The sequence below is a fragment of the Aquila chrysaetos genome, chromosome 13, assembly GCF_900496995.4.
Source record: "Aquila chrysaetos chrysaetos chromosome 13, bAquChr1.4, whole genome shotgun sequence".
Classification (NCBI taxonomy): domain Eukaryota; kingdom Metazoa; phylum Chordata; class Aves; order Accipitriformes; family Accipitridae; genus Aquila; species Aquila chrysaetos.
The window spans coordinates 39692473-40143887 of NC_044016.1; the positions used below are offsets into that span (position 1 = coordinate 39692473).

The 451415-nt window shown below is 39.7% G+C and overlaps 1 protein-coding gene across 4 annotated transcripts; it reads left to right on the top strand.

Moving 5' to 3' along the window:
- Nucleotides 1-31837: 31837 nt before the first annotated feature.
- Nucleotides 31838-373934, top strand: LRRTM4 (leucine rich repeat transmembrane neuronal 4). Of its 4 annotated transcripts, none has more exons than XR_003926398.2 (8): nucleotides 31838-31957; nucleotides 34048-34147; nucleotides 42629-42700; nucleotides 138774-138917; nucleotides 146797-147015; nucleotides 149107-150653; nucleotides 372288-372886; nucleotides 373912-373934. XR_003926398.2 is itself a non-coding variant. In XM_030035903.2 (8 exons), exons 6-8 carry the CDS (start codon nucleotides 147012-147014, stop codon nucleotides 372507-372509), a joined length of 1773 nt encoding a protein of 590 aa, XP_029891763.1. In that variant the 5' UTR covers nucleotides 31838-31957; nucleotides 34048-34147; nucleotides 42629-42700; nucleotides 45351-45518; nucleotides 138774-138917; nucleotides 146797-147011; the 3' UTR covers nucleotides 372510-373618. The 4 variants fall into 4 exon arrangements, 2 of the variants coding, with proteins under 2 accessions (XP_029891763.1, XP_029891764.1); XM_030035903.2 differs by lacking the exon at nucleotides 373912-373934 and adding an exon at nucleotides 45351-45518 and having other exon boundaries at nucleotides 372288-373618; XM_030035904.1 differs by lacking the exon at nucleotides 373912-373934 and adding an exon at nucleotides 45351-45518 and having other exon boundaries at nucleotides 149107-150702; nucleotides 372288-372468.
- Nucleotides 373935-451415: the final 77481 nt, after the last annotated feature.

Genomic DNA, 451415 nt, shown 5'->3' on the forward strand with positions numbered 1-451415 from the left:
AGGGCTGTAGTAACACTTGTACCTTTTAATAAACAAACATTCATAGGAGTGCTCAGGAAGACTTCAAGTTAGATTCCCGTGATAAACAATATGAAGAAGCCCTTAATAACACTTGACTTGCAGCAGAATTCATTGCAAAGCCACATAATTTTCTTTGCCTGGGGTGGAACACTGAGAGAAAATTATGAGAACAAGGACACGAATTTTTATGGTTTCCAATGTGCTTTTTTCTGTGAAATGCTTTTTAGGTCGGTGGTAAGAATTAAACTGAAGATGACACTAGCCTGCGAGCCCAGATTTGCTGAACAAACACAAAGTTTGAAGTATGTGCACATGCTTGGAGCCAGAATTCAGACCTAAATGTGTGAGCATCCAGCGGGTGGAGTGCTGAGCTGGGGAACGGGACATACGAGTCCTAGTCATACCTCTGGTATTGATCTGGTGTGTTATTTGTTCAAAGACAGTTTTCTCCCAGTATCCTTCCTCCCCTTCTTTTACCCCCTTTTGTTTGTCTGCAGGGGTAGAAATTCTTTCATTGACCAAGTGTCTATCCATATCCTGTCTATGATCTGTAAGCAATATGGCAATGGAAAAAACAGACATTAGTTCAAGTCCTACTTTCATTTCTGATGGAAACTTAAATCTGTTTAGTTTTTTTGCTTGTAGGAGGAGGCTGAGTAGATGACAATACTTGCCTTTTAGCGATCGCTGTCACTTTCTGCTATTTTCACAACATGGCATTGACTTCATTTCTCGTTTTGGTCTGCTGCCAACCCAGGGTCAGCTCGTGATGTCCTGTCTCACTGCTACACCCGTATCTTTCCCGGCATAGAGCAGTTCCCCTTCTTGTGCAAGGGAGGAAAGTTGATGGTCAGCCAGTGTTACTGCTTCTGTTTTCCCTGACCTCTTTTCCCTGCTGCACAAATGAAATAGAGAACATCCTTTACATTACACAATCTCAATTCATACTCAGCAGTGCAGGGGCCAGATAATGGAATCAGAGTTTCTACCTGTGGGTCACGAGATCAGGTTGGACTCACAGTGGTAATGATCAAAACGTGCTGCAATTGAATGGCTCTTTCAGTCTCCTGCGAGAAAAGAGTCTAGTGGTTCAGCCAGCTCCAAGCCTTGTTCTCTTTTAGGAAGTATACAGCATTTCAGTCTCAGGTGTCTCTTCTGCTTCAGTTAACTAAACTGGAGCTGAATTAGCTTTAAGGTTCATCGGTTTTGTACCTTCCATGGGAATTGAACTTGCTAATGAAAGAAATGAAAATACAGTCTAAATTCAGAATTCGTATACTTGATTCTTGAAAATCAAGCGCAGTATTATAATGCACATTAGGGTCATAATTTTGTAGAAGTGGTAATTTCTATACATACTCTTGAGTTTATCATGGGATTTCTTTTAAATGGATGTACATTTATGCCTGCTTTAAATCCATTTTGCATTGCTAGAGTGGTATAAAGGAGCATTGGCACAAATGATAATATTGCCCATTTTTCTTTTTTAAAATTTTCACCTTTTGCAAATTTGCCCATATATGTTAAGTAATTATGGATCAGAAGGTGTCTATTATAGATGACTCACTTTGGTTAATAAATGTCTTGGTCTGTTTTAGTCCTTAATTACTTGAGTTGACCTACTCCAGTCAAATCATCTTTGCATATCAGGAAATAGGTTAAGAAAGTCTGACCCTCCGAATTGCTGCAGATTTGTATTGCTGCATGGATAATTTTAAAAAGCCATTGCACCTGTGACTACCTTACCCGGCACAGTTTAAAAAATAGTGAGAAGAACGAGACTATTTGTGGCCATCTGATTAGATTTTAGATTAAAAATAGAACAGTTTCAAAATTAAAAGTATTGTGAAGTTTAGGATTCATTGGAGTGCAAACAGATCACTCTAAAGCCTTTTACAATGAGTAAGAAGGCATCAACAAATACAAGTAGTTCAAACAATGTGAAATCAGATGCTTCTCAGAAGGGTGGCTCACGTTGCTGTTCATGTCTTCTGGCACTGTCACAGCAATGTAAAAGGGTACTATGTAGCTTGAAATTGTGTCCAGGATATTAGGAATTTTGGGCATACCAAAGTGACTCCTGTAGGAGTAAGTTTGCATTTGGGTCAAGAAAAAACACTCCATTTATAAGGTTGTCAAGATGTTTTGGGGCACTGACTTCTGTGTTTTGTTTCCAAGAGTAGCGTTAACTAATTTTTAAATGAAAACCAGTAGTATCGTGTCATGGAAAGTGGAATTATTGATGGCATTTTGTTGATGACTATGAGTACTCAGTTTTCCCTTGAAAGCCAGTTTTGTCTGTAAACATTTGCCAGCACAAATCCAAGTTCAGGTTCCTATATGGCTCTTATAAGACTGACTTAGAGGACCCAATATATCAATGTTAAGCTAAGATTTTTGAATACAGTATGTAATCCCTTACTCTTACATTTATCTTACTGTTTACAGTGGAAGGCCCATCTATTTTTCCATCCAGTTGCTCATGAATAAATAATATGACATGCTGTCTCCTCAACAGCTGCTTTTCTTTCCTTCGTTCTGCCAGTGATGCAGAAAGTCACCACATATTTGCATATGAAATACCAACTCCAAACCACATTTTGTGTATCCTGGACCAATGCACAGGAGAATAATGAACCACCAAGCAGTGCTCTTAGATCTTTGTGGGCCAGGTAACTTATTTGAATGTGGCTCAGGTGGTGGCCTATGGGAATTGTTGTTCTCTTATTGAGACTTAGTGTAAATTTAAGCATCCAGCACACACCTGCCCTTTGGAACTATCCATCAGCAGCGTTTTATAGCTTGCCTGTCATAACGGAAACAGTTGGGGTCTAAACTGCTGGAAGATCATCGCACTTAAAACTGAGCACGTCTTGTGAATTGGAGGCATTGTACAGAATAAAGAGGGCTGAGCGATAAATTTGTATATCATAATTGTCTGTCTGTGTTATAGAAAGAATGCCTTTCAAATGTGTCTTTTCCAAATTCCTCTTATTGTTGTTTCTTCAGGGCATAAAGATCTTTGATGAAAGAAAGAGGAAAAAAAATAACAGCAGCAAAACTATCTCTTTGTAATGGTAGAAAATAGTTACATAAAATATGGGAGTCTGAGAAATGTAAAAAAAAAAAAAACCAAAAAACAAACCCCCCCCCCCCCCAAAACTCAATAGAAACCCTAGAATAAGGGGGGGGGGGGGGGGGGAACAACCAAAACCTTCAGCCTACCAGGATATATGCACGTGCTTATCCTTCTGAACTCTGAATACTTGTGTGTCCAGGGCTTTAAATATCAGAGATGTACATAATATATAACAATCCATTAGAATAATATAGGAAGCACTGGGGTGAATTTAAGAAACATAAGCAAAAAAGTAGTCTTGTTGGGCAACTGTGGTATAAACAAGGTAGAACTATAGTTAGGTGGCAAGAGCTTGCAAGAGAGGAGGTTCTAGCAACCAAATGGTGTGTATATGTAAGTGTTTATACTCCAATATGTGTATTTTTACACGGGAACAGAATTAAGATTGTTGGTACAGTATAGAGGTTCTAGGTATCCAGGAGAAGTAAGTTTGTAAGAACTATAGGTGGACATAAATGAGGAAGGTTAAACCCAGAGCAATGGACTTGAAGAGTAGACGAAAACTGTATCTATTTGCTTACAGCATGTTGGTACATGCACTTGTGAAATCTGGGTCTGTGCCCAGTTCTGAAATTCAAGATGGTAGAGTCATAGTTAAGGCATTCCACACTTAATGTGCTGTAGAAACCCTTAATTTTGCCATTTTAATTTACAGTTTATTTTGGATGTGAAATTTAGAGTGATTTAGTGTCGTCATTCTTCTGACTGGATGTGATCCAGTGCCCAAAGTCTTCCGAGTAGGGCAGGGTGTTAAATGGCTTGATAGAATCAATGCATTCTTTTGATTGCTGTAATTTGTAAATCAATTAACTAAATCAAAAGATTAAAAAGCTGAATTGGCAACAAGGGCAAGCTGGAGTTTTTGTTGGTGGGTTTTTTTTTTTCCCTTCTTCTAGATAGAGACATACACTTGCTAATACGTAGGAACCAGTGGCAAATCCTGAAACATCAGCTTTGTCCATGGAAAGCACAACTAATTGTGGACAAGACAGCAATAACTGGAAAATCAGCTTGCATTAAATAGTGTGGTTTGGGGGATTCCTAAGCAAATGAGATAGCTTGTTTGAGAAATACAAATAAATTGGGTATCCACAAGCAAAAGAAGGCATCTCTTTTATGGAAGAACACATTAAAATTTTCTGAACAAGGTCTGAAACTAAGACTCAAAGGCAGGAAATTAGAGCTATGATTCTTACTCTCTGAGGGAACTTTTGTACAATTCTACCTTGAAATAAATATCAGCATTTTCCAAAGTGCTGGTTTCTTTGGCTGTCTTTCGAGTGCTGTCATCTTTAAAATCCTGGCCATGTGTCCCAATAGCAGCTGCTAAGTGCGAACCATTTAGGAACGTCCAGCCCCCACCAACTGGAAAAAATATGACCATAAAACTAACGTGTATAGAACAGGGCAAAAAATATTTACAAGAAATAAAGAAGTAGGCATTCTAATGCTGGAGTATTATTGAAGTGACAATATGTGGATAGGTTTTCATGATAATGAGGAATTTTCTTGACAGTAATCCATTAACTTCCTGCAGACTGTTGAAAGTTTCCATGTTGCATGTGGTCACTTGTGATGTAGTAGGTGATGTAGTTTGGGGAGAAGATTTCTTCCCAGTAATAAGTTTCTGAATCAGAAAAGTGAAGTCTGAGCCTCCATTTAATTTTTTTTTTTTTTTTTTCTCTTAGGAGCCCTGAAAAAGATGAAGTCTTCTGCTTTAATAATCTCTTATGTTTAAAATGCTGCTTCTGTGTTTGCTTCTATTTTGCTTCCTTTCTGCCTCTCTTTTTTTGCTTCATCTTTCCCTGTAGAGTTCCTTATGCTTTGCTTATGTGGAAGTCAGGTTCAGTGAGACCCCAGTGCTTTCTGGAACTAATTTGGGCAACTTTATAAGCAAATTCATGTTGACTGAAGCATTTTACAAGATCAGTTTAAATCCAGACAATAGCAGGCTAAAAAGTGCATATTTTCTTTCAGTCGCTAATTCATATGTTGCTAATTAAAGGGAGGACCAGATCAAATATTTGTTTTGCTTTCAAACCATGATTTACACCTGTTGGTAAGAGCAATTAAACTTTTAATTCAATAAAATATACTCCATTTTATTTATGCAGAGATTAGATGCTTATATATTAGTGTAAGTCCATCCAGATGAACAAAGCCCAAATGGTAAGGGGGTATCCAATTACTTCTGTCTCAGCCAACAAACATGCTGCTTTAATTAAAAGTCTGCATGGAATATTTATAACTGAGAAGAAGAAGAAAAACTCCCAACAGTAAGTCTGCCAAAACCAATGAGGGCAGAGTGGAAATCCTCCAAGTAAGGGAATCGTAAACTTTTCTGTAATGTTTGTCTTTGTTTTCCCAGCTCTGAGGGCCTGAATGACAGTTTGGATAAAATATACGTAGTGTTATGAAAAAATAAATTGTTGAGTTCACTACAGAAGTTACTAGATTAAATTGTCACTTGTGTTATGTGGAAGGTCAGAAGATGGTTATAATGTTACTTACTGGTCTTAAAAAGTGCACGAATGCCTCACAGAGATCGGTGTGCAAACCTAGTGGTGCTGAGGGCTGACTACAAATGAGCAGCTGATCCCAGACCTAGAATAAAGTTTCCTTTTCCTCAGTAATCTCAAAATACCTCTTAAGAGTACTTTTCATCAGTGGATTTTGAAGGACTTGGCATCATTGCTCCCATGCTACAGATTTGTGGGGACATGGAGAAATGAACTGCCTTACATAAGGGTCACCTACAGCAAGTGCCAGAGCCAGAAAGAAACACGAGTCTCTGGATCACTGCTCTCTTCTCTTCCCTGCCTTACGGTTCCTGTATTTAGGTTGTTTCTGAGGTTTTATGCACCCTGCTGGCATTCACAAATATCCTACATAATGGCCCTTTTTTGTGAGGTTACAGTTTAGCATGCTAAGCAGCACTGAAGTGAGCAGTTACTCAGCCCTGTGCTGCACACAGCAGCATATGGATTAATAATACTCCTCAGAGCGGTATCTGTAAAAGCTGTGGGTGATGAGCGGCTTTTAAGAAGAGTCCCTGTTGTCTCTCTATATGGGAAAATGAAGCACTGTCTGGTTCCAAGAAATGGAAAATTTTATACACGATGACATATATTTTAATAATTTTTTTTCCACCAGTGATGTTCCTAATTATGTATTATATAAATCTAATTCTTGCAGTGATTGTATTATTTTCTTCTTCCCTACCATTTTCCTGGAGTACTGACCATAACACTGTACATCCTCTTATGGGGAGAAAAAAAAAGCCCAGTTGGGTGGTGTGTGCCCTACAAGTCATCTTTCTGTTGAATGGAAAAGAGATGGGAGCAGACAGGAATATTATGCTTCATTTGTATCATCTTTATCTCAATAAAGTTCATCTCATAATTCCTTTGAGTTCTCTTCACTTTGCCTTTCTGTAATTTCATTGCTTGAAACTGGCTCTGAAAACTCTTATTTATAGCACAGCGCAGGTTGGAGGAGAGAAGAAGAGAAGGGGTCTTGCCCTCTCTTGCACTCTTTGAGCATATTGCTTGAGTAGGTGGGTTGGGTGCACACTAACAGCTGTTGAAGTGAAGTGTTTGCATTTTCCAGCCAACGATAGCCTTCTGCAGACCTCCTCTCCTGTAATCCAAAAGAGAACAACAGTGGGAACACAGGTGCTTACGTGCCATTGGGGCTTTCTTATAAATCCCTGCTATGGAAATGTCTAATCTATCTATAAAAGTCTTAGACTCTATGTTATCTATGTAATGCTATTGGAAAGGCTTTTATTTTACTAATCCATGTGTAGCTATTTAAAAACTCATTTGGATAGAATGAATTTTATACAGAACCTTGTTGATTTTTATCTTTGCAAAATGTTCCTGTCAGTCCGATAGAGCTTTTATTTCTATTTTTGGGTTTTTTTGGTAGTCTTTTGGTTTAGAGAGGCGTGTTAATTGTTGGAGGCAAATTCAAATCTCCCAACCTCCGAGAAATTTGTTTATCATTAAATACATGTGTACATGATATGTGATATATTTAAATATGTGTACTTAAGCCAGGGTTTATAGCAGCATCTGCTACAATAGCCTGCATTGCACAGTTCTCCTGCAGTAAGTATATCCTTCTGATATTTTTAGCACCTCAGCTAGCTAATACATCCACTCTGCTGACCACCAGTACAATTATAGCAATCATCATCTTGTTTTTAAAAAAAAAAAAAAAAAAAAAAAGAAATAACCAAACTTTCCTTACTTGCAGGGGCTTTTGAACTGCTTCTGTGTGCTCAAGGGCTGCATTTAATCTTACTTTGAGTAGGAGGGAGGGGAGCATCCTGTGGCAAATGGTCCAGCGCTGATGGAGCAAGTTAGAACTCTTGCAGAGTCAAGCTCTTGTACAGGAACTCTCCTTTAAAGATTCTGAATTGTTTACAACAGGCTTGCTACTCCACCTGATATGGTGGAAGGCAAGTTTGTAGGCTTAATTCCTCAAAGGTTGGAAGAATAACAATATTAGTACGAATATAGGTGTTTTTTTTTCTGTTGCTTCAGATTCCCAGAATTTTCTTTTGACCTTGCATGTGTTTTTTAGTATGTTGCTCTGGGGAAAAAAAAACAAACCCACCACCCTAGAATTGAATATTACGTGAATTATCTGACCATCTTTTTCCTTAATTATTCCTAACAGTTGGCTTGGGTTTTTTTTAAATTATTATTGGGGACTTATGATGTCCTATGATTTTTCAATGTGGATATGCCTGTGGTATGTTTTTCATAGTAACACTGATGTTGCTGTCAATGCTCCATTTCCTGATTTTTTGAGCATCCCTCTTTGAGGTTTCTTTCTCTCCTGTCGGAGACCTATTGCAACAAAACACAAAGCAGAAATGCTTTTCCTTTTAATATAGACTTTAAAAAAACCTAAAACCTGAGAAGAACATGAGGGAAATAGTCTTGTTCTTCAGTGTAAAAATTATGGTTTTATTACTGAGGGAGGATAGCTTGGCAGAAGCAGAAGAAATTTCACTTTGGAAAAAACTAAAGGAAACGCTTTAAAATAATTTTTCATAGTAATTCTAAGGAGCTAAGTTTTCTGAACTGGATACAAGAAGTCATTAAGCTGAAATTTGGATTTGCATCATGAAATGCACATAATAGAATCTGTGCGTGTGACAGAACTTTCTCCATCGCTAATGAAAGTTCATTATGGATCTTTGCATATTCTCCTCAACAAGGCCAACTCATTCTGCCCCAGTAGATCAATTAACTTTTCTTCGCCATCTGTTCGGCCAGCCATTAGTTCTGTCAACATTGCATCTTCTGGTGGCTTTCAACAACGTAAGGGCTTTAGGAAGCTGGAGAGGAGGCAGGCGTCAGTGGTGCGCTGGAGTGTGCTTGCTGTACACTGTGTTACCAGACTGAAAGACCTTGAAAAGAGGACTCGCCGATGGTGGGCGGTGATTCTATCTGTAGCTTATTCTCCATTCAGTTAAAGAAATGTTGGGTTTGGCGCTCATCGTGGTTTCCAGAATCATGGAAGCAAATCCGTCACTTCAGCTGTAGCCCTAGCAGAAGCCTGAATCTAGGTTTGTAAAAGAAATGATGTAATCTCTCCCTGACCTTCACTGAGAGTCAGATCAGCCCATAGGAGACCAAGGAGTATGGGCCTACTGAATTATAGAAAGACTTTGAACAGTGTACTGTGCTTAGAAGCTCCCACTCAAAATGTCACGTCTTTGTTAGGAAGTCACAAAAAGTTGAAGACTGTTGAGAACAAGAACACCTGATAGCTACTGAGTCTTTTTGAAAGTTTGTCTGCTGAGAGCTCTGCCCCAAGATACACCATGTACTTACGTAGCTATGACGGTATTTCTCACCTCCTGATGCTCCTGTAGAATGGAACATAGAAATATAGCTACAAAGGGTATACTATAGGTTATACGTGCCAGCATTAAAAGGTGCTTGCAAATCCTTGGGTAGAAAAAGGGAGTTTCAACAAATGGGCTTTTTTTGGGGGGTACAGTGCCTCTGTGGAACATCACCTCTTTGGGGCTGTGCAAGGCTCAACATTTCTTTTTTTTTTCTAAGAGTACCAGTGTTGCTTTTTGCTTCTGACATATGTTCTTAGTGGCTATGCTGCGTTCAGAAATAGCATTGTTCAGTGCTCAGAACTCCCAGTCATCCATGCAGGGAGAAAGTGGTATGAGCACAAAGAAGAGAATACAAAGAAACTTTAGGTAAGAAATCTATTTACTGTTTGAGAGCATTTTGCCATAAAGAAAAGCAAAAAAGAGAGTTTTATTTTTAAGTAATGAAAAAACTATCAGGCGTCTCTGAAAACATGGAATCATACTTGCTACATTATCTGCCATGCCAGGTAATTGAGCTTCAACTTCAAGCACCCTGCAGATATTTCACCTTCTGTCATTATATATGAAATACAAATACCAAAGCTATGGTCTGTAGGGTTTCTCCCTTATTTGTTGTGTAAGTTAGAAGGCAGGTACAGTGGGTGAAGCAGGGGATTGTGCGCAGGGAAAGTACTACCTTCCGATTAACGTGTCCGAATGCCACCCTGGAAGAGGAGATGGTGTCCCTGGCACTGACGTAGGGTTCCCACTTGATGGTACTTCAGTTAGGTAAACTGAAAGTGCCACGGATAACCTCTGAAACTAAAGATAATGCTGGCATAGCTGTTCATATAAGAGTGAGGCAATTTATGGAACTGGTCCAACTGAAAGATAGTTTCTTTATTAACTTTCTTGAGGTGCTTTTAAACTGGATTTGTCACCCAAACTCATTCACCATGCAGACAATCAAACACTTATGCTGTCACATAGGAAAGGATGTTGTGAGATTATGAGTGAGTGGTCAGGACAGGATTGGAGATATTTTTGAAAATGGTCTTGTCTAATCAGATTGTAATGATATGTAGTGACCTTCTTCTTGCCACACAATCCATGAATTCATGTAAGATTTCTTTAATGAGCAAAGTCTGTGTACATAACATTGGGGGGGGGGGGGAGAAAAAGATTGTTTCCTATTTTATTCCTCTGTGATGAGAATGACAGCAACCCATATTAGGAACTAAATGGTCTGGAAAATTATAATTAAGAGAAAACAAACATTTTGTTGTGAAAACATGAAACTGAAAAGCAGCTTTTAAGAAAGGAGGCAAAGTATTCATGCCTACCAGTGAAACATCAGAAATAGTTTCCTTCAGAAGTATTTGGTTTTTTAGGACAACTCAGAATTCCAGGAAAAAATGTAATGTAATTCACTCTGCAACTCTTTTATTGTTGTGTTCTTTTCTTTTGAAAAATGTTGTTTTAATCTGAGTCTTTTAGATGTAAGCAAGCATCCAAGCGACTCTGGTAATGACTGGCTGTTGTAGCGTCTCTTTCTGGATTTTGAGCATTTGAGTCTTTTTTAAAAACTCAAAAGGGGTTTCATGCAGTGCAAAATGAAATTGCTTTAGATAACTGATGGAAATTTTGTTTATATATTTAGAGTTTCTTTTGTTATTTTGGTTTAAGATTCCTTATTCTGTGTATGGAAATTCTCGAGCTGGACGTAAAGTCATTTACAGAATCGGGTGCTCTGTACAGGTCTGACAGCATGGTGAGATACCAAGACAAAACCATTCTATATATTCCAAAATATTCCATATTTTCTTAAGTGAATATATGGTACGTGTCCCTGGCTTTTGACAGATTTGAAGCTAGAAATTCTCTGTCTCATAGGAATGCTTATAGGTATAGTACTACTCCCACTCTTCAGTTGTTTTCAGTCCTAAAAGCCACATGCAATATGGATGGTTCTGACACGGGCTCCGCACAGTGAACATGCCAAAAAGTCCCATTGATTTTCTAGTGTCAGGAGTGATTTTGTAGGGGGGACAGCCAGAAATAGGCTAGATCCTGTGTTACCTCTAGATGTTATGCATTTTGAAAAACCTGGAGATTTGTGGAGTATTTAATGCACCATAAATAACATTCACAGCTTTATGCTTTTCAGTTTCTACTATGTTGAATAGTCATAGGAGAAAAATATTACTAGCATGCTTTTAAGTTACGCAGTGTCTTACCTAAAACCCTTTTAAATCTGTACCCTACAGAGTCCAGATCTTGTCCAGCTCTAATTAGTCTGTGTAAGGATTAATGCCCACTTATGCCTGGCCGTAGGTCACAGCTCAGAACTGTAGATCTCTTGGTATGTTTGTACGGGCCGAGAGAAAAGTGTTTGTCTGCTGAAAGAGCCGGGTGCTGAGTTTACTATTACCCAAGGCCTCCCTATGCTTCTATCATCATGCCATTAATAAGGAATTAATAATAACAGTAAATCAAAAGAGCCTAGAGCAAATATCTTCCTTGAAGAGCAACCTGAACAAATACAACAGCAAAATTACATCTTTTTTTGTGTATGTTAATGTTACCTAACTTGTTATTGCTCAGTGGTATTGCAGTATTAGAGACCTCTGGCTTTCAGAGTTTTTCTTTGATCTGTGCAGAAATGAATCAGTATTAACAACATTATGGTGTAAAATAGTAATAATCTTCACTGAGTTCCTGTTTGCTTTGAGGTAGATTACTTTTCTACACAAATGGTTACTCTGGGCCCTTTCTCACTTGCCATTTCACTCTCTGCACCTGGGTACTTCAGTAAATCCTTCATTGTATCAGATTTTACCTTATTTGTCAATATTGTAGCCAGCTGTTTGTGTTAATGTCTTGTTGATGCTTTCCTCAGAATTTCCCACTTTCTAAGACTTAGAAATTAGCTTGGAAAAAACCCCAAACAAAACAGAAACCTCCAGCTGAAAATTCAGGCCTGTCAGAAATGGAAGTGCTTTAAAGATCTGTTAAGCTGTGTAATAGACTCTCAAGGGAAGAGACAGGAGCGCTTGTTGAAATCTTTAAATGTAGCTCAGAACAAGTGCTGTGTTACGTACTGCACGGAACAATCTGCCATTGGCAGAGGGATTGCTTTGGATTTTATTTATATAGTAACAGGAGTAGGCAGCGAGAAAACAAGAAATGCCACCAAATAACGAGTTAACAAGCATTTGTTCTGAGTGGAAATCAAACATTTGCTATGTAGAGGGGATGCTGAATTACTAATAAAAATAGAATCGGGTGACCTAGTTAAAGCTTTTCACCTCTGTCTTCCAGGATGCAACACCTGAAGATAGCCACATAACTTAAAAGACTAGAATATAATATAATGTGTTTGAGGACAAGGAGATAAGATATATCTGTAGCTTGGGATTCTCTGTCAGGAAAATTTTACAGAAGCTACTTGTGCGTAAATACTGTGCTATTTTTAACTCCTGAAGCAGTTGATTCTTCTTTCAGAAATAGTTTTTGCGTTTGCTGCTTTCTATCTGAAAGGTGAGTGCGTCCTTTAACCTGAAGTGCAAGATCCTAAATTATAGAAATGGTTGGAAACTAATTAAGGATCCGAGGTGCCACAGCGTTGGGAGCTTTGCAATTGCACAGTGCTTCCCTTTCAAACACTGGCAGTTGGCAGGTACAGCACAGAGCTTTGCATTCATTGCAGAGGAGTTTTGACTAAGCTTTTATAAAAGGGGCTGGAGGAAGGAGTCGTGGGAGCACTCAGATTTCAGAACAACTGTGCAAACACCATCTCCTTGTCCTTCTGGCTGAGAACGGTGGCTGCTGCTGTAGCTTGCTGGTAGGGTAAAGGATTTACATTTAAATAATTTCTACATTCGCCTGCTCTCTGCTTTTCTCCAAATTTTTGTGTTAAATCTGAAACTTTGTGTATTTTTCTGTGAGAAAACATGCCTGGCCTTTCAAAAGTGCAATGCAAGCAAAATCTGTTGGGGAAACAAAAGGCATGTGCTGCTGCTTGAAAAGAAATCAATGTTAAGATTAGGGGAAAGGACATTATTTTGGTTAATACAAAATAAGGAGTTCAGCTTTCAATGTCTTAAACATCTGACTCTAAATTTGTGGAAGTGGATAATGCCACTGGAGCCCTCGAGGACACTGTACCCCAGTAGATAAATAGCTGGAGCGGGCTGTGAGAGGGTGGCCTCTACTCCCGATTCTCTCTCACACGTTTCTGGTGTGATAGTAAGCAAGTCACTTCTGCCGTGTGCTCCCAGACCTCTCCCTTGGCATCATGTCACAAGGGGAATGATGTGTAGACCTCTTTTACAAAATAATTTGAGGTGTGTGGATGAAAAGAGTTATACACAGGCTTTTGGTGTTATCATAAATGTTTAATAGTTGGGTAAATACCAATCTGATAAGGTGGTTAGTGAATTTAAATTCTGTTGTTGACATTAATCCTTGAAGGAGGATTAAACTGCAGTGAATAGAAGATACTTCGTTTCTGAATGACAATGCTCACATTTCTTTTATGTTCATTAACTTGACCATTTTAATTAATGCATGCTACTTTTCCTGAATGTCCATCTATAGATGAGTGCAAGATCTCTGTGGAAGGGTGTCTGGGTACTTCTTCAAATTGGGCCTTTGTTTTCCAGAGCTTTCTTAAATGAATGCAAAGACAATGCACAACAGAAAAACAGGCCCTTGTAAAACCAAAATTAACATTAAAAAGATATTTCTGATTCTAGTTCCCTCAGTTTGATCAGGGGAATGAATAGATTATTAAGACTCAATATCCTTATATCATCTCCTGCCATCATTACAGAGAGGAAATAAGTATCCAAATCACTAAATTGCTTCAAAGCTGCTTGGCAACTGCAAATTACAAAATTGATCATCCAACTCGTTTATTATTTCTTTCAAAGAAGAGAAGAAGGAAGAAAACCAGTTCAGGATTACCACAAGGAATAAATCCTGTTGCAGGCTGTGCTATAATAGCATCAGGGCTTTGACAGAAAAATGGCAAAATGCAAAACATGCAATAGTTATATTAAAAATAATAAAAACCACCTGTACTTCCCTTTGCCTTTGTCCTTTTCACTCCCTTTCATTCCCAAAGCAAACTTAAATATGAATATAACTTAATCTTGGTTGTTTTTATCCATGAGTACTTCTATATGCAAACAGATTATATTGACTGTACTTTTTTTGTCTATTTCCTTCTTTCTTCTAACTGGTTTGTGTAACCTGGAACTGTAATAGAGGAAAACAAGTCGCCTGTAGGAAGAGTTTGTGGGCCATGCATATAAAACACTCTTTCTAAAGGCTTGGAGGGAGAGAACCTTCTGTGGATAATGAAAAGTAGCTAAAAAAAAAAAAAATTCTCTTCGCTCCATATCCATCATTTCCATTACCATATCTTAGACTGGGCAGAGATAATCTGCTAAATTTTAACAATTTATTTTTCTACCTGAATATTCAGTGACTTATAGTAGATTAACAAGAGTGAAGTGAGGTTACGATTTTTTCAAGCAGCAGTCACAATAGGCTTTTCTACGTCTGTGTGCTATGGAATAATATATACTCAAAATTTTCTGTGGACTGTATACCTCCTCTACATACCGATAACCAGTACTGCTGTTGTATAAATCTGGGAACCTGCGCATGCAGTTATGTGTTGTGGGTTTAAGTGTTGGAGGCCTGAGGCTGCTGTTGTGCAGCTTTGTTTCGTCTGCACGTGTTGCCTGCACGCCCATGAAGGCTGGGAGGCACCGTGTGCTGCTCCAAGTATGAATTCTCCAATTTGAACTAGCAGACATGCATCTCTCCATCTCTTTTCCTGCAATTTTTCCTCTGTCATTTTTCCCTTTACTATTTTCCTCTGGTTATAGTGTTTGCTGTTTATTATCCGACATTAGTGGTCGTCTCCACGCTTTTGTTTTGTGACTTGTGTGTACTTGGTGCTAGATTAAGTTCTTCCAGCAAGGACTGAATTTGGCAACTGCAGCACTTAAAACAGTATGTCTTTAATCTGTATTTCAGGAAGTGGATTAAAAAGAGGTGCACAATGAAATCCCTTTTCTTTCACGATCACTTGTTTTTGTAGAAATGAGGCAGCTTTCTGGAAATGCTATTACATTCTCTAACGTCTTGAGGAAGGATCCCAAGAAATTTTTGTCCTGATTCAGTATATAACAAATCTTAACAAAAGCAGGGTTGGGGGGAAGGCAGTTTTGAGTCAGCTCATGCTAGTCTCTGTAGTTTCATAGGACTCTCTTAGGCTACATTTTTATTTGGCTAAAGAAGTTGGGTGTCATGGCTTGTCTTGAGTAGTAGTACTGGTAAAAAAATTTGTTTGGAATGGCTTTCTATTGATAAATGAAGTCTTGGCACAATCTCAGTATCTTTCTTTGCCACGTTTTATGTTATTTTTGCAAAAATGTGTTTTCTTTTCAAGTGAAGATTTTTTCTCCCCCCTTATGCTGGAAGAGAAAGAAAAGGGAATTTGTAACAAACTTTTCTAAACCTGGAGTGTTTCTGTTTGGAGACTCTGGCAGACTGCTAATGCAGGTTTCACTTGTGTCCCCAGGGTCGGTAAGGCTCCCTGGCTGCAGTGCCTCTGATGGTGCAGCCTTCTTCCCCACTATGGAGAAGATGAGACTGAATGCCTGGTGGGTTTATAGCTCAGCCTGGGACTATGGACTGTACAGAAGACAGTAAGAACAGAAATCCCTTGACTAGAGCTGCCAGCAGGCTTCATGTCAGGAGTTCCAAAGAGAGTAATATATTTGCCTTCCCCTTGAAAAGCAAAACAGTTTTCTATTGTCTGACCAACTTCTATCATCGCCTATGTTATTTCTGAGTGTATTTGGTTTCCTGATCCATTTGGTTTTTATGGGTGCCACAGCTGTCTCTGTTCAGCTACTTACCCATCTTGATACCTGTGTCTTTTGGATTTGAAAATGATTTTCATTAAGCATTCTTTTCATATTAGTATTAGCTCTAATTTAACTTCTTTTTCATTGTAGTTTGTATGTGTCTTCTGCCTTGACTATTAAAATCAAGGTGATGGTCTGTTGTTAAACTCCTATGGGTGCTCCAGTGAAGAGACAGGATGAAGGTCTGCACAGTTGTATGGATGACCCAGCCTATGTAGAGGCAATTAGATTTTTAATTAATCTAATTGTCCTATAATTAATCTAATTGTCCCATAAAAGTCCCATAAGAATAGGCTTGTGGCTCCCAGAAAAGTTGTGTGTTTTTTCTTTCTAAAGTTAGTCCTCTGTGTTTATAAGGGGAACAAGAGACTTTTGACTTAAACGCAGACAACTCAAAAGTGTGTTTGAAAGGGTAATAGCAGAGATAGCTTTTTAAAAGTTATTATCTTGCAGTGTATTGACAAATTCTGATTAATGATTACACTGCCTAAACTGCCAATAAAACACAGTGCTACAGATAATATTTCTCAAGTCATTTATTGTCTTTGCAGTTGCTGTTAGCAACAGCAACTTTTTCTGTACATGTTTTATTACTTGTAAGAGTATGGTAAGACTGCATTGTTCTAAAAGGCTGTTATTGTTGTGGATGTTAGAATGCTAAATTCCCTCAGGGTGTTCTAAGATCATCAAATAGTAATTAGCTCCACATAGACCACTTTACTTAAGATTTTGCTTAAATTTCTTCATTTAGATATGTGAAGTTTCTTCTTGGTACTCCAAAGTGTTATGGAAGAACTTTGTACGTGGTTCAGAGGGGAAGCTGCTCTTGCCAGTAAGGGACTAGGCTGAGATTTAGGAGTGCTGCATATGTGTCCTCTCTCTGCCACAGACTTTGAGGGTCCTTAGGTGCATCATTTATCCTCAGATTATTCCCCTTCTTCAAATTCTACTTGAAAGGATGGAAAAAGGGAGGAAAATCTCAAAATGGCACTCTTTGTTTTCTACAGGTAGCAAAGTGGGACATGGAGAGACCAACTTTTTCCAGACAGCAAAAAATGGGAGATGAACTTTTGCTTCTTTTGTCTCTCTTCTATAACCAGAGGATCAGCTGTCCTTTCTGAAATGTGCCAAATGTTTTGTTCATTATGCAGGTGTCTCAAACCTTAGTGTGGTGCTAGCTTTCTGGTTTTAAGAGCTCTTGAAATCACTTGTTAGAGGTATGAAATTATGCAGGGTATCTTGTCCTTTCTGTATTAAATGCTGCCACGCAAAGGAGGAGCGCTGCATCCCAGCTCAGTCTGACATCTCATCATCTGCCTTCCTGCTGCTTGTCCCAAACAACTGTTTCTCTGGTGAAGTCAAATTTAAATGTTCTGTGTTTATAGAAACATCTTTTGGTGCAGCAGGTAGGCACCATCTACAGGCTATTAATGGTTTTTCAAAATAAACTATTTGTCCACACAGTCAGTTCTTAGGGCTTGTTTGTTTCAGGTTGGTTTCCCCCCCCCCTGTTTTTTTTTCCCCTGCTTTCTTCTTCTTTATTGAGAAACTTTTTGCTTCTTAGTCATGAACAAGGGATAATGGAACAACCAGTATTTTCTGCAATCAGTAAATAATGTAGAGCTCGAAGGGAGGAAATAGGAAAGCTATTGAGAGAAGTAAATGAAAATGGAATTACATTGCTTTACAAGATGCAGATATACCGAAAGCAGTTTCAGACATAAGAGGCAATACTTTCTGTCATTTGTGTTTAGGTCTTAGGATGAGTTGATACTTTTTGCTTTGTTTCAGTATTAACTCTTTATTAAGATCTCTGTCTGTCATGGATTTCATTGTTTTATATGTTTGCTAAACATATCTGTAAAATGTAAAGAGCTTTTTATTAGAGTTTTTAAAATGAGCTGTCCTTTCACAGTGATGAGAAGAGGCAGAATACGAAATGGATGAGAAACACAATTAAAATGCATAGATTGTGCATCCTTGAAACTACGTTAAGCTGACATATCCTGCCTGTGCCTAAAGGCACAGGAGAAGAATGTAAAGATTTGTCACAGTTCTTTTTAGGTGCTTATCTAGACTCCTTCACTGGTAGTGAATGATGCCTCCTTATGGGCTTTGGTCATCGACAAACCACTTAGGGAAAACTGTATCATCTCCCATTTTGCAGAGATGTAAAAATGAAGCACAAAGCAATGATGTGGCTTGCCTGGAAATGCACTGGAAATGAACAGCAGACGTAGTATCCCGAGTTGCCAAGTAAAGATGTCTGTGCAACGTGCAGGTTAAATGATTGCTTGACATGTAGCATAGAAGTGTGAAACAGCCACCTAAAAGACTTGTTCCTTTACGTCAAAACCTGCATGTTCTTGCTGAAAACCCAAAGTTCACCTTGTGTCTTGGGAGAAGAGATTTAGCCTTCGGAGAAGTGTCAGCAAAGGAAAGCTATAACCTTGGCTGTACTTACCCCTCTACTGTTGCTTCCAAGAAGAACACAACAAAGAGCCAGAATTTGCCACTTATTGAGAGGGGTTTAAATAGTCAACTCCTGTTTACGTTTTCTCAGAAATAGCTCTGAACAGAAACACTACCAGGGAAATGGAATTTGCTCTGGGCTTATCTTTTTATTGTGACTTACAGGGATTCTGCCAGGTAAATGTTTGTAGACTCACATAGGTCTGAAGATTGCTGCTATCATCTTGATGACAAAAATATGGGACTTTTATTCCTGCCTTCTGGGAGCCACAAGGTTAAGAAAATGACTTAAATTTTTTCTTCATTTCCTGGAGTGTCTTTTGAAGTGAGAAATATAAACATCAGTCCTAGAAACGCTGATCAGAGCCCTGCCCTATCTCACCCCTCCAAACATAACGACTGGAAAATTGGCAGCCAAGCTAAAAGGGGAGGGAAGAAAACCTAGTGGGGTGAGTGAACAACACTTTTAGCTCCTCAAAATTCTACCTATGATACAGGAACGGTTAGGGACTCAGTTAACCTGTATTTTATACCCAGTTCTGTTCCTTGTCTGCCAGATCACCACGTGTTCCTAAACCTCTTGGTGTTTTTGACCATCACTTCCATTATTCTAGGTTTTGAAGTATGTAGAGATTGAGGACCCATCCATTTGTAGCAGTCCAGCTCTGGGTTAGTTATAAGGAGTCAGATTTCTTTCTGGTGGATTAATAATTCAGGACTACTGAAGATGATTCCTTTTGGTCCCCATCTGGGAAAACATGGGCCATGTAGGAGAGCATCAGTCCTGGCAAATTATAGAACAGTCATGGCAAAAGTCACCATCTCTGTTTGTAAAAGTGTAATAGGGATCCCGCGTTCTAAATATCTGCTAAATTTTGTATTTTTTTCTTGTATGTGAATCTTAGATTGATTTGGGGGATTTTAAAGGTCGTGTAATAACATTAAAGCATCTATAGAACAGTTGCAACCTAGCTAGATTTTGTAACATCTTTTATTTCTGTTTGCGGGCCTTTTCATTTTTTAATCTTCCTCAAGAATAACTGACAAAATCACTCAGAATAATTCTCCATGTACTATTAATACTTGTCACTAGTTGGCAGTGACAATTCACTTTGAGCTCCCAGTGAATGGGAGAAAGGACACTGTTCTGACACATAACAAATAATCATTTGGGGGGGGGTGGGGGGTGGCAAGCCTGCCTTTCTTTTGCCTCTATGTTTAAAGCTAAATGAACTACCAAGAACATTAGCAGACTTACAGGTCCAGAAAGAAGTAATGCAATACATTGGCAGTGGCGGGATAAGACATGCATCTGACTTCGCTCTTTAGCAGGTGTATGCTGAAGATATGCTTTTTCTCAGCATGCAGTCAGGAAAAAGGTGACCTACCCCGCATGGATCATAGCATAGGTCATGCATAGTCAGAAAGCTTTTTTCCCTTTTGGAGCCTCTTACTGTACACAGTTCTTCAACATAAAAGAACAGCTTAATTTACTTAGTTTTTCCATATCGCAAAAGTAACAAACAGCAACATGCAATTCTAGGCCCAGAGCTGAGAATGCACCCAGTGGTCCACGAGCCCATAGAGGAGGAATTCTAATGAGATCTGCAGATGTTTCTTGCGTAGCAGTTGACAGAATTGACGAAGTGTTTTGCTAAGTGAGAAGGAATCATCAGTTTGTGTTCTACACATGTCTGTAGCTAATGACTGGGTGGGTCTAGGTTTCTTAACTGATGCTAGTTAGCAATATGAACATGGGGACGTTTAGTCTTTTTAGAGGACTTTTTAAAAAATGCATTTTATGTACTTTATGAAGACTACACTGTTCTGTAAATTGCTCTTGCAGAGTCTGGTCGTTGGGAAATTTTTTTAACTTTTTAATTGATACAGCATTGAAAAAATCTTAGAACAATGGAAGTACACATTGGCTATTGCCTGTCAAATTGTTTAGTATTTTGGATGCAAAAAAAGACCAAAAAGCCGTCACTTTAATGAAAAGAAAGTGTTTGGGGGTTTTTTGGTCTTCATTATGTTAAAATTTATCTTGGAGCTGGAGGCAGAGGAGTTGTGCAGTGAAAAAATAAAAAAACTCTTGGGAGGAGGGTAATTACAGTTATTAGGCAGTTGGCTAGTCTCTGCGCTTCTACTGTGAAGCTTTTGTCTTTGCAGTGTCTACCTGTCTCACTGGTAATTAGTTGTTTAAGGTCTGAACCCAGGTCTCCCATTTGAAATCAGTGGAAATACTCTCCTTGAATCTTGCCATAAATGTTTGATCCTGTAAGAGCCTTTGATTTATGGGGCTGCTGCTTGTTTCAGTGAGTGTTCTGTGACCATAGAGCTTCCAAGACAAGTATCAAACTGTGGCGGATAGTGTGCATGTTAATTCAGTAGTGTGTTTTGGTTTGGATTTGTTTTTTTTTTTTTTTTTTTTTTTTTTTTTTAAGCGAATGGCTGGAGTGTTACTGTGCTTGTATTAAAGATAAGTACTGGAGTTCAAAAACATAAACCAAGTCACTATCTCAAGAGAGATTAACCACTCCTGCATGACCAATTTTGCAATATATTTAAAGAAACATGATTTTCAAAAGAACAATACATTGCAACAATACATTTGCAACAATATGAGAAGTGTTAGATTCCCATCTTGGGTGCTTACGGAACACTTTTAACCCAGGTTCGTGAACTGGGTAGTCTGGTTTACTCATCTCTGTAAGAATGATAACTAGGGTTGTATTCTTCATATGAATATTATGAGAAATTTTCCTTCTTAAACATTAGGAAAAATGTTTTGCAAGCTTGCAAAGTTCTTCAAGAGTCCTTAATACTATAGCGGCAAATGCCCAGCCCTTAGACTGTTCAGAAAATAATCCTATGAATATAAAAATTACAAGGGGTCAGAAACAGGATTCCCAAATAGGTTAAATAGGAATTTCACTGAAGGCAGTGAAGCTTTATTTTCCAAGGCAGGTTCCTGTTGAATCATTGAAAAATAGTTTCATCTAGGGTTTTTATTTTTTCAGCTAATGTCGGTTTCAGAAATCTATAGTTCACTGCTGCAACTTTCCCAGATTTGTCTCTTAATTAACTGGCCCACATGATCTCTCACATTCTAGACATCAGAGATTTTTCCTGGAATAAGGAAATATTAAAAAGTTATTTGCAGTCATTCAGTATTTCCTCCCCTAATGGATTCTGTGGCACTTAGCATGCACTTACCTTAGTTTTTATCTCACTGCCCATCGCCCTAGTATCTGAGTTCTTCCCATCAAAAGTAAAATCTCTTTCCCTGAAATGCTGATGATGAGAATGGACAGGTTGTTTGCTTTAGAAAAGCAATAAAAAGAAATCCAAAAAAGCAAAGCTTAATGAAGAGAAGCAGTTGCATTTAGGAGAATTAGTGCTCACAAACCAAGTCGAAAAGATGGGTTTTGTATTTTAGATCTGAAAGAGATAAGGACTTTTTCATTCACTCATTTTCTAGTATCATAGATTTTAAAAGGGGAGAGTCTGTTTTTCCTTTTGGTGATGTAACATAGCTGGTAGGATTTCTTCCAGGCAATTTGGTTATGGTGATCTCTTTGAAAATTGCCGTTGGAGCAGTGCAGGTCCCACAGAAGTTCCCCTCTCTCATGCTAAGACAATTTTCTTTTAATTTACTTTTCTGTAAGAAGCCAGGCTCCTGGAAGGGGCTCCAACTGCAGCAGAAAATGGCCATTCTCTAGGTTACTGGAAGCGATAGTCACACTTGCAGTATCTATGTGAAGACTTTGAGGTTTTAAAGACCTCTGTTTTCATTGCCTTTGGATCATGTTGTCTTATACCTGAGGAACTATAGACTCCTATGGAATTTATGGAGCACGTCAAGCCCACGGTTTAAAAGAGAAGTGCCAGATACTGCTTTGAAGACACCTATCAATCTTTTTGCTTGTGAGCCCAATGTTTCCAGTATCTGTGTATTTCTTCTGAGAATTTGTGAGCCTGTCCTTTCAGCAGGTCCTGTAAGCTAAACCTGTCCTATAATCCATCCTTTTCAGCTGGAAGACTGAGGCACAGAGATACTGAGTTGCTTCTCTGAGAAGAGCATCTGCGATAAAAATGGCACTTGAACTCATGTCTCCTGTTCCTTAGTCCTTTGAATTTAACCAAAGCTGCTGCTTTAAACCAAGCCCTTTCTGACCTTTTCAAGAGATCTCAAAAGTTTACTTACCCCTAGGGGTGTTGTGAAGCTTAATTAATGTTTGTAAAGTGCCTTGAGTTCTTTGGATGAAAGTGCTTTGGATTATTAATATTAATAATAACAGATGAGCCCCTGAAACATTCTAGTACAGTAGAATGAATTAACATGAAACAAGCAATCAACAACAACAAATCAAACCAGTAATGCCGTCATAGCCTTGGGCAATGCATACAGCTGGTGGTCTGATAGATGTGACAGATGAATCCGCTGATGTTCTCTTCAGTCATTTCCATTGTAAATTAAACTGTCTCCCACGTCCTCATAAAAGCAGCATTTTAGCCAAAAGTCACCTGCACCATTAACTTGCTTTTTTCCAGTTGAGGCTTTTTTTTTTTTTTTTTAAATCATCTTCTACAGGTCATGTTCAGACATGACATAAGCTGATACATAACTTTTTGGGGTATTTTTCGGGGACTTACATAAGCTGTGGCAAATTGTGCACCATTCCCGTAGTCACATTGGCCCATGTACCCAAGGAGAGACTTATTCCTTCTGCAGTGCTTTCACTGCATTTACCTGGTGCATATACTCTTGAGGGAGGGTTGCTCCTTCTACAGAAGTGTCAACAAGCAAAATGGACAAGAAAAATAACAAGAGAAAGGAAGGCACAGAGACTGGATAACTCTGCCAATGCCTTTCAGTATATCAGAGGAAAGGTAGGATATAGGGTCCCTGGTCTGTGTCAAGTATTGCAGGTACTAAGTATGGTATTTCAGCTGTTGTGACCTCCTTTCCTTGCAGAGGAGTGTAAAAGAGCCCAAACATAACTGAGAGTGAAATCCACAGTGCCCTTCTCATATAAGCAGATACCACACTAGTAGAAAACAGTTGCTTCATACTTGCACAATCTTATTTTTCTTTCAGTCCCCTCTTCCTGCTATCATCAAGATGCAATGAGACAATATAAATTTTTGTATATAAATTACAAGCTCAAAAGCTGCCATAACCTAGGTAGATCATAATAAAAATCTGTTATGTAGAAAAATAAATGAGGAAGCCTTAGGGCAATTTCCCTCAGAAAAAGTATGGTAAGGAATATATATTTTCTTGGACTATTGAACAAAGAGTTGGACTGTTAAGAAAAGTGTATTAATGATTTATGCAAGGTTTTTGGAAGAGGGTCTGCTTCTAAGATGCATGTTTTGCATAGTTCTTGTATCAAAGAGCAATTGGTACTACTATAATTGCTATTGGTCATAATGGAGAGATTCATTCCATGGAAAATGCTGAAGTTTCAGGAGAAACTTCGTTTGGTTTTGGAACAAGTTTGAAATTTAACTGAATATGAACACCAAAATGTTTCTACATTGGATTTGTATGGGTGTGTGAAAGAAAAAGAGAACAGGGAAGGAGGGAATGTATATATTCAGTTTTTCCAAGTTAATACCAGTATTCTCCCTGAATTTCTGTGAGACCTGTTCACTGAATTTATATGTACAGCTGGGAATCTGGCAGCCTCATTTGAGAAATATTTTATTTTTTCATTCTGGTAACTTTTGCTTCACTATGTGCAAATATTTTTTGGTTTAGCATGCTTGGCGTTATGCGGGAGCTGACCCTGAATTGTACTGTTTAATTAAGATAACGTATATAGAGTGAAGATCTAACAATGGATGAACAATTATTTTTAACCTTCATGCCTCTTCCTAACAGTTTCTATATCAGCCCTGAATATATAGTTATGAACAACCCTTATTTTCTTTTTGAGGGCTGATTGCTTATCCCATTGGCCAATTTTTCATGTGTTTTTCCAATGTGATCATGCAAAATCAAACATTCACCTGTCCATATGTCATTAAGCTCCATCTGTGTGTGTGTGTCCTGGCCTTGATTCTGTGCCAAATAAGCTCAGTGAGCTTATTGTAATGTGATAGAGCAACACCAAGAAACATGTCTTGATTGGTAATATTTGGGAGAGGCCAAAGCGAGGGACACTTTGTTCTTTGGTTCAATTATCATGAATTGTAGTGAATGAGAGATAAATGCTGCAATGTGGTATAAACAACTGAAAAAGCACTGCTTTTGTATATGTGGGAAGAAATTATTTATTTTTAAGTGTACATGTTTATATCTCTGCTATTCTTATTGCCCAAGGATTGCTCTTGCTCATAGTTACTGCAGGCAGCACCTCATTTTGAAGTGTGCAGAATGCAGTCCCCCTCTCCTTTCGTCACCATCACTCAAGTTGTCACGTACTCTGGAAGTTGAGGTAAAGTGTCCTACAACTGAACAGCCATTCCTGTGCTTTGAAAATGCCTTGTTTCAGCTCTTCTGCACAGCTCTGAAGAGCAGGACTTCACACCACAAAGCGTAAATCCTTCATTACAGTGTTTTCCATTGTGAAATTATTTGCTTGTTGACATATTAGGTCATTTATTTAATGAGACAGGGCAAGCCCTCTGCTGATGCATTTCACCACAAACTGATTGGAAATAAAGTCACTAAAGTGCTGTGGCAAGATATTAAACCTATAATTATGGTAGTGGCCAGCTTTTCATACAAGGCACTGCTGGCAAGCTTGTGGCTTTCTTCACTCAATATTACTTCCAATTTTTTTCTGAAGTCCAGCTTTGCTATAATGCACTATTGTGGGTTATCTATTTCCACAGCCTGATTTAATCTCATTTACATATGCAGCAATATGTATGGTATTTGTTTTCAATTTATTTATTCTTTTTTTGCTATATTAAGGTTTGGCAGCATGTAGTCTAGTTACTTGGTTAGGTTCTTGTTTTTATTGGTTCTAATTCCCACTAATAACCATCCCTATTTTTCCTGCCTTTTAATACTTAAAAATAATAAACTTAATAAGGAAATTCAAAATCAATGCTGATTAGGTCTGTTAATTTTAACTCATATTCCAGATTCCTTTGCTATTTAGTTGACTTTGGCATGTGTGTCTTTGAATTTTAATTTAGTCAAACATATGCCTGTTGATTAAATTGCAAATATGGCATCTCTTATTTGAAGATAGAAATATCAATTTTTGCTTATTTTTGCAATACCCTTTTATGTCTGTTTTGATTAAAATGTAAAGAGTGCAACATGGAGAGACTAAGTGGACTGCCCAAAGTCAAATATCGTGTCTAGAGGGGAAAAGATGGACAAAGGGAAGGACTCAAGAGAATCATGGTCGTCTTGTAGGCACAAACGCTTCATCTGTATTTGATCCATTAGAGAAACGTCTCCTATCCCACTCCTCCTTCTCTGACTTATCCCGATTGTCTTCTGAACAGCTTTATGCTCTTCCCATTACCTCAACGGTCTCTGTACAACCATTTCCATATGCCCACAGTTACCCTTCCATAGATGCAGTCAAAAGACTCCTCAGTTTGCTACTGATTTGCGTCATCTTTTTTCCAAATACATTAGCTAACATATCAGCTAGTAGTTTTTTCTTTTTATTTATCAAGTGATTCAAGGAACTTTTTTCCAAATGTATCTTAGTTAATGTGTATCAATGGTTAGTGCTTTTTCTTTTCTTCTACTGCTGTATGAGTTGCCATGTTAGAGTGACTAAGATTCCCGATAGTTTGATTTTATTCTGTCACAGTATGCAAATCGATTTTTTTCCTCTGAGGTCATGCCAACCTGTCCTTTCTGGCCTTTTTTTTTTTTTTTTTTTTTTTTTTTTTTAATATAAAGCAATAAATAAGTTGAACATGTGCTAGAACAAATGTTGGAAGTCACTTCAGTTACTAGCCAGAATACACACAGACTATGGCAACTGATGTATCCAAAGATGCTTAAGATACAGGTTTATCTTCTACTGATTTGTAAGAAGTTATTTCATATGTATTCATTGAGTTTCCAGTTGGGGAGTTTAATAAAAAGCTGGTCCTTCAGTTCAGCATTTTCTGAAGATCAAGTCCAGCTGGTTTTGGTATTTGAAACAGTTCTGAAGTCACACACACCCACACCACCACCCCCTGTAAACCCAAACCTCAAGTTCCTTTTCAGTCACCTTCTGACAGCAGTCCTAACTTCAGGCACTCAAATGTTTACTAGTTTAAAAAAAAAATAATTGTGGTTTGGGAAGACATTACTGTTGTTTTAAACGATTCTGGCCAACACAGATTAGCTTTTAGCAACATCATATTCAGGATCATCAGGATGATTACATGAATATCCAGTGTTTTCTATTTGAATACTAAATAGCCTCAAATTCAGCAAAGGATCTTCCATTGCATTATTGGTAAACTGTTTTTTTTCTTCATTTCTTACTATTTGAATTGCAGGAGAAAAAATAAAGTGGGCTAGGAAGTGTCTGAAGTCAGAAACTTATCCCTGTCCTTCAATTTTGTGGCAAATAATTGGGCCCTGAAGGAATTGGCTGTTCAGTTGTTCTCTCGGCTGTAGTATGTGTATGTTGGCTCTGTTTCTTATAGCTGCCTCACAGCAATACATTTTGGCAGGAGCCCTAAGGACTGACACCTCAGAGGAGGTGGGTGCAAGAATGCTTTAAGTTGAGGGATCAAGTTAATGTGATCCTGAGCCCCATTCAATGGGGATACCCACAAGGGAAAAAACTCCAAACATTGTAGTAAATTCCATTTTACTCTTAGGAAGGTAAATCCACTGACAGGTTTTTATCGTTCACCCTATCCAGCGTTGGCTACATGTCACTCTTACTAGCCTTTAAACCTTTGAGACAAGCTATTTCGCTCTACTAGTGTGTGTATAATAACGTGTCCATATAAGCAGTATGCATTTGGTTTGTTGGGGTTTTGGGGGTTTACTAAGGTGTTGCTGATTAAAATTTAGCTGGAATACAGGGAATTCTTTCACAACAATACTAATTTAGGAGTATAGGTCTCATTTATGAATGTGACTTTGATGCTCGGGAGACCAGAGGGGTTGGCTAGTTCATATGGAGGTCAAGGTAGTAGGGAACAACCGAAGAGATATCTCACTGCTTTCAGGGGCAGTTTACAATACCTGACTACTCCGGCCTAAATGATTTAGGTATGGTAATATTTGCATTCTGTTTCTTGTATGTAAACTCTGCTAACTCTGGGGCTCAGTTTCCTTGATTTGTAAAATGATAGTAATCATTCTACTGCTGATAGATTACAGTAATCGTGTCCCTCCCCTGCACAGTGGGTGTTGATCCTGGTGGAGGGGCGTGCAGGTACTTGATACCAATGGATTACACTTTCCTGGAACCTCGGGAGAATTTAGTTTTCTTACTGCTCAAGTTGTGTTTGAAAATTAAAATGTGACTCTAGACAAACATCTGTATGTAGTCGAAAGCAGAAAATCCTTGATCCTGTATAGTCATCCATTTTCTTCAGTGAGTCGTAGCCCAGCATGACGATCCACTAGCTAGATTCAAAATGTAGGCCTGTTTTAATGCCGAGTATTATAATAAATGGTGAATGTTATTATACATTCAGGTACTTTTACAAACCTCTTTTCATGCAGTTCTTCCATATTTTCAAATAACAACACCCAATTAAGCACTTGAATCAGTGCTGCCCTCAGCAGAGATGTAATTAAGCAGGTGTTTAAATCCCTTGTTAAATTAGTCTCTTATATTTTTTTTTCCTAATCTGCCATTACTATTCCTGTCCAGAAAAATAATGGGAAAACAAATGAATCCCGAAACCCTAGCTTCGGGCTTGTAAGGGTCAAACTATATCAGCCATGCAAAGTAGATCTATGGAATCTAATCAAATTTAAGTGAAACAAAGCAGATTTAAATAGAAACTGTTGGATAACAGCAGTGAATGGCAAAACATAACTTCTCCAGGAAAGAAAAAAGTTAAATGGAATAAAAATCTACTTCCAGAAGGGCATTATGTGGCACTTTTCCCAACTAATGGCTTGACTGCTGTAATTCAGAATGCTCACAAAATGCATACATGGCCTGGCCATAAAGAGAATAGGGAAACAAAGAGGTTGCTAATTCAATTACAAATGTTATAGATCAAGCTCTTTACTATTCATCCAAATGGAAATTTACACTAAATAACATTATCATGAATTGGCTCAGCAACTTAATGGACTAAAACTCTCACATCTAACAGATTGCCTGGTCTCTACTAGGTCTTGAAAATTGTCTCTCTTGTGGATACCTTTAACCAAGCCTCAATATACTCTTGTTATGGAATAAATGAAATAAAGTCACATCATCATTTTCATTACGTTCACTTAGCTAATAGATGCATTAAATAGTTCCTGTGTAAAGTTTGGTCCTGTCATGTTTATGGCCAGGGCAGGAGATACAGGGTCTTTCAGAGGTCCGTACTTTTGGACTTTTCAGAGATGTTTGGTAAGCCAAACATGCAGATTGGAGCCCAATATTTATTTTATTTTATTTATATTTATATATATGTATGTATTTTTTTTTTTTTAGGATACAAAGCATCTCATCTGGGACCCTTGAAAAATTTTCTGGACCATTCCGGTCTTACAAGTTGGTTCTTTTAGATTTCAGTACTATGTAGGTTAATTGAAGTAGTTTGGTTTTCATGTTACTTGGTCTCAAGGCTGCCATGTGTTTCAGACTATTGCATTAATATTCCTTAACGGGGGGGTGTGTGTGTTATGTATCCTGCTATCTAGTTACCAGAACTTGCTGATACTGTTTCCACCAGAACGGTAATGAACACACAGCAAGATTGGCCTTAAGACTATTCGGGACTTAGTAAGGAGGAGCTTATAGCCTTAAGAACATCATATATTGTGAAGGCTTATTTAAAGTAAAAACAGATGGGAGGAAAGGAGTGTGTTTGTATGCAGATGTTAATGTAGATGGGCCCTACTGGTACTGGCTGATGCTGTAGCAGCTCTGCTGGTGCTGTGAAGAAGTAACCTAAAGCTGAGCAAACAAACCATTTACACATGTTTTAAATAAGTTTCTTCTATGCTGGTTAACCATATTAGTTCAGATTGATTTGGTGGAGCAAATGAATGGTTTGGTAGGAAAGGGTCTCAGATTTCAAGCTAGTATGAAAATTATATCCTGCATGATGTTGGTTCACCCAAAAAATGAGGCTTGTCCATCGTTAGTGCACCTACACTGAACTTCACCATATTTCTAGCATACTTTGGATGGAATCAACTTCTCAGTGGGTTTCTCTGTTCCCACAATGTACGATGCCCATGGCCAGCTAAACTTCTTTCAAAAATTTGGTTTGGGATTTTGGTGTCTTCTGCTTTGGGAAGTGAGTAGGACTAGCTCTCTGAAGGCAGCTGGGATTCCTTAGCCTTGAGAAGAGAAAGCTTAGGGGGCTCTTATCAGCATGTTATCTGATGGGAGGGAGTAAAAATGATGGAGACAGACTCTTCTGAGTGGTATCCAGTCACAAGACAAGAGGTACTGTGTAAAACTTGAAATACAGGAAATTCCATTTAAACATAAGAAAAACCTCTTTATTGTGAGAGTGGCTAAACACTGCAACATATTTCCCGGAGAGGCTGTGGAGTCTCCAACCTTGGAGATATTCAAAACCTCACTGGACATGGTCATGGGCAGCCTGCTCTAGCTCATCCTGCTTCGAGCAGGGGTTTGGACTGGACAATTTCCAGAGGTCACTTCCAAACCACAACTATTCTGTGGCTCCGAGACTTAAGAACCTAATCCATATTGAAAGGCAATGAAGATAAGTGTCCTCGACTGTTAAATGGCTTTTGAAAATGAGTGTCAAGCTCCTCAATCAGTTACAATGCTGAGCGGAGGAGTAATGTAATAGCCTGAAAAAAATTGTGTTCAAGTTCTGCCCACCCTTCAAAAAGCTTACACGTAAATGTATGGTTCCGGTGCTTGATACAAAACACCTCAAAACTTTTTTAGTATGTTTTTAAATCCCTGAAATGCTTCCATTTGTACATCTATTACTTAACTCTTAAAATAGCCTTAATTCTTTTTTGTTGAATTTTGAATCCTAGATGAAGTAGCAAAATAAGACATTTCTGCTTAGTTCCATGATTATTAAATATAGACTGTGAAATACTATTGATGAAGAGTTCATTGCTTAAAAGGTTACTTTCCTAAAAATAAGAAGGAACCAAGCAATGTTTGCTCTGCCAAGGCTCATTTCTTCTGCCTACAAGGGACAATAAGCATGCGATTTGAAAGGTCATTGGTTCTTTTGTATGCTAATAAACAATTAGTATGGCTGGGGGGAAGATGTGGCATCAACTTCTTTAGAATGTATTTCTGAGCAAATTAGCCATTCATGACAAGTTAAGAATACTGCGGCTAACATCTCCTGGATGATTTCTCAGCCATCATTTCAGTCTCTGTGAAAATATTGCTGTTTAATCAGCTCTGGCTAACAATTATTTTTCTCCTTGACAAGCACCTTCTGGGACTTCAGTTCACCCCTGAGATTATTATTTTTTTTTTATTGTAACATTTTATAGCCGATAAGGAAAAAGGATTTAGAAAAAGAAAATAACTGACTTTTCCTTCCAGGCAGTTATGATGTTGTATGCATATGAAATATATGTGCATAGAATCTAAATTTGATGTTACTCCAGTCATTTTATTGCAGTGGTAGCGGTGGAGTTTCACACATTCTCGTAATTGCAATCCTCCCCCCTTACCCTCCCGCCCCCTCAGACACACACACACTGCTGCCACACAAAAACTGACCATCTGGTCAACATTTAGAAAGCAAAATAACTGTGATTGTGGATGGAGGCACCTAACTTGCTCAATGCCAGATACTGCAGTTTAAATAGTACCCACAAAAGACTTGATCTTCCTATTTCTGAATTGCTCCGGAACATCTGCAGGCTAGCAATCAATTTTATTTTTTTTCCTAATCATTGGAAAACACATTTTAGACTTCCTGGAATGACTTTCACCTGTCCTATTTCTTTACTTGGCTTTCATATTAGTTCTGCCTGCCATTTTTTGGATGCCAGGGAGGGGATATTCTCTTACTAAGTTTCCAGAATACAGGAACATTGAGTCAGGATTCTTTTTTTTTCCAAATGGCAGAAAAGCTGCTGCTGCACGAATAAGTGCAACTAAGTTGGGTGGCTGGGAAAGCACAGTGTGGTAAGCAGGTAGGCTCCAAGCATGCTTTCTGCCTGTAGTCGGGTTTCTTGTTAGAGTTACTTTGGGGAAGGGGGGGGGCTTGGAAACCCATATAAATCTGCAACTCCTCTTGCTCCCAAGAGCCTCTAGCTGACATTGTCCTTCTTGCTCTGTCCCCAAGCTTTCTGCAGCATGCTGCAGGGTCCAAACTTTTCAGCTCAGAAGTCCCAGGAGGATTACCCAGCACAACGTTTATCCCGGGCTTAGGAAGTACGCGTCTCTGAACATGGCAGAAAATGGGGTATGTATGCAGTGCATTTTTTTCCTAGATGTGAGGTGAGCTTTGTATATTCTAATCCCAAGTGGAAGAACGAGCTGTGCATGCACTAGAGCTGGACAGAGTGGAATGACTTCTACTGTGCCTGAGAAATCTTAGACAAATGCTGAAAAGTTAGCAAACCTGCCTGGTGAAATGATAGGGCAGAAAACTTGCACATATTCAGGTGAATGTGCACACAGGTGTTTTCCAGTTACATCGTGGTAGAAATAGAAAGTCCTCAGTTAGCAATATCTTTGTTGAAAGTACACAACAGTTGGCTGGAGTCAAGGAGACGACTACTGCCAGTCTAGCACTTTATCTTCTGCAATTAGTACAACTACAAATACTGCTCAAGACAAACACTAGAAATAATGGTCATTACCTTTTGAATAGTTTCATATCTCCTTCTTTATGCAGCTCCTTTAGTCAACAAAAATATTTAGGTACTTAAGTACACTGCACCTCTTGTTTGTGGGACATGCTTGTATAGCATCAACATAGGATCAAAAATAGTTTTAGCTGCTTCTGTTACACTGAAGCTTACAGTTTACAATTGTATGTTGATGGTATGGGGGTCTAACTTCTCTTGCTTGTCTATGTTTATTTTTAATTAACTTTTTTATTGTTTTCAGCATACAAAGCAATCAAGTTATAGCAGTTAGAGAACATTAGTGAACAGAGATACAATCCTCCATAACAGTAAACAAGGGAACATTTCTTAGCAAGGTTGGCACAACTAGCTACCATATGTGAAAGCATTACATTGCACATAGGGCATGATTGATGGCATATAAGCCACCAAAAGAAATAAATGACTGGGGGAAGAGTCCCTCATTAAACAGCATTTCGTAAATGAATTAACTTGCTAAACGTGATATGCAAGAGGTACAAAGAAATTGTTCTAAATGCCAAAAGAACTTTCCCAAATCCTCATAATAAAATCTGAATTTAGATTTCATTTATAAATAGGTTTTAAAGGATTAATACAACAGTGAACAGGCTATTGATTTTCCATCTTAGGAATGATTTTGAGATTGCTAAAAGTTTGCATGTGAAGAAGATTTTCAAACTTCTTGTAAAACTGGAGGGTGTGGGAGGGCAGAGGCAAACACACAGAGGCTTGACCAACATTCATCCCCTAAACAGCATGTTGATCCCAGCACTTCTGTGGCAGTGGAAGACTGAACTTCAAGTCCTTGTGCAATTTGATTCAGACTGCTTGGCTTCTATGCTCAATCTAGCTGATACATACTTATTAGCTACCTTAATAAATTTTTATTTATAGGTTTGAAGACTAGAAGAGACCATTCAATCATTTTGTCTGACCTCTTTTACAAAGTAGGTCACAGAATTGTCATATTAATGTCAATTGATTGCTGTAATTAAGGGATTGAATCAGTGAAGACATTGCTTAGAACCATGGATTGTACTCACATCTAATAACTTTCCTAGATGGACTACTACTGATGCTGCGACTATGCTAATAAAATCTGTTTATCATTGATAAACTAGTCCTAGAATCTCTTTTTCATGAATAATAGCTCTAAAAGTGAATTTAGAGATGGTCAAAGGCTGCCTTTAATTTTGAATACTGTGTGTCCAGCTTAAAGTAGTCTAGGCCTTATTTCAAACGTATTACTCCCAAATCTAACTCAAGTCAGTAAGTGCTCATTATCTGCACAGGCTCCAAAGACTAGGCACAAGGTACTTTGTGCTGTACAGTCACTGAAGAGTGAACTGAAAATCTAGAAATGGAGCTGGAAAATAGAAGGAATTTTCATCCTGAGATTTTGAAATTTTATTTCTCCCCAAAACAAAATGGCCAAGGAGGTTACTTTAGAATTTTCTACGTCACAAAACTGTTTGCAGTATGTTGATTTGTCCTTTCCTGTGTCTTAGAATATAATCTTGAAACATAATGGTTAGGATGAAAGTTCTGAATTAGCCAGAAACAACTTGATTCTTGGATGGTTCTTCCTAATGAAAAGCCAGGTTAAAAACTTTTCCTTCTGCTTTGGGTAGAGGCAGCCTGTGAAAATTAATTTACACTGTTCTCTTATATGTTCCTTCAGCATTTATGATACTGGCAAGGGTCAAATGTGCATGTGAATGTGGTGCTAGACAACGTGTCTCGACCTTGGACATCTGAGGGAGCAGTTTTGGTGTTGAGAGGTCAGTTACGGCTCAGTGCTTGCTTTAATTCTGGGTGCCTTTGCTGAGAATGACAAGAGTTGCCTAAATTGGCGAGATGTTCTGGTGCTTTTTTTTATATATCAGTATGTCAACTGGGAAATCACCCGAAACTAACGTATCTGATACAGGACATCTCAGAGCTCTCTTCTTCTTAACTTTCTGCCTGACCCAGATCTGAACTGATGAGCTAGTATTTAAACACTTGGTAATAATCACCAACCTCCACATTATCCAGGAATTATAATTGAAAGACAACTACTCTGGGTGCTTACTCACAAGCCTTTTTTAATGGGGTTTTGTCTCCTGATCATGTGTCTGTAGAATTTAGTTGAAAACTAAATGCTGTGGAATATTTACATTACACCCCCGAGTTTCATTGAGCGGAGAGCACTTTTCAATTCAAGAGTGAGCTGCAAAGCTTAAACCAGGCAAAGAATTCATTATTTTAATGATAATCATTTACACTTGCATGGGAGCTTTCATCCAAGAAAATATCATGTTAGAATTTTCCATTCATAGTCTCTCCAAGATGGGGTAATTTCACCTTGATAAGTACATGTATTATATTTGCCTTTGCTGTTTGGGAAGGAAAAACCGAAGATTATTATAGTTTGTACAGTTGAGTGTTTATTATAGAAATATTTTGCATTTCTATTGTAGTTATCTTAAAATCTAAATGTGGTTTTGAAATACTAGTTTAAACCTATCAATACCCCTAATATGTAAAATTAGTCCACTGCTGTATATTTGGGGAAATTGAGGTAATAACCTCCTGGGTCTATTCTGTTTCTTAGTGTTTTTTTTTTTTTTTCTATTCAAAGTAAATTGAAGCAGTAAGTAATTAAGCATCTCTGGAAATCAGGTCCCATTACTGAGATCAAATCTAGTGGTCCAACGCAACTGTGTCCTCAAATATAAAATCTTTTCTCTTAAAAGGGACTTCTCATCTGCTTAAAATGACTCATTTGCTTAAGTGATTTGTTGAATGCAGAGGGTATGCCTAACGTTTTGTTGAACTGGAGGGCACGTCTGTGGCAAAACTAGGGATGGATGGAACTGTGCAGCTCTTATTCTTAGGGCCTGATCCGACACGCCTCATAGACAGTGGAGATTTCTTCCATAATTTCAGTCAAGCTCTTAATATCTTCTTCTATATGCAATGCAGAATATCTTTCTTTTCTTCCCATACGTGGTAAATGGAGCCAATTTTGCCTCTTGATGTGTAATAAATTCCCCATACAGAAGCTCTGTTTTCTTTCAGCTATTGTCTTTTTGGAGGCTCTGCATAAATACAAAAAAGCTTATTTCTAATTTTATCTTTTTTTCTTAACACAATTCTCTGTGCACTATTTACTTGTTTAAAAAATGAAATTGTTTTTTTTTTCCTTTCCCAAAAAGCTGTGGGGAACCTTTCATTTAAACATGTGTAAGCAGCATAAGGCAGACCAATAACACAAAGTCAAAGCCATTTCATAGAAAGTGTTTCAGAAATGCTGATTGATCTAAATGAGCTTAGAAAGCATTTTACAGAGAAAATATCCAAAATACAGGATGGATTGCAAGATACATTCACTTAGTAATATGTTAATACAGGGTTTCATTGCTGGATTTATGTATCAGTTTTAACTACTAGTCTTGATTATGTCATAAAGATTTTGTGGAGTATTGTTGTTTTTTTTTTTTTTTCTTTGACAGTAATCTACTTAATTAACTGGTGGTTGGTGGTTGGGAGTGACAAATCTTGATCAAACTTAAAACTTTTAATGTATTCCAATTAGTGGATGGATATGACATTATTACGTCTATGTTTGTCATTATCACAAGTGTTCCACTGCTTTAAAAAAACCCAACACTTTGGTCCTACAAACCTTAGAAAACACTCTAATGTCACCACTAAAGACGAAACGGTCAAAGCAATTAATCATTTTATTCTACTTGGCAAAGAAAGAAATAATATGTTTTCGTTATTTGTTTTCACACGCACATCGAGTAAATATATTAAAAAAACCTCCAAAAGATAATGTTGGACTACCTACAGGAATTCATTCAGCACAGTAATATTTAATGCCTTGGGTTAAGGGATTTGTTATTGCTACATCTGGAAAAACATGGAGTAGTTATTTTTCATATTTTCATGAGGGTAACTGAGGTACTGTAGTGATTAAAGGTAGTGTTTATTTATTAAAGAAGGTGGTTACCACTCAGCAGTGTGTAGCCACTGGTCCAGGGAATCAGCTCTCCAGTAGACATCTTTGGATTGTCTAATGCAGTGGGATTCTGTTCCTTGACCAGAAATACAAATACTCCACAGATTGTCCAAAGGTATTCCAACACGCATTTCACCCAGGAAATCCCGGTTTTGCATGTTCAGACAGATTTTTCAGAATAGTGTTCAGCCCTCTTTGGAAGAACCATCTTTACATCTGAATATTTAAGCCACTGTTGCAGGAAGGTGGCTGTCACCTCAGAATTTTTCTGCCAACTAACTTGGGAGGAGAGCCTTAACAGTTCAAGGATTATGTTGTATATCTTTGTCAGCAAGCAGCATCTGTCAGAGAAGCCAGTCTGTTGAATTCCAGCAAATATGCCTAGTAATGTCAATCCAGAGACCAAGGTTCAAGAGGGACTTAAAACAAATATGTGGACATAACATTAACTAAAGCTCTTCATTACTTGCAAGATAAGTTTATTTCTCCCTATCCCCACTTCTTTCCTTGCTTTCTTTCCACCAGTGCCCTTATTAATGAACTGTGAAAGCTGACATTTCCAATAAGGAACAATTAAATCTGAAACTAAATTAAATGAAGTAATTCATTTACAAAATAATAGCTAACTAGCGTGAGGGTGGTGAAAAATGATTGCAAGTCCTGGGGAAAAAAAAAAAAGTAAATTAAGTCTGACTACATTAATGTTCTTTAAATACTTCTGCTGCTCAGAAAATTAAATGAGAAACATCTTATTAGCTATCTTACATATAAGGTAGTACTGTGTATATTCAGCATGACAAGTATTACAGGACAGAAATCCTTCATAGATGTCAGTGTAAATAAGGTACTTAAATTCTTAACTTTCAGCACCCTTTTCTTGCCATGCTACAGCACCCTCTCTGTATAGAGGTACTATACAGCAGGTCTGGAGCAAGGAATGTAACGTAATAAGTGAATTTAACCTTATAATGCTAGTGAAAGGCAGTAATGATGGCCCTTCCAGCCTTCAAAATGTTTCAATAAGGCTCTAAGGCTTTTTAATCCAGGTAACAGGGTAATAGGCATTGTCTTTGGATGTTTGAGTTGAAGGTAGTTAACCACATCGCAGTATTTTCTCAGCACTGATGGAAGGGATTTGCTGGGTCCTTCCCTGTTTCAATAGTGTGGAAAGTGCTCGCAGAATAAGGACAGAAGCAAGAACTCATCCTAGGGGAGTTGATTCAGCAAATACTGTGGACAGTCCTCCAGACAATTGACTTTTTCAGCCTGTTATACTTTATAAGAATACAATTCACTTGAAACATCAGTTGCTCAAGCCTTAAGTATGTCTGCCTCATTTACGGTGTTCTGATGGCTTTACGTGGATGTGGGATTTTTTTCCTGTATGAGAAACTTCAGCCAAGGAGCTACATTTTTGGGAGCTAGTAATCCACAACTGATACTAGGTTATTTCACATAAAATCCAGCCACTCACACTTGTTGCCTTTGCAGTTGGATTTTTCAGGCTGTCCTTCCAACATACACCCAACATGTTGATCCCTTTAAAACCAAACCCAAACAAGATATGCAAACACTGTAGGAGCATAATGGAAAAGAACACACATTACTTGATTTTAAGGGAAGGCTGATTTCCTGTGACCAATGCCAGCTTAAGGTTTGCCATGCTACTTAATGCGTTTTTATTTAAAAATGCTTTTTAAGTTTATCTGTGAATCTCTGAAGGCTCAAGTTAATTCTGCAAGCAATTATTCTTATGGGGATTTGTAGTAGAATTCACAGCTCTTCCGTAAGAATTTGAGTTTTAGTTGAATTAATCTAAAAAACTCTAACCTTCTTGCATACATTCTCCAAAACTCTGTGTGCTCCGCCACTCCCCCCCCCCAGGCTGAGGAATATTTAAAAAGGAGAATTGGAAGGAGATTTGGACCCAGGTTGAAAAAAGCATTGATTTCCTCAGTTATACTTAAGGCCCTTTACTTTTGTAAAACAAATAACCTGAATAAACATGTCAGAGAAGATTAAAACCTCATTAAAAAGTGTAAACAGAGTGCAAAGAGGGAGAGGAGAAAAAAAAAAGCTTAGCTGAATTGAATAATGGTAATAATAAAATCACTAAACAATATTGCTAGTTAAAAGTCCTGTTAAAGTGAATGTACCGTTGAGATGGGAAGCAGAGCTGCTGTTATCTAACACTCAGGACGGAGATTTCTTTTCAATAATTTGATAACATTTTAATGAATAAATTAATAACATTATCCAGGAAATGGAGTTCATAGATAAAGTCAATTCCTCGCCAGTTCCCAAATCTAATCAGAGAAGTTCTGTTCGGGGATGGTCAGCAATGATGCATGTGTTCAGCAATATTTTTCCCTGCCCACCTAGAAAGAGACACAACTGCTGAGGCTACCATTATGGCACTGCATGCATAAGAGTTTTACTTCACAATATTAATGCAAATTATGGCTTTAAGGCTGGCAATTATGCATTTTTATTTTACTGAGGTGAGCAGGATTGTTGCATATATGCTTTAAAAATGCTAAAGAAAACAACTCTATCTTCTTTTTAAGTGACGTACTTTTAAAGACAAATTTGCAGAAAAAGAGAAATATTACTTGTTATAGAGGAAGCACTTTAGCAGATTTTGAGAACGGGATGAAGTTGTGTTAATGTATTGCCAGTGCGTAAGATCTATTCTCAAGATTTTTAATTTAAATGGGTAAGGGAGGGGGAAAGGAGTGGAGGGGAGAAGTTAATGAAGGGCAGGGCAAAATGAGTGCAGAGGAGTAACGTTTCCATAGCAAATGACAGGATCAGGAGAAGGAATTATATTTTTGAATTTAAGGTAAAATTTAATGCAAGAGGAGTACTGGAATCTGACTTAGCACAAGTACCTTGTGATTATCACCTTTGTTTCACTTTGACAGAAGACTGCAACTGTAAATACTGTAATTGTCTGCCTGGCCTTTCAGTCAAGATCAAGCACTGGAATTTTAATAATAAGACCTTTATTCAAGGCTCCAGAGATACCTGGGATAGTGATGAATGAGCGTGTATGCCTTCACAGCAGAGTTCTGTGTATGCGAGGGTGCTAGCTTGAGTGCCAGAAAGAGGATAGCTGTTAATAGTTCACTTGAGCTAATTAGCCCTGGTTCTTTCTTTTAGCTTATGAAGGCATTGTGTGATGTAGACAATCTCGTGATGCCACAACATCATTTATAACACAGTGCCCCGACAGCACTCATCATTTCAACAGCCCACCTGACATCTGGAGAAAACTCCTCTGTATCCTTTCGTAATAACAGGATGTAATCCTCATCCTCTCCAAAATATTTGTCAGATAGCTGCTCTTTGTCTAATATGATCCATGTGCTGTCAGACTGCTTCCTATTTTTTCCCTTCACCGGGTCTCCCTAATAAGGCTTTACAAACCAGACCCAGGCAGTGCATCCAACGGTGTTAGTGAAACAGCAGTACGGAGAAGACTAGCCTTGACACGGGACAACTGCAGCAAGGAAGCTGCTCCGGTGCAGGAACAAACTGGTGCTGTCGATGCAGTCTAAGTGACTGCAGCTCTTACACTGACAGGTCTTACGTGGTTTGCTCTTCGTGAGTGCTTTTCTTCATGCAGTTCTCTCTCTCACGTACTCTATACACATCGTGATTCTCAAGCTGTAATGCTAAATACAGAACATTACTTCAGCCAATGTTGAAATTTATTTAGTATTTCTGCCCTGATTGAGGAAGGTGTTTTTCCACTTACTTTCACTGCTTGAGAAAGCTACCTGGAGCCTGTCTGCTTAAAACACCTCACAAAGGTGGGTAGCTGCATTTCATACAAAACCCAGGGAGGTTTCCTGCAGAACTCGCCCAGGATTACAAAGATAACATGCTTGAAGAGAAATCAAACCTGTGTTTAGGCATTCCTCTTCCAGAGCTTCACCTACTCAATCATAGTTCCCAAACCTTTTAGATATGATTCCCACAATCCTCCTGATGAAGCAGTCCACTTCAAAATGCAATCGTCTTATATAACAGGACGTATTACTCCTCACTAGGAATATCGTATTCCAGAACTTACAGATTGCTTTTTGCTCCTTCAGACATGTTTGGTGTGAAAGGACGTTGGAAGTCTCTCTTTCCAAGCCAGGAGAACTGTACTTGCCTCATATTGTGAAGTATAGCAAGTTCCCTGCCCCGGGATGAGGGTTCTGTTTATATATAAGAGATTTATTTTCCAGCCCCAGTTAAGTATATTAACGTAAATGCTGTTGTTACACTTGTGCCCTGTAGACATGACTAGTTCTCTAGGGAGAGCGAGAAGAGACAAAGGCGCGTATAATAATTTGTTTTTCACTAATGACAGCAATAGATTTGCCTTGATCTGCTTAACGGTATTCATTTCCTGCTAATAAGTCACTGTATTTAAGTTTATTCCAGGAGTTTATATAGATCGCAAGCTGCTCAGACTTGATTAGCAAGATGTCTCAAATATGATGCTGCAAATGGATCAGTCTGTATTTGGGTGATTTTCAGGCTCCGCTAGGTTAAATTTTATTAAAATGAAAACTCCGTGGTAAGTGCATTTAAGCAAAAGGTCAAAGTCTTGCCTGCATTTGAGAAGGTATTGCGAAACAGAAAGCTAGTTCGCGTTTTTCTTTCTGGGGCCGAGTGGGTAACTGTAAATTTTTAGAGCAGCACAGCCTGCTCTGATTTACTTCACCTGCCAGAGGCTGCAAGGGGATTTTATAATTGCCGGGGACTGCCAGGACAGGGGCTCGTGTGAGCGCCCAGGAGTCCTCTTCCCTCCACCGCCTTCAGCCCGCACGTTCGGGCTGAAGAACATACTTTATTCCACCTCTTGGCATCTGCAGGTTGAGCCCGCAGGAGGAAAATAAAGCCGGGCCGGTACCAGAGCAGCGCAGCTGCGGCGGGCGAAGGCGGTTCGAATTCAAACCCTGATGGGTGAGCGTGGTTCCCCACGGCTCCAACGGCCTGTCCGCGGGGCCTGCCCCGCCGGCGGAGGGGAGAGGGCTGGTGGCGGTGCGGGGGTGTTTCTGGAAGGGGAGCGCGCTGCCCGGCGAGCGGTGAACCAGCGGGCAGCCTCCGTCCCGAGGAGGCGGCGACGGGCGGGAGCGTGCCTGCGCGCAGGGAGCGCGCGCCTACGCGTGTCGTCTTCCAACGTGGTCGTCCGTGAGAGAAAGGAAAACTTCCCTGTGTTCCTGAAAGCGGTGCCGCAAAGAGGGAGGAGAACCCTCTTTGAGTGTGGAGATGTGGGTTGGGAAAGGTGTTGAGTGGAAACTTTCTCCAGACAGGAGAGGAAATTTGTGTTTTGGAAGTGCTGGACAAAATGGCTGCTTGGAGGAAAGGCTGAAGGCCTTGCTGCCTTGATTTTATCCTTCCCTTTGGAGTTTGTTAGCCTCGCTGCCTGATTTTATCCTTCCCCTTGGAGTTAGTTAGCCTTATACCGACCAAGAGCTCAGCCAGAGCTCAGTTTGAGCAAAGCATGATGAGTATTGCATTGTCGTTTAATGAGAAGCGGGGTCAGCCTGGTTCATCGTGGGCTTGTCTGAAAACAGTAAATATCAGCACTGTGAAAAGTAATGAAAGTGGCTTTTTTTCACAGAGGCCCTCTGCAGCAAAACAATAGTAGCTCTTCTCTGTCCTGCTGCTATTTATTGCCTACCTTCGACTTCTCTTGTCCTTCTGTTAAATGTTTCTGTTTGTATAACTGTGAAAATCCTGGTCAGCGTTACTAGTTTCTTATGATTCTTGCCATAAAGTTACGTGCTTTTTATGTTAAAGACTTTATAGCTGTGTGATTGTGGGGAAGTTTATTTTCATTTTAAAATATGTCCTGAGTCCTGGTGGCTGCCAGGGATGGCTCAAATACTTAGTAGAAGTTGTTTTCTGGAACAGAAGGCAAAGCAATACCTAACACTACATGTTAGTAATAGAGTAAAAACTAGCATGAAAGCCATGGGAAACTTCAGGATATAGTACTGAGGTAAAATACTTAGAAGAGGAACAAAAACCCTGTTCTGATCTTTCATAAGGAGATACCAGGGCTAATTAGGAAAGAAAGGGAATGGACAAATTAAAGATGGTTGCACAGACTGAGTAATTCATGTAACTTAAGTTATGGTAACGTTCCAGTTTATACTGGGGATATGTGATGATAATAGTAAAAACCTTACCAAAAAAAACCAAAATTGCCAATTTTTTTTTCCTTTCTTTTTTTTTTTTTTTCCCCCAGCTCATCTTTGCAATGCGGAGAGGAAAGATGGTTTTGAGCCAGAGAGGATGTAGGATGATGCTACTTGATAAGGTAAGACTCTCTTCATACAGGAGAAAACAAATGAGTTTATGCCTTCCAGAGTCTAGAAATTAGATGGCACTTCATATTGCTTTTTTAAAACAGATGTGGTCTGCAATACCCAAGGAGAAATACTTTATTTGGCTTCAATTAAGAGAGCTTATTCTATTTTATGAAGGAACGAGATATCAGATTTTGTAGTTACGAGGTTTATTTATGCACACTTAAAGTAATTTTTGCACGTTAATGCTATTTTGAGATTTTTGTGAACATGTCCTCAGCCACAGAAATGCTACGTGATGTTGGAAGAATGGATCTCCTGTTAATTATAGTGAAGGGTATCTGAAGTAGTTCAAACTTGAAAATGGTGTACTAGAAAGGGTCTGCGTTTTTGTGGGTGTTGGCAAGATTTAGCTTTCAGGCTTTGGGTTGATAAGAACAGCAAGTCTTCGGTGCTAACTTTTACTTATCTTCTTGCTTCAACTTAACAGAGATGTATTTTATCATTGCAAGGCTGGAAATTGTGGCTAAAATTGAGACGGTACTGAATGGACCATGTAATGACTGCAACTGCTTCTGCTTGTCTTTTCCTTAGAATTAGAAGGAATACAAAGTACAAACCAATACATTTACTAATTTTACCCAATTGTGTGCTATACAAGAAAACAAAAAAAAGAGTTAAATCTTCCCAAAAGATCATCTTTGTTCTTTTTAATATTGGAAATTGGCTTACTTTTCAGTTGCTCCTTTTTTTATCAAATATTGTAGAGTTCTGCTAGAAGGAGCAGAACTGCAATAATCTGTGTGAGTCTTGAAAGAACAGCCTTAGCTAACGTTGAAGCTGCGTTCTGTGTAGTAGTCTGTGGTGGGGAGTCCTTTGGGCTGAAAATTGAAACTGCAGGTGTGTTGAAAATTGGTTTTGGGAGTTTGCATCTTGTAGCCTGGCTTGGATGAGTCAGTTGTGGACATTGGAAGCCTAATTACTGGCCTAGAAAACAGGTTGATAATGATGCAAAAATGGTAGTGATGCAGCATCCAAATGAAAATAATTAGCATATTTGCCTTGCTACTTAAGTCATTTATTCCCTAATCAGCTGTCCCGGAAGCTCCTTTTCCCATAGATGTATAAATTTACCCAAGGATTTTGGGTATTAGTATTAGCAACATTAATATTGTTGTTGATTAAGCTTGGACAGGACTTACGAATAGAGACTGGAAGTATGGCACAGAAAGTTGGAAAAATACTGAAAAAATGCAATAGAAGGGAATGTTGCTGGCTATTTGGATCCAGTTGTAAACTTATGTGCGTGTCAGCTTTTTGTTTGCTTTGTATTCTCTTAGGAAAAAAATGCAGTGCTGCAATAATTATTTAAAAGCCTGGTTATTTTTATAAGTGCCTACTAACCTAAGTTCAATTAAAAACACAGAACCGGAAGCCTGGGGTTAATCTTTGCCTCTCTTTCTGGCCTTTAGGAGTCAAGTAAATTGTGGTCAGGACTAGATGCGAAATGCCAGTGAATCCACATTTGGAAACAGATTTTAATGAGCAGCTAGTACTCAGTGTTGTTGGGACAGCTATGGGTAAACGTGCTGACATGAAAGTCTAGTTACATGGGTCTTAGTTTTGGTCCTGTTAGTGTTAATTTTGAAACATCGGTAGAGGAGGACAAACCTTTTACTTCGCTACCTCTATGGGAGTTTGAAAGCTTAGGTTTGATGTTTGTATTAATTTTAAGGCTCTGTTGCAAGCACAAATATTTCTTGCATAAAATATTCAGCATTGTCTATTAAATATTTTAGAACAACCATAAACTTTTATCAGTCACTTTAATTGACAGGTTCATTTAGTTCTTTTTTTTGTTCTGAATAATTAAATCTTTCTACCTTCATAAAAAAACAAACAACCACCAAACCTCTCAAAACCTGTAAATGTTCTTACTATGTTCCGTCCCTCGGCAGTTGCCTGTCCTCAGAGTTTCTCTTTGCCTTATGGCCTCAAGAAAAAATTTCACTGACTGCTTTCCTGAAGTTTTTAGGTCTTGCAAGAACTCTCATCCCCCAGTGGTCCTTCTCCTGTCGGTATTTCACACTTCAAACCAGTGAGACAGGAGTGCCCTTACTTTAGTGTTAGGCTTTAGTCTTTGCATAGTACCTACTGTTCTGTGAGAAGAATAATTAGCAGTAACGTTTGAATTCACATGGATCCTGCATTCTCTGCAGGGGGTTAGCAAAGAATCAAACCCGTCTGCTTGGTGTAATGATTTGGGTTTTAGAAAATCTAAATAAAACTCTGGTCTTGCAAGCAGGTCTGTGAGCATTGTGCCTTGTGCCTCTGGAGGATTCCTATTGATTTCACTTGAGGATCCCAGGTCTACTCAAAGAACGAATGCCTTGATGTGCAGCTTACTGGTTGAGAGGCAAACAAGTGACATTTTGGTCCAGTCTTGCAGTTACCTTATACATTGTATCAGATATATTGTCTCTTGGTTTTGTCCTATGTTTTCTGGTACAGCTGTTGAATAATGTAGTTGTGTTTCTGGTCCTTTCAAAAATTCTATGCTTAAGAGATAATAAATAACTAACCATATATTAAATTCCTAAGATACTTTGACATGTTGCCCAACATAGTAAGCTCAGTTTGGTATCTTCCTTCTACTTCCAGGTGCTTAAGAGGAAATGATATATTGCTTACTACTTGTTGAAGGCTTTGCTCCTTGTCAGGGTACTTGGTCTTGGTCAAGTTGTGAGACTTGGTTGAAGCAAACAACCTGCAATGCTTTCTTGCTATGATTCTCGAAGAGGAATTTTTAAATGGAGGTCCTGCTTTGAGGTAGGAAGTAATCCTTGATTATCCTATCAGAAGTACAGCTCTGTAAATAATTACTAGATATAGAATAGTACAAAACAATGCTTATTTCACTAAGTACCATGAAATTTAAAGAATGTGTAATGGGAATGTGGGCTGTAATGAGTAAAAATGCAGCAGCAATGGAAGCCATGGTGACAATGATGAGAGGAATCTCGGAGAAGAAATCTATGATTTTGGCAGTGGCAGCAATAGTTCTGGAGAAAGACTGCAGCCTCTTGCACACTGGCACCCCAGATTGAGCGTAGGAGAGGAGCATCCTATTCTGGACCTGTTGTTAATGTGGAAGTAATGCTGAATGCCTAATGCAGAATTCAGGTTTGCTATGGCTTTGGCTGCTGTTTGAGACACACTGGCATACAGTTAGCACCAGTTACATCACTCTGGCTTATCTAAACGTAAATTTGTTTTCCTTCATCTGCTTAATAACCTCTCATGCTTTCTCAGAGAAATGGTCTTTAAAAAAAAAAAAAAAAAGGCTACTTGTGGACACTTTAATAAAATGTAAGAATTAATAGTATTTGCAGTAACTTACCTCATTTGGGTCTACCTGAAACTGAAGCATGGTAAGCCTTGGGCTGGCCAAGAGGTATGATTTTGTATGGTTGATATTGTGGATGACAAAGGGCCTTTTTTTTTTTTTTTTTTTCTGGACTGTTTTTTTTTCACCCCCAATTCCAAACACATCTGAAGAAAGCCCAGGGTTCCTGAATTAGATTTTAGTGCTTATTCTGCAGTCCACGCTTGCTTTGTATAATACAGGTGAAAAAAGCTTCTGTTGCTATAATATAAAAAGTAATCTTGGTTTTGGTGTAAATAGATAATAGCAGCATAGTATTTAGTTCGGTGACTCAGTTCCTTAGCAAATAAACCTCTAGTCTCAATTCTGTGCCTGGTAGCACTGAGAGATTGCGGCTGCAAAAAAAATCCACTTGTACCTTACTCTTAACAGGTCATGACACTAAATCAGCCTTTCAAAAGTAATTAGGAATCTTCTCAATTTTATATGCGTGTGGTGACTTGGAACTGTTTGACTCCATTTGTCCCTGTCTGTTTATACCACAGTGGGCTGCTAAACATTTTGTTGTGTATTTTGTAAACACAGGTAATCTGTGTCTGTAGTATTTAGCATTCTCTGTATGAAATTACATCAAATGTTCAAGTGTGGGGAATTTCCTTGTTTCTTTGTTGTTGTTTTTGGGGAAAGAGAAATTCTTCAGGGTGTTTTCTGTATGTAGTGAGATCCTGCTCTTTCTGCCTGCAGCTGTTTTTCCGGACTTAAAACAAACAAACAAAATGGCAAAAAGAAAACCTTATTTATTGTCTGTAATTAGGATCCCGGAAAATAATGGGGAATGAAGGAAAGCTATTAAAATAACTCACAAATGCAAATATAATTCAATGCATGTCAACTATGTAGCAAATACTGTGTTATTGAGTCTTAGTTCAGATGCCATCCAAGGTCAGAAATACCCAAAGAGGTGGATAGACACTGCATAATGACATACTTCTGAGACAACCGTAATTAAACAACTTCAGTTATTCTTGTTTTATTATGCAAACAGTATTATCCAGCTTATTTTTTCAGATGTATTGGGTAACTCGGGCCCTCTCGATGTAGAGTTGTTTCCTGTAGGTTCAGGAAAGAGTTTCACTTAAGCAGTGTTTCTTTAAGACTTGGATTCCCTTCTTCCCTTTCCTGCTCTAGTTCTTGTATTGTCTTTATTCTTGTGGAGTCTAAGTGAGTGCAAGCTTGAAGTAAAATCTTGACCCTGTTCAAGTTGATGAGAGTTTTGTCATTGGCTGAAAAAAAGATAGGATTTAACGTTTAATGATTATTAGAGCATCAGACTCGATTCCTGTTGAGAAAAACGTTTCTTATCCCTGCTGGTTCCAATGTCAGTGACCTTCCTTCCTGTCCTCAAAATCCCATCATCCACAAAAATAAGTACATAAATACATTAGTTGAGGGAAGTTGGGAAATAAATGCATCCTCTAGTGGATCTCGAAGTGTTTGTCTTTCCTTATCAGCCCCATAATGATAGTGCAGCGATGGCAGCTTAATGATAGCAGCCCCAATGACGCCATTCAGTGCCAAAGAGGTGAAGATTGCACATTTTATTTTGGAAAATAATTATGCAGCTAATTACAGCACTTGACTTTCGTCCTTCCCTTCCCTGTGTTCTTGGGGAGGCTGGTTTGCTCAGCTTGCAAAAGACTGCGTCAGTTATTCTAAAGGTCAAAAGGCTCTCGTATTATGATTTGTAATTGCTAGTAATAGTGAATAAAATAAACACAGCATCATTTTGGATCATTTAACTCATTGCTTAACTTCTGTGTTACTAACGCTATTCTATTGTGTGACTATTAGTACATACTTATCCAAGTGGTTGAAAGAGGAGAAGTAAACCAGAAGTTGAGATCTGAACTCTTCTGTAATTCTTCTGAGAAATTTTGAATCTGAATTCAAAATGTAGTGATCAGACCTAATGATGCAGAGCATGTCTTAGACGTCTTAGGACCATTTTTTAAAAAGTATGCAACTGTCTACTAATGGCACAATTGAATTTCAGAGCAAAGCAACTGCAATAGTATTTCAAAAGTACCATAGCTGAGGAATCTTAGTAGATTTTGACTCTGTATGGCTTTGAGATCTCAACTGGCTTGCTAAGAATTAAGAGTATGATTGTATTTAAGTAAGCAAGCCGTAATACATGTTTTGTACAGTTTTCTTCTTCTTTTTTCTGCCCCTCCTCCCAAAACCCTGCATGACAGCTATGGAGATGGGTGCCCCCCTCCCCTTTACTTACACCGTCGTTCTTGGAGAACTCGAGGCCAAATACAATTTCCATCCTTTATCCTCTGGTCAACTATTCAATCCCAGGTTGTATAATTACTCTGGCTTCAGAATGCAGCATGTTCCCTCACACTTCAGGTCAGCTGTAAGTCTTGATTCAGTCTGATTCATTTCAATTTGCATAATCTCCTCAGCCCTCTATATTTCATTTAGACACCAAAGATTTAGTTTAGTTACAGTCCTGTGTCATTTATCATTTACTTGTCTTCTTTCAGAGTTTGATTTAATCCCTTTGGTTTACTTTAAAAGACTGATTTCTTATCCGCACAGTGCTTTATTCCATTGTGATTTTCAAGCCTTTGTATTTTCTATCTGGATCTTCCTTATTGTGATATTTATTTTATACCTAGAGATAAACCTGCCTTCATCTATGATCTTAAAGAAAGTCATAAATTTAACAAGCAGTGTCTAGGCCAGAAACCTGTAGAGGGACATTTCTGTACTGATGATGTTTTTGCTGGTGCTTTTTCTGACAATTGCCATGCTAATGTTTCATTGTAGGTAGTCACTATGAACTTGTTTGGAATCCAGGATTTATGTCTGATCCTGTCACTGAGTAACTACATGACCAGAGGCATGCAGTTCACTTTTGTCTCTTATGCTTTGTCTAATTTTTTTTGAAGATACTTGCTTTTTGAGCGTAGCACACTGCAGTTGTACATTTAGTTTACAGCATACAGCAAAGTTATACCCAACTATCTGATAATGCCAAAACGCTTGAACAAATGGTGGCTTATAGCATTTGCACAAGATACTTTTCTCTGGGTAAATTTTCTGGATCTGGTTTTCTTTATTATTGCCTGGCAAATATAACAAACTATCTTACTAAGAATTTTCTTTTTAATGGGAAAATGTATGTACGTTACTGATTTGTAGAAGTTTTTTCCTAATAATATGAACCTTCCACTTAAGCACTTTACCGTAGCCAAGCAAGGTTTTCTTTGTACTTTTTTGTCTTTAAAAAAAATATTCCAGGCTAAGAAGAGCAATATTAGAGAAACAATGGTCCCAATTCATTCCTCCTTAATTAATGGATTTTTCTGTGCAATTTCTGATCTAAAATAAAAATCTAACTACTGTACTGTACCTTGCATCTACCAATTTAAGAACATGATGGATCAGATGAGATCATTAATAAAGGTCTACCTTTGTCAGCAGTCCCACTTCTGACAGCGTCTAATACTTGATGGTAAGGAAAAATAATATGAGACTAGGACAAATACAGAATAGTGAGTGATCCTTTTCCTGAAACTTCTCCCCAGCTTCTGTGAAATAGCGGTTCAGAAACTTCAGGAGGTGAAGGTGGCATCTAGACAATTGTGTTTTTATTACCTCGCAGTTGATGCTGTGAGTGAATCTGTCCTTTAGGAATTTGCCCAATCTCTTTTTAAATCCCATACTGTCTTCTATTTATTTTTAAATTGCTGTTTGGTAATTTCTCTGCATGGCTCAAATATTTGCAAGGCTACATTAAAAATCATGGAAATTATCTGCTTTATGGTCTTCGGAGGTTTGTGATTCAAATCCTTTTTTTGCAGTTATGGGGACTGAAAGCATCCTTTTTTCCACCTCCTATTCAAAGAACTCTGCAGCTTGGGCTTTAATAATATATTAAGTCACATGGCAATGGAATCACAAGAGATTCAGTAACACTAAAGAAGAAGAAGAAAAAAGGAAAAAAGAGTACCTTTATAGCACTCCTATATAAGTCTATTGTAAATCACAGCGCCAAAAATGCCTACCATGTTCTTGAAACAACTAGTAGACTGCCTCTCCTTGTGACAGCTCAATCTCATGCTATCTCTTATGTATCCATGGTAAATATTTGTATTGTAAAACAGTATTTTATTGGAGGAAAAGAAGCCTGGCTGGTTTGGCATGGGGAATTGAGGGTAGCTTATTTAAGTCTTCAAAAATGTAAAAGGCTTCTGCAGTAAGGGAGGGAAGAGTCCATTTTCCATGCTTATAAGCAATCAGACCAGAAGTATTGGGTCTGAACTACCTCAAGGGAGGCTCGATGCAGAGGTCAGAAGCAGCTCTGTATCTGTAAGACTAGCTAAATACCAGACTGGCTGGAGCGTACTGTAATTATACACACATGATGCACATACACATTTTTCATATGGTTTTAAGTGGAAAACAGTCGACTGGAGGAGGGGAAGGTGTTGTCTCTTTAAGATAGTCAAGCAGGCAAGTTTATAACATTTTGTTGCTAATAATTCAGTGTTTCCTGGTGTACATGACGTCTGATGCTTTCCATTTTGAACTGACAAAGCAACTTGTTTTTGCAGACTGTCTTAGGCTGGTGAGCATTTATAGGTGTGAACGTTTCAAAAGCAGACTTCTGCTTTGTCTTTGTTGCCGTACACAAGTGCCCTGTAAGAAGCTGACAGTGTAGTTACAATTTCTTTAGGATAATTGGTATAGCATGCTTAGACTGTCAGATACTAGCCTGCTTTATCTTTGACAGTGTTTTTCAGTTTCTGCTGTCAACATATCAGTTGTGTTCCTTGGTATGGATGGATTGAGCAATTTTGTAGGCACAGAATGCTGTTTTCTCTAGTGCCTTTTGATACCATGTTTTTTCAGGCTACCTCATCTTATTGGGTTGGGATACAGGTGGAAAGCTGTTGGTAACAGTTCATCCATTTCATAGCATTAATACGTATCTAGATAATCGCACTGCTGTGGGCATCACCAAATGTAACTAGCTGGGGGAAAGTGTTCTTGTTCAGTCACTGAGGCGGTGGTATTGTATTCTTGACTTCTCTATGCGAGTTTTCATGTATTAGAATTACTACATTGACAAGGTACTATGCGTAGGAACGAAGCTGGTGATGCATAGTACACCCACAGGCAAGACTCCTATACAAAGAAGTGGGATGGTGTTAGTGTTGCTGTGTTTACTCTGGGGGCCTCTCTTATCGCAAGTGATGACAGCTCTTCATAATCCTGACCAGAGTAGCTAAATCCTCATGAAAATGAGATGAAACTGAGATCCTTCCCTTTGTGGAGGAAGAGTACAAAGCCTGTTTGCTTCCAAATACTATTTGTTTTATAAAAATCTAGTGCCTTTATTACCAGAGTAGTGTGTAGCTGTTTTGCTGGTCCTTTGCTGAGGATGAATTTCGGAATGACTAACTGCAAAACAAATGTGTGTGTCGGAACACTCTCTAATTCAAACCTGTTTCATGATTATTTTGGACAGCCACGTTGGGAATTTTTCTGAAGTCTGTTCTTTAGTTTATCTAATTCCCATAGGAGGAAGATGAATATTGGGTAGTGTTGAAAAGATCAGTTCATTCTTCCAAGTGAACTTATGTTAAAGCATCTTGCTTAAGAGAATAAATGAGGTGTCATAACCTGAACCCATACAGAATGTGGCCAGAATGTTAATGATCTAGCATTGTTTTTCACTTGTGTCGTATGAACTCAAAGTACGTATTAGCTTTCAGCTTCCGCTGGCTCTACCATAAAAATGAAATCTAACACTCTTAAGTCTAACTTTCCAAGTGCTAACCTTCTTAACTGGCCTACTGCTTTACCTACTGCTGAGTCATAGATGCGGATAAAGGAGATAAACTCATCCCTTTCATGTTTGTCACTGAGAGGCATCTAAGCTCACCACTGCCTGGGAAAAAGGGTGTGCTTCTCTGTGCCTGTAGAATGCAGCCTTGGAAATAATTTGTAACACACGACTGCCTTTTGTCAGTTGGTCTGACAAAAGGCAAAACTGTTCTGTGTGCTTCTGCACATTGTTTAGAAACATTTCCTTGTTACAATTTAAGAAATTAAAGAGTTTAAATGGCAGAAGTTGTAGGTCGTTCCTGAAACTCCTGCAAGTAGAGTTTTGAGTATTGCTCAAATGCGCCATTTTTAATGGGTTAAAACTGCTATTAACAGCTTCATCCAAGTTCTTTCGCATGGCAAATTTTGTCCGGCTCAGACTTTATTTTTTTATTTAATTTACAATCATCTGGTGAAAGTCTGCACTAGCATTCTATCTAGACTCTATTTAATATGCACCAGAATTATTGTATTTGATATATATCAATTTTAAATCTGTTTCAACACAACCTTGAATGCCTTTCTGGCAGTATATCACTTCATCAGTCTAGCTTAACTAGAGCTGCTTTTTCATTTTTTATTGCCCCCATAAAATCTAGGAATGGAACACTTCGATTTTTCTAGCAGTAATTTTTATTACTTTTAGCCTTTTTTTTTAAGTACTTGTCAGTGAGATACAGTACTTTGTACAGAGTATATTTTTCAGCTATGCATTATATTTTTATTTCAATTTATTTTAGACAGAATGTATAGCATACATCTAAATAATACCTACGGTAGTTCAAATGAGTGTATTATGAATGTAATTAGAATGAATATAAACTCGGTTCATCCACCAGGATTGGTGTATTTCAGTTGCCTGCCTCTAGTCATAGTCACTTTCAAGTAAGGCTTGAAAGGATAACTCATGTTGTAGTTTTAATGCTGCACATAAAATCATATTGCAACACAGGAGGGGGAAATGAATTTATTGCAATTTTTATGTTTTTATTTTAATTTTTAGGTTTTTCTAGATTTTTCCCTGGAGTGTGTTATTGCACTGCTTCTTATTTTTTCCCCTAAGAACATAGAAATTGCCATATTAGATCAGACTAGTGATCTGTCTAGCCAGAGTCTGTCTTAACAGGAATGTGCGCCGAGCGCATTAAAGAGGATTGTAAAGGCCTACAATAGGCCTCTGCAGAAACAGTTGTTGAAAAAAAAAGTCCCTGATGGAAAAGTCTGTTCTGCTCACCATTAATTCAACATTACTCTGAGCTCCAAAGTATTTGCGTTCCTGTCCTTTTGTCTAAAAAAATATAGTTTTGTTTGCTGCTCCCTTCTGCACTGTGTCTGATCACAGTAGCTGCAAGGAATAGGACATGTAGCATAGTCTGTCTTTTGTTCTGTCACTGTTCTAGATGTCTTGTGGGCACATTATTTCATCCTTCTGAGCCTTGGTTGTTTCTTTTATAAAATCGGGTAAATGATACAGATTATCTTTCTGTGAAAAGGTTTTGAGACCTATACGTGAAAAATGCTGCAGAAGTTCTAGTAGTGCTGTTACGCTTAAGATACAGTTACATTTTTAGCACAATTCAGATACTATATGTGTTTGTGTGTTTCTGTGAAGTTCTTTGTCTTAGTCTGATGATGTCATGATACGTTCTACAGCCAACTGGTGTACACTCTGAGGAAAATTTTTTCATTAGTGGAAGTTCTCATTTCCTGAAAGTTTAGGAGGGGGGAGTACAAAGGAAAGAAGAAAAAGATTTTGCTCTTCAGTCAGTTGAAATTATATACGTAGCAGTTAGTGTTCATTTTAGAACATGCTTTTGTGCTGTTTACATTCATAATGCTAAGCAAGAACCTATGTAACCTAAGTTTAAAGTTTCCATAAGAAAAGAAAACTGTGACCATGTATGTCTAAACAGCGTTCCTCAACTGTATAGTAAGTGTCCCCTCGTTATTCTCATTCTGTTTAACGAATATGAATAATACATTTTAAATATTACCTATAATAATTGAACGTGAGGGAAGAACAGGAACACTTTTCTAATTAGGGCTTTTGAATGACATTGGAAAAGGGTTCTGGGTTAAATCATCTTTCCTTGCTCTGGGTTGAATTAGCATAGATTTAATGCCAGTGATAATTTTATGCAATTGTGAGATCAGTAGTTTAATGCATCTGGCAGTGAGACAGGGATTTTCTTTCTCTGACAGCACTGAATAAACCCCTGTAATCCTTTTCTTTTAGCTCTTACACCCATCCAGACTTCAGCTTAATGAAAGGCCAAAGAAATCAGGAGTCTGCTGAGCATCTATGCCTCAAGCACAGGCAGAATGAGATGCTATCTTAGCATTTTTTGTGGTTCAGAATCATTAAAAAGACTAATGGCTGGATTGGAGGGCTAAGTTTACATTTCCACCTCCTGTGTATTGCAGAAGGCTCCCATCATTGTAAAGTGTATATATTGACTTAGTACTCTAACAGCCTGCTACAGCAAAATTGAAAACAAAACAAGATAATCTGGACCAGTTGTGATTTTGTCATTTTACTTCAAAATATATTCACATCACTACATTATAGCTGGACCGCAAACTAATGAACTCCAACACAGGTGCCATTTAATTTTAAGGAGAATGGGATAGGATGTGTTAAAACAGCCTTTGAAGGGAAGTCATTTACAATGTAAGTCCACAGGTTTTAGTGATTGTACAAAACCTAAGAACCGTGCAGTATAATTTTTGAGTACAGTTTTACTGGCATGATATTTGTTAGCTCTTTATATGCCTATAAAGCTAGGTGTATCTCTGTTGAGTGTCATAGAATCTGTATGTATCACGATGTCTATATCAGTCAGTTTGTATGAAAGTCCAGATAAGGTATTACTGTTGGTTTGGGTCATGATCCAATTTAATAACAGTAGAGAAGAACCCACTATCTGGGTTTGGTGAAGTCTAAATTTGGCTTGGAACCTTATGAGTGTTGGACTAGATTCTAAATAAAGGGATGACACAAAAGGACTTGCAATCTTGTGGAGTTCAGAACTCTGCATGTGTGCCACAGACTTTGTTTTAAACCAGTGTGTGCTCAGTTCTGCCATAGTTCCCAGCCCAAATGAATTCAGCGTTGTCTTCACTTTGCAAAGGTGAGCATGGACATATGGTGACCTTTCCACTTAGTTTCTCCTGAAATTATGAGAAATCGGGTAGGTAGGACAAGATTTGTGCTTGTGTTTAGAAAGGTGTCTGTTCCTTCAGGAGCTTAGTGTTTTGACTATTGTAAAAAGACAACTCTGTGTTCTCATAAGGACAAAGCCAAGTAGTAATGTATACTTGACTTTGATTTTAGACCCCTTTGAGGAACATTTGCTCTGAAGGTCCAGTCTCAACTGAGTTATTAATCTAATGAAAAGTTGCCCATAAGTGCCGTTTTTACATGATTGTCCAATATTTTCCCCGAGTTATTGTCATTGCTAATTGTATCAGTTCCTTTTCTGACCTTAAATTCTTGTCCTCGGAAGAGTCTCATGACAGCATGTTTCACAGCTCGCTTCTGTTTTATGAAAATGTATTACTTCTTATCTGGAAAGTTGAATAGAGATGTAATCTCATCCATGTCTTCTTGAGAGCCTAAACAGCTATCTTTTTCCTCCAAATTTAGCACTTGAATAACACCAAAACACTGCATGTGTTACAAGCATTAGGGCAGCCTTATACCTGAAGAGTAGTATGTTGGCTTTTTTAGTCTCAGTAACAACTGTGCTTACGTTTCTACAGAAACTGTTAGACCTTTAACATCTGTGATTTTATGTTGGGACTTTCGATATTGTACTTATCTTGACCATATAGACAAGTTTAGTGCTATTGTCTTGATCTCTTAACAGTCAACTAATGTGATTTCACTGTAATCCTCGTAAGTTATAACCTAATGATAACACTGACCAAAACCAGAAAAAGGTATATCAGAAATGAATCAGGTTTATTGAAGTTAATTCTAGAACTGTTTTTGTTAATAAATGGTGAATTTGAATCAGAGTGATTGGGGGGGGCAGTTTTGGGTAGGGATAGCTGTGAAGGTTTGTATGCAAATGGGGCTGAACACTTTATTTTCTGTTTGTTCTATAGAAAATGTGCTATGGTCCATGTCAAGAATAAACAGCTGCTGCTGAAAGTTCACATAACCAAAATACAATGTGCAGTGGGCGTTAGGATTTGTAAAGCATAGTAAATGCATAACTAAGTCCATGAGATCAGAGCACCAAAATCCCAATCTTTACACAGTGAAGGCTCAGCTTGTTGGTGATATACTGTGAAGTAATAGTTAAACCTCAGTAGATTGATTCTAGTTCTTTTAATCTGAGTAAAAAGCAGGTAGAGTAATGGGAGCTTTCCAAAACTCAGAGGAAAGTTGTGAATGTATTCCTTTGTGAAGAGGGGTAGATAGAGACTTCAGATATGCACAATAAAGCTTGATCCCCCCAAGTTTAAATAAAATACTGTATTTTAATAAAGCATTGAAGAATAAAGGCCGTTTGGGAGCTGCATTGAAGCTGTTGTTAGCTGCCAGCTCAGAAGAAGCACAGAAGACTTGCTTTGATTAATACATCAGACTTCAGACGTTTCTCATTGCTTGTTTAGCCTTATTCTTAAGTATCAAAAGAGCCTGTTCACACAAGGGTTTGTTTATTTACAAGGATTATACTTGTTAACTGACAGTTTAAAAGGAATTAAATAGGCCTCCAACATTGATAGGCTAACATTAAAGAGAGTATTAAATGCTGACCTTGGATTCAGTTAAAGGCCTTCTTTTCCCTTCCCTGCTATCCACTAGTCTGGAGAAGGGATGGAAGTTTAAATATGCCAGAGTTGATAATCGTTACACAATTGTACACGATTGAAATAAAATTTCCACTGAAAATGAGTATAGATGTTTTAAGGGATGATTGTAGACCACTGCGATCCCAGGGAGATTTGCCACTGATGCTCATAGCATAGCAGCAGGATGAAAGCTCTTTTTACGCAAGGTGTTTACATGAATCTCTTCTGGACTTTATATTCAGCACCCAAAAACATTGTCAGAAGCTCTTCCATTCACCTAAAAGAAGTGGAATGAGGGAAGACTTTAACAGGAAGGGTCTTTAAAATAGTCCTGGTAGAAAAACTTCCATGTGACAAGAAGAAAAAAAGTCTTATAAGAGATGTGACTGAGGTCACAGTGTAACATAAAATACAACACTGAGCAGGGCAAACCTGTGGAAGAACATTGTACCCAGGGGTTGCTAAGGGGAATAAAGACAGCTACTGTTAGCTGAGCATCTGTGAGAATTTGGCCTTGACAAGAGCAGCACAGGTCATAGAAAAGCAGCTAAAATGGAAACTGGGCTTTTTTAATGTAAGAAAACAGTTAAAAACGTGCTGGCTACTCTTTTTCTGGTCAGTATTTTGGGTTTCTTTTTTGGTGGAACAGTTTTACAGGGCAAAAAGTTTTGATACTGATGCACCTCAGAATATGTTAGTGTTACTTTTTCAGTGCAAAAGTTATGGAAATTCAAAACCTTCTGTTTCAAATGTGATATACTGTACCATACTTTAGTATAATAGGATTTATCATTATAAAGAAACTGGTATGTTTCCACAGGATTTTTTGATGCAAGTGGAAATACTTCTCTATTTTGTCCAGCATTTTTTCAAGTTTCAACATTTTGTCCTGATTAGGATGAAAATACATTTTGACATGACCGTAAATGAAAATCATATTTGACCATTACTTCCAACTATCTTCGTGTAGTACCTTCTTACTGCAATACAGCTGTGTGAAAAGGTCACATTGGAAACGTCTTCTATGATGAAACAATATGTGAAGGAGAACTCCTCAGGGGAGCAGGTGACATTAATGGGAAATGTAAAATGCTACATTAATATGCAGGAGTTTGGTGTGTGTGTGTGTTTCTTGTTGTGGTTTTTTTTTTAGGTATGAAGGACTGCAAAGTACCCCTTAAAGCAAGTTCTTGAATAAGTATGTTTTTAGCCTACAAAAGGAAGGGGGAGAGGAGGGGAAATGTTAGCTGAAGATTAATAGGAAATTTTCATTACTTTAATTAAAAACAAGTAAGACACATTTGCAAATCAGTGAGTACATTTGGAAATCTCAACTTTTGGTCTGTGTTCCTCTTGGCTACAAAGTAGCATCACAGTTCCACTACATTTTCTGTTCAGACAGGCCCTGCTTGCACATGTTGCATATTTGAGGAATAGCTTTATTATATTCCATGGTGTATTTTCAGATCTTAGTTTTATTTCCATGTAGTGAAAGGCTTCTCCCCCTGCCACCCAGTCTAAAACCTGTATTTTTCAAGACAAATCATTTACCATAGCAACAGACTTTTTTTTTTTTTTTTAATAAAAAAGTAATGGGGTTCCGATAGTAGAAGGTAATACAAAGAAGTCTAGGAGAATTTGTATAAGGAGCATTGTGGTGCGTTATTATTGTCATCATCTCCTACTTACATGACTGCTTTTTCGTACTGCTTTAGATGCCTTGAAGTTCCAGTCAGGAAAGAAAATTCTGTTGTGCTTGGCACTGTACCTATGTGGAGTATAATCTAAGGACAGTCTCACTTGGAAATGATGTCTGTGTTTTTCATATGCAAACAGCAAAATGGTCAGACGCTAAGTGGGAGGCCTCGAGATGGTCCAAATCTGGTAGTGACTGGTTCTCCACTTGCCTGTTCTGGGTTTTACAGGGATGTAAGTCTGTTGATACAGACGAATTTATTTCCAAAAATATGATGACAGAATTGGATCGGCTCTCTTCCCTGCTTGTTCTTGTTCACTCATTACTTTGTCCTTAACCAATCAAATTCTCATCATATTTTTTTTTTGCATTAGCAAGATAAACTCAGTAAAGGCTGAGTGTCAGTCCTGGACTTTAACACACACATGTAGTGTTCTCATCCCTGTGCTGCGTTATATGGGAAGACATGGGCATTGTTTGAAAATTTAGATGCATAACTATTCAGTATTCTAGAAGTTAAACCCAGTGGTATTTGCTAACTGCAATATTTTCATCGTACCTTCCACATGAAAAGATTATTCATTTATTTCCCCCAATTTGCAGCTCCAGGTGTTGTCTGACCTTGGCAAGTCTTTTATTGTTTCTCCATGTTTTCAGCTTTTCTGAATAGAGAAGAAAACACTGTATCCTGCAACAACCTAAAAATACAGAAACATTCTGAAAGCCTTTTAAAAGTAATAATTTCTCTTTTTTCCTAAGTATGATGGTATAGTTTAGTATTTTTATGTGGGCTTGACTATAATATTTGGATGCACAGTGCTGACTGTTCTGTACTTAAATATTCAAATGGTATTAATATCTATATGACTAGGACTTGGGACACCTCATTTCTATTCCTGGTTCAACTGTTGTCCTGCTGTGTGACAGCACACAAAACAACAGTCCTGTAGATAAAATGATGATAATGTTCACTTTCTTCATACTACGATCTGTAGATGAAAAGCTCAATGCTCAGTCATGTTACAATAATTGTGACACTGAGCAAGAGTAAATGGAAATGTACTTGTGGGAGGTGGGTAGGATCTGTTTAGAACCTGGTGCAAATGCATAAACACAAAGTTGTCTTGTGTGCTGGATCATGGGGAGCCTTCATAGAGATGAGAAATTGTGCCAGATGTGAACCAAATAACAAGTTTGTTATGAAGACTTTTTTTTCATTTTAAATTGCTTCACTGGTTTCCACTGTAGCATTGCAACTGCCAACTGGGATTAGTGAGCTTTGGAGTAGTTCTAAGGTGGGCTATGATACTGAATCCTGCATTTTAAGAGCAATTAAGATGTTAAAAAAATGATAACGGACTCTCTTCCCACTGGTATATCTTGAACTTTGTCTCCCATCTGTCAGTCTTGGGCGTATTGTCTATAATGTAAGGCATTATTAGACAGCCAAGGCCATTTTATCTGGGAAGGATTTTTCCTGGCATATACAGAAAGAAAAGCCTGTAATGTTCTTAATCCTTCAAAAATGACGCATTCCTGAAGAAAGGGAGAAAAAAACCCTACCTGCCTCTGTGTGTGTATGTACGTACATGCTTTTCTAGAGAGCTTTAAGTGGAAGGATTCTATGAAATAACATGCAATTCATATAGTAAAACACTATCTAAATATTTATAAGTTGACAAGACTGACCTTTCTCACGTTAAAAATGTCACCTTCTCAAGACCTAAAACAAGCCACTAACGAAAACTGCACTCTAACTGATTCTTGAGCAGAAAAATCCATCCTTTTAATCCTTCCATTGTATTTCCTTGCACAGTCAGGGAAAATTACCACTATTTCAGGGGACTGTAATTTGTATAGTTATCATGCAAGTATAAAACTGTTACATTCCTTTCTTTCCCTGCTCCAGTATAATACTTCAGGATCATTTTATTTGTTTTCCTCGCCCAGACTAGAAAGCAGTCCTGCACAGAGGGAGACGTGCAAGTCTGACAGAAGAAATGTATTCCAATTGTCAGGATGTCAGCACAAGGCTGGGGAACCAGGGCGTAATTTTTAGCACTGTCACATAATTCCAGGATGATCCTGGGCAAGCCTTTCTCTACAGATTTGTTGATTGATAATATTGCAGTATACTACAATTCAATATATGGGAATTCATATACAAGATACAAAATGTCTAATGTTCTCTGGCTGAGCAAAGCAGAACAGAACAAATAATGGCTAAATATTTCTTTGCTAGGTAAAGAAAAGTTTTGGATTTCTTAGAGGACAGAAGAAAGGGAATGCTAGCTGAAAAACGTAGCAGTTTGATTTATGCTGTCAAACCGCATTTAAACCCATCTGGGTTTTTTCTATTTTTAAAGTGTTTTTTTAATCATTGTATTTAAATTTTCCCCGGAACAGATGCTTCCAAATAAAAAGGTTTTGGTTTTTTTTTTTTTTTTTTGGGGGGGGGGGGGGGGGGTGGTTTGGGTTTTGGTTTTGGGTTTTTTTTTTCATTTTGAAATTTGTAAATGAAACATTTTAGCAATTTTACACACTTATTTTTATTTTTTTGGCTGACAAGACTTGCCCAAATTTCTCATTTGACAAGTATGAGAGACTTCAATCTTCACAAAACAGAGGTTTTGGCTTTTTTTTTTTTAAAAAAGTGCCTCTAATTGATAATTCTCAAATGTATTAACAGAGCTAATGGTGTTTCATGAATTAAAAGCTAGTGCATTCTTCTGTCAAAAACTTGAATCCTGAAAGGTCATGAGCAGTAATAAGCCCCAAAAAATGCTTCTTTTGTCCTTTACCCAGATATATGCATGCTACATTGCTCAAAGGACCATCCACATAACTTTTCACTGGAGGAAATTCTGATACAGTATGACCTGGCTGGCAAGAAAGATTAAACTGATATGACTCAAGTTCCACATGAGTTTGAAAAGACACTGTTAAACTACTACATTGAGCATTTTGGAATTGCTTAAAACTGGTTGACGTTCAGCATTCACTGACTGATAAAGAATGTAGTTCAAGTGACCAAACAGTGAGGTTGTCACCCAAATGATGGGGTTTTGGTTTCATTAAGTAGATGAAAAATATGTTTTCAGTAGTTTGTGATGAAAACAAAGATAAGTCTGGAGGAAGAAAAATTAAACACGTGGGAACAGCTAATACAGGATGAACCGAAATGCCTTTACTGCTCTTTTTAATCTCCCTTAGAAACTGTTAGACCACACAGTATTTCTGTTAGCAAAAAACCCTGAACATTTGAAAGGCTTTTTCCCTATTTTTACTGTTCTTTTTCTTTTTCTTTTCCTGATCTATTTCATCTTGTTTCTCATTTTTTTTTCCATATTCTGCTATATTCTTACTCAATCTATCAACATGAGTTTTTACTCCAGTTTTTTCCATGAACCTGTTTTAGCTTTGTATTGTGGAAGAATCTGGGTTTTGGGGGGATGTTTCTACCTTTCGGAGCAAGAGAGAGAACCTGGGAAATTGCAATAGTCCTGTAAAACTCAAGAGGGTGATGGAATCCAAATTATATTTTCTTCATTGTTAAGCAGTGATTTCTAAGTAATTACATGACACCTTAGTGCTGGTTCATGAGTACTGAACTTCTGAAAATGTGGTTCAAAATTTTTATTTTTCTCCTGAATTTTCCCTGCTGAGGCCTTCTGCAGGGTGTTACTTGAAATCGTTATATTCTTATCTAAATTTCAGAGCAAAATCTTACGTTAACCCCAAAATATTAGCTGAGGTGGTTCATCTGGCTTCATAAACAATAGCAGTTTCCAAACCAAACCCCTGACTTCCAAGTTTTCTGGTCACTGCTGGAAATCACAATGCCAGAATATAGCAAAGGCAGCTGCTCTTAAGGGATCATAACAGGATGACGAGTATTCAACATTTTGAGAAAGCTAATTCTGACTAGTTTGTTAATGCACATGAAGGATGTGAATCTGCTTTGGTTCCTGGGTTTTATATTTAGAACCTCAGGTCAAGTTGCAGATGTGTGTAATTTAGCCTAGAGAGAAATCTTAAATTGAGTCCCTTCTTTTAACCAAAAAGGCATGTCTTGTACAAGCCTAGAGCATTTGATTCTGATTTCTCAGAATGTTAATCCACTGGTGGTAGGGAAAGGGGAGGAGGCTAGTACATATGTTTTAAATTCTCCTCTTGTTTTATCATATACTAAAATATTTGTTTTCTATACTATGTGTGAAGAATACATACTAGCATAAGCGATCACTGCATTTTCACTAATTCTAATGGTAGTAGACTCCCCAAATATACATATTAATGAGATTTTAAATGTGCCTAGATGAATGGTCTAGATGGTTTTTGAATGAAGAAAACACCCCCCTTCCAGGAAGGAAAAAAAAAAAAAAAAAGCTCCTTGGCCTGGCACTGCACTGTTGCTTGCTGAGAAGTTCTTTGTCGATTAGTCATCTTTAATCTGTGTTTTGAAAGTAGTAAGTTGCTCTGTTGACTACATAATGTTAATGCTGAAACTCTTATAAATAAATTTCAACAAAAATTCTTCTTTTGCTCCTGCATAAGCTGAAGTGTTAATTTCAGTAAATCCTAGTCTTAGATGGTAAAAGCTTTCTTGGAGAGCTCTGTATGAATGCAGATGTTTTTCTGTCTCTCTAAATTATTATGCTAGCATCATATCACTTAACTTGAATTATCACTTCTGTTTTCCTAATGTATTATTGCCAAAATGATGTCAACATGTGTTCATGAACTGCTTTGCTGTTTGTTTTCACACGGGGAAGTTTTTATTGCAGAGGGACATGCTTTACTACTTTGGGGTTATTGCTAGTTTAATAACAGTTTTTAAAAGCTAATTTTTATAGATAAGTTTCTTCAAGTCATTCCATTCTGAGTGTAATTGGTAGTGATGTCCCTATTCGGAGCTTTTAAAATACTCAAATAGCGGTCTTAAGCTATCGGGAGTATCGAGGGATATTTCACTGCAGTTAGAATTCCCACTTATTTAAATTGGGACTATTGAACTGCTCTAGCACAAGGATTCTTGGCTTTAGTGGTGAAAGAAAAATGCAAACACATAAAATGGGCTGAAGAGAGAAAGTTAATGGAAATACCAAACCACTTTTAGGATTAAAACCAGAGATGTTTCTTTTATGCTGAGTCTTGTAGATTTGGACATGCAGCTTCTGCCACACGGCTTGACTTCTGTCTGATACCATAATGTGGAACATATATACAAATAACCCTTTTATCTGGCAACTAGAAACTCTGACCTTTACATAACGAATTAGGAGATGTGAAGACATTTGAAATCGGTGAAGCTAGTCTCTCAACTGAGAAGCAGAACTGTATACAGGAACTGATGTGAAGCCCATTAGAACAGCTAGAGTTTTCCTGTTGACTTCAGCAGTCTTTCGGTTAGGCCCATGGTTAATTAATTAAGCTGGCTTTCAAACAGCTAGACATCTCCAGGCACCTTACAAGTTATTTTAAACTGTGAGTTGTCAGCACAGAGATGGATGGGATAGTTTGAATAACGTAAGTCTGTTGGCTCTGTAACAATACAGTTGCAAGAAGTTGTCTGGCTAGCGTACCTGCTCGGGCAAGGACAGTTGTCATGAGTGTGATGTTTATATAGAATACTTTTGGGAAAATGGTGAGAAGCAAGATCTTTTTTTTTTTTAAATTTTAAATTTTTTTCCCCTTCTTCCTCATTAGGAACTCCTAGAGCATTTGTATTTCGTTAACTGCATTTAAAAATCCATATTTCATATTGTGCACATGACAGTCTCCCTCTCTAATGGTTGTTCTTTCTGGAGCTTTCAGATTTCAGTTCTGTTTAAGATTGTTCATTGTATATGATGAACAATTTAGGCTTTTGGCTATTCTTGAGGGAGATAACTTCATCCAACAATAGTAGTAACTCTCCTATCTCTGCAGGCAAGAGCTGTAGCTCAACATCTTTCATTTACAGAACAAATTTTAATCTGTGAAAATACCAGTCATGGGAATAAACCAAGAGAAATCTTTGGCATTGTGTAGTACCAAAACTAGCTATTTTCATTTCTAGTCTAAACTGTCAAGGACTTTAACGTCTCTGTTGAAGAGGGGTGAAGCACCTTTATTGTTAGGATGGTCTCTGAGAAATGTGCAAATTTTTGTAGGACTGAATTCCAACTCCAGAAGCTACCGTCCATGACAGTAAAGAAAGGGAAAGAAAATGTCATCTCCCAAGTATCATAAGTTCCTTTTTTTGACATCAGGTAGCACTGTGTAATACTCCCTGGCACGGATAAAACATTTTAATCTCATTGAATTTCAAATAATAAATTACTTGCATTTACTGTAAAAGATAAACGAGTTGCATCAGTAGATTGCAGGATTTGTAGTAAGCCGTTGTCTTTTCTCACTTTCACCTTAAGTCTCCCACCCTCATTTGCCTTTTTTTGTCAATTTGTTGCAACTCTTCTGGTGCCTGGACAGCCAGGCTCTTTTGTATGGGAAACTGAATTTTGTGTGTGTGTCTTAATAGTTTCATAAGCAAACAAAACTGATCCTTGCTTGTATGTTTTTTAGGTGGCCGTGGTGATACAGATAATTATAGAATGTTTATTATTTTAGACATATGATGCACTGTCCCCTAAGTTTGTATGTTAGACTGTTCTGGAAATTGTTGTGCCTGTAATGAAAAATACGTTAAACTTGATCTTAATTAGAATTATTTTTCTAAAGCAGCATGGAACCATTCGTGATGAGCCGTACTAGCTCTGGCTCTAAATGTTCAGAATGAACTTCTCTGAGACTTTGTCATTCTTGCCGTGTATTTGAACTAAACAGAGATCTTATTTTCTAGTCTTGGTATGATATAAAGAGTTTATCATTTCTATGGTGCTGCTTCTGTATGAAAATCTCATTATGCATTTCAAAAAGAATGCAAGCAGTATGATTTTCAGGAAGTGTAATTACATTTGGAGCTGAAAGGTAGCTGTCTTGCAACATTTGACCTTCCTAATAGGCTGGGCAGAACATGTAATGGATACTTATGCTTTAATGGTCTTGGAGGACTGAGTAAAGGTGATCTTTAAATAGGGATCCTATTTAGTGATTGTACCAAGGATGTATTTAGCATAGGCAAATTTATAATGGGGAACGAGTGCCTCTCCCCCTGTATAAAGATTTCTAATAAAAAAGGAGTACTGAAATATATAGTGTGACAGATGCTGGGTTTTGCCAGAGTGGCTATATAGGGCAATCCAGGCCCATGAGAATGAGCACCTGAGGTCTGAACCAAAAACCCCGATGAAATCAAAGGGCATCTGAATACCAAAAATAAAGATGGGGTGGGAGGTGGGGATCAGGCCTCAGCATATCAAATCTTTGTCACTTCATCCTTGCCTGTAGAAGCTTATAGTGTGAACAGAGCCACGCTTAATGTTTATTTGTGTCCATTATTTCAATAATATTTTCAGAGCTGATATCTGTATTTAAGTTGTCAGCGTTAAAGCACATAGTTAGGATTATCTGTTCATTGCAAGAGAAATACATCACAAGTTATAATGCATATTAGAAGAAAAAAAAAAAAAAACAAACCAAACTAATATTTTTGGTTCCTTTATATCTAGAACTCTAGATTCACAGTTTTATTCAGTCTAGTGAGGTTTTCTTTTCGGAATTTTTACTGTGTTAGGCATTTTGTTCTTTAGAGAACATATGTATGTACTTGTGTGCAAATACTGATATTGCAATTATCAAAGCTTAAATAGATTCATTAGGTGAATGAATTCACCCTTGATTACTGGACTCAGCAACTAAATAGCTCAGGTGAGGGACTTCTCAGCTATCTTTAAAGGTAGGAATTTGACTGTGGCAAGAGGGTGGTGCAGGGATGTGATGGCAATACCCTAGTCCTCTCTGATATATAACAGTCCTTTCTGTCATAACTCATGTGATTTCCAGCAAGTTGCTTAATGTGTGTAAGTGATATTTTTAATGGCTGATATTTGTCACTGTGAGACTAATCTTCCTAGGCTCCTTTAATAGGCAGTGGGGAATGCTGTTGACTGCATTGAGCACTTAGATTGTAAAGGGAAACTAAAGAGATGATCTTAACAGGGCTAATGTAGCCTTTGTGAAATCCACTTGTATTTGTGTGCAGAAAGGTGGTTATAGGACTATTCTGCTTCATATGGATCTAGTGAGAGTTGTCGCATCTTTGTAGTATGATGAAACGGAAGGCCAGGGGTGTCACAAATGTTATATGTAAAAGCTCTACGCTAAGTAGTCCTCTGTACGCTCCGACCATATAAATAACTGTAAGCTAAATGAGTTGGTGTTCATTTTTGTTACCTTTACTACTGAAGCATTGAACGTTGTCCAGTATTATTTAAAACCTTTCTGGAATGTTAACAGCCAGCAACAATCAGAGGCTGGAGCTTTACTAATATCAGCAAACCTTCCGTATGTGGGAAGTACAAGTACTTGGAGATGTATTGTATGCCATATGACAGAGAGACTACTTGACATGTTTTTTATTTTTAAAATGTCACTAGCTGAAAATTAATCAGACCTGTAATGCATGTTTCAATTCATTTATATTGCTGTTGGAAGCAATACCTCAAGAGCCTTAGACAGATGTGTGAATGCTGTAAGCAGGCAGTGTTCTCAATGGTTTAGAAAATGCTTCAGAACACCACCCCCACCTCTCCCAATTCCTCTTTGCCTTTGCCTGCCTGACCTTTTGGTACAAACTGAAGGTTTTAACATGAGGAAAGAAAAAAACCCCACCGTACCTGAACTCATGCATTCTGCTGCACTCTGGACCTCCACTAGCTTAGCAACATTTGGAGTTTTTACTGTGAACACTGCTAGTGACCTGTACCTATTTGTGTAGCCTGTGTGACCTCTTGTGCAGCTCTACCTTAAGTAGAATTGGAGTGTAATTGAGTTTTCTGCCTAGTGAAATCCTGAGATGGTCCCATCTGTTAATAGTGCATAATACTAGGAATTGCCATTTGCTGAAGCCCTAGAGTTCATACTTGTCAGAACTCTAAGCGTAGCGGCTGAATTGGGCAAGATCATACACAGTGCAAGATTGCAGCAAATCGCTTATTTGGACCCTTTCCAGCGCTGCGGGGTCAGTCTGCACATGATTTCCCTGTGCTTCTCAAAGGTGAGGGTGGAGGAATAGCTCCCCTCCTGGAGATTGTGGTTTTTAAATCATCAAGAAGTCATATGTGCGTGCTTTAATTTGTAGCCTTGCTTGAATTATCTGGAGTCCTTCAAAAGGGAAAAAAAAATCAATTTGACTTTGGCAGCTGTCTCTACAATGCCTGCCAATCACCATAGTATCTTGGCTATTTTTAAGTCTCCTGAAATCAGTCTGCATTAAGGCAATAGCTGTGCTTGGATTTAAGCCCAGGACTCTATCAATATAAAATGATTTGTTGCAAGTTTAAAGATGCTTCATCCCTATTCTCTCTCTTTTCATTTACATTTTAAGCTTTCATCAAAATGTGGATCAACAGTACTAATAGAGCCTTTTTCTCTATCCTGCTTCATGTTTCCACAAAGAATACCTGAGACTGTATGTTCTTAACCTGTGTCTGACGTGAGGGTCTTTTCCCTTCTGTTCAAATAAGAAGGAACAGTTTGTTCACTGAAGGAACCTGCTGTGATTCTTGCCAGCCTTGTACCATTTGAATGTTTCCCAGTAAAGTTCTGAGGGACATGAAATGTGTGTCTAAGAGTGTGATTGGGAGCAAAAAGGAGATGATCCTTCATGCAATAGTTAATGGAAATAACCATGAAATAAGAGGGTTTGTTTTCCCAGATTTAAGACCCAAGTTTTCAAAGTGCTAAGAGTGTTAGACTGACCCTTCTTGGTCCTATTGACAGACCAGCTATAGTTGTCTTTAGGACACTGGCCTGTTACCTGTAGTTGGGATGATGTTTGTGTTTCAGGATTCTCCATAATCTGGTAGGAGTCATGCTTACAAGGAGAATAGTTGGTTTTTCCCCAATAATCAAGTTTCTCATCACTAATCTTGCCATTCACTTCTGTCGTTTCAAACTTGCATGCAATCATTGTGTCCATCTACACAGGCTTTGTTGTTCCATGAGATTTCGCCCAGGGGAAACCTGTACCCGTATTACAGTCTGTGCTGTGGAGAACTGTGGACAATTACGTACTCTATATCACTTTGTTGTGATTGAGTAGAATAGTGTTGTTAGATTCAAGCTTGTTTAAATAATAATTAAAAAATCAAGATAATGTTCATTGCTGCAGCTTCTCTTTAATAGAAGCATAATTTCCTTGTATGTTTTTTCCCAGATTTCAAGGGATTTCTGCAGCAGCTACCATCATACAGAAGAAAGAAGGCGTTTGTATTCTGTGACATAAAGCCAATGATTCTGTCAATCTCTGTGGTGTAATCTTTATATGCTATTAGAAAGTATTAGCTCTCTTTTCTCACAGCTCTCAAAGCAATGTTGTTGTGAGAACTGTTAACAGAAAAGGGTATTCAATTAAATACGGACCATCCCTTTAACAATCTAAAAGTATTTTCATATTTTCATGACTAAAATTTTGGTTTATTTGTAAATAGTGGCAATGTCCCACATGAATGTGGGTGATTCAAAAGAAACCTTTCTCCTTAATACCCCTCCTCCCCCAGATTTCTTGCCTGTCCTGTCTCAATATATGCACTAGATATTATGTAAGTAAAAATTCTTGTTTGTTGTTCAGCTCTTTTTTGCCTTCAAGGCATGTTGCAGTAGCAGTAATGCCTCTGGAATAAAAAGTTAATTCTTATTCATTATTTAATTCTTTAAAGTTTCATAATTTCACAAGAAGCCTAATTTGTGTAATTTCTGTACTTTTTGCATGAAAACCTCTTCAGGCTGTATCACTATTTTCACTTGTGACTTAGCATTTTGAGGTCTTCAGTTTATCAGCAGTATAAGGAAAATCTTCCTGGAGACTTTCCATCAAACCCATTTGTTGATGAAGGAGGGAACATCTTTTCTAATGCTTTAAAATGGGAGCCATAAATTTTGAAGTGAACTTCCAGTGCCCCTATTAATAGATAAGTAATTTTTTTAGCATCACCCTGACCTGAGTAGGTAAAAGGGGACATATTGGGAAGGTGAATGCTGTGAATGGGGAGATTGACATGATTTAAAGAAAGTGTTTTTGCTTTGCTCCTTGATACTTTGTGTGTGGGAGTGAGAAAAAGAGAGACATTAAATCTCTGTGGTTTGGGTACAACTGAGTAGCTGGGTACACCGGCTAGCTAGAAAATGAGGTTACTAGTTCCTTGTCTGTCTGGAACTTGAGTTGCAGTAGTTCTGGATTGCCTTTCTGTGGTAAGCTTTGTGAAGCTGAAGCTGGCACAACTGGTGCTTGAGTGCAGCATGAATCTGCTACTTAATAGTGTCATTTGGTGCAGCAGATGATGTGTGTGGTGCCTCTGCTATCCTGTGAACTCTTTCTTTGGTGCCACAGAACCATGGTGTTTCTCTAAGCCTAAAATACCGATCTTCCAAAAGCCTAAGGCTTGCTCCAAAGCCAAGACATTTCTTTGGAATTCAGTACGTTGTATGTAGAAGAATGTAATACGTTCTTTCGAGAGAGGAGCTCGAGGAGCTGCAAGGGAGATTGCCTGGTATATTTTACACTGGCTGATAGCTAGTAACTTCATACAGGGCCGTAATGCCTGCTGCTGTCATTCTGTGTAGCTGCGTGAAGCTAGTTTAGAAATGTTGACTTCTACCAGCAGAGGTACTGTTTCACAGGATGGTTAACACTGAAATAACTACTGTAAAATGTTTTGTAGGCAGAAAAAAGAGTGCATTTTTCAAAGCTCCCTGAGGGTGTCCGCTTTGAAAACAGCACTCTTCTGTTCCATTCTTACTTGACTTTTAAAAAAATAGCCTTGAATTAATAAGATGTAAATAGAATGGGGAGGAAAAACAGGTACCCACCAATCGTTGTCATAAAAATAACCAAAAGAATCAGTGGGACCATAAAAGTCTCCAATTATGATGTGCTGCAGAACTAATAAAAAAGATATAAACAGAATATAACCTTGAAATGACATAAATACATTCAAATGTCAGGCCTTAGAGGAAGAAGAAATAGTCACTTGGCCTTTGTTCCAGACAATTAAATGTTGGGTTCTAATTGCTAGGAGTATATGTAAGAGCCACATCTCCAAATGCAGCTGTTCCTCTAACCCCATGATGTTCCCGCTGACAACCAGCGGGTGTCTTTTCATTTATCATGAAGTTACTTACTAACAATATAGATTCTTATACGCATGGCCTATCCTTTATATCGGAGAAACTCAGTTGCGATACCGAAGACTGTTTGGGTTCAAGGACTTTTTCCTTTGTTTTGCTTGCATGTCTTCTTAATACTCAGTATTAGGAGGTAGCTGTTGCTAAAATTGGTACTCGGTGCTGTGAACTCTTGCATGCTACTAGAACAGCCCCCGCTTGTCGCAGCGTGCCGTTAGCTGCAAGACTGTTTGAGTCTGCAAAAGTGTAAGGTTGCCAGTCTCCAGAGAAAGAAGTGCTGCTGGTTGTTTGCCACCCAAAATCTAGTTTTAACACTTGCCAGATACTGAAGTAAATGTTTTTATAAAGAAACCTTTTTTGTCAATGTGAAGCTTAATAAAGCATTTACTATATAAATACCTGAAAACTCTGGTTTTGATACTTAAGGCTGTTCAGGGTTTTTTCTAAGATTGATTGCACTTCAGTGAGCAGTCAAGTCAAACAGTCTTAAGAGACTTCACCCACTCCTTAACTGAGATGTTATTCCTTTCATAAGCACTATTAGATTCAGCTTTTCCTTTACTAAATATGGGTACTGAGGGCAAGTTTATCCATTTTATCTGTAAGAATAAAGTTTAGATTGACATTCTCTCTAGGACTTAATAATTAATAATTCTAAAGTTTTATCTGTAATCAAACATTTAGTTTGAAACACTTCTTACAGGAGATTAGTGGTTTCTTAGAGATGCTTTAGGTATCTCTATCTGGTTATGGTAAGCACATAGTTTATGTTAAAGTCTCAATGCCATCATGTCACCTGGTTAGAAAATAAACTATTTACTAAAAGTGAATGCAACTTTTAATGATCATCTCAATACTTATAGTTTTGCTATAAAAATGAAATCTACCTGTGCAGGCTGGCAGTGCAGAGCTCTTCCAGCATACAAATTGGAAACAATGTCTTACAAAACCAGCAGTGAATGCAGACAGCTGTAGGTCTCGTTTTGGGAAGATAGGGTATAGGATAGGTGATTCCCAAACATGACATGCTGAGAAATGGCATATCAGGACAATATATTAATTTCTTGATTCTGAACATTTGATCTGTCAGTGAAATGTGTTTGTTTCTAATGTAGAATTTGGCAGATGCTTCCCAGATTGTGCCATAAGTTGTTAGTGAATTAGCTAAAGCAAGACTCGATTGTTTGCTATAGAAAGCATCGTGAAATCTTTTAACATAACATTGTTACTTTGGTTGGGGAGAAATCTTGATTCTTTTTGTTTTACTTGAAAAATTTCCCAAATTAAAGGACAGCTGCACAAACTCCACTCAGTGTCTATTTGGTAAAAAACTTTGGTTCCACACTTTTTTCAGTACAGTCAGAGAGCTCTGACTCTGCCTTTTCCGCTGACTTACCAGGTCATTGCTTACTATCAACAAAGCTTCAGGCTGAGTCTAACACACAAGTTGTATGTTGCTGGGCCTTATTTATAAGAATTACAGTGTAGCTGAAATCTCATATGTACATCTGATTGTATGAAGACAACAAATCTCATTAGCACACCTTGCTGTCATACACTGTAATCAGTATAATTCTAGTGAATTTGAAGTATATTAATAAAGCTTGAAATAGAAACTTTTGCCCCCCCCCCCCCCCGCCATGTTCAGAGTTGGTTTTTCCAAACGTAGGAAATAAACACAAAGGGAAGAATGAGGATTAAAGCAGACAGTGACTGACTTTTATTTTCAAGTAGTGTTGGAGCATAAATGCATTTAGGTGGGCTTCTGGACTGCAGGCTGTTATTTTTTATTATTCAACTGAATCCAAGATAGGGAAACGAAGGTAAGTTATCTGGGAAAGACAAGTTAAGAGAAGTTGGATTGGGACAGTGTGGATGAGAATTGATGGAGAGCAGTAGAGAACTAGCTGTATTGATTTTAGGATGATTTGAATTTCATATGCATAATGAGATAGGAGATGTGAATGGGAAGAACAGAAAAAAAGGATCTAAAAGATGAGAATATTTAAATGCAGAGCAGTAACTTCTTAAGGAGCAATTGAATCTTAACGTCTAGCATTGCTTTTTGTTTGAAAGCTGAAGTCTGTGCCTAACCTAAGAGCAAATCTCACTGAAACTACAATCCCTGTAACCCATTTCTACTCCTTTTAAGCTTTAGCAGCGCTGAGGAGGAAGATTATGAATTCCTTGGGACAGTGAGGAACCGAGATTAAATAAAATGCACAAGGAAGAAGATTAAATAAAATAAGTTTGCAGATTTATAAGGCAGTGATCATTCTATTCGGGCCTTGGAGATTAATTACCCAAGTCATCATGACTACCGGGCACATACAAAACCTTTGAACTAACTCTTTTGTGAATGCAGTAATGCGAATTTTAGTAGTTGTGTCCATACGTATTTTGCTGACTATTCTGCTTAATTTTATTTTCTTGATGCTTTCACACTTCATTGTTGAAGCTGTGTATTTTTCAGATAAGATTATACCTTTTACTTGTAACAATTGGTTACTTTACTAACAGTCAGTAACAGTATATGTTTAAACGTGTATGTTTTACTCAGAGTTATTGCATATCCCAATCGACATATGTTATATTCCATCAACCCTGTATTTTCATAGTCTAAAAGGTTATTACGGTGGAAATGAAGGTTTGATGTATTGCCAGTTAAGCTGAAAAATCATCCGTCGGGTTGTGTATTTTTCACTTGCAACTGTACAACTGAAAAGATGAAAAGTTACATGCAGCTCTGCTCAAGGTGCACCTGGGGTTAGGCAGAGACCTCTGGATGTACAGGTCTGGAATCTTTCTGTAGCTTTGCCATAATTAGTTTTGGGTCAGACATATTTTGCTTATTATACCAGCACTTTTTGTCTTACTGTATTACAACATTATCATTACTTCTTCAATTAAAGGCTATAGTGTGCAAGAGCCATGTTTTTATGTGAATTCACAGTGCTTTCTATGACAGAGCTTTGCTTTTGATTTAAACCTTGGGCTCTACTGTAATATAAATATTTAATAGCAGTGTTAAAAGGACAGTGCAAAGGTGAGCAAAAGGGTAGATGCTTTGGAAAATTGAAGTAGAAGGTCAGGGAGAAGATGAAAGGAATGGAGCTCTTACTTTAAAATATTTTTTTTTAATTTTAAATATCTAATGTAGTCATCATTGCCTGCTATGTTCACAGCAGCCCAACTGCTATGTTTTTTCTAATTAAACTGCATGCTGCATATGGTAGCTCAGGTTCTGATGAACTTCAAACTCTGATATCTTTTTTCTTAGCGTTGTATATAAAATAAACCTAGTGTGTATTGATATAGTTGTGTCTCTTTTTATGTTTACAGTGGCAATAGAAGACTTTTTTCTCTTTGAAGTTAGCAACAGCTTGTAGATCCTGTACTTCTTGTTTACCAGATCAAATGATTATCAGTTGTGATAAGTGCCAGTCATCTGGTACCTGTGGTGTGCTGGTCACTGGGACTGAGGCTTTTCAGAAAAGCAAAGCAATGTCTGTATTGCATAAATTTCTGTCACTGCTGTAAGAATGGCTGGAATTTGGACAGCTAAAGTTTTTTAAGCCTTTAAAAATTTTGGTCTATAAAATGTCTGTACTTTCATTGTCTTTTAAGGCTTTATTTTTTGTTCAGCTGTAGTAGGCGTTAATTTTTCTGTTAAATTATTCCCTAAGATACAGTTTTAGAAGAATGAAAATGTTCATCAACTTCAGGTATGCTCACTAAAGAGCTTCAAACAAAAATGAGTGAAAGTCTACTGGCTTTTGATAGTTGGAATATGCAAGCATCACTTTTTAAAACAGAAGGGGAGTAAAATGAAGAGGGACTGTTCTAGAAGTCTAAATAGAAATAATGAAAAAGTAGGAAAAATAGCATTGCTTTCCCCTCACATTTCCCATTCTGAATTTTTATCGCAAACAAGAGATTTTTGTTTGCAAAGAAGAATTTGTAGAATATTCTTTTTTTGAAATTCCTTATTTTTCAAAGTTTTTTTTTTTTTAATTAATATTTCTGCACCCTTCATTGTATGTATTTCTTATGTCAGCTGACACTGTAAGTGCTTTAAGGTATGGTCTGTTTTTCTGTTGCATACAGTGCCTAGTGTAGTTTGGTTTCCAGTTCCTAGTCAGACCCTTTAGACTTTCTCAAAATACAAGCAGTATTTAAAAGAAATCTATTCAAATAGCAAGTCCAAGATTATCAAAAAACAATTATACAGTCAGTAAAGACCTGGGGAATTTTCTGTGTTGGTATGACAGATAGTCTTAAAAATGTCCACAGCTTTTAGTTGGTAGAATTCGTCCCCTCACTGTTGGTGAATATCAGATCTTATCTGTGAAAAAGAAAACAAGGTTCAATTAGCTGTTGATAGTGCTTAATAATAGGGTAAATTTATAGTATGAATCTGTACAGTAGTGTAGCAGTCAGGTTTCTTGTTTTGTGTAGGACTCTTGGAAATCAGAATTGTTTTCAGGGTGTCCCTGTGGTAAAAGGTAGCATCATTACTAGTGTTCTGCTTATTCCTTTTGCCAGCCTGATACCAAGGAGGTGTGGGTGGCTTTCTGTGGTGGTCCAGGCTTTATGATTTTACACACCCAAGTCTACAAAAAGAACAAAAAGCAAGCGTCAGACTCACTACTGAACTTGCAATTTCCTGCTGAAGTCTTGAGTCTACTATGAAGCTAAATGTGATCTCTTCAATTTGATATAAGACTGTAATATTCTCTGTTCTTTCCGATAGTCAAGTGTTAGGAGGAGACATGATAATAGATCCTCCAGCCAGTTGTTGCATATTCACAGTACTTCCCATTAGCATTGGAGGGGTGATAGATAGTCTGAGAATTCACTGAAGCAAGGAAATGAGAGAGTGAAACCAGTTAAAAATTACAGTTCTTGATTTTAGCTGCCCAAAAGATATAATATAGTTCACATCCAATTACATGCAATTTCCCGAGCATAGTTCTGTATTTGTGCCAGAAACAAGCAGAAAGTATGTGTATGTGGAATTGTGATTTTAGTCCATTTCTGAGGGATATTGATAGTTAAACAGTAGTAAAGATCCTCTTTAGTAGCTAATTACAGTCCACTTAAAGGGCTCACAATACAGCAAGGCCACTGGTATTTTCTGTACTCCTGTTCTCATTCTGCCACTCTGTAACTGTCAGCCTCATTAGTATTTAAATCAGTCATAAGTATTTTGGCTTAAATAAGCTTTATTTCCGATCAATGTAATGCCATGATTTTATGTCTTTTTTAGAGACTTTAGCTTAAAGTAGACGAGCTTATCAGATGTGTTAGAAGTTGATTAAATTAGTAGTAGAAATGGACAGTAGGCAAACAGGAGGAAAAATGCCCAGATGAGCAAATTCTGGATTTTTCAGCTCTGTTCTCAATCTTTGTTAATGGATTCACTCTGCTGTCAAAAAAAATAGAAATATTAAAAGGCTTTTTTTAAACTGAGGATTAACAGGGAAAAGAAAAAGGTTTTTTTTCCCTACTGTAAGAAGCGAGTGCTCTGTGAGCAATTTCCCATGTCTTCTAATATAATATATTTTTGATGTTAATTAGAAAAAAAGGTGTAGGAGAAAAATTAAATGCAAAATTCCTCCCCATATCCCCCCAAAGAATAAAAAATAAAATAAAAAAAAACCCAAACCCAAAAGCCTTTAAGACTCTTTCTTAATAAGATTACTTAAAAATGCATGTGGCTTATTTTAGCAATGGGTGAGATGAAATTATGATTTAGAAATACATAAATTGCTTTCCTTTAAATACTTAAACTTTGCTGAAAATGGCTTTTTGAAGTTCAAAATAAATTTGGTTGCCCATCTGCTATCAAATCCCCATGTTTCTTGAGAGTACTGAGAACAGAAAATACAAATACCTGTTTATAGCCAACCTCCTCTCAAAAATTAGAAGTTTTTTTGCAAAATGTCTGATCTGTGGCCACATTTCTATCATCCTGTACAGGAATGGAAGATGACCTTGATGGAGGTCAACAGAGCAGAACTATATACCCTAAGAATTAATCTGAACTTAGAAGCTCCACTAGCAAGAATGTGTCACCTAGAGGAATAGGAAATTATTATGGAAACAGATTTACAATAAGCAAGTGCCCAGCAATTAAATATTATGATTGTGCATTATTCCACTATACTGGCTTTAAATAACAAAGTGAGGATTTTGGAAAAGAGGACAGATGTTGTATCATCATCTCAATTGTTTGTATCTGAGATACTTTGGGACAAATTCTGTTCTATTAATATAAATCTAGAAAACCTCTCTAAATATAGCAGAGTCAATCAATCTGTTCCCTTCTGATGGGACAGCAGAATTTGAACCACTTTTGTCCTTGTTCTGTCTGTGTTGTAAATGTTTTACCTGAAAAGGCTTTTTCCTTGTAGAAAATTGTTCTGTCTTTCAATTATTCCTACGGTGATGTAGGCTCCATAAGCAAGGCCATGTGCACACATGCTCATTACCCTAAAATACTTGGCTTTTTAGTGTCAGCTTCTCACCCACCGTATTTTTCAAAAGAGAGACAGGCTGTAGTAACTGACATGAACTGAAATAACTCAGTCAATCCTGTATGTGAGCCTTTATTCAGCAGCAACTGATGATCACAAAAATGGTGGGGTCGATTCTCTGTGGTGGACGAATATTGACATGAATCTAAACTTTACAGAGACCACTGGAGTCACTTAGTTTGGAACTTAAGCGAGTCTTAAATGTAATTTCAATTGAATTAGTCATATTTATAATACATAAGGATCTGTTCCTGTCCTGATTTACAGAAGCTCTGGAAATAGACCAGTTGAAGATTCTTCAGCGTTGAGAAGAGAACATTTTGAGGGGGCACCTGTTAGATGTATATGAAATCATAGTAGGGAATGACTCTTCACAGTCGCTCGTGACCTACAGATTGTCAAAGGAAACTGCTAAGTGGGCGGTTCAAAACAAACAATGTTGCCATGAGACAGTAAGGATGCCAAGATAAAGGAAAAGGAAGAGTTTTTTGGAAGAAAAATCCATTAGATGCTCTTCAACCCAAAGATAATACCTGTTCAGAAAGTCCCTGAAATGCAAATCACTCCAGAATATATGAGTACACATATAGTACTCTGTTATATAAATACAGAAATCTAAAGTATATATATAATACATTTCTAAATATATTTTACTCTTCTGTAGGTGATTGTTAGTGAGAACTAAGTGGAGCTATTGTAGCAAACTAGTTGTATATTTGTTTTATCCAGTACAGCCACTTTTATTTAGGATCTGAGCCGATTAATACCCGTGCGAAGCTCTGTTCCTCCCTTCCTGTTTTTGCAGGAGCATACCCCAAACTCTTTGGATTAGATGTGCTACAGTGACATTCCGTGGCTATAGCTCCCAAGGACTTAGAGTTTTTGTCTTTCAGAAAACTAAGAATCTCTTGAGAATTTTGACAGACATTCCATGTCTGTATGAAGATGAATATGAATTATTAGCATGTGTATATATAATATGTATAAATACATACCTTATATGCACATGTAGTATACAGGAAATATTGTACATGTAATATACAAAATATACTACTTATATTCAGTGGGTTTTGCAGGCTTGATAAAAATTAATCTGTGCTGGAAAAGGCTTCTTCCGTGTAATTCTCAATATTTCCCTTCCCTAGTCCATGCTAAATGTATGAGCAAGTATCTTCTTTGGTGTTCGGTGAGCAGTTCAAGTATCTAAATTGGGTGAGAAGTCTAAAATGCTAGAGAAACACCTACATGCACATGTAAATAGGTTATGAAACTGTCAAAGGTAAAATATAACCAGTTTCAAGGTAGCTTCATAAATAAATTTAATGGGCTGGATGAGGTAGTTGCTTAGAGCCTCCTAAGAGACCTGTCCCCTCAAATACAACATGCAAAAAAAAAAAAAAAAAAGTAAAATAAAATAAAAAAAGAGGAAAAGAGGAAGAGGAGGGAAAAAAAAAGAGGGGGAAGAGAAACCCTTTCACATTGTGAAGCATCCCACTCACCACAGTGGGAGGAGTTACAGAGTTAGATATTTATTTGAAAGAATAAAGATGTCAGAATCTGTTCTGAAATTATTTACATATATCTTCCTTTAATGAAAATGAATTATTTGTGTTTTGTGTAGATGTGCATAAAGCACTTCATATATCAAACTCCACACTGAACAGTCTTGTAAAGTAAGAAAACATATAAGTTATTACCCAAAGAATAGGTTATATATTACTGACTCTGTAACAGTAATAGAAGCCCATCAATCATTGGACAGGCTCTAAGACTTTTTTTGATGTATGCTAAGTGAAGCAGACCCAGGAAAGCAGCTCTAAGTCAAGTAGTTGCTTAGCTAAATCTTTACCTTTGTCAGCAGGAGCAGGTCGTAAATGGATTTATTCCAGTGTGATTCTACTTATCAATATTTTACTGATTCAACTATACCAAAGGTTCATACATGTAATCTGGTTCTTTCTCCAGTCAGGTTGTTACTCAAGAGTGCATGCTGTTGTTAACAGTGAAACTCTGTAATAGACAGCCCTTGACTGGATTGTTACAACCCAGTTTGATTTTTAGAAGATTTTTATAGTGGAAAAATCTTTTCAACTGTTGAGATTCAAGAGAAATGGCAAGTACAGCCTATATTTATAACCGGGTTTCTTGCACTCATGTATGTGTACATACATGTATTCATATTTACAAGAGTTGTATGCAGGAAAAGAAACTTTGATCAAATCGCAAGAAGTCTAAAGACATAGCCAATGTTGTACATCCTAAGTGTCATAGGCAAACCTGAAAACACACTTGAGTTTGGAGACAAGTTCTGAGATAGTGCCTGTATTTGGTGGCTGAGCCAGACAGAAGCGGTCATCTTGGTCACCTGACGGAAAATACCATGGAAGCGTGCTAAAGGTAAGTGGTTTGCTCCTTTCTAGGGCCCTTGCAAGTAGAGGACCTTGTGCTGTCTGTGGTTGAGTAGTGAGCCAGTTTGGGTTTGCTTTCTCGCACATCTCTTTGTCTTTTGGATCCAGGAATTTCAGAGAAATATCTACCCAGCAGCTCCTGGGTTAGGCTGAAATAACATGGAAGGACAAGATACTATATCATTGCGCTTGCAATTAATCAATACTAATGATGTGCCTGGAGGCATTGAATAAAATGAAATATTGGAACCAATTCCAAATGTCCTCACCTGACTGCAGCCAGTGGGAATCCCAGAGTAAGGCTGCAGTTCTCTCAGCAGATTGGATTATTTAGTGGAGTGAGTGCTGTCAGTGCAGCTTTAGGAAGAAGATGAGCTCGTTTTAAATGGGGGAGTTTCAGAAGTCTCTTGAATGTATGGGAACATATACCAATAACATTCAAGAGCTAAATTCTCTAGGGGAGGCATTTTTTCCCATTTGCAAACTGATTGTAAACAATCAAAGTTTGTAACAGGGAATCATAAAAGGCTGTTCTTTGATAGTCTGTTATGGTGGAAAAACAACTGAAAGTTGTAGTAGTTTGAGATGTTTGCTTATCAGTTAATGTGGTTTAAAACCTTTGCTTCAATGCCTGTTTATAAAAAAATTGCAGTAGGAGAAATAGGTTCTTAAATGTAGGTTGCTATGGAATTTTTATAAGAAACAAGCAGATTGAAGTGACTAAGAGTGCAGAAAATACATGCTAGACGTAGGACCAAACATGCAACAAACTGAATCTAGTGTATTCCTGCATTGGAAAAAAATGCAGATGGGAATAAAAATAGCTTTAGCTGCTCTGTGTACAAAACTTGCCACCAATCTAGCAGAATATTACAATTCGATAAGGGCGAAATATGGCAATTCTTGCTGTCTTGAGCAACTTAGTTTTAGTTGACTTAGAAGCAGTAGAAAAACTGGAATCGCATACAGGAATCGCATATGGAAGCGCGATGGAAGCATACAGGATGTATGGAAGCATACAGGAATGGGGGGGGAAACAAATAAGAATATATCAATGATTCTGAGCTTTCTTCTTTCAAAAATCAAGTAATTTAATAGTTTGGGGAGATGTTTGCACAAGGTGTTTACACATGGGTTGATTTACGTTAGAAAGAAAATAATTTTGGCCTGGTTCTGCAAACATTCCTATTGAATAAGGTGGGGTTTTTTTAATCCACTGGAGTAACTCAGCTGGTTGAGATGAGACTCTTCAGACATAAGCAGTGCTTATGAGATTGTTATACTTAATTAGTTTATAAATCTGTCTCCAATAGCTGCATATGAAAATTTAATATGCCAACCTCAGAACGACATGGTGCTTTTTTACTTTGCTATGAGACAATATACTAGAATAAACCAAAGATGGAAGCAATAAAGATTAAAAACCTTTAAAAATAGTACAGATGTTCCAGAGTTACTTTCACAGCCATAACAAGAAAGTGGTGATACTAACAATGACAAGAAGGTTCTGAATACCTACCTCGATGAACTTTTCAGTAAGCTGTATTGACAATTATTCCTGCCCCTCCCAACCCTATCCCCTAATACTACCTATTGGATAAAAATTGCAATTTAATTACATGTGCTGTTGGTTTTGCCCCCACCCCCCCCCAGCTGCAAAATTCTTCATCTTTGATGTTTCCAATAGTAAAGACTTTTTGGGTGAAGACTTTTTTTTTTGTGGTTTGTATTTTTGAGCTGTGTTTGCAAACTTATGTTTGCTTTATATTCCAGTGCTGATGAATACTGTATACACCTCAGTTTGATGGAGGCAGCTGTATATATATTTTTTGTGTGTTTTGGAATGGAATTCTTTTCACAAGATGTGCTTCAGTTGTAAGGACTACCTATGGACAGGCTTACTCCTCAGTAATGGGTTTTTTTTTTCCTTGTTTATTAAACTGAATGTGTAAATACAATAATTGTTGCTACTCCTCAGAAGGGAAGCTCACCCAATGTCTGGGAGGCCATCATAAGAATATAAATAGAATAATATCCTGTTCATGCAGCTCTGAGTAATACATGCTCCACATCTCACAGGTGATAACAGCTTAAACATTAATTCATCTGAGAGCACTATGTGATAGAAAAGGTACACAGAGTTAATTAAGCCTTGGAGGCATGCAGGATTGATCCTTAGTTGCTATAAATTGGCTTAGCTTCATTGACTTTAAAGGAATCATCCTTATTTACACCATGGGAGGATTAAGCCTCTCTATTTTAAGATGGTTTAGATTTGAATAGCTTAAATTAACATGTACAAATTCTTTATTAAATGAATGATATTAATCATTCAGTGTATAATAGGGTGTGTTTCAAAGAGTAGATATAAAATAGTTTTATAAAGTGATAGATAGAACAGTAACCCATTTATGAATCACAAAGGTTTGTAATGGTTTAAATTTTTTTTTGTAACTGCATCTTGGACTGCACCCATTCCCCATACAAACCAGGTGAATACATAGCATGGTCCATGTTGGAATAAAGTTGACGCCTCTGATTACTGTTGAGAAACAGTTGCTGGCTTACTTCAGTAAAATGTTTCTTCCCCATGCTGAATCAAAATAAAATTAATTTTCTCAAAATTCTGCAGAAAAAGAAGAGAAACATCTATTTCAGGAAAGCTGAGACCCTCACCAGTCAGTCAGCTCAGTGCTTTGCCTAGCAGGTTCCGAGAATATCTAACCCTTTCTATGGATCAGGCCAAGCTGGAACTTGAAGCCTAAAGCTAGGCAAATAATATCAAAAATAGGACATGGTGAACACAGTCTTGAGCCTGTTTGCTTTATACAGCAAGTGGTCTGAAAAGTAGGTTATTGTTGTTACAAACACTCTCTCTCACATTTTGACCAGAAAATGTCACGTGTGAATAAACTTTCATGATGACTCTTTCTTGAAATGGATGCATTCCTGTGAAAAGTTGCAGCTTCAACAAATCAATACTTTTTGACAAAGAAAACTGCACTGGAAAATTTGCAGTTAGCTCTGCTTCTGGGTCTTAGTTGCTAACTAAGGTATTCCGTGTCTGCCTAGCACAATGCAGCAAAATGAATAGGGAGTTTCTAAATGTTATGGATATTTTTTTGAGGTATTCAGATTCAAAAAAGTTTTTGGTTTGCCTGATGCCTCAAGCTTACTGTATCCTATCTGCCCTGTTTTAACGCTTTCAAATTTCTTGGAGTCGTGACCCAGACTAGTGTTTGACTCCAGGCTGGTGAATTTGGTTCTGTTGTGTGTTCTAAATGTGTATGCATGCATATGTGTGTATATACAAACATACATATAGATGTATATACCTATATCTAAATATGTGTATAAGAGTATGTTTTACATTTGTTTCTTAAACCTTCCTAGGATTTTTTTTTTTTTTTTTTTTTTTTGCAAAGGTACTTTGTGTGAAACTAGTTTCTCATGTCCAAATAATTCCTTTTAGTTTAAAGAAAATGTTTTTTTTATGAGCAGGATATACTAAGGGATTCAGACTATTGATTCCTTTCAAATAGCCTGAGACGCTAGCAGCTTTATCCTTTTTGTTCATTTTTTATGGGTAATGAAAAACAGTTTAATATCATTATGCTCATCAGATAAAGCTTAAAAACTCACTAAGGTTCAAAAGAAAGTCCTAAATAGATTGTGAGGCTTAGCTCTATGGATGACTCTGTCTCAGGAGAGCCGTATATTTTCCAGACTTCTAAATCCTGACATATATGCCCCTCCCCCCAGTGTTTATTTAATACTGTCAGGGAATACTTCTGGGCCATGTTTTACTATGTCAAGGGAGAATGTGGTTGGAGGAAGAACATTACAGTGTTAGTTATTCTATGCTATTTTCTAGTCCCATAGATATTGGCCATGCCACCTACTAAATAATGTAGCAATAATTTAGTTCCTCTTATTTGTCTTCTCTGCTTCCCGGGTGTTTGTTTTACTGTCTGGTAAGCAGACATAGCTTTTTAAGTGTAACTGTAGCTAGCTGCCTCCTACAAGGTGGTGGAGAATTCATTGTTTGAAGCAGGGATCTGACCCTAGCCTAGGGAAGGACCAATACGGGGGGGGGGGGGCAGAACCACGTTCTCCATGCACATCTTTGTTATTTCTCTGTATATGTATAAAATATTGCATTTTTTTAGCATATGACTCATTCAGCTACTGTTACGAATCTTAGTCATTGCTGATGTTCAATCTGCCTGGTCATGGTGAAGAGTTGAATCAATAAAAATTTTCTTCTCCCGACTCTGCCTTGGAAACTCTTGCTCAAAGGAAGCAGCAGGTAGTCTCACATATAAGCACCACGCCCCCATTGCATAACCTCAGAAAGTTTATTGCATATTTTTGTGCATTCTGGTGTCACATTTATCTAATACGTTCTGTGCAGATACGTTCTTTTGTAATAGAGAGTTTACAGTTTACAACCATGTGAACATATTGCCATATTAATTATCTATTTTGGGGGAATATCTTAACTTGAGGTTTTGGCAATGTTTGTTAGTAATGTGTGTCGTGTTACCAGCGTTTTGTAAACTGAAAGGAAGGGAAGTTCCTTGCAGTTAAATAAAAGACAGCATTGAAATGAAATATTGTCCATGGTGCCCAGATAGCTGGAATAAATTCTTAAGTATCTGTACGTTTTATTGTCTAAGATTACAATGCATTGATACTATGTGCAGGTCTTCAGCACTTTCCAAAGCAGTGGGAGTTGCCTGTGTTATAGCCAGTGCAAATGTCAGTACTTTAACAAGCCATTATGGCACAACATTTAGGAAGTGGAAAAGAGTGTCACAAAGGCATCTCAAACTTTTTTCTGTAGTCATTTGATGGTCATTTTTTAAATGTCACATGCATCGCTGTATAGTAGCATCATTACATCGTCAATGGTGTATATACTATGACGAGGGAAAATTCAGGGTTGGCTTTCATAGTTCAGATTATTAATGGAGCTTAAGAAAGGGTGCCAAGTTCTTCTCTCAACAAAATCCTCACTTGAGCTGTGGAATAGATAATGCTGGTGCAACTTTCCCTGCTTGTCTTGGACATATGCCTCAATCGCTTTAAAGAAAAGATAATAGGTTATTTACCATCTCCATTCACAGTATAGACTAACCATTGGTATTCATCTTGAGGGAAATTACACAGATTGCATGACTGTAAAATCATGGAAAATAGAACTGGTGGGATGTGAGAAATCATACAACCTACCTCCTTGCCCTGAGTGATATGCATGTGCTATTCCTACCAGTTCTTTTGTGTGTGTGTTCCTGAAAACCTCCGATGGTGGGAACTCGTCGTCTTCCTAAAATTTAATTCAGGTGCTATTTCAGTGCCAGTGTCACAGCAATTAAAAGTTTTTCCCTATGCCTAAGTTACATCTCCCTTCAGTATAAGCCCATTACTACTAATGCTATTCCACCATGGACATAGGGAATATATTCTCTTTCTCCTTGCAGAAATCTTTTTTGTATTTAAAGGTGATTATTATGTTTCACTGCAGTCATATTCTCCCTAAATTGATCACTACCAATAATTTCAATATTTCCTTGTTGTCAGGGTTCCAAACACATTCGTGGTTCTCCTCTGCATTCCTTTCTGTTATTGCATCTTTTTACTGAAATGTGGTGCTGAAAATTGAATACTGTATTTCATGTTGTTTAATGAGATGGTCTTTTAGAGCTCTGATCTGGGCAGATGCAAATTGGTGGTGATTTTCTGGGACACACAAGGCTAAGTACAGAAATAAGGATACAAAGCTGCGGATTTTTTTTTGTAAGAAAACATCTTAAGTGGCTGATGCCACTGGGGTGCCTCTCTGGAGAAGGGAAAGAGAATTTCACTGTAGATTTACTCAATGATATTTCAGGTATGTGCAAAGCTAAAAAGTTCCAGCTCTGCCTTGTTTTGATAAGGGATTTCAATCTGGATTTTTTTTTAAGGCTGCCCTTGACCCCACTCTGTTGAGTTGGAGCTGCCCTGTCTTTGATTCTGAATAAGGAATTTTACCCTGAAGTTGCGTGAATTTCAGCAATACGTTTTCATTGCAACAAATTGTCGTTTCTTCCCCGTGAAAGAGTGCATCCTCTTTGAAAGTTGCTGGTCAATTGTATTGTGAGGTGGCTGTACACAGGAGAGAACTGCATGGTGAATACAGAAAGGGTAGTTGGCTCCTGCTCTTTCCCTGCCAGGGAAAAAGGTTGGCTGGTAGCTAGGGTACTATGCTGTAAAAATGGACGAGTCGGGAGAGGCACCAGGAGCATTTGTATCTCTGGGGAGAAACGTGTTTTGGAATGCAGCTGTGCAGTGTGAATAGCAAGTGAAGTGTGTATGGTGCTAGCATCAGATGGACTAGCAGTGAAAGTCAGAAAAAAGACCTTGTGAACAGAATAGTATCTGTAAATTTACTATCACAGTCATAAAGAAGCAATGTATCCTTGTCCCTGTCAACGTTTCATATGGTATTCACTGTGTGTATTTTCAGTCCACAACTAATAAGTCAAGTTTGCTCTGCCCTTCCTTCTATACAAATTTGCATGAGTTTCAGAAAATGAGAGATTACATATGGAAGAGTCATTAGAGAAGAAAAGACTTCCTTAGGTTTGTTAGTCGGAAAGGCAGGCTGGCAATTGCATGTTTAACTACTACTGCTTTTTCTTCCACTTTAACTACTAGTGGTCATCTGTTGGTAATAATTAACCTTTTCACCCGTACTCCAAATGGAAAGATTACTGGCAGTAATTAGATGAAAAGTGTTCTAAATCCATGGGCTGATCTCTCAGGCTGACTTTTGGATGCCTTACAGCAATTTGCACATTAGTAGAATGAATGACACAAACCCCCTGTACATGGACAAGCCCTTCAGAAAATACGAGCTAAATCTCTTTGAAAATGTTTGATATGGAGTTATTGTCAAGGAGTCAAGTATTGATTTCAAACTTGAGCTTCAGGTAAGAGGAGACTGGTTCTCATTCCTGCTAGCGGTGTTTGTGTGTGTCCCTCAGCCACGGAATGAGATATACTAGGACCACATGCGTCTTCTGCCTGGAAAAGCTTATAAGCACACAAGGTAAATTCAGGTAGAGTGAGGATCATCCAGTTTATTCCAAAGTCTGGCAGATTGAGGAGCTGAACTGAGGACTCTTGACCCCTAAGACTGAAGCACAAAATAGCACTTGTGCCACAGAATAATATTTGTGACTCTTGACCCATGAGCCTGTCCTGTGCATGTAATTTAATTTTAAGCATATCTTTGGTAACTGTTGTTCTCTCTTCATAGATTACAACATCAGGAGGGATCGTTTTGATCCGCTGGTTTACAATTCTGAAGTAATTCAGCTATGGGATTCTCTGAATGAAACACATGCAAAAAATCTTTTCGGGCAGGGGTTTGAGAGGCGTGCAAGCTGAGCCTCAGATTAATAGTCTCATGATGAATGGTCAACTTGACTTAATCACTAGTGGCAAGCAGTCTTTAAGCGAAGTGAATTTTCTTTGGAGGTTAATGCTTTCGATTGATATAGGTCTTTAAAAGCAATGCACAGCTGACACAAATTATCTGAAGAACTATTAAACAGAAAAAGAAATCCAGAACAGCTATTATTGTCATGAAATTTCATGAATCATCCAGGAGTACTAATTAAAACAAAGAGAGTTTTAATACCACAGATAAATCTGAGAAACAAGCAGCTCTTTAATGATAAAGTGAGAAGTAGTATTTCTCTTTTTTGACAGTGCTGTACAGTTTAAGATAGATCAAATTCTGTATAGTACTATGGAAGGAATCAAGATAGGAAATATTGGGGGAGGGGGGGAGGAAATCACAAAACCCAAAGGTGAGCCATGTGTTATGTTTATAGTATTAAAATGGATGGATCTTGCTTTGTGTGGTAGTAAAGAATATGTGGCATTAAAACCAAAGTGATTTTGTATGCTAGTGGCAAACATAATGGACTATAATGTAAAGATTATAGTCAAAGTAGTTGGGATTAAGATCATCTGAAGAACCCTGGAGTTTGCAGTGTTTTTCATTTGTCTGGCTCTTAAATGCCTAAAAACTTGAGGCTGTCCAGGTTCGGTGTTCAGTGTGAGTTGCTTCAGCAGCATCAGGCAGTTCAAGTCAGACCTAAAAGTGCAGATACTCTTACTGGTTATTTAATGCAATGGTCTAGTGGCCACCTGTGGCTCAGGAGGTCCCTAAGACAGGAATTAGTTCATATCAGTAGACTGTAGCAGAAAAAGTACATTTTCTGTGTGCCCTGTTCTCGTATTCTCCTAATTGCTTGGTTTTTTGCTTGCTGTTAGAGACAGGATGGGGGAAATTGTTGGAGACAATGAGATAGAATGAGCTCTTCTCTTACCAGGTTTAATAATTCTCATTTTCAGTAGTTGTCAGAAAGTTATTTCAGAGTTAGCTGGGAAAAAAAGTACTGAGAAAAAAAGTCCTCTAGAATTGTTATTTTTAAAAAAATACATCTTTATAGCTTGGTAAAGAATGCATATAACCTTTGTGAATTATTACCTTTCTGTACATGTACCTTCAGTATTTTATTCAGAATAACTGAATAAAATTGTTTCAGATTGCTGAGTCAGATATTGCTTTCCATGTTTATTATAATGTTTCCATAATAAGTCCAGCAATAAAGCAGCATTTGTAGCTTTCTTGGGGGAAAAAAAAAAAAAGCTTGTGAGAAGCACTGTAACCTCAGGCAAATCAGTTTGTGCCTTGCTTCCTTCCCCAAACAGACTTTTTGGTTTAGATTTTTGTGTTCAGGTTTCATAACTTGGAGCCAGAGCTCCTTTTGATCTGTAGACACGTACCCACAGTACCTAATGCAGGCACTCTGATCTCAGTTACAGATAATTGTTCCGGACCTGCCATAACAAAATGAGTACTTGCAGGGTAGCGTAGGTCTGCAGCTTTTTGCGGTGTTAAGTGCTGGTCCTCCATCAGAATCAGAATTTTTGATGCATTTGACATTTTATCATCCTTTTCTTGGAAAAGGAGGGCTAAAGCTATGATGAAGTAATGTGATAAAAGGTATATGTCATGCCTGTTGCCGCTGAAGAACATTGAACAATCTTTTCTGAGCTCTTCGGGAGGGTGGGGGAAGTACTGCAAAAATCTCTGCAGTAGTTAAGAATGAGCTCAAGCTCAGAAGGGGTTAAAGACGCTCGGTTACTTTTGCCTTTTGTTTCACTGTTGGTTAAGGAATATGGAAGTTCACATTTTGACTGTTGTTGGAAGGACGTGTGGGCAGAAGCAGGAGAGCTTTCACCAAAGACACGGTCTGGGGACAAATCTCGAAGTGGAAGGTTGGGTTTGCAGATTAGGTCTAGAAAATGATAAACGCAGGTAGTAAATTTTTTTTTTTCTGGCTTATTTGCATGTATTGAATGTTAACATTAATTTGTACTTTTCTTAAAGAGTGGAACGTAGTGTCTGAATTCTTACTTCCAGAACATATTTAAGACATCTTGCTAGCTCTTTTTCTCTGTGTGTAACACTCAGAGAGGCAGAATTTCTGCTTCTGTATTATCCTTTTTGGCAATCAGTGTTGCCCTCAGGAGGAGCATTTGTGTGTGCGTATGCATCTGTGTGTATTCGATGGTCCTTTTGAATCTTCATCCAGTCCTAATATGAAAATCAATGGGTCCCAAGGCATGTTTGTCTTTAGCAATAGATCTGTTCCATCTATAACCTCAGCACAAAATATCTCGACATGTGAGCTATCTTGTGGCATACGGAACAGCATTTACTTGTTATACGGCATCTGTAGCAGCAGTATTGTTTTCTTCATTCTGGTTCTTTTAACCTTACATTTTCAGTCAATTTTATACTGTTTTCTTTTTTAAATTGAAATTCTCAGTAGTAACCTTAAAGCAAAATATTAACAAAGGGACCTTTCAAAAAACCTTTCCTGTAGGCTCATTGTTACTGAATAGAGACACATTCTCCTGGCTTATCAATGTGTTCTCCAGACAGCGAGAGAAGAGCGAATGATCCCAGCTCTTCTAATATCATGAGTAGAAGGCTGAAGAATGTATACTTCCTAGGATTCTTAGGAGAAAACAACTCCTGGATAATTTTGGGTGTCATGGTTTAACCCTGACAGGCAGTAGAAAGTTAACTCTATCCCAGCTAAAACTAGTACATTGGGGACTTCTTGGTAGATTTTAATTGACCACAACTCTCCCGTGTAGTTTGACAAGCCACTTCTAAAATATGAAGAAGAAACACTATGTAAGACACTTTATTCTGTATTCGGGTTTTCTGCTGTACTGTAACTTACCCTGGATCTTGTTTATGCTAGTATTTTCAAGCGTTCAATGGGATCTTAGATAACTAAGTTAAACTGAAACTTAATGGAAGCTGAGTGCCTAAGTCCCCTGGGCACCATTAAAACTGGCAGTTTGAATTTCTAATGATTTGTAATGACTCAACCCCATGGACTTTGAGAACGAATGTGCTCAAGGACTCCACTGAGCTTTGGAAAAGGCCATGAATTGGCAGTATCTTAAATTTTTATAGCAATATGTATGCCCTTGTTTTAACTGGGACCAGAATTTGATCATATTGAATACACATAGGGCAATCTGGAAGCCATTACAGCATACTAATGCTAAATATAGTTTAGCAGAGTCTGTAACACAGAAGTGTGTTACACTTGCACTTCATGCAAATAAATTTTATTTCCCTTTATGTGTGGGATTAACTGTTGCTGTAAAATTATTTCACTGCAGAGTAGCCACAGCTGTATGGCTTTGACCATTATGACTTTGTTTTGTTGGCAAATCTTAAGACTTAAACACACTATTGAAAATGGCACTGTTGTTCTTTATCGTTAGTGTTTAATACTACTTGGTTTTACAAGTGAATTCTTCAGTGCAATGAATTCTATGCATAGATTTTTTTCCCATTCATCTTTATTTTCTTACTAGACAGACAAGCAACTTCCCTAATTCTTAAGCTTTGTAGTGAGACAGGGAGTGTGGCCAAAGATGGGCTACCTTTAGCCATCAGTACTCCCTGAAACCAGGTCCCACTGCAATACTTGTTCCTTTGCTTCCATGTAATGACATCATAAAATAGGAGACACATAGGAATGTGAGATGCGGTAATCCTGCATCATGCTGCTGGAACCTAGGGCTCTCTTCATCTGAAGTGTTACTGGGGGAATACCTGTTGAGGGATGGATATTCCGAATGGGTCGCAGAGGTAGATGCGGAACGTGCAGGCCTCCTCGCCTTGGAAGGGGAGCTGTGGTGTCCTGCTGCTGAGGACACGGCTAAACCGAGTGAGATGTCTGTATGAGCAGTTCCCTACACAGCGTTGTGAGGGGCAAGGCTTTGGTATTCCTCAGAGGTAGAAGTTAACTATGGGGTTTGGGATTTCTTTGTGTTTTTTTTTTTTCCTTTGCTTTTTTATATATATATTTTTGATTAGTTAAGTTGGTCTCATGAGCAACTATGTGTGAGAGCTGAGATAGAGTATTTTCTATTTCAGTGATGCTGTGATAAATCTTAGGAGCCATCTGGGATTTTTTTTTGATTAAACAGTACTTAAGCAGAAAAGGTTGATTGATGAAAATCAAGAAGGGTGTGAATCAAAAACCATCCTCCCTTTTTTTTACGTGAAGATTGAAATTCATTTTGTATAGTTCAATGGAGATTAATATGCAAGTTAAATAGGCAAAAAAAATTAGCTTTTCCAGAAATGAGCACACATTAGCAGAGAGAAATGAAAAGAGTTGCCTAAAGCTCAACAGACAGATCCAGATCTTTGCTATGCTTTGCCATTCAATACCACAGGAATGTGACTAGGAGAGTTTGCTAGAAATGGAAAAAATAATGTTGATGCTTAATCTTTCTGTCTGCAACTGTTGGACAATAGTCTCTTATAGTGACATTTGGCATAATACTAGCATAAAATTTCAAGGGTTCCTGCTTCCAGGCAGCTGAGTCAGATTAATCTGAAAGCTGAATGCTGAATCATGTATTGAAGATGGTGAATTTCAGATAGATGGAGTCAGAAGGCAATTTTTTTTTCCTCTGCCAGACACTAAATTATACTTGTTTCCCTTATTTGAAAGAGATTGGCCTCTATTAGTCATCACTATTTCTTAATCTCCAATAAGAAATATTGTGTATCAAAGTGGCACGACTCAGTTATACCAAATCCTTGTTTTGTTTCCCTTTTTTATTATCCAAGAGACTAATAGTACTTTTTAAAATATTCGAACTCAAGAAAGCAAACAGTGAAAAACCTTGAGAACATATTGTAGTGACCATAAGAGAAATTACATGTGGAATGGGGAGTAGGTGCTTTTGGTTTGCTTTAGCTGTTTCAGATTCTTCAGATTTGTTTCCATTATGAAATTGATATTTGCTCTCTTTAGAAGTATGGATCTTTTCTTCTCTGTAATCAGCATTTATTGTGATCCTTCACCCTCTAATGCCTGCAAATCCTGACATGATCTGAAAGTGTCCAAAAATTAATCAGACTGGAAAGATGGAAAAGGTCACATGCAATATGAGTTTGAATAGCGTGAGCCAATTTTACCTGAGGTATAGTTGTGTGGCTAATGCCTGTCTTAACAGTTTCAACACAGAAGGGGCTTCATTTAATAAAATGACATTGAGGTGATCTTTGAAAAGTAAAAATTATGACAAAAGTAGAAAAATAGATACATGCATCGAATATGATATTAAATAGCTCATGTTTATTACAAGATTTTGTTTGAGACATCCTCAAGACAGCCCGAAAAACTGAACAATTTTTAATTCTTTATCACAAGAGCACTTTCATTATGTAACTGGGTCTTGGTTATTTGAACAAAAGTTTAAGAAGGGTTTTGCTAAAACTTGTCAAATCCAATTTATCATGTTCGTACACATGGACATGCAATGTCTTCCCTTTATTTCTGTCAAGTGCATTTTTACACTCTGGCTGAAACACGTGCTTAATGTGTTTGCTGGATATCCAGTAGAGCATGTAGCATATGGATGTGTCAAAGTGTGACTTTCAGTGTATTAATAACGTAATACTAAATTCCGATTCCTCTCTTTAGTTGAGAAAATAGAAAGTTTTCTGCAGCTTGACAATTGAATGTTTTCCTATAAAGATTACAGTTTTCTGAGTTTTGATTTTGGAAATGAATTTTAAATTAATGTATTTTCTTACTGTGATGTTTATATGCTAAAACCCCAATCTGAAAACTATATAATTTAATTAAGTGTATGGAAATGATAATGAAAGGATTTTAGTTTTATTAACAGGAAATAGTGTTGCTGTTAAGTTTTACCTTCATTGCCCAGAACAATATGCAGAAAATATCCAAACAGGGTGAATTGAGTAAGATGTTTACTGAAAGGGGTAGCTATATGAGCTGCTCTAGGAAAGATGAGATACCTGCAGATGTCTCGGTAAAAGGTTGTTGTGCTACTTTCAGCAACTGAAGCAGTTTGGGTGTGTCTGTGTCTACTTTCCACTTCATCACTGTCTGTGAAGGAGTGAAATCGAGAGTCAGTCTGTTCCATGCTCATATCCCACTCAACTGTTCCAATATGTTTAGATGGTGGAATTGCACGTTATGTGTTTACTTCTACTTGTGTGCTTGTAGCTTGGTTGGGTACCTGCGACTGCATTCAAAGTGCACTCCTGTTATTTCTGATTCTCAGTTAATGCAAAAGTCATCTTTCTACCTCTGTTGAAGAGTAACGGGACTAGCAAGTCAGTGTTAAGTCTTTTATGAACATTTAATAATTTTATGTACTCTCATTATACCAGGCTGTTATAAAAGAGCCTCAAGCTCCATAATGATAAATGCAATTTGATTTCATCATTGCCCATCTGATCTTTCCTGGACTTTCTTCATTTAGAGACATCCCCCACAAACACAGACTTTCCCAAGATGACTATTAGGCTATCTTGCATAACCTTCCTACTGTTGCAGTGCCTGCAGATCAAACAAAACCAAGGCTTTGACTTGGGTGATATATAATGCAAATGATTATGGGCTCTTACGTCTTTTGTGACATATACAGGCTCTTTAAGATTTATTCCGCATCAGTTCTTTGCTTCTGACTTGAGAAATGGTTTTGCAATAGAATGAACTCTCTAATCCAATAAGATCATAATTTTACAATTAAGAAATTGACTAAATAACCAGATTTTTCTTTGTCGAAAAGAAAATAAATAACTGTTCAAACTCCACCACGTATAAATTTGCTTAAAAATAGAGAACAGATAGATGAGTTAGGGACCCAGGGGAGAAATGATTAAATTCTGTGGTGATACAGCTTTTTCAGTCATATGCTTTTCAAGGGTTGGTGGCACAATGAATCTCAGCAAGCTTATTTTATAATCCTTTTCATGGTGGACAATGACGACTGCCACCTTCTTTTTGTCTCTGTGTGAGCTAAAAGATCACTGTCTTAGCTGACGTGCCAGTGCTAAGCAAAGCATGTTAGTACTAACTTGTCGTTACAGTTTTTCTTTTCCTGTGTAAAACTTGTTAACAAGATCTTTTTCTGTATTACATGACAGAATTTTATTGAAATGGGATTTCTCATATCTACTAACTTGATTATAAACAGAGGTTGCTGTCCATACTGCTCAAAACTCCCTGAAAGAATACTTTGAAATACATTCTTCTTGCTAATTGTACCTTAAGTAGAACCAATGCTTGAACAGTTTCGCCTTCACTTATAAAACACAATTTAGGGTACTGACTTTCATCCTGAGTCACGTCCTTTAAAGATGATCTAAATCAGGCAAATCTCTTGGTTTTGAAACTGCAGTTTTGTTGGTGATGCTTACTTCTATCAAAATTATAAAATACTATGAGAAGGGTCTGACAGGTAGGTATCTTATTGCTGCTCACCGAAACCACGTGGAATTAGGTCTTGGTAAGTAAAGCAAGTACAACAGTTCTTTCCTCTGGTCTGTGCTAGGGATGTTTACAGAGTCAGTGCAGAAACAGAAAACATCCCAGTTAAAGATGGGTGCTGCTATGGAAGAATATACGGTATGTTATGGACCTGACTTGGGAGAGTTTCAGTTAAGAACAGCATTTACTGAAATAAGGTAGTTAACTCATTGTCTTCTCCGTTGGTGGATACCACCTTATGATCTGTATCCAGTAAAATGCTGGACTGCCATGCAGGGAATCTGGTGACCTCTTAGTTAGGACACCAAGTTTTGGCACTTATATTCGAAGAGCATTAGAATGAATCCAAGTCTTAATATCTGTGTCTCTCAGTTCCCCTTCTGCAAAGTGATAAAATTTTCCCACCACTCAAAAGAATCTTGTAATGATAAATATTATTTACATGGCGATATACTCTTATAATTTTATTGCAAATCTACTTTTCTGAAAGTGCTAGTGTCTGGAGCCAGGCAGTTATGAGGGGTTTATCTTACTCTTTCCTCTGAAGGACCTTTCTCTGAAGTACAGTTCTACGCTTTACTTTTATGGACCAGTCCTGCTTGCTTCAAAAGCTCGAAGAATTGCAGTGTTCATACTCCCTTAGTTTGCTAGATTATTCCCTTGAATGAACTTTCTGTTGCTGTAAAATTTAATTAATTTCCAGGCATCATGATTTATGAGGTTAATAATGAAGATTAGAAGTCCTCAAAAACTGCTTTCTTTTCCATCCCAAAGTATACTTCTTTCCAGAGTGGCTCCTTTATTTAGAAGCAAGACTCCAAAACCATAGATGATTTGTCTTCACTTTGTCAGCAGCCTACAATAAAAACTGCTTGTAAGATCCTTACCAAGCTGGCTGCAGATTTTTAATGTGCATTTTGCATCAGGCTTCTAAAAAACAAACTTGAAATAAGAACCGACTTCTTAGGACTGTGATGGAGGAAAGTCAACCATAGCCTGTTACTTGCTATTCATAACACACACAAACTTAGTCCTTGTCTCATGCAATATGTTACACAAATAAATGATCTGTGGGATTTGAGAGCTTGGCAGGGCCTGATGGAGAGCTTTGGGACTGTGACAGTTTTTGAAACTGGCGAATCCTTTGATGCATTTGGCAAGTTGAATTTGGCTGTTTTCTGAGCTGACTTGTTTCCATCAGCCAGTCCCTCTCCCCAGCCACCTCTCTGTTCAGTATACAGAGTGCTTCCAGTTTTAATGCAGTAGATGACATGCATATGAGTAATTGGCAGAAGTTGCAAGTTACCTACAGTGCTGGGGGCCTGTCTTGTGACATGTTCAAATGCACAGTCCTTGCATGCAATTCAGGGAACTCCTAGTCTGTTTCTGGTCCAAAGTTTTAGATCTTTGGATCTAAAACCTCTGTAGGAATGACTTAAGGTTTGTTTGGTTATGAGGGTAATAAGCCTTTGATACCAAAGGAGAGTCTGGAATATAATAGCCTGAAAAAATTAGCTCAGTGATTGGAAATCAAGTACCTAATGTCTAGCCCTTGCGGTCATTGGTGCTAGAGTGCTTTACTGTTGTAATGCTGATTTGGTCACATAGCATAGTGGTTTTCAGAATGGGATCTTAAGACTGTGTTGGAGAGCCCTGTGAAAGGTAACTAAGAAAAACAAACTTCTTAGTAGCAAGCATAATTTTGTAGCCAGCAGTCCACACTGTCTGTTTGAAAATCAGTGATGGAAAATCACACATACACAGTGCAGTCAGCGGCTATGAATCTGAAGTGATTCCTTGACTATCCTCCTGCGGGGCTTTCCACTTACATTAGCCAGCTTGGTAGGGGAGGATACTGTATAAAACCAGAAAATTTAAAATACTCGTGTATGGCTGAGGGGAAGGAGTGTGTCTACTCCTTTGAAGATAGGTTGGTATGGTAGTACAGCAATTGATCTTCAAATCTTTATTCCTTGAGAAGTGACTTTTACATTGTTCCTGAAATTAATAACTTCAGTAGTAGTAGATCAAGGTACATGCCCTTCATTGTCTGGTGCTCCAGGTATAACAACTGCTTCCTGTCATTGCAGGGGCCACTGAATTGTGGACGTGGACAAATAAAGAGGTCCTTGAATGAGAAGGATAGCTCAGAATTCTCTCTCCTATACGCTAACAGGTCGGATAGCCTTTGCTTGCTGAGGTCAATGTCAGTGTACACCCTAATATCCATTACTGTCTCCATTTCCTCTCTTGATCAGTCTTCTGTGATGAAGGATAATTAACACTCTGGACTGGGATTGATGAGCTCTGGGTCAGCTGCTTATTCTGTTCAGGTGCGGATTTACAGGGGGCTTCGGTTTTTCACTCATCTTAACTCCAGTACCGTGCAGTGTGCTCTCTTGTATCACAGCAGAGGTGAAGGGCTGCTTTGTCCTTTCACACCCTAGTTAGATCCAGTCTGTTTCCTTCCTTGCTCTGCCACAGGCTACTAATGTGATCTTGAGCTTTAACTCTTAATATCTCTGTCCTTGAAAGAGAAGAAAGAAATGAACATACTAATCATCCAGCAGTATATTAAAAATGTTGACTTAATAGAGCTGTGATACTGTGAGGATGTAAAGACACGGACGGCATCATCTGTAAAGCAAACCCATCTGAATTCTTTCATTTCTAGGTTGCTATTCTAGTTAGCTGTCATGATCCCTCTCCTAATAGTCTGCTGTACTAGAAAGTAGCTAGAAACCAATGAGGAATTTCAACACTGTAGCAGATTGGTTGTTAGAAAGATAATTTCCTTAAACATACCACTGTATCAGAAAGCTGTTTCCAGTTTTGACTGGATATTCCTAGACAGATTTAGATCAAAACCACATACAATTCCATGATAGGGAAACTTTCATCTTCGTGTTTTAAAATAGCTGTTCTCTGTCTCTGAGACAAGGGGAAATGACTTGTTTGCAATAGAGGGCTTATGAGACACAGTTAAGAAATTACCATCTTAAGGTTCAGGCACGACAGCCAATTGATTTCAATATGGTTAGGATGAATGGCATCTTCTTCATTCTTCTTTCTTGTGGCAGAAGAAAAAGCCTTATTTTTAGCTTTACTATTTCTGGCTTTACATTTTTGAGATAGTATAAATGTACCTCTATCACTTGAATAGAACGTGGTTTATAGGAGCTTTAGCAGACCAACACTGTTAAAGGCTAAGGCAATTTCATGTATACTGTTTGAGTCTTAACATTTGTAAGGCAGCATATGAAGAATTCTGTTGAATACAAATTGGTTTAAATTTCCCAGAAGAAAAAAAAAAAGCCTAGGACTAGCCACGTCTGAAATAGGAGGATTGTAAAAATCAAATTGAGAATCTTTTCATACCTGTCTCCTCCCTATCAATTTCATTCATCTCTTCAGCAAGGATTGTCAGTAACCTTGGCAACTCCGTATTTGTTTTCTCTTTTCTCCTCTACTCCTGTGACAACTGAAAATGCCCTTCTTTTCTTCTTGGAGTTTTTTGGGGGTGGGGTTTTGGGTTTTTTTGGTGGAGATGTAAAACTATAGTCCATACCACATCATGTTAAAGGAGGAAGAGGGAGGACTGAGAGGAAAAGGCTTAGAATGCTTTTCTAATGCAGATTTTATATACCTATAAAGGAAAGCTTAGGAGTAGCTGAGACAGCTTAGATGTGATTGTAATATTTTAAACAGGGTTATTTTGTCAATATATATTGCTGTGTGGGAATTTTTTTATTCCATCTAAAGTGCTATTGAAATAAATTCTTGTGCTAAAAAGCCTGATCAGCTAGGACACTGATCTTGGCTATCAGAGTGTTCCTTCCATCAAAAGCAATCTGGAGGGAGAAATGACCAATGAATCAGGTGAAGCTGAGGACTTTAATGTGGTGGTTCTTCAGCAAAAGCCAGTTCTCTCGTAACTGGGCTACAAAGTCTTCCCAACTCATCCCTTAAGCAAGAAGTTCAGATGTCAGTTCTGTTCTTCAAAAAACATGAAAGGCTTGAAATCTCAAAAGTTGCCTCAGAAATGAAGTTGTCTTCTGGACAGTTTCTATGTCAGATAAAGTACTTTCGCTAGCATTTCCATATATATCCTAAGGACTTTCAGTAGCACTGCTATGCTGAGTGCAGATCACAGCCCTTACTGATTATGCTAATCTAAGGGGAGAGGAATGTGTTGTAAACCTGGCCATAATACTGTGTTCTAGCCAAATGCCAGCTCAAGTATCTATACTAAGTGCTTGTACCAAGTACTTCCATTAAGGTCATGCTTTTGACCTTGTTTTTAGACACCTGATTTGCTTATGGAAAATGATACAGTTGATAAATCTTTTTGCCTCTTTGCAAGTTGCAGTGTAGGGCCAGATTCTGAGGGGAAATAACGTCTGTGACTTTTTAACTTAACTTGCATGACTTGCAAAAACAGGGTTTTTTTGAGCATTCTTCTGGACATACCATGAGTTTTACAGAGCTCACGCAATGCATGTCTTGTAGAAAGACTAAATGAACATGAGGAATTGATTATGTGCACATTCATTTTCCAGGATTTAGGTGTTACATAGGATGGCCAGGTGTGCCACATTCAGTTTTTTATCCAGTTAGTCCAGATGCATTGTAAGCACCTAATATTTGCTTTTTAAACTAGGATGCTATACTATTGAAATTGAAAATCCTCTGCTAGGTTGTTCTACAGTTATGATATATTACTTAACTTTAAAAGTTGCACGCTGTTGAAGGACTCTGATAGAAGGTCAAGTTTGTTGATTACAAAAAAGTAATTGAAATTTGTTTTATTGGGGCAGGAGAAGGAAGGAAAAATGATTTCTATGTATCTGATAATAGAAAACATTATGGTCATTTATTTTAGTTTCTGTAATTGAATTTCAAAGCCTTCAAGTTTAGGTGTGTGCACTGTGGATGCATCCAATTCAGAAACTTTCTGTAATTCCCTTGTCCACTCTTGATCAATTTTAGTGATTGTATAGATTTGTCTTTCCAAAAGTTGATTCCCAGACTGTAGTTAAAAGAGCAATCTCTAAACTAGTTACCGTATTGACAAAAAGCTAACATAGGTCATGCTTCTAATTGATGCTGACAGTGCCTGCAGAACAGAACTGCTTTGGAACGCAAATAGAACATCGTTTCCTCCTTCTTGCAGAGGCTGGGTAAGGTAACAAGCATGTACTTGAATTTGTAATTCATCGTTTTCTTTTTAACCTCTTCCTAATCTGGGTGTATTTACTGAAACTCAGGAAACTTAAAACCAATCAACAGGACTAAATTTGAAACATGAAAGGTTTGTCGATTTGAGATTTATAATTCAGTGCAATCTACAGTGCTTCATTTTGTATTCATCTTCAGCCTTCAGATGTAATGTACAGCTGGCTTATCAGGTAAAGCAACGTAGCACCATTGCAGTGATGTAATAAGGAAGGAAAAGCACACTTGGGTCCTGATTTTGCAAAGACTTACCTGTGTTTGTTTTATAACTTTGTCGACGTCCCAGACAGAAGAAAGATAGGGTCATGATGGCAGGAGCTGTGTTGATGAAAGCATCTGCTGAGGTAATTGCATGCGTTTCTGAGGGCCTGAATAGTCCCATAGTTGACAGATAGTGGTTGCTGCAGAGTGCATCTGCTTGCATGTAAATTCAGGGGACCTATTAGAAATGTTGTCCTTCAGTTTGACAGAACTGCTTTTGCACTGATAATCTGTAAGTAGTTAGAAATGTTGAAACTGGCAATGTCTGACTGGTATTCTCTCTCTTAAAACAAACCAATTATCCATCCATGACAAGAATAGAAACAGAAGGTGGTAATTTCTTGCACTCTTTAATTGCCTCCCAAAGAGGATAAAACAGTTACTTAAAAAGACTGTGTCTTCATCTGCAGTGTTGAAATAAAGTCGTTTGAGGATAACTTAAAAGGACAGATGAAGAGTCTTGGTTTGTTAAGGAAAGCCAGATCTAAATTAGCTACTGGCTTCAACAAAACTTGCCTATCATTAGGTATTCTCTCTGTCATATGAAATAGTGCAAATAGCATGGGAATTAACGCATGGGTTCCAAAAAAGAAAAACAAAATTTAAGTAGCTGATATTTCAGAAGCTATTAGAAGTTTTTGCAATAGAGAAGAATGGTTCAATAGTTAGGGAGCAGGCCTGGGATGTGGATTACTCTATAGGTACCCTACAATCTTCCTGTGTGATCTCAGGTCAAGAATTTTGGATGCCCAGGAATTCAGTCTTCAGCTGTCTCCTTGTGAAAGTGTGCCATTATCGGGGACTTATACTGGAGACTGATTTCTTTACGTTATCTCTGTAGGCAAGAATATCTCCATGCATCTTTCCAGCAAGCAGTACGTGACAGAGCTATAACTTAACTAATACCGAATAGCGCTTTGGGTAAGTTCCTCCTACCCCACTGACATTAGAGGGGTCAAGGGCAGATGTTCCCATTTAGGGTTGTTCAGACTGAGTGTTACCTCACTGATCTTCCCTGTGGGAAGCAAACAAGTAGCTGGGGTCAAAACATGTTTCACGTACGCTTACAGTATTGCTTTCCACATGAAAAATCGTACAGATACAACTGTACACAGAGATAAGAAAGTGATACTACAGATAATGTAGCATCCAGTAGTCTTGTAATCAGAGCACAGACACAAGTTGCAGACCGTTGCATTATTCAGCTTATAAGGAACTCGGATCTGAGTTTCGCACCTGTCCACCCAGCCATAGGTTAGCCTAAATACTCTCCAGCTCCTGGTATCTCTCCCCACAAGAGTTCAGTGTCTGAAGATGCGATAGAAGTGCGCTGTGATTGTTATCTCCAAGAGCTGCCAGCAGCTGTGATGGTGTTATGGAAATATCTACAGTTAATAAAGTTTCTACAAGCATCCTATACTTAGAAACTTCCGTTGTGCAGGTGGTATGTCTTAAAAACATATAGCAGAAAAAATGCTTTTTGTTGTACTGGCTCTAAACAATCACTTGCATTAATTTCCCACCTGTGGTCCTGTTTTCTTCTGGCTGAAGGGATGAAGATCCAATTTTTCTGTGAATACATCTGAGCGTCTGGGGACAGGCCTTTCACTTGATTAGATCTTGGTTAATCCTGGTTCCGGCTTGTGTAGTTTCTCCTTTCTTTGTCATATCTACCTTATCTCCTGTGGCCACTATGTGGGTTGTCTTTCTCTTTGTGTAGGAGCACGCCTTGAAAAATTTAATGCTCTGAATGTTTTCAAAAACCTATTTGATATATTGCAGAGGTGTTCTTAAACTTAAAAATTATTTTCAATCAAAATGAAAACAAAAGTTTAAGCCAGTGCTAATGAGAACCCGCAAAGAATAGTCTCTAGGGGCTGTTTCCTAGTGTATGTTTAGTAATGCCTCCTTTTTAATAGTGTGTAACATATGCTAGAAAAAAAATACTGTGTTGGAAACCCTTCTACTGCAGACAGAATGCACACTAGCAAGGGAGTTCAGGGAAGTAGCATAAAATAGACCAGTGAAAACGTGTTTTGCTGGTATAATTGCATTTCTGCAAGGAATTTTTCCAGCATAGAAATGCCTAAAAAAAGAATTACCCCATCTAGCCAACATTGTTAAGGCAACCTCCTGCAGCTGCCAGTCATACTGATTGGATTTCTCAAATGAATAGGATGTGCACTTACTTAAGAACTGCGTAGACCCCACAACCTCACTCATATAAGTCATTCAGTGTAGGTAATTTGTGTTCCTCGTTAAGAAAAATCCCGTGCTATTTCTTTACTATTAGATTTATCATATTTTATCACCTGCTATGGTAGGATTTATTAAATTTTCCATCTTTTTCTGCGCAAGTTGCATGCACTTTATTTAAGAAAAAGGCTAGCAGAGACCATACAACCAGGAACTGCTGACTGGCAAAGTGGGCTGTTGGGTGAATTTCTTGCAGGTTATAATTTCTTGCTTCTAGGGAGCATTCAGTAGAACCTTTGTGCTTTCGTCTTTTATTTCCTGGTGCACCTGATTGACATATGAACTGTGAGGCAGCCAAATTTGGAGAATCATACTGAAATGCAAAACTGTAATGAACGTTTTCTAGCTTCAGCCTTTGCGTAGAAATATTTTGGTGTAATTACCATGTCAAATTGTACTGATAAGTAGTGTTTAATCAGCGTACGAAACAGAACGAGCAGATGCCTTTTTGTGAATATTTGGGTTTTCTCTTTTCTTGATTCTATGGTTTTTGGTGAACCTATATGTTATATAAAATACTACTGAATGTTTTGAAGCATGGCAAGCTTTGCTCAACACTTGTCAAAACAAAGCAATTTCCATTTTCTTTTTCTTTCTGGAAACAACTAGCAGAAGGTATGTTTTGGGAATGAAATAATTTAGAAAAGCTAGTTATTTATGACTTGTCAGGCATGTCATTGAAGGATCTACCCTTCCATTGCTGGATGCCCAGCTAGGGGCACCTGGTGGGGCTGAGCTTTGAGAAGGTCTGCGCACCTGCATAGAAATCACAGTCCTTTTAAAATATTTCTGATTGGACTCTGAGAATTACTTTGCCCTGTTCCCTCGTATATGGATTCTTTATATTTGACCTCATCACTGTTTTCTCCCTGCAGAAGCTGCTATCTGGTTGAATTCTGGTAGTGGTGAGGTTGGATTTTTTTCCCCAAAAAAGCTTTCAGGAAAGATGTGCTTGTTATAGATTGCTGGTATGAGTACACATCTTGCAGTTAGTGTGTGAGGTGGAGTCCACTGCAATTGTTCTCAACCCTATGGAAATTATTTCATTTACTGAGATCAGGTGCTGTGAAAAAAGGTCTCCTGTCTTTCAATATTGTGAGCCTATTGTGCTGCTTTGAAGATAACGAATCAGGCTCTTAAACTGGACTGAGAGCAAACCCGCCATTTCAAATCAGTGTGACCAAACTCAACGTGGCCTAGGAGTGATTATTGTTAACTCGACAACTTCATACCAGGAGAATGGGAAACACTGGTCTGTACTGGGGGGCAGCCTGTGTGAAATGTCAAACTACCCCGAGCTGGGATATTATTTGGTACATCTGGTTCTCTATACACAGGGATCCCTAGTAAGCGTTGATGCCAGGTGCTAAGAACCGCTTACAAGGAAAATCCAAAAAGCTTACGTGTATGAATTTTCTTTGCATTAACCTTGAAATTCAACTCAAATTTGATCATCATGCATAGTCTGTACTTGCATTACTACTGATAAAAGAGACTGTGTAAATGTCAGCTTTCGGATGTCTTAATTTACGGAGCTACAATTGTTTGATCCTTGGAAAGGCTAACATGACATCTCATTTTTACTTCAAATATGCCTGATTTTGGGAGGGGCTACTGCAGATTAAATCTCCAGTTCATCAAATTATGTAAGGATTGTACATTACTTTGAAAGCAGTTTTCGCATGCCAGGCTGCTCAGTTTTCTGCAGCAACAAACTCAAGGGAAGTATGGGAATTGAAGGACCCTGTTAGTTTGGGGTTTTTTATTTCATACAGCAGGCACGGTCCTGCATAGCTTTCACAAAAGTCAATACAAGACGGACGCAGGTTTAGAGATTGCAGAGCTGACTGCTGTGAGGTTTGTGTTTCGGATCTTTTTTACTCTGGACAACTGGAAGGACAAGTCAGCTGAAAGTGGGGGACGAAGGGAAACCTTTCTTAACCTGAAGGATGAAAACAGAGAAAAAGTTACTGTTAAAGAAGAAAGGAACCACCACTATCTAGGGCCTGGAAGAGTTTCTGAGATATTCTGCAACTGAGAGAAGTCTTTTAGGGATCTAAGCTGTGGCAGTAAATACTTGCATTGGAATATGGGTAAGATACATATCCCTAAGCTTTTTTTCTTTCTTCTTTTGTGGATTTACATCCTTAATTTATCTCTGTCTCCCCTCTAAATTGAGCATGAAGCTCAGGATATCTGTTCCATTGGAAACTAGTCTTTTGAAATAGTTCTTGCCCCAAATGATAGTGAATAATCAGAATTTTCTGTAAAGTAGCATGGAGGGGAAAAAAAGGAAAAATTAAATGATTCCACTAAAACAATTTCAGTAGCACTAAAAAACTTGCACAGCCATTCATTGAACTGATGGAAAAGTTGATCCATTGGAGTGAAGTTTTAATTTTGTTCTTGTTTTAGCATTGTATGGCAGATTCCAGTGCAACTGAAATTTTTTTGTCAATGGAAATACTGCAAAAAATTATTAAGCAGTGGTTCAGTACATGCCCTGAGATCATGAGCTCTTTGTTTCTCAGGCTTGTATTTGAACAGGTAATTGTAAGCAATAGGAAGGTGCAGCCGACTGCCAGCATTGATAATGTGTCTGTGTAGAGTGTCTTCTATTAAAAAAAAAAAAAAAAAAAAAGAAAGAAAGAAAAGCAAAGAAAAAAACCTCAAAAAGTATTGTGATTGTACCCGTCTGGAGATGTACAACCAGTTCTTAGTACCTGGGGAAACTATGACCTCTGCTAAATGGACAGTGCTAGCCAAGACCAGTTTGCATCGCATGTGAGCTCCCCAGTTGCTTGCAGCAATTTGGAACTAGCAGTTAAAGCAAAACAGAAGGGGGAGCTCTCAGTGCAGCATTAGAGGAGGGGAGCTGGGGGCTCTGCAATATAGCCAGTTGAAGCAGAACTCCACTTTGCTTTTAGATTAGGAGGGAAAATCTGTTTCCAGTCTGTCCCTGTTATTGCTTAAAGCTGCTAATGACCTGGATTTGAACTGGTCTCCTAAAGGGTAAAAGGCTCTATCTCTCATTGCCAGTCCCCAGAAGCATGCAGTTGCTCCCAACACAGATTTGAAACAAATCCTCACTTGAAGTCATCAGTCTTAGGTTTCGGTTACTCTGATGATAGATGGCAATTTAAAGATTTTGCTTTCCTCCCCACTCTTCCTGTACCCATTGCACCCTATTCTTCCTTCAGCCATATAAATCCAACTAAATCTTCTGAAAGGAGATTATGAACTGGTAGATTTTAAACAGTGCAGAGCCATGAGAGAAGAAAACAAGGTAGATGTTCACATTCCAAGTTCCACTCCCCGCCCCCCCCCCCCCCCTCCCCATTGCACGATAGACAGAAACGTCCTGAGCTTAATCTGCCTCTTCAAAGGAAGACTCAAAATGCAGTCTCTCTTGAGCAGGATATTTTCTTCTTCTTCATACTAACACTGGCTAACAGCTATAGCTGCTGTTGTATTGGCTGCTTACTGCCGTATTCTTCCTGGCATTTACTGCTATATTATACCTTCAGTTTTGTTACAAAATCCTTATTGACTTCAGTGGGCTTTTTATCAGAGAAGACATCAATTGCTGTTTTCTACCCTTTGGCCTGAATTCTGTTGCACTTAAATTCACACCTACTCTCTGTTCCTAGAGTAACAAAGCTGTAGGATAGCTGAGCAACAGGCCCTGATCTCTCCGTGGCATTCCTGCTGAAGTTTTTGGATTTTGTAGCAAGCATTTGTTGTTTGTTCAGTGTTCTCATGGACTTCAGTAGGAGTTGTGCATGAATAACAAGCACAGAATATGGCTGTGGTGCCTAGTGAGGTCTACCATCTGGTTCTGGTTAGCTGGCAATTTCTGATGACTATTTAAAAACAACAACAACAACAAAGGCAAACACCAACAAACCACTGACTATTAATTAATGCAAATGCATGTACCTCTGCTATCAGTTTGTATTCCAAGACCCCTCTGGGTTGTTATATAACTCTCCTTTTGCATGTTCTCTAAATGCTACTTTATGACCTCCTAAGAGCAAGTATTCTTTAAAACAATACTTAAACCAGTATAATCCCTTTGTCTTTTATTTTCCTAAATGTTATTGTAAAAAAAAAAAAAAAAAGATAGCAACAGCTACAGTTATATTAGGAAACTCCCAGAGATTTCTTTTGTACTGTTCAGATAGAGTGGATATCATAATGTGTGCAAAGACTCTCTGTCATTGTCCTATTGATTTTATATTCTTTGCAATACTTAGTGAAGCTGAGGTGTGGTGGATGAGGCTTTCAGAAGCGGCTGCTGATCTAAGGTCTTTATTTTGGGCAACCCAGTCTGGAATAATTTACAAGAGACTGATTTTTAAACGTTGAGCTGTCCTCACTTTCTATATATGGCATTTACTTGTGGGTGTCTGAAACCAGGTAAGTCAACTCTCGATCCCCCCTAAAAGATCACTCTAGTTAACTTAGTCAATATTCTAGCGATGTGCTGTCTCCTTTCCTTCACATCCTTTGCTGACTTGGGGCCAGCATGAGGAAGCAGCCAAGTGCTAGTAAGAATGTCTTCAGCAGCCTCAGATTCACAGACTGATGACTTCTGCCAGGCTGATTTATCCTTTACCTTATCTGCCCCATCCGTCTGCTGAAAATTCAATATGGGGAACATTCTTGGAGGCAACAGAAACTTTCTCTAGTTTAAAAAAAAAAAGGAAAAATCCTTTCTTGAGACTAATAAGGTTCCCTCCTACATTGCTTGTGAGCTTTTTCTATTTTTACTTCAAAGACTTGTTTTTGCAGGGGTGGGGAATGTCTTCTCTTATTCTCACCTGTTTCAAATCAATATAATGACCTTCACTGAAGCTATAATTACATTGGTCAGGGATGCATCAAACCTCAGAATATTTGATTTGTCCTCAACCTGAGGTGAGGACTGTGAATGTATTTTTTTCTTCCCAACCCTTTGCATCTGTAATTCAGTTTAAATCTGCAGGGATCACTTTAAGATTACACTAATAAGGGAGGTAGGTTAATATCCCTTCTGTCCTTGGCTTTACTGCAGACAGTAGCAACAAGGGGCCTAATTAGTGTTTGGGTTTGTTGGTTATGGAGGTTGCTCCAAGAGAAACTGGACTGACACCATGAAACTCATTAGACCTAGGTCTTCCAACACTGTGTTTTTATATTAAAGAGAAAAGAAATCTAGCAAGAGGGAAGTCGAGGGAGTGCAAAGTAGAATCCTCATTAGAGTAATTAGCATAAGTCATTATTTTCTAGAAGCCTCAAATGGCCACATTTATTCTAAAGAGATGCCAAGGGTATGGCTGAATGTAGCTACAACATCTGCCTTTGGGAGGGGAGGAAGGGAGAGTGTTGTTTGCTGCCCATGTTTGCTTACGTTTTCTGGCTTAGGTGATATGTGATCCTATTAAGCTTGGTATAGCTAATCCTCTTTCGTGGTACTAATTTCTTGCCATTATCTTTATTTGGCTGCTAATTTCCCTTATGGTATTCTTCTACGATCCCAATGTTTAGTGAGGAGCTTGAAATATTTCTTGAGTATCCTGTAGGAAGAATCCTGCCTGGTCTGCGTCAGTGTCCCTGGAAGGAAAAGGAATCTCTGGTAGGGCTGAGAAAAAGAGTGTCTCCTAATAAAACCGTTTGCTGTTAATGGCATCTCTTATGAGTATCTACTGTGTTTCCATTTCTGCAATCCATCTTGTACTTTCATGCTAAAGCTGAGTTATGGTGCCTCAGTGAATATTAACAAGCAGCTTTGCCAGCAAACTTCTTGCACCTTGAATGACTAAAGGAGAAAAGGAGATCATGGAATAGAGAAGTAAGGTGATCTGCCACTGTCCTGGAATGCATTCCTGGTCTTTCAATTGCAGTTCAAGTGTTGTGTGTATGCTAGGTCACCCTTTGCATCACTTCTGCTCTTTAAAATGGTGAACACACCCTTCAGGCTACTGCATAACCTCTTGCTCTTGTCTCAGGCCAAAGTTCCTTGTGGATAGACCTTTGATGTGTCCAGGATATTGTTAGGAACAAGTTGGGGTTTTGGTGTTTTGCGGGGGGGTGGGGTAGGGGTGATATTCGGTTTGGTGTTTTGCTTTATAATAAAGGATCTGTGTTGTACTTGCGTTGGTGATGGAGCAGCCCTTACCTAATGCCTTTTCAGCCACTATATACCATTCTGACCAACATTCTCTGTCAATCTAAAGGTGATGTATAATTGGAGAACGTGGCCAGGCACAACTGCTAGACAGTTGCTCTCGCCTACAACACAGGTTTATAGGTTGCATTTCTTTCTACCTGTCTTTTAAGCATCCTTTAGGAAGGATATGAGCTAGATTAAATTCTGTGGTATGAATCCAGGAGATACTTTATAACACTAAGTTTTTACGTGAAGCTTTTTATTAAATTATCTGGCCTCACCACTATTTATTATGTTCTTGTATTTAGTAGGCCTGTATCTAAGAGAGAGCCTGGCTGAGCCCAGTATGCTACAGTTGTCTACTCAGGTTATCAAAGCTGTGAATTAAAAAATGTTCAATTAAGTGAACGGATTCTGTACTTTTCTCATTTAAAAGTGGAGAAAAACCATGCGGCAGCTTTGAAATCAGGCAGGGAGTCTGCAACTGAACGTAGGCATTCTGCATCTCATCTTGGATTTAGCCTTCAGGTTGTACCCGTGGAAACTCCGGCCAACACACAGTCGTGGCTGAAACTGCTTTCACGTTCACTAGTCTGGTTCTTTTATCTTTATTTGTTGATTTGCAAACAAAGTGAGCAAAAGTCTCCGGAACTCTCTCTTTCTTGAACACTCTCTCCTTGTGAATGATATACCTTTCCCAATGGGTGAGGCATTAAATGGATCCCATCGGTCGAAAGGATTTAGGCAAGTTCCAGGGCTAAGTGCTCCTGGAAATAAAACAGAATGCTCTAAAGGATTACTAAACTATGAGGGTGCTGGGAAATTTTTTATTGTATTGTTATGAACAATACCTTTTATTCTTCATAGCAAAAAAAAAAAGGTATTCCTTATATGTATAGCTCTTAAAACCGAATCTTTTGTTCTTAAAATAAAGACATGCTTAAATATTTTAGCTGAAATATTTAGAACTTCGCTTCTACATCTGTCTAGAAGGAGCTGTTATTTGAAAGATTTAAAAAATACATAAAATATTTGTCCCTTCCTTTGGCTGCTTATTACAGATTGGCTGCTTGTATTCCTTTTTCTTGTAAGAGTTACTGTTTTCTAGCCAGAAACTTTTGGCTAGACAAAATCAGGAATATCACAGCAAGGAGAGAGGCAAACGTTGTCTTTAAGTGGATAGTTTTTTCAGGATAAAAAGACTATTTGAAATTTAACTTTCTTTCTAAATTTCAGATAGTGATGATAGGGTAGCAGAAATTTTTTTCTTTGGGATAAGCATCTTTTTATTTTTCTTGCTGCCAGCAAGGAAAAGAGAGGAATCAGTTGTTAACTTTACCATAGACACAGTGTGAGAGATTGATTTTCCCCATCTTCTGGATTTCAGATAGAGTGAGGGCCCTTACTCTTTCCTTATGGTGGAAAGGTATCATCATCAAGGCACATCACATCCTAGTCTGTGCCTACAGCTCCTCAGTGCACACAATACAAAAGAGAGCTGCAAAACTTTTCATAGAAAATACTGTAGTCTCTCATTAAAGCCAAACATTCTGGGTTTTCTGCCTCAATTCTTTTAAAGTGGTTTGTTCTTCTTCAGTGTTCTTTGATAATTTATTTCATCTTTTTTCAATCATTCTATACTGTCCTTCTTAATAAAATAAAGAGGGTAATAGTTTCATTGTGGAAAGATTGGGGGGAGGGGAGCTTGTTGTTGGGTTTGGGGTTTTGCTTGCTGTGAAACTGCACAGTACCCAGTGAAGTGGTTGCAATGTGCATTGCAAGTAAGTGATGACAAAGTAATATCAGCGGAGGGAGAAACAAACAACGTAAGCAATGCTAGGGATGATGACTGTATTTAAACCTAATTTGTCAGACAGTATTTTCCCCTGTGTTACCCTCTTAAAAATCTTTCTTTGTTATGGGGAGAACAGATACTGTAAATGCAATATGATTGCATTTGGAAAAGATTGAAGTGCTGCGTTTTGACCTGGAGATAAAATGTGTCAAATTAGACCTTTCAGCATCGAGATGCTATGTGTTTTTAATGAAATCTGTCAGATACATAGGAATAGTTAACCTACATTTCATTTTCACAGCTTATTAAAATCACTAAAATACAGCAATAATTATGATACTTTCTGACTGGTGTATTTATATCAACTCCAGGGATCTCAGTATACCTAAAGAAGGATTATGCTATCATGTGAACTATTGCAGAAGGTTAGCGGTGCTTCTTCCTAATATCAGAATGTGAATCTAGAGTTTTGCCATCTTCACTGTACCTCTGTTGTTTTTTTAAGTGTAGGATCTGACCTATAGAACCCAAAAAGGTGAGATTCTTGTTAAACATTTTTCATTTTTCAATTAGAAATTGAAAATTAAGTCAGCTTATATTCAAAGCTGCACAGCTTCTCATGAGAACTGATCCTCTGTCACTTGAGACAAGCTGACGAGCATGTTTGTCCCTCTGGATCGTCACAGGTTTAAAATGAAGATGATGGGCTACAATATTACCTATAGGAATACCAAATCTTTTAAATCAATGCTCATGTGTCCCTGCGATGACATTATGTTATTTATTCTCTTATTATTTGGCCCGTAGATACCTCCATGGGTGTTTTCTCCACAGTTTTTTAACAAGTGAGATTCCTGATAAGCAGGAACGGAGCTCTGACTTTTGATTCAGGTTTATATGTATTCATACAGTTTTTTTCAAAAGTCTTGGTATCAGAGCTTTGGTTGTGGTTGTGCATTTTGTGGGGTTTGCTCCTTGTAATTGGTAGAGTTGTTTACTAACTGTGCTACATTTTGGGGATCTATTTCAAAGGCCTGAAGTTTCAGAAAGGTCTTTTGTTAGTACTAACCGAAACAGATCTATGATGAAGGACATTTCCACAGTGGCAAAATGATTTCTCAGGCTTACTTCTCAGGACGTTTTTATACCCAACTTGTGTAGAGCATAGAAATGAGCATAATGGAGCTAATTTCTGATAGCTGAAAATATACAGATTTTCGTGGAAATCAGTAGAAAGATTCCTGTTTGCTTTATATCAAGCCCTAAAAGAACGCTTTTGTTCCAGAGTTGCTATTTGACCTTGTCTTTGACAGCCAGGGAGTCTGGTGTCAAAGAATTTAACTATCAGATCTGTGTGTCTTAAAGGCTTTGGAGGGGAGGGAGGGGAGTCTCTTCACATGAAGAGCCTTGTCCGGCTCTGTGTTGGGATTTTCGAGCATTGGCAAAGTAATCAGTATAATTCTTCTTCAGCACAGATCATGCTGTAAAAGAAAAAAAACTAGCATCATTGATTTGGTTTTCTAATAAGATGACAAGTTTGTAATGATCACAGTTTCTGGAGATTAAAGAAATGTACTTTTCACTTTTCTGACACTATGCCAATATCTTTCTCCAATGGTTTTGAACACCCTGATAGTTTATCTTAAAATCTGTTTTTGAGAACGATAAGTAAGGGAAAAACTAGACCTGCCATTGAAGCAGTGTCACTTCTATCTCTGTTCTAAATTGCTTTGTGTTTGATAAAACAGCAGTATAAAATAGTCTTATAAAATCCAAGTGGGTCAGGGAAGGACCTTGTCGTCCACTTCAGATAGCTCGTGTGATTCTTCATTGTTTGTGTGCTTGATTTTCAGTGGTCAGGCAGTATGCAATGTCAGTTACATTTTAGGTTGTTAGGTGGATTATTCCAGTACCGTTGCCTTGCCAGAATTTTTGCGATGTTCTTGAAATGTAAGTAAAAATGACATTTTTGCAATGAGGACTGAGGCATGGCGAGGCTGATGTGACTTGGTCACAGCCAAATCCATACCATGTAAGTCAACTACAAACAGTCTGAGGAAAGGCAGCGGGGTCATGAAAGACATGGCATGGTTTCTATTCAGGTAGTGCTAAACAGACAAGGACTCTTCATCCAAGAAAGAGATGACTTGCAGGGTATGACAAAGATCTGTGAAATCATGAATAACATGGAGAAACTGAATAGAGAACAAAAGTTCAGTCTGTCTTACAATATAGGAAATAAGGGTCCTCAAATAAGAGTAGCATGGGGGAAAGTTCGAATAATTCAAAGGGTATATTTTTCTCCTTCAGTAGCTTAACACTGGATTTCTCTGCCACGGGATGTTGTGAATACCAAACTTCTACATAAGTTGAAAAAGCAATTAATCACTGGGGGGGGGAAGAGGAAAAAATCTGTCAGAGGTTGTTAAAGCTGAAACCTATTACTGAGATTAGTGCTGAACACTGAGCCCTGCAAGCTGTAAGTGTGTAACACAGAAGTGTTGTTAAATGCTTGCCTTACCACTTTTCTTAAGCCAGTGCCAGAGGTGGACTTTCTTCTAGTTCAGTAAAGCCATTTTTAATTTTTTATGCTTAATATAACAGAAGAATTGAAACCTTGAATGGGGGGGAAGTGTATGCAGGGGCTGCAACTTCCTGTAACAGCAGTATCCTCTACCCAAGTCTGTTTCCAAACATGATCAGTCCTTCCCAGTGTAATCCTTCAATCTACTATGTCAAAGCTGTAGAGAAAGCTTAAAGATGGAGCAACTGGAATCTCTGTGAACTGCTAGACTCATCCTCCCAGAAGCACAGCTTTTCACCATTCATTTTTGAACTAGCAGTATTTAGAAAATTATTCTGAAGGGATACATACCTTTAATTGGCTCAGCATGAATCTCGAAGCTGGTGTGACACTGAAATATCAAAGCTTCACAGTTCCTGGCTATGGGTTCCAGCAAAGCTGCTGAAACATAACGTTGTGCACAAGATTAACGTGACACCGTAGGCTTACTCTGAATGTGCGTGCAGTCAAGCCAGTGTTATCTACAGGCCCTTGAAACTAGGCCACTCCAACTTCAGGAAGATATCTTTTCTGCTCTTTTTTTTTACTTTTTATTTTTAATGAATGAAGGAGAGAGACTGGAGATGGTCTCTCTTGCCATGCTTGCTTTGTTTGAATGTGTCAGGGCAGCTTCTATGAGGCTGTAGCAACTCATCAGTTCCTGGTCAAAGGTGAGAAAGCTGAAGGAGACGAATACTGGGGAAGCCAGAATTACAACTTTTATGATTTTTTAGGCAGCTGATCCATACGGTTTGAAATTGGGGTTCAAGTCATGCAAATGGAAAAGGGTCTTAATGGTCTGCATATTCAGAATAAACCTTATCAGCATCTAATGTTTTATTGCTGTTCTACCTATAAAATTTAAATTATTTAGGAGTGGTCTTGAACTTGCAGTAAAAGCTAATCCCTGACACAGTACTTTTATCATGATTCTTTCTTTGTAATGAAATGAAACAGAATATTGTCATTGGCTTCAGCAGAATGAAGTTAATATATAGCGGTCAGTTTTGAACAACCTCTTAGCCATACCTTGGATAGCCTAATGAAGTCTATGTGTGGGTTCCTAAACTGCTGTCTGGAGGCATCATGTTATCATATGAGATTTAGCCTTTTAAAAATAGGTTTCTTATTCTTGAGGAATGCAATCCCTTAAAATTCACTAAGGAAGGCAAACAGAAAGAAGTCAACATTTATTATCTTCTAGGATATTTTGATGTTTTAGGTCATCATATGCTTTCTTTTGGTGGTAGGAAAAACACAGGATTCAGTTTTGCATGCTGGGAAACAGCCATACTGAAAATGGTTTCCAGCAAGTACAGAGGATGATAAGAATAGGAGAGACTTACTGAGAACCTTGCATAAAGGAATCGAACACAATGCCCTGCTGAAGCCAGTATGGAAACTTCTTTCATTAACAGTGCATGCACTAAAATGGTTTTATGTCTTTTGAAGAAATGCAACAGCAAGAAAGGTGAAGCTGTCGAAGAATATTTTATTTTTAACTGAATGGAAGCAGGTCCCACCAGGTATTTGTTTTCCCCTCAGGCTTGAGGGACAGGAGTGTGGAAAAGTAGCTGTTTAAAAATAACTACTTGCACACATTAAGAACAGCACAAAGATGAAGCAATGTTTTGTACATCAGCTGTTCTATGGGATTTTGTTTGCTTTAGGGGTACTGACATGAAAACAGTTAGGGACGGATGCAAGAAAACCCCTAAAAGGAGAATAACCTCCTTATCTTTGAGGTATTCAAACTGTTAAGAAATTTGTAGCAGTGTGATATAATGCTTAAAGTAGGAAACTACTGTGTCATTCCTGACGCTGAATCACTAGGTGACCTTCAGTGCATGCCTTACCTTCTTTTTCAGTTTCTTCTGCAAAGGGAGATCATTCTTGAGCCTTGCTTCCATTAGGAGAGTAGCAGGTGCTGCCTAACCCTGGTTAATAGCTGATTAGAACATACCATGGACAAGAACAGCCATGATTGAAATTGTAAGCTGCTCAGAAATAACTCTGCCCTTTTTAGTTGGCATACAAAATAAGAAATATCAGCAAGCATGTTTACTAGTTGAGATGGATCTTGTTGTGGTTGTTGGATACGATAACAAGCGCAATTCTGATAGCTTTTCTCTGATGCAATGATACCTAATGCTGCCAGGACACTGCAGAGAATTCATCTTCTGCTGAAGTTAAGCGACCTTCAGCTTCATCATACTTTACTGAGGAAATGATCTATTGAAGTGTCTCAATTAAGGCAGCTTCCCAAACTCGGGTCATCTGGCTCTGAAAATCCCAAGCTCCTCAGACTTCCTTTTCATGTTCAGTTCTGGTAGCGGCTCTGTCTAAATCAAAGCTTCCTTTCCTTGATAAAAGAGCAGATAGGGGATATGTTACTACATCCAAACTTGAAAATGAAGTTTTTCTTCAATTGTTGCAAAACATTGTGAAACATCACTTTGATGCACTCAGTTTTGTTTTCCAAACTGTTCACAGCCTGAAACGCTTCGATAGCGTAAATTACTTATAAAATTTTTAGTAATGATAATTGTCTGTAAGTGGTGTTTTACACCATAGCGTGTGCCAAAGGGTTCTGTAGTAAGCTGGTTGGAATTTTCAAATGTATTAGTCATGTAAATGCTAGTAACGCTTCCCGAATTGGATAATCTTTAGACCTTTTTTAGGGCGTAAAATAATGGTTTGCATTATTTGTTCCTGTTTTTCAGTGTATGTGCTGTTCACTAATGCAGACTTGCCTGTTTGTTTCTTTGCGTCTGCTTCTGGTTTGACACTCATAATTGCCCTGTCAATAGATTTACTCTGGATACACGTTTATGGAAGTGAACTCTGGACTGGATTCACTACAAAAATTGCTGCTAAAAATACTGGAGCTGATCTGTTAGTTTCTTTTATTCTATCTGCAGAAGACACAAACCCTTCTTGTCCTTCACTTTCACTCTTTCTATATTCTGCCATAAAGTTCTGTGAATTTAGGGAATTTAGCTGAAATTCAGGCATTTGTTTTGTGTTCATGTCACACGTTGTTTCTGCCACAGTTGCTCTCCTTCCCCCCTCAGTGAGTAGCAAACTAAATAAAAGGAGCTTGTGTGAGATTTGGCTCAGCAGGCTGTGCTCTGTCTCTGTGCCAAATATCTTAAAGCTGCAGTTACCCACTGGTGAGCCGTGAGCTGCAACTGCTCTGGCTTCAGTGAGCTCTCAACTTCACCATTTCTTTTTTCCTCCCTTAGCACTTTTAACTCTGAAATGAAGAGGGTCTAGTCAGAGTCACTCTTTGTACACCTAGTAATGGATTAGTCAATATTGCACTGGTTGGACTGGGATATTACAATGAGGCAGGTAAGATGGTGGTAGAAAAGCAGCTGTTAATTGGGCTACTTGACCCTACGTGGGGGTATTTTTTCTGTATCTCTGTCCCTGTGGATCTTTTTCATATACACTGAAAACATCTCTGACAGGAAGGTTTTGCGTTGTGTGGTGTTAGAACGTGATAATAATGGTCATTTGTTCAAAAATTATCTATGCTGGAGCTTAGTGCCTAAGTTTAACTTCAACTCACTCTAAAATCTCCTGAGAGGCCAGCTTTAAAGTCAATCAGGTTATTTAAAAGATTTCACATAGTACCACTGCTCCCTTTCCGTTGCCTCACGGCTGTCAGCTGGAAGCTTCAGCCAGCACACGGAGCACAGGCTTAGGTCATGCCAGGTGGATGCTGTTCCTGCTGGTGCCACTGATTGCCCAGCACTTCAGCAAACTACTCAACCATTCCATGTCTGATCTTTTGCAGTGCACCCTTACTCACCAGACATGAAGGAGTGCCTACATCAATGTTAACATCTCTTGCTTCTGAAAGGAATTACCCTTTGCTGTTCAAAAATGTAAATAGAAGTAGGCTCATGCTAAAATTTTTCAAGATGCCAAAAATGAACTGTTGTCTCCTTATGGGAAACCAACCCGATTGCCAGCATCCGTGAAAAGATCTTTCTACGTAACGACATTGTAATCCATCTTGCAATTCTCCTTAAAGGAAAGGCTCCTCTCTTTCCTTTTAATAACTGAATTTGGCTTTGCAAGGAGAGGGCCTTGTGGCAATGGAAAAAGATACAGGAGGGCTGGCAGCAATTTCTGGCTTTCCTACAGAATTTGTATCCTTGGGCAAGTCAATTGGTGCTTGTGCTTTTTTTTAATATATGTATAGCAAACACAAACAGCCTTCAGAATGCCTGTTACTGGCTCTGGATTTCCATAACTGCTTGGCAAGCAGCAGGCCAGGCACAGATTTTCATGATGCCTCCCGGACCCCTCCTCACCCAGCAAATGAAGTAGAACTCCACCAAAAGGGAAAGGAAAAAACTTCTGCACTCTCTGTGTTGGAACATGAACCTGTGATATTTAGAGCACTTTGCCTTGTCTTAAGCTTCGTGTAAGTAATGACTGTGATGTTATCATATGGGGTTGGAGATTAAATATTTTCATTACGTCTGGATTCTTTTCCACTCCTAAGAGCATTTCTGTATTACTGTTGACTAAGCACAATCACTTGGCTGTTGATGTTTATAAAAAAAAATATGAAGTTCTTCCTTTTCTAATGTTGTTAACTGGCATTACCATTTCCTCTGCAATGACAATGGGGAGAATTGCATTTAATTAAAATAATGCAAAGCAGCGAAAATTTTTGTGGTTTTGCTCAGTAAAGAAAAAAATTCAGAAGAGAGTAGATGGTTGGGGAGCAGGAGAATAAGTAGGGGAAGAAAAAGCCGGATCTTTTTGCATATACTTTTATATGCTATAATGAAATATTTGGTAATAGGCATGTTGACAGCAGTCTTACTGTTTGGTAAGGCTTTAAAGGGAACGACACTTCAAATTGATCCTTCTTGGATACTAGCTGCATTAGTATTCTATACCCACATCAGCCCGGTCATTGTCAGCGTGGCATGCTAATTAGTACTGTCCCTTTTTTTCCTCTTCCCTCCCCCACCCATCTCTTCCCTTCCCCTTTGCTTTCCGATTCGGCCATCCACTTCTATCAGTGATATATGGTTTATATCTTCCTAGCCATTATGCTGATGACCCAGGGCAGTGCCTGCCACTTTTGATAAACTGTCAGATTATTTTTGGAACGTCCACATATGCTTTTCTGGAGGTACAATTTAGCGCTATGATAATCTACTAAATTGCTTTCTGTGCTATGCCAACTCTCACTTCTGCTGCTCTTTTTAAGGTTTATGTTGCCAGAGAAAAAGTGTGCCTAGCAAATTTTAGGTGATGCTGCACCCCGAAAATGAGACCAGTGTATTCTCCACTAACCTGTTAATGAAATACAGGATTAAATAATGTTTCTGTTTTCTTTTTTTTTTTTTTTCGTGATGTATATGCAGAATATAAAATTACTGGAAAAATGCATGCCCATTTTTTGCCTTAAAAAGTCTCTAACATTGAGCTCCCTTTAATTAATTTTACAACATAATAAATTGACAGCATTATAACATCAGAAAGACTACCTAGCAAAACTTTTATGTGAATAATTAGTAAATCTGCTGCTCATAAAATATTAAAGAAAAACTGCAGTTAAAAGTTGAGTTAACTGCATATTGACAAGGACTGTGTTTAAAATTGGAAAACACATACTCATAAAAGATGTCTGCTATACTCTATTTTTTCAGGACTCTCCACTATAGGATGCAAAAAGAAAAAGTTGAATGGGTGCTCTGGGTGGACAGTACAGAAGTGAAGTAGAAAGATGTTGGTGGATTTATAAAGCTTCATCTTCCAAGGGCTTTGTTATGCAACGTTCCGGTTCGTAGATCCCACAAGCTATTTGGTTGCCAAAATAATACTGGTTTTATTGGGACTTAGTTCCTGCACAGACATTAGGTTCCCAGCACCATTGGCGATCTGGGTCTGAGTAATAGCAAGGGCCAGATCGCTCAGCCTCACGTGTTTGAGACGGTTGGAACTAAGGGCAAAACTGAGTCCCTGCATTTGCGGATAAACCACTTGTAAAGAACTGACTTTCCTGGATTTAGTGTGAAGTCAGGACAGCTCTGTGAGCAACACTGTATTAGAAAACAAAAACTCACTTGAAACCTCTCACACTTTTGGATGATATTGATACTATTAGATGGAATTGGAGTTGTGATACCTGCTGAGGCAGGGAGGCAAAGGATTCACTGTTCTGTGTAATTCTTCTAGTGACTTTTCAGGGAGAGGATCCACAATGCATGATGAGTAGGGGTGTGAAGGGGAACTCAGACAAGGTTTATCAAATAGTATTTGCTTCTCAATAAGACGGCAAGTATAGGCCGACGCTCGATTATATTAATAGATCAGATTCAAGATAAAATCTGTGACCCTCTGTCTGTTTTGTTTTTGTGTTATGCCTTATTGGGATGGTTCTTATTGCAACAAACTTTGTAATACATTTTTTTTCCTACTCATTTTTTTCTTAGGGAGCATGCAAATGTCTTGAAAGACTTTTTTTTTTAATTATTATTTTTAAATAGCACTGTGCATAAACTTTCATTTGGTTCATTTTGGGAGAAATACGGCTGACCTAAATAGAAAAGCTATCTTTGATCTTGCAGAGATTGAACTGTTAGCAGAAATTAATAACTGAAAAATGAACACGTGTGGCATCCCTCCAGAGAATAAAATATATCTTTGAATCAAAGAATCTTAATGCATAAGAAGCCAATGTCCCACAAAGCTTGTGCTTCTAAACAAAATGATTAAAATTTTTAAAAGGAATATATAGGAGGTGAATGACCGGGCTTTGCCAATATTTTTATATATGAAAACTCTCTGTTGTGTATTGTGCTGTTCCTCATTTTGTGTGGTAAGTAAATTTCAAGTGGGTCATCCCTTACTCGCAGATGCTACCTGTGAATAGTGTCATGCTATTGGAAGGCCTGAAACTAAGAGGCATTAATCTTTGAAGGCAGTCTATAATGACAGGTGATGTTGAGAAGTCATTATCTGTCACTCAGAAAACTTTCTGATAGGCAGACTGCCTTGCTTCTGATGTGGCTCTTGGATGAAGAAGATGGAAAAATAGAAGCTTACACAGGAAGCCTGAAATAACATGGCCTAATTTTTCAGAATTGGCAAGTGCTTAGCGTTTATTAAATTTGGTGTTTGCTTAGCGCTTTTGAAAATCTACATTAGTTATTACAATCCTAAATGCTAAGTTAGAAATTCCAATTTATACTCATTGTATTAAAATGTTATCTTTTTTCTTCAGAATCTTGCTCTCCATCTCCACATATCGGTTCTCCAACTGTAAATAAGAGCAATGTATTATTTTTTTCTCCTGTCTCTCTCTATCATTTATGTTTAAATTTCAGGTTCTTCAGAGGTCTGTCATTTATTACCATATGTACAGTCCTTAGCACCATAGACCTGGATTTCAAATAGGTCCTCTATGAGGTTCTTTAATGTAATTAGCAATGGTCAATCTGATTTAAGTCATAAAATATGTGTAATGCTCTGCCCATGGAAGGCTTAATTAATTAAAATTCATTTAATGTATCACAGAGCTTGTTCAGTGAGGAGCATGCTGGAAATACCAAGTATTATTTATTACTTCTTTAGTGAAAACGCGGATAATAACTTGAGATTGTGGTTCAAATTTACAGGATTTGTATATGAACTCAAAATCCCTAAGAGATAACTTGACCTCAATTTCCATTTATTGACAGTGTGTCTGGCTGGCTCACCCTCCTAAGGCATTGTGGTGTGAAATGGGAGATTAAATTAAAGAAAGAATCAAAAGTATTGCTTCTTTCTGTACCCTGCACCTGGTTTATAACAAAACTGAAAGGATATTTTGTATTAGAATGTGGATTATCCAAAAGAAAGACCTCTTCCAGCTCCATGCTCCTTCCTTTTATTGTTTTTGTTAGTACACATGGCACATTAAGATCAACTTTTATTTCTCTTTAAATTTATAATTGTAGTTTTTCATCTAGTACTCCAGAATCTAAACCAGACAGGATGCATTAGGACCTGATGCAGCAAACATAAGCCTGGCGTTGCTGGGCTTTACTTCCTTATTTACTATACGTAAAGGTAATTATAGCATCACTTCTACACTTAAGAATATATTTGAGAGGTAGATTTTCTTTACTAGTGGAAATCTATAAATCTGGTTTACTAAATGAAGTCATTCCAAACTCATTGAATAAGGAATTGGGTCCATGGATTCTTGTTATGATGTAGAAGACGAGAAACGGAGCCTAACCTTTCTGGTAAAACACCCCTACAGCTTTGTGTTGCTGTATATCTGGGCTCAAGAACATCTTGCTATTGCTGCTGTTGGCTGCGTACTGTGAAAGTAGCGTCAAGATTGCTGGGTACCTATCAGCTATAAAGCTAAGGAAAAGCTCTCTGTGCCTTTGCGATCAGTCTGAAATCAGTTCATGCTTTGGTCCTAACATATTTCATAATTAAAACCTTGTGTCAATTTTCTGCAGCCAAACAGCACAGTTCGTGTTTACCATGTGAAAATAATTGAATGACAACTAAATTAACAGCATGCTCACATAAGAAATTCAGGTTTTGTAAGGTGAAATCTGAGCAGTTCTGTGTGACTGTACAGTAGATAAAAACTGAAATCTCTGAAAATTGTGATTTCTGTCCTTTGTGGTTGTAGTTTCTTGGAAATACATTAGTGAACTCTCCTAGTCAACAATTTCTCATAGAACAGGACAGGAGAATTTTAGAGAGCAGACTGCAACCAAGAGTGATGTAGGTATTACATATATTTTAATGGAAATGTCATTTCAAGACGTGGTGTTTTTTAAGCAGCCTGAAGATAGTCACTAGCAAAGGTATTATCTCCAGCATGACAGTCCAAAAATACCTTAACAAAGTACTTTTTTTTAAAAAAAAAAAATAAGCATTTCTTATGGAACACTTTAGTCTTCTGCTTCTACCATTGTAGTGTGACAATGACTGCCTCTACTTTGTCCCCATACTAGCATTCTGTCTCCTGCAAACGTACTAAGAGTGGAGTGCACGCTGGAAGGTTGCATGTTTTCATTGTGCTTGAGATAACTACAGGCATTCATTTACCTTTTCTGCTACTGTTAGAATAACCGTTCTGCATAGTTTTGTATCTGGAAGAAACGCACCATGAATTACTCTGCATCTGTTCTTGATGCTAATCCTATTACCAGCAACAGGATTAGTTCCTAAACAAAAGAGCTGTACTAGTCTGTTCTATATGCCCTACTATGAAAATTGAACAGGGCTTACATGCAGCACACCACTTTTCTACTCTTACACTTAGCACCACATCCAAAGCTTGCAACTGCTGAAATTCACTGTACTGATATGTAAAATTGTATGATTTCTGGAAAAAAACATATAAAAATGTAGGAATCATCATACCTTGTTAGGTTTTGAGGGCTATACATTTTTAAATGTAGTGCCAGAATTTATTTCAAAATACAAGTTGTTGTTTGTGACTAATTTAATCACATAATTAAAATCAGGCCATGTTACCTTAATCTGAAATTATCCTCTCATATGTAACCTAGGTTTTTTAGAACCCTCTGTGCAAACAACCAACTTCCACAGTCAGTTTTGCTGAAGCACAGCACAGCTGGCTGATTCAAACAAACAATGCAGAACTCACGCACTTCCCTGGGGATTCTTTGCTATGACAATGAGAGTTGAACACTGTGAGGAGGTGCTGTACAGCAGGGACTTTGTTCTTACTGCCTTCGTGGGATGCCACAGCGTCCCTCCAATGTGGGTGCTACTGGCCTGGTTTGAAGGAGGCAGGTATAGTGGATGCTGGATTGCAGAAGTTTTGCTAATGGCTTGAAGGGAGCAGACTTTTTAATCAAGAGAGTAAGTCCCACCTTGCTAGCTGATGCAGGAGCATTTCACAACTGCCATTGCTCTCTTCTAGTCTCTGTCTTGAATCTATTTAAATAGACTTGGGGGGGAAGCGAGCAGTAACAGGGAATGATATCAATTATGCATTGGCTGGCATTCTGAAATGAGGGTACTGTTCTTCTGTATGCCACTGCCTCACTTTGTGGACAAGTGAGTTGGAAAGGAACCTGATTTCCTTGTGCTTCAAGTTACTCACTCGTCTGTAAATGGCTATAATGATGCTGAATTATTGCTGGAGATTGGGAGGTGCTTGAGATTATTTTATTGCTATGTAATTCCTGGGCATTGTTGCTAAATCTAATTTGCAGCCAGTAATCAGATGAGAACGCTAAACTTCCTTTAATTTGTCATAGTTCTCTTTCCGTGTTCCAAGATTGTGTTTGGAGGTAATAGAGAAAGGAGTAGGGATAATATATGGGAGCTCTCAGATTCAGGAGCTGAAGGGTAGCAAAGACACATCTTTGCTTTTATAATTATTTCTGCAAAACTATGTTGGCAGATTCTCCCTGTAGAACTACAGCATATGCCAACAAAACTTTTTCTGTTGGCATTGCTACACGAGTTCCTCAGATGATGTGAACTAAGTTGACAAAAGCAGTATTTTGTCAGTGATGCTACATCTCTCGGATTCAATATTTCAGGACCAGACAGCGCGTATATATATATATATATACACTTTTTTTTTTTCCTCCCTCACCTCCTTCCTTGCTGCTCTTCCTCTCTTTACCTGATATCTTTCCCCATTATTTTCTCCACTCAAGAGAAGAAACAACAGACAAACCAAATCTTTCCCAGTGCAACAATGCTGGCAGTATGATCCAACTCACTACAGATACTTAATTTCAGCTGTGTATAAAGGGCACAGAAATATTTTATCATTTTATGCAGCTTGTCTGAGCCGTGCTGCTTCCACATGTGATCCAGATTTTTTAAAACTGGTGATCTTTGCTTTCCAAAAGAGAGAAATACCTTACCAAAAGAGAGCAAATGCTGTCGCTTAACCTTTTCAGCCTTTGGATTCTCAGTGCATCTGACTTGGCCAGACAGGTCTGGGGAAGAAAGAAATTAACAGCAGATGGATTTATGAAAAGAGCTCGGTGGCAGATGGTGCCTACAGACATTTACTGACATGTCCTCGGTCTTAATGGGTGTGGTTTTCCCATTTTAGCAGCACTGATAGTACGCTAATATTTGTGTGTGTGCATTATAAAGATACACTGACAGATAAGGGACCACATTATTTTCATCAGCAGAAGAAATTCGAGGACCTCTAATATTTAGTTTGAGTACTTAAGAGTTCATCTTTGCTCATGGTTTAATCCAATGGCAAGCAACATCATTAGGAATCTTTTCAGTCTCCTTCACGCGCTGTGATCAAATCTGTAAATTCTTGAATCACCATTTTTCTGAAATCAGTTCATCTTTAATGTATGGGATTTATTTCTTCTGATAATCAGTCGCTTATGCATTCAAAATAAACGCAGAGCCTTCTGGCCATACCTGTGTAATTGGAAACAGTATTATAATTTTTAATGTTCATTAGTTGCATCATTTTTTGAAAAGATGGTTGGGATGGACTTAATCAAAACCCAAAGCATTCTTAGCATTAAGCATATGGGTAGGCTTAGAGAATCCAGCTTTCTTGCAGCTAAGCAGTGTACTAAGTGTGCTGTTAGATCTGCTGACCACTAACAGAAACTCAACATAGAGACACAGGCTTTGCTGTGGAAAAATGTCTATGTTACAAACTGCTATGGAAGCTGCGTTCTGGCACAGAAATGCTGTCCTAAATCCATTTGGATTTCCTTGACGTGATCTCTTCCCTGTCCTTTGAAATCTTTCCCTAGATACGTAATTTAGGATTCATTTACAAGGAACTGGTACTTCATAGAAACCGGGTCTTCAATCTAATTAACCCTATTAGGAATCCGTCTTCACTCTGACACAGAGTTGAGTACCTGGTGCGCTTCTTTGCTAGAGGCCTCAGAGAGAACGTCCACAAAAGAGGTGATAGCAGCATTGAAAGAGAGGTGATCAGGTTGATTTGTTGTCTTTCAGTGCATCCATCTCAGCAGTTCTTATCAGCAAGGTTTCCCCTACAAGTGGAACTTAAGCTGCCCTAACCTTCTCCCACAAGCTGAAAATCTGCTATCTGAAATCTTGTATTTAGGGTGATTTATAATTCCCTGGCTTAGCAGAAGTAGACCTACCCAGTGACATACTCAATCCTGGACTAAATCCTGGTTTTGCCTAATCATTCTTTACTGGGTTGCTTTCAAACTCTCCTTTCTACATCTCGTGAATTTTTCATTGGCTGTAGAGAAGGATTGTCTTCTGGAGTCAAAGTAGAAAGTTGAATTAAAAATGAGGAGCAAGCGTAGTAAGGTTATAATAGGCCAAGTTACCGCTTTGGATTTTTTATTTGTATAGAAATGTGGATGGCTATGAAATACAACAAAGAATATTTGACTGGAGGCAGACTGCAGAGGACCCCCCTGATTCTAAAGATCTCCAAACCCTAGCGTTGCACAGAGATGATACGATCTCTGCCTATATGAAATGTCTGAGGTAAAATGTTGTTTTAACTGAAGTCAAGAGCGAATCAGGGCAGAATGTTGCTCAGGGTAAAATTGTTGTTCCCAGACTAAAAGGAAGGTTAGATGTTTATATTTTGCCTTTTGGTGCCTTTCAGTTACTTTCAGTACATTGCACTACTGACTGTACATTTAAACGCTGTGACACAGTGATACTCCTCCTATTGCAAGTTTTTGGTTTGGTTTGGTTTTTTCTCCTAGTGATAGAACAGTCTTAGAAATTCTGAGTTTCATTGGGAGGGGTGTGTCATTCTAAATCTCATGAAATTTAGTGTCTTGAGAACTGCATTGCTTCATTGGAAGCAATTTTCTCACTGAGAAATCCAAGTAGATGAAGGGATTGGAAGATACGTATGAGTAGTCAAACTTTTGGAGAAAGTGGAGTGAGAACGTAGTGGAAAAGATGTGTGCTTTTTATTCTTTAAAAGCACATTAGAGAGGGAACAAACAGTTAACTTAAAGGAAAAAAGTAGTAAGTGATGCAGTTCCAATGTTACTGAAATCTGAATGGTATTACATTCAAACACACTTTGATCTAACACACCAGTGGAATTTGGAATTGAGGCAACTGAAGTTGCATAAAAAATCAGTATCTGGCAAACAGGCCATTCAGCTCTGTGGAGGGAGTGAGGTCTGTGACTCAACAGACCTGAATTTTGCTGGTTCTACCAGTATCCTGCTAGATGATTTGAGAAAGCAATTTGGGGGGGAGCACTTGCATCACTTAATTTCAGGCACCCTCAACTGGAGATAGGAAGCTTTCTCTGTAATTCACAGAGAAAGGAGTGAATTTTGAATTGCTTCTGGAGTAGCCCATCATTCCTTTCACCGACTATGCTATGTTAGACTTGCTTCCTAATTTAGGCAACTTAATGTCTCTAAAGTTAGGGCTTGTGACTACCCTTCCACTAACGCTTCAGTTTTTGTACTTGGATAATGGAGATAATGACGCTGGACTTGTTTATGAAAAGAGCTGAGATTCGCAATTTAGAATGTTTCTATATATGAACTAGATATAATTAATTTCTTTCTGTCATTACATGCAAAATTCTGTAACAGATGGACTAGTATCATTTGGCAAATAATTCATCTGACATTTCTCTCATCAATCATTAAACAATTGGTACATTTCTTCATTGTGCACTCAGCTTTAAATCCTATTTTGTTAGATGTTTCACAGCATACTGATGGGATTGGTCTAGATCCATTGAAATCAATTAAAGAGACTGACTGACTTGACTAGGCTGTGAATCAGGCCTTGTATCTTTATGCTGGATGATCTCAAAAGGTAGCGTCATAATTAGTGAATGGGAAAAGTCTAGATTCATTATAACTTAGCAGTGTCTTGTTGCGAGGTGTTTTTCTCGAGGTGTCCCTCTGCATAAAGCATGGACACCAATGAACAGAAGTATTATTTTACCTCTGATTGTAGGAGCCTGTATCTGAGGGTATGTTCCTGCATACAATAGATGATATGTGAAGGAGTACAGCATCATGGTCTGACTACTGAAGTCTACTTAAACCTCCCATTCCCTTCCCTCTCCTTTGGTAGTTGAGTGCTGACAATTTCTGATGTTGTGGAGAAGTTCCATGATACTCAGTAGTTTTCTTAATGTCCAAACTACTTGATGCATATTAACACCCCCCCTGCCCCAAGACAGTGATTTTTTTCTGTGTAATTGTAGGACAAAAGTTTGAAAAAGCTGACCTAAATGAATCCTACTGGCTCATTAAACAGCAGCAACCGATAAATCTTTTTTTAATAGTCTCTTGAATTTTTAAATCTTGGAGTTGGTAATGCCCATGCTGTGGATGTATGGAAATGGATAGTTCAAAACTGGGCCCTAACTTTAAGAAGGATGATTTGGATAAATGATTTCACTTTTCTTCCACCTTTTAATTAAAACTACTGTGCCATAGACTGCGTACTTCAACAGATTTCTTTTAATAAATTGCATTAGGTGCTATTAGCTTTCAGGGTATTACTCCAGATTAACTCTCTCCTTTCTAGGATTTCCTCAACTCTTTGCCGTATCATTCGTAATGGAAATAGCCAGCTCTCTTTTCCTTCTTCCCCTCTCTTTATTGCATCAGTATGCATTGCAAAACCAGTGGCTTGTACATCCTAAGCTAAGATAATGAGACCAATATTAATTCCACTACAGCTGCTACAGGCATGTAAATGAACCTTTCATCTGTCCAGCAAAGCAGCTCTGAGACTTGCAAAGAACACTTGGGCTAAGCAGCACGAACAGTCAGGGAGATGGCAGAGGTGAGGGTGACAGAAGAGGGTATGCTAAAAATGGCTGAAATTTGAATGTCCTGAATTAGTATTTCCTACTTGAATCAATGCTGTTGTTATCCACTGCATTAATTATTGTAAGGACATTTTTTCCTGTTTGTCCCTACTGATTGGGATGTAGCAATCATTGTCCTGTCAGCACTAAAAAGGACACTACGTGAACCTCCTCATACAATTTTCTTAACGTGTTAGCTTCGATCTCTGCTGAGGGCCACGTCTTCTAGGTTGTGTCCACACTCTGTGAAGGGGGTTAGAGCAGGCTGATTTGTCTAAAAGCAGTACAGTGGTAGTAGGGCAGTGCATGGTCTAATTAGCTCTGCCTCTCAGCAAAGCTAATTAATCTAGACACAGTGTTGTGCTGACATGACTCTGTTGCTTTGAGTTCTGGCAGGTATTAGTTTGTGGCTCAAATGTCGCTGCTCTGGTTTTTTTGCACATGGGTCAACCATGCCCTAAGAAAACTTAGGCACTAGCAGTTGCATAGGATGGGAGGAAAATGTTGACCCTCGGCCGTTATTGTCTCTTGTAATGTATTTGTATTTTACCAATGAACAGAGGCTTCCCAGAGCTCTAGAAAGTACATAATTTTTTTAAAAATCAGATTTCCTTATGTAATAGTGCCATAAGGAATTGTCTGTGGTTGTAGTAACAGGAGACTGAATAACTCTGCGTTGTTGTAGAAAGCTAGACCCATTCAATACGTACCTAGTTGTTCTACTTTTCAGACATGCTTACTTCCAGCCCTCTTCAGTACAGCACTTAAGCATGTATGAATGGCTTCAGTGGGGTTTAACCATATGTTAAAGGTAAGCATATTTGAAATGCTTTGCTGAATTGAGGCCTAAATGAAAGCAATCTGCAGAACCTTTTGACAAACATCTGATTTCTCTGATCTCAAGTGATCCATTATTACAGGTCTGAAATCTACAGGGAGGCAGGTGATGTGTGTAGAGTAAATTACAGCATGATCTGATTATCGTAACGTATTCGCTTCACTGTGAGATGCCTCAGAGGTGCCTATGCAGGATGTCACTTTCGACTAAGTTTTGTGCTAGTGGCGGCAACAAGGATGTGACCTTAGGTATGTTTTTATCAGTATCTTTTCAAATAAAAGGTGTATTTTGAATGCATATATCCCTGTTTAATATAGTTAAGCCAGAAATAAGCAAGGACTCAATTTGGCAAGTACTCTAATCTTTGATGAAGTTGGAATCCAGATGCCCATTTTCTTCAGATCCCTCTCTTGTAGCTATTAGGATGATATAGCTGTTCAATGAGCTCTACTTGTTATTAATCTTTTAGGAAACAGTGCATTTTAATGGAATAGTTATGCGAAGGGATGCAAGGCATAGCCTTGGAGTTTTGGGGGATTGATTTGAGACTGAATTTGAAAGTTCAAAAGAGATTCTTCATCATTACTGTTAGAAGCTAAAAGAGCTGAAGCAAATTTTGCCAAAAGAGTTGTACAATTTGGAGATGATATGGAGCACGTCACGGAGGATGTTCCAGTTCTCCAAAGCTCCAAACCGTGGGGATTTGCTGTCTCATCCAACCGAGTATTCCTCAGCTGAACTTTCCCTTTTTCCTGAATCCTCAGTAATCCAAGATGTACGCTGTCATTTTACGTGTCCAGTGGGATGCTTGGAGCCAGGAAACCATGGAAATGACTGGTGCTTTGAAGCCCAACTTTATCATCACATTTGCCTTGGGAAAGCCAGGTGGAGGAGACCCAGCCACTGGCGTTCTATGTTTGGGATCAGTTTTTTTAACTGAGAGGGAAAGCTTTGCTGTTTCTTGGTCTTTTTCTTTTTTCTTTCTCCTTTTAAAATTTCGCTTTCTGTTTTAGTCTTTTTCAAGACAACTGGTTTATTTTAGTTACTGTGTTTTGGCCTGCTGTGTAAGCTGTGCAGTGCTCACCTCCCCCACCCCTCAAGGGGACAAAAAAGTGAGTCCTGGGAACAATTTCTACTGAATGTATAGCACTATGTATAGGACAGGCCACAGCAGCTCCTGAAGAGCTATTTAAGCATGTTGCCTAGATGATGAGTATAAAGGCAAGGTTCTATATTTGATTTTATTAAAAACCTGTAAAACCCAACACAGTTGTGAGGGGCACTTCCAACCTCTCAGGTAAATAAATGCATTAACAGGACATATTTCCTTATGCACTGCAGGTTTGGGGGCATCTGTAAATCTACTGTTTAAATAATAGACTAAAGCAGCCTTTTCAGAAGTATTTCACTCTTATAAATAGAAATTTTTATAAATGTGAGAAAACATTATTTACTTACTAGATTTTGTTCACTGTGGAAGAGCTTTCCTAGATTCTTGTGTGATTCTGTATTTAGCTCCCTGATGAACATAGACTTACTGAGCAAGCACTGTTGAGAAGAGTGATGTTAAACATTTCTCAGCATAATACTGTCTTTGCTTTGCTTAAATTCAAGAATTTTATTGATAAGCCAGAATTATCAGAGGCCAGCCAAGATCATGGGTGTCTTGTGCCGCTTTCTTTTGTGTAGGGAACATCCTTGAGGTTCTCTGTACATAACCCGCAGTTTACACTCTTAGATGCCAGCGCAGCATTAATCATACCTAACTAGTTGAAAGAGAAAAACCTTGTCCTAGTAGGAGGAAAGGTGAGAACAGACAGGGGAGGTAACTTGTCAAAATGTAGCCAGAAATAGAAACCAAATTTCTGGGTTCATCCCACGCTGTCTGATGAATGATGGTTTTTGCTGTGTGTTTTCCCGTAGTTTATTTCCTGGATTTTTTTTTTTCCACATTAGTGTAGGTCAGCATTTTTAGGGCATTCATAATCACAATTGAATGTTGATTCACATGGTTATGGGTCACATAATATCCTACAGTGGATTCTTGCTTTTTTCTCCTCAAGGCAGTTGTTGCTGAGCATAATCTTGAATCACTGTCGTGCTATGTGAGAATTTAACCCCAGATGATGGCCTTCTAGAGCTTGACAAACAGTTGCAAGGATGGGAACTAGCATTAAAAGCGATGAGTGAGATTTTCAGAGGTGTCTGTGGTAGCTGAAGATGCAAGCATACCAGCTAAATAAAAGCACCTCCTTGGACAGAGATGGGAAGAAGCCAGCTACAAAGATATCCCCCCTGCCCCCTTAGCTATGTTCTTTCAGTATCTATCAGAAGGAGTTTTGCCAGCTGCCAGACCGTGCAGCTAGCCCCCCCTTCACTGAATGGTTTTCTTGGCATGATCTTGAGCATTGTTGCTTCGTGCATCAGGTCTTTGCCCTGCCTGATGAAGATCACCAAGAAATTCAGCACTGCAGGGAACGGGTGAGACAGCCCTGCAGCGTCACGTTCAAAGGATGAAAGAACTCATCGCTGTTGAATGTGAAACCTGCCAAGTGTGGTTTGCTTGTGGGACTGAAAATCAAAGATGCAAAATGGGATGATCAGATGCTGAAAGTAATCTCTGAAAATAATTCATAGAGTGTCCCTCTTTGTCAGCCCTCTGATGAATATGCCCAGTGCTTAAATAATGTGGCACCCTAGGGAGACATGTCTGCTATTCAGAGGGTGTAGCCAAGAATATAATTTCCTCTGCTGATGTGAGAGGTAGGGGCAGCAGTTGCGTTAGCTGCAAATTGTTGTTGGAGAAATTTTCAGTTGAAAAATACAGTCGTCTTTTCAGGAAAAAAAAATAGACTGTTTTTGTTCATTTCAGGAGATGATTTTGGAATCCTCTACTCCACTTTCTCCTTTCAGGTTCAAGTACAAGCCCACATTGTATTATTTAGATAAGTATTTAATTCCTATGATATTTACCTAGGTATGTAATATAGTTTAGTGTTTCTGTACGGAAATAATGCAGAGTTTGATCTGTATGACACTTTGACTTTTCTTAATTTGAGGTTTGGGTTGGTTTTTTTTCTTTTTCCCCTGAAGATTGTAATTTCCAGGAAACTGATGTTCTGTAATCTAGCTGTCCTTAAAGACCAAGTAATTCGATGTTATGGAGGAGTTCTGAAAATAAATAAGAAAGGACATTAATTTATTAAGTTAGAATAAGAATCAGCGCCTTAAAAATGGGTGCTTCCTGACAATGCACATATTTTACAACAGTCTGAAAAATTTTTTACATGTTAAAATACTCTCAGGCATTTTGTGTAGACTATGTAAAGGACCTCAGTAAAGATAACGCCTCACCACTTGCCCTAGTCTTATAAAGCAGAAACTAGGATAAAAAAAATGAATAAAGAATGAATAATTGGCCTCATGAGTATAATGATACTGTCTGTTTCTAAAGGACATTTGCTTGTGTTAAAATCAACCTTTTTCCTCAGCGAAAAATAGACATTTCTGTGGCACTAAAGACGAAGTAATTGCCAAAGTTATTTGTGTCACAATAACTTATTAATCTGGAAGGACGAAGACACTACCCAGAGGTCATATATGACCCGGTAATGAGACCATCAAGCATCACCATAAATAATTAAACCGAGACACATTACTTGAGAACTTTTTTCTTTTCCCGTTCCTCAGGCACCTTGAAGTTCCTTCATTACCTATATAATGTGTGATATGGGTGGATTACCAACATACAGAGCTGCAGTTTTAATCCTTCTCAGAGAACCACGGTACAGTTGTGACTGGAAGGAGTCTCTAGAGATCCACCAGTCCAAGTCCCCTGCTCAAAGGAGGATCAGCTATAGAGCATTTTGCCCAGGACTGTGTCCTCCCGAGTTGTGAGTACTTTCCAAAATGGAGTCTCCACAACCTCTTTGGGCAACCTCTTCCAAAGTAAAAACCCTTCACAGTAAAAAGCTTTTTCTTACGTTCAAATGCAATTTGCCATGTTTCAGTCAGTGCCGATTGCCTCCTATCCTGTCTCTGGGCAGCACAAGGGGTCTGGCTCTGTCATCTTGACTCCTTCCCGTCAGGTACTTAGGCACGTTCTCCTGAACCTGCTCTTCCTGAGGCTAAATAGTCCCGGCTCTCTGCCTGTCCTTGGCTGACGTGCTTCTGATTTGATCTAGTTTTCTTTTCACATTTCTAGTTTCAAGCAGAGGCCAAAAATTAAAATTGACATGGAATGTAACTAAAACTTGGACAACAATGTACTTGATTTAACAACCCCCCCCCAAGAATGAGCAGCTCTTAGGAAAAAACAAGTGAAATCTACAGGACAGAACAGGAATTGTGAACTGGGTGTATCCAGTCAGTGGAAGACATTTGGTATATATGGAAAGGGGAATGATTTGGGCTTTTTAGATTGCTAACAAGGTCTTGTTGTCAGGGTGGGAAGCAGTTGATTCGATACCTCATGATTCAGTGCCTCATGTTAGCCAAGATGACAGTCGTCATGTTTACCTGAAAGGCATAATTAATCTGAAGTTAATTGAGTAATTCTGTATTTAATCTGTTATAACAAAGAATTCAATTGACTTCCTGAACCAATCAATTTTTCTCTCTCTCTCATATTGTTTTTCAGGAGGGATTGGGTCTTTGTTGTTGGTTTTTAAGTATTGTCCAAATCCGCTTTTGTTTCACCTGCAGCAGGCACAGACAACTTCCTCCATTACCGCTGTGGATAGGATAGTGTGTACATTTCTAAAACAGTTCCTAAGGGTGTTTGTCAGTCTATCCCTTATCATTGTTGGGATTAAAAAGAGCCATGTTGTAAAAGTCCAGCAACTATCTTTTCGCCACCATTTAATGTGCTCGGTTCCTAAACAATTGCAATTGATTTTGTTTGTTCTTGCAAACACGAATTATCCCGTAATCATCTTAGCCTTCCAGCCATGCTTACATTGACTTGTTTGTTTTTTAAAGTGAGAAAATGCAGACATTGTCATGAACATAAGAAAGGTTAGAGGCAAATAAAAGGTGGGGTTTTTCCCTGGTTGGAAGGATGTGCATCCAGTTCAATTAATTGTCACCCTTATAGCTTATTTAGTACACTGCAAGGAGTGAGGTAAATTTCAAAATTAAATAAATGACCTTTATTTTTGCTTTTGCTTGTGGTTTCTGCTAAGTGGCTATTTCAGGGTTCATCAGTGACAGTCTCTTAGACTGTGTGATTACTTGCTTTTACTCAAAATGAGTATACGCAGCAGAATAGCAAAGGATACAGTATTTTTCAACTGCAATACATTTCTTTACAAGCAAGGCTTTGTGGCTTAGTGCAGTCTAAGTCCTGGAGGATGAAATTGTACAGACAATTACCCACCATTTTTGAATAACAAAGCATTTCCTCTGACAAACATGTAGATAACAGGGGTGACCATTGCTGGTACTTTCACTCCCTTTTCTGGCTAATATGTTTTATTTTTTAAATGGCTTTATCCCCATTTTTCTGTACTTTTTAGATTGTTGTATGGTTTGGATTTCTACTATTTAGTGATTAAATGGTTACTTCTGATAATTTACACTACTTTACTCTTCTGTCATATAATCATAGAATGGTTTGGGTTGGGAGGGACCTTAAAGACCATCTAGTTCCAGCCCCCTGCCATGGGCAGGGACACCTTCCACCAGCCCAGGTTGCTCAAAGCCCCGTCCAACCTGGCTTTGGACACTGCCAGGGATGGGGCAGCCACAACCTCCCCGGGCAACCTGTTCTGGGGCCTCACCACCCTCACCGGGAAGAACTTCTTCCTTACATCTAACCTAAATCTCCCCTCTTTCAGTTTAAAGCCATTACCCCTTGTCCTACCACTACACGCCCTTGTAAAAAGTCCCCCTCCGGCTTCCTTGTAGGCCTCCTTTAGGTACTAGAAGGCTGACTCAGGTCTCTCCGGAGCCTTCTCTTCTCCAGGCTGAACAACCCCAACTCCCTCAGCCCATCTTCATAGAAGAGGTGCTCCAGCCCTCTGATCATCATGGTGTGCCTCCTCTGGACTCGCTCCAACAGGTCCATGTCCTTCTTGTGTTGGGAGCCCCAGAGCTGGACGCAGGACTGCGGGGGGGTCTCACGAGAGCGGAGTAGAGGGGCAGAATCCCCTCCCTCGACCTGCTGGCCATGCTGCTTTTGATGCAGCCCAGGATACGGTCGGTAAGTGAACAGGAGAGGGACGCAGGGTGTGCTCTCCAGGCAGAGTGCTTCAGCGTTCTGTCCCAGAGGATTTTGATGAAGATTTTCTTGCGCATGGGCCTTCTAAAGGAATAGCATATGTAGTAAAAACCTAACACCTAGTGAAAGGCTGCCAGCAGCTGTTGATGTTTTAAGTGGCTCCTGTGTCCAGGCAGCTGTCCCAACCCAAACTTGCCTAATACAGGAAAAATTGGTAGGGTCAAATCAATAGGCAGTCTTGCTGCGAGTTCTAGATAAATGCTTGCAACACATAGCCTATGATTTGTTTTGTACAGTTACAGATCTCTAAGAAGGCTTTACCAGAAAGCACCTGCAAGTGGGGGCAATGGTTCTGATGCCCCTGCTGCCATGGGGGCAATAGTTATGATGGCACACCCACAGAATTGTGACTCCAGGTCGGGAATAAGCAGCAGGAGTAGATGAGCTTCTTCATGCCAATGCCCTTAGCAATGAGAGTGAGAAACACTAGAAAGCCTGTGCTGAAACAGGTGGAGTTATTTCTAAACAGAGTGCGTGTTTCCACTGCTTTTTTTAAGCCATGGGGAGGGCAGGATTTGCACATGAGCTGCTTTGGATTTACTCCTAGATAACTCAAGTCAGAATTTGGCCCAAGTTGCGTTCAAGTGCATTTCCTATATGATGGCAGCATTCAGAAATGAAGATTAGTGGTTCTGTAAATCAGCTGTAGGTTTTATTTTCATTTTTGTTCTGAAAACATTCAGGGGGCTTGCAGTAAGTGCCCATGTATTAATGTAGCATTGTAAATTATCTTCAAGTTGGAAAAAAAGCTACATTAAGTATCTCTCCTATACAATGTGTTCAGTTGTTTATTCCAAGTGTAATCTGTGCTTGTACAAGAGGCTTCTTTGGTAACTACTCTGAGGAAGTAAGGCTTGATTTTGTGAGGTGCTGAGTGCCCTTGATGTCAATTGGTTTTAAGGATGCTCAGCCTCTGGAAAGGGTGCTCTGGACAAGGCTTTAACCTCGCTGATAATAGCTGTAGTAATGAGAAGTGGCAAGGCAAAATTTTCCTGTTGGTGCACTTGGTATTTCTTTCACATTTCATGCCTCCTGTGGGAGCTTTCTCAGCCTTTTTTCATGTCCCTGTTCGTAATGACTCAAGCGCTCAAAATAAGTTTTTCATAAGGAAATTGGAGAGAAGCTTCGTCTTTTAGGACTTGCTTGTCATATAAGGTCCTTAGGTTAAACTTGTTTATATTTAACTAGCTTAGGGTAGGGCAGTCTTATTGGAGGAATATTGAAGCTAGAAATTACAGCCTTTGTTAACATAATGCTCCAGAAGGGTTCCAAATAGTATTTTCCCAATGACTAATACAAATGGTCCAATTGTTCTGGATCCTCTTTTTCAGCAGCTGGTAATAGTAACTCCTTTGGGAAACGATGTAACAGATAAAGGATAATTCTCTCCACTAGGAAATATTCCTTCTAGCACCCATTAATAAGAGGTTGATGTACATAAGATGATTTAGCCCCCTTTCAAAACACTTGGATATTGTTTTGCTCCTTATTAATTTGAAGGCGTTGATAATCACTATAAAGTTCCATACCTTTTAAAAAAAAAAACAAACAAACAAACCCTCCATGTGCAGGTTCATGAGAGCCTATGGCAATAAATTTCACTAGTTAGTAGTTTTAAATAAGAAAGAACATCAAATCATAGAATTGTTTCGGTTTGAACAGACCTTTACTGTCATCGAGTCCAACCGTTAACCTAGCACTGCCAAGTCCACCACTAAACCATGTCCCTAAGCGCCACACCTACACATCTTTTGAATACCTCCAGGGATGGTGACTCCACCACTTCCCTGGGCAGCCTGTTCCAATGTCTGACAACCCTTTCGGTAAAGAAATTTTTCCTAATATCCAATCTAAACCTCCCCTGGCGCAACTTGAGGCCATTTCCTCTTGTCCTATCTCCAGCCACCTGACAGAAGGGACCAGCACCCACCTCGCTACAACCTCCTTTCAGGTAGTTGTAGAGATCGATAAGGTCTCCCCTCAGCCTCCTTTTCTCCAGACTAAACAACCCCAGTCCCCTCAGCCGCTCCTCATAAGACTTGTGCTCCAGGCCCCTCACCAGCTTGGTTGCCCTTCTCTGGACACGCTCCAGCACCTCAGTGTCTTTCCTGTAGCGAGGGGCCCAAAACTGAACACGGTACTCGAGGTGCGGCCTCACTGGTACAGGGGAACAATCACCTCCCTGCTCCTGCTGGCCACACTATGAAAGATACATTTCCAAAACCTGCTGAATGATACTTTCCCAGGTGAATCCCTGAGTTGAGACAGGATTTTGTGGGTTATTTGTTGTAAGAATGATTGGGTTTTTTTCCTCTGAAACTCTTTTGTTTCCTTTTTTCCTTGTTGAAAATGTATAAATAGTTAAATATTTTAACTCTACGTGATGCTACTGTGTATTGCACTGATCAGTTCTGTTTCCTATTTTTCTGTGGTAGGAACAAGTTTGTTTATGTCCACCTCTTGCTTTTTTTTCTTATTAGCTCCTCAAACAATGCTATCTTGTAATCTGTCTGCACAGTAGCTGGTACCCTTTTCCATGATGGTGACTTCTAAATGCCATTGCAATATAAACAATAAATAATATTATATTTAAATAACAATCATATAGATAGCAATGTACAGAAAAAGTACTCTGCAGCCTGGTGTGCTTTCATACCCTCAGTGAGGTTTTGCTTTGGGTTGAAGCCTCTAGGCTGCACTGCAGTCTATGGAAAAAATGAATAGCACCATTCTTCCGTAGTGAGAAAAATTTCTAGTAGGACACTTACAAGTGCTGTGAATGCATGAAAATTAGTGATGATAAGGCCTCATCTTTGTTAGCTTTGATCAGCAGGTATACCTGCCATGATGACATCAATGGGTACAGAGAAAGCAGGATCAGAAAGTTTTCATACCACAAAACCTTCAGCTGTCATTCCACTCCGCTGTACAAGAAGGGAGGAGAAGTTAATGATGCAGGAAAAATGACCAGCAGCAGCAGCTGGATCCCAGTGGCTTCTGCTAGTGTTTTTCAGAAGGGGAACAGCTACAGGCTGCCATTCTCAGTCTTTTCCTGTGGAAATCAAGGAATGAAAAAGGAAATTACCTTTGCACAGATTCTGAATGCATAAAAGAAACAGATTTCATACTATGGCTGGTGCTTGGAAGTGCATTTGTGGGATAATACTAATAGAAGCCTTCACTGGCTTACAGTTGGACTCGATGATCTTAAAAGGTTTTTCCAACCTAAATGATTCTATGACTGGGGTCCCTGCACCCGCACTAGGACTTAAGCAGGGGCAAGCTTGTAGAAATACGTCTTTTTTGGGCAAATCATGCTTAGTAGCCTGCCTTTCTGTCTTGCCTTTTAAGCACAGTTCCACAAACTGCCCGCAGTGTGAATGTACTATACTGACGCTTACATACAATTTCAATATATAGTTAGATAGAGGCCAGTATTTTCCCACTCTTATTCATCTTGGTGAGAAAACAACTTGGTGGTAATGTCTGTGGAGTTTATAGTCAATGCAAGTACTTACAGTAGGTGTCTACCCTCTTGATCACCTGGGTCATGAATCTGCTTAAGTAGATTGGAAACTTCCTATGAACAGGGTTTGAGGAGCATAAGAAGTAGGGTGACAAGGGAAAAAATTTAAGAAAGCCTTACTGAATTCCTGAACAAATGAAAACCATAGTGAGGATTAATGCTTATGGTATTCCAGGTTGTATATATCAGATGGAATAAACACTGATTTTAAAAAATCCTATTTTGGGGCTACTTCCTGTTTTGAATATACTTGCGTAGAGATCCAATTAAATATCAAATTAAAATCAGTTGGAATCTTTCACTTAAATGAGAATTAACCGTTGACAGTAACTGAAGCATTCATTTGTTGTTTATTTACCCATCGGGTCATTCAGAGTTCTGGAAGAATGAAACTTACTGAGTGCTGAGCGTTTTCTTTTTCCATTTCAGGTTCCAGTTGTGGGTACTTCACATTTGAAAGCCTACCCTTTCATGTGAGAGCATCATATGAGGAACTTCAGTCCTGATTTACAGAGTTGTTTACTTGCTGAACATGCTGACTGATGCCTGATAGTATTATACAAAAGCACTAAGGTATGTATCTAACTCACCCTAAAAGTTTGGGGTGCTTAGTTTCTTTTTATAGAGTAATTGATGCTGGAAGGGACTTCTGGACATCTGTAGTCCAGCCCCTCCTGTTCAAAGCAGTTCAACTAGACCAGGTTACTTCAGCCCATGTCCAGTCTGGTTTTGAATATTTCCAAGGGTAGAGATCCCACAGCCTCTGTGAGCAACTTATTCTAGTATGTGACCACCCCATGATGAAAACATCCTTCCTTCCATCTAGTTGCTATTTCCTGTCCTGTGACTTGTATTCATTACCTCTTGTTCTATTGCTGTTCACCTCCTTTTTCTGTGGCTCATGGGCGGTATGGCTTTTAACCTACAGTATTTAATGTAGTCCAGGATTAGGGAACTTGACTGTATCCTGCAGGGATTTTTTTTTGTTTGGTCGCAACTTGAGAGCTTGGTTGAACTACAAGAAGGATAGTTGTGGATAAGCCAGGGATGGAATCTGACAAGGTGCCAGTTCAGTTCAAAGTCTGGTACAGGTATTTTGTGAGACTTTGGGCATGTTAATCCTTTGAAGTTTCAGTTCTTCATCTGTCAGATGGGGAGACAGTCGTGTTCCCTCTGCGTCTCTGTTTAGCTGCCAAGTTCTCTGTTAACTGTATGCATGACACCATGCATACAGGTGGGGGAACAATGATGCTGATTGTATATGCTGCATTAAAATCGACAATACTTCAATATTGGAGAAACACATTCAGGAATCCAGAAAAGGTTTTATTGTGTGCTGGTTTTAATATACCAGCCAAATGGCAGTGGTCATGAATTTGTTGACAATTAAACACTTAGCATATGAAGAGTTGAAGGTAAGAACTTGGATGTATACACTTCCATCAATAATTCACAGGACATTACAGCCTCAGTGTCAGAAATTGTACCTCTGCACAGGATGACAGTATATTAATAAAGTTGCTCCAGCCATTACACTCCAATTGGTAATTTATTCATAGTTTACTAGCAGTGGGGAGAGAGGGGGAAAGGAAAAGCCAAGGTCTGAGTTCAGTAGCACTTGAAACAAAGAAGCACGCTAGCTTTATTTGCAGCATTTGCTTTCTAAGTTGTGTATCTGTTTCAGCCTTGGTGAATGAGACCAGATTAAAAGGAAGCAAGTGAATACAGCCCAGATAAATTGACTCGAAGTAGGCCTTATCACCAAATCATTCCACTGGAGCTGAATGTTAACAAAAGTAAGGCAATCATGTGTTCAAGATGATACAGTGAAACATGTTCTCATTTCCCTAAAAACCCACCCTAAGTTCGTAGCGTTTAATCCTGTGATTTGAATTGTTATTGTTGGCTGGTTCACATATCTGTACTGAAAGGTGTCATCCCTACAGAAATGCTCACCGTGAGTTAAAATGTATTAATGAGATAAAGATATGCCAAAATACTGACCCGTTATGCTAGCTGCTGTATAAGCAGAGAAGCAAGATGTGGTGATTTCTTGTGTGCCTTTATTAACCAGTGTATTCTTGAAAAGTTTTACTAGTTAGGAAACATGGGCGAAGGACATGATTTTTTAAATCCGTTTAGCTGTGCTAGTACGCCTCCTGGAGAGGATGGCTCTGTCATCAAAGAGGCAGGGTGTCATCTTTACAGGATTGTGACAACCCTTCATAGCAGAAAAACCCAGAAGGTTTAGGAGTCTTTGTGGGTCAGAAACTGCAGAAGCAGATATTGGATGGATTTGGCTCTTGCTGTCACTCAAGTATAAAAGAGTTGATTACTTTGGAGAACTGAAATGTGTGCATGAACACACCCTCTCTGTCTGTCCCTGTCCTCCTGCACCTGCTTCTGGGCTCACCCCCAACGCTCAGTTTTCCAGGGAACCCTCCTAAAACTATTTAGGTAGGCAGTGTCCGGTTTCCCTTTTGTCCTTAACTGGCACTCATTTGCAGATATGTTGCAAAACTCAATATAGACACCTTAGAAATCAGAAAGTTGTGCCCCCCTAATTATTGTTTTGCCTGTAAAATTGCATTGAAGGAAGTTGTCTTTTGAAAGGCTTGCCCATTAACTTTATACAGATGTCTGCAGTCCTCCTCATTTCAGCAGCATTGTGCAAAGTACATGTTAAGCAAAATTTGATGTGCAAGTTACTTCATGAAATACATACGCCCATTTACATACGTAAAGACTCCTGTTTATCTGTGTATGTACATTACTCGTACACACCAAATGTGGACACATCTGTTTCATTCAAAATGTGCCGGATTAGCTTGGAGAATTTATACACATTTTTAGCCTATAGAATTGTCAAGTTCATTTTGAATGCAGTGACTTGACGATCTTTACTTGAAAGCTAAACAGGCTAATTGGAGCTGTCAATAACTTCCATTGGCGATAATGCTAAGTAGCTGGAAAGAGTGACTGATGGGAGAGTGCTGTAGCTGAGGCCAAAGAGGGCAAAACATGTGGCATTATAGGAGAACAAGATCCCACATGTCTGTGCAAGATCTTATATGAGTGGGCTGTGTGTAGTGGTGTCCCTGCTGAGGGCATGAACAAAGTCTTCCCTCTATCCTCAGTGCTGGGAAACATAAACATTTTAGTGTGTGAAGTACTTTGCACTTTTGGAAGCAATGATGCATCCATGATAAGATCTTCTATTCAGCAGTCTCCTTGGACTCACAGCGTAGAGTGAGATTCCCTTTAATGAGTGGGCAATTGCGACAGCCCCTGCCTGATAATGGGCAACTCCTCACCCTGAATCCCAGAGCTGGGAAGAAATTTGCTTAAAGATGCAGTTCCCGATAACATGGACATGACTTGTACCTCTAACAGTCTCTTAATGAAGTGTGTAGTCAGTCCCGTGTTGAGTAATTGTCCAGCTGGAATGGTCTCTTACTTCTTGTTATCTTTAATTAAATATCTCTCTGCCTCAGTAGCACTTGGGGATTACAGGTAGGCTTCTACCTTCTCCAGAAAAACAGTGCCAGCATTTTGTTTTCCACTTTGTCCAGTGGACCACGCACCCAGCTAACATGGAGGGTAGTTGAACTGTTGTGGTTGCAACCATCTTTTCAGTTCAGTCTCCCAAATGTTGACGAGCAGTAAACATCTTAATCATCTTTTGGCTATATCATGCTGCCAGTGAATTCTGATATATGATCATGCAAACTATGTGTTAGAGGCATAAACTAAGGAACTGGCATTTGGATAGAAAAACAGGGCTTGCATCTGAGGAGGAGTTATGCTCTAGTTAATCTTAGGATATGCAGTATTTGTATTGTTGGGCTGCCTGTTTATTTTTAGATTGGGTTTGCTAAGGCTGTTAGATGCTTTAAAAGCAATTAGAGCTGAGATTAGACATTTGTCACAAACCAGATAATTTTATAAATAAAAATAGTTACTAAAGTCTGAGAAAAATTTAAATAAAACCTTAATTAAATGAATAGGAAATGCATCGTGGTGAAGATGATATGCCTGTGAGAATAATGGTTGAAAAAAGCTCAAGACATCTAAAACCAGTATTTGGGCTAGTGTGGAGTCCAGCTTGTCCTGGAGTGTTATCTGCCATCTTGGATGAGATGCAAAGGCTGAAGCTGGGATCACCGCAGCTGAGACAGTCTGATTCTATGCTTTGAGTCATATCAGCCTTCCTAGTTATACTAAAAAGCAAAAATATTTTAGTTAGAGGCTGTATCGGAGTTGTGTCTTTGGTTGCACATTGGGGGAGCTGTCGTACGCATCGGCAGGTAACATTAGCACCTGATAAAAAAGGAGATGTTGGGAGTAAAGGCTTATGTGTGGCTGTTGTGGCTGATGTAAGGTTGAAGTTGGTCAGGGGAAGACACTGATGCAGGGCTCAAGCTGAATACAGACTCTTCTGAAGAGCTCTGACTCTTAGAACTCTTTAGCAGTGCGGATTGTTATACACAACGGCAACTTGCACAGGAATTGGGTGGCTCTGCTAGCCTTTGTGGATTTCAAATAAAGGCCACTCGTCTTTATGAAATGGAGGTCATCGCAGAAATTATGGGTCTGTTGTGGAAATATTTCGGGGAGGATTCTTGTTTTATATTCTGTCTGGATGACTGTAACTGTTCTTTTTGTGCCTGAAACCTCTAAATCTATCCAAGAAGTCTAAATGATTTTGTAAAGCCTTGAAAATGCAACTCAAATACAACCTAATGGCTGAGTAGATCAAGGGGAAACATAAAGTGCTATTTGCTGTCTGAGTCGTGAGCGTTGTAAACGTGGATCTGGCAATACCTTGGACAGGCCCAAGCACCTCTTAAGTTTGCTTATTTTTTCTCATGTCTTTATCACTAAGGAGTATTTTGAATAGACTGTGCAGGAGCAGTGCAAACCTTAGAGATCTCCGTAGGCAGAAAATAAGAAATTGGCCAAAGAGCATTAGCTCATTTCCTTTCCAGCAGTAGTTCTACCACCAATGCTACTAGGAGAAGTTATTCAAGGCTGTAAATCTCCAGTAGCTGAACAGCTGGTACTACAGGAAATTACAGGTATGTTCTTCTCTTCCTGATAGGCAGGTTGAGAGGGTTGTTGGTGTTGATACATTTTGCAAAGTGGACATGCCATGTAAATACTAGTTATTGTTGTTAATTTTTAAGTATTTGTGCATGGAAACAAACTGGTAGGCTGAAAGGCTCAAGACTAAAATTTCAAGCATAATTGACTGTATGTGTGTGTGTGTATATATGTACACACTTGACATATATGATCACAACTGTTGATACTGATCAAAAACTTAATTAGACATGTACAGATCCATTGTCCTGGAAGAGAAACTATAGATCCCATGACACACAAACTTATTAGTATGGATAATTTATCTAGGTAACTCTTGGTCAGGTGGCAGGAAACTTTGCCAGTTGGATGAAGATCAACATAGCACTTAGAACATTTCAGGTTTCTCTGAGCTGCGTGCAGAGACCTCGTACCTCTCGCCACTCTAAAGAAATGGATCAAAACCACAAACAGGCGTTTTCATCCTCCTTTCTTCTATGAGGTTTTATTTAGACTGATTAAAACTTTCCCATTTCTTTTTCTTTGGTAAATGTTCAAGTGGTTTTGTTTTCTGTTTTATCAGAAAATGTGAAAAAAAAAAGGGGGGGGGGCACATTTATGCTGTAGAGTGAAAGCTCACTTGGTTTTAGCTCAGGTACTAGAGTTTTCTGGTTTGGAATTTGTGAAATTTTCCATTACAGTATCACAGGATTTTGATGAAAACAAAATTATTTAAAACTTTTTTGTAGGAACGTGGGGCTTTTGAGTCTCAGTAAGTATATGGCAGTAGGACAGCTTATGACAATGCTGCTTCAGCTCTCGTAGGATCAAAGGATCCAGGAAAAGACATCCCCTGAAAATGGGTACAGTTTCTTTAGACATCTCTCTCCTGAGTTCACTCTCAGATCTGGCAAAGTTTCAAATGGACTCTTCCTGGAGAATTATCAATACAAGGTGTAATAACTGCACACTTTAGCTTTTACCTTTATTAGGAAATTATATCATGAATAAATATGAATGCTAGCTGAAGTGATACTGACTGTAATGCAGATGTAGTTAATAGAGATATGGAAAAAAGTACTTTCAACATCATTTATGATAATTAAGTTCTGAATCTTGTTTGAGGGATGTGTGTGTATTGCTAGCCAATTCAGAACAAAAATAGTGATTAATTATAATATTTTTCTTACGGAAATCGATCTCTGATCTATAGATAGCGATGAATTCTCATAACAGGACAAACAAAACCAGATTTTTTTTATTCAGAAGCTTTGGGATGTTGCAGTCTGGATGCAGATATAGGGGACAAAAAGTTGGCTTCTATGGATTGCTTTGTGGGTTTTGGGGTTTTTTTTGAATAGGGTTGAACTACTTTGCCCATTCTGTGTCCCAACCTTTTTGCTCTGATGGAGATCATGCAGGGGACCAGGTACTGGGGCTGGGCAGGGGTGACTTCATTTGGAATGGATTGCAGGGGAAAACAATGGTGTTTTTATCTGAGCCAGGAATAAGGAACTAAAATAAAAGGCTCAGAATCTGACCTTGAGTTTCGTGCAATTTTCATTTTTGTTATAGAGTAGAATTATGAGTAGTAGTACACAGAAACCTCAAGGGATGTGGGCTGTAAAATGCTGAGCAGGGTACTCTAGTCATAATGAGAAATATTTAAAAAATATTTTAAAAAATAAATAACTCATAATGGTTAGCTCCTGACAGACTTGATAAAAAGTACTTCCACCATTTTGGCATCTAAACTGAAGATTTGGGTGGGGAATTGTTTTCAAAATACCTGATGTCTATGTAGCACAGGGAGAGGAGGGAGCAGCTGGCCAGACAGCACAACTACATAAGCTTTAGGAACCCAGGTTAAAAATGTTAGGGATCAGCACAGTGCTGCCCTCTGAGAAGCCTGAGTTTGCTTTGAAACCACAAATGGTACATTTGGGGGTGGGGGGAACTCCCCTGAGGCTTGTATTCTCTGCTGCTTCTGGTTAATGGGGCTAACCAGCGCTAAGTTGAAGGAGCGCTGTGTGGTATTGCACTTGCTCCGCATCCCTTTGACATCTTTCTGTTGAACGGGGTGAGAATTAATTCAAGCCCTTAGTAAGCTAGCCAGACAAATAGCAGGAGGTGAAACGCTGTAGAAACGTCGTACCCTAGATCCCACCGCAAGGTCTGTGGCTGAAGTCTGCTGAAATCTAGACCGGCACTCTTGGCTGTCAGAAGTCACCGCTTCTGACTGGGGGAGAGCTGGGGGAGGAGAGGAGTTGAGAAGAAAAAAAGGTGTCACTAATTCTGCAGCTGCAGTTCTGCATTGCTTATCAAACTCAGTATTTTTCTGACTAAAAGGCACTTAGATTAAAAAAGAACCACCAACCTGTTTTCAGTATGTTTACCTTTGGATTTAATGCATGCAATTAAATGCCTTTTGCGTGGATGATCACTTTGTACGTCTCCTGCCCCCCCCCCCCCCCCCCCCCCCACTTTCACTTTTAATCTGCAAACATTCCTTTTCCTGTTCTCACCCTGTGAATACAGGAAAAGAAAAACAGTTTAGAATTTGCCCAAGAAAAATATGCAGGTCAGGTGGATTAGAAAAAGATCAGGTTGCCAGATACCCAGGGAACAGGTGTTTTGTTTAGTGTTTTACACCGTCTGCCAGAAAATCCACAATATAAACATTTAATAATCTAGGGAAGGCAAAGGTGTCCGGGAAGGGATGACGGTGGGCAAGGCAATACTGTGTCTTTAATTTTCTTCTCTGAAGGAAGAAAGTCTGCATAGCAATGACAGGATCACTTGTTCATGCCTTTAATGTGTGATCTGTTTTCTCCAGTGGAGGGCACTCAGTGTATCACAAACTAGAACATTAGCACCAACAAGCTCCAAAGCATCATCACTCTCTGGAAAGCCTTCTGAATTAGACAAGAGCTGCCTCTCAGCACAGCTACAAAACACTTTAAACCTGACCAGCTAAATGGATAAACCTATCCCGCATAGCTTTTAAACTGGGGTCTTGCACAGCACAGGAGGCCTGCCTGCTTCAGGAACTGGGAAGCTGGAGGATGGATTGCTGTGTCTGGGAATGGCAAAAGGCAGCAGCATGAGAAAGGCTAGGTACCGGGAAAGATTTTTTTATTTCTCTCAGAGAAGTTGGTTTACCTTCATCGTCTGCTATAGCTTTTACTTGCAGATTGCCACTTAACGCTGATGGTTCTCTGATGACTTACACAATGGCTCTCAGAGCTTAGAGTCCCTCCCTACCCCCCCACACGCTCCCCCCCCATCCTTCGTCCTGTCTTCCCCACCCCCAACCCCTTCCCTATCCTTTCCCTTCCTCATCCCCAAAATTCTTGCTTGTCCTCTCTAGGGAACTTTGTGTGGGTTACTGGCATGCACGCTGGATGGCGGTGATGTGAGTGGCAACCGTGCTGTGACATGAAGATTCTGATGGTTTAAGAAAAGAGACCAGTTTTAAAAAGAGAGAGAGAGAGAGAGAGAGGCAAAGGGAAAGCAAAAAAAGGAAAGAGAGAGAAGAAAACAGCTGGAGAAAGGAAAAGGAGGACGTTTGTTGGTGACAAAAGGATGGGTAAGTGAACTTTTCTTGTTTGTTTGTTAGCACAGCTGCAGCTGTATAGTATATTTTTCAGTTGGATTATTAGCTGTTCGAGAGGGGGAAACAGTCTAAACAGCAGCAGCGCATTCCTTTGCCAGGTGACTCACTGTACTTGCTATTGTATTTTTAGATCATGTATTCCCACACACACACGCACATACACACCTTTCCTCCTGCAGTGGTTTTATATGTAATTAATCTGTAAATGCGTGCACCAAGTTAAGGACTGTAGAGAGTACGTTCGCTGTCTGTGCAACCCACCCACACACCTGCACACGTATAGATAAGTACATGTATGCATGAGGCACGCTGACACAAAATTTCTTCTGGGTTTATATTCATATTCGATGAGCCTGTAGTGGTATTATTCAGGCTGTCAGAGAGGACTGTTAACACTTTGCAGTATGTGGGAAGCAAAGGGGAGGGGGTGATTTTCTTGTATAGGTGGTTTTGAAAAGGCTTGTTTGGTCTTTGAAAAGATACCCCTAATATTGCTGCTAGATTTCCAGCAGTCATTTGCCAGTCTTATTTTTTCAAGTGTGACAGGTTTATTTCCCTCCTTCCTTCCCCCCCCAACCCCCAAGTCTGTAACAGCCAGAACATATTTCTAGCTGGCTGCTGCTGGCACATAGGCAGTAGGAAAAGATGAGGATTTAAATTAAAAATCTAACAATTAAAGTGAAAGGCAGAGACACATAGTCAGGGGCATTTTAGATTAGGAATTATTTTGCAGATTGCCCCTTGGTTTAAAATTGGATTAAATAACTGCAGCACAGGGTTGGTTTTGTGTGTGTGACAAATAATAAAGTAATTATTTATAGAGGAGATACCGGCCCTTAAAATATTTCCTGTTGGAAGAATGCATTTTAATTCTTAGCAAGATTGCAACTCTGGACAGAGGCACCAGTCCTAAAATTATTACAGGCTAAGGAAAGCATGCGTATGTATGTTGGGTTTTCTGACAACCCCTCCACCCCCTTTCATAATTATTCAAAGAATGTGGAAAATGTGCCTGTCCTCACATAACAGCACTGCTACTATATGATAAATTTGACATCTCAAATGCAGAATCTTAAAATCAGTAGAGCTGTAGAAGAGAGAGGGGATTTGAAATAGAAATATATCCCTTTAAACTTTCTGTGTTTTGCTGCTCCTAAGGCAGTGTTTATACGTAAGTATTTGTGTGTATTATTTTTACAGAGTATATAATGTACGTACAAAATAATAAATGCTTAGGTATTCACAGCTGCATGTAGATAACTTTAAATGAATATGTGTTAAGACTATGATTCATTTGAAAGAAATATGTCTCTACTGTTATCGTGGTTTTGGGGTCCCATACTAGTGTCATACGGTATACTTCTCTATAGGGTTGAACTTTGTTTCCGTGCATCTATTTATGTATTTTAGGGACATAAAGATAATGAGTAAACCTACTTAAACCTACTCTTAAAAACAAATCACTCGGTGCAAAAAGTAAAGCCTTTACTTAGTGTCTAATTTTACAATAAACACGTTTTAAAGATGGATCAAACTTAATGACAGGTAGATTTCTCACTTTTTGCAGTAATTTTTGGAGGAATTGGACTTGCAATTGCTTCTATTAAGGAACACGTTTAGCAGCACGTAAATACCAGAAGCTTTGGCTCATTTCCTTTCCAGCACTATGGAGCATTCAGCACAGTGACTTGACAAATATGTTTATTGTTAAAACCTCAGCATCTAGCGATAAGGATATACCAGCTACACTGAGAGATGATGTACAGGAGAAAAGCAAATAGAGAACAGGCTCTTGGTCCTTCTAAGGGATCATAAATCACACAAAAGTAATTGAATAACAAGAGTAGTACTGGTGATGGTGCGGGGTAGGAGAGATGGCAAGCCAGAAACTCAAAGGACAAGAATTTGCACAACAAAAAGTGCAAGACAGGAGGCAAACAGGTTGTCTTCAAAATCCGCTGCTTCACTAATGCTTTATTAGAAACCCCATTGACGTTAGTAATCTGTTGGCGATTTATCTTAATAGCTTTACAATGCACATTTGTTTTCTCTTTAATATTGTAGGTTTCCATTTAATTAAGCAGCTGAGAGGCATGAGTGTGTTGTTAGTGCTACTTCCTATGGTGCTGTTTGTTATGCTTGCGGGGGCTCAGCGAGCTTGCCCCAAGAACTGCAGATGCGATGGCAAGATTGTGTACTGCGAATCTCATGCATTCAGAGACATCCCTCAGAATATTTCTGGAGGGTCTCAAGGCTTATCGTTACGCTACAACAGCATTCAGAAGCTTAAATCAAATCAGTTTGCGGGCCTGAATCAGCTCATATGGCTTTATCTTGACCATAATTACATCAGCTCCGTGGATGAGGATGCATTTCAGGGGATCCGCAGGCTGAAGGAATTAATTCTAAGCTCCAACAAAATTACCCATCTGCACAACAAAACATTTCACCCAGTCCCCAACCTCCGCAATCTGGACCTCTCTTACAACAAGTTGCAGGTGTTGCAGTCTGAGCAGTTCAAGGGCCTTCGTAAACTCTTGATCTTGCATTTGCGGTCTAACTCGCTGAAAACGGTGCCGATCCGAGTTTTCCAAGACTGCCGAAACCTCGACTTTCTGGATTTGGGCTACAACCGCCTGCGGAGCTTATCCCGTAATGCTTTCGCTGGCCTTTTGAAGTTGACAGAGCTCCACTTGGAGCACAACCAGTTTTCTAAGATCAATTTTGCCCACTTTCCACGCCTCTTCAACCTTCGCTCGATTTATTTGCAGTGGAATAGGATCCGGTCTATTAGCCAAGGGTTAACGTGGACTTGGAGTTCCTTGCACAACTTGGATTTATCAGGAAATGACATTACAGGGATAGAGCCTGGGACCTTCCAGTGCCTCCCCAACCTGCAAAAGCTGAACCTGGATTCCAACAAACTCACCAACATCTCTCAGGAGACCATCAATACGTGGATCTCGCTCATCTCCATCACTCTGTCCGGAAATATGTGGGAATGTACTCGAAGCATTTGCCCTCTGTTTACTTGGCTTAAGAATTTCAAGGGAAATAAAGAGAGCACTATGATATGTGCAGGCCCTAAACACATCCAGGGTGAAAAAGTGAGCGATGCTGTGGAAACATATAATATCTGTGCTGAAATCCAGGTGGTGGTTACTGAGAGATCGTACCAGCCACCCAAAACCCCCCCGAGACCTGTCTTCATTCCTAAACCTACCATTTCCAAACTTGAAAGCAATCAGCCGACGTCTGTTATGCCAAGCCCTTCTGCAGACCTCCCAACACCTGGAGTGGAACCAGAGTATGAGCACGTTTCCTTTCACAAAATAATCGCTGGGAGCGTGGCCCTCTTTCTTTCCGTGGCCATGATTTTGTTGGTTATCTACGTGTCGTGGAAGCGCTATCCAGCCAGCATGAAACAGCTCCAGCAGCACTCTCTCATGAAGAGGCGCAGGAAAAAGGCCCGAGAGTCTGAAAGGCAAATGAACTCCCCTTTACAGGAGTATTACGTGGACTACAAGCCAACAAACTCTGAGACCATGGATGTATCGGTTAATGGATCTGGGCCCTGCACGTATACCATCTCTGGCTCCAGGGAATGTGAGGTATGAACCATGATCCTCCTAAAACCATTTCAGCTGCTGGGAAGGCGAGGTAAATGTTTGAAGCTCTTGAGGTGTCTCTAAACGCTAGAAAGATTAATGAGATTCTTTTGCTTTTGGGTTTGCTCAGTATGAAAGCTTATCTCATTAAATAACAACACTCAGGGAAGTGATGGTGATTATTTTGAATAATTCAGACTTATAAAAAAAATAGATGAAGTCGAAGTAAACAACTATGATAAAGGCATGTGGAGTGTTGTTCTCCTGTTTGCACCCATTTTATTAGCAGTGGCTACAAGAGAGTCTCTTTTTTAATGTAATGGTAGAAACAAAGGAGTTTAAGAACCTTTTCTGTTTTAAAAATAAATACAGAAACCCCTTTACTCCAGACCCCATGCCAATTCTTGAGGGGTTTATGGCCTATTTAAAGATAATGCCAAAGATTTTCTGCGTTATCTGTCTGGTTCACAAGTAAGCCAGGGGACAACAGGACTGCAGCATCACCTTGGAGTTAGGCACTTAGGTGTTTTCCTGGAGAAGCAGGAACACACAAGCTGCCTTACTAGCTCTTCTGAACTTGAGCCTTGTAAAGGCCCCAAGTCAAACAGGACATTTGCAAATATCTGGATTGGCAGAGGGGGATTCTTGAGGGTTTTTTATTCATTTTAGTGATCGGTGAAGGCTTAGCTTGAGAGACGACTCTACTGGAGTCAAGAGCTTCACGTGCTTAAGGCCGTGTTATGATTTTGACTCAGCAACATGGGAAATAAAAATAGGAAAAGCTCTCAGTGCTTCTTTTGTCTGTTGTTCAGCTTTGGCAAGAAAATACTGTGGTTTTTTCATTGCCGTATTGTCAATGACTCTATTAATGCGTATGTAAGAAATGTTTTTACTTGTGACTGCCATTGCTTATTTATATCTGGTAAGGAGGATTTGCACAATTACATTTCAGTACTTGTTACTTAATCCTGCACGTGATGTGGTATTAGGGGACTACGGTTGATTTCGCTTCCTTGGTTGTGGACATCCTACCTGGGAGTGCTTAATGTGCCTGTTGAAATTTGTTCATCTCCATTTATGCAAATTGGATTTGACTATGGTAGATTTTGACCAATGTCTTTGACAGCCAGGTAGCATGAAAGGTGTGTTAAAAGTTCAGCAGTGTTGAGCAGGCTGCAGTTCTAGGATCCTGATTTTTTTAATAAGTGGATGTTTTCACTTTCTGACAATAGGGCATCTTTAAGATATTTCATATTTTGCACCTGAATTCCCTACCTGATTTTGGACCATGGAGCTAAGGGGAAGGAAGAAAAAAAAGGGTATGTTTTGGGGTTGCTTTCTCTGGAGCAGTGTTGTCTTCAAAAAAGAAAACCACCTGTCATACCCTTGTCATTTCTACCAGTACCATGTGAATGAAGGTGTGGGTTGGGTTTTTTTCCTGCTAGTATACAAAGAAAGTAAGTGATGCTAACAAAGTTATTTTGATTTTCACTGGCTGTCACAAGGAGCATTAATTTGACCTGAAAGGCTGTCTCCTCTTCATGCCCAAGTTTAACACCACTGAAGTTTCATTAGCTTGAATAAAATGTTGTTTAATTTACACCAAGATGATATGGAAGACAGCTGAATCTGCACGCCATAACTGAAAGTGCATGTAATGAAACCATAATCTGTAACAGAATTTGGATCACGATCGTAGTGCACAGAAGACAGGGAATATGTGATGTTGTTTGGGAGAAATTTGGATAATTTGGTTTATTGCAGATAAATAAAAAGTTGAAGAGTTCTCCCAGGTCTGTAACAGAAGGTCAATGTAGCATAATTTCTTCCTGTTGATGTCAATTGTTACACACAGCCTTAAACACAAGGGGACCCCAGTTCATCTGGTTTCCAGGTGCTATCGCACTACCAGAACAGTTTTATTCCGCTACTCTGTTCAGGTTAAGCTGCTGCGCAACTTTGCAGAACTCAAACTGTTTATCGTGTTGTCTGTGGGATTCTTGGTTACGGTGTAAATCAGAAAGACTGTACTGAACATGATAGTGCTGTCCCAGGCTGTGACTGGTAGAAAGTACACTCTGTATTTGCGCGGTGATTTAGTATGCCTTGGCTATTAGTACAGAAGACTTCAGGAGACAGAAAGCAGCAGATCATTGAAGGCACATGTAGCAACCATAAGCACCCACTGAAATACTATCTTCAGCTTGGATTTAACATTCTTCGTCTCCATAGCTACAAGGTTCCACTTGCAAAAGGATAGATATGCACTGTACAGTACTTAAAAATGGTAAGAAAAAAAATCCTTATAGTGTCTTCAGCAGTGGAAAGGTTTTATGTTTGGGGAGGAAAAAAAGAAAATGGAACATCTTGTTATTTACTAATTTACCCAGATATACATACTTATGGGAAAACTATTATTTTGTACAAGTGAGACATAGCTCGGGCCCGTCTTCCTGTTGGTCTGACTTGCTCATTCACTGTGCTCAGACTGAGGTTTCTCCCAAAAAGGACCACTTAGAGTGGAGAAGAGTGTTTGGTTATCAAAATGAAGGCAGGCAACCTTTCAGAATTCATTGCTTATGAGTTTACTGATTGTACTTTTTTCAGTAATATTTTTCAAATGATTGTCTGCTTTCAAACGTCTACTCCCACACATGCTTGTAAGGAGCTACAGTGTCCAAAAATTGTGTGCCTTTCAGGAAAGACATAATGGCTTAGTTCCATTTCAACCTGGGGAAGATGCCTGAGCATACTCTGTTGCTGGTACTTGGGTCGTAATGAAAGGTTTCTGAGCGTGGCCTAAGGTTGTGTAAGCGTGCCTATTAAGTTGACAGTGATGATTTTGGTTTTAGAAGTATCCAGCTCATCTCATCCATGAACCACTTGTTTTCCATGGCAGAACTGGCCTTGAAATAACAGGCTTAGATATTTATGTAGGTTCTTTTTTTCCCAGCAGCTACGCATGTGAGCAGGGATGGCGTTTGTTGTTAAGTTCAGTGAGGTTTCTAGCATATAACAAAGCAACACAGGCGTACGAGAGCTGCCCTGCATTGGGTCCTTATACTGCAAGTAGGGGAGTTGCAGATATGGTTTGTATCGCTGCTTTTTCGAGTCCATGCTTTATGAATTATTTCTTGTACTACAGAGAGAGAGCCAAAGTCAGGCTTGCTGTAAATGGGAGCAACTCTCTTGGCATCAGTGGGATTATAATCACTGACACCTGGCCTATGGTATTCTATTTAGTCTATTGGCAAGGGTTTCTAAAATAACTGGATGCTTATGATTTTGGCTCTCACCATCCAGTTAGCAGACTGCTGCTATCTCATTTTGGTATTTGCTTTGCTTTGTGCATGTGCATCTTATTCCCTCTCTCGTTCATATTTATTTGTACATTTGCTGAGGATCTGGGAGCCATAAAAAGCAATTTCATAAACCAAGCTATAATATTATGTATTTCATATGTATCGCATACAAAATATCTGTATATAGCACACTACGAAGGTATATGGGGAGAAGGAACATTGCTACAAAAATGTTTCCTTCTTTCTACTGGAAGGTTATTCATCTCCTGTTTCTCAGGCTGGCAGTTACAAAACAAACAACAACCAACCAACCAAGTGAACATCTTTTCTGTGTTAACTGAGCACAGTTGATGTGAAGCCCTTTGAGAGACGATTGACACGGACCCTGCGAGGTTACTTCTTACACTTTTGCTTCTCAATGTCTAACCATACCCCAGCGCTTGACAAACAAGCCCACCTGTTCACATACAAGTACATCTCTGCTGTTACGATGCATTGGAGTGAAAACCAGGGCGGTTGTCACTTGTATTCATACATGCTAAATCAGTCACACAAAATTATGTTCACTTTGAATTTTGCTTCCCTCCCCTCTTGCCAGTGGGAAGAAATAGATTGATAAAGGAATGCAGCATATGCAGACTTGGTGGGCTGCTGTTGACCTCCTCCTTTTGAGCCTAATTTAAAAGGAAATGTTGACATGCCACTGGTGTTTATTATTTATTTATTAAACACCATTACTGTGTTGTTTTGAACAAGATGCAAAAAGGAAGAAGAAAATAATCTCCATGCCCCAGATACTGTTCAGTCTAAGGTTCCAGTTCAGCGAGGGCATTCGTGGTTTTATAACTCAACGCTGGAAGGGCTGCCCAGGGGCTAAGCATGAGCTTGTGGGGTATTATGATCTCATGAGAGAAATAATTCAGATTGGCAGAATTTTTCTTTTTTAAGAGCAGTGATCATATTTGCTTTGATCATCAGCCTTATGTTTTCATAAGGAATACTCAGCAAGGATTTCATGGCAGAGGTGTAAGTTTGTCATAGCTTGGGGGAATGCAAAAGGAAGGTGATTCTGCAGGTAGTGCTTTACAAAGAGAAGACTATGGGAGGTGATGAGTGAGGAGTATGAGAAGCAGTAGTTGTTAAGTGGATAGCCTGCTGTCATCATTTTAGGGACAAAGTGGTGTGGTTGTTCTCCCAGTGACTCTGTTTTGGAATACGGTAGGATGGGCATTGTTAATTTAGCTTTCTTATATCCTTCTGTGCTATGGCTCCTTCTCTGCCTCTCTTTCTTCACCTCTTTGTGATTATAGATGGACCTTAAATTCTTGCTTGAGTTGTAAACTGAAGGGTGAATCAATCTAATGAAACGCTGTCATAAGCGCTATATTTGTATTGGGAGAGTAAGCAAAGGCTAAGCTGATAGCTCTTTTCCTCGGTGCAGTATATCTGTAAGAAATATGTCAGAAGTGGCTCAGAGGTGAAGTCTTTTAGGCACAGGGCCAGTGAGAGGTTTGAGGAAAAAGTAAATTTTAGAAATGTCTTCAGGATTAGGACCAAATGTAGAAATTTGCGTTTGTTACCATTCAGAAGCTTCGTTAGCCTTGCATACTTGTTACTGCAAGTATAATGTCACTATACAGAAAGTTGTGCTCTAGCAGTACTAGTGATGTAGCAATAAATGCACAGGGGCAAATTTTCCTCGGCTCAGCACTTGCAAAGCGTGAGATTTCCCAAAATGACTGCCTGTATTTCCGGAAGAAGTCAGCCAGCTGTGCATCAGCAGCAATTGAGACACTGGTTGTAAATTTGAAAAGGGAGCTGCAGAAGGATGCTGAACACTTCTGAAAGTCTTACTCAGTCCTTATTCAGGTGCCTGGGTGAGAGATTAGCTTGTCTGAAATTTGGTCTTGCGGTACAGGTGCTGCTGAGACCTTGAAAGTGATTTGCTCTGAGATAATGCAGAACATCAGTGGCAAAGGAAGAAGCTGAACCTGCATCTCCCAGATTTTCAGTTAAGCCTGGGAACTTTCCTAACCACATTTTAGGCATTACGTTTGTTCCACTAGGTCTCATCCAGAGGCTGACAGTTAATTGACAGAACTCTGAAATTGCACTGAGGATTCATAGTCTTAAACACAATGTCCAGCCGGGAGGGTAACTGATTGACTAGCAGTCCTTCTCATCACCTCTTTTTCTAATCCCCTAATTTTGCCACTTTCTAGAAACTTCGTGGTTTGAGTTACGCACAGCAAGGACTGTTCAAATGGAGAGGATGCTGCATTGTGAAAGCTTTGTACAAGAGAAGAAAATAGGAGTATTCCTATTATAATCGTTGCTCAGGCCCTATGAAGGATTCCTGTGTTGCTGGAGTTGTGACAGATGCAGTTTGCCCTCTCCATCTCTCTTTTCCTTTCTGTCACCCCTTCTTCTGCTTTTGCTCAGACTCTGTGATGTGCTGCCAGTATTTTAAGAAGGAGAAGAAAAATCGATTTTAGTCCATTATGTAGCTCATGCCAGGAGGGAGAATGCTAACAGAAAGAGCGAAGAAATCTGTTGAACCTATTCATTTGTTGTTTTTTCCTTTTAAACACACACACCAAAAAAATTTTTTAAAAAAGCCCCACGCTCTAAAAGGGGCAAACAATCTTATTAGTAAGTATCCCGCTGCCAGAAATGTTCCTTAAACTCTCCTCCAGAATAATAGAGTTGACCTGATTCTTGATGTTAAGACTGTTGCCTAAACTACACAGGCTGTTAGAGCACAGAGCTATCTGAGCTGGTCGGGGTGCTGGAAATAACCAGAGCTGCGTACGTGCTGGTTTACTCTGCTTCTTGACAGTGATGCTTCTAGGCCCGTACTCCTTTTGGCAGCCAATCTGCCCCTGGTGGAAGAGACCTATACATTTCAAAGCCTTTGGGACTACACTTAAGGTCTCGGCTGTGCAGGTGTGTTACTTCCATTGAGCTGGTCTACCTGATACGTTCAGGAGATTGCATGCTTTTCTAGCAGGAGCTGCTTGGCTCACAGGAGCGTGCAGCCCTCTATCACGCTATCCATGTTGTAAACATTTTGACACAAAAAATTCCTGTGTGATTTGTGTTTATAGCACTACTAACATCCTGGTATTTGGTCATTTCAAGCCAGGTATTTTAGGACTGAACACAGATGGGCTGCAGCAGTAAACATTTTTGACACTAATCAGCTTTTATCACATCTGCCTGTTGTGCAGCCAAATAAGCTTAGATTGCTTGTAGATCTCTCCATCTACACAAAGAGATGACTGGATCAATTCCGAGGGATTTCCTGGGAAAATCTGTTGTCTCTGTTCCTAGCTGCAAAATTCCAACTTTGCTAGAAGCCAGAGTATGCGGCGAAGGGATGGCATGAGAGGGTGTTACTTTATGGGAATATTGGCTTCTTGGGCTAATGAATTTGTTTTGTCTTTGCCTTTTTAAGTCACAAGGAAATAGAAAGCTCTTCCTGGTAGGTACATCAGTCATACTGTTGTCATGGGTGCTTGAATAGGAATTGTTCCACCTGCAAGGATGGGGAAGGCAAGAAAGGCCAGAAAATGTCGATCATCTATAATCTGTCACCATCTGGGGTATATTCTAGCTGCAGCAAAATCTCCACCATTGTTTCTTAGTTCAAGTATAGATTGATACACGCAAACCATTTTTTAAATTATTTTTGTGGTTCTTTAGATACATTTAAATGTAATTGGCTAGAGTATGAGAAGTCCATGGATGCTAGCAAGCCAGAGTCTTTCCCAAAAGCTTTGTGGTCCAAGGCTGTCTCTCTGTCAGCGGGCAACTTCCTACAGAAAATGACAGGACTTTGCAAGGATGCTAGAACTTCTCTTCTTTATTTTCTATCCTTTGTGTGGCAAAAAAGCATGGACTTTTTTGCATAGTACTTTTTATCTGAATTTCTCAGAACTCATCAGATAAGTAACATTATCCTAATTTTTACTTCCTCTGTCATGTGGATCACAATCTTAAGCAACAGCTCTTTGCTATGAAGGTTCCTGTCTTTTTTTTTTTCCTGTTCTTTCACCATCACCATTCAGTTTCCTCTGAAATATGCAACAATAAAAAGAAGAATATTTCTGGTTTTAGCCTGTGGGGAAAACTGGCATGATCAGTTTGTTTGTGATCAAAGGTGGACCGTTGATATTGTGTGCTTGTATGTGGGGTATGTGTTTTCTTTATGTGAAGACCTAAATGGAAAAGACTGACCTTAATCTTGACTTGATACAGAATTTTTAAAGTTCTTTTGTCATATATAAGTACATTGTCTTTTCTGTCTGAACGTTTCAACTGCATTGCAAAAGTGTTACATCAGGAGAAAAATTAGATGGTTGTTAAGTCACTGTGTATTAAATGTATTGTGGGAATGTGGCATGTTCTTCATTGCAACAGGCAGAGCTTAGTAATTATGTAGTGTACAAAGATCTTTTGATACATTCAGCATTGGGTGTGTGCACAATGCTTCCAACTGCATACTGATATAAATATACGTTGTAGAAAAAGCAATCTCGAGCCCCAGTTTTTGACAGACAATGGAAGAACCAGTTTTAAAGCAGGAGGTTCATTATTTTTTTCTGTGCAAACTGTGGTCAAGATTTTTTTTCTTGTATGGAAGAAGTAGGCTTTTCCTGTATGTTACTAGTGTTTTAATCCAAGTAAGAAGCAGACAATAGAAAGTGAAAGAAGGTAAGCTCAGTGTAACGGTAGTATTATTACTATGACTATTTGTGTTTGGGTAGAAGCTGACAAACCCCAAGTTTAATCACCGTATGAAAATATTGAAAGAATCATTTTGTGCCTGGGAAAATAGGACACAGCAGGTAATCTAAACAAGTGGGGCATAGAAAGAGGAAATGGAGACCTGAAGAGCGATTTACTTGCAGGAGATGAGTTGACTAGTGAGTACTGCAATCCAGGTTTTAAGAAACCTTTAGCAATATTCTGTTTATTGGATGACTCCAACTCTCAGTCTTGTGCAGTGAAAAGGCCACCCCATGTTCTGTGATTGCACTGTGCACAGGTTAAAACTCACTCCTGGGCATCAGGTCAAGGAAAGACCTATTTGGCACTGAGTACAAGCGTCAAGTTCTCCATGGGAAGGTCAGTCTCACCCTTGGTGTCTTGCACTCTCATACACCCTAACTCAATTTTTTCCAGACTTTTCCAATGTGTAGAGTAGCTTTGATGAATAGACTCGAGTTGTGTGTTTTTGCTCATTTTCAAACTCAGTTCTCATTAAAAATCAGCTTCTCCTTCTGTGTGATGGCCTCTGAAACCCCAGATGATTCTTCACTGCTCTCATCTTTCACTAACACATCCATTTGGATTATCTTTGTGCCGTGATGGATGCTCTAAAAGGAACCAACAAGGCCATCAAATTCTTGCCCTGGTTCAACTAGCATTTGTTAATGTTCTAAATCATCTTGGGCCTGAAATGTGCTACTTCTTAAATTTAGAACGATGTGATTGCCTGAAGCCTCTCCATGTGTTAATTAAATCATCATAATTGTGGTTTCTTGAGACTGACAGGTTATAAATAGTTCTTCTTTCCCCCCTCCTGCAGTAATTTGGTATGAATGACAGGCAAAACAGCTATTGTTTAAACTGTACATCTGACACCGTTCCTGTTCAGACTCCCATTTCTCTGCTATTATTTGATTGTCCTGAAATAATTGACAGTGTCATTCTTAAAGGCTAGTTAATTACTATGTAGTTCTCACATTATGTGAAGATGAGAGAAGTGATTTTTCTGGGTCATCATTATCCATTTAATTTAACAGGATGTGTATTAAAGAGTACTGAAGGTCAGGGCAGATGTTCAGTGTCTGTGTGTATACACATACACACACACACACAAAACATATGTCAGAACACACAAAACAAGTCCTAAGACTAATCCATTTTAGCAATAATTTTGCTTCCACCTATGATGTCACGTCTCATCCAAGATTTTGTGGAAATAGAAGCCTTTGTTGTTCTTAACGTCGTTTTCCTCTTGCTCCCATGTGGTAGGCGGTCACCTGGGAAGGTGTGTAATTGCTGTGCTGTAGCTGGCAAAGGGCAGAACACCTAAATAAGGTTACACATTGTTTGAAAACAAACTCTGATTACAGTTCTTTTCATTCTTAGTACCGAGAAGGAAAAAATGCTACAAATACTGAAGTTGACCAAGAGTTTGTCCGAAACTCTCTACTCGACTCTTGATCTTCCTGAGCTTCAGAGCAGCTCTGTCCCATGTGTGTGAGAATGAGGTAGAAGTGATGTTAGTGGCAAGACCCTCAGACGTGCTTTATGCATAATCCCATTAGGCAAGTATGCATTGCTCCCCTTTAATGTAGGTCTGCATGCTGTTTACAGCTCTAATTTGTGGAAGAACCTAAGGCTAGATCTTTGTCTGCTCCTCTGGATCCTCCTTGCTCTTCCAATTAGACAAAGAAACTGTACCACTTGAACTCTTGAGTATAGAGATGTGTTGTGCTGACTGGCATAATTCAGGGTTAAATAAGATTCAAGAATATATAGGAGAAAGCTTCTATGCAGGAAGCTCAACCTTTCCTTCAAAGACTGGAGGATGTCCTTCCTCCTTGTGAATTTGGAAAGCAAGGTGATCCACCAGTCAGCTCTGGCTGGGGGCCACAAGATTTAGGAACCGTTCTAAACTCTGCTGTTAATTTATTGTCTGAGCTGGGAGAGATCATTTCATTGCAAACTGTCAGACTGTCAAAAGAGAAAAGGAAAGCAAGGTCACGTTGACTTTCATTAGAATTTGAGCATTGAAACCAATCCTCAAATCTTTGAAAATTTCTCCCGTCTCGTAGTCTTTGCCCTCCCATCTACTTACACTGAAGGTCAGCTGGGGAGGATTGCCTTTCACTCTCTTCCTGCATGGTGGCTAACAGAATACGGTTGGGGCTTTAGCTACTACTTTAGCATGAAAGCAAAAAGTATTGTCTGGAGCCTTAAGGGACTCCTACTGAGTCTGTTTTGTTCCTAACATAAAAGCCAGTCTGAAGTGGTCTGCTTTGTCTTGGTGTGGTATTAGCACATGCCTATTTAGTTCTTTTAAAATGTCTATATTATATTCAGATGCAAGAGAGACTTACTTACAGCTACTCAGGTGCTTCCTTGTCCCAGTAGTTTTCTGCAGCGCAGTGAAATTGCATGATTTTAATGTAGATTTCTGATCCGTTTTTTCCCCAGCATTCTCATTTTCTTTCCCAGAGCCTCTAAATCATATGTTAGGCTTCTGGCTTAAAAAGCCCCATCAATGTCATATGCAAAGTGAAGTGGGGAAATGAAGGCAGTGTGTGTGTTTTTGCAGTTGGAGCACAAATTGTACAAATCAAAAAAGGAAGCAACCCACTGGCGATTTTGAATTATTAGAAATTTTTATTTGAAAACAAAATCTATGAGTATTTTCTTTGCTGCCTTTTCTTAGTTGAATACATTAAGAGTCCCAGTGTGCATGAAGCTTCGGCAAGCTGAGGAACTGATTAACCTTTTTCTATTTATGATTAGCTCCCAAACATTTATTATATTAGCTTTTGAGAACAGGGTCTAGACTTCTTTGTTTTTCTGTAATAGACAAGGGACTAGAATTAACGTTGCTTCAGTGTGTTTTCCACATAGGTGATAAGTCAAAGGTAGGCATAACATTTCGTATTTCACTACCTCTTCTGTCTAATGAAGATTGGAGGGGGATATTTTACCCTGATACGCATAAAAAAAAAATGAAGTGGAGAAGAGGCAGTTAGCATCTGCTTTGCCTTCTTGTATATCAAGGGCCACAAAACTTCACAAAGTTACACTTTTTATAAAACCAATAGTTTATTTTGACTAAAAAGTGCCTCTTCCAGAGAGTCGCTTGAGGACTCAGAGAGAAAACTCCACTTCTCGGGTAATTTATTCCAAAGGTTAATAACCTTCACAGTGAAAAATAACTTGTCCGGCTGTTAAAATCATTCCTTTCTCCACAATGACATGAAGTTAATCCGCGAGGATGACATATCTGAGCTGTAATGTGTGGCTGAGGATATCTGTGTCTGTGATCCAGCTCAATGAAGAGCGGTTACAAACAAAACCACAGAAGATCACGTGGAGGCTCGCACACTGAAATAGGCCCGCTCCTAGCTTTCAAGAAAATTACATTTTAATTGAATCATTACAGGAAAACATATATTAATCTAAACTGCTGAAGTAAGCAATTTTCAGCACATCTCTCCTGCTGCTGTTCCTTTCGCCCTGTTTTTGACCAGGTCCCCAGGTGCTGATCTCTAACTCGTGGTCCTGCCTTGCTCTGTGCTGGAGTCCTCCGCTGGTCTGTCGTGCAGGGACTCACTGTTCCTACATGCCGAGACCTAGAGGAGAAAAACAGAGATCTCTTATGAGATAGAATGAAGTCTGTGACAAGCTCCACATTTATTGCAATGGAACAGTGGTAACGATCTCAAGGTAATGGCATTAAAAATGCTAGTGGTTTATCATACTACGAAATACCATTTAAGGCACATGGCTAGAGCAGTGTAACAAAAGTTCGCGTTAACTCAAAAGTCACCAAAAGACTTGTGTATGCAAAAGTCACTGTTTGTAAACAAAGCTCAGTATTCTGTTACTATGTAAGATTGGTGTGAATTCTGAAAGCTGCGTTTCCTTTATTATTCAGTGTAATTTAACAAGTTGTTATATATCTGCCATCCAGCTCTAAAGGGCCTGTTTAGCTTGCTTGCTTTCAAACAGCCTGAAGAAAAGGCTCTTTCGCCCCCCTACCCCCCAAACGTGGTGGGTTTTGGCCTCAACTACATGGAATTTTATTGGTTTGTTTTTAATGAACCGCTACGGTGGGGATATGGTTGCTAATGATTTGTTCAGTTAGCTATGTACCCAGAAAAGAACAGGCTCTTGAAGGGTAGGTGTTATTCCAGAATAAGTATATTCAAGAGCTTCTGTAAATAGAGGACTTTGGTAATTGGGCTGAGGAAAAAGTGAAGGCATTTGTCAAAGATTCCAAGTCTGTCTTGTTCTGCAGAATTAACAAATGTTCCGGTTATAGGTAATAAATTAAAAATCATTGTTGAGTTCAGGAATTGTACCAGTTTTATTTCTCCCATTAATTTGGCATGATAAACTGCTGAAGATGGATTCAAAGTTGATGTCAGAAGAGTGGGGTAATTTACAAAACACTTACTGGAGCTAGCACAGCTCTCAGTTGTTTCAGCAGTCAAGAATAACTGAAATGCCATGCAGGATCAAGCTCCATTTAAAACCATCTTGTAGTACTTCTTCTGAGCTGCTTCTGTGCCCAGATCTTTCTCCCTGTCTCAATTCATCACACTGTTCTCTCCTTGAAGCACGCATCTTTCCACCTTCTACCTAGCTCTCAGCATTGCCTAAATTATACCTCAGGCATTGTGTGATACTTTGCAGTGGTATATTTCTGTCTTGATTTGGAAAGTCAGACTTAGCACCCAGCTTACTTGGGTGTCTTTTAACCTATTTTACCGTTTACAGTTGCTATAACCTTCACTGTTACTTTTTCATTAACCGTTCCTCTACTTTTGAAGAGCTACAGGTAAAGAATTTACGTGATGTATCGGATAGTTTACATATATATCCTTTGGATTGTATGCATCTGAGTGGATATATTATACTTAGTGGCTTAATTTTTAGGTACTTATTTTTTTTTCCTTGTGTGCAACTCCCACAGTGTTTCTGACATAATGGATCGTAATGTCTTATCGTTTAAAAAAGCGGCAGTTTGAGGGGAAAGTGGCAGTTGCCATCTTCTGGAAGCAGATGCCATTGATACAGTTCATGACCTTCCTTCATCAGCCGCCATAGAGCCGGTAGGCGTATTGTAGCAGCACTGCGCTAAGTATCGCTCCTATACATCACCCGCTCATTTAGGTCAGTTGTGCGGAGCGTGCGCAATTTTGGAGCACCGGCCTGTTTGCTGGGAAGCCTACAATTAAAATGGATCCCCATAGTGCAAGTCTACTGACCGTGTAAATCATAATCAAGTAATTGGGTCCTGTGACAGCAGAACGCAGCCGAGTGGCTGAAGCGAGAAGGGGAAGGGGGAGCGAGCGGGGTGGCAGGGGCCGTGGAAGGCTGCAGCCTTCGCTCCGCGCTGCGGAGGGTCGAGGGGTAGGGATGGAGCAGAGGTCAGCGGTTAAATACCGAGCGTGATTTCCTATGCTCTCCTTCACTACCAAAGCGTTGCAAGGGAAGAGGATGTTAGTCTTCTTTATACAGCAGGTAAGAGCCTGAATTTGCACGTACTGGGTTTTGTTCAGCCTTTGCAACTGGACTGCCGATTAATTTTGGGCATGCAAATTCAGGTCCCTTGTGCTTCTCTTTTGCCATCTCTAAAACGAGATGAATAAGGCTTATGTTCTCTTCCTAGGTGCTTGCAGGTCTGTATAAATGTTGAGAATTGCATTTCAAGTTTTATTTTCTTAAATTTTTATCAAGAGTTTAATTGCAGGTCATACCCTGGATAGTAGAAGTAGGGAGAAAATCATTACAGGACAACAAAAAGACAGTTTTTGTGAACATTTTCTTTTCCAGAAACATCTTGGGGGTTTTTATAACCTCATTAAAACTTGACCCTGCAAAATTGAAGGTGTTTGTTTTCAGGAAAAAAAACACCCAGCCAGCCATATCCCTAACCCAAGAATTTTTTCTTTTCTTTCTTTTTTTTTTGTTTTTTTTTTTTTTTTTTTTAAGTACTTACCTGTAAAGTTTTATCATGAATGGATGTTTCCTATGGACGCTTTCTGAATAGAAAATGCTTTTTTCACTTAAAATCAGTGACAATTTTAGTCAGGGCTGCTAAAGGTGGGAGTTAAATATGCTGACTTCTTTCTACCTCTTTTCATTACAGCAGTAGTTAGAATTCCTGTTCATGGTCAAGGTCCTACTTTGTGAGGTATCTTACAGACACAGAATGTTACTATAAAATAAATCCTTACCTGAAAGGGCTTACAATCTGTCTTTTAGTTTTAGATGTAACAACGTGTTAAATCACCACTAAGCAGAAATACCGGGGCCTGAAAGGAGAAAATATTATTCCCTTTGAAAATGTGTGAGGTGAAAAAATGGAAAAGATTTCTCTTCATTCCTAGCAAGGGTTAACTCCCTCCCTTCAGCAGGGGGATTTGTAGAGCAGTTTTAATCTTGCCTGCTATTTCAAAAAAAAAAAAAAAAAAACCTTTGAATGATTTAACTATTTAATGTTCACTGTCTCAAGTAATGATGAAATATTAATCAAAACTACCAGCATACAACTTAATTCAGCTCAAAGGAAATAAAGAGGCTTTTCTCTCTTTCCATTCCCATATATATATATATATGTAGGTATAAAATAGTAATAGCTTCATTTATAATCCGGAGTTGTCCTATTTCCTATTCATTTACTGGCATTGCTTTTAGCGTTAGGAGCAAGGTGGTTATTTGAGGTAAGTTCTGTTCCCTCTGCCGCGGCGTGCCCTCTGCAGTCCCTGCACAGACCCCTGCTGCGACAGCGGCAGTGCCTCCGCGGCAGCTCGGACGGCAGGCCAGCAGTTAGAAGGGAAAGGGAAGGGAAAAAAGATGGATGGTAAAAGCAGGCTCGGTCAAATAGTGCTTTTTGCTATGTTGAAGCACCTTTCTCAAGCAGGCAGAGCTCTTCTGGTGTCTTGATTAGTAAAGGCACAGACCCAAGGTTTGAAAGCATCGCTGATAAATCTTGCCACTGTGGTTAAAGCAGGGTGTTAACAGCCGGAGATATTTTACGTTATATATACTGGGGGGGGTGGGGGGGTGTATGTACGTGCATGTCTTAACAAAAAGCAGCAGAAGAGAAAGCTGATGTGTGCCTTAAATATATGGCTATTCTGAATGTCTAATTCACGATCAGGAATGTAATAAAAGCAATTCTTTAAGGCAAACAGTTTGTCAAGGTGACAAATCTGGCATTGAGGTTTATTATTTTGCACATAAAGTATCTTCTTAAGAATGAAGGTGTCCTAGCGACTTCACAAGTATTGCTCTGGTCTTCAAATATTGATCCAGCAATCAAATATTCAGGTGATGGGCACAGTAGAACTTCCTTCAGAGACGGATGAAGAAGAGGAAAAAAACAAAGTGATGTTCACTGAAATTTCTGCAAGTCCATAGGAAGCAGTAAGAAGAGTGCCAGAGGCTTACAGACACAGCTATATTACCTTGTAATTCAAGAAATAATATTGTCCAGGGACTCTGGCAGCGTTGGGATACAGCACAAATGATAACTTGTGAGAAAGCATAAGCAAAGGAAGTAAGGAGGTAAAATCTGTACTTGGAGAAGGTGACCGTACTGACCACGGGCTCACGCTGGCCACAGGGTCTGCGTGTCAGAGTATTAAAAATAAGAACAGCCATACAAAAATGAGCTGAAAACATAGGGCAGATTGGAAGCAGGCAGTAAGTGGAGGGGACTGGAGAGACTTCCAGCAACATTCGGAGATTTGGGGAGTGTTGTGGGCCAGTTAGTAAATATATAGTACAATTAGACTCTTGTCTCTGTTCAAGTAGAGATTCTTTCATTTGTTTGCTTAGTTCTGCCTACAAAATTGTTAGTAGCAAGATTCTGTAGAAGCTTCTTAATGGTTCTACCTCCCTATGGTATTAAAAGAATAGACATTTCTTAAACTATTTCACATACATTTCTTAATACCTTGTGATAGTAATTCATGGCTTAAGTGCAAGGTTTTGTCACCTGTGAAAGAGACTAATGCGTAATGGCCTGTTTGTATAAGTTTGGGGTTTGTCCTTTGAACTTCTAGGCAAACATTTTACAAACCTGGCTGTTTTGTAGGAAGGTCATGCGTGTTACCCTGTAGATGGGCAAAGCTTGCTGGTTTGCATACAGGTTTTTATGGGAGTGTAAATGCAGATGCAGCAAATATCTGGGCCAGCTTTATATTTTCAGAACATAGAACATGGCTTTTCAAAATTATTTTCATCCTGTTACTAGCTTTTATTTCCAAACCCGATGCTCTTGTGGAATGTTGTGATAGGAAATAATTTTGGTGACATTTTCAAAAAGCTTCTAATGTGATGTGCCCAAATGGTTTATCCCTGTCGCGGAGAGCTGAGGAACAGAGGGAATAAGTGACCTGAAGACCAGTTTTAAAGTGTGTTCCATTTAAGAACTGCAATCAGTGGGTTTCCTGCCTGGTTCTCCAGCCTCTAAACCATGTTTCTTAATAGCATAATAGCAGTAATGTTTAAGTTTTGTGTGCTTATTATCAAGGACGTGAGGTTAAATTAGCACATTCATATGTTCTTTCACCGACATACTTGAAATTATGCTGCTAAATTCCTGTTCGGTTACACCAAGGCCTCTTCGCTAACAAAGGCTCTAAAAAAAAAAAAAAAAAGGAAAAAAGTAATAAACCCAAAGGAAAATATGTTTCAGCTGGGAAGAAAAAACCCTAACCTTTTCCCTTTAGTTTTTCCCTTTAGTGTTTTTTTGTTTGTTTGTTTGTTTGTTTGTTTGTTTTTTACAGTTCACCTCTGTTGGTTGTTAATTTGAATCTCCACCGGGTGGGCAAGTAAGACAGGGTATGTGTTAGCCATATTTCAAGCTTAATATAGCAATTAATTAGTTGCTATGTGTACATTTGGTAAGAGGTTTAAAAAGTACTAGTTAATCATTGATGAATTTTAAAACAGGATAAGCACATAAATAAGAGGGCACATGTGATTTCTGATAATTTCTTACAGTGTGTATTAATTATTTATTAATTCTTCATAAGCTATTTACAAATGCATACCAGATCTGAAACATACTCAGATGAGCTGTAGTCATAAAGCAAATAAAAACTTCAGAAAACTAATGTCTATTCACAGGAACAGCAGTTCACTGATTCAGGGAAATTAGGTTGAAACATTCAGTGAACAAAACTTAGTTTATAATTGTTCATATTTGCTGCTGAGATTAAAAGTAGAGACTCTGGGACCTGTCAGTTAGCCAGTTCCCGATCTGGAAGATGGCATTTTAAAAAGTCAGCGCTGTTTTAGATGTCTCATTTTGGATGTTCTACACAATTCAGGACTTTTTAAACACAGGAGTTGTGTGGTTTGAACGACCTTGTAGTCAAAAGGCTCTCTACCTCACCGCTTAGCATGGAAACAGATGTGCCTTACTACAGGTTATTAAGTTACTCTGCTTTGGGGCACCTTCACACCAAAGAGACTTTAGTTAGAGCGAAGGTTCCAAGTCATCCAGGGGCGGACAGATGGGAGCGAGAACTCCGGCTGGCCAAAGGCTCACGCTAACGCAGAACATACCAAAGGACATGGAAGACCTAAGTGACTTGTGAGAACGTTTGCCTGCATGTTTCATATTATGCTTTGCATACAACCACGGTGGAGGTCCAGTTTACTGCCTAAATCAGAACAGAACGGATTTGTGCGGAAAATGCAAGTCTTTCAATGAGGCTTGATTTCCCTACAATTAGGAAAGCTCTGGAAGCATTAGAACTTGAAACCACAAAACTAGTGCACCTGCAAGACCATCATTCCTCTCCAAAATAGAAGAAACACTATGTGGTGTTTTCTTCAGTGACAGAAACGATTCAAATGAAGTAGTTACTGCCAAAAATGCCCCGCTTGTGAGTAGCTGTGTTTATAGAAGAGCAAAGTGCGTGGTGGTGTATGTGTCAGTTATGTATGGATATGGTACTTACAGAGAACATGCACAATTTGCTCTTTGAATTCCAGAGTCTTTACAGACCTTTCAAAAACAGGAAAAGAAAAAAAATCAGCTTTTCTCTCTGCTTATGTTTACTGAATCAATATTTATATATTGTGATCTCATTAAAAGTCGGTGTTTATGGCTAGTTTTCCCTGTGCATCAGGCTGTGGCTTTGTTTCAGAGCACTGCAATATTCTTTTTTCTTTCAGGTAGGCACTTTAATATTTTTCCTCTCTCCTTGTGTTGATTGCTAATTATGTGGATGCAAAGTCTGCTTTGTTTCCTTTTAAAAGCATTTGTTTGGGACTATTTCATCATCATCTTTGAATCAGACAACAGCATGAATATCAAACAGAGTGCTGTTAGGAGCTTTGCTTGCCACCTGTCTCCTGCCCAATGAGTCAGTTCTGGGTTTTGGGTTTTTTTTATTTCAACTTCTTCATCCATTTGATGTTTTATATGTTTTATCATCTGAAGCATTTCTTTCTTCCCTTCCCCCCCCTTTTTTATTTGGCATGCCTTTTTACTTACCTCTGATTTCTTCAAGGAAGGTCCTTGAACTTGCCACATTTCTTTACAGTAAGGATTCTTAGAAAAGACTGCTGCAGCTCTATTGCTGTCCATTTTTATCTTTTTTTAAAGGCAGTTTGAAGTGATATTTCCCTCCTCGTGTTTTACAAGGCTATCTTAAATTTCCTAGCAAAAAATCACTTTATCCATGAAAAGTTTGATCATGATTTTCCTCCCATTTTTGCTTTTCATAGCAATAGTTTATATTTATTGTAGTGTAGCATCATAGAGGCTCTGCTGAGTTTGACCCCCCTATTCCAGAGGCTGTATACGCTTCCAGACTGTCTCTGCTACAGTGAACTGGCTGTCTAAACAGTCTGTAAAAATACTTACAAATTGTCCCTCAATTTTATTAAGTGTGGGTCTGCACAGGCAAGTGGAGACAAAGCTGAGCTCACTCCATGTGCTCCAAGCTAGCGTGACATGGGGCAGTTCTAGACCAATTAAAAATATTGCTATGTTAGCGTGACCTTGTATCTGAGCTCAGGAACAGTGTGCTCTGGGCTCAAATGCCTTCTTGCATCACCAGGATACAAGGAAAAGGACTGTTCATTCTCATTGCTATTTTCTCCCTCCTTCCTTCCACCGTTCAAGTTCCTGCTCAGCTTATACACCACATACAAAGCATTGTTTTGGCAATAGGTAGGTTTATCCCTCTGTTCCCACCTAGAGACCCACCATGCAATGAGATGTGAGATTTGTCTCATAGCCAGACAGGTCCCCTGTCTGCCGAGTATCTCGCTCCTTTTGTTCCTTAGTCTAGTGACTAGGCTATAAGGTTTCTCTGTCTTTCTGCAGCTTTTTCTTCTTGTGCTATTAGCCAGACCCTTGGCCTATAAATTTGATTTTCATAATCTCCTTTCTCATGTACAGAATCCTATTGGAGCCAAAATACTGGGTAAAGGCTTTAACCATGTAGATAGACAACAGGATCAGGACTTACCAGGTTTAAACTAAGTTTTCTCTTTAAGCCATCCAGACGCCCAGCATCTCTAGTGTGATTCCCATTTTAGAGCTCATGTTGTACAAAATTTACCAGAAAATAACTTTGTTCTCTAGAATATAATCTCTTCCAGGGCATTTACAGAGCCACACTGAGAAGTGTTGCTGTCTTCCTTCAGAAGCATTTGAGAAATTCGGATTTACTGCAGCTCAGTTTAACACACCATTCGTATTCATTATCCTAACAGTACGGTTTCTGCCTTTGTCATGAGGGATCCATTTAGCAGACAGTTGAGATAATGTCTGGGAGTGTTTGGAGCATACAGTCCAGTCGGCATCTGGGGTAGGTGTGAAACGCCATCGCGTCTGGCCGGTCTTCTTCGGACATTCCCTTAACCACGGGGATGACTGAAGGGTTCACACCACCCCTGACTCCCTTTAATTAACACACGCAAGCCTGCCTAGGGCTTCACTGACCGTTGCCTTTGGTGCAAAGCCAGGTCTCTCCTGCCCAGCCATTCCTTCGGGTACCCGTGCAGCAGGGTGTGCAGGAGAATCCTCTGAATGAGTACACCATGGTGGGAAGTGAAACATGCCAATTAGGAGATTATCTGCATGCTCCCAAGGTCTGAGGAATGAGCTATTCTGGAGAGACATGCTCTTCCCCTTCATTTGAACTGCTTTAGAACAGGCTTATCACAAAATTGTAGTTTTGCGTATATGTGCGATAGCAGAAATGGGACACAAGAAGTATTTATGGAAAGGAAACCTAGAAATGAAAATTGGGGTGTGCCATTCCTCCATTCCAAAGTTACAGAAAGACCTTGAAAACCTCATTATAATGCTGGTAGGGAGTACTAGTGTGCGCTGACCCATTTTGGCCACACTGTTTGTGTGGTGCCGAGCATTGTACGATCAACTCGTGAAATAGTCATCGCAGCACAGAAGAATAGTTTAACAGGAACAAAGTATCAGGCAGAGAAGAACGGTATCAGTTTTAATTGTCGATGACCTCCTGCAGTCTGTTGAGTCATCACTGCTTTCTAGTAAAAACTGTAGGATTTGCGAGAACGCGGAGCCTGGTGGAAAACACTCAGCCTCTTTTCCTAAGTGTGTGTCAGGGTAATCCGCTCCCCACCCAAGATGGGCTTGCAGGCACAACTGCGTGTGTGACGCGCAGGATATGGCGTGGGTTGATAAAACAGTTTCTCAGCAGGACTCTTTAGCCCAGCTGGAGCATCTCTGCCACAGCGGCACCCTGGCTACTTTAAGTGACATGGCAGGGCAGTACTCTGGACTAGGTAAATGTGGAGGGAAGGATAGGTGCTGAGTACATCTCTGAGCATGGAATCTGAAAGACAGGAGACTCTGCCACTAGGCAGTCTGTATCAGATCTTACCTCCAATTTGTCAGTTTAAATCCAGGTACATTAACTACAGATGAAACGAGGCAATGCTCTGTAGTGTTCTGGCCTACGTGGAAAGCACTTACTAATTCTCAGGTAGTTTCTTAAAGGATGAATGGAAACATTTTTCTGCGTTTGTTTTGCACCCAGAACGCTGGGTTCCTGATCCATGGGATCACAACAACAAAAAGAAGTCATACTTGCAGAAATAATCCAGTGCAGAAGCAGCACTTTAGCAGCTTTGACAGACACACCAGGAATTAGAGACACAATTATTCCTTCCACCTGAGGTTTGAAACGCTCTGTGGAGGGGATGGCACAGCTGTTGTACCTGTCTGGTGGCTACAGAGAGGACTCCTGTCTCTAGAGCTGACAATCTGGAACACTAAATTCCCCCACACAAAGAATCCATCTGCTTCAGTAATGCACGTCCCAACCGTGTACGCGGTTTATTTCAATCTCTACTAAATTACATGCAAATGAATAAACAAAATAATGCAGCCTGTCCCAAGCTGTTGATATTTATTTTAAAGTATACAAACAGATGATAGCTGTTTTCTCTTAAACACCCCTAATGTCATCTAGAAAGTTGAGAGAAAATCATGTTCCAAAGTCTGTCTGAACTCCCCTCACCGAGGTCTCACCTCTTCTTTCAAACCTAAAAGAAAATATGAGCTTTCTGGATTATCTCCAACAGCAGGAGTTGTCAGTTTTTTCCATTTGTACTTGAGAGGAAAAACATAAAGTTGGGAAGCAGCGTAGTTCCTTTGGGGAGCACTGCCTTGGGAGCCACGGGGTCTGGGTCCAATTCTCACATCCCTGTTCATGTCTAAACGAATTGCTTCCTTGTAGTTCAGTCTTCCCTTTCGCCTTTTGTCAGTTTGGACAATAAACTTCTTTGGGACGGGGCTGCGCATAACTTTCCTAGGTTCCTAGGTCTGTGAGCCTGGGTCTTCACTGGGGCCTCTGAAGGCTACCGCAATAAAAATAATAATAATAAATGTGCCCTTTTCACATTAGTCTTTAGCTTTTGCTGCTATTTAGAAAAGCAGGCAGTACATAACCATATGAAAATGTCATTTGCAAACATATACCTCTCCAGTGCTCACTGTGGTTTCATGGGATGCTTTCTAGAATCATATAGCTAAGAAATAGGAATCGTTTAGTGCTCTCGTGTGCTGGGACTGCCTGAACAGCATTAGAAAAAGGCACAAGGGAAACCAAACTAACAAGCTCTTGAACAAGGGGGCCATCAAAGTTGTTTAAAGGAGAATTAAGGAGAAAAGAAGAGACACTTTAAAAGACTTCCTTATCAATATTCCCCTCTTTTTTCTGTCCTCCCATGACTTTTATGGGCCTGAGCTGGTTTTTTCTTTTTTTTTTTTTTTTTTTTTTTTTTTTTAATTGCGTGATGGGCTTTGGCCTTTCTTCTCCTAAGTAATGGCCAATATATTTTAATTGAACAAATCTCATTTTCCTTAATGCTTAATAAAAACATTTAAAGACAATCTAAAAATAAAACTGGTGTTTATGTGGATTTTAAATAATTAACATGAATGTTCCCTTGAGTGTTTCAGGAGTTACAATGCATACCTAGCAGGAAGCTGAATCTGGTTTTCAGAATGCTTTGAGACTTGCTTGAAACATCGGAGCTTCCAGGGCTCAGGCCCTAGGTTTGTGTAATAAGTTGTTCCTGGTCCAAGAACGTGCTATGTGAGCAAGAGAGAGCAAAAACTTGGTCTACCAGTCTGCCGGTTGTTTTCTGAGTTCCATGTGGGTTTTGTTTGACTTTGTACATGGACTGAATAAATATATTTCTTCCTATTACATACTGAGTCAGCTGCAGTTGGCAGAGGGTTCAACTGAAGCGAGCTGCCTTTTCTGCAAGGGAGACATAAGGATGGACATTTGTGATTTCAGCTGTGTGCAGCCTTGCATTAGCCTTTGCAGGAATTCTATCCTTTGAGAATATTAAGAATTAGACCTTCTAGTCGCACTGCGGTTAAGACAGCCAGTGTGCCCCCACAGCCCCCGCTGGCCAGTCCCGAGGCCCCAGTCTCTACCCACCAGAATGCTTTGTGGAGAAGGTTTGGCTTTTACGGCCGGTGCTGCGTGTCTGTTGGTCTCGTGCCGTTCCGCGTTTGCAGCGTGTAGTGCAGTGATGATGCCTGCGAAGTCTCTAATTCTCCACTACCTTGTTATGCTGGTGTTACTGTTGGTTCTATCATTGCTGCGGTAGGTAGCACAAGAGGAATTAAGCAAAGGGTATTTTTTTCATCTCTCTATAAAATTCTTTCTGTTTATTCTTATTATTATTATTTTTGTAAAATACTAAACTCAATTGCAGATAGAATAAGCCATCTGGTTCCTGTCACAGCTACTGTATATTACATACATATGGGGAAATTGCTTATTGATTTAGCCAAGTGTGAACAAGTGCTACTAGGAAACCACAAAAGTATTCGTAATACTAATAGGTACTATCAGAAGTGACATGCTGCACTTGATTCTTGGCTAGAGGGCATCAACTTTTAACCAAGGATTTAAAAAAAAAAAAAAAAAATCAGTTATTTCTATATGGATGACTGCGCTATTAAAGCTTTAATGAAAAATTTCTTGGAGAAAGAAAGGCAATACACTTAAAGACAATCATGTGTGTATGTTTTATTGACCTTCCTATACTTTATATGCTAGAATTAGGCCCGGCTCCTGCAAAGTCTTTCAAGTTATTTACGTCAGCTGAATCATCAAGAGAGTATCAGTGCTGACTGCACACTGTTGTTACAGCATCTGCATACATATATTTAACCAATTGTTTGCATGACCTGGACATTATTTTTTAACTAATTTGACAGATGAAACCACTGGAAGAAAGTGGTACAGGGCAACCTCAAAATTGGTGTATTCCTGCAGTGATTAAAGCCTCTCAGGCTTCAAACAAACTGCTCTTGTAGGACTGAAAGTCAAAGAATTACAATACTTTGGGGGAGGAAAATTGGAATAGAGACTAAATTTGAGGAGACTGATTTGTTGTGAGACCGTTTCAATCGGAGAATGAAAAATGAATGAAGGTACAGAGTCTGTAAAAATGGCCAGATAACAGAAACCCTCTGGTTTTGCTGTGTGGAATTCCGTAGGAATTCACAGCTGTGACTATGACTTCCTGAAGGAGTCTTTTCTTTGGAGTTCTATAGTTGGAACTTGTTTCTGCATTTATGCTATGACTATGCTCATCTCACAGATGTTGATGTGCACTGTATTCTCCCAGCGTTTGTATTTTAGAAACTGTCACCTCATCTTGAAGTGATGAACCTGTCTTTTTGTTGCCGGTGTAACTGAGAGGGAAGTCGTACTCACTTATAAACAATAAAGGCGTTTTGTCATGGTTTCCAAATGGTATATGTTTAGACTTCCTTGCCTATGAATCATTATTAGTAGAATTGCTTATATATAACTATGTTTTTCTACATTTTAACAAAGTTTGCAAATAAAAATGCCAAATAAAGATCCAGAAACATTGTTTGATTGGTTGCCATGAGGTACAGCCTTTCACTGCAGCAAGGAGGAATTGCTTAGCACAGTGCTAACAGTGTTATCATGCACCCTTCGTCACCATTTTTGGAAGAGCAGAGATTCTACCAGCTGTGCTCTTTTTTCTTGCTCACCATCTTGTTTTGCATTGTCTGCTTTTTACTTTAGAATTACTTTCAATCTTGTCATTGTTAACGTCGGGGGGACATGTTCTTGATTGTATTTGAGGATGGGTGCTTCTGACTTAAGTGTCCAGAGATACTTTCAGAAGGCTGTTGTGAGAAACCTACTTACAGATGCTCTGGATATTTCATACTTAATTTAGGAAGCAGGGGACTGTAGTATCATCTGATCTGACTCCTTGCAGAATGAAATCTGTATGGTTGTGTAGGATTCTATAGTGACTTTGCTCCTAAAATTGTAAGTAATTAAACAGCTAATTAATTTTGTGTTACAATCTCTGATAGAGATTACTAATCTTAGCTTTGCTATATGCATGTAGAGAAGAAGGAGGACCAAGTTTTCAGCGAAATAGTTTAGGGCTTTTGGGGTCTGCCTAGTTCAGGTCTCTGCTCTCCCACACAGTTTCTATGTGATCTCTAGACACTCACCGTATCTATTCCCCGGTTGGGGTGGTAGCACTGGCTTTCTTCAAAAGGCAGGGCTTTTCTTGAGGGATAGTGGGGAATGCAAGGTTGTGTGCTACCCAATTAAATGATGCAACTTGATGAAAGAGATTGCAATAGATTGTAATGCCAATATGGCCAAGAATGTATGAATTTATATACGAATTTGTATACAGGTACTGTGCTAGGCTGTGCTGTCTGTCTTCCTGATTTTTATGAAGTGAAGTCTGCCCACAAGTGGACCCCAGTAACGTAAAGGAATTGTTCAAGGTAAAGGAGTGATTTTGACTCCAAAGTTAATACCGGTGGCCTATGACCTAATATCTAAAATGAACAGCAGTATTTGAGCACAGAGCTATTGATCCAGGCTCTTGGCATACACGGGTATCTGCACAGATCCTATGCTTGACTCAGATTTTCCGTACCTTCTTTGCAGCATAGCGGCTAACCATTTTTGGGAAAGCTTTGATCCTGGAGCGCAGTGCGGCAGTCTGAAAGTGGTCGTTGCAGCGGCTGTTTGTTTTGTGGCTTCTACCCCTGGCTCAGAACATACTCTGGTCTGAGGTTAGTATTTCCAGCACAGCTCTCCCAAGGACACCTGTGGGTCCTACTGCTTTGCAGTTTCCCCAGCTAGCACCGAGTGAGCTACCTTTGGAACGGAAAGCAGCGTACCGATGGTCTTGTGGCTCTCAAACTGGATCAGCTGGTGTTGCTGAGAAACAGGGATAGTTAGCCTGGCAACAATGCCATGTTAACATGGTTATATTCCTTTCTGGAACCGATGTAGGATTTGTGCTGGTTGGTTGAGCTTGTTTAGGGGTCTTGAATAAGTTGCTACGCTGCCCGGTGTCCTTAATTGTCCAAACGGCAAACTTGCAATAACAGAATGTGCACAGAGAACGTTAGTGTACCAGGTAACCTAATGAAAGTAAAGGTGACCAAGGGGCACCCAACCTGCAGTACAAGAGAGTAATCAAGAATAACCCTAGGAAAAAAACTTGTTTCTATGTCCCAACGTCTGGTTGTCTGACTGAGGGGCTGGGGGTGGGGAAGAAGCAAAGTTAGATACGGAAGAGCCTGTTGAGTTGAAGATACAAGAGTTTGCTGATAATTATATCCTGGTGAGAATGTGATGCAGCTTGAATCGTTAAAATGATGTTTTATGCTCACCAATAAATTTTAGCTCAGCTAAGGTGCTACACCACTGAATTAAGCATATAGTGGCTGTGATGCTGTTGAATTAATAGAAGCTGCGTCAATGGCTATAACATATTGATGAAAAATCTAGGGGAAAAATGAATGCATTTGCTGCAAACATACGCAAGCGCAATTTTCTAAATTTTTAATTTGGCCTTGAAAATGTGCCAACTCATCTCTCTTCAAGCAAGAGCTTCTTAGCCATTGCTCGTTGTTTGCAGAGTTTAAACTGAACAGCTCCACGCTAAGAGTGCTAATGCATCCATTAGCTGTCGGTTGGACCGAACTGGCATGTGTTTGCATGTTGGTATCTAAACTTGGTCTCTCAAAGGGAGATATGAAATAGCACAATCCGCCACTCAGTTATGTTGGTTTCACATACAATTAAAAAAAAATACACCAGGATGAGGCTGTGGAGTTAGACTCCCAGAAGAACCCAGATACAGGAGATTAATAGCAATGACTCATCTAAATGTAAAATATTTGATTTTCATTTTCACACCGCACTTGATTTAGGAAACATTCATTTCAGCATCTGTCAAGAGTAATGTAGGTACACAAATAGACTGTCAGGAACTGAATGCGATTGCAAGTTGTGTAATGAATCTCCTCTCTGACTTCATAAATGGAGGCCAAAACCCTTTATGAAACCATGCTAGATAGTTTTAACAAACAAGCTAAGTGTAACAACTGTCTTTATTAAACATTTCCTTGAGCCATGAATAGTTACTCACATGTGGCAAAGGCACCTGTGAGGTGCTGACTCCTCAGTCCCGGAGATTTTGGGTGTGGGATGCTCCTGGAGAAGTTCCGGAGGCAAAAGCCGAAGTGCTTGGCCTTTGCAGATGAAAACTGACAGGCATTTTCTGTGGATCTTGCATAAAACGGATGTACACTTTATCCTCTTTCATGGATCATTTACCTAGGGCCCCGAACTATTAAAAAATGCAAATGTTGAAAGTTTTGAAAGCAAGCTAGATGATTTTTGATGAAACTCTTCGTGAAAAATAATCCTCTTTTCTTTTAGCATAAAAATGCAGGCGTGTATGCTTGCATTAGTGTCCTTTGGACTGAGTTTGACAGCTATAAATACCAATATACTGTCTTCCAAATGATAGTGGGCTACTCTGACACTGAAGATTTCCACTAGCTTTACTTCTTGTCTCTGTAACTGGGGGAAAAATAAAAGCAATGCGCTATCTGGCATGGTTGTTCGGAGCGTATTAACCTATGATGTTTATGGATAAGTTACATTTGTCTTGTGTGTAGTGGAGAGTTTATTAAATTAAAAGCCCTTCTTAATGGTAATGCTGCACTTCCTCAGAGTTCTTTCTTTCTGAGTCCCAGAAGCAGATATTAAAGCTTTTAATATCAAATTGGTTTGGGTTTTTTTTTTTTTCTTCTTTCTGCAGTAATTGAGCAGTAAGTTGATCAGGCTTGGGCAAGTACAGATATATCTAGTGGCTTTTGACTTTTCTAATCTAAGTAATATCAATATAAAGCATCCGAATGGCTTCATTACTTCAGTAGCCTGGTTATCAGACGTACTGAGCATCTACTGCAATGCTCTGAAGCCTGCGGAAGCTTCTGGTATTCTGTCAAATCAAGAAAGAGTCCATCTGATCTTACCTGATAAGCTTTAGCTGGTGCGATCTCGTGTGTGTCAGATAGTCACGCCTCTCTTTCAAAGAAGGATCCTTTAAAATGGCAATAAATCATCTCACTTTTAATCTGCTCAGCAACAAGGAGCTGTTAATACTTCCTCCTAGTACCTAATTTGTGCTGTGAGTTTTACTTCATGACAAAGGATCAGCAGATACCATGTTCAACTGATCACAGCTCTTTGAAAGAGTGTAGGTGATATTGCTCTGAGTTATGGTAAAAATAATTTAAAACTGAATGCTCCACTTAGTTAATAATAATGCTTAAGCACATTACATCTTTAACAAGCTGTACAAACATTAACTAATCAGTACCCCCAACTAATACATAATACTCCATCATGGTATGTAATTATGTATTACTATTAGAGCTGGAGGAATTATTCGTTGTGAATAAATTATCCAGCAAATTTTGCTTTTTCCCTTACTGTTGTGAATTTGCTTCCAAAATATTCCCAGGTGTTGTGGTTGTAGTTGATCTCACCTTTGCCATAATGACAGTAAAAGGTATCCTTTATGTTCTATGTAATCAATTCCTTTAGTCGTTTGATGCTGTTTTGTGACTATTATTTATTTTGTAACAGCACCTCCAGGCCCAGTTGAATGTAAGACCTCATTGTGCAAGGTGCTGTACATTTATACTCACTGACCTGAACGTGAATTGCTATGAAGAGAAGAAACAAAATGGTGAGAAGGGAAATGGATATAGAGGGAAGGAATAAATGATTGGCCCATGATCATGGAGCGTGTCGAGTAAATCCATTCTGCATGATTGTATTGGAATTAAACGCAGGTTTCTTGAAATCCATTCCCTTAGACAATGCCTTTTCTCTTAATTAGGTCATAACAATTTATCGCAATGTCACAGTAGCTGCTTAAGTCCCCAAAATCTCAGTTTTCTTATCTCTAAAATAGGTCAGTGTTTACTGTCTTGACATGGGGGTGTTATGAGGCGTGAAGATGGCGGCATTCACACTGAAGGCACATTGCTTTTGGAACAGAGGGAACTATTCAGATAGGGCCCCTGCATTTTCCAGGCCCTGAGTTGCTATTATGTGTTGAGATGGCTTGCCTCTGGTTTTACAAGCTGTTTGCAAATAGCCGATGTGGCAACGTGCCTGGACGTCCCAAAGCAGTTCTGCTTACCAATTTTTGAAGTGCTTCCTCGAGAAGCCTTACCATTTAGCAGTATGCAGTGATCACACACACGTATACATATACCAAGAGTGAAGTATAATCTGTCAGTACTTCTTTTGCAAATGGCTCTGTATTCATATTTGCTACTTAATTGTTGTTGCTTTCCCAGCATTTTTCGGAGCATGAGTGAGATTGGAAGTGTTTAATCTTAGAAAAGAGATGACTAAGATGAAGCGTGATTAAAGTGTTCTCAATAATGACTGATTTGGAGAATAGTTATTTGGAGCTTCTCTCTCACTACTCAAAAATTAGAAGATAGTGAAACTGAAAGATAGGAAACTAAAAAATATATCTATTTAAAAAAAACCCACACTTTTTTTCACTGAAAGAAAGAAATCTGTGGAAGTCATTGGCACGAGACGTCCGTAGGTTAAGGTTTCCTTGCTTTAAAGAGGACTGAACAAGAATAACTAAAAATCTTACAGGTAATGTTTTAAAAATATGCACAGATATAAAGTTTCATTCTTCACATTTAAGCCAGTCTCAGATCTGGAGGAAAAAGGTGACTTTCTTGTTTGGTAAATTATTTCTCATCTTTTTGCTGTAGAGTTTCTTGTGGCCTCAGCTGAGCTATCTACATTTGTATGATGGAGCTGGAAGGTTCTGGCTCTTAAATACTATGGTCATTCTTTTGTGTCCAGCAGGGTTGTGTCCCTTTATGAAAAATGCCAGTGTATATGTATTTCTTATGGGACCTCCTCTCCTGTCTGCCATATTCACACTTTTTGTTAACAGTTGCTCTGATTTTGGTTTGCTGTTCAAAGCTGTACACTAAAAATTACCACTTTAATTTTCTGGGTTGAATGCAGATGGAACAGAAGGCTAAGGGTGATAGATCTGCAAGGAAGTCTCTCATTTCTTCCTCGTCATGTTTTCTACTCTATTTTAAAGAGGAGGAGGTGAAAATACAAATATGGTCCAAATGCAGAATGTTAGTCTGTGAACGCTCCGGGGATTATTATGGTAGGCATAGCGTCGTTAGGGTAACCGCAGCAACTAGGTGGTTTTTTGCCTTCTTTGCGGTGGGTATCAAAAAATGCCACTTTCTTGTCAAACGCAGTGAATTTATAAATATCTGCCTGGAACGTACTTTCCAGAATTGTTCCTCATAGTTTGACACTGACTGATTTTAATGGTGTTCCATTAAAAAAAAGTATAAAAAGGTTTTATTGAGAAAATAAAAGGAAGGGCATACATGCTTCAGAAATAAACGTGTCTGATCTGATTGCAGAATTCATGTTCGCTCCATACAGGTGTAGTTAGCTGTCTGATCTTCAAAGAATTTCAAAGAAAAAGGCATTAATTAATCCTCAAAGTAGCTCTCATGCATGAATCTTGCCAAGAAGTAAACTACTCTGTTAAGTGACGATGGGTCAGAAGTCTCTGTGCCTAGGTAGTTTCCTTTCCTGAGTTAAAGCAATAACATCTGGAATCACATAATTAGAAGCCAGGGCATCTTTTGGCCGTCACCAATTTCTCTGAGGGTTGTGGGTGGACAAACGTGCTGTTTGGTGGCCAAAGAGCAGGACTGGACTGCAGTGAATGACTGCTCAGGTAGAGGCGTCGACTCGTGTGTCTTTAGGGAGCAAGAGTTGATGTACTAGAAGCCCCGGCTGAAAATAGTGAATCTCACTGTGAGGGGAGTGGGCTCTCCAGAGGGAGATTCCCTGAAAACCCCGCGTGGTACCTGGGAAGGTGCTGCCCTGGGTAGGAATGAAAGTCGTCGGGTCGCTGCTCTGCCCCGAAGTGTAAGCGAGGCAGGCGAAGCAAAGGTCTGGCTGGCTGCTCTCCTGCCTTTCAGTTACAGTTGTTTTGGCATGGTGTGTCTGAAAAAGATGTTCATAAATGCCTGTTTCCTTGACAACCAAAGACTAACGGATGATTGGTCAACTGATAAATATTTTTAGGATTAAGCACAATTTATAGCCTGTTGCCAAATTTCCCAGGGAATAAGATATTCGAGAAGAACTGAGACCCATTCCTAGCTTTTGCATAGACTATCTAGACTTGTCTAAATCTGAATTTGCTTCATCTTAGCTTTGTACTCCTTACCGGTTCTTGTCACTATCATATCCAGGTGCCTTCTAATTAGTAACTAGAAAAAACCTCCACCTATTCTTACGTACACAAGTATGCATAGGCATGCTTTGTTTCTTCCACTTGCAGAAGTAGTCCCAAAATGACCATGGGAATATTACAAAGGGTTTATTCTGACAAAGCTGAATTAAAGAAATGGATGCTTTTTAATTTCCCTGGCTACGAGATGAGAGTAATCATGCTTATTTCTTTTTGTATATAGGGAAGTTCACTATTATATGCATCTGGCACGGATACTAATGAGGGATACTTGAAAACTTGTGCTTTGGACGAAACTTTGTGGTAACACTGAATTTCATGGAAAAAGGGGGAAAAGGTATCATATTTGTGCATTTTTCTTCTACCCTGTCCTACTCAAATATTTGAGTTAATATCTCTAAAATAGATTAAAATTTGGGATGCCTGTAATTCCTGGATTTAGGGAGTCCTTTGAGTCTAGTTCTCTTCTAATTATTTAACTCGTATTAAAAAAAATAAAGCTAGAAGTAACAAAATCCAGACTCATTTCTCTCTCCCTGTTTGCTTTCCTTGCCTTGTTTTGATTATTTAGCTTGTAAGGTACTTGGAAACAGAAAAGTTCTTACTGTGTCAGTGGCACAAAGGGGAGTCCTAATCTTTTTCGGTGACTTACATCTGCCTTAGTTAAAGTGGTGTTTGAGTAATCTTTGCCCATTGTGCTTTTTTCTTCTTTTTTTCTTTCCTTTTTTTTTTTTTTTTTTTTAAATATTTGTTGGTTGGTTTGCGTGGCGCTGATCAACTGAAGTTCAGGAAAAATAAGGGATGAATCTGGAGCGGTGTCTTGATATCTAAGTTCTGATTGGTTTCAGTGGGATGATGAGAGCCAAATAAATGAGGATTATTTGCCCAAATTTGCAGCAGTTTTTGAAGTCAGGGCTTGTTTGGGAACAAGTGGGCCATCCTTCTTTTCAAGGGACCCATGCAATAAGGAATTTTAAAAAACTTAATACAGTAGATGGTGAAAGGATAGGCAGCTGAAAGGAAGAAGATCTGTAATTTTATGTTCCTTTTAACAGGTACATGGTTTTTTTACAGAATGCTTTGGCACAAGGAAAGATTGCATTCTTTTTCCTAAGAGCGCAGTGCTATTGATGTTATTGTTGCATTTCATATATTGGGTCAAGCTGCTTTTACAGCTGACTCAAAATTCAGCATAGTTGAGAGAATTTTCTTGCATGAGTCAACAAATAGATTTTATTAAGTAGACTGAAGAAATGTATGAGAAATTCCTACTGCATAAGGCGAAGGAAGACACAGCTAAATGATCTGTGCTTTGAAGGGCATATTTAATCAAGTCCCTCTTCTTCTGGCGTTTAAACTTTCATTTGATGTGTTTTGGTTTCTTTAACTATCTGAAAGACCTTAGTTCATCAAAAGTTCATAAGAGTAGTCTGTGTTGGCCAAGTGGAAATGTAGCTGAACAGCAGCACTGAAAGGTCATATTAATTAAGGGATGGAACTCAGCAGAGATATCTTCAATCGTTTCAAGCTTAGAGTCATTGTCATAACAAATTAAGGCATAGCTCTGTTTTTTGGTACCAAGCTATCATTTGTGGAAAGTTCAGTGTTAACAGGGAGTTGTGAAAATAAGATTCCTTTATTTGCTTTGTTATCTCATTGCAGATTATGATTGGGGGATTTCTTAAGGACAAGTTTACAAATTTTGTGTTGAGCACTTGCAGAAAAAGAAAACTGTGTTCTATATGCTAGGTGGAAGCACTTGGAATTCAAGCTTCAAGACTCCAGATTTAATTGACTTTCATAACCTAATTTTGTAATAGTTTAAAATCATTAAGTCACTGTTTTAATTTAATATTTTATTTTTACATTGCAAAATAAGTCTAGCTAGGGAGAAATCTATACTGGGTCTTGTCTCGCTTCTTCCAATTAGTCTATAACTTGCTGCTCCTAAATAGTCTTGTGGGTTTTTTTTCTTCCCTCTGGCTCTTTTATGCCATGGAATTGATGCAAGAGTTGGAGAGAGGGATACTTCAGTTCCCTAGAATCAGCTTGTATAGCAGCTTTTATCACCCGATCGCTAAGAGTGGATGTTAGAGGTCGGGAGCTGACTACAGAGGACCAAAGGTGGCCAAGATAGCCGTGGCCTGCCTGGCCTTTTTTCTGTGATGGTCAGGTGTAGCAAAACTCACCAGCTTGTGTACTCAGAGAAAGTTTATTCATTTCAACAACAAAAAAGCAAACACAAGCATCAGAGTTGTGTCTCTTCATTTTTCTTATTAGGCTCGTAAATATGTAAATTAGATGACACCTTTGGGCTTAAGGAGTATTTATAAGCAAGTCTTAATTGGAGGAGTATGCACATTTTCAGGGTACTACGACAAGATCTTCAGAAGAGTTTATGTGACTTCGGAGTACAAGTCCTTTTATTATAATGATCAAGAATTTTTAGCACTTTTTAATTTTGTTTATCTGCAGTTTATTGGCAGATAAGGCAGTCAAGAGTTAATAATTAAGCAAGACTCCCATGTACCTATTAACTGTAACATGTAGTAGCCTTGCTGCCCTGTGTTCGAGTGGATGGCTGAATCAAGATCTGAGTTCCAGATGAAAGGTCAGTTCCTGCAGATTCTCCTTTCATCCCAAAACCAGCATTTTTAAAGCTGGTTTGTTCCCTTCTGCTCTTGAAGAGGCCTGGGCAATGAAATGCGAGTGCATAAAAACACAGAGTGACAAGTAGGAAAGAAAAAGCAACTCCAAGAAGATGGTGTGAGAAGAATCTGCCTTGGCAGAGCACCACGCACTGCAGCCCAGTATGGGAGCCCTAATCCACCCTGCCACAGAGAAATGAGAAATTTTGAGGGTTATTAAGCGCTGAAGCCTCACAGTGCATGAGTACAAAGTTATTTAGCCCAGGTCTTTGTGTAATTGGGATGCATCTAGAATAAGCACAATGTTCAATGGCCCTCACGCTTCTGCCAGTAGCTGTGCTGTGGTCTCATCCTAACACCGTTGGCTAGCAATGTAAAACATAATACAGGGGAATACAGAGTAGCTAAAGGCAGAAAGAAAAGGTATGCGTATTTGTTATTAATGACCCACTTGAATATTATAGAAAAGAGGATTCATTTTAGAAAGCATAAGAACAAGGATTAGTGGAAAAAATTCAGATGAAATGCATCTTGTCAAAAAATATTTTTTTTTCCTCTGAGGGAAATAGAAGTTTGGGGGTTCTGAAAAACGAGCCACAAAGTTCTCGAGCCCTGCTGCCTGGCAAGTGTGTAATTTGTCTGGGTCTAGTGGGACTTTGGGGAGTTGGTGGGGTGACCATAGTCATGGTTGGGATAAAGTCCAGCTGCAGAACGGGACCGTCAGAAAAAGTGGAGGTGCAGGGTTTCCTGAACTACAGACTCTATGAGGGACTGACTTGAACTGAAAGACTTCTGGCATTTTTCAATAGATTTTTGCTGAACTTTTCCTTCTATCGAATGTTTTCTTTCTTTGGTTCGGATCAATAACAAATGCAAAAAAAATTTGAATTTTCTACACAGCAAAAATTCTAGTTTTCAGTTAGCCATAATTACAATAGATTTTAATTTTAGCTGGTGCTTCAGGGGATTGAGTTTGAAGTTTTACTAAGTTGAATGCTGTGATGGGGAGACACAGGAAGCAAAGCAGGAGTTTCATTCTGTTTAAGACTCTGGAGGATTAACTCTGTAACGTCTGGTGAGATTGATTCCTCGTGAATTTCAGAACCTGAAAACTGTGTTTTAAATTAAGTCTTTGCTTTCTGTAAATATTGTTAAAGGACACTGAGATGTGTACAAAATAAGTACTCCTTTACGTTACTAAAACCCAACAGTAATTTGCATAGATAGGCTAGTTTCCTATAGCTGGATTTACCTTAATAGACCCATGGCTATTCCCACTGGGAACTTGACCTGGAAGGTTTATGAGGCTCAGGCCGGCGCTGTGCTCATTCTTGTGTTAGCTCTGTACTTCTCTATTGGCTCTTTTCACTATGTTTCACCTAGCGAAGACAGCGTCTAGTCCTGCCTATTACCTGGCATATCATGATGGTGTCATACAGCATTGATATTCCGAGATCAGAAATGATTGCCTTATTTCCAGTTAAATGTAAGCTGTTGATTTTGACGTCTAAAGTCTTGAATGGCTTGAAATTTGCCTGAGAGATCACCTTTCTCCCACAGTTGCAATCAATAGAGGAACTCAAGCTTGAACCCGTCTGATGTAAATAGGAGGGAGCTGCTGGCAAGAGCACATTTTCTCAGAGACAATTATTGTTAGAATCCATTCTGTTTTCATCCAAGGCAGGCAGAGTTTATTAAGAATTGGAATACACTGCAAGATCTATTTATTTTGCTTCTGGAGAAAGAGGGGCAGGAGCGAGGCTAAATGCTTGTGTTGCTCAAATTGGTTTTGATGGTCTTAATTCTGGATAATTATTTCCTGGATGTAACGGAACAGATATTTTCCTTGTAGCTACTCTGGGTGACCCTGCTTGAGCAGGAGGGTTGGTCTAGGTGATATCAAGATGACCCTTCCAACCCAAACAATTTTGTGACTCTCTGATGTCATCTCTGTTCTAGACGGTAAGTTATTTTGGGAGTCTATTGAAATAAATGTTGCTCATTCTTGTTACCTTGGCACCTCTGGATATGTGTGTGCACACGTGCGTTTGTGTTTGGCTACCGATTCATTCGTATATTTTTACCTTTATGTTTGCTGACATAAGGCAACTGATTTCACTAGATTGATGATTGCAATAATCCTAGCCTTGTTAGAGAAGAGTTAGACCCTTGTACAGGTTAAGCTGACAACGAGGTTGTGCTAACGAGTACCTAGGTACTTTGCCTCCCCTGCTGTCTCTCATTATGCTGTAGCTGAGATTTTGCTTTTTGGTGCACCTATTGCTTATTGGTGATCGTTGTTTACCTCCCTCATCATACTTTCTGCCTACTTTTGTGTCAGGGCACTGAAGAGGAGCTGCTTCTCCTTTGAAAGCACTACCTAGGTGTGTTTCCTAGGTGTGTAGAAGCCAAAGACGAAATGAAATCACGTGCCCAAGAAGTTTTGTTGTCGGTTTTAACGGAACCAATATTCCAGTTGAAGTGAGTAGAGGAACAATAATAGTCCAGTAGGGAATTCCATGAAAGGAATTTATGTGGAAGGGAATCGATTACCTGCCTGTCCTTGCTTCAGAGAAAGCGCTTGTTTGTTTTGAAGCTGGAGCCAATACCTGTTGGATGGTTTTAGCTATATTTGCCCCCTTTGATGAAGGGATGCAAAACTTGATTTCCCTAGTAGCTGCCCTTAAACTGGCACTTTAGTGTTACAGCAACTCATCTTTGCTGAATATAAATCATCATTTCCATGTAGTGTCTCAGGTGTATGAATGAGAAAACTTACACTGTTAAAATGATAAGTTACATTTCAGAAGCTAGAGAAGCAAGTTAACAGATTTACCGACTAAAATGCGTTGTGGGTATAATTCTTCATTGCTGACTGTAGGTATTGGTCAGACCATCATTTTTGCACCTACCTGTATCTTGTATAGCTCATATTCGATTAACTTCATTGCATATTCTTTTTTGTTCTGTCGTTCCGTTATCAGGAAAATATCGCTAAAAGGATGAACATTTACAAAATCAGAGTACAAAACAACACAAAAGCATCTATCTTAAGTAGAAGGTAGTACAATAGTATGTATGAAAACAAAAAAAAAAAAAAAGAGAGATTTATCTTACTGAAACCTGGGCGGGGTATAATTTATTGGTGGGGTGTGTGTGAAATTATTGCTGGTATTATATTAGCATTTCAGGGTTCTACCTCAGATTGAATCACAGAACATAAAAATAACCCTGAAGTTGCTTACCAACAGCAAAAATGAGGGGACTTGAGCATACAGAGAGCGCCCAGGCAAGATTTTTAAAGTTATTTGAGCAGGAATTGGGGGAGCTGGTAATTGGGCCTTAAGAGAACGCGATGCTCTGCTGCTGAGCAGCAGGTGTAGCCAGGCAGTCAGTGAGATAGGAGTGTTCCTCCTTCACTGTAGATTCATTATTTATGTATGTGCCAGTTAGCTTTTAATTAGAATTAAGACTAGCTCTTGACTCAGGTCTCTCTTTAATCTGCATTGAAAACCGAACACAGTTCAGAACTTGGTCTGAAGTGATTTATTTAGATTTAACAAGAATGCGGGGCTACACAACAAAAAAATTTTGCAGCAAGGGCCTAGTTCCTGCTTTTTCCCTTCTGTCTTTTGTTTCTGCTCATTGGCCAGAAGTTGTCATCCCTCTCACAGCTCTCTGTGGTGCAGGAATTGACTCCAGGGGCTGTCATTGCTCTGTCCATAAAGGACACCTTTTAGTCAAAGCCACTTAAACTCAACTAGTAGAGGGGACACTTTTTTTTCCCTCGCTTGATGTGAAGTCCTTTATACAGGACAAAAAAAAGTGTGACATTTGTGTTCTGTCAGAAAGATAATGATTAACACCCTGTTTTCACAGCTATAAAACACAGCTCAAAGTCTAAGGGCAATGAATAACATGAATAAAATAAATAAATAAGATATTATCTCAGCTGCTGTTGTTCTATGGCAGAAGTGACTGCAGCCAATACATTATCTTACAGTGAAGTGCAGAGGCCAAAATCCTCGAGTATTTGGTGAGAGAGACTGTAGGAATTAGGTCTCAGATATTTTAATTCCTTTAGTTGCTAATTAAAAAATAAGTCTTCGGCATGTGTTTGGTGGATATATGCAGCTGTGAATGATTAGGATTCCTTTGTGTCCTTTGTGGTTGCATTTCTTTTCCATCTTGGGGTTCTGTGTGTGCAGTTTTGGTAACTAGCTTAGTGTTACAGGTAGTTTGGTTCTAAGCTAGACTTGCATTATAGCAGCCCCCTTTAAAAAAACAAACAAACAAAGCAAAAAAACCCCCCACCAACAAAAAAAACCCCAACAAACCCCAAAGCAACCATATCATTCATAGGTAAGCCAGAGAAAGAAACAGACCGAGTCAGCTGTGGTCAACTTTCATTCAAATCTCTGAATCCTGTATGCCTCTGAGAACCTTGCGCAGATGCCTGTGCCTCAGTGCTCGATGTTTAAAATAGAAGGATCAACACATAATGGTCCAAAACCGGGTGCTATTAGTATTGTAAGACTCTTAGTTGATGGAGACCATGAAAGTACAGTGTCTTTACAAACAGGCAAGTAGAATGGAATTAAATGAAGGAAAAGGCAAAAGGTGTTTGAAAGCCTGCATGTGCAAATTCAGAGTCTTTTTGAATTTAGTTGCTTTTCCGAGGCTGTTGGAGGATGGCTGTTAAAAGAATATGAATTGTAAATTCCTTTAAAGAACACTTAGTATTCTTTTTCTCTTTAAGAAATAGGAACAGAAAGGGACCCTCTATAAATCTGATATAATGGGCAAGATGCACACTAGAAAATGCAGAGGTACTTTTTCATGCCTCAGGATGGCATTGGAAACACTGTAATCATTACCAGTGGTTTAGGTTTTTTTCTACTTACTGTTCTGTTCTAGTAGTGATAGGAAAAAAGACAACCCTCAGCCAGGTTTTTGAAAAAAATTTCTTAAGTACCATCCTCCAGTTACATGGGTTGGGTTTTCCAGATGTTCTGACTCAGGCAGGCTTTGGAAATGGGAAGAGACTGTTAGAGGGGATTTATCACAGTTAATTAGGAATATCAAACATTATTGCAAACCCCTGGAAATTTTGGGTATTGCTCCCGAATCTTCTTTAGGTTCAATATAACTTGGGGTTTTTTTGCAATAGACTGCCTTTTTGTGTCACTGGGTGTTCAGAAGGAGGCATTGCTGTTATAGAAGTGATTTATATAATGATATTTAACATTGCTACGATTACAAAGCAACTATTTTTTCCATGGGGTCTTTAAGTACTTTTGAAACATCAAGTGTATTAAATGAGCTTTCAGAAATACCTTTTCCTCTTCACCCCCAGAGAAATTAATCTGAATAGCAGAAAAGCAGGTTTCTATTCCAACATATAGCTGACTGCTGTCTCATAGGAAGAAAAAGATCTGATATTCAGACGTGTTCCCTAGAAAGCTCTGCAAAACCGGTATCCCGTGGTGCTGATGTACTGGAGGATCAAAGAAATTACCAACATGTGTATCAAAGTAGAAGGAAGTCTTGGCCATATAGTATAGATTCAGATTTCAAGCCATCTTTAATTAATGATGGAGGTAAAACATGGGATGGGAGATCCAGTTAAGCAAGAGGAAGTAATTAAGCTAAAGCCACAGACAAAAAGGTGTTGCCACAGCTTGAGTTCTGGTTTACAGAGGATCATTCTCTTTCTAGAGCAGTTGAAAAACAAGTTAGTAAAGAAAATGTGGAATTTCAATGAACATTCAAAATGAAATGTGGTGATTCAGAGAATGCCTTCCAGCTCTGCAACAGCGCTCAGGGACATCTCGTGTGTCAGCAATGAAGTACAAGTAAACTTAATAACAGAAGCTGGGGGGTCCTAAGGGGGGGGCTGTACGTGTATTGGGACTACTAATGCTGTTATGTGTATGTGACCTCATGTTCTTCCTGTTACAGTAGCATGTGGAGGCTGGCTTCAAAAGTCCTAAAAAAGTTTAAGTCGGTTGAAAGTTTTGCTGAGCTCATTGTGCTGTCAGCTTACCCTGCTGATGTACTCTTTATGGTGTCGGGACTGAGCTGTCGGGTGTTCTGAATGTGAGGGACTTCTCCCATCCCCACCCCAGCAAGTCAGAAGTTCACATTTTCAAGACTGAGTAGAGGAATTAGGCAGGTGACAAAAGAATGGCTGAAGTGTCACTGTCGGCCATAAGAAAACCTCGCATACAGAGAATTTGAGGGTTACGAGTTGGAAGAGTGAAGAACTTTCTGGTCTCTGAAGCAGTAGGTGATACTGTTAGACATCAGTCCTTTTCTGATCAATGCCATGGTTTAGTTTTGTTTCTAATCCTGGAAAGGAACTGGGTAATGGAGTATATACAGACTCCTGATACTCAGTCCTCAGGAAACAAAGTAACCTAGATTTTTCCAGATACTAATTCTTATCCCTGACCACATCTGCTCTTGTCTTACGAGCTCCTGTCATTCTGTGTTGTCTTCTTTGAGCTGTTAAGAATCTCTTTAGCAGAAATCCTGAGATCACAATGTATGTTTTTTGCAAGTAGTTGGGCTGTTGCAGTAGAAGCACGAAAATAGATCTGCTGAACAATGAATTCACACACCATTCATAAAAGAAAGCATGTTCCACTCATCCATCTTTTCTTGTCACTACTTTTTAATACTAAGGCTTGTTTTATTTCTGTAAAAGGTGCTGTATTTATGATTTTTATGCATGCATTAAACAGTACAGCCTTTTAAAAGTAAGGTGATAAATTTGTTAGCTTCAGAATTACTGGAGTACTGGGCATCCAGCTTGACAGACTTACCAGGCAGTGACCACAAAATGCAGCTGTTAATAAAGGCCTAATATGGAATGACATCAGACTTGCTAATTTGGAAGTCTCTCATGGAGGTGAATATTTACTTAGGTGCTGGCTGTTTATCATTAATTTTGCAGTCATGGCTTGAAAGCCTGTAACAGTTAGAGGACAGTATGAGAAAAACCCTCTTGACAAATAAATGAGAATGTGAAGAATGTTTTGGTTTCACTGCGCGAAGAATAGGGACTGATGTTATAGGGAATGGAGAAATCCCTTTTCTGAGGAGGATGTTGCTCTGTGCTGAGCATAAAAATTGCAGGCATTAAATAAGGAGGATGCGATCTGTTGATCAGTACCACATTTACCTAGCTGAGAAGCTCCCAAAGGAGTTAAGTATTCCCCACAGAGACAAGGGCAAACACCTCTCCTATAAATGTTTTGTACAGCTGCCTTGGTGTTTGTGGGAGGACTATGTCAGTGTTATAGCCGTTAACGGAACAGGGACCTTTGAGGGGAATGCACTCAGCTAAGAGAAGACTATGAGTGGCTCTTGCGAAGCGACTTAGGGAGGACCTTTGTTCCTCCCTCATCTCCAGCGCCAGTCTTGTCTTGGCACTTCTGAACCTGATTTTAGCGTTTGCTTTTTCCCTTCTGTTTGGGCTAGAAGTCAGGATGGCTGTAGGAGGTCTCTGAGGAGTGAAGTTGTAGAACAGACTGGAGAAGGACAGTTGAACAACTGGATCCTGAGGGCTTTTTTAAGATTTACAATTTTATAAAAGATTTTTTTCCAGAACAGGAGATATTCCTGGAGGGGAATAATTAAGCTTCTGCTATAAGCCCTTAGATACCTAATGCATTGGTATTACAAGATACTTTGTCAGGGAACTAAGTTTCTGTCTCTTTGCACCATGTTTGCATTGTAGTAATCCCATCCCTTGGGGTTTTTGTTAGTTGCCTGCAGAGACTAGGAAGAAAATACCTTCCCCCCCCTCCTTGATGTGTGACAGCTTCTGCAGGGAGCTTGATTTTCTTCCTCTGAAGTACTTAGGATCAGCAGAGGCCACAAATTGAATTTGGGATGAAATTTCTCAGGTGCCTGTTTGGTACACTTTGTACCTAGGCCGAGGATTCAGCCAGCTGTCGTATTTAGAGTCGAGGAGGAATACTTCCTTGAGGGGCAGGTACCAGCGATATTCTGCCCTCCTTTGTAGTGTGGGGCAAGGCTGGAGCATTTCAATCCTCATCAGCAAATCTCCTGCTCTCACAAGGATCCTTGATATCTTTTGCCCCTTCTGCAATCTTTCCTCTTACTACAAAACTTAGGTTTTGTTCCAGGTGTAGCGTGTTGTCTGTGGCATTTGTACGAGTGGAATGGTCGTGAGGTTTTGTCCGATACAGATTTCTGTGGGGTGATTGGCCTCGGCGTATAAGGGACAAGACTTCGTCACCGCCAGTCTCGTATTGCTAGTATGAGCATCCCTACCGTTAGAGAGCTTTGCGATTCAGGCCTTTATCGAAGTGGGGCTTATCAATACTATAATGAGTCAAATACAAACCATGAACGAACCTATGCATATATACTGATGGGCTTCCAGAACTGGAAACCTTTCAGTTACTTGTGTGCACACACATGACTTCTGTGTTTTTAGAATGAGAGCCCCTAACTCAAGTTATGGTCAGACACACTTTTCTGGAGTTGGGTCAGCAATGCCAGGTCTCGGCCTGCCCGCCCTAGGCTTTTGGACGGTTTGAAAATCTGGCCCCTTAACACGGCAGTCACAGTATTCCTTTGCCTTTAGTAGTTGAAAAATAAAAACAGTGCATAAGGTAAAGCTGCCATTTTTTGTAGCTGTTACTGCAACATATGCAACGTCTTGTGAAAGAGAAGTGATCCCAACTGTTCTGTTTAATTTGTTCTGTTTCATAACTGCATGTTCCCCATTTCAATAAAAACCATTTGCTAGCAGCACAGAAAAGTGAGGGGAGGAGGGAAGAGAAGAGAGAGAGAGAAAGCAAAGTGGCTCCATAGAGTTAGAATTAGCATAATCAGGCAAAGCATAATAAAATGCTTTGCAGTGACAGCTCTTTTGCATAATGCCATCTCATTGAGGTGTTACTGAGGATATATTGTGGGGGAAGGGAAGGAGAGGGCCCGCTAAAATGGGGGAGTTTGCCATTGGAACTAAGTCTGTTGGCATTCTGTTCTCAACCCTGTTTTCAGGAGTGTAACGTGGCAGGAAACATTAGCAATGAGATGAGACTTGATGTGAAGTAGCTTGATATTGGAAGAAAGGGTGGTTTTGTTTTTAAGAGGTTGCATGTATATGTGAGAAGGAAGGAAAAAGCTGTCTTGAAGGATAGTAGCCTTCACAATAATTAAAGTGATTAGGACTTTTGCATCACTTATTAATGGGAAGCCGTATCACTAATCAGCAATATGGGCAAGGCTTTTTGTCGATGTTGTTAGAGAGGCACTTTTTCAACTTTATTGATCTGGTTAATGACTTGCCCATAAGCAGTGCTGGCACAATAGAGTCTTGGCTCATGGCAGGTACCATGGCTGGAGGTGAGCGTGGCACAGATACTTGAAGGCATGGCTGCTACTGCATGCTTTGTATCGGTGAGCTGCAGCCTCGTAGACCAAACTGGATACAGAACCATGTAATCTCACGGTCTGAAAAGTTCAGGACTTTTAGGTGAAAGAGAAATTGAATAGATAACACAGTTTGTTGGTGCAACTCTGTAATACTGTTTTTTAGAAAGCAGGCAAACGAGAGACAGTTTTGATGCTCGCCACTTCCAAGGCTGCATTTTCAGCAAGTCTTGCTCATCCAGAAATGTTGTCTTTGCTTCCCTCCTGCACGCATTCATGCACTTTACCCCAGCAGGCCTAATACTTATTTAGCTTCTTGGAGTCCATACCTCATGTTTGCTATTAGTCCCTAAGGAAATCCCATTCACGTAGCCTAGCTTCTGATTAGCCTTTGCCATCTTGACAGTGCTTTGGGTACTGGCTTCCAGTATTTTAGCTTTCACATGACCAAAGAGTATTTAATCAATCCATGATTTAATCAGCAGCTTCATTTACCAATATACTTTGACCAGATTGGTGATTAATGGCAGCCATTAACCCTCTTGCAAAACCGTAGGCCTAATATAGTGGGTGTGTGGATGTCTGAATAAGCTGATTCAAATTGAACACCTTTTCTCATAGAAACCTTAGTGTCACCCACCATTTACCTCGTGCATCCCTCACAACTTTCCGGCTCACGAGCACAGTTACTAAAAAGCGTGTCTTTCATCTCCTGGGCATCTATTTCTGCCTGATCCTGTGTAAGAGCTCAAAACAACTAGATGGTGTTTCTGTGCCTAATTTCTGGGAACATCCCTCAGATTTGAAAATTTTAGTGAAACTGAAAAAGAGGGTTGAAAAAACCTAAAAAAGCAATTTGTGTTTTGTCAGGAAAAAAATTTTGTCATAAGCAAAGCTTTCTGTTACAACATACTGTATTTAACTTATACACCACTAACCAGGCAATCAAAACAAAGAAACAAAAATCCCATTTTTAATTTGCATTTAATAATAAAATATTTTTCCACTTGAAAGGATGTTTATTATTTTACATGAATGTTTTGATTAAAAAAAAAAAATAGCTCCGCATTTACAGCCTAAAGATTTTTTTACTTCATGAAATTTTGCAGTTGCTATTCCAATAATGGAACAAAGAATAATTATGAAAATCAAATCCCATAGAGAAAAAAATAATTGCCCGGAGAATTCTACTTAGAATCAAGAAATTTAGGCTCAATTTTATATCTTGACCTGTTTTTTCTAGTATCCACATGTTCATCGCGATATCTACTGCTTTGTGGGATGAGGGGGTTAGATTTCTTTCCTAGTTAATAGTGTTTGGGACTATTAAAGGCAGTATTTAAAACTCAGGCTGTTATCTTAGTACCTTCTTCTAATGACTGTTTCTAAAGATGTTAAGGGGAAAAACATCCCAATTGATCTAAACATCCCTTGGGGAATAACGCCATCAATTAGCATAGAATTCACAGGTAAATTTTGCACTTACCAAACTTGTGAGGGGGACAGGTGTCAAACAAATTCAGCACTTTTTTTTTTTTTTTTTTCTTCTCTGGTACTGCACCCCATGGGGCAGTGTTGCATTCTGATCACCCTTATGTGAACAAAAAAACTTTTAAGCAAACTCTATTTGAATGCTTATAAGTAATCGAAGGTGGGGTCGAATGTTTCGATTAAAGATCCGTAAGTGAGTGGTGATGTGTGGTTAGAGCACAGATATTTCATTACTACCAGGTGGCCCATAGCCAGAACATGTTCATCTGTTTATTCACACTACTGTACATGATTAACATTGCCATGGTTTGTGACACTTGAATCAAATCTGTTCCACGCACATTACCATAATTAGGTCAGATACAATGCACCGGCAGAACACAGCTGTTTTACAAATTAATCATGGCTGAAAAGAGTCTTTCTTGTGAAAAACGTTGTGTACCGCACTTTTTTAATAGCGGAGATTTTAATATCTATAACCTTGGGTTCTCAAATGCTCTTTTCAGGGCAGTGTCCCCCGGTACGATTCGGAAGCAGTGCAGTCAGTCACCTCTGAGAGGGACGAGGCTGCTCTTCCCATCCCGCTCGGCCCCTGGTTGGTTCTAGCTCTATCCCCACAAATCCAGCTTTAGGAAAGGAGGACTCGGATGCAGTGTGGGGACACGTCATGCATTTACAGAGTTTTTCAGCTGATAATGACTTAGACCTATGTGAGCCACATCTGAGTATCACGGATAGAACGTGTTCTGAGTAGAGCGTCACTGAAACTAATGGCACTGGGCTCAGCTAACACAAGTTTAGATTGTGTGGCCAGGAAATAATTTCAGTGGTAATGGGTTACTCTTAAAAAAGCCCAGTTGTTTTCAGGGTTGAAGCGCCACTAAATATCAATAGAAGTTAGGCTCCTAACCCATGTAAATACTTCAGGGTGTTTTTACCCAAAGTAATTTGTCTGTCATGTTCCTTTTTCAAAGTTTGTTTATTCACTGTGCAAATCTGGTATAATTAATTATGTTTTTACCAGTAACAATGACCCTTGGATCTTACGAGAGCGCCATGTTCTAGGGAACTTCATTGTACATTGTCAACAAGTGTGTTTAAGTCAGCACATTCATTCCAGATTAGAGATGTTGCTTAATAAAAGCACGGTACTTAACTGTTACATAAGTTATCCATTAATTTACTATAGGGAGTATTTTGACTTGCATCTTTTACAAACACTGATGTAATCTCTAAAGAACATCGTGTTTGAGATGAATGTTTTAAGTTACAATGAATACAGCACTGTTAAGTGAAATGAATGGGAAATGCCGCAGCAGAGCTGAAACTGTCTCTAATCTGGAGACTTTGAATGTGGAATGGAAGTATTACAGCCAGTCCGAACTGTAGGTATGAGCATAGTATGTATAGTCCACGTCGCTCATGGAAAAGACCGAAGCATGATTAATTCCAAAATTCAGAGTTCATGTGTTTAAATGTATTCCCTAAAATCCCAAAGATGGTTTAAATCGACAGAACTCAGAAGCATGCAGTCCTGAAACTGAAGTTGCCACCATTTGTTTTCATGTTTTGAGCATTTGGAGGACTCTGCGTTCATATTCTCAGAATTTTCTCCATATCTGTAAAAGTTAGACCCCAAGTAGAGTATGTTATGAGATGGAATAAGAGTTTGTTTGTGTTTGGTTTTTTTGAAGCAGCATTAGCCTTTTGTATAGGCCTCACTCGTAAAAAGTATATGAAATGTGGGCACAGATTCATTACAATTGCATTGCATGTTTTGAACATGCAGATTCCAGGGTGAACAAAAAAAAATGGGTACAGTTTTCTTTGAAAGTGATATTGCCACCATGACTTTTGAATTAAATTGGTTACGCAGAAATGAGATGAGTTTCAGTACATAGCAGGTGTAAACTTGATTTGTATTAGTCTCATAATGAATTTAAAAGCTCTGTTATAAACATTCTGGTTCCACAGATGTTAGAGTTGAAAGCTTAGATTTATCAGCCTGAAACTAATTAAAACCAAATTAATACGATTTACTTTTTATATGGAAAAAGAAAAGAGAATTGAAATAAAAGATAGGGTTGATGTCAGTTGAACAGGACAGCTTAAATAGTATCAGGCCATTTCCAGAAGTGAAATGGATCCCAAGCTGGTCTATGCTAGCAAATCATACATTGGCATTGCATTGAGGTCTCATCTGTTGACTTCAGTAGTCAAACAGATCATTTTTATTAGCGTCTCTTCATTGCCTTCACTAGCGAATTGGATGAGATTAATACATTCCAAGACAGAGCCATAAGCTGTCTATACTGCCAGTATGGCAGCAGGGTGAACACTGGCATTGCACTGGTCAGTACTCTAGGAAAAAAGCGTGAAACACCAAAAAGTATAGTTACGGCAAAACTGTGCAGATTTAACTGGAATTATGTCAAGTTCTGGACTCAACTGCAGAGAAGAAAAAAAAAAAGAAAAATCTCTTTTCTTCCTTCCTATTTGAAATATAATGTAATGCATGTATGAAACTACAATTTATAGAGACATAAATTTTAAAATGCTTTGAGGTAAATGTTGTCTAATTTGGATTTATGGAACTGCAACAAGACATTCTTGTCCAAACTGGAATATTGCTGGTTGGTCCTTACTTGAATCTGGTATAATCTAAGTATTGTTGTATAAAATGATACAGTGAAAAAGATTGTTTCACAGGCTATGTTTGGGTTAGTATTTTTCAATGTCAGCTATTACATTTTTTTAAGGGCAAATAAGTTGCTTTTATTTGAAAGGAAAAAACTTTTTTAGAAATAATGTTTTGTCCATTCTCAGATGTTCCTGATGAGCCCATGATTTCACATTTGATCACAATGGTACTTATTTCTGAAAAATAAGTAGAAAATTGTTGAGTTGGACCAGTTCCCTGATCCAGTTCACCATGCAGCTGCACAATCATCTGTGCCAGCACAACGAGAGGGGCAAGACGGAGGTGGGACAAGTGTCCAGAAAGTCAGGGAGGAGGAGCAGCTTACGCCAGCACTGCTGTGGTGTCAGCCTCGCGTGGGAAGTCCAGGCTTTCTATCCGCTCTGCTCTGTTACCTGGTCTTTTAAAAAATTACCGGTACAGTACTGCATCATCCCTGGCTTTGTTTGCCTTAGTTTTCCTTTTCAAGTACTGTATATTCTTGAGGTGTGACTGGCTATAAAATACCAGGCTCCAGATGCAGGATTGCATGTCCGACTCCAGAGATGGCTTATGGTAGTCTTGTTGCATCAAGTTCATGCTAGGTGTTGAGAGTTGAAACTCAGAAGTTTGGAATTTAGTAGCTGTTCAAGTCAACTGCACCAGGCTGAAAAAACTCAGAGTAAGTTTTCTTGTAGGATTCTTGCTCTCACTTGCTTTTGACCCCAAAGAGAAATACTTTCAGTGCCCTTCATTTGACATTTTCATGTTTTTATCTTCAAATTCCAGCCGGAGTGATGCACCCTTTGGCAAAACAACAATTTTTAAAGAAACCCCATATAAGCATTTCAGGGTTTGAAAGGTGGGGGAGGGAACCAAAACCAATTTCATTTTAAGTTTTTCTCTTAAAGCGAAAGGAGACTGAGGGTATTTCTTGTGAAAGGAACTTTGTTATAGAGTTCACTAACAGTGGTATCCAGAGGTCTTTCTCAGGCAAAACACCCAGTGAGGTTAATGGGAATGGTTGCCTTCATAGGACAGAATGCACTAGACCTATTATTTGCATTTAGCTGTTATATGCAAAATTACAGTAACGGTATTGTTATGTGAGCTGGCTTTTTAAAGTGCACATGTATATAGGTTATGCATACACCACCACTTTCTGTTGGAGAAATGGAAGTTGTTAGACTGTGTATGCAGGGACTTGCACTTACAACAGATTTCCTTGCGTTCGACAGGTGGCTAAGTGAGCTGTGTACAGCAAGAACTTGAAATCTGAAGGGTCTTTCTACTGCTTTTGGTGTGGCACAGTGAAAGTCTGAGCTAGCAAGGAATTGCTTGCAATAGTGCTGGTTTTTCAGAGGCAGCTAAAGAAGTGGAGGATGTAATTCCCTGTGAATGATCATATTCACGATCATTACGCACGGAGTGCATAAATCTTTTTGACTTCTTAAAAATCCTTCATCAAAGAGATTTTTTTTTTCTCCATTAAATTCTTTAAGTAAACTATTTGTATCTTTGCTCAGTTCACTTCTTGGATGCATTGTGACCAAAGTTTAGTCTGGTTTAAAAGAGAGGTAGACTCTCCATTACGCCTGGAGTCAAATAATCTGATTATAGAACTCCATTCTTTCTACTCCATTGATCCAGTTTATTTTCAGTTCTATCTGTGCTGAATGGGTTGAATCCATTAGTCACTTCAGGGAAGGCTGTAAATGATCTGTTATCATCTGCGTGGAACTGCCGGGTTGGATATTGTACACAAAAATCAGAGGGGGAGGAATAGAAAATGTCTGTAGGTAAAGATCAGACATTGCTTCTGCAAAAAAATGGAGGCTATTCTATGTGACTTGAGTTCAGAGGTGTGTTTGAAATTACCTAATTTGGTCGTTTACAGTTCAGTACACAAATTCATTCCTATTGAACAATAAATAAAGTATGAGGTTTTGCTGTACCTTCATCTGTCACTTAGGTTTACTGCACATGAAAAGATCCTGCTTTTGGCCTGTGTAATATTTAACAAATACCATATGTTAATTATGATAAATCATTTATAAAGTAACATAGAAAGGGTATAAGATCCAGATAGGCTATATAAAGGGTTTGCTTTAAAAATTATAACGTGCTGGATCTTACATCAAAATGTACATCAGCTCTTGATCTGACATGTAATCTGTGATGCTCTGAATTAAGGGCAAGTCTCTGCTCATCAAGGAGGGCAGTTAAAGCATTGTGTAGTACTTGAATTTCACTTAAAAGCCCAAAGAATAATGGAACCTTTTGAGAAGCTGACAAGAAGCATTTAAAACAAAAGCTTTTCAGTGCATTTTTTTCATGTTATGTAACATAAAGTCATTCTTTGGAACAAATGATTGTGAGATGGCTTTGAAATCAAGAGAGCAACAAGGAGTAAAAATAATATATTTTCAAAAGACACGTATGTGATTAATGAGGATATTCAGGATTAAAATCATTATTCAAAGAAGTCATGATTTTTGGTAGGGATGCCAAGTCTAATGTTCAAGGACATAAACTAGATAACAAGGTCTGAAGTCTGGAAGGTCCTGATGTATGATAAAAGAATAACAGCCAGTAAGTTTTAACCCAGACCAGTTTCCAACCTACTTCACAATAGGCCACGCGTGTTTTGTGCTAGATCCACTTTGTCAGCTGCGGTTTGGAGAAGCACAACCTTGGCCTAAGCTTCAGTTCCATTTTCCACCTGATCTCTCTCTGTCTCCATTCTCTTCACTCTTTTTACCTTTCCTGCTGTTGTGGTTTGAGACTGAATTGACAATGTGGAGATTAAATGGGCTGATACCAAAGCATTTTTGATCGCAGGTGTATTTAATGTTGACAAGGGACACAACGCCTTTGTTCGGTGGAAGAGATGGTGCAATGCTGGAGCGAAGCTGGGCAGGCCAGCGCAGTGGTTCTGAGCGTGACCCCCGTTCTCGCTGGGGAGGCATCGGGCTCCAGCAGAAAGGCTGGTGGGTGATGGTGGCCGTTCCAGCTGTGCGGCGCGCAGTCCGGGTGCGGGGCCCTGGGGTGGCAGCTCTTCGCTCTCGTGCACTCCCACTACCTCTCATGGAGTCTTTGTCAGGTCTCGACCGCAGACCCCATGGCTTATGGGACTGGATAGACAATATACAATTCTGATTTGTTCAAATTCCCATGGTGTCTTTACCGATGCTCACGCTCTGCCCATCTGGAAGGTTCTCCTCCTGTTGGCAATGATACAACGTTTAACAGCTTAGTTATAAGGAAGTAATTGGAGGGTTAACAAAAGTTTAACCAGTTCCAGTGCCAAACTACTACACCCGTTCAGACGGCAAACTCATCTGACCTGTATGGCACAGCAAGGACCTACTAAAAGAACAACAGTAATGATCATTTCCATCACCTGCCTCTTGTGAGATATTTTAACATCACCCCGGCTTTACACCTTTCATCCAAGGATTTGAAAATAATACTAGTAGTAATAATAATTTTAAAAAATATTATAAAAAATTAAGTACTTTAAGTGACCTAGGGCAGACTGTCCAAAGGGGAGCTCTCAGAAGCATTGTGTCCCACAACACAGCTTTTCCTCCTCTCATTTTTTTCAGTAGTAGTTGTGATTCTGAGCTTGTCTCGGCCCTCCTTTCAGAGTGAGGCAGAAGATCTGCCTATATTCTCCTTGCAAGGGTTGCGGTTCTTCCTGACCTTGTGTCAGCCTCCCAGAGCAGTTTCCCTGAGTATGTTTGGAGCAAGTAGAAATTGCTTTGCTTGATTAACTCTTAAGCTCCCTGCTCCTCTGTGAGCTGGGTAAGTAGGTTTTTTCATGGTATAAGCAGAAGTAAACACTGAGGTGCAATGACTGTAAATTTAATTCTAAACTGCTCCCAGATGAAGACAAAAAGTAAGTGTAAAAGAACGCTCATGCAAATGCATGAGCTCCAGAAAGCAAGATCACCAGAATGAGCCATTCAAGTAATCGTCTTAACCATGACATAGGCTTTGCTTAGTTCTCATCCTCCCCATAAACACTTGTGGCTGCTTTCTCATGATCTGGTAATTGCGAGCCAAACTGAACCAATCTTCTATCACGCTTTGCACAATGCTAACTTTGCTCCTGAAAGAGAAAAGCCTGAAATACTTACCATCCCCTTTGGAGCCACAGTAGCATTAAACTTTCTAGAACAAATTGTGCCAAAGGGTAGGTGGGCAAGCCAGATACTTAAAAAAAAAAAAAAAAAAAAAAAAAAAAAAAAAAAAAAAAGGCAAGCATTTGGCTGGGGCTGAGCACAATTTTCTTCTTCTCTGCCAGTAAATCAAAGAGCTTTTGACAATAATTGTGCAGTATTGTGTGTGGAATAAAATAAGTACATTTTTGCAGTTTTAATTGTTTATGACAATGCTGTTGTAAAGAAAAGGCTTAATTTGGATACCACAGTAGATAAAAAATGCTAGAGGTGAACATGTTGTCTTCACTTTGGGTTGCAGAACAAGGCTGAGTAGTAACGTGACTTTACTTGTATTAGAATAGTACCCAATGGAGAACATGTGAATAGGATTCAGGGAGTAGAAGACAGATCCTCTTCCACAGAACTTAAAACCAACTGGGGCAAGACAGAAAAGTCCATTATTATGCCCATTTTATAGGTTAAGAAGTGAGGAACATGAATTAAGAGAGTCATACTGATTGATCTGTGACAGGCCTGCTGCATTTCATCAAGCCCCAAACCACCCTTATCCTTTTCCTCCTACGCTCAAGCACAGAGTCTCCTATGGAACAAAGTACAAAACCTGCTTGCAGGCATGCTGTCACCATCAGTCCCCAAAAGACCCCCTTGCTAGAAATTCTAGTTTCCACCACAGCACAACAAATAATTCAGCTGACTAAACTGGTCCACATATTATGGCGACTGAAATAATTTGCTTTCCCCAGAAATTCTGACTTCTAATCAGTCACTTTAATGTTAGATTAGTCCATCTTGAAACCCGAAATAGCCCAAGAATCCTGTCTTCCAGGGTTGTGTTCTGAGCACTGAGTGGTGCTTCATTCAGCCAAGAAGTTTGGCCTGAGAACTAGTGAGTGTTGTCTCCCTTGTCCCAGTGATGAATCCACTAAGCTCCAGCCTTGCCCATGGTCATTTACTTTTCTTAGGTGAGTCCACAAAATCTTTTTTTTCTAGGGCCAGAGGGGACTGGGAGGGAAGATGTTGTGACCCCTGTTCTTTTCTGTGCCATTAAATCATACGCAATTTCCAAGCATTGTTAAGAGAACCCAGGAGTCCTGGTTTTGTAGTCACATGGACTCTACTACATACTTGCTGTGATTTGGAAATATGTACAATTCTAGTTTGCTAGATTTTTAAGAATCTTTTTAAGAATTTTAACCTCTAATTCTTACTTTCTAGGCTTGATTTGTAATCGAGTCCCTTGCAAACTAATGTTGTCTGTGTAATGCTTCTCCATATAAAAGCCTTGCCTTAAAATAATGAGGTAGTTTAAAATAAGAGTAAAACCATCTCTGCCCTTCAAGGTACTAGCACTCTTTAATAGGTGTTTCATGGTTGCTGGCAGACAGATAACGTGTCAAACATTTCAGGTAGCTGTGCTGCTGTGATCTGTTCTCTGCCTACTGGTATCCTGTACACTGTTAAACCAGGCAAAAAGCCTCAGACTGAAGCTGATGAATGGTGGAAATAATGAGGAGCTAGTTTTTCTGTTCTTCACTGAAAATGTCTGTGCTTCCTCCACCAAAGCATCCAGTGCTGGATGCAGCCAGAAAGCAGGTACTGCAGAAAGCCAGGATAGGCTTACAGATCCTGGTATTCCTGTTATCCTATTTATTGCTATTTTTCAAATGTAACATGAGGTTCTCAGTAAAATTTTAATCAAACCTGTATCTCAGAGAAAATCACAGGATTGGATTTTGGTCACTATTCAAGACAGACCAAGCCATTTTGAACAGAGGCCAATATTTAAACTGTTTTTTGGCATTTGTCTTTTATTTAATGTGAGTGGACAGGACAATTAGAGTGACAGAAAATTTACAGCCAAGATAAATGCCTAAGCACTGGCTTATTTTGTGGTGTTTGAATGTTTCAGGTATGATACTGTTTGTATGCTTTTAGTTCTTGGCCAGGAGGCTTGACTGACGGTCCCGGGAAGAGTAGCCAGTCCTGCCCTTCAGACCAAGTATCTTTCAGCCTTGAGAGCAGAGCTTTTATCTGCTGTCAGCCTCATTGTTGAGAGTGCCAGTTAGTACTAATCCCCAGGTGGCTACTTAGTTAGTAAGAATGGGCAAAATAGCCCTTCTCCCATTTCCTTCCCAAGCTGACTTCAAATCAAATGCTTGGAAGGCAACAGTTCTTTATTCTGTCCGATCTCTTTCCAGTTCACAAGCGGTGGCCTACACAGGAATGACTCTCTTAATTCCCAGAGCCAGCACTTTCCCATTGTGTTGTTCCTTCCACTGTGTTTTTGCTTCTCCTGCAACACAGTCCTACAACACACCAGCGACTACCTTGGCTTCCCTCTGTTCTTTATTTCACTTTGCTCGCTTCTGCAAAAATAGACGAAGTCTGATTTGGATTGCTATATGTAGCATGCTACTGTTCAGTAAGACCGGTGTCAGTTGGATCTATTATTTAATTTCTGCAGGGTAAGTGGTGCGTGCCAACCTTGCAGCAGATTTTTTTTTTTTTTTTTTAAGTTCTGCTGTGAACCAGTGAAAATACCGGCATTACAATTCCACTGAATCCTAAGGGCTGCCAAAACTGTGTCACACAATGCCTTGCTCCGTACTCTATATTCATATTAATTTGCACTGAGACTAATTGGCTATGAAGACTTGATCGTTGCAAAGCACTGAGGACTCTTCTCTCTATTTTAAAAATGTTTCTGTGTAAAGTTCATCAGTACTAAGGGAAACGTGTTCTGAGGGCCAGTTCCACCATGTTGTACCTTAATTTCTCTGGGGAAATGAGTCACTGTCACAAATCTGGCCATTTTGCTGTCAAGATGGCAGAGACCGTTCTTTGATTTTTTTTTTTTTTTTTTTTCCTCTCCTTCTTTTATGCAATGTAGTAGGTGTTTTACACATACGGAAGAACTGCCTCACAGAATTTACTTTCAAAATACATTACCAAGGCAATAGATAGATTCTAATAAGAATGTAAGTCAGAGCATTTATGTTATTGGTATTAGAGGGAGACAGAGCTACCCATCTTGGCTACTATTAAAATAGTTTAATATCTGCTGGAAGAAGTTCAGATATTGCTATGATGAGAAATATAAGAACCTGTATAAATGATAAGTACTTAAGCATGTGAGTATTCCCACCGATGCTATGCCCAATTTGAGAAGGTTTACCCTAGAAAATACAATAATAGTGAGCACATCACTTTGAAACAGACCATAAAAAGAAAAGCAACTTTTCTTTTTTTCTAATAAACTGTGAATCTGAAGCCAATTACTGCAAAATATAAAGTTTTCCTTTAAATACTTGAATGTAAGAACAGCCTGGATTTCACTTTGACAATAATGAGAATGTGTTGTCAGGGAGTGTGTCCTGTACAGAAGGAAACAGATGCCTGACCTCATCTGAGAAGTCATGAAGGTGACTGGAAGAGAAATGAATTTAAAAAGCTCAATATAACTAGTTTGCATATTCATCATTAGTTTTATGTGTGGCAAAACAGGATGCTTCCAGAATAATTAAGCACCTTAACACATACCATACAATAAAATGAAAATGGTGTTTTCCATCACCATGCTATATGCCATGTCTTCTTGGGGAGGGCTTGAATTGAGTGTGAGGTGGAAGGGGCTTCCTAGGTCTATGTAAAAACAAAAACATCCTTCCTTATGTTACGAAAACAAATGGTGCTGCTTGCAACTGGTTTATCTGCAGATTTCGAAGCACTTGATTGGAATAATTATTTGTGATGGTTAATCTCAGAGCACTTTGTAGAAAATTAGGTATTTTTCTTGTTTTATGAGGAAGAGTCCAAGACACAGAAAGGTTATGGCCAAAATTTGATTGCTACCCTCTTACAACTAGAAACACAACCAGAATATTTAAAAAGTTGGCTTCTGCTTATTGCACTTAAGGAAATGACTGGATATATTAAAAAAAAAAAGTGGGGTGGAGTAGGGTGTTACTTTTTGGAGCTCTTTTCAAAATCTAACCATTTTATGCAGGTATTTAAATAGGGACCAATGGCCACTTTTGCATATTGAATATATGAAACTACAGTTCTTCAGGTCGCCAAGAAGCTGTCCCAGATAATTTCAAAGCTGACAAAACCAGAACTTCGGAAAACTAGATTATCACTGTTCAATGTTGGACCAAACAGATCTGGTACAAACAGTGATGTTACTAGTTTGCTGAATAGCCAGTTAATTATCCAGTAAAGTGCTTAGTTTTATACATGGGGGGGTTGATTGTTAAGACCAGTTCTACCCTTGGGATAAGTGTGTGAAGGTAAAGGATGAATACAACAGAAATAAACCCTTTGGGTTTTCTGTGTTTATACCATGGTTAAGTTTGTCTCTTCACATCTTCTTACATCTATGGCATGACAATGTCTTCAACTGCATCGGTAGCAGTGTGGCTGGTCTGCAAGAAGGGCGATTGCTAACTTAATTCCAAAGGCTACTGGAAAATGACTGTACTTTGAAACCTTAATGGAAATTTTGTTGTGCACTTGGAAAGTCGGTGAGGAGACGTAAGTGAACAGATCTACTGACTGGAAATCGTAGATAGTGCTCTTGCTAACTCCCTTATTAATAATACCTATCTTTTGTGATTTATACATGTACTGCTTCTGTGTTCCTCTGTTCTTATATCATTTGTTGTACTCAGTGCTCACTTTTATGGATCTGATCCAAGACCCTGAAGTCATGGTCCAAGAGCTTGAAGTCAGTCCTCTCTTGGATTTGTTTGGGCAGGAATTCACTCCAAGTAATGCTAGGCACTTAAGTGAGGCATCTTAATATCACTTCTGTAAATATGCTCTATCGTCAGAAGTGATATCCACGCATCTAGTGGGAATACAGATTTTTAGCAATTGCTGAACTGTTCTCTGGAGATAAATAGCCTTGAGTACCACACTCCTGATGCATGTGCCTTGAGTTCTTCAAACTCGCTCAGCATGGAACTGGAGTCGTATCCAGACTCAAGTACTGTTGATCATATTCATTAGTTTGCAGGGGCTCTGGGTCAAGACTGTTTGACGTATATGTGGTAATACAATGATAATTTGTACTCACAGTAGTTCTGGTAATACAAATATAGTAATTAAAATACCTAAACCAAAACAAAGGTCTTGAGACACAAATGAATAGTCAGCATTGGCTTATCAACTGCAATGCTGGTTGCATAAAATCTGCTAACAAAAATAAGAGCCAAATGTACGATGAAGCTAAGCAGTAAGCTGCTCACTTATTATAGAACCATTAGTCATTTCATCACACCTCCAACCTTTCTTTTTTGTTCTTTTAATTTCTTCTGCATAGACTTATTTTTAGAGGAACTTGCTGCACTTGGATTCATGCACAGCAACACAGCCTAAAATATCATCCTTTGAATTAATTCTATTTTTTTCCTTCTACATCAAAACAACTAAAATTATACTGCATGGCATATCCCAAGCATTACTTCTACCCACCCTCTTCTTTTTATGTATGAAAAATAGATGCAGTCAATGTGCAGTGGCTTGACTGGGCTAATTCTAGTTAATGGTGTTGAAAAATACTTTGTAGCTCCCATACTGCGCTTTCAAGTTTTAGAATAATTCCTCTGGATGAACTGCTGAAGACGTGAGGAGGATCTGAAGTGGCTTAGTTCTCTGAAAAGAACCTTAAGTCTAAGACTGACAGGGATCTCTTCTGGTGACTCCAACAGTCAGGCAGGTGAACTCTGCAGGGAACTCTGGGCAGATCTTTGCATACCAGTGTCTGCCGTGTTTTGGAGACTTATGAGTATTCTTTGCTTATGCAGTTCTTTGGAAACTGTCTTGGAGTTCTTTAAAGTTGAAATATGTTATTAGATGTGATGCTAAATCAGTTTAGTCACACAAATTACGCTTAAATTCTAACCTGTGAAACTTAAAGAACACGAGCAGTAGGACAAGATTAGCAGCATATGGTTTTCAGCATGTGAAATATTAATTGATATAGCTCTTAATATTAATTTAGATTACAGTAGTGTCGAGTTTCCAACTGATATGACTTCAGTCTTTTGAGCACTGTGCAAATATGAAGGGACAGTCTTATTTTTTCTGAAGTAATTTGTATGCTGAAAACACTTTATGCTCCCAACCTGGTAACAGCAAAACAAAGTACTTAACCTCGAACATTTCTGAAAGAATATCTTTAGAAGAGATGCTATTTTCCTGGCAGCATTTTTCTTAGATATATCATCTCCCTTTTGCACTTACATATAAAACTATAACAAATCTTTTGTCCAATGTTTTTCTAGCTGTGGCTGCAACACAAACCTTATACTTTGAGGCAGTCAAGTGCACCGTATAGCAACAGCAGGATTCTTGGATGTTGAAAAGCATCCGGATAGTCACCAAATGGGGATTATTGGTTATCCATCACCTTTGACATCACTTAAGTTCCTGCAGTCAGTAGTATGTCTGTTTGTATGTAATAATAGGCTAAGACTAGTTTCCTGCTTAGATCACAGGCTCACTTTTAGAAGTTGTCCAAGTAAACTTACAGCCTGATATGAGGAAATTCTCTTTATTACCTCCTCACATGCACCTTCCTCTGCCCAGTTCTATGCAGGATTATTTATTCTTTATCGTATTCTGTCATGCCATTTTAGACTTTTTCCCCTATCACTGGTTTTGCAGGTTCAGTAACACCCCACTATCCATCATTTCTTTGTCTCAGAGTTTAATCATTGATCATTTAATACCTTGCTTGGCTAACTGTCATTATCCTGTTTTTTCCATCCTTCACCCTTGATTGATTTGATTGACCTTGATAAGCAGCATGCATTTGAGGTAGATGATGACAACAAGGCAAGTGGCAGCATGAACATTTGCACTGAAAGATTTGTTGGGCGCTCAGGTCTGTCTGAGAATAGTTGGGCAAGACTACTAGAGCATTCCAAGATTTGATCTTATGAAGAGATCTGCTGATCAAAATCTCAGGTCAGTAAGCAGTCATCTCTTGATTCTCATTTTAAGAAGTAACCAGCATCCCCAGCTGCCCACAAGCCAACTTTGAAAAGCCAGCATCTCCTCCACCTCTCCTGTTTTTCTTGGATGTTCAGCTGGCAGTTGACAGTTCTGATGAACTTGCTCCTGCCATTCCCTCCTCCATGTCGTATGTACCATCCCCATGTATTTAAATTGAGTATTTATGTCCCTGTGTGCATCCACTCTCAAGTAATTAATTCCTGCAGAAAAACTTACTTAGGTATCCATATAACTGCTAATTGTTGCAGTTTTCAAGAGCACATCCTTGGCAGTGTGCAGTGTACGCCTGTACCAGTTTCTACCTATAGATTATTCCACATGGCTGTTCACTAAGGGTTTTGCAAATAGTGACAGCACTGGGCACGCTGAGGTGATGAGGATGCGTCTTCCAATAGTGAATGTCTTTCCCTTGGCAGCACGGTTTACTGCTTAGACCAATGATCTGAGGCAGGATTCATGTCCTCCACTTCCTTCCACCCTTAGTTTTTCCCCTTACGGTGCTTGGAGTGGATCCTACGTGTGTCTATATATTAGGATGTCTGTGGTGGTTTTCTTACAGAGTTGCTCTGGTATTATGCAGTGTCTGTCACTGTATGTGTTTACTCAAGAGAAGTCGATTTATATCCTTTGTTTATCTATTTATCTTCCTTTTTCAGCTACATAATAATTTAAACAGGTACTGTAAGGTGTAATCAATTAACACCTGTGAAAACAGGAGATACCCAAATGGGGAGCTACTCTGGAGTGGCTGGTAGTGGTTGCTTTGATTTCCTACTTAGGTGTCTCAATGCTGTCAGATTCTGTACGAACATGGAATGCTGTGCAAGACTTTGCTCCCAGTTTGTAATATTAAAAGTAGGTCACTCTCATAGAAGCCAAAGACTAATTTGAAAAGTTTTTGGGTGTTGAAAGAAGCAAACAGGCTCACGACAATATTTACAAAAGGGGTAAAGTACGGTATTTGCCTAACTGCCCCTGTGATCTCCCTGCGCTGCTGCAGGCACTGGCTTAGGGCTCTGTGAGTTATATCTGAAGCAAAACATGGCCAAGTGATAAAAACCTGAGACTTCAAGTAAAAAGCCAGTTTGCTTATGTTCAGTATCAAAATAAGTCAGGCCTGATATGCTGCAGCTGGTAGCTGAATCTCACATACAGAACTTACTTAGTGAATTACATGACTGCTAGTTAGTGGAGCACGACCATACTTTTCACACTGATCAGTTCTCCAACGACGAGTCCTGCTACCTGCTATCAGAAATGGCTAGGAAAGACCCATTAATCACAAAGTGTTCTAACAGCCTGTTTATGCCCACTGCTAAATAGAGGCAGGAGCCCTCTGTTCCACTACATGCTTTACTTGTCAACAGAAAATGCATGCCGCAAATCAGGACTCTGTCTTCTGGTCTGTGGGGAGAGGCAGTCTTGCTAAACCTCGTTAACAGTTTCTCAGACTGTTTTCTCTGGAGTTCATTCATGGATGGACTTTTCTCCCATGTCCTGAATGTTTCCTGTGTGCTCATTATTCCAGTAGGGAATTAAGTCTGAATCAGTCTTAAATGCAGCACAGTTCTGCAGAATCTTTACAAAGGCAGTGGGTTTTTTTCCTTATAAATCTGTGGGCTAAAAAGTAGAACTGCACCCAACATAGAGTGCTTCCTATGGCTTGCAGCTAAATAACTTGAGGGAGAACTCACCCCAGGATGTAAGCCCGTTTAACCCTATGTATAGAAAAAGGGCACCTGTGAATACCTGTTCTCTGTGCTAATGAATAATGTGAAGAAGTAGGCAGAGCCATCTATCTGTGCTCTTTCTCTGGCACAACTGAGGCATGAACTAGACAGTTCCTGGGCTCCATTTCCATTCCTGTTTGCCAGGATTAGACTGGAGAGCAATTTACTTCTGGTATAAGCTAACAAAGAAGAATTACACCAAGTTGTCAGTGCGAGAAAGTGCTTCTGAATTTCTCTGTTGTTTCTGACATAATACATCTTGCACATACTACCTTTTTTTCTTTTTCTCCGCTTTAAGTCCTAGAGGCAAAGCCTGGTTCTCCAAGAAAGTAGGGTATCGTTTTATTGACAGTTATGACAGATGCAGGGTTTCCTGAAATCAATGGTAAATGCAATCAGTAGTGACTTGAGGATGTGTGCTGTGTATCGTCTTTTTTGGTGTTGCATCGTCAGGAAGTCCTGATGAATGTATGACCAGAATTCAAGAATCCTAGGTTTTATGTCTGTCTCTGCCACTGACCTTGAGCGAGTAATTATATTTCTTCAGATATCCATTCCCCCACCTGTAAAGTGGGGATAATAATAATTATTTTCACTATGAAGTGCTTGAGACCTGCTAATGCAGACTCTGTCTGACAGTGATGCGTTGTCCTTATGACTTGGAGCCTGAAAAAAATTCCCACCCATCTCATCAAGGGCAGTGTGTGGGTTACATTGCAGCAGGCAGAGCGCAAGCATAGCAGCAGCTGAACTTTAAGAAGAGAGACATTTCATCGCCCCACATATCAGATGATGGCAGATGCAGGTGGTCAATTAGCTAGATGTGCCAGGGATCGGGAAATCAGACAGATCTGAGGACATGATAAGATATAATTGTGGTGCAGAGGAAAAAGAGCACACAATTAGAAGTGGATTCTCAAATTAAAGCACAGCATGTGATGTGAAATCCTGTTCATACTCTAAAAGAATATCATATGCCAGTGGGCTATAGCATGTGTTCCTTTTTTTTTTTTTTTTTTTTTTTTTTTTCCCTTCTTTTTTTTTTCCCCTCTTTCCTAAACCCTGCTGCTTGGTAACGGCAGTATTTTTGGGACTGATTCTTTTGCTAATTGCTAACCAGAAATAGCACCTAAGTTTGGCAGAGCTTTCAGGAGAAGAAGAATGAAGGCTTTTGGGGGGAGAAAATTCAGATATGCATAAAACTTGCATAAAAACCTGTTTTATTCGTCTCTCCGAGAATTCATCGCTCAGGCATATGCAGAATGGATATGATTATGACAAGTGGGAGAAGGTCCAAAAAAGCTGGACTGCTTTAAAGAGGTTAAAGTTCCAGCCGCTCTCTTTTTAGCCCTAAAACCAAAGCGTACCTGGTGCCAGAGCCTCTGCATGAGCTTATGGCCGTACTATGGCTGATGTGTCTCATACCTATGTTGCTTGCAAGCTCACAAGGCTAGTTTGCTCTCCTGCTGGGGAACATGATGCTGTTGAGTGATAAAGGATGAAATGAGGGAGCAAAAGAGGATGGAAGTCTTGGAATCTCTCCTCTTCTTAAAAAGTGCTATGCAGTGGGACTTGTGATAAATTAGACTGAAGACTGCTTGGCCCGTACAAGCCTGCTCATTTTATCCGGCAGCTAGAACGGGTGACTCAGAAAAAGGAAATCTGCGGTTTGTGTAGTTTCTGCATCTGCCAGGGTGCTGCAGGTCCATCAGCTTTTACTGGAATTTGGGATGCTCCTAGCCTCTAAGTCTTGGCTTACAGCATGTCATGTTTTGTGTTGAAATAATGAAAGCTGGAGAGCGGAGGCCCCTTTATAAATTGTTGGCCTGCATCTGTTTCTTTCTGTTTGTGTGTGAAAAACAAAAGCAATAACTATTTAGGGACCAAATTATAGATGTTTTACTGGTACTGGTGAGCATTTACTCATGTGAGTAGCCTCATTGACTTCAGTAGTTAAATGAGCTGCATCGTTAAGCTTTTAATGCTTATATCCCTCTCTGATGGTACAAATCAGCAGTCTCCTTCCAGGCCATGAGACGGCATGGCAGTGTGGGTGCAGAGTTACTTGGAGTGTTGAAGTTGGACACAGCGGCACCTGTTGTTCGAAAGCTAATAGAAATGTATGTGATTAAATATACAGGCTGTGAGGCTTTTATCTGAGCCCATCACTCAGTAGGGAATGCTATAATTATTTTGTACTGTAGGGTGATATAATATATATCCATTTTTATTTTTTCTGAGTCACATATTTTTTATGGCAACTGCAGAAAAAGAAACCAGATAATGTACATAAAGGGGAAGCTGGAAATGAACCAGCTTTGAGCTGTAGCATCTGACGATGTAAGTTTAAAGTAAAAGAAAAAGTAGGGAAGAAAAAGAATAAATGGAGGGGGTTTTGTATAACATTATGTCTCAGAACAAATCGAAAGACCACAGAACTTTCTTGTCCAAGGGTCTCCTAATTAACGTCAGACCAGGTGGCACAATTGATTTCTGCAACCTTTTCTCATGTTAAATTTTTTTTTTCTTAAAGTCTTTTTTTCATTTCTGCATGGATTATTGCAAGGAAACTGGGATTATACTGAGCATGTCTCTTAGCTTTACTTACCTACTAGCAGCTGTTATAATGGTGCTAATCCACTTCAACAGATGCTGTGTTATTTCAGGCTGCTTTGAGTGTTAAATTTTCTCATTCATCTATTGTTGTTGTTTTTATTAGTTGGACAATTTAAGTCTCCAACCAGAGAATGAGAACTCCTGGAAGTATATCCTGTACACAAATGAAGAGAGTCCCTGTTTGTGTGGATTTGGAATTGCAGCCAGTCAGGAAATGCTCTTTTTTTTTTTTTTTTTTTCTTTCTCCAAGAAAAACTATGAGAAAAGCAGGGGGGATTTTTCTGATGTCTATCCTTTTTTTATCCTTTTTTTTTCCCACCCTGCATTTACATTCCTAATCCTCAAAAAACCAACCAAACAAAAAAACCCAACCCAAACCAACCAAATCCTGATATATTTTTTCTGGTGCAAAGCAAAGGTAATTGCTTTTTATTTTTTAGTGAACTCCTTTCACTACCACCAAATTTTGTGAGATTGTGATGAAAATTCTGGTGGATTTTTGTGTGTGGTTTGTTGTTCTGGGTTTTTGGGGGGTTTGTAGGGGTTTTTTTAGGCTAAAGCTGTTTGGAGAGAGCAAAAGCACGAGTTTAAGTAGTGATGTGAGATGGTAATTTTACCTATGGTTAGGCACAAGCTTGTAAGTCAACATTACTGGTATTGTATGCTTGAAGTTAAGCACATGTGTATCAGTAGTTTCAGGCCCTGATGAGGCCACAGGGGAGTTAAAGGGTTAAACATTTTTTGGAAGGAGAATTCTGTATTTAAGATCCTTGAAAACAGAGGCCCTTAAGTGCCTTATGGTGGTGACCTGTGCAAACGGGAACATCATAACTCTGCTGTTTGCTACCACTGCTTAGTGTTTTCATGAGTTGCTGGGAAGATGCTGAGTCTCGGGATCGTGGACACCAAGACTGTGACCTACTGTTGTGAGGGCTTCAGGGGCAAGTGAGAAGCTCTCCTTGTGCTTGGGCGCTTAATGTAATAGCGCTGGATACAATCTGCCCTTACGTGCCAACTGAAAAATGAAGCTGGAGAGGGAGAACTACGAAGAGAAAGCAAGGATAAAAAGGATAATAGGCAAATGTTTTGCTCAGACCAACCAGAGAGAACCTATCTGTCAGAAGCCTAAAAGGACATAGCTATTAGCATAACTCTCTCCAAATGCTTGGCTTAGAAGACGACAAGTAGAGATCTGGCCAGAAGCAGTGTCACTTTTGCAAAGGAGGTGCCACTGCTTGCTCTGTCAAAGCAATAAAGGGATGCTTAGTAGAACCAATTAAAAGATTTGAATGTGATTTGCATCTTCTCTGTCTTCCAGGTCAATAGAAGTGTAAGAAGAAAAACCTGTATTGAGAGAGGGAGACGTATATACAGGCAGCTAGAGTGAAATGGTTGGGTGATTTAGGATTTTTAATTAAAAGCTTCTAAGATTTATATTAATTGACTTTTTTGATATCTGAGAAGGTAAATAAAGCAAACAAACAAACAAAATAATGAGGGGGATGGCTCCTGAACTTGCATCAGTTATTTGGGAGAGAATATGCAACATTAACTTTGAGGTGTGTGTGCACTTTTCCACATATTCCTATATCCTAACTCTCTGCCCATAGGCATGTATGTAAAAGGATGCATATGTGTGTATGTGTGCATAATTAGCAGCACCTTTCATCACAAGTGTCCCAAGGGTGTTAGGACTTTGTCAGTATGTGAGTGGTTTTTAAATGTGTGTGCTTTTTAGTAAGAGAAATGTATTTCTCAGTTCCAACTTCATGGTGCCTGTTTCCCCAAAGCCAGTCTGTACCACAGTGACAGTTCCAAAGCTCACAGGGAGCAGAGATGGCCCACGCAGTACAACGCCATGCAAGGGCGCGTTCACCCCGCTGTGCGAGAACTGATGCCAGGACTCCCCGTCGGCCCTATCACTAGAAGGTCTGATGGGGATGCAATGGTGAGATGCATTTGAAGCACATGGTCTGTGTAGAGATGAAATACCTGGGAGTGTTTCTTGCTTTATGGCCATGTCCCCAGCTGCACCATATCCCGTGGTGATCGTAAGAGGAAACCTAACTGCATGACCAAATGAAAGCCACTGTGTGCCCCCAAAAGGTTCTCTGCATGGAGTCTTAGGAGATAAAATGAACAAAATGTTTGTGATACTGTTAGAGCTTGTGGAAATAGAGCATAACCAAGTGTCACTAAGATTACGGCCAAAAAAAAAAATCCAGAAATCTTCAGGAGATGGTGTCTACAGAGCTGATTTTTGAAAGACAAGAGCCTGGAGATGGGAGAGGGGGACATCATCAGGTCCTCTCTCCAGAGGGCCCAACAGCTGGATTCTTAACCACACAAACAAACGCTGCATGTTAATTCTACAATTGATAATTATAAGATTGTCTTCTATACATATTCTCTTTGCAGTGCTGACTGCTACTAGTTTGATTTAAAACATTATGCTGTAGATTAGCCTTTGAAACTTCCGGGGCTTTTCAGCAGATCAAAGTTCCCTCCAATCATCTGGTTTGTAATGTTCTCATTATATGCTCATTGTCCAGCAAATGAGTTATTTGCAAATATGTGTATAACTGGGATGAAAAAACTTTGAACCCAATTCTTGCTTATAGAAAAGGCCCTTTGTATTACCATGGTTTGTAAAACGGCCGTCATGTGGATAGAGCATTAATTTAAGAGAGTCTCAATTTAAGGGGGTGTTGGAACTAGGTTATGTACTTGTCCGTCTTTTAATAATTTGTATAAGCTTGACTCTTGAGTCTAATTTTTCTTAAAAGATTGAATATAATTGAAAGCCTTGTTACATTCATATACAATAAATCAATTTCTCCCAAAGGGCAACTGCCTCTCAAAGTAGTGTTAGTATTCTGATAATCTTGATTCAGCATAGTTCCATTGACTTGCATGACAGACTCCTTTTGTAGGGCATGCTATGAGTTCATACAGAAGAGAAAAGGACTTTTTGTTGGGTCAATGCAGGGACTCAATGCAGGGTTGAGGCACTCGTTGCAGGGGATGTCAGCGCCTAAGACTTACCTTAAAAACGTATTTGGAAGCCTGATTGCTCAATGGTATTGAACGTGCTAAAATATTCAGTTGACTTGCCTGATGGAGTTTCTAAAAGTACCTGAGTATCCCGACTGTATAATGCAGAGGGATTCATATGTCAGAATAGATGTATGGGGTGATACGCTACATATACCAAATGAAGGATAAACAGAGCCCGTTGTATTTGGATCTCCTTCCCTGAAGCTTTGGCTGTACTGGGCAGAGTGCTGTCCACATAGTATGTTTAGTTAAAATTCCAGAGCATTCAGTGTTACTGTCTACTGGATAGTAGGGGGTAAATGTTGTATGTTATGCTCAGCTGCTGTTGAGGTCTGTGCATAAGGGATGCAATTGTTTATGGCAAATTTGCCCCTTTTAATGAGGACGCACTTGTAATGAGACAGTGTTTTGGAGAAGGGTTCATTAGTCATTTACTATTCTTGTCACAGCTCGGAGTTAAGCTGGAATGGCGGGCTTGGCATAAATGCACACTATTGTGCCTCAGTGTTAGAACGTCTTGGGATACGTTGTGACACAGGGCAGATAGGTGTATTGGCTGGGAAGAGAAAATGGGAACTGATTTCACATTGCCGTGGGTATTTCTGTACAGCAAATTAATAGATGACTGGAATGCAGGTAGTCATACACGCATTCATCTTTCGCCTAGGTAGTTATAGATTGCAGTTTTAAGAGAGGATTCTCCTGCACTGGACTTTGGTCTGGACTGGATGAGCTTGCTGGGGTCTCTGGGTATTTACCCCAGTTACTGACTTCAGAGCAAATGGGAAAAATCTGTTTGTAGGAGCCATACGCGCACTGGTTTTAATCTAGTTAGCATGGAGGACAATAGTATTGAATACATAATGACAGGATTTGGAGTGTAAACCAGTAATCTGAGAATCTACCCACAGAATTATTGTGCTTCCGTATCTTGCAGTTGTGTTGTGAGGATAAGTACAGTGAAGACTGTGACGTATTCAGTTACCATGGTAATGGAGGCTATGTAAGTAAATTAGAAGGGTCCATTGGAGATTGAAAACATGGAAGGAATAGGCTGTTGCTGATCAAAACCACTGTCTTTGTACAGCAACTCCTGGCTTATTGTTTGGAAAGGCACTGGTATATTGTTCATTTTTTATTATTATTATGGTGGCGCTCAAAGGTAGCATCTGATCATAAGCCCACTGTGGTAGAAGCTGTACAAACAGAGATCAAAGAGATGGCCCTGGCCTGAAAAGCTCATAATGGATGTACTTTGTGTATCTCTGCACAAATACCTACTTGACTCAAATTATTCTGTCTGGTTACCATGCCCATCCAGGATGAGTGTGAACAAGCACATTTACAGAGGAACAAGCTAAGGATATCTCAGATATATGTGGAAGCAAATCATGGAGGATTTTCTCTCTGCTTTTCTAGCAGGTCCTGCAAGGGAAGGGGAGGAGGTGTTACAGTCAAGGGAGCCCACTGTGTTCTCAGTGTCCCCATGTTCTGAGGCAGGTAGTGCAGAAGATAATTACAGTGACCTGGGACACAGTGGAGGATGACAACCTTAACAGACAGATTTTTACCCAAATAGAGAATGACAGGCTTGGAAAGAGAACTCCTCTGATATGATTCATTAACATATTGTTTAGACAATTTAAGGTGCCCCACTGAGTAGTGAGCTAACCCACCCCCCAAGTTGCTCTGGTGGGGCAGATGCAATAGATCTTACCATAGTTCCCACTAAAGGAAATAAATTGCTATGGACTGATCTTTTCTATATACCTAGTGGCTTGCTGGAATGGCCTGGTAACTTCACTGGGGCTTTCTAGGTTTTGAAAATCATGTCTTCATTCATTTGTTTTGGGAGCTGTCAGGGCCAGGGAAGCATTCCAGAAAAACTTGCCCTTTGCTTCACTAAATTTTATTAAAAACAAAACCCAATACCCTCTAGATTTTTGTCTGTTGACATAATGTGGTGTTATAAATCAGCCAGCTCCCACTGAATAGGAAAGTACCACAGAATATTTTCAGAAAGCCTGAGCATTTTATATGCATCCTGCAGTGTTCATCACTTTCATAACAACTTCATAATTTTCGTAGCCCTTTGTTAATTTGCCTCTTTTAAAGTGCAGATTCTGGTTTTGTTGTTGCTTTAAAAGATACCTTGATACCTAATAATGAAAATACTTTTTCATCTTGAAAGTGTTTTAATGAAAGAACCTATGACTTAGTGTTTTGCTAAAAGCAATACTGTGTTCACTGATGTTGCAAAAGAATAGCAACCTCCACAGCCATGAAATAGGTTTCTATTAAGATATCTGCATTGTATAGATTGGTGAAATGAGAAAGCTCAACTAGCAAAGAGCTGATTTGAGATGCAAAATTAGAAGCTATTTTCTGGTTCACAGTTTGTGATTGTATCACTCCAGCGGATGTCGTCCCACAGGGGACAGCTTAAAGATTACCATGTGAATGGGGTTGTGCCTTTGTTCAAGCACATATAAGGAAAAATGTTTTCTCTACCTCCAATATAAAGGTGTTTCTGTGGAGACCCATGTTCCTCTTGACTTCCTTTCTGTATGTCTCATAGAAATTGAAATTGTCCTGGAAGATAAAAAAATGGCACCAATTTAGAGTTGAGAATATCTTACCTTGTAGGAGGACACCAGTGGTTCTGGCTGAAAACCACTGAATTGCCAACCTGAGAGCAGAGTAGATGAAGTATTCACTGGAAATCTGTTTTCTTAACAAATGAATGACCTTTGAATGTTTAATTAATAGGTTATATGTTGTTTCTGTTGCTTCAAGATGTTTTATATTTGGATCAGTTGGATAAAGCAAACATTTGTGAACTGGGATGAGAATACAGACATAGCAGTTGAAATGAGGACTTGCATGCTTTTATCAAGGGAAATACAAACAATATCTGTTACCCGTTATTTGTATTGCAGTACTTCAGAGGGTGTTTATTGTTTTGGACTCTACAAGCCTGTAGTAAATGGTATTCCATGGAACAAGACGCTTACATACCTTAGTAATGAAAACAAACTTACAATGGGAGGAGCAACAAAGAGAGGGAGAGGTGAATTTTCCAAATCGCAAAGATGGTCAGCGCTAAAGAGAACAGACCTTTGAAATCTCAGTCTAGTGACCTGTGGACTGGGCACACTGCCTCGGAAATGCAAGATATTTTACAAAACCTAGTGCTCAGGTGGCCTTAAGGTAAGTTTTACTGCAGTGACAGAAAAATTTAACACATATATCATAGAATCATAGAATCGTTTAGGTCGGAAAAGACCTTTAAGATCGAGTCCAACCATCAACCCAACACCACCATGCCCACTAAACCGTGTCCTGAAGTGCCTCATCTACGCATTGTTTGAACACCTCCAGGGATGGTGACTCCACCACCTCCCTAGGCAGCCTGTTCCAATGCCTGACAACCCTTTCAGTAAAGAAATTTTTTCTAATATCCAATCTAAACCTCCCCTGGCGCAACTTGAGGCCATTTCCTCTCGTCCTATCACTAGTTACTTGGTAGAAGAGACCAGTACCCATGTATGTGGCCTTGTGTAAACTGCTTTCCCTTTCTTTCTCTCTCTTCCCAGTATTGTTGCAGTTATGATATTGCTATTGACAGAAGCTTCCCCAAAAGTCTGGTTTAGCAGGTGGTATGTGCTGGTGAACACAGGAACACAGAGCTGAAAGGAGCAGTGGGGTCTTAGAACCCCATGGCCCATAATCACAAATGAGCGTACAACAGAACCATTCACAGGACCGTCTGCTCCTTCCCTAGGAGCCTGAACCATAGGTATAGGTCTTATTAAACCAGTTTCTTGTTTTAATAAGATTACAGCAATAACATCAATAATGTCAACATAATGTAATGTGATTATGAGCTCAGGTTGCAGTGTCAGCCTTGAAAGGAGCAGCTGTTTAGGGCAATTGTTTTAACTGTATGCAAGGAGAACTGACCTCACTCATCCAAGCCACTTAAGTGGACTTTCTAAGTTATGACCTGTGCTCTGTGCCTACCATATCTTGTTATATCTCTGTTAAATGCAAACACCTGGAACTGCCATTGCTTTGGAAATCACGGTCCTTTGCCAAATAATTTAACACAACAGCGCACATTGTAAATAAGGTGGGTCATGCAGAAAACTAATTGCATTTCCAGTGGTTTTACAAAATGTTGTAGGGGTGACAGAGATCATACAGTAATTGCCACAGTAATCTCTCTCCTCTATGTTAGGTCATTGAGGGAAATCTTAAATTTACTCTTCATTGCAGTCAAATATTGGAATCTATCTGGCATCCCCCAGCCATCTGGTGTGCTATAAATCTAGCCAACAACGTGGTTCTCCATCATGAAACTCTAATTATTATTCAAACCTCTATGATGAGGCCTAAACAAATAGCTTCAAGCAGGTACAAATCTCAAGGGACAGTTAAGTACAGTATCAAAAGAACACCAGGTCTAATCCTTGGAAAGATAAACAGAACAAAGATATTTTACCCAGCAATAATTTAATCTTCCTTGATTGCTGATTCTATGGACAACACTAAAAATATGACATATTCACAGCACCTTAGCCTCTCATCAGTCATTTTAATTTGCACTCTAATATATCTCAAATATGTTCTCAAGGTGACTCTATGTAATTTTTTTCTTTTCCTTTTCACAAATTAGAATTAGAAGAATGATGGGAGGACTGAAATTCAGAAAGCGCTAAACAGATTAGGATATTATTTTTTTAAGCCATAGTAGAGAAATGTTATTAGTGTAGAAATGAAATGCCTTAAGTTTGCACTTTCTGCTAGCAGAGAGAGGAAGAAAGCTTTGGGGGGGGGGGGGGGGGGGGGTGGTGTGAAGATTCTTTGCAAGGTATTAGTGTCATATAATCAGCTTCTCCAAGGAGACATGAATATAATAATACTCATAGGACCTTTCTTCTAGGGAGTTCAAAGTGCTTTTCACACAAAAAGTTTTGTGCAGTCTTATGAAATACAAAGATTTCTTTTGGGAATCTTGGGCTTGTAAGTATCAGCTAAGGGAAGTCTTCCTTTTCAAAACAGTATTTAAGGTTATGCTACATTTTAGGCATGTACTGAAGGCCAGTAGAAGTCAATGGGCTTTTTGCTGAAGTATGTAACCGAGTGCTTCCCTGTGGTGGGATTTTAATAGAATGTGATATAGGGAATCCTATTGCGGATGGCCATCCTGAGAAGCAGGGGCAAAATTAACGTTTCAGATCTGTGGAGTGTAGCAAAGACTAACGTAATAACCACTGCTGTCTATGTCAACCTGGAAAAGACAACACAGTATCATGGGATCATATTATGGGACTTCAGGAGAGACTTCCATAGACAGCACTGAATCGTACCTCCTCCTGGAAAGGAGCAGTAGCTCTTTAACAGAGTAGATAAACAGCATGGGACACTTCAAGATGAAACTGCAGAAAGATTTGGGACAAGAAAGTCCACTTTGATCCTCATTTTGGTTTAACACTTGAGCTACAAGAGATGTCCTTACCAAAATACAGAGCTGCTAGTGAAACAGTCAGCTCGAGGGAAGAAACTTTCATAAAAATAGTAAAAATACTAGTTTGGGGAGCAAAATTAAGTCTATGTTTTGAGTGAGGACGATGACGCTCAAATAAACAGTCACTTAATCAACAGTGGTTTAGTGGTGCAAGTCAAGCCCGGTCTAGGGACGGCAGCATAATGCGTAACAGAAAACACCAATTTTCTGAAGGCATACTTCTGATTATGGTTACAGACATGGCTGTAACATGTGAGGTGTCAGTATACAGTGCTAAAAATGTAGCAAGGTTTTTGCATTTTGTAGGACTTTCATAACGTGTAGCATATGGCTTCCTCAGGCAACTCATATTAGCTCCTAACTGGAATATTGTAGCTCAGGGAGGCTGGAAAGTAATTTTCATTATTTTCTGACTGATGTTTCTGTGCTGGATGTATACATTTTTTGCACCGGTGATACAGTTGTGGAAAATTGCAGCCAGACAGAATTGGTATGAAATGCAAATATCTATACAACATTCAAAATTGTAGTGTTTGAGCACCTTATGGATGATAGGAAAATAATAACACATTTTACAGAGAAAGTAATTTGATTTGTTCTGAGGATATGTGTCTGACTGGACTAGAAATTGAACACAACAGAGACCTACGCTTAGACTTGCAAAACTTGGTTTCTATCTTCAGCTCATCCGTATGATGAGTGAGCCTGCTCAGCTTATTGCAATGTCTCAATTTTCCCATTTGTACATGGCGATAATGTTACAGAGTTCCTTTGTACAGCACTTGGTGATAGACAGAGTGATTGAAATGTAAAAATGTCATTTTTACTGTTTATTTTCCGAGTTACAAGCCTAGTGCTTCAGTCACCTGCCTGCACCCTTCTTCCTGAAAAGACTTACAGAAAGAAGTTATAATTCTAATTCTAACAAATTTCCTGATGTAAATATCACAAGGTCTTTAGTATTTGCCTCTACTTACTAGAAGAGCAAGATAAATAAAAATTAGATTAATAAGTTTTCACATTGAAAAGGAAACCTTTCCCTCACTTTCTTGATATGTATGATCTATTCATTATGCTGGAAAGAGGTAATTTACCACTGAATGGTTAGCCCGGTGCATTGCCAGGTGCTGGTGGGAAGCTCTAAAGTGTTATCGATCAGCAGGTGATTTTAGTGTCTGAAAGAGTTTCTTTTTCTTTCCTGTGTTTCTCTTGTTTCTTAGACATAGGTATTTTTGGAAGCTTTGAAATTCTGAAATCCATGCAGCCAGACGGACTTTCAAGTTCTGACATAAACGAGAAAAGAATTTGGTGGAAGATGTAGGATTTCACCTTCTTGCATCTTCTAAGAATCCATTTCTGAATTGTTTCGTTAGAGGCTCTTTAATTTTTAAAAATTCAGTTGGGTTTTTTTGTTGGTTTGTTTTTAAATGAATAATAGATCTAGATCATCTGTGGTGGACATAAACAACCTCTACATAATATGCTTTTTGCGCCGTAGGGCTGGAGCTAGGCTTGAAAATTGGGTACATTTTGGCTTTTGGGCCAGGACAGAGAAAATAGCAATGATGTATCAGTTAGGTTCAGAGCACTCCAGTGCATGCTCCTTTTTTCCAGCGCAGTCTCTTTAACAGGTATCTTGCATATCCAGTTCAAATGATTGTTACCTTAACAGTTACTTGTTTCATGATGTAAAGTTACATTTTAAAATTACCATTTCACTGTAACATATGCCCTGGATCAAGAAACAGAGTGATCTTTTACATTGCTTAGAACTCTCTCCTCTGATCTGAGTTTGCGCAAACAAGCCTGCCTCTCGTTCTTGTGAACACTTAACTCCAACTCAGCTAACGAGAAACAAGGGCATCTCTCTCAGCTGTAAAAAGGAAAACAAAGAACTGGGATTATAGTCTTTGGCCCTGATTCAGGAAGGCATTTCTGATTATGCTAGCCTTACAGTTTCAGTAAACGTGCTCATAAGTATTCATGTGCAATACAGCCTGTGAGAATTTCAAGTAGTCTTGGTGGGCAACTTTGATCATCTTCAAACTGTACAATTTTTTTTTTCCATGCTTCAGCAGATGTGAGAAGTCACACCAGAATTTTTTTTAAAGAAACAAACTGTAGAATCAAGGAAGTCTGGACTAGTTGTAGAGTAACAGACAGATGTTCTGAAACTCGAGAGTGCAGCTTTATCAAGCTCATGATCACTGTTGTGTTATAATAATAATAATAATACTTTGAGTACTTCCTTTATCTCTACTCTAGGGCAATACATGAAGTCAAGTAAATTAGATTGTTTCTTCAGCCTTGTAGGTCTACAGGGCCAGTCTGTAGTTTTGCCGTCATTTCTACTTCATCTGTACACTACCAGTAGTACCAATTTAATCTTGATGAGATGTGGGTAGAGGATCGCATTTCCTTCAAGCTAGAGAAAATGATAATGAATTTATTCTAGCCTTGCCAGTTGATGTGCACTGCTGACTGTGGAACAATAGGCAGTACCCAGTCTGGCCTGAATTTGGAATGGCATGAATAGGAAAGGCAAACAGTATCCAATCTAGCATAAAGCCTGTAAGACTGGTATGGTTAAAACATCAGGGCTTTTGTAATCGAATTATACTCACAAGACTGAGTTTCTACCAAATCATTGCTTTGCATCATGTGGCCACCGTGGTTTTCATCTGCTTCTAGAAGCCCTAAAGCTAGATTTGCTGTATCATTGAACTGTGGCCTCAATGTCAGCCCTTTTTGTTTCTCTACCAAACCACAGATTATCTCCTGCAGGTCCTATGAGACTATTTATGCTGCCTGAGAGAAAACAGACATTATTTTAGCCATCTGGAAGGGAGGGAGGGAGAAGATGATGTTTGAGACACAGAAGTTTTAGAATGGTAAAAAGAATCCAGGAAAATAATTAATGAGATTAGAACTTCAACATTGTAGCCACTATCAACTTCTTGTAAGCTGCCTCTCTTTTGTTCATTCAAATTGATAATGGCTACAGCCTTGTAAAAGATCATTCACACGTGTTGAGATCAGCACTTGTAATAATGTAAGTATAGATTTAGAACTTAGTTCACTGGTGTGTTAACTTTGCTTCTACCAAGCACTGAGCTTACCCGCTTTTTGCTTCTTTCAATTTTTGTCATCCCTTTCAGAATAAAGGCTGATCCCTGCTGCACCTTGAGAAGTTGTAGGTACAGTGTTCCAAAATTTAGTTTTAATTTGCTTGTTATTTGTATGGAAGGAACATCCAGTGATACTAAACAGATTTTGGAAACCTGTTGTATTTTATGCTGGTCAAACAAAATACGTATGCTTTCAGGACTTAAAAATAAAAAATAAAAAAAAAAATACAAGCACTAAGGAAATCTAGTGGATAGTATAAGAAAAGTGGGAGCTCTGCTGCTGATCTGGCATATGTGCCTAGAAAAAGCCCTTCACAAACGTGTTCATCTGATTATTTTTAGATTACAAACTCTGCGGAGAAAAAAATTCTCCTTTACTAAAAATTTGCACGGTAGCTCTCACGATACATGGGCTTTTGCTCTTTATATATTAGTATTATTTATAAATAATAAATGAAAATGGTATTTTCTACAGTTTGCATTTGTTTCAATGAATGTTCCTTTTCCTCCTTGTATTATAAGTAAATAGTACAATCTGATTTATATGGCTTCTGTGTAATGACATATCTGACAGCTCTCTCCAGCAGTTGTAGGCAGAGCCTTGATTTCCCAACACTGTAAATCAATAATGCCATTCTTTATTAATTGTTCCTTAAAATGCAGATGATTTTTAAGATGCCTCATTGGCTCCTGGTATTATATTCCTTTGCTGATTTTTTCCACTGAAGTTTTAAGTGTTGATTATTCTGGGGACATATGACAGCCTTGTGAAACTCACTGGAAGCAGAAAAATGGTTAAGAGTTGTGTTAACGGAGCTTTGAAAGCCAGCACGAAAGCATTGTAGAAGAAAGTGTGTTGACTAATAAGAAGTGTGTGGATTGATCAGGCAGGATTTTCAGGTTTTGAGTTGGTCCCTGGCTCCTTGTGTGACCTTGAATCAATAATCTGGTGTCTTCATGTCTCAGTAGCTGCATCTTTAAAATAAGTGTAAATAGAAGTCAGAAAGGGAGTGACAGTTTAATTACTGCTAGTAAAATGCATGGTACTATTGCAGAGAAAGGTGCTGAAGAAACACAAAATACTCAGTATGTTCCATCAGTCAAATTGAGAGGTTGGAAGTAGTTCTGAAGTATCCTCCAAGGTGACTTAGGAGAGACAATGATTGAGGCCTGTAGTGACCGCAGTGATTGATCTGTAGGTGACTTCTAGTGTGTGGCACAAGCGTGTGGTTCATGTATTCTCTAGGCCTAGGCTGAACCCATTAAGCTGTGGAAGTTTTCAGTGACTTGTCAAAATGGTTCACAAAGCAATACAAGAAAACTCAGAGTCTTGAGAATCTTCCTTAACTCTGATTTCACAGAACACTCCAATTTTTAGCCCAAATCCCCACATGAGGTCACTGCCAAAAAACAATCATTATGAGCAAAGTATAAAACAGGGGAATTAGGGTGTGTGTTTACTGTCACGAGTAAAGTGCTGTTACGATTAGTCTCGATTTATTAAATCGAATCATTTCTGGGAAAAAAAATGTATTTAAGTAGTCTCACCACACACCAAACATCTTTCCCTCCTTGGGGGATGTCATACCTATATGTCTCTTTTTTCCCCTGATTTTCACCCTGTGAATGCTCTAGTACATTAACACATTTAGTGGCTAATTAATATATGGAAAATAAGCAAAGCAGACAATAATTACCATGATGAAAAGGCAGTAAGAAACCTGAGTAGTGAATAACAAGCAAAGTATTCAACACTGAATTTAAGTGTTCTGCTTCAAAACTCTAAGTCATTTGAAACTTAGGTAAGACATTGGTTTTACATCTGATGCATTCCTGTGTCACTGGTGCTGTAAAGCCATCTATGCCCTTGGCTGGTTGTCTCTGTAGTTTGGAATTTAAACAGGAGTTTATATTGTGTGCATGTTTGAAACCTGGAGAGAAACAGCTATGAGAATAATCTTACAGTCTTTAAAATTTACTCTTCTTTTTTAATGTTGTCAGAAGGTGTATGTGTGTATATGAAATTTACAACTCACTCAAGTTTTCCTTTGACGACTTACAAACTATACACAAGATGTTTTACCACTGAGAGTAGCTTACAGGAGCCTGGGGACACCTTGAGGAAAACCTGAAGTAAGGGGACAAGAATTAAATCATGTTCTGACATCATTTATGAACTGCTGGCAAGATGGACATTGAAGTTTCTGAGTTTAGTACTCATTCATAACCAGTAGATGGAGCTTTTAGTAATAGAGTTTCTAGGTATTTCTCAGTTATGAAGACTTCTTGAAGCACATTTTAAATAGACAAAAGCATATTAAGTGTATACAGCTATAGAAAAGAGAATATTATTTGTATGACAGGCATCTTTATTTGTTTACACTGAGTCCATCTTATTTTGAGAAGAAACTCATGAGTTTCCATGCAGACGTGTTAGTAGAAATACGCAAAAGCGTTTATGCCTAAGTTTCTAGGTAGCAAATACACACGAAGTTCAAAAGAGCTGAGCTTTACCGTGAGCTGCTAAGCCAGAGGTTGTAACAATGGTCAGATTTTCAGAGAGCATTCAGGTACTTTGAAAATTTGCCTTCTAAATAAGCAATTAGAATTTAAAAAGTACTTAGCATTCAACCACCTGTAGAAAAAACAAACACTGCAATTACTTTTTATCACTTTGTTTAGATGTGGAAACAGGAACTGACTACTTTTAAAACTATGCCTATAGTTTTGTATTTTGAAGTCTTTACTGTGAAGTGGCATATGAAAAGGAAGTTTACACTAAGTTAAATTTCTTACCAGTATAATTTTGTTGGTATCGTTATGTTGGTAAACCCAAGCCATTGCTTCTGTGTAGAAGAAATAATGTTTTAGACATAGTATATGATGTGGCATGGAAGATTGAATTATTTCACTGGTTCAGTTTCAGTACAGCATCTGATGTCCGGACATTTCTAGCAGCGATCATAGTCTACTTTGCCATGCTTTTTATGACTGTAGAACTTACTATGTTGCTTCCTGACAGTGAAACGTTCTTGTGATTACCCTGTCATCTTCTACATAAGGAAATGCCAAAGACTGCAAGTACATACTTCAGTGGAAAGATTTTTAAGACCATCCAGACCGTGGAGATGTCCTTTTTTTGCTCATTTCATTTAATATTTTCTCCAGTCTAAGTCTAACACATCCATGTATTTTCTGGCTTCTGGGCAGTGGTGAGTGTTGTAGATTCTGCAAACGTTCTGGTTAAAACAAAACAAAACCCCTGTAACAAAACCAGCTTTAAACTCAAAAACCTCAAACTGTAAGTCCTGACCTCCTTTCCTCATGGTTTGATCTGTTCTCCATCTTGTTGAAGCTATGAAGGTGCTTCCCCATTGCTCTGCTTATATAATTGCTTTCTGGTTGAATGAACAGTGAGTTCTGCTGTTTATAATGCTTTATAGATATGAATTATGCAATCCAATGCATATAATTTTTCTGGTTTAAATTGTATAAGCTAGTTTTCTTGTATGTGATTTGATAAACGTGGCTATTTTGACTAGCTAAATACTGAAGGATACCACTATTTCTGCTGTGCATCCTTTTGAAGGGGGCTAATTTATTACAGGTGAATGATAATGATGTACCTCTTGATTTTATGCTATACTTTTTTTAGGCTATAGTAGAGATCATTCAGTTCAAGTCACAGCAGAAGTTCCCAATGGAAACCAATGCGTCTTGTTTCTGTTTCAGCCAAAGCCAGTGCCAATTTTGGCACTGATTCAGAAGGTTAGTAGTTGGCTCCTGTGGCTTGGATCTGTGCTATAGAGATCAAAGAGGTGTTGCCTTCACAACCGACACTCACTGCTAGAAGAATTAGTAGTTCATTTTAAGCGAGTAATGAACAGATCTGGGAAATGCTAGTTCCTTTTTATGAATACAAAAGTCTATGTATGTTCTGGTGTAGGGAACTGAAAGAGTCAGGGGAGAATAGTATAAAATAGATGCAATTTTGTGGAGTCTTGAAAGGGAGCAGGCAGAAGGATAGAAAGACCAGCGTATTAAAGAGCCAAACAGCAGAAAGGGAAGATAATTTTTAGTCATTATGCACCAGATTTTCCGAAGAGAAAAGTATCTTCTGGATAAAGACTACTGAAAGCAAATGGGACTTGAGTATTCTGAATCGTATAATTCCACTTTGGATTTTCAAAAGATTTTAGTATGTGGGATGTTGATCAGAGCCTATCAAAAAATGGAAGGAGGTGGGGGAAAAGGAAATTATTTTCCTCTGCTGAAAGTTTTGATGAAAATGAAAAGCATTTTGCTTTCAGATTTGATTTGCTTAAATTTAGGAAACACAGGAAGGAGCAGGTTTTTTTAGGAAGAGGAATAATGATGTACAAGCAGTATAAAAAGCACCAGACATTAGAAGGAGTACATTTTTTGAAAAGCAGAGAAAGTTGATCAGATCGAGTAGACTTTTTTTTCCCCCTGGGTGATAAGATAACGACATGGTGCAGTTGTTTGACCTTGGACACCTTAGCCATGAAGCAACACATAGCTGCACAAGAACATTTTCAAACAGTGCTCTTCATTTAGAAAAATGCTGAAATATGTAACAGCTGGAAATTTCTAGGTCTATGGTCAATGTTTCACATACTGTATAATACCTGTATTTTATTTTTCTTCAGGAGTCAGTATGAATAATGTGAGAGCCAAGCTTTAAAACAGTATTAACATATTGTTTAATTTCTGTGTCATCTTACAGCCTGTCTGCCAGCAGCCAATGACGAGGGATGGGCAACTCTGGGCTGTGGTATAGAACTTTCATAGGCTGCACAATTTATAGATCCACAGAGATTTATAGTACCATTGGCTCAAATCCTCTCTCCAGGGAACATTTTCCAGAGCTAGGTAATTACCCGAGTTCTGAAAGCAATGTGCCATCATCAAATACATCCTGATGTTCTCCTTCCCCTTATTCTTTTTACTGTAACTATCTCTAGTTTGAAAGCCAGTTTCTTTTTTTGTGAGCCTAGAATAGCTTCCCTGCAGTGTTTGTCTTGGGTTGTGAAAGAATTCCAAATGCCAGCAAAGAGCATTGCTAACAAGAATTTACCTGCATGAGACAGTGAACAGAACCATCCCGCAACCGTATGATCATGTAATTACTGCTGTCATATATAACAAATACAGGTATGAAACATCAAGTGTTCATTTCTGACTGGAATTTCTTGATCCATGTAAGCAGCTCCAAGGGCAGCCGAATCGATGGACTTGCAGCTTGCAGACTAGTAGACCAGCTGTGTGCTTGGCAGGCAGAAAAAGCCAATTATTGTCAAGTTGTTTTGGTGGACTTTTTTCATTCTTTGCAGAATGTTCACATTGTTACTTGAGCATTGTGAAGTGTGGTCTTGAAGTGTATCAGGTTAGTCTTCGTACATGCCTTTATACTCAAGGACATTCTCAGGACTCTGATGTGTCCCATTTTGCTACCTAGAAAAATGACCACATGCAGTAGGGCAGAACAGTGCTTGGCACAGTTTGAATTCAAAGGTGTGTACTCTGTAAGCTAACAAAGCAGGTCCAATTATTAAGAGCATCTATTAGCAAACTGGCAAAGAAGGTATATAATGCACGCTTTGTGTCAATATGTCTTTTGCTGTGTATGCGTAACGGTCTTTATGTTGTCCCTGGCGTGTCCAAGAAGGAGTATGGGGGTGCTTTTTCATAGTCCTTTCCATCCTTTTATGCTTCTGAAGTGAGCATTTAGGCAGATAAGAAAGATCACGAGATCATTTTATTGAAGTCCCCCCCAATAGAGAGCTACCATGTATGTTCATGGAGAAATTTCACCAAGTGAAAATTCTCAAAATCAAATTTGGAGTATAAATTTCATTTTCCAAAAGGGCTTGCATGCAAAGGACTCAGTTTCACCAGTTTTTATGCTAGTAACCTGCAGATGAAATCAATGGGAAATCAGGAGTCTCTATTGAATCTGGCTCAGATGAGCCACAGGCTCGCCAGGAGTTCCCTGGATACATATCCATTAGAAGAAGAGAATGTCATCCTGTGTATGTGCAAGAATTCCCCAAATGGGGAAATCTCTGTCATCCATTTATCATCTTTCTGAGCCATCCAGTCACCTTGGATGTATTAGTCTGGCCCTTTGGTCTTTGCTTCTGTCTTTATTTCCACTGCAGCCATTAGGCAAGCTAATAGAAATAAAACTTGTCCTTTTTGCCCTCTGTTTAGCATCGTGCCTCGAGCACAAGAGTCACTGAGCATAACGTTCATCCAGTAAATACAAGTGAAAAGGATACTATTCATTTGCAGTTCTATTAGTGGAAGCTACGGTTAACAATTCAAATCTAGGGAGAAAGATAATTGCAGGAGCTGATTGCCAGCCATCCTCCTATGTTGACTCACAGGGCAAAACGAGTGAGAGTGAGAAAGAGAAGCTAAAATTATAGTACAGCTCTCTGAGGAATATTAATGTAATAGTTTTAACATGATCCTGCTCACATTTTATCAAGTAATGTTAATAAAAAGGATGGCTCTGGTAATTTTTGCAATATTACATTTTCCTTGGAATAACTGTGACTTGACACTCACTTTGCAAACTAATGAAACTTTTACATTTCTGAATGTTTTTATAATTTTTGTTATTTAGGTGAAGATTATACCTTTGGGCTGAGAAAGTGCATTCTGTAATTTTAATCTTGTTTGCTAAAATATTTATGTGCAATACTCTAAAGATACCGTACAGTGAAGGATCTTTCTTTGTGGGAACATGCTGTTATGAAATCTTCGGGACTGCTTTGAGAAGCTCATTAGCTATGCAAAGTAGGTTCACTTTGGGTTAACGCAAATATAAAATTTTCATTTTAGCCCCAAGAATCTGGGCCCCAGTGTGCCTGGCATTGCCCTTGCTTTGTAAGAAACATATAGCCACTTCCCTAGAGAACTAACCGTCTGCTCACTAGATAGATTGCTGCAAGCAGATGAAACACATGAGGAGGTAACAACAGAACCAGCGGAGCTTGGCTAAAAAGCAGAATTAACAGTTCATTGCCTACATGGCCAATTGTTGAATGGTTTGTAGACACTGAACTGAAGATAAGTCTTAGCTTACTGTTAGACAAAATCTGCATGCCCTGTGCAGTGTTAATATTCAGCCTGTGCTATGACAGGAACGGAGCTGAGATGCAGATACTATGAGCTTCAGCAGAAAAGTGACTGATTTAGGGACCTGAGCCACTTTCTCAGTTGCCTTTGAGGTAGGTCACGTAGTAACTCTTTGAGAGCCTACAAGCATCCTAAAGAAATAAGAACCATCTGTAAGTCTGATCTGAGAACAAGCAACTGAGTAACAAAGGACAATGTTCCAGCTATGCCCAACTTGATTGATTACTTGTAGTTTGGCTCTGCTCAGCCTGCACTCTGTAGCCTCTCTGGTTCCTCTTTTGTGGTATCTTTATGTTCTGTGTGTTTTATTTCTTCAGCTGGAGGGCCTGCCTGTAGGTATAATATTGTTGGCCAGGCATCTGGCACTTGAGCTAAAGAAGTGCCGCCATCCAGCATGCAACTAATAATAAGCTACTGTTCTCTCAGCTGACTTACCTGCAAACCATACACCCTGTGTGTCTAAGACAGACATTAACCCTTTCCTATAGTGGGACCAAATGGGCTTTTTTATGCTGCCCTTACTAAGTCAGACTATACTTTTCTCCATTCCCAATGCATTTCTAGGTAAGCTCATTTTCACTCTCCTGCTTTGCCCCTTACCTTAAACCCAGCTTCTTATTTGCTACTATTTGCTAGTGCTTCCCCCCTACACAGCCAATGTGATTTGTACACAAAACACACAAAACAGAACTAAAAATTTCTATTAGGTTTACTTTTCCCTCCTATGCTAGGCAGCTTAATGAGGCCAGTCCAGGATAAAAAATATTAGCATCTGCTGTATGGAGCAGCACAGAAAGCTAATGCAATGCATTCAGGTAGGTCTTATGTATTCTGTCAAAAGAATGTACCTCCTGGGTGTTCATTCCTGCAAATGAGATATAAAGCAGTTTCACATTTCCCTGGGGTATCAGCACTGTTCACTCCATCAGACTGCAGTGGACAGAGATCTTTTAAAAGTTTTAAAACTAATCATCTGGTTGGTTATGATAGCCTCACCCTGCTTGGCAAGGTATTGTCGGCTTTCCATCACTCTGTCAACAGTGCTGGTTTGCAGCAGTTAGAAGCGTAGGTATTTTTTGCAGCTATTAACAATCTAATGCTTCCAGTCTTGGTTTCTACCTGCCACCTTCTAAGCATGTGTAGTAGATTCCATTTTGTAACATGTACAGTACCCAGAAGAAAAAGGTCAAGAAAGGATTTCTTTTCTTTTCCAACATATATCTTCAACAGAAGTATATAGAGATAGCAAGCTAGCTAGGTTGAATTGTTTTCATTCTTCAGTGTAGCTGCAATGGTACCTGCTGAAAAGCTGATGTGGTAGTACGTTCTATGTTGGAAATTATACACAGCTCATTAGAACCCCCTAAAGAGATCCAGATTCTTTTCACAGGATACTGTATACCTTCCAACTCTCATTGAAGTAAATAGAAATTATATCTTGTAGCATCTATGTTACTGGGATTTACTGTGTCTGTTGCTGACCCTTGTGCAAGATGCTGTATGACACAGAACAAGTCCAAGTGGAGAAAAATCAGATGATGACTGAAGAAAGGATCATAAGAAAGGCATGAAAAGTACAGTATTTTGAAGATACTAAGTTTTTTGAGTATACCTTTCTGCTTGGCCAGATGATCTAGATTTTTTTTTTTTTTTTTTTAATATAAAGGCTAGCTTCTCATAAAGGCTAAATTCTCATAAAAGCTAAATTCTCATTTACTAGCATGACCCTCAGTTTAGACCTGTGTTTTCACATTCTCATTTCTGCTCTTATCTCACTGACTTTGAAAGCTGACTGATACTTCTAAACAGCTGATATTTTACTGTGTAAGAGCAGGTGGATGCCCTTTGACACCTTTAAGGTGTGAAAGATATTCTGTATCCACTTTTTACTTTCTCTAAGACATTATTTTCTCTTCTCATGAACTCAGCTGAGTCTCAGCTTTAAAAGTCTGCGTGTCATACGCTAAAACCTGTACAGAAGACAAGTGACAATACTGTCCCTAGGAATCTGCAATTCCCAGTGAGACTTTTTTTAAGAAATAAGAGAGATTCTCTTTTAAAACAAAGGAAGAAGGTGCCTCAATATGGCACGTATTTCAAATGTTGCTTTCCACATTAGCAGACTTTGAAGGGAACATACTGATTCTGATCAGGATAGCAAAACATCTTTTAAAGACAAGTTTGTTCGGCTGTTATAGGAAGGGATATTTTTAGTTCGTAAGGAAATTATTGTTTTCTCAGCGTGTGCACGTGCAGGCGCAGGGAAAGGAGGGTAGGAAGCCTTGTTATTTTGATTTACAGTGAAAGTAATCTTCCTGGTTGGGATCCAGTAATATAATCCAAGGTATGGTTCAGACAGAATTGTTGCAGAGAATGCAGTTCTTGGCTGTGTGGGAAAGACAGGCACGTTCTAAACATACACATATTATGTATACATGTACGTCTATATAAGAAGCATTTTTATCTCGGTCATATAAAATTTCCTTGGACTGTACTTTTAAAACATCTGCTATCAAATGTATTGCAGTCAAGATACTATGAGAATTACTGAGGGACACCATTATTATAATAGCTAGCAGTAGTTTTTACCACAATGTAGAAATATCCTTAGTGACTTACACCTATATTTCATCAAGTGTAGCATAACTGAGCTTTTTTCAGTATGAAGCCTGTATTCAGAGGTTGGGGCAGCTAAACTGAATTTGGAATTGTTCATTGGAATGCACAAAGGAAAGGGAGAGGAAAGCACAATATACTGTTAAAATGATTAACACTGTGCACTCAATTAATACATTCTAAGGCCGGAAGAGACCGTTAGAACACCTAGTCCTGCTTCCTGAATATGCAGGCTGTACATTTCAGCTGGGGTTATTGAACGCAATAGCTTATGTTCGATTAATGCATACTGCCCAGGCAGTCATTCAGTCTTGATTTGAACACTCCAAAAGACAGAGATGCCTCCACTTCCCTTGGCAGTTTGTTCCGGTGGTTAACCACCCACACTGTATAAATAACTGAATAAATGCTGACTTTTAGTTTGTATGAGTCTGGCATTTCAGGTCTAGCTACTGTTTCTTTTGATATCTTTCTACACTTGATTTTAAAAATCTATTTGGTATTTTCTATTTGCTTTCTCAAAAGGTATGTATACATGATAAGCTAGTCACTCTTCTTTTTTAATGGAATAAATAGATTGAGGTCTTAAGGTCTCTTGCTGAAGGACGTTTTCTCAAGCCTACCAGTCATTTTTTCCTGTCTTGCTGTACTTTTCCAATTTTCCAAAATCCTCGGCAAATTGCAGTACCAAAGTGGACATCACTGCCACGTAATCCTCCTCCATTTGGTACATGCTTTTCCTACATATTCCAGGATACTACTGATCCCTCATGTGTGGGCCAAGCTTTCAAGCGCAGGGTAGAAGGCAATGAATAAGTAGGAGAGGATGTGTAACTTCATGTTTTACAGAGGAGTCTGCTCTCCAGTCAGTGAGAGCTGAGTTTAACCAGCTTGATTTGCTGAAACATGTAAGCCAAGTTGTGAAGGACCCGTGACTGGAATTGTGCGTATCTACTTTTGGCCTATGTTGTGTGGGTCTCCAAACAGGTGTAAGGAGAGAGGGGGAACTTGGGATGTACATTTCACATATACCTTTCTCCTCAGATAAGCCCATTTGCTGTTCCAGCTCGTGCCATTTCACATCCTGTCTGCTTTTTCAGAAAGTTAGCATGTGGATTACTGATAAAATAGCATAATACTAACCTTTCTTGTTCAGTACTTTGACTGGCATTTGCAAAGGAAGGTCCCTCTGCAGGACCTTACAGCGTCTCAGGGATCTGTATTACTTATGGAGCCAATTTGTCTGTAATAAGAGTTTTGCCTTTCAGTTTAGTAAGGACCCCAAATGAGCGCAAAGATCTGGATATTTGCAGCAGTGAGTCAAGAAAGACATTGATTTCAGATACGCTTTCAACATCCAAGAATGTTTATTTTTGTAAGGGGATGAGTCAATACGATCATCTGATATGCAGTAGCATTAAGAAGGGAAAAAGAAAAGAAAAAAAGAGTAGGCCAAATGTCTGAATGGATAATGGACTTTCTGCTTGAGTGATAACGATTTTAAACCAGCCCTGACCCAAGTGGCTAGAATTTATTCTCAGCAGCAGCCAGCAAGAGGACTGGTTTTTAAGGAAGCTAAACAATATTAATTCCAAACTCTAGCAGTTTTCTGTCAGCACCATGTGAGTCCAGTTTTGGGCTCTAATCTAAATGTTTCCCATGAGGCCTGCAGACCTGACAAATCCTCTTAACCTTCCCTTTCCTTCTCTCTTTCATTCTTTCCCCACTCTGTGGTGAAATTCAGTTGTCCAACTGAAGCTTTATAGACTTAATTTGTTTGGAATGGAGAATTACACTGTGGTAAAGAGTGATGGTCACTAAGTAAGTTACTTAGCATGCACAAGTAGTCCCCAAAGGTTTTACTTAGAGTAAGGTATATGCTTAAATACCTTGCTGAATGAGGCAGATAGGTCAAGGAGATGCGGGGAACAGGCACCTTTTTTGATTCTTTGTATTCATGCAGGCCAAAAGACAAGTTGTGCAAGGCAAGTGGTTACATTGCAACAGCAAAACCCTCAGGGTCCTGTCAAGGTTCAGAAAGTTTATCTGTGTTGTTTTCTGTATTAAAAAAGGGCATTACTTTTACCTTTGATTGCTCAAATATACAGGGCTTTGGCCAGAGAAATGAAAATGAAGGTTAGATAGAGTCAGTGGAGATGGACAGAGGTGATCTGCTTTCATTAGGGACAGACATCAAAGAAGAGAGTCAGGAAAGGCTCTGCTTGGTGCGTTATGATGTCAGAGTACAGGGTTAGTTTCTCAGTGTTCAGTATTTGCCAACCTTCTCTATCAGCTATTAACAATGAAGCAAAAGACTTGTTCCTGCCTGATCCCTGATGATTTCTTCTCTCTTCATCTTGTCATGGAAACAGTGAAATCAGGGACATTCAGCAACATGTAGGAATGTTACAATATTTTTATTTTTGTAAGGCGAGATGCTTTTAAAACATAATGTCCCTATGGCATAAAAATGTCATTTTTATCTAGTGCTTTGCAGAAACCAAGATAGACCAAAATTTTCACAGGTGATCTCAGAGTTTTGGAACATGTTTTTCAGCTCAAACTGCTTTTGACTTGACATCCAGGTGGAATGAGTCCTTGGAGCTCTTAGTGATGAGTTGGCACTTTGGGTGCTTGGCATTTAAGATACTGAATTTTCACCAAAGTTGCACACCCCAGAATTTCAGAGAAGTGATAACTTTGCAGAGAATTTCAATAATTATGGTAATTTGGTTCAAGGAATGAGGAATTCTGCCTGGAACTCAAAAAGCAGGTGTCCAGCAGTTCAGCATCTCCTTGTTTTGATGTGCTTCCAACTCTGAGGACTTTGTAGCCAGGAAAAGAAACCTAAGGAAGAGTAGCACCTACCTCTGTTTATAAAGACAGAGAATAAAAGGGAAAAGGGGGTTTATGGGAGAGAAGTTTGCAGAAGAAACTTTGAAAATAACCAATTCAGCTGCAAGAAAAAATAAAAGAGTATGGGGAAGGGGGTGGAACCCCTACAAAGCAAGCTGCTTTATGCATTCAGAGGCAAGAAAGAGTCTTCATGCTCAAGAGCTTAGGCTAAAAAGAGCTTAATCAAAGTCAATGGACAATTATAATGTTGGAACAAATTATGATAAAATACTGAATCTTGAAATTGGTCCAGGGGAAGACAGAGGAGCCTAATGTTTTCCATAATTGATTTCAAGGCTCAGATGGGGAATACTGTGTATTATAGAAACATCAATTGTTCCGTTTTCTTAATAATTTAGACTGGCTGTTTCTTTGATAATGATGTTCTCGGCAGCTGTGAAAATAACATTCTGGGTAAACACAGGGTAAAGGCGAATGTAAGTACTTGACATCAGAAAGAGTTAAGAAAGGTTGCACTTTTTTGCAGCAGTGTTAGGAGTAAATAAAAGAAAATACAAGCATTTGGAGTCCATTATTTGGTAATTTGTATGCGGACGGTTTCTCAATTACTTTATGACTGCCTGGGACTACAGGAGACACACTTAGGGATTTCATGTTCACATTGGATATTGCCAATAATACCTAACCTTTTTTGATAGATCTCAAGGTATTTTACAAAGGAGACCAGTATTGTTATTCTCATTTTACAAAAGGGGAAATTGAGGCACAGAGGCATATACTGATTTGTTGACTGCTTTTAGCCATGTATTGCCTATGAACAGAGAATGTCACTCCCTTAGTCAAATAACTATATGCTAATAATTTGTGGAGGTTGCTTTAATTTGTCTCTTAAAAGTATCACAAGAATGACTGTTTTCTCCTGTAAAGTGATAAATTCAGATGACAACATCCTAGGAACGTGTAAGCAGGTGACACCAAGGACACTGTTAATTGAAACATATTGGTGCCAGAAGCTGAATATTTCAAATAGTAACAAAAGTAGACATATTTTAGAGATGTATTTATTAAAGACACAGGCTTAAGGCCTAGATCTTTATCCCCATCTTTGCTGTAATTCAGGAACAGCTGCATGCATGTCACAAAGGTGTCCCACAGTCAGAACAATGTAGTGGTAATAGATATCCCCAAAGTTCAGAATGATTATGAAATGAGGTGTCTCATTTCTGGAAGAGCTAGAACCTATAGGGCCAATTGTGAAATCACAGATTTTCACAAAAAAATCAGAATTTGAAGTTTGGGGTGTGTCTGTTTGGGCTTTTTTTTTATTTGTTTTGTTTTTAAATCAAAACAGCTCTGAGAAACAAAGGGGAAAAAAACTTCAGTTTTTACTAGACAGCATTGCAGGATATGAAACCTATCCACATTGAATAAATACATGGACAGCAGTCTAATTGCCTCAGATTTTCCAATAAATTATTTCAGAAGTTAACAAAAAAATCCTTTGTATATTACACTATGCAACCAAGCTCAATATTGGGTTGCTTGTTGCCATAGCTGCAACTAAGGAAAATGCATTTTTCTCAAAGATTTATAAACAGAGATCGCAATGTTTTAGCTCTGTGTAGCAACACACAATATCCAGTGTCCCCAAGTTGCATATAAATTTAAACTCTAGGGAGTCATTCAGATCACATTTGAGCCTTGGTATACATGTAGCACAAGAATAGCATCTCACTGGTTGTCCATTAATGTGTCTTGTACTGTCCACTCAGAAGATACATTTCACCAAGGTAGATTCTGGGAGCAGAAGAAACAGTTTCATCGTTTGAAACCTTAGGGATTATAGTATTTTGCTGGGGAGTAGCCAGGACACACAAAGCTGGCTGACTGGCTGACCTTTTTTTTTTTTTTTTTTTTTTTTTTTTTCCCCCCCACCGGCTCAGCAGCTCTGAACGTCTTGTGCTCGCCTCAGTTTTAGAAGACCCAGATATGCTAGTGAAGATGGTTGTTACGGAGGCTTGATTCAGTAATGCCACTAGCATGCTTTGAGGTCCAGGGTGACACAGTTTCAGAAGACAAAGCACGTTATTTCAATTGTTTATATAAATATAGTATTTTCTAGTACTTCTCTGAAGTGTATGTGAACAGATGTTTTCACTTGTTTCATTGTACAATAATATAAGCAGCACTGGAAACTCACCAGTGTCAGCCCCATGTTCTCAAGAGGCTGAATCCTTGATCATCTCTGCCCGTCAGGAGTTAAGAGTAGCTCCAGTGTCCGTGGTGGGTAGGGGCTGTAGTTGTAGGACCCATGCTGAGCCACGGCCATTCTGACACTTCCACTGAGAAGTGCACCCTGTCATACCAACTTTTTTTGAAAATCTGGCCATTCAGGCTGAAATTTCCAGAAACTCTTTGCTGTTGTATTAGCTTTGTTCCTATGAAAGTAAATGGGTAGAAAACTGTTTAGTTAATGGAAGTGGACATAAATGTTTGAAATCTTTTGAAAATCTTTCCAAAGTCTTTTGTTCTGAAGTTATCTCAGGAAAAACGAGACAGGTATTTTAAAGGCAGCCTGAAGGAGCTAACCTCAGTAAAAGTGCATACAAGTCGGGGGTGCATTGTTCTCACTTTTGCAAATGCAAATTTCTTTCCTTTTCTCATACGCCATTTTTAATACTGTTAGCCCTTTGTTTCCATACAAAATTCTCTTAGAGAGATGTTTCTTTTAAAAAGGAATTCAGTTTAGTCGAATCACAGTTTATTGCTTGTGTCTTGTTTTATGAGTCTGAAACCCTACCATAAGATAGGAATAATGCAGAGGTTGGAGTATGAAGGACAAACTGGAGGCACTGAACAGAAGGAACACTGTTTGCTGTAATATACATCAGACCCCACTGATGTGTCTTAAGTGTTTTCTCCATTTCTTTCCCCCCTTTTTAAAAAGTTAATGAGCCATAAGGAAAAGGCTGATAATGAGATGTTTATTGTCAGGATCTTGGGTTGAGTGTATAGTCTGCTGATATGTTGTTAGAGACAGACACGTTCTGGAGTATCATAAAATGTTGAAAAACACCTTTTGTGTGGTCAGGGATGGATTTATTAACAGGCTGTACACTTAGACCTTGTATGTATCTTCTTAACAACAGTTTGATTTATGTAGGCTTAGACTTGGTACATTTTCAGTCTTGCCTTTTGCTTTATTTTTGGGAAAGCTCAGAAAAAAATGGTACGTATTTTTGCCAAGAGCTGTGGATTTTTGATTTAACTCTTCACCAGCTTCTGATTTGACTTGTTGAGGATTAGTTTCTGTTTATAATAAATACATCATCAGATTAAGTGGATGAAACAGTTACTTCTGGCGTTAAGCTCCAGGAGTCGGGGAGGAGGGGAGTAACCTCAATCAAGCACAGAAATGACAAATTAAGAACCAGTATGAGCAAACATAACTCTTAATGTATGCATGGCAGCTCTTATTTAAATTCTGATGGGAATCTGATATTAGAATCCAATATCATGTTATTTATGTAAAGAAACAGAGCTTTCTTTCATATGTCTACAGTTGCACAAGAAGGTTAGAATTGTGTTTCTCAAGCCCCAGATCATTCGTTAAATTTCTCTGTGCCCAACTCATGTTGTTACTGTTTGCAGTAGGACCATTCACATAAGCTCCAGCTCTTTCCAGCGGTCCACTTCTTAGATGTCTGCCTTCCACATCCTTGACATAAGTTTTATACCACCATTATCAGTCAATCCCTGAATTGACAGAATAATGAATGGACAAAATCTGTGAAAGTTACAGAGTAAAGAAATTTTCTTCTTATGTAAATGTGAAATATTGCAAGATTTAAATAACAGAACATTTCAGGCTGGGATGACTCCATGACAGATGTCCATATGAGGCTTTTGGGCAGCTATTACTTTTTTCCAGAAAATGATGGGGTTTTAAGCCATATCCTCAGAGTTTGATAAAAATTCTCCAAAAGCATATTTGAACAAAATAATAGTGTGCCTTCCAATATATTAATGTAATGCCAGACTTCATCGAATCTCCTTCTTTGCCTGTTAAGTGAAAGCTGTTTGTATTATCTGGTGGATACTATAATGGCTATAGAGCAGAAGGGTAAAGCAGCAATCTTTAATATCAATTCTAGTGTCTCAATGTTACCTATAAACCTGCATTAAATATAGAAATTACACAGAAAGGAGCTACTTTCATTAGTCTATCATATTTTCAAGAACTAAGTGTTGTTGATTCATAAGCATAATTGTATTGTTCTTTTAGTCTTTTGTATGTAAGGGAGAGAACAGAGAGCAGATTTGCTCTCAGGAAATGCCTGAAATAACCTCCATGCTAGCTTTGTGCTTCAAGGGCTGCTTAGGGGTTGCTCTAAATTTGTCTGCCTGTCCCCTGAAGACAAACTAGCACCTCCAGATACTCACAGAGCACACCGTGTGCTGGCTGCGTACTATCTCACCCACAGGATAAATATTTCTTCCCTACAGCATAAATTTCAGTTCTCTTTTATTTCAGAAGGAGCGAAGCATGGCCTGATTCATATTGGTAGCAGATTGTCTTCTTTTCCAAGTCAGCGTAGACAAGGTCACTCAGCACCAACAAACCAAAGGCCAACAAGTGCAAATCTCACATATGCTTTTCATGATGCCATTTTCACCATCAGCCTGCAAATTATCTAAAGTTCTGTTTACATTCTTGTACTACCAGTCAGTAGAGGTAGGGTGACGCAAAGTAAGACAACTGACAGAAATAGTTTTGCAAGTCCTTACCTGCTATCCTCTGTGGTTGTATCAGCAAAGGGAGTACAGATGACTCATAGGGACTGCTAAGTAATCCTAAGTAGAAAAGAGAAGAGGGAAAAGAGAAAAGAAAAGGGGTTTCTTTTTTTAAAGGACCTACCTGATTTAGGAGGGGGAGTAGCACACCAAGACCGCATACTCTGACTCCCTGACACAGACACGTTCACAGAGCCTTCTGTATTTGCCTTAGAATGAGAAGCTTTTCTTCTTCAAATTCCATGTGAAATGGACATTGTACTGGTCTGCTGAAACAGCACATACAGCTTGATCTGACCTTGGCTTCCCTTGAGATGAGAGCTGTTAAGAGAGGTGGTAAATGCTGTTTGTTAGGTTCCCCTTAGACAATGGGGACAATCACTGATTGTTCTACTTGATCATCGTCTCTGTGTATGTATATCAGAGGAACAGTGATGCCCAGTAGCTCAGCATCAGTTCCTGGCTTTGCCACCTATAACTGCAGTGTGTCCCTGGGTATGTCAGTTCTTCCTCCACATTTCACACTGAATTTGATGTAAAGCTTTTGATTTCTGTGTGTGAGTGTGCAGTGATAGAGGTGACAGCCACAGCTGGACAGACCTCTTGCTAACCAGATATGGTCGCAATATATTTAACTCACTGTGGTGGCATTCTGTAAAAAAATTAACAAGAAAGGCACAAGGTCTTTGGGAAGTGATCAAGTGTTTTCCATCGGTATTTGTATTCTGGTGACAATCACAGAACTGCAGCGAAGTTATACAAACGGTTTGCAATGCAAATGGCCATTATGGCTCTTAATAAATACATGCACTAGTCTATCTGCATTTGGGAGGGGAAGCCGAAATCTCTGCCTAGGTACAGACTGTAGCTACAGAAATCAGCTTGCCAATAGTCTCACTGAGGGAAGAAAGAGGAAACTGTTCCTTCTCTTCATATGTGACAAGGATAAGGTGTCTTTTAGGAAGCGCAAACATAAAGTTAGAAGAGATGTTGTGGAATGAAACCCCAAATGGTGCAAGCTTCTTGAATTCAGAAGTTGGATTAAAAGCTACCTGGGAGTCTAAAGAATATTTAAAAGAATAGTTAGAAATAAACTAACAAAAAACGTGTTGCTTGACCCATTCTTGCTGCTGAGCTGATCAGCAGGTATAATAAGATAAGGAGCTTTATTGCAGTGAATAAATCCTAGTTTGCTCCATGGATTTTCTGATGGATTGTACAGCACTTGTTTTTAACTTTTGACAGCCCAGTCCCCAAAGAAACCCAAAAGGAAAAACTAAGAAGACCCAACCCCCAAACCATTTTGATATTTCTGAGATGAAAACATTTTATGTTGAAAATGTCAAAATTGAATGTTTTTATCTTTTAAAAAAGTTGTGTCCATTTTTGCTGGTGAAGCTTTTGAGTTCAGCATGGCTTCAAAGCAGCTTCAGGGCTTTAAAACTCCCCCCCCCCGCCCCCCCGCCTTAGTTATTTAATGATTCATTTCCTGTAGAAATCTGTAGTAACTTCACAATATCTGAGGCTATATCTGCACTTAGGATTAGGACTCACTCCTTGCATTTGTCTGTCAGCCTTTCATACTTCTTAATTTTTTTTAAGTAATTTTTGTATAATTATGGTAACAGAATCCTATTTGGTGACACAAGCAGTAGTATATGTACTATTCATTTCTTCTGAAGACTTCGGATTGCTCTAGGCGAGTACAGAAGATAAGGATTTACTCAGTATGTTTGGAATATTGCAGGCAAAAAGGTAGCATTGATACATCTTAACTAAAACTGAACTGTTGTGATCTAATAGTTAACATGATAGTAATTGAAAATTGTGCATCATGACAAAAGTAGTAACCATAATGAAAAAACTTGTAAAATTATATCGGATTCTGTAAACATAATACCATCTTATAGAAGTTACTCTGCCATTTTGTAGTGAAGAACTTCTTCTATAGATCGCTTTGTCAACTGCATTCTGAATAAAGTTACTCTGCCATTTTGTAGTGAAGAACTTCTTCCATAGATCGCTTTGTCAACTGCATTCTGAATAAGGGATTCATGATATAACACGCTTAATAGACATCTATGATTAAGATTTTCAAGACAGTCCTAAGGAATAATCCCTATCTCCTATTTAACTTTAGTGGGACTTGGCCAAAAAAATCCCTTAAATTCTCTGAAAAGCTTGTCTGAAAGAGTACTCTGTATAACACTGTATATTCCAGGGCATGTTCACAAGAGAGAAGATGGCTTAAAATGCATGCAGCCCATTCTCCAGACTAACTGTGATGATGCTCCTGTCATGCACATGTGCAGATGCATGCCACTGTAAATCTTCAACCTTCACTTTAAATTGAGATCTGTACGTGTAAGTGTGTATTTATACATACAGAAACCGAACCCTAGCAAGAGTACATGTTGTTACCTATAGGACCCGGATTTAATTCCATGTATAAGACGAGCCCCGATACATATTTTTATTTTTCCTGACTCTGCATTCTGTATCTTACTAATTATTCTCTTTTAGGTGGGATGAATTTCATCTCCGCTACTTCCCATGATAGCTATTATTTTACCTTTTATCCTTAACTGCTTGAGTTTAGTGGGACATCCCCATTTTTTCCCTTCTTTTTGCATTAAGCCGCTAAAAGGTTTCACTTTAGCTTGTCTGAAATTAATGTTCCATTGAAAATAAGTTGTCCTGTTCTCGGGTTGATTAAGGTGATAGATCCCATAGTGTAATTGCCACTGCTGTTCAGCTGTTCTGAGCAGGAATAACCAACACTTACCACCTGCGGGCATGAAGTTTGCAAATTACTAGACTGGGCAGTGCCACGTAGGCCTCGACTGCTCGAGGTCAGGCGCAATACTTCTCTCTCCGCAGATGGAGGAGCTTTAACGTTAATCCAGGAGCCGGCGTCGAGCCTGAGCTTTCGGTTGGGGTTTTTCGGGGGTGCGTGTGGAGTAACGGGTGGAGTTCCCTCAGAGGGGAAGAGCTTCTCTCCCGTTTACCTCGCAGGTCACCCCCTCCCTCCGCCCCGTGACCCGAGGTAGGCAGCTGGCTCTCTGGAAGTCTGTCAGCGGGCTGCTGCCCTTACCTCTTCGAGGGGGGTGCGGGGACCCCGGGGACCCTCCAGCCCGGGCCCTTGCTCTCACAGAGGCTGCTGGGGACGGGTCCCGCCAGGCCGGGCTCACCCCGCAGCTCTGGTCAGCGCCGCTCCTTCCCGCCAGCGGCTGGGAAGCGCGCCCGACGGCTGGGGCGGCTGTTCGAAGGCCGCGTCAAAAACCTCTCCAAAACCCGCGAGCCCCGGCCCCGTCTGTCGCGACAGCTCCCGAAGGGACCCCGGGGCGAGGGGACGGGCCGCCCCGCTGCTGCGTTCGTGCGGGGAGAGAAAAAGCCGTAAGTCCCGCGCCGAAAGGAGAGGGCGAACGGGCGCCGACGGGTCAAGAACGCGCCTGAGGTTTGTGCGTGCTGGGAAGACGTTGCGGTGTCCGCGGGGGAGCTGATGGAAGGGCGCTCCTCCAGGAGGGTGGAGGGACGCGCGTTCACAGCGGAGGAGCGGCGGGCTGCGGCCGTGCCTCGGCCCGGGCAGCGGGCTCTGGCTGGGAAGTCTCTCGTTCCCTCACACCTCTTTGCTGCCACCTCCTACCTCCAGAGGGGAGTACGTTTCGTTGTTACAGAAGCAAATTCTTCCCTGAATTTTCCGGGAGCTGAGGGATCCTCGGATAGAAGGTATTGCTTCTTTAGCAGCTCATTGCCTTCTCTTCTGCGGTGTGCTCCCTCTTAAGAGGAGGAGTAGTCTAAAGGGTAGTCACAGCGATATCCAAGATGGTTTAATTTGAAATGTCAATGTATTTTAATGATACGCTAAGGAATAGTCGTATGAAATTACGTGGTTTAGATAATGCAGATGATAACTTTTCTGTCAAAACCTATTGACACACCTTAATTTTGACTTATTAGCATCATGTCGAAACTCCTGATTGACTTTTTAAATTCCAGGCTTTGAACCTCCTTGAAAACAAGCTGTAAGTCAGAACAAGTCATTCAGCATCAAACTTGAGGCTTCGAGCTCATTTGGAAATGTTTGCGTGCAGTCACCAGTGGTGTTATTAGTGTACAGACAGACAAAAAGGTGGCTGTCCCCCATCCGTGTTTGACTATTGTCTTCTTGTTACAAGAGCTGAAAGGAAAAAAAAAAAAACATGGGCAGTATTATCTTTCGTTTCTGTTTGTGTACTGCCTGCAAATGGATTCTGGTTTCTAGGCAAATAGGCGTTGTGCAAAGCTGTCTACCCCCTAGCTTTGTTAAATAATTCTCAGTCTTTGCCTCTTTCAGAAGCATTTGAAGTCCGAGCCATACTAAGTGGAGTGTAGAGGCCATTTAGTGTCGATACTCACAACTGCTTGAGTGAAGTTTGATTTTGAAATCAAATTATGATACCTCCTAAGTGCAGCTGTGAACTCAACAGTTCTTTGCCTCTGAATAGTTCCCTTAAAATACTTGATACAATTTTAAACTACTTGTTTTTTATCCTCATGCAAACGGGTCCACAAAGAAGGATTGCCAAGTGCAGAAAGGCAGTCTCAGCACTTGGGTTCCTTTGAAAGTCATTAGGAGATGAGGCAAAATTTAATGCTTTGTCTTCCCTAAGCATTCACTACAGAATAACAGATAGAGGCTACCTAAATTGAGCTCTCGGGGCTATAGGAATTGTGCAGTCTTAATGATAACCTAAAGTGCAAAAAAAGTCCTTTCACATTTTTAATTTTTGCCCAGTTTAACTTTCTCCCAGTTACCCAGACACAAGGACTGAATGGGAAGAGGTCTGCTGAGACCTGTCTGCTAGTGCTTGCTATCGGTAAGAATATAATCTTTTAACAGTGGCTTAAAAATAGGTCTTTTTTTGTCTTTCTCCTCTGCCTATTCTGTTAACTTGCAGAAAGATGCCTATGGGTGCTACACACTTGTTCTTGTAGAATTGCAAGGGTTCCTGTGTAGCAGGTCTCTGATGTGTGACTGGATTTTGACAGAGCACAACAGTCACAGCTCTGGATTGGAAAGTCACATTGCCGCAAGAAGATAGCGTATGCTTACCATGTTCTTATGCTTCTTGATAGCATGTAGTTCTTCTAACAGAGACAGGATATTGACTGAATTGGCTTTTGGCTTGATTCAGTAGGTCTGTTCTTATCCTTGTTCTGTTCCTCAGGCAGGAAGTTTTCATTCTGGCTGTATAGCAAAGCAGGGAGAAAAGCTGCATTTACGACTCTGCGTTCCCTTCCTTACAGAGTAGTAATGCTTAAGCAGGTCAAATATAGTATGCTACTGTCTTCCATCTAACCTTGCATAAGTGAGTAGATGATTTGCATCTTTTGATCACTTGTGTGGTGGAGGCTTGAGGAAAACTAAGACCTGGTGCTACTTACTGAATTGTAGTCTGAGATTTTCCCACTCATGCGTGTCTAGATTAAATTAGCACCACAGACATGTAGCAAAGATATTCAGTGTATCATGTTGGTAATGTGAAAGCTGCATGAGATAAAAATGAAGCTCTTGATTTTTTTTTTTTAAGAAAACAAGTACATTATTGTTCCTAGGTTTTCATTTGTAACATATGAAATAGAACAAAATATTCAAAAGTTCAGAAAGTGACCTTACAGAAGAAACTGAACATATCTAGACTCTGGCAGCATTTGCTAATGATGGTCAAATGGCTCTCTCTCTGACAAAGGTTTCCATTCAGAATGACCCTTTATATCACTATTTTGTATTCTCCGTGTCTTGTTTAACTTTCAGAAAAGTGCCAAATTTGTTCGGTAACAATGCCCGAACAGAAAGATCCGTGAGACCTCACATTAACCTCATTGATACCTATGTGATGCACAAGAAGATCCTGAGCTGGTGTGGTGATGGCCAACAATACAGACTTGTAGGTTAGAGAAGACTATCCAAAACACTTAGCAACATCTGGTAGAACATAATTGCGTTGACAAGAAATAGACATTATGACTAATGAGGCTCTCCTAAAAATCCTGTTTTCTAAGGGGCTGTGGAAACTAATAATGCTGCAAAATGTGAAGTACTAAAGGGCAGCACTGCTGGCTTGTCACTCTTTTAGCCTGCTTTTACCAGAGATGCTTGACAGCTTGACAAAATGTGCCATAATCTGCACTAAAAGCTGAAAGTGTGCCTTCTGCTTACTCTGGGCCAAATTGCCTGCTATGTATGCTACAAAGCTCTATTAATTTCAAGAGGATTGCATGGGATGTAAATACAGGCAGCCCATGATTTTCAGTCTCCAGTGTACTAAATTTTAAGTGTAGCTGAAATCTGGAATGGAGGTCGCTGGCATTACATGCCTTCATTAGCAGTAAATGTGTGTGCCGAAGACTAGGGCATAAGGCATTTGTTTTAAATGCTGGGTCTTAACATTACCAATCACATAAATAATTCAAGTGTTGTGATGTCTGGACCTAAGTTGAATGTTTGAAACTACAGTTCAGCCCTGGAATTGAGTACCTCTTTAACATGTCGGCCATAACTTTTCTATGTTCCTGTTGAACTTAGATATATTATCAGAAACTAGAGTCCCACATATTTAGACATACGTTGCATAGGCAATATTTGATCCCAAAGCCCTGAAAAGCTAAATAGATCGGATGTGCATGTCAGATTTTCTTCCCTCCCCCTGCTTTGCCATTCCTGCTTAACTGGTGGTAATGGGGGGCCTGGTGGGTGAAGGAAATGGGGATGTTTATCATTCTGTACACAGGGGTGTGCCTGTACTAAGCAAAGCAGTGCAGTGCAAAGGCTTATGCTGTAGTCTTTGAGACTCCAGGTAAGTCTATGTGTTGCAGTGCATTTCTTAAAGCTAGGTCAGCTGGGGTATGGTGCTGGGCTGAAGATGTCCTTTCTTTTAGCAGCGGCAAATATCTTGCAGATACCCATATGCTGGGGTTACCTTTGTGGAACTTTCTTCTCTCTTAAAAGTAGTGATTCTGCATATTGAAGGTGGTCTTATTCCCTGTTACTTAGTCCTCTGATGTAGGGGAGAGAAAACCCAAACAACTGCTTACCCCTGCAGTGCCTTTTCAAAGCAAAAGTTGTGGATCTGGCCGATACTAGCTTTTTAACTTACTGTAAAAAAAAAAAAAAAAAAAAAATTACAGTGCTTTCCCCCCAAGTTTTCACAGAGCAATGGCTCATATTCAACTTTCAGCTTCAACTCCGACTATTTTTTCAGTGAAGACCAAAACCAGTGTATGCAACTTTTGAAAACGTGATTTCCTGTTGTATCCATCCTTAATACTGTCCTGATGCATTTTTCATTATTTCTGTTTTGTATGCGAGTAACTCAGTATGACAAATGCATCCTTGCCCAAATGAATTTACTAGCAACAAAGGATGGCTTGCGCTGGGGGACTACTGTAGTGGTTTGCAGCTAATCCCTCTGAGGTTCATCTTTCCACTACAGGATGGCACAGCTGCTTCTAAAACAATCTGACTGAAGTTTGTGGTGATTCAGCAACTGCTGCACATGCAGCTGAGCTGTCCCTGCCACAGGAGTGGAGCAGGTACTCCGGGAAGGGAACTGCTTGGAAACTACGACATCCATGCTACTCATGAATCTGAGTCACGAGTATTGTAGAAAATAATCTTTAGTGTTCATATTCATAGCTAGCTCTTTTAAAACCCTTTCGTGTGGGACTGACTGTATTTTTCTAAGACTTTGTTCTTCAGAACCTGTTTGTACAAATAAACGTAATACTCCTAACATTCTACAAAAGCAAATTAGATTTATATGAAAGAGTTCAATGAACAGCATTTTGAATGGGATCCATAATGGCCTTCTTAATTAAATGAACATAGTCATTTCATAGAGGCAGTTCTCATTAGTGTGCCAATATTGAGATGACCATTTCCTTCTAATTGCATTGTGTATTTATATAAGAGGCTCTGGTTTAGGTTTGATTTGAATAGATTGATATGTGATTGTGTCTTGACACCTAGTGCACATATAAAAGGTAAAATAGCTCTGCTTTCCAAACGAAGTTGTTAAGTATTCAGTAAAACAAATGACAGTTGTTTACTGTAGCATGTCTTAATTGGTGCATGTACACGTTGCAGTGCGTACCTGTTGCAGCGTATATGGAACTCCAGCTATTTAAAATTCCTTTGCCCAGTAGAGTGACTTTTATTAAATCCCGTTGTGTTCCCACTCCAAAGGAGGTGAGACATGTTTTCTGTTGCATGCGAAAGACTCTAAGGGGCTGTAAATTTCCATCAGAATTCAGAAAAAATGTTTTTCCTCACAACCTTTTCTTTCTTTCCCCTACTTTTCCAGGTATAATACATAGCAGTCACATCTTTTCCTTTACCGTTTTAACAGAATCATAATTCTATCTTGAGAAAATTAGATTTCCTTCTTTTCCAGCGTGTATGTCTTTCTGTTGTATTTTTTAATACTCAAAGAAAGGAAATTACCAAAGAGAAGTACTGACCCTCCTTGGGTCAAAACCTGTGAAACTGTCAAGGAGTGACTTGTAAAAGAGGGTAAACTGTTGGGAGACTGGGAATGCACGAGGAACTTTGTCTTCAGCACCCCAAAGTCAATGATAAATACAGTTCCAAGTTTCATACTGCAGCAGCCATGCCCAATTTCTACAGAAATCCACAAAAAGCTCCACTGCAGCTGCATAAACTTAGGTCAAAAGTGAATGTCTTGGGTCGTACTTGGAAGCTCATGAGTAACCAAGAAAAAAGTGCGCTCGTTGTACTTTTCTACTTGTCCTGCACGATTGTTTTTAAGGCTACTGCCTGCAAGGGTCTCTGCATTGAATTGGGCATCACTGACAGCAGGGAGGAGAATAAGAGTTAATTGCAGGCCCTGTCCTTTCACAAGGAGAGGAAATATTTATGTCCTTTTCCTCCATCATCTTTGGTACTTCTGCTTTAACTGGGAAGCTGACTTTTGAGATATAATGGGAGCAATGCAAGTTCTTAGAGAAACTTCAATTCCTTTTTCTTTTCACCAAAAGATACATGTATTATCAATTCACCAAGGTCAAGCTTACTGTACTCTGGCATTGAAAGATATTATTTGAACAAAACTCTTTTACCAAAGTTAATACCACATTTTGTGTGCGATTTAATCCTGTTTCAGAAGGGGGGGTCCAATACTGGTCACTGAATACCTCAGTAGCTTGTAGCAAGTTCTTTAAATGCTGATGTATGTTGCTAATGTTCAGAAAGTTACATCTGGATTCAAAGTGTTTTTCTGTGGTCAGAAGTCTAAACACAACCAGTCTCCAGTGGGTGAGTGGTTCAAACAGTTAAAGCTGTGAAGCTTCTCTGTTTTAATGACACAGCCGCACAAGTGCTTTTATAGGAAGAGCTAAAAATGTCAAAGCACAATTAAAAAATGTTAATTAAGTTTCAGTCATTGTGGACAACATTGTTAATCACAGTAACTGAGTAAAACAGCAACCCTTGGTGTTCTCTGTGTCACATCTTATTGAACAACAATTCGTTCCCACTCTGAAGTGTCACTTCAACTTGCTCTATTCGATCTTTCCATGAAAAAAATAATCACTTAATATTGGTTCTTTGGTCAGAAACTTTTGTCAAACATCCAACATTAGTTGGTAAATTTATTCTTCTTCATTTTTCCTCTTTCTTTTCCAAGTTCTAATTATTGCTGTTGCTTTGATGATGTCCCAAAGACTATATGCTTTTCAAGCACAAAGGTTCAATGTTTTAAATAATAAACTAGTCTGGAAGAGGTGTCACTCTAGAAGAGACCTGGCAGTGTCTGATCCATATATGTCATGCTGCTTTGGTGTTGGGAAAAATTGAAAAGCTAGTTCCATTTGGGGTGCGGGTAGGCACTGATTTCACTCTGATTCACTTCCCAGAGTAGAGTTGTTTTAGTTGGGCTCAGCAGCGAGGACCAGGATGAGACATCCTTCAATCTTGGACGGTTGTGTACTTTATTATCTAATTCCAACCTTTGGTGCCTTCTTAATACACAACCTGTGTGCATGGTGAAATGTGGAGGGAAATATAAGGCAGTGCAACCTCGTCCCCTCTTGCACCACCAAAATCAGACAAGATGTGCTTTATTCCAGATATCCGCTAGGAGCTCTAGGCTGATTAGTAGGAGATCCACAAAATGAAGAGTTGAAAATCATGTACATAATCTATGGCTTCTTCATAGTAATGAAGAAGTAGTTGTTCAAATGGTGGTTTCTGCACTTCATTGGCTTAGGTGACACCAGTTTAGAGAAGACGACTCTATAACATGATGATAACAGCAGCAGACTCTCACTATGTAGTGAGCATGAACGGCTAGGGGCTGCATACCTACCTGACCTTGTGTGCATACAAGCGAAGACATTCAGCTGTTCCCCGTCTTCAGGAAAAGGAGAGTGTGATTTCACACCGCCTTCCTCCACACGTTTATCAGTGTCTCGGTTTGGGAATGCTATCTCTTTGTCTGTAATATCTCGGTGATCAGCAGAGACAGGAGAGGAGGGAGGATGAGAAGAGGGCTAGAGGAGAGTGTTCTGTTTGCCTTTTCCCTTTTATTTCAATCTTCCTAATCCTTTTACTGCACTTTGAGTGCCACTCAACATGTCTCAGCATCTCTTCACACAGAATGTGGTAACACAAGCTGAGACTATTGCTCCTTCATCCCCTTCTGTGACCTCGCAGGTGTGCCTGGCCTGACTGACTGACACACCACTTGCTTTCATCATCAATCACATTTTGTGTATGGCTGGTTTTTGCAGGCTGCTGGCCTTGATAATGACACTTAATGTAGTGCAGACCTTTACACTGTGCTAACAATTCTTAAATTACTTTGTATATATTTCACTTTGCTCATTATATCACCTCCATGAGCTCTGAGCTAGGCCTGGATGAGCTTTTTGACATATACAGTAGCTTACTGATGCATCCACTCAGTTTTACTTACAGCAGTATTGCCTTCTAATGTTTTCCTCCTTTAATTATTTCCATTACTCTGAGCCAACGTACATTATTTCTCTCAGCTGTCAAGCCCTTGCAGAGGGTTTTATCCTGCTAACTGTAATAACATTTCTTTTTTTTCTTTTTATTGAAGTTGCAGCTTAAATCGTATTTGCTTTGTTCTCACCAAATAAAGGAGGATGCTAACAAGGCTTCCAGTGTGTGCATACGTATGCTAAATGCATTTTGCATGTCTGCTTTTAAGCTGTCTAAAGGATAAGCGGAAACAAGTTTGGGGAACACTGCACTTGGTTTTTGGTTTTGTTTTTATTTTTTTTTAAAGAAACAACAACAACACCACCCAACAAAAAACACCTTGGATTGTGCTTTAGTATATATCAGGCTTTGATTCATTTGTATACAAAAAGGTAGGTGTGCAGCATGGCATTCGTGTTAGGAATCTTCAGCCCTCAGTAGGGCAAGAATTGCCTTTGCACAAAAGTGTCTGCCTCTCCAAAGCATTGTGCATTTCTTTCTGAAAGTCAGTGTGTGAAGGATTTAGATATAGGGAGGCAATAAGACCAAAGCTGTAGTGCACAACAGGAGCCTGACGCTTCTATATGATGCCTAGGGCCATCAAAAAGGAGTACATTGGCAGGAATGGAGAGTGGAGGAGGAGTGTGTGTGCCTATGCGTATGAGTAAATAATAGTTAAGCCCTGTACCCTATCCTACTGATTTAGGAATTGCACGGTAACCACAGGCTTTCTGCAACTTCAGCAGTTGATCTAAGGTCTGTCTGTCTTATCTAGTTTCTTTCTAAATATTTATTTACTTTCTTTAGTACTTATCACTGGGACACTCAGACTGAAAGTGCTTCCGCGGATAGTTTGCAAAACCTTGTGCACCTGCACAAATTTATTCAATGCTGCAAATTAACTGCTTTTGTAATACCGTGATACAGAGTATGAACTGCGGTATTTTTCTTGATGGTAAACGCTGTTAGACAAGCCATTTCTATTCCATTTCTTTGAGTGAAATACAAAAGGATAGATGTTGACCAAGAATTCAAACTACTGTTTTGCAAATGCCCTTGTAGTGCCCAAAAGCAGAAACACTTCTGGTTCCACTGTTAGTCAGTGTGGGCAGTGCCTGAATCTCTCACACAAAATTATGCGGGGCCTCATGAAGAATTAGATGTACTGATTCAGTAATGCTGGTATGATAATCCATGCCATCGTTTCCTTTCAGTTAATAAGATGGAGATTATTGCTGGTGGGTTTTTTTTTCCCTTCTGGGTTTTTTTTTTCTCCTGCCTTCCGTTTTTCCCCTCTATGCCAGAGCATGTTTCCCAGAGCTAGGGACTTAGCTTAGAACTGGCTGTAGCTAGGGTTTCACTGTGCAGCTTTGTCATCCTGTCTTGCAAATTAAACAAACATCTATAAGCCTCTGTTTGGGAAGGGTTCAATCTTTGGAAATATTGAAGTGTTTAAAGTTTGATACCTCAGATAGAGCCATTGCAAATCAATGTATGACTTCGAAACTTTGCTTTTGATATCAATGCCTCCATATAACCTTTTTCGACATGCATATAACAACCTTCATGCTTCAAGGGAAATACAAATGCTAACAAACAGTTGCCAATCCTGTGGTTGCTCATTGTTACCCAATGACTTCAGTGGGATTTCAGTACTCAGATGCTGCAGGGTAAGTTTCAGTGAATATCTCTATCCTCAAGAGAACAATAGTAAAGGAAAGATGATATGTCAAGCATTGTGTGTAATTTTAGTGGATGAAGTTGCATCACTTAAAATCTGTCTTCCATTCAGGTATGCAGGGCTTGTTTCTATACTTCTTCCTGTTTTGAGACACACCCCCACACACCCCCACTAGTCCAGAATGGAATTTGAGTGCTGCAGCTGAATGGAAATGTCTTTCTATGACCTTGTGTCTGTAAAGGGCCTGTGAACCTCTTTTATGCTAGAGATTTCTGTGTCCTCTTGTAAAACTAGGATGCTTCTAGCATCATGTATGAATTTCACACGTGCCTTGTTGATAGCCTTTGCTTATCACTCGCCTTATGAGATGATCATAGGTCTGTCACTGTAGTAGAGACCTCATCAAGATTGCAGTCATAGGTCTTTCAAGGTTAGTTGCAGTTAACTTGCTTACTGAGCCAAGGGAAAGCATATAGTCTTTGTAAGAGGAAGTTAAAATCTCTCCGCATATTTATCCCCTACTCAGGAGACTGGCTGCTTCCTCCCCTGTGTGATCTACACAAATTACACAAAGTGAGAGGGGCAAAAAAAGTGTTTTTAAACCTTGATATTTCCCACAGCTCTGCCAGTGTAGAACTCGCTCTTACAGCATGCTGCAGTGTACTTGACCACTGTTGTCAAGCTCAGGCCAGACTACCTGCTATTAGAAATAGTTCTATTGAAAATGTATCTGTTCTTTCACCACTGCATTCAAAATTTTACCCTTGTTAATTTGTTCATTTTTTTGATTGTCCATAGATCCTTTACAAAGTGTTTGCCTGTGTTGATGTAAGAATCTAATAGTCGATTATATTTCAGAAAAAATGGAAAAAGCTAGTACAAGTAACGTACTTCATAGTAGTTAAGTAATAAAATTTGTTACAAAAATGCTTTTTTGCAACTTCCCGTTTGTTGTCCTCTTTTAAGGACAAATTTTTGAAAGCTATCTGAATAGAAGGCCTTTAATTAACAGATTTTTGCCTCGATCTACTGCCTTTCACAACTGGGACCTGAGAATTGTATCAGCTTTAATTAAATGTTCTCAACACCTCCATAAGATGGCAAGGCATGATAGTGAATATATTGAATATGGGATTTCCAAAATCCCACTTTGTTGATCTAGCTCTCCTCTGACTGAAGTTGACAATTACCATTCTCAGTGACTTCAATTAGAGCAGATGGAAGTCAAAACTGAATGGTTTTTGAAAATCTTGCTCTAAATGAAATCTTTAGCTCCTGTGATGTGCAGGCGATGGTCAGGGATGGAACTCAAGAATCCAAATTCTGATCCTTCTGTTCTTACCCGCTTTCTTCTCTTTATGCAACCGTTATTCAGTGGAATTGAAAGAAAAGAAAACACAGACCCAGTGAGAGCAAACAGGGAATTCCTTCCCCCTTCTGGAAGTACAGAAGTAAGAAAAATACAATACACAGTGCTGAGAAATTCTGAGCCAGAAGCCAGGGGCTTCATACAGATGCTACAACAAAGGTAAATGGATCTTTTGGATGGAAGCAAATGGAACCGTTTTTTGTAATGTGTTTATATTTACCAGTGAGGGGTGGGGCGAGGGTTGCCTTCAGGCCATGTCCTTTCCTGTCTCTGTATAAAGATCCTTGTGTAGTAAATCAGCTAGATTTTTGGCCTAACCAGAATTTTTAATTACAGTAAGTGCCTAGGAAAGTTGGATTTCATCCATTTGGGGAAAATGTAGCATTTCAGGATGATATGGGGCATGTTTAAGACCACAAAGTTGTAGTCTTGCAGTGACCTGTACATGGCAGTGAATCTTACTCTGTAAGGGTGAAGTCAATAAGAAAGACTTACTGTGGAATTCTACTGGGCAGCAGCTTGCTGGGTGTATTCCTCTATGCTGCAATTTTCTGTGTGTCCATTCAGCGGTATCCTCGTGCACACAGCAAAACATCTGGCAAGAAACTGTGTGCTCAGGTGGTGGAGTCATTGGTGGTAGTAGTGCCAGAGTTTCCTGTCTCTTATCCAGATGCAATATTAGTCAAAAGCTTTTTGAGAGAGAAGTTAGAATGTGACACATGGCTGTGCATTTAGTATAAATTCACATATTGCAACTTTATTGATTAAAAAAAAAAAAGTAATCTCTTTCCTGATGTTTTCCACTCGTTTTAAAGATGCTAAACTCTAAGCTTATGTTTCCACATCATAGTTATTAGTGCTGTGTTTACTGTACTATAAATAATTTGGGGCAAGAATAATCATGGTTTTGAACAAAGAAAATTAAGAAATTCTTCTTCAGTAGTTTTTCAGCTCCTATCAGGTGGTTTCTGCTACAGACTCACAGTCTGGTTTATTTCCATGAGGTGAGCACACGTTGAGTTTAGAGGCTGTTGTTATGTGAGGGGAGATGGAGTCCGGATTAACTAGTTAGCTGATTGTAAAGTGAATTTGTCTGTTGCTTGCAATACAAAAAAGTATGAATTCAGAAATGATGTACCTATAGCATCATCCATGATTCCTGCCCCCTCTCCTTTTTCAGCTGGAAGTAAACAGTCCTGTAAGCATTCAGTGGTAAATAGCTTTACACTGCTCAGTATCTATGGTTTTCATATAAGTGCCAAAATTTACTTAGATGCTAATAAAATAAACTTGGACAACTAGGAAATTGAGCGGGGAAAACCGGACAAATTATTTGCCTAATTCCACTCTTACAGTCTGTCAGATTTTAAGTGTGGATTACTACATTTTGGTCCTGTGATCCGACTGGTAGGATGTGAAACTTTTGTCAAGATTCTGAGCCAGCTACGCATGTTCTGGAGCTTCTAATGCTTGGCATTTCTCTGTATCAGGCACTGGGTGTCACATGAAAGTAAGACTGTTTGTTTTGTACTTCTGATTGGATAGAAATATAACTACAATGATGCTGAAGATGCTTTTAAAATTGCATTTAAATGAAGTTATTTGCTATGAAATACTGAAATTATGGACAATGAAATGCTAAATATTTTATGGTGCTTAAAAGCAATAAAGGAAACGATACCAAAATAAAATCAAGAGATGAAGCATCAAATCTGCGTTGGAGTAGATAATGTACTCTAGCCTGGGGTGTAGGACTGCTCCAGGAGGCTATATTTGGAACCTGATGGTCTCAATGACCTCATTGTAGAAGGAATGTTGCAAAATGGAAAAAGTAGTACTGAGGGCAAGCTGCTCTTACTTACTCAGATATAAATACACAAAGATGTAGTAGAGGAGCCAAATCTGTGTTTGGGGGAAATTAAAAGAAGGTCTTGTGAATGAAAAGGTATGATGCTTATCACTGGTCCTCTATGCCTACTGATGTTTCTTCATTTAAAGTGTGTATCCTTGTAATAGGTCTGTGTTGTCTTGTTAATGGAGCACCAGAAGGGAGTTAGATGCTCAGTGGAGATCAGATCTACTCTTTTTCTGAAAACAGTAGATTAGGAGTGCTGGAGAAGAGAACTGAGGCCCAGGGCAGTGACCTCTTGAAATCTGCTATAAAACACAGCTGACAGTGTGTGGGGGAAGAAGGGGGATTGTTTTGCAAAACTGGCACTTATATTATTTCCTTCTAGTTTTCTCAGTGGGGAGGTTTTCAACTTTCATCAGTTTTTCAATCATCTGAAGTACTGGCATGTGTACTGAGGGGTTTTTATTTGGTTTTCCCTCCCCTAAATTGCTTGTCCTGATGTATAATGATGCTGTAAAATGATTAGTAGCGATAATGCTTTCTTGAAAGATCCTGTAAGCCTGGCTTTATTTAGAATGCATCTATCGTGGGTGATATTAGCATTCTCCGGCTCTGTCTGCAATGTAGAAGAATCTGCTGTGCAATGGCCCCAAGTTATCGGTATCATTATGGACAAAATACAAGCATCACCCTTTTTTGTACTCTTTACAACACAGCTTCCTGAATTGTGATTTGTAGGTCACTGATGGTTCATGGAGAGCTAGCTGTTCCTGTAAGTTCAGCTCCTCCTCCTTATTTTCAGCAACAATACTGCATACATAGAACTGTATTTATCTTAGGTACTTTCTTAACATCACTACACAAGTAACTGCTATATATGTAGCACTGTCATCTGATCATCCATGAGAGGAGTGACTGAAGGGTTGTGAAAGAAGAAAAGGAACAGAATTGTCCTAATGATACAACAGCTCGGTCCAGAAGGGGAAGCTTTCCATTAAAAATGTGCACCGTGCTTAGAAAAAATACTAAAAAGCCTTATTCTAATCCTAGTCAAAGATCAATCTTTTAATCTTTTTGGCAGGGGAAACTGACTAATCATCTGAATAAAATGTAAAGCCACTGAACCACTGGCAAGAGTAAGAACTGTGAATAATTTGGAGGGGGTTTGTTTGTTTTGGCTGTTCTCAATTGTCCAGAGAAGCTTCCCCTTCTTCTTTTTCTTAATTCATCGTTTCTTTCCTTAGAACTAGAAATGAAATGAATGGTGGCAAAAGGTTGTTCTGGTGTTAATTACGAGTGCAACAGCTGCAAAACTGTTTGGGAGATAAAAATCATGCAAGACTTTTTGGTCATATGGATCTTTGTGGTCTGTTTTTTAGAGCAGTTTTGCATAACAAATAGGAGTCTGAAACCTTAGCCTACTAGACTGTGATCTCGTAGAGGCTCCTTCCACATTTGGGGAAATAGTTTCCTGCTTGTAACATTTTTAATCCGTTCCTTAGGAGATGATGAATTTTGAATTGTCATTATCTTTTTTTTTTTTTTTTTTTTCCCTCGCTCCTTAGAAGAGCTGCATTTGATCTGGGCTATCACATAGAGATGCTTCAAGTAGAAAACTTGTCGCTGTGTTCCACTGAAGCCTGGTTGCATCACAGGTGGACCTCTCCGCGCTAGCTCATACAGTGAGGGCACGATTTCATTGTTGGGAGTGTTTCTTAAATGCCCTTGGGTCCTGATGAATTTGTACACTGTCTTATTTGTTTCTTCACAACACTGTTACCTTAGTTCAGGTATGCTGAACACAATTCCTGTTTGCAGCAGGGATGCAGCCTTTGAGTTTCATTAAGACAGTTGGTTAATGGCAGAAGCTTTATTTTCTACTTTGGTGTTTAGGGACTATTTGGTTGGCCTTGTTGCCTCAGCAAAGGCATGTTTGTATACATGAGTTTGTGGTAAGTTTAAATACAACTGTCAAGGAACTATTAAGAAGGCATGTTATCAAGAGATAAAGAGGAGGCATGATTTTCTTGCTAAAAATTACGTTCTAGATTAAGCACAACTTTATAAGCATCAATCTTAAAGTGACTCTGGGAGCCGCGTAGAATCTCATTAGCATCGTCATCATCTATTTAACATTAATGGCGCTATTAGGTACTGAGAGGAACTGGTTTCAGTGTTTGGTAAGAACATGAAGGAAGCAATGGGGCATTCTGAGCTACAGACTGTGCTGGACGGTGTGCTGTGGACTGGCTGATATTCTCAGTAAATTATGGTCCTCTTCAGTACTAGCTATAGGGAGAAACAAAACTGAAATTCAAGCCTGCTCCTGAAAGTTTTCTGAACTCAGAATCATTTTTAGAAGATTTATGAGAGTTCTAGTTTCAGAAGGAGAATGTGCTGCAGATATCTTAAGGGAATGGCTAACAGCTTGTAACAAATCTCTCTACTGAGGGAGTGCTCATTTGACCTAGGCAGTAGAAAAAGGCTACAGACAACTTTAGGGTATTCATTAACTATTTTGCTTTCATAGACTGGGTGATGCATTTCTTTTGGAGTTGAATCCACATAACTCTGAGTCTACCTACAGCTGCAGCAATCAAGTTTTAAAATATGGCAGTATGAGGGAGAGATGAAGATGAACCCACCTAAGTCTGCAAATGTTCCACCTCTCCTTAGCTCCAAGAACTGTAGCATTGATTAGCCTCTTGTACCCTTAGGAAACAAGTAAGGAGCGCATACTTCTGCAAGTATGTGCAGAGCATAGAATTTATGTTCTTATAGAGGCTGAGATCCTATTTCCAAATAGGGAGATGAGTCTGCTGAGACATGGATAACGGAGCATGGAATTAGCAGGAACACAGGTGAGCAGAGATACTCTGAACTCTCATGCAATTACAGCCAGCAAGACTTGTTTCTTTAGAGAGTAGAAAGATGATGACTACGATTACTGAGGGAGATTGTATCACTTCATAGTTAATTTAATGTTTCTGATAGCTCATGTACAAGTATCACAGTGTCTGTTGTAATTGAGAATAGATGGTGCAAGTTGTAATGGATTTAGATAGTGCTTTATTCAGGCTGGTGTATAGTAATGATATTATTCTATCTTATTCCAGACTGACTTAATGCATTTCAGTTTAAATGAACCCCAGTTTTTCAGAGCCACATCCCCCTTGGTTTATGTCTATCTTTTTTCACTGCTAGGAACCAGAAATACATTAACAGCACATGGCAAACACTTTGTATCTATTACAACAGACATTCTGCATTTGAAATGTCCTAGCAAGCTTCAGGCTTAGAGTACTGCTGTGTCTCCCATTAAGAGCTGAGAGTAGTTGTTGATACCAGTTTCACCTATTCTAGAAGGAAGCTGGAGATACAATTGTAGATTGTGGAGTGTAAGTTCTCCACTTTTTGCTACTGCTTGTCATCCTTTATACCTGCACAATTTGTTGAAAAAGCAGATGGAAAAATCTTGAATGGGAATAGTAGGCGTTTGCAAAGCATAAATGACGCACATTGCAGTGCTGAGAAGTCATGTTTTTCTGTTTGTTTTCCTCATTTTCATTCAAACAAGTAGAATGATGAAATTGCAATTTATTTACCTCTATCCATCTCCAAAATGGATTTCTCTCAAAATGTGTTTTGCAAAGGTGGAACTCTAGCTCTGCTGTAGGGCAGAGGAGAAGAAATTGCGAAGTGTATGTGGTAAGTCCCCTTCCTAATAGGAAATAGTGGAAACGGGTTTTGAAAAATGCATAGGCACCTAATGGAGATTTTAAAATTACTTTAGAAAATATGTCAGATAACTTCAGATCTCCCATTGAAAGCACACAGGAAGGAGTTGGACAATTTAAATTGCATGGTGTCCTTGTAAATGGTGTAAAGATGTGTAATTACAGACATGAAAATATCTTTCTAGACTTGGCTGTAGGTCTCTCAAACTTTATTACTGATATTGTTTAATTTTATGTTATTCTTTTCTTGTCAAAGTAAATAGCTTCCCGGGTTTTTTGAAGGAGACTAGAAAATAGCTCAGGTTGAGTATTTCTAAGGTGTCTTAGTGAATTTACTACATCTTTCCTTAGATACCTGGAACCTTTTCCTTTTCTCCACTGCTAAGGCCCTTTTTACAGTTACTGTCAGCATTCCCAGTTGAACTGAATAATTTACCCTTTTAAACTGACAGCAGCTGTCATTATGAAAATTGCAGGGCCAAGTTTGACAGTATTCACACAATGGGAGAACTTAAACTTTTAACAGGCTTCGAGAAAGCCCAGACTTTTCAGCACATCTTGTCAGTCAGTACATGAGCTCATCTCTTCCTTGTGAAAAGTTGGCAGATTAGAAGATTATATCTGACAGATCTGAAACAGCACTGATGACATCCTCCAACAAGAATATCTCTGTGAGGGGTGGGGGGAAGAGGGAAGAATGGTATAACGAAAAAATTGTTAAAAATTGGGTAAGCACTTTACAAATTGAAGGATGCTCGGTGTTCGTGGCTATCTGTTTATAATTCATTCCTCTTCTGTGGGCTAAATATTCACAGTTCTTAATTATCCAGAGATTACTGCTGTCTTTCTGCAAAAGAATGTTTCTCAGGTTTTAAGGCTTGTAGTTGAAGAAGTTGTGTCCTTTCATATTCATTAGCAGCTAGTATTTTGACATTAAGGATTAATAGTGGCACATGTCTAAGGCAGGTGTAACGCAGCAGTAGGTATGCCTGGCATTTTCGAATTGTCTGACACTGTAAACAGTTGCTTAGCAAGTGAAGTCTTTACACTGGCAGAGTATGTGCAACTGCAGTGCCTGGCCGTCCTAGTCATGCTTTGGGTTTTTTCCACTTTTGGTGAGGTTAGTGTCACAAATATTCTTTTCTGCTAGGGTTTATTGAATTGGTTTACTGAAGATTATGGAGCTGTTTGTTCACGTCTGTCATGAGGGTGGGGCGGGGAGAAGGATCAAAAACCATAGAAGGATTCTACTCTCCGCTGTTCTTGTGTTTTCCAGTCTAAAATGCAAAACATGGCCTGAATTGAGGAATACAGTGCAAGTGAAAGCAAGAGGCACAAATTGCTTTAGCGTTCTTGTCAGCATCTTTAAAGTTTATCCTCTACTGTGTCATCTTGTTTCTTTTAGTCTATCTTTAGCCTTGCTTCCCTTTCTGAGCCAGCAGAAGTACTTTTTTGTTATCGCGGCTTACTGTTTAAGAGCACATTGGGGAAAAAAACCACTTTTTCTGACCATGTTCATGCTGGGGAAAGAAGAGACTGCCGTTTAGAAATGTAGCGAGTATTTGTGCCTTGTCTTGCAATATTCCTGTAGTAATTCCCTTTCTAACAAATCCGGTACTACCTCTCATTGTTTTACTGCCATGCCTAGTATCATCCTTCTCAAACTCAACAGTGATACAAGAAATCATTAAGGGACGTTAATGTTAAGGATGTTCCATGTTGGATTCCCTTTTTGTTATTTCAGAGCTTAAAGAAAAAAAATAGATGGTATGGGTTCCAAGTAGTGTAAGCCATATTTGAAAGCATAGAACACTACTGTACAAGCTGTGTCCATTGAGCCCACACTAAGAAGTGCACTTGAACTCATTTTGAAATCCCCAAATGTTGTACGGGAAAAGGTATCTTATTTAAAATCCATTAGCCCATGTTCTGATTTGAGATACAGCAGTCATCAGGAAGCAGCATAGACATGTCCTGAAAACTCAAAATACAATTGCAACTCAGCTGCTCCCACATACTAGCAGCAGGCTAAAATAACTATCTATACTGTTTCAATTGCAGCGACTAGTATTTTAGAAGATGGAGCTAAGGCTTTCTCTACTGCCAAGATGGGGTGAGGTAGAGATGTTGACTCTGCTTTGTCCTGTTTGTGCAAGTCTCTGTTAATTCTCTGGTTTGTTCTGTACCTAGCACACCATGGACTGACCTAAATCCACATCTCCATCCCCAAGAACTATGAACATGTAGTCCAATGGCTGGCATTCTCTGCAGGCTCTGAACAGATTTTGTTCTTTGTTGCAAGAACAGATTAGAACTAGGTGTTTTGTTTGCATTGCTTGTGAAATAAATTCATCCCTTTCAACTGAATATAACCAAAATATATTTTATCTTTATGGAGCAAACTTTCAAAAAGAAAAAAATTCCACCTAATCAGACTGATGTTTTCATACAATATAAGTACTGAAATGAATGGATTGTAAATACTAAAATCAAATTATTTCATCACAGCAAAACCGAATGTCCAGATATTCTCAGAATGAAATGGGAAACCTTGAACAAAACATTTTAACTTATAAAATTGCTCTGCCAGTACAGACATGTTTCCATGAAATGCTTTCAATTTTAATGAAATTGTACATTCTGACAGAAAACTGTTCCCTGAAACGTGTGCTCATCTTCACTCAGTAGTGAAGGCTCTTAAGAGCCAGGATTGAGATATTTTTAATATTTTTCTTTCAAGTGCATAGTGTAAAACCCAAACTGTCACCTTCAGTTTAGCAGTTCCAGATAAAAGCGATGCCCTTTCAATAATTAAGAGAAGGAAGAAGGTTACTGAATCTGCCCAAGGTCTGCATACTCTCTATCAGGCACTAATGAAACCAGTTATGCTGATGATTTTGCTGACTATCTCCATAGTTACCTTTTTCCCATGAGACAGAAGAATCAGCCTGATCATATCATGGCTGCTTTCTATAACCATCAGCCTTCATCTCATTGGGGTTGAATGGAAGAGGAAAGTTCCTCATCCTCCAAAATGTTATTAATGTATCAGTTGCTTTTCTCAATTTTATTCTTTAAAAAAAAAAAATAATCCATATGCAGTGCAGAATGGTTATAAAATGCAAAACTCATCAATTATTCAGGCTATTTATGCACATTTTGAAGTCAGAGACATTATGTGGCTTCTTTTTCTTTAAAAGAAATTGAAAAGAGAATTGAGATGAGTAGAACATCCTGCTAAGCTTGCTGAGGTTGTGGTTTAGGTTGTTTGGGTTTGTTGTGTGTGTTTCTCCCCATCCCCCTTTACAGATGTCAATAACGGGGTGACTCGTTACGAACAAAGCTGTGAAAGGACTGAAACCCAAGGGATTTAGATAGTCTCGCTGTATCTGATGGTTGACCCAGGGGGCAGAGCACAAAACTGGGACACAGCAGATATCAATTGTATTCCCAGCTCAGGCTGACTTTTGCTTGATCAAGTGATTTCATCTTCTCCTATTTCTGTCTTTGTAAACTGGTAATAAGACTTCCCTGTTGTAAAGGTGTTAACAGAGTAACGAATGCTGATATTGGGTGCTTGGGTACAATATTGATGAGGACCAAACAGTTCCCTCCTCTGATAGACTTTGCTTTTCAGTTATGTGTCCAGACAACTGCATTGTGCAGAGCATCAGCCCTTGCTAGTGTCACTGTGGTAAATCTTCTACATGTCATACCTTCCTGTGACAAGCATTCTGTAACAGATCCTGGTTTCAGATCCTATGGAAGCATCCCCCTAAGGAGAGTAGCAGGAAGAGTGCTTTCACTGTCCTGAAGATTGTTGAGAAAGAACTTGTAACAAGGACAGTTGTTTTGGTGTTCATATCTATTTGGGACTTACTGTACCCAGAAAAGATGGCTGTCATGGTAGTAGTTGGACAGACTGGTGAGCAGAATAGCTACAGTCTGGCTGGGGACAGGTTGAGCAAGTGTGTTTCCAATAAATCAATTAGTATGGACAGAATCAGAAGCAGGAAACTCTTACCTACTACCAACATTGTAAATTGGCAGCTGTTAAGAACAATTCCTCTTGCTATCATGAAGTGATGAGGGTGCTCAGCACATTGCAGGAGGTATTCATTATCCAACTGCACTGGACTTGAAGTGATTAAGATCATGTTATGTATTTTAGAAGTATTGTAGCAATTCGAATGGCTCTGTCTTGGATAATTGTGTTTGTTTCTTTATGTTAAATTTACGAGCACTTTTATGCCTTCTCCCCATGTGCTTGCAGATTTTCCATGGTAATTTGCAAAATAACCCTGATTGCTCTTTCAAAACTCCTTTCAACATGCTGTCTGCAAAGAAGTCTAAAATGGCATTTGGGCAGTGCTTGGAGCTGACAGTTCATCATGCAGACTACTGCTGCTTCACCAATATTCATGTGTTTTCTGGCTTCTTCAGTCTAATCATTAGCTTGAAAAAAATCTCTTTATCAGGAACGTTCGTTTGTGTTGGTGCATTACAAAAGGTACCTTGCTCATAACTGCTGTTACAATATACATGGTTATTTGCTAAACGCTGCAAAATTGTTCACGTTTATTTGTAAATAATCCCCCAAATACCTGTCTGATCTATTTCTGTAGGTTAAGTCAAGTGATGGCTGCACGCTTTCTTGTTGCTGTAACCACTGCATTACGGTCTCCCTGTCCATCCCAAGTTACAAAGAGAAAATGTTCTCTTCAGAATGCTGCCAGTGTATTGTACAATATGACAGTCCCTTTGGCCCTCTGAGTGATGAATGGCTCTACTTAGACTGTATTGTATTTGGTTTAATTTCAGTGGACACACATGATTCATTCTATTTTGTGCTGCAGAGTCCCTGCAGCACATAAGGTATCTGAGACTTTCATTTTGGCAAGTTGGTAATTGCCTGCCCTCAGTATGTTTATTGTAGTATTGGTCCATGTCGATTTGTGGGGAGAGGGAAGGTTGGGGAGGAAATCATGAGCGTGACTGAAATGAAAATGTAAAATGCAAAAAAAAAAAGGGGGTGAGAGTTTCAAATAATTCACACCTTTGATGAGGCCAGAAAGGAGCTCCAGGAACTCCCAGTCACTCAACATTGCTAGCTCTAGTGCTGGGTGCTGAATTCTTTTAAAAATCTAGCCTGTAGTACTTTGCTGGAGGTATTTCATTTGAATGTTTAGGGGTTTCTTCTGGGTTTTTTACTTTGTGTGTATGTTGTGGCTTTTTGTTGTTGTTATTTTTAAACCGGGTCATGTTTGGTGACCCAGAAATATTACTTCCCCTGCCACCCTTCCTCTGTCTCTCCCCTCTCCTGCCAAAGCTCCCGATCTCTTTTATTTTTCTCCCCTTGTTGTCTGGTAGGCTGACTCCAGATGCTTATATTTCCGCTTCTGCTTGGCTGACAGGGTAAACCCAAATATGCACTAGTTTACATGTGTAAAGCTAATATGGTGACATGAAATCAATCTTGGTAATAAAATTAGCTAAGTCTTTCGCTTACTCTTTTGCACAACTGAAGGCCATATCATCTGCATTAAGGCAGTTTTACGGCCTAATTTTTTGACAGAGTGTAAACCAGAATTAATCATGTGGGGAGGGGGGGAGGTATCAAGCATAAATCCCCTAAACCTCGAATGGTTTTCTGTGCATCTAACCACATAAAGGTTATGAAACACTGACAAATTTAGAGAAATTTTGTACTGCACTTGTCAGCTCAAAGAACAATTGCTGATACTCTCCTTGCATTATTCAGTAAAAATATCATGAAGGAGAAGAGTTAAATGTCTGAAGGTCGACTGGCTCAGCACTCCTGTAAGAACATTCATATGATTATGTGACATTTTGGGGCACGTCTGCTAATCATATCTCCTGTAACACTGTGTGGGGTGATTTTTGTTGTTGTTTTTAATACAATGTGCCTTGCTTGCATGTCAAAATAAAGTCATCACTTGATGACTTTTACAGTATTAAGGGCTTGAGAGGAATTACAGCAGGGAATCTGATGTTGAGTTGGCTGTAGTGTAAGAATGCTGTCCTGTATTGGAAGTCAGACTTGTATGCAGATAAGGCAGAAGGAATGGTGATGATTGGCTTGTTAGATTAGGAGTTTAAAAGATCTGAAAAGAAAAAGAATATTAGTGGGCTATTTTTCCCTGATGATATTGGCAACCCTCCCTTTACTTGAATGGGTATAAAGCTGGATGCATTTATTCATCCTGGTATGATTTATGGGATACAGTAAGCTGTGTGATGGCCTCACTTCACTACTGGCTCATCTGCTGACATTGAGAAATCCTTTTGCGCAGTTAAAACATAGGTGATAATTCTTACCTACTTCATAAAGTAATCTAGAGACTTAATTCAGTTATGGCTGGACGGTGCTGCTGAAGAGTGGTTTCATATGTAGAGGAAGGTAGAAAAAGATGTTCGCATGAGTTTTCCATTATTTCTCAAATGAGCAGGGTTTTTGCAGTGTTTTGAAAATTTCTGTTGTTAGTACGTGCTTTTGATCTTCATTTGCCAAATTCTATTTTTTTTTTTATAGTTTTTCCTCTTTTGTGATTGCTGCCACATGTCGTGGGGGTTGATGATGGAGCAACAGAGTTGTCTTTATTCTACCTTGCACATAGTTGAAGATTTTGTGTGTGTGTGTGTGTGGTTTGTATTTGTTTTCTCTGTCTGAGTACACATGGCTCCAGGTTTGCTTAGGCTAGCTCTCCCTTCTGGAGGAAAAAAAAAAAAAATTACATTCCAAAATAGACTATGACCCATTTTTCTCATTAAAAAACCCACGTTTCATTTCATCTCATGTTTGCACACTCTGTTTCCGCCTGTTCAGTGTCTTGCATTAGACCTTATTACTCATTGGGCTCCCTTTTCATGGTGAACTTAGTGGACACAGTGAATAGCACGGAAAGAAGAGCGCCCTGATTTTCTTCTTTGTTAGAGTTTAGCTACCAGAGTAGACAGCTTACTTCTGAGCCAGGGCATGAAGTGTGTGTGTTCTGGGGCCAATTAAGCATTTTCCATCTAATGTGGGGATTTTTGTTAATTTTTGAAGTGTCCTATTTTCACAGAAAGCTAAGGTTAAAAACCATTCCTCTGAGGAAATAAAATGATGAATTGAAGAACTTCTTGACAAATCTTTCTGCATAAGTGTAGGGTTTACTGTTAGGGAAATTTTGACAAAAGTCAAAACAATACACAGAAGGGGTAAAAAAACTAGGTGCCTGGGGGATCTCTGTTTTGAATATGCTATATTTTGCCTTTGGCTGTGTTATGAATTGGATGTCAGTTGTCGACCAATATAAGCTTTTAATAGTTAAATGCTGCCTTTGTCTGTGGGGACAAAAATGAACTCTTTAAATCAAGAGGGTAATTAATTTTCCTGACAAGCTTTCAAAATGCTCGATTGAGATTTTAGCCCTCATATATATGACTTGACAGTTTGCATTTGCCTTCTCCCGCCCCCTCGTGAAAACTGCATGCCTTGCTGAATCGTATTGTTAACATGTACAAATCCCCGTAACACCAAGAAACGAGATTGTGGTTTAATGTGTAATAAAAACTTTGGAAACTACTCCTTCAAATGCTTCCAGAGCTTGGAAATGCATCTATATATATCTGCTTTATGCGTAAAGTTTCAAAATATTACTGGAAAAGGTCCTTTATTCTAAAACCTGTCATTAAGCTCTGAAGCCAAGGAAATTGCTTAATGTTGTTGATGTGATGGTGACAATATTTGCAGTCAGAAGCAGTGGGAGAAATGGAGGCCCTGGACAGTAACTGCAGTGTTGGCCCTTTGCTCCCATCTGCTTACTGGATGACTTTGTAGCTTGATGTCTCTCCTCTTTCCTGTCATAAGTCCTAAAATGCAACTTCGGTGATGGTTCCTCTGTGGTAGTCCTAGCCCTCAGACAAGCTACCTGTCTCTATAAGCCTAAAGTTCTCAAGCATGGCCATACATTTGGGGGATAACTTTGGAAGCCAACCTTCCCATTGTGTATTTGCAGAAAATCTGGCCCTGAGGATTTTTTGGCTGAATGCTTCTTTTTTGTCATGTATAGTTCCGCTTGAGCCAATTTAGTTCACTGACTACTAAATTTATGAGAAAATTGAGACTGAGAAGTCTAGAAGTTTTGTTTCCAGTTCTGCCATTGCCCTTCTGTGTTAACTTCTAGGAAATTACTTAACCTTCTGTGTGCAAAATATATCTATTTAGAAAAGGTCAAAAGTAGGTGGTCAGTAGATCACCCTCTCGCTCAGTTTACCCATTACTCTCTTAAAGGTCTGGGATTGTTTAGCCAGACTTACTGGTTGAATATCAATGTTGATTTCCATTCTTGCAACCTATCTTACTATGAAACTATTCTCAGGAGCCAGGAGTATAATGGTATAATATGGGCTGAATGCAATAAAGATGGTACCTTTTTTTTCTAATTGGGTTCAGAATAGTTGGGAGCCAAGTTACATTAGGTATATTGTAAAATAGCCTAATAAAAGTGACTTATTTAATGACACTAGGGAGTAATTAGGTTGTTTAATTTAGGGAGGGAAATCTCACTACAAAATGAATTGTTATTTTTATGTTTCATTATTCATTAAACATATGACAACAGTTTTTCATGAAGATAAAAAAAAAGGCATGTCAAAGTAAGCTATGCAGAAGTATGAGGAAAAAGTGATCAGGATGTTACAGTAAAATAGGGACTTCTGTGAAGTAGAAACTTCCTGAGTCCTATAGAAAACGTCAGGAGGAAGAGAACTGGTTTCTACAGAAATCTGATTCCAGTGCTGCCTTCCCACAACACTCTCAGTAATCCTACCTTTGATTTTAGGAAAGTAGCATTTGAGTTCTGAATACCAATCGGGCAAATGTTTTAATTATAGATACGTGATGTGACATGGGGACATCGGCTTTAGATATGGCATGTGCTCTACAGTACTACGTAATGTAGTATTCTGCCTAGGAGCATGTCATGGGTCACTGAAGTAGATGATCTTCTCAATTACGGGTATTTTACAGCATGCGTATGCACCTTGAAAGATCAGTATAAAGGCAGGATTTTTGTGTTGGACTGTGCTAGTACCCTTTGAATGGTCGCTACTGATTTTCTTTTGTATTGGCAAAATAACTAAGATTTATGATCAGTGGCCTCAGGCAGGTGCCATCCTGTTTGTTAGCCCGTATGGATATCTGTAACAGCTCTTGCTGTAGTTAGAACTACTGTAAAACCACAAGAGTCAATATTCTGTCACCTGTGCCAACCACTAAGGTTTACTCCTCACTATTTATAAAAATTGCATCACTATACATGTGGGCCTTTGTCAAGGCGAGGCTCTTTTGATCTGAGAGCATTGCTGAGGGAGCTAAAGCAGTCCAGTGACTAGAATTGTAAAACAGAATCAGGGCTTTGATCATTGACTTGCTGTGTAATTGTGTTGCTTATCTCCCTTGTGCTAAACGTCCCTACTTTTGAAATCCAAGAATTGGTATTCACGATTGCCAGGCAGAATTGTAAGTCTAAACAAAACTACAAGTCATAGAATCGTTTGATTTGGAAGGGACCTTAAAGACCATCTAGTTCCAGCCCCCTGCCACGGGCAGGGACACCTTCCACCAGACCAGCTTGCTCAAAGCCCCATCCAACCTGGCCTTGGACACTGCCAGGGATGGGGCAGCCACAACCTCCCCGGGCAACCTGTTCTGGGGCCTCACCACCCTCACCGGGAAGAACTTCTTCCTTACATCTAACCTAAATCTCCCCTCTTTCAGTTTAAAGCCATTACCCCTTGTCCTACCACTACACGCCCTTGTAAAAAGTCCCCCTCCGGCTTCCTTGTAGGCCCCTTTAGGTACTGGGGGGCTGCTCTCAGGTCTCCCCGGAGCCTTCTCTTCTCCAGGCTGAACAACCCCAACTCTCTCAGCCTGGCTTCACAGGAGAGGTGCTCCAGCCCTCTGATCATCTTGGTGTGCCTCCTCTGGACTCGCTCCAACAGGTCCATGTCCTTCTTGTGTTGGGAGCCCCAGAGCTGGACACAGGACTGCAGGGGGGGGTCTACCTCCCTCGACCTGCTGGCCACGCTGATTTTGATGCAGCCCAGGATATGGTTGGCTTTCTGGGCTGCCAGCACACACTGCTAGGTCATGTTGAGCTTCTTGTCAACCAACACCCCCAAGTCCTTCTCTGCCAGTCTGCTCTTAATCTGCTCATCGCCCAGCCTGTATTTGTGCTTGAACTTCATGAGGTTCGCACAGGCCCACCTCTCAAGCCTGTCAAGGTCCCTCTGGATGGCATCCCTTCCCTCCAGCGTGCCGACCGCACCACACAGCTTGGTGACATTGGCAAACTTGCCGAGGGTGCTCTCGATCCCACTGTCCCTGTCGCCGACAAAGATGTTAAACAGCGCCGGTCCCAATGCTGACCCCCGAGGAATGCCGCTTGTCACTGGTGTTTTTGCCTGACTTCCTCTTTGTTGGGATGCTTCCTTCCTGAGCTTGGAGGAGGTGATCCTTGAATATTAACCAGCTTTCTTGGGCCCCTCTTCCCTCCAGAGCTGTATCCCATGGTGCTCTACCCAGCAGATCCCTGAAGAGGCCAAAGTCTGCTCTCCTGAAGTCCATGGCAGTGAGCTTGCTGTGCGCCCTCCTCGCTGCCCTAAGGATCTTGAACTCCGCCATTTCATGGTCACTGCAGCCAAGGCTGCCCTTGAGATTCACATTCTCTGCCAGCCCCTCCTTGTTGGTGAGAAGAAGGTCTAGCATAGCACCTCTCCTCGTTGGCTCCTCCATCGCTTGGAGAAGGAAGTTATCAACGCATTCCAGGAACCTCCTGGATTGCTTATGCCCCGCTGTGTTGTCCCTCCAACAGATATCGGGGTGGCTGAAGTCCCCCATGAGGACCAGGGCTTGCGAAGGTGAGGCTGCTCCTATCTCTCTATACAGGGCCTCATCCGCTCGGTCTTCCTGGTCGGGTGGCCGGTAGCAGACCCTCACTGTAATGTCACCTGTCCCTGCCCTCCCTTCAATCCTGACCCATAGGCTCTCAGCTGGTCTCTCATCCATCCCCACGTGGAGCTCCGTGCACTCCTGCTGGTCATCGACATTGAGGGTGACACCCCCTCCTCGTGTCCCCTGCCTCTCCTTCCTAAAGAGCCCGTGTCCTTCTGTTCCAACACTCCAGTTACAGGAGCCGTCCCACCATGTCTCCGAGATGCCAATAAGATCATAGCCCTGCAGGCTTGCGAATGTCTCTGACTCCTCTTGTTTATTCCCCATGCTATGTGCATTTGCATAGAGGCTAGAACATAACTGCTGCCTTCTTCTGCACATTAAAAATGCAATTGAGTGCTGCAAGGAGCAGCTAATATGATTTATCTGTAGTCTCAAATGAAGACCTCATATCCGAAGAGCACTTAGCATGGCAGTGGTTTGAATTCTAAAACTAAGCTGTATTGTGCAGCAAACCTTCAGCTCCTGGCTTAGCACACACTGTCCAGATGGCACTGTACAGCACTCAAAATATGCAGCTACTACCTGGTTAATTTATCTCCTTTCTCCATAGGGCTCCTGTTTCAACATCCCATGAAGTGACCAAAGTTATATTTCCAATATTTCAGTTTGGCAAAAGGAGAATCTAGGACTTAATGCAGCCTGGCACTGACTTCACAGTGGCCAGACTGGATTCTGAGACTACCGAGGTTTAGTTTTGTTGTCTTGTCTTGTCTTTCCCAACAGCAATGGGAACTTGCGTAAGTGCCGGAGATGAAATCACTTGGTGAAGTGATTCTTCTGTCAGCTAATTAGTAGATCTGTGAATTAAGTTACTTCATAATTTGTGATAGAGTGCTTGCACCAAGCACTGTTTTCATCCACGTGGCTGGAAGTGCAGCTAATAGTATGTTATGGCCCAACCATGTATTACTTCAGTGACATTTTCTTCATAACTGTTTGAAAGAAGTTCTGTTCTGAGGGAGGATTTGATGGGCTGGCATGAGGCAAATGAGGTTGAAATTAATTATCACCAAGTGTTGTTGTTGTTTGTATATTTTACACCCGTGCACTCCTGCACAAAGGGCACTTGAGGGTCGTGCTTGGAATGGCTTCCTGTAATTCGCCAGGTGAGTTTTAATGGCCTTTTCAGTGCAGTAAATGTCAGTAACATAGATCAAAACCATGATTATAGTAAAGTAAATATGGAAGAGAAATGTATGACTTCTCCCCTTCAGTTCCACTAGCTAATACCTCAGAATTATCTATGCCTTTATTGTCAGTTTTCATTACCTTTCCTCCCTCCCCCATACACTGATAAATAATACTGTAGTCATCATAACAAAATGACTCAGGTTAATTTCATATTAATATCACCATTTTACTGCCTAGGACACTTTACATATGTAGACTACATACCTTGCTTTTATTTATTCCTTTTCTGTCCATTTTCATTCTAAGCCTGTGGCTGTTTAATCTCTCAGATTTTTAAGGAAATAAATTGTATGTGACAGTCCATGTGTACTGCATTTGGTAGCAAGGAGCTATATTTTCAGTGAGGGACTCTAGAACTTATTGTTAAACTAACAGATAAAACAAGATTATTTTGGAAGAGTAGTTGAGTCTTGATGCTGCTGGTGCACATTGCTAAGAATGTCTTTGGAGTGGGCAGAATGACTCAATCTCTTTGCTAAAAGGTATGGTATATTTAGGGGTCATGTGCCTTCTTAGTAATGTGTGAGTTGTCACAGTCAAGCTGATTTGGATCATACGTATTTAATTAAAGGAAACTTAACACCCGTGTGACTATCAGAAACTGATGGTTTTACAAAGATGGTGAGTGCTGTGACTGTCTAGCTTTTTTACTCTGGAGTTTCACTTCTGTTGCTGCTGTGAATGTTGCCGATACCTGTAATACCATAGTCCTGCTGTTTGAAAGGTTGCTGGAATTCCAACAGAAGTAGATTTAGTTAATGAGGATTAAGTCACAGTGATACTAATTGATAAATGTTCCATAGCAGTGAGGCTTTCTAGCATAGGGTACATTCTCACACTGTTGGATGGAGGTTTTATGTCAGTCACACGTGACTCTGAGCACACAGTGGTCAAAAACTGAGTCTGCCTCCTGGTAGCTAACCTAAAATGCAGGAAAGGGGCATTAGAAGCGAGCAGTGTTAGTTCTCATTTTTTGGTGTCAAAGCACTAGTGAAATCAGCACTGTGTTCCTAAGAGGCATTTCTGCCTGGAATCTCAAATTTGAGGCTTTTCTTTCTTCGAGTTCTCTCTGCTTTGCGTTTCCATATGGTCAGTTGAAATGATGCCTCTCTCACTGAATGTTCTTTCAACTCAATGTAAGGAGGTGGGGGTTTTTTTGACACAAGGTAGCAAGTTTCTTTAGCTGATTGGTAATCTATTGTCAAAATACTGTCCTGGTTCCTCTCTCAGGTCATCGTAGGAGGAACATAGAGAGCTAAAGTTGCTTCTTGGAATACCAGTGAATGAGATGAAGGGTAGAGTACTATTTTCTTGTCCTGGTGATGAATTCTTAACAGGTATTGTGAAGCAAATGATGTGTGTATTTTTCTATGAATTCCAGATATATCCTTACCTGTGTCATAGTTCTGACACTTGCCATTTTGAAGGGGGAAAGACAAGATTTATAATTAGCTGTACAAGGTGGACACCAGCTGGAATGTAAAGACCTTTAGGAGAAGCATAGTTTTCTTCATAGTTTACTTCGATGCAAGCTGCAGATGAATCAGTATAAAATGGTTAGATTTACAAGTGATTTGTGAATATCAGGGTGTTATGTATATAAAATTGAAATATGTGGTGGTGTTCGTAGTTTTCGTGTTACTCATCCTTAGAAACATTGAAAACCTTTTGTCTGCAAGGGCTGAAACAAGTTCAGATCTTTTTTGCTGAAAGTAGCAGGTGTTTTATTGTTCCTCTGTTAGAGGAAAATTAAATCTGAAACAGCAGAATCTACCTGGGAGGGAAATTCCATCTTCTGGGGGCAGCTCTCATACTGGCTGGCATGTGTTTTCGTATATTCTCTGGTCTGTTTTTTATCTCTTGACTCATGTCTTGTAACTTGAATGTAGCTGTTCTTGGTCAAGGAATCAGCTTTCCGATCTGTCCATGTAATATCTATAGATCCTGACGTGCAAATGGAGGCTATACACTGATGAAATGTAACTGCTAAATAAGCAGTGCAGGTGTTATGATATAAGTGCTGAGCTAGACTCACATGAAATGACTGATGTAAACAAATTTGACCAGCTTCTAACTGAAGAAAGACTTCACTCTAAAATTTTGATTATTCGAACTGGTCTGTTACACGGTGAGGCAAAACAGCAAGCAGATTATTCATAAGATAAATTTTAAGTCTGTAGACATAAACCTCTGTAGATGTAAACCAGCTATGTTCCTCATACAAGGTAGACTTGAAATTCTTTACAGCACAAATGGATCGACGTTGATAGAAAGGTCAGTTGTCAGGATTTGTATTGTTCCTAAGCGAGCAGTTATTTTATCACTTAGATTTTCTGTGTACTCATGATTTACATTGTTAATGTTGTAGGGAAAGTAGGAACGGTCAAGCTGTGAAAGAGGCAGCTGGTGTGCTGGGGAAAAGCAATAAGAAAAAAGTAATGAAAGAATTAGGTAGGAAAGAAGAGACAGATGATGTTGCAAAGTTAAAGAAGAAGTTGTGTCAGCTCTGTTAAATTCTGAGTTATGCACAATTCTGTTCCATTCTGCCAGCTCATGCTATTGTGATTAAGGAGTCGAAGGAAAATCTAGGAGTGTGACTGAGACTTTTACCTTCTATCCTGTTGTTCTGTCACTTCAGTTACAGCCTCCATCACCTTACCCTTTTTCTTCAGTGCCAGGTCTGGAGTGTTTACAGCAGGCCTCTGAGCAGCTTGAGTTTCTGACTTTGTCTCCCTCATTTAACAAAGATCATGACTTTCCTGGAATCTCTGTAACAAGCAGACTTTAAGGGGGCAGCATTGCCAAACAGATTGTTGCTTCCATGGCCCTTTAAAAGAAATCTCTTATTTCTGTATGCAAAGGCATACCTAGATCATGGTGTGCAAATCTTTTCTAACCAGTTTTCTCAAGTGTGCATTTAGCAAATCAAGGCATGGATGAGCCCTGCTGTTCTCACATATTCTATTCCCCAGCCACCTCTAATGTTTTCCTCAGCATACAATAGCAGCAGTACCATCTTTCCTGCCGATATCTCCATTTCTTCTTGGTAAGTATCCTCCAAAAATATTCCCACTTCTGTGGATTGTTACTATTCCCCAGTGGCAGACTCCCTCTGCAGAGTTTTTAATGTAAAGAATCGGATGATTAAATATGACAAGTGCATTCAGCACTGAAATACTAATAAATTGCATTATCTCTTGGGGTGGAGGGTTATTTTTTTTGTCATTTTAACAGCAGAATAGAGTAATGATGCTTTTGGAGGTGTGTGGGCAGAAAAGGTTACAGTTTTGCTGCATGTAAGTGCAAGCAAGTCCTCCTTTCTTTTCAGTAAGACTTTTATATGATTTGCAATCGTTGTTAACTTGTTGTACTCCCCGCCCCCCCCCCCCAAAAAAAAATGCAGTGGTTTAAAAATTCAGTGCATGTATATTAGCCTCATGCTTTTAAAATTCAAATTTTTATCATTGAGCAAACTTGAATTCCAGGTTGGTTCATTATGGCAAGAAAAAGAAATCTTTAAATTGATATTAAAAGAAGCTGTATTTTGGAATTCAAAGTATAAATCTACTTTTTCCACTCCCGTTCTTCCAGTGTGACAACTGTGTTCATTGTTCTTGTCTGGTTTTCTGCTACCCCCATCGCCATGGTTATGTGAACACCTGATGTGTGGTGCAGAAGAGAATTAGCGCGTTCTTACTTAACTGATGCAGCCCAGCAGAACTAAGATAGCTATGTAGGCATGTGTGATTCAAGGAGAAGGCATATCTATTCTGATTATGAAGCAGCTGTGCTTCCACAGAGTTTACTCTTTAGAGACTGGATTAACTGTTGTCCCATACCTATGTCCCTGTTTCAACCAGTGCAAAGTGAAATTAAAATGTAATCATTTGACTTTGAAGCCTCAGTCCGCCTTTGCACTGCTGCGAGTGAGTCAAAGTGCAAATTAATGGTCAATCTGTCATTAAGGTGTCAGTCAGCTGGATTCTGTTTGAAATTGCTATTGACTCCTTCTGTGACCTTGAGAAATTCATTTAGTTTATCAGGTTTTCACATTTGCAAAACAGCAGCACTTCATTAGGATGCCAAGTTAGCTACTCTGTATGAATTTGAGAGCTTTGTCTTTTCCTGAATCACACCAATGGTCTCTAGTGTGCTATCACACAAAACTCTACGCTAAAGCTTCAGAACCATGAGCTTAACTATCCCTTTGTGAGGGCACGGAGGTCAGACTGTACAGAATAAGATGCAGAATCAGAGTCTAAAAATAGGAACATGAGAGTGCCAGAAATGAATATGCATTATTGATGGGATGGTGTTCGTGTCATTGTAGCAGGCACGGTACACTAAACTGGGCTGTTCAGTTGCATCTCTGAGCATTAATGCATTAGCTGTAATCAGAGTTGTTTCCAGCAAACCCCTGTTGCTTGTGTCCACAAGCCTAACAATCATCCCCTACCTGTTAACAGTCGGAGCCCATTCCGGAGTTAGAGGAGCAGCAAGCAGGCTTCCTGATCTGGGATGTGTCTGCTGCACAGATGCCTGGGAAATAGCCCAACTTAACTTGCTTCTAAGATCCAGCAGAGTAAAAGGGATTCCTTCTGATAGCGTGGGTCTCTAATGTTATTGAGAACTGGAAAAAAATGGTCATCTAGCTAGTGTTTCATGGCTGCAAAGTAGCCAAGAGAGATGAGAATTACTTAGCAGGGGCAGTATTTTTAAAGTTGGGAAAATTGAGTAGATTTTTCCAATATGCCTGGGGATGAACAGTTTACTTTCATTTTAAATGAAAATGGGCTCAACATTTCTCAAAATCTCTCTATCAGAACTTCTAGACGAATGCTGGACAGGCTTGAGATGGCTTTGTTACTAGGCATTTTTGAGTTTCAGTGGTAGTAGATATCCCTATCCACTTAAATGATCCAAGCTTTTACAGGTTCATGCAATGCACAAAGCATCAAATGCTTTTCTGTCAGGTTTTTTGTGTTTGATGTGAGCCTGTTACTCCCCCGTTTTTGAGCAAAACAAAGAATAAGAGGCATGATCTGTAAATCGCTTAGGTAAAATTATTCTCATACACTGCACTTGAAGTGAAATATAGACTATATTCTTTACAAAGAAAATAGCTACTCATTGCTCACCTAAACCATTTTAAAAAGTGAGAATGACAACTCCTCACGGTTTATGACCCTCGTATACCAGATTTGAATTATTTTAAAATACCAGTTTATGCCTACAGATAGACTTTTCTCTATATCCTGATTACTGTAGCTGATTGGAAGCTTTTGTTTTGAAGAGAGAGAGGGTATCTTGAGCAAACTGAGAGGTATTTTTCTTTATGGTGACTGAAGAGTTAATTTGAAAACTTGAGCTTCAAGGTGAAATTTCTCCTTTCTCTTTTTTGTAGCAGATTATTTGTTTTGAAATGAACAAGAAACATCACAGACAGGAATTTGGCCCTGCTGATTATGCATTATCCTGACCTGTTTCATACGGCGAGTAACATTCACAGTAGCAGGAAATCTTTGCATGATTTAGGAACTTGGTGCCTCCTGAAAGTCCCTCTGCCATGTATATTTCACGTTAGCTAATCAGTTTGGTGTATGGGGAGGTAATATTTAAACTAGCAGAAAATCATTAGATGATTTACAAAACGGTGAAAACGCACGATGAGACCGTGAGGCTTCTTTTGGATTAGAAAATGATTTAATTATTCTTTGCCATTCAAAACATTCGTCTTGGTAAAAATTAAAATGATTGTGTCAGGCAGAAAATTGTGTTCCATGTTAATATTTGCTGTAAATGAACAAATGGCAGAGTGTCAGTTGGTTTCTTTGCTGGGCTGAAAAAATGAAATACATTCTGTGATCTTTTTAATACACAGTAGTTTTTCAAAGCTAATAAGGAAATTCTATCAGCCTGCTTGTGCTTTATATTTTAATTTAAGGAAGTCTGTATCTTTGTCTAGTGAAATTATTCTCTCTTTCTTTCCTTTCTCCCTTGGTGCTAGAATTCTTGCTTGTAAGTATTTGCATCTGTGTCAGATAAGTGTTGCCACAGTGTCTTATCTTACCGGACAGATGACACTGTATGCTGTCATGTGTTTTCTGTGGAGAGCTGGGGACTTGAGTGGGTTTTCCTGCGTGTTGTCCTGGGGTTTTCTTGTACTTCATGTGTCTGCCTACCCCTGTGCAGCAGGGATGTAAAATGCACGCTCCTTTGTTTGTTGGCGAGCATTTTGTACTCATTGCACATAGCACAGAAACAATGGAGGGCAATAATAAAACTCCGGCTTCCTAAAATCTTGAAGTACTGGACGGATATGCATAAAGGATTGGGTTTTCATAGAAAAATTAGGTAAAATTCAGTAGAATCTGATCATGCCAGTCATAGAAATGAAAGAGACCGCACCAGGCTGGACTCACAGTGGATTCTGCTCTCACCTAAACCTGTGGGACTTGATTTTGCTGCCATGCAATTGGCCATAGGGTAGAGAGCATGAGGGAATGTATAGCATGCCTAAGGCCAGAATTTGTGTGGCAGTGGTAAAAATAAATAATTAGAAACCTTTTACATACTGTTGGTTTTCCTTTTTTTTTTTTCTTTCATAAGCTACTGTTTTGAAATTTTTTCTTCAGTAGCCTGGTGTTTAGGCTTAGGATACTGAGCCAGATAATCAGCTGTCTCTCACAGATTCCTATCTGTATTTTTTTAAAGCCAGAAGGAACCTTTAAATAATCCAGTTTAGTCTCCTCTCTAACTGAAATATTTAATTTGTTAACCCTGGATGGAGCCCAGAGGTATTTTTCAAGCCAATTTTGACTTCTTGCACTTGAGGATCCAGTCAGTTAATTTCTTATCTCCTCAAAAGGAGATAAAACCGCAGGCTAAAGTTTAAACACAGCCAAGTTAGGACCCCCCTCTCTCCCCGCCCCCCAAAAAAGCATGCTGATGTGTACGAGTATTTCTGTACAGATCTTCTCTCCTCCCACACAGTGGATGGAAGCGAAGCAGGGCCGGGGGGGGGGGGGGGGGGGGGGGGGATATGAGGTTTCCAGCTGCCTGCAACTGCTCTAATCTCACCATTTGGGGTAATCCATGGGAATGTCAAGTGAGTTACGTTTTGCACATTGATTGACCTCAGCTCTGAGTCCTTTTTGAACACAACAAATCAAGTGCATCCAGTGGGCAAACGGGGGAGGGGGTGAGGAGGGCATAGAAGGCAAACTAGATTAATGTTTGTGTTGTCCCATATGGCTTTCAGACCTTTATTTTGAATCCCCTTAAGGTGATCAAACTACTGCAGCATAAAAGGGATGAAGATTAAAATGGTTTCTGCTCGTTTTGACCTTGTTACTTTAAAAAATATTATAATATAATATAAACAAAAATATTACGTGCTGTAGTACAGTCTGCTAAACTCTCGTTTTCAGGCTAAATCTGATGATGCTTGAAGGAGAAGATGGATACAAATCTTTCCCTTGGTAAAGGGAGGGAAATTTTAACCTTTGCATGTTATAAGACATCCAGTTTTAAACTAGGAATAATGTCTACTAAGAGCTGAAGTACAGACTTAGAACAACCTGACAATGTTGTTGTCAACTATAGTTATCTTTGTTTCAAACCTTTAGTTACAATAACTTTTTTTTTTAAGCAGGGGAGAGTATTTGCTTAATTACAGATCTGATATACTAGGCACACAGGAATAAAGACATTAATTAAATTTAACCCACAAAGCAATTTAACTAGAATGCCACACCTGTTCTTAACCATTCATTTAATTGTATACTGTACAGGCAAATGTCTGGTTTTACTCATTCTCTCCCATTTGTTAAAGTACCTCTTTGCTGGGATAGCCTCAAGCTTATGTCCATATGCAAAGAGGGCTCTAACTCTGCTTGAATGAGGAGGAAGATTTGGGGTTTTGTAGCTTTGAACTTTATTTTTCCTCCCCGATTATGCTATTGTGTCATATCAGGCTAACATTTGAAACACTTTTATATGAAACACTTTTATATAACCACATGGCGTGTCCTATGGGGAATCTTTTTAGCCTAGCACATCCTAGGGACACTACTGTAATATCACTTTAATGCTATTATTAGTAGTTAGTTAACAACTAGGAAAATGGATAGTCCTCTTGTATCCAAGTACTCAAATGTGTGGTATGAGCAACTACATATTATTGCTTGCTATCCTTTCAGTTTCAATTTTCATTGTAAGGTACATACACCCATGTAATAGGTTGTATATATGTGTATGTATGTAAGACAAAGAAGTACTGAGGAGTATATTATGTGCATTTTAAGTCATGAGTTTCACAGTAAGTGGGAGGATGCTTAATTATGTTCAGGCCTCATAAATCAGTGAGGCCAGCCCTGTTTTCAAGCATTAAGCCTTTAGCCTGTGCTCAATCACAAAAACAGAGATTCCTGATGATGGTGTAATCTAAATCCATTACTGTTATGCAGAGACAATATCCCCTCAGCAGATTTGTTTAAAACTGGTAATACATTAAAAGCTTTTATATAATGAGAAGGAGTTTAGCACAAAGCTTTTCTGTATATTCTTTATGAAGTGCTTTATTTGTCATAGAAGTTCTATAAACAGTGCTGTGTTTGCAGTGGAAGATGAGAGTTTTGATAAAGTCTCTTCCAGTAGGCAGCACCATAAAATTACAGCTACTGTTCTCCTATGATAGAGCTCATTTATGAATCACTGCAGTGATCAATATAAAGAATTGTTGATTGCTAAGATAAAAGGTGTTTTCTGTAATAAAGATTTTATTATAATATATGAAGATTAAATATAGTTTGTTGGCAGATTGGTAGTATTTTCCTCCATCCTTTCCTAGGGCTAATTTTCTGATAATTTTCTAACCACAGAAATCATATGTTATTTCCACTTTAGAAACACCTCTGGCTGCAACCTGCTGTAGGCAATGGAAGAGAAAATGAGTCAACAGTAACAAGCAACTGCTGTGATACCATTATTCTAGACTCAGGTAGATAGTTTACAACAGTTAAAGATGTATGTAAAAATAAGCTACTGGAGTTGATTTCCTTTACCCTTTAAAAACAAAAAAATGGGGAGCCATACCTGTCCTGGGGCTTAAGTAGTATAGAACATGCAGGCATTTATATTGCTAAGTGTGGGACCAGACACCTTCTATAGTTCACCCCCCATTAACTTGTCCCTAAGAGCTTACACTGGAACTAGGGAAATATTTTTTTAGATGCCCTTGAGTAACAACATCTCAATTATAATAGGAAAAAAAAAATTCCCAACCTATTCTTTTTTATTTTCTGTCTTAATCGTAGTAACATCTGTTTGCTAGTGGTTATCAGAATTATGCTATTAACATTTCCTTCTTTGAGAATATCTGCTTATTTAGAAATTTGCAAAGCTTTAAAACTAGAGATACATCTTTTTTTGAAGTGTTGCTAACCATTATAATTAATTCTCTGTCCAGGCTTGTTTATGCTGCCTGCAGATTGTTCCTAGTGTTCAGAATTTTTAATGTTATTCTTATAAACTAATAGGAATGAATAGGTGTTTAGTTTAATTTTTGCATAGATCAGGAATGCATTTTCCCATTTTTTGCCCTATCGATTTTTAGCTTGGTAGTAAATGTATTTTTTGTTAGTGCCACAAAGTTTGAATCTAGATAGGTACTTTTTCAGTATGATTCTCAATGCATTCAGCCCAAAGTGTTTTTTTTCACAGCTAGGAATATTAAACTCCTAACATTAGAGTTTGTACTGGAACAATTCAGTGTTAGCTATAGCAACACTGCTTATGCACGTTACAAATCTGTAATGTTTGCCACTCATCTGATTAATTCCACAAATACCGTTCAGAGAGTTTTCTGTGAGACTTTTTAAAGAAAGCATATGGATTTTGCTCCTAACTCCCATCTGTCTGCATATCCTGCATTTTAAAGGAAGAGTACAATAGTGAGATAATGAATTTGGGTTAGCTTGTCTGTTTTCTCAGTGTTTCTTCACTGTGCCAGGTTTTGTTTCTTTAGACTGTAAACAACGTAGCACAAAAATAGCTTCCTTGCTGGCGTCATGCAGTCAGATCTACAGGTGTATTCACATGCTTGTATAGAATCCATCAAAGTCAGGTATTTGAGGAACTCCTATTGCGTTAAAAGTTAAATAACATTAGCAGCATCCTACCCTCTGCATTTATAAATGACTGCTGTGCACTGCCCCACAGTTATTTCTGTTCTGATTTCCTATACCAATAATTCCCCATTTCCTAGAGTAGCATGTGGAATTGTTTCTGCAATTGCTTGCCCATTGAATGCACAAGCCTGTGGAGACAACATTACATTATTGAGATGTGCTAAGTGGAAGAGAGATAATGGGAGTCTACGGAGAGTTTGCTGTGCTGTCAAAACAAGTAGCTATTGCAGCTTCTATCACTACTGCAGAAGCAAACTGAACTGCACACATACAACAGCAACAGACTTGGAGAAGTGAAATTTCATCCAGAAACTTTCACGGCAAGTCCCTGCGCTCTGGAGTTTCCTTAACCTCTGGGGTCAACAGAGTGACCCCTCTCTTGTTGGGGTCTGTTGATCCCTAGGCTGACCTTCTTGTAAAGACTTAAGGCAATAAATAACTGTAGTAGGAACAGATCTTTTGGGAGTTTTTTATTGGATAAAAGCCTAAGCTGTCCACTGGGGAGTCAGAGTATTTCTCTGAGATGCTCGCAGGTGAAGTGCTTACATGTCATAGTTTAACCTCACATAGGGAGTGCCTACAGCAGGAGAGAAGTAACTGGATTTAGCTTGTGTGTGAAGGGCCTGGGGCAGGCATATAGGCCTGCAACTAAATGTCAAGGCTGAGAGAAGGAATTCTGCCTCTATGAGCGTATTTTTCTGTTACCTGACAAAAAATATTATTTGTTGGACTGAAGACTTAGGGTGTGTATAAGTTGCAGGCTTTATAGTGCAGTGAAGTTCAGGCTGACACTTAGAGCTGATGCACTCTTTCGTGAGCTTGAAAATCAGGAGGCTGAACTAAATCAGATATGATGTATTTGTGACTGAAGATTAGAAGTCTCTTGACACAGCAGAATTAAGAACAGCGTGTTTGACTCAAAGGAGGTGCCATTCCAAACTAGTTTGCCTACTCAATATTTTTATTCTGTGTTTTTGAGGCTTCTATGGGGAACTTCGTAGGTCACTGGCTACTTTGAATATTTACCTGTATGCTCAAATCATACTAATTCCAGTTACCTTGACCTGCAGCTTGACTGTTCTGAACTCTATCATTCAAACCAGGTGCATAGATGCAAGCATCCAAGAACTTGGGAGAACAGAAAATCCAAATCTGAATCAGAACTGAGTGACTCTGTCTCATCCCCGGTTCATAACAAGGTTGTGATAGCAGTTCTGTGTTGCTGATTTGACCTTTCCATTGCTTACAGTATGAGCTCTTGAGTAGGTAGCCGTTATATGTGTAGGTATTCAGTGTGTATATGTCCTTTTCAAAGTTACTGGGTTGTTTATTTTGTTCCCTTGTCAGAATGATCACAGATAGTGCATCTGTTTGAGTTATAACAGTGAGGGTCAGGACTGATAACAGACTATTTTAAGCTACTCTTAACAACAGCCTGTGAAACTGCAAGGTTGTGTGAAAGATAGCAATGGAGGTTTATGGAACTGTGGAGTGAATTATCAACTGACGCTTCTAGCCCAACATGACAAATAAAATTCTATTGCAAAAAGATACTCAATTGTGTCAAGCATCGATTTTTGAAGATGTCTAACAAATGGCTTCTGGGTAAGCACACTATCTTTCTTAATTTGTCTGTCTGATCAGTGAAGTTGAAAGGAGAGAGAGCCACCAAATAAAATTAGCATTTTCTTTCAGTCATTATCTGTGCTTTCTTAATTAAAGACTTGGAAGCCCCACTGATTTAAATGTATAATATAGACACATGCAAATTTCAGATACATTTATTTCAGTTTCCTGGTAAAATCACTGAAGGACCATGAATCAACTCCAGACATGGCAAAACAGATATTCATCTCAATGGTATTGGGTTTTGGTTGGGGTGGGTTTTGGTGGTTTGAGTTTTTTGTTTGGGTTGTTTTTTTTTTTTTTTGGGGGGGGGGGGGGGGGGGTGTTTGTTTGTTTTGTTTTAATTGAGATATACCTGTTTGGCCCACTGTTGCTCATTACTATGTTGTTTCATCTGGCAAACAGCGTTTGTTTTGTCCACTCACAGTAATTAGCCAGGAGGATATGAAAAGGGTAGGGGAGAGTAATTGGAAACTACAATAGCTGAGTTTCTCTTTTGCAAGGCTTGATCCCTGGCTGTGGATCAAAACCAAGAAAGAAGGAAGAGGAGGTACCAAGTCAGCCAAAGAGCATTGCTGCTTCATGAGGTAGATAATGGCTCCCAAGGATCCAGCTTGCCTCCAGGAATATCTTCTTGCCAATGGGTAAGATGAGTAATGCATGCTTTTTGCTAATACTGTGCCATAGGTCAGCTCCTGGAGTCGTGTGATTTTTCACATCTAGTGCTACTTTTGGTAAGATGAGAGTGCTCTCTTGGAACACTTCTTTGCAAACCAAGTTTTTCTCTGCTTGTTCCTTGCCTCAGTCTGCAGGATGAAACTGTAACTCTGTGGGGTATTGGCTTCCCCAGTTTAAATGCTGGATCAGAGTTGATGGGTGGATCCACCTGCTGCTTTTTGGCAGCAGGAAAATGGCAGTGCCTTTAATATATTTACAGTATTTATATTAAGTAAGTACATCTACTTCAGCAGGTAGGGCTATGCATGGGAAGGGGGGAGTGTTGCTGCTGTTAGTAGTTTTTAACCCTCTCTTGTGTGGCTACAGGACTACAAAGCATAAGGGTATAACCCCACTTTTCTGCGAACACAGATATGTCATCTGTATTGTGCACGATGATACGGATGCAGTCTGTCAGGGATGGAGGAGTGCTTTTATCAGGCATACAGATATATTTCACAAAGGAAATCATTAGAAGCTTTAAACTTCGAGCCATCTTATCCTACAGAGGCACAAGGCATCTCATCATTAATGCTCAATGTGCAGATAATTCAGGAGTAGTATCTTACTACAGAAACAGGATGCACAAGAATTTTTCATAATAGTTTGGTAGATGAGAGACTGAGAGAAGTAAGATGATTAATTACTTTACAGATAGCATTGTAGTACTTGCAGTTTGCAATGGTGTAAGTGAGGGAGGGTATGCAGAAAGACTACTCAGTTGAAATTTAGATGTAAAGGCTGGCTTTCCATCATAGTCACATCTCATTGTTCATTCTTATTGCTGTGCTCAGAGTGTGAGAGAGAATGTAATTCACTGTTCTGAAGCATCTGTATTGTTTGTAACTAGTGGAATGAATTAAAAATGGAGCGTGTCTTACTTCAGCTTTTCATGTTCAAAGAGGGTACTGTCACAACTTTCTTAATCATGGTGACTTGAAATCTATTTTAAACTTTATGCTCCTCTGTGTTTGAGTGTCAGAATAATACTACACAGGTATTAGATACTGGGATAGCATTGACGTTTACGTTGTTATTTTTTATATTTGGTATTCTGAATTTCTGATTTGATCTGATGGACAGAAAGGGATTTGGGGGGGATAAAATGTAATATTTTCAGTTGTGACGTATGGCCAAATTAGTAAACACTTAAGTACCTAGTGCTAAACAAGATAGGTATAAAATTAATTTCTAATGCAGATTAACTGCTTACAGACCTGCTTATGTTTTTTTCTAGTAATCCGTATTGTTTAGTGCAGCTCAATATGATAATGCATCCTGAGACGTGTCTGAACAGTTGGTCAGCCATGCAGCATGATGCAGTACCAAGGGAAGGTACCTGGCATAGGTCTGGGACCATTATGACCACACTGATCAGAGCCCTACACCCGAGAGGCTCAGGCTCAGCACAGTGTTGATCTGGCTGGTGTTGCGCCAAGTAGCTCTAAGAGCCTTTAAAGCCTGACTCGTATTTGAGAGGCTCTGGTCTCCAGTCTGCGGTAGCAGAAGTGATCCCCAGCAGTCAATTTGCCCTCTTATCTTCCCTGTGGAAGGAGCGCCTGAATGTCAGCTCATCGGCTGTCAGCTTGCTATGTGGCATATTAATGTGACTGGAAATCACTGTGTTGTACCTGAATGTTTGAGTTCATGAGCATTGGTGGCTGTGGAGACATACCATGCTCAGGTAGCTTTCTGGTGAGGGCAGGAACCTGTTGCTACAGAGTGGTGCCAAGGTTCAGTCGGACTGCAGATATGACTCAGTGATCACAGGAGCCATTAATTGACAAGACATGGGCTCCGAAGTGCCTAAAATGTTTTTTACAATGACTTTCAGGAGCTAAAGCCGGGTAAGTCCTTTCAGCAGTTTAGTCTGATTTAACGAGATTCTGAGCTAAGGCTATCGTTCAAGAAACTGCTTATGCACATTCTGTTCAAAGAAGCACTTAACTGTATTTTACTTAATCTACTGCTTTGCTTTTCCCATGTTCTGTTTTATACCTTGCTCTGTAATGGCCAATGTTTGAGATCTTTTGTCACAGAAAAAAGCAGTGCATTGAGAATAGTGGTGTGACCTCTGCAAGCTAAGAAATATTATTATGGAAGCTACGGAGAAGTTCATGTCCTCTGCAACACAGGATTTAGAGAGGAAAAAAGTATTGTGAACAATTTCATTGCAAGTTTCATTATAATGCGTTGTAGGAAGGCATTCATGTGCCCTGTTCACATGATCTAGTATTAGTGCTAATCATTCCTTTCCCTTAAAGCAAACCATACCATTTGTCAGATACAGTTATTCACTGCTTGGTTTTTGTAGTTTTGAGGGTGGTGGAAGGGTTTTTCAGTTGTGGCATCCTTGTTATGTAAACTTTTCTTACAGAAAAGTTGTAAAACATTGTAATAGATGAGCAGAAATATGGGCAATTTCAGAATGCTGAGGTGAAATCCATGAACTCCCAAGCATTGTAGAGCCAAATCACCTAAAATTTCTGACTGCTTTCACTGAAATTTTTTGTGCAAGCTACTAATTATGTCCAGCAACAGCTGTGAGAAAAGGTCTCACAAAGATGTAAAAAAAAACCCCAAACCCAGAAGTGGCAGTAACTGGAGTAAGCTTGGTTCTCCTGCATGTAAACACTCTCTGTTTAACCTGGTCCATTAGAACTGAAAGCTCTAGCTAATTCCTGCAGAGCTTTTCCATGCAATCGGGGTTCTGTGTGATTAGGGTAAGGATTACAGTCTTCTTCAGTTTCTGCTTCAGGCTGTTCATTCCATGAAAAAGAGAAATTATGATGATGGAGGAAAGAAAATTAAAAAGCACACACCCCCACCCCCAAAAAAGAGAGAGAAGTACTATCTTTAAAAAGCATGAAAACTGGTAAAACCTGAAACTCACTTTAATAACATAACCTTTTCCTCCCATAACAAACAAACAGAAAGACCACGTCTCAGTTTTGCTGTAGTGCCAAAGTGAGACATTTCAGTCTACGTGGTTAAGCTAAGTCCTGACCGCAATACTACCGACCATATCCTTTAGAAAGCTGCTGCTGCACCAGCCTCTCCTGAAATCCTGTCCCCAGGTGTGTCTAAATAGATCAGCTCAAGATGTTGTAGTTCATGTTGTAGTTCTTAGACAAATGGGTGAATGCCTACTAAAGACATCTAAATGTTATTGCTTCCCAAAGATTACATCTTGTCTTGAATGTTAACAGCCGATATATTCCTTGGTATTTATATTCATTTCTATTCTTGGTTGACTTTACATAATCTCATGAAGCCTTTTTATTTTTCCGTAAAAGGAGATTACTATGGTTAGCAACATCTGATGCCAGCACAGATAAAATGGCTTAAAATAGTTGATAGAAAGGACAAGACAGTAGCCTGTATAGAGCATGTAGAAAGTTTCTCTGCATTTACAACTGATTTTTAACACTGGATAATCTGACTCCCTCCCCCACCGCCCACCCCAGGTGTTTTGGCCTAAGACCCTGTGACTTGGGATTTTTTTTTTTCCAGATTTCCCATTGCTTTCAAACACTAAGCAAGGGCCTTTACACTGTGAAATGTCTCCACAGGATATTTGAAAAATAGTTTGGATGTGATACAGTCCCTTCACATGGAGATAGAAACAAGAAAGGAAGTTTAAGAGTAGTTTTGTTCAATGAACAGACTAATTTTGATGGTTTCTTACCTACTCTTCTGAAGCAGCTTGAAGACACTGTTACCCTCAACAAGATAGTAGAGCTTGGTGGTCCATTGCTAAGACCAGAAATGTAAATTGTGTGTTCATTCTTGAGAACCCGTTGGTGATATCAGCATATTGGCCTTCAGAAACTGTACATATTCTTTTCTCGTTCATGCTAGTTAAATTAAATTAGTGCAGGAAAATACAGTCATGCTATGTTTGTATTCTGTATATATGCACCCCTGAAACTCCCTATATAAATTAAGTGTGCATTCTCAGTGCTTTTCAAGATCAGCCGTGGAATGGCTGGGCAGTCTTGCAGGATTTAACCTTGAGGAATGAGCAAGATTACAGATCCATGTATATATTCTCCAGTAGAGGCTTTAGCTTCGCTAAAATGAACAGAATTCTCCATTATTATATTAGCATCACTGGGAGAATTGACACATCCATTTGATGGGATTAAAGCACATATCTGTCAAACTAAAATGAATCTAACTCTTTTGAGATACCCGATCGAACATGCTGCCCACAGTATCACATGAAATGTTTCTTGAGTCATGAATTTTCAGGGCTTGTTTACAGGTAACTTCTTGGCTGTGAGAGAAAAGGAGAGAAGTGCTTCTTGGTTTATATTTCATAGTACTCTTCATGATTTTTAGATGAAAGCTCCCGGATGCTTTCCCTGCTGTTGCATCCATATGAGGGACAGAGTAAAATAGAGTTGACGATGATTGTCCTGTATGTTTGCAGATACTTTTTCTTGGTGCAATGGGTCTGACTTAATAAATTGGAGTAATGCCAGAAGGTGCTTCTGTCATGACAGGGGTTTGTAGTCCTGAAGGAAGTATTTATGTTGTAAAATGTAAAGCATTTGTCATTTTGCAGTGATTTTTCTCGGTGCGTGCCAACCTGCCTGCTGCAATGAATTAAATTAATGTGAGACCCACTGAAATGGTTTACAGTATAGTAATTGTCACTGGCAACACAATGTTGTTTTTAAGTTGTTATTATGCAGGCACAGGTCCATATGTCATACAAAATTGATATTCTGCATTATGTATACTACCTTCAAATTAACCTGGTATAATATTTGTCTTGTCGAGAACCAGCTATTCTGTTGATGTCATAAACAAATATGTCTCCTCAAATTTCCTTATTCAAAAGAGAAACACCCCACCACCCAAAGAGCTGAGGTCAGATTTAATTTAGAACAAAAACCTGGACTTTAATTATTAGCATTCATTCAAGACATTACAGAGTAGGTCCTAGTAATGAAGAGAGAATGAATTCAAAATTAATAAAAGGAAATATGGAAGGACATAGTAGGCTTTTTTTCCATACAATTAATAAATCTTCTTTGAATAATCTGAAAGAAGAGAATAAGGTAACTGCACTTAATTTGCCAAGTGTTTTGTGGTAGTTTGCATACTATGTTGCAGTCTGTGCGTGGCTTCCTTTTAGGCTTGCTCTCCATCATGTAAACAGGTTCAAGAGGGCTTAGCGAAATCAATGATGATTTATTGTTGAGTCATGTACTGTTTCATTATATTCTTCTTTTTGTGTGTGTTTGCTATTTTCTTTTAATGAATATTCAGTTATGGGAAAGCATAGATCTCTCTAATGTGCGCTGGGTAAACAGTGTTTTGGTGTAGGAGTCTGATCCAAAACCCACCGAAATCAGACCATCTTGATCTGCTGGTGTCAGTAAGCTTTGTGTCAGGCCAGGCTGCAATGAGAACTGAGCCTTGAAAATTTAAATTACAGGCACAAATTCCTCCTCTCAATGCCTTTTCTTTTTTAGCTGGAGATCATTCCAGGTAAGATCCTTTCTTCATCCTGGCCATTCCCAATTACCTGCATTAGATATAGATAATTTACAGATCCATTTACATTGCAGCACTTTTTCTTTAAGTACAGTGGTGTCCAAGAGCTATAGGTTATAGTGAGATCTGAAACAGTGAGATGGTTTACAAGCCTCACATGGCTTTTTTTCATTAACTTTGCTCATTTACAGTGAGGCTTTTATGTGTTTCTTCTTGGTGATAATACTGAAAATGATGGAGTAAAAGAGAGTCCGTTGTTTAATCAAGAGAGGAGCTCATTCTAACTCACTAAAAGACTTAAGGTTAAGAAATATGGCTGAAGAAAGATTTCTGCTTTCTCTCACTTAAAGAAAACGACAACAGCAATGAACCAAAAACCAGTCAGAACTACAGGCTCTGCATACTGGAAAGGTGTGTCACTGGAGCATCAGGACAGCAGGTACTAACCAGCGTCCTGTTATCACCAAGACAGGATGTGGCGGATGCCACTTTTTATGTCAAGCCATTACAAAATCATTAACTGGCCCCTATGCATTTTACAAATATTTGCTTCCAGTTACTTTTGTTGCTGCAAGGCCCTCATTATTATATCTGTTAAATGAACTCCATGGTCAGAGGAGTGGATATTGGGGCTGTGGTCTTTTTTTTCAATTTCAGGTTTTCCATGCTCTTGCAACAGAGGATCAGATCCCGTTGTTTGATTCTTTTACTGGATCCAGTTATACATAAGCAACGAAAAGGCTCCTTCACTGGCTAGTTTTGCTTCTTTGGCACCTTTTATTTTTTAGTTTAGTGGAAGTGTTTGCATCAGAAAGAGGGGGTAGCTGGGCCTTGCTGTAATTTGATTAATTCCCACTGAATAAGGTAATTTCTGTGGGATTGTTTCAGTGGTGTAATGTAAAGACTGAACACCTGTACGTGACTGTAGTATGGAAGACTGAACACATTGGGCTTGGACTAACAAATGAGTCTTCTGAAACAGCTTTTACCACAACAGATGGGTATAGTATGGCACAGTTAGATGGCACGAGATGAGCTGTTGATTTCAGTACAGAATATACTTTCTACAAGAAAAGATCTACTACAGTTATGAATCACCTGCAAACCCCGGATCATTTTAGTGATCAAATCTAGTATCAAATAGGTTACTTTATTTCCTTTCTGTCTAGTAACTCTTTCTTCGTTTATTCAAATGTCTAGAAAATACGTAACCATGATATTCACTGCAGCGGTGAATTCCAGAGGTTGACAGTGAGCCAAAAATTCCAGATTATATATAACGTATAATTATATTGTTTCAAGAGAGGTATGTTAAAGAATTCTCAAAATGATCAAAGATGATGACTTTTAAGATTAAACTATGATTTTTTTTACATTATTTTTGTGAGACATTTTAATAACATATTTGTTTTATCTTTTATGTTTCCATATAATTTTACACACCTGCAATATGGTGTGTGCTTTAGTGATAGTCAAGCCTTTCTGATATTAAAGCCACCTGTGATCTGGCAACTATTATAGCTGTTAATAGAATCAGTTACTCAAAGCAACAGCCATCCGTGTCGTCAGTAGCGTTGAATTAACAAACTGAGTGGAGTCAATTCCGGTTTTTAACAAAGCTAACCGCTTAATGCAGGGTAGAACCTGGTTTAGCGTTTAGAGTAGAGAAACCTCTGTTTCTGTTGCAGGCTCTGCCAGGCAGTGGTGAGATTTTACACAGAGGTTTTGAACTCTCTGCTCCAGCTTTTCTTCATCCATCAAGGGTTAGCAGTCATCTCAAAATTCAGCAAATTACTAATGAATGTGCAAAACATTTAAGCTTATTCCTCTGGGTGCAGGACAGAGTTCTTTTGCAGCTTTGTTGTCTTGGAACAGTTTTGAAGCTTACAGCATAGTTTGGTACCTCTAAGTTGATTTTGCTTAGCTGAAATGTTACATCATCCTGCCTGGTTCTTTTGTAACTGAAGCAAATAAAGGTATGGCCTTTAGTTACAACAAAGCTTAAGCTTTCAGAGCATAGTTTTGACACAATATATACCTGATGAAAGTTTTGATTGCTAAAAAATCGGCAATGTTGTTCAATGAAAGATGTGATTTTAAATGCAGGCACTGTAGTTTTCTTTATTCTGAGCCAGTTAAACTATAGCTGTTCTATTCCTTATCTTAATTTACAACAGATGCAGTATTCAACAATGGAATATACAAAATGAAACAAAACTATAACAGTGATTAAATCATTTTTGCTTTGTGTTTAAAACCTACAATCAAATGCAAAATGCAAAACCGGTTTCAGATCTGTTGTATGTTCACTGTAAAAACTTAAGCCATCTTTCTGTACCTGTCACCTATTGTACAGAACTGAAGCAGAACCCTTCCTTCTTCCAACCTTTGGACTGCGATAATACTAAATTAAGGGCCTGTGTAAATGTACTGATGAGTAGTGCCACCATAGTGAATCTCATCTGCATGAGAATGAATGCTATGACATGCTAATTGGTTTGTAAGTTGAAAACTTGAGCATTTGTGGACAAGGATCAACTGTTGTGTTCTCTACTGCAGTACAAGAGTGTCCTGATGGCTTGGGCTTCTGAGACTCCTCCTTCTGCATCCTTTAGTGGTATGGAAAGCAAATTGCTTTGAGCAAGAATTTTGAGCGTTGGCAACTTGAAAGCCTATATTTTTGTATAGAACGTATTCTTTCAAATTGGATAGTTAGGCATGGAAAAACTTTTACTACTAAATTTTCTGAGGCTTCTTCCTTCAGATTTAGTAGAGCATAGCCCTAAATATGTAGCTCTTCATGGCAAATGAATTTTGATCTGCGAAGTGCCACTCAGTGTACAGAAAGCTTGTTCTTATTGCTTTTGGCATTCTCTGGGAGTTGCTGTTTGTTTTGATGTGGACAATTCTGGCAAATTGTTTCTATCCCCAGGTGCTGGGTTTTTTTCTAAACTAAATAAAAATGAAATCTTTGCCACATAGCACCTTTCAGCTGTGGAACTGTATGTGAGATGAGTGTCGTTATTCCTAATTAATGTATTGAGAAACAACATGAAGTGGCTTGTCTGTGATTGTTCATTAAGTCACTGGCAAAAGCTTGGAATAAAATCAGGAGATCTTGAATTTGCATCTGTTGCCCTTCTAACAGCTTGTTCTTTTTATTTATTTCTTTATTTTTAAAGGTGTCTGTTCCCAGCATCTCTGAAAATCAGTTCACTTTCAATTTAGTGGTACTGACATTATGGCTATTGCTGGCGTCCGAGTACCTAAGATAATAATACACTTGCAAATAAATGTTTGCATGCTTTAGGAGTTAAATCTGCATAAGTTACCAGTGGGGATCAAAGATGTGCTGTTTCTTACGCAGGCTTGTTGATGAGTTCTTCCCTTCATTTCAAATTACAGGAAAGCAGCATCTTGCACCATTTCGGTTCCAGTTCAGGGGAATGCTTTTGTTATAGCAGTGAACAAATTGAAAAGTCTTTTGGCAGCTCACATATTTTCATGTGCCAGGAATTATTTCCCTAGAATATACAACTGTACTTCTAATGTTTACTGGATTTATTTGGAGAAAGAAGTGGAATAGTATGATCTGGGATAGAAAGTTTCTATTTGGCTACCTGTAAAATTGCTCCAGTTAACAGATAGCTAGTATAATCTAGCATCGGAATGTCTTTATCAGTGAAGTACTTCTACAGAGCAGTAAAAGAATTAAGTAATAGCGTAGTTAAGTGAGGAAACATACAGCTTACTTAGATCAGAACAGTATTTATATCTGTATAGCTGCAAAGATGAGACAGCCTGTATTTAAGTGATCGTAGCATCTTGATATCCCTATATGTATGTCCAGCGTACAGTGCCTGCAAGCCTACTGTAAGCCTTTCCTCCGTAAGTCAACCAAGCAGCTCAGTCTGTTGAAGTCGTGTACGAGGGATAAAATGACAATTATAAGGAGGACAGCACCAGCATAGGCTGGTGAACGGGGCCTGGAGTGGAAGGTGGTGGAGCTGGGTTTGTTCTTGTGCTAGTAATCCACTTTATGATACTCTAAAAGAGTACATTAGTCCCTCCATTTGAGACCAGTTTAAAAAGTGCCTTGAGATCTACCGAGCTGTATTAGAGTTAAGGTATTATTGTCATCTTTCTTGGCTTATCAAAGTAGCTAAAAGACTAATATTAATAGCTTTAATTTCACTGCAAACTGTAAATCTCGTATTAAGTGAAGTGCTTTGTATGCTGCAGTTCTGTCTCACAGAGCACTGGCTTGGCTTCCTTTATGTGATTTCAAAAACAAAATTACTCATTCTCAGTACTTGCTTCTGAGTCTGTTCATATATATACTGTATATATGCTTATATATAAAAACTGTATTTCCATTGGCTGTAACACAGCAGAAAAGAAACTTGGCATCGCTAGAAGTCACAGATCAATAGATTCATTAAATAGCAATAATTATTGAAGTCATAAGGATGGCGAATACCTCTCAGCTGTAAACAGTTTTGAAGTGAGATCTTGGGAGTCTTTTCTGTTTTCAAGAAGCAAGAAACCTGTGTAGAATTAAGGTCATTGTTATGAACTTTAGTCTATGTAACGTAGATAATTTTCTTGGTTTGATCTCTAATGTTGCCTTATTGGTTATAGCAATTTAAAATATTTTGTGTATGCAAAGATGGGATATATATAACCATGTGAAATTAGTTTGGGTGCACACTTTTTATTGAAAGCAATCCCTCGGTTCATATATACATCATAGGAAGGGGTTCGTCAGAGCAGCTGTCAGTCCCTGGTCTGTGTAGGACTGAGAAATTTAAACTACAGCTGCAGTAGAGCAAAGCAGCACTGCTTGGAGCTAAAAACATTAATTTTTTTGAGATATGCATCTTTGTAGACAAAAAGCAGTGTTTTAGGAAGCAGACCTTTGGGGTTTTTTTTTCTGTGAGTACAGTCAAAAGCCTATGTTGCCAACATCCTTCTCCCTTCCCCCTGTTTTGCCCAGTTTTATTCATGAGCACTCTTAACGTTAAACATTTGCTCTCTGATGTACACAATCTCGAAGACCATTGCGATGAAGATGTTTGAATATTTTCTATCTTCTCTACTGAAGTAGAGGCCAAACCAGATCTGCTCATTTAAGAACACTTGAAAATGTTCATCACTGGAAAGATAGGTTGAATGACCGAGAACACTGCCCCAAAAGACTTGCAAACATCACAGGGAATGTACTGTTAGTCATTGCTTTGTGCTGACAGAATATGTTTAAAGCTGCACAGCCCTTGACTCTGCTAGCGGCGAAAAAGTGAGACACTGAAAAAGTACTGAGATAACAGAGTGTTTCCTTGAATGCGGTAGGACTGGAGCTTGGAGTTAAAGTTGAGCAAGTCGTGAGACCTGTTGCTTTACACAAGTGAATGTTTCATGGGTTTGATTTTTCCTCTTGTATAGCCAGATTGTGACAGTGTCTGGCAATTTAAAAGGAGCTGTTTGTTTAATGGGTCCCTGGGATGTATCCCAAGGCTCAGAAAGTACTTTGAAACCTTTAGGTAAAAGGAAGCGTATGTTAATTGTTAATTAGTGGATGTATACTTCTACACAGATTTTATTATTGCTGTATGATCAAGGGCGAGCAGCACTCCTTGCTTTCATGGTCAGTCGGAAACCAGAAGAGGCACTACAGTTTGACAATGTTTGAGCAGTAAAATGGGACTTTTTGGGGGTTGTTTTCTTATGCAGATGTTGTGGTGCTTTGGAGCGCTGATCTCAAGGGGGTAGACAGACATTCAGTTCAAGACAGTCCTATGGCTGGAAAGAGCTTGCAGCTCCTCATTATTAGTATTATTCTACTGTTTTGCAAATTCATCTTTGGGTTTGTGCTTAGCAGCAGCACTTATTTTAATAGAGTTAGATTATGAATTACTCTGTGAAGAAGTTCTCAGCAGTGTGAATTTTAAAAGGAGGCAGGAAGGAAGAAAGAGAGAGCAGGGAAAAAATAGAATAGAAATTTCCCCCTGTCCTTTTCCAGCTGACTGGGAACGGGTTGAAAGTAGTCCCAAGGCATGACATAGCATCTATTAATTCTGGGAGCAACGCTCTACACATGGCCAATGATCCACTGTATGGATTCATTTCCTTTGGTTTCAACAGCTTAGTTCTGAGCATTAGAATGATGGATTTGTCTTGATCCTGAAGCCTTCCATTTGAAAGTCTCAACTTCTTGTGGAAGAATGCTTAACCCTGTTAGCTCCTGCAGTAAGCTTCCTGCCACCCAAAAGGCAGGCAAGCAGGTAGAGGGGCTCACAAGGTAGTAAGCCTACATAAATCTTTACCTGGGTGCAAGTAAAAATGGCAAGTTTAATTTGGTAGGAGTCCTCGAAAGGTGAAAGAAGATAAAGAGGATGAGAATTTGCATGGGCTGTCTTAGTGTTTGTGTTCAGGTTGCCACTTGGCCCTGTTCAGAACTGACATAGAGAATTGGTTAATGGCAGAGTGTTAAAATAAAAGCCATACAGTCATATTCTGTGGTATAAAATAACTTTGGTAATCCTAGTATAGCAGCCCAAGCTTTAAATTAAATATTACCTTAAGCTAGTGCTGTCTATGTGAATGCCTGGTGTTCTGCTTGTTTGAAATAAATATATTTAGTAGTTTCTGATTTTTTCTTCTTCACTTAGTCTTTCAGTGGTGCATGTACACAGAGTTGACACTTGCAGTGGTTAAATATGAAATATCTGCTACTTTTCCCCTGCAAATTATGGGCTTGCGTGCACTGTATCAGGTTTATTGAGTGTCCTAGAATATTTTAGAGATTCAAGATGATTGTTCTCTTTATCCATTGTGTACCATTGAAGGGGAAAGCAGTTTTATTAATTTAAAAGTCTAACAAATTGAAAAGCACAAACAATTTAATACAAAAGCCCTGAGAGTGGTAATCCTGTGAACGTGCCAGGACAGTGAGTTGAGTATATGGGCAGGCAAGCAAGCCACTGTCCACAAGGTAACCAAGATGTGTATTTACTACAGGTCGTCTGTCTTGTCCGTGCTATCATCCAGATCTATAATAAGCACTACGTTACTTTCCTGTCCAAGAAAGATACCATCTAGAACTCATTTACCATAGGATAAATACACACGCACGGGTGGTTACAATTATGTACAATAAGTGTAAAACTTAATTTGTGATCCGGATTCGTGAATTACATTCGTTGCTCCGCAAATTACTTTTCAAAGTAACTATGGGAAAACCAGGTAGGTCTTGTCTGTGAGGTTTTAAAGGGTGAGTTTGTGTTAATTTCCTAATTTTTCTCAGTGTAATGGTGCTTTAATTCAATATAGTTTTATGGTCCTTTTTATAAAGGAAAACATATTCAAGAACATTCTCGTACTTTAAAACCATGCTTCATCTGAAAAGTGCTGTCCTGATTTAACTATACTGGGATACTTAGAATAGTTAATTTATTTAGACAAAATCTTGATCTGCCTGTGTCTCTCTTTGCCCTTCTTTAAGATAAACAGTCAGAATGTATACAGGCTGAGGCCTTGGAGCAACCACAGTTAAAAACATGACACAGTACCATTCATTTCAGTGATTGTTTTAACCAGGTCAGGGTCTGGCTCAATGCTAAGAACTAGCATTCTAGATAGAATACTAGACAGAAGCACAAGCAGCATGTTCTGGGGGAGCTGAAGCTGTTCTTTTGATTTTCTGTTTGCTCATTGCCTGGTTACAGATACGATTTCCTTTTTTTTTTTTTTTAAATGGGAAAATCAAGCTATGAATAGATGACTCATTTTACCAATGTTAAATTTAATATATTTCATTGAAGACAGTGGGCCAGGCACTGACCTAGCGGGAGAGCCTTCCATATCTGTAAAGCTTATTCAACTATCTACAGCAGCTGAGGCGATGTGCTTTCAGAGTTAGGTGCATGTATAAAGTTGAACATGTGCCCTGGTGTTTAAGGTTGAAGATCTGGAAATCATACTAGGTAAAAAATTGAAATCTTATCAAAAGAATCTGGATCTTCAGCTTGATGTGAATATGAATTTCTTCCATATAAATGTTTCTAGCCTGATTTATGATGTTGTGGCCAGCTGCTGTATGGAGGATGGGGTTTTGTTTTGTTTTGTTGTTTGGGTTTTTGTGTGTGTGGTTTTTTAGGGTGTTGGGTTTTTTCTTTTTTTTTCCTCTTTTTTTTTTTTACAGAGTGACTGAAGCAGCTGCTGTCTAGCTGGGAAGAAAATTGATAACTCCACACTGTAGCCAACAGGGTGCTTGCATTGGAGTCATTGATTTCCTTCCCTGCCAGGCAGTGGCTGCTCCAGTCTCTCTGCAGAAGGCAGACTGCATCCTTTATGGACTTCATTATCAGTGCAGTCGTGCAGAGACTCCACCAATAGAATATAATGGCATTATTATGGAAAGGGTAGCATTTGATGAAGCCACTTGGTGTAGAGACCCTAAAGACCATTTCTGTTGTTCCCTTGAAATGATAGCATTGGACTGAAGCTGGAAGCTGTTTCGCTAATGTGAAGGTTTCTGCCACTTTCGGGGTGGAGTGTTTTGATGTTTTTCTTCTTTTTCTAATTTTTCTTGCTTACTCATGAAAAAGTCAAGAAGCTAGTTGCAGATTTGGCTGTGGGAGCTGAGCTGCAAAACTTAGATGAGGTCTTTTAAAAATGTGCCTTTTGTTGGACATAAAGGAACAGATTCTGATAGATACTTGACCCCACAGGATCCAAATAGCCCTAGCTATTGCTTTTGTTCTGGCAAGACATGATTGGCATTAAAACCATGAAATTCTGAAATTTCAAATACGTATTTGTTAAAAAAAAAAAAATCAAAGCGTGTAATTTTTTTCATGAAACAGAGGTAATTACTAGATACTGCCAGTTTGACTTAATTTGACCTCAGTAAAACCAAATGCTTGGAAATTCTCTTGCGAGTATTTTGATGTGACGTGTTCCTGTAAAGCACTCTTACTGAGTCAGAGGAACCTGGTTTGATACACAGAAAAAGGTTTTGAAGGAATATTTTTGACTGGCTGAAGTGCTCAGTTTTAGTCTGGGTCATTCAGTGTGTAAATATTTGCATGAAGACCTGTTTCTGAATGCCTGAACCTAACCAACCTTCTAGCACCACAGAAAGACAGGGAAAATGTTCTGTGAATAAAAATTTTGGCAGGCTCCTTTAAAAAGAAGGTATGCAGATGGAATAGAAGACATAAATCCTTGGAGTATTAAAAAAAAAAAAAAGAAAAAAAAGAATTTTTTTCAAAGGAATTATTTTTTTCTAAAATGCAAAAGGGAATCTGATGCCTAATTTCACTCTCCTTCTTTTAGTTGTGCATCAAAACCCCTTGCAGCTCTGTTTATTTCTTAAGAATAAAAATGAATTATGTGTTTGAATACCAGATGGGGACATAAAGCATACTATTCATTAGAAAAGTCAGTATTATTGAATAATATAAATGATTAATAATTGTTCAGCTTTGAAAATTAGAATTCTTTTTCCAGGTCATTGATTTTGGTTTTTGTTTGCTTTTTTTTTAAATACCTACCTTGAATCAGTTAAAATTAAAATTAACATTGTCATTATTAACTTCTAGCTATTAGACCTGATGGTAATGCTTGGTTTTTTTATACTCCTTGAAAATACTTCAGGCATAGTTGCTGTCTAGACACTATCATTTTCTATTCAATCCCAAATTGTTCCCAGTGTGGTTTCTGGTTGTAACATCACAGTGGAAGAAATACCATGAAATGAAACAGAAAGCTATCTATAGACTCTTCGTCATAGGAGAATTCACTTAGACTGGCAAACATGGTTCAGATTTTCCTCTGAATTAAATTTTGTGTGTTACTTGTTTACGATCAGAAAGCTAGAAGATGTCCAACATTGCCAGGATTCAAGGCGTTCAGGTTCTTTCTCTTTTTATGGGGGAAAAGACACAAAAAAAAATCTCGGCAACAATCAATCTGCTGAGACGTTGTGACGGCTGCTTACCATGCTGATCGATATTGCTTCAGTCTTTCTTTTTATGTCCTGTCTGAGGTCTCTTGCTCTTGCATGTAAGCTTGCCAAGAGGGGACTCCTTCAGTTCTATGTCCATGTAGCACATTAGCATCCTGGCCAGCGACAGGGTTCCTTTAACTGGTAAGAAAGCTAGTAATGCATTCCAGGCAAAAAAAAAAAAAATCCATGGATTCTGCAAATAGCATTTTGAGCTGTGCCACCAACAAAATCTGGCTTTTGGGGGGTGGGACAGTTGGGGGGTTTTGTTTGGTGTTTATTGTTTGTTAGGGTTTTTTTAAATAATGTGTGTCCGTCACTGAACATCTTGGTGCTTTGCCAGTATCAACAGAGGCTTGATTCTTGCAGCCATGTTGAAGGAGTGTATGGAAGGAATGAAGAACTGAGGAAGGGGTAGATTGCTTCTACCTGGTTTTAGACTGTGGATAGACTCCTCCCTGTGCACTTTAAATCCGTCCAGTCAGTGGAGAGGAGTATGTACTTTCAGAGGGTAATTTAAGCTTTAACTGGGCTTCCTGATTCTCTGCAGATGTTTGTGTCTCTTCTCTAATTTAGGCCTCATCCCAGCTAATGGAAAAGTTTCTGGTGACAAAGCAGAATTTTGGTAGTTTAAGACACATGGCTTCAAATTATAACTCGGTGCAATAATGATTGCACTATGTCTCTTATGTAGGCTATGCCACAGAAATTGAGACAGCCTTGAGACTTCGGAAAGGACAAGCAGGATCGAGTGTCTGCCGGCTCTTGAAATGGAAGTTGGACTTAAAACATTGTAAAAAGACACAAATAAATTTCTCCGATTTATTTAAATTGTGAATAGATTGGAATTTAAGCATCTCTTTAAACATACAAACAAGCAAGAAAACAAGCAGAGCCCAATTTCAGGTAGATTTAACATGCCTGTGGACAAGTGAATTTTTAATAGCTAATCTTACCCTGACAGCTCATGGGAAATATCAATCTATTAGGCAGGATTCGAGTGTTGAATTTTTAATGCACTTTTCATGATTAAAGTGCTCTTTTTCTCCCCTGCTTGAAAGAGATCACAGTGGCTTTAAAGAACAGTTTAAAGTCATAACAACAATGGAGAATTAATAATTGTAGTTGACCATATTTCTCTCCGGGAGAGAAGGGCTGTACCTATTTGCATACAAGTGTTGTATTTAGAACATTAGAGACAAAAGAAAATCACTCATTTTGAGAGTTGCAGATGAGCCAGATCTGCTTGAAAAGGATCCTATGACTTTGTTGTCTCTGATAGCAAGTGATTGTACATAGTTGTGGGCCTCTAGTGAAGGGATGTGAGGCTTGAAGAATAGGAATGAGAAGAACACTAATGATTTCAGTCAAGGATTTAGGCTTGGCATTCAGCTGAGAATTATGCATGCAAATGGACATGTAAGGGTGGAATCCCAGCATTATTAAGGTGAACATGTGATGGACCACTGATGTCAGCAAAACCAGAATTTGCAGGGAGACAGGCCCAAATCCTTACATGTAGCTGGACTCCTTGCTGCTATTGCAGCTAAAGCAGAAAGGTGTAATACTGTTAACTGTGTTAGATCCTTTCCACTGGTACATATTCTGTAAGAGAAAATAATACTTTACCTTCCTGTGGGGGGAAGAAGGTGCTTGGCCCATAAGCAGTTTGTAAGGCTGCAATGTGCAAGCCAGAGCATGGCTTTCCAACACCACAGCATGTACTTTCCTGATAAAAGGAAGGAAAATAACACTCTTAGTCCAGACTGTTCCACTTGACTTAATGCAAGCAAAGACACGTTTGCCTGAGTTCACTTTGCACATGTGCACCATTCATAAGCCAAAGCATTTTCCACTGTGCGTTACGCATATCTGTCTACAGGCCCATTTTTAAATTAGTATATGATTAATCTAAATTCCTATTTAAAAAGCAGTTTCAGAGACTCTTTGCTCATAATCACCCCATCCGCCCTAAATGTGCCTTTTAAAGAAGCTTCAAAATACGCCATTGCTGGAACTTTTCTTCTCTCACTCTTTCTTCTTGTTCTGGTATTGCTAATGGATGCTAATGCAACTGGCCCACAGCAGTAATGAATTACTAAATTTAATTGTGAAACTCAGTCTGGGATTTATGTTGCTGTGCTGTATGTAACAAATCAATAGCAGACAAGGAGTCCCGTAATCAGAGGAGAGAAGCTCAAAGCAGGCACATTTACGTCGTGTCTCTAGGTTTACAGCTGACAAGTCGAAGGACTGTTGGCAAACCACTTTGCCTCTCTTCTGCTTGCATTGATCATACAAAAAAAGACCAGAAAGTAAACTGGGAGAGGGGTGCTTGGGTTAATGAAATATTTTAATAATACTTTGCATCTGGGAAACTTGCAAAGATTCTATTTTGTTTTTTATCTGTCGGCCTCTAGATTAGAAGAGGATTCTCAAGCACAAACTTCCTTCTTCCATCTGCTTCAGTTCAGTAGTTAGGATAAGACACAGGGTGCCAGTATGAATTGTCAGATATTTGAACTGACAGAAGTTAAAATATGACCCACTTCCCAGTCAAAATGTTCAGCTAATCCTTTATCTCGCTCTGCCTTGGAGTGACACTTCCACCTTACCGTCTTGAATAATCTGATCCAACCTGATCCAGCTAGAGTACACAAGGTGAAGGGAATGTTCATGTATATTAAATCAATAGTATGATTTAACAGATGAATTAAGGTATATCTAGCTTCATTGAGGATCTGTTTCGTGAACCCTTTGAAATTGGTAGGGAAATTATCTGTTTGCTTTGGAGATTAATGAATTAGATAAAGGGAAGAAAATACACTTATTGGGCAAAGAGAAGAAAGTGCCTGGTACTGCAAAATATAATGATGTTGATTTGCAATGATGGTTTTGCATTCACTATTAAAATACATATTGACAACAGCAGTTCATCCACCTACAGAAAGTAAATGTTAATTACATACCAGTGTCCTTTGCGGGTCGGTCAGTAGCTGTGTTGAAGTCATTAGAGCTATCCTGTGTGCAGCAGGTGAGGGATCTGGCCTGAAGAGTGTTCATACTGAAATATTTATCTGTGATGTGGTTTCCTCTGGTGTTACCTGCTGGTCTGTCTCACACCAAAAGCATTTGAATGCATTGGATCATTAGCTGTCGTAATGGCAATAGGGAGATAAATCAGTGTACAGCATCTTTGGGTGTGGCCATCGTACTTTTTGGATGTTAAGTATGTGAGCAATGCACAGCCCATTGCAATTGTAAAAAACAAACAAAACAAAACAAACCCAACCCTGCACAAAACCCAAAACATAGAGGCGGAGGTTAATTTAAAGGAGATGCTGGTTATGTATTGATATGACTCCACTGATTTCAGTGGCTCCATTTTGTGTTGTGTCATATGATTTGGCTTACTGTTTAGTAGAGGGCACAACCTTCAGACCCATTGTAAAATGCAGTGATGAAGAGGGATCTTCGATCCCTAGAATTCCTTCTCATTTCAAATAGTAATTCAAAGGGTCATCTTCTGGCAAGTAGAGGTGCAAGGAGGGAACTACCGAGCTGTAAGGGACAGGGACAGGGTTAGCTGGGTTTCCTTTTCTGTTGGCTGTTTCTCTGGTTCTCCATATACGTAGGTAGCTTCTGTCAGAACTGGGAATGAGGAGCCCATTGGCACGCTCAGAGCTCAACAACAAAATGGTGACACACTTAGCTGCAGTTTATAAAGCTGCTTTTGCCATTTAGTGCTGTAAAATAAGCAAATACAAAGCACTTGTCAGAGCATTTTTACTAGACTCCATCAGTATTACTATAAAAACTCCAGCTATCTAGTAATTAAAAAGCCACATTGGGTTCTTGCCTCTTCAGTGTCAGTAGAGACTGTAAATTAAGCAATGCTTCATACTCAAACAGGTAGCTTCAGTTAATTTATGGAGAGATTTTTCTATTAAAAAAAAAAATTTACTATGAAAGTAGCAGAGCAGGGGAAGGCAGCTGGGCTCTGGTAGTTGTCTGGCATCTGACAAGAATAAGAACAGCACTACTGAGACTGTAGAAGGAGAAGCAGGGAAAGATGATTTCCTCAACCTAAAAGAATGCTTTCACTGTTGTGGGTTTTTTTTTTTTCACTGTGTCCTGCAGAGGAAGCAAGATGACATCTGGGAATGTTTTTTATCATAAGCATTTCTGTGATTCGTCATACTTTTGTACCTTAAAGACATAGAACATAATTTATAATGTGTTCCTCTTCACAAAGTGCCCAAAATGCAGGGTGATGCTACCCCCAGGGGACATAGGGATTCAAGTGATTTGCCAAGATTACATTGGAAATCTGTGGCAGAGCACAAAATCAAATGTTTGTTTTCCCACACTGTTGTGTTTTGGAGCACTGATTCTAAATCTTGAAAAAAGATGAGTAAAACCATTATCTATAGATGTTACTTATTTCAGGACTTCTTATCGATTGGAATATAACATGTTCTGTAAAATGCATTGAAATTGCTCTCACACAGGGTGGGTATGAACTTGAAGTCATTGGTTTAGAGTGTTAGCTAAGCAACAGAACACTTGAGTTAAACTGTTTTACAAATTTCCACAGTTTACTTTGCTCAGTGTTTGAAAGGTACTTTCATCCTCCTTCCTCAAAACAGTTTTCCTCAGAGCTTTTCTTGACAGCACAGAAGCAAGCAATGATGCTATTGCAAGATATTAACCATTAACTTTCTTGGTTTATTTTTAACTACTTAAACCTTTATGTCTAAAATTTGCTTTGAGATATTTGGAGACTGACATTTCTTATACTGTCCCCTATCTCTGTCCTGCCCAGGGACGGTAAGAATGCAATACAAAATCTCACCGTCATTCTGTAATTTCTCATTAGGTTGTTTTAAACCAGGATTGAGGGATACTTCGTGAGCAGATTTGTGGTGCACATAGCATGTATTTAGCCTGGGAGCTAGTCAGCAGGAATCCCAGAATGTTTATATAGTATTAAAAGTTATTTATCCAAAAATCCCCATACTAACTAAACTCACTTCCAGGTGCAGCCTAATGCCTGGCTCCCAGTCTCCTGTTTCTCTGTCACTGTGCTCAGAATAGGTGGAATACCAGTGCTGCGGTTTGAGGAGAGGAACGGGAGAAAATCCTGTGTCCTAAATGAAAGTCTGGGATAAACTACTGTCTCAAAGAAGTGCTGTAGGATACCAGAGAAAATATCCTGAATTTCTGCCTCGTCCTAGCCAGTTTGGGACAGCTAAAAATCCCGAGAACTGGGATTTTAACATTAAAGTGAAACTTTAACAAATCTTTCAAGGCCTGCAGCAGCAGTGATTTAATTGGAACATATTATCTTAAAGATTTTTCAGGTGGAAGTCTGGTGCTTATGTCTATTCCATTGTGTTTTATGTTGTCTTACTTAAGCTGACTCATGCTGATAAAAATGGAAATTAGTGCAGTTTCTAATTTCCTGGTATGGCCTATGCAGAGATGCAGTAAGTACTTGTAGAATGCAAACTGTGTTCTTCATGCATACAGTACACTGGAATAAACACTCCAGGGTGTACATTCATCATTTAGATTGGTGCCTCCTTGTGCCAAAGACCACGTTACACTGGCATTTCTAGGAAACAGAACTGCCTCCAGCAAGAGTAACTGTTTACAGAAGTGGGAAGTTAGTACAACAGAAGGCAGGCAGCCCAGATGGCATGGTTATGAATGGAACTGGATATCTCCCATGGTGTCAAGAGAGATGTAATATTTTGCTTACTCCATCCTGACACTCGAAAAACAGGGTAATTGTCAGCTCTTTCTCTGAGCCAGAATTTTTGGAATGCTGTTGGTATGATACTCTTTTCCAGCCTGACTCTGCTATAAATGGTATAGTCCGAATTGCACATCTACAAGAGACTGGCTTGCTTGAGAACCACAGAATTGGGCTGACTTCGTAATTTCCTCCATTATCCATTTTCCTGCTAATTTGTCCATCCCTACAATATTGTCCTCTCTTGCCCTCTAGACATTAAAAGCTCAGCATGCTCTCAGCACGCTTTATGGGAAATAGAGCAAAAGTATGTAAGAAGGTGCTATTTTCACTGACTAGACCACAGAACACCCCTTGCTGCCTGTGTTTTGTTCTTTTTCCTGTGAATTTCAGCTATTAAAGCAACTAAAAGAATTGTACATGTGGATGTGTAGATGTAACATGTGTGCAGCTCTGTCTTTCTCTGTATGTTTTTTCTGCTGATCTGTGAGATTCCTACTCCTACAATGGGGTATGTTATATTGCAAGATGATTTCTGTTAATTCTTAACATAGCTCAGCTTCCAGATACATTTTTCCAGAACAAAGTAACAGCATAGGTGAAAACTGATATTTTGAAAGTAACTTTGGCACATAACATATGCTTTCATAGAGATTTATCTTCTGGAATGGCAACTGGGAAGTCTCTAAAAATGGAACGTCAGCTCTTATATTAGTATTCTTTGAAAATGTTACTACTGCCTGGCATTGGTAGCTGTTTCATTCATTTTCTTCATTATAGAGGGGTTTCCTTTCAGAAAACTGACAAAGTCAGTCTTGTCTCTTTGATCCTGTTTTTCTCTTATTCATACCTACTCTGTCTCATACTTCCCCAGCTGGGAGTTTTTGAATTTTTATTTATGCCCTCTTTTCTCCAACCCCTCTCCATCTTATTCCTTGTGTTTATTATCTTTTCCATCACTAAGCTGTGAATAATTTTGTGGGAAGTCATGCAGCTGCATGGAAATCAGCTGTTTGGCACAAGCACTGTGCTGGCTTGCTGGAGAAGTCCCTGGGTTAACAGACAATTGCTACTGAAGTATTTTGAAGAGCACAGAAAAACATCCTTTACCAGTGGTGCCAATCTCAAGCTTGTAATAATTATGAGTTATTATTGGATTGACTGAAAAATAGTGAGTTAAAAAAAAACCTCAGCATTCTGGGTATTTATTTGTTTTCTGTTTCTCTTGGAGTTGAAAAGCACTGTTTTTAACTCCAGGATGAGCTAAATGTTACATATTTAATGAAACTCTGGATTCTTACTTAATGAAAGGCTTAAAATTAGGAGTATAGTCACTTTAGCCCTCAGAGATTTCAGTGGATGGATCAGATCTGCTCTCTGAATGTGCCTTAGGACTAAGTTAAGCTCCCAAACTAGAAACAGAGTTAGGTGAAACAAATCCAAGTCCTACCCCTGTTCATATTCATGCTATTAACCTGCCTGTCTCAGGTCCGACTCCTTTGCATTCCGTGATTCTGGTACTGTGCCTAACCACTCACATAAGCATCCGAGCACAGGTCTCCTTTGCCAGCTCTGCCTAGTTCCTGTCAAAAGTTGTATTATTCCTGTCGGCCTGAGGCTAATTAGTAGCATGCTGCCAATACACACATTTTGTTGCATAGATGATCCATAGCAAGCAAGACAGTATTCAAAATGATGGTTACTGACATTTATCTTTAAGGAGCTGAGAGCTAATTGTTTTGCTGAACAAAGTAAAGCATAAATTCTGTGCAGTTTATTTCTTCAGTCCTTCAAAGGCATCAGGTGAGGGAAACTGTACAGGCATGGAAATAACTGGTTTTGATTTTTGCCCGATCACACAATGGTTCAAATAAGCAGCAATCAAAGCAAAGCTCTTTCTGTCTGTAAATAATACTTTAAAATTCTGATGGAAGAATAGCATGAAGGGTTATCATTAGCTAGCTTTAATATCTGTAAGATCAGTGAATTATAAAAATTACATATGAATCTACAGAAAAGTAAAGAGGCTTTCAAGTTTGATATTGCCATATCAGAGACAGTGGATTTCTTAAGGCTACTGAGATGTTCCCAGTGTGTATTGACAGCTTCTTGTTTTTCTGAAGGCACTAACAGTCTGGAGGTATCCATTGTTCAAAATCCTGTTAATTTTTCTAGCTTGGTACCGTATAAACTTGTTTATATTGCCATAAAACATTACATTTTTGGGGAATTTTTTCATGGCAACATTAGGATTTAACAGGATGGAAGAACTTAGAGTCATAGAACTGAAGAAAGATTTCTTTTGGAAGCAGCTTCTGGAGGCAATCTAATCCAAGCCTCTACTCATCAGGGCTAATTTCAAAGCTAGACCAGGTTGCACAGGGCTTGTCCAGTCCCAGTCTGAAAATCTACAAGGATGAAGATTCACAAACCTTTCTGGGCCATGTGTCAGTCTTTAACAACTCTCTTGGTGGTTTTTTTGGTTTGTTTTTTTTTTTTAATATGTGCAGTCAGAATTTCTCTCCTTGCAATTTGTGACCATTGCCTCTTTGTGTTCTCATTGTATATCCCTGAAACAAGTCTTGCTCCAGCTTCTGCAGACATTTACTGTAGATAGAGGATTGCACCCCTCACCCCTGTTACCTTCCTCCTCTTCGAGCTAAACAAGCCTAATACCCTTAGCCTTTTCTCAACCTTTTCTCATATGCCATATACGCCAGTGGGTGAGATAGGTCCAGTTCTGCCTAATGACTTTGACGAGTGTGCTGTCTGGGCCAGAGTTGGAAGCTTTTGACGTGTATTAATTTGTCTCTTCTCTCTGTGTTGTCGCCCATGCCCCCCCTTTGGTAACCAATTAGCAGCTTTGCTAAAAAATCTGCTTAGCACAGTTGCTCCAGGATAGATATTTGGAGTGTCGTATCATACATAGATGAGAGAATTTTCTCAGTGTGTTTAATACTGTTACAAATCTAGCAGAAAAACTTTCTTGCCATGCACAAGATCGAGTGCTATATCTCTGCTAAAGCAGCTGTTCTTCAACTCAAACAGTGGCAAAAGCTGCAGCTTCATTGCTCTCAGTCAGCCAGTCTTTAGTATTATGCTGTGTCTCACTCTGTAGTATTACAGCAGCATAAGAAAAGGTTGTAAGAGAAGACTCTGAAGTGATTTTCCACTACTACTTGTTTCTTTTTCTAATAGTCCCCTCCATTAATCCCCACTGGAGAGAAAACACACTTGTTATAATGATCTTGAAGAGCAACACAATCTCCTCTGCTTTCTTTTTTTCAGTTTTATACACTTAGTTTAGAGCAATTCCACATTACTTCAGCTCACAACAGATTTGAATGATAAAGTAGTTCAGATAGACCTATTAAAACAGAAGAAGCTGAGAACTGTTATTTGCTAGAAGACTACAATTTGTACAAGAAGCTCTAGATAACCTATTCACCTTCCCCCACAGAGCTGTAATCCATGGGTTTGACCATATGGAAGCTGGTATTCACACAGAGTGAATGTAAATAAAGCTTTTCAATGCCTTTGATGTCAAAGCTATTTATGCCCCTCTCTCAGCAAGTATTTCCATTCTCTCCCAGACATAGTTACCATAAAAGAGCAACCCACTGTTCAGAATGCATTTAGACTAAAAACAAAACAAAAGAAAAAAAACCAAAACCCAAACCCAAACAAACACAAAAAACCTCCCAGACCCCCAACCTTTAATCTCTTGTTCCCTGACTTCAGAAGATCATAAAAAAGTTTTATCCTACAGTTATTTATTGGGCAGAGGATTTAGCAAACAGTGGAAAGATTTAGGCAGTCAAAGCCCACAGTCCCTCACTAAGAAAATCCTGATTTGGTCTTCTGAAATTGTATTAGTGAATATTTGCAAAGGCTGATTTTAGACACTTAGACAAACATACATACATGCGTGCATCCACATAGGTATATGTTATAAAATTGGATGAGGTTAATCCTACCTTTGAAATTAATTGCTAGTAGTCTGAGCTTTGCACACTGTGTTTGGAGATGAGAATGTCTTGAAGTGTTCTTTCATGTAAAAAAAAGTTTGAACAAATTAGCCTTATTTTTAACTGAAGAAATCTCTACCATCCCCCTTGAATGGAATGAGCTGCCTAGCTGAGTTATTCTAAGACAGGATTCTAAAACCTTGAATAATTCCTACAGCATGTTGAGAACCCTTTGCAATTTCTTCCCTATTATGAAGCTTCCATGCGTATTAAATAGTACTATATATAGATACAAATATATTCATTAAAGATTTGTTTTGCTGAAAAAAAATTATCAGTCCACATTCTGTCAAAGCATATGAACATTTACATAAAAATACAACAAGGAAAATACCCAAGTGTAGCAATGCAACACACTGATGTGCTATAAAAAGAAGCAATTTAGAAACTCTGTTTCTTCCCTGAGCCTCCACAGGAATGAATTCTCCAATCCGACCACTGTACAAATTTCCTTGGGTACTTAGAACTGTAGTGATAGGTACACTAAAAGTGCTATAGGCAAATGGGAAAAAGATGGCCAGGCATTTCCTAAACAAGTACAATTTAGCACAACTTTACAGAGCAATACTGAGATTTCAACAAGCCAAGGATCCAGCACTTTGTTTCAGGAACTTAAAAAAGAAGTGTCAGTTAGCAATGAGAAGCAATGTCACATTTAATTGTGCTAAAGGTAGTAAGTATCTAAAACCAAATGAGCCTGTATTCGCATGGCATATCTGTGAGCAACTTAAAAATCCAATAACTTCTCGTGATTTTCATTGGAGTCGTACCTCTGGCAGTTTGAAGTTTCTGGAGAACATCAAAGATACACACAAAAAACTAAAGCTTGATTAGCACATGAAAAATGCTGTTAAATTAGGCCTCTAGCTTTCCTTGTGAATCCTTTTTTTTTTTTTTTTTCCCCGTTGCCTTTTCTTTCATTTCTTTTTCTTTTTTTCACCTCAACAGGAGAATGATCATAAGAAATGCAATGGGCTACTTCAAACCTCTCTGTTAGAGGGTGGACTTCTTAGATGTCTGTTGAGGATTAATATCACCCCAGACATCTTTGTAAAGGAAAATTAGTTGAGATCCTCAAGCCAGGATCATCTCAACAAGTGTAATGGGGTCTCAGGAAGTTGGATCTCTTCTATACTTTGGATGTGATGAATGTTACCTTTGTAATATATATTTACTTTACAAGGGTGAAAAATGAAAAAAAACTTAGTGAACTAAGGGGTTTCCTATGGATATATCTGAGGCATACAGTTACAATTAAATAGATGGAAAATTATCTGAAACAACTTGTGCTGCTCCACTTAGTGCTGGGATATAATTCAGCAACAGGTGTTACGAACATAAGTCAATGGGAAAGCATCAGAAAACTTCAAAGGAAGTCCGTATACAAAGGATCAAATTCACCGCCAGAGCAGCTCAAAGGAACCTCTAAGCTCACAGAGCAGCAGATTGACTGCTAGGGTTATGTAAAATGTGTTTATCTAATCTTTTTGCTCTATCAACATATATAATTAAGCATATTATTATTTATATTAGAGGAATGCCAAGGTGCCCTGAGATTAGGGCCCTGTTGTGCTTAGTGATGTACAGGTGTTTAAGGAGAATGCGGTCCCTGCTCTGAACAGATGAGCTAGATAAAGAGGGAAATGGTATGGACCGGTGAAGTGATAGATCCTACAACAAGTAAGTGGCAAAGCCAGGTTTAGCATTTTAATTAGATGCTCTCTGTCCCCTTGTCTACATTGCTTCAGCAAGCTTATATCTGTTCCTGCGTGTTGAAGCACGGCTAAAAGGGAGCAAAGTTAACTCATGGTTATCACAGAGAGAGAAAGAGGAGACGTGAGCAGTTACCACAGTACACCTGTAAATGTGCTCCCTTGCTTTCCAGGGACTGGTTTGTGTACATCTGTCTTTTGTATGCATCTGCTTTCTCTCTGCTGTCACCTTGCCTCCCCTTTCTAACATTTGTCCTGGCTGCTTCATGTAGACCTGTGCTATGCTCCCTTGCTACTCTTGAGATGGTGCCTTTGGTCTTTGCATAGTGAATCCATTGCAGCCACTCTTTACAGTAGTGAAGGTCAGTAAGATGCAGAAAAAGAAGAGAGAGTGTTTCTGTATCTACTTGCTAATGCTTGGCCAGAGTTTCCAACAGCTGTGGTTGTGGGCAGGATTTTTTTTTTTTAATCAAAAGCACTCAGCACCAGGCATCAAACCCCAGAAGACTTCTGTGGGAACTGCGGAGTTCAGAGCAGTTTTGAAAAGCTGACTACCCCTGCAGGTGCCTAAAGGAGATAGTGATCAGGTATTGAGCTCTTCTCAAATCTAGACTGTAATGAGCATGATTCATGGACAAAAGCAGCTGGTCCCTTCATTTCTGCTAACTGGAAAGGAAGATACTCCTTGTGATGGATCCTTCCATAGCAGTGCGTGTTGCTATTATTTCTAGAGCTGTCTGAGTGGGAGGTTTTAGGCTAGCCGAGAGGGAGGGCAGTGCTACAAGCAATAGCTTTTATCTTTGCTAATAGTAATCTAATGGACAGAAGAGTGGGCCTGTAATTGGATTTTGCTTCAGATCATGATTAGGAAGATTGCTTTGCGAAGTGTATAGAAACTGCCTGCGAGAGTTGCACACATCTTTCTGTGATACTGAGCAAGAGTGATAGAACAAAATAAAGCTATGATTATCACATGGATCTGGATTTGAGTAGTGAAGGGTAAAGGCAAAAGAGGGGCTTCAGCTCTTCCGAAGTTCAAGCACAGAGAAATAGATGGAGGCCTTGCAGTAAGAAATGTAGGTAAGGAGTAAATTATAGCTCAATCTATGCTCTGGTATATGCTCTGTAATCGCCATTTTGTGCAGAACAGCAGTGTTTACTGGGGAAAAGGTGCAAACACAATATAATCTTCATTAAAACCCTGTTTCAAGAGACAGTTAGATTCCCTTTGACATCCAGTAAGGGAGATACGTGGGGGTAGTACCAGCCTCTTCTGTCTTTTGGAAACTTCATCTAGTGTGCTTAGCTTTAAAGTACCTTGCTAAATCACAGAGTCACTGAGTCTGGGAGGGACCTCTGGAGATCGTCTACTCCAACTCTCCAGCTCAGGGCAGGGTCACCTAGGGTTGGGTTTTGAATATCTCCAAGGATAGAGACTCAAAAGCCTCTCTGGCCAGCCTGCCCCAGTGCTTGAGCACCCTCACTGTAAAAAAGTTTTTTCTGATGTTCAAGTGAAATGTTCTCTATTTCAGTTTATACCCGTTGCCTCTTGTCGTTTCACTGCATACCAGAGTGTCTGGCTCCAGACTGTGTCTTTACCCCCTCCTTCTCTACCACCCTGTCAGATAAGGATATATACAGATAGGATCTCTTCTCCAGGCTGAACAGTCCCAGCTCTGTCAACCTCTCCTGTGTCAGATTCTCCAGTCCCTTAATCATCTTTGTGACTGTACACTGCACTCGCTCCACTGTGTGCGTGTCTGTCCTGTCCTGGGGAGCCCAAAGCTGGACACAGGACTGTTTCGTACACATCCACGTGGTCTCACCAGGGCCGAGTAGAGGGAGAATGCTCTCCCAAATGCAGCCCTGAATGCGGTTGGCCTTCTGTGCTGCAAGGACGCGTTACTGGCATGTTGCTTGCATTAGTTAGATGTTAGGTCCTCCAAGAGAGGACACAAATCAGCTGTCCGCTCCTGAGAGGTGTTGGGACAGAGGCAGTGGGTCAGTCACAACCATAACGCATATGTCAGATCTGTCAAGCTTTGGGCCTGTCGTTAATCACTTCCCTGTAAAACTTCTTAGACAGCACAGTCTCGGAAGGTCACCTGAAATAAATCAGTCATGATTCACAGCAGATCTGATTAATTATCGCTCAAGGTCACACAGATAAATTCCAATGTGTGTCTGATTGTTTTTGAAGGTAATGTGCGACTGTTTAAAAAGCAATCCTGTGTGTAAACTGGTTTTTGTTTGTTTGGGCATGTTGCATAATTAATAAATCACAATAGGAAGACTGGAAATTCATGAACTAGGGACTCAGCCAGAACTGCAGGGGACTTCTTTCCAAAACCTAGAGAAAGGTGTGATAATTTCTGATATGATAGTGGTAAAGCAAGTTTGTCTTTCACACGTTTTTAGTACGGCTTTGATTGCCCCACTAGTAGAAATCCAGAGGAGTCCTGGTTTTAAACACTGGTATTTCTCCACTCTTGGGAGAGGAGAAATGAGACCAACAGAATTAAACCTGTAGTAAAGTTGTGGAAAAATACTGCTGTATTGAGCTAATGGCAAAGTGTTGCTCTTTAGTTGTTGCTGATTCAGTTTTAATTTAAGATAAAGTGGTGATCATTTTAATTAGAATAGCACACAAAGATGTGTATGTTGTGCTGAGACGCTGTATATGCCCATTTGAAGACAATCTATGTGTTGAACAGTTTATGATCTATATAGTGCAGATAGCAACTGGATGGGAGGAAGGAAGTGTTTCCATCTGTTAATTACAGGTGCAGACTGAGGGAGGAAAGAGAAAGCTACAAACTACTTGTTTGCTGTCAAACTTCTATGATTTTTTGGCTGCCTTTTTTCTGTCTGTCACTTCAGAAACATCTTTAAAGAGAGAAAGGGTTAAACTGAACCATTTAAATTGATTGAACTGCAAGTTTTATCCTAGAAGTCTTAGGCTAAGTTTAATCCACATTTTCTAAATTCTTGACAAACAGATACCTCACGTTACAATTATTTCTGCAGCAGAAATGTGTAGAAATTTCATTGTGGACCAGACTTCTTAGGTTATTTCAGGCCTGTTGACTTCCACAAACTTATCCCAAGGTTAACATAGGTCTAGTGCTTTCATCATCCAGCAGAAGTTAAAGAATAAATTGTCAGACAGTTGTTCTTACTTAGTACTAGAGAACGCTAGGCTTAGTACAGGCAAAATAAGAAACGTGAGAGAAAGCTTTTAGGTAGCCAAGGCAGATGTCTAGCATGCGTTGCCTTCAGGCATCTTGAGCAATAACATTCCACATCGGGTCACTGTGTAGAGAAATTTGTGCAAGATAAATAAGGAAAATGAACAAAAAATGCATCTCAGGTAGTATTCAGATGTCCCTGCAACTTGATAGAAGGCTGCAAGGGTATCATTCCACTCCACTTGCTGTCAGAGTGAATTCAATTAACTTCAAAAAGCAACATATATGGATAACAGCAAAGTGGTATCTCCAATGTCACCTTCAAATTAGGGAAGTCTTGACTTGTTTCTAACTTTGTCAAACTGAAGAGAAGGTAGAAATTCATTAAATAGTTTTCTAGCATTATTGGGTATCCAAATCCCCCCCTTTCCCTTCAGAGGAACAGAGATTATATTCAGTTTTCTATTTTTTTCCACATTCTCTTTAAATTAAACTTTGTGAAAGTGATGGATATTGCCTGACTCTTAATTCTTAATGAAATGTCCTGTAGCACTGCAGTATCACTAACTGTAGTTACTTGGTGGTGATAAATTGTGTGAAACCCTAAGGAAAGAAAAACATGGCTTTACCTTTTCACCTTCATGAGTAAGTAAAATGGAAGGAAATTGGTGGCATAGGTTACCTGAATGGGAAGTGTTGAGTTTGGCAAAATATGTTTATTTGAAGGCCTAATTGCTTGGGCCTAAACAACGTGAAGGTGAGAAGAATCTGCCTGGTGTTTGTTGTAGGTAAAGCTAAAGGGTCTCTGTTATGGCCACCACCAGTAGCAGTAGTTGATGAAGTACACTTTTACAAGCCTTTTCGTCAAGGTTTATGCCTGGTATGACCTACTGCTTAGAATAAAGATCAGTGGTATCAAAAGCTGTAGGATATTTCACTGGGCTCCGTTGCAACCTCTGCCTTATCAAAGGACGTGAGATAAGCTATCTAAAATCTGCTTCCTAGCCTGTAAAGTGTGCGTGTATTAAATGGTCTTTTTTTTTCTCGTGGGGTTTTGATACCTCTCTACAAGTGCTAAGTACTTTAAAGTGCTTGGTCTACCTGCATCTGTATCTCGAGGGTGGTGTTGTTGCCTTGGTTCCTTTCTGACTCGTGTACGTATTAGCTGCCAGTTGCATCCTATCACTTTGCCGACTTTTTTCTGACTGGACTCTTTGTATAATGAAACCTGTATCAGCCCTTTCATGACAGAAATATAATGTATTTTACTCTAACTAGCCACTAAAGAAAATCCATTTTCTGATCGCATTGAAATAAAGAAAGATTTTTTTTGTCCGTTTAAGTGGAAAGTCTTGGCATCATCTGAATAGCAAATAAGACAGACTATCTTGTGGAGTGGTGCCGTTTATTTAACGAGAACCTGTCTCTGCAGCTCTCAGACTGAGACCGAGAGCTGAAGTGGATCAGAAGGCTGAATTCCTATTCTAGTGTGGAGATTAGTTCACCAATTCAGCTGAGATATTTGGGACTGAATTAAAAAAGAAAGAAGCAATAATCCATGAATTAGGGAATTCTAAATTTATACTAGTTTTGTATAAAAGGTATTTGAATCCTGTTCATGTTAATGGCAGTGGCACAAGATCAATTAATAGAAAATAAGGTCTTTGTTGATAATGCTCTGATTCCTTCGCACCCAGAATTGTTAATACAGACTTTATTTTTAAACCTGTGATTTTCGAGGGAGCCTGACAGTTGTCAGTCTCAGCTAGATTAAAATTATCCTAACAGCTCATGATTTCTAACATGCGCATCCTTCATTATCCTGATGAATTTAGGACTCACTAACATGAATTTTAAAGATGATGAAAGTAAGGTACAGAGGGAAAGTAAGTTCTGGGCTCAGATGTTTGAAGGATTATGGTTACGTAAGTCTTGACACTTTTACAAGGGAACAACACGGAAATACCTGTGAACATAAGGCCTATGTGAGCTATCTAAATCAAAGTTTTGGACAGACACTGAAACCAACCTTGGTCTCTTGCATCTTAGGTGGGTGAAGGAATGACTGAGCCTCTTCTCTTACTGAAATGCCATTTTAACACCATTTAAATGCATTTGAAATTGCCAGCGTAAATTTATGCCTTTAAAACAGCAAAGAAAAAACGTTGTGTGTGTATTGTGTGAAGAAACTTACGTTAACATTAGAAATTGGGAAAGCTATTGATAGAGCTAGTCAGTGATGCTAAACACAGTAATTAATGTGTCGTGAATTCAAGCTAGTGCTTTTAAGTGGAAAAAGTGAGTATGGAAAATAAATCCTAGATTTCCACTGGGCCACAGTTCAGATTAGCCTTAATCTTTCAGAACGAGAAGGGGGTGGGGGAAGGAAATCCTTTCTTTACGTTAAAATAAATGCATCAGAGAAAGCCTGCTATACCCAGCTGCACTCTACAGCATGACTGCAAAAGCCTGCCCCAGTAATGGAGAGTGTTGCAAAGGGAAAAACCCTCTTGCAACGTACAATTGAAATACTGACCCAAAGAACTGCGCGCTCTGAAGACGGCTGGTTTGTGTGCACGAGGGGTGCTGCTGTTCCCGTGCTGCAGAGGCTTCATAATGCAATGGGCGCCTTCCTTTTTGAACATTGCATTGCTGTGCAGAAGAGCTCTTCCAAATTGCATGCACATTGATTAACTGTGTTGCATAATTTATGCTTCTACTTATTTAATCGCTCTGGAGTTTTGGTATTCACTGGCAGTTGCTAGATCACTTTATTAAATTTAGGCTGTGTGGAAGGAAATTTATTTTTGTGTATTCCTCCTTCATAATTTTTTTTCTTAAATGTTGTCACATAAGTTACTGTGTTATCGATGAATCTGCATGCAGAGCCTTACTATTTAGTTCTTACATCAGGATCCTCTAAATCATGTATGACATATGTATTATATCTTACTTCACGCCATCCTTCTCAATGATGGATTTACTTTCTTTCCTTTCTTCTCTTTTGTATCAGATGAAGGCATTCAAACTTGAAAGCAATGGAGAAAAAAAAAAATACCGAGATTTTGTCTCTACTCACAAAAGCATAAGACCTTGACATTAAAAATATCTGTTAAATAACATCATAACATAAAATACAGACATCTTTTTCTTCCGTTTCTCAGAGCGAGTGTTATAGTCAAAGTGTTAATAAAGAACTCGGAAAATACAGATTCTTCCTCTTTTGCATTACTTAGTCTCATATGTCATTTAGGCACATGAGATAATGAATGTGGTGAGGTAAATAAGATGAATATTAGAGAAATAGTGTAAGATGCATGATTGCCCATAAAACTTTCTTTGGATAAAGGAAGTCTGCCTTAGCTGTATTTTCTTGCACCTCAACATTGTAACCTCGCCTGTAGATGCATTGGGTTTCTTTTTTGGAAAGTTCCTGCTCGTGCCATTACTTGTTATACATGCTTTGCGTGGCATTTTATTTAGTTAAAACAGTAAGGCATTAGCAGGCATACATTTGTGACTGCATAAATCAGAGTTAAAACAACCCAACAACAACAGTCTTACCTGTGCAGGTGTATTAGAACATCTGTGATTTTTTTGGACAAATGTTTGATTTTTAAGGACAAATAGCTTTTTACAAAATTAAGTATTTGTTAGAAAACAACATTTTTCTTCTTTAAGCAAACAGAAAATATTTTTCTCAGAAGTTCTTATGAGAAGCAAATTACTTACTGAGTTGGTGTATATTTATCAATATATGCTGATGTGTCTGTAACATGGGTTTGGATTTAATTCCCTACTTGTTATTTGTCTGAATGTACTTGATTTATGAAGGTATGCGTGCCTATATGTAGATATCTGTCAGCTGGTTGAAAACTACCCCATGGAGCTGTTTTTAATGGAAAATTGGTTTTCCAGTTATTCATCTCATTGCTAGTATCTGCTTCCAGTGGTAAAATTAAGTTTCCACCGATAATTTTTTCAGACAGCTATCAACATCTTACTGATTCTGCATTTCTCTGCCAAATTTGCATTCTTCCTTAGCAAAATAAATCTCCCACGAGTTACAGTATGTTTGGTTTTTTTATGTATAAAGCTATCCCTTGGATATACATGAGTGCATAGCTGTATCACTGTAAATCCTACAAAACGAAAAAAAAAGCAATTGAAATTATAGCTTTTTAATGAGAAAATTAACTTTACAGTGGTTACTTTGGGCTTTGAAGGATTCTCAACCACAAAGATCACATTTAAAGTTTTTTCATCTATTTTATTAACTATCTGAAGTGGAATAGGCCTAATCTTTCTAGATTAAATTTCCACAAATTTGAGGGCCGTAGTACATGCAAATATTCTTCTGTCGTCTTTACTTAAATACTCCAATCATCAGCAAAAGTGGGTGTTAGACTTCTAATATGGAGATTCTGTGCTGGGCCATGGTTTCTAGAGAAACTTTGCATATGAACTCCCTAAGAGCTGGGGGAGGGAGTCAGAACTTCCCAGACCTGTTGAGGAATGTGCTGTTATCAGATGTTTAATCTCAGGTAAATTACTTGTGTATTCACTTGGAAAACTGATGACTACTAGTTTATCCATCATGTATTTGGAATAGTTATTTGTATGAAGCGTGCTCATATTAATCACTTTTAAGAAATGAAAATGACCTAAATCCTGGTTGTTATTTTCTAACATAACTTTGTGACTGAAGTTACAGACCAAAATTCATTAGGAGTTGTTGAAACCATTGGCCCTTAACTTTCTCTTAAGGTAATCAATGCTCTGCATACAAGTAGTAATGGCAAGGGGAGCTTTGTCTGCAAGCTAGGCAGCAATATACAATTTCATGGGTGAGCAAGCAGGGCGATCGCTCGGCCTCTCTGGCCCTGGGTCCGGCTGGGGTAGGGAAAAGCGCTCTGTAAGGGGGTGACGTGTTCGGCAGGGGTGGGTGGATGAGAGGAGTACGGCAGTACGGTGCAATGTGTACAACGTGATGCAGGCTCTGTTGCCACAGTTAAATTCCTTTTTGATGTTTTCCACCGTTCCTGGTAAGAAAGGACTCTCAAAGTCTGGTTCTTCTTGCACATTGTGTTTGAGGGAAGCAATTGAAGTGCAAGGTGCTAAGCCTCTTCTCTTCTCTGTCCTGGTATTTCAGCAGAGCCTCGTCAATGCCCTTTCACCAGCCCAGAGTTAAGTAGGTGGCAGGATTAGGGCTTTCGCTGAAAAGAAAACGATGGGAAGCTCTGTAATGTTGTTACTGCTTTAGTGACAATGAAAGCAAACTGGCTGGCTGGCTGGGTTTTTTTTCTGCTAGAACTACAAGCAACTTGTGTGTTGCTGAGGGTCATACATGTACTTCATCCACATCCTCCCCTCCATACCGACTTCTTGTATAAAACTTGAAACTCAACTGTTTTACATACACTCCCAACAAAATTTTCTTCCAAATTACAGCAGCAGTGTCATGCAAAATTTCATTTCTGAATTGCACTAATTCGGAGAGAAACAAAAAGTGTCAGATCCCATTACATTTCTTCAACACACTGTTCTGCAGTCAGGGCTCTGTCTGCAGCTAACATGGTTTAGCTCACAAAACACTGAGTGACAGTTACACTATGACACTTTAATACTGCATTATAAATCACTGCCACCTGGTCCCAGTTGCACCATGCATTTGATATAACAGGTTTCTCTGTCGTCCTGTTCTCCTCTCTCTTCTTTTTCTGCCTGGCATTACCTTTCTCATGCAGGTTTATATCCAGTCAGCTGAAACTAGGCATCATATGGTGGCATAAAATTTCCCCAACGAATTTCCACTGTGCACTAAGCAAGCGTTGTCCATTACTACAAATATATTAGGCTGGACTTAATTTTCTAGCAAAGAGAGAGTGGTAATTTGGCAAATGTCATGTCTTTCACACTTCCCTTATGATGGGGTGCTCTACATTTCAGCCTGGATCTTGCAGGGCCAATGACTGCACTGTTATGCAGCAAAATATCCTCATTGAGGAGCTAAGGCATTTACTCTTCTTCTGCAACCAGGAAAGCAATGTCTGTAGCGCTGCACAGGCTGCTTTTTGCTCTGCCTGGCTGGTTGTGCTGGTATGTGACATTCCAAGTGCTGCGCTGTCATCAGAATCCCAGTGAAATGTCATGCAGTATAGGAGTCTTGATTTAATATCAGAGGGTGGTGCTGTCACATACATGGCTATTTGCTTGCATACCTATCCTAATAATCAAATTGACAACCCATTAACAGGGATCCACAGGAAGATACAGCCAATAAGGAGATAATAAGATCCAGTGGGAAGCACTGGACTTGTGTTGTTGTGTGGATTGCTTCCCTCTTTAATGCCTTTGTTTTATTATGAAAAAAAAAAAAAAAAAAAAGCAGTACTATTTTCAAAACTTCACAAGTTTTGATAACTACTGCATCTATTCTGTTGAGATTGTCTCAAGGTGTTTTCTAAATATTTTAAATTAAACAACAAGAAAAATTTCTCTGTCCTTAGGATTTTGCAATCTGAATAGTCATGTTTAAAAGAGTAGTAAAAGAAAGTTGTTTTCTTTAACAGATGAAGTTGAAATGATGAAGGTCTTTTTTGCATAGGAACTGTGCTGTCTTAACTGAGAATAGAATCCATATCTCTGGAATTAATTAATATTAATTCATTATTTATGTAATATAAATCATGTAATTACCATGTGCAATTTCCTTTTCAAACTTGGTTAATTTATCATTTTATGTCCTTGTAAACTATGGCTGAATACAGCATCTCATTTTTATCTTAATGTAGCTTTTCTTAATTAATTTTTCTTTAACATATCTTTGGACTTGTCTTCTAACTGACATATGTACAGTCATGCTTTTTGGTATAGTCTGTGGTACCAAAATGTAATGTTAGGGACTCTTAATCCCTGGATTTACTGGCTGACTCAATGGTTCCTCCAAAGGAACTGTGAGCATCTATTAAGTCAATGCAGGTTTAGGTAGCTTTGATTTGTGCATTAAGTACTAACACCATGAATTTGTATAATGCAGATACAGTGTTTGTACTACAGCTGCTTAAGAAAGCCTCATTATTGTGACTACATCTTTTTTTAAATGCCGAGCTGCAAATGCTGGCTGGAGGTAGAAAGCGTGCTAAATCTGAGCTATTTTTGTGACTTCCACAACACAGAATCTGAGCTCCTCCTAAACTTCAGTATAGTTGCACAACCAGGTCCTTGTATGAAACAGGGCATCACTGCATCTCTGAAGCCACAGGCTCGCTATGTCTCTGTATGTACATGGATTCATCTACATTACTTAATCTGCTGAGACCTTAGTTTTACTTGAAGCCTCTAATCTACACTATGGTACCTGGTAATAATTTGGGTCACTTTTCCATGCTCACTCTTCCTTCAAAGAACAAGTGATTGCTTTGAAATGAAACTGAAGTGAACTGATAAAGGTGTTTTATGATAATGTTTTTCATCTGGCAGAATCACAGGAAAAGGGCTCTGTCTCAGTATCGTAGGTTCAGAGATGTTGAGGCCAGAGGTGACACTTAGTCTTCTCATTTAGCCTCATCAACAGGGTACAGCATTCTGTTAGTCTAAATATGCCAAGACTAAGCCTAGGAACCAGACTATTCCCTGACAGAGTTTTTCAGCAGTCCTGAAATTTGCTTTTTCAAAATTTAATTCAGTTTGTTGTTGTTGATATTACTGCTGCTATGAGCTGTTTTCTGAGCAACTGGTGGTTTTCTCAGCTTCTTCCTTCCCCCAGCCTCCTCTCCAAAGGCTCCTTCTCTCCCGTTCATGCTGCAATGAGGTACAGTCCCCATGAACTTACGGTGCTCTGAGTTGGGCAGGGCAACTTGTGTTTGATTTCTATGGAAATACAGAGCAGCTGATAATTTATTTTGTTCTAAACTCACATTTTAAATTAGCTGTCTACTAAGAGCAATATATCATTATACCATACATTGACAGTTAGACAGTCAAAGCTGTATTTTTAGTTCTTGTACTCTAGTTTTCCCTCTAGATGCTCGTACTCTTTTTTTCATAATGTAAAAATATTAATTAATGAGAGACTATCATTCACACAGTGACACTGGCTGTCACTAACTAATGAATGTGATTTAAAAAAAACTGAATAACAAAACTGTGAGCACATAGCAGAGGTGGCAGTATGATAAGGGAGATGAGAGGAGTTAATTGCTGGACTTTAAAATACCTTGGGAAGGGAGGTGTTGAAAAAGTTTACAGGGAAAATTAATGATGTATAGCAAATTAATTAGAAAGGCTAAAGCTAGAAATGAAATTCTAATTATAAAAGAAGCAAAGACGTGGACTGGAGTCTTGAGGAAAATGATCGTTGTACACTAACGTTAACAGGACAGCGCCAGTCTATTTGGGGACCTTGTTGCAGGTCATTTGGATATGTGGAGTCTTGGAAGGGTACTCTTTGTCTTCTACTTCACCCGAGCACGAGAGCCTGTGATGCAGCACAGCAGGTGGAGGTTAAAGCGTTAACTCAGCCCTGCTGAGACACGGTGAATAGTTTGGCTGTCAGAGCTGACCTTGTTGACAGGGTGAGTTGTGTTTGGGCGTCCCAGGGGATGGAAGGGCACGGGTATCGTGTGCGTGTCAGAGGGTGCGGATATGACTGCTTTTTTCCTCTATTTCTGCCTGCAGTCTTCTCTCCCTGGGGTGATATAACAGTGGGAACAAGGCAACACGTAGGTAAGAGAGGGAAAATTTAGATGCAGGGAAATAAAAAGATGATGTTATGCAGACTGCTGTGGAGATCAAGCATTGAGGTGCTGTTAGGGGGTAGGAAATAACTGCATTGTCCTTAAAATCTACTCTTCTAGGTCTGCTACAAATACTTAGAGTTTCTTTTTTCTGTTGTGTGCAGTCAAAACCCTCTAAATGGTGGTGTTATGCCTCTCTTGATGAGGTCATCCGGGGATAGCCTCACTTGAGACATTTCCTCCTTCCTATATTGGCCTTTTGACTTTGTTCAAGTGCAGCAGCAATTGAACATACGATAAGTTCCCTATCACAGGGTTATCTCTGTCCTCGAAAAAAGAGATCTGAGGTATATAATGTCTTTTTCATCTCAGAGCATGATAATGTTCTCTATCGGTCTTTCCTTCAACCCTCTTGGTACCAAAGAGAATAAAAAAATGCCCCTTGATTTCCTCAGCGAGCTCTGGATCAAGCTTGTACTTTTTACAGTATTTTGGATGTGAGGAGAGAAAAATGAACTGAATAATAACAGACAACTGTGAAACAGTGTTCCATCAGAGTCCCCAAGGTATTTCTTATCTAGGTTTTTAGATCACATGCTCTATTAAGAGGTCATCTATTAATAGGTTATAAAAGATTAGTTGGCGATCATTAGATGTTTTCAATAAATTACAAGTCATTTGTTTGAAGTAGATGTCATGTTCAACAGGTCAATCATCAAAGCAATGCTGTTTCTGTGTTAATGTTTTATCTATACATACAGCTGTTTAATCAATTCATAGTAGAGATCTTTTCTTAACACACTCTCAGAAACTACATGTCCATTAAAAGTTTTTGATAAGCATCTTCTAATCATGTTTAGATTTTTTACAGATACCTTCTGATCTCATGTGATGAGTATTTTAATGTATTTTAGTAATCTTTTAACATCACTTGCACCTGATTTTTCTGTTCCATTACACATCAGTTCATCCATTCATCTTCCTTGTTCAGCATCCCCTATGGAAAGACTTTTGGAAGTTTACTTTAGATTTGACATTCTAAATTTTATATATTACGCTGTCTAGCAGACTGCTTCTCTCCCTCCATGCGACCTTTTAAAATGGTTTCAGAACTGAGCCTATGGTTCTCAGAACATCTGTGAATGTGGCTGCATCTGAACACAGATCTTTTTGCTTAGACAATAACAGTATTCTGTATTAAAAAAATAAGTGGTAGGGGGCATCAGCCATTCATTTATAGCCTACTTCTTATTGCATTGCAATGCAAATACATTGAGGAAGGTATGAAATTGCTTGTGCTGCAGTATAATAAGCCGCATGTGTACACGTAGATTCTTTTTTCAATATCACTTTCCAAACCCCAAGCCATCCCAGAGTGCTTTACCAAGTCAAATTACTTATTTATGGACTTCTGCAAAATAAGTCTGATGTACTGTACTGCCTGTGTAGCTTTCATCACTGTAATTGTCTTAGTGTGTCTGCTAAGTAGTTACAAATATGATATCTCATTCATTACTTTCAGCTTGTTCAGCATTTCGTAGCAGTGAGCGCGCTAGGATTTAATTTACTTGAATTGCTACCATACGATCTTTCCCTGGGTATTTCAACCAAGGTGCTTCGGTTCTGACTGCAGTGCCTCGTGTACTCCGTACTGCACTCCGCGTTGAGTGGAAAGCACTCAGAGAGCTTACACTGCAAGGTACTTCAGCGTTGACAAGGCTGGAAGGACAGAGCCCCAGCAAAGCGGACCTAGAAGCTTTTGTGGAGAAGAGTAAAATTTTTTCCCCCCTGTGATATTTGCTTTATTTCTGCTCCTGCATTTTCTCCGTTGACTTCTGTGAGGTTTAAAATAACAGTCTTTGAGCTCAGCTGCAATCCCTAGGTAGCTGGAGAATGGCAGAGAGCTCGTGTCATGTGTCAGTGTAGATTAAATCAGAATGTTATCTTGCCTTTCTAATCAAATCTTTTCCTTTTGTATACTGACTAACAGATATAATAGATCACTGTTTTAGCTTAGGCCTCACTTTTCTGATGCCCTGGATTACCAGTAAGAGCTTACCGGAATGAGGCGGCCATCTCACGTTGAGGAGTGAAGTCCTGCAAGTCTCTCTGGACTGTTCCAGCGTGCAAATGGACTGGACTGTTTCAGTTTGCAGACGGTGTTTGTGCACACAGACAAATATGAAGGATTTGTACACTGGAACCCGGACTTTGAATGGTCCCCAGAGAACTATCACCTGTGCTGCAAATCACTGCTTTCCTGGCCTGCAGCTGGGGCTAAATGTTCAGATGATGTAAACTGGCATAGCTGCCTTCCTTGCTTGAAGTGGAAGGAGTTCATCCGTGCCAGCTAAGCAGCTGGCCTTAGGTCTTTGTCTTGGGAGCTGGCCATCACTTGGGAGACAAAATCCCAACATGGGCAAGGTTTAAAAGCCATTACTGTCTTGGCACACCACCAGAGTTGATCTTTGAAGGTGAAAATCAAGTTCAGTGTGTCGATCTGGACTGCCTTAAAGGAGCTGTTTTTCTTCTAAACGATGTTACAGATATTTTATTAAAACTAGCAAAACTTGTGCCCCAGTGTTCTTCATCTTCAAAGCTGATGTTACTGCAGTTTCATTATTCAACCCATCAGGCAGCAACGGTTTCATAAATGAATACGATTGCATGCCGGGGTGGTAGCATTACTGAATAAACTGGATTTTCATCCAGCCATGACCATTTGGATTATAACATTTAGAATCCATCGCTTCAGTAACTTCTCTTAAGCAAAGATCATAGCACAACTTGAGCTTTTAAAACCACGGGAGGGACAGAGGAAACATTTTAAAGGGCTTCAAGTTGCATGTACAGATTTAAGCGAAATCCAAGTGGGAGAGGTTAATAGAGTAATGCCTTTGTTAGCAATGACTGTGAGAAGAGGAAAACAATCCTTTGTGTTTCTTAGATCCAGCATTTATCCCAAAGCTCCTGATACAAGATTTGTTCTCAGTGCTATTAACAGCTGAACCCAAAGAGGTTCAGAATTCAGCAAAGTGTGCAGAGGCTTGATGTCAAAACAAAACTTAAGGTTTGAACTTAGGTTGTTCAAATGATTGGTGTCTTTGTGATGGACATTATTACTTTGGACTAAACTGGGAACTCTTCTGATCAAATACTGTGACATCCACAATCCTGCTGTTATCGATTAGTGATTCCTATGGCAGCTATCAGAATGGTTGAAGGAACCTTATAAGACTCTCCATGAAAATAACCTTTTTTTTCCCCTTTTTTTGCTGCAGATAAGAATGCCCTTTTCTAACTTGTTGATGTAGCTGGGAGGATAAAGAAGTTTGTTGCTTTTCTTGTGTCTCTTCTTCGTCTCAATTATATTTGATTTGAGTTTGAATGGAGAGTGTTTAGTTACAGTACTTGCTAGTTCTCTGACAGAAACCTGGATAATTTGGGGCAATTTACTGAACCTTTTTGTGCATCAGTTACCTATTTTTAAGCAAAGATAATGAGAGTTCTGTTCTACCTGTCTGTTTGTGATGTCTCCTAATACATGTTCCTGACCTTGCGTGGGGCCCCTATTTATATAACATTTAGATTGCGTTATAAACAATTATGTTCATGCTGTATTTATGTTTACCCATCAGGCTTATGGGGATTTTTTTATTCATAACCCTTTTACCTGTGTTTGTTTAGATAGAAATTGTGTATGCCATGGCATGCAGGTGAGAGTTTTGTTCTACTATTTTTCTTTATCGGACTGAAAGAAAAGGTGAGATAGACAGAAGCGCCAAAGCATTGCTACAGCTGCCTCTCACCTTGAAACCATAGGTGAAATCCATAAATTTTAAATATTGGATTTAAGGTTTTGAAGATTCTTGATAGAAATACTACCAATGGAGAGGCACCCTTGGGATTTACACCATACTTTGATTTAATTATTCTTAGAGAAGCATTATGTCCTGTCAAGGCATTTGTCCTTTGCTGTCAAGGCTGCAAGCACCAATTTCACTTTTCCAAAGAGGACCCATAATAGTCTGGAAATAAGTAAGTACAAAAAATTGTGGATATAATTATTCTAATTTTTGGTGTCATGAAATGATAATCCTTTTAAGTATGCTCCAAACAATATATTCATCCATAATTGCACATATTCAGACTTTCCCGTGCAGTATTTTATTTGCCTTTGTGTCAGTATCGGTATCAGCAGGAAAAAAGCAATACTGTTTGTGAAATACACGGAGGTCTTTTCATGAAAATGATGGAGAAATGACACAGGTGTAAAGAGGGCAGTTGTTTTCTTGCTGTTCAGAGGAAACATAATTTGCTCTCTTGAAACACATTGTGGTTTTGCACGTGCTTTTCAATTATGCCAAAAGATCCTTTTGAGTTGCAGGTGGCAACTGAGGCCGCTGGTTTAGCGGAGGCTATATAAATGTGTATTCGTAAGGCCACCGCCTGCCCTGTAGTGTTGCCAGTCAATCTCCCAGTCGAGGGTTACATCAGAGGCAGTGTAAAAGCTGAGCTCCTGACTGCTCTGGAGCCTTTGTGCATCACTCAAACACTTGTGAACCCATATGGTTAATTCCGATGTTCTGGCAATTCCAGCTTGGTACCAAGTCCAGTTTACTGAGAGGAGGCGAAGGCAGCTAGCACCCTTCTTCACTGCACTAGTACTCCCCTGAGCAGCAGGCGTATTTCTGCAAAAGGCTGAAATTGGAGCTGTCTGTCTCCTTCAAGCACCTACCTCACCTTCCCAGGTCTTCCTGAACTTTCGGTTGGCTGTGTTGTCACTTTAATTTCATAGCATCTCAGGCCGGAAGGGACCATTAGATCATCTACTCTGAACTTCTGTATATCACAGACCATTAAGTTTCACCCAGTTACCCCTGGGTATTCTTCACTTCCAGTCTTTAAACTTTTATGTAGTGTTCCTATGCCATGTTTCATCACAGATGTAGCTACATTTCAGTGAAATGTATTCTGCATAGAACCAGTAATGCTTGTAAAGTGCATTAGGAGCCTTCAGAATGAATAGAACTTGTATATTTGGTCTGAGATTTTCAAAGATGCTTAGGGAATTAGGAAGCTCAGTTCCCATTAATTTTTATGAGAATTTAGCATCTAAATGCCCCGGGTAGCTTTGAAAAATCTTCTCTTTTAGTGGGAGGCATAAAAGTAACCATTTAGAATTAGTTGAATTGTGTATGTAGTTTGTTAATGTTAGACACTTCAGAATAAGATGATAAAAAAATCCTGTTATAGACAATTATATAATGACCTGCTCTGGAGGTGACATTTTCTTCCTGACTCTAAGCGCTTCGTTGTTGGCTTGAAGCTCAGGAGTTTATACTCCTTTTTAACTCCTTAGCCCGCTTAATGGGACTCAGGAAGTTCTTAGTAACCATAAAAACGTCTAATGGTATTTTAAGTTCTACTACTTTATCAATATTGGTATTTATGAAGTAGGACAAAACTCCCAATTGTTTCACTGTGCACTGATATGTGAACTACAGTTCTCATTAGCACCAGCTTTCACTGATAGGGGAACTTGTTTAACAGAGGAATGCATTTTTTCCAAGATGGTAGTGCTGAATGTTTATTACTGTTAGTAATAACTGTTCTTTGATGGTTTTGTAAGGATTATCAGGCATCAGAATTTCAAGAGACTTCACGGGTGGTAGATGTGGTCCTAGGATTCAGGATTTTCTATTCAGAGTCAGAAAGATTTACAAAAACTCAACTTTGCTCTCTGCAAAAATAACTTGTAAGACATGATGGCATTTTGGAAATGTACTAGGGTATGATACATAAGTATCATAATAGCTTTTCTGTAGATCATTGTCCACTTCCAGGGTGCCTAATTGCATTAGGGTGCCTAATTGCATTTGAAAAATACCTTGGATAGGATAATTCCCGATTATGTTTCAGAAGGCTACTCCATAAGCTCCCATGAAGCTGTTTCACATGGGTTAGTTATCCTGCTCTTCCCCGCTGGGAGAGTGTGTTATGGTCTCATAGTCTTTGGCAGGGAGATTTTCCCCACTTACTCATTTCCAGTTCCTCTCAGTCACTTCACATTGCTCTTAATCATACCCACCATAAATAATTTTTCTCCAACCTCTATTTCGTATCCTTTGGGTATTTGTAAGCAGTTACATTCTGTCTCCATGATCACCTAACCAAGGATGGCCTAATGTAAGACAACAGCTAGTAAGAAACGTTGTAGTATGTATCGAGAACACCTGCCTTCCTAATTATTACATGCCAGGTTTAATTGTATGACTGCAAATATCGGATCAGACTACTTCCTGTGACATGTTGTGACTAAAACAGCCCACATTTATTCTGAAGGTACATGTTGCCCAAAATTGAAATATTTGTCTTATTTGACACAAATTATAATTATCCTAAAGAACCTGAAGGTTATTCCTCCTCCCCTCCCCCTTTTTTGTCTTCCTAATTATCACTGTAGCTCCCAATGAAAATGGTTGGTATCACTGCTCATTAGCCAAATAATTTCTTCAGCAATTGTCAGAAATTTAGGCAGCCAATCTGGAAAAAAATACTGTAGTGCAAAGCAGAGCTTTTGCCTTTAGAAGATTCCCAGATGTAGATCAGGTTCTCTGTTGCATGTGAATGCAAGAAACTACATTGAAGGTAACGTAGCTGCATTGCCTTGAAGTAGAGACAAATTTAGCTCTCATATTTAAAACCAAGACACCAAATTTTATTGATTGATATTGAAACTATAAATTGAACCTGACTTTAGCAGGTAAGTCTACACAGCACCAAGTGCTTCCATGGAGAGACAAGATTTATACTGGCTGAGTATCTTGATTGAAATCCTGTGACCTTTCATTATTTTGTGCTGAAGTAATTTAAAAGCAGCGCTGACAACCCTGGACGTTCAAACACCAGCCTCCAACCTCAATCAAAAGACCATGACACACTGATTTCTTTTGAGTCCTTAATTTCTTTGGAGGGTTCGCTTCATGGTCATGTTTTAGGTAAAAGGTCTTGAAACTTTTTTTTCGGTGAAAATTGTGGTAATCTCGTAATTTCATGGTATCAGAAACTGAAGTATTAAGAACATAAACAAATATTATGAGACATGATAAAACCCTAAGAGTCTTCATCACTGTAAGCAGACCAAGACTTGGCCTAGGTTGGGATGTTGTTGCTCACAGGAATGACCGACTACAGATGTTTTCAGTCAGTTTTTAGTCAGCCTTTTCACATCATGCCCAAGGTGCTCCTGCTGCTTAGAGGGTGGACAGCTAACACACAGGACCTGGGCATACAAGGGCCAAAGAAGTTCTTAATGCGCAAGTAAAAAATCAAACAAAAAGATGGGTTTTGGTTTAATTCAGCTGAGTGGAACTTTGTTGTGACCAAGTATCTTGGTTTGCCTTTCCTCTCAGCAGGAGCTTTTCAGAATAAGGGCTTCCAGTTTCACAGCTGTATAGAAGTGCTAATGATGGGCCAGTAGTTGTTACAATTAGAACCCTGGAAGGAAAGAGGGAAGGCAGACCCTGGAAAACAAGGACGAAGGGTGTCTTAGGAGTTAAGTTCATGATCTGAGACATTGGCTTAGTTCCCAGCTCTGTCACAGTTTTTCTGTGTGACCTTGGACAAGTCGCGTAATCTTTCTTTACCTGAGTGCTGTGTGTGGGAGTAATGATGTCTCCCTGGGCAAAAAGATGGCTTTCCTGCTACATTCTGATTCTGAAGTGCCTGGGATCACAGGTGTTTCTCGAAATTCAGGACATTACTGTATAGATTGTTCTATCCTATGTGTGTATGGAGCACTCAATAGGCACATAGCTATATAAATACAGATATAATCACACAAAAGCCTGCTGTATTCCTTTATTCACGCTGCAATCCTGACAGATGTGTTCTCAGCAAGATTCCACCATATTCCACAGTTGAGCAGAGACCGTATGCTATTGAAACAAAAGAAGAAGATTAATTAGGCTGTCATTGTGTGAAATTGGGTTTGTGGATGGCAGGCACGCTCAGTAGCCTGCATGGAGGTTGTCCATTTTTTTAATTATAGAAACAGAGAGAGTGAGAGAAAGAGAGAAACCTGGCATAACCGCCAGTCTACGAGTGGCAGGATGTTTACCCAAGTGGCTGTGACACTGTTTGTTCAGCAATGGTGACACAGTGAAGGATTCGGTGTGCTGCTCTGCTTCCTAAGGAGTGCACGCTACAGAGAGTGGGTAGACGAAGCATGCTGGAGTTGAACAAATAAACGTCATCTCTATATGCTTCTGCAAATGAATTTGCTCATTTCTGGAAGCCATTGGTCCATTAAAACCTAAAATTTCTTGCATGTCAAGTCAGGCCAGTGTCATACTCTCTGGGGTCCCCGTGTATAGGGAAGGCTTGACTTATCTCACTGTAAGCTTGGAGCCCGTTTGCCAGCAAAAGCAGGTGCAGCGCAAGAAAATGTACCCCTAGGGAAGGGCAGACGGTGTCTGCAGTACCTCTGAGCCCTCGGGGCAGATGGCTGTAGTGCCAAACTCAGCTCAAAGTTCCAGCTGCTGCTGCATAGGTGTACACTCTTGGAGAGCTGGGGCTGGCGTGACCCCTCCTCGGGGTCCCCAGCCCCTGTGGTATTGCTCTGTCCTGGAGCATCTTCTGCGGGCAGCTCCCTAGGTTCCAGGTTTGACTTAAACTGAACAGCAGCTTTTTTCCCAGCCTGAACTTGGGCTTAGTTATCTGAGGGCTGAATTGTGCTTGCAGGCAAATGAATTTTTGGTATCAATTCATTAAAATTAGACAGCGTCTAGGTAGCAGACTGGAATGCGGTTCCCCTGCTTAAACAACAACAGCCACCTGCAGTAGGGGAAATATCTGCCTGTGTGCAATCTGAGACCCGTTGTATCCTTCTAAAGATCCAGGAGATGAACATTGTATTCAAATTCTTTCTAATTTAGTTCTGCTCCATTATGTGCATCTCAGAAATGAGCACCTGTTTTATTCTTTCCTTCCTTTAAAGAGAAGGGAGGGAACTGCTTTGGGGCATATTCCAACCCAGGTAATAATACTCCAATTCCCTCTCCCCTGCTTGCAGTTTCAATTGGAAAAGAAAATCTTATTGCGTACCTTCAGTTGCTAGAGGCAGAGTTAAAATATTTTCTGTCAGAGATGAGGGCTTTGTGGTGGGACAAATCTGCGTGTAGGGGCTATCTCCCCTTCTGTGCAAAAATAGAACCAGCTGCCAGACATGAGTGCGAGCAGAACCAAACGAACAGCAAATCTAGCCCTTTCTGTGCAGGTGAAAGAAAGGCCAGCAGAGCAGAAGCAGCACCTTAGGTACGAGTGGCAGAGCTTGCAAACATGGTAGATCTTTGCTATCTGTTCTACCGTGGTGGCATTAACCCCTACCGTTGCAGCCCGTCATCAGGCCTTGATCAGACGCAGTGCACTGACTTTAACCAATGGCACTGGGGCTGTGTCAAGGTACTTAATAGAACAGTTCATTTCTCTCTGTCCCTGCAGAACGCACTGTTTGTTGATGCTGCTGCCCTAGAAGGAAGGAAACGTACAATAAATCCTTCTGTCTTCTTGCTGTATTATAATATATACGAGTGACAGGATTTTGAATGCTTTTTCATGTTCTCTCTGATGTCCATTGCCAGGCTTCATTGCTTGCTTCTGCAGCTGTACTACTGCACTGGGATTGTCCCAAGGACAGACCGGCATCCCTCGGGGCTAAGCGGCTGAAGGCTGTGCTGAAATCCTGGAGGGTTTGTAGGTATTCAAGATCTTCGAAGGCAGACCCTGTGAACCCTATAATCCAAATGCTGAAGAATGTTGTATGAATTGCCAGGATCCCACAGCTTTTGTTGGAATCAGAGAGAGTTTGGGAAATTTTGCTTAGCCTCGTATCAGGAAGCCATTTGTGTGTCATTACAAGGTGTGACGCAGCGCTGTTGGGTTCCTGGGAGCAGGTTTGAGCTCTTTGTGCTTGGCAGTACTTGGATAAAGAAAACGTAGAACAATGCTACAATTAACTGAATCAGCACTCTGTTACAACACAAGAAATAATTCTTTGTTTACTGTTAATTAACATTTGCAGAGAGTGATTAGCATGATAGTTAGAAATATGTATTATGTGACCTTTTTTAAAAGCATGACAAGGGAAATGAATGGGGGTGTCAAAGATCTTGATTCTAATGCTTGATGGTTGAACAGTAGTTTGCCTGAGCCACAGCACAGCTTTTCCAAAGGTATACAAATTTGCTATCCCAACCCAGGAGCTGGGATTTCTTACCTATTCTCTAGCTTCTTAAAACTGGCAGATACTCCTTTCATCTGTAGGGGTTGTAGCTCAGAGAATACCTTTGCTTGTCACGTGGAAGCAATATATTCTTTATTATCCTTATGAAGAGATTCTCATGAATACTTCAGGAGACATTCATAAATAGAGCCTTAATTATTTAAAACCGTTTTTCCCCTTACTTAAGGATGTTGCCTTTCATCCACCCAAGCTGAATTTATTGCAATGAATAATAATTTTTATTTCAATTAAGTTTTGTATGTACACATCTCTGAATCTTGTATCCATCTGTTTGCCATCTGCTGATTGGTTTGCTATTTCTATAAAGCTGCTTTTTTTTAATTGTAGATGGTCACGTACTCATTAGTAGTTTCATCATTCAACTCATCTTGGAAACAACACATAACTGTATTTGTCTCTATGCTATGTATAATTAGATTGCCAAGACAGCTAAAATAATCAGATTGTTTTAATTCAGCTACTTACCTGAGTATGCACTTCCTCTGAAGATGCCTGTACGTCTTTTTAAAAGGGGCTGGTTTTAGTGGACTAGAGGCAGTGTATTAGTTGGCAGTTTGCTCTTGATCAGCTGTAGTTATGATTATGCTGAACTCGTTCACAGGACTGTCACAGTTCATTTTGTGAGTCACTGTGCAAATGCAGTCAACTATCTTGGATAACTTACAGGTACAGGAGACAACCCATACTTCCAATCAGGAAGGAGGGTATGGCTTACTGTAGCTGGAAGCTGTACCGCCTCTGAGCTCACCTGACCTGGACAGAGCCTGGGACTAATCTGGGCCAAAATTCTTCCAGCTGAATACTTGATACCATTTTTTTGTGCAGAGAGGGTCTGGCTCCATTTGGTAGGTCTGAGGATGGGCATGTGAATCCAGTCCTCTGTACGCATGCATTAGTTCCATTTAGTGATCCAATTTGTTGGTCTCAACATAGCTCCGAGTAAAAAGGCATTCATATGATGAATGTATAAGCTCACCCCTGTTCCCTGTTGGAGGTTTTGCAGGTAGGCTAAGGGACTTAAATCTTTGGATAAACTCAGGTTTATGAAAGTGAGTTTGGGTGGGAGTTGAAGAGAGGAAGAAGAGCTTTTCAGAAACACCCAAACGAAACAAAACGGAGAACACCCAGTATATATTAACACACCCAGTATATATTAAATCAGGCACACCCAGTATATATTAAAGCAGATTATATCTTCTCCGTAGTAACCAGCCTGAGTTTACCGTTTCTCTTTTCACTGCTTGTTGCTCACACGCTGTCCTGCTTGGGAACGTTTCCTGTAGCCGAGAATACAGTTTAATAGCTGACCTTGCAATCATCGACGTGCCTTCATGTAACACCAAATGCTCACGGCTCCCCCGTCTCCTGCTCCACTGAACAAACAGTTAAAAAATGAGGTAAAGATAAAACCTACACCAAAATCAGCAGCTGTTCTGGAGCCAGGAAGAACTAATTAAGTTGTAACAGGTGCTGCTACAGGTTTCCATTGGATTGCAGTCCGGCAATCTGCTGCCCTGCTGCAAACCACCTAACACAGAGTCGGGGAAGGCCAGGAGGGAAAAAGCCTTCCCTTGAAGCAATGTGAGCCTGTAGTAGTGGAAGTACTATTTTTATAGCTGTTACCATGACTCAGTGTTTTAGGTGTCTGCGGTTAACTTTCTCTTCACTTCCTACGCCCAAAATGTCATTCAGCCAGAGGCAACTGTCACATTGATGGTTAGAGGATAGGACTTGGAGAAAGCAGGTCTGAGGAAACTGCCCCTGGTTTGCTGCAATTCTGAATGGGTCACATAACCATTCAGTCCTCACCCGTAGACCTAGAGACCCTAATTAGCATCAGGGCTCATTGTGCCAGGTACTATAGAAACACCTAAAGAAAAATAGTTAACCAGAGGTGTAATGCAGGCAGTTTGAATGTCCTACATTCTTTCCCTGGAGTATTCTTACCTGCCTGTTTTAGAGAAGTCAGAGCTCTTCTGGAAAAAAAAGCTCTTGAGCGTTTAGAAATTTTATGCTAATGTAAGTTTTCCAAGTGTTCAGGAATATAAAGGCTCCTTTTCAGATGTGGTATAGGCAGTTAGTAGCCTCTCTTGTAAAAAACAACCAACCAAAAAACTCTAAACCTCCAAACCCTAAAAATCTCTGCTGCTTTCATGCACCTAGGCACTCAAAATTTAAAATGAAGTTTGAGTGCTTAAGTCAGGTCTGACAACCAGATTCAAGCTCTGTATTGGGTTTGTGTGGCAAGGTTTTGGGGGGGGGAGGTGTGTGTTACAGGGGTGGCTTCAGTGAGAAGCTGCTGGAAGCTTCCCCTGTGTCCAACAGAGCCAATACCAGCCAGCTCCAAGAGGGACCCGCTGCTGGCCAAGGCTGAGCCAATCAGTGATAGTGGTAGCACCTCTGGGGTAACATATTTAAGAAGGAAAAAAAGTTGCGGGGCACACAGAAACAGCAGCCAGAGAGAGGAGTGAGAACATGTAAGAGAAACGACCCTGCAGAGCCCCAGGTCAGTGCAGAAGGAGGGGGAGGAGATGCTCCAGGCGCCGGAGCAGAGATTCCCCTGCAGCCCGTGGCGAAGACCATGGTGAGGCAGGCTGTCCCCCTGCAGCCCGGGGAGGTCCACGGGGGAGCAGATCTCCACCTGCAGCCCAGGGAGGACCCCACGCCGGAGCAGGTGGGTGCCCGAAGGAGGCTGGGACCCCATGGGAAGCCCCCGCTGGAGCAGGCTCTGGGCAGGACCCACGGATCCATGGGGAGAGGAGCCCACGCTGGAGCAGGTTTGCTGGCAGGGCTTGTGGCCCCGTGGGGGACCCACACTAGAGCAGTCTGTGCCTGAAGAACTGCAGCCCGTGGGAAGGACCCACATTGGAGAAGTTCGTGGAGGACTGTCTCCCGTGGGAAGAACCCCACGCTGGAGCAGGGGAAGAGTCTGATGAGTCCTGCCCCTGAAGAGGATGAAGTGGCAGAGATAACGTGTGATGAACTGACCCTAAACCCCATTCCCCATCCCCCTGTGCCGCTGAGGGGGTTAGGTAGAGAATCTGGGAGTGAAGCTGTGCCCAGGAAGAAGGGAGGGGTGGAGGGAAGGTGTTTTGAGATTTGGTTTTATTTCTCATTACCCTACTCTGGTTGATTGGTAATAAATTGAGTTAATTTTCCCCAAGTTGAGTCTGTTTTGAGTGATAGAACAGCTTTGGTGGGCACCTGGCATCCAGCCAGGGTCAACCCACCACAAGCCACAGAGACACTTTTTGAAACATTATCCCAATTTTGACTCCTAGTAAATAAGTTGTTTTAAAGATGGAATCTTAAAATTACTAGGGCTTTCAGTGGCTGCCTCTGATTTTTTTTCCTCCCCAGCCATAAAACCAAATTATACCAGGGTATATCCCATGTAATTCCCTTTCTGGCCCTGTCTTATCTCTAACTCTTAGCTGATGTGATTGAAAAACTCTGCCATTCCGTGACATAAATCCAAATAGTGAGTCCTAAAGACCGTCACTGTTCTTCCAGGAGCAGGTCCAGTCACTGTAAAATGGTGCTCTCTCTCTTTACGTATACATATAGATGTTGGGGGGGGGGGGGGGGGGGGGGGGGGGTGGTATTGTTGGAGGTGTTTTTTAAAGAAAAGAAAAAAATAAGGTTGCACTGGTTTCTAATGCTATGCTGGAACAACAGTATAGGAAATCGGCTACGGTGAGGAGGAGAGAAAAGTGTTTAGTTACAACAACTGGATGCACTCAGATATGGACCTGTTCTGTTTTGCAGCTACCTAAAATACTACAGTTGGTCTGTTACTGTATCACTGTTTTCAGGGTTTATTTTATACCTGTAGTCCAAGGTGGCTGTGAATCTCGTGTGTGCCTGGCAGCAAACCGGCACTGCAGTACGTTAAGACTGTAGATGTTGAGGATGGAAAGGACTAGTGGAATGAATCTGTAGAGGGACATACCAGGTATTAAAGTGATTATGATTTATTTAATGCACTTAGGATTATAACTCTCTGAAACAACGTTTTAAAAACTGCTTTCTCTCATACAGTGACCTAGGAGAGTTCAAGTGATATAGCGCAAGTTGCTCGTACAGATTTTCTCTCTCCGATGCTGAAGTGCTTGTTGAAAGCTACTTAGGACCTCAGATGAAATTCTCCTCTCTAGAATAGTGCCGTCAATATCTTAAACTCTGGTTACAGACCCGTGCTTAAGACTTTGCAGGTTCACACAGATTTAACAGAGAGATGAATCTTCTCCAACGAATTTAATAAGAATGTTTCCGAGGTAGAATTTACTTGGACTGAGTTAGATATAATTTTTGCTGGCATGACAACTTAAGATAGAGATGGCATGCCATGGGCAGGATTTAGTGCTTCATCTCTTTGTATTCACCTCACTCAATAAGGCAGGAAATTTATTTACTATCTGGAGGCAGTTAACTGTCTTTCTAGTGCATTGTTTCAGCAGTCGAAAATGGCAATACATCTATATATCTGTTTTTAAATGAATGACTTTCAGTACCCAAGGAGAAGGATGAGAAACCCTGTTTGTTCTGGTATTGACAGAGAAATGAATTTCTCCACCAAGCTGAATCTCAGACATAGATTTGTTTATTTTTCTTACGGAAGTTTTCTGTTGTGATTGTAAAGTTTCCACTGTTGATCCTAGAAGAAGCAATTTAAAAAGGTTATATATTCTGTATCCCTTTCTTTACCATGACAATGGCATGGAGCCAATCTCTGTGTCATTAATAGCCAAAACGTAACTGTCACTTAAGGGGAAAGATTGTTCCCATGTGCAAGATCTGAGGGTCCTAAAGGAAATCTGTTTTGGGGGAAAGGAAAGGAGGGGGTGGACAGTTAGCAAATGTCCAAATGGGATAATCTTTCTCACCAGGTAAGGGGAGTAAAGAGCCCTTCTGTTTGCCAGCACAGCATTGTTTTTTCTGTGTTGCTCTCCTTGCAGGCCCGCTGACCTGATAAAATGCTTTCATCCTACTTCATCATTATGTATGCAGTTGCATCTGTTAGACTCATCAGAGATTTGAAATGAGAAAATAATCTCGTACAAACTGGGGCCTGTCCCTTCTTCCCTTCATCTCTGGCAGGTGATTATATCTCTTGGAGAAGCTGTGGCCTGGAATTAGTTTATCCATGTGCTTCATCTGTCTAGCCCATTCCAGGCCCTGTTTGAAGCCCACAGTGAGTGGGGAGGGTAAGACTTTGCTCAAGTCTTAATTGAAGGGGTCTAGATCTTACAGTACTGTGGATAATATATTAATATATAAAAGAATGATAATTTAGTAAGTAAACTTAAAAATAAATAGGTTAATTAAGGAAGCATAATGGGCTGTTTAGAGCAGAAAATGGTTATTAGTGAGAGCTTTGTCTAGAGCTGTTGGTGCATTACATTGCAGTCAGGTATCTTGACGTTTTAAGTGTGTTTGTGATGTAGAGAAAATAGATGCTGTGCCTTATTTTAACTAGTTTTCAGTGCTGATTGTCCACTTGGGTTTTTTTAGAAAGAAACAAAGAAAAAGGACAAAGAAGGAAAGGCAATTTCTTCAATATACAGGCAATTTCTACCATATATGTTGTTGTTCTATCCCATCCTGCCCCCATTCCCCTCCTCCCTACCCCAGTACAAGCATTTCTGAGCACTGACATAGCAAGGAGGGTCAAACACATTAGCTGAGCAAATCTACTCTTTGCCTGATAGACCTTCGTTGTCTCACAGTAATGATAACAAGGTCAAATCCTTCCATTTATCTTCAACTGTGTAGATCTTTCCTTTAGGTAACTGGCTTGTGTTCCATGTAAATCATACTATAAAGCATGAATAAATATCCAGGAAGAAAACATGCATGCATGTGTGCATCTCTCAAACTGTATTTGCAGCAAGTCCCGACATACCTATAAGTGAACGACAGGTCCAAAAAAGGCAAAGTAGCAGATAAGTTTTTCAGCTTGAATGACATCATTTTTATTACAGTTGGAAAAGAAAGATCAATGGTATGTGCCCGAAATAATGAAAAATACACGTAAGAGGCTCTTGTAGAAGACAAGGTTTAAGACTAGATTTTAATTTGAAAGAAGTGCAGAACGTATTGCTCAGAAACACCCTGGTGAACCCTGAACATATTCCCAAAGCCTCCGGACACAATTCTAGCTACTGTTGAGCCTAGCATTTTCTCATATAACTGAGGTAAAATTCAGGTCCTTGGAGAAGGACAGACTTCTGGTCTTGGGGCTAAACTGTATAGGTTCCTACCTCTTGGATACTCTCTGTGACATACAATTAGACATGGAGTCTTAGAGACATCAGTTACTTCACTGAGAATCCCTTTAGATTTCCATTTCCGACATCTTTGCAGCTACTCTTAATCAAAGCTAAAAGCATTCTAGGTTTCTTGTCAGCCTAAACTATGACACAACCCTTTGCATTGAGCTAATGAGAAATAGCAGATGTGCAGAAATAGCAGGGGAAAAGGTTGGTGAGGGTAATACTGAGGCACGATGAAAAAGTCAGTTTTGAGACATGAGGAACTTCATCTGGGATTGCTGAAATCTATTCATGTGGAGAATATTTTTGCAAGATATTTTCTGAATTGTTTATTCAGTTAGTATATCAAGAAAGCCAATACAAGTATATTTTTCATCATATCTACTACAAAATAACATAATTGAAATAAAATTATTAATTTTACTGATTAAGAAATTAATCAGGACCAATGTGTTCCTGCAAAAGCCTTTGATTTTTGCAGAAACAGTGTTTTTCAGTAGAAAATTGTCCTGGCAGAATGTTTAAATTCTTTCTCTTTTCTATTTTGCCCGGTTGGTTTTTTTCGCGGGGTGCTCAAGGCTATCAGCCAAGTGATCGAAATGGTCAGTCTGAATGGAAAACTTGCAGCTCCCAGACAGTCTTTCTAAATGATTCATGGAATCATATAGGTAGTAAAGTTTACAAACTTAGCTGAGATGTTGTACGTATTGCACGTTGGTGCATCAGGGTTGATAGCGGCCAAGTCGAAAAAGTTGCAAAAGCTCTGTTTTGGAATACAGCTTGTGTCTTCAGTGAATATTAGCTTTGATGGTCCACTCCCTATAGCTAGTAAGGCTAAATAATCATGTTCCATAAAAGCATAATTAGCATTACATTTTATTTTATGAACCATCTTTTCAAATCATTATCCTCAGAAGTGAATGCAGTTAATTTTGTCTGGTTTATTCCATTTGACTGTACTTTATATGTGATGTATCAGTACCCAGCTGGGTAATTTTCCAGTCCTGTTCTCCCAGCTTCAGTATAACTTTAACCACCTTGCCCAATGAGGAAATCTTATGTTCTGTAACACATCGTGTTAGACTGGCAGAGACTTTTACAACTGCAAGAAAGGATGCAAGATTGTAGTATCCTGAGGAAAAAATCCCAGATCTGAACTGGGAACATATAATTCCACAAACTGCATAAAAAGAGTGAACTGTCAGAGCTCCATGGCTGGAAGAAAATGTGGCATCATCCCTACTCCTACGTGCACCCTAGAAATCCTGGCGTCACTCATAAGGAAAAATAACAGACAAACCACATCTTTTTCTTTCACAACACAGTCAGCAGTGAAACTTTGGATCCATACCAATATAAATGAGATTATCCTCTCCTCTTTCATGAGAGATAAATCCCCCTCTCATTGCTATGTTTTACATCTTATTTCATATAGGGATCACTCTTTCTTACACTGTAATCACAAACATATATTTATACATTGTATTTATACATCATATTTATTTGAGATTATAATTTCTGTATCATATGTACTATGTATTTTATATGTAGTACATTGTGTATACTTCCTTATGTAAACCAGAGCGCTTCATTTGTGGCCATGCTGTTCATTACGGCTGGATTATATGCCCACAAGGGACTAAGTAATCAATCATCTGTTTGCATGGATTGTATGTAATGCAAAAGCATTCCTGGTCCAGCTGGACAAGGAGCAAGGAGAAGGAAACCTGGTTCATTTACCTTTTATTAGTTTAATAGATGGCTATATGCAAAGAGGCTTGTAATTTGCTGCTAATGCAAATGAAAGGGATGTAAGAGAACCTGAAGCTGTGCTTCAGATCCCTCCCAAGAGACCTAACTGCCTTGATAACTGCTTGCTTCCGAGTTGTTCCCAGAGGTTAACTCCTAGTCCTTCGCAGGTCTGAATGTTTTGTCCAGAAAGGAGAGTGCTGTGATCTGAGGTGGTGTATCCACAGTAATGTTCTTGAGGAGCTAGTGTCATCACAGGAAAATTTGTTCTCTTGGGTTTTGCAATTGTGAAATTTTAAGGGCCACAGTTTGAGGGGGTTTTTAGTTGCCTGTAACATGAATAACACTGATGTCTTTTGTCTCTGTTGGTAGTGATTTTTATTTTTCTTTCTCTCTCTGAGATCAAACACAACAGAACAGGGTATATTGTTAGACCAAATAAATTCCATCTTATTAAATGCCTTATGACACTAACATTGGGTAAAAAAGTTAGTTGGAGCAATGCTTTCACACACACGTTTGTATAGGTTTTCTCCCATAGGATCAATTCCTTCCCAAATACAATAGGCATCTGCAACAACCAAGTTTTTCTTGCCCCTTATTGGGTGTTCACTTGTTTTCTGTGCTTACTTAAAGTCCCAGGACAAATTAGTGGCAAAAAAAAAAGGGTTATTTTGTGATAAAACTGTAGAGTACGTACTCATTTTTAATAGTCAAGACTGAAATGTGGACTGGATTTCCAGTTGTCCTGAAGCAGAGTAGTCCCATGGACTTTGATGGAGCTGTGCAAGTTTCAGCCATCTGAGAATGTCTTGGTATTTTTTATTTTTGTTAGTTAGCACTTATGAACATTACATATCAGTCTGTATCGATTTGCAGATGTGATGCCAGATGAGTTTAATTCCTGATTGTGCTAATTACCCCATGCTGCTGTGTTTAATCCTGCACTGTGGTGAATGCAACTGCATAGCTTCAGGGATTATTAGAGCCATAAAAGCATTACTGGCTTTATGAGTTTTTCACTAATGCGAAAGATAAGCACTTCATACTTTCTAGCAATCGGGTACTCGACCTATGTGGAATCATGTATACATCATCATCCATTTGTAAGCTACAGTTTGAAAAAAATAGCAACTACTCTTTCTGCTCCACTGAAGCCCTGATTCCCCATGAAGTTTGAGAGACTTTTTCCTTTGCTTAAAAAAATAAAGGCAAAATTAATTGGAAATGACAAGAGGAAAATGATCCAGCTGAACGCTTTGATAAGCAATCAAGGCTTAATAGATTAGAAAATATAATTAATTACTTAATTATGCTCAAAGTGGTTGTTGTTGGTAGATTGTTCATTGAAAAGCCATTGTTGTATAGAAGGATATGCCCGTTGCATGAATATCAGTCTCCAGGAAGCCATTGCTGCTAACTGGGACTCTTAGTGAGCAGATTAGTTGTTCTAGTTGATACATACCACTGCACACTTACATTGCACACCTCCCAAAAGCTTTACAAGCGTTTATCGGTTATTTGCCCTCACGGTTAGCTAAGGTGTGATGCCAGTGACCAGGGTATTCCTAGAGTTACTATCATTCAGGTAGGCACTGAATCTAAGGTCTCACTTCTTTTAAATAGCTAGTGCACTTCTTAAAACAGAAATGTGCATTCTATAAATGCATATAAATATATAGTGTACTGACATCACTGACTTCATCACTGCATTCTGCCTAGTCACCCAGTGTTGACAGGTTTTGCAGTGACTGGTGCCCAGGCTTTACCTGGTAGAATCATGTGAATATGATGCCGAGCTCATTTTGCAGGTCAAGAAGGTTTCTCAATTTAGTGGCTGCAGAAGCAACATGAAATGATGGTGTGGATAAGCTCCAAAGCTGTCCCACTGTCTTCTGTCCATCCCTCTCACACTAATAGGAAGGGAAGCAAGAAGAATAAAAATAATTAGGCTTAGAAATGGCAGTTTTCCCAGGCTAATGTGATGAATTTGGGAGGGTCCGGTTCATTATTTCATAGTCTTTGAGCTCAGCAATACCTGTTATTAATTTGAAAAAAAAATCACATTTTAGTATAAAACTATTATTAAGTGCTGTTGTTGCAATCAATGAATTAAAGGGAATGAAATGAAATGGAGCATGGAATATAGAGCTGAATTACTTTGTGTGTCGCATGTGAAAGTACAACACGGACAGCCGATTTCCTCGGTTCTGCGGTACGCATCAGTGGTGTTGCTGCCTCTCCAAGTGCTCTCGTGTGTTTCTCTCATGTATTCCAGAGTAGCTGCTTCGAGGCTCAGCTGTATCTGATACTGGGACGATTATAAGCAGGCTGACCTAGACAGTGTCTGCTGGTACTGGCAAATCTGAAATATCAACTGAAGAAGGCTGTGGGATGTCTGTAGAAAAAACATGGAGATAAACAATGAGTGTATTTGATGATGCTTTTTTCAGGTTGACTAAGAATGATCACAATATCTAGCTCTTTTCACTGGTATATCCCAAAGCACTCAGTAAAAAATTGTGCTGTTTTGAAATTCTCAGAACTGAAAAAGCGATGAAAGAACTGATCTGTCCAAAGATACCTAGCAAGCCTGAGACACAAGGCAGGTCTCCTGAGTCCCAGTCCCAGTTTCTAGCTAGTGGTGCCATTAGAAACTTTTCTTCAAAGCAGAGCAGGAAAGCAGAGGAATTTAAATAGAAACCTTAAAATGTACTTATTATCATTTAAGGAATTCCATATTTGAAAAGGATGTGTTTTAAATAAGTAACTCTAAGATCAGTTCCTTTTTAAACTGTCTAGGTTGTTTTAATTCTAGAAATTATTCTCTTTCCCAGTCTATGCAAAACTGCTAAGCAACTACGTAAGTCACTGGAGAGCTGCTTCTTACCAGCAGATAAAAAGTTCAGGGGTTAAATTTTTGGCAGTGACTAGAGAATTGGGGTCCTTAGTTACCAGCTGTACAACAGAAGCATGACTGGCTGAGAGGAATGAATAGCAATTTTCTGAAAATTAGACCCGTTTTTAAACATCTCAAGTTGGGCACTCACAGTCAGCGGTTCCTATAGAAGATACTGGTCTTTAATTTCTGTATCTTTTTCTAAGTTTGTGAAGGCACGTGGAGATAAAAACTAGGGAGCAGATGAATGTTAGAGGGTTCACTTAATAATAAAAGAGTTGTGCGTTCGTTCTTTTTTTAAGTGCCATTTAGTTAGATGCAGCAGTAGCAAGCAGTGATGGACTGACACAGATGGAGCTGAAGTCCGCTGGGAAAAGTCCTATTGCTTCCACATGCTGCAGCATTACCAACAGAAGACTGCAGAGCCGATTGCACTGTGTTGGTGTAGCAGAGAGTGGCAGCAGCCTGCAACAGCAAGAGAAAACTTGTCCCGATGGTCTCCATTTGACTTCATTAGCTCCTACAGTGCCTGGGAGTAGAATGGATTTATATCTCCCTGGAGCCACACGCACACGCCTCACAGGGCAGGAGTCTTGTGTGCTCGGTGTCATTTTGCCTTCCTGTGAACAGAATGAAATTAGCTCGCTAACAGATTGTCCGATACTTCTTGCTGCACTCTACGCTGTGTTTCTGTTTGGCTGCTGCTGTTTCACTTAGCGATGCTTTCTATAAGTTAAGGTCTCATGCTGGTTTCTTTAATTGTACTTGGGTTTTGTTCCTCTCGTACGTATCTTTGCTGCGTCTCTGTAAGCGTGTTATTTGCTCCTATCAGTGTAAACCTGTATGTAGAAACACTTTCCTCAGGAGTTGGTCTGGAGACGAGCAGCATTTTTTACATTTGTTGACTTTGTAACATCACTGATCCGACAGTTGTTCAACGGGCATCAAAATTCTGATGACTCCGTAGTAGGGGTGTAGTACTTTGACTCAACGACTGAAAAAAATCAAAGATGCAGAACAGCTGAAGATAACAGTTTTCGTCTTTATCTGGCTCTTTATGCACTACAGAATATTCTTAGCGGGGTATAAAGGAAAGTCTTCACATCACTTTTTTCAAGAATACAATTGCAAATCAGCTAATCCCAGTGAGAGAGTTTGTTTAGAGAGGGGTTTGAGCACCTGCATGTAGGAAACCCTATGAATGAGACCATCCTCAACTGGAGATGGGAGCTTATCATCCATGTTAATATACCTTAGAGAAAATTCCTCATTGATAGGAGAATGTCGTGGTTTCTTATCTTTTATTTTGGATTCTGTGATGCGGTCCTGACATCTGTAAGACAGTTGTAGTAATCTCTTTTGTGCCTGCTACTTAGAAAGGCTCATTTTGCTGCTTCCAGAACAGGCATTGAGTCTAAGACAGTTCCAGATTTAGGCAGGAATTACTAAGCACTTTAATGGTTTTGAGCACAAACTCCGATTCAAAATGCTTTTGAATTTTCAAGTAATTCTCTGAGAAATTTCAGCATGCCCACTTTAATTGAATGGGAGTTCTGAAAAAATAATTCTGAAATTCCAAAAATAATTTTACTGCAAGGTTTTCTGTACTGGTCATATTTACATTGAAGAGATTGGGAGTTACTAACGGTATCAGTAACTTTTCCATAGGTCGTAATGGGTGACTAGTTTCTTTTTATTTCCTGAAAAACATAAATATATTTCCCATCTATATATTAAAATGAACTAAAGATAGATACAGAACTGTTTACTTTCCAGCTTTAGCTACAGAAGAGGAGAAATTACTTGGAAATGTACAGTAAAACTTCGACAGCACCAAATTAGTAGTGTTTTGCCTCACTCATTTACACAGCGTAATTTCCAGCCAAAGTTTTTTTGTAGAGAGAGCTTTCTTTGCCTAGCTAAGGAATCCTGTGCTCTAGGTTAAATCTCCATCAAACTGAGTAACAGGTAGGTGCAACCTATGTAATTCCTTCCCCCCTCCCCATTGCTTCGTAGGAAATAGAGGACTGTCTTTTCTCTGAGCGTTGTTCAAGCCGTGAGGCAGTGTTGCCGTATAGAAGAGACAGCAGAAATCTCAGTGACAAAAAGACAAGAAAATATGGTGCCAGGGGGTTGTGGTGTCTTGGTTTCAGTCAGTTGAAACAAATCACTGGGAGATGCATTCATCCTTACAGCGGACAGATCTTCTGGTGGTGTCAACAAGAAGAAGGTTTCTCAGAGTAAGCATAAACTTGCTTCCAATCGCTGTCAGAAACAAGTTTGCTTTTCCCTGTGCTCTGCTGGGGCTATTTCTGCATATGGCATATTGGAAAGTGCAGTATCCATGAATATCAAATTTTGGAAAGCCTTCAAATTAATTCTGTTCCACTTACATTAAATTCTGCTTATCTACATTAGTGTCTCAAAACTAGAAGCGCTTTACAGGGTTGTTCAGGGGGCTGGGGCTGGAGTTACTTTGCTCATTTTGTTTTGTTCATGAGTCTGGATCAAGCCCTGGCTATGGACTGGAAGGAATTTAGGAAAAAGTAGAAACCTTGCTCCCAAGCTCTGGATTCAAGGCTTTCCAAAACACAGTTGTGGGACAAAAGGCAGAAGAGTGCTAATCTGGAGACACAGACGTGGGAAGAGGATACGAGAAGGCCGTGGGGACATAGAGGTTAAAGATGATTAAGGACAGCTGGGTATTTTGGATTCAGTATGTGATATGATAACATCAAAAGAACACAAATTAATGGGAAGCAGATTTTTGTAGGAGGCAAACAGTTGGTGGAAATGAGCTAAACTCAGTAGGGTCAAACTTGCTTTTGAAGATAATAGCTCAGCTACTTGCAACTGTGCTCAAACCCTCCTTAAACATCAGTTTGCTGCTAGATTCAGTGATGTACAGCACAGTTAAAAATAGTTTATGGTACAAAATTACAAATTCTGTATTCAGTTGCATGATCCTGTTTACAAAAACTTGCGTATGGTGATAATAGTGCTAGTACACACCAATCCCTTTATTACTCAAACAACCTTCTATTTTAACACACAATTTATATGGAAATGTATATGGCATTCTGACATAAAGTACTGGTTTTTAGGATGAGCAACCTTTCAATGGGTTTTTGCATTTAATAAACAATGTTAAAAATCAGCTCTGTGAAACCAATATCACGTTACCATGGCAAAGAACAAAGAAATGCAATGAGGCTGGTTGTAGTTAGTAAAAAGAGATTGTATAGCCGTGGGGAACGTGCTGGAACTCTTTTTTACTGCTTACACCATTTCTTACCATCAATACTGGATTTTGAGAGACATCAGATTTTCATGATGGAATTCTAACGCTATTTGCAGTTTTCCCTGCACACATCAAAATATGCATCATGATCCTCTTGTTAGTTATACCAATATAAATCAGGAGTAAACCTACTGGCATCAACAGAATTAGCATAACTAAAAGGAGTATAGGCCCCATATCCTTACTTCTACTTGTGTGTATGGAGAGTAATATGCATACATTTTACATGTTTATCTGGAAACATGCTCAGTTATTTGTTTCTAGTTTCATAGATTCAGTAAAGGTAAAGGATTTGAGGCTGTTGTTGCTGTTTCTAATACAATTAAGTACTGATGAGTTATGATGAGATGCAAGCTAAACAGAACAACCTCGCTGAGAATTAAAAAACCAGACATGTTTGTGCTGAAGCTCTAAAACAGGCATTTCTGATGCTAGAGTAAATGGCTATACACCCCCAAGCTGTTAACATGGATTTGATAGAATCACTAAAGATACTTCGTGTTCAAAGAAATTCCTGTTAAGCAAACACCTCTGGGGAAACATAGAAGAGTTGCAGTTAATTTCATCCCGATGTTTGAGCAGGGTTTGGTGCGCAGCTGCAATCATTGAGTTTATGTCTACAAAAACAAGCCTAACCCTACTGGTCTTAGGGCATTTACACTAGGTGGTTGTCAGTGTGTCCCCTCTTGCGAAGAAGCCTGCTTCCCATTAAGTTTAGTTTCTTAGTTGGTTTTATCAGAAGCACTGGAGACATCTTGCTAATCTAGAAGGGGTCCAGCTTCTCCTTCTGCAGTGGGCTCTGTGCTACAGGTTTGAAGAACAGCAGGGCAGGATCTCATTTTTAATAAGTTTTAAAAAATTAATCTGAACGGCCTCCTCTCTTTAAGCACATGTAACGTTGGAGCCAGACTTCAAAAGGCTTTCAGGTAACTTAAAGATACTAGAAAATTGATTTATGAGATTTACAGAAGTGTTTCAGAAGGCTAGGACCCAACTTCCTGAATCTTCAACAATTTTCATCTCTGAAAACAGTTTTGAAAGTCACTAGATGAATCAGTTTCCATCTTTAGACAGCTAAATATCTTGGTTCTCCATGTTCTACTTACGACTTTTAGAAGTTCAGTAAAAGAAAAAACACAACCAACCTCTGGAAACAGAGCCCGAAGTAGTAGGCAACCCCAATGTTGTTTCTAGACAGTGCTTTTGCCAATATAATCTATCAGCAGCAAAGTCTGCTGCAGGCCTGTAAGGCACTTGTCAAGTGTTTTCTCCCTGAAACAATAAGTTTGAAAAAGTTGGAACTGGTAGGGTTTTATACAAGGGACCCAAATGTGCAAATGCATAAGATATTTTTGCTCTCTCTGATCTTCCCGAAACCAACGTATCTTGAAAGTTCTATGATACAAAATTCAGTTTTTATACAGATAAGGTGGTTTAAAAACAAACAAACAAACAGATAAGTCAACAAAGAAGAAAGCTTCCTGAAATTTATTACTGCTTTACACTGAGCTGCTAAATTAAAAAGGAAAAAAGGTAGTAATTTCAAAATAAGTGTAAGCTCTCCAAGTCTTCTTTATGGTTTGAAAATATGGAAGTGGGACAGGGGAAATAAAAAGAAATTCACCTTTGCCCCAAAAATATAAAGACAGTATTACTTTTAGGGACAAATTTAAAGTAATGGATTTTCCTTAAGGGGAACAAATAACTAGCAGTTTGAGATTAAATGACACCGAGGTATTTTTAAGAACAGGGACTTCTCTCACCTTCTTTCAACAGCTCTGAGAAGTGGAAGCCATAGCTTTCTCGTGACAATGAGTGAAGAGAATTCCTATTAATGCAACCCAGAGTGCAGAAAGCCCTTGTTTCCCTTATCTCAGTAGGTGAAGAGTTTAGGAGACAAATGCCCTTCGTTACACTACGCCAAGAAGTTGCCACTGTTACGTGGATTGGATTATGTAAGCAGTTTTTCAGTGTCACAAAAGACTGTACTGTCAGAGCTTGTTTTGTGTTAATTAGTAAACACATGTTTAATTTTACATGTGGAAAGAGGTCTGTGTGCTTCAAGAAGTGATTCTCAATTTCCTTTAGTGATGCTACTTCCCTTTATTTAAAGATAAACAAATTACCTAACTTCAAGTGGGATGAAATATGTCTAAATGAATTGCTGTATCCAGTCCAAGCTGGAAATCAGCAATGATGTTTGATGGAAATGGCCACCCAGAATTCTCCCCGGAGCAACTAGAAAACTTTGTGTTGATGCAGGATCCAACCTAAGTTGTTCTGCACTGGGGGCTGGTGGATCAATAGCAGGGGTTTTAGAACAAATCAGTAACGTGAAAGGCAACAAATTACCAGGACCAGATGGTGTTCACCCCAGACTTCTAAGGACTGTTATAATATGAAATTGCTAACCTAACAACTGTGGGATGTCTATTGCTTATATCAGTCACTGAGTAATAAAAGCAGCAAATATAAGATTTGGGGGGGTTGGTTGTTTGAGGTTTTTTTGATAGCGCTCTTAAAAACTACGTAGAAGTCAGAGTTGCCACTCAAGGAGATGTTGGAATCACTGTGCATAGTTCTCTGAAGGCAGCTCAGTGGTGATGAGAAGAGCAAATAAACAGTTAGAAATATTTAGAAAAGAAGTTGAGAATAAAACAGAAGACATCACTGTTCCGTCCTACTCACTGCATGGGAGTGTTTGCTGAAGTTCTGGTCACCCCACCTCAAAGAAGATTTAGTAGAACTGGAAAACAGAGAGAGAGAAAAGCAATAGGAAGATCAGAGGTATGAAAAGGCTTACGTAGAAGGAGGTGGTAAATGAACATCCCACGCCTTGGAAGAGAGGTGACCGAGGGGGAGATGGGATGAAATCTATAACATTATAAAATGCTTTTGCAACAGTAGCCAAGGAAGGATTACATACTGTTTATCGCAGTACTGGAAGGGGTAACATAATTTTATCCAGGGCAATTAAAAAGTCCTGTAAAATCTAAAACGAGTTGAGCAGAAATGTCTGAAAACAAATTTCAACTGTTTATAGTTCTATAAAAGAAGGTCCTTGCTGTCATAATGTCTCAGTTCACTCGTCTCTAAAAATCACAAGAATCTTACTGTACCTTTTTAGCATGTCAGCTCTGCAGGGACAGAACTATGTTTTCTGTAGGGTTTAAGAAAATGGAGTCATAATCTTACTATGGACTCCACATACTGTTTAGATTGAGCTAGAGATTTATTTAGTCAAAATAATCCAGCGCAGGCAAAAATTGCCATGGAGTTAGTTTGCTAGACAACAGAATAATGATTCCATAACTGTACTAATTATATTAGCATATCTGTGCTCTCAGACTTGGGTAAACACAGATACAAAGGGAGAGCCAGGGATAGGAGAGATTTGCAGGAGTTTGTTTTCACAATGAATGTTGAATGGGACAAGGTTTTCCCTGAATGTGTTTTGCAGCTGTTGATTTTATACAAAATGTATTGACAATTAATACTTGCTTCTGAGAGATGTGTGTGGGTCGGGGGAAGAGAAGTTTCTTTTGTGTCCCATCCTTAAGGTTGCTTATCAAATGAATATTCATGTTCAGGAAAGCATGAAGGTTGCGATGTTGCAGAATGAGGACCTTGCCTCACACCTGGGTTGAGTAAAGTACAACTTGTCAGAACAGAAAAGATACTGTGGCTTGATAATTGCATTTACCACTACTTGAAAGGTCTGATTTCTGCAAAAAGGAAAGGGAAAGTAATTTGTTCTTCTTTCTTGCCTGAGAGGGCATCCTGCAGCCAACCACATCGATTGCAAAGGTCCTATTAGTCTTCAGCAGGACCAGAATTAATTGTTTTGTATTACCCGAGCTCCTCACGGTCTCAAACTGGGATCAGAGCTCCAATGTGGCAGCTGCTGTCCTATGGGCGCCATATCCAGCATCTTTTCTGAGCTTGATTGGAACAGTGTTTCATACCAAAGCAACCATGATTCCAACAAGCTAGGCAATTCCATGGATATGCATGAGTAAGTAGTGGTTAATGGTTAACTGTCCCTTCCCTCCCTTGGTGTACAGCCAGATATTTGTCTTCCTGTAGGTTCTACCTAGTGCACTTGTTTATCCGAAGGTTTGTGTAGTATTTAGCCTGCAGTAATAGAGTCTGTCTGAAAACGCTTGGAAGACCAGTCAAGTGTTTTATGCATGCAGGTCCTTCAGTTTTCTTCTGTCCTAAATTTGTGTCAACTTCTAATGCTTATTATTTTGTGGTGTTGTAAACTTTTCTCCCCCAAATTCATACAGTTTTAGCAACTGCATATATCACAAAGGGAACATAAGTTATTAATATTTTATTCTGTTTAAAAAAAGTAGGCTTAGGTTGCAGTATGGTTTGAGTGTTGGGTTTTTTTCCCCAGACTATCTTGGGTGACCCATGTAGAAAAAAAAATGTCGGAGCATTAATATATGTAGAGCAGGCTAGGTGGAGCATGCTGTTGCTGAAGTCTGTAGAAATTACTTGGAAACCAAGGGTTTTGGAATTAAATACCTACTAGCTTGATATTGAAGGAAAAGGATGAAGACCACTCTTTCTAAAAGAAGGTTGAAGGATAACAGGATTGAAGGGACTGAATGTCAGTCTTTCAGCAGAGTCTGAGCGCAAGAACTGTCATCGTGCCGTTAGTGTACAAATTCACACTGCATCAGGTAAGCTGAGAGAACTGTCATTTATGTCAATGAGTGGCAGCAGAACCCTCAACGAAAGGACATTTTGTGAGGATATATGTACTTTATTGTTTTCCTTTTGTATTGTGATACCTAGGCCCCACTTGCAAAAGGGAAGGGGGAAAAAAAAAAGATAGTCCCCTGATTTGTCAGACAAAAACCATATGGTGGAGGCTACAATTGAGCCATGGTTGGTCACACTCCCCTCTAATCTGCAGCTGTTTTCTTTCTGATAGATAAATATGTGTTTAAATAATGCATCCTACCTAACTCTGTCAATTTTTTTTTTAATGTTTCCTTTGACAACTGAATGTTTCCATTATGCCCAATAAACATCTTGGAGACTGACCCGTTCCTGCTTTAAATGCACATTAAGACTGCATTTCCTTCGTTTCACCTTCCAAAGGAAACAGTGCAGCTGTTCATTATTTGCAGCACTTAACTACAAGAGACTCATTTTCAGGAGATAATTTTTTCCCTTAGAACTTCATAAAAATATTTTAGTTCCTGACCACAAAGACACGGTGAATAACTATTGCAGAGGAGTGCTGTGAGCTTTGATGTCAGGGCTGTTCTGCTTTAAAAGGGCACAGAAGTCTGTCAATGGCACATTCTTTTCTTCCATGGTAATAGGAAGAGACTGCATTGCATTGTGTTATATTATAGTAAGGTTTTGAAGCTGAACTTACTACATACCTGTAGTACAAAAAGGAAAAGGGTAACCATGTCAACCATTGTCCAGCTGGCAACCAGCACTTTGCACTACTATCATTCCCCGTACCTCATCTTACCTTGGTAGCTTGTTTATAACAAGGAGATGAGGGCTCTGAGGCTCTTCATCGGAGCAGTGACTATTGTGTTGAGGCAGTGAATAGCTGGCTATAGTCGCTGTATACGTTGGTCTTTCTGATTGCTTTTGTGTTTTGATGCAAGTCCATGTACTTTATTTCAGCGTAAAGAGTAGGGAGGGGAACACCATAATTACTGGGAAACTAATAGATACTCAAATAACCTTCCCCTGTTTTTGTTTATATGAGTGGGAGAACACACAGGCCAAAGAAAAAGGCTGTATTTATTATTTAGACTGAGGTAGCACCCAGAGGACTCAGGTTTTCCCAAGGACCCCGTTGTTTGTGTCCCTTCTGTTAAGTATTGTGATTATTAGTGAATTATAGCAGATGCTGTAAACCTTACTGTGATCACAGCCCCGCTCTACTAGGCACTGTGTGTGACTGTAGTTAAGGAGTAGTCAATCACCAGAACGCTTACAGTGCCTTATAGGAAAGTCCTATTGATTTGATAAAGGATAAAACCAGTTGAATTTAATGGAGGTGAAATAAAAGGCTATATATATTGGGCTGCAGAAACAATATAATAGTTTCACTTTCCTGAATTGGAAGACCATCTCTAATTGATTTAATGGCCCTTGATCTGCAACATAGGGGCCAGATTTTAAGATTCTGAGACTTCTAAAGCCTCTTTTAGTGTGCCCCCCCAAAGTCTTTTGTCAGTGTGGCCCTTATGATTGACCATATTTGGGCCATATCACACAATAGAGCCATGTATCTAAGTAGTAAATTAGCATTAGCCCTCGCCAAAAGTCCAGTACAAAACTGATGGATTAGGGGAATATGCAAATCTTAAATATATGAAAGAATTATTCAGGAACTTTGTAACACCTATATCAAATATGCTGGATGAGCAGCAAGGCCGGTTCTCCTGCTGCTGGGTCCTGACAACTGGCACAGACAGCTGAGAAAACAGCCGGAGCTGCTGCGGTCAAAGCTTATCCACGGGGTGGGTCGTACAAGTCACACCGTCATGAACCTTCCCTTCTCAGCGAAGGCCACAGGCAAGGTGCACCAGAGCAGAAACAGGCTGGAAGGAATATGCTTGCAGAAGTGAGGCACCAGGCAAACAGTGCCAGAAAACAGTAAGAAACAATGACCAGAAACTCCATCTAAATATTTAATTAATGTAGAAAACCCATCACTCCATTTCTTTGAAGAACATAGCAATAAGCAACCACAGGGGTGCGTTAAGGTGCGATAAATGATCATGGTTGTTTCCAGATAGATCTGATACTAGTTGTTAAATAGGGAGACAACTCTCAGGTGGGGTTATCTTAAAGACCAAAAATCCAGAGCCAGTTATCTGATGTTGGGCTAACAGTTTCAACTCCTTTTGTCTCTGTTTCCTTGTCGTTTTGGTAGGAATAGTGATATCAGTCTTTGTTAAACCCTTTGATGTAGGTATTTAACTCTCCAGATTACCTTGGGGGAGTTTTTTGACCTCTGTTTATTTGTCTATAAATATAGATATATATAAAGTGAAGGTAATGATATCTGCTCATCTCAAAGCCGCAACGCAAGACTTATCTGAATAATGATTGCAGAGCCCTTGGATGAAAGGTGCAGCACAAGGGCAAACAACTGACGCTTGTTCTTGTTGCTGCCATGATTTGACTTACGAATGTGGCAGGCTTAAAACATGCTCTGTATAAAATGTTGCAAAGCCCTGATGGGTGAACACTGATGGGACTGCAGTACGCTTTCTGTGAATCGTGGCTTATTAGTATTATTATCCGTGTTTTACTTTGTGGAAGATAGACATGCAGTAGATCTTGTATTGTGCAATAATCGTGAATTATTTCTGATTGCCAAACATAAACTATTCCACCAGTGAAGAGGATGGGTGATCATTTGGCTTCTGAAATACCCAATAATCTCATGAACCCATTCTGTTAGCGATTGAAAAACACAATTATGTATAATGTTAAAGGACATGGAGAAATGGCCACTGCTTTATGCTCTTTTTTACAGAGGTCAGATCATTGAGATAATTACGGTGGGATAATTTTTTTTCACCCTTCCTCCTTCTGTCTCTTCACCAGAGAAGTGCACAGACTGTGGCCTGGAGTCACAATGTCACCTTTGTTCTCTTCTTAGTTTGGAGTGAAGAGACAGGAAAGGAGCAGAGGTTTCTGAACAACCTTCAGGGTGATGGCAGCCATGGTGCACTGCCAGAGATGGGTGCAAGACTCTGGCTTGCGGAGGTTATCTTCAGCACCTAGCCAGTTTTTTGGGCTGCAACTCCAATTTAGAGGGGCTTTGCCAAAGAGCTCTACTCCTTGTGTTCTGGGTTGCAATAAGATCCCTCTGTGCTGTCTCTAGAAGGAAGCCCAGCATGACCTGCTCAAGCATCTGTCTTTGCAAGTGCTCATTTCTGTGAAGGCTTTGTTATTCTTGGATTAACTGCACGAAAGTAAAGAAGGCTCTTAAAAGTAGTAGTAGGCAAACCCCTTGCATGGAGGTTGGTAGCATCACCTTAAACTATGGTGTCAAAGTCAAAAACACCTTTAAACTGGGAGGTTTGAATTCTGTTGTGCTGTCTAGGGACACTAGAGAGCTGAATGGCTTCCCTGGCCCCCAAAGGATGTATTTACATTGGTGTGTTAGTTCAGATCAGGATCATACTTTTGACATGGGACTGGAGACTGTCCTCCCTTAATGTGCTTCAGTTAACATCCCAGAGCAGTCATAGAGAGCAGAGACTGAATCCTTTTGAGAGGAGGCTAAATTGGATCTGCTCTGAGAGTTTATAGGACCAGACTCGAGCTAGTTTGATGTAAATCCTCCAAAATGTGTATGTTGTGGACACTGTGAACTCAACGCCAACACTTGTGCTCTGCAGATTTGCTCATACTGGGCTGTATCGCTTACAAATATATACACAGTCACACTGGCCACATGATGAGGGAAGTCATTTAGGGATAAAAGATCTGTATTCATGTATTTAGCTTGTGGAAAAATCTGTCCCTCAATCTGTGCATCAGTTTAGAGATCTTTTTCTTGTTTGCTGTTTTCCTTTCTCCCACCCTTCATCTGTCATGCCTGTCTGGAGTACAAGCTCTTCAGGGCAAGGACTCTTACTAAATGCACGAGCATTGGTTACCACAGTGCGGTTTCAGTTTTGGTCGAGGCCTCTAGGCACTGCAAATAAACAACAGATTTTGGATGATGAGAGGCTTATTTATCTCTTTATATTTCTTCTCCCAATCTGTTTCAACCTTGTGTAGTTAGGGATCAGGTCATGATATTGCCTGGATCTCACAGATGAACTAGTCATGGGGTATTTATTCTAGGTGGCTGCAACTGGTACAGACCCATCAAAGGGAAAGATCCCTTGCAGGAGGTTGTTAACAGTTACAGCCCCGTGTTCCACCAAGCCAGTAATGCACCAAAGTAATACTACACTCCAAAAAAGTTGAACTACCTCTTTGCTGATACCTTCTGACACACTGGCATTACCTTTCCCAAAGAGAACAAGTTTAAAAAATATCAGAGTAGCTGGAAACCATTTGGCTTGTGCTTGGCTGATTGAGAGATTGTTCAAGCATGCTGTCTCTTGTTGACGTGAGCTGCAGATATTTCTAACAGCAGCTCCTTTGGTTTTCAAAATCTAGCTCACAGGGCAGATTTTATTTTCCAGCAGGATTCTTTGAACCTTGTGCTTTTCATTTACACTCCATCGCTACTGCTGTGCTTAAGCACAGAAGCAGTCCAAGTGGGCAACAACTGTTTTTGCTTATTAATGTTCATTGCGTCAGAATAGGTACGAGACCGCTTTGTTTGGCTTTCCTGAAATGCCATAGTCTGTACAGTGCAACTAGCTAAGCAGGCACCAAAGTCCATGTACTCTACAGCCCTCTCCTGGCTAGATTCAATAGTGCTCAACTGTATAGGCAAGGCACTTTATTTCTGTTTGTCTGAATGTGTCTGAACACTTTTTGTTTTTCAGAGCTAGTCTCAGGCTTCCGGTCAGATTTACACATCACAATCTGTTTGCCAGTAATTACAGCTTTGGCTCTTGCCAGCTGACAGCTGTTTCAAAGGGGAGAGTGGTGATCTTGACACAGAGCAGTCCCAAAGCTGTTGCATCCTGAACCTATGTTTGGAGCCGCTCACTGTTGGTACTTAGAAATAGGACAAAATTAAGACGACTTGCTGATTTCCATCTCCACAGAGAAAAGACAGCTTGAAGCATCTGTCCTTTCCTCTACTTCTTAACCATCTTGACCATGTAGTTTCCGTGCCAGTTCTCAACGGGGTGACCACTAAACCTTAGCTTCTGGTGTTTCAGTGTTTTTTCTGTGTAGTTGCTGCACTCTCCTCTCATGTTAGATAGTGGTTGTTTTGAGGATTTAACATGTGGTTTGTTTGGGGTTGGGTTTTTTTAGTGTCATGCAGACATTCCTTTCTGCTTTAAAAGTATCTCTAAACTACTGTTGCTCAATAATTATTTCCATTGGTTTTGCTCTCATGGAGTAATTGAATTGATCTGCTTGGTTTTGTAGCAGCAAAGATTGCTAAGCCAAGAATATTTTCTAACCCATCTTTCTTCCAGTTTTCTCAGGGATTCTGAGTAGGTCTTTACTGATGATTTCCCTGCATATTATAAAACTTGCCCAGAGGAATGAAAAAGTCATTTGTTTTCTGTAGAGTATTAAAAAATAATGCTGTCATTGTGAAATGTCCTTGCCTGCAATGCTGGACAGTCTTGAATTAATTTTCTGCTTGCTTGATCTCTGATATACAAAGATTCTATAGAACATGACTGAAGCATGAACCCATGTTTGTTATTAATTTTCTAATACTGTGTACTGTGCGAATCCCTACCCTGCTTTTCTGTTCTTCCTGTTTGCCATTGCAGGAGTCTGTTCAGAACGCAGTAATGACGCTGCTGTTGCATCCCTCCTTTGCATGTCACGCACTCACAGATGAGCAATGGCAGAATATGCTTGCCCTGTCACAGTGAAGAGAGGCTTTAGGAATCCAGTGGGGACTTGTAGTAATCATATCCAAGGGTCTCAAGGCATTTTATGAGCTTTAATTAAAGTCCTCGTGTTGCTCTGTAGTGTCTTGTTTTGACACAGGTGGGCGGGGATGAACTACATAGCTATACCTACTGGTAATATATTTATAGCTAGGCAGACCGCTAGCCTCCGAGGTTCAGGTAGATAGATTTTCCTCGGAGCTGCTGGCCTGAACAGCATCACCCCTTAGCACGCTAGTTAAGGACTTAACTTGCTCTCCCATCACAGTTTGTGCGTTCAGTGGGTTTGGCAGAGGAGCTGGGAAAAGAGCTGAGCGTTTATTCCCCATCACTTCTGAGCCAGGCTGTCTCCCAGGGTCAGGGCACGCTCCAGCCACTCCGCCCTGACTTAAAGCCACTGCCTTCAAGAAGGCCTGACACCGGCTCCTCCAGCCTTTGCACCAGGCAGCGTGTCACCCACAATTAGGCACCCCCCTGCCAATTCTTCATCCTCATCCCTGAATTATTTTCTCTCCCTCAACCTAGCATAGTCATTTCCCTCTAGCTCTGCCCTACTCGACCTTAACTTATGGTGCTGCAAGATGCAGAGACTGTTCCTTAACCTTTCGGTGAAGATGGTGATTATATAAATCCTCACCCCAATATGAGTCATATATCAGTACCTCTTGGAAATCAGGGGGTTGCAGTTTCCTCTCGGCGTAGGCACGCTGCTCCCATCAGTGCTAATGGAAGTGACATACGCACATCAGGAGGAGAAGCTGTCCCTTCTGCTACTGGATTAATGTTCTTGCCAGTATGTCTGTGCCACCGTACACACTGATTCCTCTGCTAGGAGACAGTGGAGGCAATTAAAATCTTGTCATTTCCCATGAATAGAATCCTGCTGAGACATTCAGTATAATAGGAGCTCCCTCCCGTGTCCGAGAAGGTCTGTAGTGCTAGCGGTTTCCTTCTTCTCTCCCACTGGAGTGAATTTATCTCACTGTTTTCTCAGGAGAGATGAATAATTCCTTGAACTTGTGCTCAGTTTACAGTTGTGACACTTTGCTTGCTTCTCTACTTTTAACGACATTCCTGATCAACAGCTCTGGATGTTGATGGCCTGATGTAGACCATCTGATCCCCAGAACAGGTGAAACAACAGTAGTGTGAGCATCTTTTTTCTTTATTTTTTCTGCCAGTTATTCTTTTCGTTGGCACCCATTTTCCATAAAGAAGGACCCCTTCAACTTGTCTTGAGATGACTGAAAAATAAAACAAATGATCTGCTCTCTTAGGTCAATGCCATAATGCTGAGCATTGAATTTTAAATTATGACAGAGGAGGAGGAGGACTCTGTCATGTTATAGCTTTTTGGGGATGCAGGGGCTGGATACTATCTGTATGTTTAATATTGCCATATTAAGTGGAATTAGTGCCAATTATAAATGTGGCTCTAAGCATTTTTTTCATCAAAAATGGGTTGAGACTGTCATGTGACTCCAGCCAAAACCTTTTGGGTATAGTATAACTAGATAACATAGAAGGAAAAACTTCCATTTCTTTTATCGGTCTGATAAGGCACCCAGTATCCCTTTCTTCTAGCACTGGTGTGGGTTTTAATCATAAGCCATCGTGTTGCCTTCTTTATACCGACTCATGCCTTAAGGGCAAAATATTGTGCAATTTGAGTTACGTTTCTCCAGATGTACATTTTTGGTCTCTTGATGTACAGAATCCTTGTACAACTTTAGTATTTAAAAATCTTTAAAGAAACCATCAATTTCTGGATAGCTCTTTTGCACACTATAAATTCCAGGCAGATCTAATGAAAAGGCAGTTTTTTAATATGAGACAAAGACTTATTTCACTCATTCTCCAGTGCCTCCATTTGTCACTGTGGCAGCAATATTATCAGATGTTCATATTAAATACTGTACTTATTTATTGTGAGTAATGGATGGAGCAGGTTGCCATCTTTATGATCACTGCATGGAAAAACAACTCTACCTTTTCCTTTATTGTCATAATTCTTTTTTGACAGACACAATGTGCTCCGTTTCCCAAATGCGGGACTGGACCTAGGGCCTGTGAGGATGCTTCAGGCTCTTAAATACATTGGAAGGTCCAGCTCCATAGGATTTCAGGCCTGAAATGCCAGCAATTTAGAAAGCTAACTGAAGCTGGGAGTGTTGGAGGCCAGGAGAATGCTCTGCGGAAGTTATTGCCGGATTGTTGACCTGTGCTCTGCTCTTTCTTCTTGATTCCTTGGAGACTGGGCTGGATGGACCTTTAACTTGTCCTGATAGGTTAGGTACAAATGATCTACACTTTGCAGCTCTTAATGCAGTGCATAGGGAGCAGAAATTCCTGGTGAGAATATAGCTTTTTGAAGTGTCTAATGGAAGCTGGGTTGCCTTAGAAGAGACTACGTTTTTGAAAGTATGTGTATTTAGGCACCCAAAGATATGGAGAAGCACCCACGGGGATTCTTTTGCGTCTAGATAGGTAACTACTACAACGTGCTGCATCGCTTTTCAAAAACTGATCTTCTGTCCCTAAGCAATGTAAAAGCTTTTCTGAACCACCGGGCTTCTATTCCTATTGAATTCTATAGGAAATTATCCTAATAGCACTGAAAGCAATATTAGTGGCTTTCCAATTAGAATATCTAGATAGTTTGTTTATTTTATCGGTCCTCCACGGCAGAAAAATCGAAGGTTACTGAGAATCTCACTTGAAGTTTTTCATCAGTGGGCCTTTTTGTCGGGAGGCAGATACTCCATAAAAAACAGATAAAGCAATTTAAAAGAAATATTTTGCCCAAGGAACAATAACAAGGCTTAGAAGACTTTCTTCGTTCTGGGAGTTTCCTTTAGGGAAACCTTTTCATTTACTGATTGAAAGATCAAATCGGCCCATAGAGGGAGCAGTGGGGTGTGCATGATTTTTCTCCTGATCTCTAGAAAAGCACACTTAGTTAAACAGTCCATCGAGAGGTTTGGTTTTAAAGGGAAAGGCATTTGTGTGATTGGATAGAAGGATTAGGAAGTTATCTGTAGGGAAGGAAAGGAAAGCTTAAAATCCAGTTCACGGTGTCAGTGGAACTGACAGGGTGATGTTATATAGGGGTTTAAAACATGAAATACACTCTGCAAGGATGACTGAATGAATCATAAAATTCTGTCTTTATGGCATGCCCTGCATAGCTTAGAGATGGTTTAAAATTTGGTGAATATTTTAATCCCACATAAGAAATTAATAGATATATTTTAATTAACTTTGTTTTATATGAAATCAATCAATTTTGTAGAGTGTTATATAGTCCTATATATCCATAAGTTTCTTATTAACATGACATATAATTTATTAGGTTAATATGCTTATAATCATATCTAATACAATGATGTTTGTTTAATCCCTGTAGTTATTAATTATCGGTTAACTTTTTATGACCTTTAATAGGACACGCAAAAGTAACTGATGGCTGCACTATCTTCTGCCCTGTGTCTCCTGTCTGTTGTTTCTCTATGTTTTTCATACTAAGACCTCTCTTCTGACAGTCTGTGTCAATTTTGGGATCCCATTTTCCCAGCCAGAAATACAAGAATTGAGTAAGATTAATGACCCACCTGTCAGTCATTTGTAGTATTTTGGCTCCAAATTTCCACTGATACCAACTTTTTTTACTAGGACATGGTCTGAGACCTGCCAACCACAGCCTTTTATCTCCAGATTAATTTTTGATACAGAAAAGGCTTCCACTGCATATGTTGAAGAAGCTGTCCTGTGCCCAACACCTACATCCTTGAGAAGACTTCAGGCTTGGTTCCAAAGACCTTGATTTAATTCTCAGTTCTGCTTAGGAGAACAGTCTTTGTCCTGGCTGCTCACCGCTTGTTTTGACTAGGAAACTGCAGTCTGCTAAATGCATCGTCCGGTTTGGTCCAAATCGTATTCAGCAGCTGTAGTTCAGTGCCTGGCAGGACTCTGCGTTAGCCACAATTCCAGCTGGACCAATAGGATCCAAGTCTAAATGGATGTAGGATGCTCATAAGATCAGTTTATAGGACTATTACGGCAGACATAAGCGTAAGACAAGGAAAAAAAGACTGCAGAGAAGTGACTCAAAGGAGATACTGTGCTTTACTTAGAAGAAAAGCTTACTTGGTGCAGCACTTCAACTTGAGAACATATATGCAAGTTTGTATGTGTGTGTATGCAAGCGTGCAAGAGATTGGGAGTCGACAGTATTACCCATCCCTGTGGAACACCAGCCCTCTGTGCACGTTTAGCAGTATGTCCTCGATTTCTTGGGGAAAACTGGTAGGGACAGGCTTGGTGGTTCTTGTCGCGATGCTAATGATTTCAGGGCAGTGGGCTCAGTACCATGTAGCGTGGGACCTTTAGCTACAGACCGAGTCTTCTTCCTTCTTGTCTCTCTCATCTCCCATGGGAGCTGCACAGACCATTAATCTGATTTGGTAAGAAATAGATAGAGGAGACAAAGAAGTGGTTTCTGTCTGGAGCGGGGAGGAAATTGGACATGAAATTGCAGGAAATTGATTGTGGGAATTGCACCTACAATTCAAGCTACCAAAAGACTCTTGCTCAATGCTTCATGCCTAATGTAGGTATCCCAACCTGAGGCAAAGTTCCCAGTGGGATCTGTAACTCTTAGAAAACCTGGGCTAATTAAAGATTTTGAAGACCCTTCACATAAAAATCAAGTTGGCAGTATTCTTGATTTGCTCAGATGTTACACAGACAACCGCAGTAAAAACAGTACTCATAAAAACCTCATACCACCTCATAGCAGAGCAATCCAACTTCTGAGTTCTCAATTTTTTAATAAACGAGATTTTGATTTTGTTGTCAATATGAGAGTTACCTTAGGAAGCATGAATTTCAGAACAAAAGGCTTGTTTTAAAAAACAGCCAGGCACTTTTGTGTTTGTTCCAATTGGAAGCAGAAGAAAACACATACCCATTCATATTTCTGAACTAACTTCAGTGTCTGCATTTGTCCCTTTTAATGGGTTTAATAGGAAGTGTATGATTGTGCATTTTCCTGAACAGGACTGTTTTTCTGAGCTGACTCCAAAGGGATGTTCCAGGGTTGTTAACTGTGATTTTTCAGCAGCGTGAAATCCACTGAAATTGTTTATACCAGCTATATCTGCCTAATGTGCCTAATCAATCTATCTCTAAGGTGAAGCTGTGTGCTTCACTAATCGTAAAGCTATGATAGTATATCTTGCTTATTTTTCCTCAAAGTTATGAGAGGGTTTAAAATGAACTCTGAATTTGATTTATCAACAGCTATGATGCTAATTCAGCAATGAAGTCATGGTGTTCTGAGACTAAATATTAGCACTAATGAGAAAACATAGCTTCCATATTTTGTAACTCTGAGTTTCTACTACATATGGACAACTTCTAAACTTGCGTGTAATTTAATCATGTAATCATTAACTAGGCAAGTATTTACACATAAATCAGTTTACCTGGATCATGGAGTACCAGCTAACATGAAACCAGATAATGTTCAACTGCCCGAGAATATTCATGCTTCATTTTTGTTTTTTTAGAAGGAAAATGTGTCTACTGCAAGACAGTGGTGGTTGTCCTATCACATTTTCCATCAGGATGAATGGAGCATGCCTTTAGTTTTAAAAACAGAGTGTTCCTTCTCTTTGAAAACAGAAGCAACAGAACTGAAGACATATGAACTGCAGTGTCTAAACAGAGAATGTATAAAGCCAAGGTACCCAGACTGAGACAGCTGAAACAGTCTGGTTCTCAGAAAGTACATCACTTCTATTGCTGGGCTCCAGGTTTTAGGTTCTTGCCAAAGCAGTTACTTGTCTGAGGATCCTGTGACAGTTTGTGCCCTTATACCATTCTCCTTTCAGGGAAAAAAATAAAGTGCACTCCATCCCACCACGGACTTCCCTCCAGAAACTGTGCTGGGATTGTCAGTCCTTTCTTATATTACATTTCTGTCTGCTTGTTGATAATTCTGGTAGTGAGTCACTTAAGACATCCGTGGCCATTTATGTTTCTCGAGAAAGAATTTCCTTCTCTGCAGGATAATGAATGGTGGGAGATCTTTCTTCAAAAGTGAGCATAAAGAAAAAACTCGTAATATTTCCAGCATGAAATAGATCTGTTCTGAAAACGTGTGTTTCCAAAATTTGATTTAACAGTTTACCAGGAAATTATTTCAGCCTGGGACTGCTAGTGATTAGATCTTGCTGAACTGCAAGTGATTCTGAGTGAGACAAGAGAGTTAATCTCTGTCTGATCCTCAACGAGTCTTCACTGCAATAAGTCTGTTGCTGTGAGCACAGAAGAAAATACTTAAGCAGGAGTTGCAGTTGGTATGAAGAACTTGTTATTTTGTTAAACTCTCTTGGCATTACTTGGTAGAGAGTTGTCATACCTTAGAGTTCGTATCAGGACCAAATTTCAAGTTGACTGAAGTGTCCTGTTCGGACGCAGTGCAAGCAATTAAGAGTGTATGAGGGTGTCTAACGTACTGTGAGAGGCGGTAGAGAGAGCAAAGTATTTTAGAAACAAGGTCACTTGATATTCACTTAGGCCCCTATCCAATATTCTTTAAAGCTCACCAGGTTCAGTGGCTGTATGGTAGGGTTTCATCTTTACTGATATACTTTTTAAGTTCCAGAATACAGATTTTTATTGATGTTTTGATAAAAATCTAGGTTTTAATGGCTGCACCCATGAGAAGAAGTCCAAGCTGAATTCTTATAATTTAATTGTTTTTAATACAACTTTCTTGTGTAATAATAATGAGAAATCGATAGAATAAGTTAGCTAATTTACCTCCCAATATCTCTAACATGAGTAAGTAAACCTGCAGATAAAATTCAGTGCAGTGTAAAATGCCTGAATTGGAATGTGGATACATGTGTTTGCATGTTGGAATGACTAAAGGTTTAACTGAACATCACTGTTGAATGTCAAAGGAAAAGGGGACAGCGAATGTTGAGGAATACCTTTTTAATACAGGCCAATTCCACTGAATTTCAGGTAAACTCAAGTTAGTCCGGCTTGTTTTGAAGGGAGTTGTTATGCTGCAGCAAGGCTGTTGAGCTGTTAACCTCTCCAATGTCAATTCGACTGCGAAAGGGAAGATTTGCATTCTTAAATTTCCACTGCTAAATCTTCCTCCTGTAGCTGGGGATTTATGTAAATTTTGCTTGTAATAGAACCTTTGTTTGAAGTGTGTGGCTGCTAAGATGCAATGTTTATTACATTTAGAGTGAAGATCTACAGAGGTGTGGACTTCAGAAGTCAATACTGCCAAACTAATCCAGCCCATTAGCCCAAAACCCGCACTGAACACTTAGAGTGCTTATAAGGCAGTAAGCTCATTGCATAATGGAGTACGGATTCATTCGTTGACTTAATTAACTATCTGCAACAGTGGATAGACAGTATGATCACTTATTGTAAGGCATTAGAGCAGAAGACAATCTTGCTTGGTGCCATACATGGATTAAAACCAAAATGTCCATCACGTACACCAGTGACTTTGGAGTTCCTTCTCTTGTTGATTTATGTTTTTCCTACTGCAAAAAGTTTTCATCCTTCGTGTAAGTATTAGGCAGTTTTGGTTTTCAAAATTAAAACAGAAATTCTTCACAAAATGCTGTAAACAGACACGTGCATCATCTGCTGGTAAACGTCTTGGCATTCTGTGTCCCACCCCTGAGCTCCACTAGCTGTACCGGACCGTGCTGTCATGGAGCATAACTGTGAGTGAGCACGCAGAGCCAAGAACTGAATCAGATGTTATGACAGATTATATGAAAGAAAGAGTTTTGTTTTGTATCTGTTGTGTTTCCGTGCGAGCAACTCTTTATCTTCATTTACAGTTGAAGTTTTTCCAAAACTAAATTTAAAGAATTTTGTAGCATAAATGGCTGTGGTTAGTGGCAGCAGAGTGGCATGGAGGAGATAGCGAAGGACACCGTGCTAGGGGATCCCAGTTCTTTTCTTGGCCCTGCCTTTGATTTGCTGGCAGGTAAATTCTCAGCCTTACTCCCACTTTCTAGGCAGTGAAAAATGTGTCTGCTGTGGAAAATGCCTTGAGATAGAGATGGCAGAATCCCAGAGTCTGTATTTATTTGGTGAGGCATTTAGTGACCTGTTTGGATTTTTTCACTCTAGTCATCTGCTTTTTTGTCTCTAGGAGGCCATAGCAGCTGAAAGGCCCCAGCTTAGGTTAGAGTTGTGTTGTTTTGGTCCCTGCACAAACAGCCCTTGCCTCAAAGAGCTCTAGTCTCCAAGGGCAAGCAGGGGCAGGACTTAATCTTCTCATTTTCCAGCTCATAAAATGACTTGTCCAAGGTCACATCTCAGTATCTTCAGGTATTAGTTCCATAGCAATAATGAAACAAAAAAAGAAGTTACTTCAGAACCTGAAGCAAAAATACTTACAAAATTAATTTTCAACAACTTAGATGCTCTTAAATATGTTTTGTTGATCTGTGAATCAGAAAAAAATATAATAGTATCAGCTTTGTTTGGAGTGAACAATGTCATCAGTATTTTCCATCTTTTTTACTTGCACCAAACTGAGTGGTGGTACAATTGTGCCCACATTTGCAATAGTTTCTGCAGTCAAGGCTGTGTCCTGAAAAAGCTTTTGTGTGCTTGGGTTTCATGTATGGTCGCTTCACTGTAGATGAAAACTGATCCCTCGCGTCTTTCTGAAAATGCAACGTTATGTTTCAGAGAAGTAGTTTCAGGGAAGGCAAGGACACTCCGTTTTGTGGGGACAGTCCTCTGGAGGCTTTCACTTGGATCAGGAAGGTTGTTTTTTGAATTGTTTGTACAGTTGTTACCTCGATTCTGGAGGCATCACAAGAACTAACTGGGGATGGGGTGGCTGGTGGCCTTTCTTCATTCAGTCTTTACTGGTGGTACCTCAAGGATAATGCTTCTTATGGTCATTTGACATGGTTAGTTTTTTAAATTCCCTTAATGGGATCTAGCACCCAAAAGAGGAAGAGGAAGAGTAGTACAAGAGCCAGGCCTGAGAACAGGGAGGTACAAATCCATTGCTGGGCTTCATTATCCTAGAAATGCTTTCTATGTATTAACCTGCAACTCCTTAATCTCATGGGTTGCCTGATATATCTATTTTGTTTTATTTTTTACACTGACAAAGAATATCCACCTTCCCTCTACACACGTGGCACAGCAACCCTTATAAATATGATTTCAGACACACGAAAACTTAACTTTTAAGTGAAAACAAGCGAGAGATTCTATAAAACTACTGAGAAATAGTTGAAAAGGAAGCGTGTTTACCCACCGTTTAGGGATGTTGTTGAGATCCTGATCCTTTTGACTCCTGTTTGGAGAAGGGGAGAAAACAAGCAACCAGTGCTGCATACAGGACTCAGGTGGTTAATGTACTGTGTATTATTGCTGTAAAGCCGGGACCTCAATCTCTCAACTCTCCAGAACACAAACAGTCCTTGGCTTTTATGGAATCATAAAGAGCTGCCTTAAAGGCTGAGGACAAATTCAAGCCCTGATACGAATTGGCATAGATATTACTGTATCCAAAGGGAGTTACAGTTTCTTGCACTGTGGCTGAATTTGATCCACAAGTGAGCACAGTTGTCCCATCAAATTCTACTGAGCAGCTTGTCTTCTGCATTCTTGCCATTCAGCTGTCACGTAAAATGACGTTTTCAGCTGAATTCCATCTAGTGGAAGAGTTTTGGAATCTCTCCAGCGTTCTGCAGAGAAGCAGGGGGAGGAATCTAACTGCTGAGGAGATCCAAATGCAAGAGGAAGTCCAACCCTGCAAAACTTAAAATTAGTCTTAATGCCTTTGCTTTTTTCATACCTTTTTGAATGAAGTGCACCGTGCAGTGGAAATTTGTGATAAATTAGCTCTGTAGACTTCACTTAAAGTTCGGCACGGAAAATAAAAAGGCATTTGTTACAAGATTGAATTATGTGTAGGATATCTCCGGCTGTAATGAGCTCAGGTTTTCTAGCAGTGCTAGAATAAACTCTTGCCTGTATCTCCTGCAGTGTGTGTTTTTTTCCCTAAGAGCATATTTCTTTCTACTTGATCAGCTCATCTCTTGCAGATGATAAAATTATCTGCAAAGATTTGTATCTGATGTTGTGCCATAAATCATATTTACTTGTGGGATTAACGTTTGCAAGCATTAGAACATTTATGGGAAAAAAAGAAGGTGGGGGGCTGGCAGTTTCTGAATATTTACATAAAGAAGAAAGATGGAATTCAGGATAGATCTTGCAGACTTTTCAAATACATGACCATTTTTACAAAGTGTAGATCTGCTCAGCTCTAGCGAGCATCAGTTGAGCCGCTTTGATAGTGTTTCTCTTGGTGAGGTTGTAAGATAAAGAACCCAGGAAATCATGACCTTGGGCAAGCAGCTTTGTCATAGAAGAAATAAACACGTGTTCCAGCTGTGCTGAAAGCTACACATGCTGGCAGCCAGGTTTTCCAGTCCTTTGACATGCTCAGGCTGGTCTGAGTTTTGTAGAAATGCTCAGCCCCTTTTGAGGCACTGGAAGAAGGGCCAGTTTTGAAAAGGTTTGTATTACCAGCAGCTTCCAGTTTACCCTTCGTAGCCTGGTTGTCCAAAAGAGGTCAGAATTCAGCACGCAAGACCACTTTGAAAATCTGCCCACAAACATAGTCACCAAAATGGAGAGTAGCCCCCTCAAATCTGGCTTCAGCACACTGCAAAGGGGCGGAACGAGTCTGTGATTACGTAGGCTTCCAGCAGATGTAACGTCCATCCACGAGTGGGGACCCACTGACTGTCACGAATGTCAGCAGTCCTGTTCAAGAGAGATCTGCATGTGCTGCAGACAACCTAGAAGCCTCAAAGGCTTATCTTGCTGCGAGAGCTGTGCAATGACCGCGGATGTGCTGAGCACCCAGTGGGTTTGAGGCTGCATTGCAATACATGCTGTACAAATGCGTGACTGCGCACATTATTTACATGTTTTTCTCTTTTGATCTGTTTCTCTGGTGCAGGTTCCTCACCACATGAAGACTTTACCCTATTACAGTTACGACCAACCGGTGATCGGATACTGCCAAGCTCATAAGCCTCTCCATGTAAATAAGGGGTACGATACCATGTCCCGGGAGCAGGCTGAGACAACCAACCTGGAACTCAGTCGAGACCACAGCTTCATAGCTACAATCGCGCGTTCGGCTGCTCCAGCCATTTACATTGAGAGAATACCAAACTAACGATGGCGACCACTTCTTCAGGGGGCGGAGTGGGGAGTTCTTTTGGGGGACCTTTCATCTCAGAAGAGACCAGGGCAAGAAACTAAAATCTACCATTCCAGTTACAAATGTTCCAACACAGACAAAGGGAAGGGGATAAAGCAAACTCCGCAGACTGTGGAAATGCTATCTTGCAGTACACACTGAGAACTTCAGGATTTTCTTTGCTTTAAACTTTCAAACAAATTCCTCAATGTAAATATTAAAGAGAGATTGTCAAGTTCTTATTAAAAAAAAAAAATAGATTTCACTCTAGCTACATAAAGGGATGGATTAAGAGTTTTGTTTGTATATTTGATTTTTCTACATTGCACGGTTCCAGGGAAGGAGAACCACAGGTAAAAATAGAGGGGGTGGGGAGGGCAAGGGTTTGGGTGGGGTGGGTCAGCCATGTTTCCTTATTAAGTGTTTATTACTCTTCAAAGATTTGTTTAATATTTTTGTTCTTTTTAAACAAACAAAAGATAGATATATATTTTCTTTTTTCTTTTGGGGGTTTGTTTTTTGGTTGTTTTTTTTTTTTTTTTAGTGGTCAAGCGCTAATATTTCAAACTTCAGACATGGGCATTAAAGCTTATGTTGAACCAAAAGGACATTGGCAATTGATGCAGCAGAAACAAAGAAACTTGGGTGCATGTACATTTAAGACACAGGCTGTACACTATGGAGGGTGCTTTTGATTTTTACTATCTTCATTGTGCTTCATTGTTGACACTATAATTACTTTTCGGGCTCTAAAAAAGGGGAAAACATGCAACGGAGTAACGACTCTCATATTTACAGTCCAGCGGTGCTTGTTAAGCAAAATTAATGGACGTTTGGGAACCAAAATGGAAATGATGTGCTTGAAATGGATCAGAAGGAAAATCTTTTAAAGCAAGAGTATTTGGTGAAACTCACTGGCTGACACAATTTCTAAAACACAGGAGAATGTGTAACATTGTTTTTTGTTTTTTTAATTAATTATTATGATCAGTTAGTTTTTGTGTAGTTTTTATCAATAAAATGACAACAAAAAAAGTGGTGGAAAAAATAAACATATTATTTTGTGGTTGGGACACCACAGCCAAGCTACTGTTTGAATGATTTCTCTGGATGTGTGACACGGTGACTCTCCCTTAGTGGACTAAGGGAACAATGCTTTGTCCTGTTTCACCTCTATCTTGCCTCTTAGAAGGAGCTCAAGGAATTGTTCTGAGGTTTAAAAAAACCTGAGTCTGAAGAAGCTCAATTTATTTGGCTTGTCTAAGAAGAGGTTAAGAGGTGATTTTATCAGAACACCTACATGGGCCTGGGGGAGGGGAGGAGGGAGAAGAAGCCGCCTTCTTTTGCTAAAGGTTTTTTTTGTTTCTTCTATCCGAAGGCAGGCTTTTCAGATGCAAACCCTGAGCTAAAGGTAAACCAATTCAGATTAGAACATAAGGTATAAATTTTTAACTGGAGGGTGAATAATACAACAGTGGGGTTTAGGGCATAATGAATTTCGTGATTGTTTCAAGTATTTATATTGGGTGTTTTTATGAGAAATACACTTGGCCACAAGGTAAGGGCTTAATGAATTTCTGGAAGTGCTGAGTCTTGTGTCACGTATACGGTATTATATTGTCTTCTGTTTCTCGCCTGAAAAACTTACATATTTTTCTCTGAAAGGAAAGGAGGAATATGTATGGATGTACACATTCTGTGTGCTAGGCAGCTTGCAGGGAAACATGGACGTACAAAGTCAACTTGATGCATCGAAGGTAATGTATTTAGAATTAAGTGTTAGACAGGAAATGAAAAGAAAATGGAGTGAAAGGCTAGGTGATGAGTTTACAGCTCTATTAGACATCTTGATATCTGTCAGCTTTAGCAGTGCTACAGATGGAGGGAGAAAGCTGCTTGAAACACTAGTTTCCTTCAAATTGAATTTAAAACATTGACCCACAGCCTATTGAGCTGAAAATGGAAGAACTCCCATTGATTCCTGTGGGCTCCAGATCAGCAGTAGAATACATTTCAATAAGCATCGGAAGTGTAATGGCATTCCCATGCTCCTAAAAGATGAGAATGGTAATGTTTTTATTATAAGGTTCATTAAAGACACTTGTATAATTCTGGTTCAGTTTTTAAGAGGGCAGTTATGTATCTGCCAACTTGATATTAGCAAAACCAGAGAAGGCTATGTCAAGCAGGAATACTTACTCTCTTTTTACATGTTTTTTCCTTAAACCCCCAGCTGCTGGGGTCATGTGAATTCTGGACAATAGCTGTTCATTTTTTTAATTCCATTTATATCTTCATCAATGCAACTTCCCCTCATGCTGTGGGAAAAGTAACTTTGTAACTACTGAAAGGCAAGGTAAAATTAAACAAACTCCCTTTTTTCATTCCCTGATTTCAGAATAACTTAATTTTAGCATTGGTTTGGGGGATGTTTGGAACTGGCATTAGACTCGGATTACAGATTTTCTTTGCAGTTATTGGGAATTGTGCTGCCCAAGGAGAACAAAATATACTACTGTGTGCACAGTCTCCTGGATGAATTCATGCTTTTCTGCCTGAAATGTCACTGGGCTTCTGCTGTTTATACATGGATGCCAGTTTGGGCAAGAACCCTATAACTTTTCTCGTATTCTTGAAAATTAAGGAGGTAATGTTCCAAGAATGTTTTGAAGGCATGAAGTTATACCTTACTTAAGTGCTAAAGGTCATGAAGAGCTAAATATTTATGTCATGGATTGCTTTAGATCAAAGCAGAAGTCATTGCAGCATGTACTGAGCTACCCGGGCTAATGTTAGTTGATTGTGATGATCAGACTAAAAGGGGTCTCTACACAAGCCTATGTGAGACTCTAGATGTAACAGAAATTGGAACTAAAACTACTATGGCTGCAATTAAAGCTAAAGAAATTTGGTAAAAAAACTTGCTCTTCAACTGTAATGCGAAAACCCAAGACTATAATACATTCATCTCCAGTCTTTTGTTATGACTTTCATATTTGTTTTGTGTTTTTAAAGCATCAGTTCCTGGAATCATGTGGTTATGTTACAACTTCAGCTTAAAAATACATCCGAACTTTTCTTAGGGAAGGTCTTTCTACTCCTCTTCATACAGTTCTTGTGAGGGAAGCGACTCCTCTGAAAGGGAGGATGGAGCAGCTCATCAAACGTCCAGGTAAGACGCAAGAAATACAAACTTTCTGCAGTGTCCCTAATGATTCCTCTCCTAGCAGACAGCAAATAGGGCGTTACTGAAGAGAACTCATTACTGAACGTTCGCTTGCGATGGCATCTTTATGGTCATTGCACAGTGTCTCAGTGCTGAGTGCCACAGAGCTCCCAAAGAAGGCTGCTGTCTTGCTGTGAGAGCTCATGGTTGTGCGGTATCCAGACAAGCAAGAAAAAAATCAGGCTGACCTTCAGACCAAAGCCGTTGAACTTTGCGCTGTGCAAAAGACAACAACCGATGTGACCAAATAACAGGTTCTGGAAGACTTTGGGAAAAATTGAGTGCTGCCTGTCTCTCTAGCTAATAATTGTCTTGCAGATGTCAGTAGGGCACTGAAATTATACTGTCCTGATAATGCTGGGGGTAGGATCTGCAACCAAGGAAAGAGAGCCTGTAAAAGCAGTCTGCTGCTCAGAATTATTTCCAAGGCTGGCAATATTTTGCTCTAAGATTTAGAAATCTTTTGGAATAAGCTGCCCTTTTCCGTAATGAATTGAAAGTGTTCTGAAGATTGATAAACACAATTTTATCTTGACTCCCCATTGGAAAAAGTCCCTGAAGGAATTTGGCACGTTGTACGTGGGAAATCTAGTGCTTTTATAGATATTTTTAAGCCGCATGAAGATTTAAGGGTCTAATGTACTACGTATTGAAGGTTATTAATTTTTAGGTGGTTCTCTCAACTGGTCTCCTTTTAAATGTCACTCGTCACTTTTTTAAACCTATATAAAGGAAAGGGGGTTTGACAAGGCTGTAAGTCCATCAAGCTGGAACCTTGCCTTAAATTAAGAAAAAGAAATTGCCTGTCTGATATTACTGCCCATGCACAAGCATTGGAATGCCTTCCTCAAAACATTAAGAGCAATAAAGAAGGCTCTGACAGACTGTGTTGAGTTTGGGCTTGTTGGAGGGCAAGAATTAAAATCTCTCCTTGCTGCCCAGAAAACAGGGGGAGAAAGACAGATTTCAGGGACACATGACATCTGTTCCCCAGTGCCCTGCAAGAGCGGAAAATTTTCTTCCTGATCACCACAGCGTCCTGCTCATCACTGGAAAGATGAGATTGGATTATCATCATTTTAGCATGTGTAATTATCAGAGGCAAATAAGAATAAACCATCCCTTTCCTTAAAAATACAGCCAACCTAACTCCATACCAGTAGAAGAGTTAAACAGAAAGACTTAAGTAGTTAGGTCAAATGCAAAATAAGGAAACCCCAAAACATAGCAGTTTTGGGTCCTAAATGGAGTAGCAGTACCAAATATTCCTTTGTTTGTTTCTTGTGCAGTTATTTCACTAGTACTTAATGCCCATTATTTGCTTTGATGCCCTGGTGACTGGCATTTTAATAATATGTAGGCAGGTTAAAGTAAATTAGTCTACAGAAGAGAATTATATCAGTCATTACTGGAGTCAAGGGATACATTACACCTTTGTCATTACTATGCTAAGACATATTCTAGTATGGCAAAAATAAAACATTTGAGCCAGGCAGATCACAGGGTTCTCTCCCACAAAGTCGCTGCCAAGCAGCCCTCCAGTGCTAGCTCAGCACTTCTGAGGTCTTCAGTGAACTGCAGAGATGGATGTGAACATTATCTGCTAGCTTCAAAGACACGGTGAGCTTCAGTGGCTTTAAGATACATCACCCTAGGCAATTATTTAGGTGACTTGAAAAATTAAGCGAGCAATATATACATATAATTTCTTGTTTATTTTTGTTGTGTGATTGAACTACAGGTAAGACAAGTTCTCTAAATAGCTACAAATAAGCTGCTAAATGCGCTCAGGCTTCTTTTAGTAATTTTTGTTGGTATTTTTTCCTCTAGGAAGTATCCAAAATTGGGCAGAAGAGTCTCATTCCAAACTCAGTAGCAGCTGAAACATTGTGCATTTGCAAGGCAGCCTTGAGTAACTCGAGAGTTACTGCCTCTCACGGAGGCAAGATGCAGATGATCAGCTGCCACCGGGCCAGGTAGTAGATCTTATTCCTGTTGCATTCCTGTGGACGCTAGGGAGAAAATGGCTGGCCTTGTCGCTGGTGAAGCAACGGCCTTTAAGACAGCTCATTGCATTAGCGACTGCTGCTAACTCTGCTACTGCTTTACTATATGGCCTTGGGAATAGCACTTTACTTTTTTTTAATTCCTTCCTAGCTGTTAGCATGTCTCATTTCAATTGTGAGCTTTTCGGCACAGACCCTGCATCTTATGCCCAGCATTTTACACCAGTGGAACCTTGGTGTCAGTGATAACTTTTGGTGCAAGTGAAACAGAAATAAATAATAAAGTCAAACAAGCCCTCTGTGTCTTCCCCCTTCCCTGTCACCCCCCAGTGATATTTTGCGAATTAAAAAGGCAAGCAAAATCAATTTGATAATGCAAAAACTATGGTAGCTCGTGACTTTCAATCAGTGCTTTGGACTCCCCAGTGATCTGAAGCATTCTTATTTGCTAAAAGTGCGTTCTTAGAACAGCAGGAATTAGGGGATCTTGATAGGCTGATGAAGAAGGAAAAATAAAGCATTTTTCTCCAGAGTCCTCCGGGGATATAGAGTTGAAAAAGAGAGCAGGCTAGCATATACAGTGATGTTAGTGTTCTGCTGGGAAAAAAAAAAAAAAAAAGCATGTCCGAACAATTTAGAGCAAAATGTATCTTAAGTCACCATCTTGTGACTTGCTTTTCTACTCAGGCTGAATTTTCAGGGAAAGATTGAACTTAACTGCATTTGGACATTTCATTCATTAAAAGCAAGAGGGCTGGCCAGATTAAATCATAGAATAGTAGGAAAACATGGGTTGGAAAGGTCCTCTGGAGGTCATCTAGATCAGCTTCCTGCTGAACACAGAGTTAACTTCATAGTTAAATCAGGTTGCTCACAGCCTGCCTTTTCTGGCTGCCCGGCCCCTTAACGTGAGAAATTCCTGAGGTTTCAGCGACCACAGGATCACAGGCTGGGCGAGATTTGCTGACCTGCCTTCTGCAGAAGGTTAGACAAGCTGAGCACAGTACCACTTTTTGATCTTAAAACCTTGGGATCTGTGATTTCCTCTAGATATATGTGTACCTATAGGACATTTTTGAGGTTATGGCAGACTTGAAGAAAGTTTGACGGATTTAGGTGTATTTCTCATGTATTCTCTGTAGCCAGACAAGTTGGAGCACTGGGCATTTAAGAGAGGTAATAAGAAAATGAATCAGACCTTGTTTGAGTTAATATTTGTGTTTACCCCACACATGACCCCAGTCCTGGATCCGGGGTCCATAGTCCTAGCTGCTATAATATGAGACAAAGGTAATCTTTGCCTGAAAAACTTTTTATTTGAGGATCATTCAAGGGAAAGCAGATGGATGCAGACATACAAAAGAGCATGTGAACAGAGTATTGGCTGTAAAAAGTGTTGGAAATAGGAACATTTGGTAGTTAGTAGTCAGTTAAAAGGAAAACAGTGCCAACCCCAAAGGCTCTACGCAATGTCAAGGAGGTTTTTTTCCTCTTAAACTCAGGTGGAGGAGCCTATAGATAGCGCATGTTTATGGGGAACTCCTCCAAAGCTTCAAGAAAAGCACAGCAGGAGCAGCAAAGATGCTTGGCTGATAATAAGAACAGAGGAGTAGTAGAGACTAGCATCAGTGAATAATCAGAGGCAAGGCTTGTATTTCATACTGCTACGCCCCAAGTGTGGGGCCAGATTCCTTTTTAAATTCCTTGTATTGGGCAAAGGAGTGAATGTTTCTATAAACTGTAGTTGATGGTACGCAGGTTGTAACTTATAAACAGCGTACTCAAACATTGCAGTATTTGCAATGTATTTATATTATGTAAGATAAATTGTTGGCAAACGTTCATGAAGTATTTATTGGACATGCCACTGTTTGTTCAATGATTTATAAATCAATGCTGTAAAGTGGTGACAGAGTTTCAGATAAATTCTTTGCAAAATATTTGCTGTGCATCAATAATTCTGATATTAATTAGTTTACAGTTTATCTGCAGGTGCTTTGGGAATGATTTACAGTTCACTTTCTCACTAGCCCAAGTCGCAAAGGGCTTGCAGTCTGGCTCAGGTTATGTGCTCGACCTGCTGGTTGTTCGCATTCATAGTTCAGTCTAGAACTGAATCTGTCCCTGTTTTGTGCATCTTCATTGAAAACTCATTGTAGCAGGGCTTGGGAACCAACAGCAAAGGGAAGTAACTAGAGACGCTGGGGAAGACAGGATAACCCTGAGTGCCTTCATCAACAATTAGCTTAAGTTTAGTGGCCTGCTTGCAGCAGCGACCAATCCAGTCTCTGCCATAAGCTTTTTCTGTGCTTCCAGTTGAACCTCCCACATTGTCCACCTTCGAATTGGAGAAAATGTCTTTCTCTTTTTATCATCCCTTGGTTGTCAGTCTCTGCTGTTTCCACACAGACTGACTTCTTAGAAACTTTGTTCAAGTGATGCATTTCTCATTGTTTGGCTATGTGTTGGAGACCTTAAAGGTGTAAAAGTTTTCTGGTGCTTTTCACCTGGGGAAAAAAACCCCAGAAATCGTAACAGGAACGGAGATTCTCACTTTACTACAAGATCCTAATAGCCAAGATGACGTCTCTATCCCCTCGTCTGCTCTCCTTGCAAAGCATTAAATGACTCAGAAGAGTTGGAAACACTTAGGGTGAAACCCTCAAGGTTAAAATAGCAGAGGTGCTAAGCCTTCTGAAAAACACAAAGGTTTTTTAAGCCTGTGCTGTGCTTTCTAGAGCAGCTAAAAAATGTTCTGTAGAAGCAGTGTATTATTAATACATGTTTGAAAGAAAGTCTACAGTTACTTGTTGCCTTAGCAAAGAATTTTCATGTTGATTTACAAAAAAAAAAAACAAAAACAAAAAAAAAAAACCCCAAACCAAAAAACCCCCACAAACCCACATTTGCAGCAGCTGGAAGGTAAGACACAGCTGAGGGGAGGGTTAGGTTAGTTTTAGGGGTTGAATCCCTTCACCTGAAGGTAGTCACATGCTCTGCTTGGGGGGCTCGGTTACCACAGCCTCGTTCAGTTGCTCTGTGGGGCTTTGTAAGGGCAGATCTCAGCAATGAACTTCTTTCTACACACTTAGAAGTAAGTACCTAAATCATGTAACTCTTAAAATACACCACAATAAGGAGGCCTTAGTCTTTAAATAACTGAAATTGCACCTGTTGAGATGCAAATGCATGTTAGTTTATATTTATCTATGCAAATATGTTTTGAAGTAGTGCTTGAAATTCATTCTGGTCCAGTAGATCAGCGTGTAGTCGTCTTTTTGCTTAAATTCATTGAGGTTGGAAATGTAGTTGGTTTTAGAACTGTAGAAATTAAAATAACTTGTAGTGTACTAATAGAGCGTAAAGCGCGCATCCCTATCTACTTATGTGCTTGTTTACATAGATAAAGCAGCCTTCTTAAGGTATAAGACTATTCTTGAATAAGTCTGGAGTTAGCTTTTTTTGATGGGTGGCCTCTCTCTGAGGTGGTAGAAACATTTAGACATCAGTTAATGCCTCAGTGAAGGCAGATAAATAGAATAAAACATACTAACTGCTATCAACAAGAGGATACTAGAGTATGTAGCTACATACCTACACACTGTAGTATCTTTTGTTGATGGTAGTTAATTGATATGTTTTATTCACATTCGATAAAGTTTTTGGTGAGTAATTGCAGCACACTGAAATGGCTCTAAGTAAAGGCATCCTAATTGCACTCTCCTGGGAAATTTCAGGCAGGATTTGTGTAGCTCTGTTTTGCTCTGACTTTCCCTTTGAAAATAGACTTCTGGAGAACAGCTCTGTAGAGGTGAAACTGCGTTTGAGCTAAATGGGGCTATCTAAATGCATTACAGCTTATTGTGCTTGCACTTCCTTAGGTACATTACTACTAAGAACAACCTTTAGGCAGCTGAATGAAGTGGGGATAGCAACATGTGAGACCAGTGTGATTGGTGTGCATTATCAGGTTTCTGCTGGCAATAACCATCAAAAGAAAATGTTGAGTAATAGCCCTGGATAGTACGTCCAGGAAATGTCAGGTATTTCAGGCAAGGAAAATTAGTTTGAAACCTGGATGCAGTAACAGGTAAAGCTTCAGGGAGCCATCCCTTCACTGTGAGCATCCCTGACCTCTCCTCAGGTCTTAGATTATTAGTATAATACATTTAGGCTTATTAATTGAAAGGCAGTGAATTTGTCTTGTCCTGTACCTTTTGCCAGATGTTCTGTGGCACACCTGGCTTTCCTCTCGTGTCCTGTCTTGGGTCTTTTAGATGATAAGCTTGTCTGGGTAAGGCCTGGTTGGTTTAGCATATGTTTTTGGTGGAGTGCTGTGGGCGCCGTCAGACTTTGATAAATAATGTAAATGACAGACAGTTAAGACAGATGGATAGCGATGTAGATGAAGCAGTAGAATTCTGTGTTGTGGCATCTGAAAGTTCAGAGTTAAATTAACTGATGTACATGATAGAAGGGGATGCTTGTTAAAGCTGCACAGAATATAGTTTGTGTGAACTTCTTGTTAAGGTTTCGGTTGTGCGGTTCTAAAGACCTGCATTCAGATCTGCCATGCACAGTAAATTTCTATCTGTAGCCACACGAGATAGCTTAATAAGTACATGAAAATAGACATACAGGCCTGAACTCAGTAGCAAGATGTGGTGTGCAGCAGCTTATTAATCTGTTCTGGAGAGGAAAGCTGAGCGAGCGCTAACAGCAGCGCTCTGCTGGTGCCCTAGAAGAAATCTCTTACTGGCTCCATGTTGAGAGGACCTTTACAGAGGTTGTGTTTTGGGAGTAAAGTCAAAGGAGAGATGTGAGATTTCGCCCCAGCAGGAACCTCATGTGATGCTTCTGCTCCTCTTATATGTACAAAGTTGATTTTAGGTAGGAGGCAAGGCAGAGCTTGCTGTGCTGGGCAGAAACAGGCCCGGGGAGGGGGGTGTGTGTCTGGTTAAATGCAAAGTCACATTTTCAACAGTTCTTTTACTTGCCAGGTGAGTAAAATCGTGCTACAGAGATGAGCAGGTGTTTCATATTAGCCTTGCACAGATGTGTGTGATTCCACAGGTAACAAGGCAGTGAGCAAGTGGGTCTTGGAACTTAATCGTATCAACCTTTACCAGTGGCTAAAATACACTTTCTTGTTAATAGCTGTGATGGATTGTGTAATGTGAAAAGGTAGAAAGCAACTGTGATCCATGCTATTAGGTAAACTGTTTGATCTTATCCTCCCCCTTTTTCTTCTGTAGATCGAATCCTTCAAGTCTGTAAGTGCTTTTTCCTCTGAGTTCTGCCTTTGGGGCTGCCTCTTCAGCACTCTGTGCCTCAGTTTCCCTCATGTAGCTGCCTGCCTGAATTAAATCACTGTGGAAAGCATACCTGGAAAACATCAAAAGCTTTTACCTCCCGTTTAACAGAGCATGCAGAATTTTAGCATATTTTTGGCACTAGTCTCAGTCTCAAACTATTTGCAGAAAAGCCTTTAAGAAATGCTGATTGGTAAAACCAACGGGCAGAGATTGTCTTTAAATTCAAATACTTTATATTTTAATATACCGAGCCCACTGTTCGGGGGCTTCCAAGTCTCACGGAGCTCGTGAGCAGTTTGAGCGAGGCTGGGATGTCGCGCTCCCCTGATGGCACAGGGACCCCCAGGAGAGGTTGCGAGCTCCTCACCCCAGCTCTCTGATCTATATTTGTCATATCTCTTGTGAATCTCAACTGTATAATGATTTGGTGTTTGCCTGGGAGGGTGGGGAAGACTGGCACACTGGCTATATGAATATTTATGTTGAAATATTGATGGTTGTTTTAGTGTAAATAACAGCACAGTTGAATTCTTCCCAACAAAAACATCTATATTCCTGTTAAGATACTTAAATATTATAAAAGCCTTTTAGACAGCATAGGGTAAGCTGACTACTTGTCTGTGAAGATTATTTGATACTTGTTTATGCTGAATTTTCTTGGTGTATTCTCTGAAATAATTGATTTTTGGGCCACAGTAGGAGTGATGTTATTAAATTAAAAAGGCTGCTGGCCTAATGTGAAAATTTTTGAACTTACAAGGAACAAAGTTTTGGAAAACAAAACAATTCCTTTTTGAAGAAGGGAAAGAAAAAAGTTAATGTTTTTGTAGGGAGAAGTGGAGCACAATGAACGTCAACTTTTAAAAACTATGCAGAGCACCCTGTCAATTAAGAAAAATATTTAGGTTTTTTGCTTTTGTATAGATTAAGCTGCAGTATTTTAGGCTTCATACATGGAATGGAGGTTTTCAGTAGAGGTTTCAACCTTCCAAAAGGCATCAATATTTCAAAAGCACAAGAAAGTTGGTTTACAAACTGGTCAGTTGTATTAAATAATGTATATATACTTGTGAAGAAAACAAAAAATCAATAGTTATTGCAAGTTTAGCTCTGAAAGAATCCTAAGGAAATGTCAACAGTTCTTTTCTGTGCTATTTCTATTGTATCTATCAAATGATTTAGGCTCTCTCTTGAAATCATTTTTCCATATTGGCTTTTACTTTGTGGTAAGTTTTATGCTGAACATTCTTGGAGGAGCCTAAACTTGTGTATTTCATCCTCAATAATGAGTTTACAGGGACCTTTAAACGTTTCTCAGAAAAGTGGCAACGAAGTGATGGGTAATGAAATGTATTGCCCTCTTCATGCAACAGGGAGCAAAAATCCCAACTGTTCCCTTATGTTGTCCTTATTTGACCTGGGGATGCTGGTTTCCTATACATGTGTGTGCCAGGGGCTGGTTCCACGTGGTCCCCTGATGCTTTGGAAGAACTGAGGGATGGGCGTGCTAATACAGATTTCCTCTACTTGGGTTCTTATTTCTGTTGCAGAACTAAAGTGCTCCTTTCTGGGTTGACTTCTGGAGTGGACTACAAGTAGGAACAGAGAACTTTACGTAGACGCTTACTGTGGGAATGTTTAGTGTGTGTGGACAGTGTAGGCAGGTAGCGTGTGTAGCTTGTGATTCTTGCAAAAGGTTAAGTAATATGTTTAAATGGGGTTAGAAACTCACCTTTGTACAAACCTACATCAGTGTGACAACTGACAACTAGTAAGATTTCAGGGTGCAGTGTGGTGTAGCATATGGTGACATGACTATTTCTTGTTCCGATACCAGATTACAATGCCTACAGATGCATTTGCGTCTAAAAAAAATAAGAGATTATTTCAGAAAGAATGGCTAACATTGAGTATATTATTCAATAATCTATTCTATTCAATAATATTGTTGAAGATCCTCTGACCTTTGGGGTTTTAAGAGCTCCTGTAACATTTCACACTGATCCATAACAGATGCTTTTTTAAAATAACATCAGTTTATAAATAAGGAAGGTTTACCACCTGTGACTGTCAATAATCTCCATTAAAATATATCTATATGCTTAAAAGTTTTATATGAAAGCTATCAAATTCTAGATTGCAGTGCAGATACTGGTGCTGAATGGTACAGGTTTTCTTGGTGAAATTGGTTGGAGTACGTAAAAAGTCAAGCACTACTTGTGAGCAAGGGCATCCTAACCTTACTGAAGGAGGGAATAGTATGGTATCCCTAAAAGTAACATCTTCATGGAGTCTTCTGCAACATTGTTGGTAATTTAAATTACTTCTTTCTGGCATCAGTATGATTAATACAGACCTACAAGTTTCAAAGGCCGTATTGTGCTTGAATTAGACCAGCAGTTGAAGTATACAGGTCAATTAAGACAGGACAGCTAGTGGCTCGTGTGTTTGGGCATAGCATGGCAACTTCTTGGTGGCAGCATTCATTTTAGTAGCCCCTTGCTTCTCATTTTATCGCCTCAAGATACCTCTTTGTGTGGCTGAATCCAGCTCCAAATGGATCAGATGCCAAAATGGTCAGGAATGGGAAGGAGCAGCTGCTCTTTGAAGGAAAGTAGAAAACAGCAGCAGCGTAAGCTGGCATAACTAGCACCACAGTTGAATCTTCAGCTTCAGCCTTAATATTGATAACCACCTTCCTGCCTTGTGAATTTGAACAGGAAACGATGGGGAGTTTCAGCTGCTTTGCTACCCATTAATGCCTAATATCACTATGAAAAATGAAGTTGACATAAACTGGTAGTTTCCAAATGATTTGTAAGTATCTAGTCTAATGACTGAGTTAGAGCTTTGTAAATATTTGCAAATAGGGATGTGGAATTAGCTTGTGTAATGCATGCAAGCGATGTAATTTTCAATTTACTTATCAATGTAAACATTAATTTAAACCTGATGCTAACGCTGGTTTACATAACTTTACTTTCTGGGAAAGCAATGAGATTTATAATTTGCATGCATCTTCGAAGTGAGGTCTGATCACAGGTATCCAAATCAGAGCTTGAGGCTTAAGATTGTCTGGCCAGCTTTGCAGAACCCTGCTGACTCGTGTGGTTCTGGATGTGGGAATAATACATCAATACGTTGCTTGAAATCAATGGGATCGAGGCAGTGTAACCTATTGGACAGTGCTTTAAACAAGAGCTGGGGAAACCTGGGTTCTCTTCATAGTCCGCTTTGATCTATGCGTGCTAACTGTTTCTTTTCCTCTGTGCTTTATCTGTGCTGTGAAGAGTTTACAATTCAACACATGAGAAAGGCAAGGACCTCTTCTGGTTCGCATGTGTAGTGCTTTACGTAATTCACCACAGTATTGCTTGGAGTCTTTAGGCATTGCTGTCATACAAATAACATTAACCATTTTATTTTAATGCTTTGTTTTGCTATGCAAAGCTCCGTTCTTTCAGAAATACTAACTCGGATTCCTGCATCCCAGTGGAAAAAGACTTGACACTTTATTCCAAATATTTTTTTCCTTGTATAGCGTGTGCTTTTTCTCTAAGAACAGAAAGAAATCTTTCACAAAGCAAATCTTTTTGTCGCTTTCTGTTTTTCTCCATTATTGTTTAGCAGATCACAATCTTATACATAATGTATATGTGACTGAAATATTCAAGGTAGTTAACATTTACCATTGTTGCCAAGGGAAGTAATTCTCTTCCAAAGATACAACTTTAATATAAAAGAGTAATAGCTGATATTACGGTGTTCAGATACAAAAACTGATAATGGAGCCCTGTTGATATTTAATATCAGCTGGATTCAATGAATCTTGCATTACGATACTTCTTGAAGGTTGGATTTGTGATTCTGTGATGAATAGCTAGAATAATTACATCCATATAAAATATAGTGCCCGAGAACTGTATGTCATGAAAATACACCTCTGATAGACTGCTTTTCAATTTTAATAAAATTGAAGAAATTTCATATTTCTGGAATATGACTTAAATTTAACTTAACCTGGCAGAGAACTTCTGTTTTTCCAGAAGTTATTAATGCAGAAGAACAGAAGGGGGTTTTTGGATAGCTGCTTAAATCAACCTTCCTTCTTTGTATCTCAGTTAATATTCTCCGGGGGAAGAGAAAAAAATTGCTCCCATCAAAATATGTTACTGTTTGGATACCACAGTTTGAAGTCTTTCTGATTGGGCCTAAGAGGGAGAGGTGAATTATCTCATGTCTTGCTATATAACGTAGACACCACCACACCATTTCTCTTCCTACTCCTTACCAAGTTCCCCATAGCTTTTGTTTTATGGGAGTAATTGGCATACTGGTGTTACGCTGAATCTCAGCCCTGATTAAGTTTGACTCGATGTGAGCGCATCAAAACCTGCTGAAAGTGTTCTCCCCAACCCTCGCCACGTGGGTGGACTTCATGGTGTTCGCACAGCAGCCAGGTATGAGACGACGGCTTTGGCGTACTGCTGGTTGGGACGGGCGTAGGCTTGGGCAAGAAGAAGAACAGAGCCAGAGAAGGGAGGAAAATAACCTTCTTTCTCGAGGTTTTTGCAGTTAACGTGAGAGGCGGAGGGCTTTAGCGTTCCCGCGTGAGAAGGCAGGAGAGCAGCGAGCCATCCTTCTGCCTGTAACAGAAGGGAGAGCCGGGGGAAGAAAGCCTGTCTCAGGGGACCGGCTGCTGCAATAAGGCACTTGAGAAAGTAAGCAGGCATCAGTTAAACATCTGTGCGCTGTATAAACCAAGGTGGGAAGGGGGAAAGGAACTGGCAGTGAATCAAGATTGAGGCACCGCTCTGGGATAAACAGCTGTTCCTTTTTGTGCCCCCTTTTATGTCCATTTCTTAGTACAAGTAAGTGAAGCAGCAGGGATAGCAGCGAAGAAGGGATGCGAGCGAGCTGAGCATCAGGTGGTAGAACTTGCTGGCGAAAGAAATGTTTCTGAGAGCAACAGGACTGCAGCAGAAGATTGCTTGCAGGCTGCCAGCTGGCATGTTATCGAAGGCTGAAGTTCTTGCCACAGGCTTTGCAGCAGGTTTCTGAAAACATTCTGGAAATGTGCTCTGCAACATGCTTTTCTGCTTGTCTAATCTAAGAAATCTATTTCTTTTCATGACCATATATTTTTTTCCCCTTTCAAAACAGCCAAGGATGTTTCCCCTTTGCTATTTCATCAAAGCTGGAAGAAGTCATTTGTCCCCATCTTCAGATGTGAGACCACTCCTTGTTCTTCAAATCCTTTCCCTCAAGTTGATGCTTATAAGAGAGAGGTTCTCAGCATGATTTTAGGAGCAGAGCAGTGCATTGCTCCCTGTTGCTGTTTGATCAGCAAGTCTCCCTCTATTTCCCTAAAGTATTGGGGCAACAAGTGGTTGAGTCTTTGTAGTTTTAACTGCACCTTTTTCCTAGGGACACTGAACTTACTCAGAGCTTTGAAGTGCCCCTCCACAGAACCATAGTCCAGCTCCATATTTAACCATTGAGGTGAAACCAAGAGGGGCCCGATACCCTCCAAAATTGCCTCTGCTGAGACCTTCAGGTGTGATGTCCCCTAGTACACAGTCCTCTGTGCAAACTCAATGCTGTGAGTCTTCGCTGCTGAGAATGTTTCTGTCCAAGATATATTAAATACACCATGTTTGTTTGGAGCAGCGATGAATGTGTCGGTTGCTCAAGTGACGTTGCCGGTATGAAAAGCTGCACGTGCCTCTCCCCCGCCCAGTTCCTACTTTGCTTCCTGCTGGCTCATAGCAATGTCATCGTAAGTGATTAACTAACATGCCCGAGCACTTATTTATTCTGGTGTATTGTTCACCAGGCCCTTGCAAGATCAGCATGGGATGACCAGGCAGGATTTTTTGTTTTCTTTCCCTAGTCAGGTTTGGTTTTTATGTGGAGGGGCTGGTTTTATCCTTTATTTTTGTTTCCCGTGTTTGACAGAGAGACAGGAGGGAAAACCTCATTTGTCACTCTTCTATTCTCTCACTTCTCCAGATGAGATGTTTGGTGCGCACCACGCCAGTGTCGCAGCCTCAGTGGAATAGATGCTGTAGCAAAAACATTGCGGAGTGGAGCTGGGTGCTCTTTCTGGAGGAGGGAAACTGTGCTCGTCACAGATCACTGGAATGGCAATTTGATTTCTCCTGGGTTGTCGCAGTGACTTCCTTCATTTGCTCTTGCTGGATGAGTCAGAAATGGAAAGACCCGAGTTGTTGCAGAGCATCCGTAGTCTACTGTGGCTTGCTGCATCAGCTGCTCCGTGTTTAGTTGGTGGCTTCCCTTCTCCTCCCAGAGCACTAGTGAATTTTGAATTGACATTGCATAAATTCATGGGCTGAGAAGCAGGGCACGGGGCTCTCACAGAAAAGTCAGCCACGCTTCTTGTGACAATATTATCCCAATGAAAAAGCCTGAATAATTTTTCAAAAATCATTACAGCACTCAGGAGCTTTACCTGAGAGCTACAGATACTCCTGCTGTATTTTGCAAATTGAAAGCAGCTTCTAAGCCACACAGGTGGGCTTGGAAATTATTGTTCTTTGTTTTTTGTTTTTTGGGTTTTTTTTTCTTAAAGTCCGTAACCATGTCTGCAGGTACAGATGGTCGTTTACCAGGAGGCGAAGGGTCATGTGCTTTGTCCAGCTGGTACTCGCTGCAAGATGTGCACTGAAGTTGCGTGATGTGGTAGCAGGTACCCAAATGTGTACACTTCCCAGTCAGAAGGAATTTAGTGAATCATCCATCTGTGATAAGAGCAGAGAATACAACCTTACCTCACAATACCATCAAGTTTCTGATTGGGAAAACCAGCCACCATTTCTGGTTTTGCTTAGCCACGTTTTATCTGAGCTTTTGTGGAGTCCCTGCACAGTACTGAAGGAGGTGTCAAATCCTTTAATTGGAGAGGGGGTGCTGCTCTTTTCTGTCTTCTACAGAAGTTTTGAAGATTCTTCAGCACTTCTTAAGAGACAGAACCTTGAAGTTTTCTCCCATTGCTAATTGTATGGGCAAGAGGGGAATAAGAAATTAGCTGTTTCAGATTTGTCAATTTTAAAATGCTATTAAGCTGCTCCAGTTTAATTTTGGTTAAGAGCCGTTTTCATTATTAATGCAGAGAGGAAGTAATCTCTAATGACCCTTGGGACATGCCAAAGTGCTTTAAGATCAGTTTGGGTAGTCAGAGATGTGTGAGTAATAAAACGTCTGCTCTGTGAAGGGCCTTTGCCCACCCTTGGCAAGGAAAACTGGCAAGATGGTCTCTGCCGCGTTGCTTGCTGATCGCTCCCAACCAGGTGCCTCCTTGAAGAGCCCCTTCCATCTTTTCCTTTTAATCTCTCCTATTGCTTCTCTGATTTTTTTTTTCTTTGCTTTCCCAGCACAGAAACCTCAAAAGTTAAGGCACCACAAGATGCAATATGACATAATCGATACAGTAACTTTTCAAGCTTGCCAAGACTTTGAATTTTTTTTAAGTGTCTTGCTATCTGTCAGCATGTGCTAATTGAGCCTACATACCCATATGGCATCTGCTTTCTGGAGGAAAGTGTTTCAATAGTCCTGTAGAGTACAGCAAATAGTGGTTGATGTGTAGGGAAGCATTTGCCTGTGAATATTGTATTCTTGTAAAACAAACTTGGATCAGTATCCACAAAGCATATACCTGAGTTCAAGCCAGAGCTTGAGTTAGAGCCTTCGGTGTCATTGCTGTATTGCAGAAGAGTCTTAGGGCGCTGTTATTGGGTGGATTGTGTTAGGTATCGCACAAACTTAGAAATATTGAAGATCTTAGTTCTGAGGAGGGCAAGACAGATGACAGTGGGTGATTGCTGACAAGCACAAATGAGCGGCCCGTGGAAATGAGGCAACAGCTCTGTTAAACATGAGAAATGGTGGTGGTATTTCAGCCGTTGCCCCCAAGTGATGGGAATGCTCCTCTAGTGGCTTGATAACAGATGCATCTGCTTCAGTTGACTTAAGAAGTAGACTGGGATTTCACATTCATAACCTCTCTGTGTACTGCTATATGTGCACTACTTGCATCTCACCGAAATCCTCGAAATAGGGTGCAAGTGCTTTCTGGGTCCTGTGCTGGCTGTCTGCAAAGGGGTGAATTTCACCCTTAGAATTAATTAAGCATCTGTCACTGTGGGGAAGGTAGATGCTCTCTCACATTCACAGATGGATAAACAGAAGGAGAATGGGTTGCCTGAAGCCACGCGCTGAGAGGAAGCATAAAAAAAGTAGTCGTGTCTTTTGCTTTCCTAAGGAAACAAGACATACGCAATCACATTATGTGTGTCTGTGTGGAACCGGAGTGCTTTTGAACCTGATGACCAGTTTCAGTCAGATACGACGAGTCTTGAAAGGCATTAAATTCCCAAAGATTTGTGAATATGGGTGATGCAGAGCAGAAGGCTGCCTCGTGACGAGCGTTGAGCTCGCGGTGCTGCCGGTCAGGTAGCCAAAGGTTCAGAATCAGCGGAGTTGACACGGGGCTGTTCTGCACGTCCTGAAAGCTGCGAATGCCTCTACGGGCTCTTGCTCCCTGTTCGGCACCCAGAAACGCAAGTGCAGTATCTAAAGACAGGAAACGGGGCTTTGATCGCAGTCCTGTTTCTGGCAGGCAAATGACTGGAAATTGGGATTGAATTGCCGTGCCACTTACGATCTGTGGTGCTGCATAAATCATACCGTAGTTACGGGGCTTTTGCTGTGCTCGTCTTGCTTTGCAACCCTAATTTACTTACTTGAAATCAGTAAGGCTGGGGAGGTGAGGGAGAAGAGTTTCTCCCGCCGGCCTAAGGACTCGACTGAGGTCTGAGCAAAGGCACTGGAAGCCGTCGCCTTGCTCTGTGTCGTTCCATGCTCTCTGTGTGCAGCCATGTCAAGAGGAAAAAATGAGCGTCTGTTACTTGAAAAATCAAAACCATGATGTATACATCGACAAATATGGGAGGAAAGGGATGACGGGGATGGCAGCTGCTCCATTTTGTCCAGTAACATTCACGATTATGTCAATATTTAACAGATCATATCCCAACATCCAGATGCCCTGCAAAGTTGTGGGGTTTTTTGTGGGTTTCAGGGGTTTTTTTCTACCTGCCAGGTCTGTTGCTGACTTATTTTTACTTCACTGGGTGCTGTGTTAAAAGTATGGAACGTTGTGGGGGTTTTTGTGTGTGTAGGGAAGCTATTTGTGTGTCCAGGGTCTTCAAAGTGACTTTTGAAGAATGTTGATGACATAACCATACAGATTTGACTCTTAAAATCAATGGGTTGCTCTAAAAAGGAGGGATGAGATTGGACTTAGGCTTTATTTGTTCCTTATACTATATTGAGTATTACTTGGTGCTTGTTGAGTGATACACAGAAATTATATGGTTGTGCCAAAAGCAACATGTTTGTGTAAGAATTGCTGTACTTTCAGTGAATCAAACTGTGCCTTCAATCCTTAAGGTCTGTTTTGCTGAAGAAATGGTACTTACTGAAGTTTGTGTAACAGCGTGCTTATGTTTGAGACTTTACAGCATCATTACTTGAAAGAGTGAGGATTATCACTGGCTTGCGTTGCCTGAAAAGCTCAGGCTTTTTGTTGGCTAAGCACAGTGGAGACCTGTGTGTGAGCAGCAGCGTGTATGAACTGCCGTGTTTGCTGAGATCTGACATCTGTCTGATCTTTGATGTTGACCAGGGCCAACGCACAAACCTGCAACAGGCAGGTGAAATGAAATAATGTGCCATGCAACAGAGCTCTCTGTGACCAGCCTGAGAATAGCTTAACCCCTGAAGGCTAAGGCTTAATAATGTTATTTTATGATAACTTCAGATCTACTCCAAATCCATTTAGTTTTCCCATGTCCCATTATATTTTTTTTGCCTTGCCAATTTCTGTAAGGGTGAGGTCTGCACCTGTAGGTATTGTTCAGAATGAATGTACGTGCCTGTTAGTTTTCAGTGTCTCGCAACTGTTATTGAGTGGACTGCTGTGGTTTTTAGACGAGGCTTCCTACAGAAGCTGGGGGTCTACCGTAACCCAATACGCAGTGAAGTATTTGTATCACTTGCTGCAAGAAGTGAGCCAAAAAAAAAAACCAAACAGCTGATGAAAAGTACCAGCACATATGTGTGTAAAATACAGGTTAATAAAATGCACCCACCACTGTTTACTAGATTGTCATCTGAAAATCTGTCGATCCTCGTGTTGGAGTAATGAAGTCTTTTGACACTCCTCTGACATAAACGCTTGTGTCCCTTGGGCACTTTGAGGGGAGGATGGAAATAGTCTGTCCGCACGTACATTTGTATGGTTAGGACCACGCATTCATATAAAGAGTCTTTGTTTCCCTGCAGGGCTCGGTCCTTCTAAAAGGCACTTGACACTAGTGCTCGCAAAGTGGAGGGGCTTTAGTGCAAGCGTTATCCTTTCAGCTTCATCGAGAATAGCGATGCCAAGAGGTGCGATGTCCTCGGTTCAATCCATGCTCTGACTCGTGGGACCAGATACTTGTTTCTATGATGTGGTGACTGAGGCTATCAATCTACCTGCCGCTCTTTCCTTGTCCTATCACGTTTGGTGATGTACAACATGCTGCAGTTAGGTTCTCAATTTACTTGGGTGAGGTACAGCTGTGATGGGACCCAGCTCCGTGGCCTTTTGAAAAAGGAGGTTTGTGTAGAAAAGAGCGAATCTCTTACTGAAGCCAAAGGGAATTTTGTTTAATGATTATTATTCACACAAGCACTAGGAGCAATCGCTGCTTGTTTCTGCAAAGTTGCCGACAAAGTTGCCGACTCCTCTTCAGTCTTCTATAACAAGATTTTCTCTCCCCCCTCACCTGTCTGAATAGCAGAGGAGTTTACCAAAGCCCTGCTGTTGGCTTCTTCCCCAGCCTGTTTTCTCATGCAGATATGCAGTCTCTCTTACATCTGATTTCTGTGCCCTTGACAGGGTTTAATCTATATAAATTCTCCCCACAAAGTCAGTCTGATTTGAATAGCATTTTCTGACTCCTTGCCTTAGCCCTCCTGTGTGCTTTGTAGTAAGTGAAGCCTCGCATAGCCCAGAAACAACTGTCAGGTTAATTGAGTTAGCAGGGACCTGTGTTTTGTCTGCAGGGGATGAGATATGCAGTGTGCTGCATGATTGTTTCCCAATTGTGTAATAAGTAGGCTTGTTTCAAGTTGTCAATTAACTCGTTCTGTGGGGCAAGCTCGGACAGCCTTGGGTGCAGGAGCACAACTGACCATCCTTCCTTGGAAAGGAGGTGCCCGAGACCTGGTGCCGATTTGAAGTGATGCTTCTGGCCAGTGGCGACTGAGGGAAACCCCTCGGGGCAAAGCAGGCACCATCTTCACATTGGTGACTCGCTGCTGCTTGGAACTGAGCTCAGTTTCCTCTCTGCAATTTGGTGGTTTTAAGCATTACAGTGCTTTACCCAGTTCACGCAACAGTATTGCACTTTTCAGCTGCTGCTGGCTGTTACTGGGGTAAATCTCCAAGGGAGGAGGGAGGCTGTGATGCGTCAAGGTGAGACGTGGATTATGGGACTAAGTAAAGAGCCGGACTGAGCATGTAACTACCAAGATTTCCTTTGTGTTTGGATGTAGGAAAAGCTCTGATCCTGTAAGGGCTGCACACACGAGAACTGCCATTGGAGTCAAAGTGGTGATTCATTTGAGTTGACGTTTACTGCCGTAGGCTTGTTGTGTGTATCCTTCGGTGCAAAACAGAGGGGCTGAACACTGCTTATCTCTTCTGTAGCATTTGCTACACCTGACAGGGCATATCCAGATGTGGAACAGCCACGCTTAATGGGATATAGGCAGCTGAATGTGGAGATGATAGAAAAAAAAATAAATAAATAAGCCCAAACCCTGGAAACTTTGCTTTGCTCTCTGAAGTTTATTTAGGAAGGAAAATCATTGTGACCAGATGTGCGTGGGTGCAGCGAGGAGATGCTGTAGGTTTGCAGAACTGATGGCAAATAGAGAGTGGGCCTAATCAGATTAGAGTAACTTGGATGCCTCTGTGCAAAAGTGGGTGTTTGCTTGCAGATAAAGCTTCACAGTGCTGGTTTGGAAATATCCTGGGACTTTGGATAGGAGCATCCTAACTGCCTTCAACGTGTTGCAGAAAGTTCAGCAGTATCTGCTCGGAGTCTAATGTGGTTCAGCCAGGGCACGTCTTCATTACGCAACGGGCTGCGTGACGCTTGAATTAAAGCGTAGATGTTTGCCTGCCGCTCCGTGTGGGTGTACCTTGGTAGACAGCGATCCTCAGGTGGGGAAGGTGGAACAAGTGCCTGGGGTAGAGTGAATGTGTTAAACTCGGGTACTAATGTGGAACCGTGGCCTCAGCCTGACTATAAATTACCACCTTGCAAAGCAATTTCAGATTTTACTGTCTTCTCACTTGTGATATATTTGCTAGGAGCTGTAGGTGTTTCGCCTGTGATTCCTTGTGCTGTTCTTTGAGTCTTTTCCAGGGTTTGGAGAGGGTATTTTTCTGTCTTCTGTGCACATGTACACCGCACATCTCAGACTTGGAGACCCAAGGAGGTAGTTTTCTTAGGAAAATCTGCTGGTTGCAGAGTATTTGTCTTTCAGAAACAAAGCTTTTGAGGGAAGCGTATTGTTTATGACTTAGAAACTTTTCGTGACAAAATTTACAGCCTGATGCAGGAGGCGGGCAGGCTCGCTGCAAAACAGCCTGTGGTTGTTAGAGTATTCCCCTGGACTACGGAAGAGCTGGGTACCCAGTTCCTGCTCTGCTCGCTTCCCGTATCGTGGAGAGGCGTTTTAAGTACCAAACTGTCAGATCAGACAGGGAGTTATTCTGACTAGGCTTGTTCTGTATTGTATATGGCTGGGTTTACAAAGGCAGATCCCACAGCTTTAGGAACAGGACAGTCCTTTGGGATAGCAGTGATTCAGCTTTGCCTTCTTGCACCGTATCGGATAGAAGAGAATTTGAACCTAAATATCCTATTGTTTCAGGTGGCTTCTCTAACCACTGAGAGGCTGCATCTTCTGGGTTGGGTGGTTGGGTTGTTTTTTAAAACCTTTCATAAGGTCTTGTTTTGTTCTGCCGTGCTGTGCAAACAAGTTGCAAACCATGACTTTTTTCATGAAATGCAACTTGGTTTTTTCCAGCCAGCCCACAGGGAAGACGTTCAGCACCCCGAAGAGTCGAACTGACATCCTCGCTGCCAGAAAGGCAGGCTATCAGTTTAAGTGACAGCTTTGTTTTGCATTTTAGCACCTCTCCAAGGATGACTGACTATCCTAGGGAAAAAGCGTCACCTGATTTGAAGCCTCCTTGTGTGTGGATGCAGGTAGGTGAAAGATGATATCTGAGCTAGCTATGAAGACATACCCTTTGCAGGAAAAATATTTGTTCTAGTCTGTAATCGGACATGCTGTTTTCCTTTGCTGATGAGTTAGGTTACTTCAAGTATGTAAATAGCAGGGCACTTTATTTTTGAAGGGTCTTGCTATTTATTTTAATTTGGCACGCTCTCCTGTGTTAGGGAGTGACTGCATCTGCAGTTGGAGTGAAAGATCTTGGAAGGGGGATAGTAAAAATAAACAGTCGTGGACAGGCCAGGAGGAACAGCCAATTCATGCAGTTTTTCTAATGCAGTTGTTACTGGGATGGCACATCTCATCACAGCTTTGGAGCAGTCTCATCTCGTCCTACTAGTCGTATCCCATCACTAATGGCCCTGAAACACTTCAGAGTTGAATAATAGGAACACAAGAAATAGCTTACATTTTTGCTATTGAATTTACCATTGCACGCATGTCGCTTAGCTGATTTGGGACTACCATATTCCGGTATATTGTGAAGATGTTAGAGTCCCCAACCGTCTACCCTGTCTTCAGATGCTGGCTTACTTTTATATGCTGGGCTGAAAAATGGTTGTTTAGGAACTGATTCAGGAGGAGACGTGATGTGCCTGCTCTTCAGAGCTAAATACTTTAATCCAGTGCCACATGGTGAGGGCAGTGATACAGTTTTAAGCTAGTAAACTGAAAGTTGATTATAGTGTCAGCTGGAGCGTATTTTCTGTCTGTTGATGTTGTATCTTGGCAATTTGGTGAATCCAAAGGAGTAAAGTAAGGCTCAGTTCTTTGTTACTTTCTCTGCTATCTAGTGGGTGACATCAGTGCTGTGTGGGTGTTCAAAAACACTGCTGAACTGGTATAGGCTGGTGCTAAGGGAGAGGTGCAAGGCAGTGGAGAATTGGGCGTGTGGTATACGGGATCACTGTCTGGTCACGGGCGTGTTCCCATCCAGCTTGTTTCTGGTTTCAACAACAAGATTTGTTTCTGGTTCTGAGCAGTACACTTGAGCAAGCAGCTTGATCTGTACAAAGCTTTTCATTTCTTGCTTACTGTCTTTCTCCGAGTGCTCTTTGTAGACTTTGGGTGTAAAAGTCACCAATGAACAAGCAGGAAGAAAATTTTTTGAAGGCTTATAAAAATGGCCAGAGAGATGGGAACCAGTAGAAGCGATGAGCTGGTGCAGCAATAACCCTTGCTGTAACAGCTCCTTACAGTATTTATTCAACAAAAAAAAAAATATCAAAATTTCAACTTTCATACCAGGAATCTGACCCAATTGCCACTGAAACCAGTAGATTTTCTTGCTGAGTTTAATAGAGATTGGCTTAGGATCCAAGTACATAGGTTCTGCTTAGGAACCTACAATTTGTAGGTAGAACAGAGGGAGCTGAGGAACCAGATGTTTTAAAGCCTATCAGTGCATAAATGCAATAACTTCCTATGGTTTGATCCCCCCCCCCCCCCCAAAAAAAAAAGGTCTCTGGGTTTGAAAAAAACCTTAAGAACTAAGACAGGATCTTTGTTTGGTAATGTGCTGTTAGCTTGAATCCCCAGCTGGAGTAACAGGGCACAGAGACACTGGAGCCTGTGAAAGAGAAACCTGCCAGCCAGATGCATGCAAACATTTGAATACGTTCAGCAGACTGCGGGCAAAGCAAACGTCTGCATTCACCACAAAATCTTGCAGTGAGAGGTACCAGGAAAGAATTGTAATCAACAAAATAGCAATGTTTTGTTCGCAATAGCAAAAAAAAAAAAAGGAGGGGGGGGCTTGTCACAGTCACCTGAAGCGCCCGAGGGGTGAGGACCCCCCGTTCTGGAGTCTGCTGAAAGAAGAGATAAATCTAATGACTCAGCTCACCAAGCTTCCTGGAGCTCAGAATGGCTGATGCCAGTAAAAGCAGATGGTTTTGTGCTCAACTGTGGTTCAAATTAAGCACTTGTGTCCATGATTCAGGCTAAGATTAGGATGGGGTTCAGGATTAGGCTCTCAGGAATCGGGGGGGAGCTGGGAGCAAACAATTTCCCGTTCCTTCTCAGATTCACATCGCCACCTTCATCTACCTATGTGCTTTCCAGCTGCTGTGACAGGTTTATTTGACAGAAAGTATCCTTCAATTCCCAAGGCACATAAAAGCAATTTGTGAGGCAGCAACAGATGCGTAGATGTTAGTAGCATCTGCTGAAGGCAGGGCAGGGAAGAGGAGTTGGGTAGAGCATGTGTGATGTGGGTGCTCCCAAGATTAGCATGCCCTGCTGAGCATATGGAGAACTTGAATAGCTTTTCTTTAGCACTTAGTAAGCAGAGTTCAGATTTGTCCAGATAAATGTGATGATTCTCCATGCTAAAACAGAAGGGTTTTTTGCTTTGGTTTTGGCTTTTTGTTGTTGTTGTGGGTTTTGGTTTTTTTTCCACCAGGCTAACAGGTCTTGATGGAAGAACAGGGAGCAGGTTTGAACTTGGCTTTCAATGGTCTGAAGAAAAAAAAGTCACTTAAATGCTTGGCTGCTTGGTTTTGTGTTTTCTGGGGGAAGGGTGGGAATCTGTTTTGAAGCTACATAGGAAGTCTCAAAGTAAAGATGCCAGATGTATAAAATATTTTGATTTCTAGGACTCGTTTGAGACCTAGAAGTTCATAAATCCGGCGATCGGTGCCCAGTTCTCCTTTGAGCTTTCTCATGGCTTGTCTGGAACCTCTACTTAAGGAGTGGCAAATATTTTCTCAATACATTTTGGGAAGAAACTTGAGAAACATATATTTATTTTTCTGCGTTGTTCAGTATATTTTTTGAAAATATTTGCATGTCTATACATTTGGCATTAGAAAGTCCTCTATATAATCCAAGCAATGAAGATGAAAATTTCTGAAATAGAGGCTGTGCGCAAGTTGATTAGATTGGTCTTCAAAACCCTGTCTGAAGTCAGTAAGATATTAATCAGCAGTAGAACTGTATGAGTGAAAAGATAAACATACACTTTGTTTTGCCAGTAGTTTCAGAAGAGGCACACAGTTGCTTTGATTCAAAAAGTTTGCTTATTTTCATGTAGATCAAAATATTTTAAAGTTTTTTAATGCCCTTTTTTACATTACAATAAAAAATATATGAATAATTAAAATTGAAATGTATAATTTTGAAATGTCAAAATAAAATATTTTACAGTTATGTTACTTCAAACCCCCTCACCCCCAACCCATTAGTGAAATCAAATTACTGAAATCAGTGTCACTTTCACCACTGATACCTGTTTTTCAGCCCCCATTTGGCTCTCCTTTCCCTACAACTTCTTGCACCCAAAAGGATTTAAGGTCAATTTTGCTGGAGTACTTCAACGTGGGTAAGATATCATGATCCTTGAAAAAAATAATTGTTTTTTAAATGGGGAAAAATCCATCTCTTGCAGAAGTGCAGGAGGAAACCTACACGCCGATCCCATCTAACTGGAGTTGTCACCTCAGCCTTGTGCTGGTGCTCAGGGGAGAGCTCACCTTTGTGCGTGCTGCTAACATCTGAGGGCTGACCTGCACCGGGCTCTAAATCGCCCATCTAAGTCACCTTCTGCTAATTGGCACTCTTATTAGTATTCTGGACAGAAAAGAAATGAATATGTCACAGGGAATTGCCCTCGGGATAGGTGCCTGCAGAACAGGCACGTCGGGAGAAGTTGCTGCATCGCCTCCGTACCTCTTCTGTGAATACAGAGGACTTATTTTTTTCGTGCTCTGTTTCTACAGCTGTCAGTCTGGGATGTAGCAGCAGCACCGGATTCACTAATGCGAAAAGACAGCGCACACTGAAAGCCAATGCTCTGGAATGGCACCAGCTAAAAGTCAATTTTAGTTTTCCAGTGGAACTAACAAATAGGGTCCTTGGCTTCCCAAAAATGCACAGAGCATTAGTTGGAAAGCTTCTCAGCTTTTTCTCTACTTCCCTGCCCTGACTTAAAAGGTTGAAAACATTTGAAAATATTTCTCTTTTGCTCTGTTTCTGTAGAAAGCGCGTGGAGAGAAGGGTTGTGCAGGAAGATCAGCAGCGTGTGTCACACAAGGCTTTGCACTGACGCGTTTTAGCAATATCCTGAGAAATGGCCGAGTGTGGGCTCTGAGCTGGTGATCTGTACTGACCTGGACCCGAGAGGCTGCCTACCAGGAGGTACTCGCTGAAGTTACGACTGCTGGCAGCAATGCTTCTCCCCAGGATCCTAGGAGGAGTTTTGCAAGCTCCCATGAAGCCGCTGCCGGCAAGGGCTTGCAAGCCTGCCCTTTCTCTGTAAGCTGTGGCCTGAGAGGTGAAGTGACTTTTCCGCAGTCGTGGGTTGGTGACAGTGGAAGTCACTTCAAACACGTCTCTCTCATGTCCACGTTCCGTGCTGCGCTGCCGTTTCTAGAGCAAGCTCCTCCCGTATTCTGCAGATTTGTCACCGTATCTCCTGCGTATACTGATGGCGTGGCGGGTGGGGTGTTTCCAAATCATATGGAAATTAGACCTGGGTTTTGAAATGTCTTCCTGAGCTGAAACTGCCCCGTTAGATCCCACACCTGCTATGACGAGAGTTTTTTTGTCTTGATCCAATAGGAGATTTGTTTCACGTGGCTTCCCAAATAAGCACAAATCCTTGCACCCAGTACTGATAAATAATGCTTTTGTGATGGATTCGTTTTACCTTGACAGAGAAACAGGCTTCTGCTTCTGCAGGTGGTGCTGGCAATGCAGTGCTTATTTCCTTCTTTGCTTAAACCCTTGGGACGTCGGGTTTTTTTCTTTCAAACTTCTGTCATCTTTGCAGAAAGTTTATACTCCAGCCAGCACACTGTTGGCTGCTTCACGCTGTACTCTTTAGAGGTAATGCATGCCCACAGAAAGTATCGTATGTGCTCAAACAATATTGGTAATGTTGTCAAGTTCACTTCTGTCATCTAGCTGCCTCCACCTACGGGAATGCTTCAGTAAGCAGGCAGAAGCAATCTATTAATACACAGTGTGGAAAATTGGTGCCTGTTAACATATCGTCTAAATTTAACTGAGAGCCACGTTTGGCTTTGGTATGTAAGTTGGTTGACGTCAGCCGTCTCCTATAAATTAAGAATCAATTCTTCTGGTTTAAGGCCCATTTTAGGTTTATACAAATTCAGAGTACTTTTGAGTATCGACGGGTGTAATGGATTAAATTAAGTAACAGGTAATATGCTCTTTATTGGCCTGCGAGTTGTCTGCTCCTATAAATAGTGGAGAGAGCTGAGCTGGAAATGGAGGGGTGTTGTCACGGTTTTGTTGGGATGAACTGCCAAGGCCGTTCGTGTTTGGAGACTGTATGCTCTATAGTTATTGACTAAAGCTGAGTGTCTGCAAATGTCTTCAGTTTGAGAATGAGTATCTACTTGTTTCTTTCTTCTATTTTGAATTGAAATTCTATTGCAAACCACTCTGATTCTTAGAGCGCTGCATATTTCAACAGAATGACACTTTCCAGCAAGAAAAATTGTTCCCTGAACATTGTTGACTGGCTCTTAGTGTTGCATGTCTTCTATCTACGTCCATGGAAATGTAAAGACCTCAGAGCTGTGTCAAGCCATCCAGCAAGCAGATACGAGATGTTGATCAAATTTCAATTTCCATATGGTCAGTTATTTTTTTCCACAGGACTAAAACGTGCATACCAGGAACAAGCTATGTTCATCTTCTATATGCATCTACATTGGCAGTAGTTGTAAATGGCTGCAGTCACTGGGCTATGTATGTTCCAAACTGGGGGTCGATAAAATTTTAAAGCCACATTCTCCTTTCAGTCTTAAGGGCTTGATTTGCCAAATTGCTCAGCATGTTGCTTGCACTTTGCATTTTTGTCCGTGAACAATGTTGTCAAAAGCATTTGGTGTCAACATGCTGAGCTCTGCTGAAAATCTGGACTTTTATCTGTTCTTACATTGGTTGTGGTTACACATCTTTGGAAACAACTATTAGAGAAAATATGTTCCCCTTATTCCAGCAGCCTTAAAACTCCTGCTATCTTAGAGGATGAGCACATTTTTCATTTCCTAGGAGCTTAGTGAAGCTGTTCTTGTTTTGGTTTTGACAGCAGTAGAAGACTCTTTGTGGTACCACTGATTCTTTCCTCTCCAAAGAGGTCATTTTTGGTCTTTTCTTTCCAACACTTGCAAATTATTACAGGACTAACAGGATGCTGCTGATACTTTAATCTTATTTTGTTTTTTCTTCAAAGTATATATTAAAGATGATGGGAGCTATAGCAGCCTTTGAAACTTAATTCCATTTGAGAGGAACCACTGAATTTGGAAGTTGCTGAGCAACTTCAGGTAAAATTAATGAACATTGTAAATAATTTATTCTCGGTACCTACCCTCTGGTCAAGTATCTATTCATTTTAATATTGGGTTTTGATAATGCGGAGCTAAGGAGTACAAAAATATACAAGGAGTACATTTTTAGCACATTTTAGGGTTTTCTATATAGCTTGAGATTCTGAAATTGCCCATTGTGTTTAAGACTATACTTAGCCGTAGGGATCCAAGGACCTGAGCTGAGCCTGGAGAACTGATGTCACAAACATGACAAAAATGCCCGGTGTGAGACGTGCCCTCTCTCAGGGCTGTCTATAATGCTGGACGTACAGAAAAGAGCAAGAGAAGGTACAAAAATAGAGAGCAGGAGTGTGACTTACACAGGGCTACCCAGCTGACTGCAAATAAATAGGAATAAGATAAAGGACTTTTGGTTTCCGTGCTTAGCTGCTAAAACAAGACTGTTTGAGCTGTGGCTTATGGACAGTGATGGTGCTGTTTATTGTTTTTTTCCTAGTTGTTTGCAACCTAGGAGAGCAGAGTAAGTAAAATACCTCCATCCACTGTTTTCCTGGACACTCTCCTACTATATGACTTGCTGCATGTCTTCTCCCTATTTGCTTGCTTTCCAGAGCCCAGGCTCCTTTCTTTTTCCAGTCTGCAGTCCGTCTCTGCTGTGATATTGCTTCTTTTCCACTGTGCATCTGTCACAGAAGCAGCAAGCCCTTGCTTCTACCTCACTGACAAATCAGGCTCTCCACAGGCTCCAAATTTGCTTTGCCCTTTTCTTATCCTGGGGATGAAAAGCTTTCACATGAGAGGGAGGGAGTTGGATGAACTTTATATGGTGGTTATGATGGCAAACAGAATCTGCGTATTTAAAGCACTTTCTCTAATAGTCTACAAATTTTCTACAAGTAAAACCCAAACAACAAACCCCCCCAAAACAAACAGTCAGTTGCTGCACAGTTTTAGCATAGATTTTTAGATGCCTTTAAAACCAACTCAAAACTCAGCTTTATTAATTGTGTTTAACTTTAGGTTGGTTTTATTTAGAGGCTGTAGCTTTCATGAAAGATCCTCTGACAAAGTGGAATCTTCACCTATCCCTGCACTTTATAAATACACAATGTAATATATTGTAGGTGTGGAGTAACACTTTCAAAACCATCTCTGAGTTTCTTAAATGTTAATGTTTTATCATATCTAAGGGGAATTCAGACAGTTTTGAACACTTGAACCGTGTATTCATTCTCCTTTTATACAGTGTGTATTTGCACCTGTATAGTGAAAAGTCTTCTTCTGAGGTGGGAGCTACCTAGATCATAGCTGCGGAGTGTTCAGGGCACTTAGAGGTCTAGCTGAAGTAGTAGTCTTAAGGAATTTTGAGTCGTGTGATATGAAAGCCTGCTCCGTTCTGTGTTGAATCCTAGCTTGTGCTTAAACATCCTTGGCCCAAGCAGTGGTGTAAATATGGCCAAACATCACGTACATGACCACAGTTAGACATGAATAAATCAAGTTCTGTGATTCTTTGACATTCTGTAAATTGAATGCTGATAAACCCACGTCAGCTACTCTGCTTCCTCTGTAGATGCCATTGTTCACCCATGTTATACGGTAATTTTGGTTTGGGCTATAGTCATCGCATACTGCGGTTGGAAATGTTGCACCTGGCCGATTCCTACAGGCAGCTAGTAGAAGCTGCTTAATCCTCAGTCCCTGCTCGTCTCAGAATCCTTATCACTTAATTCAACCTAGTAAGATTTGTCTGGTTTAGGTAGTGGAGGATCTGCTAATATGTACATCTATGTTCCTTTTTATGCTTTTGCATCCTTTACCAAACCCTTGGTGTTCTTCAGGCTTGTTATTGATATGATAACATACATACCCAGTTCTGGTATGGTCAGTCTGAGTGTCTCCCTGACGACCCTTGAATTGAGCACTTTTAACACAAGGAGAAGTTAAAAATAAAGCTGTGGCATGGCTACTGCTGCAGATGGTTTCCCTCTTGGACAGTGCTAGAAGTGAACGGGATTTTATCCCCTCCTGTGCTAGCCATGGAGAGAACTTCTGTTAGAGCATGGACAGCAAAGGTAGCAGCAGATGGATTGACTGTAACTCCTATTTATGAATGAACCTTTCTCCAGCCTCCCCGCTTTCACTATCACTGAGAATGGGGAGAGAAGCAAATGCCTTGCTATGGCCAAGATTAAAGTTAAACCTGTAAGTAGGATCTTCTTGGTGAAACCTGTATTTGTATGCTGGTACAGAATTGTTTTTTCTCCCCCCGTTGCCTACTTACTCCCCTCCTGTACTTGTATCTAACGTTTTTAAATCCATCTCTCTCGTGCATCTGATCTCTGTATCGTGTTGCAAATAGAAGCAGTTTTCCACACTAGAAATCAGTGCCTCAGGTTGTAATCCCTGCTGTGTCAGCCTGGGTTCCTGGTAACTTCCAGAATAGGAGCTCTTTCTTGATCCTTCTCTTTCAGAGTCTCACTGAAGCTTGAAGAAGCAAGCGTCTGTGAGCATTAACATTTAACAGAGATGCTGCAGTGACGTGAAACCCTGAAAAACAGGGGATTCTTCTGCAAAACCCTGAAAAGAGGGGATTCTTTCAGGGGCAGTAAAACCAAGCCCAACCTGGAAAAGGTCTGGCTTGCTGGAGGAAATTAATTCATCTTGATATATGAGCCCTTTAACAGTGGTCCTCTCGCTGCGAAACCTGTTTTGAATTTTCAGTCTTTACAAGTTTGACGCTCCCATGACCTGATTTCCATAAATGCTGCCCACTTGCAATGCAACCGGAGTTTAATAGAAGTATGGGACAGCCTGTGCCTCAAAGGCCACGTTCAGGCAATGTAAATTCTGCCTAATCTTTTCCAAGTGACAGGGCCTCGGGCTTTGGCAAAGCCTTGAGAAATATGTTGGTGCTTAAAGAAAGCACCAAGCAGAGAGTTGCCTAGCATGGACTAATAAGAAATAAGTTTCTACAGTTGGCTTTTAGTGGTTTTTTAGGTGCCTGAATTAATAGCATGCAAGTATAAAGAGAGATCAGGAAAGTGAAAGAATAAATTTGTTTTAGAGATGGGGGCAATGTTCGTTCAATTACTGCTACGGACTTCAAATCTGATTAGGCACTGTGGACGATTAGCATGCTTTTTGCTGTGTCCCAACATGCAGCATCTTTGGATTTGTTTCCAAGATTTTCTTATTTAGATTTTTTTGTGCAAAGCTCTGTTGTTGGAGGCCATACTTATGGGTTGCACTGACTTTTAGTCCTAACTTTCATTATTTGTATGACAAAGTTTTACCTTTTCTTCTGGTTGTGGAGTGCTAATTCAATTGCAGATAGTTTCAATGGGCCTTGTACTAAAAGAAGCCACTGCAGCCCCTGGAATAAGCGTAGCCAGTTTTATCCTATAATACTTCTTTTCCCCATGCGTCTTTGTGAGCACTAATTTCTATCTTGGGGAGGTTGGGTTTTTTCTTGGACCTTTCTCTTAACCTCCTGACCTGCCTCACAAAACTGGGTGCTGTGCAGCTGTTAAAGCCACAATAAATGAAACAGAGCTGAGGTCCAGAACAACTGAGCTTTTCCTTCTGTTACAACAGTATGTTCAAAGCTACCCAAGAAAGAAGATGTGACTGTCTGACTTGGATGAAAAGGCTTGGCAAGGGGCCTTGAAGAGGCCACTACAGAGAGAACCTAAAAGTCAACATTATGAAAGGTAGTCACAGCTCAGAAGTCGGCGCTTCAGAGAGAGAGTGTGTGACACGCCCATCGGTAGACTTTTTTGTGGCTTTGTACTCATTCCCACACTTACCCAGATAAACTGTGAAGAGCCACAACAAGGAGAACCTGGCTGACCTTGGGAGCCTTGGAGGGCAGAAGATGCACGTGGCAGATACAATAATGAGACTTACCCTATTGTCAGATCCTTCTCATCAACCGCAGGTGGCATGTGCTCTCGGGGCCGTTGACTAAGGATCGGGTAGTAACAGAGCAAAGGTGGTGAGACTATTGTAACTTTGTAGGACTTTTTTTTCTTCATCCAAAGTTGCACGGTGAGCTCAAAGCTTTCTGATACCATAGAGGCTGAATGTTGGATCTGATGCATCGGAAGCAACTTGCTGCTGAGGTAGTTGAAGCACCTGGACAACTTGTCTTTAATCCAACAAAATGCAGATTTTACTTAAAGCTGTGTTAGGATGGAATTTCAGATCAAAATGAGACCAGCAGTATCCTCTAGCCAAATTAATGTAGAATCAGTAAGTTGTGGGGTGGCGGCGTTGATATAAGGCTTAATTATCTTGTAGGTATTGCCTACTACTGTTCAGTGCAATAGCATCCTCTCCAGAAAGAGATCATAGTAATGCCTTGATGAGAGAGAAAAGGAACAAAAAGTTTATCTCGGAGGACGGGTTCACCTTGACTTGGTTTTGCTTTGCGGGTTTACGTGGAAACACAGCTGTTGAGCATTAATTTTATATTTAGTGTTTGTGCACTCCATTTGTTTGTGCAGCCAGTTGCGAATTAGCTCAGGTTTTACTTCTTGCTGGTGTGTTCCTTGAAGCTCAAGTCTGACCTTTAGAATTTTTATGAGGTTGTCATGTCACAGCATTACAGCAACAACCGGAGGAGGAATGGGCCTTTGGAGGAAATGCTGAGATCAGTCCCAAGCACTTGACCAAGGCACTGACGAAGGACAGTGTCAGCAGAAGGTAATATTTTACAAAAATACCTCTTATGACCTCTGAAACGGTCATTATATTTTGTGGCAGAATTGCCACTAAGATGACTTTTTAAGTCTGAGAGCCAACATACCTCCCCAGTGATGTCTTTTGGATAGAAATAGACTCAGTGAACTCTTAAATGAATAAGGCTGATGATCCCCACAGGTGCTTTGCACTTCTCCTGGATGTAAGGTCCTCAGGGGCATAGATTCACACTTGGTTTCTCTTGATTTACAGGACTGAGGGGGTCTCAGTTCTAGCTTCACTTTTATCTTAACAGTTGATATCATGCCCTTTGCAAGATTGCAAAGGAGTGACCACAGACCAGCAGTGGACCTAAGTGCACGGAAGCATCTGTATCTTAAAATGTCTCATGGGAATTAATGATGGTCAAAAGCTCATGAACTCTAGCCTGAAAATTTGATTCATGGGAACAGGTATGTAAGGTAGGGTTGGGTTTTTTTGTTTTTTTTTTTTTCTTGGGTGTCTTCTGGAAATAATGGGTTAGGAGCCAGTAAGGTAAAAGGCAGTGAAAAACAATTTGACAGTGTTCTTTAAAATTCCTCTGTATTTTCAGTGGCGTAGGAGCCTGCTCTGCTAGTGACCGTCAGCAGTAAACTTGTAAGGGGATATTTAAAAGGCTAGTTTCAGTTTACCCAGGCTATTACTCTAACTTTCTTTACACTGTAAACTTCTGAGAGGTGTCCATATTTCAGTGGTGGATTATATCATGTGTAGCTGTGGATATATTATCTGGTCTATAAAACAGTAGATGCACTTGGTACATTGTTATGTAGAACATTGAGGTGTGTTTGGAAGGAAAAAACTAGGGAGTTGCTAGGCAAAATTCTGCTTTTAGTAAAACCAGTGCTTGGTTAAATTTATGGTTTAACAAAGTAAATGAAATTGCTCTGGATTTACATTGATGTAACAGTGCAAATTGGTCCATTATCAGCTCTTCCTTATGGACATGGTACTTAGGGAAAAATTACATAGGTGCAGTTTCATGAGAGCGCTGACGGAAACTAAGTGTGAACTGAAGCGATTCAAATTCAGCCTACAGGTAGGAATGATGATTTGCCACTTATTTCTCTTTCAAAGTTAAAAGCATCTGCAGTGGTCTTTTATTACTCATCAGCAGGTTTAAAAAAAAAAAAAAAAAAAAATGAAGGAAGCTTTTGGGTTTTTTTCCCCCCGCCACAGCATCTTATCCAATGGTGGAACTCATTGCTGCAGGGTGTTTTGGAGGACAAAATTTCAAATGAGTTCAGAGAGAAAATAAGACATATTTACAAAAGAACAACCTCTCGGGACCAATAAACAAAGATGATAATGTAAGTTCTTCTGGCTTGGAAAAATCTACAAATTGCTGTTTCCGTGGAAATTGGAAGAGTATATGAGAAGAAGGGATCATTAGTTGTCTGTGTTTCCTGCATGCGTTTACTAAGCATCGCCAAGATCAGAGACGTGATCTTGGGATCTCTAGCGTTTGGCCTGGCCCACGACACCCATTCTTCCATTTTGCTGCTGTGAGCAAGGGTAAGTGGAGATGTTTACTGAAAAACAGAAGACTAGGACTGGGCAAAATCCATGTTTAGATAATGCTAAATGTTCTTCAGGCAAGGGAAAAGGTGCAAGGAAATAATTTTAGAATTTATTTTTTTCACGTTTTCTGAAGGAAACTTCTTGTGTTCATTGCAGTCAATGTTTAGTTTTGACTGGGTGAAATGCTGTCATATCTCGGAGCTGAAATGTTCTCATTTGGGGAATGGAGGTGACTGATCTTTACTCTTTTTTTCTCCAAAACTTTCAGTCAAACCCTTTTTTTGTATATCCTTGAGCTTTCAGTGAGCTGGGAGAGGGATAAGAAGGTGGGGGTGGAGGGTTTGTTCTTTGCCCCCCCCCCCCTTTTTTTTTTTTTTTTTTTTTTTTTTTTTTTGGAGAAGGCACAGTGACTGATACCTTTCCAACTGACAGTCCTCCCTCAATCTTGATACGGTAGCAGGATCAGAAGATAAGCATAACTATAACACAGCTTCATAAAAACATGAGCTGAAATGGAGATTTGATGTATTTATTCTTGTGAGAGTTGCAAGGCTGATCTCTCAAGACCCAAAGTTCCTGGCATTATTCCCTCATACAGCCATCAGCTTTTCACTGTTGCTGAACAAACTTATTTCTTTTTATACTTAACGATATTGATGATAACAGAGAATCCCATGTCCTTGGAAGATAAGGAACAAACAGCAAAATTCTGTTTTGTAGATTTTCCTGGTGGTATTGTTCTTCTGTGCTCCCCTCTTTGCCCATGCAATTGAATAGTCTTTTAAGCTGACAAGTAGGTTCTGGAAGTATGAAATGGTTCCTTTCATAATAACTTTCATGTGTCCTAATTAGAAGTGGAAGTGATACACCTGTTTTAAAGTGACTTTTCTGCAAAAGGTTTACATTAAAAATTCAGGTATTTCATTGTGACAATTTCTTGCTCTTTCTGTTCCTAATATACTCTGAACAGTGAGATTAAAGCTTGGGATCATCGGAATTGTCTGCATTTATTCAGCTTCTATGAGAACTGATTTAACTTAATAACTCTCATGTAGCCAACTTGGATAACATGATAAATATCTTCTTTACTGAACTACTCTTATTTCAGACCATTTATTTTCATTAACCCATCACTCACTTTTATGTTTCACCTCCTACCAATGTTTTGGGAAATGAATTCCCATTTTCTAGGTTGCTTGCTGCTATTGAAATCATCAGCAAAACTGCTGTTATACCAGCTAGTACAGGATGGGCTCCTCTTGGCACCCTTTTGCTTTTCATTACTGCATCCCGCTTTTCATTACTGCATCCCCACACAGCTTTTTAGTTCACTTGTAAACAGCAAAAATGGAAAAAACTGTGAATTGCAGAGTACCCTCACCTCCCAGGGAAGCTTCTCGGCACTATGTAGGATGGGACCGAGTCTTATCTTAGACAGTGATGTGATACTGATTTCTATAGTCTGAGCAATCCCCAAAATATCACATGTAACTAAGAAAGTGTTGCTAGTGTTGTCATCCTCCTAATCTTTATCTCCATTTACTCTGGTCCCTGCTATATTGATGTTAGGCAAGGACATAACAAAAGAAATCGATGCTTGTGAATTTCCATGTTTTATGACAGTCTTGCTATCCTTAGCATTTTTTTCCCCTTCAATTTTCTGCTGCTGAAATCCGTTGACTGTTGGAGGCAGTCTGAAGTCTTTGCAACTGGGGAGGGCGCTGCTTCAAGTTAAAGAATCGAAAGTAGAGAAATATATAAAAATGCTGCATTATCATTTTGACAATTTTGTCATCTTAAAAATGAGAAAGTTAAATACAACGTTGGTGCATTTGCTGAAAAGGACAACTGTGTTTACCAAGATTTCACCAGAATTGACAGGTTTCCCAGAACAATTCCATGAAATGACATTTTTCTAGAGCATAGATATTCTTCCAGAAGTATTCTGATGAGCTCCAAGAGGGAGTAATCTCTAAGTGCTCGTCATAATATAGAACACATCAGTTCTATGTTACATTTGTACCATCAGATGCCATCATCTGGGGCATGGTGAGTCTCTGCAGATTAGGTAAAGCTTGTACTTGCAGTGTATTCGGTTCATAAACGCTCTGCAGTAAAATAGAGAAATAGTAATGCCCGCAATGTGTTTTTTTGAGCTCAAACAGCAAGATGTCAGTGATGTGAGATGATTTTATAGTCTTTTGTGAGTTGGGGTGATGGAAGGAGGTATTAGTTGGGAATTTCTTTTTCTATTTCCTGGTCTTCATTAAGAAATCATATCCTTGGCTGGTATAAATACGTTGTGGCTTTATCGATTTCAGTGGAGCAACTCCATGTTCTTCTACTTGAGATGTAGTTGACTTGCTCCTATTTCTGAAAGTTGCAACTAATTATTCATTGTCATAGTTGAACAAGCAATTCTGTCTAAATTTAAGAACTACTGTCTGCAGAACAAATGAGGTTTTCAACAGGTGGAGTCTGATGGGAAGCAGATCCCTGCCAATAGGCTCAACTGAGTCGGGTGGATGAAACATTTATTGCATGGGATAGAACCAGCTTGTGAGGTTTGAACATCCTTCTGAGCATTCTGTTTCCTAGTTCAGCACAGCAATCTGTTCCAAACAAGCTAATTTTAGTTCTTTTATGATGGATGTGAGCCATTTTGTTCATCTCCTATTCAAAATTTCACATTTGTGATGTGCGGAAGTTTGGGATTGACCTATCAAAGATTTCACAGGATGGAAAATGCACGAATTGGCAAGCTGCTTTTGGGGTAGTCAGCTTGGCCTTTGTTTAATGGTAACTGGGTGGACTTCCACGGCATTATGGTGGGGGTTTTTTAAGACACAACAGAACAGAAAGATTGAGATTGGCTTTAAAGTAGTACAGAATTGTTTGCACTGACTGTGGTATGAGACAGTGATGAGAACAACTGGGTGACTTAATGGGAATGGTGGTATCATTCTCGAAAGCATCTTTTTTTCTCTCATTAGCTGTAGACAGAGTATGTAGATTAACCTCGCTAAGCTGGAGCTGGTGTCTGGGAGTACCTCGCACAACAATGCAGGGGACGTTGTGGAAGCTAAATGAGTTTATTATGAAAATGTGGGGAACGGTCATGAAGGGGTTAGCTGTGTCATTTGAAGCATAGCACATCTGCTGGACAGATATTTCTGCTGGCAGTCGCGAGAAATGTGGGGTTTTTTCAGGTGTAGGCATCACATGAGGATGCAGTGCAATCACCTGCCTCCTGCATCAGGGAATGACTCCTAGCATTGATAGTGGACAGTGGTTTGCTGACCTCCATTTGAGGTGTGAAGACTCCTGCTGCCGAAGAGACTGCAAATAGGACTGTGATCCCAGGTCTAGCGTTTCAGTAGATAGGTATTCCTAACCGGTAATGATTTAAAAAGAAAAAAAAGCCCCACCAAAATACCTTTCTTCTTCCTCCCCTGCCCACATGCGCACATTTGCATTCCTGCCGTTGCAAAAGCTGACACAGGTTTCAGTTGCCACAGAGGGGTCATCAAGTCAAAGCACATTTTGCATCTGTTCCCCTCTCAGTTAAATAGCATCAGGCTGGAAATACAAAATATAAAGGGGGGGAAAACAGTTTGATTTGTATCAAATTGATGCAGCTTGTGCCTCTTTGAAATTCCACTGATACATAATGGAAACCTTTTGTGCATGAGAGTCAGAAGTTTCTTCTGACGTGTTGATGGAAGAAACTCTATGAATAGCAAACAAAAAATTTTAGAATTTGTTGAAATTTTGAGCAGTGTTTTTTCTGAGCATATGTCTTTTCTGTCTACTTCTGTGTAGCATTTTTCCCTCTAACGGCTTTACTAGTGAATTTTGCAGATGGATCTGGAAACTGCAACATGACCTGAGCTAGATTGTTTTGAAGCTGTTGGGTACTTCCAAATTCTTCTATAATCACTGGGACATGAAGATGCTTAGCACCTGTGAAAGGTTTGGGATTGTTTTCAAACCTGGTTTAAGAACTCTTTTTAAGAACTGTGGTGACTAATTAGGTTCCCTGAAGATGACCTCAAGTGGCAGTTGACCCAGTAAAGGTCAAATCAATTGAGTAATGAATAAACAGGCTGATAATTCTTTGAGAGCTACACTGCTCTTCGTAAGATCAAACTTGTTACTCTGAAGGCAATTGAAAAAATTTAAAATAAATTTAAAATAGAGAAATTGACACTGGCAAAATAAGGCTTTCGTTTTAATCCATGGAACAAGTTCTGTAGGAGCGTCATTTATTCTCGATCAGTGAAAGTCTATATGATATTGAAGGTTTATGAAATGTTGTATTCCAGGCTGGTATGAATTGGATGGAGGAATGGCTGAACGCTCTTACTTGCATAATGTAGTTGCTTCATAATTCTTTCTGGACTAAAAAAAAAAAAATGTTAATTGTTTAGGATCAAATATCCTTAAAAATAACAAAAGGTTTTGCATAAAGAAACGTTTCATGAATTATTACCTGAAACACTTTTATACCTTACTCCCCAGCTTAAAATCAGTCAGGAACTGAAACACAACTGTACGGTTCAGCTTGCGGCACAGAAGTCATCCAATGCATTTGTTTGCTGGAGGCTTTTTGGTAAGCTCAGTTTACAACCCCCTAAAAAGGATCCCTTTTTTGAGGACGGGAATAGAGTAATTTTTGAAAACTGAGTATAATTAAAGCATGTCAGGTGGGGTGCTTGAGCATGGAGGCCCCTGAAGTCGTCTGTTTCTGGGATCTTCAGAAAAGTTCACCTGAAACTGGAAAGTTAAATGAACTTTAGGTGAACACTTAATTAATGGACTATTTCATGTTGGTGTCCCATTTTGGTATGTTGAGCGTTAACCTATACAGAGCCTGGATGCACGTTACTTAAAGTCCTGGAGCATCGGTTCTCTTTCAAAAAAGCCTTCTTTTAGGTGTGTGGGCTGGGATTCAGCAACTTTTCCAGTCCTTAGGCAAAGATGAGTCTTCCCTTGCATATTTTATACCGTGTTCATTTGTTGTTTGCCAGGATTCTTGGGGGAGTTGGCTCTTTCACTGAAGTGTCACTGGTTAGTTTGAGTCATGACTTTTCAACTTCATTATGCTTCAGGGGAAAAAAGCAGAATGGATGCAGGCAGATTAGATTTATTTGGTTCTTCAAGAGGCGCTGCTGGCTGTGGTGATCAGCAGCTGTCTGTGATGGTAGGTCAGGTATCTGTTTTCAAAAGTGGTTTTGTTAGTGAGTATACTTTGTGATCAAAACTGAAATGAGTTCTTTTCTGAGGGCTGACCCTGCTGTCACTTGCAATGGAAACTAAACCCAAATGACTCTGCAGGTGCAGCAGCAGATTTTAACAAGGGGATTTTGTGTCTTGCAGGTCACGCAGAAATGTCAGGGGGTTGTTGTGACTTTGTCTTTCCTTGTTTCAAAGTGGAGGGGTGAGGTGTGGGGAGCCTCGGCAAAGCCTTCGGCTTTTATCGGTTGTAGCAGAATCCAGGGTCAAAAATTGCCGAGAACCACCGATTTGGATTAAACGTGATGGATGAAAAAGTTTGTCTTTGGGTTAACCTGCCACCTCTCTGGGCTAACAGAAGTAATGTGTGATAAATGTATTTCTGGAGCTTGCCTTCAAGCCCTCTGCAAAAGCTGTTGGGCTGGCGCAGTCCAGACAACTTCCAGGAATACCTGGGACCGCCTGCAGTGCCGAGGTCTCTTCAGGATCTGATGCTTATTATTCATCACCCTTTGTTCTGTCGAAAAGAATAAAGCTTCCCCAGCTCTCCTGCATTTCAAGCCGCGTCTCCTTTCTCTTCCTTTCTTTCCGTGCCCTGTTTTTCTCTGTGTATGATGCTTCTGTGAGCTACAGCTCTTCTGCACCTTTATTCCAAGCTGGGTCTGAGCGGTGCTGAGAACAGCCGGGGCGAAGGGGAGAGGGTGCAGAAAGGAGGTGGCTGTGAATCATCTAGAAACTTAAAGAAAAAGCTGGAGTCTGTCCTGGTGATTTGCATGAAACTCTTATTTTTCCATCCCATTAGAGAAAGACCTGTTTTTTCTTTTGCCAGCCAGTCATTGTAAAAATAGTAGTAAGGGAATCCCGCTGATTCCACCTAAACCTTTGTTATTCATTTGTAGGATTGTGATATGATGCTGTTACTAATAGTGGCCGAGCCCAGAAGATATATAGCATTTAATCTTTGTTAAAAGCAGCAAAATTCTCTGAGAATTTTTTCCTCCTCTGTGGTATGCATTAAACTACGTTAGATCAAAACTTCTTTTAAGTGTTTGGTATAGTGGAGATAGCTGCTTTCCCTTTCATCCTAGCTGAGGCTTTTGTTATTCTAGGCACTCTCTAAATCTGCTCCTGCCCTTAGGAACTTAATTTAATTTTTATTTTTGTCGTAAATATGCAAACAGTATTTTGCCCATATTAAAAGTGGAAAATGAAGTAGCAACAGACAAAATGATTTTTCACGTCGAGTAAAAGCCGTGGCACCTGGTCCTTTAAGCACAATGACAGACCAGTGTTGTGGAGAGAGAACAAATGTGGAGGGGCGAGGAGGTCACGTCAAGGTTTTCTCCTCTCCTTTATCAAAGGAGATTTTAAATTTGGAATTTTATTTCGGTCAGTGCCGTTTTCTGTACAGACATCTACTAAATAGGTCGTTGTACTCTGTCAGGAAAACATATTGTTGTCATTGTCCAAATGATTCTCAACGATCAATATTATCTTTTCTGGGGGGGATAATAATAATATTTTGTGAATGTCTGGAGTCAAAGTGATTTTCAGCGCTTATCTACACTTTGTTTTCTCTCATCCTGAAGTAAATTCATTCACTCTTTACTAGTGTACCAAATTGATCCATAAACATTTCATTACCAGTAAACATGTTGCTACTTCCATCAAGTATTTTATTTCTATGATGTTAATTGCATCCAAAGCCGAACACAGGGATGGCAGATAATGAAACCAAAGCTGCTATTAACAGACAAAAATTGGAAACTGTATTTTCTTCCTACTTTTTTTTTTTTTAGAAGTCGTTTTTCTGCATATCATAGCAATCTGCTGTGTCACTTTTCAGCCCAACAAATCTTGTGTAATTTTTTCTGCTCAACAGCCCAGGTCAGCCATAGGAGGGGAGTACTTCCAGCCATAGGAGCTTAGTTTTATGGATTTCCCTCTGGCAGACAAGGAAGAGGAGCTTTGATCTCCCACCTCTTAGGCATGTGCCCTTACTACAAAGGTTTGTATGAAGAGGAGCAATCACTACCACTTCTGCCGTATCTTCAAAAGAAAATTACGTCCACTGTGGCATTGCAAGGAGAGGGCATGTCTGTGTAGGTGCGTGGTGGGTTTGCTGTAGGAGCTCCCAGGCAGAGAAATGCTTCCTTATTAAACTTGCTTAAACTTGAACATCCCGCTCGGCTCCAACTTTCCGCAAAGTTGGAAACCCATCCCGACAGTGTTCCCTTAGCTCCATGGAGGAGCTAAGCAGGGGATGCGGGTTCACAGTTGTGATTTAGAAACCCGTCCTGGTTCTAAATGTGCTGGAGTGATATAACGGAGTTACCACGTTAAGGTGGGAAGGAAGGAGGTTGGCTAATGCTCAGCCTGCCCTTGAGCTCCTTTCAGGTGCGACACTCAGAATTAATCTGTGTGGATGCGGAGGGGTTGCTCAAGGTCTGAACGCTGCCGTAGGAGAAGGTGTTGGGTAATGAAGCAGGTAACTTGCTTGTGGATGGAGTCCCAGAAGGAGCTGGCGTAGCAGAGGACTCTGAACGAGCTCGGTCGCGGCGTGAGGGCAAGAGGTCTGGGCTAGAGCTTGCGATGCAGCGGTCTGTGATGGGAGTCGTGAGGAATGGGGTTTGCTAATGGCTTTGTAGATTAGAACCAAGGCTCTATGCTGAAGGGGAACAACTAGGGAGCTGTGAATGTACTGGAGCCTTGAGACATAAATGAATAACTACCTTTAGAAAGCAGGCTTTTTTTTAAGGATGGGGAGGGGGTGGGTGTTGCATTCAGCTTGAGCAAATTGTGATAAATTACCCTGGAAGTAACTACTGTATTAGGTATGACATTATTATTAAGCATATGTTTGGATCGGCAAATTCCCCCTTCTGTTCAAGAGGTAAAGGACAATGTGCATCCTTTTTAGCTGCATTTTCTATATGCTTATCATTAATGTTCTGCTCCCTTTTATTGTAGGTACGTGGCATTGTCCACATAAGAAATAGCAATTTGCATTATAGAACAGCAATGTCTGTTTTGATTAAGAGCAACACTTTCCCCTGCTATCCTGTTTCCATGAATATTTAAATTAATTAAGCCCAGCAAAGATTTTATTTCAGCTTAATGACTTATAAATGTGACTTCTTATGTCTGTGGAAATGAGTGAAATGCGACAGACACAGCTCTTAATACACCTAATTACTGAATTGATGCATTCCAAGAAGATGGGGTAGCAGGCTTTTCTCCTTAGAAGATGTTACATCTCTGAGCTTGCTGTGATTGCTTGTAGCTGCATGCGTGTGTCTTCCATCTGCTTCACTATTAAATTTAATATTTAAGATTCTGCTTTGATATTAAAAACTCTCATTTTGGAGAGAATAGTCCTAAGCAAGCAATGCAGTCTGTGACGAGAGGGGCAGGACAAACTTTGTGCAATGTTACTGTAATCCTGAGACCAGCCAGGGTTGGTTTTGAGGTGGTAAACGTGACCTTGGTTAGCTGAATGTCAGCTCGTATGTGCTTTAAGACACCTGGATAAGGAAGAGATCAGAGATGCTCTAGAGATATTTTTATATTTCAGTAATTTGTGGGAGGATGGTTGCGGGTAGTGGTATCAGCAGAGAAATTCTGGTTTGTAGCATATAGGTGGAATTGGATTTGCTCAGGCCTTTTTTTTTTGTCAGATAATTAAACATCTAGACCGACTTTCAAAACTGACTGTGCATCAGTACTAGAGCGAGAGCCGGGTTCGGGAAATTGTTGGATATGCATGAAAAATCAGTCTCTTGAGGTTTCTGTGTTGGGGCACTTGATTTAAAAAAAGAACATAGACATAATTATTGGCTGCTTTTGAAGATCATACTCCTACTTACTTAGGCATATTTGAACCTCAGACATCCATAATTTAGAGAAGCTGATATTGCTGCCTGGTAATGTGGATTAGATACAGAGTCTGTATTTATACTAGTGGTCACACTGGCATCAAGAGAACTGTATCCAAAATCACTGCTCTTAGGAGTAATGCAGTAATCCCATTAGCGACTGGGCAATCTTGGTGCTAGATGCTGCAAATAAGAGACTTACCCGCCCCAAAGAGTTCACACGTGCAAGACAACATGCAAAAATAGTGACGGTGGCTGGTGTTGGAGATCCTAAGGAGCTAAAGGAAGGAAGGTGGGGAGAGATGGAACTTGTGAGCAGTACTAAGTGCCCCTTCATATGCTTTTCATCGCTCCTTGCAAATTCCTGATGCTGTTCTAGCCAGGGAAGACCTAAATAATACCTGGTGGTGACTGCTGCACTGCTGTGCTGGGACAGCAAGTGAAAAGATGAGGTGTACCTGTTATTCCTTGGCTGCTATTTGATTGAAAAGCTGAGACGGTTTGTATTTAGAAAGATGGGTTTGAAAATAACAGCCTGGAATGATAAATATGTTTGTCATTTTCTGAGAAACTTGTGTTTCTGTGGAGCAGGTTCAAGGAGCAGGAAATTCAGGGGAATACCTTTGAGCCTAACTTTTCCTAAAGAAGCTTGGGCAAGGTTGCATGTTTGGAAGAGTGTACCAGCAGCTGAGACTTAGAGCACTAAACAGTCATTCTGTGCTTGGGCAACACTCAGATTTGGTGAATGAGGCAGGGGAGAAAACCTGTCGTGCTCTGAAGTGTTGAATGGTCCCAGGTTGTAGTAATATTTGACTTTTGGTTTTTTTCAACCTAATCCTTTCAAGTGTTGGGAGGGCAGATGCAGATTCTGTCTTAAGCGGATCAGTCTTGACTCAATTTAAATCCAGCTAAGAGTGCTAAATTGACATGTAAGTAGGTGAGTCAAGTGCTAACAGTCTCTTTCAGAACAAGCTGTAGATGTGTTGTGATTCTAATTTATTTCTTTATAACTCTCCTAATGGAATAAAATGTACAAGAGGGATATAAATACTTGGATGACTAACAAGAAAGTGATGGGATATAGTTTTAAGTGAAGCCTGCATCCCCAGAGGTAAATGACAATTGAAATTAAGGAAGCTGATTAGAAGGATGTTCTCACCTGATAAGAAGGTGGTCTCCAGGGGACCGCACTGGAAGGGAATCGAGAGCAGTGTTCAGCCTCTGAGCTAGTCTCAGTTGTTGATTCTCTCCCCATTTTTGCTACCAATTCTGCTGTGTGCATTTGGGAACGTTAATTATTTCCTTTTCTTTCACCTCTTCTGTCCCCCAGTGCAGTGAACTCTGTTCCTGTGGACACCAAAAATTCCTTCCCCGCTTTATGTCTTGGGAGAGACGCTGTTTCAGATGGTTCACAGGCAGAAACCTTGGGGCGGCTTCCTGGGGACAGACGGACATCCCGAGCATGAAGCAAAAAGTAAACTGTGTTACCTGCCACCTGCTCTCTGAAAAGTACTATTCCGTAATGAAGTGAGCAATTTGAAGCCTAAGAATTTGCCTTGACACCAAGCAGAATAACTTGACAGGCCTGGCACGAGCGCTGTCTTTTGCCATGATGAAGGGTCTGACGGACCTTTGGGCTTAACTGATGTGTGTAAAATAATGGAACACATAAGTATCATTTTTAGAGATGATGACAAAACATAGATAACCCCCCAAAATTGTTCTTTGGGTAAAATAGATTTTTATTTCTTTGTGGATGGATGGATTAGGAAATAAGTCTTCCTAAGCATTTTCAGTATAAAAATCAGGACTTGATATTTTGCCTATAAAAAAATCTTTTCAAGAGGCTGACTTTTTACCCAACTGCTGGTTTTTAAAAATTCTTTATGGTCTCTGTAAGTCGTATGTGCAAAATCTTGTCAGGTGTCACAGTGAATATCTGAAATAGTTCCTTTATTTTTTTTTTTAATAAGGTATCTCTCTTTTTTTGGCTTAAAGGTATGAGGAAGATGAGACATTGAAATATTATAAGCCTTTGTATGGAGAACTGCCTAATGAGGCAGCTTTGTCTACAGCATTGAGAAGATTGGTCTGCGAATATAGGTTAAAAAGCCTAAAAAATGTCATTATTGCTAAGCTAGTGTATTTGATCTAGCCAAGAATCTTAATCTTCAGATATCTTACAAGGACTGAGACTGATTGATACATCCGATTGTCTAGCCCTAATTTTGTCTGTTGTGCTACTATGGTGATGATCTCTGAGCTGGTAAGTTCAATTAACTTATTGAAGTTGTATTCTAGAAATTCAGCAGAAAATGGTTTTAAGCTCCTATAGATTTTGTGCTAATATTAAAGGAGTGCCTTAGATTATAATGAAACAAATGAAGGCTCTAAGACTCTTTTTCATATTTTAAATTCATTTTATTGCCAGTGGGGAATACCACGTCTGAGACGTTATAGACTTTCTCTTAAGATTATCTTGACATGTTTTTAATTGCATTTTGTAATGTGTTTTCTATAATAATGGGTGGAGGAAAGGTGAGCAAATGAGGTTTTTAGCAGTTATCAGTGAGACTTATGCAGAGGGGGTGACTGTGATTTGGAGTCTTGTTTGTTTAAAGAATAAAGGGGAAGATAAGAGGGACACTAAAAAAAAAATAAATGTGAGTTGAGTTAGAGGGAACAGGAACATATGTTCCTAAATATGCTCCAATTCAGTGAACCATTTAAGCATCCTTAAGGTATCATTGAGTTTGCAGACAGAGAGTTACGCCCATAAACCCCTTTACCCTTTCATTACAGCAAACCTAGGGCTATCGAGGGCAGCGCCTTCCCCTGCCCTGCCGAAGGGATTGCAAGCCGGGAGGTCGGGACATCTGGGCTCTGCTCAAGGCTCTGCCGCGGCCGGGCTCTGGAAGCGCTGTGATCTCCCTGCGCTCCTTTACACATCTCTGGTGCTGTGATTGAGCAACTGCAAGTTAGCGTGAGCTACGTGCAAGTGTACGGATTGCCCTGTCCTGGCTTCACAGTCTGATACATCGTTAGCGTATGCTGTTCTGCTAACTCTCTATGCAAATGAGCATTAAATGCATAACTGCCTATAGATGTCTAAAAGCACTCCTGGAAATCTGGGCAAATTCACCTGGAGTAGGCCAATGTCAAAAGCATCCCTTCCAGAAGAGAGATGCCATAGCTGAAGCCTCACTGAAGCTGCCCACGTAGGTAAATGAGCCGCGGTTCCCCTCTTCATATCTGTGCAGCAAGCACAGGCTACAATATTTCCTTTAATTGGCACAGAAAAGGTAGATCGTGATGACATTTGCTCCTCCCCCTCTAGTCTACTGATGTACTGAACTTGAGATGGAAAGAAATGGTCATAGGAACTAGTATTAAAAAGCAAGTCCAATAGCTATTGAATTGTGAAGATTTTTATTTAGCTGAAGTCAACTGAAGTTAAATCAGGCCTTTAGTATCAGAGCTTTTTTTTTTATATCTAGTTGTATGCTCACAAAACTTCTGTCTGAATGAAACTTCCTTGGCTTATGAAATGTGATTTCTGTGTCTAGTTTTTAGTACTCTCGATGTGAATAGTAGAATTTTTTTCTGTTCTTTGGAGGACCTAAAAATACAGAGAGAATGCCTTGTTTGGGGTTGACAAGAAGCAAATTATTTCTTTTGGGATGTTTCTGTAGTTCTGTTCACAGACTTGTTTGCTTGTTTGGCAAAGGCAGAGGCTGTCAGACTTGTCTTTTAATAGCTTTTAAAGTAGTTATATCTTAGTCCCTCTCTGTTAGCTCCCCAAGCATGAGGTATTTGCTCCATACTAGAGAAAGTGCATATTCCCTAGAGCAAGGCACTGTGCAAACTCATCAGCTTTGCTATTTAGATTATTGCCTTCTTACAAGAATTCTTTACAAGAAGCTTGTGTATTATCAGAAGCTCTTGTTCTGTTAGTTAGCATTGTCAAAGGAGAGTGGATGGGCATAATTACCAAGTAGTTCTGGACTGGTGAAGTGGATAATGAAAAGTGCTACTGACATAGTCTTTGCATGCCGTTAAAAAAAATTGAAGATAATGATTCAACATCCAAAGTTTCACCTGTACTCTCAGTAGCAGCTCTTTGTTCTGCAGTCTTCCTGAATACAGGTAGCGCTGCCCCGAGTCAGACGCTGTTTCAATATCCTCTTTTTGACAGCAATCAGTGCCAGCAAAAACACCCTCTGTTATGCAGTCGTAGAATAACATGCCCTCAAGGGAATATTTCTTCCTGGCATCAATTAATTAAAGGCTGGCTTGTTCCTTGAAGTAAGAAGGGGGTTAATGATTTTGAAAGTCTTGTTAGGTTGGAAGGGCTTATATGCAACAGCTCTGGGTGGTTTTGTTAGCCCTATAAATGCCCACTCCTTTTGTGACTTTGGCTAAACTCTTGCCCTGAAATCATCTCCTAAAGCAGTGGTATTTGCTGTAGTTTACTGAATGTCATATGCTAGTGCCCAGGGTGTTTTAAAGCAAATCACATTCATCTAAGGGTAAAGGCTATTTCTCAGCCACTTCATAAAGTTCTTAACAGTCTGGACCCGCTGCACTTACCGGGGAAGGTATGACACACTTGATACCGGCTTTCAATTTTGCCTGTTAACTGAAAGAAAATGAAAGGGTTTATTTCAGAAGCAAGCTACTCGCTGCTTTATGTAGGAAAACCATTTATTTTTTAATGATGCTAAAAATTTCCAGCTTATGTAGTAGCCAGTGGATAGCTTCCACTCTTGGAACATTAAAAATTGAACGAGTATTTGGAAGTTATTTGGTCCAGAGTTAATGACACCTTTGATGTTGACTTCTGCGGAAATGGATGCAATCATGTAGGCAATAAAAAAAATAACAAAGTCCAGTAAGAAACCAAAGGTTGCCTCAGAATTGCCTTTAGATAGGACAAGATCTTCTCTCTTGTTAATCAACTTAATTTACACCAAGAACTTGATTTATAGACTAGGTGAGGCTTTTTTCCCTATACCTTTAAAAACTCAACAGAATTCTTCATTAAATCCTACAAGGAGGTTGAAAACACTTAAAAATGCATGATTAATTTCTCTCCTGTTCTGTAGGGCTTTTACTGAATTGTTCATCCTTGACTAGGATGTCCTGGGAGACTTGTGACAGAATTACTCAGAAAATTTCATATTCAGGGAGATTTTATGCTGCATATCTTCTTGCTATGAAACACTGCTCAGAGAATGATGATAAGGAGGGAAAATTGCACAGGCAGGGTTACACTGCAAACATCTTTTCACTGCTAATATGATTAAATGCATTTTCTAATAGCAGATGAAGATCCATTGCAATCTACCGAATTCTGAAAATTAGCAAGTGTATGGATTAATATGACCAAAAAATTAAAATCCAGAATATTGCCTTGTAAAACATCAATTGTTTCGACTACTATAGCTTAGCTGTCATCATTGAAGCTGCAAATAGATGAGGCTCTGGACTGATCCTTCTTCCCCTGAAATAAGTGTTGGATTTGATGACTAATTGCACAGATGATCCGTTCAGCTTAGTGAGCAGGTATTTGCCTAATAATTCCTTTAGTTCCTATGTTTAGTGGTTTCCAGCGATGGCAGTGAGTGCAAGTGCTAAGTAGGTTACTGCTGTGGTCCCATGTGGGCACAACATGGACTCAAATGAGGAAACGCTGCCTCGTCCCCTTTGCTTCGATATGTCAGCAGCACTGGCAGCACACTTAGCAAGGTAGAGAGGTTTGCTTTACGGTAAGAGGCTCTCACCGTGGGGTCAGCTAAATCACGGAGGAACTTGGAGCCTCTTCTTGTTCACGTGTTGAAAGCTCTGTTTAACTAAGACCAAAAAACCAAACTCCCCCCAAAAGATAAGTATCTACATCGTGAACCTTTATGAAGACAAACCACATTCTCTTTCTTCCCAGTCGCTAAATCTTATTGTTGTCCACCTCAGTGGAGCAGCATCCAACATTCTGCCTGAAGAACAGATTTATCTCCTAGCTGGTTAGCAATGCTTGTTCCGTCCCTACCGGTCCTCTCCTTATTTTCAGTTCAAGGCAGAAAGGGAGGTGAAGTATTTTGAGTAGGGCTGGGTTCTTACAGTTCTTCTGCGTTTTTTTTTTAGAAATCCCAACCTCTGTGTCTCGGTCATTTAAACACACCCAGTATGCACCTGTTTGAAGTAAGTCCACTTTATAAACTGATATACTAGTAGTATGAAAGAATGTATTGGGGATGTGGTAACCAGCTGATATTTAATAAAATAGCTTATTTTATTTTTGGCACTTTGTGAAGATCTCCTACACAGTTTCTTCACAGTGTTTACCTAGTCATAGTCTCTTGGATAGGAGGAAGGAGGTGATGTTGAGTAGGTCTCCCAGCAGAGGAGAGAGATATATGAGTCATTCAAGTGGGCACTGCAAGCAAGGCATGCCAAATTTTGGCAGGAGTCTACTTTGGGAACAGAGGACATTTTTTTTTCCCTCTCTAATGAGAAAGCAATATATAATATTATGCATAATGACAAGGGCCAAATAAGTATCTGCAGTCAAGTCTAATAAGATTAAAGACTGCAGCAAGAAAGAGCTGTTGTATATGGAGTTCACGTCCATAGCCAAGTACCACAGCATCTATAAAAGATTATGCTTTGTTCATGCAAAGCAGTTTGACGCTGTTATTGAATTTTTATACGGAAAATGCTTCGGTCAGGTTTGAATTCTCCAAGGAGGCCTGCAACTTGGTGTTATGACGGTGCAGCTGTTACAAGGGGCAGCTGTTCAGAACAGAAAAATCTGCAGAAGGAAAAGCAACACTGCTTCTACCTTCCCTGCTTTTCTGGCCTTTCCCTGCTCATGCTCTCTGTCGCACGTATCACAAAGATCTTGGGTTTAGTAAACACCTCCAGGTCTTTATCAGCATCGAGAGATTTATTGGCCTCCCGTGTAACTCTTGCTGCACATTTGCCTTCTTAACATCTGGAGCTGGCATGGTGTACTCTGTTCAAAGCAGCTGATTTACTTCTTATCAGAGAATTATGTATGTATTGTACTTGTACTCCGTTGTAGCAAAAGTAACTTTTATCTGCCGTGTGCAGATCAGAATGTGATGGTGTTATCAGGGCCACGAATACATCTTTAACTGCCTCTTGTGGAAGAGTTCTCGCGTAAACCTCTTTTTCTCAGCATGTACAGTGAGTAAAATTTACAAGGAAGCTGGTGGCATGTTTCCTGCAGCTTGAAGTCTTGGACTAAACTTGGACCATGTTTGGAGCAAGGGCTGAATTTTGGGGTGAAGTCCTTGGCCAGTTTTAAAAGGCCCAGCCTGCTCACACTGCTTTCCTTTGTGTTAAGGCAAGGAACAGGAGGAGAAATAGGTTAGGGATTAAATCAGACTGACACGATGGAGACGGTGAGCTTCCTTGATGTATTCATTGCGGATGTTTAAAATATGTTCTCTGTGTAAAACACAGCGCAAGACAACAGTTGCCAAGATGAGAGCAAGATGACTGTGTGCTACTCTGACATCTGCTTGAAACCATGATGTCAAAGCAGCTACACAATAGTTTAAGCCTCCTGAAGTGGAATGTGTTGCCGTTGGGTTATGGTGATCTTGAACAACACTCGCAGGGAGACAGGGATGGTACAAGCCTTCAGGCTTCATCTGAACACGCACGCAATTACTTATCGGCTTGTTTATTGGTTTTTGTTTTGGTCTTTTGACAGCTTCAACATCTGCAGTAATTTGCTTCTATGGCTCAGATCAAACGTTTCAGAAAAAGGCAGGTCTCTTAAACAGAAGACATCTGCATACAGCAGTGTCAGCGCTTTAAAGATCCTTTCTGTTCGTGTTGCTAGAAGTTTGTAACAGATTCTGCAACCTGAAAAGAAGGCTAGCTCGCACACTTGGTGTAAGCTTTGCACACTTTGGACTCTGCAAACTTTATTCGTTTTCTGGTTTTTCTTAGAGGGTTTTCACTGGCTTGCATACACAAGGCTTTAGGAAAGGTTATCTTGGTTTCTGTAAATGAAATTCTGGCTTGGATTGGACCACTTGGGCCAAAGAGATGGTGACTGGTTTCTAAGCATTTTCATCTGGGTATGAATGCTCAAATCTCTCCTTTAGACAGACCCTAATCTCAGGGATCTTTCAGAAGGGCTGAAGATCTTCATGTTTCTGTGGAGTCATTAGGGGCTGCAGGTACTCGCTGTCTCTGAAAAATAGCCTGCTTGCACTGAGATTTCTAGCTGTAAACTCAGGTGCCAAATTTGCCAGGGATTTTTTTGCATGTACTGTCCTTTGCTAATAATAGCTCCTTGGCTCTATCCCCTAGATCCTGTACCACTTGTAAGGCGTATTTGTCTGCTTTGCTCCAGTGGAGCAGACAGGGCTGTGGATGCTCGTGGAGTGTCTTCTCAAAGTGCTGTAGCTCAGAGGGATGTCACTTGAATGGCTCTTAACATTAGGTCTGTCTGGGAGAGAATCATTTAAATTCCACAGTTAAAACTCCTGGTGATTGAGAACAAATGAAACTGCTCTGAAGGCTTCAGAAACTTGCTAATGGCTGGAAAGAAAGAGGGTCAGGGTCTTGTTGGGAATCGTTTAAAATCCTTCCCTCCCCATTACTCACTCTTTAAGTGACACCTTGATAGTTGCGCGAGGGTAGTTAAACATGCATTGTTAATACCGCAGGCTTTTGTAGGTAGGGCTTTTTGCTCCAAAATGAAGCTGATTTATTTTTGTGCTGGTTACCACCAGTTGTCCAGGCCATTAAATATTCTTAATTACATAGAAATGGATTCACATAATAGAATCATGGTAACTCACAGAAATCTAGTAGACGTATTGTTGGTGTATCATTCAGCAGTCACTCAAAAATGATGAGCCTGATATCACCCAGCGTCTCTTGCTCCCTGACTTTCGACTGACCGGCATGAGTAATACGTGATTCTGCAGTCTGGCTCATGCCATAACCTCTTAAAGGAGAATTCTGCGCCCAGCTGGAGAGCTCGCCAGCAGTATTTCTGTGCATGCTCGTAGTTTATCTGAAGAAACCCACTTTGGGACCTCTAGGATTAGAGATCAGAGCAGTCTTTCAGCTGTAGGTGACCCAGTATCCTGGCTGCTTTGAAAATTTGGGCTGAGAGATCTTTGCTGCCAGGGGCCTGGAGTGCCTGCGAGGTAGGCAGAGCCCTGAAAATGTCAGCAGTGGCTATAAATGCAGATAATTCAGATGGCATGTTACATCTTTTTGTGGGTTTTCAGGTTTCTGAGTCCATTGGAAAGTGATTCCAAGACTGAGATTATTCTAGAAAGCGTGAGATAAGTAAGCCTAGTTGCGCTGTGTTGTTTTACTGCCCCGTTTTTCCACCCATGATGTAACTCGGTGGCAGACCCAGCACCGATGTTTGCCGTCTTCTTAAAGCTTGATCTTCATGTACCCCGTGCGTATGCAGGGACCTCAGCCTGCTGCTTTAGAGCTGAAGTCCGTAGCTCTAGGGAGTGTAATCTTGCAGAGAGTAACCACTAAGTATATTTTGTTAATAAGTAGAAAACAAATCAAAAGTACTCAAAAGTCACTGTTTTCCTTAGAGAACAAACTTGTAATGTGACAAGGTGGGTTTTTTAAAATTTACATTGTTAACTGATAATCTTTGGCATGTTCTGAGTGCTGCTTTGGACTCGTAATGTCTCTGGATACCTCATAAGATCATATGTCATAGGGACCCTGAGCTGGCTGCGGGGGCATTTTTACAGCTGTGTGAGATAGGACAGCCCCTTGCAGGCAGATCGGCATGGGTACCCCCCCCCCCCTCGCCTTAGCAGAGGATGTGCCAGGTTTGCAAATCCCCATTTCTCACCTGGAAGGCAGTGCCTTGCTCCTTCAGGTACACGAGAGGCTTTTTTTCGTTTAAGGGCAGGGTAGGTGAGTGCTGCCTTGAGTGTTTTTGTGGCACATGCCAGACATGAGCTCTGCTCTCCAATGTGAGTAAATAAAAAGGGGAGGGAGAGGAGATTAGTTCAGGATAAACCGTCGTCTCAGTGATTCCTTGCAAGCTGTGACTATTGACGTCAGTGGAACAATACCAGTTTCCATCTGCCAAGGATCCAGCCCATTAGAAGTGCAGCAAGCCCAATTCTCTGGGTAAAAATAAATTCTTGTGGAGAAGCCAGAATCCTCTGCAAATATGCGTGGATTAAGCCTGGGGAATTCTCACATAAACCGGGATAGTAACACCTTCAGACAAGCCTGCGCTGTCTTATGTCCCTCAAGACCATGTGCAGCAATCTGTAGGCCTGGGGGAGTGTCCTCCTTTCCCCCCCTCTCCTCTTAAACGGGATCTAATTTTCTTTTTCCTGAATGCTGTAGGCACTTCCATCGTTTGTTACGCAGCTTTGATCCAGTAATTGGAGACGCACTGTGTGCTTTAGAATAATCCTCAGAAAACCTGGGGTGAAGGGGGATGGGGAGGGACACGAGATTACACATAATCATCTCCACTATTCTTTTTTTCCTTTCCACTTGGGGGCCCACCCAGCTGGCGTAAAGCAACGGTTAAAGCACTGGAAAGGGCGCAGGTTGGAAATATTATTAATGGCAGGGCAGCTGCTTTCGGGGAAAGACCGCTCCTAACCTCGGCTACCATTGCGTGCCCCCGCAGGGCAAGGGGCAGCCCAGGCTTCTGCTTCCCTTGTATAAATCCAGGAGAAGGTTGGATGTAAAGTTTGCCTCCCAGCCTGGCAGCTGGTGGCCGGCTGTGGGAAAGCCAACTGGGATGGACTGTGTGCACCGTACAAACCAGTCCGGCGGGGTGGAAGGGAATTTCTTGCCCAGGTTCACATGAGGGAGGCGTGAGGCGTGAGCACGTGTTTCCCTGTTGCCCGTCCTCGAGTATCGTTGCCTCCTTTTCTAACAGAGGATATGGGGATATTTTTTCTCTGGAGCGTAACATACCAGCCATCCAAAGCCTTCCAAGCAGACCGCAGCTGCCAGTCAAATGCTTCAGTAAGACTTTTTTTCTTCCCCTCTTGAACTTGGACTTCATATGAACTTATGGAAGTCGTGTGTAAAGCATTTGGGGTGATGTCTGTATGATGGATTCTCCCATTAGAGGAGATCGTTTTGTGATGCTTTAAACCCTGCTGTGACAGTTCAGATGTATTCCTGTACAATGAGTGATATTATTAAGCTATCAAAGAATTTGGTACCCAAAATGAGGTTAAAAACACAGTTTGAATTATTGAAAAAGAAAACATTTATTTGGGGGGTTTGTATACAAATTTTCTGACTTTTTTTTTTTCTTTTTTAAAAGATTTGTTTGCTCCCAAATTCACACCAAGCCTAGTTCTCTTAAATAAAATGAAAATTTTGGCCACAACACCACCTTCCCCTGGGTCTGAGCATAGTGCCGGTGGCCTCCAGCAATATTGGTTTATGCTGCTGAGCTGGGTCAGGAGTATTTGGAAATTGGATGGGAGACCTCCAGGGTACTTTCCAATGTATGTTGGTGGTTCAGCAAATGCTACTTCTCCAAACTGTTGTTAATCACATTTATTGCAGCCATCAAGAATAGGCCTGTGTTATGCTAGCTACTGTACAAATACGAATATGCTGCAGGTACATCAGTGAATTCATACCAGATAGGTTCCAGAAAGCTTTTAGAAGGAGAAAGCTGTGGCATGACCGATCAAAAAGAAGTAAGCTCATTAACTGTACACATCACATTCCAATTAGATTAAGATATTTGGGCTTCCTGAGAGTGCAACAATGTCCTTAAGAGATGTGCTTTGACCAAAGGCTGTAGGAATAGCCTGGCTAACACGAGGAGCTACGATTCTGCTATTTCAGTAGCTGTAAGAAGGATGAGCTCACTGAGGCTGGACTGAGCCACTGTGAGTCTTTAAGATGAGTACTAATCACTTATTATATCTGACGCTTGGCCTTCTTGACCTGTATATGAATCCCACAGGAAGGGCACAGGCTCAGCTCAGGAAAACGTACGACTCGTGCGTGTATGTCTCTCAAACTCAGAATCATTTTTAGACAGTTTTTAATCATAAATTGCGTTTTGTAACAGTATATCTTGATCTCAGCCTATGACTTGCATCTCAGTGTTAGATATCTGATGGCATGATACGTTTTCCTTTGTTTAGATTGCAAGAGACTAGTTCCAAAGTGTCAGGTGAAAAAGAATACCTTGATTGTGCTTTTTGACTTTTGTTCCTAATGACTGATGTTCACTCTTGGCAAAGATGACTGATTTGATTTCCATTTAAATTTGTACGTACAGGTGAGGACCCAATCATAAAGAATAGCTTCTTAGTTGGTTGGGTTTCTGGGTTTGAACAAAATCAAGATTAAAATTGAGGTATACGTATGGTAATGTTAAAATTCTGAAAACTGTTTTCAGGAGAAGTCTGCTTAAAGTGATAAAAGTGCTTCTAGGACCTGCTGATCTTAAAAGATCTTCATGTAGTCTAAATGGCATGTGGAATTTTTTGACTGGCTTCTTGTTTCAGAACAGGACACATTGGGAACACATTTTTGGTTTATCTGTGCATGTCCAGTTTCTTTACATAGCTTGCTGCCAGTGGGATCTGACAAATTCTCTCCATGTATTGTGTTAACTGTAAATATATATTTATAGTATATTTTAATCTAACATGTATGTTAGAATTTGGCATCTTAAGCAGTATTTTTATCTTCATTTATCCATTTTATTGTTAGATCTATTTTGCATGAAATGCCATATAATTTTTTGTATAGAGGGTTATAAATTTATTCAGGATGGTGCTAGAGTTTGAATCTTTAGCTGATCTCTCACTTATTCCCCAAATTCCCTGAGCTATTAGTTTATTTACAAGGCTAATGAATGCCCTATTTTTTTCTTAACCTTATGTCAACAGCATAATGGTACTCTCTTTTTTTAAATTAACACTTCGCCTACAAATCTTCTAATAGTATCTTGTTCTTCTAATCAGTAAATAATTAGAACAATAACTCAGACTTAGAGCTGTTACTGTAATAATCATCATCATCATCATCTCACTGCTGTGACTTTTGTCCATTTCCCACCTAGAGCAGCACTAACATTAAGGCAATACAGTGAGTAGTAGCATTTCTGCAATGTTTTCAGCATGATCAAAACCAGTGAGGTTGCTGGCAGAAGATTTGGGAAAACCTGTGCTGATAAAGCTTTCCTGTCCAGTTGGCAGAAACAGGAGGTCTGTTTAGATAAAACGCTGCTGGAAGCATAGGCATTTCAGGGCATTTATCTAAACTGGGCCAAAAAGTCTGAGACTCTTTGTTTTGTGTTGCATTTTGTGTTTTGATTCAAGTACCTGTTTTGAAACAATAGCACACAGCATGTATCAAAATAGGGTTTTGTGTTGGGCCAATACTTGAGCCATCAGACAACTGTTAAAATACTGCTCTGAATGTTCAGTTTAAAACAATTAGACAGCGGGAACATACTTGTTTTTCTTTTTGGTTTGTTTTTTTTTTTTTTCCTTGCAGTTGAGAGGAGCTGTTTGTGGTTATTTTAAGCTTTTATTTGTGCATGGTCACAGACCTACTGCTAGCCTCTAATGATGTAAACATGCAGAGCAGATACTGGGGTTCAGGAAAGTTTGTCAACTTTGAAGGCAATGTCTTGCCCTTGAGAATGGTTTGAGGGATTGTGCAGTGTGCATATATAGAATAATATTCTTCTTTGAAAATAATTGGAACAAGATATGCTTGACATTCGAAGTCTAAGAGAATAAAAAGGAATTTCGATTAATGTGACATAGCACTTTTAATGCCTGGAAGCTAGTGGAAACAATAAAGAACTTCAGGGATTTTAATCTTGTTTGTCAAGTAATTTATCACAGTTGTTTTCATAAATCTCAGAGATAATCAGCATCCATAGCAAATGGAGACTGGATTAAACATGAGCTAGCGTGTTGTTCTGTTAAACTGTGTCTGGTATCACAACATGTCAGGTTTTAACTGGGCGCAATGCAAAGCGACACGATTTCAGTAGCGTGATGCAGTGCAACATATCAAACATTGAAGAGTGTATTTGGAAGCGTGGTGTCTTCTAATAATTCTAATTACAAGCATGTTTGCATCTGCTTCTGCTCACTCCTGGGCTACTAGGTAGCTGAATCTAGAAACAAGCACTTGCCTTGACATCTGCATGCCCATGTGAGCTTTTGCAAAGCTTGGGATTTCTGGATGCAGGTGATTCTAATTCAGGTGATCATTACAGAGCAATCACTGCCTTTCTCTAATAGAAATGGCAACTCGTTTCCATTATGAAGCATTGCTCAGGAAACTTACGATTTTGCTTGAAAGGTTCTTTTTGCCTGAAAATTAACCTTTTTGCTAATTTGAGAAAGATCTCTGGAACTGTGCTTTGCATTTGAAGTTCTTCGGAGCAAAACCTCTTCACTACTAGTCAATACCATACACAATTCTGAAGCCACCTGGAGACTCGTGTCTCACCACTATTACCAGCTGTCGCCTTAAGTTATAAAGGCTCGGTGCCCTGGTAATGTGGTGCTTGGAACCTCAGCCAGAAGGAACCTGAACCCCAAGGCAAACAGCATTCTGTGTGCAGCTCTGCAGATTAGACAGCAAGGAACGCAGCTCGTTTTAGGCGCAGATCTAAGGCACAGCCAGGACAGTTAGCAGTCAAGTGTTGAGATAGTGTAATCTTCAATAACCAAGGGGAGGTCTAGATCATCACACAGGTATTTGGGGCGTGGGTCTCAGAAGTGTCACCATTTGGTGCTTGTATGCTCCCGGGTTCAATCTGTGGCATGCTGAATGGCTTAAAATGGTGTGTAGGAATCTGGCTGAACAACTGGAGTAAATGCAAACACTTGTGCGCAAGTTAAAACTGGCAGGAATGAATTTTAAATCAGTACTTGAACTACTTGCTTCCTTGAATCGGGACCAGGTATTGGATTTGGTGGAAAGCACTCGTGCTTGGCCAAAGCATGGAGATCTGTCTCTATTAGTGTGTTCTCTGGTTTTCAGTTCAGGGTGCCTTTGGCTTCTGTGTCAGCTGTATTTTATCACTTTAAAATGCTGTGTAATGCTGCATCAATAAATTCTGTATTAGTGAAATCTGCAAAGAAGCAACAGCCTTATCTTAATTAAGCAAAATATATGACTCCTGCCACAGACCATACCAGGAGCCAGTCAACCTTGTAACAATCACTTTTTTTCTTTTCCTTGATACTCCTTTAGGTTTTGGGGTTTTTTAGTGTAGAAATTGGTTTTAGGGAAGAAAAGCATGCTTCACAGAAGTACGACAAGCGGCAGTGACAGAAGGGAAGCAAGCTATATTGCTTGATAAAGTAGTATCTTAAGTGGGGTCTCCTCTTTTAGCCCCTTCTGTACCTTTGAAATAGGGACTGTTCCTCGAGATCTAACCCTGGTGCCTTCCATCTGCCTCCCAGACACCAGGGCTGACATCTTGAAGCTGAAAGAGGTCTGCTACTGGGTTTGACTGTCAAATTTTCCGAAGAACTTTAAGTGACTTAGATCAAATGGATCTATTTTGCTAGAGATTCTTGTTGTTTGAGGTTTGGTTTTGTTTTCTTGGTCCAGAAAATTCAGGCAGCTGTCTGATGCTGTATGAAGCTGAAGTGGGTACCTTGTAAATGAGGGATATAAAACCGCGTTCTGCACTGACCCTTGCTGTATCCCTTAAGCTACCTTGCCTGCTGCTTAGAAGTAGTGATCATACTGTCAGCTAAATGTTTGCTAAGCTGATGTTACTCTGCCTCTCCAAAACACGAAGAGAAGTATTTTCAGAGAATTTATTCTTTGTTTTCCCTTTTCAGAAACTGTTGGCTTCCTTTGCAGAGAGCTGCTGCCATGTTCTGCTGCATCAGTGGCTGGTTTTATTTGGAGATGACTGACCTCTATCTATATATAATCAGGAAAGCACTTTCTGTTTTTACCGAATGAAAGGCAATGTATAAACGCAAGCTATTACTCAACATACCGATCTGGGATCATAACTCTCCAGAGAGAGACTACATATGCAGTGTTTTCATGTGGCTGAGGAACTCCATGCTCCGCCTGGGTTCCTTCACTCAATCACTTGATTTACAGTAGCTGCTTTGCCTCTACCTATTTCTCTTTAACTTCTTGATTTATATAGGAAGGTTAAATGACTCTGGGTTTAGGTAGGTAAGTGAACATGCTTCTAAATCAGCTGCAGTGCTTGATTTCAGCACTGACCATTTAAAGTCCAGTTAGCTCTCTTTGATTGCTTCCTTGCTTAAAGGCAAGGGAAAGGTGGCACCTGCCTGTCTTGTTCCACTTGCTGAATTTAACTCTTTTACTTTTAGGTGAATTCCTTGCATCCTCCTCAGCTGGCTGTTTCTGTATTCCCTAAACACCCTGTAAGATCCATAGACAGGTCACGTAAAGTCAAACAGACTTGCTGGGAGGCTCCAGCTGATTTGGTCCCTGGTTGCGGTTTAGCACGGGGTGGGAAGGAGCCTCTTCTGTGGCTGTGAAGTGGGAGCAGTCCTTCCCTGCTGCAAGGGGCATGTGTCTTACCTGGATGCTCGTTGGAAAGACAATCTGTTTCCAGCTCTTCTTTTTGATCCTTTTGCACAGCTCTGAACAGCATGCACGTGCTTTAGTCTGCGTGTGGCGTGCTCCCAAAAGAATGGGATGCATCCCTACGTAGCTTTGTCTGTTGCTTTTCTGTACAGGCTCTGCTCCGGATTCTCTCGTGGGAATTGATGCTGCTTAGTGACAGAAGGAGAGAGGCAACAGGGAGTAGGAACGGTTTATTAGCTGACTGAGAGTTCTAGGGGTAGATAGTTATCACTGAAGATAGGGTTTGTGAACAAAAAGCTGGTATTAATGGAAGTGGTGTTGGCTGAACGCATAAGAGGAGGACTGAAGAGCTAGAAACCCTTGTAGCTGGTAGAAGGAAATGGAAGAGATACAAGAGATGGTTTAATTTCCAAGTTTTAGTCAAGGTTTTTGAGAATACATTACTAGTGCAACTATGATGAGTGTTTTTTGTAATGCGTGTAATAATGAATTTTAGAGGATGTGCAAGATGTGAGTCAGGAATGCCTGACACAGAGGGGAAAGGGGTGTCTCTGTTCTCAGTGAAAATTTAGATTAACTCTTACCAATATCAGGCTCCTTCTCCTGCAGAGCAGCAGAGCAGAATTGGGGTGGCTACTCGGCTCTTGTGTATCCACAGCAGCTTAATTCCCAGTAGAGCTTGTACTGGGAGTCGGCTTATACTGGTGTGCGAGTAGGATCAGAATGAGGCTCCTTGATCTTTATAAAACAATGAGTTTAGTGGTGGAATAGAGTTCAGTCCTCCTCCTCCCAACTCCTACAGACAATCAGATGCTATTACTCACTGCTGCTTTCTGAAATCAGAAAAGTACAGATGGTATCATATTGTTTGGAGGCTACCACAGATAAGTTGAGATGAAAATGCTTTGTTACTAGTGATTTCTAGCTCAGTTCTTCTACTTTTAAATATGTTTATTCAGTGAAGGAGAAAGAAACCATGGGGCTTTTTCATTTTAATTTAGAAACCTCACTGGCTCTCTGCTGTTGCCATTTAAAATGTAGTTATGGTCAGAAAAATGATGCTATGAAAAATAAATGACCTGGGGAGTGCCATAAATTTTGCTTGCTCTCTCCAAGACTCCCAGATCAAATTTTCTCTGCTTACAGATCCAAAAGATGTCTGTGCAGATTGCCAGTACTGCAGACTATGTGAAATTGCATTGGAAGCTGTTCTTTCAGCCTTTCTTTGGATCTGTGCTATGCCTGAATTTCTGCAGTTGGGACCAGCCAGGTTGCTATGGCAGTCAGACCTGAACATGGATGGACCATGGTCTTGCATCCTATTTCTAATAGCAACAAGCATCAGATACTTTTGAAAAGGGTACAGGAAGCTTCTCAAAAAGGAACCGCATGGTACCTTTTGTTGTAAGCATTCTTGTACAGCTGGAAGTGTGGGTTTGGCCTGGAACTAGCCTGGTTTTCCATCTTCATTGGACTTTGCAAGCAGCTGCCCATGCTGTTAATTTTACCAAAAAAAAGATGAACTGAAACTTGCCCATGATCTTCTCCCACAGGTTTTGTATTCCTGAGAGCAGAAACCAGTTTAGCAAAACCATCACTCACTCCCTTGCAAGTACTCTAAGTCCCACTGGTTTAGCAACAGATGATGAAGTGCTTTGCTGAAACAGGAGCTGTGAATGCAATATGTGTCCGTTCACGAGGACAGCTGAAAGCCTTGTGTGATCTGGGTTAAATGGAACTTGAAATGTCTGTTCCTTGTGCTGCTCTCCTGCCCAAACCTCACACAGCAGCTCTGCAGGGACCATGTCTGGGTAATTCCTTTTCCGATTGCTACTTAAGTTTTACATTGGCGTAGAGTTTTCAGCAGGAAATCCTAAGGGCGCTACCCCATTGACCTTACAATAGCAACTGGAAAGTGCCTGCCGTCTTCCACGGCCAGTGCTGGTCTTTAACTGCGTGTGGTTTATATTATAAAGGGACAGATAGCCTGTGCAACGGGTTTGCCCTCTTTGTGGGGATCTTCCCTTTTTTCATTACTCAGACTTGACTATTGCTGCCAGAGAGAATAGACAGCATTAAAGTGAAGAAGCAGGTTTAACGAAGCAGATCTAATGGAAAGTCGTAGGGATGATGTAGCTGTGGGTGTGTGTTGTGACTTTAGTCCAAATAAATAGTCCAAATAGTACCTTGTGCCCAGTTAAGAAAGGTATGGCTGGGAAGCCCCGCTAAGCGGGCATCTATGCTTTTACTGAGCTTCTGGCTGACTCGGCCAGAAAAAAGCAGTCACTGCTTTGCATGCTTTTTATACACCAAACCTCCCATGTGGTACCTTTTCCGCCCCGCTCCCAACAGACGACAAACATCGTTACATTTAGGGTGAATTCACTGGTCACGCTCTCCGCTGAAACGAAACTTGTCGTGGTTTTCAGCGTGGAAGTAAGGAACGAAGGTGCAGGAGAGCTGCGCTCGCTAGCTAGTTGCACAGGCAGATACAGGGAAAATATAATTCACCAAAGTGACATGAGAAGCCGAGTCATTTTTCCAGAGCAGATCTGCTTTGCCACCAGAGGCTAGGAGCTCAGCTGGAGGAAACTGGAATGGCTTCGCTTTTTTCTTTTTTATTTTTAATTGTATCCTGGAGTGTTGTGCATGGTGACAGCCTGGTGCCCAGATTACACAGGCTGGCTGTTGGTCCTCCCCCTTTGCACAACATCAGAATACTGACAATCAGGTTGGAACACCTTAAATATTTGGGAGAAGTTTTTTGGTCCCTTTTCTGAGCCTGTCTCCTTGTATTATACAGCAGAACATGAAAATTCTTGTTCTATTCATGCGTTAAGAATGGATCACTCTATTTTGTTACCAAATAACAGAGGAAAGTGAAGCAGCTGTGACAACTTAAGCATTGAAAAATCATAAATCATCTTCCCTTTCCCTTCTCCCCCAGAAATCATGAAAAATAAATGTGAAGCCCTTTAGGAGATATTTTTACGCTTTTCATTCTTCATAGCTGGGAGGCTTAAAAATGTGGTGCTTTGACATCATCACATGACTTTAGAATTGTGGATTTTAATAAATAATAAGTGCAATTAAAATGGCAAGAGATAACACTAAAGAAGCTTTAGAAATAAAAGTGTCACAATCCTGTTGCTCCATAGATAGACACATGTGTTCATAAGCATCTACTCACTTTCCGATACAAGTGGCGATAATATGTAGGCTTCGGCTGATAAACATATCAGGCTTTTACAAGATCTGTATTTCTTTAATAGTTGGGTGGGCAAAAATGCCTTTGTTTTGTTTAGCTTATTCTGTTCTTCAGTTGCGGACGTTCCGGGTTAATCAGTTTCGGAGCTGCGTTAGTTGAAAGCTCCTATCTACCAGTTTTCTCTTACAGCAGATAAGTCATATCTTTCTAATTTCTGCCTGTTTTCTTTCATCCTATGAACCACGCTACAACCATAAAGTATATTCTTGGCTGCAGAAATTTTCTTAATATTGATTTCACTGCTTGCAGGTGTGAAGGCTCCTGTGTTAGCATCTCTTCAAAGCTCAGCTTTCATTACTGACTGGAGGAATGGTTGCTTCTTCTGGGCTATGCCATTTACCTTTGCTTTGCTATTTATTTTCTTTTGGGAAAACCCATTTATGTTGTGTACCAAGAAAACCTCCTGGAGTCTGTCTTGCTGCTTCTGGTATGTCAAACACAGGATACTTGGCTCAGTGAACACCTTGTCTGACCTCCTGCCGTATCTCATCCTTTCCCCTGCGCAAGTGATGTTTTTGAAATAGCCATCTGGTTGACTTAGCTTATGCACACAAATGAACTAATTCACAGGCAGGTAGGGTTCTGAATTAGAGGTGGCATTATGTTGATTTGTTCATTCCCGAATTTGCTGGGAAGAGCAGACATGAACAACTGTTTCAGGATAGCTTCTGTCATAGACGCCAAAGTTTCACTGTAAGGCGTTAAGCAACAAATGTTAGCTCTTGTCATTTGACCTCTTTATGGCATATAGGGACTGTTAGCACACAAGCTTTTCACTTAACCTAGCCTCCTTCACCAAACCTTCAAAGTTAACTATCTTATCATCTGCCCTATCACTGCAGAATGCAAGAAAAATAGCTTGTGTACTTTGGTTTGAAGAGATTTTTAACCTTTTTCCTTAAGGTTAATCAGGCCCATTAGCAGAAGTTAATTAGAGTAATTAGATTAGTTAGCTTGTTCTCCTTAGCCTTTGCTAAAACTGGGAATTTAAGCAACACAGTAAATATACTGAGATTAATGACAATATTCTGCTATTGTTTATTCCCTTCTATTCTGGAGAGGTGATCAGTGCCCTATCAGTTCTCCTCTGAATGATTCTTTTTCAGATGACTTTATCATAAATATTGTAAGTAGCCATAGACCGTTCCTTGCTGACTGACTTAATGCATTAAACTTTTATCCTTTTCATTACACCCTCTCTTTGAGAACTGGTGCCCTTAAGAATATGTTGGTGAAAATAGAAGTATTTTTTTCTCCCCTGAGGGAATTACATTGTGCTCAGTCCAAGGAAGATGTTCAAAGATCTTCTATGCCATTGCTTCTGTTTAGTCTCACAGCTTGTCTTTAGCTATTCCAACATCTACTTTTTGAGCTGTTATATTTTCGCTACTAGCTATTTTCTCATATACTCATAGTTCAGCCTCTGACATCACTGGACAGTCAGACTGGATACACTTCAGCTCGTATCTTGTCTCAGATGAGGAATTGTATGCTGGAAAAACTAGTTTTTTCTTTTATGGCTTTTTTCTTTGGACAATACAGATCTGATTTCCCACCTGCTGTTTCCATATCCAGCGTAGCAGGGGGACAGGAAAGGTTCCCATACCTTCTCACTAAAGGCTTTTTTGTTAGTAAGACCTTGAAACTTCTCCCAACACACTTCCTCGTTAAGTCCTTGAGTCTACTTTGCACTCATGCTTGGTGTGACTTCCAGAGTCTGCATTCTGCTGATGAGAAAGCTGCTGGCCTTCAGCTATCTGTCAATATCTGGCCGGTGGCCATAATCTGGGTTTACTCGGGCTTTGTCAGGATGCTAGCAGATCATCAAATAACCCCTTTTCCACGTGCATTGTAGTCACAGTTCATCCAGCGCTGCTTAAACACCACGCTGTCTAGGAGTGCATCTCATGTCCCCCCTGAATATATTTATTCTGGCAGATTTTTTTCCTATTTTTTCCATAGTCTGCCTCTATATAACCAATAAAGTACTAGAGGGTTATGTAATTTGTCTGCATCTTACCTTACCGCAGGCAGGGTCTATGCCAAACACTGAAGTTGGTGTGTTCGGATGACGAGTCTTTCATTCCCTAAAAAGCTCTACTTCTTTTAGTATCCGAGCACATAATTTCTTCCCTTTTCCTTGCCCCATCCAGAAAGGTGTCACTTTGGGGTGAAAGGTAATTTCAAAAATGCAGATACCTTTTTTTAAGATGTGAAAAACACCTCTGGTTAGATCTCAAGAAAAATTCATGATGTGGGAGGCTAGGGTTACTTGAAGTGAATTGGAAAAAGATGCAAAGTTGCAGCTGATAACACTTGCTGATGTGCAGCTCATGCATACCAAAATATGCCCTTAACTACTTCCCATGGTGTTGCTTCGCTGCTCCCAAGTTCATGGCAGCAGGCAACTGAAACCTGATAATTTAAATTTGCATTACAGTACATTGGAAAGGTGAGTCTATTCCTTCTTGAAAGATCTTCAGAGTCTAAATAGAAAACCTTGACAAAGCACTAGCTGAAAATGGGATACTGATTCCATTTTGTAGATTAGTTAAATCACAGGCAAGCTGCAGAGATCTTTTCAAGGCTTAAAGCTGGGAGGTTGCCATCCAATTTTCAAACTGTCCTCAATTAGCTTTACCCCTTATCAGTCTAGAAGTCTGCGGTTTGAATAGAAATTGAACGAATGTCTCCTGATGATTGCATATTTGAGCTTCTGGACCAGTGTCTTCCACCTTTTACCTAGGCGGTTCCCTGCTTGGGTGAGAAATAATCACTTTTGCATGCTGTAAAAAGACCGGTGATAAATTCATGCACGTACAGAAAGAAGCGCGGAGATTGTTTGACCTTGAAATGTGAAAAGAGTTGGGCGGAGACAGACTGAAAGCAATGCAGCTGTGCTTGGGTCCTTCCTGTCCCTTTTCCATTTGAATTGGCCGGTGGACCCTTGTCCCCAACCTGCCACCTATTTGCACGCTGCCCTGCCTGTATCGCAGCCGTCTGACGTGCTCCATCTTCTCTGGTACCCGAGGGACGTGCTAACGGCGAACTTTGGAGGGGTACCAAGGGAACGCTCTACTGTCCTACTAGATTTCTTACTGGCTCGAATCGTGACTTTTCCCCTCCCCTTGGTCCGCTGTTGGCTGCTTGGGAGATTTAGCAGTCTCCCAGCGGTGGGAGACGTGGCAGTGACAAGAAACGGCACAAGGACTGTAAGTGTGGGGACAGCGGGTAGTGGCTGAAGACGTGTGCTTGCGTAGAGCTCTCTGTTGAGACCCGAAATGAAATGCCTTTGGAATAGGCTGGTTGAACCCCGCTTTGCGTGAGAATTGGGCATTAGCAGCCTTGGCTGCTAATGGGAAATGCACAGTGACAAAGATTTTGAGTTGCGCAAACTGTTTCCTCTGCTAATCTACCTGTTAGACTGGCTTTTATGTAAATCTCTAATCTGATTTCTCATTAATCACTGCATTAGAACACCTGCAGACTTGTACTGTAGACAGTCTGCCATGTTTATTACTTCCATCACAGAAACCCATAAAGACCTTTATTCTGGAAAGATTCTGTGCCAGGTAATGTACAAATATCAGTTCCACATAGCAAAACCCTAGTCAAAGTTTTTCCTCAAAAAGCTGTGCCAGCCCAGGAATGTGCCAGCCTAGATCTTGGGAATGTAACTTCAAAGGCTTTCAAAAGAGGAGTAACTGAATGAAATTTGATGGCTTATGCTATATAGGAGTTCAGAGGTGATGTTCCTCCCTGGTCTTAAAATTTTGAAACTTCCTGCAGGTTTTCCCCTCGCTACAGCTTGAGTTACTAAAAGTACAGTGTTAGTAACAAAAATTCTCTTGCATATTTATTTCTGTAAAATAATGTGTAGAGCTCACAGTGCTTTACAATGCGAAGCAAGTGGTGGTATTCCCACTTTGAATTGCAGGAAAAATAAAAACAAATCGGGGGATAGCAGACCTTGCTCAAGGTCATGTGCGAGATAGAGAACTAAATCTAAGTATTTGAGTCCAGGTTTGACTCTTCCGCTGAACCCTCTTTCATCTCCAGAGAAAGCTCAACTTGATAAAAGACGTAGAGCTGAGGTCATCCCGTCAGTAGCCTCTGCAAACATGAGAGAGTGGTGAAACTTTCCCCAAAACTACAGAAGTGTTCAGTGAAAGTACCAGGAGTAAAATCCAGGAGGAATAATAATTGAGTCAAGGATAAAGGGACAAAGTTAGTAAATCGCAATCATTATTCAGGGATAATATTTCTTACTGTCCAAAGAGAATATTAAACTACTGCCTAAGAAAAAAAAAATCACTAAGCAGAAAAAAGTTATTAAGAAAAGATAATGGAGGGAAGGGAATATTATGCTGATTCTCCAAACAGTTATGAATGAATATAGATACACTGTCTGTGATAAAAGAAACACATTTCCCCAAAGAGAATTGGAAAAAAACAGTCATTGCTAAACACTGATCTGTCTTTCAAATACTGAGTACCAAAATAACCCACCTTTTCAAGTTTTCTGTTGATAACTCCTAATGAGAATCTTTGAGTCATGAAAACGTTTAGAGATTTCAATCTTGTCATATAAGAGCAATAAATCAAAAAGATGGGACAGACAGCCACTTCATGAGAAGTCCCTGAATCAGGCATTTAGCACTTTAAAAAAAAAAAGTGCAAAAGAAAAACCTGTCATCTGTATAGTGTTTATAATAGATCAAATGTTTCTATTTTATAACAGTAATCAACAAAATTGTGGAAGCAGCTCCTTTGCAAAAAGCTCTGGAATTAGAAAATCAAATGGTCTCTTAACACCACAGTCTGTTTGCAATAAGTCAATTGACTGCATTACCAGAATGAATTTAAAAAAAACAAAACAACCCTCCAAAAAACTCAGTTATCCTTGCAAGTTCAACCCCCCCCTTGAAGCTTAGGCACACAGCATTTCGCATCTGGTTGAGTGACATGCTTGCAGCTCAGGCGAGAGCTGGGCTACAGTCCCTTAGATCAAGTGACCATTTTATGGTGGCAACTACTGAAAAATAAGGTACCGGTGGGAGCAATGCAGTCATCGGCTGCCTGTTTGTATTCTTCCTGGGGGTCCCCGCAGAGATTGATGTCCAACGTGCTGCGTGTAGCACGAACAAAACGGCCATAGAGAGATGTGAAGAGTGGGTAATGCTGGGCAAAGTTGAGAAGAGGGAACAGGGCTGTAAAGAACAACAATGATTTGGCAAAGGTCGTAAGAAAGTCACAAGGAAGAGGCTTCAAATGTGATAGATACACTTGTCTGCGGCCTGGATCACACTGCCATCCTCAGAAAGCTGCCTGGTACAAAATAAGGATGGAGCTGGTCCTCCCAGACATGCCACGGAGCTCCTGGCTTCTTCCCAACAAGGGACAGCCTCTATTTATATGAAAGATGTGGTCACAGACGAGAGAAACATCATCTCGGGGCGGGGGGGGTAGTTATTCAGATTTTTAACTTCCATTGGAAGGTGGGGAAGACCATTTCTCAAGTTCTGTTGAAGAAAGAGGAGAATAATTTGAGTTTCTTTACTGCATCTTTGTGATGAGGGAAGATTGATTGCTGGCCTTTTTGTTTATGTGGAAAGAAGGACTCTTCTAATATCCCACCTCAATTATTACCCCTTCACTTTGTGATTTGATTGAAAACAAAAAGCTTTTTTGGTATTTACTGTCTATTTCTAGCAGATGAACATTGCTTTGGATGCACAGGCTCATTGGTTTGGTGTTTGGTTTTTTTTTGGAGGGCTTAAAAATAACCGATGGGTGCATAACTCTCAGGAAATTAGTGTCTGTGGCTCAATTATGTGGCTAGAGTATTGTGTGAGTATGAATGGGCTAGCCCCCTACTAAATCATGTGGAGATGCGTATCCTTGCTTGTGCAGCAAGATACTCGTGAAAATACAATATGTTAGTAAATGTGCTGCTGCACGCATACAGCTCCGTAGGTATTAGGCTCGGGGAGGAACCTTGCATGCATAGCTACTATATACAATTCTTTGAAAATAGCATTGTATTTTAGATTATATCTGTTCAGCTGTCAGTCTGACAGCTGGCTGAGATCAACCACTTCTTCATTTCAGTTTAGGATTAAATCTAGACTATGTCTTATACCAGTGAGTGATAGTAATAAATCATGCCTTCGCTCTAGGGCAGCACTATAATGTCTTAGACATGTGGAGTAACAGCAGCTGTTCATCTGTTCTGCCCTCGGGGGAATTCAGCGTCACTAGGAAAAAGGCAAAAATATGTCTGTAATCTCTTTTCCTGACCCCTTTGGACCAACTGGGTAGCTAATTAGGTGGTTCATAGGGTACGGCCCTCAACAGGCTCTAGTAACTGATAGGAAGCTTTCTCTGTTCCCCTATGTTCTCTGTAAAGCTCTGAGATACCACTTTCCTTTCTCTTATTCTGTTCAGGATATGTAAAAACTGGTAGTGTCCTGTGGATGAAAATCTAGTATAAAAGAAGAATTACCTTTTTTTATTAATTAGTATTGTTCCAATGTAATGCTCGTGGTTTGATTTTTTTTTAATTAATTATTTCCTTTTGGGCTATGCTGCTTTACTGTTTAATTCTGCAGCAAAGTAGGGATCTCTTTCCAAGGCACCAGCTCAAGTGATAGCATTCCCACTGCTTCCCATTGAATGGGGTTACGTAGACTGCTTGCTGCAAGACCATTTGCAAATGTTAGGTTTCAAGGCCATATGCAAACTCTTTGTTGGATGTTGTTATGCTGCTTGTGTGAAGCATTTTTTGGATTGCTCCGATAACATTTTGGACTGTATACTGGTAGACCGCTTGTTTCCTCTAATATTTCAGAATTCCAATGTAGTTGTTTATTGTCTGACACCTGAGCTAGTTTTTCATCTGTGTTTTATGATTCGCATGTTGGGTTTGGATCAACACAGCATGGTTTTAGGTGTCTTGATCGATGCAAATGAAAGAGCATAGGGAAGGGTTAACGGAGAAATGTTTAGCTCTTAGGCTGTTGAAAGGATTGGAATGATTTACAGGAGATGTGCATTTTTAAACTGGCACAACTCTCTCAGCCTGGTGTGTCAGCTAATCTTCAACCTCTCTAACAGTCCAATCATTGAGGCCAGATTTGCTCAGCTTCCAGATGAGACTGCGGTGGCCCAGGACCTGGTATGGTCTTTTTCCTTGTCGGGTCTCCTTGATTTGTGCTGGTACGATAGCAAAAACCATTCCAGGTGGCAGCATTTTCGTATGCGAAACTTTCAACTTCTAACTTAACTAGATGTGTCATAGGCAGAATATAGTCATTACTTGCAAAGTTTGATTGACGTGGTTCCCACTGCTATCACATCCACATCTATCCTTTAGTGGAGCTGTACCAGTAACAGTAACTTACAGTGATGTGTTGACGTAAGATTGGGAAATGGTTACCTAGGACAATTTCCTCTCAGGCTATTTTTACCTGTACTCTTTTCTGCCTTTTTAAAGATTTAGGCTATACTAATTTCCATAACAAAGAAATTTGGTAGTTAAAGAAACAAGCAAGTCTTCATTGCAGTAAGAATTAGGGGAGCTTGGTAACTTTAGCTGAGTTTGCATTACACTTCTTTATATTGCTTTAAATGAACATGTGCTGTGGATGGACATGCAGAAAAAAAATAAAGCGATGGCCTTTGAAAGGGAATGGCTTAAAATTCCTATGTACCCCAGAGTTGCCTGTTTGGCACAGTCTGTAGTAACTTGTGTTTTGAATGCCCTGAGACTCAGAGGCCAAATATGGTGTGGTTGGTCTTACATTTGTGTCAGAGATCCTACAAAGTAGGAGTATCATATGACTCAACTGTCTCTCCATATATCGATTAGCTTCTCTTGGGTTAGATGTTTAATTAGCGTTAACCATCACGGACTTGTGCAAGCAGAAAGACACCTTGAAGCTCTGTTGATTTACATGTGGCAGGAATTTGATGCTTGGGTTAGTAATGATCTTCTCCAGTACACTCCACCTAAAGAAATATTAAAACGTAATAAAGCAGATTCTTGGCTGTATAAATGGGATTTAACTGAGCAGTAGTTGAGCATCTGACACATTTCCTCCCTGCAGCCTGTTGAGAAGCAAACTTTAGGGAGTAATTTATGCTAATCCCTTCTGCTGTTTGCCTTGGCTTTTCTAGCCACTCTGTTGGCAAACAAGATGCACAGGGCAAAGTGTCCAGTTGAATTGGTCTGACAGTGAGAGGTAAAGCAGGGATCTTGGCTTTGTCAGCTGGAATCAGAATGATCAAAGACGACACTGGTGTATGTTGGAAACTTAGTACTGGACCACGACGTTCTTGGACCAGTACACAGCAGAATTACTTCAGTGCAGACCTAAGCTCTGGGGTCTCCATTCTTATATCAGCTCAATAGTGATGATTGTCGCTGACCCAAGGTTTCACCCAGCCCTCTTTTGGGACATCGTTTGCGATGATCATTTCTTTGGCTTTTTGGATTTGTTGGTGAAGAAGCTTGGGACGGGGTGGTGCTGCAACAAACCCAAAGCACTCGGGGATATGTCTCGATACTAAATGTGTAAATGGGAATTTCATTCTACTGGTTATCTGGCAGATGCAGAGGGTTGTTATTGCTTTCAGGAATTAAGTAATCCTAAAGGTTAAGCCTGCAGGGTGTTCTCAGCCCTGCAAGAATTAATATGGTGACATTTAACTGCTATTAAAAAAAGTTTTCGTTCCCCCCCGCCCCGCTTTTTACTTGAAAAACGGAGTAGTTTGCTTTGCATGCTGGTGCAGTAGTGGCTATTAAAAAAAAAATCAACAGATCACACAACTGTCACTGTCATTTCTTAGGCTAATGCAGAGACAGATTATGGTTATCTCTGCTACCACAGCATGGCAACCGTTGGCACATGCTGACTTTTTAATGGCCACTATATTAACTCTTCTGTGCAGAGTCTTTTCCCCTCGAATACAAAGGGATGGGATCCTCAGCAGATGCCAGCTGGCAGATCTCTGCTGAGGACGTTACAGTTTTGTATTTTTCACTAATTTGGGATTTTTCACTAGCTTAGATCCCTTGCCCATTGGGAAGTCTCTGTTTGATTCCTCAAACAAAACTGGACCCTGCTGTCAGCTTTGTGTATAAAAACTGGATGAGGTTTGATTGATTTATTGTGTTTCCTAGTGTACAGAAGGGAGAGGAAGAATGGAATATAATCAATGGCTATTTTAGAGGGGTGTCCATACACAGGCATCGTTTTGCTACTGCAATTAGAGCTGGTTCTGTGCTTTCTGTTTGTTTGTTGGACAAGAATGAGTTCTTACATGTTTGGCTTTTTTAAAAAAAGGTCTTTATCTACTTTATTCGCTTCTTCTTCGAAGTGCCTCATTCAAGTGGGTTTTGAAGCAGTTTCCTGCCTTTTCTCCAATCCAACTGGCTAGAGTAGAATGCAGCTACCAATTCAATGCAAGAACCTTAGAAATGAGAGAACAACCCTGGTTTGGGGCTTGTTCCAAAGTCCGGTTAGACTTTGGCTCTTTTTCCATTTTGGCTCTACTGGAATTTGGATCATGACTTTTCTTTTTCTCCTCCTTTTTTCCTCCCTTTTTTCCTCTCTTTTTTTCCTCCAGAACAATTAAGTACACACCTATTAATGTTATTTATACTTTCTCTAAAAATAAGTCCATTACTGGAATAAATAACCACGCTCTAAAATTACGATAAAAAATAGCTGACTTAACATGCATTTTCCTACCACGTAAGTGGATGACTGTTGTAGCATAAAAACAGATTAATAGACTTTGTTTCTCATGGTTTTCTTAAGAACTCCAATAGATTAAGTTTTTTTTAATTAAACACTGGGAACATACATCCATTTTGAACCCAAGTTATGATCTACTTGTGCAGTTAGCAATAGCTAACAATTTTATGTGATATTAAAAGAGGGTCTTTCTTCCATTTAAATTAACTTAAAACATTTTCAATTATATCAAGTCATATGTAAAATAAACAAGCTATACAAGACTTAAGGTAGAAATTTGGTGACACTCTGCAGTTGCCTTATTTTGTGGAACCCCACGTAAGACATGCAGTTTACCTCTGTGAAAAGATCCAGTCCAACAAAGTGCCTCAAGCATATGGCTACATTTTAAAAGAACTAATAATACCATTGATTTCAGTTGGCCCACCAGCTATGCAAGGAGAATTAAGATTTGAGATGGATCACTATTGGCAGTGGGGTACCAGAGGGGAAAGTATTAGCGATGCCTTTGTCAGCCCCTTTTTGGTAAATAGCTATCTTGCTTTTGTACCATTTTTTTTTAAATTGTCATAGCTTATTTCATCTTATTATCTAAATCAAGTCTCTGGAGAGTAGCTTATCCCAGCTTTGATCCATTATGTTGTTTACTCTTGTTTCACAAACCATTAGGGATGCTCAAGGATGTAAAATAAGATATCCATCAGGCTAAATCTTATGAGCCATTTGCTGCAGATGTAGTCTTGTCCCAATCACAGCGGCAGGATTTCGGTGTCCTAATAGAGTCCTTTTTGCGCTAATAGAGCTCCGCTCTCTCGCTGCCGGGTATCGGTAGGGACGAGTGCCTCCTTTTGTTACTAAGACTGCCGTGCTCTCTGGGATCGGGCAGGACTCTTGTCAAGACTCCACACTTCAGCTTCTCACCTGAAAATAAAGAGATGTGCTTGATTTGTGAAGCCCATGGAGATCAAGTACGTCAGAGCTGGATAGAGACCCTATGTAGCTACCGGGACTGGGAGTATGTACATCTTTCGTCCTTCTGAAAGGCAACCCTCTGCTATGAACTATTCTGTGTTGGTTCCGACTTCTAATGGCATCCACTATATCCATCCTTGAGTAAGAACCCAGTCTGCCCTTGCTGCCTAAAATGGACAGCTGCTGTTACGAAGCAACGGCCACAAAGCATAGTCTAATTATTCGAGTGTTGCGAGCGAATGTGTAAACTGGGGTTCTCTTGGTTGCTTTTGGAGAGATACGTTGGACACAAAAAATGCCAAGAATGACTTGTGGCCACAACATAAGCTGGATGGAAGTATTTTACTTAGTTTGTAATAGTGATAGCTGCCACATGTGTGTCTTTTTAAGCAGCTTTTTCACCGGAAGTTTTGTTTTATCCCACAAATGGGCAGAACATAAAGCAGTGATGTGTCCCATCCCATTACACACACCCCCCCCAGTTATTTGTTCTTGTTTTTCAAGCATTGAGACAGGTTAAGAAATATGCAGGAATTAATTTTTTTTTATCTTCATATTTTGTGCATTTAGGTGAGTTTACTTTTCAGTTGTCTTGAAATAACAGAAGGATTAGGAGGCTGGAGGAGATGGGTACTTTTGAATCTGGGGAAGTCAAAGACAAACTGAAGTGCTCGTGCTTAGCATAGACAAAGAGGACTCTGAAGGAATTTTCTGTGCCACATATATTTTGATGGTCGAGAAGCTTTTAGACACCGGCTCAGCAATCTTGCTCGCACATTACTCCTGGCCTCATTAGGTATAAGGGTGTCTCTTTGCTTTTCTCTCTCAAAGCCCTACGTGAGCACACGCTTCCTCCGCAGCAGTTTTGCCTACAGAACTTGAGCCCTGAGCAATTCCTCTGAGCTTTGCCACAGCTCTGCTGCAGGCTCTGTGGCTTGATTCATCGCTGGTATGAAATCGGGCAGTCCCTCTGACGTATCGGGATAACACTGATAGGTAGGAGCTCCAAATTTTAGTTCTTTCATGCAAGGTTATGCAGAATATACTAAAAAGTGGAAACTACAGCAAATACACATTTATGGTAGAGGTGTGCTGATTAGATTTTTTTTATTATTATTCTTTTCCCCTTCTAAAAGCAGAGCATTATTTAAAGTGTAAGCCCACAAAACTCTCATAAGTAACAATGTGTTCTGAACAAGGGAAGGCCGTAGGCTTTAGCTGTTGTGAGAATTTATACAGCATTCACTAAGCTCCCAAAGTCCTAAGCCAGCTCTTTCCCAAAACATTTGCAACCAAACTGCTCCCTACAGCACTCGTGAATTCAATGACATAAATTGTTAGAAGTGCTATAATATAATTTGTAAATGATGTTGATTTACTCATTCCAAAGCCTTTTGAAGGAAATAGATTGTGTTAATTTTCTCCAACTAGCTGTACATTCAGAATAACCATTGAAACACTCCATTTAAATATATATGCAATTAAACTAATGATGTTTTAGAACATCCTAAATAACAACACATCGCAAGGACAGCTGTCCATATCCTTTATTTAGGTTTACATTCCGCACTGCTACACATCTTGCTGGTTTATTTTTCTTACAAATATTAGTGTAAATTATTGACTTTTCTGCATCACAAACAGCAGCAGCTGCCCCCAACTCAAGACTGGCAATTAAAGGAGGAGGAAAGCATTGGAAACAAAGGCCGTAGTTAGAATGAAAAGCTGTTCAGGTGTAATGGTTTGGTGTAAAGCTTAACGCTATCAAGATGGTGTAAAGAGACTCTAGGGTAAAGGAGAATTGGGCCCTGTAATATCCAAAGTAATTATGCAAATTGGTATTACAAAAAGGGCTTTTAATTGGGAATGCTAAACAACATTTTAATAATGCCAGGTCATTAATCTGTGTGGGAGTCAGTTCTATCAGAAGACTTACTATGGGCTAAGAAAAAGAAACATGCCAAGACCTTTGCTGAAAAGTGTTCACAGATGTTGACCTTGTTTCATATCAAGTATTTACCAGGAAGGGATTTTCCCCACACAGTCTTGCATTCGCGGGAGTTTTCTTTCTCTGCACTGAAATCAGTTTCTAATGAGTTTTGTCTTCTCAGTAAATAAATCTCCAAGTAAAACTAACTTCCAAGGTAATGATTTCCATTTTGAACCCACTGTGAACTCATATAAACTCCCAACATCATTGTCACCTTTTAATTTTAATAATTACTGCTTCTGTTTTCCACTAAACCTTCTGAGGTTCTTCCGTTCAGTGTAGAAATCCACTAATGTTCAGCTTGTTAGGATATGAGACCCCTCATTAACTCAGAGTATTAAATGAAACAGTTGAGTTAGTAACCAAATCGACAAAGAAACAGCTGACTCTCTCTATGATTAGGGACTTTGTCATCTCGTTCATAGATTAATTATATGGTCCATTATACTGAAATGTGTTTTTGATATTGAGACTAGTTTTGTTCTTGAGGTTTTGTACTTGCCAGCTGCTTTAATGTTCTCCATCTTTCTGTGAACAAGCACCAAATTATAGATTTCTTAACTTGAAGAACAGATTTAGAACACAGTTTTCAATGTTTGTTATTTAAAACAAGTTCAAGGATAAATGTATGTAGAACAATCTTCAGAAGGGTAAGTCTGGTATAGCTCTTCTCTGCTGTGATATGTCCGTGACAGCAAACA

Bases quoted from the DNA above. Each gene is read 5' to 3' on its own strand.
- LRRTM4 (XM_030035903.2), top strand. The intron at 150,654-372,287 runs GTATGAACCATG...TCTCTGGTGCAG, and splicing joins CTGGCTCCAGGGAATGTGAG to GTTCCTCACCACATGAAGAC.